Genomic DNA, 507,298 nt, shown 5'->3' with positions numbered 1-507,298 from the left:
TTCTGGAGGCTCACGGATGCCTCATTGTGGGCCAGCCGTGGGCTGGCCTGGGAGAACCCGGCCCCTCAGTATGAAGTGGGCCCCGCAGAGAGGGCAGCGGAGAGCAGGCAGTTGGGGCCGGGCACTGGCACTTGCTCCTGGATGCCTAAAGCCTAGCGTTTGGGGTGGGGTGGGGTGGCAGGTGGTTAATAGACACATACCTGATGCACAGGTGGCAGCAAGACTTTGAGTTTCTACAGGGTGGCTTTCTTTTTTTTTTTAAGGTTTTTTATTTATTTATTTTAGAGAGGGAAGGTAGGGAGAGAGAGAGAGATATCAATGTGTGGTTGCTGGGGGTTATGGCCTGCAACCCAGGCATGTACCCTGGCTGGGAATCGAACCTGGGACACTTTGGTTCCCAGCCCGCGCTCAATCCACTGAGCTACGCCAGCCAGGGCTTACAAGGTGGCTTTCAACCAAGCGTCGCAGCCTGCTGGCCTGGTCATCTCTGGAGGAAGTCTAGTTTGGTTTTGAGGAGTATCATTAGCTCAGACACTGCATGTGGGCCTGCTCTCTCCCCTGCTTACAGAAGACAGCCGGCTCTCACATCGGGGCGTAGCTTTGTGGATCTGAACAAATCCCCGTCTCTGCTGAAGCCGAGATGCTAAATTCACGCCCTCTCCCCACCCCTCCAGACTGCTAGGAGAAGTGGCGTCACATGGGATGGGTTTTCTTTAATGAGGGTCTGGTATCTTCCACACCCCTCTCGCTTCCCTGGGGGAGGTGTCAGGGGTAAGGGTTTGCTGTGCTGGTCGGGGTTAGAGCAACGTGACAGGCGTTATTCAGTGCTCGGCGACTGGGGTGCGGCCTGGTACGTGGGTGTCATGTCAGGGTGACGTCCTGGCACCCGGCTTTCTCTGGCAGAGCTAGAAAAAACTAAGGCAGGGTGGCCACTTGGCTGCCCGGCGCCCCACAGCGCTGCACCCCTGCCTCCTCCTGGTCTCCCGCGCTATCAGCGTAGCCGCAGGCCGCCACGCCCACTCTGCCGCCTGCCACGCCCACTCCGCCGCTGCCACACCCACTCCACCGCTGCCACGACTAGCTAGGCCTGTTCTTTTCCGTGTGATCACGTCCTTCGGTGCTGCGCTTCACCACTCGTGTAACGGAAGTGCAAAAACAGAGCTGTGGCGTCCACGAGGGCTGGGACGAGAGCGAGTGAGGGGGAGCTGCTGGCAGTGCTGCCGAATCAGCTGTGGGCGCGGCACACCGGACGCCTCGGGGTGGGGGGTTGTGGGGGCTCCGGAGAGGCCGCAGCCAGCGGGCTCCGCACACAGCGGGCTTCGTTTCCACTGTGCTTTGTGGCGGGCAGACCTGCAGGACGGGGACGCGGGTGGGGTGCTTCGGAGCTCCTCGGGCAGGAGAGGCGGTGCAAGGCTCTCATCTTGGACCAGGTGCAGTCCCCTGCAGCAGCCAACCAGCCTCCTGTCTGAAGCTTGGGACAGAGGGAGAGGCAGAGGGAGGAAAGGTGAGGGAGGAAAGAAAGAAAGAAAGAAAGAAAGAAGAGAGAGAGAGAGAGAGAGAGAGAAAGAAAGAAAGAAAGAAAGGGAAAAGAAAGAAAGGGAAAAGAAAGAAAGAAAGAAGAAAGAAAGAAAGAAAGAAATAAAAGAAAGAAGAAGAAAGAAAGAAGAAAAGAAAGAAAGAAAGAAGAAAGAAAAAGAAAAGAAAGAAAAGAACTAAAGAAAGAAAAGAAAGAAAGAAAGAAAAGAAAGAAAGAAGAAAGAAGAAGAAGAAAGAAGGAAAGAAGAAGGAAGGAAGGAAGGAGGGAGGGAGGAGGGAGGAAGGAAGGGAGGAAGGAAAGAAGTTTACTTTGCTCAGTCTGCCTGTCCCCTCCTGCGTCTGAAGTGGCTGAACCTAGTGACTTGCAGATGTCTCCTTTCAATGCCAAGGTGTTTTGAGTCTATGACTCAGTCACGTTTTTAAGACGTAGAAAATAAACGGAGTCACTCTTTTCTTGTTGGCCTCTGTCCTGAACAGGCCCCGGGAAAGGCCCGGTCCGATGCGCTGCGCTCACTGCCCACGCCCTCACGGGGGGCGGAGAGAGAGGGGGTGGGAATCCAGAGGGCTGGTTTGGTGCTGCAACGCTCCGGTTTGCCGTGTTCCCTGCATCACCCTTAGGGCAACGCCACAATCCAAGGCTGGGCGGCGGCCGCCTCAGCAGGACGAGCAAGCAGACACCGACCCTGCAGGCTGGGCCGTAGGCCACCCGCTGAAAACCAAACCACCACTCTCGGAAGAACGTTGTCATTTGTCCCTGACATCCCGGGTCACCCACGTGCCCGCCTCAGCCGTTCCCTGTGCACTTTCTCTCCGGGCCGCGGGCGTCGGCCGCACTGTTGGTATCTGCGGTCAAATACCTCGTGACATTTAAGCCTAGGCAGCAAGCTATTCCCGAGAACAACTGTGGTTCAATATTTTCTAATAATACTCTGCTCCCTAAATAACTGCGTGGTCTACGGCATAACCAAGAGAGCAGCTGGTGGCTCGTGGAAAACGTGGGGGGCGCCGGATTCTCTCAGGAGAGAACCGCAGGCTGGAGACAGCGGTCTTTGTTCCCGTCAGTCCGTCCGGGGTGGTGGTTTTTTTTCCCACTGACGACGGGAGGAAGATGATGGCGGCCTAGGAAAAGGCTCCGGGTTCTTGCAGACACATTCCTACGTCTCCTCCCCTACTCTGTGCCGTTCCGTCCCCCATCCCCCCCACCCCCCGCTCCGGACCTAGGGTAGTAGGCGCGCTCACTTCCCGGTTAAACAGGTCGGAGGAGACGCTGACGCCCCCGCGCAGCAGGTCAGCCCGGAGAACGGTGGGGACCCAACCGCGCTCTGCTGTGGGTCCCAACGCAGAAAGGTGCAGCTGTTTCTCGCACACGTCCTGTGCCTCCTGTTCACCCACCGGCAGGAGCTGGGCTCTGTGTCGGGGTTTAATTCTGAGCATCAGAGGCAACATTTTGCATGCTTGTGGAGTTTTTTTTTCATAGCTTTCATCAGATCCTTGAAGGGGTGAATTCTTCCCTAAAAGTAAAGCCCCAGGAATGTGATGGGCTGGCTCTTCTCCCAGGACATGGAGTGGCGCTTATGGCCGCCCCAGGGAAGTGCAGAATTCGTGACCCCTCTCACCCCCTGGTCGTCCGAGGCCCAGGCACTTGGGCTAAATAAGTCCCACAGTTGGCCCTCTGGCATGCGGTCTCTCGGAACAGCTGTCCTCCGTAGCTCCAGACGGTCGCCACTCCTTTGTCGTCGCCGTCCAACACTGAGTGGTGATCGGGAAAGCACGTCGTGGAGACCTGCTGATCTGCGGTGGAACCGGAGCACTGCCCACCTAGCTGGCAGGAACTCGCTCGTTCCGACTGCCGCCCCTCCCCCAGCCCTTACCGGTCCTCACCGTGTGTCAGGTGCCGCGCTGGGCATCATCTTGGTTAATCTTTGTCATAACCCTTTGAGGTGGGCGCTGTTGTCACCCTGTGTCAGCGACCGCTGTCACCAATGAGGAAACTGGGGCACAGAGGGAGGAGAACAGCTGTCACGTAGCTGCCGAGTGACGAAACCCACCCCCACCCCCACATGACCCGCTCTGGAGCCTGAGCGCCATCTCCCAGCCTGCTCCTGCCCTCAGGGGGCGTCCCTCGTGGGGCGATGACGGAGAGGGAGCCCTGGGGTGGCACCTGGGACCCCGTCTCTCAATGTCCCCTTGGCTGTCAGCTTCTGGAGGGATGTCATGACAACCATTCAGCGTTTCCGTGCAATTCCTGCTGCAAAATGAAAAGTTATTATCTAAAATCCCATCCCTTTATCACTGAAGGTCAGTGATAGATGACAAGGGCCTTGATAAAGGAAGTGATACAGATGATAATAGTAATAATAATAACAATAACAATGCATGTGTGGATTCGGATCGAGGGCCTGAATGTGGGAAGGACCCGGTTTCCTCTGTGGACGGAGGACCCCACGTCGGTATTGTCCGGAGTGAGTTCCGACCGTCCAGAAGGGAGTCTGATCTTTCCCATCCCTCCCTCTCACTCCCCTTCTTTCCTTTCCCCGCCCCCCACAGCTCCCCCTCCCTCTGTCCCTCCCTGCTCCCCAGTCGGGATCACAAAGACGGCACTGTGCGGGGGAGCGGGCCCAGAGGGCGCCGCAGTGCGGGATGACAAGGAGGCCCAGGAAGCCCGAACACACTCGGTCTCTCTCCGCAGCTGCTGCCGGGGAGCGGGCTTCCTGCCATCCCGCCGGGCGGATCCTGCCAAGCGCCCCGTCCCGGCTGCGCCGGGGCCTCGGCCACAGACCGCGGTCTATGGCGTTTCCAAGGGCCGTCCCTCAGCTGTGCGGCAGGCAATAAATATCTCTTTCTGCAGCGGGGCAGCCGGCCCGTGACACCCGTCCCTTCATCCTTCAGAGCCTCCCGCGGCCGGCCGCCTCTCCTTCGCCCAAAGGCGTTATTACTCCCGGAGACAGAATCTGGGGACGCTGCTCAGGGCCCCGAGTGCCAGGGTTCGGGGTAATTGGGTATTCCCGAATTCTAAGGAGGAGCAGCAGGAAACTGTAGCCAGAGGGCTAATTAGCAAGGCAGTAAGGAAGACATTTTTCTTTCCTGCAGACTGTGGCCAGCCCCACGGACAGCAGCTAAATTACTCAGTCCCGCGTTATTAAGGACAGAGATGCAAGGTCTTCGGGTTAACAACGTTGGATTTATTTTCTCAGCATTGAAGAATAGAGGCGGTACCACTGCATGCAGCCAATTTAATGTGGCAGAGCCACCAGATGACAGTGATAATGTCCATGGTGGTTATTTATTCCCATGTAGTGTGTGGGCCAGACCGCTCATGGAATTTCTCTTGGCATCATCTTGCCGAATGTCCACCGAGGCCTTGCCGGAGAGACAGCCGCAGCTGACTTCGGAAAATAAGGAGGGCAGAGCCGAGAGAGTTTGGCCATAGGCTGTTCTTCTTAATACTCCACGTCCTCAAGCCGCAGGCTGAGAAACAGACACTCTCGCCCACTGTCGGTAGGAATGCAAATGTTGGGGTGGTTTTGCCCTATGGACCAAAATTAAATACCAGCATGACGTGAGCTTTAAAAAAAGAGAACCTAGCTGTGTGTGTACGTGTATGTATGCGTGTGTATGGATGCGTGTGTGCACAGGCACAGGTGTGTTTTTATTAGGGCAGAAGTTACGGAAGGGCACACATGATTCTCTGGAAGGAATGATACTGGAGGGTCATAGAGACAAAAACAGCCTCTATTATACCTTTAGGCTCATCCGAACTTTTGATTTCTTGTGGGGTTTTTTTTTGTACTCAGATTACATATTACCTTTCCATTATAAAAAGCCAGTGTAAAATGAAATGAAAGCGAGCGTGGTCTTTGACTCAGCAATTCTATTTATAGGGATTTAGCCTAAGGAAACCATCAGGCAATTGCACAGACTTGTGCAAAGAAAGATGCTCATCGATCCCGGCGTCGTTAGTGACACCCGAGTATCTGCCCGGAGACGTTTAGCTAAAGACGGTGCAGCCACACGACAGACTGCCGTCAAGCGATGTTCAGAATCAGGGACTGGATGCGCGCACGTTGGCATCAAATCCCTCCCCCTCCTCCAGGAGACGCCCGCCAGGAGCGCCCCTGTAGCTGAGCGAGCTGGGACCGTGCCTGCTGCCGGGGCACTACGGGCGACGGTGGGGCGTCTCCGCCAGAGGGCGTTAGAAGGGACTCGCAGCGGGTGGGGCCTCGTGTCCCGTGGTTTCTGGGACGGTTCCGGGAGGCAGGGTTTCGCTGTGGGTCGGATGCGGCTGGGCAGTAGAGCAGGTTTGTGAGTGAATATCTTAATACATCTTTTCTAGGAGGAATGCATCTTTCTAGAGCAAAGCTAAAATAGTGGTTGGTGAGGAAGCAGCAGTCACGGGCGTTAGTGGGGAAAGCGGGCGTCTTGTTATTTTCATGGTGTTGTGCACACTGTTCATGTCCGACCGTGTGCCGGCACCCGTGTGGGTTGTCTAGCTCTGGCCCCGACCCATCGCGCCCCCGCAGCAGCCGTGTCCGAGGTTGCTGGCCCCCGAAACTGCTTGCGTTTCACAGGCGACATCACGCACCCGCCAAGCATGCCAGGCCAGCTCTCGGGCGTCAGCGGCTGCCCTGCCCTTTCCCAGGGTGCTCAGCAGGAACCTCGGCGGGGCAAGTTACAGAACGGTCCTTGGGGTGCGACCCCCTTTAAACACGCCAACGCAAAGGTTTGTCCAGATGCAGAAGCACGGGTGGAAGAATACCCTCCCTGGCATCAACCAGACTCCGGGAAAGAGGCTCCGCGTCCGGGAGATGTCTCGCTCTCTACTTCCTGCTTTGAGAAATTTAAAAATAATGAGCAGGCGCTATTGTGACAATAAAAATAGCAATCGAAATGGTTCTCAGTTGAAAATAAAACCTGGGACGTCGGTGGAAGCAAGTGTGCTTGTGTTCCCCTCTCCCCGGGGCCCACGTGGCGAGCGCCCCCTCTTCCCCACGCCGGCTGTCTCCCGTGGCGGGGCCTGGGGAGAGGAAGCCACGTCTCTGATTTTTCTAAAAGATCTTATTTATTTATTTTTAGAGAGGGAAGGGAAGGAGAAAGAGAGAGAGAGAGAGAGAAACATCAATGTGCGGTTGCTAGGGGTTGTGGCCTGCAACCCAGGCGTGTGCCCTGACTGGGAATCGAACCTGTGACACTTTGGTTCCCAGCTCGCACTCAATCCACTGAGCTACGCCAGGCAGGGCATTTTTATTCAACAGGGTTACTTCTACATCGGTGACCCGTGTGACCCGTGTGACCCGTGTGTGACGGGAAGAGAGCCATGCACGGTCAGTGAGATTCTTCTCAGCCTTTCTCCCGTGGACGCCCCTTAGCTTCCTGCTCGGCGGCAAAGGCATTTTCGGGTTCACGGAAATGTACCCCTCACAATAGCCCGAACCGAAAACGAGTGTGCCAGCAGCACCGGGCATCTTGCGAGCCGGCCGCGGGTCGAGGAGACCGGACTTGTCCCGAGAGCCCCGGGGGGCTACCAGGCTGCTTTAAGCAGAGCGTGATGTGACCGGGTCAGTGTTTGGAAGCGCGTCCCTTTTCCTGTCCTGGGCAGTGCGCAGAGGGACGGCCAGGGGAGGGCTGGCTCCCGGAGGCTGCCAGCGGCCCCAGGCTCTGGCGGTGCAGACACAGTGGCAGCAGACGCGTGACCAAGGGACGGATGAGATGGACAAGCAGGAGCTGATGGGGCAACGTCTTAAAAACCGTGAACTGCGTTGCTGCGCCAAGTCCGAGACGGAAATTTATAGGGTCCGGCGCAGATAACGCCCCTTTTTTTATTACAGAATCTTCTACTCCAGCGTCATCAGGGTGTCACTCTGTAACACAGCAGTATCGCACGCAAGCCCACAGGTGAACGTTTACGGGAACTGTTCACAGCGAAACTGTACATTGTTGCACCCAGACGGTGGCCCGCCCACAGCGTGACGTCACAGGCGTGACGTCAGCCGGGCCCTGCCCGTGATAGGGCAGCCGAGGGGGCGGGTCAGGAGAATCGCGCACAGAAACCCTGACCTTGGTGTTCACGGAGGTGGCCAGGCTCGGTCACCTGACCCTGACCCTGACCCTGACCCTCACCGCCTGACCCTCGGCTTGCGCCCCCGGACGGCAGCCACCTGGAAGGCGCCGTGGTTCCTCCTGGGCACCCGCCGTACCCGAGCCCCGGCGGGGAGGGCCCGTCCTCACATCGGTGTTCCCAGGCCCACTGGGGCCTCTAGGCCACGCGTAGGGATTCTCTGAGCCTGTCCTGCTTGCTCGGGAGACCGGGAGCTGCAGGAATGCTCTTGCCCATGAAGAGGCCCCCCCATTCTCTGTGTCGCCCCTATACCGGGCCACCTGAGTACCGGGCTGGCAGAGTTGGGGGTGGCAGGAAACCCAGTGGACACTCTATGTCACCAGACCCAAGTGGCCCTACACGTGTCTCCTGAGCGTGACATGGGGCCAGTATTGGGGAAAGGAAGGACGTTTGACCGGCACCGAGGGCCGGGCGGCCGAGAGAGCGCGCCTTCGGATCTGGGGAGGCCGCGTGTGCGGGGGAACCTGGCGTGTTCACACCTTCTGCTCCGCCTGGAAAGATGCGCCTGTGGGGGAGGAGGTGGGGGCGGGGGCGGCGTCCTCACGTGGATGGGGGGCCCTTCCTGGGAGCGTCTCCTATGCTAATAGGCCGGGTGGGTGGAATGAAACTGCTCCTAAATCAGTAAAAAAAACGTAGCATGTAGTTACCTTAAAAACGGGCTTCATTTGAAGAATTTGTTTAACATATTGTGGGCAAAATCTCATTTTCTTCTGCTCAGCTTCCTTTCGCTGGGCAGGGCCGGGGGTTCTGTGTGAGAAGAACAGGAGGAATACCATGCTGGGAGGGACAGGGGTCTGGGTTCTCGGGGTTTGCAGCGAGTGATTTAGTTTGCCTAAGAGCGTTTTTGTGTGTGTGTGGATAAAAATGGCAAGAGCGTGAGCCTGCCACAGCCACAGGAGGACCCAGGAGGGGCTCCCAGAATGTGGCAAATGCTCCACCCTCTCCCAAGAGGAAAAAGAAGAAAGCATCCCCACGCACCAGGCCCACCAGAGAGACAGTCCCAGGACTCCAGCTTCTGAAAGAAAGGGCCCCAGACAGCTCCCGGGTGCAGCCTCCCAGGTTCCTTGGCTCCTTGATGGGCTCTGATTGGCCCACTGGGGGGACACCCTGTGCCCAGGGGTGGGGCGGGGCGGGGCGGGGCGGGACTCTGAAGTCACTCAGGCCTCCCAGCAGACACAGACACGACAGCTTAGGAGCAGCGTGGCCCCCACTATTTCCCGGCACCTCTTTGAGTCTTCTTTTGTTCACGCAGGAGACGGGGACAGTCCCACTCCCGACCCATCTTGCCGTCGGAGGATTGAATCACATCGTGTGTGTGTGTGTGTGTGTGTGTGTGTGTGAGGGGTCGGCACTCCCTGGGGGTGAGCAGCGGGCAGCGTGGCTGCTGCTGGCATTTTCAGTCTGCAGGGTGCGGTCAGGGCTCAGGGCTTCACACGGATCCTCGCCAGCCTCCATGCTGCGCCCGTGGTCCCCCCAGAGCAGGTGGCGGCGGGGGAAAGGGGGAGAAGCGGGTTAGGGGAGGGAGGACATAGCGCAGAGGTGGAGGCTGGGAGCTTCCCGGGAGAGGGCAGCCACCCTGTGGAGCGTGGGCCCCACCTGTGGAGCGTGGGTCCCGAGGAGAGACACGGGGAATGTCTGGCTAAGTCAGGATGCCCTGGGGGCTCACTCGCTCGCCATGGCCCGCCCGAGGGGAGTGTACCCTGCACCCGCTCCCATCTCCGCAGGCCTGGTTAGACAACCGCAGTCATTTGCTTTCTGCCAAACACGCCTGGGGGCTGAGTCGGCACCCTGTTCCGTGTGTGCTGGGGCTCAGAGCAGGATGGACTTGGAATCAGCCTCGAGCTGCGTGCAGAACAATGGGTCCTTTCTCGGGCTCGGGGTCACCACGCCGTAGCCACGGGCAGGCCCCGTCTGCCACAGGGTCATGCGGAGTGTGTGCAAAGGGCACGACCCCGACTGCAGGGTTGTGGCGTCCCCTGGGGGCCGGCTGGCGAAGTCAGTCGTTAGGAAGCAGACCGCCGGCCCGGTGAGGTCCCAGCTCTCCCTGGGCGTCTCCGGTGACGACCAGAGCATGGGTCTCAGGGGCCTGTTCTGAGATGAGAGGAGTTTGTGGGAGTAAGGGGTCGCCCCCCCTCACCCCCCCTGTGCAGGCTGGGAGTGGGGGCGCTCTGTGTCTGCCGAGTTTAGAGAGAACACTGAAACCGTCGAAAAGTTGGGGTGTTTCTACTCCCGTCGCTCGCCTGCACAGGCACGTGGCCCACACTTCTGTGGGGAAGGATTGGGGCCACCCCATGTCCTTTCGAAGGGAGGGGGCGGTGAGGCAGGGGGACAGGGAGACGGGCGCTGGGTGGGCTCTGTTCACCCCACAGCTCTGCTCTCCGCCTGCCCCCTGCTGGGGCCTTGGGGGGACCTTGGCGGCCCACGTGGACCCTGCCGCGCTCTCAGCTGCCTGCCGCGTTCAGACGGCAGAGGCGCGCGGAGGAGGCCTGGAGCCTTGGTGGGGTGCACGGCCTCTTGTTCCTGCCTTTCTGCCGAAGGTCCCAGCTCCTGCCCTTCAGGCGGCCTCCGCACTCAGTGTCCGTGGCTTCGACCACGTTCTCGGGGCTGGAAGGGGCGGCGATTCTCGCTGGGGGGCTTCGCCGGCCCCGACGGTGGACTGCCCCACCTCTGCCTCGCCCTCGTCACGGTCCCTCCCGTCCACTCTCCCCCGGGACCTGGTGTCACGGGCTGTCTGTTTCTAGCCGGGGTTCTGCTGACGGCGCCAGGCAGGAGGCTCGTGCGGCCGCGCAGGCCAGGCACACCCGGGGAACCTCGTTGGGACGAGGCGGACACCGAGCCTCTGCGGGGGAGGGGCTTCTAGTTGCGCAGGACAGACATGCATGGGGGACTGTGTGCCCCCGAGACTGGGCATGAGAAGGACCCTGGAAACGGGGTGGGGACGGCGGGGGCCACTCACCACACCAAGGAGATGTGTGCAGCTGACACCGGCCGTGGGACATGTTGCCGTGACCACACGGTTCGGGTGTTCAGAACCGGAAGAGACCCCTGCGGTCTCTCCAGACCCACACCTCGACTTCCCAGGACGGGGGGGTGGCGGCAGGGTCCGTCGGGCTGGTGCCGCCCATGCCCACTGCGGAGCGGGCCGCCGTCCTCACTCCCTTCCCCTGCGCCGTGGGCGCTGCCAGGTCTGCCCTCCGCCTGTGTCCTTCCGGCCCGGGCCTCGGCTCCTTCCTCCCGCACTGTCTTCCGTCCCCACGCTCTTGAGACTCTGGAGCAAGGAGAGGGAACCTATTGACTTCCAGGCTCTCATTGTCACAGTCGGAAGGGAAGGTGACAGGGCCCGAGACATATGGAGGTGACGTGTGCGCCGGAGGACAGGCTGGCGGTGCCGCACGGCGCAGCCTGGGTGTCAGCAGGCTTTGAAGCGGGGCCAGGCCTCCTCCCCGGGCTGATAGGCAACCGCGTGGGGCGGGCTCGCCCTCCTCCCGGCAGCGCGGTGGCGGCGGAGAGCCCGGGGCCGGGCACCGTCCCCAGGCAGCGGCGGCGGTGGCAGCGAGCGGAGGAGCAGCCTGCTCGCTCGTCTGTGAGGACTCGGGCTGCTGCGACTTCATCTGGCCAGGAGCCCGGAGGCTGGCGCTGTGCGTACAGTGGCTGGGTGGCTCGGGGTCGGCGTGACCGTCGGGGTTCCGGCGAGCACAGCTTCCGCCTACGGAGCCGTGACCGTGGGGCAGACACTGTCCTTCGGGCGTCGGGGGTGAGGGCCCATTTAACTCCACGAGGCCAACGCTGGTATGATTCTTACCAATATGAATACCATTATCATCGTCGCCCCCACTGTACAGCGGAGGAGACGGGGGTGTGCCCAGAGGAGGGGCCTCAGCCGAGTCACGGGTCTTGGAAGCGGCAGGAGCCGGGTGCAGCCGAGGGCCCTGGTCCCAGGCCCGGCCCCTGCACAGAGGGTTTACACACACACTTGTCCAACAGCCCGGCGTGCCCTTCGGCGGCTGGCTTGTCTTTGCTCTCCCGTTGTTTTCCGGGGTCCCCCGTGACCAGGGACGACGGGGGGGCCCTGGATCCGCCCCTCCCTTTGCGGCTCGGGGTCTGACTCAGTGTCTTGTTCCCCGCCAGCGGGATCCTGCTTGTCACTTCTCGGTGCCCGTGCGGACCTCGGTTTCAGACACCGTGCTTCGGGTCTGCGTGGCCCCCTCCCTCCTCGTGCCTGCCGCCTTGGAGGCCGGCCCAGCCCCCCATGTTCAAGGAACCCAGCCCCCGCCCCGGCCCCCCATCTCTCTCCTGGAGCCCCGGCACCCGCGGAATGCCAGGCAGACAACCCCTAGGCTGTCCGCATCCAGCTTCCCGACGTCACCGTCGCATCTGTCGGTCAAAGCCAAGGCAGGCAGTAAAGCAGCCGTTTCCATCTGTGAGTTAGAAAGTGTTGCCTGTTACGCAGCCGGAGCCGGAAGCATCTCCACTGGCCCTGAAAACCGGGCCCACCCGACCCTGCGGCGACCCCAGCGACAGCACGTGGGGGAGGGGAGGGGGCACAGGCAGGCTTACCGCGATCCCTGTGAGAACTAACGCAATAATTAATACATAACAAGACGTGGCCGAACGCCCTGTTTCGTGTGCTCACCACGGCAAGCCTCCTTTGGCCCACCCCGCACGCACTTATTTAAACAGTTGACATGGTCACGGCTCACACGTGTGCACCAGCCCACGCTCCCTGGCCGCGGGCGCCAGCCGCTGCACCCCGCTCTCCTGCACTCGGGAGCGGCACCTCTGGCCACGGCCCTACACGTGTCTAAGGGACACGCGCTCAGCCTGGCATCTGTCGCCCTCGGGAGTCCTCCCTGACTCCCCAGGCAGGACTGAGGTTGTTCTCTTCTGGGTCCCCCCGCTCTGCAGGGACAGACTTGTACTGGTGTCACCGGCAGCAGAGGCTGTCGGTCCCCCCTACCGTGGGCTCGTGGCTCCTGTGGAGTCTCCCGGGGCCGTGGTGCACAGCCTGCTCTGCAGGCCAGCGGCTCCCCGCCCCGCCGCCTGGCATCCCTCTGCGGCTGTGCCGTGGGGTGCTTTCCACTGACGGCCCAGGGGGCCCAGAGACGCCATGAGGGGCAGCGTGGCGCGAGCCCCGCTGACCTGTCCCCCCGCCGGGCCCACTTGGAGGCATGCACCGGGCCTGCGTCCCCCCACCCAGGCTCCGAGGGACTGAGCCTGCCGCCCGCCCATCTGTGATGCCAGCAGGACCTTCCGAGTAGACGGCAGGCACCCGAGTCTTTGGCGGAGCCCACCCTGAGGACACGCAGACTGGGTGAGCCCCAGCACCTAGGGCACCTCCAGAGGCGTGCATGCGTGTGTGCACGCCTCCTCCTGTCCGACCAGCAGCTTCTTCACAGACGAGACCGAGTCTCACGCGTCTTCGCTCCCCACGTGACCCGACGCCCGGGATGCTCCCATGAGTGCTTGTCCTGGAGAAGCGGCGGCTCGTCACCTGTCAGCGGCGTCACGCTGCCCCCGAGGTGCCGCAGATCTTCACGACGTCCTCAGCCAGTCCTCACTGTCCTACTGGAATTTTCAATGTGGCAACATTCCTTAACAATTTCAAAATCCAGGACTCCGCAGCTACCCTAGTCTCCTGCCGGGTGGACCGGAACGCACCTTTCTTTGGTCGAACCAGGCGAGAGGGAAGGTCTTGGACCGTTTCCATGGTGGCACCGCCTCCTGCCGAACCAGCATGAAACCCCTGGGTCTCGTCTTCTTGGTCCCGGATGCCTCTGCAGCCTGTCTTGCAAGTAAGTCACCTGCCCCGGCTGGTAATGCCGATGTTGGTGGGGGAAGGTGTTAACACATCGGTGACTCCCTTTTTGCTTTACTCAAGTGTCTTTTCAAAACATGAATTCCACTCTGAGAATAATGCAAATTAGCTTATCCTCGAGGGACTACGGTCTTTAAATACACTCACCCGGAGGAGGTACCTGCTCTGGCAACCATACGTGGCTTGAGTAATGTTTTCAGAAAGCTGACAACTCTTGAAATGATGTTATGAAACCAATCACTTACTCCAATTTTTATCTGGAGCCGGTGAGCAGGACATCTGTCACCAGCACGCCGTCCCTCCATGGTTCCACTTTTCCTTCACGTCAGGCGCGTGCTCTCGTCTCAGAAGAAGGGGGGCGCACGGAGCCCGCGTGGCTGTGACGGTGTCACGGGGCCGTGAGCGGAAGTCCCGGGAGGACTGGAGGGGAGCCACACGGGCCAGGGTGACGGAAGGCACGTGGGCTGACCAGGAGCGACGTGTAAGGAGTATTTGTGGCTCAACACGTGACAATCTCCCGTTTATCATCCCCGCTCCACGCCCAATCAGCCCCGATGCCACACCCATCGGGGCAATGAAAAAGCCGAGCTTACAAGAGGGTTAGTGGACAATTTATATCAGAAACGTGGCTGGCTGTCACCAGATGTTATTTTTAATAAATCACTGTAATCATTACACCTCATTGAGCTTTGCGTACCCTGTTTTTCATCCAAATATATGATGAGTCAAACGTAGAGAAATGTGATAGGCTGCCTGTGGCTTAGGATCTCATCGGGAAGGCGGTAAATGCTGATACGACGGGACTTTTCACCCAAGACCGGAAAACAGGAAGAAACTCTTCCTTTTTGTATTCTAGATCAAAAGAGGAAAGGCTGGCGTTGCAGACACGCAACCAATCGGATTCCGTAAATCAGCCGTGAGAGGCCGTTGTGGTGGACGCTCACTGAGCCAGTTCTTTTTAAAAGATTTTATTTATTTATTATTTTTAGAGAGAGGAGGGAGGGAGAAAGAGAGAGAGAGAGAGAGAGAAACATCAATGTGCGGTTGCTGGGGGCCGTGGCCTGCAACCCAGGCACGTGCCCTCACTGGGAATCGGACCTGTGACACTTTGGTTCTCAGCCCTCGCTCAATCCACTGAGCTACGCCAGCCGGGGCTCACTGAACCAGTTTTGGTTGGTCTTCACGTGGCTCCTAAGCTCCTCACGAGCAAGACCTCTCCCTCTCCCGTGATGAATGAACGCCCAGGAGAGAATCTGAGGTCCACATCGAATACATATGTCCCCTTTAAATATTAAAATATTATCTTAAAAGGAGCTGCAAAAATCTTCATGAAAGGGCAAACATAGATAGAAATGGGACGTCGTGACGGATTCCAGTAACTCAAACCAACCGTCTTGCCAAGAAAACGTATGTCCAGACGTTTGGTTTTCCCGCGAGAAAAACGGATCGTTCTGGACCCACAGGTGGCGCAGCCTGAGCCACCGGAGACAATGCATTCCGAGAGTTCAGACTCGCCCGTGGCTCCAAAGGAGAAGCATGGAGGATGAGAATGTTCTTCCTCGGAAGGGCTGCAGTCTGCCTTCCGGCAAAGTCCCGGGGGAGTCTGATGTGTGTCAGAGACGACCCCCACACTCCCCTTTGCCCCCGCCCAAACCCGGGGTCACTCCGGGCTCCACTGAGGCGTGGGATAGAGTGTCTCCGAGAGAAAGGCCACGGAGCATCCTAAGGGTCTCGCATGGGGACGGAGAGCCCTCCGGCGAGAGGGACGCTGTTTCCTGACCCGTGCCGCCACACGGTGTTTGGGAGTTTTTAACTGAGTCCCCTCCACGGGGCCCATTTGCTGTCCATGCCCTGGGGTGCACGGCCCCTCCCTTCTTTAATCACAAGCGTCTCGCACCCTCGAGGGGCACTTGGGGCAGACAGACAGAGAAACGACTTGGGGTGCCACACACTGAAGCCTTTGGGTCCCCAGAATCAGGGACGTACGAGTCTGCCCAGGCCAAGCCCTGGAAGGTTCGGGGTCCGGAAGGCGAGCGGCCAGCGGGAGAGTCCAGCGGAGACCCAGCGTGCCCCCCGCAGACTCAGCCGCAGGTGGGGGCCGCGGCGGCCTGAGCCGGGCTCTCTCGGGGAGCCGAGGTTGAGAAGACTTCTGATCAGGTCTTACACAGTGACCTCGAGGCGGTGTCTGCCAACGGGAGCCCCTGTATGCAGATCCAGCCCCCGAGTGGCCGTTCCGTTGTATCAACCTTGGGCCCCGTTGCCGGCGGCCTCCTAGGAGGCTCTGCGTGGCTGGAACGCGTGACATGTCACCTAACACGCGGGACCTTGCCCGTCGGGCGTGTGGGGGGCCCCGAAGTGCGCAGAGGGCGGGCCTCCTGCCGGAAGGCACGCCGGGCAGGCTCACCCCCCGCTGGGCAGGCAGACGGGCCGAATCGTACCCGAGAGAAGACAGGAGGGTGGGTGCAGAGACTCGGGTCTAGAATTCAAGAAGGACAACCACGCAACGGTGCACACACGGGGCTGAAGAAAACACGCTCTGTGGGCAAGGCCTGGGCTCTGAGTTCATCCCGCGTCCAAGTGTGACAGTTTCGCCGGGAAAGGTGACGTTTCGTTGGGCTGCATTCACGGGCACGGGGCCGGACCCGCTGTGCTCTGCATGGTGGGACTGTCCCTGGTGGGGGTGGGGGTGCGCCCACTTCCGAGTTGCCCCTTCTGGGTCGGATGCTGGGAAATAAATGGGGGGACATTAAGGGTGTGTGGCTAAGATTTTATATTCAGCAGAGACTCTCTGGGTTTCTCCCCTGGGCTAGACGCTGCCCTGGAGACGAGGACCCGAGTGGAGTAGTGGCGGCACAGGGTGGAGTGTCTAGAAAGGGGGTGATTAAAGCCGGAGGTGACCCGGGGGGGGTCCCTGCTGGCTGATGTGTGGAACAAGGGGGTGCCCAATGCCACGTGGTTCCGGGCGGGTCAGGCAGAAGTATCAGGGGTGTGGGTCGCCTGGCAGCACCTGTGCCCACCTGGGGGCGTGGCCTCGGGTTGCAGGTGTCTGGTCGTCCCCCGGCAGACTCACGAGGGCGCCTGGCAGGGTGGTAAGAGCCCAGCGCCCGGCATGTCCGTCCCAGGCCTCAGTCGGCGGCACAAAGCGGTTGTGAGGGTTTTCTTCTACCCCCTGGGAGTGTGGGATAGACGATTCTGGAATCCCAGAGAACGGGGACTCTCAGCTACTTTTATCCTCTGTTCCCACCACAGAGTTCGGCACGTGGTTGGTGGTCTTCAAACGCCAAACAAATAAATGAGAGACTTGCATCCCCTCCAAGAGTCTACCTTGATAACGATCATGTTGAAGACGTGGCACGAGGGGCTCAGAATCAGTTTCCAGTTTTGGTTTTAGTGATGCCGTGGTTTCAGCCCCTCCCTCCTTCCTTCCTTCCTCCCTCCCTCCCTTCCTTCCTTCCTTCCTTCCTTCCTCCCTCCTTCCTCCCTCCCTCCCTCCCTCCCTCCCTCTCTCCCTTCCTTCCTTCCTTCCTTCCTTCCTCCCTCCCTTCCTCTCTCCCTTCCTTCCCTCCTTCCTTCCTTCCTTCCTTCCTTCCTTCCTTCCTTCCTTCCTTCCTTCTTTCCTCCCTTCCTCCCTTCCTCCTCCCTCCCTCCCTCCCTCCCCATTCCTCCCTCCCTCCCCCTCCCTTCCTCACCTCTCCCTCCCTCCTCCTCCCTCCCTTTTTTTTCTTTCACTTGAAGAAAATCTCAGCCACTCTCAGGAGCACGCAGACCCTTCTGTCATTTCACAGGACGTCAACGTCCCGTGGCAGGTGGATTGAGCAAGTCTTACTGGCGACCCCCAGTTTCATTCTCCGGATCGAGTAGGGTCCCCTCAAAGCCCGGCTCCTCCTGCCGTCGCCCGCGGGACTCTGGGCGCCTTTCTCCCCATTTACGGAGTCCTCCCGCCCACTTCCCAGCGGCTCTCCCCGGGTAGCCGCTGTCTGCTGAAGACGAATGTCATTGTTCTCAGTTCCCTTCCCTGCCGGTCTTCTCTCCCCCGACACCCCTCTGGCAGCAGCAGACCCCTCCCTGTGTGCTCACGGCAGCGCGATGCGTCCGTGCTAAATGTGCCAGGACCCCGACCCCCCCCACCCCGAGCGCTCACCACGTGCCAGGGGCCTCACCCACCTCATCTCGTTTGGTGCGGCTGCCGGCGCTCCCGTGTGGGTGGTGTTCTTCCCCGTCCACAGGGGAGGGGTGGGGGGGTCACAGAAGGTCGGTCATGTCCCCATGCTCACAGCTCCTGGGTGGAAGGGCCCAGGTTCGAACCCCCAGCTTTCCCTGAACCTCACGTTCTGTGGATGTTTCATGTAACTAGAATTCTGGAATGAAACAGAGAAAAAGACAAATGGGAAATCGAGCTTTGTTCTGAACGGGGTTTATCCTTGTCCGATAAATGGCACAGCTCCTGCGTACAGTGGGCCTTACGCGGTGACAGAGTCAGAAGGCCATGTCCCCCCGAGAGTCCTCATACTCCAGGGGCCGGGGAGCGCCCGCCAGGCAGGCTGGGGTGTTGTTCCCAGAGGTTTTAGGCCGACCGCCTAGTCGTGGGGCACAGAGCGGTGCCCGGTCCGGCTCGGGGTCACCCCGCTGGCTGACAGCCCAGAGGGGACCAGAGGCCAGGCTTCCGGACCCCCAGACCGTCGTCGCCTGTTCCCGGGGAAGGTTGGGTGACATCGGACTGTTCCGCCTTAAACAGGAACTCTGCTCAAACGCAGGACACAGCAGAAAAGATGTATTTTGATCGTTTCAAGTGGTTGTTTTTTTTTTTTTAAATCTTGATTTAAGATCAAGCGAGTGATAATGGAGCATTTCTGAACTCCCTGGAGAAAGGCACTTTCCAAACACAATTTTCACTGGATCATTCTGAAGTGTTTATTTTAGGCAAGCATTCTTTTCATAAAATATTTACACGTGTTCTAATCGCAAACATTCCCGTCAGCAGGGGCCGCGGATGTGAAATTTACTTATCCAAAATGGTTTGCTTTTCGGGGTCCGACCAGCAGGAATCCCGGAAATCCGAAAGAGATCAAGGGATTCCCGAGCAAAGCCTGTTAAACCCCCACACCGGCCCTGGGAAAGGGCAATTCGGAACGGGCTCATCAGCGTGAGAACTTCCCTGGGGCCTCCACTCGAAGAGCCCGCACCGCTCACACGGCTGCAAAATGAGCAAAGGAGGCATCATTTCTCTAAGACGCGGTGCCAACATCTTGCTGAATTCCTCTCGCTGCCAAGGGCTCAGTTAATGTTTCAAACAAGGAAGCACAGCCAATTCTAGCAGTTTTTCTGAATTTCTGGAAGGGAGAATAGATTTGGAATGTTCTGCTCTATTGCAAGAGAAGCAATAAAGAGTAGACTTCTGCCTCTGCCAGACGCGGTTCTGAGGGTGTCAAAATGTTCCTACTGTCACCCTGGCTGGGGTGGCTCCATGGACTGAGTGCCGGCCTGAGAGCCAAAGGGTCGCCGGTTCGATTCCCAGTCAGGGCACAGGCCTGGGTTGCGGGCCAGGTCCCCATTGGGGGTTGCGCAAGAGGCAACCACACACTGATGTTTCTCTCCCTCTCTTCCCCTCTCTCTAGAAATAAACACATCTTTAAAAAAGCTATTCCTCCTGTTGGCCACAGCCTTGGGGCACTCACACTGCACCATGACCTCCCTGCGGAAGGCCCGTGACCTTTCAGGCCCAGAGAACAGGGGTTCTTGGTGTTCCTTTGAGCATCACTGCCTGTCCGATAGGCGCCCTTCGGCAAGTCACTTGCCCTGCCCGGGCCTCAGTTTCTCCGTCTACAGACAGAGGCCGTGAGATGCTCACAGAGGCCTCACTGGCGTTCTCTTCGTCCCTGCCCCTCTCTGACGACTCAGCTCCATCCCAGGCGTCACGTGGGCCCACCTCCCCGAGGCCTGACGCCCGACCAGCTACGGCTGCTGTCTCCCTTTGCAACCGGTGCCTACAAGGCCAGGGGCACGCAGCTCCTCTTTTTAATGGCTTTCCCTACGTGCCGAAGACTGGATCTCGTGAAGCTTGCTCCGTTGGAAGCTGATCAGAGTTTTTCTTTGCTCTCCTCTTGCAGAAAGGGGCGTGGTATGGTGACAGGGTTGGAAGGGGACGTTTGACTCCCTTAAGAAAGCCAACCCTTGGGCACTGCCGCCAGTTAGTTCCAGACAACGAGACCCCACAGAGCAGGTCTGGGCAGAGGTTCGAGGCCGGCCGGCCTCCGCTGTTGAAGGTAATGAGGCCGGCTCTTTGCGAGGGGCCCGTGCCTGAGGCTCGTTACTCTGTGCGGCTGCGAACTCAGGACCGATCAGACACTGGGATCCCGACAGGCCCGTCCAGTGGCGTGAGGGGCAGACGTCAGGTGCGTTTTACAAAGTTCAGGTGCCAGAGGTTCCTCTGCGTGTCGCCTGCGGACATGCACTCCAGCCCGAGCGCCAGGCGGGTCAGCCGGCGGTGAGGTCCAGGCGCTGGTGCCCGGGCAGCGCTTCTGAAAAGTAAGACAGGCTGGAGCAAACAGATAAGGGTGCATCACGATAATGTTTGGCCTTGGCTCGTGGAAACCGCCTTCCCGCTGGAGAGAGCGCGCTGGAGTGCAGATGCCTGGCTGGTCACGGCGGGAACGCCATTTCTCACCTCAGATCCCATTAGGACAGGGTCCGGTTCCCAGGGAAACAGGGTCTGAGCCGGAGGCCTGCGGGCGGCGGGTTTGGGAAGAGCCATGGTGGAGCGGCACCCAAGGGGAGGGACAGGGCAGGCCTGGGGGAGGAGGACTTGTGTGTGGGGGGGCTCCAGCTCCAGCCTCTGAGCCCCCTGGGTGCACTGAGGGGTCCTCGGGTGTGGGAGGGGCAAGGTCACTGTGCACCCACAGCCTGGTGTTGCTTGTGGGCTGCTCCCGGGGCGGGGGCATCATTTCGGGGCAGGTGGCTCCTGGGCCGGCCAAAGGCGCTCAGCCCGGGGCCGGTGCTGGGAGCATCGGGATGCCTGCACAGCCGGAGGGACAGGTATCTGGGTGCCACGGGGCCCCCAGGGGTGGCCACTACCCTGCTCTGGCCCGAGGCACCTGAGCTGAGCCCCAGGGCGTGGCCTTCACCGGGAGTTACTGAAATCAGGGCTGGGGACCATCTTGGTCGGTGGGGGCTGTCCTGTGTGCCTCAGGGTGGCATGGAGATGCTGGCTCCGACCTTGGTGGTGACCCCTGACGACGTCCAAGCCCCTTCCCTCTTTATCACCCACTGCCCACATCTGAACCGCCTCTGAGACGGCTGGAACATCCCTTCCCTGGGCCCCGTTGGGGAAGTTCAAATCAGGCAAACCCGGGCCTGTGGGTGGGAAGCCCCATCCTAATTCCACCCCCTACAGCAAGAAAAACCCCAACCCGTCCTAGGCTGGCTGGGGTGCCTGCCCTCTGCTGTCCGGAAAGTCCTGCTGTGTGAGCAGTAACCCTTCTCCTACCCTCCTGGGGTGTGTGTGTGTGTGTGCGTGGTGTGTGTGTGTGTGTGTGTGTGAGAGAGAGATCAGTCCTGACACACAAACCAGATTTTGCACGTAGCGTAGTAAACAGCATCCCCACCCTCCACCCTGGAGATGCCAACGGTCCCCTCTTCCCTCCAACTGTGACAACCAGACGTCCCCAGACATGGCCGGCAGCCCCTGGGGGATGAAATTGCCCTGGCTGGAACTGCCGTCCCAGAGAACAAATGAGCTTTGACTCGCTAGGCAGCTGATACCGAGATTTACGGCCAGCGTGCTGTACCCCGGGTGTTTTCGGACGGTGCCCAGCAAAGATCAGCGGCACCTCCGAGTCCTCGTGAGTCAGCAGGGCAGTGAGGCTGGTTTCAGGGCTCTCCGTGATGAACTGGGGTGTCTGAGCTTCTTCTTCCGGTCTGCTGGGAGGTCGGAGCGGGTGGTCTGGCGAGAGAGCGGGCTGGAGGCTTTAAACTTTATTTATGGGGTGATTGGAAGGCGCATAAAACCATTTAGGCCCAGTGAAGGGGATAATGTGGCCGTTCGCCGCTGCCTGCCAGTTACGAGTCCGTGTTATGAAGTGGCAGCGAGGCAGACTGGCGTGGCTGGGGTTTAATCACGGGGGTTGTGACCTCCCCTCCCGGGAGCGACGCTGTGGTTTCAAAGATTAGGGACCGCCGAGAACCGGAGGACAGAGTCGGCTGCCACGCGAGTGATCACGGCAGGTGTTTCTTCTGACTGACGGTCGTGGACCGCAGAATTGCACACTCCGCCTGGGCCTGCCTTAGTTTTCAAGGCCACGCTCCGCCCAGCACAAGGGGCTGTGCAGGGGCGGGACGGGCACCCGGCTGCATTCGGCCAGCGGGGCCTTACTTCCAAACGCTCATCAGCACGCAGGGAGGAGTGCCCCCCAGCTCCCGCTCAGGGTCACACCTAACAGAATTTGCATGATTTGCAGGAAACTCTTCTATTTTAGTGGTGCCATTAACCACACGTTTTAGCGGTATAATTCATTTATAATGCACTTTAGTTCTGACACAGACCGATGGGCGTTTCAGCCTTGCACATATTGGTTTGGCCAACTCAAGGCTGATTTTATCAAAGGGAAAGTGGCTTTTAATGGGGCCATGACTAACTCACGTATGAGGGTGTCACCCTTCATGGCTGGGCTTGGGTGCCAAAGGCACACAGGGTGGACACACCGAGTCCAAAGAACGTGCCGGAGCTGGGGAGCCCTGTGGAAGTCACCATGCGGTGACCTCTCCAGACAGGATGCTTTCAGTGCTGGGAACGGAGACCCCTCAGGTTCGAGCAAGAAAGTGGGGCATTGCAGTAAGGACTCGAGCAGGTCTCGGGGAGCCGCAAGCTGGCAGACACGGGGCCCAGCCTTGTTGCCGTTCACTGCGGGTTGTTTTCCTCCAGCGACCCCTGGGATTCTCAGTGCCCTGCCCCTTTCCCAGGACCTCACGCAGCTGCCGGCCCGGAGACTCAGAGCTCCTTCTCCGCGGGCTCCGCCTGCGCTCCCCTGGCAGGTGCGTGGCTGGCCGGGCCGGCTCCGGCGGAGCGGCGGTGAGCAGCCCAGTGAACCGGGTCTGCGGGCTGTGGCTGTGAGTGAAGATGAGGGGACCGAGCACCCCGGAGGGAGGGAGGGACGTGTCCCCGGGTGTGCCGCGGTGACTGGCTGCGGGACAGCGCTGGGAACCAGGGCTCCTTGCTCCCCGGCCGTCCACGCCTTGGGCATCGTGCTGGAATTGTTACAAGACGTGGTCTGTCCCGCGTGTCTCATATGGGAGCCGTGACGCCTCTAAACTGCGCGTGGTGAGTGCTGTGACAGATGTGTGGGTGAAGTGCGGTGGGGACACGGAGGAGAACCAAATGACTCCATCAGGAGATAATACAAAACGCTCACTTATGATAACAACGGATAACAACATTAAAGCCGTTGCCACTTTTATGCGATGTGCTAAGTGCCGGCGTGCTGAGAGCTTGGGACGTCTAATCTAATTTAATCCAAACACTAATTTCACGGAAATCTGTCCCTGCGTCTTCTCATTCAAGGATTATGGTACCTGAAATCACATGTAATTTTAAACCACATTGAGCAGTTTACGTGAACTCTCTACATCACCAGGAGGAGGGGGATATAGGCACAGATTCTCTTTTATGAAGGCAGATTTGTAAAAACCAAGATGAGGCCCCAGCTGGCGTGGCTCAGTGGATTGAGCGTGGGCTGCGAACCAAAGTGTCGCAGGTTCGATTCCCAGTCAGGGCACATGCCTGAGTTGCAGGCCATGACCCCAGCAACCACACATTGATGTTTCTCTCTCTCTCTCTTTCTCCCTCCCTTCCCTCTCTAAAAATAAATAAATAAAATCTTAAAACAAAACAAAAAAACCCCGAGATGACATTGGCTAATAATGCTAATGCGAGCTCAAGAGCACAAGGTCGTGATTTACCAGTCAGTACGCACGGCAGCGTGCTCGCACCGGAGTCTGGTTTCGCCTGTCCACACACAGCGCGACTCCCCCACCGGCCGTGTCCTCCCCCTACCCCCCTCTCCCCCGGCACCACCCGCCCCCACCCGTGGGGTCTGTGAGTTCGTTTTGGTTTAGCTCTCTCTGCTCATTTGCCTCTTTATTGGTTTCTTATTCCACACAGGCGTGAAATCCAATGTTTTTGTCCTTCCCCGTCCGACCGCCTCCACTCCGCCGCACTCCCCTGCGAGGTCCGACTCCGCTGCCGTGAGTGGCTGTGCATCTCCCCTTCGCCGCGGCCGCAGGACTCTCCGTCGCGCCAACGCGCCGCGTCCCCGGTACCCGCGCGCGCCCGCCGGGGGGCACTGGGGCCGCTCCCAGGTCTGGGCTGTTGTAAGTGACGCTGCCGCGAACACGGGGGCGCCTGCGTCTTTGTGGTTACGGTTTGGGATTACTTCGGAGAAGAATCCAGAAATGGAATCGCTGGGTCAAAGGGCCGTTCCATTTTCAGTTTTTTAACGAAACTCCCTACTGTTATTCCGCCGATTTGCCTTCCCACCAGCAGTGCACCCGGTTCCCTTCCCTCCACGTCCTCGTTACCTCTTACTCCTGGTCTACTCGGTCACTGGCCGTGCCCGCAGGTGGCAGGTGGGAGGCGGCGTATCGCTGGGTCCCGATGGGCGTTTCCTTAACCATCAGCGGGGCGGCGCGCCTTTCCCGTGCCTTGGGCGGGGCTTCTTCAGGGAAAGGTTTACTCGGCTCTAAGTGCAGAGAGCGGTCACGTCCCCTTCCAACAGCTGTGAAGCCAGAGAAGAGGCAGAGATGGCAACCAAGGAAAGTAGGCGAGGTTTCCTGAAAAAGCTGCTACATGGAAGGAAGGGGAAATTTTAAAGATAAAAACAAGCATTGTAGGGTGATGTGTTTCCATAGATAACAGGAGAGAGAGCAGAGAGGGGCCCCTGCTAATAATTACTCGGATATAACTGGGAACAGACCAGGACCGTCCTGGGGAAACTGGGCGGTGGGATCGCCCTGGTCATTGGGGGAGGGGGGGTGCCGCAGGTGGGGAGCGCGTGACTGGTGAGATGGCCTTGCTGTGCTCTCCAGCCCTCTGGGTCCCAGGGCCCGTGGCTAACAAGTTCTGTCCTCGCCCACCCTCGTGGATCACGGCCCCCTCCCCCCCACTACTCCCCCACCCCGTTCGGGAACCGCACGGGATGAGGATGCTGGGGCGCACAGCGACGTGGGGACGCGGGGACGCGGGGACGCGGGGACGCGAAGACTCCAGACCCTGGAGGGTATCCCTCTGCCAGCCTCCGGTCCACTCTCTTTCCCTGGGGTTTCGTCCCTCCCACCGCAAGGCTGGCTTTTCCTCTCCTGCCGCCCGAGCCGCGTCTCTGTTCCCCCTGCCTCCTTCCCTCTGACCCAGTTTGCCTCTTCCTACAGAAAAGCAACCTCTGCAGGTTTTTCCGTCTGCGGCTTCTGCCGGCTAATTGTTTGTGTCTTTGTTTCCGGCTGGGCGGGAGCTGGGTGATGAGAAGGCGAGCTGTAACGTGGCCATACACTCAATCCGGTCACAGCCAGGGCGGGGTGGCAGGACGGGGACCACTCATGACAGCAGGACACGCTTGTCCAGAGGGCGGTCCCCGCCGCCCTGTTGCAAAGTGCAGAGTCCCACAGACGCGGTGACACCGATTTCCGACAAGGAGCACAGACTACGCCCTGTGTGGCGAAGAAGCTGGGTATTGACCAGGGAGAGGGAACTCAGTCTCGGCAGGTGGGTCAGACAACGGGCGGCTGATGGGAAAAGCAAGGATGGCCAGGAGCCCGTGTCTGGGGGGGAGGGGACCTGCGAGCGAAGCAGCAGCAGCAGCAGTGAGACCCAGGCCTTGCAGAAGGGCTGTTCCGTCGGGGGGAGCCGGGGTCTCCCCTCTCACACGTGCCTGCTGAGACATCCCCGACTTGGCCTTCCTCTTGAGATGAGTCGTACGTCACCGGCTCCTTCGCTCCGAGGAGGACACGGGCCCCTCCATGATGCGCCAAGAGGAAGCTGTGTGTGGGCCGTGCACTGAGGAGCCCGTCCCAGGTTCCTGCCTGGGGGTGCAGCCCCCCGAAACGCTGCCCCGGCGAGCCTTCCGCGGGCTCCCCACCTGCCAGCATTTCCCCGTGCGCGGCGCCGTGTAGCAACTCTCAGACTTCCGGGGCCTGTATGAAACGCTCTGACTTCCCACGTAAAATAGTTATAAGTGCCTTCCAGGCCGAGCAGGCCCTGGTTCCACGAGGTTCCAGGGGGAGTTTACTGAGGACGCCATTGCAGCAGGCCCGGCCACGTTTCCCAGGCGCCCACCGAAGACGAGAGAGGGACCCATCCAGGGGACACTCACTGCAGTTCAGTGCAGACTAAGCTAATGAAAAAGAACTTGTTCAGGGTCTCCTGTCCGTGGTTAAGTCAGAGTGTCGTCGAGATGGAGGTTGTGGTGTTGCCAAGGTAGTCGGCACGAGCAGCCGCCTGCCAGGCTCATGCCGGTGGCGCTGCCGTGGAGCGCGGACCACCACGCCGGAGCCCCCGTGGGCCCTCCACAGAGGGATCCGCCGCAGTGGGCGCCTGTCAGAAGTCATCACGGCCCGCTTACGAAGCCGCATTAGCAGTGGTTTCTCTAAGCTGCCAGCACCCAGCGGCTCTAGAGTGGCCATTATTGAGGGTGTAACTGCAACGAGAATGAATGAATGAATAATGCCTTCGCACGACTTCAACACACCGAGAAGGTTCTTTCCTCGCAGCCTAAAGACGACAGGCTGTGCCTCCAACCAAGAGCACCCGGCTCCGTTTTGTCCAACCGAAACTTTCTTCCGATGGAGAAATGGAGAATCAGTCAGTCAAGCGACTTACACGACTGACCTGGAGCTGGCCACCAGGGGGCGGCGTGGGGGGGAGTAGTTACTGAGCGGAGTGCAGCCCGCTGTGCCTAGTGGCAGCGACTGGCTGGCCACGGCCTCTTTCCTGCGGGGGAGCTTGTTGTGATGGCTGGACCAGCAGCCCCTCCTGCCACTGAGAAGCTGGGCCCAGTCGGGTAACCCGAGGAGGCTCGGTGACTACCTGTGGGCCCAGGAAGGTGACCTCTGCCTCCGTTCTCAGGGCTGTTGTGCAAACTGCAGGGCAGACTCCTTCGCTCTCCTGTGTTTCACTGGACACTCGTGCGAGCCAGCACGTGGGCTGTAGCCCAGAAGGCAGCCGCACGGCCACATCCTTCTGTAAAGGCCGGCGGGGTGGCCGGCAGCTGGGACTGGCCTGTCTGTGTCCCCTCCACAGTGAGGAACCGAGACCCCAGGGTGTGGCCTGACGTCTGGCTCAGTGTTAACGCTCAGGAACCGCCAGCTGAATATTCGAGCGCACAGCGACAATATCGGGGTAGTGAAGAGGTTGCTGGAGGGGTGAGGGGACGGCCACCTGAATGTCCTAGGTGTTGGCCCGTCATTGTTTGACCTCAGAGCCGGGAGGCTGATGCCGACGCCGCCCATCAGCTCAAACCCCAGTCATCTCCTGCAGACCACGCCCCAACACTGGGCCTGTTTCTGTTCTCTTGGCCAAGCCACCAGACTCCCCAAGTTTCACTTGTAAAAGGAGGGGTTAGACCGTAGAGCCGGCCGATACAGCCCTGAGGGAAGGGGGGCGAGGGCAGGTAACAGGGGCCGGCCGGGACCGTGCGGTCCGGGAAGGCGCCTGTCGGGGAGGGGCCGCCCCTTCCCAAGCCCGCAGGTGGCCTCCGTCTGGGTGCAAGGGCCCGGTGCTGCCGCATCTCCCGCCTTTTCAAGAGAAAGCCGGATTCTTCAGCTCTTTTATGTTTTTCCATTTTTTTAAACGTCAGCAATTAATTCAATGTTTCTGTTTTAAAAAGTAAATCAGTCAGACAAATCTGTCTCTGCACTAGATCTGGCCCATGGGTCACTCACGAGTAGTTCACCTCTGGAGGAGATTTTTTTTTTAGATTTTATTTAATTTATTTATTTATTTAGGAAGGGAAGAGAGGGGGAGAGAGAGAGAGAGAGAAACATCAATGTGTGGTTGTTGGGGTCATGGCCTGCAACCCAGGCATGTGCCCTGACTGGGAATTGAACCTGCAACACTTTGGTTCGCAGCCCGCGCTTAATCCACTGAGCTATGCCAGCCAGGGCTGAGGATCTTTATTTAAGATGTCAGTCATCTCTGATTCTTTGTTGAACTCCGTGTACTAAACTAGGATTTCGAAGGTGAAAGAATGAGGCCATTCATTCTGGAGCAACCCCTGATTTTCCCCCAAAATCTCTCGGTCGGCTTTGCCTCCAGAGCTGCGTGCCGACAATTCCTGGGCCTGATGTGTCCACAACATCACACACCCCAGAAATACTGCTCCCCAAAATTTTTGAAGGGTAATTTGTATTGGAAAACCATGGGACTGGCCGCTGACAGAGGACGGAAAGCAAAGAGTGTATCTTCGTCAGAAGACACACCCTCGCACAATCTTCTTATGAACTGTGTTTTGCAGGGGGTGTGCCCTTCCTGAGCTGAACGTTGACAGCGTGGGACTAACTGGGGGGTTTCTCGGCTTTCCCATCATGCACCGCTCCCTCGGGCCTGGGCATCCATTCACAATGAGCCGACTGTTGGAGAACAGTAGGAGCCTGTGATTATTGCTGACATAGATCTTGGGTGGTTTTTTTTTTTCCTCCCCTCCACATTCGCTCCATGTAGATTGATTTCTTTTATGTTTATTCAGCTAAAACGTGCACGCCTGGGGAGAAATCGAAACGGTACGCCATTTGTCATTTTTACCTGGCCATGCCTTTAAACAATGTCTGCTTTTTTTTTTTTATCGAGTATTTGCAACAATCATGTATTTGTAGAACGTATCTGAAAGCCGCCTGGAGACCTTATAATATCTCCCACCCCCTGACCTCCTCCCGCCCGGCTCCCTCTCTCTCCTTTCGGGCGGGTGCTCTGTCTGCAGTGCAGCCCTCGGGAAGCTCCTGGGGTGAGGAGGGCGGGAGGCAGCCTGTGATCCCACCGAGGTGCGAGCCACAGTCACGGACCGTGACGGCTGACCCTCAACTTGCCCTTGCTCCAGGAGCTGGGAGGCACAGCGACACTGGGCAGCTGATACCTGCCAGGTGCTCACGTCTGCACGGCGCCGGTACCTGCTGTGTCGTGATGGCGGTACCACGGAGACACCAGTTCCCACTCAGAGACGCAGAAGCCGGGCGGTGACGTGACCTGTTCACAGATACACAGTCATTTCATGAAGGGATTCGATGCAGGACCTCTCTGCCCAAACCTTCTGCTCTTTCTCTCTCTCTTTTTCTCTTACTAAATCCATTCAGGCGTCACGGGTTAACGGGATTGCAGAGGTTTCCCGTGCACCCCCCCCCCCCATGACACGCAATCTGTGTGTTGCGGCAGTCTGCAAAATAAGAATTTTTTTTTTTGGACATTGTCCAACTTGCCTGGCAGCTTCCAGAAGTGACTGTGCACTTTGGGGATTTGTCGTCAGGGGGTACGTCTGAGCCCAGACTCCGGCCGTCAATCCCTGCGTGGACCAGGGACCGGCCCAGCTCGTGGCGGTGGCGCTCATCCCAGCCGGTTCCTCCGTAGGTGACGCGTGGGCGCGAGGAAGGCCGCTGAGACTGTGGCCCCGCCCTCGGGCCCACTGCCGCCCCCAGGGGAGCCCACGCAAGGTCCAGGTCCAGGTCCACACGTAGATTCTCGCCCACCCACGCCGGTCCCCAGCCTGGACTCCAGCGTCTCCGCTGCTGCCACCCCCACCCACCGGCTTTGCTCTCGGGGTGTAAAGACAAAAAGGCAACGGTAGAAAATATCCTTTCGTTTTTAAACCCCAGAGCTGGAATCCCTAGAACACCTAAGAGCTGAGTGGCGAAGCTGCCAGTCATGGGTGGGTCTCGTGGGGATCCCATGTTCCAGGGGTGTGTGCCGGCGTGTCCCGGACACAGTGCAGCCTGCGACGCCCCGCGGTCCAGGAGGCTGACGTGGGACCTGGTCACCGCGCCCGGGCTACGTGCTCGGAGGAATGTTCCGGGAACGTGTTTCCTTCCTTCCAGGCGACGCCATTAAACAGCCCGTCGCGTTGACCGGTTTGGTGGCCCTGGGCTTTGGCGTGCCCGTCCGCCACCTGGGAGTCTAGGACCAGACGTGACAGCACAAGGGCCTGGGTCTGAATTCCGTCTGCACTTGTGTTTTATTTATTCTGAGCAGGGTTTTCTTTCTTTGTTTTTTAAAGCAAGAACTGTCATGCCTCCCGCTGAGTCAGCTGCCCGGCCGTCTCTCCTAGCCTCACCTGAGACCTACCCGCCGTCTCTCTGGGCCTTCACCTGAGTTGTGCTCGTTCACTTGTCTGTCCCCGGAGACGTTTCTGTTTGCAGACTCGGGACTGGATGCCATCGAAGTGATTCCCGGCCTCACAGTTTGGAATCCCCGACGCCAGGCCGCGGAGGCGAATTCGAATCTCCTGCACGGTCTGCCTGCAGTCCCGCCTCCCGAGGACTGACGCCTGTGCCCAGGGAGCGTGTGCGCATCAGTGGGGAGCCGAGCAGACTCCCCGGACGCTGGCGGGGAAATGAGATGCGACGGCTATTGCAGTGCCAGTGCGGTTGCGGTTCGGAGGTTGGACTGGAGGGTGGATGGGGCCCGGGAAGGGGCGGGGCGTTGGAGCCAGCTGGGGCTCCGGCGGGTGGAGATGAGACACGGACTCGTCAGCCGGGGAGGGGAGACGGCAGCGGCGACACGGGCACGTGGGGGGGAGGGGAGACGGCAGCAGTGACACGGGCGCGTGGGGGGGAGAGGAGACGGCAGCAGGGACACAGGCGCGGGGAGGGGAGGGGAGACGGCAGCAGGGACACAGGCGCGGGGAGGGGAGGGGGAGATGGCAGCAGGGACACAGGCGCATGGGGGGGAGGGGAGGGGAGACGGCAGCGGTGACACGGGCGCGGGGAGGGGAGGGGAGGGGAGACGGCAGCAGGGACACGGGCGCGTGGGAGCAAGACGCAGAGGCGGCTCCGATGAGCATCTCCACGTTCCCGTCTCCCAGTGGTGTGAGCACGAAGACCCGTGTGGTGTGGACCCGGACTTGGACGGGCTCCTGATCCGACTGGGGGGACCAGACACGACCCCGTGAGCAAAGTTATAAATAAGGCAAAAGCGTCCCCCACCCGAGCCACCACCTGGGGGGCGGCCGTGACGGCAGATGAGGTCGCCGGGCAGCCTGATGACCCGTGATCTCGGGAAGATGACCCGAAGGGAACCCCTCCTCCTTCTGCAGGGGAGCAGGGTCCCGCTGTCCATGGGCCCGCCCTTGGGCACCGACGCATTTCCCGGGGATGCCCGAGAAGCCCCCTGCCCCGGCTTCTGTCACAGAGAGGGGCGGTGGACCTCCCCCTGGACACGGAACCGTTGTGGGTAGAGAAGGCCGCTTCCGATGTGGACGGTCCGTCTGTCACACTCCTGTCTGTGTCCTTGGAGGCCTGTGGATGACCCGGCCTCCCGGGGAACCACGCCTTAGGGAGAAGTGTTCGTCTCTGCAAAATAATCGGGCTTGCAAGTCCCAGTACATCACACACTATGCACCTTTTCTCTTTGCTTGTGTGTGGAGAGATCGAGGAACTCATTCCAAAGCTGCATACATGGTAAAACTCATCACTGCATGGTGTGTAGTTTTAAGAAAAGCAGGAATTGAACGGCACCGCCACAGCAGCTGGTGCTATGAGGGCCCTAGAAACGCTGGAGGCCAGGCACTTGTGTTCCGGCATTTTCCGGGGGCTCTCAGTCTGTGCTGCGCTCCGTGGCCAGACGAAGGATGCACTGGCCGGGGGCTGGGTCTGTGAATCTCCTCGACGGTCTGAACTCTCTCCCCTCTCAAAGGTGATTTTAGTTTTGGGAAAAGCCAGAAGTCACAGGGTGCCAAATCCGGGCTGTAGGGGGGCTGAGTCACCTGGGCGATTTGCTGTTTTGCCAAAACATTCTGCATGAGACGTGATGCATGAGCAGGCACCTCATCACGGTGAAGCTGCCAATCACCAGTTGCCCACAGCTGCGGCCTGCTGAACCTTCCGAATAGTCTCCACGGAGAAGTGTTCAAGCTTCATGAAAAATGTAATGCAGATTTGTTGCTCTATTTGCTCAATCATTTTGAAAGCGACGGCCACACAGTACACACGCTCACTCAACAGTGTCTACCACCCCCGCTGACTAGTACAGTGAAGTCATCATAGTTCACACGTGCACATTCCAGTCCTCTCTCCTTGGCTGCCAGGTGACATCCATGTCACGCAAACCGCTCTCGTGATGTTAACAACGGCGGGACTTTTCTTGGACAGACCGCGTACGCCCTCTGCCTCCTCACTCACACGGCCTCCCCCACGACCGACACCCCCCACCAGAGTGACATCGGTTACGGCCGATGACCCGTTGTTGATGCATCACGGACCCCCGAGTCCACAGCCTACTTCAGGGCTCCCTCTTGGGGCTGTGCATTCAAGGGGTTGGGACAAATGTGTGATGACAGGTGTTCCCCCCCCGTTACAGCGCACACAGTGCGTGCCTCTCTATATTTGCATGACAGATAACATCAAAACGTAAACACAAAGCACCCCGTTCCCGTAAAGCGAAGGTCAACCAGAGGGAAGCATCGGCGTGCACCGGGAAAGCGGTTTTATAAACTGTCCGAGTTCGGGGCTGTCCGAGCAGCACGCCACGCGCTAACGTTATGAATCGTAGCCAGCAGCATCCTAGGGAGGGCTCCCCCCTCTCTGTTCTCTCTGCACTCGAGTGGTCACCGGAATTGCTCTTGACCTCTGCGTGTGGCTCTGCTTTGAGTGTATTAACGCAGCTAAGTCTGAGGGATAAGCCGGCAGCTCTTTAGGACATGACTAGGGCAGGGCAGTACAGAAAGGCGTGTTTGAAGGCCTGAGCTCCGCAGCGTTGCAAAGGTGTGGGGTCCTGTGGAGAGACATAGAGGAATCACACGGCACATCGGGACAAAGGGACAGGTGTCCGAACTCACGGCAGGGGCTGCCCAGGCTGAACTCCGCGGCCCGGGGAGCCGTCCGTCCCCAGCCTGGCACGCGGGCAGGAGGGCTGGAGAAGAATGCAGGGCAGGAGCAAAGAGAAGGGCAGGGCAGTTACAATGCCTGATGTGTTCACAGGCCTGAGGGCAAAGGGCCTTCTGCAAAGCGCTTTCTTGCTCCTTCCTTTACTTCTAAAAAACACGGGAGTTCCATGCAGGCCTGACCTCTCAGGAGGCCAGGCTCCCGCCTCTTCTCCCAACAGGTTCCGTCCAGAACTCCTCCGAGCCCCCCCCCTTCCGTGGACACCTTCATTTCCCCTGCCTTCGGGTCCAGGAGCTGCGGCTCACGCTGCCTCCCGCCCCTCCCCGGTGACTGGGAGGGTGCACCTTTTCGAAGGGAGGAGTGTGTTCCTGTCTCCTTGAAGCCCCTCGGCCCGGCTTCCGGAGCTCCTAAGCCCACCCGCGGAGGGGGCCGGTTAGTGCAGCCTGTGTGGGCTGCCCCTCTGTGGCCAGCGTGTCCTCCCTGCAAAGCCGATGGGTGACCCTGAAAAAGGATGTTTGCACAGGGCCCCGAGGCGCCGAGTTCACCCCTGGAGGCCTCGGGCTCGCTCCCGCACTCCGTGAGTCTGGGTCTCACGGCCACCTCCTTGGGGGCGGGGGGGTGCGGCGGCCTGCGTCCCTGAGCAGACCTCGCTGGGGCTCGGACCTGCCCACCCGCTGCCCCAGCTGTGCCCCACCGCCCCGCCCCATGTAGGGGAGCAAGGGCTTCTGGCTTCTTGCCGGAGCAGACCGGGCGGGCGGAGCTCGGCCTCCGCGCAGCCCTCTCGGCCGGCTGATGGATGGACACTCCGCTCCCGATGGCTGTCCTGGGGCCAGTAAAGGCTTTTAGACAAGGGATTATGGAGAAGGAATGGCCCGGCCTTTTCTGCGAGAATTTCCCTGTGCTCTCGAGAGGGCCTGAGTGTCGCAGGAAGGCGGGACCCCGCTGCGAACGGGGGCTCCTGGATAACGGGGCCCACATCCATTTCCAGAACTGCCATTTCCATCCCATGGGACCCCCTGGGAGTTTTCCTTGAACCACTTTCCTTAGAATTTGCTTCAGGGCATGCAAGGCTCCGTATTGGATTCTTCACATGTGTTATGTCTGCTCTAATTAAACCGTTACAACACCCGTGTCTATTTTCGAAACAACGAAAACTCAGGCAAGTTCAAGGAGTTGGCTAAAGCTGGGCAGCTCGCAGGGGGCTGCGTGGCCTCCTCTCCCGACCTCCCCTCCGCCCCCCTGCACTGATTCACTGCCCCAGGTCTGCCGGGGGAGAGGGAGTGGCGTGAACCAGCGTGGCAGCCCCACATCCGTCCATGCCGAGCAGGAAGAGCCGCTGTCTGTGAGAGGCCGTTGCTGATTGTTTTTGGTGTAATAACGGTCATTTTCACGGGGACCCCGGAGCCCTCTCTTTTCAGACGTGCAGACTGAAACATTTACTGGTGGCATTTTCCATCTTTTTTTAAGATTATTTATTTATTTATTTTTAGAGGGAAGGGAGGGGGAGAGAGAGAGAGAGAGAAACATCAATGTGCGGTTGCTGGGGGCCGTGGCCTGCAACCCAGGCATGTGCCCTGGCTGGGAATCGAACCTGCGACACTGGTTCGCAGCCCTCGCTCAATCCACTGAGCTACGCCAGCCAGGACGTTTTCCATCTTGCATGTGCTTTGACGTGGCCCAGCGGAGCGGGGAAGCAGCTGGGCCGCGGGGGAATCGGACCGGCCGGGAGTCCGCGCTTGCGACGGGCCGGGGGACAGGCAGGCAGGGAGATGTCGCTCCCCACTCTCCTCGAGAGCTTGGGGTTTCCTGTAATTACCTGTTACAAAGGTAAGCGTCTCAGGGACGTTACGGGGCCTTCCCCTTGAATAAGAGTGCGTGGGCTTTGTCACGGCGGCTCTGCCCTCAGAGCTGTCTTTCTCGTGGTTCTTCTCTGGCGTGTGGGCAGCTGGACGCGGGCCCTGGGCGCAGGGGGACTATTTATGAAGTGCCCTGCCACAGCGGCAAAAAGGAAAATACGAACCCTCAAACATCCACTTACCGAATGATCACTCAGTGCAACGTTCCTCGTCACTGTAGGGGCCCAGCAGCGTTTGTGAGGCGACAATTAATTAGCCGGATGGCTTTGTAGAATGCATGTTGCTTTTTACGGCCATGGCCCGTTTTCTCTGTTTAATACAAAGTGGGGAGCTCTTCAACGCATCAGAAATCTTTCTGGATTTTGCTCCTGCCTGGTTCCACCGACATTTTCCCCCTGGGGATGGGGTAATTTGCAACTTTTAAATATTCAACACAACTCTAATTATAAATAGTTCTCCTTCAAAGGCGATAGCCAGACTCCTGGCACAAACCACCCCTTGTTTTGTGGGCGAGAGTGGAAGCCATGACGGATGATAGGTGTTAGATCCCTCATTTCTCTCAATTAAAATTTTCTTTGCATTAGCATGCTTTGTAACGAATCAGCTCACGGCTGACAATGATGAATGTGATGGGAGATGGTTTTCACTTCGTATTTCTCCTGGAGCGGCAGCGGCGGCCCGGCCAGTCTGCCTGGGAGCCTGGGTGGGGAGGGGAGGAGACCTCACCCCAGTCCTTCCAGTGTTCCTGTCCTACGTGGGCCGGCCGGGAGGTGGGGAGAGAGAAGGGGAAGGAGCAAGTTCCGTGCTCACAGGAGTGCAGGAAGAGCCACGGAGGGGGTGGGAAGCAGCGATGGGGTGGGGGGGTGGTGGTTGAGAGCGCAGCCACACGGAGCCGTGAACCGGCAGCCACCCGGGCAAGCAGGCTGACCCTGGACGTCTGGTCCGTGACGCGCTGGCTGTTTATGGAGCCCCCCACTGTGCATGCAGCCCCGCCGCGGCCACCGTGGGGGGCGCAGTGGGCACCAGAGACGTGTTTCCTACCTGCCGTTCCAGGTGGAAGCAGACGGGCCGTCTGCAGGGGAACGCCCTCCTTCAAGGCGAAGGCTGGGCCTCTCCGGCTGCCCCCGCCCCCCCTGCCCCCCACAGCCTGCGGCTGGGCTGAGCTCACGGCAGTCACGGGGGACGATGATTAGCTCAGGAACGGATGGACGAACAGGCACCACAAACGTGTGACTGGTTACAGCGCCACTGAACACGGTGCCAAACAGTCCACGACAAAATATGTACCCGCGGGAGACGTGGCCGCAGGACGTGGGGGTGGCCCGAGCAGGACGCGGCTCTGCGGAGGGATGTCAGGCCCCTCAAAAGCCTACCCCAGGCCCCGTTCCGCTGAACCCCAAGGTGAAGGCCGCAAGGCTTCTACTGCCCGGACCCCACTCCTGGGAGGTTTGGGGCAGCGAGGCTCCCAGGCACTGTCCCTCCGGTGGGCGAGGGTCCAGCGGTTGTCAGGAGGTGAGGGAGTTCCAGGGCCTTGTGTACCTCACAGACACCCCGGGCTCGGCCACCTGGGCCACCCGGGAGAGGTGACCACGTGGCTTTACCTGGAGGCCCAGGTGAGTGGGACACAGTGTGCAGGTGGGTTTTATGAATCCTGTTTTGACTTTGTGTGGTAGCCGGTTCTGAGCCTTTTAAAAAAATCCTCACCTGAGGGCATGCTTGTTGACTTTAGAGAGAAGGGGAGGGGGAGGGGAGGGAGGGAGAGAGAAGTATCGATGGGTGGCCTCTCACACTAGCCCCGACTGGGGACCGAACCCGCAACCCAGGTGTGCACCTGCCTGCCTGGGAGTCACACTGTGGATCTTCTGAGTGTGGGACAGTGGGAAGTGTGAGCCGACGTCGCTCAAAGGTCACAAGTCTGTCTCAAGTGCCAGGGGCTGCCTTCTCGGGTGGAGAACTCGGGGCTTCTGAGATGTGTAAACACACCCTTCCCTGCATCTCTCTCGTCTTGGAACTCTGCACAGGCCGGACCGTTCCTCGGGCATCACCCCGTGGCTCGGAAAACTGAGTCTCGGTCCCGCTGGAATCACGGCGCCTGCGGATGGGTGGAGTCGTCGGAACGGGGAAGGCGTTGTCGTCCTAGTGGAGCGTCTGGCTGGCCTGGGTGGTTGCCCCACCGCGATCTGTCCAGAACCGGGGCCTTCGGGTGCTGTCCTGAGAATTCACTGCGGGCCCAGGACCGTATCGCAGATGCCCAGCCTAGCGTCTCACGTTGACCCAGGCCTACGAGCCCTGGCCTGTCAGGGGCCCGATGCCCCGGAAACATGCCCCCGGAAGCCAGCCTGCTGGACAGTGCAGGCTGCTCACACCCAGGGCCTCCAGGGCCTCCAGGGCCATGCTGAGCTGTGAGGCCGGTGCCGGCGCACATTGTGGTTTTTTGGGAGAGGTGCCCGTTTCTGTCCTGGGTCACCTGTCCACCTAGGAGGGAGGTGACCCCCCTACGGTCTCCCCTCTGTCACGTCCCCACCCTGTCAGGAGGAATCAATCTGATTGGTCAGACTGGGGACAGCCACTGAGCCTCGTTTCTAGAGGACAGAGTGACAGTGAAAAGGGCCACCCCAGCACTGGTCTGGCAGGGGGGGGTGGCGGGGCTCGAGTCTCATCTGCCGGTCTCACTCCCCTCGCACGGGTGACCCCAAGATCCCGGTTTCTGAAGGAAACCAGAGGCGCTCACCGACCTCGAGTCTAAACTCCATTCTCTGACACCATGCGCAGAGCCCCCGGGGCAGGGTCCCTGGGGCTGCCCAGCCGCAGGGTGCAGCTGGTGGGGGCGGCGAGGGGCTCGGCGCCTCCCCACACCCCACACTCCTGCGTGTCCGCGCTGGAGACCAGGGCTGGGGAATGCCTCCCTCCTCCTCTGACTCGCTTTGCCTCTCGGAGAGCCCCCCGGGCCGCACGCACATATTTTAAAGGGATCCTGTTTTAACAAGCGCGGCTGTCACTTTTACGTGTTGTTATGAAACAGTGCTTCAGCTGCCAGCGTGCTGTTCCCCCTCCGTGGGTCTCTCCTGGGCCTTCCGACTGCTTGCCCCTGGGCCCGGGGGGCGGGGGGCAGGAGGGAGTCCGTGGTCCACCCAGGGGGCCGCCTCGGGCCGCTGCGGGTCTGGTACTGTCCTCTCCCTCGGCCTCCCCGCACCCCTGTGCCGTGTCGGGAAGATGCTCCCACAGCCTGGCTCTGCCACCGCGGCCTCACCACCCAGGGCCAGACTCGCAGTCACTGCCTTTCTGTGGCGGCAGACGGGAAGGTGGAGTGTTGGGAATGTGTGTCTGCCGAGGGTGAGAGCACTCACGTTCCTTCGGGCTCATTAAACCCCCCCCCCCCCCCCCGTGCTTGTATGGGGTCTGCTGCTCCGCCAGCTGCTCTCTCGTGTATCCTCTTCGCCGAAGCTGCCAGGGTGAAGTGCGGCTTGATACTTCGTATCTGTGTATACACCTGCCGGGGTGGGGACCAGTCGGCCCTTCAACGGGCATTGTTTGAGCACCTACTGTATGCTGGGCGTTCGGAATTTGAGGGTGAATTTATTATTGTTATGAATATTCTTGTTATTACTCATTTTTCTTTCTTTCTTTGTTTAGTTACTTATTACATAGTCCCACCTTATAGGTGAGGGCGCAGGGTGAGAGAGAATGAGTGAGTAATCGTCGAGCTAGAGTGACCGGTGGAGAGAAGTTTCCAAACCCAGGTGTACTTCCTTCCCTGTCACCCGCCCCTCCCACTTGTCCCTCAGCCACGCGCTTCTAACCTGCCGCTTCTCCTCTGAGAAATTTCTGTGTCTCTGATTTAGCTCAATGATGATGGTCAGAATAAACAATTATTTACAGAGGAGCTGTAGCCCCTGGGTATTAATGCTAGGTTAGAGTCAGAAATGCAAAGGAATGTCTTGGAAACATTCAGTTTAGAAAATGCCCTGGCTGGCGTAGCTCAGTGGATTGAGCGTGGGCTGCGAACCAAAGCATCGTAGGTTCAATTCCCACTCAGGGCACATGCCTGGGTTGCAGGCCACGGTCCCCAGCAACCGCACATTGATGTTTCTCTCTCTCTCTCTCCACCCCCTTCCTTTCCTCTCTAAAAATAAATAAATAAAGTCTTTAAAAAAATGCAGGCTAAAGAGTTACAAGCAACAGGAAGGTAGGCCTGAGAGGTGAGAGGAGAAAACCGGGGGGTCAGGATGACCTTGGCTGTGGCTTCCACACCGACGGGAGGCTGCAGGAGGTTTTGCCGGCCGCTCCCTGCACGCTCTGGAGATGGGCCCTCGTCGACCGCTGTGGACCGCCCACCGCATTGCAGCGCAGGCCGTGACTCACAGCGCTGCTTCGTGAGGAGTGCGAGGGGGCTGTTGTGAGTGAGGAGGAAGCACCTTCCCCGGAGAGGACATTGGGAAAACTCCGACATAAGGGAGACACAAAACAGATTTTAAAAATTACCTGGCCTTCATGTACCAGGTAATTAGAGTACGTGAGACCATTCATTAAAGCAGAGATGATGTTCAAATGACAGACACTCAAACAGACGGTATTCGGACAGCTCACAGACTGAGCTGTAACACAGGGGTGGGAAAACCAAGTATTACAAGGGTTTTAATTTCTCGTGAAGAAATACGTAGTCGAAGTGCAATTGCAGGGGGAATCTCTCAGGGACGTGCCCTAGGTTCTGCCACGCTTGCTCTGAAGTGTGTCTGGGAGTAAAGACGTGGCAATAAACTGAGAACATTTTGAATGAAAAGGGATATTAATCTTTCTAAATACCAACGTAATGTATCGGAAGGTGTCTATCATCAAAGTACAATGCCGGCGGTGCAGCATCAACTCCGGTAAGATGAGCACTAGAACTACAAACGGAAAATAAACGTGTCAAGAGGATCAAGCTCCTAATAATAAAAAAATCTAACCTAGCCATTAATAGGTGTTACCTTTAATGTACGGAGGTACAGACTACTTGGCAGGATTTTTCGGGGGATGGTGTTTCTGTGGGAGCACATCCCGGGTGCAACCAGAGAAACGGGCCTGGGAAACGGGGGGGCAGACGGGAGAAACCTTCCCGCTCCTTCGCTGCTGGGCAAGGACCAGAGGTCGGTACGTCGGCCCCGGGTGGGACCAAACAGCCACCAGAGGTCTTAGGCATACTCGTGACCCTTGACCCAATCACTGGCTTCCAAAAGTGCGAGGAAATAGAGATATGTACTAACGATAATCTATAGGTATATTTATTGCATTATAAATTTTAACAAAAATTGGAAACCCCATAGTGTTTAATGGTAATGACCAATTAAACCATAATATACGTGCATAGATGTTTACACATGAGACCTTGTAACCATTGATATATTTTTGAAGTATAGCTCATAAAACAGGGAAGTGGCCCTGGCTGGCATAGCTCAGAGGATTGAGCGCAGGCTGCAAACCAAAGCATCACAGGTTCGATTCCCAGTCAGGGAACATACCTGGGTTTCAGGCCATGGCCCCCAGCAACCGCACATTGATGTTTCTCTCTCTATCTCTCTCTTTCTTCCTCCCTCCCCTCTCTAAAAATAAATAAATAAAATCTTAAAAAAAAACCAAAACAGGGAAGTGCTCCAAGGATAGTGTGAGGTAGGGTGCAAGCAGCACCCACACTTTACACCTGAGTGGGTTCCTGGGTTAAGGGGTGCACCGCACTCACTCATGGCTCCGTGTGGAAGACAAAACTTTAGGTGATTGCAACATTAGTCTTTCTACTTTGTTATATTTTTAAAACCATCTACAAAGAGCGTGTGTTCGACTTACACTTAAAAATGAACAATATTTATTATTTCAATGATACCGTAGTATTTAATTAAATGTATTATTTTATATCTCCAAATTCAGGAGCGGGTTCATTACAAAGTCAGTCAATAATTCCATTTCCCTGAGCGCTTTCCTTGGTCGATACATAATTTTATCATCTTCCGCTTGAGATAGGCTGCTCGATAGTGGCGATTAGTGTTTCTGATGTTTTGTCTTGTCCTTTCTTGGGCACGAACCACATTAAACACAGTTGCCCACACTTCGTGGTTATTATTCTGCTGCAAAGTGTCTTCAGCGCCGAAGGTGGGTGCTATACCTCCTCGTCCTGCGTCTCTTGGCTGCTCTGGAGCCAGGACGCAGACGTTAATGACCCAGCACTGAGCTGTGTAGAGTGCTCTTCAGTGGCCGTCCTCACAAGGACGAACTATCCTCCCATTCCCCTGCAGCCCTGCTTTGCTCTCCTGTGTAAAGCCGTCCCTGCTGTGGGCTTCTCGGATGGTGCGTTGTGTGCAGCAGAAATCCCCTCTGAAGTACACGGACTGGGACGGTCCGGGTGAAGCAGTTAGGGCCGCGCTTTTATTGACGTAGTTATCCTTAGGGCCGCACTTTTCAATGCACACACTATATTTGAGTTGCTGGTGTCAGTCCCACTGCTCAATAATTTTCCATCAAGAATTCAAGTCCTTTGTTGCTGAACCAAGGTAAGTATCACAGATCGAAGAGGTGCAGGCCCCCGAGAAATGGGCCGTTTGCGAGGTCATTACTTCTCCTCTTGGAGAGGAGGCAACCGGGCGTGCGGAGGTGAAACCCCTGACTCAGGAATCACTTGCTCCTTTTGGTGGGTGTTCCACAGAGAAGAGCGGATAGAATATTGGACCTGGGTAGAGACATGAACAGGACAGTGAGGGTGGTGTATAAAGGTACGCATGAATCACACATGCTTTTTAAAAGACTTGTAGGGACCAGCTCAGAATGGACTTCATTGATCCAAAACCGAGTTATTCCCAGATGGGAGTGACTGGTGGAGAGAGAGAGAGGCGAGGAGGCTGACCCTGAGGGGTTTGGTAGAGGAACGTTGCAGGATTTTGATACTTGGTGACAGGGGGTGTGGAGAAAAGGAAGGAAGGAAGGAAGGAAGGAAGGAAGGAAGGAAGGAAGGAAGGAAGGAAGGAAGGAAAAGAAAAAGAGAAAGAAAGAGAGAGAGAGAGGAAGAAAAGAAGGAAGGAAGGAAGGAAAAGAAAGAAAGAGGGAGAGGGAAAGGAAGGAAGGAATGAAGGAAGAGAAAGGAAGAAAGAAAGAGAAAGAAAGAGGGAGGAGGAAGGAAGGGAAAGAAAGAAAGAGAGAGAGAGAGAGAGAGAAAGGAAGAAAGAAGGAGAAAGGAAGGAAGAAAGAAAAGAGTCAACACACCTCAGAGCCCACCTTAAACATGGTGTAAAACATCAGCATTCGAAACAGGAGCTGTCCAGCGAGGACTTGCAATGCATTCCGGGAATGCATTTCTTTTTCGTGGCAGAACCCCGCATTGAGGAAAGAACTATTCATGTACACATTTATCGGAGGCTCCCCAGTCTACTTAATGTCTATTAAAGTCATCTATTTTTAAATTTTTAAAAGACCACTGGCCACAACTGTGTCTGGGCTACATACACAAGGGAGAAAAAGATCGATGTTGCCTTTTACAGAGCAATGCCAGTCTCTGCCCCCACGTCACCCTTCCCATCAGGCAAATGGCAAACAGGCATGACTGGGCGAGTGGACGGGGACTGAGCAGGCCTGGGGAACGTCACTAGGGTGCCTGGTGCATTTTTTAAACCTGCAAGTTCCTCATGCTAGCTTTTCTTCGGGTTCATTGTCACAGCGACCCACAGTCTTGATTAGTTTTTGAAGGTTCATGTTGAAACAGATGAATAGAAAGCATAGAAAGTGGATTTTTCCAAGTGTCCAGGCTGGGGTGAGGGTGTCACATGGAAATGTCCACCCCATACCAGGGAGGAGGTAGCGGGCAGGCCAGGGTGGCCGGGAACCCACTGTGGGTGATCCCGGAGTCTGGTTTCAAAGGTTGACTTCATTAGCCTCGCAGGTTGGGACAGCTGGTCAACCCAGCACTCCGAACTCAGCTCCCCACACATTGCACCTGTCCTGATTTTACCCCAGCACTTAGTCCAACGAGAAGCCAGCCAGGCTCTCCCTGACCTCCCTGCCTTCGGCTCACCCCCCTGAGCAGCTCTCGGCGGGGGAAGGGGCTTGGCTCCCCGGCGCTGGAGGTCAAAAGGCTGCCACAGAGTCCTCGCTGTGAGACCTGGGGTGGGTCACTTCCCCGCACGGGGTCTCCGTTTCCTCATCTGTAAAACAGAGGAGGCACAATGTGACTCAGACCATTCCTTGAGCTCACACAACCTGAATCTGTCTCCAGGAAACACTCCTGAGTCACGTAAAAGAGAAGAAATGGATCTGTCAGTGAAACAATGTCATGGACTTAACTCTTAAAAATGAATGGGCGCACGGTGACAGGAGCTCATCTGGGTGATGCGCAGATAAACACTTTAAGATTGAAGTCGCTCATCCTTCTGAGTGCGCACCAGAAAAGTTGCGGCTGGCGGGTCAGACCTGAGGTTACCGCCCTCGATCGCGCACAGCCGAGGGAAATTCGCTCGAGGCAAGCAGTCCATTGACGGGAAAGTGTTGTGTAGTGAAGAGTTTGGCTGGTCTTTGTCCCTGGCTCCTGGAGGGAGCCGCTCAGCCCTGGGGTTGCCCAGTGACGGCGGCGTGTCTGCTCTCCGTGCCGGGTGCTTCCTCGGTTCAGGCGCAGAGCTGACTCATGGGAGGGGGGGTCCGCACGTGGCTCCAGGATGGCATCTGATGGGAGAGCGGGGCTCTGAGCGAGAGGACATCACCTGACCCCCGGGGGAGGTTGGGGATTGAGTGTAGCGGTGGCCGGTGATTCCATCAATGAAGCCTGTGTACTAGAGCCTAGTGTAAGCTGTCAGCACCAGCTCCAGGTGAGCTTCCCAGCTGCATCCCAATGACACAGGAGTCTCGTGTCTGGGGCCCTCCTAGAGCTGGCCCTGTGTGCCTCCGCACTTGGCGGATAGAACGTTCTTTGATGAACAAACCCGTTGCTGAGTGCTGTGCGTCATTCTAGCAAATTCTCAAGCCTGGAGAGGCAGTGCAACCCCTGAATTCGAGGGGGGGGGGCCTGGGAGCCCGGAGCTTGTGGCTGGCGTCTCAGGCAAGGTGAGTCTTGAGGAGAACCGCTCCCTTCGCCTCTGAGGTTGGACCCAACTCCAGGCAGGGTCGTGCGTGGCAGCGTCGACTGTTGAATTAGAAAGTGCTGCGCAGGGGTGGGGCCCCGCTCCTGCTCGTGGCCTGAAAAGGACCACAGCCTGGGAAACCCCGGTGTAATGTCCTCTGGGGTGAAGTTAACTACTGTAAGCCGCACATGTGTTTGTGTGAATATATATATCCTCACAAAAACCCTAGGAGTGAAATAATAATACTAAGACTCCCATTGCGAAGATGGGGAAGCTGAGGTCCACAGAGGTTAAACAAGGTCATGCCCAGGGTCACGTTATGAGGAAGGGTCAGGGTTGGGATGCAGACTCGGGCAGTCTGTCCGAGTGCCTTGTCCTTCGTGGGCTCAGAGTCGCACTATTAAAACACACACCTTGAGGCGGACTGAGAAGATTAAATGAAACGCTGCACAGGAGGTTTATCGACAAGCTTCCAGCACGTCCTGAGCGCTCAGTCACTGGGCCTTACTAGTCGTGTCGCGGCTGAGAGAAAATCCTGCATTCCGTTGTCTCAGTCCCCACGACGAACTAGAACGTGTGTGACTTGGCCGGCCCTGCGCCACAGTGTAGGATCAGAGGAAAGCCGTGCCCGTGCTTTGCTCCGGATGCAAAGAGCACATTCAGGCTGGAGGGCAGAGAAGGCACCGCACCTGCACCGCAGGTGTGTGCAGGCAGGAAGCGCGGGGGTGTCGTGAGGTCCGAATGGCAGCCGGCCTGACGGTGACCCTGGCTCTCACCCCCCTTTTCCTGGCGCTGCATCCCCCCGGGTCACACAGCGGAAGACAATGAGAGACGAGATTCAGCTGACGTAGCCAAACGTGGGCTCCAAGATTCATTGAAGTGGCTCCAGCAGCTTCGCTCGTTAGAATGCTCTAGAACGGCCATTTGTCTTTATCTGTCAGCTCCCCGGGGGCGGGGCGGGGGAGTCCTTCATGAAGGGCAAAGGGTGAGTAAGTGGCAGAAGTAACTGCCGGCTCTGCTGAGTGGTTGTCCCCAGATGTTGGGTTAATGTACCTGAAATCTCTCGTCAGAAGAAAAATGTACGTACTCCCCTAAAATGTGTGCCTTGGCAGGAACCGGGGACAGAGGAATGGGTCGCAGATTTTCTTTCACGTGAGCAGATGGTGATTTTCGGGACATGGGCTGGAATGTAATGCCTAGATAGATGAGCTTAAGAGAAAACCCCACAAGGTATTAGAACAAAGGGGCTTTTGGCCCTAACGTGGGGAACAGTCTTGGATGAGCACTGCCGGGCTGTGGCATCAGGCGCTGTGACCCAGCGACGGGCTGTCAGCACTGACTGAGTTTCCGTGGAGGGAGACGCTGCGGCCTTCCCTGTGACGGGACAGCGGTGGGAGGCAGGGCCTCTCTGCTCCGTGGACCCCCTGCGTCCGCTGAGGGGGGAACCGCGGGGGAGCAGGAACGGATGCATGTCCAGATCCCAGAGGAAGGGTCGGTGGGTTTCTGTTAGTCAGCTCTGTCCTAGACTGTCAGTTGCCAGTGGACACAACGTCCACGTGCTTTATTGTTTTCTGCATGGGTCTGACCAGTTGGGCACTTAAACGGTTCCACGGGGGCAGCTGTAACCCTGATCGATTTTACCTGGAAGTTCTGCCTGCTGGCCTGTTCTAGAAGGGGCTATTCTATTCCGGTTACTTAGATATTCTGATCACTCCGTTTACCGTGTGTGTTGTGGCAGGTGGCAGTTGTGGCATTCATCCATCCATCCACCCATCACCCACCCACCCACCCACCCATCATCCATCCATCACCCACACACCCACCCACCCATCATCCATCCATCCATCCACTCATCTGTCCATCCATCCATCCATCCACCCACCCCTCCATCACCTACCCACGCACCCATCATCCATCCATCCATCATCCCTCCATTCATTCATCACCCATTCACCCACCCATCATCCATCTGTCCACCCACCCATCCATCACTCATCCACTCATCCACCCATCCATCCATCCATCCATCCACCCATTTGTCCAGCCAGCCAGCCAGCCAGGGCATGTAGAATTGACTTGAGTGAGGTTTAAATCTCCGAAAGAACACGACCCATTTCGGAGTCTTTCTTGGTCCGTCTCGGGCCGACCAGAGCCAGCCATTTCAAACCCACCCGCTACCTCGGCTGCTTCCCTTTCTGCCGTGGTGCCTTCTGGACGCACCAGGGTTTTGTGTTTCTCTCTTTTCCCCCTCACAATGCTCCTGCCTCGGTCTCTGTCCACACAAACCTGATGTCACGTCTTGGTCAAATCCCGATTCTTTTATGAAACCTTCCGTAAACCAGTTTCTCCGTCTCCTACAGTTTTCATCACTGAGACAATGGCTACGGGATGGCCCAGTGACCCATTTTCGCTCTCTATTACTAGGTCGACCTTGTGGGGTCCCCTCAGTGTTTGCTGGGATACGTTTGACCTCCTCGGGGGGACTGCAAGCTGCTCCCTGCGAGCAGAAATGGAGGCCCAACGTGTGTTTATCTGGGTTCGGCTGCAGGCACGAGTTCCAGCGAAGTAAGTGGGCGCTGTCTCCAGTAGAAGAGAAAGAATCCGTGTGGATCAGCACGGACTGTGGACCCGAAGCGTGTCATCTCTCTGTCCTCCTGTCACAGCTGCATGATGTGATGCTGCTCGTGCCCCTCTTATACCAACGAGCAGACAGAGCAGCAAAGTGACCTGCCCAGCGTCACAGGGCAGAGCTGTCCTTGGAAGCCAGCTTGCTGCTCAGGGCTGGTGCCTGACCCTTCACCGCCCGCGCCTTCTCAGAGCCCACGCCCCCAGCTCTGGGGGCTACACGGCACGAAGCCAGCTTCCCTTCTTTCTCTCTGCCCCACACTCGCTTGAAACCACATGGAAAGAGGAGCCGGGCCCCCCACCTGCCGGTCTGTGGGTCCCAGACGCCCCTCTGCTGTGATCAGCCACCACGGGCTGTAGGAGCCGTGGCGGCAACACAGGACTCTTGTATCGATCTCCTTTGAAATTATGGAGGAAAACAAATCACCCCAAGCTTGTTCATTGGCATCCAGTGCTAGGTCCAGGCAGATTCTAGAAAAAAAACTTAGCTTTTAAGGTTTAATTCAAAAGCCCCTTGCAAAGGACGGGTGCTGGAAAATGAATCATTTTACGTGAGGGGATGGGGTGATAATGATGATCGATGCTGTTCTGAAAGGCTGGAGGCCGAGCACAAACCCGTCTCCCGCAGTTCCTTCGAGTTCATTAGCAGCTCTAAAAATCCCACTTTAGCCCCAGACTGGCAATTCCGAGTTTCCCTTCGGTGGAGAGATTTGGTCTGATGATTTAAATAACATTCGCTGATTCCAGTCTTCTCCATGCTCCGTTATTGCACTGTGTCCATGTTAATCACTGGACGCCATCTAATCATGCCTTTGCTGTCTTTGTTATGTGAGCGATGCATGAATGCAGTTTTGCTCTGGAGAGTGCAAGGACACCGACACAGGTGGAGAAAACATGGAAGTCTTCCCTCGCACGCTCCTCTCCCGTTCGCCTCGGCCCACCCTTCCCCGGCTGCGCGCACACACACCGGGGGGGAGGGGATGAGTGGGGGGGTACAGGCGTTCATATGGAAAACAGTGGCAACAGTCAGTAAACAGTAACACTGAGAAACGAGAATCAATGCCGCGTCTCCCATACTCACACCACAGACCTGCTTCTGCCCCGCCCCCTCCCCCTCCCCGCGCACGCTCGCTCGTGTGTGTGCCCGGAAACAAACACAACTTCTTCCCGTAAGTACGGCCACACTAGTGAATTGGTTCTGGGAGATTTCCCCACACGAGAGGTTAAGCCCTTTCCATTTTCATTTCACACTAGTGCCTCTGTTTCCTTCTTTGCAAAGGTTTTACAATTATCTGGTGCTCTTTACCATGTTAGATTGCACATTGTTTTCAAAGGTTAGTGTTTCAAGCCAGGCACACTGGTTTTGGCCAGACACAGTGGGGTCCAAGACCAGGAGGGGTCTGACACTGAAGGGGTGGTTTGTCACTCAAGGTCCCGAGAGGAGAGGACCCAGCGCCCCACCCACCCAGGGCCCCTTGGGGAGGCCCAGGGTCCATCGGGAGGTACAGGGTGTGGAGGAAAGTGTGGCGAGTTTGTCGTGGTTTCCGTGGCCGGAGTGGGCGAGGTGGGCAGCAGACTCAGGAAGCTCAGGACTGCGTAGTGGCGCCGTTCCGCGGGCTCCGGGACCGAGGGGCGGTCCCTAGCTGTCTGGCCCCCGGCCCTGGGGTGACGGAGGGCAGAGAGAGAGTTGGCTTGGTGTGTGAGTTGGGGCGAGGCGGTGGGTCAGAGTGGAAGGCCCGTGGCAGGCACCTCGTTTGCTGCCCTCAAACCGAGGCTGAGCCTGGGAGGGGCAGCGCCTCCTTGGGACCTGGAGGCGTTAACGCATCATGAAATGCAGGCACCAAAAGGCATAGGTAATTCCCATCTCTCTCCGTGTGCTGAGCATGCGGTGGGGTGCGGTTAGTCCTTTCCCGCCTGCCTCACCCGGCGTGAAGGTGAGCAAGACAGGGGGAAGATTCTTGTCAACCGAGACGTGACACACGCGTCATGGGGCGTGCATATCACCTGCGTGCCCCTGTTCCACGTGTGGCAGCGATGGCGTTCTGCTCGCCCCAGAGCTCCTGTGCCTTTATCTCCGTTGTTAGTGAGAAGGGCAGGAGACGTCACCTCCCAGGGAGCTTTAGATCAGGCTGTGAGAACAGCTTCTTGCATTCGCGTTGCGTAGACCCTGCAATGGTGCCACGCACTAGGTCTTGTTGCCAGTTTTGCAGGCAAACCCACAGAGGGTTTGAAGTGTTGAGGAAGTTGGTCCAAAGGCACAGCATCTTTATTACCATCATCCCAGAGAGCAGAATGAGATCTTTTAGCTATTAAAGCACAGGCCTCGCCCTGGCTGGTGTGGCTCAGTGGATTGAGTGCCGGCCTGAGAACCAAAGGGTCACTGGTTCGATTCCCAGTCAGGGCACATGCCTGGGTTGCAGGCCAGGTCCCCAGTAGGGGCGCATGCGAGAGGCAACCACACATGGATGTTTTTCTCCCCTCTTTCTCTCTCCCTTCCCCTCTCTCTAAAGATAAACAAATACAATCTTAAAAAGAGAGAGAGAGGGGAATAAGGCAGAAGGGGAGAGAAGCAGCAGGGGAGGGCACTGGGTTCTGAGCAATAAAAAAGTAAGCCCAGGGTGAGGCCGTCCGAAGCTCATGAAGACGAAGAAGTAATCATTGAAATTAGGAAGATTATAAGCCCTGTGGGCACTGGTGACCCTGATCCACTCCGCGGGGCGGCACAGGGCTGACGTTTCAATGGTCCATAAACTCCAAAGACGGTTAATGACTTCAGCCAGCCCTGCGCCTGGGGAGGAGGTAATACAGTTCAGCGTGAGTTCACCTGAGACAGGACGTCACTAGAACACTTCAGAATCAGATGTTGGATTCCAAGAAAACTCTCAGAATAAATAAAAGGTTGAATCGGGTATGGCAAAGGGAGGAGCCATTAAGTGAACTCAGTGAACCTTTGGGCGCCACCCAGTGTCGGAGTTTCTGGCAGCCCTGAGCTCCCAGACGGAGGAACTGGGGCTCGGTTCTGTAGCCCGCTGTCTGTGTTTAACACTCGCTCAGTGTGTGGCATCTGCCGCCTTGACGGTTCCGGCCTGGGCGGGGTGCACGGGAGGCGATCGCTGTGGAGCTTCTGCTGTCGTGGCGGAGAGGGAGTGGGCAGGGCACCTCCGAAGGCCAGGTGCGGGACTGCAGGAGGCAGCAGAGGGACAGCGCATCTCCCCGTCTCCTGCTCCGTGCGAGCCCCTCCGTGCCGGCGCCGACTCAGCGGCCCGGGCATCTGCGCATGTGCGCGGGGAGACGTTCTCACTGCCCCCGAGACCCGACTCGCCACGCCCCTCTCTCCGCGTGTCTGACCTTTTCCGTGGCTCCTCTAGTGTCTTTTCATTGGAGGCGTCCTTCAAGGAGACAGATGAGCAAAACGCTAGTGAATCTATGTGTGAACTGTGAATTAGACCCTGAAGTTACCCGTTTTCCGTTCGCCATTCCTCACGGATGTCCATGGTCAAACCCTTGCTCACGCCAAACCTCCGTCCTCCCGGATTTCTCTGATTCCCTCACCCACCCCACCTCCAGCAGTAAGACAAGGCTGCAGGTGCTTCTGGAACACGGTCCCAGTGCCCTCGTTTCTCCCCATGGTGTCGGCCACGCCCCCTTGTCGCCTGGACTGCACAGTCACCTTAGTGACTCTTCCTTATTTCTCCTTGTGGTGTGTCTGCTACAGAGCACCCAGAACACTTAAAAAAATCTGTCACCTCCCACAGTGTGACCCCACAAGGCCATCGACAGACTCCTTAGCAGAAACCTTCTTGGCGAAAGAGAGTGAGACAGCACATTCAAAGCAAAGAAGGAAAGAAAGAAGGGAAGGAAGGAAGGAAGGAAGGAAGGAAGAAGGAACTAATTTCTGGGTAGTTTTCGGTCATGAAAACTATTATTGAGTGTTGGCTTGCTCCCGGCCTTATGTTTACTCAATGGTGATTGTTTCCAGAACCTTCTTCCAAGTCCTTGCTCCGGCCCACCCAGCCCAACGAGACGCTGTCTTCCTGGCTCCCAGACCCCTGGGTTTCCGCCCCTCCTTGGCCTCGCCGCCTTCCTGTCCTCTGCAAGGGCCTCCCGGCCAGGCGTCCACAGGCTCCTGGGTGGCGGCCGCTCCTTCAGAGGTCGTCTCCATGGTCACGCCCTGGGGAAAGCTCCCCAGACCTCCTGGGGAGCCGGCTGCTGGGCCCCGTCCTTGCGCACAGAGTGTCTTCACTTCAGAGCCCTTGTCCACCGCTCAGCTCTGCATTCACGAGTGTCCTTACCACGTGTGAGAGCGCTGTTTGGCTCACGCCGTTTCTCTCGCTCGGAGCAGGGCCCAGTCCTGAGCCGGGATGGGGAGAAGGGATGGGCGTGAGATGGTGAGGGAGGGGACCCCCCCCCCCCCGTCCTCCTGCATCTGCGTGGGAAGCAGGAAAGCTGGTGGGCACCCTCACGGCGGCATTTCTCGCTGCCGGCGTCTTCCGGGCCTCCTTGCAAGGAATGCCATTACGTCACCCTGACTTCGGCCGAACCCCACCCCCACCCCCCAAGAGCTCCTCCTGCCGAGTGAGGACTGACTTCCGCAGCTGGCAACATCCTTAAAGCACGCAGAGGGGCTGCCCGTGTTGCTGTGGGCGCACGCGTGTGTGTGAGCGTGAGTGTGTGAAGGTGCCCGTCAGGATGTCGAGGCTCTGAAAGTGGGTTCTGTGGCTGCTGCTGAGCGACCTGGAAGCGGTCGCACCCGTGGGTCTGCGGGGCAATTGTTTCGTCTGGCACCTGAGCTCCGCACGTGCGCCCACACTCGGGGGGTGGGGGGCTCTGTGTCTCAGAGTGGGCGGGGGTCTGCCCCAGGGACGCCTTCGTGCTTATTACTCTTTCCGTCTGTTAGCGTGGGAGGTTGATGTTGCCGTGGGGGGTCGTGACCGGGGCCGCTCCAGGAGCTTTGCACACGTGTACAGACACCCCCGATATTCCCTTCATGTCTGGGGTCAGCATCAGCCCCGGCAGCTGGGCCCGTCCGTGTTGCCCCTTGGAGCGGAGTGGAGCGGAGTGGAGCGGAGCGGTGGGGATGATACATGAGTCTGTGCGGCGGAGGTGTTTTCTGCTAACGTATTGCATTTCCAGTCCTGCTGGGTGTTTCCGACAGGTGCTGACGGTGCGGAAAGCCGTCCGAATGTGACCGAGACCGAGTGAGGGTCCCCGGCTGGTGCCGGCATTCCGTCTGTGCGACGGAGCGTCTCCCAGAGAAGGCAGCGGGAGGTCCATTTCAGGCTGTCACCTGATGACGTGGAGGAAGCCTGTGTCGGAATGTAAGGTGGGGACTTGCCTCGTCAGAACCGGAGAGCCGTGGCTTGAGGAAGCTCCCACTGGTCCTCAGGAAAATGAGAATAAAAATATGCGTAAGGAAGAGATTAACTGCCTAGCAACGTGGTTTCGGGGCCTCCCTTACTGGGTGGGGTGGGGGGCGCAGCTAATCTTTCAGGAAGCCGTCCCTCACATCCGCATGAGACCCCTGGGAGTGAACGGGGCGTTGACCGGGGAGACCTCATCTCCGGGCCAGGGCTGGCCCTGGGGGGCAGGGACAGAGGTGTCCGGTTCCTCCTGTTCCACCGCGCGTGAGCTGGGGCGGGACCCTTCCGTGCGATGCCCTCTTCCAGGGCGAGGAGAAGAGTCGGAAGGATTCCCTCCTTGTTAAACAAAAAAGATCAGGACGTTACACAAGATCGTGGTTAGCTCAGACGACAGCTTCGCCGAGCAGCCCGCCAACGTACTTCTCCCCACGTCCGGTGTCCGTAACACGAGGTCTCGTCTCGCTCAGATGGGGCGGGCGAACCGAGGGAGTATCGGCCCGTGCGCCGACGCAGCTCTGGAGCGAGGCTGGCGGCTGGCAGTGCCTGTGCTCCCTGTGCTCTGGCTCCCCGCCGCCCTGGCCAGGCCCCTTCCTCTGTCCGGACCCGCCCTGCTGGCAGCGCCCGGCCGCGGGCAGCGCCGCTCCCGTCCCAGCCTCTCGCGCCTTCTGTCAGAAAGAGATGCTTCTCCCCCTAGAACTCCGACAAGATTCCCAGAATTCAGTCTCACTGGCCGGACTTGGGTCGCACGTCTGTGTCTGAACCAGTGACGGCGGCCGGAGCCGATGGGAGGCGGTCACTGTGCAGCTGCAAGAATACATCAGCCACCCTTGGGAGCCGGCAGCGAGAGCCAGCCACGCGGGGACCCAAAGCCGGGGAGGCGGGATCTCCCACAGGAGAGTCAGCGCTCTTTCCGGAAGGAGGGACGGGTGTCGAACCTGCAGAAGCGGAGTTTCTTGCCGTGGTAGGCGGCATGAACGTCCCCTCCTGGAGTCTGTGACCTTGTCCATGGGGCTTCACACTTCCTCTGACAAGAAGGTGGAGGGTACCTCGCTGCCCCTGGATTCTGAGTGTGGCCTTGGCCACAGTGCGCATTCTGTCAGCCCTGACGGCCACGGGTCACCCTTCTGTCCTTCAGATCCACAGGGCTTCCCTCCCGCTGCCGAGGACCTCCCACCTGCATGGCGTGGCAGTGCGGGAGCCGCTCTGGCTCTGGAGTACCCACGTGAGCGTCCTGTGGGGGCCGTCCTCCCGAGGTCAAATACACAAGAAAATAACTGGGCTCAACGACCCCCCCACCGTTATCCCACCGTGAGCAGTGCTGGAGACCACTGAATGAGTCACGGTCAGGAAAACCTTTCCAGTAGACGCCCCTTTGCATGTCTTGCAGCCACGGGGTGCGGCGCGTGCTCAGCCCCCCCGCAGCATCCTCAGCTCCCTCCCAGGAGCGGTGTTGGCAGGGAGGCGTCTGTCCTTGGCAGCGGACGGACGTTGAGGGGGTGGGGGCGAAGGCAGGAGGTGTTCCCAACAACCCGGCACTGCTTGGACGGCAGGAGGGAGGCCGGGGGAGGGTCACCTCGGACCCGACTCCTCTGAGTGGGGGGCGCTAGCCCACAGGCCCTGCTGGGGACCCCTGTCCGCACGCCCCACGGGGACCCTGCTGCCCTCGGGGTGGGGGAGGGGGCAGATAGTGTCAACCCTCCCCTCCGACCCTCTGGGCCGAGTGTGCACCGGAAAGCGCCGCTGGCACACGGCTCTGCGTCCAAGGGAGCCCGTCATCAACCATCGCTGGCAGGTCCTGCCGGGCCCATCTGGCCCTCCGCGGCGCACGGTGTGCGGCGGGGAGATGGATGGGTCTCCGTCCGAGAGGACCTTGGCTTTTTCTCGCTGTGTGGTTGTTCCTTCTCCTTGTCCGTTTTCGCTTTGACTTCTTCCCCCAGGTCAGCCCCAGGCCTGCCTGGAAAGCAGGGGGTCGCTGATACCTCACTCATGCGTCTCGCTGTGTAGATATTAAAGATGTTTTCTCATCTCTGTCCCTTGACTTCCTTCAGGACTCACAACAGACACAACCGAGGGAGGCAAGGCCAGGGGCTGCCCTACTGCCATTTGCAGGAGAGCTGGCTGGAGCCCAGAGAGGCCGAGCAAGCCGCCCAGTGACACACAGCAGGTTAAACGGGAGTGAGAATAGGCCCCAGGGACTCCCTCTGCTGTCCAGGGCTCTCTCCCCTGGGCCCTACCTCTAGGCCCCACCCCCAGGCCCCACCCCTGTCTTCCTGTTTCTAGGCGCTGCCCCCACTCACCCCAGCTGTGCAGTGTGTCACCGAGGCCAGTGCGGGCCACCAGACTCTGGATCTTTCCCTCAGCTTTCCCATCACAGCTTCAGCGCGTCCCGTCTGTAAGGCGCAGTCTCTGCTAATGAATGATTTCAGCATGTATCGCCGGATGGCTCGACACATGTTTCTAGAAATAGAAGGACAATGCGCTCCAGACACACGAGCCTCAGGGACCAGGAAAGGTGAGCTAATAGTGGAAGGGTCCTGGGGTCAACACTAGGGAGCGGTAGGGACTGTGGCAAATTGGAGAGCGTGCCCCTGTCTGAAGGGAGTGGCTGATGCCCGCTCCCGCTGACTGTGGCGTGGGGCAGGGGGTGGAATGCAGGTCGGATGCTGCCCCCCCTTCCCATTTATTCTCCACAAAACACGGAGGGTCTGGACTTTTCTGTGTGGTCTTCCTGTATTTCAGACCACTGGGCAGGCCTCAGGACCCACCCGTGTGCGTAACTGGGTGCATCGCTGGCCGGTGTGCATCCTTGGACCTGGGGACGCGGGGAGGAAGCCTGGCTCCGGTCAGCCTCCGTGGGACTTCTGGGGAGGAGCAGCCAGCCAGTGGGGGCACCGTCATCTGAGAGGGGTGCAGATGCACGGGGCCCCCGGTGGCCAGGAGACTCAGACACGTACCAGGGAAGGCGGAGGAGCTGGCGGCGCTCACTCGGATGAAGGGCGGCTCGCTGGGCCGTCCACTCGCAGGTGGTGGGAATTCCTCTGCACGGGCCTGAGGCCCCGCTCATGCCGCACCGGTGTCTGGGCACCGGACTCGCCTCCTCTCCCCTCCTCCCTCCCCGTCCCCTTTCTCAACCGCATTTCATGCCCTCGGGACGCGTCTTCAGGCGGTCGCTGTCCCAGGCCGGGGGAGGCAGTGCGGTGCGCACCGGCCAGGTGGGTGTCTGGGGTCTTCGCGCCCCGTGCGTCTTGGTGGCTTCGTGTCTGTTGTGACCGCTGTTTCCTGAGGTAAAAGCCGTCGCCGGCTCCTCGGCCACGTTAAAACAGGTCGCAGGCCACCGTCTGAGGTTTGCTGGCCCCGCCCTCGGTGGACCGGAGAGTTCTGTCATCTGGGGTGCACTCTCCTCAAAGAGCAAGCTTTCCTGCTCTGCCACCACAGACGCCGAGGGGGTCGCAACGAAAAGAATTCTTGGATCCAATAAACGAATTTGAAAAACGTCAGGTTAAGCCAAGGTGAAAAGCTCCCTGCTGCCCGCCGCCCCCAGGGCCTTGGGTCTGCTAACGTGATTAGGAACTTCTTCGCGGGAAGACCCTTTCCCAGATGGAACCCGGAACATTCTTCCCGAAGGTCCTCGCGCCACCCGCCCCCCCCCCCCCCCCCCCCCCCCCCCCCCGCACCGGGATGTTTACTCAGGAGGGCTCTCCGCAGGGGGCCGCTCTCAGAACAAGCAGACCAAACCAAAGCAACTGTAATAAAACTTACTTCTGTTCTTAATTCACCTTTTTAAAGCCGCTCTACCAGCATTAAAGAAAGGCACTTATTGAGAACCTTTCACCTTCTAGAAGGTGTGGGCGTGGCAATGAACACCCTTGCCCTGTGGGGTGGGGAGGGCGATTCCCGAAGGCCGCACTGCACTCCGTTGCTAACCGCTAATCCTGGCCGCGGACAGTCAGTGACTTGACCACCTTGATTAAAAACAATGACCGCAGACTTTGTCTATTGCCTGCTAAACACGAATTTCCCTGAGGAAGCAGATCTGTTTAAATGGGAAGACTGGGCTCGGAGCTTTTACGAGGCAAAAGCGAACCCCGGGGTGGGGCGCGATGGGCGAGGAAGGGGCTGGGCCGGGCGTCGGGGCGTGGCTCCGGAAGGGGGGTCCCCTGCGGGTTGGGGACACAGCACCTGGACAGTCCTGCGGCGACACGTCAGGGTGAACGTCCCCTGCGTTGGAGCCCAGGGCCGCCCCCTGACCACGGCCTGCTCCCGTCACCGGCAGTGTCCGGCGCTGGCTCATCTGTCCCGAGTGCAGCAAAGGCAGAACCAAGGACCCCGTGCGGAGGGGAGTTTATTCAGCTTGCCCAGTGAGAGCGCCCCCGGAGGAGAAGATCTGAGCCGGCCGCTCGGAGGGCTGTGCTGGCCGTTCAGAAAGAGTCGGCCAGAGCAGGCAGCGAGCCGGGTGGGCTGCTCGGACTCAGGAAGCAGGCTCCAGAGGCGAAAGGAGGGCCCTTGGGGACGGGTTTGGGGGGTGAGGCCGGGGCGAGGCGCCGCCGCCGCCCGCTGCTCCCTGGCTGTGAGCCTCCTGGGACCCTTCCCTTCGGCCCCTTCCCCCTCGGCAGCACCCTGTAGGAAGGGGTGCTGGTTCAGAGCATCTGCAAGAGTCACCTCCCCGGGGGCGAGGGTGGGGGCGACTCTAAGACTTCGGGTTGTTTTCCCATCATGCCACTGGAGCCGGCTGCAGAGAGCGGAGGTCAGGGACCCCGACCCGTGACGCCTGGTGGTGACAAGTGACTGGGGAGTGCGTGCGTTTCATTTGTATTAGGGACACAATTTATCAGCTAACTCGCTTTCACCTGCGTTCAGGCTTGCTTCGGAATGGCCTCTTTGTTTGCAGAACGGTTTCTCATGTGTCTGGGGTTACCAGGTCACCCTAAGAGCGCCCGAGGTCGGCAGGGCTATTCCGATGTAACGGATGAGCCCACAGAAGGCTGGGCCCTGTGGGCGGACGGCCCCCGGTTGTGGGGCCGCAAACCACACAGACCAGGGACTTCCACTGACCTTCGAGTCCCAGGTCCCAGAACGCATCCGCTCTTGCCGACCCCTCTCACTGGGACGTAAGGGATGTAAGAGTCGTTCTGGGGTCTCGAGTAGCCGGATGAAGCCGCCGACTGATCCCAGACCGTGTCCAGGGGCAGCCTGGCCTGAGAGAGTTCTCGGGGGTGCGGGGCTGCTGCCGTGACCACTGCTGTGACCGGGCTGTCTCACTCCGGGTCCTGTTTCCTGGAGGAGCCTTGGGCCGTCCTTCTCCCGAGAGAGAGACACCCTCGGGGCGCACTCGCCGCAGCCCGGGCAGGCGCTCCTCACGGAGTCGGACGTGCAGAGCCGAGGAGTGGGGGGGGGGGGGGTTGTTTCACCCGCGTTTACTCACTTCAGAGTCAGCAGAAGGGGCACGCGTGGTCTTTATGCATGCCAGAGACGAGGCAGCGGAGGAAGACACTCACCATTTCGTAACATTTTCCTAAGAAAGGCTTCTCTTATTCTTCTGCATTTTCTTGTTTCTTGAAAGTTTCCTTGGAACAGTGTGAGACGGCTGCATCCTCTGGTTTTGAGATTCGTGATGAGTCATGCGTTCCGAAGGGGTCAGGGGGATGCTTACCATTGAACTTGGGCGTGCAGCAGCCCCTGGGGCCGCTCCGAACTCCCGCGTGGCGGTGGGTGCGCGCCCCGCTGGGACCGGCGAGTCTCGTGACTCCTGTTTGTCGCCCCAGAGGCGGGGTCACGTGGCCGTCGGTTTGGGACGAGAAGTAGGGGACTTCACAGGACTTTCACGAAACGCCCTTGGATGTGTGAATTTATTATTTTTAGTCTGACACCGAGAGCGTTTCTGTTGTGATTACGTTTCCCCCGAGATGAAGCACGTCTGACTTTTTACATTTCCACGTGACAATGTGTGCACGTGATATTTTTTTCTGGGGGTGGGGCGGGCACAGGGGCGAGTTGTTAGAAGAAAAGAGGCTGTGGGTGGCGGGGGGGGGGGGGGAATCTAATAGCCGCCTCCGACCATCACACCCACGATGCACTTCTCTCCTGACGCGGTCCCGCGGGAAACCAGCGTGCCAGCCTTCGCGAGCCTGCCTGGCCGTCAGACGGAGCCGGCAGAGCGCTCTGTCAAAAACTGCGTGGCTGCAAAGCCTTTTCAAAAAGCCTGTGAAAGCTTTCACACTTCCGTTCTGACTTTTCGCCATGGAACCCCCCGGGTGGGGGTGGAGGGGGGCAGAGAAGCGGCCGGCAAGGTCTCCGAGGGTCTCAGAGCCCACAGCGGCGTCTCCCAGGAGCTCGGCCAGGATCCCCTCGCAATGTGAGCTGTGACCTTCCCTCTACTTTGGGTGACTTTGTTGGCTTTCTAGGCCTCTCTACGCGGAGTCTGGACTTGCACACGGTGGGGCTGAGAATCGAACTCTCTCTGAGAGCAAACCGAAGCCCACCCTTGCCCCGAGTCGCCCTCTGTCGGGTGGCCCTCTGCACGGGAGGAGCCAGGGCCCAGGGCAGGTGGCTGCAGCGTGGACAGTCCCCCTGCAGCCGAGGTGGGTGGGGGCCACAGCCCCAGACACTGAAGGGGTGAGACTGGTGGTACAGCCGTACACCTCGGACACAGACAATGCCAGTCGAAGGCCACCTGGGTGAAAACTCATTTTGTCATCTTTAGAGCACAGTGATGATTATACTGAAGTTCTGTGGCAGGTCCAGCTAGCATGACACCTGCAGGTCCCTTCTCGTTCTCCCTTTCGGTCCCCAGGGGGCCACTGTGCATGGGGGCGGGGGCGGGGGAGGGGGTGGGGATGTGTCCTTCTGGGGCTTTCCTAGGGACTGACGGGCCCAGGCGCCGGATGGGGCGGTGCTCCAATGCCGGCCTCACGCCTGCCCGCCTCCTGCCGACCGCACATCACACCCCCTGCGGCCCGATTGGCATTCAGAGCTGCATCGCCCGCTCCACAGAGTGGCCGCCCCGGTTCTCCACCACCGAGCATCCGACTGTCCCCCGATTTCTGCTGCTCCACGCCGGGTGTCAGCGACCAGAAACGGCTCTCACTAGCGTGCAGCATTGGCTCCCGTGAGGCCGTATTTCGGAAAACCTGCGAGAAGGACTGGACATGTAACCACCCGCTCTCACGCCCTACGGGGCAGGTCGGCGTGGCCGGTGTTCACGGCAGAAGCGCCACCCAGAAATCCGAGGGCGTGACATTTGTGTAAGGCCCAGGGATGCCAGGTCGTTAACCAGAATCCCTCTGGGTGACAGGGGCAGCGCCGCTGTGCCTTTTGTCCAAAAAGGATCGTAAACCACTGAGGGTGCCGATGACCAGCCAGCCCCCGGGGGCGGGGGGGAGGGGGGATGTGGGGTTGCTCCCCGAGAGTTCACCCTGACCGCTGAGGGAGCCTGTCTCGGTCCCTGGGACGTGGGCCCCGCCGTGCGGACAGAGGAAAGAGCGGGGACTGTTTTGTGCTTCCAGCCGAAGACCAGACGAGCGCGCTCACGGTCATCGGATGCCGCTGCCCACGTGCTGGGTCCTCACGTGTCCGATTTTCGACGTGGGGACGATGGACACAGCACAAAGCGTGAGACGCCGGAGAGACCGCTGGGAGAGCTCCTGGTGGCGTTGGACGGAGCACGAGGACTTCCTGGCTGACGGTGCAGACCACGTCCGGCCGAGAGCCGTGTGCTGTGTGGCTCTCCGCTGCCTGCCCGAGTCCCCGCCGACGAGGAGGGCGAGGGGGGGTGCGCCGCACCCGCGGCTCCTCCGTGCTCTCCCTTCAGGGCCGACGACTAGGAGACGCCTCCTTGTCTCACCCGTTGGCAGAGGTCAAGGCGGAGAAAACAGGGCCCCTGCACCAGAGCCACCTAAGGTTCAGGCTGCATAGTAAATAGCTGAAGGACACGCGTATTTTTTGCTTAAAAAGGCAGACATTAGCCTCAAGAGCCAATTCGTGTCCCTGTTTTCTTTAATTCTCTTCAAGCAGCAGGTCACGCAGCCGCGGGGGGCGGTCCCAGCGAGGCCCTCGGCGCCCCGACTCACGCAGGGCGGGGGCCAGAGGGGCCCCGGGGACAGGAAGGCTCCTGCTGTGACGAACAGTTACAGCTGTCCCTCACCGGGGGCTCGCTAGGGGCCAGGGCCCTTCTGCAGGTGTGGGTGGCTTTGTGGGATTCTCCCAGCAGGCCCGCGTGGGCGGTGGTCTCGCAAGGGCTGGGGCTCACGGCCACTCGGTGGCGGGGTGGGCCCCATGCTCGGCCCTGTCCCCCTCTGCACCCTTTGGCCAACGTGGACTTATCCCAACCCCACCCGGACGACACTCCCCCGGTCCTCTCCCGTCTTCCCCTGTGGTCCACTCCCTCCTGTGCTTTTGGCCTGCTCTCAGGGTCCGGGGCCTCAGAGCGACTGGGTCTCCTGCCCCGGCTCCGTCTGCGCTCCGGGGAGCCGGATGGAGAGGGCCGTGAACTGCAGTGTCCGTCCCCCTCGGCCCTGCGGGGTTCCCCCCTTCACCGGTGCCCTGTGCCCCGCAGGCAGGGACACTGCACCGCCTGGGGCTCTTCGGGGGTTTTTCTCCTCCATTTCATCATATGTTGTCAGGCTCCATGCTCACTGGAGGCGCCACCTGCTTACACACCAAGTGGATGTTAGAGTCAGGCTTGCGTGTCAGCACACCCACGTCAGTGTGTCCCACGTCAGTGTGACCTACATCAGTATGATCCACGTAGTATGACCCACGTGGGTGTGTCCCACGTCGGTGTGACCCACGTCAGTGCGACCCACGTCAGTGCGACCCACGTCGGTGTGACCCATGTCAGTGCGACCCACGTCAGTGCGACCCATGTAGGTGTGACCCACATTGGTGTGTCCCATGTCAGTGTGATCCACGCGGGTGCGACCACATCGGTGTGACCCAGGTCAGTGTGGAGGAGACCGCCAGCCGAGGGCTCACCCCCGGCGGCCGGCCCCGCAGGAAGGAAGGGGCTTCCAGAGGAGTCCCGGCAGAGGCGGCCTCACCGCGACCGCTTCCAGCTGCCGAAGACTCCGGACGGTGCCCCGGGCAGCAGGGGCCTGCCAGGCGGCGGGGATTTGTGGTCTCGTCACTTCGGCTCTCTTGGACGCGTAGCTGAGGAATGCAGAACGGCAGGAGAAAGGGTCGCGGGGCGCCATTTGGATTCATCGATGAAGTGGGTCGTCGAACTGACTGGTTTGTGTTACTGTTGTCAGCACCACGGGGAGTCAACAGGCTAGACAGGGCGGGCGAAAGTAGGTTTCCAGTTGTGAGGACGCAACGCAGGGTTTGTGCCGGTGTTGTTTACGGATCAGCGTGCTCTTTGTGAGTATGCCAACGGGAGACCCACTTCCGCCCGCCCCTCCGCTGTTACAAAGGGCGCGGGAGGGCTTTGCTCCCTCTGAGCCATCAGCGGGCCAAGCATCACTCAAAGCGGTAAATCTGCGACGAGAACTCACTGTCATGAGGGAAATCATTTGCCGGCTTGTAATGAACCGCTTTGGCACTTTGCAGCCCACGTGCATTGAGGGGTTGAAAAAAGCCACAGTCATGCATAAAGCTGCCCTCTCAGAAAATCAATGTCCAGGCCCGCACCACAGACAGAGATGGAAATGAACCGAAGGGGGGCGTTCTGTGCCCCCCCCCCCCCCCCCCCCGCCAGGGCCCGGCCCTCTCGGCTCGTCTCGGCCGGGGAAGCCCGTTCACTCCTGCCGTGCCGCTGGAGCGCGGAGCACCCTATCCCCCTGGCTTTCGGAATCTCAGAAACGGGCAAAAGTCTTCACGGGGATCTCCATCCGGAGAGCTGGAGGCCTGTCACTGCCTTCGGTCTCGGTCATTTGGGGGTTGGAACAAAGCGTTAAGAAATTGCTTGGTTCCGTTTCCATGTTTTCCGAATTGCCTCCGACTCCAGCCGGTGGGCAGGGCAGGGCCGGGGCCCTGCAGCTGGGAGCCTGGGCACCGACAGTGGTGTCCTGGTGCCCCTGGGAGAGATGACATGATGGGCAGCCCGACCAGGCCGCCTAGCTCGGCGTTCCATGTCCCCAGCTCTGTGTTTCAGAGAGCAGGCAGGGAGAACCCCTCTGTCCCCACAACACCTGTGTCCAGAGATGACACAGGCGGGCACTGGGCTCGGAAGGAGGAGAAATGATTGGAAAACCCTTGGGATGTGGGGCGGGGCCGGGCCGGGCTTCTCCCGGCTCCACCGTAGGTCCCACGTCAGAGAACAGCTCTTGTGTGTGGGCGGGGGGAGGGGACGGGGCACTAGGTGGGCCTCCTGGGCGATCTGAGTGCAACACAAGAGACAGAACAGACCGGGACCTTCCTTTTGGGCTCTGAAGTGTTATCAACTCTTTAGACACTAAGGTGGCTGCAAGGAAGGGGATATTTTGTGATAACACAAGCCATGTGCTTAGAAATGAAGAAGGCGTCAAGAAACGGAGACTATTCTTGCTGTTCATTTCACGGGGGGCACTGTGGCCACCCAGTGAGACCAGGTGGTCCTTCACATCTCCCAACCCATCGCAGACCTCGGTGTCACTTTCCTACGGCCACTTCCAAACGATAACATAAAATCAACACACGGTGATCGTCGGGCGGGTAGACCCCAGCGAGGGATGCGGGTCTGACTCGGCTGCTGGCTCTTCTGTGTCAGGGGCAGGGGCACGGCACTCAGTCTCTCAGGCCTCAGTCTCACCCTCCGTGAGAGGAGAGCAGCGACCTACCTCCCCTCCAGGCAGAGACCAAAGCCGTGTCGGTCCATCCTGCTGTCCACGCCGCCATCGGGCTTGGTGTTGGATGAAGGAGAGTTTCTGGTTCTTCACGGTCCCTGGTGACAAAAGAGGAAGTGCGGGGACGCAAAAAACCGTCCTTACCTGTCACAGGTGAGGACAGAGACAGGCCGCCTGCTTTTCCATTAGCAGCTCTGTCGCCTGGTGATCCAGAGTCAGGTGACAGCAGCACCTTGGTGGAGCACATTTCGTGAGTCTGCGAACGAACTCTTTCTCAGCCCACAAAGATAGTGAGCTTTAGACAGGTCCGTCCCCTCCCCTCTGACCCAGAGGACGGTCTGCTTCCGGGGCGCAATGGAGAGCTGGCCCTGTGTGTGACCGAGAGTAGATGGCACTGCCTGGAGGCACATGGTGCCGGGCACAGGGTGCTGGCTCCTTTCCTTCCCTCCCTTGTTTCTCGTTTGCACCCTCGAGAATGGAATGCACCCCCCGCCCCCCGGGCCCTTCCGTTTCTGGGGGTCATCCAAGCACTGCTGGAGGCCTACTGGGCTGGGAGTCCCTTTGTGGGCGCAGGGTGGGGGTGCACGCCTTGTCTTATTAACTGTGCGGCCCCCCATCCCAGCCTCACCGCGTGGAGCTCTCGTGCAGCAGGTGCTCACTGCCTGTCCCACACGGAGCCGGCGGTGAGCGGGGCTGCTAAGACCAGCGATGCCCCCGTGGCTCCGTCCTGTGGTCCTCTGACTGCCTGACCAGGCCTGTCCCTTGCTGGAAAAGGACCCTGGAGGAGAAAGAGACTCATCCAGGGTGGCCTCGTTGGGTGAAACAGGTCGGGCTCTTGGATGCTTTTGAGGCAACTCGAGCTGTTGCTTTCCTGCCCTCAAACGGCCCCTCCCTTCCTGCGGGGCTCTTGCCTGGATTGCTCATTGGGAGCCTTGAAGGGCTCACTTGTTCCGAGGATTTGCAGTGACGGCCCCGTCAGTGGGGCCTTGCGACTGGGGCCACTGCTCCAGGTAGGTTTCTTTCTTTTCCCTCTCTTTCTTTCTTTCTTTCTTTCTTTCTTTCTTTCTTTCTTTCTTTCTTTCTTTCTTTCTTTCTTTCTCTCTCTCTCTCTTTCTCTTTCTTTCTCTCTCTCTCTTTCTTTCTTTATCTTTCTATCTTTAATTTTACTTTTACATTACTGTAATGGTATTTATATCTTTATTTTATTTAATCTTTATTGTATTTTTCCCATTACCATTTGGTCCCCTTATTCCTCCTCCCCCAGCAATCACCACCCTGTGGTCTGTGTCTATGAATCTTTTTCCCTCTTTGCTTAATCCCTCCACCTCCTACCCCTCCCCGCCCCACAGCCATCACCCTGCTCTCCATCTGTGAGTCTGCTCCCATTTTCCTCATAGTTCGGTTTGTTCATTAGATGCCACATGGGAGTGAGATCACATGGTACTTGTCTTTCTCTGACGGGCTTATTTCACTCAGCACAATGCTCTCCAGGTCCATCCGTGCTGTCGCAAAGGGTAACACTTTCTTCTTTTTTACGGCCAGGTAGCATTCCACTGTGTCAATGTCCCATAGTTGTTTTACCCACTCACCTACTGATGGGCACATGGGCTGCTTCCCTGTCTTGGTGATTGTAAACAACGCTGCAATGAACAGAGGGGCGCTCATGTTCTTTCCAATTAGTGTTCTGGGTTCCTTCAGATGTGTTCCCAGAAGTGATGTCGCTGGGTTAAAAGGCTGATCCAGTTTTAATTTTTTGAGGACCCACTGCACTGCTTCCCACCGTGGCCGCGCCCGTCTGCATCCCCACCAGCAGTGCATGAGGGTCCCCTTTCTCCACGCCCCCGCCGGCACTGGTTTATGTTGATGTGCTGATGACGGCCATTCTGACAGGTGTGAGGCGGTCTCTCTTTGTGGCTTTAATTCGCATCTCTCTGAAGGTTGGTGATACTGACCCTCTTTTCACGTGTGTGTTGGCCCTCCGTGTGTCCTCTTTGGAGAACATCTATTCAGCTCCTTTGCCCATTTTTTAGTTGGGTTGTTTGGGTTGTGGGGTTGTTTTTTTTTTTGGTGTTGAGTTTTTATAAGTACTTTGTGAATTTTTGATATTAACCTCTTATCAGATTTATTGGTGAATATGTTCTCCCATTCTGGGGGTTGACTTTTTATTTTGTTGATGATTTCCCTTGCTGTGCAAAAACATTTTAGTTTGATGTAGTCCCATTTATGTATTTTTTTATTTTGTTTCCCTTGACTGGGGAGATATATCTGATAAAAATTGCTACGAGCGATGTCTGAGATTTTGCTGCCTATGTTTTCTTCTAGGATTTTTACGGGTTCAGGTCTAACATTTAAGTCTTCGATCCATTTTTAATTTATTCTCATGGGTGGTGTAAGGAGGTGCTCGGTTTCATTTTTCTGCACATTTGTCCAGTTTTTCCGAAAATTTGTCATTTATCCAGTTTCCCCAGCCCCACTGACTGAACGAGCTCTCTTCAGCCCGCTGTGGGTGCCGCGCCCTCTGCGAGCACCTGCGTGGCGGAATGATGCCAGAGGGCGCATCCCTAGACCCCTGAGGGTGTGATCCATCACCTTCTCCTCTTGGCGCCTGAGCGCTTTTGCAGGGAGAACAATGGGTGCGCAGATGGCTCTTGGGCCATGTGGACAGAAGCGCATTTCAGGGAGGTGCTGGGGGTGTGGCTCAAACCTTGGCTCGCTCTTTAGCCCGTGGGACGTGTGTCCACGTGAGTGCTCGCAGGGCTGGGAGAGCCGGCCCACCGGCCAGCCTGCCGCCACCGTGAGCTCGGGAGGGAAGAGGACGCGTGGCTGCCAGTTCGAGGACGTGGGAAGGAGCCGCGAAAGGGGACGCGGAACGGACTTTTTCTGGAGGCCGCAGTTGCCCGCCTGCCCCCCCCCCCCCATTGCCCCGTTCTCTCCCCGAGCCCCGCTGCCCCTCCCCAGGCAAGGGGCTTCGGGCGGAGCTTCTCAAGCCCCGCCCACTCGTGATGGCTGTGGATAGCGTTAGACGGCTGTTTGTTACACCTTTGGATTCTTTTTATTTTTTGTTTATCCTCACCAAGGACATTTTCTCATTGCCTTTTTTCCCTTTAGAGAGAGAGGAAGGGGGAGGGAGGGCAAAAGGAAAAAGCATGGATGTGAGGGAGAAACATCGGTGGGTCGTCTCCCGTACTGCCCCAACTGGGGATTGAACTCGCAACCTGAGCCTGTGCTCGGACCGGGGATGGAACCTGTGACCTTCGGGAGAGCAGGGCGATGCTCCAATCCACTGAGCCACGGCGCTCGGGGTTAAACTTTCAGGTTGTAACCTTCTGAGTCAGAGGAACCGCTCAGTTCATGCTACGTGAATTTTTAACCAGAACCCCATTTTACACACTTGAAGCTCACCAGCTCTTTGGGCTGTGCGGCCAAGGTCAGGGAAGTAAAATCAAGCCCGATTTTAAAAGAAATATTTCTCAAGACACAGCTATGTCGTTTTTACGAGTAACTTACCAAAACCTCCTTTCAAAACATGTCCTTTCTATGACTGTGACATGGGAAAGTCTGTGGCGGGCAGTTTTATCCCGGAGCAGTGGGGTGGGACCCCTCACGGCTGCGGTGGGTACGCGGGGTGCAGTATAGCAGCTGCCCCCACCCAGAGCAGGCCAGCCCCACCCGCAGCCTCCGTTCCGCACGCCGCCTTTCCGCCTCGCCTCGCCCCCTGAACTGGGTGCACACCTGTCTGCATGGGGGGCGGGGGCAGCCGCTTCTCGCTCCCGGAGGGAGAAACTGGGTCCCTATGTCATGTGACTCAGACTCCCTCTCCCCGAAACCCTATTGATGAAACCAAAGGTAGTACCACTCTCCTGCTTGATATGTTTTTAAAAGCAGCAAGGGGATTCCAATTTCGATGCCAGAATCAATTCGTGTCATTCCACGGGACTGTGAAAGGTTTCATTTCCAAGTCATATTTCTCTCTACCCAGCCGCGCCGTTTGAGTCCGTGGGATTGATTGTTTGCCCTTGAATTTTTTCCCCGAAATCAGTTTGCTGACGTGTTTTGATGGATGCCTGGATGATGGTATCCTCTATAACCAGGTGTTGTTCAAGCTTCTTAAATTTTATTTTAGTCCATTTGGCATACATAAACTATCACATAAAAAGCAGCAATTTGGCAATCAAAATTCAGTCCCACAGGCGTCTGAGGAGAGCGTTCTGCTTCCGACGACAGGTTCTGTGTCGGCAACAGCTCGGGAGACCGGGAGGAGGGGGCTGGAGGTGAGAAGACTCACGGACGTGTCGCCGAAGTATCTCGGGGTGACGTCGGGGGAGAGACACGGGAGGAGACGGCAGAGAGCCGGGTGCCACCAACGGGAGTGGCCGCAGGAAGAGCAGGAAGTAGCAATGATAGGACAGGAAGGGGGGCTGATGCGAGTGGGGGGCGCGGGCTTCGAGGCGGGGCAGGCAGGCAGGTCCCCCAGAGGTGTCCCCGGCCGGAGGCCCGCAGCCGGGGTCTGCGCTCCATCACACGGCCACAGGGGCCCCGCGGATCGACACTGGGCCGTCGAGGTCAGGAGGCTGGCCCGGGCTGTTCGGGCAGGTCCACGCCGATCTCATGAGTCCCACGAGGAGGGAAAAGGGGCCACGGGGCTGAAGGGGAAGCCAGGGCCGTTCCACGGGTGCGAAGGGCGTGGCGCGCTGCCGCTGCCTTTGATGATGAGGAGGCCGCAAACCAGGGACCCCCAGAGGCCTCCAGAGCCACCCTGGGCAGCAGCCAGTGAGAACCTAGGGCCCTCCACCCCCCAGCCGGGTGACACTGAACTGTATCCCCCAGGAGCCCGGGAGGGGATGCTCCTCCAGAGCCTCCCACCTGAGTCTGCGACTTTGGCTCGAGAGACGCAGAGCAGGGACCTCAGGGTGGGGACCTCAGGGCCGGGACAGCTCTGCCTGCAGGGCCGGGCGGCACGGCAGTGTGCCCTGTGTGTGCGCTGCATAGTTGGTCTCCTGCCCGACGGTGGCAATGGGGAGCTGGCGGACTCCCAGCCGGAGTGGGCACGGGGCACTGGACTCGGGCGTCCCGCCGCCAGATCCCCCCCGGCACTTCCCGGCTGCATGACCGTCCCCGGGAGCCCACCCCTCTAGGACGCTCGGTCTCCCCCTCTGCCAGCCGGACACAGTACCAGGGTCCCCTGCACTCCCTCCCGGCTGGGCTGACAGGAGTTCGTTAATGGACGCACCTCCAGGACAGGTGCCTCACCATGCCTGGCACCCCCGGCGCACCGAGGAGAGTGTCCTTTTCTCAAGTGTGACAAAGCAGGCTCGTGTCCTGAAGTCCAAGGACAGGGGACAATGGGCCGGCGTTACTCATTAGGATGGCTGCCATCGAAAAACCCAAAAACAACAGAGGCCGGCGAGGATGTGAAGAAACAGGAACCCTCGTGCGCTGTCGGTGAGGATGTGCCGTGAATGGTGCCGCTGCCGTGGGACGCGGCACGGTGGTCCCCCACGTCCCCATGTGGGATCGCCCGCCGCCCGGCAGTCCCGCTTCTGAGTGTGCCCCAGACAGTGCAAGGAGGGTTTGGAGGAGATGGTTACACACCTGTGTTCACAGCGGCAGGAGTCACAGTGGCCAGAACGCCTACCGACGGCTGATGGGAGAGGAAACCACGGAACTCGCATAAAATGCAACATTATTCGGTCTAGAAAGGACATGCGGACAGGTGCCACGGCAGGGAGGGGCCTTGGGGGTGTCGTGCTAAGTGAAATAAGCCAGTCCCCCCAAAAAGACAAGTGCCGCGTGATCCCACGTACCCAGGACCCTCAGAGGGGTCAAGGTCGGAGACAGGAAGTGGATGGGTGGTGTCCAGGAGCTGGGGGGCGGGGTTAGTTTTCGATGGGGCAGAGCCCCAGCCGTGCAAGGTGAGAAGCATGATGGACGAGGGCACCGGCCGTGGTCGACACATCAGGAAAGCAGCTACCGCCACCGCACTGGGCCCTTCAGCACAGTCAGGGGGTAATTCTGTGCTGTGTGTGTTTGGCCACAATAAAATGGCTACACGAAAGTCTCCCAGAGACCTGGATACAAAGCAGGTTCTGATCTGCAGATGGGCGGAGCCCGAGACTGCATTTTTCCACCAGGTTCCCAGGTGACGCAGGCGCTGCTGGCCCATGCACGCACGGCACTTTGAGTCGCAGGGGATTATTACAGGGAGTGAGAGGAGTGTCACCGTCTGCCACGGCACTGCTGGCCGGCGACCCCAGGGGCAGGGGACGAGAAGCCGCCGAGGGGCCGGTGCGCCGGGCTGTGGGAAGCAGCCTGAACGTGCGGGTGGCTCAGCTGTGCTTGAGGCACCTCCCCGCCGCGGCGCCGTGCACAGGTGCGCGTGGGGGCAGGCGTGCACGTGTCTGTGCTTTGTCAGCTCCCGGGGCGGGGAGCCTCCCCGAAGCCCCCAGCTTCCCCTGTGTGCGGAAAGCGGTGGCTGCCGGTGAGGGGACCCCCGGAAGGGACCCCAGGCACACGGAGGGAACCCCGCTGGCTCTGTGCCCCAGAACCGAGGTGCACTTCAGAACGGAGGCAGGTAGGACGCTGTTGGCCAGACGCTTACGAACCAAGCCGGGGCCCGGCCAAGCGCGGCTCATGCTCCCCTCCGCCCCTTCCCGGGCGCTGCGTTTCTCCAGGTGCTTTCCCACCTGGGACTCCGTCTCCTTCTCTCGGGGTTTCTTTTGTTAAACTCGAAAGGGGTTTACGTGCCGTGTGTCGGCATGGTGCTGCGCGTTCTCGTCTGGATGAGACACAATCATTAAGGGGCCCCCTTACTTCCCTGAACCCCGAGGCCCACTTTCCCATGGGTCGGAGCAGACCCCCATCTTCTGCCTTCCGGCCCGTCCGTGTTTTCCCCGCCGAGAAGGGAAGTCAGAGTGCTTCCTCCGGGACCAGAAGGGAAACGAGAGCAGCGAGTGTGGAGGCGTCTGGAGGTGTCTGCGGACGTCTGGCTGCGTTTCCGGTTCCATCCATGCGGGGAGGGGGCAGGGCGCGTCGGTGGGTGACTGAGACCTCCGGCCGGTGCTCGGCCCCATGCCGGCTGTGCCCCACCACCCAGGGGGCGCTGAGCCACTCCCCCCCCCGCCCCCCGGCAGGCTCACTCTCCCCTCAGTCCCCCGAAGCTCGCTGAACCTGTCTCCCCCTTTGTGTCTCCTCAGCCCCGCAGGGCCAGGCCTGAGCACCGACAGCATTTCTTCACGAGTGTTGGCCGCGATTTTGGTTTCGGGAGCTGACCCTCCGGAGGGAGGACTCGCTTCCACGGCGTCTCTGCAGGGCAGACGGGGGCAGCGTTTCCTGCTTCCGGGTGCCGTGGGGGAGGGTCTGGGCCCCGGTCCCCGAAATGCCCACCTGTAGCTGACTCACAGCAAGGTCGCAAGTTACAGGCGACGCAGGCCCGACTCACCGTGCTGGCTCCAAGGCCGCGCTCGATGGGTTTCTGGGGTTTGTCTGGACCTAACGGGGCGGCAGCAGTGTCTGTCCCCTCCCCCCTCCCACAGCCGGCGTGCTGGTGGCCTTTTCCGTTTCTGGAAGCAGAGGCGGCAGGAAAATAGCTCAGCCCCACAGAGGGTTCAGGCTGGAAATAGAAAGTTCAGTCTGGGCCTCAGCGACAACCTCCCCTGCAGGCGTCTGGGGGATGCGTGCTCGCTGGTGAGTGAGCGGCCGGGAGATGCTGCCGGCGGAGCTTCCCCGGGGAACTGGGGCTGCGGCCGCTCCGGGGGCAGGGGGAGGGGGTGACAGACCCCGGATGTATGCATTCTATACGGCAAAACATGGTAATCTTCAGCAAAATGTCGCCTTCCACGATCCACCTGCGTTTCCCCTGCAACCGCGTCCTCGGAGAGGAAGACCTGCCAGGTGTTTCCTGGCCCCGGCGTCGTCTGGCCCGAGGCGTCCCCCCCACCACGGGGTCCTGCTACGGGAGGTCGCCGCCCTCGGTCGCTGCCCACGGTGACTGATGACACGAGCGGCGGGGGAGGGGGAACAGACGCCCCCCCCCCCAAGCAGAGCGTGGCAGCTGCGCCAGCTGCCGGAGGCCCCTCCCCCTCAGCCACGTGGGGGGGCTCCCACCCCGCCCCTACTCCTTGGATCCCAGCCCAGTGAACCTCGTCTTTCCTAAGTAGCCCTGGGAAGTGCTTTGAAGGCTCCTCTGGTACCACGAGACTGACGCTGGACGGACTTCCCCTCTGTGCCTGGGGACGGTGCTCAAACCGGGCACCCGGGCGTCATGTTAAAGTGGGTTTCATGTAAATGCGGGTTTGTTTGCACACGTGTGGAGCATCCCCAGGTGGGAGCTGGTGGGGACCAGCGAGGAGCAGCGAGGGGCCCCGAGCCAGGGGAGGGCTTGGCTTCAGGAACACTTTTCTCCCCCTCACACATTTTGTGTCACCATACTTTGGTGCAAACATTGTATCTACGCAACCTGTTTCAAGAAGAAGAGGAAGAAGGCTACTAGTGTTTCCAATTTACACTTGGGGGAACTGGGTAAGTTACTTAGCTACTGGAGGCCCCAAACTGGCTTCCGAGAGAGCTGGCCCAGCCAGGGTCTGCCTGCCGGCCTCTGCAACCGGAAGCCCCGGGTGTCCCCCCAGCTGAGAAGGTGTGTCCCGGGCTTTCTGGGAAGGGAGGACCGCGCCCCCCCGTCTCACCCATTGCCTGGGGGCGCTGCTCGCGAGTGTCCAGCAGGGACGCCTCCACCGGCCTCCGCGCTGAGTTCCTACACGCTAGGAGTGCCCGGGCGGGCTCTCCAGAGCCCACAGGGAGGCCACACCGTCGCATCTCCGGTCTGCGTGGGTGGCCGTCCCGCTCAGCGGCCGCCTGAGGGTATGAGCCGTCCACTGGGAGCGCCGTGAAGTCCAACCTGCTGACTCTGGCCTTTCTGTCCTCGTTACTATGAAAACGAGCGGCCCCCTCACCCACCAGCGTCGACTGCTGTGTCTCGTGGGCACGATCCTTCCCCGCACGGCTGGTCCAAGCCCAGCCGACCTCGGGACACTGTAGTTTCCCGACCGCAGGAAACGCACATCCGAGAACTCAGAAGAAACACGTCAGGGGGGGAGCAAGTGACCCAGAGCTCCTGAGCCGATCTTGCACCGAACAGCCAGGCCGTCGGCTGTGCACAGGAGCCCCGTGGAAGGGGGGGAGGGGGTGTTCGCTAAACAGGCGGAGCCTCTGTCCCGGGGGGAGAGCGTGTGCCCACCGTGGGGTGTGCGCTCGGGAGCCTGCCCTCCTGGACCGCAGCCGCGCTTTCCCAGGGGAGCTGCCAGCAAGCCCCGCCCCCTCCTTCGCCCCCTTGCGCCTTTGGGGCATCCTGCTGTTTGCTCCCATCCTTCTTTATGGAAAAACAGCAGACTAGGAGCCAGGCCGCTGGGACGTGTGTGGGTCCCTGTCCTTCATCCAGGCCGCCGTGCGACCCTCCGTTGGTCCCTTCTCCCTGGACCTGTCCCAGGTCAGAGAGAAGAGTCAGGATTCTCCCGGGGGCTCCTCCACCTCCGGTGCGGTCTCCTTAGGACGGTCTCTACAGGATGTGGGATCCGAGCTTCTCCCCCGAGGCGGCCGGAGGAAGGCGGTCAGACGGCCCAGGTTCTCCGAGGCAGGACTGTGTTTCCCTGCGTGGGCCCCCCCACCCTCCCCGGCTTCCCCCCAGCTGTCTGCCCGCTCCACGGCGAAGGTTCCCACCGGGGGCAGGACAGCCCCTGGGGAAGAAGATGAGGTCTGGAGCCTTCCTGCCCTTCCAGGAGCTACAAGATCAGGAGAGGGTCACTCAGCTTCCTCGGCAGGATGGCAGGATGGCAGGACAGCCGGGCCATCTGGGTGTCACTCCCTCTAACACCACCCTCGTGAGCTCACGCGGGCAGCGAGTGCTGCGAGCCACACCCAGCCCTGTCACAGGGGGCGTGTTCTACTCTCTGGGTTTCAAGCTACATCGTAAGGCGAGGTCAGCCCCGCCCCACAGCTCCCCACCCTGACAGGTGTGGGTGGGGCTAAGGGTGCGATTCCCTGGGACACCGAGGGGGGGACCACGCCTTTTGTCGCCCCGGTGCAACCTGGTTTCATGGCAGTGCCAGCCCCTCCCTCGCTCGGCCACAGGTGAGAACACAGTGCAGATGGAGCAGCCGGGGTCGAAGGTTTTCGAGCGAGACCCACAATACGACATGCACGGTGATTTATTCGTGCAATAAGAGACACACAGATGGAATATTTTATAAAACCATTATTATCCTCATGATATGTACTACACTCTGATTTTGTCCCTATTTTATTTCCTTACCCCAAAACCCCCACACAAGTCATGGACTACTAAGCTGATTTCACAACCATCTAATGGGTCTGCACCTGCTACTTTGAAGGACAGTCACGGCCAATGTTACCGTTTAGCCAGGGTGCCCCCAGGACCCGCAAGCCTCCTGGCTCTGACTTCCTCAGAGGAGGAAGTAGCGTCCAATCAGCAGTGCATCCTGGATCGAGGGGGCACAGGAGGGTCTCTCAGATGGTGGCCCCACCCCCCTCACGCACAGGCCAGTGGGGTCGAACCCTGGAGGTCGGACGAGGGTCACCATTCTGCTCTGGGACCCAGGCACTCGGGTGTTTTCTTGCTAGAATTCCGTGCCAGGTGACAGGGGACTTGGCTGTCCTGCAGGAGGCGCTGCAGGGCCTGGCCAGAGCACGTGGGCCACAGAAACCTGAGGTGGAGACATGGGCCACACTGCTCCGGGGACACCAGGCCAGCCGCTGGCATGAAGCCTTGGCTGGACGCTCTCTGGCCCGCACGCTTATCCTCACGGAGCTCTCCACGGCTTCTGGAAAACAGCCATCTCTCAGGAGGGCTCTGAAGCCAAACATTCCTGCTGTTTGGATGCGTGAAAGTTATTCCCAGGGCTCACAAGTCACGTTTTCAAACACGGAAGAAGCATCTCGTGCCAGATGCTAGCTCCAAACATGAAGAAGTGAAGGATCAAGAATATTTATGATGATCCTCAAACTGCAGAGCAGTGACCTTCGACATGTAGTTTAGATCTGAGCCTTAAAGACAGGGTTTTGGCTTCTGGACTTTTCCCAGCTAAGCGAAAGAAGGCAGACACCAAGGACCACACATGGTGCGGTTCCATTTAAACAAAACAGGCAAATCCAGAGAGACAGGAAATAGATTAGTGGTCGAGGCCTGAGGGGAGAGGGGACAGCGAGTGACTGACTTGGTGTCGGTTTTTGTGGAGGCGATAAAAATGCTCTAAAAATTGTGTAGTGCTGGCGGTTGCACACTCTGTCAATATACTTAAACCGCTAAATATACACTTTATGATATATGAAGTATATCTCAATAAAGTGGCTTTGAAATCTGTGCATCTTTTATTAGTAAAACTGAGCGTGTTTTCATACGCTATTAGACAGTTATGTTTCTTTAGGGATTCTACTCCTATCCATCACCCGTTTCTTTTCTTAGAAGTTCACAGTTTTCTTTATTGTTGTGGTGAACTGCACATAACAGAGTTTAACATTTCCACCATTTTTTAAAAGATTTTATTTATTTATTTTTAGAGAGGGAAGGGAGGGAGAAAGAGAGAGAGAGAGAAACATCAATGTGCGGTTGCTGGGGGTCATGGCCTGCAACCCAGGCATGTGCCCTGACTGGGAATCGAACCTGCGACACTTTGATTTGCAGCCCGCGCTCAATCCACTGAGCTACGCCAGCCAGGACTTCCACCATTTTTAAGCGTGCGCTCTACGGCATTATGTACACTCACACTGTTGTGCAACGATCGGCATCACCCATTGCCGGAGACTTTTCACCCCTCCAGATTAAAACTTCCCACCCACTGAACGTGCTCTCCCCACCCCCGACGCCACCAGCCCCTGGCACCCGCCACCCCACTTCCGTCTCAAGAAAGTGACGGCTCAGGGGGCTGCACACAGCTGCAGTTAGATGGCATTTGTGCGTGTGTGGCTTATTTTACATAGCACAGTGTCTCCGAGGTTCATTCAGGCTTCAGCTTTTTTTTTTTTTTTTTTTTTTAAGATTTTATTTATTTATTTTTAGGGAAGGAAGGGAGGGGGAGAGAGAGAGAGAGAGAGAGAGAGAGGGAGAGAAACATCAATGTGCGGTTGCTGGGGGTCATGGCCTGCAACCCAGGCATGTGCCCTGACTGGGAATCGAACGTGGGACACTTTGGTTCCCAGCCCGCGCTCAATCCACTGAGCTACGCCAGCCAGGGCTTCGGGCTTCAGCTTTTAGCAGAATTGTCTACCCCTCTTAAGGCTGGGTAACGCCGTGTCGTGTGAACCCTTCGGTGATTCTTCATCTGCTCGTGGGCCCGGGGCCGCTCCCACATGTCGGCTGCTGTGACTAATGCTGCTGTGGAAAGGGGCGCACGTATTTGCGTGAGACCCTGATGCCAGGTTTTTTTAGGTTTATACCCAGACGTTGAATGGCTGGGTCCCATGGTGATTTGATAATGCCATTTTGAATTTGGGAGATTCAAAAAATCATGACCGAGACCAATGCCAGGGCGCTGACAGCCTATAGTTTCTTCTAGAGGTTTTCTGGGGGTAGGCCTCACGTTCCAGTGTTTAACCCACGCCGAGCTGATTTTCCTGGACAGGGCTGGATAGCAGCCCAGTTTCACCTGCGGCTCTCCGGTTTCCCAGCACTGCGTATTGAAGAGACCGTCCTCTTCCATTGTGTGTTCTTACTCCTTTGTCAGAAACGAATTGGTCTTGTATATACGGGCTTACTTCTGGGCTCTCTGTTGTGCTCCGTTGAGATCACGTGTCTGCTTTTCTGCCAGTGCCGTGCTGTTTTGATCATTGTAGTTTTGTGACAGAGTTTGAAAGGGCTTCTAGTTAAAGCACTCAGCTGTGGGGTGTGGAAATAGGAGTGCAGCGTTTAAAGGGACTTTGGTTTTCACTCAACAACCTTCAGGACTGTTTGAGATCCTAAAGATAAATACATAGATTACTTTTAAAACATATGTACATATGTGCACACGTATATATTAGAAGATGTTGAAAAAGAGTAATGTGGACCCAATTGACTGCTGTGGGAAGGTTTTTTGAGATATATTATTGAGTGACAGAAGCAAATCACAACATTATAAATATAATGCAGTCCAACGTATGGAAAAAAATTGTGTGTGTGCGTACATATGTGTGCACAGTGTTGTAATTAAATGTATTTGAACAATATAAAACTATTTTAGGAGACAGGTATAGAATTCCTTCGGGGAGAGTGACAAAAACTTTACTTCCTTCTCTGTTGCTGCATTATTTGAAGTTTTTTATGACCACATTTTATTTCTGTAACTTAAAACTTTGAATTAAAAAATCCGTGGGGAAAATTTAGTTAACTGAAAAGAATCGGGGGCGGGGGGGAGTGTATGCCTCATCAGTGCGTGTTGGGCCGGGCTGGCCGGCATGTAGACCGGCAGGCTTAATCACTCCCGCAGACCACACGGAAGGACAGATTCCTTGGGGGTGAGCGCTCGCGCCGCGGCCGACTTGCACAAGGATGGTTCTCTGTGCTCACTAATTCCCACAGCCCAGGGAATCGCAGGGGGGCGGAGCGTTCAGTCACGTGGGGAGAGCGACTTGCCCCTCGCCCCTGCTCCTTGCCGACCGGGTGCTGGCTTGTGTTTCTCTTCAGCACATGGGGACAGTAGGAAGCAGTTTGGGATGAAATAGGACGCATCTTGTTGATGCTTTTTTTTTTAAGCGACCTGGGAAAACCTCTGAAACATTCTCAAATGAGGGGAGAGACCAAGGAGGCTCAGCCTGTCTTCCTCACGTCATCAGCTCGTGTTGGAGTGTGACTGTCTCAGATGGCCCCGGAGGCGGCGACGGGAGCCCCCGATGACTGTCATCTCTGGGTGTGAGAGCTGAACTCGGCCCCGGCGCCGAAGCCCCCCACCACGGTGCTGGGGCGTGAAATTGGGATGCGAGTTCGCGCCGTGTCTGCACATAGTCCTGCGCGTCTAGCTTCTGGGTGCCCTGCGCTCGGTCGGCTTCCCGTGTGGTGAGCGGCTCTAGCCAGCATGGCTGTTCGCTCCCTTTCTGTCGTGACGGTCATGCGTGTGTGTAGGTGTTCTTTATACCTGTGATCAGTGTCAACTTCCAGAGTGGAGGGACTTTGCACCTCCCTCTCTCCCCGCCTGCCCACTAGTTAGAAGCCTAGGGTGGGGGGCACCGTGCCTACGTGCTCATCGCAACACCCGCAGCCAGACTTACTGCAGCGGTTGTTCAGGAAACATGTTAAGTGAATAGATCAGACAGCACGCTTTGCTGTGTTTTCTATAGGAAGCAGTTTGATTAAGCTTGTTGTATAATGTCTTCCTTATCTCAAAGAGGTCATTTAGTTCTCGGGCTACACTGTGGACACCAGAAACGAATCCAATTTCTCTGCCTCGCCTGGTAACTGAAGAGTTAATTCCTCCTCAAGTGTTAAGAGTTTGGACTCCTATGGAGAGATGCCAGGGCCGGGGTGGGGGGCAGTGGAAACAGAACTGGGACTCAGAAGCTGGGGGGGAGTCATCCCTACATCTGGCCACCTCGCCATGTGACCTCCATGGCAACTCCCATGCCAGCAGGGTCTCTGTTTCATTCGTGGTCCCCCCAACATCTGGCTGGCACACGGGGGAGTAAATGGGCATGTTTACTGACCTTAGGAAGGATGTTAAAAATCAATTACACCTTAATTTCTTATCCCAGAGTAGGCACAGTCTTTCATGGCGTGACCAAGTTGCTAAAAATGCGAAGGTCCCGAGAGACAGCAAACGGGGGACAGTCCTCTGTAGGAGCTGATGGAGGCGGCCGGGGGCCCCTTCTGGTGTCCGGTGCCCAGAGACCCAGCCACTCCTGTAGGGCAGCGTCTCTGCTCGGAAGCAGCTGTCCCCCGAGCACGGCCTGGCAGCCCGTCTGCGGCGTGCCCGGCTGCCCACGGGCGTTTCCCAGCAGCCTCAGCGGCGAGGGGCTGCCTGCCTAGGACGCTCATAGTTATTGGAATTATCGGGGTTTGATCTGAGTCAGAAGTGAAACTGACCAGGCCTGTTATTGGCCTTTCTTCTTCTTGAGCACATACGAGCCTTTATTTATTTTTTTTAATTAAAGATGGAAATCTCTCTTTGGACTAAATCAAAAACAGCGTTAACCTTGTACTCCCGGGCTTTGGACATTTTTCTCAGGGCTTTTGAAGCTGAAGTGCAAGTCGACCCACTGACCGGCCAGGTCCACCCCAGAAGGCTGTTTCCTGAAGCGCGTGGCCCGTGTGTGCTGGGAGTGCACGGTGCTCACCGTGCCGACACAGTCAGGCGACTCCAGGGTACAAGGGGCGCCAGAGGCTGTCACCACTTTGCAACAGTGTGACAGCTCACAATGGGGCGCCCTTTGGTGATGAGTATAATGGTCCACAGCCCATCAAGCCGTCCACAAAGCAGTCACAGGGGGTGGACCGGTGTCTCTTCCACAACACATGCCCGCCGCCCAGAACTGCAGAATGGGACTTCCTCTGGGGAGGGGGTCTTTGCAGACACAAGGAGTCAATCTGAGCCGGGGCCAGGCTCTGTTGGGCGGGCCCTGAATCGATGACAGCAGTCTCTGTAAGAAGAGGTGACAGCACACAATACCGGTGAATTCCTGGCCACCGCTGGCCCCACACAAGGGCGAGGTCAGGAACCGAGTCCATCAGAGCCTCCGCTGTCAGCCCCCCGTGGCGCGGTCCACCCACCGCCTGTGCTTCTGCGTGCGTGGAGACCTCCAGAAATGAGGAGTCAGACTGACACCCTAGCAGAAAAGATGGGATCAGTAGTTCAAGGCAAAGAAAATGCAAACGTTTTTCACCAATACAGCAAGTGATATCAAGTCCATGCACAAGGGACATTTAATTAAGACGATTCTACATTCCATTCTTCCTCTGTCAGGCTGGTGGCGTCTGGACACTGAGCCCGGGCTGTGGCTGAGGCCGTGAAGACAGCTCCCGGGCCATCTGGGGGTCTGGGTGACCAGGCTGCAGTGGGCATGCGCTGTGGCGGGTCTGCCGGAGATGCGATAGCAAAGAACCTTTGAGCGAAGCCTTTTCTTTTGAGGAGTTTAGATGGAGCTATTTTCACAGGTGATAAGCCGGGTTATCTAGGGAAGCACCATTTGTTACGGCAACCCCGGGGTCCATCCCTGGGGGTCCCACCAATCCAGGGGACATCTGTCCCAGTGGTCAGCAAACTACAGGCCAGGTCCAGCTTGACGCCTGTGCGTGTGTCACCCATGAACTAACAGTGATGTTTCTGTGGTCACTGGCTTCACAATCGGAAGGGTGACGTCCTGTGACACACAACCGTTATACGGGATTCTCGTTTCAGTGTCGATAAAGTTTTATTGGAACACAGCCGCCCTCCTCCGTGTAGGTAGCATCTCGCGCTGCTTTGCCGGAGGGAGTCGTCACGTGGTGGCGGAGACCGTCTGCACGGCTCTCGCCGCCAGCCACTGCGGCTGGCTCGCTGGGCAGCGCAGCGGCACACTTAGAATCTGATGGTGCGTGAGCGCCGTGCGGCGAGTTAGAGGAACTTCGTGACCCAGACAGAACAATAAAACTTGCCCACTGCCGCAAACGCAAGCAAAATTCTCCTTTGGAAGTCATATTTGCATAGTCAGGACCTAGGACTTGTGGAGAAGAGAAAGGAACATTTTACGTGTGCACAGCTAAAATGAAGAGTGGCGGGAGAGGAGTTTTGTATTATTGGATCGTTTTCTAGAGCAAGAAAAATCCAAGGCTCCACTGTTTTACCAGAACGTTGATTTCTGCGCTGCTGTTTCAGAGGAATGTAATACATCGACCGAAGAATGAGGGATTTGTTTGGGATTTTCAGCTGATTGGCGGAGACTTCTGCACATTTAATGAACACAAGCTCGAATTCGTACAATTCGAACACCCGAGGGGCATTTTTCACAGGGCTGAGTTTCATGGCATATGGCCACGTCCGTCACAAACGAACCTTTTCCCGTCTTCTGCCAAAATAAACATAAGCACCGCCTGTTGCTACCATGGCGATGTCAACGCCCTTCTCGGCCTCCGGCAGTGTTTGCTATTTTGTTTCCACTCTGTGGTCTTCATGGAAACCACTCCTAACACCTCCTGAGAACCGTGGCTTCTGCCTTCCAGGTGTAACTCAATTAGCAGCCCGCCGATTTACCAGTGGGCCAGGTAATTGTTAGGTACTTTTGGTCAAAAACTGCCCATCTTCTCCCGCCTGAGCAGAGCGGCCAGCTCCATTGACTGGCCGCAACCTGTCGGGTTTTCTGTGTACGGGGGGATTTCATACTCTGATGCGGGGCGGGGGGATGAAATTTGACCAGGGTACTCCGTGCATCATAACGTACTCAGATTGAATGATTAGAAACCCCCAGTTAACTACCGAAAAGGAGCACACAGGACAAAGCAGCTTTTGCGTGGGTTACTGAAGAGAATGCTAAAAGGGGCTTCTTTTTTTTTTAATAGCTGCTTTTTCTTTTCTTTTCTTTTTTTAAGATTTTATTTATTTATTTTTAGAGAGGGAAGGGAGGGAGATAGAGAGAGAGAGAGAAACATCAATGTGCGGTTGCTGGGGGCCGTGGCCTGCAACCCAGGCATGTGCCCTGACTGGGAATCGAACCTGCGATGCTTTGGTTTGCAGCCCGCACTCAATCCACTGAGCTACGCCAGCCAGGGCTAAGAAGGGGCTTCTCAATCCTTTTCCCGTTAAAAGAAAGCGGGGATGTCCAGAGATGGAATTTTCCTTTTCTACCAAATTCTGTCATGTACATTGTGTTTCCCGCCTCAGCCACGCACACGCACACGCACACGCACCCCGTGGCGCGAACTGGCTTCCGGGACGAGCGCTCGGTGAAGGCTGACACGCAGCAGGGACTTCTCGGGACACACGCGGGTCGGCACACACACGGGCGTGTGCTGCACCGCCGGCTGGCTCGCCTGAGAGCCCTCAGGACTCCGGGGAGCTGGTCGCTCCCAAGGGGACCTGGCGCTCTCTGCTCTGAAGTTACAGGGATGAGCACAGGCAAGCCCAGGGTTGCGCCTCGTTTAAGTTAGGAGACAAGACAGAGTTCGGGTGAGGTTAGGCCTGGAACACGAGGCGAGTCCACGAAGTCTGTGTCCATCCGGTTCTTAATCTCTCTGAGCCGCCGGTTCACAGTCTCGAAGATGGGAAGGAAGGGAAATGATGGGCGGGCAGGAGAGCGTGCCCCCTGCTGAAAGGAAGGTCGCGGGGGGAGAGGGATGGTCGGTGGTCGGATGGGCAGGCGAGGCCCGGCGCAAACGTGAAGTGTGCGGCTTGTCCTCCGTGTCTGGGATGGCGGGTGCCTGACACATGCTCCGTTCCAGCCCCAGGAAGTTGTGTGTGTGTGTGTGTTTGTTTGTGTGTCTGTCTGTCTGGACGAGCTTGCTCTCTGTCTGCCGGCCCCCTTCAAGGGCTGAGATTCCTCCGAGAGGCATCGCGTTATTAGGTTTCCCGGGCACCACGGGCGAGAGCGCCCCCGACTGGCCGTTGGGCAGAGAGGACTGAGAGAGAGAGGGTGGGGCGGGGCGGGGCAGGGCGGGGCAGGGCGGCGATGGCACTCGGCTGTTCCCTGGGTCCCCCAGAGCTCCCGGGCTGGCCGTCTCTGCGAGTGGGCGTGTGGTGCTGCCACCGCGGAGGGACTCCAACAGGCTGCCTCCGGCCACCCGAGGGCCTCGGGTCCGAGGAGGAGCAGCAGGAGCTTCCGATGCTCCGGGGTCAGCCCACCCCTGCGACCCGCTGGGGAGCAGGCTGCGGAGTTGCGTTGGGTGGGGGGGGGCACACTGTGCACCGACACGGGTGGGCGCTGATTGGTGGGGCTGGAGAAGTGGCGCTCAGACTGCTTTCACTGCAGGGAGGTTGAAGCGAGAGGGAAGGGGCGAGTTGTGTTTGAGAGAACAGCAGCAGCCTCGGGAAAAGTTCCCACTACTTGGCCGTGTGAACCTGGTGCTCCTCACCTGCTGGGCGCAGTTACCTGTCCGCAGCAGGGGGCTTTCCGTGTCCCTGCTGGCGTACACTGTCAGAGCGTGGTCCTCCGTCCTCTCACTGTGACGCGTCAGTCGGTGGGCGAAGAGGCCGAGTCTCGGGGTAAACCCACCACCCTCGGAGGTTCACAGAGCCCTCACCCAGGGCTGGGCCCCCGGCAGCGTGGGGGGTCCGCTCCGTCCACTGTGCGGCCTCCCGCCAGCAGGCCGTCACCATGGCTTCCGAGCAGAGGTGACACTTGACCTCTGAAACTTAGGTAGGGGTTAGGCTACTGATTGACCCTCAAAGTGCATGTGAATTGGGATGATCGGGAGCCACAAGGCAAGACACAGAGGCTCGGGCTCTTGAATTAGCAGGGACCTGGGCCCTGCCTTCCGGCCGAGTTCCCCAGAGAGTCTGCGGCGAGGGCGGAGCGGCCCCGGGTCAGCGCTGTGCTTCCCCTGTGCTCTCTGCAGTGGAGAACCGGGCTTCTCAAAGGTTCTCCAGTCCCCGCAGACGAGTACTTCTATCAAGTGCAAGGAAATGGATCCCTAAAAAATGAGATGTCAAAACAAGCACAGAACTGAAGCCCCAGGGAAGGGTCGATGAAGGCCCCACCCGTGAGCTCCCACCACAGAAAACCACTCTAGGACTCAGAGGTTTGGGAGCGGACGGAAGCAGGTTCCGGTGCGGGGAGTGTGGTCGGAGGTGGGGAGGAAGGGACCTCGCCAGGTCACTTCCCTGTTTTCGTAGCTTCTGCCCTTGTGCCAGGCGTGGTTGGGTCTTCTCGGTTCTTCCTTGCCGTGGGGGGTGCGTGACCACATCCAGCTGCCAAAGTTCACGGAACCACACCCGAAATGAGTGTGCACAGGATAGGCGAATTCTACCTCAACAAAGCTACTAAAACCCATGCAATAAAAAAGTTTTAACTTTAAAAAGGAGACAGCACATTCCAAGGAAGTTATAAAATGATGAAGAAATTAGTTTTCCATAAAAAACACAAGTTCCCTTTTATATTTACTTTCCAAATTGCTCATGGAATAAAAGTGTCAGTGTAAGAAGACGTATCATTCAGCGTTTTGATGTTTATGATCCAGGGAACCGAACGCTGGGGTTTTTGCAAATCCATCAGTGATGTGATGAGAACTCATATTTTATGTAATTTTTGGCGTCATTTTTCAGCATTTTCCAGAGCTGACGAATGCAGGTACACCAGATAGCCATAATTCTCTGTCAACATCAATTACGTTAGGAATAAAAATACCAGCCCCAATGTTTTATTACTCTATTTATTCAATAGACATAAAAAATACATTGTCTAATTTTTATAAACATTTCTGAGTGCTAATTGCTGTCTCTGTCTCAGTGAGGACTGGTGACGTGACTCCCCAGGCCTGCAGGTCCATGGGCCACTCTTTCAGGGACGCAGGGCTAGAGACCTGGGGTCGACCAGTTGTCCCAGACGGAGTCCCTGACGGTGGATGTTTAGCCTCTGCTCCAGGGCACGGTGAGTCATCCACTAGAATTGGCCAGAATCCAGTTCGCTGCTATGAAGCTAAGGCAACCGAGTCATTTTTGTGATGCCTTCTCTTAGTCACGTGAGTACGTGTTTTGTCTCTGTTAAGTAAACTGGACCTTGCTTGAAGCAGACCCAAGACCTGCTCAGCTGTCTCTTGAGGAGTCTCGCGGAGCCCCATGGACAGCGACCCCTCTGTGTGGAGTCTGTGGGGCTCCGTGCTGTTGAAGGGACACGAGCTTGTTTCTGATCTTCGTACCACTGCTGGTGGAAGTGGCTTACACCCAAAGGAAAGGGACGTCCTCAACCTGACTGAAGACATCGGTGGAGACAGACCAACCAGAGTCACGGCGTGGACACGGAGCATCGCAAGGGAAGAACGAAGCCGATCTGGTGTGATAATGCACACGGACTCTGATGTTACAAGGCAGTGAAACGTGAAATTGAGCACCGTGGGCTGTTGCCACGGTGCTGTCGACGCAGGATCCTGAATGAGAAACGGACGCCGTGTCAGACAGCAGCCTGTGAAAGTGAGCGACGTAACTCTCTACCAGAGCAGCACATTCTTGTCAGCACAGCAGACATCTTGCTGCATGGAGCATGCCAGACCCCGGCTCGCTCTTTCCTTCAGCAGGCGGACCTCAGGAGCAGGCCCGGAGGAGCTCGGCAAAGCACCTGTGAGTCCGACGGGGCTGAACCAAACATGGAGCTCGAAGGAGCATTCAAGGGGAGTTTGGAGATTCGCACAGTGGAAGCTGCCTTATACCCAGGATCTAATTTCAATAATATAGTACGATAATGTGAATTACGGCTTATATTCCACACTGAAGGCAAGACTAGTAATGTGTGTTGAAATCACCTTCAGTGATTCCGTTTGGCGTCAGGAGGCAACCATGAGCCCGTGACCGTGACCGGATCGGTGATGGGGGCAGTGCTCTCGCCAGAGCAGGAGTCTGGGGGGGTGGCCTCAGGGGGGAGAGTGGCAGGTGGCCGGCCCCGCAGGGAGGTGCGGAGAGGCCGGGAGGGGGGAGCTCATGCAAAGACGAGCCAAGGAAATTGGGGGCCCGGGGGGGGGGGCGGCAGACCTCAGAGCAGTAGCCCTGATGCACGTGGTGCCCAGGGGTAGATGGGCGCTTCACCCGGTCAGTTCTGGGTTCCCGCCTCGGCTCTGTGTGACTTTTTGGGTGGCCTTGGGCGAGTTGCTTGATGTCCCTGTGTCCTACCTTTATTATCTGCAGTGCATGCCTTTTTTAAGGGGATGGGTGAGGGCTGAACAGAAAGCACCCCTGTAAAAACGTAGCAGTGTCTGAGCCCCGATGCGCACCCCGTGAATGTCGGCCTCTCGTCCTGGTGGCGTCGGCGTGTTCATTTCAGTGTCATGGTGGGGTCACAGGGCACCCGTTCTGTGCTGGGCACCTCTGCTCAACGAATAAAGCAGAGGGACAGTCACGTCCTTCACCCGCCAGGCAAGTGTCCTAAGGGAGACAAGGGAGATGCCCGGGGGGGAGCAGCAGGGAGGTGCTCACCTGCAGGAGAACTGTCACCTCTCCAGACACGATGGGGCGACCAGGGGGGAGAAATGGGGGCGTGATATTTGCTCGGGAGATGATGGGGACTTTGGAGGGAGGGAGGGGACCCTGTGCACAGAGTGGACTCAGGACCAGAGAGGTGAGGGCAGGGCGCTCCTGGGCCGTGCGGAGCGGACGGAGTGGTCAGTGTTTGCGGGAGGCACTCTGGCATGGGGTCCGACCTCGGACTCTGCTTCTCTGCTCTTCTCGGAGTCCGTGTTCTCAGGGTGCTCCGTGCATCCACTGTCTTTTTAAATTAAATTCACCGAAGTGACATTGGTTCATACAATCAGACAGGTCTCCAGAGTGCGTTCTGTGGAGCATCGCCTGTATGTGGCACCGTGTGCCTTTTTAGCTGCACTTCCGCCATTACTCTTGAGCAGCACAGGATGTAATCTTACCTGGTCTCCATCGACTCGGATTTCACCCTGTGTCGCTTCACATGAAGTGAAAGAACTGTGTGTTGTTACGGAAGTGTATCCAGGCAGAAGCGGGAAGCACACTTTACTTACTATTCAGCTTTATCGGCATCTTTTAAATGTTGAGATGCACGTTATGGGGCTTCCTTCTTTCTTTTGGGGGGCCTGCAGTAGGGGCTGTGGACCAGGTGGCCACAGGCACTGGCCAGACCGTAGGTGAGCTAGCATTCCAGGCCACTCCAGGTTAGTCCGGATTCACCTTTTTCTCTTGACGATCTGCAATGTCTTCTCGTCTCTGCACATGTCTGAACTCTGGATTTTATCCTTGATTTTCTCAAGGATATGTTTGGAGACTGTCTCCTCTTAGTTCTTCTGACAAATATCGAAAACGGTTCTTGGCAGACAGTTAACCTGGCTGAACTCCAATTCCAGACTCCTCTGTCCTTCGAGACCCCAGGCGCTGGCAGCCCTGGCAAGCTCTTGCCGTCTCCGCTGGGCTGTGCGGAGCCTGTCCCAGCCTGGGGTCAGCCAGAGCCTTGGGCGGGGGTGGGCCTGGGGTGCAGGTTTTCTCTCTCCGGCTGCTCCCTCAGCAGCACCCCCGGGACCTTCCCACTTGTGGCGAGCCCCTCAGACAAACTCTTCCCTCTGGGTCCTCAAGCCAGCGGAACTGCAGGTTCACTTCCAAGCTGTAGACCCCAGGTGGCCTGGACCGGGGCCCGACCTCTGATGGAAGAGACACAAGCACAGGACCCTCATTGTTCCATCCCTTCTTCCCAGTGCACGGCCCCTGCTTCCCACCTCCCGGTGTGGTGGCTGCCCACTTCCTGTAGGCCGCCCACTGCCTGTGCCCACCCATTGCCTATGCCCACCCACTGCCTGTGGCCGCCCCCTGCCTGTGGCCACCCACTTCCTGTGGCTGCCCACTTCCTGTGGCTGCCCACTGCCTGTGCCCACCTACTTCCTGTGGCCTGCCCCCTGCCTGTGGCCACCCACTGTCTTCAGGGCTTGTCGCTTTCCTCTGTGGTCCGATACAACCCATGCCACTATAACGGTGAGCAAAATCTCTCGTGGACTGAAGGGACGCGGATAACATTGCCTTGCAGTATTGATTCATCCACCAATCCGTGACTAAACCAAGATTTCCCTTGGGATGTGCCACTGAAGTCACTTAGAATAAAATACTCTATGCACCCTTTCATCTCGATTGCTCGAGAACACAATGGAAAAATACTCTGCACATCCTGATGATGCATCGGACACTTTTCGACTACTTTCCAAGTCTGTGATTTACTTTTGTGTCACTGACCAAACTTTTCCATAAAACGATTACATCCGAATCAGGTACAACACAAAAGTGGTGTGTAATGTGGCACCAGTCCACACTCCAGCCATTACCAACAATGCGAAATAGTTTAGCTTGAATTGCTCTACTTTTATTAAAGAAAATACATTTTCTTTTTATTTTAAATGCCAGCTTTAAAAAAAAAACAAATCAAGCTCAAAGAGACTTATTTGTTTACTTAGGAATATAATAAGGGAATTTACTTAAGTAAGTGAAGGAAGCCAGACACTCATTTTCGTATGCAACAGGTTAAGTCAGTCCTCCTCTATCAGCAGGATGCCGCGGGCAGCTCCTGGGTGGCGTATAAGGTGTAGGTCGCCGTGTTCTGGAAAAGGCCATCAGCCTTCCGCTCTGATTTGCCCACAACGATGGCCGAGGTTTGAAACTGACGCGAGCATGGACCACCGTGTGCTCCGTTCTCTCCTGAGCCGCCTGGTTCTCCTGCAGGACACGCGGGGCCTCGATGCTCTGGGGTCACGGCAACTGTCTTTGACGTTTTTGTTAAATGCCTTCATGCGGGAGCCTAGCGCACAGTCCGAGACACACGCTTGTCTCCCACAGGCTCCTTGACTTCCCCGGTGTGTTCCGGAACACGGGAGAAGAGAAACTACGGGGACACGCGTCTGTCTCTGTCACCAGTCCCTGGTGACGTGTGATCTCTCTGGGCCGGCGAGACAAATGCGACTATGATGGCGACGAGGAAATTGAGGCTCCTCCTCCTATTTCCAGCAAACACCTCCCGAGACAAAGCGAAGCTCTTCTCCTACCTGCTTTTCATCTCCTCGGGATAATTTGGTGAGATCTTAGGACCGTTGGTTCTAAAATTACGCAAAGAGATCGAAATAAGAATGTCATTACACGAAATGGTTCTAAAATTACGCAAAGAGATCGAAATAAGAATGTCATTACACGAAAGTCATCGTGGTCTAGATAATTCTTGGCCTCCGGGTCTCCATTCTGAAGAGATTAGTGTCTTCACATTGATTTTTGTGTGTATGTGAGTTAAACATGATAATCGACTGTTCTATCGATTACCTTTCTTTGTTAAGGATGAGAATTACTTCCCACTCAAGCTACAGACAGAGATTTCAGCGTCTCCCTGTGAGTGCTGAAACTTAAAGACAGCACTAAGTAAGGGCTGGGATCGCCCACAAGGCAATGTTCACTGTTGTTTTTCTCATGTATTTGCACAGTGTCAAGCTAACTGCGTTTATCCAAAGACTTGGCGGGGGGGAGGGTACCCATTGTCGTGCTAACTCCCCCACAGAAAAAGATACTGAAAACCAAGTGAGCGGGATTTCGGGGGGAGCAGCCACTAACCCCCATGATGGAAGTATTGAAGGAAATGACACAGTCACCATTTGGTGTTTGATTCAACGGTTGTGAAGCACACAGAAATGGCATTGCATCGTGCGGTTAGGGGTGCGCACTCCGCGTCACTCTCTCCGGTCCTGACTCGGTAGCTAGCTGAGCGGCGGTCACGTCCCCCCGCTTCCCGGTACTTCTGTTCGTTCACTCACGAGATGGCGTTCATTGAACCCGACCCCCTCACAAGGCCATCAGTGCGGATCTCACGTGTGACCGTGTGTAGCGGGCAGAGAACATGGCAGCGGCCCGCCAGCGCTGGCTCGTTCTAGCAGAGGCAAGCCCGGCAGACAGCTGTAGAAAATACTGCATTTCGCCATGTGTGCTGTGCACTTTTTTGCCCAAATTTTTGAGGGGAAAGAAAAGTATGCGCATTATACGTGAGGTCAGTGAGTACATGCCATGGGTATAATTATGGGTGTAATGACCCCGTGTGTGATGCCCACAAAGTGTGGGTGTGCATTATACACGGCAAAATACGGTCACACTGAGGCCCTCCTGAGGACCGGTTGTCCTTACGGGCATCAGCTCGCCATCTGCCCGTCTGCCGATTACGTCTACAGGTGAGCCGAGCCCAAACCTGTGGATGAGACCGGCCAGCAGTGTCCATCTCAGCTGCGGGTGCTTGTCGAAACACGAGAAAAAACATACACAGAGACAACCAGGTCCTGTGGGGGGACAGGGACAGAAGGGCCACTCTCTCTCGTGGAGCGTGCGTGGTCTTCATTCCCGAGCAGATTTTTATTGAGAAAACAGACTTAGTTTGTGGATTCACAGTCTGGCAGAAAAGATCAAAGATGCAGATGACTGACAAAGGTGCAGACAGAATCCCCGCTGTGGTTCTGGGCAGAGATTGGGGTTTTATCTAACAGGGCTCAAAGGGCAGTTTTGGTTTCCTGTCTGTGCCTTCAAAGTCTAATCTAATAACATCCTCCAGCAAACAGATCTCACAGGATCTTGCATATTCTGTGTCCCAGGCCTGATCACCTGGGGGTCTGCCATTTCTGGTCTGGGCTGCACCGCCCCTGAGGCCTGAGTCAACAGAGAAGACAAAGGCAGCCAGGAGACTTGGATTTCTCACAAGGACTCAGGCTTTGACAAAGCTGGGGGGGCAGGGGTTGATGTCCATCACCCCTTCATATGCACAGCCCCGAGTCTCTTCTTTTAGGGCATTTCCACGTGATTGCGTCTGTCTTAGATTCATTCTCTTTCTTAGAGAATTATTACCCGTCATTGACTGCGGATCATGCAAAAGGGGAGCTGGGCATTAGAACAGGCAGCATTCATGCCAGGGAAATAAGCTTTGGCTCCTTAGTGGCTTCTGGTCCGGAGGTCTCTCACTCAGCCTAAGTCACAGGGGGTTACAGCTTCCTGAGACCAGGCAGGGCGGTCCCCAACATAAACCAGCAGGTGGTCACAGTGCGCCAGTTTCGTCGGGTCCGAAGGAATCGCACGGACTCACCCACGTGACCTTGGCTGGGTTTCTTTTCTTCCCCTTCCGCATTATTATACAGTCTCTTCCGTTTTGCCTGTGAGGTTCAAGAGATGGATAGTTTGAGGGGAAAATTGATTTTTTCCTTTGTCTCTTTTTCTTTAATCCATCCCACGTGTCCTGGAAAATAAAGGGCGGTCACCCAGGGAGGTCGGGCAGACCGGGCCATGATGCACTGATTTTAAACGTCTGGTGTGGGATTCGGGGAACAACATGATACTTTTTAAAAATTCTATTTTTTTAAAGAACAAACTGCTCGATGGATGAAGGACGAAGTGATGAAAAGGAATTTTGAAGTTCTACCTGAAAGGACCTTCAATGGTTTCATGTTTTTTTTTTTTTTTTTAAAAAAGGAGCTACCTGCCTGCCAGGGAAAGCTAGGGATGGAGAAGAAAGGGGCCAGGAAGCTGCCTCGGTGCACTGGGCTCTTCGCAGGGCAGCCACAGTTCTCTGGCCGCCCCCCCCTTCCTGGGCGCCCCAGCCCACGTCTCCCCTGTGTGGTGCTGTGTGGTTTCACCCCCCCCCACCCCGACTGCACAGCCTGCGTCCTCACGGGTACGGAGAAGGAGCTGGCCTCCCAGGACGACGCGTCAACAAGCTCGGCTGTTGTCAGTTCTACTTCTGGTCCTCGGGCTGGTGCAGGCGCCTCGCCTGCAGGGGGAGCAAAACCATACCTGCCTGCCCAGATTTGTGGGGGTCGGCGGTGGGGGGGGGTGGTCACCTGAATGACGTGGACGGGCAGTCCCCGCCTCTCACGCAGAGTGGAGCCCGCAGCCGGGCCTCCTCCTTTCCCTCTGTTCTCCCCGAGGCCGCAAGGCCGTCCCTGCCAGGTGCCAGAGCGGGACTGTTTCCGGTCTGCTGGGCCAGTGGGCTACGTCGTAAGCATTCATTCACTGTCATAGCACAGAGGCAGCCTCGGGCATCAGATGAACAGACCCCGGGTCCCAGGAAAACTTTATTCGTACACACTGGATTTTGAATTTCATACCATTTTCATAAGTCATGGAGTATTGCGTGTCTTTGGATTTTTTTCTGGCCATTTCAAATGTAAAAACCATTCTTCATTCACAGGCAGTACACAGGTGGGGGGCAGGGTGTGGTTTGCCGACCCCGCGTGGCCCCGGAGATGATCAGGGGACACACACACAGTGACATTCAGAAGCGCCGTGAGCACGGTCTGTTTGGGCGACAGGGTGGACACTGAAAGGCGCATTTTGGGAAACAAGGAGAAACAAGACCGGATTAGACAGATCCACGGAGTGAGACCGATGGGTTCTTGATGAAACGCTCAGACCGCAGGAAGCTGCCGGAAGCCTGGCTGCCGGGCTGCTGGGGAGAGAGGAGCCCGGCCCTCGGCGGGAGGAGAGCCCGCGGCGTGGCGAGCCGCTGCTGGCGAGCGCAGCCCTGCGCGGTGGCGGGGGCGTGAGACGGCGAGCTGCAGGGTGCGGGTGGGGGGAGAAGCAGAGGCCCTTCTTCGGATGCTCTTTTCCGCTTTTGTTCCCCCCAGGAGGCAGCGTAAGGGGGGCACTTGGTTACTGCTGCCTCCTCCCTCCCCGACAGCCCCATGGGAGTGAGCAGGGACCCCTTGGAACCGTAAGCATCATTCACTCCTTTGCCGAGTGAGCTTCTGGCGCCTCCAACACACCTGGCGTTTCCTGAATCCTGAGATGCAAACGTATATTGAGTGTGAGCCCTGGGAAGGCCTTGCCCTTGGTGTCAAGGGTAGGGGTCCCAGGCCAGGCCGGCCGGGATGAGCACCTCAGCTCCGATGCTCTGCAAACAGGGCGGGTCTGCCTCCCCGGGGCTCACCCTAGTCTTCTCCACGATGAAGATCACAGCGGTGCCATAGCTGCTGGCGCCGAGGCGGGGCGAGATGTCGGAGCGGGTGGCAAAGAGGGTGGGAAGGCCTTACACTGCCCAGAAGGTGGGGCAAGTTTTCTGGATGGCACCCACTCACCCTTCTAGGAGGATGAGTGGAAGGTCCCCAGAGAGAAGAGTCATGGGGTAGGGTGGAGGGCGTTCTCGGGGAAGGAAGGGGTCTCACCTGCCAGGTGGGTGATTTAAACAAAGATACTTACATCGTGCAAATAAATATAGTTGGGGTCCTACATTGCATTGAATAAATTATGCACGACTGAGCTGTTACAAAGATCACAACATCTAAATTAAAAGACAAAGTAGCGCCTCATAAATGATTCCCACCAGGGTCTCGACAAGTCTGTTCTAGCGCTGGCTCAGGCTCCGCGGATAATAATAGAATGCTGCGGGAGACAGAATGTGCGATAAGACAGCGTCTTTTAAAATAGCACCCTACTTACTCCTCTCTGTGTTTCCCCAAAGATATCAGTATTTCTACCAAAATACCAATGAAACAGATTTTCATCTCAGACTTTCGCTTATCAGCATAAAACAACACACTCAAAAATTGGCTAAATATTGACGCCAGCACTTCAGTACGGGGTCCGCGCCACGCTCCCAAACAAGGGGGCGGGGGGGCAGATTTCGCAGGGCTGCGTCAGACACGGTGGCGCTGGGTTCCCACCGGTGACTCTGCTTCGCAAGCTCCCCCGAAACCCCGTGTTCTCTCTCTGCCGCTCTCCAGAGGAACAGCGCCGTGGGAACACCGTGGGGCAGACTCACGGGAGCACGCGCTCAGGGCCACGCTCCACGTCTGAGTGAGCGGAGGTGTCCGCAAACTCATTGAAACCGCTCGGCGGCCAGCTCCTCATGGACGGTCAGGGCAGCTCTGCGGGGCCTGCTCTAATGCTCAGACGTGAGACATGGTAGGTCAAGTGCTTCCAGGGCTCGGTTTCCGGCACACAGTAGGCTTTCTCCAAGGTGGTGAGTGTCGCTGGGCACCATCACCACCAGCGTGGTTTACGGTTACAGGCAGCAGCGTCGTTTCTCTGTGACTCGATGTGCACGGACTCCAGTTCGTCTTGGCCGCCGGGGGGGCCGGGGCTCTACTCGGGTTACTAAAACCCGAGTCCTACCCATTCCCTGGCCCGACCTCAGCTACTTATTGTCTGGCGGTGACTTCACTGAGGGACACTTGTTTTCGGAAGGCGCGATAAAGACTGTCGAGGTATTTCAAGTACGGGTTTTTTAAAACATGGTTAAAAAGGCAGTGAGTTCACTCACCGAAGTGTTACATTTAGTAAGACGTGGGGTCACACGGCATGCCTGCTTTGCGCATGTGCTGACTCGGGGTATGGGATCTCGGAAGTGTCTGGGGGGGAGAGGAAGACCCTGTGACCGCTGACAGGCATTTGTTGGAGGAAACGCTCCTTCCCCAGACGCCCCCCGGCACTTCCTCTGCGCCAGGCAGAGCTCCGGGCACTGAACAGTGCGGCACGGGAGTGAAAGCGTTTGGGTTTGTTTGTTTGTTTGTTTGATTTTTAAAGATTTTATTTATTTATTTTCAGAGAAGGAAGGGAGGGAGAGAGAGAGAGAGAGAGAGAAACATCAATGTGCGGTTGCTGGGGGCCGTGGCCTGCAACCCAGGCATGTACCCTGGCTGGGAATCCAACCTGTGACACTACGTTTGGCTTTTTAAAAAAAGTCAATTTATTGGGGTGGCATTGATTGATAAGATTATACAGGTTTCAAGTCTACATTTCTACGGTACATGATCTGTCTGTACAGGGGTGAGGAAAAGTAGGCTTGCAATGGTTCCTATGGAAACCACAATGATAAACAGTAACACAGGAATAAACTGCGTCTTGCACACTCACAGCTGTCAACCTGCCTTTGCTCACCCCGCACATCGCCCTGCGCGCCCAGCACCCAAAGTCACGACTTCTCCCGTCACCACACACCCGCCCCCTTCGCCGCCTTCCCGCCCCCCTCCCCTCTGGCGACCACCGAGCTGCTGCCCGCGTCTCCGAGTGTGTGCTGGTCTTGTCCGTTCATGTGTTGCTTCAGTTTTACTTTGTACAATCACGTGGTTGTGAAATCGTACGGTTCCTAACCTTTCCTGTCTGACTCATTCGGCTTAGCACGGCAACCACCGGGCCCGTCCACGCCATCTCAGACGGCGGCGTTCCGCCTTTTCTCCCTGCGGGGCAGCGTCCCACCGAGCAGACGCACCCGCCGTCCTTGCCTGGTCCTGTCTCGAGGGACTCTTCAGGTGTTTCCACGTCCGGGCCGCCGGGAATCCTGCTGCAGCGAACACAGGGGTACAAATAAATGTTTTCAGATTGGGGGGGCGCATGCCCCGAAGAGGCGTTGCCGGCTCATGGGGTAGCTCTATTTTTCGTTTTTTGAGGAATCGCCATCGTGGTTTCCGTAGTGGTTGTACCAGTTCACCTTCCCACCAGCCTCGAATGGGGGTCCCTTTCTCTCCACGACCTCCCCAGCTCTTGTTATGCCCTGTCTTGTACATCACAGCCGCTCTGACAGGTGTGAGGCGGTAGCTCACTGCAGCTCCAACGAGGGGTTAATGTTCAAAATGCGCAAAGAACTCATACAACCCAACACGAAGCAAACACAGTCCAATTAAAAAATGGGCAGGGGGCCCGAACAGACACTTCTCCCAAGAAGACATGCAGATGGCCATCAGCTGTGTGAAAAGACGCTCAGCTTCACCGGCTCTTATGGAAACGCAAACCAAACCCTTTGGCTTTCGAGTGAGTGAAACCAGACAACAAGCTTCCTAAGGGCCGGTGTTAGGGTTCCTTTTTTCTTCTTTTACTTATTTGAGTTTTTTTTGCCATTGGGATTTAACAAATGCTTGCTGCTTGTCCAGCTGGCCACCTACAGTAAGACAGTCCCCTGATAGTCCCCAGCCTTTCGGCAGAAAGCTAGGCCCCCCTCAACCACCGAGATAAGACAGTGCCAACAGGAAACGGGAGGGGCCTCTCGGGGCACTTCTCCAGCTGGAGACAAAGTCCTTCCCGAAGGAGACGTCCTGACAACTGCGTGTGGAGTCTCGCACAAGCCGCCGTCAGCTCCCCCGGCGCCTGCGTGCTGGCCACCCTCTCGGGGGAGTTGAAGAGGGTGTCACCTGCTCGTCGGGCCTCTGCCATTGTGAATGCTGTCGTCTCTGCCGCGAAAAAAGCTAGCAAACTGTGCACTTGGAATTTAATTGTGATGAGATAGTCTCTCAGAAAAAGATCCCTGCAGGTGAGAAGTCGCCCTCCTACCCTGGGCTCGTAAATTAATCACAGTGACGTGCCTCTGGCAGACACCTGTCTTCGAGAGCCACGCGAAGTGTGCGCGCGTCTGGGTGGCCGCAGGACGTGAAGTCTGGGGAAAAGGTGAAGGGCCCCGTGTGTTTCCAGCCTGCCAAGTATTGAAAAGCAAAATTCAACCCAGTAAACATGGAGGTCTAATTGGCGTCGCTAAGCGATCCAGGAGTCGTGCGGCACGCCACCTCGCAACTAGAAGGGCGCTCCACGGAGCTGTGAAAATGGAAGAGTTTGTAGGGAGAGGATGGGGCTGGGGAGCTATTAGGGAGAGAAGAGAAAGGATTATTGGGGGGCTGGGACGTCTTTGCTTCGGGGAAAGATAAGCGGAAGGGTTTGATCAGGCAAGATTGCAGCTTCTTCCCTGTGGGGCAGGGAGGGCCCGGTGAGAGGTGAACCCAAGGTGTTTGGCAGGGAACGCAGACTGGCTGACGAGCAGTGGTGTTTCTGGCAAGGCCGGGCCTGCAGGTAGACCCGGCATTACGTCTGGGTTAGCTGCCGTGGGCTGTCAGCAGGGGAGGCGCTGTTTTGGACATGTGGATTTTTTCCCTCTTTCACCAAAGTCACCCAGAAGCTGAAAATGGAGTGTTCTCAGTTGCATTTATGGCTGAAATGTGTCACTAGTGGACAGAGATTTGAAACTGGGTCCTGAGATTTTGAGGAGAACTAACCACCAGCGTTGGAGAGCGTGCTTACCAAAGGCCTGAACTGAAGCTTGAAGACCGTTGGCTAACCTGTGAGCTCAGTTTGAATTTTGGGCCTGTTTTGGGCTTTCTAGCATTTTTAATTAGTTACTCCCCAATTTTTTTACATATAAATCCAGAATTGTTTGGTCTCTGTTTTAAAAATGGAGAACTTGCACGGTGGGACGCGTGGCATCTGGTGCCGTGGGCTGGGGGGCACCCGTCCCTCTGGATGGGGCTCCGGTGCCCTCCCTCCCCAGTCCCCCCACATTCGTGGTACCCGATACTGATGCCGTGTGAGTGCCCTTCACCTGTGAACCACACAGGGTGTTTTCTTTAAGGCGAAGTGGAGTTCCACCCGTGTCTAAAAGTGTTTTAAAGCACAGGCCAAGGAAGTTGTATGTTTCAAAACAACTTAAAAATGGAACTGCCTTATGACCCAGTGATTCCTGCTGTTGGGAATACACCCTAAGGATCCAGAATCACCAGTTCAAAAGAACTTACTCACCCCTGTGTTCATAGCAGCGCTATTTACAGTCGCCAAGGTCTAGAAGCAGCCCATCAGTGAGTGAGTGGATAAAAAAGCTGCGTATTCATACAGTGGAATACTACTCAGCCGTAAAAAAAAGAAAAGAAAGAAAGAAAGAAGTCTTGCCCTTTGCAACAGCACGGATGGGCTGAGAGAGCATTGTGCTAAGGGGAATAGGCCAGTTAAAGGGAGACAGAGACCATACGACCTCACTCATACATGAACTCTAATGAACAAAACAAACAAACGAAAGAGAAACAGACTCGTAGATGCGGAGAACAGACTGGCAGCCGTCAGAGGGGAGGGGTGGGGCCTGGACAAGACAGGTGAAGGGGTTGAACACTGCAAAGAGCACTCCTGGCCCAGACGACAGCGTGGTGACCGCGGAGGGGAAGGGGCGTGGGGGGCAGGGGTACGGGGGAAGGGGGGTGAACTGGGATGGACGGAGATTAGACTACGGGTGGCGGACACACCACGCGATGCACAGCTGGTGCATTACAGAACTGGACACCTGAAACCTACTTAATTAACCACTGGAAGTCTTACAAATTTAGTAAAAACACGTATTTTTCCAGTGCAAGAGCACATACATATTTTTTGGTCAATAACCTTCCCCGGGGTTTTAAAGAGCGAAGTACACACGTCGTGCCTATGTCATTTCTTCTTTTCCTGTCCCTGAGTAACCGGCCCCTGGTGTAGTTTTTTCCTCTACGTTGCCTGCCTGCTGTTGGCTCCTTGCCTGGGGCAGAGCACCGCGGCAGCCGGAGGAAAGGCCACGCCCAGGTGGGAAGTTCACGCTCGCAGCCCTCAGCACAGGCTTCACCCTCTGCGGGTCTCGTTCCCTACGCTTCTGTTTGGGTCCCTGAAAAATGCTGACCACTCCTGTGGTCCCAGCTGCCGGACTCTGAGGCCTTGTAAGTGTGGTCCAAGTCTCCGAGTGGGTCATGATTGTCCCCTGACACCTCCGCCCTGATGCCCCTCCCACCTCTGACTCAGTGTGCCCAGAGCACACTGTCGCTTCCCGAGTGCTCAGCAGCAAGGCCCCCACCCCTCTGGGCCCTCGGCCCCTCCTCAGAGAACAGGTGCCGACGCTCCTCCCTCTACTACCTGCACAAAGCTGTTCCAGTGTATACACGTTACCTCTTTAGGCCTTTGGAGTCCATCTGCTTCTTTCAAACCCCTGTCTGACTTAACGTTCGCTCCCACTGGACAGCACAGCAGCCTCCCGAGGGGCCTTTCTGCTCGAACACTGCCCGTCTGGGGTACGCTTCCCCTCTGCACCCCGAGGGGTCCTGTCGGCCTCCAAGTCCTTCCTTGTCACTGAGCCCTCAGGGGAGTCTCAAGCCCGGGCGGGGACATTTGAGGGTCATGGTTGTGTGTCCCCGGCCTGCGTCTCCTGTCTCGTCTTCCACAGCCGGGCCCCGGTCACCGCCACTCGCCCCGCACTGAGCAGCCTGCCCTTCCCCAGGCAGGCTGGACGGCCTGAGGCTTCCCCTGGTGGGAAGTGCCTGCCCCTCCTCTCCCCTGGCTAACTCTCTCCCCCCCATCAGAGCTTAGCTGGGATCCGGACCTTTCCAGCAAGTTCTCCCAACTGCCGTCCCGACGCACGAGCTCTGGGGAGGGTGCCCCTTCCTGCTCTCACTGGGACGGACCCGCTGAGATCGCCTGTCCCTCCTTCTCTTTCCAGCACGACCGCGGGATTGGGTGCTCGCAGAAGACGGGACCCTCCTTTCATTGTCCCGGTAGCGCACCAACTAAGGAGCAGGTGCTCAGTAACTGAGTATTGGATGGCGGGATGGATGGACGGATGAACCAGGAATGTTGACGTGAACGAACATAAAAGGTGAAATTAAGATTCGCAGTTTACATAACCCTCAACCAATATGTATTGAGAGTGCTCAATGTTTAAAAATCTCTTCGAGGCCTGCTCTCCATCAGCATTTATCGTTTTTCTTTGAGCGGCCCCCTAAACAATTGGAACATTTTTAAGAGGAATGGGGGCTCCTGGGTCTCGCTGATTAGGCACATTCGAGGTCCATGGCCTCGGGAAGAAGCTCTGACTCGAACCAGCCAGGTCACAGTTGCATGAAGAAGGTGCCTCGATTTGTCTGTGGATCACAGAAACAAGAGACTGGGGAGTGTGCCGGAGGGCGGAAAGGGAGCAGCAAGGCGCAAGGGGCCAGGGCGGAGCCAGAGGCGGGGCGGGGCGAGAGATGGGGCGGAGCCAGAGGCGGGGCGGAGCCAGAGACGGGGCGGAGCCAGCGCCCGCCTAGAGCTGAGTCTGCAGGAGGAGGAGGAAACGGGGCGCCGCAGTGCCATGGAGCAGCCGAGAGGAATTGTGGCCGGTAGTGGACGGTCGGGTCAGAAGTTGCCAGGAGTGCGGGGGTGGCGCCTCTCGAGATGGTAAACCGTTTTTGGCTTCCTTGGTCACCAGCACACTGACGGGGTAAGATGGAGACGGATCAGCCCCTGCTGTCCTGTGGGTGGGGGGAGGGGGCGCGAGGGAGGGGGCCTCACATCGGAGCTGCGCTCCCGCTCCTGGGGCAGGAACTTAAAAATGAGACGCAGACCAGCAGCTGCAGTTGAGAGCCGTGGGCCGGCCTGTGAGGGGTGAGCGAGAGGGGGCCCGGGGCACCCCCCACCATCCAGCCGGCACTCGGAAAGGCGGCTACTGCTGCCCCACCAGGACTTGGAGGCGGGAGGTGAGAACAGCTTCCGGCACCTGGAACACGGCAGACACGGGGCCCTTGCCTCTGCGCCTCTCCCTACCCTGTTCCTCCGCGTCCCCAGCCATCTGGTTTCCCTGCTCGGAGCAGAGACCACTCTGCCAGGGGGTCCCCTGGAGGCGCCGTGCTCGCTGGAGCACCCGGCCAGCTTGTGAAGGAGCGAGACAAGACACGGGCCTGTAGTCTCTGAGATGACAAAGGACGCCCACGAGGCCCAGCAGGGGAACGAGCCCCTTTTGTTCAGGCCAGGGAAGGTCGGGTGAGGGACCGGTTGTTGGGGAAGGTGGGAGGTGTGGAGATCGGGGCCTTTCTGCTCTGCTTCTTTAACCACGGGAGCTCACGGTCAGGCGTCAAACGCGCCCGGGCAGGCGGAGAGTGGGACTCAGGTCCCGTGTTTCTCACCGATCGCTGTGACAGTGCATCATCGGCGGCTTCTGGCAGCAGACACCGGAGGAGGACTCTCAGCTGTCATTAAAAATGCAGCACAACGGGAGGGGGGGTGTCGAGGGAGGAGGGGGGTCCAGGGGAGGGGGGGACGCTGCCAACCTGAGCGGAGGGGGGGGGGTGACAACGGTGTGCTGTGTTCCCACTGGGAGCTGTTACTCCGGTGCTGTCCGATGTGGCTTCACGTGGCGGGCAGGCTCTCTCAGAAGCGGCTAATTACAGCAGGCGCTCTCATTTTCTTGATCACCGGCAGCAACACTGATTCGGCTTTTGGAAAGCACAAGCTTAGACGTCTCCGGTTCCTTGGCTTGATTTCCTCGTTTTGTTACTGTCTCCACAACGACAGCCGGGAACCCAGATGCACGTCTTACTCCTCGTCTCACGGCGTCCCCCCCCCCCCCGCTCTCCCCACGCACCCCTCCCCACCCACCCGCCCTGAGACTGATCCCCAGAGCGTGCCGGAGAGAACAGCGTTGTCACTGGGAGACCGTGCTCATGGCGCCGTGTCGGATGTGCCGGCATCCCTCTGGCGCAGTGCCTGCGATGCGGCTCGTTCGGGGCCCCCTTCCTCTCCCGGGTCCCCTCGTCTGTCTGGGAAGGACGCCCACATCCTGAAGTCTTGGTTGAGGACGTGCCCTGGGGGGCACACGGAGCCCTTCAGTCCCCAACCTCCTCCTTTTTAGGGGAAACCACGTTCCCCATGGAAATGCCTTCCTGCATTTCCACGTGAGCGGACTGTTGTAAAGGAAGGACGCGGGGCCGGAAGGAGATGGAATGGATGCACAGGGGCTGCCGGAGCCCCTCTCAGGCCCATAGTCTGCAGCGTCCTCCACCCGTGCACGCATTGTTCTCTCTGGAGGAATGTTGATGGCATGAAACCTTTGAAGAGGAGTAGAGACAGGTGTCACCTCCCTGATAAGAAGGCTGACAAGTCGCCCTGGCTGGTGCGGCTCAGTGGACTGAGTGCTGGCCTGCAAACCAGAGGGTCACTGGTTCGATTCCCAGTCAGGGCACATGCCTGGGTTGTGGGCCAGACCCCCAGTAGGGGGGGGCATGCGAGAGGCAGCCTCACATTGATGTTTCTCTCCCTCTCTTTCTCTCCTAACCCTTCCCCTCTCTAAAAATAAATAAAATCTAAAAAAAAAAAAAAGAAAGAAAGAAAGCTGACGAGTCGCAAACATCACTGCTTAGGGTTGGGTCTCAGTTTGGGGGGTCGGGTCTCAGTTTGGGGGCGGAGATCTGCCTGTCACCTGCTGTGCTCTCGCCAGGTGCACACAGACGAGGTGGGTGAGTGTTGACGTCATCCCGCCCCTGCGCCCTGCCCCCCTGCCCCACTGCCCCCCATGTTTGTGCTGTGGCTGATAATGCCTTCAGCGTCCGGCTGGCCCTCCCCGGGGCCGGGGGTCTCGGTGCTGCAGGGGGACTCCGTCCGATGGGCACAGGGGTGTGTGCGTCACGTAGAACGAACCCCTGGCGCCCCCTCCCCCCACCAGTGCACCTGGAGCAGCGCCCTTCTCCCGGTTGGCGTCTCCCCCGTGCCGATCCGCCACTGGCACCAAGGGACAGGGGAGGGGCTCTGCGGTGAAGTGAGCTCATTCTAACCCAGCCGCCAGCCTGCAAGGCAAGTGGTTTTATTCCTGTGCTGTAGAGGTGGACTCCCGGGCTGGCCGAGGTGAGGGACCGGGTCCCGGTGTCATTGGAGGCGGGGCCAGCTCTCCGACCTCCAGGTTGTAGGAATTCTGTGATCACGTGGCCCATTCAGAGTCTTAACCTGAGATCTGTGGCTAGTTTAGGGACCGACAGACGGACTTCACGTCTCTGTAACCTCCCCCGAACTGAACCCTGAAATTGGTTTATTTGTGCACTTTACAGTAAAAGCAGTCTCGGACCGTCCTCGTCAGATTTCAGTCAGCCATGTAGCCGCAAACGGCACGGATGCCACATGCGTGTGCCCGCCGTGTTCCGTGGGCGCTCTGCTCCGGCTCACACGTGCCAGCTGTGCCTCTCTCTCGTTTTGCGATTTTTTCCTTTCTCTCCTCGAGGCCAAATGTAGAACTTACAGCTATTTCTGCTTTATGTAATCTTGTGAAGTTCGACTTTGTCATACCAGCTCATTTCACAGTCTGGGATCCCGATTCTGCTACATCGAGCCTTCTTTCGCCCACGGCATGTCATCTGTTCATTCATATATATACTCTAAAAAACCCTAAAAACAAACAGAAAAGGAGTCCTCAGCGGTCCCGAGCTATTGCTAGTCTCCAAGGATCCATGATGGAAATACCTTCTTCAGCTCTCGGGCTTCCGACACAATTATTTTTTGAAAATGACCTTCTGAAGGCAGTAGCCTCTTTAGGTCTGTTCCGCTGGGGGCAAACTGGGTGCACCCGCACCCCTCAGACAGCAGGCCGGGTGGTGGCTGTGGGCTGCCTGCACCGCCCAGCGATGTGGAGACCCCCTTCGAACAGCTGTTCTTCTGTTGCTTGTCTGACATTTACCTGTGTAGACACCAGAAGGACTGGCCTTGATGTTGACAGAGGATACGCATTTTCAGCTCCATTTTTTAAAACTTGGTTGGGATTCTTTATTTTTCTGATTTTTTTCAATCACTCGCAACCAGACCTTATTAGTTGCTCATAATCACAAAGAAGAGAGGTAACTGACATCAGGAAAGGTGTTCCGTTTTATTGAAGTTATATTCCCAAATTTTCATTGTCTGGCCTTAGGGTGGAGAAATCATTTCCTACCCTTCACTCCTCTTGTCCTCACTTCCGTTTTGTATTGAAATGATTTAAACTAAAATATGCTGGGGCCTATTCCAGGGTCGAACCTCAGACAACGAATGAAATAGCTCATTTTCAGATTAAAACAAAGGGAAAGCCCTTGGCCACGCCCACCCGAGGGTGAGGAAGTCAGCTGACTGTCTGCCAGGCCCTCCGGAGGCTCCCCAGCAGCCTGCATTGCCAAGTTCGCCAGAAGTGCGCTCAGTTCCCCCTCGAGCTCGCTGCCTGCTCCTGGCGGTTCTGGGAGTGGCCTCGTGGGTCGCCCTGAGTTGAGGAGCCCCGGATGCACTCTTCATTGTCGGCAGGTTTGAATGCACTTTGTGTTCTGGCGCCCCGGCTGCCATCCAGCTGGGCCCCTTCAGTCGTCTCCAGAGACAGGGAGGAATCTGTGTCAGGGTGGCGAAGATTCGGTCAACACCACCGTCAGGCCCTCGGGCTGCAGCAAACGTGGGCAGGCAGGAACCATGGAGGAGGCCTGACCGGGCGCACTTGAGTGAGTCCTTCATTTCTTTGGAAAAAAGGCAAAAAAGTTGTGACTTTTCACATCCTTGACTTGGGGCTGTTTTTTGTTCTGATTTAATAGTAGTCAATGCAGGAAATGGCCGACAGCCCTGATAGTCCAGAAACCTCGAGTTTCGGGGCCCATCTGGAACAGAATGGGATCGGGGTGCCCATGTGAGTTCCCTCTTGGGGGCTGCCGGGTGCCTCACACCTTCCCTCCACAACCTCCACTTAGTCAGGGGGCAGAGCCCCCCACGGGGATCTCTGAGCCGTGCTGCAAGCTCAGCCTCTGTGCAGAGATGTGACGCGATTTTTAGGAAAGTGGCAATGGGGAAGGCTGGCAAAGGGCGAGCCCGTGAGGGCTGGGAGACGTGCTCCTAGACCCTGGCCCCGGTCCAGGTGAGAGAAGACGTGAACTTGACCTAAGGCGATGGTGAGGACAGAGAGGCTCTCGGAAGGCCTGCTCCAGGCAGATGTCCCTGTCAATGGCACAGCCCCCACCCCCCTTCCGGTAAGACTCACAGACAAGACAGACAGGTGGGATGTTGGGGGGAGCTGCACCCCCTTTCTGACTGCACAGTGAGGAAGAAAAGACAGTCCCCCCGTCTTTCAGCAGACGTTCACGCACCCTGGACTTGTCGCCCACCTGGCTGATGGAGCAGCCCGCCCCACCTCTGGCCCGGCTCCCAGCCAGCGGCTGGCCGCAGGCTGCTCACGATCACCTGAGCCCACGGGAGAACGTGCATTTTAATTCTGCCACGGTTCCACGATACTTAAATGACTCTGATGGTTTTTCTTTTTTAATGAGTATGTTACCCGGCTCATGTTCAAGACTCGGCCATAAACCATGAGGGACTGTACAGTGTCTGAGTCCCACAAATGTCACCTTGCTAGTCACAACGCAGGGGACGCCGCTTCGCAGGAGATCCCATCACCATCTGCCAAGCGAAACGCTAAATTAGTCGAACTGGCATTCCGGGCATTCCCCATTTCCCCCGCGTGATTCAGCTTTAACACTGAGGTTCACACGCAAAGCCACAATGGTCTTAGAAAGTCTTCAAGATGCCATTTTCACGTAAGGGAATGTTTCTGGATTTAACACCGAGAACTGTCCTTCGGAAAAGCGGCCTCCTGGCCATGGAGAAGTCTGGTGGCGGCGTTGACCTCGGGTGTCCCTTGGGCCACGGACTTGCTGGTCCCCCCCAGCCCCCCCAGCCCCAGGCCGTGTGTGGAAAAGCCGAGTTTCCCTCATTTCCGCCACTTCAGTCCGGCAGAGAAAGGGGTGGGTGGTGTCTTCTCCGCCTTCTCCTTTTTCGGAATTCGTAAACCAGGTTGCGTTTAGATGCCCGTGGGATCATCCCTAGAATGTTCTGCAGGTCCTCAAATGTTACATTAGAGAAAAGTGTCACCTCCAGTCACCAAAGGGCTGCACTTTGGAGACATCAGTAGATATTAGGGGAATAAAGACGCCAACCTGGTCACAACTGTAACTTCAAAACCACGGAAACTTACGGTAGAGCAACGTCAGCTCCTGCTAGGTCGTGTGTGAGTGTGTGTGTGTGTGTGTGCGTGCACGCGTGTTTAAAGAAGGTGATTCTGGAAACAAAGTTAATGGGAATCCATGACTCAGGTTCATCCTGAGCTTTACCTGGTTGCCACCAGGCTATTCATCAGCACAGGCCACACCTGTGCGCCCAGCGCCAGAGCCTTTGCTGACCCACCTGCTTGTCCCATCGGACGGCCGTCATTCACCTGCCCCTCCCACGAAGTGGGTCTGCACGTCCTGGATTCCCGGCACGCCGGCACAGAGGGGGTGTGAGTCAGCGCTCCCGGCCGGCCAGGGGGTCAGCGCTCCCGGCCGGCCAGGGGCACACGTACTAGACAAGCAGTCACGGAGGGTTGTCAATGGTCACGAACGCTGTGAGCGGGAACACCCTGCCAGGCCTCCCGGGGAAGCTGTCAACTGCGGCTCGGGGGTCCACAGAGACGAGGGAGAGCTGATGGGTGGCAGGGGTGGGAGTGGCGTACAAGCAGAGGAGGGGTGTGTGTGTGTGTGTGTGTGTGTGTGTGTCTGATGTAAAACCTTGGCCAGCTGGAGAAACAGAGAAATGCAGAAAGTCAGGCCCGGAGAGGGACAGGGGAGGTGGCAGCGCCGGTCACCATCTAGCCCTGTCCTGCCCTTCGGTCCATTCAGGCTCTGAATTTTCGGCCACATCACCAGCAGCGGGGAATCAGGGAGGGGGTGTTCAGCAAGGAAGTGGCGTGCTGCAGATTTGTGCCTGCCACTGGGGACAGGGCTCGTCGCCTGGCTTCCTGCACCTCGTGCCTTCGGAGGAGAGAGCCGCCCGGTGGTGCAGCTGCGAGGCTGAGCGTGCGCCTCGCAGCTCGCTTAGGCCCCGCGTGGCCCCACTGTGCAGGGAGGCGAACGACTCAGAGTGTCCGTGAGAGCGGCCAGAGCTCCGCCCCCTCACTCCCGCCCATTCCCTCCGGACCCCGCCCCCCAGGGGCGCTCCCCCTGCGGGCCAGGGGCCTGGGGACACTCTCAGCTTCCACCTCCCGGGGGGACCAGGGGCTGATTCCCCCCCCGCCACCTGTTCTCTCTGGGGCCTTCCGAGCTGCCCGCTGCTCTGCACCCGAGGAGTCAGGGGATCTGAGTCACCCCACGGTGGGGTCTATGTGTGGTGAACTCCCCTACTTAGGCCTTTTGCTCTGCATGGGCAAGGTGACTTCGGGTTTCCTATAAAACTAGGTAAAGGTGAAAGCTGTTTATGATGCCCACCCTCAGATGCCATAAAGAGAAATTCCTCTGTTTGTGTGTTTGTGTGCTCAGGGATGCCCACCTTCCCTGGCTGGCTCTCAAGTTCTCCGGCCAGGGGTGCAGTGGCGGGCTGCTGCCGGGGCTGTCCGGGGCACGGGTCCCTGGAGCACAGCGCTCACGCTGGGGAAGCGCTGGCCAGCCCGGGGCGGGCGAGCTGGTCACCTCTGGAGGAATCAGGTCTGTTTGGGTCACTCTTACATCGTCATCGCTGGCGAGCTGCTTGGTGCACTGTAAGTGCCTCATAAATATTAATCCAATAATGAGTAGGCACCGAGTTTTGTTCTAGGGCTGGAGGGAAGACAGATTTAAAGCCCGTTCAAGAATTCTAATAACTTGAGAATTGTAGGGAGGGGCCCGATCGGATCATGTTCCCACGAAGGCAGTTTTGCCGGCAGGATAGAGGGCGATGCACTGGGGCGGATGCAGAAGAGGAAAAGTGTGGTGGGCGGAGGAGGCACGGCCACTCAGGAGGCTGTGGCAGCCGTGTGGGCAGGGAATGCTGGGGGATTGTGCCAGACAGGGAACATGACGGAGAGAGAAAGGTGAGGAGGAGGAAGGTCTGGGTTTCAGAATTCACGGAGCTTGCTCACGGGCTGTCCCTATGAGACAGGTGGGTCCGGCCTTGGAGGCGGCTCCCGGGTCTCTCTCTTGGGTGGCTGGCGGGGCGGCGTCAGCACCCACCGGGGAAAGGAACAAAGAGACTGGGGGGGGGGGAAGCCTGGCGAACGGGCCGCCACCCCTGGGAACTGGTTGGGTTCGAGCCGCTGGTGCTGCAGCCGGGTTACGGAGCGTGAAGCTGTGTTCAGTAAATGACACGTTTCCCCCCCGAACGGACGATGGCCGTTGATGTTTATTTTCTGGTTCTGAAGATCCATGTTTGAATGAGAACAGTTGATACTTTTCTGCATTTTTAAATAGCAAAGTGGGCATAGCGGAGAACCTTCCTCCGATATCCACCGTCGCCGCTGACGCTCGGTGAGACCGTTGCCGACGGTTCTTTGTTCTGCGCTGACTGACGTGCTCAAGGTCTCCTGCCGCTCACCCATCGCCTCGTCCTGCTGAGACTGCAGGGGGTCCCTTCCCCCCGGCCCCCCACCCCCCCTCCGGGCCTCAGTTCCTGGTTCATCACAGGCTCCACCAAAAGAGGCGGGTGAATGAGCCGGCACGCGGAACAGCGCCTGGGCCCGGAGCAGGGCCGCAGTGAGAGTCGGCGCCGGCAGCACGCTCGTCTGCCAGTAACAGAGGGGCCGTGCCCTGCGCTGTTTTGTAGCCGGTCTGGTTACCATCCATCACCGTCCTTTACTGCTTGCTTCCCCTTAGTCAGCGAGATGTCTTTCTGTCCCTCTCCTCACACGGAAGTCCAGCATCAGGTGTCGCTCCTGGAAGCCAAAACGGAAATGAAGACGAAAGAAAGGGAGACAGCCACAGCGGGACGCAGAGCCCGTGATAAGGTCGGTGATGGAAAGGGCTGTGGCTCCGCCCTCGGCCGACGGGGCCGGCGGAAGGACAGAACCTGCCACCGAATGTGGGGACCGTTTTACGTTGTGACGTGTGGAAGGAACCGCCACAGGGAGCCTGGCTTTCCTCGCCCTCCCCGCACCCCTTTGCTCCTGTTCTCTGCACCCACGCCGGGGTCTCCACTAACCTCTGCATGCTGCGTGGACCGGCCGCCAGGCGAGGCCTCCGCCTCCCGGCCGGACCCTGGACACCAACTTCTCATTCAACGCCCACAACACGCCCCCCAACCAGTGCCACCGAGATCTAAATGTGTTTCTGTGGCCAAAGCGGGGACTTGGCACCTTCAAACCAAACCACGTCTCCTTATTTCTCAAAAAGACAAAGAGAAAAAAAAAAAAATCCAAGGGCCTGTAATCCTTTATCAGCAACGCTTGAAAAATCAATTTTTCTCAGGGCTGAGAGCGCGGGCACGGAGAGTTTTGTCACCGTATTGGAATTCTAACAAATGCTTCTGTCACCCTCCAGAAGTGGCTCGATGTTTTCAAGCAGAGGGTGGTGTGCTAGGGGTCACCTTTGGGAAATCAAGTGATTGGAGGGCAGACAGGCTGAGAGAAAGCATGCCCTCTAAAATACAGGATGTGGCCAAAGCAAATTGAAAATTATGTGGCGAGGTGGCGAAGGAGACGGCCACGTCTTCTATGGCATTTTGCATGTCTCGGCAGTCCCGCGGCTCCTCCCGCGCACTGGGAATCCGTCCCGAGCACACGTCATATTGATGCTTTGCATGTATGCAGTGCGTGTGGGGACCCGGGGGTTTCTCGGGTGTTAAGGATGCATAATGTGCCCACCAGCCAGGGAGCTGAGTATTCGGGTGTCCTGGTCGGAGACAGTGCATCGCAGGGACCTGGGTCTCTCTGGGCCTCTTCCTCCCCGTGAGCAGCAGTTTTCCACACTGAAAACCCATTGTCCTGGCCGGGAAGTTTAGGGTGTGTCTGCCCGCCTGGCACTGGGCTTCTGGAAGTCACAGCTCAAGGTTTTGGGTGGCTTTCCTCTCTCTGCCTCTCTCTGCCTCTCTCTCTCTCTCTCTCTCTCTCTCTCATCCTCATGTTTTGGGTGAGGTTGACCTCCCGGCTCTGGGGGCGAGAATACGACCCAAGCGCAGTCCGTTTCCCCTGACCACTGTACCAAGAGCAGCCCCAGAATTATCGCATGAGCTCAGCTTGAACTTGTGGAGCTGAAAAGATAGGCGGCCAGCCCCAGGCCACCAGGGAAAGCAGTGAAAACCATTTTAGATTAAACTAGTTGAAGCGGGCAGAGCCCCAAATGGTAAGTCCTGAGGTTATCTGGGGGCTCCTGGATCAAACTGTACCTGAAGACCTGGAATGTTTAGTTATATCAGCCACTGAATTACCTGTGTTCCATCTAGCAGGGCAAGTTTTCTTGTCAGAAAACTGAAAGAATCCTCGTGTAAGCTTCTTAGAGTCTTTGAAAATTGACCTTTTATGTTAGAACATCAACTAATTCTTAACCAAAGCTTTTTGACACTTGGCTGATGTACCTCTCAGCCAAGTGTCAAAAGTGATTCATTAGGGGAAGTTCTGTTGAATACACAACAGAGGAGACACTTGGAAGTAGTAAAGTAGACCGCTTTGAATAATTCCTGAAACTCATAGAGGAAGTCTCCACTGTTTTTTTTTTTTCATGTGTAGCTGTTAGACAGTTTGAGATCTTCACATACTTTGAGATCATTCCCATCGTGTTCACAGCGTCGGAGCACCTCAGCAGCTCCGAGGTCCAAACTGAGCTTCCACCGCCTGTGTGTTGTGTCCTGGGTGATTTTTCCACGAGTGTGCCTCAGACGCTCCCTGTTTTGTACGGAATGATGTGCATGCTTCCTGTCCGTGAAGAGGCGTGTGTGTGCAGGGAAAGCTCGGACGTGCAGGGCTCAGAGCCTCCCGCAGGGAGCAGGTGGACTGGGTGCTTCCTGTCCGTGAAGAGGCGTGTGTGTGCAGGGAAAGCTCGGACGTGCAGGGCTCAGAGCCTCCCGCAGGGAGCAGGTAGACTGGGTGCGCTGGCCTCGTGCACACGGCCGGGCCCGTGGCCTGTCCCCTCCCCGTCTCTCCACAGAGCCTCGGGTCGTCCACTGGGGAAAAACAGGAGCGTTCGGGTCGGAGGACAGGGAGGTGGGGTCCCAGAGCCCAGCCTCCCCTCCACCCACGCGACCTCCAAGCTATTACGGGAGAGGCGACGCCGTTGGAAAACTCAGCCTTGAGGTGTTTCCGTTTATTTTCCCATTATGTTTTGAGTGGTGGTCATTTCCCAAATTTCGGCCGCCTGCTGAACCGATCATTCATGCTCGTGGAAGAATACAACAGCGTGCAATGGTGTTACTGATTTTCCCCTGATGACGAGCCATAGGAAGAAGGGCGTCAGCGTCTGCATTAGCATATGATCAGAACCTAGGGTTTGCACGCGTGCGGCGTGCCTCTTGCTGAAGCGGCTGGAGATGGGGAGAGCCCGGCACCCCACGCCCAGCCGTGGCCCGGGTCCATCCCGCCCGGGACGTGCGCCTGGGGGGTCACGGGACGGACCAACGGCGAAGCCAGAGAGTCATTCTCACGCCTGCACGGCAGACCCACACGGCGGTCGTCCCCAACACCGTGGTGTTCTTCTGCTCCATGAATGCAGTGACGCGACCCAGGCTCGTTGACATGAATTCACGTTAGCTTCGGTGACTGTCACTTAGCAGGGCAGACGTGATCGGATGGATGGCTCTTCAAACGCTGACAGGGAACGACAGTGACGGGGACACGGGAGTCAGGGTCGCCTTCCCTTCTCCAGGGCCTGGGGCGGGCGGGCAGGCGGCGGTGTCTGTATGAGTGTGAGGCGGGAGATAGTCAGGAAGGGAGCTCCAGAGGCCCCCATGGGGCTGAGGTAGAAAACACCTATACATGACAAAGACCCCCTAAGACGGGTTGTTCCTGTTTTCTGGGATAACTCCGAATCATGGAATGCGCCTGCACACTACCCCTGAGTCATTAGAATATCATTATAATGAAATAACACTGTGGGACTCCCTTCTCCAGTAGCCAATCAAGAAAATCCTGGGAAACCACACATGTGCAGTAGCTTTGAAATCCAACTCCTTGTACCTGCGCAGGAAAAGCCCGCCAGAGACTAGCCAGGGGGCTTCTGCCCTATAAGAATAGAATCCCCCAGCCCACGTGTCCCTCCCTTCTCTGCTCAGAGTTGTCCCACTCCCGTGTCCTGGGGAGTGTACTGTCGCTTAATAAATCTTCCCTCTTTCTTTGTGCTATAAACTTTGTGTGTTCGGTTCAGTTCTTTGTCCTTGATCACTAAGAACCTGGTTACCTGTGCCCACCTGTGACAAATGGACATGTACGGGGACCTCGGCTCCCCATCCACAGATGGCGGACGGACCACCCACCTCCAGCAACGTGCCCGGAGAACAAGGTCAACCAAAGAAGAAGTGGCCCCGAAGTTTTAAGTGCCTTAAACACCCGGATGCTGCTCTGATTTGCCCTTGATTATCTTACTTGTAAATACTCAGAGCTGGCGACAGTTTAATGAAATTAGAAGGCGTACATGGGCTTGTGTTAAATAAATACATACATCAATTAATCTCGGCGAAATATGGGAGAGGCACTTAAATGCTTGATACAAGGGTATTCCGTGGGGAGTTTGTAAACTGACTTTGAACCTTCCCTGAAATTTGCGCTGTCAGGCCGACACACCTGAGGAAGGGCTCGTCCCCAAGAGCGGCTGGTGGGGGAACTCGGGGGCGGGGCGTGTTACCAACTCCAGTCTGTGTGTTGTGCTCACAGTTACAGACACGTGTGAAAACTCAGTGAATCGTGTCTCTAGACGTCGGGTATTTCCCTATAGTCTGTATACACACGTGTGTGCATCTGTCTTTTACCCGCCCCCCGCCCCCCCCCCCACGTCTGGCCCTTAGGAAGTCAGGTGCGGTGTGTTGCCCCAGGTCGCCGGGAAGGTACTGTGATGTCGTAGCTACAAGTTTCTCTCCCAGGTCGAGGGGGAGCTCGCTCAAGCCCGCGTTGCCACTTCTCATTTCCCTTAAAAGGCTTGCTCTTGCCCGGGAGGCGGTGAGAACGACAAAGATGGACAGCCTCTGCTCAGGAGAAGCACCGAGGGGCCGCGACCCCCCAGTCTTCCCGTCAGCCACCCCCCCACAGCGCGCTTTGCGGTCAGACGCGGGGTGAAGGGCGAGGAACGTGGTCCCGAGCGGCCGGGGTGCCACGGCTCCGCCAGAGCTGCCAGCAGAGAAGCAAGATGTAGTTTAGCTAATTCTGAACAGGCAACACTCGCCTTCTCCCCGGCGGGGAGCAAACCGAATTGTGACAAACGTCTGCTTGGCGGAAGCTCCGGGCCCTTTGTCCTCACAGGCCTGCAAGGGTGCGGCCCTGGCCCACCGTTGCAGGGGCTGCGGGCCCCCCACGGGCAGCAAGCACGTCTGTTTCGTCAAACGCCATTGCTCACTGCAAGTGTTGGAGAGGTTACATAGTTTCCCCGAAGGCCCTGGTGTAGCGCCGACTTCGGGAGATTCTTCTGAATTAGCACCTGTTAACCTTGGGTTTGGACGTTAAAAGTTAAAGAGACGCTGGGCCCCTCGGCTCCCCCCCCCCCCATGTTTTCCCGTCTCCCATTCGGCCTGCCTTCTCTGCCACAACACGGAGCGAGAGGTTTCGTTGTTGTGTTGGGCTGAAGTCAGCCGAGGTCGCCAGAGACGGGCTGGAGGGTCAGATGAACAGCCCGTAGCCAGAACAGCTGGAGTTCCTCACCGGACACGAGAGGCCACAGAGAAGAAGGTGGCGATCAGGAAGCAGGAAGGAATTTCTTCAGTGAAGGAGCCATCAGGACGGAGAGGGCCTTGAGGCGGGTCCACGTTGCAGCCCCGGACGAGAAAGGCCAGAGCGGGGAGGAGCCGAGACTCCCGGGGAAATGCAGCCCTCACCCAGAACTTTCTCTTCGGGGGCCGGGCCCACACCCCGTGTCTGTCACTTGAAGTTGGGAGGTTTTAGATAAACTGCTCAGTGTCCTCATCTGTGAGGCATGGATAAATACTGCCACTGTTGCAAGGATTAAATAAAATAATCTGCAGAAGAAGATAATTGTAGGATGTTTTGCGTATAGCAGGAGCTCAACAGATTTCTGATGGTGTTGCTTCTCTACGTAAAACCATAGGCAGTTAACCCTAGGGAAGGAGGCAGGGATTTTTAAAGACATAGAATCAAGCCCTGGCTGGCGTAGCTCAGTGGACTGAGCGTGGGCTGCCAACCAAAGTGTTGCAGGTTCGATTCCCAGTCAGGGTACATGCTGGGTTGCAGGCCATGACCCCCAGCAGCCGCACATGGATGTTTCTCTCTCTCTCTATCTCCCTCCCTTCCCTCTCTGAAAATAAGCAAATAAAATCTTTTTAAAAAGGCATAGAATCAGCTTTGAGAGTCCCCAGTTTGTGCCCCCTTGCTTCTTAAGCGATACAAAGCTGACCCTGTGAAATCTCTTTTAGGACCTTGGAACACTCCGGAGCCCCAAGGTGCCGTGACCCCGGACCCACTGAATCATGTCCCCACAGGGTGCCCCTCTTCATCTCCATCGAAATCATCAGTCCCTTGAGGCAGATACGGTCTTAGCCTGCTGTTAGGGGCAACATTCCCATTAAATTAATTAACTCAAAGATAGGAGTATTTCATAATCATTAACCCCTTCTAGCTTTCTTTCATTTTAGAAGGTGTGGACCGATCTACATACCCTCAATATCCTGAGCGCGCTCCTGTGAGACAAAGGGAATTAATGAGCGCCAGCGTCATGGGGGTGGTTTTCACGCAGGAAGTGGGGTCGTAGCCCCTGTGGTTGCAGCCCACCGAGGTTGAGTGCCTTTTATTTCTAAACATTCTGGGCAAACAGCTGAACATATTTTCATTACAACCTCCTTCCCAAGTGGTTCTGAAGTCTGAGACGTGTGTGTTTCTACACACAACCAGCCAAGTCTCCTGCTTCATTATAATGCGAGTTAATTTTTATTGCCAAGTTACACAGACCCTGCGAGGCAAGGCTGCATAAAAAAAAAAAAAAAAAGTAGGTAATCCTCCCCTGGTGATGAGCCTACTACCTGCTTTAAGCTGAGACTCTTCTAGAACTAACAGTGTAACTGGCTGCTTGGGTATGTCAGCCATCCGTCTAGACCCCTGCGTGGCACTCACTGTCCCTGAAAAGAGTTTGAACGCCGGGGCTCAGGCTGCGGGAGGGCTCGGCGCGGGCTTCAGCACCGCGGACAGAGGCGCGGGCGCCGGTTCTCGGGCCCTTCTGGCTCCCCTTGCTTTCAGAGCTGTGGCTGCTCCCGCGGCGACTCCGGCACACGCACGCCCTGCATTGCAAGCTGCTCCGTTGTCCTGCACAGCGACCTATCTGATCTGCTTATTTTCTCCCCCGAGAAAAACAGGTTTCCTCTTTTCTGGAGAGCGCATTGGACCCGTGCGCTTTCAAAGGCTCTTTCAGGAGCCCAGGTAACGTGTCTGTCGAGCCGAAGGCAGTCGGCTGTGTGACCCTCTCCCCCTTGTCGAAGAAAAGGCCCTTCTGTGCTGTAGGAATTGCTTTCGTTTCTAGCCTGACACAGATGTCTCGGAGCTGTGGGCTTGTTCCCAGCTCGGCACATCCAATCACCACCCCGGCAGGAGACAGAGGAGCTAGCTCCTCAACCTGCCGTGCATATTTAGCGATTTGCATGAACATTACTGGTGACTCTTTGCTGGGAAGGCATTTTTTTTCCTCCTCCGAGTTCACATAATAATTGGTTCACACGTTTTTTCATGAAATTTATTATTAGCTCATACTCGGTGGAGGGGCCGTTGGCGTTTACGAATTCAGTGTCAGTCAGTGTTTTGACTGTTTGCCGGTGACCTCGATAGTCCAAGACGTGCTTTGATGGGACGCTGGGCTGAGGTGTGTGTTCACACCGAGCTCACAGACAGGCTGACACGTAGGGACAAGCCGGGTCACTGCTGAGCCGCTCCAGCTCCGTGCCCGACACCCACGTCTCAACACACACGTGTTATTCCCTCCTCACCTGATACACGGTAACTCCTTTGCAGTGACTGAAACCTTCACGTCTCTGTGTACAGTGGTCACGCATCAGAGAAAAGGCTTTGATAAAATTTAAAAGGTTAAACATACATTGGAAAAAATACAAAGTCTGTCTAGAAAGTGTGTGGTCATGTACTATGAAAAATGGAGACATTTATTGAAGAAGATACAAGAAACATTCAAGATGCAATAATGCCTCAGTCCCCTTCAAAGAAGGCACCTTTGGACCTCACACAGTTTTCCCAGTCACCATCAGCTGCCCCATCATATTTTCCTGAATCTCATTGACGGTCTGAAACCTCTTCCCTTTCAAAGGTGATTACAGTTTTGGGAAAAGCCAGAAGTCACAGGGCAACAAATCTGGGCTGTTAGGGGGACTGAGTCACCTGGGTGATCCGATGTTTCACCAAAAACTCTGCATGAGACGTGATGCATGAGTGGGCATGTTGTCATGATGAAGCTGCCAATCACCAGTTGCCCACAGCTGTGGCCTTCCAAATCACCTGGGTGGTTTCTGTGGAGGAATGTCCAAGCTTAATGCAAAATATGTTGCAGATTTGTTGCTCTACTTGCTCAGTCATTTTGAGTGTGACGGCCACACAGTGCACATGCTCACTCAAAGGGGTCTACCACCCCCACTGACTAGTACAGTGAAGTCATCATAGTTCACACATGCGCATTCCAGTCCTCTCTCCTTGGCTGCCAGGTACATCGATGTTGTGCAAACCATTCTTGTTATACTAACAATAGCTGGAATTTTTTTGGACAGACCTTGTATATTTAAAAAAACAACACATGATTCCAGAGAAGTTCAGGGATTTGTACAAACTAGCATTCACAAAGTAAGGATTTCTGAAGGGAAGGACATATCCATCCAACATTGTGAACATTTATTTCAGGGACAGAACACACGATTCAACTCTGACACCAGCTCTGACTGACTCGTGAGTGTGACCGCTTGTTATGTTACACCTTCCGTTGTCATTATTTGCACTCTTTCTTGCCTTCTTCCCTTGGCCATACGAGAAGAAGTGGCAAAGTCAGTGTAAGCAACAGTGTCAGAGGCGTATGCAACCTCCATCCCTTCTGTTCTCGCTTCCTAGCAGAACCACAGTTTCGTTTCTGTGTCCCGCCCCCCACCGAACATTTATATTCTCCAGCGTGGAGGCGGGGACACTGAGCATCGTCAGCCAGTGCCTGGTGTCCCTCCTGGAACCTGCTCCTGGGTCTGAATTCAGCTGGCTCCACCACATTGGAGAGACAGGCTTACACTCCATAACCGAGGTACAGTTTTTTTCTCTGTATTTTGTGCTCATCTGCTCCCTTCCCCCCACTTTTTCTCTCTCTCTCCCTGGCTCCCCGAGTCCCCCTCCGCATTCACGTGTTCACTCCCAAGCACGAGATACAACAGGAGAGCAGGGAGTCCTGATTGTCCCCAACCCACCGTGCACCCAGAGGAGGAGCCTACTGTAGGGTGGCTTCTACTTGAGGACATCAGAGTCAACAGTGTGTCTTTAGTGTCCTAACCAAATCACTTGCATCCCACTGAAATCCCATTCACTCTCTCTCTAATGTTGCATTTGTGTGATGATAGTTTCTTTGTCTTTTAAACCTATTTGAGTCTGTTTCAAGCAGACAGGAGTTTCCTAACTGGGGTACTCGTCGAAGGAAGGAACTTGATCATTTTTATTTGGGGCACTTGTAGTACCTAGAACGCTGCTTCACGTTAAAAGTGTTTACATAGAAAACCTCCATAAATCTGAATCTACGTTCATCAGTCTCGTGAGGGAGAAGCTTCCCTCTTCTACCAAGCCTGTGACGGATCCCTTGCTACTCACCTCCTGCTGCATCCCCCGACCATCCTGCCGGCCAGTGCTCCGAGATGCCCAGCGCATCTGAGACACCCAAGCACTGAATGTGTGCAAACGAAGCTTCATGAGGATAAGAAACGTAGCCAGAACTCGGCTGCAAAGGCGAAAAGGTTCCAGCCAGGTCATTTGTCTGAAGGGTGACACATGGAGCTACTGGTTGTCATCGTGGCTTTGTCCTTGAAATGCCCAAGGAACCTACAGATCTCATCAGTTCGATTAAACAAGTAACTCCCCAGCGAACAGCAGTCAGTGCTGACTGGACTGGATTGAGCAGCCGGTTCAGTTGAAACGGAGAGCCCACCCCTTCCAGGGAGAGGATGTCAGCTGGGCACTTTCTCCTCTGGGCATCAAGGAGAAGATGGTACAAAATTTACAACACTGATGCAGTCAGTCGATTATCCTGACGCTCGGAGACACCGCCTTATGCAGTGTTGGGACACCAGTCACGTGCTTCCAAGCAGCTAAAACAGGAAGTTCCAAAAGTTCCTTAAGGGGAAAGAAAGAGAACGGACTTCAAAAGGAAATGGCCGACACCTTTCCGGAGTCACGCAGGTAGATTCTTATACATTCGAGAAAGGTATACACACACCGTGCTTCTGCAAAGGTGAGGACTGTCCCCAGACTCTTTTCCAGGTGAGACCAGGAAGGGATTTACCTGGGAGAGCCTGAAAGGACCAGGGCAGGGCAGTCAGGTGGGGCTGCCGAAGCCCCGGAAGTAATACTGCATACCACTCCTGTGGGTGAGGCTCAGATTACAAATCGGGGGGGGGGGACCCTGGAGTCAGGAGGCAGAGCTTGGGAGACTGGGGCGGACTGTCCGGGAGAGATGCCTCCCACCACGTGGCCATGCCAGAGACCGCTCAGGTGGCGTGTGAAGGTGCAGCCAGGTGCTCTCTCGTTCCGCATCCTCACTGGCCTCGTAAAAGACATCTCACTTCCTTCCTATTGAAGCCCACGCCTCGCCGATTTCTCTTTTCACACGTCGTCCACGCCGTCCCTCCCTTCCCCCTTCTCGGCTGTCACTGAGGGAGAGAGCTGACTCTGGAGTCCCAAGTCTCAACGTTATCTGCCTGTTTCCTGCACTCCTGGGCAAGGGCCACACACTCAGAAGTTTTCATAAACCAGGAAACCAACCAAATGCCTGGTGGGAGACACAGAGGGTTTGCTGGGGCTGGCTGAGAGGAAGTGAGAAGTGTGTGCCCGTGTGAAAATATTCGAGTGGGGAATAATTCTGTGCTGGCCACCTGTGCCCGCCTGTGGGCGCCGTTGGGCTCGCCAGGAGCAGTATGTGACTTCTTTCTCGGATTGAAAGTTACTGTCTCTCCTCGCTTCTGCCCACAGGACTCTCATTGAAAAATACAGTCTTCCACCCTGGCTGCTGTGGCTCAGTGGATTGAGTGCTGGCCTGCAAACCAAAGGATTGCCGGTTCAGTTCCCAGTCAGGGCATGTGCCTGTGTTGCAGGCTGGGTCCCCAGTAGGGGGCGTATGAGAGGCAACCACGCACTGATGTTTCTCTCCCTCTCTTTCTCTCTGCCTTCCCTTCTCCGTAAACATAAATAAAATCTTTTCTACATAAAGCACAGTCCTCCTTTCATCGGTACTGTCTCAGTGGCATCTCCCTTTCACGCCAACGGCGGTCACCATTCTTACTCTCAGAACATCTGCTTTCCCTTTACTTTGCCAGTATCATCAAGTCAAAGAACAAGTGTAGCTGAACAATATTTAGAACGCACAGAGAAGTGCTGACGGAATGTGCTGGACTCCTGCGTCTGCTGAGCTCAGTTAAAGGGTGCTGACGCTTTCCCGAGTCTGCCTGCCCCTCCGCGAGACGGGACGGGTGGTCGCACCCACACGTCACTGTGAAGATTCAACTCGAATGACGGAACGTGCTTAGGACAGTGTCTGGCACATGCTAAAACTTACATAACTTTTTGGCCGCCTTTTCATTTTTTAATTCCCAATAAATGATGTACTTATTCAATGTAGGGCACCATTATTATTATTGTTGTTGTTATTATTGTTGTTGTTGTTACTAAACCTGAGTTGCCTCAGAGTGTTGCAAGTAATTTCCCTCATCAGCAACTGGTCATTTGACTCATTTTAGGATTTCTTTTTTGATGTTCAAAACTTTAATTTTGATGTAGGTGCGTTCGATGCTCCTTGCCTTTATGGCTCGTACTTTGCGTGCCTAGTTCGAGAAAGCGTTCTTGAGCCTAACATACAAAGCATATTCTCTGACGCGGCCTTACAAGTCCGTTGCCTCTGGCATTGCTAACCCTCATCCGTTTGGAAATGGTGTGAAGTGGGGATGGACTTTTATCACGTTCCGCCTGAAGAGCCAAGCTCCTGACGCCGCACCCCGCACGGGTCCTTCCTTTGCTGCCCTGCTCCCCCTCCCTCCCCACGCTCCGCGTCCTCACCTCTGTCTGGGGCTATTTCCAGTCCCTCTGTTGTACGCCGGGACCTATTCATCTGTGCTCACCCCCTCCCCACCCGCGACCGTCGCGCTGTTCTTTCTTCCGAGGCTTCAGACACTTCTGTTCTGGCAGCGGCTCTTGAAGCTCCGGCCTCTCCGTGGGCGCGGGTGCCGGGAGCCGCGGCCTCTGCTGTGTCCTGCCCGCCCTCGGCTCGCCCCTTCTGAAGCCTCGAATGTCCGGGCAGAGAAATGCTACTAAAGCCCACACTTAGTTAACCTCATAACATGCGTGCTATAAACCTTTAAAATCTTCCAGAGCCTGTGAGTTGTCATGAAAAAGTAAAAAAATACCACTTTTTAAAAAATATGAAAATGACCTTGAAATGGAGTGTCAGTTTCCGTGGCGAGGACAAGCAGCCCCGATCTGTGTTGCCGGGTCACGGGTAGGGCCGCACTCCCCCTGCTTTCTGGGTTTAAAAGAAACAAAGCGCATTTCGCGGGCCCGAGTCTGCAGCGGATGGATTCATCGCCGTGGACTTTAAAAACCCATTAAGGAGGGAGCCGGAAAGAGTGAATTAATCTGGAGTCCTCCGCTGGCGTGGGTGCGGCGGGAAACGTGTTTATGAAACCGTTCATCATGCCTCGCACGGCCCTCGAAGCTGACTCCGGAGACGGGTCATCACTGTTATGTTCGTCGTGTCACTGTCCCCTTCGAAGTCCCCGCACTTCAGAAAGCCTCATGTCCATGTCGCTGAGCATTACGGGTCCTCCCTTTTCTGAGGTTGATAAATGTGACCCGTCACTGTGCCGTCGGTGCCCCCAGGGGAGAAATAGACGGTTCCCTGATACTAAATCCGTGCCCGGTTTACGTGAAGAAGGGGTTAGCAGAACAGTGGCCCTTGGGGTCGTAAACCAGGTCAGACGCCGTTTATCGTGTAAGAACTGTCTCCGCAGTCACAGCCCCGGTGCCGATTACAGGGGCGTTTTCCAAACTCGCCCCGGTGCCGCTCCTGGGCCCGGCAGACCTGCCCCAAAGCCGCCCCCGGGAAAAGAGCACGTCCCAAGCCAGTGTCCGGCCGGTGTCCGGCTGACACAGGAAGGGGAAGCCGTGAGCTTTGCAGCTGGAAAGACAGCGAGGCCTCGGGAGTGACCTCGATCTACCGCTTCCACCCGCGAATGACCCTCTGGCACGTTATCGCTGGTTCGGTTTCGTGAGAGTCGCGTTCGACTCCCGTGTGCCACGTGGCGGCAAGAATAACATTGTAAACGTGGAAATTAAAACCTCAGCGCCCACTGCCAGTTTGGGAAGAAGCAAAGCAGAGAGGACCAGAAGGAAAGTCCCTGCGTGTGACAGACGTCCCGTAGACGCCGAGGCTGGCTGTGCTGGTAAACAGGTGCTTGAGCAAGAAGGGACGGGTGCGTGCGCGAGCAACTTAACGGAAGAAAGCGGGGGTCCACGTGCCCACCCCCGAGGGGGGTTTTATGGCTGTCTCCCCGAAACCTCCGTCTGCATCTCCCTCCCCAAACACCCCCGAGTTCACCCCTGTCCTGGGTTTATGTTCATCGTTCTCTTGCTTTTCTGCAGATTTTTAAAACATTTCTGCAAATACCCTTAAACTTTTTTTCTGTGTTGAATGTGGAAAGCTGGAATCGGCCTGAGTGAGTGCCCGGCCGCCCTCCCCTGTCCGTGGGGGCGTGTCCCCAGCCCCTCCGGGTGCGGCTGGAACCACAGGCAGGCCCCAACCCTGTGGCACACACTGCATGCCTCCGACACACACGCCCCCGCTCCACTTACGGGGAGCACTCCCCGCTTCGTCTCGCTGGCGTGTCTGAGTCACCAGCACCCCACCCTTCTGCTTTGGGGCCACCGTGGCAGGGAACTGGTGTGACGGAGCAGGAGCGCCGTGGTGCTGTGGCCACCCGTCTCATGACAGGGACGCTACTCACCAAGCGATGGTGGGCAGGGAGAGTCCACTGTGTGGCGACCCTGGACAAAGAGACGCTTCCTGGGCTGGGCGGGATGCAACGGGGCAGGGCGAAATTTCATCACATGGTTCAGAAGAGCGGGCAATGTAAAACTGAGGAATTGTTTCTGGAATTTTCTGTTCGGTATTTGAACCATGATGAACTGCGATGAACTGAAACCACTGCCCGTGGAATCGCACTAAGGGGGGGCCGCTGTGATGCGTTTCCAGGATGTGTCCACACTGACTTGTGTGGCCGGAGTTCACTCATGTTCTCCGCTGCATAATATTCCTCCATGTCAACAAAGAACAAAGCAGCTATTCTGTTGTTATGGGACATTTGGGTTGTTTTGAGTTGTTATTTGTGTGTATGGTTTTGTCGTTTTTACAAGGACAGCTCTAGCAGCATTCTTTAAAAAAATTTTAAGAATCTGTCTGTTGATTTTAGAGAGAGAGGAAAGGAGAGAGAAAGAGACCTAGAGAAATACCATTTGGCTGTCTCCCATATTCATCCTGACTGGGGATTGAACCCACAACCTAGGTATGTGCCCTGACCAGGAATCAGACCCCTAAACTTTTGGTGTATAGGATGGCACTGCAACCAACAGAACCAGCCAGCCAGGGATGTAAGAGCATTCTTTTTTTTTTTTTTTACAGATTTTATTTATTTATGTTTAGAGAGAGGGGAAGGGAGGGAGAAAGAGAGGGAGAGAAACATCAGTGTGTGGTTGCCTCTCGCACGCCCTCTACTGGGGACCTGGCCTGCAACCCAGGCATGTTCCCTGACTGGGAATTGAACCAGCAACCCTTTGGTTCTCAGGCTGGTACTCAATCCACTGAGCTACGCCAGCCAGGGCTGGTAAGAGCATTCTCATGCACCACTTCTCGTATGCGTAGGGAGGAGTTTTTCTTCCCTATGTCTCTGGTATTGAATTTGCTAGGGAATAGAATGCACGTGAGCTTCACCTTAATCGGTCCAAACCATTTGGATGCGGTAACCACGGGCTCACCCACCCGCATCTCGGTAGTTCCAGGAACTTCGCTCCCTCACCCACACTCAGTGCTCTCGACTTCTCCACGTTTTGCCGGTCTCTTGGTACACACTGGAAACTCGCTGTGGCTTCATCTCGCCTTTCCCAGCAACTTAAAACGTTGAGCAAATTTTTATCTATGGGTGTTTCATATATACTTGTACGGGCATCCTATAAAATTCCTATTTACTTATGATGCTCATTTTTCTATTTTGTTGCTCCTTTTTATTGATTTGGAGAAGTGGGTTCTATAGTCTTCTGTCTATGAATCTTTCCTCAGTTGTATGTATTGCTGATATCTTTTCCTCCGAGTTGATTGTTCACTGTAGCAATGTATGCAAATCATTTTTTCTAGTCAAATAATATTCATACCATTTTTTTTTCAGAGCAGAAAATCTTTACATTAAGTGAGGCTGAGATGTCGTAAAAATATTTGGGGTGAAATAACATTCTATCTTGAGACGTTAGTAAATTGAAAACCTCAACGCATGCTAAAAACAAAGTAATATTTTAATGCCGTTTGGTGTACAATATATCACCTGTGAGCTGCAGCGCACAAAAGAAGACTCATAAAAGCGATTCGGTTGTCTCGTAGCATTTTCTTGTTCAATAAGCGTCTTTGACGTAACCACAGATTAAATCGTGCAGAAGCAGTTGTAAACTCAGTCGCGTGGCTGTTTGCTGTGAACTCGCCACTTCCATTCCGTCCGAGGGGCTGGAATCTCCGTGTTGGCTGAGGTTTGCTACTGATGCCGTGGAGAAGAGCAGACTGAGCAGGACTCGGTGTCGGCGAGTCTTTCAGGCGATTCAGAGGAAACGAACAGCAGATGGAACAGGCACGATGCCCGCCCGACGGTTCACACGTTCCTGTGAAGTGCAGGAAAAGCAGACGGGAACACGGGTCACTGTAGAACAGTGGGTGGCATCAGGGCTCAGGACCGGGGTAGGGGGACAGGCAGGAGGAGGCGCCTTCCCAGACAGGAGGGTCTGAGCTCACCCGAGGGCGGCAGCATCTCTCATTCCTGGACCCCCAGCCTCAGCCACACCAGCCTGAGCTCCCGCTTGGGCCCCGGCCCCTGCCCTCGCTGCTGCCGCCGAGCATGACGCGGCCCGGACGCGTCCGGGGGTCGGTTCTCTCAGGTCTGAACGCGGGCGTCGCGCCGAGGGGCCGGCCGGCCTTCCGGGCGTTCTGCTGTATCGCGTCCTGCACGTTCTGCGTTGTTTTTGTCACCTGTCTCTCCCACAGGCATGTCCGTGCCGCGGGGGACGGATTCGCCTCGTGTCCACTGCTCAGTCTGCAGCTCCCGCAACCGGACCCGGCGTGCGTGGGGCCTCGATGGGTGCTGCATCTCGGGGTGCCCGGAAAGTGGCAGCTGCGGAGTCTCGTCTCTGTCCCCCCAAAAATCCTTCTCCCCCAGCCTCCCCAAAGGAAAATATATATTTACGAACATTCTCTCAACGTTATGTTCCAGTGAACTTTGTCATTTTTTAAAAGATTTATTTATTCTTTATTTTTTTTTAGAGAGGGAAGGGAGAGAGAAAGAGAGAGAGAGAGAGAGAGAGAGAGAGAGGGGGAGAGAGAACAGTGAAAAGGATTCGTTTCAGGTAGTTCCATTCAGAGAAAACATACCCCCCCTTCCCACCCCCCCACCCCGACTCCGCTGGAGCTGAAACAAGAGGGCAGTCAATGAGTGTGGGTGAAGTTGTCTCCTGTGGACGCAGTCAGAGCAGATTTACGGGGAGTGACCTCAACCTGCATCAGCGGACACAGTGGCGTTGGGCAGAGTGCATTATCGTGCGAGATAAGGACCTGAGATTCCCATGATGCTCTTGGACACCCGCTTCCATCAGATGTTTTTTGGCTGAGTCGAGAGTGTCTCAGAGGCAAAAAATATCCAGCTGACTGCGATTGTAAGACTTAATCAGAGTGGGGCGGAGGCGAAAGCAGAGCGAGTGTCATCGAGAAACACCCGAGCAGAAGAGAAGTTTCTCTGTGACTCTCACGAAAAAGAACATCGTAACAAAGCAAAATTAGACGCTGGTAATCTTTTCCAAAAAAAAAAAAAAAAAGATAGGCTGCATAGTGAGATGTAGAAAAACTTATTGAAATAACAACCAAAAAGGACTACGGCAGTTTTCATGAACAGTCGCAGCTCCAAGCTCCAGAGCAGAAAAGGTCTTTAGCATTTAAAATCTAATCAAGTGCATTGTGGAAGAAATCATGAAAATGTGATCCGAAGTCACCGATTTTCCTCTTCTTAATGTCAAACCGCAGCACGATGGCCCGAGGGAAATATTGGGGCCACGAGGCGAACACTGGGTGAAAAACTGTTCTCAAGGGCCGACAAACTCATAAAAGTGAACCTTTCTGGGCAGCGAGGGTGCGGCTGTCACGTCACCGCTGAGCAGGGTGGGCGTCAATGTGGCGGCTACGTGGGCAGAACGTGGGGCTCTTCCGGCGTGTGTCACTCTGTGTTCCGGAAGAGCAGGCAGGGTCTCAGGTCGCTGCTGGTGACAGGGGACACGGACGGGGCTGACTTCAGAAAGTAGAGGCGGGGAGAGAGAGGCGCTGCCCCCTAGAGGAGGCGCAGAGCTTGCGCATCGGATGACATCGGCTGGCCTCTCCCTTCCTGGGCCCCTGGGCCTCTGTGGGCACCGGTCCTGTCCTGGGGTGGGCTTCGTCCACAGGGAGGAAACCTGACCCCCCGCCCTCCAGCTCCGCTGTGCCTGCAGCTGGGGGGTCGAACCCAAGTGCCTTTGCTCAACAGCTTCTCCCAAAGGTCCCAGGAAGCGTCCCTACGGGCAGCCTGGGACCAGCGTGTGACCTTGTGACTCACCCCCATTGCTGGCAGCAGCCCCTGACGCCCTGGGAGTTTCCTAAGTGATGAGCTTCGTCACAAAGATGTGTTTTGTTATTTTAATGAGGTGACATTTGCAACGTGCCAAAGGATGGAGGCTGGTTGCCAAGGGAACCGACCCTGGGATTAGATAATTGTCACTCTCCTCCCCCCCAGATTTCCATTTTGGGGGGGAGAGGAGAAGGGCTGGGGGCCGAGTTGAATCTCCATGGCCTGTGAGTTACCCGTCCTGCCTGTGGAATGCAGCCTTTGTAATAACCCCCGAGGGACAGGGCTGGGAGGGTGTCCAGGTGGGCGGACGTGTGGAGAGGCAGGTGAGCGGGGAGCCTGGGGAGGGCGTGGAGACCCGTGTTCCCCCCCACACCGGGCCCTGTGCATCTCCTCCATCTGGCCCCTCCCGAGTTCCGTCCCTTTCATAATGCACCGGGGGTCTGGTGAACGAAACGTGTTCTGAGTTCCGTGAGTCGCGCTAGTGAATAAACCAGACCCAAGGAGGGAATCGCCGGAAACTCCGATCTATGGCCAGTCAGAGACACAGGTAACAACCCGGATGGACTAGCGGTCCGGATCTGGCGTGGGCGGGGCAGTCCCGCAGGGTGGAGCCCTTTGACCGTGGGGTCTGACCCCAAGTCCAGGAAGACAGAGGCAGAACCGAGTGGACTTGTAGGCCGCCCCACCGGTGCTGGAGAGTTGCTCGCCGTGGGGGGAAACCCACCCACGGGACCTGGAATCAGACCCGGGAACTGTCCGACCCCGACTTAGGAAGGCGGGGACCACAGGAACGACCACTCTGCTCCCCCAAACCCACAGAGAGGGGCAGTTCCTCATGGGAGAACCTGCCGGGGATTCTAAGAGTGACGGGGGTCCAGGACATCTGTCAATCAACCTGCGTGCTGTGAGGAATCCCACTGCACGTCAGCAGCCTGGGCAGCAGGACACTGCGCCAGCAACAGCGAGGTCCCAGTAGTTACTCTGTGACACTGAGTTTGGCAGACCCGGACTCCAGAGAAGGAGGTCCCAGTAGTTACTCTGTGACACTGAGTTGGACAGTCACGGACTCCGGAGAAGGAGGTCCCAGTAGTCACTCTGTAACTGAGATGGACAGTCACGGACTCCGAAGAAGAGCTGTGAGAGGAGTGGGGAGGTTCACCGAGGAGGTGGGAGGTGAACTAGACCTTGAAACAAGCTTAGCGCTTGGAAACGCAGTGCAGAGTGCAGGGTGGCAAGAACAAGAAACACTTGTGACCAGTTTGGCCCATGGTTCCACCCACTGAGGTGCCCTCGGGTGGCACCGGCTGGCGACGGCAGGTTTGAGGCCAGTTTTACTGTCTGGGACCACTCAGGGACAAATGCTTGAGTATTAAAAAAAAAAACGCATGCTGGTGCAAACAACACTTACCTTCTCAAAACTCTTGGCTACCTGTTTCAAGAGGGGTTTTTCTTTTTACATTTTTTTCCTTGGTCCAGTTATTTCACTTTTAGGAATCCATCCAAACAAAAAAAAAAAAAAGAAAGAAAAAAAGAATCCAAGCTGCAGGCAGCTGCTTGAACATTTATTACAGCATTATTTCTATTTTGAAAAATTTTTAAAGGCCTTAAGTGACCAATAAAAAGGAAATGTGCAAATCACATTGCGGTCGTACACCAGGGCACGCGATGATTTAAAACTTTCACCAGAAAAGAAAAAAGCCTTCTGGGGCGGCGGACTGTCCTCACGGCTGCCCACGCGACGGCAGTGGGCCCAGGCGTCCGTGGCCCGTAGCCCAGTCCCGTCACGTGAGTGAGGATCATAACGAAGTGATGAGTGTGAGTGTGTGTGTTTGTGAGTGCCTGCATGTGTGAGTGTGTGACTGTTTGTGTGGGTGTGCATGTGAGTGTGTGTGCATGAGTGTGTTTGTTTCTGCCGCAGGTGTGGGGCCCCTAAACATCTGGGATTCCTTCCATTTAACTCTCAAAGTGGTTGTTTTCCTGGATTGTCTAAACAGCCCCCGGCTGAGACCCGTCCACGAGAGAATGTGTCACGTCCAACCTGCACTTCCTCCTGGGACACAGCCATGCTCGGCCCGGACCGATCAGGGCGTTTACAGGGACCCCTGCTCGGCGGGCCCTGCCCTCCGTCCGGCCCCTCCCGGGAGCTGCTGCCAGCGCCGCGTGGACCCCCAGGCACACTCCGGACACGGGACCCCCAGGCACACTCCGGACACGGCGTCTGCTGACTGCCGTCTGCCCCCGTGCGCCCACTGCGGCAGCCCCACAGGCCTTCCCTGTCTCGCCGGCATCCCGACAGCTTCGTGTCCCTCTCCTGGTCTTCCAGCGCTCACGCTCATCCTCGTGAAAGGCTTTGGCCCACGCCACCCCGCCAGCTGGGGTGGGACACAGACACCCTCAGCTGTCACAGCCCAGGGAGGGCTCGTTGTGCGAAGGACATTCGCTGGCTGGACACCCTCCTGTTTTCTGATCTCCAGGTCACAACGCTGTTTGGCTCTGTTCAAAAAGAGAGAGAAACTTCGGGGACCACTTCAGAGGTTTGGAATTCGGGGCTCTAAGGTCAATAAACCTGATTAACGGCGTTTGGCCCGTGTTAGTAAAGGGACTTCTTACTCCAACATGAACCCAGGTCAGGACGGCTCTGTAAGAAGTGGGCACCATCTGCACCCACTCCTGGTGGGTCCTGGCTTCGGGGGGCCCTTCCCCCGCTGCTCAGATGGAGCCACTGGGCGGGGGCCACCCTCTCTCAAGTCGGTCCTGCCAGAGCCAACTTCCCCACGGCGGCCTGGGGACTCTCCGACTTTCACATCCTTTCCTTACCCCCCTGGAGCCTCCGAGAGCATCCGAGAAGGTGAAGGTCCCGACTCTGTCTCCCCGGCTCTGCCGGGCTGCGGTGCTTCCCCCTGCCACCCCCACCCCGGGACGGGGGTGGGGGGCAAGCTGGGACCACCACACCGGAGCCGGAAGCGCCAGCCCCGGAGGCGGGGGCGGACCCCATCAGGAGCATGAGGCTGGAGAGGGGCCAGGGTGTGCTCTGCTGGAAAGAGTCGGAAGCTGCTTTGGGTGGAAGGGGAGCGAGTCTGGGGCAAAAGAAGACAACGCAGGCTCACGCCCCGCCGCCGAGTGGGGGCCAGTGCCTGCTGCTCCTCGCGGCACCCGAGAGAGCGTCGTGGTGTGTGACGGGTCACGCGGCCACCAGCACGCACGGGTCCCCTCCGAGTCTCAGATGTGCCCCACGCTGACCTCGCTCGCATGTTGGTTTTGAGAGGAGCCTCGGGACTGCCGTGCGTGGGGGCGGCGGCGGGGCGCAGCGGCGTGCTGCGAGTCGGTTTCCGGAGACAGAGCTCAGGCCGAGCCAAATCTACCCCCCGCCCCCGCCGTGCATGTTCCAAGGGGCTAAAGGGCTGGGCTGGAAAGCAGGGGCGGGCGGTCCGTCGGGACCCTGCCTCCAAGAGAGCCCGGTGGCGTCCGCCCTGCGAGCCCGTGCGGAGGGACTGAGGGGCCGATGACAGCCCGGTGGGCGTCCCGCTGATGGAGGGCGAGGCCAAGCAGCCCCGCGCTGGCGGCGGCAAGCCGTCCGCCTTCTGTTCCGTCCTCATCAGTCCGGGCGTGAGGAGCGGCTGCGCTGACAGCCCGCCGCAGCGACAATAAAATCAGTGTCAGTGTCCTCCATCTCCCAAGGAGCGGAGAGGAGCGCGTCCGAAACCCTCTGGCGGTGGGGCTTCCTCTCTCCGCCCAGTGGTGAGTGTGACTCTGTGTGTGTGTGCGTGTGTGTGTGTGTGTGTGTGTTCACTGTCCCTGGAGTTCCCCCAAGTGCCCGACACGCCTGTGCCTCTGAGCCCTGCTGGCACCCTTGTCCCTCCCCTGGGACACCGTCCGTCTCTCCGATGAACCGTTAACGCAGGGGTTTCACGAGAACCGCCTGGGAAACGTTTACAAAATGTAGACGCTGATGTGGTGAGTCCGCCCTCGATCAAACGCAGACTTCGTTTTTAAGATTCACCGTTGTGTTCTGGGGACCGGCAGCCTAAGGAGCCCCAGTCCATGCCCAGCCCCCGTCTGCCCCGAGCCGCAGAGAGTGGCCCCAGGGCGTGAATGAAGGCCTGATCCCAGCCCTCCTCCTCCCCCTCCCAGCTCCTCAGCCGTGCGACCTTGGACAAGCCGTGTCACCTGTGCAGGTGTGAGCTTCTGCAGGACTTCTTGTTCAGTTTGTTGGGTTTGGGGTTATTTTTCTGCGAGCGTTCTTGCTTTCTTTCACTGAGTGTTTACGCTGTGCCGGAAACACTACCGAGGCCTGAGGTGCAGGGTCCCTGGCTGCCATCACAGCCACACCAACGGCACTCTGGGGTCCCGCCTCACCATCTCACCCGTGCGGGGCAGGGGGCTCGGGGCGTTTACACAGCCCGCCCAAGGCCAGCTCCCTCGATGGCCTAGTCTCCATCCAAACCCAGCGGTGCTGACCCTGCAGCCTGGCCTGGCTCAGAAGCCAGCGGCCTCCCCTGAGCCTGTGGAATGTGATTGGCTGGTCCGTTTGCCGCCCGGTGGACCACGGGGGGCCTGTTGCAATGGAGCTACGTTTGGTTTTTGCACCGCCATCCTGCCCAGGTTCCGGAATGCTGCAGACACTGCGGGTGGAAGACAAGTGGGTTTGTGCTTTGTTGTCGGGTTTAAAGCCGGTTGGGTAACCTTTGGGGTTTGGCTCCATGAGGCTCAGGAGGGGTCGGAGGTGCAGGGAGCTCAAGGGGCACGTCCTTGCCCTTGTCCCACTGTGCAGACACGGGAGGACCCAGCTGGGACTGGGGCTCCCCCCACCGCAGCCTCGGGATGGGGGGGCTGGACAGCCATGGCTGCTCAAGCTCAGCAGGGGGGTGTCAGTGGGGAATCGCGTGGTCCCTGTCACCGTGAGAGTGGCCCTTCTCACGCAGGGGACGTGCTTTCGGAAAGTGCCCTTTAACAGGTAGGGAGAAAAAGGGAAAGTTATGAAACTTTGTGGCCACAGAGCAGCTGCTCTCGAAGTGCCGTTTCCCGTTCTTCCCAGGGAGGTGCGGGCATTTCGCTCAGGACGTCTGAGGCTGCGTTTGTACCTCAAGCGCCCCTTTCACTCTGCTCCAGAGAGGGGCTGTCCTTTCCCACGGCAGATCCTGGCCACGGACCTTCTCGGGTCTCCGGGGGCCCCTCCTTCCCGGGCCGTGTGGCAGCTGGCTGGCACGTTCTGCAAGCGTCCGAGCTGGAAGGAGTCTCCAGTTCACATGCACAACACGGGGGCCGGTGTGCGCCCTCGCCCAGTCCACCTGTCCGGCCAGGGGCTGTGTCATGTCTCGTCTGGGGTGTCACACGGTGTCAGCGATGGCAGGCCCAAGGTCTCCCAGCTGGCACCAGCACGGTCGAGTGAGCATTTGGTGCAGCGTGTCTTCGGGTCGACACCCACGCACGCTTCTCTTCTACAGAGCTGGAGAAACAGGGGTGTTTACCCAGCTTGTTCCTTGGCAATTAGCAGGTTAATCAAAGCTGTTTGAATGGTTTTATTCGCATTGGCACAGTCAGGCCCTGAATCAATGCTGGATGGTTGGATGGATGGATGGATGGATAGTGGATGGATGGATGGATGATGGATGGATGGATGGATGAATGGGTGGATGATGGATGATGGATGATGGATGGATGGATGGGTAGATGATGGATGGATGGATGGGTGGATGATGGATGGATGGATGGATGATGGATGGATGGATAGATGGATGAGTGGACGGATGGATGGATGGATGATGGTTGATGGATGGATGGATGGATGGATGGGTGGATGATGGATGATGGATGGATGGATGGATGGGTGGATGGTGGATGGATGGATGGGTGGATGATGGATGGATGATGGATGGATGGATGGATGAATGAATGATTGGTGGATGATGGATGATGGATGAATGGATGGATGATGGACAGATGATAGATGTATGGATGGATGATGGGTGGATGATGGATGGATGATGGATGGATGGATGGATGAATGAATGATTGGTGGATGATGGATGATGGATGAATGGATGGATGATGGACAGATGATAGATGTATGGATGGATGATGGGTGGATGATGGATGGATGATGGATGGATGGATGGATGAATGAATGATTGGTGGATAATGGATGATGGATGAATGGATGGATGATGGACAGATGATAGATGTATGGATGGATGGATGGTGGATGATGGGTGGATGGATGGGTGGATGATGGATGATGGATGGATGGATGGATGGGGTGGATGGTGATGGATGGATGGATGATGGACAGATGATAGACGTATGGATGGATGATGGGTGGATGATGGGTGGATGGATGATGGACAGATGGGTGGATGGGTGGATGGATGATGGATGGATGATGGATGGATGGATGATGGGTGGATGATGGATGATGGATGAATGGATGGATGGATGGATGGATAGATGGATGGACATATGGATGGATGATAGATAGATGGGTGGACAGATGGATGGAGAGGAAGAGAGGACACGACATTTGCTGAGCACCGTGTGTGCCTCGCACACCCTCGTGGCACTGCACATTGTCCCTGTGGAGTCAGCGGTTGTGTGGGTGGCCGGCCCCCGGGAGGTCAGCCAGACTCAGCCTCCTTCCACCCGGGATGTGGGACAGGCCCCCCGGCTGCTGTGGTCTTCAGGCAGGGTCGTTTCATTCTCTAGAGAGTGGCCAGCAAGGAGCGGCTCTTCACCCGGCCAACAAATGCCTGCTGCCCACTCAGCAGCTCACTGGCCGGCTGTGCCCCAGGTGCCGGGGGTCAGAGGCCCAGACCCCCGCCGGCCCTGCCCCTGTGACCAGTGCCCCCACTCTCCTAGAGGCCCCCACACTTCCACCCTCCCAATTCTCTTTCCCTCTCGTGGGGCAGCTGCTCCCTAGCCGCCCCGTCTCTGCTTCCCGGCTTCCTCGTCCCGCTGGCGGTTGTGCCCCCTGAGCCTGTGTCCCCACAAACACAAGTGCTGAGAGCGGAGGGGCGCTGCGTGGGGCCGGGCTGTTGGTAAGACCCACAGGACTGTGAATGCAGAGGCAGCTGTGGCTGAGGGGGAGCAGCCGCGCTGGAACGGGGGGCGGAGGTGGGACTTCTCCACGCCCGGAAAGGCGGGGGGTCGTGTCCCGCCTGAGCAGGAGTGAGGGGCAGCAGTTCTGCGGCTTCTGTGCTGACCCCCCCTCCTGCCCTGTGGCTGCCCCGCCCCCGCCCCTGTGTCTTGCGGGTTACAGCCGTGCAGAGGAGGGCGGCGGATGCTCTGAGGACAGGGGAGTTGGAGGCACAACTGCACTCCCGTGGTTGACGTGGGGGCAGGACATTGGGAGGTGGGGCAGGGCCCTCTGGCTGCTGGGAGGCCAGCGAGCTGGAAAGAACTTCCACGCCGGGGCCTCGGTCCTGGACCACTCGTGACTCTCGCGTCTGCATGCCAGCCCGTGTCTCGGGCTGCGGGGCTCCTTCTGTTCCGTGCAGAGCACACGTGCGGGGCTCAGAAGGGAAAATCGCGGCAAAGCCCTGTCCATGCCATTGCTACCTCAAGGATGGTTACCTCCCACGTTTGACAGTGCACCGAGGCATTCCGGAAAACCGAGGAGTGAAAACATCACATATCCTTGATGCCCACTTAAAAATGAGACAAAGTTTGGGGGGGGGGTGGCCCCAAATTCCACAGGTATTGAGCGTCTTGGATACACCACGTTTCCCTGAAGCTTGCAGCTAACGTTTGCAAGAGAAACAGCAACTGCTTTGCTGCCGGAGCCGGCAGCGCAAAGCGCAGTGGCCGATGGGAGAGGATGCCAAGTGCGCTGTTAGGGAGATACGTCGGCAGTGATGCGGCCGGACGGCGGCGGCGGCCTGTGATTGCCTGTCCGGCCCCCAGGGGGCGTCCCTGCTGTCCTATGTGGCTCCAAGTCCCCAGACAGCCTGACGGGTGGCACCCTCTCAAGGCCACGGTGTCGGGGGACGGGAGATGTGGCGGGTGCGGCCCACACGCCGAGTCTGGTGCCACCGAGCACCTCACGTGCAGACTTTGGTTTTTGGAAGCTGACCATCACCAGAAAGCACCCCGTTGCACTTGGAGAAGCCTTCTGACTTGAGGCATGCTCCGTGTGGCATTTTAGTGTTCAGGAGGATGCATCAGAGTCCGAGCCAATAACCCGAAGAACGGTGGTGGGGGAGGAAGACCACCTGCCCAGGACGCCACTTATCGACATTTCGGGTAACTCCAGCTCTAGAGCGAGGGCCCCCTTGGCAGAGCCACCTCCCAGGGGTCCCCGAAGGGGTCCGAGACCTGACACCACCCAGGAACGCTTGAGCAGCGAGTCCGTGTGACCCTGGCCGAGTCAGGACTGCCAGGATTGTCCAAGACCCAACTAGAAGGGACATTTCCTTAAACACGGTCACTGTACCTAATTGATAACAGTGGAAAGACTTGTGAGAAAGGTTAAAAATTTCAACCTAGGTTTTTCTTTTCTTTTTCCCCTCACATTTCCCACAATAAACATGGTCCTCGTTCTTGGTTAAGGTTTTGTGAAAGCCCAAGTATGTCCGTGCAGACCCCTGTCCACGGGGTTAATGGCAGGGGACAGGGCAGGGCGGGTCGGAGTCACCCTGGATTGAGGACCCGTCGGGGGAAAGGTTTCTCACAGATGCAAGAAGTTTCAGGAGGCAAAGCTGCCGCCCCTCGTCCCAGGCGACAGCAGGGGATGCGGTCCCCGTGCGGCCAGAACGTGGGTGGCGAATTTGAGAGCTACTCCCACTTCTCTTTACCTTGTGTCTGAGCAAGCCCCTGGCTGCTGTCACCGGGCCCTGTGATGCTTCGGGGACCACACAGGGAAAGGAAGCATGTTTGCGGGGGAGGGAGGTGTGGCGGCATTGACCCACGGGACCTTGAAGTCCAGCGTTAAACCTTACGGCTAGTCCGATAGAAAAAAAAGAAATGTTTGTCGTCTGTGGGCCCGGCTTCCTGTCCCACAGCGTCACCCTGCTCACGGAAACCCTGCTTTCTAGCTGAAACCCTGTTCCCTGTCCCCCCGAAGTGACATGCCGGCTGAAGAGCCGGAGTGGCATTTTCTGTGACGGAGTTATTTTCAATGGACCAATTTAGATGCTCGTAATTCAGGCTCTCTGCCTTTTTATTATCTTTCTGACTTAGTGCCGAGTCCCCGGCTTCCTACAAAGATAAATGCATGGACGAGGCCCGCAATTATGCCTCCGTCCGGCAGCACTTTACTGACGCCGGTGCATCCGAGCGCCGGGCACTCCGTAGCCGTCAAATGCTCCGAGAATCACACGACCCCCACGAGGCAGGTGAAAACGAGAGGAGGCCAAGACTCGCCACGGAGGCCTGCCGGGTCCATGGGAGCCCTGCCCGTCCTGGGGGACAGAGAGCTGCAACCGTGAAGAGTCATGGCTGATAAAAAAGGGCAGGCTGCAAAGCCGCTCCCTCTGGAGCCTGCTGGAGCAGTTTACCTAATAAACTGCTCGGAGCAGAGGAGTGCGCAGCGCGGACTTGCAGGGCGGGAGAGGTTTCGGGAGCGGAAATGCTGTGTCATGGAGGAAACCCCGGCAAACGAGCGCTGTCCTCAGGGGACTGCTTGGGTTCTGTCCGGTTCGCTTTCCTGACCTATTCACTGATGTAATAATTATCTTCCCCGACGAACCCCAGCAGCCGGAGCTGGCCTTCCCTTACCACCCGTCTTCACGGGTTGCATTTAATAGTCTCAGATGGCCAGGTTTGCCGGCAGAGTCCGGGAGAACGATAATTTCTATTTCAACCCTGCTTGCTCGTGTAAGCTGATCTGCTTCCCTGCCTGTTTCTCTCTGTGGCTGCCCTCTCTTGCCTCTGTGGGTTTTTAATGTCTTTGTTTTATTTGAAACACCTTTTCCCATGTCATAATGCACAAAATTCCGGGAAGCCGCCCCGCCCCCCCCGCCCCCGGCCCCCTCCCTGAGTCTGGAGCACACGCTCCATCTCGCGGCTCCCACGGGACCCAGTTCTCACCACCCTGTCTCCAGCCATCCATTAGCTCGGCTGCCTCAGCAGGATACTCTCACCCAAATGGTAACTGTGTTGCCCTCGAGGGGTGCTTTGCACTTGATACAATGTTCAGAGTGAGGAGTCTGCGGGATGTCAGGAAGGCCCCGCCCAGGGGTTAAGTTTGTTACTTTCTTGTCCTGCAAACGGAGACCTGTCGCAGGGCAGCAGACGGCTGCACTCTGGGCAGAGCAGTGGCGCCCCAGGCCACCCACGACGCCTTCACCACCCCCCGAAGAGAGGGGGCTGAGGAGCCCGCCTACCTGGATGTTTCCATTTGCAAGAATTAAATTCAGATACAAATGGAAGCACCGGGCAGGAGCTAAAATCTCACGGCCTGGATGTTTTTTCTGGGAAGACGCACGTGTTTGCGGGACAAAGCCCCCCGGTTCTGGTCCATCACAGACACAACCATAACCTTGAGGAGCAGGGCCGGAGCGCCAGGAGGGAGGCAGAGGACAGCAGTGTCCCTTGTGTCTGTGCCCCCCCCCCCCCGTCCCGTCCCGTCTGGCCGTCCAGAGCACTGCTGAGGCGGAGAAGGAGGGCTCTCGGGTGCCTGTCCGCTCGCTGCTGCCCAGCCACTGGGAAAGGAGAGGGGGGTGGGGTCCTTTGATGACCAGTTCCAAGTCACTCCTGCTCCAGGGACTATTCAAGAACTAAGCACGGATAGCCCTGGCTGGCGTAGCTCAGTGGATTGAGCTCGGGCTGGGAACCAAAGTGTCCCAGGTTCGATTCCCAGCCAGGGTACATTCCTGGGTTGCAGGCCATAACCCCCAGCAACCGCACATTGATGTTTCTCTCTCTCTCTCTCTCTCTCTCTCTCTCTCTCTCTCTTTCTCTCTCCCTCCCTTCCCTCCCTAAAAATAAATAAATAAAATCTTTAAAAAAAAAAAAAAAAAAGAACTAAGCACGGCTCACTGCTCTCCTAGCAGGTTCTGTGTGGTTTCAGCTGGGGACCGCACCAGCTCCTGGAGCCAGACGGGTAGCTGGGCGGGCGGGACAGCGGTGCGGCTGGGGGCACGGGTCATGGGGGGGTGGGTGAGGCTGGGGCGTCTGAGCTAAGGACGGCTGGGCGGCCTCTTCGGCTCCAAGATGAGGAGGTGGGACGAGATCAAAGATGGGAACTCACAGGTGGCTGTGACTTGAAGCCAGCCGCGCCGTTCCGTAAGAAAAGCCACCGTGTCTGGCTTTTCCGCAGCACCTCTCAAAGGGCTTCCGCATCTTTACCGAACGTGTCCGCTCTTACGTTGAACTTGGGAAGACCCCGGGACTTCTCCCGAGTAGCCCAGAGACGAGACGGGGTCCCTGGGCTCGAGTCCTTGCTCCCCAGGCGGTGCCCCAGGGTCTGCTGGGCGCTGTCCGCGGTGCCGAGAGCCCCGGCAGCAGGGGAACACGGCGTGCACTCCAGGCGTGCACTCCAGGCGTGCGTTCCAACAGGGCGAACACACACGCACAGCACACACAAAGCAGAGTGCGTGACACGCTCTAGCATCGACACACTCAGACCCTACGTAGTTTACGTAATGGCGTTTATTCACAAGCGATGGCGAGCAGGGAAGGCCACACGAGAGGAGGAGAGGTCCTCAGGGACAACGGCAGGCCGCACTGTGGAGCAGGCTCGCCCAGGCGGGCCTGGGGGCTCGGCGGTAGGAGCCACTCCCTCCCTGAATCCGGAAAGCCGTGCGTGTGGAGAGCTGCGGAGGTGCCCCGGCGGGAGGAGGGGCACGCACGCAGGCTCGAGGGAGGAAAGAGGGTAGGGAGCGTGTCCGAGTCACCGAGTGACGGCAGTGTGGAGGGAGGGAGGGTGGTGACAGACAGGGACCCCCGTGGGGTCAGGTCTCCCCGACCGTAAGAGAGAGGTGGAATCTCCTCCGGAGCACAGGGAGGAAAGCAAGGGGACTCTGCCTTGCACAGGGAACGACAGAATGCGTCCCTGGGCACCAAAGAGCTAGAGCAACACAGACGCAATTTCTAAAGCAATAGACACAGGGTGCGTATCCTTTCAGGGGACGCATTGCCCTTCCTTGTCCCTTTTCATACAGAGAGAAGGTGGGAAGGGTGTGTGTAACCGGCAAATCTGCTCTGAAACAGACGCCCCATTACCCACAAGTAACATTCGCCGCAAAAGGATACACGCACAAGTGCTCCCAGCTGCAACGGCACCAGGAGCGTCTACTAGAGAGAAACGTTAGCTCAAAGCCCTGTTTCCTTGTTCGGTAGCAGGAGCAGCGAGAGCAGCTGGCAGAGCAACGCCGAGAAGCCCCCACAAGCTGTGTTTTTGTTCACGGAGGCAGATTGAGGAGACGCTTGCCAATGGCAGAGGACGTTTCCGGAACAGGAGGGACAATGTGTTAAGCAATTTGGTGCGTGGGGAGAGATTTCGTGTTTGAAAAGGAGTGTGTAAACCTCAATACAAGCAGACATTCAACTCGACGGAGCGGTTGCAGCAACCCTGGAGAATCATATTTATGATGTGATTTTTTTTCCCTTTTCTTCGTTGAAAGTGGATACGCAAGGTGTCCTTGGCTGAGACGCTGTTTGACGCTGGAAACTCCATCCCCGCTCCGTGCTGGAACGAGTGAACGTGGTGGGGCGGGATTCGCATTCAAATGAGCGTCTCCTGTGTCAGGAGGCTGTGGTCCGCATCCTCCACTTGGCCTTGAGTCATGGGCCCTTTAATCCCAGAAATGACCCCCCGTGCAGGGGACATAAGCGTCCTCAGGTGTTTTCCTGCGAAGGCAGGAGCGCGCGGCTGGGCCACACCGAGTACTTGCAGCTGAACCGTGCAACGGAAATGCAACGATGTTGCACTGTCCTCTGCAGGGGGTCTCAGCGCACTTCCGCCACCGGCCAGGGCTGGCCTCTGGCTCCCTTTCCCTCAGAGACCCCATGGGCCGGGCTCGACCTTGACGGCCATCGCACCAAAAATCACTGCAGAGGGCGCGCTGGGTCAGAGAAAGAAACACCTTCAATGAGGAACGATAGTGTCGATGCTGGCGTTACCTGTTTGAACAAGATTGTTAATCTTGTAGCACCGATCCGGCCATTGATACATACTTCCAGTGTAAGTGTACAGCTCCCGGGGCCCCGAGAAATCTGGAGGTGGGCTCACGGTTGGGTCCCAGGAGAGGGAGCCACACTGGGTGTCGGCTCCGCCCCAGGAGCCGGCGTCGCGGTCAGCCCGCTGGGCGCGAGCCAGCCTCTGCCGGCCGGCCCCCTGGGTTCCTATGACACCTCTTCGCCCAGGGGAGGGCCGCAGGAGGCCAGCACACGGTTCACTGGAGTTTTAAGGCACTAACTGTCACCCGGCTGTGGGGAGGCTCCCTTCCTTGGTGACATTCCCCCTTTCCACCTGAGTCCACGGAGCTCCGGGCCGTAGAAATCACACATCTTGGTGCTCTTGCACTCGGCCTGAGCCTTCCTAGGCAGCTGCGGTTTCCACCGAAACCCCGAGGGACCCGCTTTCTTTGTTCTGGCGGTTTCCTCCGCCTCTCCCCTGGGTGCTCTTGGCAGTGCCCCCCGGGGGCTCGTCTCCCCCCTCCCCTGACCTGCGTGTCTGGCGCAGTGTCTCACGTAAAGTGCCTGGGATCCAGTGTGCGGGGAGACGCCACCGAACAGGGACCGAGCACACACAGGAGGAGTGAGGCAGGGCGGGTTGCCATGGCGACGCCGGATGCCAGGCTTCTATGTAAATTGTCTGCTGTGCGAAAGTGCCGCAGAAAGTGGCCTCTGAGGACCCTCCAACCGCTGGCCTCAGAAGACTCCATTCAAGGCCTGGTTTGCAGCTGAATAAAAACTTGCCTCCTCTCCCCGCTCCCCTGGGCACTCTTTGAAGTCACTGTGTGTGTGTGTGTGTGTGTGTGTGTGAACATGCTCCGTCTTTTGTTCCTTCTCCCCTCGTCCCCCGGGCGAACACACCAGTGGGGTGGGCATGACTGGGTAAACACTGGGAGCTGGTTGTTTTGTTTGACGACGTTACCCAAGCCCCCCCGACGGCCGGCCGGCCAGCCGTCGGGGAGAAGCTGCCGTGGGCAGGCTCCAGCCAGGAGAGGAGGACCCAGCGGCCTGTGCGTGTCCCTGGTCGGGGAACGATGCGCTTGTGGTTTCTGGTCAGCAAATCAGGGCTGTTAATGCCCCACTCAGACCCTCGGGAGCCCCACAAGCGACCGGTCCACTGCTGTCACATACGTGCATTTCCACGCCTGCCGGCACCGTGGTGGGAGGAGGACTGTCCGGTCTGCCCTGCCCACCCATCTCCGCTCCCGGCTCAGGTTTCCGCCTGGATGTTCATTTCACCCAGAAAATTCTGGCGCTGTTGAGAGTTGACACAAGCACAGGCAGCAGTCTTCTAGCTTCGGGGGGTTGGGTTTTTGGGTGTTTTTTTTTTCATTTTTCGAAGGAACGGGTTGGAGCTTTAACCCCGAGATCCCCGCCAGCCAGCCCGGCGTACGACGGCCTTCTCTGCGCTCCTGCCGCCTGTGGGTGCCCGGAGGACACTGACCGGAGCGGTGCTGGTCACACGTGGAAGGAACAAGGTTGCAGATACCAAGGAAGCAGTTTTCAGGATGCTGATAAACCTGTGAACCCCCTGAGGCAGGTGCAGGAGAAAGTGCTGATTAAAAATCGGCTGCCACCCACAGTCGGAGCGTGTGCTGGCGACGCCGGCGGTTTGCTCTTGCCCCTCAGAGCCGGCGCCAACCGGCACGTCCCCTCTGCCGGCGTCTTGGGTGGGTTGGAAACGTCTCGAACAGCTTTTGGGATCCCTCTGGACTGTGTAACGCGTCCTTCGTGGCTGCAGGCGCTGTGGTTCAACTCTCTGCCTCATTAAAGAAAAGCAATCGATGCTTTAAAGTGACCACGTGACTTCGGACGGTGTTTAAGAGTCCCAGAAGCCAGGGCCGCCGTCACCTGGCTGCGGGGATCGCACGGAGGCCTCTGCCCCTGCTGCCCGCCGGCCCGTGAGCCCGTCGCCCGCCCGCACTGCCGCGCGAAGCTCCCGGCTCTGGGGGCGGCTCTGCCCGTCAGGAGCGCCCTCCTGTCGGTGGCTGGGACAAGTGTTAGCGGTGCGAACGTCAGAACCGCTGGGGGGCGCCGGCGCACCTTCCCACAGAACCTCTGGTCCCACGCGGTCCGGCGCCTGGCGGCTCCTTCTCTCGGAGCCGAAAGGCCCGAACGACCTCAGTGTAGCCCCTTTGCAAGCACGAGTGGGTCTCTCACGGGCCTGTTCGTACCCCCCACCCCCACCCATGGTCGCCGCAAACCTTCCCACATGTGGGAGGCAGCTTCTCGCCAAAAGGCTGCCGGCTGGAGGGCAGTGGGTGACCCCTGCACATGAGGGTCTGCGTGGATTTCCCGGGTTCTGTTAAATAGCTGGTTCTGATTCTGAGGGCAGAGCCTGACCATGGGCATTTCTGGCAGCTCTCACGTGGGAGTGATAAGCAGTAACGAGACTCCGTGGCATGCGTGAGGGTCTGGGGTCCAGTCTGAATGGACACAACACGCTACGTTTCCATGAGTGTCCTGTGGCTTTTCAAACAGGTTACCCCAAATGTGGTGGCTCTCCAGCAAGGAGGTTCTCCAGCAAGTGCTGAGTGTGCGCTCCCGTGCATTCAGCACACCCAGAAGCTGTTCTCTCCGCCGCTCCGTTTGCTGCGACAGTTATTTAAGGCCTGCGAAACTCCGGTTCACGCTGGGACAGAAGGTGTGATCTAACGTGAGGACCACTCAGCAGCCTTTAGCAGCCCAACCTGTGGGGCATCGCGGTCCAGGCCCACCCTGTGGACGGACGACCGACCGCAGCGCTGAGCCACCGCCCCTCTCTGCAGTCTGGGACGGGGCCAGCCGGCCATCGTTAGCACGGACCCTAGGCTGGATGGGGGCCCCAGTGCTGGCAGCCGGGGGAGCAGGGGTTTTAAGAAGCAATAATAGCAGGTGGCGGCTGTCTGCCCGCCAGCAGCCAGCATCCCCGTGCTGAGTACCTGAGGACGGTCCTCTTGCCGTGCTGCGTCTGTGGGGTGGCGGGGGGGGGGGGGGGGCGAGGGTCAGAATTCAGCCTCCCACGGCAGGAGCCCCCCAGGCGAGGGCACTGGCCCCACTGTGATCCAGGGCGGTCGCCAGGCATGAAACTGAAAACGTGAGGCATCTTCTCCCTGGCATTTGGGTTATTTATTCTGATTTTGGGCAGAACAAAGTGACGCCGGAGATTCCGAGTGATGCTGTCACCAAAGACAAAGCCACAGGTTTAAAACGGTTAGCTGGGTTCACTCTGATAGGAGTCCGTGCCTTCAGGAGACACATGAGGATGACAGACATGAGACAGACGGATGATGATGTGGACGGCTGAGACGGATGGACAGCCCTGGCTGGGTGGCTCAGGTGGGGGGAGCACCATCCTGTAGAGCAAAGTGTCGCAGGTTCACTTCCTGGCCGGCGCACATTCCTGGGCTGCAGGTTCAATCCCTCGTTGGGGCACATAGGAGGGGCAACTGGTCATTATTTCTCTCTCTCTCTCTCTCTCTCTCTCTCTCTCTCCCTCTCTTCCTCTCCTTCCTTTCATTCTGCTTCAAACAGAAACTGTAGCCTTAGACTAATAACTGTTTGCACAAAGTTGCCAGATTTAGCAACTGAAAATGTACAGTGAAATTTTAATTTCAGATAAACAGCAAATTACTTTTTTTTAAGATAAGGGTGTTCCAAGCATTATTTGGACATACTTCTGCTAAGAAATGTTCTCTGTTGCTCATCTGAAATTCGAATTTAACCGAGCACCTGCCTCTGATCTGGACAGGGGCGGGCACCGGCCCCTCCGCAGGAGCGGGGCTACCTGAAACCCCAAAACCGTGTTTGGTCGTCACCACAGCAACCCCCCGTCCCCTGCACGTGGCAGACACGATCGTCCCTGGTCAAACGTTCACTCCACCCCACACCCCCACCGCCGCCGGGGGGGGGGGGCTGCCTGCCCCTCCCTCAGTGAGGGGACGGGCCTGTGACCTGCTCTAGCCCACCGCATGTGGCCGCGCGTGCCAGCTCCAAACCCCAGCGGCTCTGTCCCTCCACCCCGGGCCCCAGAACGACGCAGGTGGGCTCACCTGCGACCTGGAGCCGGGCGACGGGAGCAGCCGGGCAGCCAGACTGTGGGGAGCCCACCAGCCCCTGGGGGCGGGAAGGAGCCCGCCAGGATACCCGTCGCGCTGCCCGCCGCCGCGTGTGGGGACGCTTCGTCGGAGGGACCCTGCTGAGCTCCGCTGAGCAGCAGGCCCCCTGTTTGTGGGGAGGGGTCCCGACGGAGGCACGTCCGGTGACGAGCTGGCTCTTCCAACGGATACACTTGACGTGTAAATTATGAACCAGTGCGAGGAAAAACGTGGTCCGTGTTGGTGTGACGTGGGTGTGTGAAAACGCGTGCAGGTGGCCTTTGGGACATGCGCCCCTGAGGAGCTCCAAGTCCCTGCCAGGCTGACACGACGGGCCCGGGGCCCAGGGGTGCGGGCCTTGCAGCCAGGTGGCTGCATTTGCGTCCCGACACCATCCGTGTGGCTCCCCAGGGTGTCCGGCAGCCTGGGCCGCGGTCGCCTCGCCTCTCCCGGTTGCTTCATGTCTGACGCTGTAGCGAGGACGGTGCCCACGTCAAGGGAAAGCTCCGTGAGGCGCCTGGAGAACTCGCTGGACTCCGGGTACCCTCCCCTGGGGGGCTGTGAGCGTGCGGTGCCCGGGACTGAGACCTTCCCGGGAGGCCCCGCGGGTGCCAGCATGGGGGGCAGCAGCTGAGGGGGGTGGGGGGGTGGAATGTGTTTACGAAGCCGGACAAGAGAGCCGGGGCGTCCAAACTGCTTCCAGTCCTTTCGGTGCCCCCACCTCCCCCGCCTCTCACTGCAGCGACTGGGCGGGGGGCTTCTGGCTCCCCCATAACCAGAAGCTGGTCTGGCCGGAAGGGCTTCCGTCCTCGGGCACCAGGCAGCCTCTTTGTACTTTGTCTTCTCTCCCTCCTCACGCAACGACTCAGATGGTGTGGGCTCACATGTAGGGCCCCGGGCAAGCCCGGGGCCTTGGGCATCTGGACTGGAAACTCAGTAAAATGTTGCGGGGGGGGGGGGGGGGGCGTGAGTGGGAGTGAAGGGCAGACGTAACAAATCGGCAGCTCGCACAAGCAGCCAAGACAGCCAGCCATCACCGTGCGCTGGGAAGGTGGCCAGCTGGCCCCTGCAGTGGCCGCACAGAAACCCGGTCTCTGAACCCCTTCCCGGGGCCAAGGGGACCCCCTCAGAGGCCGCAAAACCGCTCAGGCTGTTTGACATCTGACAAGACCCGTTTTGCTCGTGGGTTAAGCTGTCCGCTGCCCGAAACAGGGTTTCCCAGACTCCCGGATTCCAACAACCAGGGGAGGGGTTTCAAAATATGGACACTGAGGTGCCCACTGTTCAGTCTGCTAAGCAGGAAGAAAATCTCAAGGTCTAGGATTTTCCCCCCAAGCCCTGTTAGCAAAACTGCGTGGGTCGCCTGCCTAGCTCACCTTCGCTGTTCAGACGAACCCGGTGCAGGGACATGCCCACCCCGTCCTTCTCGGGCCGGAACGTGTCCCCACAAACTCGTGCTTGTCGGCCCTGTTTCGTCAGCGTCTTCTCCCGGAGTCTCTGAGACTGTCTTTCTCATCCCACGCAGCTATGAAATGTTAACGCCAGATACACAGCCTGCCTGCATGTGCTAAGGGTTTTCCCGCCCCGCTCCGAACCAGTTTGCACCCTCGGGGGACCATCCCCCGCCCGCTGAGCACGCAGGCCGGGCGCCACGGCCAGCCCACAGCCCCGGGTTGAGACCTTCTCACGGGCAGTGGGAGTCCGGGAAGCACTTCCCTGCCTTTGCCCGAAAACCCCTCCCCCCGGGACTCCTTCTCTCGTGTTCACCCTTTTCTACTCTCCTCTCCCTTCGCAGGGGCAAGCGCTTCCGAGACACAACTCCTTAAGACTGTCAACCATTACTGGGAAAATTAAAGCATCCAGGACCTCTGCTAAGAGCGCTATGCGTGGCTAAGGTCACGGGAGCCCCGGGAGCCGGCCCCGAGGAGGCTCAGCCCTCCGACAATGCGGTCAGCAGCGGGCCGGGGGTGGGGGGCTGCAGGTGAGTGGGGGGGGACAGCGACCTGTGTGGCTGAAGGGAGAGGGACCCAGCCTCGAAGTGCACAGCAGCCCCTTCTCTCGTCCTCGGGCCACTGGGTTCCCTCAGGCACAGGGAGCTCAGGGCGGATGCAGAGACCCAGGCCAGGGCGAGCCCTCTCACCCTCCACCTTCCAGCAAAGACGAGCCGTCCCTCCCCGCTGGGCCCCCGCTCTCCCCGACAGTGTTCGTGTCTCTCCACCTGGGCCCAGAGACCGGACAGGCGGGGCGTGGGGTGGCCCGCCTCTCCCGAGACCACCCGGCCGCGCTCGGAACCGGCAGTCACCCGGGCGAGGTGGCAACGGTTAGGAAGATGCAAGGCGCGTCTTCATCACCCCCAGGAGCTCCTCATCCTCGATGATTTGTGAGATGACAGTGTTACGGCAAGGCGGTGCCAGAATGTTCTCGGCTTGTTTGAGAACCCGTTAACCAGGAAATAATGAAATCCGTGCCCCGAAATGATGCTCACGGTTCTGCGCAATGTCTGGAGGTTTTTCTTTCTCCTTTCTTTCTGTCCTTCTCTCATCTGACTTCTTTTTCGTTCGATGGCCTCTGAATTCCAGGATGTTCTTTGTTGTGATTTTTTCTTTAATTTTATTGTTATTTTTTAAGACTTTATTTATTTATTTTTAGAGAGGGAAGGGAGGGAGAAAGAGAGAGAGAGAAACATCCATGTGCGGTTGCTGGGGGTCATGGCCTACAACCCAGGCATGTGCCCTGACTGGGAATCGAACCTGCGATGCTTTGGTTCACAGCCCTTGCTCAATCCACTGACTACGCCAGCCAGGGCATGATTTTTGTTTTAATTCTTGATTTTAAACAGCACGTCAGGGTGGGGATGGTGCAGGATGAAATTTGCCTCCTGCAGCGTTTGACACAGAGGTCGGGGGAAAGGGCGAGCTTCTGGGCCCGGCCTCGCCGAGGGGGCCGCCCGAGTAGCTGCCACAGACGCCGCTGGTCTTTCTGCCCCGGCGGGGGTGCGGGCCGGCGAGCAGCCCTCAAGGCCGGGCCGCTCCGCTCCAGCACTGCCCACTCGTCTTGGTGTCGCTCGTCACAACTGCAGTGCGTTCCGTCCGGTGGGGGGCTGGGGACGGCTGATCCAGGGGCGGGGACCAGGGCTGATCCCGCGGTGACTAGCCTGCCGGGTGACGGTAGCCATCGGTGTGGGCTGCACGATGCTCCTGGGACCGGACCTCCGGGGCCCGCTGAGGACCGTGAAGGGTTATTTCCTGGACCCGCTGCTTCGATCTGCCTGGAGCGCCACTGAGCCCCCCCTGGACCCCAGACTGAGGGGGCAGTCCCCACCCAGGACACCGTTTGTCGCGCAGAAGGAGGCGGAGAGCACGGCATGGGGGACCCCACCACAGGGCGGCTCTTCAAGGTCCTGCCCGAAAGGGGTGCCCGCCCTCTCTGCTCACACGTCATTGGCCAAAGCAAACCACGTGGCCTGGTCCCAGGAGGGCGGAGTCAGGAAATGAAACCTGCCACGAGGAGGAGCCGCGATCATCTTGAAGAGTGGCAGTCCACAGGGTGACCTTGGACGAGGCCCAGGCTTCAGTGTTCTCACCTGTGAAGTCGGGGGGTGGGACCGAGCCCCTCTGAGACCCGGGGTGTCCGAGCAAATGCGTGTGCCGTGTGCGGGGCGCCGGGAGGGTGCCCGCGGGGGCTTCAGGCTGACACTGAATGGCGTGCCCACAAAAGTGTACAGAAGGGCGTCAAGCACAGGGCGGCGTCTGCTCCCGCAGGTGAGGGAGCAGCGAAAGTCGCTTGACATGCAGCAGCTAAGAAAGCCACCCACAGGGCGCGCCCCGAGGCCGGCTGGGACCCTCCCCACCCCGGCCCCTCCCGTGGCGGGGGCCCCCACCCCGAGGACACACCTGTCGGCCTCGCCGGAAGGCCCCAGCGAGGCGGCCGTGAGATGACCGAGTGCTAATGTCACCTGGGCAACGAGCAGGTCCCTGTCGTTCTGGGGAAACATGGAGGGTGTCCGTCCGCAAGGAGCCCCCGCCCAGGGTCACAGCAGGACACGCCCGGGCAGCCAGACCCCTGCGGTGACCGGGACACCAATAGGGACCACTGAGATCGGGGGCATCAGGTAAGACAGGACCCACATCCCAGACGGCCTTGTGATTGCTCCCGGATGGCTGGTTTGGGTGATGCTTTTCCCTCCGAGGGGACCTTTCCACGGTCACAGAAGTTGTTTTGTGGCCGCATGACACGGAAGCACGTTCCACAGCACAAAGGGCAGAGCCATCCTAGGTCACGGTCTCGTGGGGCCGAGGGTGGGTCTGGCAGGCAGTCTCCTGCGGTGTCTGCTTACGTGACAGAGCGGTCATGGTTGGCTTTGCACAGCGGTGGGCCGGGTGCTCCTGGGGTCCCTGGGAGGCCCCCGGACAGAACTGCAGGGGTTTCCAGTAGAGCTGTTGGGGGCCATTCCCTCCCACCCACCGCCCCCTGCTGCTCCCCGGAAGCGGCTCCGTGGAGGATTTCTCCCGCACGGACGGGGGCGGGGACTCCGAGGACAGAGCCAGGTGAGACAGAGAGGTCCTTTCTCTGACACAACCAGCTGTCCCCTGGCATGTCTCACCGCCAGGTGCCGTGCTGTGTGTCCCTGCCCTGGGGAGCGCCAGGAGCTGGAGGGACCGTGCAGCGGCCTGGCCAGCTCCTGTGCATGGCAGAGAGCTCAGCCACCAGAGTTGGGGGGGGGGGCACCAGTCATGGACGGCCCCTCGAGGGACTTTTCCGAGTGCTCTCCTGACCTGCCCGTGAGCTCTGTCTCGGGGCACTGGGGGACTGAGGGGGGATGTGACACCGCCGTGCGTGGGGGGGAGTTGGGCATTGGGGGCGGGGGGCCCCGAGGTCTCATAGAACGTGCAGCCGCATCTCTGGGCTCTACCTTGTAGATGCCAGCAGCAGCCCCGCCCCGAGTGAGGACAGCCTACGCTGTCCCCAGCCACGGCCCCTGTGCCCCTGGGGACAGAGTCACCTCCAGCTGACCGGGAAGACCAGATCTGGGAGCCCCCTTGGCCGGGGGGGTGTGGGTGGCGGCAGTGGACAGGTGTGACCGTCCGGTGATGGATTTCACCAGGCCCCGCATTCCAGCGGGTTGGACAGTGAGCGAGCGTCTGGCTCTCCCAGGCTAGCAATTACCTCGGCGGTTATTAATTTTCCGGAGCCGCCCGTCAGCGGCAGTGCGAGTCTCTCGGCCCCCGCGCCAAGGCTGAGTGGCCTCGCGCCCCTGTTGTTCCTAATTCCCTGCGATGTCTGATCACAGCGGAGAGGCATCCGGCACAGTCCCCCGAAGAGCTGTGACACAGGGGCTCACCCCTCGGCTCTGAGCAGGGGTGGGACGAGAGGTGTTACATCGCTTTATCGAGTGGCCTCCCTCGCCGGGAGTGAGACGCCCCAGCAGGTCACGAAGGGCTGGTGCAGGACGAGAAGCCGAAATGCATCGATCCGGGGTCCTACTCGTTTTTAAATACTCGAACGGTGCCTGTTTAGGGCTTGCCTTCCTTTACACTGAACAAGTTAGAACATCATTTCAACGCACAGACCCTGAGGGATGCATGTCGCTCTCTGGCTGTGTCTTTTGGATTTGCGCGGGGTTTGCTCCTATTGGAGGATGCGTCAGGAGCGCCCCACCGACCTGGGGAACAGAACTTGACAGCTAGGGAATCACGTAAAAGGATTTTGCCTAGCGGGTGTCGGCATCTCGGGCCGACATAGGCATGTGGGTGGCATGTCCCCCCCTTGGTCCTCTGCAGGGCCCCGCCGCGCCACACGGTGCCAGGACGGGCCCCGGCCCAGGCCAGCGTCTGGGCAGACAGAGACGTGGTGCACCCTGATGATGACATCTTGTCCTCGGAGGACACTACCATAACGGGCCTGTTAAGAGCCTGGCAGGGGAGGACAGTGGTGGCCCTTGGAGGGGGAGTGTGGAGGGGTGGGAGGAGGGCGAGGGGTGACAAGAGACCTGTCACCTGTGGCCAGGAGGTGTCCAGACCCCGGGGAGGGATGGCTGGGCTCTCCTCAAGGTCAGAGGTTTCCCAGGCTGAGCGGGCTGTGGACACGCGGTCGGCCGTGTTGGAAGGGCAGCGGGAGCTGGTGTTTTTCTCGGCCACCCGGTGGCTGCAGACCACGTCGGGCACCATTGGGCGGTAGTTAAGGGAACGGATGCTGCGGCCAGACTGCCCGGGTTCAAATCCTGGCTCTGCCCCTTCCTGGCGTGTGGCCCTAGGGCAGTCGCTCGGTCTCTGGGCCTGGGGTCCTTCCTCTGGGACGGAGGAGGTGAAGGGGTGGGGCCCTGCAGGTGGTGGTGAGGCTCAGGTGAGCCAAGGTGTGGGCAGGGCCTAGGCCAGACCTGGGAGCATTTGTATACTCGCTCATCCCTCTTAAAAAAAAAAGAAAGAAAGAAAGAAAGAAAAGAAAAAGCAAGCTTTATCTAAACCTTTTCCAAACAGCCCCAGATTTAGTGCAGATGTCCCCGTCACACCCCTGGTATCTCAGGGCTGTAGAATGAACTAGTGTTTGGTCACGCCACGTGGCATGTGTTCTGGCCCTGATTGTCAACCTGCTTCCCTCCGCCACTCACAAAAACATGCACACACGCTCCCAAATCCACGCATGCTCCCCCACTTCCGGAACACCCCAGGGCGGAACTCAGTTCTCCCAGGGGGCCTCCCCACTCACCCCCTCCCACTCCCTCTCTCTACAGGTTTGACCCCATTCGTCACGTCCGTTGGCGGAGTTGAGCGTCTCCTTGGGACGTTTCCTGGGCGTCGCCCACAGGTTCCCCACGACTTTCTCTGTGACCTGAAGCGAGAACCGTGTCTGCTCTGCGTGTCCAACAGGACAGCGTGCTTCTTGCCTCTGCACACGCACGTGTTCGGGAAGGGCCCGTCCACGCTGCGTGTGCACACGAGGACACAAATGCCCTGGCGGGCCGAGTGTCTGCTCGTGTTTGAGTGAGGCGAGCCCCTGGGGCTGGAACGAGGGGGCGCAGCACAGACCCGGCTGGGTCACGACCCCCATGGAGGGAGGTGTGGCGTCGAGGTGTCTTCCCTTGAGGGTGGGCGTCGGAGTTGCTCTGGGAAACCACGAAGACCTCTGGGATTCTCGCCGAACTCTTGGGCACGTTGAACTGGCCCGGGCTCCACGGTTCACAGTGAAACGACGACACTCTCCCCCCGGAGAGGCCGGGAGTGAGAGAGAGAGACAGTGGGTCCCTCAGACGGGCTCCAGCCCGTCCTGCGCCCCTTGCAGAGGGAAGGCCTGCCGGCGGCCTGGGAAGGGTTTTCCATGCTTCTGAGCGATCCTGGAAGGTGCTAGAATGTCTGTGTTGACCCGACTTGCAGACAGCAGTTCCCGGCACCGACACCCTGTTCTGCAAACCCCTGCCGGGGAGACGCAAACTGCACCCCGAGGTCTCACGGTCTCCGTGAACCTCAGTCTGAAACTCCCGCCTCACCCCCCTAACCTCAGGAAGCTGAGGCTCGGAGACGCCAGGGCAGTGTCCACTCCCTCCCTCCGACACCGGAGCAGAGCGAGGAGAAACGTGTACCAGGTTCTGTGACCCCGTTAGACAAACACGCTGCACAGAGGGCGGCACTGTCACCCGTCATGCTGGCCGCACCATCTGCACCGTGGCGTGCGGGCTGCAGGTCCCCGGAGCTCCGGCGTGGTGTCGTGGGCGGTTCCAAGCGCCTTTGACCTGGGTGTTGACAGAAGAGTGACAGCACAGCAGGAGCCTCCTAAGGACACCCAGACCACGCTGCCCCCTCCGCGCCCTGGCACTTGGAAGGGGCAGAATTCATCTCCACTCTGCTTCAGGACACGTGGAAACCAGTGTGCTACGTTGCTAAGAATCGGAGTGTTAGGTGAGACACCCCTGGGTGCGGGGCTAACCCGATGGCAGGCAGACTCCAGCTGTCCATCTTCACGTCAGCTTCCCTCCCGGACAGGCGGCCGCACGTCGACAAAGGCGGTCAGCAGAGGTCCACGCTTCCTGGGGCTGGTGACTGCCGGGGGGTGGAAACTCAGAGACCACCAGAAGCCTCGGACGCAGCTCTCATTGGTCCAGTGTGATGCATTTGCATATCCCTTGGCCAATCACTTGGGAGAGGAGAAGAATGATCGGATTGGCCAGACTTGGGGCACTTGCCCGGCCAATGAGCTGGATGCAAAGGAAAATGCTGCCGGAGCAACACATGCCAAGAAGAAGTGATGGGGACTGTCCCTAAAGGGAAGTTGGACAGAGTGCCGATTGTTTTGTCTGTTTATTTGCACACACATGTGCATACACATGCACACACATGCACACACATGCACACACCATCAGCCAGTACAGCCACTGTGTCCTGCCCCTACCTCTATTTTTCAAAAAGAAAGAAAATTTATTTTAAAAAAGATGCACATGAGGACTCAGCAGTGACTCTGTGAACAGCGAACCACCGTGTGGGTGACGATGTCTGTCCTTAATGTAGCTCATGCTGGAGGGGGCGCTGGGCAGGGACAGGGGTCCACGCGCCACCCTGTGGAGCTGGACCGACACCCCCCACCCCCCTTCAATGCGGCTGAGTCCGTTCCTCCCTGTGCTGAAGTCCAGGCGAGCTGGGAGGCCAGGCAGCTGCCGTTCTAGAAAGAAAGATCACTTCTTTTTTTTTTCTTCCTTGAGGAGTGTATCTGATTAATCTCCACACTTAAAAAATAACTCTTCCACGAGAAAAGATGGCCGATCTGTAAGACCCCGTGCTGACCCCTGCGCGGGCCGCACCCTGCTCACACGTAAAATGCCTGCAGCCCAGGAGAAAGCGCACCACGCTCTGCGGACCTGCAGAAAGAAAGGGTCAGGATGCCAGAGACCTCTCCCTCCCCCGACACCCGCTCACGCCTCCTCACATGTGACCCGCGGTCCGGGACCCCCAGGCCCGGTCCGCAGGAGGAGCCCCATCTCAGAGAGACCCGGAGACACCGCAGTCTCAGAAGAGAACAAACCAGCGGAACCTTCTCAGAAGCCCGGAGACTCAGAAAGCTGGTTCCGAATGGTAATGAGGGGGAGAAGGTGGATTCTGTGCCCAGCGACCAGCGTGTCCATCGTCATTGTGGCCTTGCCCCTAAAATGCAGCATCCAATGAAGCAGAGGCAGGGCCTGCGGAAGGAGACACACCCGAGAAATCTTGCAGACCCAGGTCAAGCCGGCAGGGAGCAGGCAGGGAGGGGCTGGGGCGGTAAGGGGCTCCCAGCCCCCATGGTAAGGGCAGGTGGGTGGCCAGGAGGTGACAAGGGCATACGAGAACGAGGCCATGCTGCTGGGAGGTCCAACCCGCACGGAGCGGGTACCAGCCACGGGTTTCCATGGGGACTGTGGTCATGCCCGGGAAGCCCACAGCATGCTGATCCCCTCCTGCTTGGAGGGGTCACCCCTAAATAGGTGAGCTTCCTGCCCCTTCGCAATGAAAGCAAACTCAACCCTTTCTTGTCCTGCCCTCCCGTGAATCGCATACATCGCACGAGCACGGAGGTGGTTGGCAGCCCTGGCAAAAGGCGGGAGTAATCACGCAAACCCCCAGGAGACCGGCCGAGCTCATTCCCCTTTTGAAAGGGTCTCCGGGAGAGAAGGAGGAGAGGTGTCGGAGAAGCGGGGCATTGGAGTTCCCCCACGGTGGGTGAGACTGGGGGCGGATGCAGAGCGGCCGTGGGAGAGGGCAGCCCCCAGGGAGCGGCGGGGGGCGGGGGGAGTCCCAGCACAGGTGCCGATCCGCCTCCGAGGGTGGGGAGTTGGTCCACGCGGCTCCCAGGCCCCTGGGTGTGTGCCCTGGTGCGGCCTGACTTCCCAGCATCAGGGGCCCGGGTGGGGGCCGTGGCCGGGGGGCCCTCCCCGAGTCGGGAAGAGCAGGAAGCATCGTGTTAGTCCCACCCACGGCGGGGGTGGGGGGGGGCAGGCTCCTGCGCAGGCAGGTGGACCGGCCTGAGGGGTCCAATAAGAGGATCCTAGTCCGAAGCTACTCCCGAGTGAGCCGGAACCCGAAGGCCAAGGGCACAGCGTCAGCAGCACCGGGCAGCGATAAGAAAGCAAGGGGTGACCCGAGGGTCGGGCAGGAAACGCCCCCACACCCAGTTGCATCCCCAAAGGCAGTGTTCCACAGCCACTCCCGATGGTGGGTCTGCCGGGGGTGGGTGGGGGATTTCCATGTGCTCTCACCGGGGCCGAAACAGCCCGGAGGGGGCCCCAGGCCAGGGAGTGCGCACGGCAGCAAACGGTCCCGGGAGGCGGCGGCCACTCTTAAACACCAGGACAGGTTGGTGGTCACCCCGAGAGCAAGGGGGCTCAAAACCATGGCACGTGGGGACACGCGGGAACACGCGTCTCATCGGAAACCCCTGAAAACACGGACAGGGACAGCTGGGCGCTCGGCGGAGCCTCCGTCCGGCGCTTCAGGTGAGTGTCCCCATGGGGTCGTCCGAGCACCCTCCCGGGGAGGATGCTGGGTGCACAGGGTGAAGCCGCTGCCCAAAGGCACGTCCGGTAAAGGGGTGGGGGGTGGGGGGCAGCACCCCAAGTTGAGCCTAGCGGGGTGGGGGGGTCCCTGCGCCCGCAGACTTCTCAGACACTGTGAGGGACGCAGCCGCTCTCGGTCACCTGGAGGGCTGCCGTGGGAGGTGGACGGGGCTGATTGTGTAAAACCAAGGTGGGAGAGAACATTCTGGAATGGGACACGCTATCCCCGGGGGGCGGGGAGGGGGGAATAAAAGAATTCCCTGAGCTCGGTAGGAAGGCTCAGAAAAATCTAAACCTTCCCCATCGGCCTAATCCTGAAACTATCTCCTAAAAATGATGCTGTTTTTTTTTTTTTTTAATTTATTTTTCTAGCAAAATCAGAGTTAGGGAAGGACTTCCCCGCACATAGCCACCAAATTGAGGGTAAAAACGCAATCGAGAGGCAGCTTATTTCGCAGCGAAAGTTGACTCAGCACCAACCCCCTGGCTTTTTACACAAGCACTGATGTGCGATCTGCCCTCCTCGGTTCAAACTTGAGGGTAAATCGTAAAAAGCCCACAACCCAGAACGCTCCGTGGGTTTTTACGGCCGCGGGAGGCTGCCTTGCCCTCCGCCCGTGATTAATTTTCTCTGACGGCTCCCTCCAGATCCCGGAAAATAATTAAAACTAATGAGCAGTCCGCGCCGGCAGGAAAGCGAGCCGCACGGATGGCTTCCCGTCTGGGCGCGGAGCTGGGTCGTGGGGCGGGCTCGGTGGGACACTCGGGGCCTCGTGCCCCCACTTCCTGCCCCCCCACCCCCCGCTGAGACCCAGCGGCAGCTGCAGGGAAAATCAGCCACTTTATGGACTCGCGTTGGCAGAAACACGACCCGTCTGGGGAACGGCTGGACCCCGGCGGAGAAGGGCTCTTGGACACGCTCCTCTGACCGTCTGCCCCTGCTCTCCTGCGTCTCAGACGTCCGGCCCTCCCGAGGCCCCCGCGCCTCCTGTCGTGGCCGTGGGGCGGCACAGGGAGCCTGCAGCAGAGGAGGGAAGGGGGGAGAGGGGTGCACCGTGACCCTCGTCCTCTCTCTGTCCACGTCTCGCCGTGGGTTTGCAACAGACGTTCCAGAGAATAGTTTACTTCGGGGACCATCCGGGCGAAGAGAAGGAGAAAGCAAGGCTTCGGGTGAGGTTCAAGTCTGTCCTTCCTGGGGACAGGAAGAGCGAATCGTGAGGGGTCTTGCAGGAGGTCGGAGGTCAGAGGGAAGTGGGAATCGGGGCCAGGATTGGCTACGTGCCCCGTCTCCCGTGGCGGATGCGCACATCTCGGGAAGAGGTCGGCTCCCCGGGCTGACCGGATGCTCAGCGTGGCCGGGCGAGCGATGAACACAAAACAGCGCCCTGTCCCCCTCTCCTGCCTTTCTCCTGCAGGGGACTTTCCAAAAACGAGATCCCGCACGTTACAGATGCAGCTGAAGTGAATTAACTTTGCATGTCCACCTCCAGGGGGCCTCGGAGGATGATGAGTGTGTGGTCGGGGTTTCACGGCTCTGGAGCTGACCCCACGCGGGGGCTTCTCCAGCGTCCCTTCCTCCCGTCCTTTCCTGCCTGGCAGTTTGCTGGCTCCAGCTCGGGAGGCAGGAGGGGCGGCGGCGGAGCCCTGGGCAGAGGCTGCGAGGTGGCGGAGCTGCTGGGACTGGGCCAGAGCCGCCAGCCGCGCCCGCTCACTCACAGGTGGGCGCCGGGGCTCCGGGACCCCCGGTGAGGCAGCTCCTGGGGACGTGCCCCCAGCCCCCGCCCCGCACAAGGCAAGGACAGAGCCCACGTCCTTCAACCCTGAGCTCTCCCCGACCCCTCAGGCCAGCTCTTGCTCTCAGGGAAGGGCCTCCCGCCTGCAGAATTTCAGGTGGGTGTTTAAGTCTTCTTTGTGCTGAGGAATAAAAGGGGTCACGCGTTGAGAGGAATAGCAGACGCCTGTGAGCTGGCGGAGGAAAAAACCGCTGGGGACAGGGGACACTCAGAGCCCGAAGGCCCCGCAAGTGCTGGGGTCTTGTTACCACCATGGTCCTCGTCCCTTGTATGTCTGCAAGGGCAGGTTCCCAGCCAGGGTCCCGTGACGAAGGTCCCGCTCAGGGTCAGCCAAACAGGGCCCCTCCTGTCTTCACAGGGCTGGAGACCTGAGGAGGTGCATCACGTTTACAATGGATTTTAAAAATTAAGAGTTTGTGACGCATGAAAACGGTTCGAAAGTCAGACATCAGCACCCACGTTCCGGTTCAGCTGGGTCACAGGGGCCGGGGTCACCGTGTCGGCCACTGGGCCTAAGGACCTGAGCTCCCGCCTGTCCCCCGTAGAGAGAGGTGCGGGCGGCCTGGTCTGGGGCGGTGAGGTCAAGACAGTTTCCGGAGGATCCTGATGCGTGTCCCCGAGCAGAGGGGAGGCGCGTGGGAGACGCCACCTCCAGCGAAATCTGCTTGACTGATGGTTGTGCCCGTTCTGTCTGTGTCTCCCCACGGGGCACGGGCTGCCCAGCACCTGGCTGTATCCCAACCTCCTCCTGAGTACAGTGGGCACGAGTCGCACCCATCTCCTGGGGACGTCGTGAGACCTGGGACCTACGCAGAAGCAGTTAGAACCACACCTGGTCTGTAGTGAGCATGGGACAGGTGCTCACTGGCTGACTCCCGCCGTGGGCGGGCCCTGGGTCAAGTTCAAAGATTCTCGGACTGCCCCTGGTCTCCTCAGTGAGGCTGCGAGACGGGGTGACAGCAGATTACACTGGAAGCCCTGGGTTTTGTCCCGTTCCGGACCCACACCCTCTGGCAGGAGGTACACCGCGCCGTGCCTGCAGGCTCCCTGTGGCACTTGCTGTGCCTGGTGGCGGATCGGCGGGCGGAGCACACACCCAGGCTTGGGTAGTGCTAGGCGGTTGGGTGTGCGCCCCTCCCGCCTCCGCCTTCCCGTGAGCTCCTGGTGAGGATTACATTAGTGAAAGCATCTAAAATGCCCCAACCAACGAGTGTGAGGCGGACACTGAGCGCCCTGTCAACGTCTATTGTTCTTGTTGTTGCCGTTACTGCTGCTGCTCGGACGAAGAAGCCCCAGGGTGCCCCGGGGACCATCTCTCCCTTCCCTTCGGACCCCAGTCCGCAGATCTGGACTCCACCCCCCCCACCCCCAGCTCCACGGGGCAGTTAGCGCCCTTGGCACCCACACAGCGAAGGACAGGGGGCTCCGGCGTGCAACCCACCCAACCAGGGAGCTGCACCCTTGGGATGTGACAAGGCTGTGTGAGCAGCAGGGCTCCTCCTCCACCGGACGGCAGCCCAGCAGGACGCGGGCTGAGCAGGAGGCGGGGACAGGGAGCAGAGCCGGGTGCTGGGTCCCCAAGCTCCCGCCCCATGAGCCCCGGGGCTGAGCCCTTGCCGACGCCCGTGGGTCCTGTGTTTCTAATGCGAGGCCGTCAGCTTCCTTTTTAGCGTGAGGGATGTCCGGCTGGGTTTCACAACAGGAGTCTTACACCCCTTCCAGTTATGTTTACAGGCAGTTGTATGAAGCCTTTGGCTCCTTTTTGGAAAATTTTCATGGAGACCCGGGCCGTTTCAGGTCAGCCGTGAATGAGTGACCGTGAGTTAACTTTCTGAAAAAGGTGGCAGCCTTGCTCGGAGGGAGCTGCCAGGAATCGTCACTCTCGGGCGTGCGCGCCTTCATTGGGTGGGGCTGGGGGCGCGGGGGCGCACGGCGCACACCCGCACGCTGCGTGTCACATCTGAGAACCCACGGACTGTGGAAAAGGCGAGGAAAAGAGAGCAGCTCTGGTCTCCACCCCCTTGCCCTGTGGGATCTGTCCCGACAGTCTGCAGTGAGATGTAACGGATAATGGAAGCCCCTGTCACTGCAGCTCAGTTTAAATGCATCGTCACACGGACGGACCCGCTCATCCACTCCGCCGAGGGCTGCGCGCGGGCAGGCTCACGCCGCCCCTTCCTGAGAACGCCCCGGAGGGCGAGCAAGGGTTTCGGGTAGACGAGACTGTGCGGCCGGCACACTGCTGCCTGCAGGGGGCTCCCACTTCCGCTTCCTGCTCAAGGACCATTTGTTTTCTCGCCCCCCGCCCCCCACGCCCCTCTCGTTCTCGAACAGCTGTCTCTACCCCGCCCGAGGGAAGCTTCACTGTCTTCCCTGGGAACCGTCCCAGTTCCCTGGCCCCCAGAGGGAGCTCTGACCCAATCAGTCATCGTCCCTCCCCTGCACGGCCACCGCGATTGGTCCAGGCCGGGGCGCGCGGAGCAAGGGGAGCCAATCGTAAGCCTTCTGCGCGTTTTTGTTTTCATCTGAAGCCAAAGAGGGAGGTTCTTGGCCTGTGGGAGTCCGGCGCTGCCTGCAGCCTTGGGGGGACACGTTCGGGGGTCCACAGTGGCACGGAGTGATGCCGGAGGAGAGAGAAAGGAGAAGGCAGAGAAAACATAGACGAGCCGTCCTGGCCACCCTTCAGGGCGAGCTGCGGGCGGGTCCTGAAGCCGGCTCTGCCCCTGCCCCTCCCGGGAGTTCATCAGGTAGGTGGATAACTGCGTCCCAGGGCCTGAGACGGAGTGCCTGGTAGGTGGGGCAGGTGGGGCATCGGTAAGGGCAGGGATGACCGGAGCAGCACTGCCCATCAACTTGACCTCGTTGACGTTGGTGGCACGTGCCGTTCCCTGTCGGCAGGGTGCACCTTCCAAGCTCACGTGGCACCTCCCCGAGATCGTCCGCATTCGGAACCATCAAAGGCACCTGAAAAGATGCACACCGATCATCCGGAGGGAGTTCTCAGGCAACCACAGGGGCAGCCCGGACAGCAGTCATAGAGGCGTTTGGAAAAACGCAAAATAGCTTTAAAATTAAATATCACACACGCATCAAAGAAAAAGCGTCCAGAAAAAAAAAATAATAAAATGTTTTGTACTGAATGAAAACGAAAATATAACTTACCAAGTATCAGCACTTGCAGGGAAATTTATAGCAGGAAATACGTCTATTAGAAAAGAAGAAAGACCTATAATCAATAACCTAAGCTTCCACCCAGGTGAGCTACAGAAAGAAGAGGAGTTGCTATTCCTGAAACAAGCGGAAGAAAAGAAATGACAATAACTAGAGAAGAAGTCAATACAATTAAAATAAAAGAGGAAATCAGCTAAAACCAAAAGCTGGTTCTTTGAAAAGACATCTTACAAAAATCAGATGGTCTTCTGTTACTTAACAACCAAAAGCTCTGAATAATCCACACGCCACAGTTACTCCAGCTTCTAAACATTCTGCATCTTTGCCCTGGCCCATGTGGCTCAGCCGGAGTGTCGTCCTGTGACCACAGGGCTGCAGGTTCAATTCCCAGTCGGGACACATATGTAGGCTGTGGGTCCAATCCCTGGTCCGGTGTGTACAGGAGGCCACCAATCAATGTTTTTGTCTCTCCCTTCCTCTTTCTCTAAACACAATGAACAAATGTCCTGGGGCGAGGAGAAAAATATAATCAGTTAATTAAGTAAACGTTCAGCATTCTTTCTTTTCCCCATCTGGTTCTCCCTGCCCTTTCTAAAGGAAATATTCTGAGAATGGATTCACACCAAGGTGTGAACACGACACTGTGTGCATCACGCCAGGGTTACTGCGCGCTGTTCTGTGGGCGCGCCAGGCTTGACGAAAGTGCTCGGGATGTCTGGTTTCCGAGGATAAACGAGTCATATGCATGTTAAACAGAAGCCTCCGTGAGCGACCAGATCATCTTCAACACGCAGAATTGGGAAGCTGCAGAGTCGAGATGGGGCAGCTGCCTGGGACAGAGGTCTCGATTCAGACGGCGTCGGGTGCCCTCCCGAGACCGGCACTCCAAAGTCCCACTCACAGACTCGTCACTGTCGTGGTGAGCATGTGCTCCTTCTCAGTAAGTCCGGGCTGGAGATGCCATTGAATGCCATGTGTGGCGAGCACCTGGATAGTGTCCTTGCCTACTGAGTCTACCCAAGTCCAGGGTCACTGGTATGAGATCCAGAAGGGCGTGCCCACCTTCGCCCACCTAGCGCACGTCCACAGAACCACGCCTGTCCCAGTGGCCCGGGGCAGTGCTCTTTCCTGCACGTGGTCAGCCTTCCTGAGCGTGAGAAGCCCGTCCACATCCTGAAATTCGGCTCAGGGAGCCCGGCGATTTCCACCCTCGTATTCTGCCTGGTCACCGGTGTGCCCTTGTCGCGGCTCTTGTGTGGTTTTTTTTGTTTATTTAATTCGGCATGGAAATGGTAAATCTACTACTCTACTCTCGAAATCGTACACAGTGGTCCTCTTTATAGCTAAATTAACTGAGGAAATTGGCCATCGAACCCTGTGCCCATCTGTTTTTTCTTGAACAGTAATCATAGACGCTCTGGCGGCGGTAATTAATGAAGGCAGTATGAGCATAGGAGGGCAAAAAATATTTCCATCAAAATGGCCCATTTTTGGAGGCTTCGCTTGCTCTGTCATCACAGAATTTCAGACTGTCTTTGATAAAGTTCTTCACGGCCAACCACTGACAGTGGAGGATTGCATCACACATAAAAACTCATTTCCCAGGGTTGGGACTGCTAATGGCTACCATGGACATTTGCGCAGCTTTGAAAACAGGAAATGCTGTGTCGTCAAATTGCATCTACAATAAACCTGCACCGCCTCTTCGTGCGGCGAGGTCTACAGAAGAGAACAAGTGTTTACAAAGCGCCGACTGTGTGTTAGGCCCCAGAGTGCATGCTGAGGGGACAGCGATCGGTGACACAGGGACGTCGTCCCGGTGTTGACACTCTGGTGGCGTTCAGGCGAGCGGGGCCCCACGAGCAGGCAGGAGGCCACAGCCACACGGATCTTGCAGCAGTAAGCGGCGGGCAGAGGGAGTCCACCCCCATGTCTCTCTGTTCCCCAGACACTGCTCCTTTTCATGCGGCAAACAGCCTGGGAAGTTACCTATGAGAGGGGGCGAAGGAGGTGAAAACCGTTTCCATCTGACGATGAGGTGTGGGGGGGAATACAGGCCACTGACCGACAACCCCCCCTCCGGCCACACTCGCCCCTCCGCCGGCACGGTATGAGCGCCCTCATTTGCGGAGTCAGTGGATGGACAAGCCGTGGCCCTTCTGCTGTGGACCAGCTCGTGGCGGGAGATCCGAGAACTAGTTTACGGAGCCCGAGTCCCTTCAAAGCGGATATGTTCCATCACTAAATTGGAATAATTGCTGGGTTTTTGCAATCTCCAGAAAATACGACTTAATGGATAAAATGTTCTCCGTGTGGAGCTTTTCTCGGCTAGCGTCTTCCTGCCTCTCTGCACCTGCTACTGCTCGTCGGCTGGCGAGCGCGAGCTGATGAGAAACCAAAGGACGACTCGGCGGGCGCGAGTCAGCGCCAACAGCCAATCACCCGCAATTCAGCGGCGCCTGCGTCCGTGGCTGTGTGTTTGGGCTCATCATTTCACATCGTGCCGTGTGGGAGAGCCGCATCTTAGGCCCGAGAGTGTCTCTTAAATTCAGTGTACCAATATTGCAGGGTGCTGTGGTGGAGAGTCTAACAACTTCCAAGTGTTGTCATTATGGACTCTTTGCAAAAGATAAGAAAGCACTGTTTTTGTGGGTGGTCCGGCAGATGTGCAAATCACACCCGCTGGCACACCCCCTGCTACCCCCACCCACAGCCCAGCCAAACCCGGGAGGGGGCGGGGCACAGTGGGGCCCTCGTCCCACGGTTCTGGGTAGATAAACACACGTGTGTGTGTGTGTGTGTGTGTGTGTGTGTGTGTGTACAGACCTCCGGGCCATCAGGGAATACGAAGCCCACCCAAGGGAGAAGAAACTGTTTGTAGGGGGTGCGCATTCAGCCGTATTTTACTAGTGAGCAGGTGTCTTCATCGGCTTGGGCTGCTCTGACGAAGGACCAGAGACCCGGGGCTTGAACCACAGACTTTTACCTCTCATGGTTCTGGAGGCGGTGGGGTCAGGGTCAGGGTCGGGGTCGGGGTCGGGGTCAGGGTCGGGGTCGGGGTCAGGGTCAGGGTCGGGGTCGGGGTCAGGGCCAGCTGTGCAGCTCCTGGTGAGGCCTGCGTCCTGGCCGCGGATGGCTCCCCCTTCTGGCTGTGCCCGCGCACGGCGGGGGGAGAGAGAGAGAGAGAGAGAGAGAGAGCGCTCTCTACTGCCTCTCGGGAGGACATTAATCCCGTCACAAAACCTGCCCCCGGGGGACCCAGGTCACCCCCCAAAGGCCCCACCCCCACACACCATCACATTGGGGTTAGGGCTCCCACTTACGAATTCGGGGGGACTCCTGTACCTCGTCAGGAAGGCACCCACCCCCCAGCCCCCTCTGTTCCTGTGCCCGTAACTTCTTGCTTCCGCGGGATGAAGATGGGAAGCCAGGGCAGGAGCCGGGCCCGATGTTCAGGTTCGTGGCTCAATTCGATCTGACGAAAAAGGCCGCCCATCGGAATTCGGTATTTGCCAAGCGACCACTAAGTCCCCACCCTACTCCCTGCTCTGGGGTTCTCCCTCCTTGAGCAGTCTGGGAGAGCAAGGGGTCCCAACGCTCGACTTCACTCCCCGAATTCTTGACACCAACCATTCGCTCTCTCCCCTGCCAGAGCCTGTGACGTCATTGCGCACCAGGTCACGGCCACCAGCCTCAGTGCAGCGCCTTCAGTGCTCCAGCAGAGGTCGCCAGCGAGCTGCTGCTGCTCGGCTCAGTGGGCTCCTCCGTCCTCTAGAGTTTCCCTCGTCACGCAGGGCCGTGGGCCGTTCCCTTCACTAGCCCCCCTCCTCCTCCCTTCACCCCACACGGCGTCGCCCCTGGAGCCAGTCCTCCCACCCCTGTGACCACGAGCGATTGTCCACCGGGCCCTCTTCCTTCCTGTTCCTTTTCACGCCACTGCCCGTCACCCCGGTCCCTCTCCCGCCTGCTCTCCTGAGGCTCTCGCATCCGGCCCCCCTCACCCCTTCAGCGCCCGTGTGCTTGCGAGTGGTCCCCAAACCACGCCGGCAGCCCGGGTGTCTCCGCGGAGCTCCAGACCATTTTTCCCATTTATCTGCTCTGTGTCCCTGACTGGTGTCCCCAGGTACCCCTAGCGAACATGCCCACGGTGGGATCTTCAGCAGCTTACCTGCCTTCCCCTAGTTCCTCCTCCTCCTGCACTCTCGGAGACCATGGTGACCACGTTCACGGTGACGATGGTGGTGATGGTGGTGAAGGTGGTGAGGGTGGTGATGGTGAGGGTGATGGTGGTGATGGTGGTGATCATATTCATGATGATGGTGGTGGTGATGAGGATGGTGGTGATGAGGGCGATGGTGATGATGATGGTAGTGGTGATGGTGATGATGGTGATAGTGATGATGGTCATGGTGATGGTAATGATGATGATGGTGATGATGGTGATAGTATGATGGTAATGGTGATGGTGGTGAGGGTGATGGTGGTGATGGTGAGGGTGATGGTGATGGTGGTGATGATGGTGATCATATTCATGACGATGATGATAGCAATGAGGATGAGGATGATTGTGATGAAGGTGATGGTGATGGAGATGATGGTGGTGATGATGGTGGTGATAGTGAGGGTGATGGTGGTGATGGTGATTATGGTGGTGATGATGGTGATCACATTCATGATGATGATGGTGGTGATGATGGTGATCATATTCATGATGATGATGGTGATGAAGATGAGGGTTATGGTAATGATTATGGTGGTGATGATGATGATCATATTCACGATGATGGTGATGATGATGAGGATGATGGTGATGATAGTGATAGTGATGATGGTCATGGTGATGATGGTGATCACATTCATGATGATGGTGATGGTGATGAGGATAGTGGTGGTGATGATGGTGATAATGATGGTGATGATGGAGATGATGGTGGAGATGATGGTGGTAATGATGATGGAGATGATGGTGACGCTGATGGTGGTGATGGTGATGATGGTGATGATAGTGGTATTGATAACGGTGATGGTGATGATGATGATATTAAGATGAAGGAGGAGAAGAAAAAGCAAACAAGCGTAAGCACCACCTTCCAGCCCAGCGGTAAGTGCTCGTTGGGCTAACCGGCCGCACCTTCCGGCAGCCTATCCTCCTGCACAGGTAGAGAAGTGGAGGCAGAGGGAGACGGAGTCACCTGCCCAGCGCCACCTCACCAGCAGCGGCAGTGCCAGGCTCGGACCCAGAGAGGCCGGCTCTGCACGCCGCCTCGCACACCGCTGCCCCCTGCCTCCCAGCAGCATGCCCTAGAAGGAGCCGCTGCCTCCCGCAGCCCCCACGTGCCAGCGGCCGCCAGCCGGGGTTGATCAGTGTGCCGAGGGGGAGGGCTGCGCAGAGGGCAGAGGGCAGAGGGCAGAGAAAGGCTGAGGCTCAGCAATGTGGTGAAAGTGTGAAGGAGCGTCACACAGTTCTCGTAACGTAAACACCCCGACGTCCCGTTCGGGGCTGCATGTCCTATTTCTGGGCACTGCCCAGACCTTTATTCCACGACCCGTGGCCGGCAGGGGCCGGGCGTGCGAGCGGGGCTCCCGTAGCGGGTGGGAGTCAGAACCCGTGCTCGCGGGACGTGAGGGGGCCTTCCTCCCAGCCAGGAACATTTCCTGTGACACCCGGCACAGGCGGAGCGTGGAGCCCTTTGGGGTCTTCAAGCTCCACCCTGGCGGGCTCGGTGCAGTAGGGCTATAGCACAGAGCGTCGCCTCTTTGATGAAACGCTGTCGGAGCGTGGATAATGGGCTCCATGGGGAGCCCCCCCGAGCTCAGCCTTGCTCTGAAGGAAGGGTGCAGGCAGACTGTCCAGTTGACGTGGTAATTTCCAAGGCTGGATACTGAGGGCGTGTTCTGGGGGCTGGTTTTGCTGAGTAAATGTCACGGGCGTGAGGGCAGAAGCAAGTCTGTTTGCGAGTTAGTCTTTGCAGGGATGATTTCACACCGTCCGCCCCGGTGTTTGAGGAACAGATATACAGTTGTTCTTTCTCACAACCTGAGCGATTTCCCATCCCTGCCGCGGAGGCCGGGCGGAGGCGCGGCACCAGGTGCCAGGCTGCTGCCGGGAACCCGGTGGTGGCGGCAGGGGACGGACCCCCCGGCAGGGACTCTCCCCTCACTCAGGCCGCCGGGAGACGGAGCTGGGAGGGGGGAAGGAAGCAGAAAAGTCAAACAATTACACGCCGTAGAAGTGTTATGAAGGAAGCAAAGAAATGGGCTTAACGTAAAACATAATTCACAGGACCTCTGTAAGAGCAATCAAGGGAGGCTTCCCTGAGGAGGCGGCATGCACACTGAGCCCTGAAGGTTGAGGGGAGGTGTCGACACTCACCCCCCCGCACCCTTCTACCTGCCCACCTGCCCTGGGACGGGGGTGGGGCGTTTGTCTTCTCTCCGCTCGATCTCCTTTCACGTTCATCTCCCCAGGTCCACTGACCTCGCAGACCGTGGGTCTCAGTGATGGGTTAAGTCCTTCCAAGACCCGAGGAGGAGTCCACCTGAGCACCCTCTCCACCGTTGCCACCATGGTGGACCCTGTTTAAAAGGCGGACTCAGGACTCGAACAGACATTTCTCGGAAGAGGACATGCAAGTGGCTGCCAGGCAGGTGGAAGGGCCCAGGTGGGTCTGCGTGTCCTGGCGGAGGGGTCTCCCCAAGGCCAGGCCAGCCTGTCACCGGAAGGGAGATGGGGACACGTGCTGAGCGGGTGGCCTCGACCACGCAGGGCCATCACGGGCGGGGAGCCTCGCTGCTGGGGTCAGGGGCAGAGCCAGGCACAGCCGCCCTCGAGAGCGGCCCCAGCACCTAGTGCCCCGCGGCCCCGGAGGCCCCTGGAACAAGCCCCGTAGCTCTCTGGTGGTCTCCCAACATCACCCCGCCCCCTTCTGGAACGGTTCCTCATCCCGGGAGCATAGCGAATGTTTGATGAGTTGCAACCCCAAATGGGGAACGCGGTTCAGGCCGCCGTCGGAGAACAACTACAGAGACACCACAGCGCCCTCATGGAGCCTTTTAAACGGTGCAGTCGAATAAGGGGTTTGCGGCTCCGAAAGCACCCACGAGCCGTCCACACCCGCTGCCAACTGCGGTTCTGTGCAGAGGCTGGTGCCACCAGCGGGCCTGAACCTGACCGGGGCCCTGCCCTCTGGGTCAAGGGCGAACCCCTCAAGCTCTGGACCTTGCAGGTTCTCCCCCACCCCCTCCCCGAGCCCAGTCCGCACACGGCCAGCCTGAACCACCCTCCGCCCGTCCCCACACGCCACCAGCCAGAGCACATCATGCGTGTTGTCCCCGCTGTTTCCGATGCCCCCCTTCCGGCACCTGCTTTCTCCCGATACCATGACCTTCCGCGGACCCCTTACCTTGGTCTCGCTCCCCCCCCCCCCGGGAGGGCCTCCCCCTCCTCGTCCAGGACCCTGTTGCCTTTGGTGCTTTTATACCGTGTATCACACTCCCTGAACTTGCCTTTTGTTTCGGGCAAGTGAATCTTAGTGTCTGTGACGCAGGAGCACGAAGGTGCTCGGGGCCATCCCAGCTCCAGCTCTCGCTCACCTGTGGCTCACGCTGCGGTACACTGAACCCGGGCTGCGGGGGGCGGGGCTGCCGTCTGCCCCAGCAGCTTGAGGTAGGGGCCATGTCCCTGTCTCTGTCTCCTGGTCGGCACTGATGAGGCTGAGAAGCGTAGATGAGAGGGAACCCCCCGCAATCCCCTGGAACTGTCTTCTGGAGGGTGGTCCCTTGCAGTACAGGCTTCCCCCACTAGGGGAGTGTTCTAGAAACCCGTTTGTGTCAGTGACCAGCTGGCGTTGTTGTGAGAGGCTGCATTCGGCTACAGTGACTTTTTTTTCTTTTAAGACTCTTTCAACACATTTGCTTGCCCGGGAGGGACTGGACACCCTGACACCCATGGGTGACTAGGTCCCAGCAGAAGGGGCGGGCGGGCTCCATCCGCCTTCTAGCGGGGTGCTGAGTTCCAGGGCTCAGCGTACATGAACTCCCGCCGTCTGCCAACTGGGGAGGTGACGCTGATTTTTTGTGTTTTTCCTGCTTAAAGAACAAAGCCATTTGTTTATGAACTAAATCTTCATGACAAATCTTCTGTCTGTATTGTGATTGTAACACCTCATTTTGTAATTAACATGCTAATTGTCAGTTACCTGGCGTTACTGCAAAGCACGGAAGCATCATCTAAAATGAAAAGCTTTTATGAAACTTCAGTGGGAAGGAGGGATGCTGAGCATGCAGCCATGGAGGGGAAGATCCAGAGCTCCTCGGAGCCCCTGCGTCCCAGCCCCCGAGTCCCCGAGTCCCGGTGGGGGGGCAGTTCGGGCCACTCCACGTGGGGTTCCCTCAGGGGTTAGGTCTGAGGGAGCCTCTTTCTGCCCCTGAGGGCACAGTGGCCAGGCACCCCGTGGTGGGAAAGGAGAGGCCTCTCCAGGGACAAAGGGCTCTGCCCTTCTGGGGAGCTGGGAGCCCCAACCCTCCATGTGGTGCCTTCCTACCCCGAGGGGGCTGTTCCCAGGGCTCTTCCCCTCCCCCATCGCCATCCACCTGCCGGCCCAGTAGAGCCTTCCCGACTCCAGTCCCCTCATCGGTCCCCAAACCGACTTCCAAGCAAGCAGCAGACCGCAGGCCAGGGGGCCCTGTGGGCAGCAGGAGAGCAAAGCGACATGATGGGGACCAGGCCGGGCAGGAGCGGGCAGTGGAAGAGAGGCCAGGGGCCGGCGCGGGAGGGCTTGGTGCCTGGGGGTAAGTGGGGGCTGGGACGTGCAGGAAGGGGCTTGGGGCGGGCGGCTGAGGGGCGGGAGGGGCCCTGTGAGGTTCTCCAGGGGCCCACGTGCAGACTGGGATTTGTTACTTTTTCTTTTGAACTTTGTTTATTGACTTGAGAGAGAGAAACATCGATTGGTTGTCCCACTTCGTGATGCATGCATTGGCTGATTCTTGTATGAGCCCCGACTGGGGATCGAACCCGCCACCTTGGTGCATCGGGAGGGCCCTCCAGCTGGAAGGCAGATTTGTGTGGACACTGGACCACGTGAGGTTCCCTTTCACACTCAGGTCACGTACGGTCCCCTTGCCCACACTCACTCCCGGGAAGCAAATACACCAAGTCTCCCCATTCTCTTCCTCCCCGGACACAGCCCACTCGCCCGAGGTGTCTGCAGGCGCTCTTCCTCTCTCGGTGCACGCCCGGGCTGCGTCTAGCTGCCGCGTCTCCAGTCTGTGACGGTCTCTTTGTCTCTCCCCGTCCTTGACACGTTCGGAGGGTGCCGGCCGGTCGGTGGTTCTGCACAAGGTCCCGAGATCCGCGCCTGTCTGATGGATGTTGTCTCGCTCTGACCCGGGAGCCGTGCGCCGCCGGAACGCAGACCCCGGAGGGGCTGGCCCTCCTCTGCGTCAGGTCGGGGTGCCCGCCCGCCTGCGGGTGTGGCGGGCGCCGGGACCCTCGCCGCTGGCCCAAGGAGGTCCGCCAGGGTCTCGGCTGCTGTCGCCGTTTCCCCTCTGGGGCAGCTCAGCCCTCGGGGGGCTGTCTGAAGCTACGCGTGTGCTCTGTTTCTGCACGGACTTTCACGCCAAGCGCAGAGCCCAGGAGTGATCTCGTGGGCGTGCGGCTCGCACGGGGAGGCCGCTCCCTCCGTCCGCGTGGTTTGTGTGTTCCCCAGAATTCTTCTGTGAACAACAGCGGCCTCCTCCCCGCCACCCCCTCCCACGTGGCGTGTTCACTCCCTCCTCGGACAGCTCCTGGGCGTGTAGTTGGTTCCCTGGGTTGAAACCCCACACTGTGGTTCATGTCCGTGCTGGAGCCGGCCCGCCTCCGGCCGGCCACGCAGCGCTCCCAGGGGTCGCCGTGGGTACCCCGCACACCCCTCTTCTCGTTCAGCTGTGTCTGGGGTGCTTCCCCACCACCTGTCACCCCAACAGGCTCCGTGCTCACCTGTGTCTTCCCTGCCCCAGCCCTGGAGCCAGCTGGCTCGCTGACGAGCCCCTGGTTGCTTTGGTTAGCGAGCGGTGTTCAGGGCGGGGCTAACGGAGGTCACGAGTCCATGGGGGTTAATGTCTTCCCTGCCGGGTCAGTGCCCCTGGAAGCCCACGTGGGGGACTGGGGGGTTGTTGTGTCTCCCCCAGAGCCGTGCATCGACGTCCTAACCCCCAACTGAGGGTGTCCGGGGGGGCCCTTGGGGAGGTGCTGTGGCCCGGACCTCTGTGCCTTGCCCAGACTTCGCCTGTGGGGACGCTCACGCCAGCAGGGTGGCCTCCGGCAGTGGGGTGTCCGGCAGGGGCTTAGCTCACAAGGGCGGAGCCTCGAGAAGGTGTCTGTGTCCTTGTGAAAGCGCCTCCTTTTCCTTCCCGCCATGGGAGGACACCTCGAGGAGGCTGTGAACCAGGAATAGGGTTCTCACCGGACACCTGCCCTGGTGGCCCCCTGACCTTGCACTTCCCAGGACCCTGGAGCTGGGCTCAGGAACTGCCATGTAAGCCCTGAATCCCCAGTCCTTTCGTCACAGTGGCCTCCCTCCTGGGGGACTGAGGCCGTCCCCTGTCCCACCCACTCATAAAACTGGACACAGGCACCCTCACCTCCAAGTGCATGGACGCATGACACAGAGTCCCCTTACACTTTAGACTTGTGGTCATGTCCGCACGGGCAACCAGCGGCCTGGCTGCCACCAGCCGTCACCCAGGGGCTGGCCTGGGCCGCCCTGCGGTTCAGGCGCTGACTGCCCCTGGTCGCCAGGTCTGGAGGAGGGACGGGCAAGGTGGAGGAGGAAGGAGGACCCGTGGGGGAGCCACCACAGCGTGGAGACGGGCCAGGCACTCGGGCCACAGGGCAGTGACGGCGATGCCCAGCCGGCAGGGGTGTTTCTGTGTTTTCCTGATCAGTAGAGCCCTCGCGACACTGTGACTTACAGTGAGAAACGTATTCTGTCAATCTGGGGGCGGCGCATCCAGCCTGGAAGAGGCAGCCCTGGAGCTGGGCCTTGAGGGATCAGCAGAATTTTCCTTCTTGGACCAGAGCAGACAGGGGGAGAAGGCCGCAGGCAGAGGAAACGGGGTGCACCGAAGGCAAGCTGTGTTGGGGTGTTCGATCACACGCTGCCCCCCCCCCCCACCCTGGTGACCGACTGAATGTGTTTGATGCTGCACGGCCGCCCCCGGCGAGAACCGCCCCCTCACTGGCTGCGGGGTCCCGGGGGCTTATCCAACGGCTAACGAGCAGAGACTGCGCACAGTCCGCGGTTACAGCTTTAACTAACAGGCAGAAGGGGAGTTTGAATTTTATCTTCCAGCGTCCATGGAACAGCGTCACGGCGCTGTCACTATTAACACAATCATCATAAAACCGTTTAGTTGAACTCCAGGAAACCGAGACGCACGAAGACGGTGTCGTCTTCAGGGCAGCCCGCGCCCGGATCAAGGAGCCCGTCCACGTCGACTCTGAGGCTTCGAAATAAAGCCCTCGGAGCGCCAATTACCGCGGTCTCTGAAAAGCGATTATTGCCGGCCGCCGCCGCCGCTTTCCGCCCTGAATTCTAATTTAATTACATTGTCTCTGTTTAAGATGCAGGGCCGTCCCGCAAGGCGCCGCCGTGGGGAAGGGGCCCCGGCCTCGGAACAAAAGCGCTTTCCGTGCCGAAGGTAATTAGTCTCGGTCCGCGCTGCCTCCGGGAGGCACTCGGGACGGCGAGCTCATTAATTTCCAGCGGCCACGGCTGCGCAGGAACCTTAATCTGCGGTCGATCTCGACGGGAGGAGGCGGAGGAGGGTGAGCGCCGCCCGCCCCTCGCTCTGCTGGCCGCCCGCCCCGGCCTCTGGCCCCCAGGCCCCCTCCTTCAAGCAACACCAAGTCCATGGGTTTATCGTATCGACCATGAGTATCTAACCGTCGTGCTTGGCCTCCGACTGCCGCCAGTGAGACGGCTGCTTGCACACTGTGCGGCGTGGCCTCTCGTGGTCCTGGTGCCGGGCCCGAGAGTGGCTGTGGTGGCTCTGGCTGCAGGCCACGCCGTGTGGAGGTCCCCCACGAAGGCGTGTCCCGTCATTCTCATGGATCACCTCGTACCCGGCGCCACTAAAACCCTCCTGTTTCTAAATTCACAGCCGCCCTGGGCGGTGGCGGAGAACCACTGCGTTTCCAGGGTGGAAGGTGCCCTCTGGATGACAGGCCCACTGATGTATGCAGACGAGGGGACAGAGCAAGGTCACCAAAGGGCTGGGGGAGGGACTCCTTCCAGGTCACCTGCCTTTCAGTGCGTGGAGGCGGGAAGGAATGAGGTGGAGATAAGCTCCGCCCCTCCACCACTTTTTCTTAACCTTGACAAGTCCCTGCTTTGTGGAGTCTCCAAAACAGTATTTCAAATCCCCCGTGTAAATGTCCCTTCAGGAAAGGACGGCTACCTGCCCACTTCTGGACCTTCCCGGAGACCTAGTGGGTCAGACCGTGATCACACTGAAGTTTCAAAACGCTGCTCTTCCCCACGACCACCTGTGGGGGGAGGAGCTTGATATGTAAATCGAGGAGTCCCTGTGAACCTCACCCACCGAGTAGCCCCCTGTCATCACCACCGCGGTCACACACCTGAGTGGACTACAAAAAGCATATTCCCCAGAATGAAAGCCAGTGACCTAAGGAGCACCGGGAACAAAAGTATATCGGGTTAAATATTAAAAAAATAGAATAAAAGTACTTGCTTTTAGCTACCACAGTGAAAGATACAGCTATGCTAGAGTGATTAAAAACAAAGAAAAAAAGAGTGATTAAAAACAAAGAAAAAAGCGAAATCAATGTAATCAAGATGTCTTTGCAGATGAAAAAACTACAGAAAACCAAGGTCAGTGAAACCCATGAAGACAGCAGACAGCCACTCCTGAGCTTCCTGGCAGCCAGTGCAAAAAGGGGAACACAATGTACTGCAGTGTTCTCTCAGTCTAACGGCAGCGCAAAGGCACATGGGTGTTTTTCCAAGCATGAGCTGCTGTGAGAATTTAATGGGGTGACAGTGAAAGTGGAGTGGGGGGGTCCTCACAGGCTTTGAACGACGCAGAAAGGTGGTTGGCTGGGCTGTTCCAGCCCCTTACAGGCGTTTGTGACCAGTGAGGGCGACGTTGGGGTCGGAGGCGGGCGCCATAGGTCCCTCGTGGAACAAGGCCATTTCCGCACCGGTAGGCGTGGGAAGTCTTCTTTCCACCAGCCACGCCCATGCAGAACAAAAGGCCGAAACCGTGAGGTCATGAGAAGGTCACGTCGGAAGCTGGTCATAGTCACACAGAGGTGATTTCCAGAACGGCTGTTCTGTGGGCTTCCGGTGTGCTCATTCTCGGTTCAGGTAAGTTCCCCAGTGTCACCCAGAGCCCGGTCACGCACTCCCTGGCCTCTGTGCAGGGAAGGCCGGGCTGGCACCGAGTGGCCCTCAGCCAGGTGGGAGGGGGCGCTCAAGGACGGACCGGAAGTCCCAGGTGGGGCCAGGGGCGGTTCGCAGCCCCTTGTCTCGAGGGAAACCACACCCACCAGGCGGAACAGGTGAGCGGCCCTTTCGACTAGAAGGAACTGTTTGCCGGGGCGGACGGGCACGGCACGGAACTCTGCTCACGAGTTTCCGTCACGAGCTACATGCTCACTCAAACCATTCAGGTCCCACCCATGACAGCGAGAGACGCTTGTGCACCAGGAATCCAGGGCTGGGGGTCGCCCGACTTGGTAGGCGTCACACGGGGCTGGGCATGAAGGGACGTTTCCAGGTCACGAGTGCGCTGTCACGAGCACCCAGGTGATGCAGGATCAAAGACGGCTGGAAACTTCTGGAGTAAGAGGCTGGCGTGTTTTCCTTCACCTTTTTTTTTTTTTTTTTTTTAAGTAAAAGACACGGATGAAGGCGAAGATTCAATTTCTTCTTTTCAAGCAGTGGCGCTGGAGCGATGGGCCACCGAGTTCAAAATGACACCTGCACCCACACTCCGTACCTGTCGGGATTTATCACAGAGCGCATCGTGTCCGAACGTGAAACCGGAAGCCCTCGAGGTCGGCTTTCACCTGGTTTGAGGCGGGTGCCTGGGGGTCACAGGCCAGTCCCGCAGGAGGGGAACATCACGAAAGAGGAAATCGAGATGCCAGTGTGTGTGTGTGTGTGAGAGAGAGCAGCCCGTCCCCACCGCGAGGATGAGAGAAAGCGAAGGGAAGCAGGATCGCCGCTCGCTCCCTCGCAAACCGAAGAAGAAAAATGGGGCCGCCGAGGGCGAGGACTCGAACCCTCGCGTGCGATCGGGGCGCGCACCTCAGCAAGCCAGGTGGTCGCACGCGCCGACCCGTGACCTGCGGGCTCCTTACAGCCTACGGATTCCTCCTCCAGTGGTGGAGTCCGAGGCCGTCATTGCGTAACCTCAGACGAGCACGGGTGCACGAACCTTTAGTTTGCACCTGTCCGTAACAACACCAGCAAAAAACTAGAACAAGCGCAAGTGGACGGGGAACCGGACTTTTTACACGACGCGGTGATGGAGCAGAGCGCCACCTACCGGTCCCGAGGGTTATGGCGGCCGCGGACGAGGTGCCGGGAAAGCGTGGAACCCCGGAGCCGACCTCGGGCGGGGACACGGCGGCCGGGGCTGTCTGGCTGGAACGGCCCGCGCTGCCTTCCAGCATGTTCCGTTCCTTCCTCCCGGGGCTCCCAGGTCTGGGAGCGGGCTGTGCTTCCTTTGAAGACAAAGGCGTTTCCACGGGAAGAGCTTTAAGGCGATGCCGACACCGAGGGCGGTGCTGCATGTCAGATAGAACCGAACCAAGAACCCGAGACCGGGCAGGAAGGGGGCTCCCGCCAGGAGCCGGAGACAGAGCCGGCCTCGGCGAGCCCGTCTGGGGGGCCCCCCGCCTGTGGACTCGGGGTGCCACCCAGGGGGCAGAGGCCGCCAGCCAGCTTCCCTCGGAAGCGTCTAGAATGTTTCTGGACACGTGCCTGGAGGAACGTTACTGAGTAAACAGTAGGGGAAACATCAAAATTCTCCCAAGGAGTACGGAGGGGTGAGCAAAAGCAATTGTGGCTCCAGACGGACCCCAGCTGGAGACGTTCTGCACCCCGATGCAGCAGGAGGGGGGTGGGCCCTGTGGAAGGCGCCAGGAAAGGGGTGGGGGGGGCTGTCCGCACATAGGAGCCACGGTCCCAGCCGATGTCCCTGGGGACCTCTGGCAATGTCTGGACACTTTTCGGTTGTCACAGTTTTGGGGTTGGGGCTGAGAGCTGTGCTAGTGACACTGAGTGGGTGGAGACCAGGACACTACCCATCCCCCCACAGCGCCTAGGAGCCCCCTGCTGAAGGCTCCGCCCACCCCGCACCAGCAGTGGCTCCGCCCACCCCGCACCAGCAGTGCCCCGCCCTCCCCGCACCAGCAGTGGCCCCGCCCACCCCGCACCAGCAGTGGCTCCGCCCACCCCACAAGCAGCAGCGGCAGGGGGAGGAGGCCTGCGCGCACCTGGCCGCAGTCGGGCGGGACTGATTCCTCCTCCTCCACCTGGGCAGCTTGGACGACGCCCACCCACACCGGGGACAGCCACGGTGTGCTCCGCCCCCTCCGATGCAGGGCTCCCCTCGCCCGGACACACCCTCAGAGACGCCCCCAGCTGCCTGGGCGCCGAGGGGCAAACACGACTGCCCATCCCGGGGTTCTGGCCGTGGGGACGAGGCGTGCGACTCCACACGTGAGTGGCGGCCGAAGAGGGGTGTGGGTGGCTTCACGGACCGAGGCAGCTGCCGGTGGGGACGTCCCGCCGGCGTCTGGGGGCGCACCCCCCGACTCTTAACGCCCAGAGATCCCCCCGCCGGGCTGCCGGGGACACGAGTGTCAGAGCGCTCCCTCCCCGTCCCAGGCCCTTCCCGGGAGGCGTGGGCTCTGCCGGGAACCTGCGTGCGTGCGCGGAGAGGACGGGGCAGCCGATCGAGCACCGCCCCCCTGTTCAGCGCCCAGAGCCATCCCGGACTTATTGACGCTTCCTCCACCCACCTCCCGCCTCCCCCTGTGCACGCGCCTCCTAAGGAGGCCGTGCGCGACCGCAAACCGATTTAGCTTCAGTGGAAATGCTAGCCTGCTCGTCGTGATAAGAGCAGATTGATGTCTGTGTCCCCTTCCCAAACAGAGGACTCTCGAGACTCGGTGAAACCGTGGATAGCGGCCCCCGGCTCCCAGCAGACGCGCGGGGCGTCTGCCCGGCATCCTGCCGTTGGGGGGCGGCACGGAGGGGCTGCGAGGTCAAGTCCCTAATCAGCGCTGTGGCAGGATGTTTTCCAAATCCAGCCAGCCACCTTCGGGCCGCCGGCCAGGGAAGACAGTTAAAAGCTCTCCGGCATGTTTATATCTGACCTTCATCTATTAACCCCCAGGAATGGTAATGAAACTTGCCCTCCAGGGAGACGGTATTATCTACTTCGGGGGAAATCTATATCATGAATAAGTAATAAGCACATTTTTAAGTAAAATGAAAGTCCGGGGGGCTCTTTGGGGGGGGAACATTAAAATCGCAGTTCGGGAATGCGTTTGCCCTGTGACTGCGTAAGCGGCAATTAGCGCACCGCTTCGGCGGCAGAACGCGCCCTCACGACTGGATAATGCAGCCGGGACGCAGGCACGCGGCCACCGCGGAAACCTGCCGTGGCCGCCATCGGCCGGCCACGGGTGTCCGGAATCTTCCTGTACCCAGCTGCAATGAAGGGCTCTGGTAACCACATCCAGCCACTGTGAGGCTGCTTGGGAAGAGGGCGGAATAGATCGAAGTGAAGCCGCTACGGTCAAAACCTCTGTGTCCTGAGTCGTCCGTGGGTGGGATCCGGGAAGGGATGGGCAGTAATTCACGGCGGAGAGGGGGGCTGATAAGACAGATGGGGTGAGCGAGCTTGTTAGTGCCTTACTCGGCCCAGTAAGCCCCCCACCCCCACCCCCACCCCCGCAGGAAATCTGAGACTCCTCCCTGCATTCGAGGCCCACCCCCACCCACCTGGCTTTTGCTTCTGTGTTTTAAACAGACCCCGCACGGCTCTCCTGGGGAAGGGCTGCGGCCCAGGGGCTGTGGGTCCGGGTTCTTTTCTGAATGTACCACCCCCTAGCTAGCCGTGGGCTGCGGCTGCTCATTCTTGCTAGCCCCGGAGTCTCTGCTTGTAAAAGGAGGGGGGGTGGGTCATTCATCGTGGCTCCAAGGAGGGCTGGGGGAGACAGCCTGTGTCGTGACGACCTTCCCCGTGGCCTCAGGAGGCACACCGGGTATGTGGCTGTCCGGGAGGTACATGTCCCTTCCCCTGGTTCCCTGCCAGTGAGTGCCCCGCCCTGGAGCTCGTCTCTGAGTGAGTCCTTCCCCGCCTCTTCAGGTTCCCCTCCACCCTGCAGGTCCCTCTCCATAAGGCTCCCGGCCTGCCGGCCCCCGGCTTCGGCGCTCCTGCCTCTGGAAGAGGCACCCTGGGCCGTGGGCCGCAGCTCCCTGGGACGGAAAGCATGCCCCCGTCATCTTTGCTGTGGTCCCTGTGCCACCCCGGCGTCCAGAGGTGCTGCCTCGGTGCTGCCTCAGCGCCCGGCGCCGGGTGATGAGCCACAGAGAGAAGGAAGGGAAATGAGGGGCAGGAGTGAGAGCCCGAGGCCTAGGGGTGTGGGGGGTGGGAGCACGCGCAGCCAGAAGCTGCGAGGAGGGAGGACGGGCTGGTGAGCGCGGGGCGGCAGTGTGGGAGGCTCTGTTGCCCCCTGCTGGCTGCTGCCGGCCCTGCGCAGGGGGCTCTGCGTGGACACAGCCTCTCCGTGCAAACAGCATCCCCGCGTGGTCACCGGGGAACGTGCAGCGGACCCTGGACCCTCCGAGCGCAGACGGAGAGCAGGAGCCGGAGGAGGCGGGCGCGCGCCCCCTGGCGGTGCGCTGCTCTCGGGAGCCTCCGTTTGCTCCCGTGCCAGGCCTCTGGGTCTGCTGCTGAGGGATGGTGGGGTTGGGGCACCGCCTCCGAGTCCCCTGGCTTCTAAACGCAACCCCTTCGGCCCCCAGCCTGCCTGCAGCCAGCCTCGGTCCACGGCCGTCATTGTCACCATGACGCTGGTTCCCCCCGCACGTGCACTCCGGAGTAGCTAGCCGCGGCCGCTACTTCCTCTAAAAGGTGGATTTGGGGGAGTTTATCTGTTCGGAGCCATTCTGTTCAAGTTGGGGGATGCTCTTGCAGGGGTGGCTCTGCCCGAGGGGTTTATCGCTGGCTGTCCCCACCAGCCCTGGAGGGGTCCTGAGGACGGAGGGGAGGCTGGGCATTGCCGGGCATGGCTGGGGCTGAGCGCAGCCAGCCCTCCCGCGGGTGCTGGGGCGGCTGCGACCCCCACGGCTGCAGCTCAGGAGCCAGGACCCTCGGGCTCTGCTCCCGTGTCTGCCGCGTACTGAGAAGTCTGCCAGGTTCTGAGAACAAAAACAACAGACCCCGCCCACCGCCGGGTCTACGTCACTCACGAGTAAGAGGTCAAAGCGAATTTAAAAACAGTTACTTGGGGAGGGGCGTGGGCCTCTCTCAGCGTCTCACAGAGGGTGCAGACCACTCGGACGCACGGACGCACACGGGGAAGATGCTGGGGTTCAGACCACAGTTCCAGAAGGGGATGGAAAATTAGGCCGCTTCCGACCTTGGCACTGGAGGACTCCACTCTGCTGTCCTCTCTGTGGCGACTCCCCCGGGACCCACGGAGACTTCAGTAGGGTGGAAGACGGTTCAGAAGGCTCTTGAGGGGCGTGATTAGCGCTGAACATTCTCACACCGTAGAAATCATGCTGAGTTCAAAGCCAGGCCCGACTGGGGAGGAAAAGCTTTCACAGATATGTTTTAGCCGAAACCTTCTGTCACTTGCCATGGTTTCTCCTGGCCACCCTAGCACCATTTCACACGGCAAAGGCACCGGAGGGAGAGTCTGATCAGGGAACCCCCCTCCCCCAACCTCTGCCTGGCTCCGCCTACCAGTTTTACTCAGCACACTGTGATTGGGCCACCCAAACTTGCCTGTTCAGCGGGGTTGCGGAGGCCAGGAGGAGAGCGCATGCGGGAAACAACAGAAAATAAAGCATTTTGCTCAAGGAACAGGAAGTGGGGGTGGGGGGAAGGGTGGCGGGGAATCCCAAGAGCTGTTGTGTACATCTGCGTGAATTCATGAAAATCCATTCAAGGTCCTTCGCCCGGAGAAATGTCACAGGCCTCGGGGCAGGCAAGAGGGTGAAGGGGAAGGAACAGAAAACTCCAAGCTGGAGCGCAGTCACCTTTAACTTCGGACATCCTGGTGAAGGACGTGATGACCTACAGCATCGCCTACAGGTCACCATCTGCAGCCGCCAACCCTGTTTCCCCCTCAGGGAGAGCCAGCTGCTCCCCCAGCACGGCGGCCAGCTGCAGGCGCTTCTCTCCACACCTTTCTCCTTAGGTGCGTGGTGACTCAGTTCTTCCGAGCAACCAGCTGCCTGGGGCTCCGAAGACGCTCAGACCCAGCCTCCACCTCCGACAGCTCCCAGTCTGCAGATTGCCGGGTCCCGGACACCTGTCCCTGCGCTCCTGGTGGTGACCTGGTCTGCATTCTGTCTCATTTGCTGCTGCTCTTGTGAAACAAGGTGGCATCTGGGATGGGATCCATTTGTGTGGGGTGCTTGGTGCGAGGTGGGGGTGGGGGTGGGGGTGGGACCCACCCACGTCCAGTTGGGTGGGACCCACCCACGTCCAGTTGTGCGCTTTCATGAATAAACCCTAACAGCCTCGGGCTCTCAGGGGAGCGTGCGGGCGCATCCAGCTCTCTGGTCCAGACGCCCGTCGTGCTTTTGTGTGGTTCACTTCCCTGCGCGTTAGTGAAAGGCTGGTCCGCAGGGACACCCGATTGGGCGTGCTGGCATGAGAAATGGCCGAACGTGTAAGCCTTTTTATGAGTTTATTTGAGCCAAACTGACGACAACGGCCAGGAAGCGAACTCTCAGCAGACGGAGATGATGCCCCAGAGAACGGCAGTTCTGCAGCTGATTTCACACGTTAGGGTCAGAGGAGGAGGCGCAGGGGGTTCCGCTCCCTGGTGGTGGGTGAAGGGGGCGGGGAAAGCAGAGCGGGAGATGCGGGGTTGGGAACAGCATGAAGGGGAGAGACTCGTGCTCCCTGCGCATTGGGGGGCACGGGTCAGCTAACGGTGAACAGTCACGGCAGGTGGAGATGGTGTGGGGACAGGGCGACAGTGAGGGGCTCTGCGGCCTGTGTCCTGGTCCACGGCTGTCCCGCAGGCGCCTGGGCGTGGGGTCACTCTGGCGTCCTGGAGACGTGTCATCGCAGGTGCACGGAGACAGTGGACAGGCTCCGTCAGGGCGAAGGCCGGCCTTGGGCAAGGACAATGCCTGCAGGCCTAGGTCGTGACCCCCGCCCTGACCCGCTCTGAGTGAGAAAGTGTTCATTTCAGGCCGTCCCCTGTGGTCGCCCGGTCTCCGAGTCTGGGGGGCCTCCCCTTTTCGTCCACAGTCTGGACTCCTGCTTTGGGGTGTGTTAGTAACAAAACTAATTTCAGGTGCTAGACCCAAGTCCCTTTCTATGCAGACAGCACCCCCCTGGCCAGCCAAAGGCGCATCCATGCCCCGTGAGCAAGGAGTCCCAGACCCCTCCCCACCTTCACCGGCTTCACAAAAAGGCAATGGCCGAGTCGGGGTTCAACAGAGGAAGGAGGGCGTGCCGCAGTCGCTGCCTCGGAGGGAAAAGGGGGGCGGCTCTCTGTGAAGAATGTGCGTGTTCACATGTTTCACCGACGAAATCTAAACTCCCCCCACGGGGCCCAGCGTCCAGCACCAGGGCCCCAGGCTGACTCCCCAGCCACGCCCGCGGGAGCCCCACTGGCTGGAAGGCAGTGGCACAGATTTCGGGGCTCCCCCCGGAGCCATATTTCTCGGGGCTCCCAAGCACCCCCTGAGGTACTGTAAAAAATGAAGCGTGCCTCGCTGGCTCCCGGGAAGTGGAATGTTTAAAAGGCTGATTTACTTCCGATCGGTATAATAAAGCATCCTGATCGGCCCCCTGTGGCTCAGAGGAACAACAAGGCTGGAAATCACGGCACAGAAATGATTTCCCAAAGATTGTCTCCTGCCCCAGCAGGACGCGGTTCAATAATATGCACATGAGGAGGCGCCAGCGTGTGGCAACGGTGTTTGCTGGTGTCCCCGCCGCGGCCTGCAGTGCCAGGCCTCGGGCCTGCCGCGGCACGGCGGGCACCATGGAGGGCTGAGCGCCCGCTAGACCTCCAGCCGCAGCCCTTGGAAAAGCCAGTTAAGATCATGCAAAGCATCTACTTTCCATTGCTAACTGGTTTTATAGTTATTTTTGCAAGGGAGAAAAACAGTGTTCTCTCCGGGACAAAAAAAATTAGATCAAATGCAAATGAGTTCATTAGAGACGTCGTCATGAAGTGCAGATTCCCCCAGACTCCAACCCGGCCCTCCCCACCCTTCCCGGGCCCGCCGGGCACAGGGGGCGGGTGGACCTGGGTGTGACTGCAGGTCGTCAAAGGCTCGAGCCCCGGGTGAGGCTCGTAAACGCTGCCGTGTGCCAGTAAGTTTGCCAAATGCACCGGATTCAACCAAGGCGGCAAGTCCCATCCCTGGAGGAACGCTCTTGAACCTGACGTCCGACTCCAGGGCTGTCTCCCCACGGCGGGTGACACCTGCAGCGCCCCCACACCACCTCGACTTGGAACCCCATTTTCACGGACAGCCAGGAGATCGGTGTGCCAGGAAATGCTCTTTGGAGCTCATCGGCTGCACCGACTCTTCGTATTGCAAAGACACACCCGAAGGGACTCTTCTGAGGCCCCCTGGAAGGGGGTGTGGGTAGGACTGGGAATAAAACGTCAGGGCCGCTGACCCCTCGAGACAGCCCTCTGGTCCCCCTGCCGGCTCACTGCCGGACGAGGTGGCAGATTCCCCCCACCCCCCCGATACTGACCAGAGCCTTTGTAAATGTCCACTGTTAGAAGATCTGGTCACGGCCTACTGTGCGCTTTTCATATCCTAACGGAATTTCACAGTTTGGAAAAAAGAAGCATTTTTACTCCTAGGTAATCGTTTCAATGGCTGCACCCCTTCATAACAGGGAGCCAGAGGCCCCTGTCCCAGGGCCCGGGGGGGGGGGGGTTCTGCCCCGGGGACCCGCGGGGCTGTGGCCAACTACGGCTTCGTGGGAATGTGCACCCTCGGGAGCCAGGTCTGCTGTTTGTCCGGGGAAAGCCCAGAGTAAAAGTTTTATATGACACTTACCGACTTTAAATGTTAGCAAGTAGTTCCCATTAAAACTAGAACAGATTGCTGGCCAGAGAAATGGGGCTGCAAGCAGAATCCGCCTGCGGGCGGCCAGTCCCACACTCCGCTTTCTGGGTGGGAGGGAGTTCGGCTCCCTCCCTGGGCCCGAGGGTGCGCGCAGTGGGGGGAGAGGAAGTCCCCTGCCTGGGCTCACAGCGGCTCACTCCGCAGGCCAGGGCTTTCGCCAGCGTTCCTTCTCCATGGCAACCGAGGGGCGCCTGGGAAGGGAGGGAGCCAGAGTCAGAGAGTTGGAGATAAAGGGGGGGGGGGCAGGTAAGATCCCAGGCCACGGTTACCCTGTTTTTAAAAATTTTAAATATATTTTAATAGACTTTATTTTTTTAGAGCAGTTTTAGGTTCACAGCAAAATTGCGTGGACAGCGAGAGAGTCCCCACGTCCCGAGGCCCCAACACAGCCTCCCCCAAGGTCAGCGTCCAGACGGCGGTACAGGCCACGGCCCCGCGTGGCTGCACCGTGGAGCCGCAGCCTCCAGTCGGGCTCACCCCCGTGTGGTGCGTCCTCCCACTTTCAGCAGTTTATGGGTAAGGTTCCGCTGTGTCCGGGCTCCCGCTCCTTCGGCCCAGAGGATGGAGAAGATGGTGACTGAGCCGGGAAAGCCAGGCACACAGATTCGCGCGTGGGGGCAGGGCGAGGAGGGGGTGGGGCCCGGCGGGGAGGGTGCAGAGGAACGTCGACTTCCCTCGCCACCCCGCGTCCCACCCAGAAAAAGGTGCGCGCCCCGAGCCATGGGGCTCTGCACACAGCTGCGAGGGCGCGCACCCTGTCCGAAGGTTCGCTTTCTCTTCCGGCTCTTTCTGTCTCCCCGGGAGGGAAGGCAGTGACCCCGGTGGCACATGGGTGTGAGGGGGTGGGTGCGTTCACAGCCTCGGGGTCAGTATGTGGGGTCCGCCCAGCCCAAGGCCGCTTTCGCAGGTGAGGTTGGGGGCGGAGCATTTCTTGGTGATGCCTTTCCCTGCTCACCTGCTTTCCTTTCCTTATGCCGGGGCGTGGAGAGGAGTGTGTGTGTGTGTGTGTGTGTGTGTGTGTGAGAGAGAGAGAGAGAAACTGTTAACCACCCACAGGCTCTGCAAATGCCAGCCCTGCCATCTGGTGGACGGCGGGTGTCCGTGCACCTGGCCGGCGTCTCCCCGAAAACGGGACCTCCAACTGGGAAAACACCTGCCCTGGGACCCCTTGCTACTGCCGACCGGTACAGAGCTCGGGGACGCCGATGCCACAGATACTCACCGGAGACACAGTGTAAAGGCACGAGCTGCCGGTTGCAAGTTGTTTGTCATGGGATGAAGGGCAATGAAGACCTAAGCGGTGCCAACCCTTGCCCGGCCTCTGCCCCAGACCCCCGGACGCTGCAGGATTCCCCCCCTCCCACCCCAAAGCCGGTGCCCCACCCTCCTCTCCTTCAGCCCCCAACCATTTCGCTGGATTTCTGTTTTAGAAACTCCTATTTGACTTGCCTGCTCCTTCCGGAACGCAGCCCATTTCACCAGCTCAGCGACTGGGGCGGTCACCCCACGCACACCCCGTGCTCGGGTCATCCCTGGCGTGGAGTCAATAAACACTCCGTGACAGCCCCTCAGGGGAACTGGACCGAATGAAACGCACTTAAGTGACCTCCTAAATTTAAGGCAGCAGTTCTGTGAAACTAGCACAAAACCATGCTCGATGCAAGCCGTCACTGAAAGGACACTTGAAACCATTGGTAAGCAGTTCTGGGAGCACGGGTGACGAGGGAACTCGTGTTCCTACGGAATTCCGGGCAGCCGGTCTCGGCGCGAGCCTCCTGCACCTTGAGATGCCGCCGGTTCGGGGTCCCGCTGAGCACAGGGCGGGGCCAGAACGCGTCCGTGTTCGGCGAGACGTCGTCAGCGCAGGGAAGCCCTCCTGTCCGGCCGGGGGTCTTGCCTTTCAGAGCCCACCGCCAACTCCAAGGCCCGCCAGGCCCTCGCGTCCCGTGTTTGCCAGGCCCCGCGGGTCGGTCAGAGACGTTTGAATGCGCCGTTTCCGCCCCCGCACGACGAGCTGCGGGACGTGCTGGGCTCCGGTGTCAGGGCACTGGAAGCCGAGCGCTGGGCTGCGGCTGCCTGGCCGCGCGCTGAGCCACGTCCCACAAACGTCCTTGAGCTCAAAGCCGCACACCCGCAGCTCCCGACGCGCGCTCCAGTCCTGGGCAGGTCGCGGGGCCACCAGGGGGCGTGGCGGAAGGGTAGCAAGGGAAACAGCACCCACACTCCCAACTCCGGGTGTAGCTGGCTTCGTTCAACTCCCAGGGCAAGCGTGCGGGCTCCCGAGGTCTCCTCCAGGGGGTGCCTCCGCCGGAGGGCCTCCGCAGGGAGAGGGGGGCGCGGAGGAATCGGTGCTGGTGGTGAAGCTCTGGGCCTGGGCAGGGAAGCGGCCCTGCTCTGCTCGGCTCTTCTTTCTTCCCCGCCCCCGCCTGTGCTGGAGCCCCCGGAGGGCCGTGGAGAGGGCGCCGGAGTGGGGCCGCACCGGCTGAACTGGACTCCTTACCGACCGCGGTCGGATCCGAACTGTAATGTGCATGGGGACCACCCGGGATGGGCGCTAAACTGAGGAGCCCCAGGCCGGCCCCTCTGCCTCCTCGGGAATGAGGGAGCCAGACTCTGGTCACCAGGTGAGACCCAGGACACACCTGGGGAAGCCCTCGGTTGAGAGCTTGCAGCCCTGTGAGTGGGGGACTGCGGCCTTCCCCACCGTACCCGAGGGCCCCGGCGCTGGGACCGGATGCCCTGGGGGACCTGTGGGGTGGGGACAGTGGAAGGTGGGTGGCGGAGTGAGTGACTCGGGGACTGGAAGGAAGGTGAGCAGGAGTGGAGACGAGAACAGTCAAGTTCCCAAGGTCCCAAACCCCCCGAACTCACGCCCGCCCGAGTTTCCGACGCACCGTGTATCACGGTCACTCCCCGGTCTGGCGCGACCTTTATTGAAATACCATCTGCCTCTGACAAGAGTGATTTTGACACTCGGGATTAAAAATGGTATTTTTATAAAATGGCAAACCGTCTTGACATTTCATTACAAGCCTTTGACGAATTTCCGTTCTCCCCCAGAGCTATTTGTCCAAGTAGAACAGAGGTTCCCCTCAGAGGTTTTATAAAAACAAAGTGCTTTGTGTGTGGGGGGGGGGGGGCAGCCGGCTCAGAGGGGTGCAGGGACCGGTGGGGAGAGGGAGGCCGTGAGCCGGGGGCCTGGACCGTGCGGCCTCGAGCAGGTCACGCGTCCCTTTGGGCCCGGTTTCCTCGTCCGTAAGGGTTTCCTTTGTCCAGCTGGTGCCCTTGGCCCTCTGGGCCCTGCAGGGCACAGTGCTTAGTATCCTTCCGAGGCTCGTGTGTCCGCACGCGCCTCATCCTGGCATGTGGGGGAACACAGGACTTCCCGGGAGGTCCCCGCCGGCTATGCTGCGGGCGGCAGAATAATGCCCCCGCCCAGGGCGGCCGAGGGTCAGCCCCCAGAGCCTGTGGCCACGCGAGCGTCCCTGGCAGAGGGCCTTCGGGGGTGTGACTAAGGTTAAGGACCTTGCAGGGGGGAGGGAGGGTGAGCCTGGGTCGTCCAGGTGGGCCCGTGCCATCATCACATGTCCTTGAAACTGGACGGAGAGCCTGTCCTGGCTGTGATCCGAGAGAGAGGTGGTGTCAGGGGAGAAGGGTCCAAGGAGACACCGGTGGCTGTGAGGGTGGCAGGAGCGCCCTGAGCCAGGGGAGCTGTGCAGCCTTGGGAGCTGGAAAAGGCTGGAAGATTCTCCGGTGGAGCCCCCGGAAAGGAGCTTGGTGCTGCGGACCCCTGGGCTTCAGCGGGTCAGCCGGTCAGCCGGGTGGGCCTCTGGCTGGCGGAGCTGCAGGTGCTGGATTTGTCCTGTGCAAACTGCCAGATCGGTGCTCATTCACGACGGCGGCTGCAGAACATAACAGACACACCCTCGGAACGGAGTGATGCACGGCTGGCACTGGGCACCCTCACCAGCGGTGGGATTGCTTCTCAGCTCAAGCGGCGTTCAGTGAGAGCCGTCCTCTGAGGGGGGGCTTGTTCTAAGGCCCCCCCCCCAGCCCCCGTCACACAGCCGACCCACAGCACCCTTCAAGGGCAGCAGCTTCCCGATTCCCCCTGCAGGGAGGGAAAATAAAGCAACCAGCCCGGGGTTGCACGGCCAGGCAGAGCAGGGAGCGATCAGAGCGACCCGGTCCATTTCCGTCCTCACACTCACACCCAGAAGCGCAGAGGCTCACTCGGGAAAGTCCCTCGGGGTCGTGGTGAGTGAGACGCGGGCATTGGGGGCGGGTCCGAGGACTGCAGGGGGCTGTTTCGGGGACCCACGTGTCCTGGTCCCTGTAGCTCCTAAGCACGCGGCAGGTGGTGCCAGAGACACCCTCCCAGACCTGCTAGGCAGCCTCTATCTTTTTTTAGCTGGTGTTTCGGGAACCTGTGGTGTGGTGGTAAAAAAAGTGAAAACCAACAAACCCCACAGATTCCATCGATGCATCGGTGCAGGGGCTGCAATCCCAGCTCCCGGCTCTTGCCCTTCTGCCTGGCCCCTGTTCTCACCGACGGCAGCTCCCTCTGGGTGAGACCCGTCCTCTGCCGCCTCTGGAATCGGAACTGGGCCGAGCTGCTCACGAGGCCGGACCAGAAGGAAAACCCCGTCTAGCCCACTGGTGAGGGTGGTTTGGGTGAGGTGGGACCGCCCCCTCGAGGCAGAGTCACCCCACTCTCCTGCCCCCCCCCCCCCCCAGCAGATGCCGCCTGGACACGCCCGTCTGCCTGCAGCTCTCAGAAACTTCGAGAACATACGTGCCGGTTCATCTCGGGCTGAAGTGCAGGGTGAGCTGAAAGTCTGTCTGACTTCCCGTAAAGGCCCAGCCAGTGCCGCCGGCTTGAGGAGTCGGAGGTGGGGGCTGGGATTCAGTGGGCACCCTGGGGGCCTCGGGCACCGTGGCCATTGCCACTGCCCCCTGACGGGTGTGTCATCTCCTGTCCACCCCTCGGCGCTACAACCGCTGCTCCGCCTGCAGCCAGCCGAAGGCTAGTTTCCACATGCAAACCCAAATGCACGTGACTTGTTGCTTTGGGGAAGGCAGAGTCCCTAGCGAGTTCACTGGCCTGCTTTCCTGTGGCCTCCCCTCAGCAGTTCTGACCTTTACCCCTGACCTCCAGCCTGCCTCGGGCTCTCTCACACTCCCCTCCCCCATTTCACCCAGAGGTGACTCTTCCTGAGGCTTCTTCCCACGTCAGCTCCTGGGGGAGGTCAGGCCCCCCGCCTTCGCTCTGCAGCAGCCCCCCCGGATGCCAGGCGCTCCAGTGCTTGCTTGCCCCCGTCCGCTCTGGACTCGGTAGGTTCCGGGGAGGACGAGCCTGTCCTGTTCACCCGCTGATGCTGCCCTGGAACTCGGTCACCCTTCCAGAAAGGTGTCCCAAGGGTGACTGACCCCCATGATCACAGCTGGGCCTGGCCTGACCGTCCCCCCACAAAGGCTCAGCATTGTCACGCAGGTCACTATCGTGTATCTGCCTGCAGAGGCTGTAACTGACGGTCACCCTCTGGCCACAGCAGCCCACGGGAGGTCATGGGGTCACTGGGTGAGCAGTCGGACTGGGAAGGTACAAGCAGGGCCCAGGGGTCTGCACTTGACCACGCCCCCCAGGCCCAAACCAGCCGACCCTGACCCCAGAGTCTCCACTCCAGTTTAAGACCTCTGGCTGTGCCCGCCCCGAACTCACTTCCTGTCGAGACTGTGACAGGAGACACTGGTGACAACTCACCTCACTGGCCCTCTGTCACAGGCACATCTGCTCTGACGCTGACCACCCCCGGCTGCCTTCCTGTAGGGCCCCTAGTGACAGCATTGGGCTCCCTGATGCTCCAGCCCGTGTCCCGTCTCAAGTTCCCCCGCTGAACACACCCGCCGAGTCCCCTTACTGTGCCGGGTGCAGTCACAGGTCCCAGGGTGAGGACGAGGACATCCTGGGGGGCCGTTATTCCACCCAGCCCCCGCCCCCAGCCCCTACCCCACCGTGCCCTCCCCCTCCCGCTCCCGCCCCTCCCACACCGCCTGCACCACCTGGGTGGATCTAAAAGCCCCCTCATTTTCAGCCGTGGCGATCAAGTTGGAGACGAACTGGGTTTGAACCCTGGCCCTGCTGCTCCCAAGCCCTGCGGCCTCGGGCCTGGAACTTCAGCTCTGGTCCCCTCCGCCCCCCACCCATCCTGCTGAGCTTTCTGATGTGATCTTGGGGCTCTGGGAGGGTTAACTGAAGCCCGGGGTGCGCAGGCTCCCCCTCCCAGGGCCCGTGGGTGGACAGCACGCAGCCAAGGGGGCTACGCAGTCTGTATGTTCCAGGAGCCCCCGGCCCGCTCTCTGCCCTGCTCTGGGGTCTGGAGGCCTGTCCTGCTTTTCAGCACAGCCGGGTCCCTCTGCAAACGGTGGCTCCGGGAGCACACGCCGGGGCCCGGGACGGGACAGACAGAGGCTGGGTTTCTCCATCAGGTGCTCTTCTGAGTTGAAGTCGGTCCAAGGATTGTTTATCCACACCCTCTCCCCAACCTCCCTCACCCTGGAGCACACAGAGGTGAGTGCACAGGGACTCTTTCCTCAGCCGACACCCCACAGCACTGGGTAACAGCACCCAAGAAAATAGCACTTCAGACCGAAGTGACAAGTGCCACGGTCCCTCAGAGAGATGAGTAAGGAGTTCTGGCTGAAGGGATGCACGCTGCGGGAGGAGGCAGGGCGTACTTTCTGCAGGGAGCTCTTTGTATCCATCGACTGTATCACCGCCCCAGGCACTGGGCCAAACTCCACCATCAGCAAGATCGCTGCTTGAACGGTTCAGAACAGCAAGGGCTTGACCCCCTGTTCTTTCAGGCCGGAGCCTGGCACCGAGAGGGCTACCGGCGGGGGCTGGCGGATCCCAGGACGCCCGCTGTTCCCGGGTCGGGCCTGGTGGGAATTTAAACCTGCACCGCCAGTGGGCCTGACTGGGGCAGGGTGGCGGCTGCCCCAGGGCCCTCGGCAGGCACGAGCCCCCCGCCCACAGGAAAGTGGCCGTGTGACAAAGCACAGAGGCCATCAGCTGGGCTGCGCGGTGGTGGCGCTGTCACTTTTGAGATCTTCACTCGTCACAGCCAAGCCGAGCTCGGTGCCCCCCTGCGCAGCCGGCTTTCTGGAGCCACAGAGAGGCGGGGGGGGGGTGGTCAGGAGAGAGGAACCTCCGGAGGCGCCCCAGGACTGAGACAAAGGACATGGACACGGCCCAGAGACCCTGTTCTAGGACCAGTGGCCCCTGCTTTCTGGAACAGTGCTGAGTCATGGTGACTCATGAATGCACTTGGGCAGATGATCCAACGTGACCCCTGCTCCATTACAGCAGCATTATAATAAGTTAACCTTGTGCGACTCCCTCCCCTGGTGGCCAGTCAAGGAAAACCATGGGAGACCACATGCTCAGTAGCTTTAAGGTAACACAACTACTTGTACGTGCGCAATAAAAGCCCGCCCAAACCAGCCAGGGGATACCTGCCCTGTAAGAGCAGACTCCCTCCAGCCTCGGAGGTCTCTCTCTGCCCGGAGCTGGCCCGCTCCCCTGTTCTGTGGAGTGGTCTATCGCTTAATAAATCTGCGCGCTCTCTCTCTCTCTCTTTCTGCCATAAGTTCTCTGTGTGTCCGGTTCAATTCATTGTCCATGCTCACCCAGCACCTGGTTGCCCACGCCCACCCGAGACAATAGGAGCCCCAGGCAGCCAAGCACCCGAGTGAGCACAGAGACAATAAAATCTCCGAAAATGCGCCCGCCACCCAGCGTTCTGAGCAACAAAAGCAAATGCAAACGAAAGAAACAATGTCCCCACGGTACTAACTCGTGCCACAGTAAGAGCAACGACCCCAAACCCAGGCGGACTAAAGCCTGCCCGGACACTGTAGGGAAATGCAGCACCTCCCAGACAGTCGGGCGGCGTGGCTCCCCGAGTGCGCATGCTCAGTGGTAGCCTTGCGGTATTGCCCAAGTCCCGTGCAGAACGTAACCTTCCAGCCTTCTGCACTCAGATATTAAGTGTAGTTTATGAAAACCGAGTTTGAGTTGTATTTTTATCTATATTAACACATCGTTCTCAGTCGTGCATCAGAATGAAAATCCGTGGCTTTGTGTTTGCTGTTTCCAAAGAAAGACTTGGTTTTGGGATTCATTCACCATCCACCCGGGAAGGACGAGCAAGGCTCTGAGCGAAGCCCACCTCGCTTCCTCGTCTGCAGCCCACAGGCCCGGTCCCCTTTGTCGTGAGCCGCAGGGAGGCCGAGGAGTGTCACTCAGAGATGGGAGTAACAAGTCTGTGTGTGTGTGTGTGTGTGTGTGTGTGTTGGGGGGAGTACTCTGGAGGGCGGGTGACCTGACCGAGGCCACGGGTGATGCCGGGTCCCAGCCCCACTGCTACTAGGACCGAACCGCGTCCACTGTCGCCGTGTTCGGGCTGCTCGTGCTCCCTGGGTCTCATTTCCACGAAGCTGTTTTAACTCGGGCGACGGTGTGTGTTCTGTGGAACCAGCATCTCGGCTGTCTGTTTCTGATTCACGCGTGTTAACTGTGGACTATGCACGGGCGCTGCTGAAGGTGGTTGGGAGGAAAGTCAGGGACAGTCCTGCCACCCGGGAATAACGACCCGCCCTTCCAGTCTTCCGGGCAGGCGTCTTAGAGACTGGAGCTCCGGCTTTAGAAGCGGGCTGTGTCGGCTCCCGGCCGCCTGCGGCAAGAGCGAGGTGGAGGCAAAGCTCTGAACCTCGGTTTCCCAAGGCGAGGGCTCTGAGCGCGCAGCGGGCAGGACGTCGAGGGTGGCCGGGACAGCCCCGGGTGCCCGCAGCACCTCCTGCCTGCGGCCCGACCCAGGGGGGCGCCAGGGGGCGCTGTGGTGCACGGCCGCGCCCCGCCCGCGAGGGCTGCCGGGGAGCGCGGTGGCGCGTGCGCGGCGGCGAGGCGGGCGGCGCCGCCCCGTCCCAGCATGCTGTGCGGGTAAACAGACATGGCGGGCGAGGGCGACCCGCAGGACGCTGCGCACGACATGGGCAACCACCTTCCGCTGCTACCTGGTAACGGCCGGGCCGGGGCGGGGCGGCGGGCGCGTGTCCGAAGGCCGCGGGCTGCGCGCGGGGGCGGGCGGGGGCCCGAGACGCGGCTCTGGGGGTGCCGGGGTGGGGCCGCGGCCCGTGCCGCGGCCGGAACCCCTGGGACGCGGCCCCTGGGGGGTGACAGCCCGCGTGCCCCGAGCGCGCACGTCCCGCCCAGCGCGCGGCATTGCTGCCACTCTGTCCCCGCGACCTGGCGGCTTATTCAGTCCGAGTCGGCCGGGGCGCGCCGGGCGCACAGGGCGCACAGCCAGGGCCCCGTCCCGGGTCTGTCCGAGTCTGTCTGTCCGCGTGCCCGCTGTCCCTGGACCGCCTCGCGGTCAAGATGCCGAGCATTCCTGTGCACGACCTGCCCTGCAGGCGTCCCCGCGCCTCGGAGACGTTAGCTCAGCCTCGCGCCTGGAGCGGGTCTCTCTGGGTGCGGCCCCCAGGGGTGCGGCTGTGACCTGGGACAGGTCCGCGCTCTGTGCGGTCCTCAGTGGCGCGGGAGGGGCGGGGTGCGTCTGGAGGCCGCTGCGAGGCAGGCGCAGCGGTGTCTTGGGGATTTTCTTGGGGAAAACCCCGCTGACTTGGGGGTTTTCTGTCCGAGACACAACTGTGGGTGCAGGCAGTTGCCTGAGGAAAGCTGTGCTTGGCGGGTCCCGGGTGCCCCGCGACCTGCGTGGGTTGGAGGAGCGGGAGGCAGCGTGCATGCACCCCACGCAGGAGTGGCCGCCTTTGCACAAAGGAACCGGGGTTGGAGCCTGTTCTGAGGCTGGCAGCGGAGCCGACACAAAGCTGAGGGTGTCAGCCCTGTCCTAGGCCCCGCGCACCCGCCTCGTTTGCAGTTCCCAGGCGGACTGTTCACATGGGGCTCCCGCGGGACCCCAGCGCTCAGACTTCACCGGTGGCTCCCAGCAGTCGGTGGGGTTGTCTGCAAAGTCCGGAGGGCGACAGGAGGTAGATGCGATAGCAGTGCGTTTCTGAGTCCCCGGGGAGTTACTCGTGAAGACGCCCGAGTTGCCCTTCCATCAGTCTTTGCGGTGCGCGCTGTTTCCGAGAGCACCCCTCTTTCAGTGTGGGGGAACCAGCTCCAGCTCCGATGCAGAGTGTGGTCCCAGCCAGGGGAACGCGGATGAGCAGCTGAGTGGGGAAGGAAGGCTGCTGCCCATAAGGCGCCCATTTAGAGGCCAGCAGTCAGGACAGTTAAAGCCTGTTTTTCAGTGAAGGGTTCCAGCCCAGGGTGAGCTCGCAGCCCACCTGTTCGGCTTTCTCCGGGGGAGCCCTTGGGGCTGCCCGCCGGCGGGTGGGGCACTGGGCATGGTCAGGGTTGTGAGTCCAAGGAGCTGACGCAGAGCGCTTGTGCGACAGTCTGCATTTTCCAGGACGGCTTGTGGGGCATCCGTGTTCTTAGGGCAGACTCCCGCCCACTGGCAGGGCCGGACCGGGGCCGCTGGAACGTGAGACGGAGTGGCCGGGTTCGCTTTGACAAAGCCTTGTGTCCAGGGGTCCGTGAGAGCTGATAGAAAGCCCAGAGCAGTTGCTGTGTTGGAGGACGTTTGCGTTTTCTTGTCGGGGACCTGGCCGGAGGGCGTTCGGTTGAAGCAGTGGCACACACGAAAGGAAATGACGCTTCTGTAGTGGCACTTTATTTGCTTTGAAGATTATTTGGGCACTTTGATGGCTGTCATGTGTTTCTAAAACACACGAGAGAAATACGGGGTGAAAATGAGGCTCCCACGTCTCTGTGGCTCTTCTGGCCCAGGGCCTCTCGGTCGCGGCACCTCCGCCGTAGGGGCAGAGCTCTCTGCCGATGGGCCTGACTGTGCTCGTGAGCAGCATCCCCGGCCGCGCCCTCTGCACCCCGGCAGGACACCCGCCGGCACCCGGTCGGTCCTGACACCCGCCGACATTTCCAGACACTCCCCACAGCCCCCCGGTTGAGCACCCCCAGTGTAGGGTGGGGTCCCCCGCAGCTGGCGTGGATAGGACAGGCCCCAGCGGACAGGACAGCCTCTGGCGAGGGCAGCTCCCCCGGCTTTCGAACCCGTGGTCAGTGAGGCAGGTTTTAGAGTGGGTCCGCCTAGTTTGCAAAATTTAAACTGTGTGGAGACAGCTTTCTAAGACACTTCTTTTCTTTTAAAATGTCTTATATTGCATGGAAGCTATTTATTGATTTTTTTTTTTTTTTTACAGCGGGAGAGAGGGAAGGGGGAGTGGGGGGGGGGGAACATTGATTTGTTGTTCCTGTTATTTGTGCGTTCACGGGCTGCTGCTTGTATGTGCCCTGACCGGGGACTGAACCCACATCCTTGGCGTGTGGGGATGATGCCCCAGCCCACGGAGGGACCCGGCGGGGCCTCACGCGAGCTTTATGACATCCCGAAGCGAACCGATGAAGGTGATGGCAGGCATTCTGTTCTCAGACGGCAGCGACAGCCGGGAGCGACGTCACTGCCGCGGGCTCAGCCTGCCAGGCAGTGCCTCCTGCAGGTCCCCTCCTCCCTGTCCCCCGGAGGGACTTTTCACGGGAAGGTCCGAAAGGCCCTAGAGATGGTCCCGGTCGAGCCTGCCCCTGTCCAGAGGAGGACACTTGGGTGCAGCCAGGGGTGAGAACTCCCGACAGGGAGCGGAGACGATGGCTCACACAGGGGACCGTCAGCTGGGCCCCCGAGTTCCGTCCGCAGGGGAGCCCCTCAGGCCCATCCTCCCTGCCCTCAGCCGGGTGGCCGGGGTCTGCAGGGAGGAGCGGCGCTGGTGGCAGCCTTGCACTTCTGGGGTCCTGCCCCGGAGGCCCAGCCCGACCAAGGGAACACTCAGGACGGAGCGCCCGCCCGGGGCCCTCACAGCTGGACGGTGCGAGCCAGCAGCCCAGACGAGGCTGAGGAGGCGGGAAACGTAGTGGGGTCTCCAGGGTGGGGTCCTGGGACAGCGGGGGCGTTGGGCACAGGCTGAGGCGACCCAGACACAAGGTGGAGACGAGCTGACGCCGCAGTGCTGCGGACGGAGCTGCCGGGGACGGGGTGAGCGGCACAGGATGCAGCGCTCCCGTGACCCCAAGGCAGCCAACCGCAGATCCCGGCCCCCAGGACCTTGGCGCCCCAAGCTCCAGGGCTCTAGGCCTGCAGGAGGGGCTGCACCTTCGACCGGGAGCGTGACCCTGACGGTCACGCGCCTGGTTTGCCCTCCCCCCGTCCGTTCACAGCGGAGAGCGAGGAGGAGGAGGATGGGGTGGAGATGGAGGTGGAAGACCAGGATGGCAGAGAAGCCAAGAAGCCCAACGTCATAAACTTTGACACCAGCCTGCCGACGTCACACACGGTATGTCTTCAGTGACAGCTCTGACTGACACATGCCCGGTCGGCCACAGAGTTCTCGGGTTTATTCCGTGTGGTGGCTCGGGCCGCCCTGAGTCGTCCTCAGCCTCGTTCGAAACCGCTCTGCTAGGTTGTGTCGCGAGGGCTGTCAAATCAGGGTGCTTTAAAAGAAAAAAATCAAAGTTGGTGAGTTTTTGTGAAGCCATTTTAATATTGAAGATGGAAGGAGATACACAACATTTTCAGTGTGTCATAGTTTGTTACTCAAGAAAGGTGAGAACGCAGCTGGCATCAGAGGTGTGTGCAGCGCGCGGAGCAGGCGCTGTGGGCGAGGAGTCTCCCCACGGCACTCCGGGTCGGGCAGGTGAGCTGGAGTGGGCAGCGAGCGAACCGAGCCCGTGACTGAGAACAGTCAGCGTTACACCGGGCGGGAGGTGGTGGGCGTGTTCAGAATGTCCAGCTCCAGGACGTTATTGGTGGAAACGAACAATGTACGATTTATTTTACGGGGAGAACGGTACAGACTTTTTGGCCGACCCAACATTTCCAACTAAAACCTGGTCTGGAGTTTGTACGTGTGAGAGCCGTACAAAGTGCCAGGAGTCCTTCCGAGAGTCCAAGCGAGCCCTTCCGGCCTGGGGGAGGTGTGCGCTCCGTGTGTATCCGCTTCCTCGGGAGCTTCCCTGCTCGGGGCCCCGGCCTCCCCCCGCCCCTTGCACCACGGGCCCCGCCCCTTGCCCCCTGCGCCACCTGCGCCCCGCCCCCTGCGCCCCGCGCCCCGCCCGCGGTGACGGCGCCCCTGTCCGCCCGCAGTACCTGGGCGCCGACATGGAGGAGTTCCACGGCCGGACGCTGCACGACGACGACAGCTGCCAGGTGATGCCGGTGCTGCCGCAGGTGGCGCTGGTGCTGATCCCGGGCCAGACCCTGCCGCTGCAGCTCTTCCGCCCGCAGGAGGTCAGCATGGTGCGCACGCTCATCCAGAAGGACCGGACCTTCGCCGTCCTCGCCTACAGGTGCGTGCGCGTCCACGCGGGGCGGGCTCTCCCCGTGGTCGCTCGCCTGCTGTCACGCACCTGCCCCAGGGCGAGGCCCGCGTCGGCTGAAGCTGCCGGTCACTGCGTCACTGCGTCACTGCACGGGCGCGGTTGCGGGGGGAGGAGCTGGGAAGCTGGGGTGTTCCCGTGCTCGCCCCGCACCGCACAGACGCTTGCCTCTGCGCGCGGGCGGGCTTCCGGGCGCGCACGGCCTGTCTGTGTTTGAAGAGGAACAGGGCCTTTGCGTTGGGACGTCGAGGACGACTGTCACAGGAGAGTGGCTGTCGTCTCTCAGAAGCCGTACGTTGTCCGGGACAGACGGGGCAAACCGCAGCCGAGTGTCACGTGCCCGTGGCCGCTGTGGGAAGTGGGCGGCTCGAACAGGCAGTCCCTGCCCCGGGGCAGCAGCCTGCCTCTCTCACAGCAGGAGCGAGGGGCTGCTGCGCACGAGTGTTCGCTCAGGGCGGGGAGAGCTGCCCGTGGGCCCCGGGGCGTGTGGGTGCCTGGGGGTTGTGCTCCTAAAAGCCGCTCCCTGTTCTTCGTGAGGCCTCCCTCTGGACCCGCACCCTGCCCCGCCTCCCCGTGTGACAGGAGGAGGGCGACAGCTTCGCGGTGGGGGGCCGTCACGGTGCCGCGTGTCCCTGCGTGTCGCTGTCACCGGCCTGGCACATTTAGACAGCAGATGCTCAGAAGGGTCCCCTTTCCGGAACCGCCCGCAGCGACGCGCAGGAGCGGGAGGCGCGGTTCGGGACCACGGCGGAGATCTACGCGTACCGGGAGGAGCAGGACTTCGGCATCGAGGTGGTGAAGGTGAAGGCGGTCGGGCGGCAGCGCTTCCGCGTGCTGGAGCTGCGGACGCAGTCGGACGGGTGAGGCTGGCGCGGGCGCCCTCGAGGGACCCGGGTCCCTGGGGCGCGGGCTGGCCTGCCACTCTGGGTGACTTCCACCGGCCCTTCTCCTTCCTTGGGGGTTAGTTAGCCTGGTGGCTTCCAGCCTCGCTGTGCGCCCCGGTCACTGGGATGTTTCTGGAACTACGGAGGCTGAACCCCAGCCCCGCCCCCACCCCACCCCTAGCGAGTGCCGGGCGGGGGAGGGGCTGCAGCCCGCCCTGGATTTCCTGGTGGTTCCCAGGTCCCCGGGGGTCTGAGGGCCCTCCGCTCGCCCAGAGGGCGCGGCCTTCTCTGTGCAGCTGCAGGCACGGAGGGCTGCTCCTCAGCGTGAGCCCCGGCGGGAGGCGCCCGGGCGTCCCTGGGGTGTGTGGGGGCCAAGCGGGGGCCACGGGCCCGTAGTGCCTGCCGCCAGTGCAGACCCGACCTGGCCCGTGAACGTGTCACGCACGGTGTGTGGTCGGTACCCGCCTGCCGGCTCTGCACCCCGTCAGGGTCAGAACTGGGGAGTGCTGGTTTCAGGGTGTTCGGGCCTGGCTCGCGGGGTCAGAGGTTCCCGCGAGTGCGAGGAACACTGACTCACTGTTGAAGACCCAGCTCACCCTCGTCACCCCTGTTTGAAAGGGAGGCGCTCGCCCTGGCCACTGGGTGCCGCCTCGTGGGCGCGGCCCTCCGCTCTGGCCGGAGGCCCCGGGACGCAGGGCGCAGAGCCACAGGCGCGCGCAAGTCCCACTCGTGCCCCTGCTGCAGCAGGCAGAGCGCCCCCGAGTCCTGCAGGCAGCTCGGGGAGCGCGGTGTTCCGCCTGCCACCCGCCACCCGCCGCGGTCTGGCCGACAGGGCTGCGCCCCGGAGTGTGAACGCCCTGGTCCCTTCCCCGGGCGGAGGCCCGACCGGGCGTCGCAGCTGCGGCGGTCTCGGGGGCGGGCTGGGAATTGATTTTCAGACCTGAAGACGAGCAGCAGTGCTTGGTTATGTGTTGATTTTTAAACCTTTGTGTCGCTTACGGACTGTACGTTCATTCATCTGCGACGTGAAAATCTTCCTTTCCGTTCTACGGTGAATGGGTCAAAGACCCATTCCTTGGGTTATGTTTGGTTTTACCTGTGGTGTGGTTTGTGAAACACGGTGGTTTTGCAAGTCTTGCTGTTGACAGCGAGCCCGTGCTAGAGGCTCAGGAGGTCGGGGGCGGGGGGGCCGCTCTGAGCGCCCGCCCGCCCCGGTCTCAGCATCCAGCAGGCAAAGGTGCGGATCCTGCCCGAGTGCGTGCTGCCCTCCACCATGTCCGCCGTCCAGCTCGAGTCCCTGCGCAGGCGCCAGCTCTTCCCCGCCCCGTCCGGCTCCTGGGAGGACCGCCGTTCCTACAAGTGGTGGCAGAAGTACCAGAAGGTGAGAGCCGACTTCCTGGGCGTCTTCCAGGAACGGAGACCACGTGCCGTTCCACTTTTAAGGGAGAAACACTAAGAGCTGTCAGGACGCAGGCCCCTGGCACCTGCACGGTCCTCTCTCTCGACCGTGGCGGGGGCGCCTGACCACGCTGTGTTCCCATCAGCCGTAAGCCACAGGGTGGTGAGGTCTTCTCACTGTTGTGTGTTAACAGCTTGTACTTTCTCTTTTTAAAAAATAGATTTATTTATTTTACTGTTAGAGAGAAGGGAAGGGAGAGAGAGAAACATCAGTGTGTGGTTGCCTCTCTTGCGCCCCCTGCTGGGGACCCGGCCCACAACCCAGGCGTGTGCCCTGACTGGGAATTGAACCGGTGATCCTGTGGTTCCCAGGCCAGCGCTCAGTCCACTGAGCTACACCAGCCAGGGCCGCAGCTTGTAGTTGCGATTCTGTGGCGTCCTCTTCTCAGACTGGACTCACGTCAGATGTTTGGCTCTCGTCGTACGCCCGTGACCGGAGAGACGGGGCAGTGAGTTGGCTGCCTCCGGGCTTCCGAGAGCAAAGCCGTCCGGCTCTCTCCGCACGGCTCCACTGGCCTCCCAGGGCTGGCCGGTGGGTGAGCACGAGCTCTGGGAGACGTGCCTGGCGTTAACTCTTTTGGCGAAATCGTTCTTTCTCTCAGGGAGAAGCCCCTGAGGCCTGTTCCTCCGCAGTGGAGAGAGGGGTCGGCTTGGAGCACGAAACAGCAGCCTTGATGGTCGCTGCCTGAAGGGAGGGGTTGCTGGGCCCTGAACCCAGCATGCGCTGGCTTTGCGAGGTTCACCTTCTGCAAACGGGCAGACAGCTGCCTGCGAGCTGACAGACCCCACCCCACGCCGACCTCCCTTCCTGGTCTGGCAGGGCAGCGAGGTCAGACTGGGCGTGGACAGTGTGGGCCACCGCGAGGGTCTCCTCCACCGCCGGGTGCTCCCCGTCTCTGCCCGCTCCTCAGACGGGACCTCGTGCCAGCGGCCGTGCGGGGCGGTGGGCTCTGGGCGGCTGCTGCGGACCGGGGGTCTCGCGGGCTCGTGTTGCAGCCCCGGCGTGTCCGAGAGGAGCCCTGCAAGGAGGCTGCCGTTGGCTGCCTCGCCATCCGTGCCCGCCGTGTTCCAGGGCAGCGACCGCAGCAGCAGGGGCAGTGACGCCGGGCGCCGCTTTTTTCGCAGGATAAGAAGGAGAGTCTTGACCTCCGCTCTGCGGTCAGGCGCGTCCCCCGGCTCCCGCCCAGGCCTGCGGCTGTGTGTCCTCGGCGTTTGTCCCTCCCTGCGTGTGCTCCGGTTCCTGGCAGCCGGGAGCTGTCTGGGGGACGAAGGGACAGGACCGGGAGCTGCGGGGTCACCTGCAGAGCTGCTCCTGCTGTGTGCCCTGCCTGCTGGGGCGGGGCTCGGGGCGGTGAGTGACCCCCCCCCGGTGGCCGCGCAGCCCTGGAGCGGCGGCTCACTCGGCGTGCTGCTAGACCGTGACACGGTCCCAGGGAAGCTCGCTGCCCCCTGAAGGGCCACGCGTGTGCGCCTCACGTGTTTCGAACGCCCTCCGTGGTTGGGAGGCAAAGCTGAGGCTGTAGTTCTTCTCAGGCTTTAAACCAGAAGGATGTGACGGCTGACCTTGGACCACAGACAGGTTCCTCCGGGGGCCGCCTGCCTGCCTGCAGCTTCCCGTGGCCAGTGCCGTCCGGGGCCGCGCCCTCACTGCAGAGTCCGCCTGGCCATGCCGGCACCCGGTGCCCGGGCGGTGTCGGCGCTGACGTCTCTGGGGAACGCCGGGAGCTGCGGGGCCTCGTCAGCTGGGAGACAGGAGCCCTCCGAGGTGCCGGGTCACGGCGGGACGCCGAGGGTCTGTGCGGTGGCCCCGTGTCGCCGGTCTCCCCTGGCGCACGTCCCTGGCACGGGGGCGGTCCCCACGCAGAGCACGTCCCCAGCAGGGAGGTGCATGGGCACACGTAACTGGGGGGCTCACAGAGCTTCAGGGTCCGTCCGGGCAGCCCTGCGGGGGGGAACTTCAGAGTCCGCCTCATGCTGACCGGTGGGGGCCGGGACCCCCAAGACCCAGCCTGTTCGGGCGGCAGTGCCTGGGCGTGGTGGTGAGCAGGGAACGCTGGCCCTGGTGTGCTCCTGCGGCCCCACCCCCGTTCCCGCCCGTGTCATCGTGGGCAGTGACGCCCGTGCGGGGAGGCAGGCTCCTGTGTGACGAGGGGGCTCCTTCTGGCATGGTGGGTGATGCCAGGAGGCTCTGGGCCGGCCCCCCTGCACCTCCCGCCCGGCCGTCCTGGGCACCACGGTGGGCACTCAGGTGTTCTCAAGAGAGTCAGGGTTCTAGCTGCAGTGTGTACTTGAAGGCTATACAAACATGATCGTTAAACTTAGTAAATGTCCATTATGAAATAAGTCATCTGCAAAGTTTTTCTTTTTGAAATTAGAAGTCTTTCCTGAGCCGAAGGAACTTTCGGAAGCAGCTCTGTGTTAAGAATCTGTGTCGTGTGAGGTCACTTTATTGAGTGACTTTTTTTCCTGTTTTCAGAGGAAGTTTCATTGCGCAAATTTGACTTCGTGGCCTCGCTGGCTGTATTCCTTGTACGATGCTGTGAGTACCTCTCCTCCACCCTCCGCGCCTGGGGCGGCGGGGCCGAGACTAGGGGCCGCTGGAGCCGAGCGCAGGCTGTCGCACCGGGGGTGGCTCACGTTCAAGCCCAGGGCCGCCTGTGACGCTTGCGGAGAGCAGCTGGGGTCACAGACTCCCGGGCGGACTCTGCCTTTGACGTGCAGAGTGTCTGGTTCTCCCGGTTTTTCGTGCCTTGGAGCTCCAGGACAGGTTGCAGGAGTGTGTTAGGGTCTGTCAAGCATTTGAAACGCTCGTGGGTCAGGTGGTGGTCACGCTTAGAAAATTAAAGAACCCTTCCACGGTGCTTTGTGCTTTTCCAAACAAGTGTAACGACTGTGTCTCCTGCTCGCTGGCCAGGGCACGAGTGGGCACCCCCCAGTGGTTGTGCTGAGCCCCTCATTCCAGGGGCAACCCCCCCCCCCCGCCGCGTGCAGAACCCAGACAGGCAGGCTGCCGGAGCCGGTCCGAGGTCTGCGATTTTAGACAAAGGCCGTCCACAGCCTGATTCCCATCCCTCGCTGTGACTTGAGCATCTGTAAAGTCGGGGGGGGGTCGCGTGGCTGGTGGCTGTGGCCCTGGGCCCGGAGCCCATGGCACTGGTCACTCGCGCCCCGTCAGGGGTCGGGCCGCCCTGGGCCTCGGGTCCTGAGAAAGCGGCCCCGGGGGGCCCTGCGCACTCACCAGTGTGTGGCACTGCGGGGAGCCGCAGCTCACTGCCGCCACCCGGCAGACCGGGGCGTGTTTGCACACACGTGTGGAAGGAGGACGCTCTCTGGGGCGGTGAACGGGACGCGCCTGCGCAGTCGGCAGGGGCCGCAGCCCCGCCCAAGGAGGGGGGCGGTGCCGGGTGGGGGCGGTGCCAGGCAGCCCAGAGCGGGGCACCCGCGGGCTTGCTGGGCCTGGGCCGCGTCCCCGTGAGAGCGCAGGCGTGTGAGCGGGACGCAGAGTTCCCAGGGGTGGCTGCCCCCGCCGCTCGCGTGCTGGTTTCACCGGGGAGAGCCGGGAGAGCCTGCGCCCCCGGTCACGGCCGCTCCCCCCCACCCAGGAGACGCTGATGGACAGGATCAAGCAGCAGCTGCGCGAGTGGGACGAGAACCTGAAGGACGACGCTCTGCCCGCCAACCCCATAGGTACGGCCCGCGGCTGCTTCCCGCGGCCCGAGCGGGACGTCTCACCGCCGGAGACCGGTCTGTGTTTCGCGGCAAAGCCCCAGGTGTCCGTCCGTCTTGCTGACCAGTGTTCTCAATCGTCCCGAAAAGCACGCTCGTTTCTTTTGCCTGGAGCAGTCTTGAAAGCAAAACTGCTTTTTATGTAGTGAAGCCTGTCAGAATTCTGGGATTCTGCAAACACCCCGATTTTCAGCGAGCTTTCCCCAACGGGCTCAGTGGGGACCCCTGGCTCGCGTTTGGAACGCCCCCCCCTTCGCCCCGCCCCCAGAGGGCTCCAGCGCGACCTGCTCTAGGACACGCCACGCGCCCCCTCCAGGTCTGCCCGTGGGGTGCCGCCTGGCAGACGAGGGCCTCGGGACCCGTGCCAGGTGGTGTGTTGGACTGAGGGAGGCACTTCGGGAACAAGCACCGGGAAGTTGTGTTCCAGGGCGTCCTGGGGGCACCCGCTGGCCCTTTCTGCAGCGTCGTGGTTGCCTGGGGCGCGCTCTCCGGGAGCCCTGTAGGGAGGGGCCCGAGAGCAGAGTGTCTGCTGCGCACACTCAAACCTGACACCCCCCCTTAACGCCCCCCTCAGACTTCTCCTACAGAGTAGCGGCCTGCCTCCCCATCGACGACGTGCTGAGGGTGCAGCTCCTCCGCATCGGCAGCGCCGTCCAGCGCCTGCGCTGCGAGCTGGACATCATGAACAAGGTGAGCGGTGGGCGCGTGTGACAGCGGTGTCTGGGGTGCCAGGGTGCTCTGTGGGGACCCGCAGCCCCTCCAGGGCCAGCCCGTCCTGCCGGCAGGGGACCAGAAAAGGGGATGGACAGTGGAAGCGTGTCACCGGGGACCGAGCACAGCAGCTGGCATGGTTACGTGTTGGCCAGCTCCGGGTCCCTCTGTGTAGTCGGCCTCCCCCGGACGTGGGTGCCGCCCTGGCCGTGTGTGTCGGCTGCGGGGCCTCTAGCCGGGGCATCAGTTCTGTGGGCGGGGGGGGGGGGGGGGGGGGGGGTGCGCCCCAGAGCAGTGCTCCGACGGCCGTGGGGATGTGTCGCTGCTTCGTGGGTGCGGCTCTCCCCACCGGCCCCCTCTCCCGCGTTCCAGTGCACGTCCCTCTGCTGCAAGCAGTGTCAGGAGACAGAAATCACCACCAAAAACGAGATCTTCAGGTGAGAGGCTCCGTGTTTGTGAACTCGAGCGCCCTCTCCCAGCCGCGCTCCCAGCACTTCCTCCCCCGGTCAGGGGCACGCAGCAGGCGCTCAGTGAGGGGCGGGCGGTCCCCTGGGGCAGGTCCCCGGGGCCGGGTGGTGGAGGCACAGCTCAGGAGGGTGGGGGTGTGCGGTGCTGCTCCCCAGTCCCCGTCGGAGGCCGCGCTGCAGACAGCACGCAGGGCCTTCCCGGGGGCCCCGGGCGTCGCGTGCAGTTCAGCGTCAGGTCTGCCGAGCCGACTGAAGGGGGGCGGGACGCGCCTGTGCGCGCCCGGCGCTGGGACAGGACGGCGTGTGCACGGGGCTGTGTGGCGGCCTCACAGCTCCGAGTCGGGACGGGTGCACGCCCTCCAGACCCCGCTGAGCGGGGGCTCCACGCCACGCGTGTGCGGGGGGCTGGGAACGGCGTCCCGTTGCGTCCCATCGCCTCTGGTCACCGGGGAACACTCAGACCGAGCAGAAGCGCGGACCGCCCGCCTCCTGCTCGCAGGCTGAGGCTCTGCCGTCACGTAGAAGTGACCGAGGGGTCAGAGACGGTCACTCCCGTGACCCCAGCCCTCGGCCCGCTGGTAAACAAGCCGGTTCCACTCAGCGCCCCACCCCCCGCCCCCCGCCTGACGCCGTGCCCTTCTGTCGCAGCCTGTCCCTGTGCGGGCCGATGGCGGCCTACGTGAACCCGCACGGCTACGTGCACGAGACGCTGACTGTGTACAAGGCCTCCAACCTGAGCCTCGTCGGCCGGCCGTCCACGGAGCACAGCTGGTTTCCCGGGTAACGGCCTGCGGGCGGCTTTTCTCTCGGGTGGTTTTGCCTTGATCGGGAGGAAGAGTGGACTCCTGGGCCACGGGGCAGGTGTGGGGACTTGACGTGGGCCGTGCGGGCAGCCGTGCTGTCTGTGTGCCCTTCGCGTCCCCCATCCGTGGCTGGGATGGGCGTGCGTGCGCTCGCGTGGACTGGGACCCTGGGCCACGGGGCCACAGCTGGAAGCTTCAGCTCACTGCACAGGGCAGGGCTGAGCGGCCGCACCGTGAGTGTGAGCCTGGGGCCGTGGCCCCCACCCCCGCCCGCGAGTCCCTCCACCCCCCCCCCCCCCCCCCCCACTGGCCTCAAGGACCCTGTTGCGTGTCTTTCCGTCTGAATTCTGGGCCCGGTTGTTTTTAAGAGACACAAGGAGCTGAGCAGGAATTAGCGTTTTACTCCGTTCCAGACGTAGAACTCTGTCCTTTGGCTCGTCCAGCCCTCTTCGGTCCAAGAACTCGGACTAGAAGTAACTCACAGCTGTAGATGCTAAACGTGGGAAACGCCGAGGGGGAAGAAGGAAGTGGTTGCGATTCCCTGGTTCGGTTATTTTCCCGGGAACCGGGAATGCCATGGGCTGTCCTTCTGACAGAGTCTCCTCTCTTCTGGAAGAGGGGTCTTCGGCCGTTTTTCTGTCTCATGTGAATGAGAGACACACTTCCCTCCCTGCACCCCCAGCGTGCCCCTCTCCCCGGGGCTGCCTCGGCAGGCAGTCCTCCCGGCGGGGTCCGCCTCCCCCGCAGGGCTGCCTCTCCCACGGAGCCCCTGCCCCCCTGTGCCCTGAGCCCGGGCCAGGGCAGCTAGGAGGGCACAGACAGAACCCTGTTCCTCGGCTGTGGCTCCGGAAACTGGGCCCAATCAGAGTGCAGGGGATCCGTTCCTCCAGGCGCTGGGAGCCGGGCTCCGGGCCGTCCTCTGGGCGGGTCTCCAGTGGGAGCCTGGGGCGCAGACACGGTTCCTAGCGGCCTCTGTCTCTGACCTCGCAGGTTTGCCTGGACGGTGGCCCAGTGCAAGGTCTGTGCCAGCCACATCGGGTGGAAATTCACAGCCACCAAAAAGGACATGTCGCCACAGAAGTTCTGGGGGCTGACGCGATCTGCTCTGCTGCCCACGATCCCCGACACCGAGGACGACGTGGGCCCCGACAAAGTCGTGCTGTGCTTGTGAGCAGGCGCGGCGGCCGGCGCACTCGGTGGGCCGCCGCTCTGACGGCGTCCGCTCTGGAATCCTGCTCCTGCTGCTGCTGCTGCTGCCGCGGACCCGGGTCGGGGGCGTGGCGGGAGGGGCAGATGCTTCGCCCCACGGTTTTTGAGGACTCAAGGCTGACACGCTCCGTGGGAGAGGACGCAGTGCAGTCTCAGCCGCGCGGTGCTCTGGCCTGTGGGCTCCTGGAGCTTGCTTGGCGCCCGGCCCCGCGGGCCATGACGTCAGGCGGCACGAGACCGGAGGACGCAGCTTCCGGCAGGAGCGTGGACGTGCTGTGAGGCGGCGTACGGGGGGCTCGTCCACCCCCTGCCCCGGGCGCGGGGCCCACGAGAGCGCCTGCCCCTTCCCGAGGGGGGCCAGGCGGTGGAAGCGGTTAAAGCCCGGAGAGTCTCGTTCTTTCAGCCGTTAGTCTGTGAGACACTGACTTGTAAACTTCGAAATGTTAGAGTTAAAACATGCAGTTTGAGCCCAGAAATACGGTCCTCGTTTTTTTCAGTGCCTGTCGGTACGAGACCCGCACGGTGTGCATTCGCTGGGCGTGGGCCCGTCGGAGCCCATAGCGCCCTCTCTGTGGATGCGGCCGGCGGCTGTGGTCTCGGGCTCTTCCGTTCGGGTCGGTTCGGGAGGAAAGCGAACTTCAAGGGCAGCTACGCTAGCTGCGTCCCCGCTGAAGCAGTGCACCCCGCCTGCTCACACACCCCACCTGCTCCCGCAGCCCGCCCGGGTGTGGTGGGGTCTTCCCGACGGGGACAGGCCGAGGAGCTGCCCACCTCTGCCTCCCCCACTCCGTGACCCCCCCTCCCCCAGGGGCAGTGGGCCACCTCCCAGCCCGTCCTCGCTGTGGGTTTGTGCTTCCCTCGCTGCTTCCCCCCACACAGCCCGCCGCTGGACGAGGCTGCAGCTGACGTGACGTTCTGGAGGCCTCAGCCCAGCGGCAGCTGCGCCCCATGTGCGCACACACCTGATCCCACAGCCTAGCCCGAGGGCCCCTGGGGGGAGCACAGGTGCAGCCCCGGATGGCTGTGGGGCCTCCGGCAGGCCCTCACCTCGTCCTGGACGCCACAGCCACCCGGTCCCCGAGCCGAGCTGGGTTGCTACCGCGGGTGACAGCCGGGTCTACAAAAGGACGGGCCGTGCGCTCACCATTTTGCACCAACTGCTGCTCGGGGACCCCGGGTCCCCTGGGGGCAGGGTGCAGCTGCACCCCAAGGCGGCGCCAGCCGGGGAGGGCGGGACACACTCCCCGGAGTCCACAGCGTGTACTGACCGCAGATAGGACTCTGGCCGCAGAAACGTGCGTGCGACACTGTCCCAAGCGTCGCACACACGGCACCCAGACCTCCGAGCAGCCCCCGCGGCAGGCCCCCGCCCAGGAGAGCGGCATCGGGGCGGGGCGGGGTCTGTCTCCGTGGCCCTGCAGCGCCGCAGGACACGGCTCCCTGATGCCCGGCACTGCTGACCCAGGCGAGTGGCTTCCAGATGCCCCCTCCCCCCTCTCAGAGGAGCCGTGGCGACCCTGAAGGCGTCCACCGCCCTCAGCCAGGCTCCTCCGAGGGGGACACTGCCCTCTTCCCGGGCGGAGCCTGCTGCTCGGGCGGAGCCTGCTGCTCGGACGGGAGACGCAGCTGCTGCAGGACCGCGGAGCCCAGCAGTGGAGATGACGGGCCCCGGGCCGCCCACCCGCCTTCCACGGGGGCGCAGACCCTGGGGGGCACAGGTGCCGGCCTGGTCACGGACACCGTGACGAAGGCCACGCCCTCCTCCCAGGGCGTTCGACCTCGCACCGACGCGCACGCCCCAGCGCCTGGGGCCCAGCGGGCACCCACCGCGTCTCAGAGGGCGTTGCAGCCACACCTGTCAGCCTCGTTCAAGTACAAGTTTATTCTGCAGTTCAGACGGGCACCGACACCCACCGCAGACGGTCGGGTGGCACAGCCCCGTTACTCCGGTTCCAAACACCCAGAAGCTTCCCCTCCACACGCCGACCTCAGCACAGCCCTGCGGGCGGGGAACTGAGCCAGGCCGGGCCGAGCCGGGCCAACCGGCCCACCTCCTGCTGGGAATGTCCATCTGTCCGTGGGACAGAGAGGGCTGGGTGCCGGGACGCGGGGCGGGAGGCGGTGGGCCGCAGTCAGACCCAGGTGCAGGTGGGCGCAGCCACTCGAGTGCAGTCCTGCACGCCCCCAGGAGCCCTCGCGGCCGCGGTCCCTCCGTCCCTCCTGCTCGCGTCTCTGGGATCTCACTGAGGGGCAGGGAAAGAGCCTCACCCGGCCACCCGGCAGCCTGCCGGTGGCGCCGCGGGCTCAGGTCTTCCGCACGAAGCTCAGCAGCTCCTCCTTCTCCATGCGGTAGCCGCTCCTCTTCCACTGGTCTCGCAGCTGCTGCAGCAGCGCCCCGATCTCCTTCCCGGAGGAGACGCCCGCCCTGCGGAGGTCGTGGCCGCTCACGGGGAAGGGCGGCACGGACCAGCGCTGCAGCTCCCGCAGGAGGGCGGGCCGGCCCTGGTACTTGAGCAGCTCGGCCACGCGGGCGGCGGCGTCCGGCTCCCTGCACTGAGGCCACACGGACAGCGTCAGCGCCCCCGAGAGCCCGCCCCACGGGGACCTGAGTGCGTGAGGGGCCGCCCCCCCCCCCCCCCCCCCCAGAGTGAGCGGCACCCACAGGACATGGGGTCCCGGCGCCAGGACACCGGCCGCACGCACCGTGGTGCGGGGACCGAGCGCGGCCGCGCCGGGGACGAGACGCACTCACGTCTATGAGGAAGTCCTGGTAGGGCTTCAGCGGCTCCGCGCCGTCCGGCGCCTCGACCAGGTCTCGCCGGTACTTGACGATGAACAGGCCGAGGTTCTTCTCTTCCTTGGAGATCTTCAGCCTCAGGTCCAGCTTTGAGACGTCGTCCTGGGCTCTGAACAGCGAGGCCAGGAGCGTCATTGGCCTCGGTGACAAACCCTCCACGTGCTGGCTGACGCGGTCGAACTCCTCCAGGCTCGCGCTGGCCGGTAAGCCTGGAGCGGGCACGAGAGCTGTTTCACCCGTCTCCACGGACGGACTTAACGCGCAGCCCCCAGAGGCTCAGCCAGCCACGGGGCTGCTCGGCAGGGACGCCCCTCGTGAGGGCGCCGCGTCCCCCGACCCGGCGCTCCCCCGTCCCACAGGGGCCCCCCGTTCCTCCCCCTGCAAACCGAGGGGAGTCCTGAAGCGCTGGTGTCCATGAGCCAGCGGCAGCAGCAGGGTGGGTGGGGGTGGTCACACCCGGGGACACAATCCGGCCACCGGCTCCTGCCCTCGCTCTGCTGCACAGCCACCAGACGCCCACCCCTCCAGTGAGCCCCGTCTGAAACGCACCGAGGTTCCCAGCGTGGGACGCACCAGACACGCCCGCTGTGCCCCTGCACACTCGCTGGGACAGCGCCCGTGCCTGTCACTCCTCCCCGACTCCGCACCGCTGACCCCCCGCCCCCGCTCCCAGCCTCCCACACGGGGCCGCTGCCACGCTCACTCCGCTCTCAGGCCCGGGCGCCCACCCACGTTCCCGAGCCGCCCGGACGCCACTCGGTGCCACTGGCCTGCCCTGCGCCGTCCCCACCCGTGACAAAACGGCCCTCTACCCGTCCTCAAAGCTCATCCTAAGATGTGTCATCTCTCCTTCGAGAACCCTTGAGCTGAACTACACACACTTCCCTCGTGAAACTTGAACCGACGCGTCTCCTTCCCTGAGACGCACGCTCGCCGCCCCCGGCCTCACCGACGTAGGGAGCCACGCCGAGGTCGTAGAGGAGGTGGATCAAGTGGTTCACGTGGTTGCCGACGAGAATCTTCTTCAGCTCCACCCAGATCCGCTCCCCCGACACCCCCGCCAGGCCCCTGGCGTTCTCCGCGATCGCTGCCAGAGTCTCGGGGTCGTGGTCGCCGACCGTGTCCACGATTCTCCCGTAAAACCTGCAAGGCAAAGCCCTCGCGGTGCAGTCACCCCTGCTGGCTCGCCCCCCAGCGGAGTCAAGTTTTCAGGCTGACGGCCCCGCGCACACCTGCTGAACCGCGGACAACCGTGGATGACCGTCGGTCGGGGCCGGGAGGGGCCCTGCAAAGCATGTGGTCAGTTCCCCGCCGTCTCCCTTTCCCTGACGAGGGCGCCCGCTGGCCAGGAACACACAAGCACCTCCTCCTCAAGGCTGGCAGGAACGGGGCCCCCGCCTCGCTGCCGCTTCCCGGCGCAGGCCCGAGTCGGTGCCGCGGGGACCGACCACGGGGAGCACTCCTCGAGGCGCCCCACCGGGGCTGAACGCCAGCCGGACACCCCGGCCCTGGACGCGGGCCCCGCCGCCTGCCCGGGGCTCGGAGGGGGTCTCAGACAGGACACACCGGCCTGGCCTCTGACGCCGCGCTGCCCTCCGCGGGGCCTCAGGGTCAAGGCCGTCAAGCGCAGACGTCCGACTCACTGGCATCGGAATTAAAGGGCTAGCTGGCAGTCTGTGTTCCGTTATCTCTAAACAGGGACTTGGCAAATACTCAGGTTTGGAGGACGGCCAGTGACAAAAGATAAGAGGCCAGGGGGCTTTGTGAGTCACCCAAGACTGTTACTGCCAGACGCGAAGCAGCCAGGTAGCAGAGTTCACGAAAAGGTCGCTGCGGGTGGAGCTCAAGGGAGTGGCGCCCACACCGCCACCCGAACGCACACCCCCTCCCCAAGCTCAGGCAGGAGGGCTCCCACGAACCTACACGCAGCCACACGCAGCCACGGCCCCCACCCCCGCCTCTGTGTGGGGGCGCCTCGCACAGGGCAGGCCCGCGGGCACCCACACAGCTGCATCAAGAAGGGTCAGCGCAGGGAACGCTGGACCAAAAACACGGACATGAAAAATGGCTTCAAGCCGGATGCTGTGAAAGATCACACGATGGAGCAGATGCGGTGTGTTCTGGGAACGGGAGTAAGAAGTTACTGCACGACCCTCCCAGGGCGCCCCCCTTGTCTCCTCCCCAGCCGGGCCCGCCTACTCCCCAGCAGGTTCCCGACACCACGGGTGCCGCTGGCACTCCACGCTCCTCCCTGCCTGTGCGCCCAGGCACAGCGGGGGTTAGGGTCCCTCTGGGATGACCCAGACGCTGCGGAGCGACCAGGGGGCGGGGCTGCCTGCAGCACGGGGACGCTGGGTGAGGGGACGGCAAGTCACGTCTCACCGGGATGGAGCGGCTCTGCTCTCGGGGTCATCACGCCACGCAGGGCGGGCACGCGGTTTAAAGCCCATGGATTGTTTATTTCTGGGATGTTCCAGGTAACACTTCCTGGTGTGGCTGCACGCAGAAAACTGGGGCTGGGGAAGGTGAGGCTGTGGGTCGGGGGCGACCCCGCAGCTCAGGGCCCACTGTGGACAGACGCTCACTTGGGAGGCTGCCGTCCCGCGCACTGGCCAGCTGGGCACTGCCCCCTCAGAGCTGCAGTGTGGTAGTCACTGCGAAAACGGTGTCAGTAATTTTCAAAACCTCTTACCTAAAGTATCTTAAAATCCTAAGGTAATCTTCCTGTATCCTCTTTTTAGCATGCCCGACAAATCTCACTTTCTTGTTTTTCAAATCTTCGTAACCGTTGAAGTAGTCGTACAAAGTGCCGTCGAAGCCTGTTTGTCGGGAAGGAGGGGAGAGAAACGACCGTCAGCAAGCGAGAACTGGGAAGGGGTGAGGCATGTGACCGCAGTGGAGTGTGACCCAGCTGTGAGAAAGGGCGGACTCCTGCCATTCGTGGGGCGGGCAGGGGCCCGAGAGCATCAGCTACTCGAAGTCCGTCGGACGAGAAAGGCGGGCACCGTGTGACCCCACGTGCTGTGTGACCTCCCTCACGGCGGACCCTGAAGAGCGACCCAGAGCCCAGCTCACAGCACAGACCAGGCGGGTGGTCGCCAGAGACGGTGGGTAGGACGAGATGGGGGAGGGGTCACAAGCACACCCCCCTGGCTGTTTTGGTCCATACAGCATTTTGGTGTGCATGGAAAATTTAAAAGGCTCCAGAATGAAGAGGAAATAAAAACCGGAAAGAAAACAATGCAGATAAATAAAAACAAGAATCTGATTGCAAAGTAACAGGTGTGGCGCAACTGACTCAATGTTATTGTTCTTCACGAAGAGACTCTCAACTGTGTCTGGTGAGTGTGGAGATGTTAGGTCTTTTTCAAAAAAGACAAAATTTGGAGGAAAAAACACAGGATATCTGGCAAACGTAAGAGAAGCGCAGTAACCAGAAAAGCCAGGACTAGGGAAGCTCCGTCCAGTCGGGGGAGGACAGCCCGGACAAAAGCAGCTGAGAGGCCAGGGAGGACCACCCTGGGGGGGTGCCTGTTCGGCTCCGAGCACCCTGCGATCACAAACACGGGGAGTGAGAGCGTGGGCGGGGCCCGGGCGGACACGCACCGAGAGAGAGTCGTGTGGGGGTGTGTGACCGAGTGTGTGACCAAGTGTGTGGGGGCGTCTGTGTGCACACTCACACTCAGGGACACGTCCAGGCGCCACGACTAAGGGAACGCTACCCCCCCCCCCCCCCCCGGCAGCTCTCCTGAAGGACGGCGCTCACGGACGGACAGACGGACGCATGCACGCGTGGCCGGCACCCTCACCCAGAAACATGGAGTTGATGGTGAGGTCCCTGCGCTCGGCGTCCTTCTGCCAGTCGGTGGTGAACTCCACCTCGGCGTGCCTGCCGTCCGTGACGACGTCGATCCGCAGCGTGGTGATCTCAAAGTTCTCGTTGTGCAGCTGCAATGGGACACGTTCTCAAACATTAGTGTGGGTGTCTCTGGGTGGACAGACCTTTTAAAAACCATACACCCTTCCCAGCTAGAGGGGACGCGTCCGACCTATGAAGCAGCCCTCGGACCCTTCCCTTTCCGACCAGGCCCCTCCGTGCAGCCGCTCTGCACACCCGGCGTCGGTGCGCGAGGGCTGAGCCCCGGTGTACGGAGCAGAGAGCGGCGCCGAGCTGTGACTTGGAGGGCCGTGCACACAGGCGCACACGTGAGCGGAGCCGTGGAGAGAGGGGGACACGTGGAAGGGACTGTACGCCCCACAAGCAGCACACTGACTGGAAGGAGGGGCCCGAGGCAGAGGGCCCCCAGGCCCAGCGGGAGTCGGGCGCCCCTGCGGGGGGCCTGAATGCCACGCACCAGCCGGAAGCCTGTTCCGGAACTCCTGTCCGCTGGGTCTCGGGGAGCGGAGCCCAGCTGGGCTGAGCCGGGACAGCCCTCACGGGTCCCTTGGAGGGGGTCACAGGGAGGGGGTCCCCGCCCTGCCTCCACGGCCAACACAGCCAACGCTCGGGCCCCAGTGAGGGGAGGACACCATGTCCCACGTGCGGCTGCCTCAGCCAGGGCAGCTGTCGGAGGAGGCAGAGGTGGCGGCCTGGGAGCTGCCAGGGGTCCCCAGCGACAGGCGGGGACCACCTGGGTGAGGGCCTGCACCGAGGACTGGAGCGTGGCTGCTGAGCTCACCGACTGTGACCGTGGGAGGGTCCCGGACGAGCTGGGGACACTCGTGCCGAAAGCGCGTCACAAAAAACACCGTCCACTGCGAGGTGCCCCAGAAGCGTGGTCACAGCACCCCCCCAGGCGGATCCCCCAATGCTTGGTGTTAACCCAACACCAGGGGACGCCCCGAGACGCCGCTGCGGTGGGTGTGGGGGAGGCCGCACCCCCGCCCTCCCCGGCCGAGGGGCGCCCGCTCACCCGGGCCGTGATGGTGCCATGCTTCTCCCCCTTGTTGTTGACCATGCGCACGCCGGCCGCCTGCAGCAGCCCCTTCATCTGCTCGGGCGTGGCGGGCGTGGCGAAGTCCACGTCCTGCGGCTTCACCCCGTTCAGCAGGTCCCGCACGGCGCCGCCAGCGATGCGCAGCTCGTGGTTCTCCTTCTTGAACAGCTCTGCCGAGAGAGACGCCTCCGTGTCCGCGTGTCCCTGGGAGGCGGGGCGGCGGTCCCCGCGGGGAGCGCTCCCCGTGGCGGCGCTCGGGCCGGCCCGCACCACAGGGGGCACGCGAGGGCCTCCGTGGAGGCCCACCTGCACCACACGGGGGAGCCCCCCGCCGGCGGGGGGGTTCAGGGTTTCACTCTACGCCGCGGGACCGGCCTGCCTCCCCGGGCCCAACCCACACCCGAACCACCTGTCTCCCCCCTTCTCAGGGGGACCTGCCCGCAAGCCTGGCTCACGCCGGAGCTGAACCGCGGTATCCCAGCTTAATAAAAAGGGGGCTTTATTGGAAAAAACTTTTTTAAAGATTTCCTTTCTTGGAGACGGGGCATGCGGCAGAACAGCGGCAACTGATGACAGCTACAGAACATGCGGAGGAAACCCCCCGCCCCCCGCCACCAGATTCACGGCGTCGCTGCGCCGCTCTGGAAGGAGGAGAGTTGTCCTGGGTCACACATTAAATACACTGCGACATGTAATAAAAAAAATCTTGTAACATTTGAGGTAAGTTTACAGTTTTGTGTTGGGCCGCGTTCACAGCCATCCTGGGCTGCACAGGGCATGCGGGCCGCAGGCTGGACACACCCGGCTTAGAACCTGCAGAGACCAGCCGCATCCAGTAAGGGGCCTGGCCTCACCCAACCCCACCCCTAGCCTCATCAGCAGCTAACCCCCACACCTGAGCTACCCCAGGAGCACGGGAGAGTCCTTAAAAGGCCATGAAATGGCCAGGCAGCTCTTCCGAGAAATCTCCACCCCAGGGCCTGGAGAGTCCTGAACACCCCGCCCCATCGCCGAGTGCCCCGCCCCTAGAGAGACAGCCTCAGCGGAAGCAGCCGCAGCAGCTCCTCGGTCTCACTGCGTCACTAACGGACTCTTTCACTTTAAACTCTGTGCTGCCTCACATGTGACTTCCTTCCCGCACGAGGCCAAGAACCCACGGTGGGTCGTGCACCTTCGGGTCCCTGGCCCGGGAATGCCTGTATCGCCTCCAAACTAAACAGAATCTAAGAAATGTTTAGAATGCAAAAAACAGACGCGTTTTCCTTTCCACGTGGAACCTGTGCTCACAGGATGAGTGGTGGCCACTGAGTGCACGGGTAACCAGCATCGAGGCCCTTGGCCCGGCCTCCCCACTCTCCGGCGGTGAAGTCCAAGTGGCCCAGTGCGCTCACAGGGGGATGGGAATGAGACCCCTCATTCAAAGTACAGGAGCCGCCACGTTGCTCAGCCCTACAGGAACGCACAGCCCCGCCCCCAAACTGGCGGTCCCAGTACTGTCATACCACGCCGGAGGGCGTCTGCACAGGCCTGTGTTGTGTGGGAAGACAGGGCGCTTGGGAACTGTGAGAGCGGCACAATTTTACCCTGACCTAAAAAGTCATCCGACTCAAGAACAGGAGGGCTGCTCTAGGGACAGGCTAACCCAGCAGAGCCGTCTGAAAGCAGCGGCGCCCCCACCTCCTCTGCATCGGGAGTAAGAGTTCCCTTCAAACTCTCTCGCTGCCCCTCCTCCCCAGAGACTCCCGTTCAGGAGACCAGATGGGACCCGGCCCCGGATGCTTCCAAAGCGCCCCCGGTGGACCCGGGGGAAGCCAGGGTTGCACAGCACAGCGCAGGGCCCGCCTCCACATACGAACACCCAACACACTGCCGGAGGTGCTGCCTACACGCCCCTGGCCTCGACAGGCAGCGGGGTGGCTGCTCCAGCGAGAGCAGCAGCGACCCTGAGGACAACGCAAGGGGCTCAGGCTGGGGAGGAGATGGGGCTGCCTCCTGACGCCTTCCTGGTAAGGTCTGCACGCACCCTGGCCGGGGGACACTGGTCTCTCCTGGCCTTCAAGTTCTGGAAGGCATCTGATCCCAGGGAAGGGACAGGCGGAGCCCAGCTCCGCAGGTGTGTTCCCATGTGAACGCTGGTGGCGCCTTCCACACCCTCCTCCTCCTGCCTGGGAAACCTCCCACCTGCTCCCTAAGGTAGTGGCCGGATACTGGATGGAAGCACTTAGCGCAGAGAACAGCACGCTCTTCACCCGTCACTTCTTGCCTCCCCTTATAACTTGGCTGTAGCTCTGGACGGCCCATGGCCGGGCAGGCCTCTTTCCTGAACAGCCCGCCCCCACGTGGTTGAAACGCGAAACACGTCTCCTGCCGCAGGTCCCCCAGGCTTTGCAAGCAGAAGACAGCGGAGTCTCACCGGTGAGGCTCTTGAGCCCTTCCGTGAACAGGGACTGGAACTCCGGGGACTGCAGCTTCATGGTGAACAGGTGTCGTCGCTCCAGCAGGCGCAGTCCAGCCCAGCCACCGCTCGGCCACCAGCGGCGCAGGCACCTCAGCATCTGCGACACAGACGTGCGCGCACAGGGACGGGATTTAAAAGTGGCGGGAAAGAAAGGGGCGCCCCGCGATGTTCTGTGTTGCCCAGGAGATGTTTCTCTCTTGTTCGGAGGGAAAGGAGTAGGGGCCGGTCGGAGGGCTACGTCCCGCGGAGGGGGGGGGGGGCTCCCGGGGCAGGGCCTGGGCTCCCAGAGGTCCGCTCACCGTCGCCAGACCCTCCGAAGGCGGCCGCCGGCTCAGTGACTCGCCCTCCCAGGGGTCAGCCAGGGCATGTCAGCCTCGCTCCCCACCCCACCCGGTATCTCCGGCCCAGGGGCTTCCCAGGCCTGTGAGCCAGGTGAGTGTGCGCGTCGTGCAGTTCCCCGTCCCCGCCCCGCCCGCGGCTCGTCGCAACGCAGCGTTTCCCTCGCCAGGCGGCCTCGGCGGCCGCTGCAGCGGGAACGGCCGGAGAAGCACTACTGTCGGTGGAAAGCAGGTGTCGGGGGCGGCGCTGCCCGTCCGGCACCAGGGACCGTCCCAGCCCGCCGCAGGACAACGCCTGGCCTCCTCCGCCTCCCCTTCGGACAATCCGCGGGGCCCGTCCCCGAAGCCGCGGCACCCACACCAGGTGGCGAACGGAGAGGCGCAGCGAGACCTCGGGGACCCGGCGGCGCGCGGGGCAGAAGGTGTCTGGGGACGCCCGGCACGCTCTGTCGGGTTCCGGGTCCCGGGGCGGACGAGTCCGTCGCTACCCTCGGCTGTCGGTCCCGAGGGCCGGCCCCGCGTACGGACGCCCGGCTGTTCCCGGGCCCGCTCCCACCGCCCCCTCCCAGCTCCCCCTCCCGCTCACCCGCCCTGCCGCCGACGTTGCCTTGGACGCACTTCCGGGCGGCGGCCTTCGTGACGTCACTCGCGCGCGCCCGCTGACGGCCAATGGGAAGTGCCAGAAAGTCGTGGGCGGGGCCTGGAGGGCTCCCGGACTCGGAGGCCCGCGTGCGCGCACGCGCACCGGGAGGGGGCTCTGTTTTGGTTATTTGTCCCCGCGCCTCTCGCCCAGAGGTGGTGGGCGCTCGACTGCGTGGCGTTCCCGCGGAACTCTGTGGTCCGCCGTGAGATGCGACTCTTCACACGTCCCAGCGTTTACCACGGCTCCGTAAATGCTGGCTTGCATCTGCCCGCTCCCGGAGTCGCACGGGACTCCGCATTGGAGGAACGCAGTCTTTTTTGTTGTTGTTGTAATTTTTAAAAAAATATTGTATTTTTATTTTTACTTTTTTAGATCTTATTTGTTTTTTTGTTTGTTTGTTTGTTTTAGAAAGGGAAGGGAGGGAGAAAGAGAAAGAGAGAGAAAGAAACATCAGTGTACGGTTGCTGGGGGCGGTGGCCTACAACCCAGGCATGTGCCCTGACTGGGAATCGAACCTGCGACACTTTGGTTCGCAGCCCGAGCTCCATCCACTGAGCTACGCCAGCCAGGGCAGGAACGCAGTCTTGAAAGTGATCTGGGAAACCATGCCCTTTCCTGCCTGGTCTGCGGGCTTTTGCAGACGCAGAGTGCAGAACGTGCCTTTGGCTCGGCTCTCACTTTCTTCCGAAGCAGGGGACGGTGAAAAAAGTGGCACAGGCAGGGGTGGGAGGACAGCCCTAGATCCTCCAAGTGGGACGCTTCCGAGGCATTCCACCACTTATCGAAGGAAATAAACGAGCTCTGCATCTTATACAGTCTGTGTTTTAATGTTTTTAAAGTCGTCTCAATAAAACTTGACTTAATTTCTCTAAAATGCTCCTAAAAAAATCTGCATGCTGCGGTATTTCTGTGGCTTCCAATGGTCGACCCCTTGTCTCCAGATGGGTTAAGTGTCCCGTTCTGAGAAGCCATACAGAGACACAGTGTGGATTCCAGGGAAGAGGACATGCATCCTGCACTGTCCCAGCTAGACTGACCAAGGAAAACACAGAGGACTCATTGTAAAGGAGTCTATCAGCATGGATACTAACAGAATAAAGGGAGGTAGCACGGACCATTTTACACCAACCAATTTGACATTGTAGGTGAAAGGCACAAATTCTTAGGAAAATGCAACCGTTCAGAACTGAAACAAGCTGAAATTTTAAAATCTGAATAGCTCTTTACTATTAAAGAAATTGAATTTTGTTCCACAAATTTCCCACAGAGATAATTCCAGGCCCAGATGGTTTCGGTGGTCAAATTTATCAACCACTTAAGGAAGAAATAACACCAATCTTGCACAATTTTTGTTCAGAGAATAGAAGAGGGAACACGTTTCCTCTCATTTGAGGTCGGTGTGAGACTGATAAGGACACTGAAATGAGTATTATCAAACATGTACAGAGTAATATCCACATGAACATAAAAACAAGTATCTTTAGTAAGTAAAATATTAGCAACTTGAATCCAGCAAGTCAGGTTAATCAAATTGAGCTCATTTTAAGAATGCAAGATGGATTTAACATTTAAAAACCAATCAGCATTATTCACCGTATTAGTAGACCCAAGAGGGAAAGCTCTGTGATCATCCTGATAGATGCAGAAGAGAAGCACTTAAAATTCAACACCCATTCACCATAAAAACTCCCAGGAAATTAAGATGAGAGGAACCCCTCAAGTCGGTAAACGGCATCTGTAAAAATGCATAGCCAATGCACTCGATGGCGAAGTGTGGACTTTTCCCCTAACGTCAGCAGTGAGACACGGGTGCCCAGCCTCAGCGCTTCCTGTGCAGAGTTCAGAACCGTTAACGTGAGGCAAGAAAACAAACAGGTGTAACAAGCTGGAAGGAAGCCAAAGTGTCTTTGTGTTACACGACAACAGTCTGTGCAGAAATCCCAGGAATCAAACAAGTGTTTGAACTAAGAAGTGAATTTTGCAAGGTCATAGGATTCAAGGTGAATATATAAAAATCAGTTGCATGTTTATACAGTGGCAGCAAATAGTTATAAGTTCTAGTAACTAAACATATAGAGATGTGTAGATATACAATATAGGAATGAATGTAACAAAAGCAGTTATATGGTTGGTAATCAAGCATATGTAAAAATATTCAACATCATCAGTCATTAGGGATATGCAATTACATACTTATTAGCGTGTTTAAATAAAAAAACCTGGCGGGGGCGAGGATGTGGAGCAAAGGGAACCCTGTGCCCTATAGGTGGGGTTATAGCCACTGTGGAAAACTAGTGTGGAGAATCCCCCCCAAATTAAAAATAGAGCTTTCAGCCCTGGCTGGAGTGGCTCAGTGGACTGAGTGCCGGCCTGCAAACCAAAGAGTCGCCGGTCCCATTCCCAGTCAGGGCACACGCCTGGGCTGCGGGCCAGGTCCCCCGTGGAGGGCGCAGTGAAAGGCAACCACACACTGATGTTTCTCTCCCTCTCTTTCCCTCTCCCTTCTCCTCTCTCTAAAAAATAAATAAGTAAAATCTTCTTAAAAAATAGAGCTTGCACACAATTCAGCAATTCTACTTCTGGGTACTTATCCAAAAACAACAAACTATTGGGTTGGCCAAAAAGTTTCTTTGCTTGTTTTTCTGTAAGATGGTTTTAGTAGCACTGAATTGTCTTTAACTTCACTCAGAGCAATTTTGTTAGACTGTGTTGTGACGGCTGTTATATCAGCGTGCATTTTTTGAAAACATCAAAATTGTTGAATTTCTGTGTAGCAATTTTAATATTGAAGATGGAAGAAAATTAGCAACAGTTTCAGCATATTATGCTTTGTTACTTCAGGAAAAGTAAAAAAAAAATGCAATTGAAATACAAAAAAAAAAGACCTGTGCAGTGTGTGGGGGAGGTGCTGTGGCTGATCTAACATGTCAAGGTGGTTTGGGAAGTTCCATGCTGGAGGTTTCTCGTTGGATGGTGCTCCAGGGTCAGGCCGACCAGGTGAGGTTGACAGCGATGGAGTCAAGACGTTAATTGAGAACAATCAATGTTCTACCCAATATTTACCTGAGAGAGACAAAATTATGTTCACATGAAAAAAAAATGTATGTGAACGGTTATAATAGCCTCATTGATAACCATCCAAACCTGGACATAAATAAACCCACGTCCCCCAGCGGGCGAGTGGACAGGCAAGCGGCGGTGCATTCAGACGGCGGAACGCCGCTCAGCGACGGGAAGGACTGAGCCACGGGTCGCACAGCCACGGGTCTGCCCTCGGGTGCAGAAAGCCGCACCCAGGGGGCTGCACACAGAGCGCCTGTACTGGCTCGACCTCCCGGGAAGGGCGGACCGGAGGAGGCCGAAGCGGACAGTTGTTGGCAGCGACCGGAGACGGTTGAGGGGTGTCTGCACAGACGCGTGGGGGAACTGGGGGCATGTGTGGAATCTTCTAGACCTTGTTAGGGTGCTTAGGACATGAGTGTGTAAGTTCGTCAAACACACAGAACAGCACCCCAAAAAGGGTAAAGTTTCCCGCATGCAAATCAAACCTCAGCAAACCTGACTAAAATATTTTCTCTATACATTACCGAGAAACAACTAGAACATGAAAAAGGTTTTTAAATACGTATTTCCCCCCTGGCTGGGCAGCTCGGCTGGTTAGAGTGTCATCCCAGTACGCCAAGGTTGTGGGTTTGACCCCCAGCCGGGGCACGGATGACGGCAAACTCGCCAGCTTTGATAAGGTTTTTTTTTTTTTTTTAATGCATGTTGGTAGGACAGCTGTCACACACAACTGAACACAATTGTTTCGAATGAAGTTAAAGGCGACCACGCACTGGTAGAGCTGATGCATGAAAAAAAAACAACCAAGCTTTTTGGCAGACCCGGTATTTCCCGTGCAGACCGCATGCCCGGAGGTAAGCAGTACCGTGAACAGACAGGCCGTGAGGGCCAGCGGGTGTCTGCCGTGCCGTGGACACCCCAGAGCCCCGGGTGCCCTTCTGAAGCTAGAAGGCCACATACGATGAAAAAAGACAGTCGAGAAAATGGGATAAATCCGGGTAGGAAACATGCGTGGACATGCACCATGTGCGCCTGCCGCAGGCCGGACTGGTTCCTGCTTCTCGCACTCTGGAAACCTCTCTCTGCGGACCGGGCCCTCCTCGGGCTAGCTAGGATTCCCCCCGGGGGGGGGGGGGGCGGGGCGGGGGACCGCTCTCATCCTTCTTCACAGCGAGTACGCCCTTTGGTTCCCACATGTATATGCATCTTGTGGCCAAAATGTGGCCCCGGAAAATGTTCAGTCGTCTCTCTGTTCATCGGAGTGTTGCTGGTGCTCCTCTGAAGCCGATTCGCTTCTGCAAACCAGAGAGAGACCTGCCGGCCTGGGCCCCGCGGTGGTGGCCGTGGCGCCGCTCCGCCCCCTGTCCCTTCGGCGGGTGTTTGCCTGGCGTCTGCTGCGCGCCCCTGGCACGTGGGAACTCCCGGCTCGGGGCCGGCTCCTACCCCCCGCCCCCTCCATGCGCCCGGAGCAGTGCCAGGCATCGCAGGAGCTCCTCGGTCCCCGCAGACACGGCGAGGCATTGTGCCAGCGGGGAAGCTGAGGCACCGGAGGCCGGTGTGTCTAAGGTCCCGCAGGCAGGCAGCGCAGCAGCAGCAGCACCGACGCCCCGGCGTCCTGACTCCCACCCCGCTGCCCGCAGCAGACGCTGGAGAGGGGCAGGGGGCGTCCTGCAGGGCCTGCGCGCCACGCGACGGCACTCGGATTTCCTTTTCACGCGAATGCAGAGACACGGAGGGCGTCTCAGCGGGGTTTCATGAGTCCCTTGGAGTCTCCTGCGGTTTGCAAGGCGGCAGTGTGGGCGGAGCCAGCAGGACGGCCGTGGCGCGTGGGGCGTGGCTTTGCCCCCGGCAAGTCACAGTGCGGGAGGTCAAAAGTCTCTCGTGGGTCCGCAGGGCTGCGAACTTCTGCGGGCGCGTGGGGGAGAGTCTGTTCTTTCGTCTTTTCCAGCTTCTAGAACGTCCTCCCTCCACCCTCAAAGCCCTCCCCATGCCCCCTTCTGCTCCCCAGAACCCTGCTCATCCTCCCACCGAGGGGTCCTCTGCTCCATCATAGCCCCAGACACACATTCACGGGCTCTGGGAACTTGGGGGCCACGATCCAGCTGCTGCCACGCCCGAGGCTGCACTTTAAGGATGGGGGGCTGGGGGAGGGGGCGGCACAGGGACACCAAGGACCGTGATTTACAGACCCACCGATCGGCCACGTGGGCCTCCATCAGCCGTGCCCGCCCCAGTGAGTGGTACTTTCTGCACGTTCGTCCGCGGCTGGGGTTTCGGCGGACGGCTCGGTTGCAGGTGAAAACAGCGCCCCCTTCCGACCCCAGGTGCCCAGCCCCCGGCCAGGGCCTCACTCCCGGAGCCCCCGGGGTCAACGACCCTGACACACCGCTGCTCCCGGCAGCCTTTGCACACGGGACAGAGCGGGGGCGGGGGGGGGGGGGTTGGGGGGGGGGAATGCCCTATGGAAGGAGGTGAATTTACCAGGACAGCGCCAGGCCTCTTGGGGAAGGCCGTCAAGGCAGCGTTCAGACGAGTCAGACAGAAACGCCCGTGGGACCTAATTTTAGTGTCTGCACGTGTGGAGGGCGGAGGCCGGTCCTCGGACCCCGCACCCCGCACCCCACCCTGTTGTTGTTTTCTGCGAGACTCATTTGTTTAAAAGAACGCGTCCTGTTTCGAGAATGTGTTCTTTGTTTGAAACGACAAAAAGTACCTGTTTGAAGCAACAGCCATTCACAAGCTTCGCTCTCCTAGGAGTTTCAAGGGGGCCAGCTGCAGCCGGGGGTCTCCGAGAGCGCACGCGCGCAAGGAGCCTCTCCGCACCAGTGGGGTCTCCGCTTGGGTGGGGCGGCCGCGCTCCTCGGCGCCCAGGGACGCACACACCGACGCAGCGTTGTTTTACCTCTCCGAGCGGGGAGCGCGTGCACGCATCAGTTCTCCTCGTGTTCTGAAATTTCATACTGGGTCATTGATTTTAAGAGATGGGACTTCGATAGTAGTTACAAGGACAGTGGCCCCAGGGTGGAGACAGAATAAATAATCACCTTCGTAACTGTGACTTGTCGCCAGCCTCGGGTCAGGACCACGAGGGGGCAAACCGGACTCCCCTCCGGCCGGTGGTCTCCCCTGCTGGGCTCTCCTCCAGATCCGGGTGCGCGTGGACTTCCCCATCAGCCCCACGCAGTGCCTCCTCCATCTTCCAACTGGGTCGTCCCAAGGGTCTGACAAAGCCAAGCTGAGTAAAATGAACACCCGCCCTCACATCTAGTGGTGGACACAGAGATAGACGTAATAATGTTTGGTGCGGTACAAAAATAAAACACAGGCAAGTACGTGCTGCAGTGCATGAGGGGGGCGGTGGGAGGGGCGCGGCTGGAGAGAGAGATCCTCCCACAGAAGATGAGGTTCAGGCTCCATCTGAAACAATTTTAAGTTTCTTAAGAGGAAACCCACCCCCACCCACCAGATAAGTTGTTTAGTCCCCGTGTAGTGCCGCCAGAGCCCTGGCCAACACTCAGACACTTGAGCAAGGGACAAATGCTTATCACCGTCCACCACGCCGGGGTCTGTGGCCGGTGGTTCTGTGGCAACAGCGGACCAATACACCTACCGCACACAGATAACCAGGCTGATCGGCTTGGCCATTTGACAGAAAAAAAAAAAATGAGATTATGAAAAAATTATACACAGAGACTCCGGTTTTTACTTAACATTTCCCCATAATACCCAGTGTTTCAAAATGATTGATAAACACTTATTATCCGCACATTTAAACCTTTAAATTATACATTCCTCTCAACCACGTTTATGTTACTGTTACTATTACAGGAAAAAACACAATGAACTCACGCCCTCCGCCTCCCTCACATAAACTTCGGTCTATGTTTCACGCTGTTTCCGCGGAGTGGGTTTCCAGAAGCAGAGACCGCTAGCAGCTCCTGACCCGGAGGTCCGGGCGGACCCGCCGAGCCCCGATCCTCACACCACTCCCCCCACATCCCCATCTGTGCGGTCAGGCCACACCCAGGCTGCTTCACGTCCCCGGAGACACCATCCCATCGATTTCCCTTCACGGGAACCGTCTTTCTGTCTGTGATTTCTTGCAGCCTGTTCCGAAACCACCTCTGGACACCCACAGTTTATTCTGAAGAAGCAAAGGGCCGCCACAAAAGAAAAAAATACCCAACACAAAGCCACAGCTCTTGTTTTCCTCGTGCTCCTACGGAAACAGGGTGTCCGGGGGCAGAGAGTGCATGCTCCTCCTGACACCGGCGCTGGTGGCAGAGCGTCACCCACCCGTCTGCACCGGGGGGGGGGGGGGGGCAAAGTCAGGTCCCTCCTTCCATCCGGGACAGACTGGGCCAGGGCCGGGTGCGCTCAGCAGACACCTGCCGGGTCGGGGAATGTCGGAGAGCTCCGGCCGGCTTCGCAGCCCTCACTACAATCAAACACCATTTTTAAAAAAGATTTTACTTATTTATTTTTAGAGAGGGAAGGGAGGGAGAAAGAGAGAGAGAGAGAAACATCAATGTGCGGTTGCTGGGGGTCATGGCCTGCAACCCAGGCCTGTGCCCTGACTGGGAATCGAACCTTCAACACTTTGGTTTGCAGCCCGAGCTCTATCCACTGAGCTACGCCAGCCAGGGCTCAAACACCATTTTGAAGGCTTCTACAGGGACCAATATGTGACACCTGAAATTAGGTGTGTGGGAATTCGAAGAGGAGGCCGGGTGGCTGACGCCGTACTGAAACTTTTCTGGGTGCTTGGTAGCTTATGGTGGCTCTGTCTCCACACCTCTTCCCACGACCCCTTCCCCCAGGGACCCTCACCTCCTCAGGGCGTGCGGGCGCGCTGGTTTGGGCTGCATTTTGGCAACTGTGGAGCAGTCACCTTGGGGAGCCCAGAACACCCTCGGGACGTACAGTCAGCCTTTTGGGAGGCCCGACCAGGGTGCCCACAGTTTCCCATCTTGCAGACAGGACCCGGATCCCACCTGGCAACACGCCCCCCGCGTCTGCTCTCAGGGCCCCTGGGTCCCCCGCTCCCACGTCTCAGCGCCAGCGGAGGGGCGCCTTTGCTCAACCCCGGGCCAAGGCTGGGGAGCCCTTTCCACACCCAGCGGCCACCCTTGCCTCCCGGCTTCATCCGCCAAGCGCGTCCGCGTCTGCCTGCACCCAGGCCCCGCCGTTGGACCGGTCAGCCTTGCTAGTCCAGCCCCCCAAGACCTCCCAGACAGAAATGGGGCGCAGGACAGGCAAAGCCGGCCAGATCTACTTACATTGATACATACCGAGGGCCGCGCAGAGGGGTCCGTCTGGAACAGGAAGGAAGGTCCTGGGGGGGGGGGTGGAGGGGTCCGAAACTCCCCATGGCCACTGTCGCCGTGTGCCTGGGGCACGTGCAGGCTGCAGAGGCCTCCCCTCATCCCGCCCAGACCGGCGGGCAGGCAGGGGAGCCCCGGAGCTGGGGGGGGCCCAGCCGTTACGCTGGCTGGCTCGTGCTCCTGGGGGGTGCTCGCGTGAGCCCGGTGCCAGCCCATCGCGGAGGAAGCCGCCGGCCCGTCCTCCCCGTCCTGCCCGTCCTCCCCGTCACAGCTGCGATGATGTAACCGTGAAGAAGAACTGCCTCCCAGTCAGAACGTGCCCGAGATAAGGGCCCGCGCCAGTGCCCTGCGGCTGCTCCGGAGCGCGGCCGCCGCTCCGCTCCGTGAGCAGGGGTCCGGGCGGTCTCGGGGCGCGGGGAGCCCTGCGGGGCTCTGCGAGCAGGCGCTGGGCTCCCTGCGAACCATCCCTCCGCCTGGGGGAGGGGGAGCAAAGTGAGAAGTCACGATTTGTGAATATATGACCAGCGTTTCAAGCAAAAGGGGAAATAAAACCCACGGGGTTCTCGTCGGGACGGAGCGGATGATGCTGGGGCTGTGAGAGGCTCCCCGGACCGGTGACGTGGCTTCTGAGCAGGGCGTCGTGTTCCGTGGACCGGCCGAGTGGCGGAGGTGTGCAGACCCGAGCAAGGTGAGTCACAGGGAAACCGCACCTGCGGCTTTGCGCGGGCTTGTGGAGGGGCTCCCGCTCCGCCGTCCCGGGCTCTTCGGGGGCTGAAACGAGAGCGCAGTGTCTGCCGGGACTTCTTAAAAGGCACATGAGTTTAGAAAACAGGGCGTAGGATACAAGGAGACAGCCTGGCGAGGAAGCTTCAGAGCGAATTGGGAAAGCCGCACGGTAAGAAAGTGCACCAAGAGGACGGTGGCCTGTAGCGCGGAACCGAAGTCCCTGGCTCCGACTTTGCTTCTCTCTCGGGCTGGGGGCAGGGCGGCCGCTTGGAAAGTCTTGGGACTGTCCGGTTTTATACGAAAGCTACAGAGATTTGCTGAAAGATCTCACTGGGTGTTAGGTTGACTGGTCTAATTCTTTGTCCAAAGCCACATAAATATATTTCTGTGTGTCCAGAAGTGGTGGATGGAATGAGAAAGAAGGAAAGACGCAGAAAGGGAGAAATCACAATCTCTTAATACTTCGTGAGCCCCCAATTCATAAGCGCCTGGGAAGTGACTGCCTTTATAGGCACGCTGATTAATGCGTTTGCTCTTCAAGTCAGTAACGATCGCGCTGAGAATTTTCTTGCCTGGTACAGTTTCTACTTCGTGTGAAGGAACATGCCCTCTTTCATCGTTATCGAAAAATATACTAATGTATGCAGCTACAGGTTAACCGTTTGTCATTTCAAAACATGATAAAGGTTTGGAAATCAGCTGCCTCATTTGTCTTCATTACCTGAAAGGCAAGGCCGCGGGGGGACATTTCCAGGTGGGGGCCCACAGTATCACAGCGCGCCCAAGCAGACGGGGTTTGCCGCCCCCACTCGCAGCCCGCCGACCTGCACCTCTGACCTCGCCCACCCCCCTGCTGGGTGGGTGTCGCCCCCCTGCACCCGCTCCCCGCACAGCTCATCTTGGTGAGGAGCTTGCGTTAACTTTCCTGCTGTCTGTTCAGGGTCGGCCCCCTGTCTCATGCTGTACCAGGCGCCGGGCTGCAGCCACCGCTGGGGCAAGGACATGCCGGACGCCGCGCTGACCGACCACCACCGTGTGCCATCGGGGGATCCCTAGAGACAGGTATGTTTGGGAGCGGGGAGCGTGGCTGCGGGGTGACTCTGAGCCCGGAGATGTTGGAGCCCCGGGAGAACGCAGCAGGACCCTCCCTCCCCGGGGCCAGCACTCAGCAGGGAGTGGGCGGCCTCCTCTCCTCCTCTGGCGACAAGGTGCTCCCAGGGGTTGCATTTCAAGGGTATTTCAGAAAATTAACCAGGAGTCAAGCAGTAGCAAGAGAAGAAAAAGTGCATGCATTGTCCACGGTCCTTGTTATCCATGGCCGGTGTTTGGAGGGTGCGCGGTGTCAGCGGGGGGCCGCCGTGTGCCTCGAGGAGCGGTCCTTTCCACTGTCCACCCCGGCTTCTTTCCCCATGCCTCGTTCCTCGTCCTCCCCGCCCCCGCCTCCGCCCCCAAGAGATACAGTTTATTGCGGATCCCGCTGTGCAGGAAAAAATGAGGAAGTTCAAGTACATGCTTCGCATCTGAGGGCCTAACAGAGCGTGAATCCTTTAAGCTTCTTTTCGATTCCTGTGCCCGGGGGCCGAGTCTGGAGGGAGCTGTCCCCGCAGCTGACTCAAAAGGACCCTAAAAGTGGTGCCGGGATGACACCCTTGGTTCCAGCAGGAAGGCCCCAGGCAGAATCATGAGCCAAACAGATAAATGAGACAGGACAGTATTTACAAATCTGAACTTCAGTAGAATTGGCCCGATTCTTAGGAACACTGGGGAAATTCATGGCCGATGGTCCAGACTTTACCCAACCTTCTGGAGACGTCTGTAGGGCAAGGGATCTGCTCCTATTTTCTCCCAAGTTAAAAAACAAACAAAAACAAAACAACGTATCTCACACCTGCCAGAAGGCCGGTCCTCAGAGGGCACTCGAGGAATTGCAGGCTGGGTCAGCGGAGCGTGAGCAGGCACGGGAGGGGGCTGGCAGGCCACGGTCTAGGAAACGGAGCGTGTGTCTCTGGCAAAGCGGGGTGGGCGGCCGTGTTCGGGCCCCTCGGCCTCACTTGGGTCTTGCTTTCACAGCCAGTGGGTGGCCGTCTGCCGGGTCTCGGCGGGCGGCCGCCAGAGGAAGAGCGAGTCGAACGCATTGTCCTTTCGATGTAATTTTAAGCTGGTCACGGAGCCCTGTTCTTGCACAATGAAACACCGCCCAGCTGACACCTGTGAGGAGGTGGCCCAAAGACTCGTGGGTTATTTTCTGCGGCACAGCCTGGGACCCGACTCTGAAGGGGCCGCGGGCACACTCGGGAAGTGGGTTCAGGGAGCAGAGCGGAGAGGGGACCGAACCATGGAGCACTCGTGGTCGGGGGCTGAACGCCAGCACCGCCCAGCCCCGTGTGGGGGCACCCAGCCCACTCCCAGTTGTCACTCTTGGCAGCGTTCACACTCCCACTCGAGGGTCTTGCACTGCCTGCGGGACAACCAGCTTTCTCCCGAAGGGGGTGTATTTTCCAAGACCAAATAGCACGATGACACGTGGGGTGAAAAGGCTAAGGTGACGTGGTATGGCAAAATAGATGAACCCTCAAAAACGTCTGAATGATGCCCTTTGGAAAATAGTTTTATTTTCAGCATCAAAAAATGTGTGAGTGATAAAATTTGGGAAATAGTCCATTTGCAGCAACTGTGAGATGAGAACACCTGATGGATCCCCGGAGCGGAGCGGGCTCCGGCTCTGGGAAGTGTTCAGTCCTCTCCCCGCCCAGGTATTTGACGGTCTCACTGCTCACTTCAACAGTGTAATTGCCAAGAATAAACAGAAACTGATCATTTTTGCAAGAATGATGGTAACAAAGTAGCTACTTTGCCAGTCAGTAAAAGTCACGAGGGAATACCAATTTTGCATTTTTGTTCTGACCTAGAATGGCCCCTGCTAATGAAAATTAGGGCAAAGACAGAGCGTATATAATATCACTCCAGGAAACGCTGATATTTCAAAACATCACCTTCTTAACTTAAAGAGGAAGCTGTCTTTGTTGTTGTTTGTTAGGGGATTTTCATCTTTGCTTCTCAGGCTTTGTAAATACTAATGCTTCCCTTTAATTCATGAACAATCTCACTTTTTGAAACTTTAAAAAATACTAAAATGGCTGCCTTTGTTGTCATTGATTTATACATTCTTGTTCTACCCAGTGTGGAATCGTTAGAGAGAGAAAAAAAACAAGATTATTTTTGATCAAAAGTGGCATAGCTCTGATTAGCAATACTTAAGTTTATTTCAGAAAGAAATGCAGTAACCAATAAGTGGCTTCTGTCTTCTGTGTTGGGACATTTTCCCAGTGTCACTCGTAAGTTGAGCAGTGAGTTAGGTGAGCAGTAAGTGAAGGCGTGATCATGAAGAAAGGGAGCTTTTTGGTATTTCCTGAAGGTATCCAGCGAGCCCATGTGCAGCTTTTGTGGTCCCACCAGAATTTTATCTGGGAAATACTGTTTAAACCACTTAACATGTTAAACTGAAACAACGACAGTCATTTGAGCTAGTCCAGAACCTCGGTTTTGCTGTCGGAAGATCCGAAATGGGGGTCAGAGTTTCGTTCTGCACCAGCTGCTTGGTCTTTGCAAACGAGTCTTGTAAATTGGGTAATACTGCCCCCCAGCCCCCCGCCCCGCATCAGGATCAGTGGGGGGCCGGGTGGGGCGGGGGAAGCAGGAGGGCTGACCTGGAGGAGCTAGGGGCACCACACACCAGGCGGCTTGACCCTCAAAGTTAAGTTCCCATGAAAACGGCTTTTCCGACTCTGCCGAGGAAACACTCAGGAACTCTAGCTTCCCGTTCCCAGCAAGGGACCCTCGGCTGTCTCCCCGGACCGGGGACAGCAGCTGTGGAAGGGACCGCGCCACGCTTTCGAGCTTCGGGGTGGAGGTTTCCACTCTCGATTCATCTCTATCGCCCGGGGGCTGAGGCGGGGAGAGACGGGCCTGCGTTTTCTGCAGGCCCACGCCTGGGTCCACAGACCCTCCGGTGGTGCGTCCACTCCCACTCGGGTCGCCCAGCTGCCCCGCAGCTCGAAGCGTCGCCGTGTCTTCCGCACTCCGGCACGCACACCGCTTTCCCGCATGGGAGTTGTTTTAAGTTTCAGCTTCTCGTCCGAGGGGCCCGTCTGTCAATTCTCATTCACGAGAATGGCCGTGGTGTTTATTTTCCACTGTGGTGAACCGCCCCTAGCACAGCTCCTGTTCATGGGGCCGTCCTCAGACCACCGTACGCTCCTGCTCGCTTCCTCTCCCCGGCTGTGCCCTGGCGCTATCCCCCCCCCCCCGCCCCGGAGCACTGGGAGGGGTCCCCTCAGAAGCCCCTCCGCTCCCGCCGTGCCCCACACACACCCTGCACCGGAGTGGCATCGGCGTGGGTGGCGACGGGTGTTTCCACGTCCTCCTGCGCCTTGGACGGGATTGGCTCACATTTGTGTTTCTAGCGCGTCCCAGATTGCTCGTAACTGTTTGCCCGTCGGCCAGGGGCTGCATTTGACTTCAGGAAACAGCTGCTAGCATCTCCTCCAACCCCCCCCCCCCCCCCGCCCCGGGTCTTCTCCTTCTGCAGGACCGGCGCCATGGCGCCCGCGCTGCTGATCCTGCTGGGGGCCGCGGCAATCCTCCAAGCCGATGGGACTCCTGACGATGGTGAGTGCCACCTGTTCTTACAGGCAGTGACATCTCCTAAAAACCTGAGCGCGTGACAAAGGTGCCAGTGTGGTTTTCTGCCCCGTGATCCCTCTGCTGGGAAATTCTGTGTGGGTTTTCTCTAAAGGGGTGGGACAGCTGTCCGCGCCAGAACGCCAACTCGTTCGGCGTGCTGGGTCGTGAGAGAGTGAGGCTGGCCGAGGGGCAGACTGGCGCTGCCCGGTGGGGTGGGGGGTGGTGCTGTGCCAGGGTGGGTGCACGGGCCCCACAGAATAGAGCTCCCTCCCAATAAGGCTGGAGCTGGTGGCCCCTTGGGGACGTCTCTCCCACAAGGGAGCGCTGAGGAGGCCACAGGACCCAAGGTCAATGACCTCCCCCTGTGTCCGGCTCAGACATATGTCGGTGGGTGGGTTTGGTGTGGAGACAGAGACGAAGAAAACTGTCGTGGGCCCCCCCGCCCCATAGTGTCCGAGAGGACGTCCTCCGGCTGAGGCCAGTGGGCCGTGCCTGCCCTGTCCAACCCAGGGGCCATAGCCGGTGGTGACCGCAACTAAGGCCATGAAGGTGTCATTTCTTTAAGTGCACTTAGATTTAAATAGCCACATGTGGCCGCTGGTGGCCGTGACGCACAGTTTGGTGCGGACTGAACCCTAGGAACCCTAGGAGTGAGGACAGGCCAGTCACAGAGGCCGAGACAGATTCAAGGTCAGTGGGAACACCCTGACCACGCAGTACTCGAACAGAAGCAGGTTTCATAGCTGTGCCTGTGGTACAATATTCTCCTAATGTTCTTTAATGTAAAAGGGATTATTCACACACCCCCAGGGGTAAGAAATGCGTCACATGCTAGTCCCATTCGCAGTGGTAGGATTACAGGTGATTTTTCTTTTCTTTTCTTTTTTTCTCATCTGTGCTTTCCTAAACTTTCTAAAATGAATGAACATTGCTTCTGGAATGGAAATAAAAGCTTTTCTTTTGAAGGCAAAGTGAGAGAGTGGTTAACTTACGAAAATTAAAAACAAAACAAAACAAAACAAAAATAAATCTTTTTCCAGAAATGACTATGTAAGTTGTCTGGTCTGCAAAGCTGTTGGACTTTAAATCGTGATAAGAAGTGCATTTTATGTCATGAACCAGCACTCACACAAACTCGTGAGTGCAGTTCGAGTGGAAAGGAGAGGTTCGTGAAACAGATTTATTGTAGAAAGTATCTTATGGCAATTCAGTGCACAAGACAGACTCCGATGTCTTTTCTGTTCAGTTTTCTTCTGAGTCAGGAAAAACCATGATGAGCCACAGACGGATACATTGTCCCAGCCAATTAGCAGGTAATGGCCCTCAGTTTGAAAACCGTGGTTCTAAAAAACCACTTACAGTAAAATATTCATACTGCAATTAAAAATCTGTAGGTGTTATAGGCACATACTTAGGCAAAGTGAAAAAAACAAAAGATAGTGAGTTAAACACAGCTGTAGCCCTGGCCCGAGTGGTTCAGGTGGTTGGGCGTCGTCCTGTAACCCGAGGGGTTGCTGGTTTGATTCCCCCTCAGGGCACAGGCCCGGGTTGTGGGTTTGGTCCCCAGCTGGGGGGCGTGTGAGAGGCAACCGATTGATATTTCTCTCTACATCGATGATTCTCTCCCTCCTTTTCTCCCTTCCTTCCCCTCTTTCTAGAATCGATAAAAGAAAAAAAATTTAAGGCAGCTTTAAAAGAAAGTCCTCCAAAATGATTTCAGTATTATACCTTCTAATAGCCATAACAGCCAGGATAGTGCGGTGCGCCGTGAAATCGTTTACAACTTTAAAGGGTGCCACTCTGGACCACTGAACCTGTGTGACCTCTTCTTTTTTTTTTTCCCTCGGTCAGTTTCACTTCTCCCACCTGTCAATTTCACCATTAAAGTGACCGGTTTGGCCCAAGTTCTTCTGAGCTGGAAACCGAATCCTGAGCAGGAGCGAAAGGGCGTGCAGCTGGGCTACCACCTGAGGGTCCACACCCCACAGGACGATGACGTGAGTCCCCCCCGGACGCCTGTCCCTCCTTAGAGCGAGTCCTGACGTTGACGCGTTTTCCTTCCCGAAGGAAATTTCCACTGAGCAAAACGGCCGACACGGCCGAGCACCAATGCATGCGGGTCCTCAGCAGCCCAGGACGCTGTAACTCGGGGACCACTCTTTCTCTTAAGAAAGCAAGTTTAGCACCTTCTGAGGTACAGGAGATTAGACGTGGGTTCCGTCTTCTCTAAAATAGCCAGAAAAACAAAACAAAAGCAAACACAAAAAAAACCCAGAAGAGGTTGGCTAAGGAAAATGGGAGGACAGCAGCTGACCGAATCCTGGTTCCAACATTTGCAGCCTTGACCCTGGACACGTCCATCTCAGGCCCGGCTCCCTCCAGGGTCACGTTCAAGCACCTGGAACCTAGCGGGTGCCCGATACAATGAAACAAAGGGCGAAGCAGCTGCCGGGCATGGAGTGTTTTTCAGTCCCCAGGGAACTCTAGAGAATTTTCTGTTGCGGAGTCAGCGGCGGGAGAGACCGGGAGGGGAGACAGTAGGTCAGAGGGAACTGGAGGCTTGTTTGCAAGCTTTTGTTTCCTTGTTTTTTAAGAAGAATGTGTTTGTGTATCGTAGAGGAATAGATTATGATGTTTTCATTATACTTTTTTTTTTTTTAGAAAAAACATGAATACAGGCTAGAATTGGGTAACTTGTTCACTTTTAAAAACCACTTTACGGGAGGGTGTAAAAAGCTGTGCACATTTAACGCACACCGCTGAGTGAGGCGAGGGTTACGTGTGCACTCGTGGACCCGAGGGTCTGGTTTCTGTGCAAGCCCGTTCCACCGCATTTGATGTGCCACTTGAGAACGGGAAGGACACGCACGTCTGTCGAAACCAGGGTTCCCAAGGTCGTTTCCCTGGGGTGCATCATGCCTCGTGGGCTCTGTTTTCAGTTCGAACTCAAGCACACCGGGCGCAGGTACGAGGCCGCCCTGCATCGAGGCTTCTCGGCCAGCGTGCGCACCATCCTGTGGGAGCGCCGCCCCAGCCCCGCCAGCCGCTGGGTGTCCGCCGAGCTGAGGGCCCCGCCAGGTGAGCCGGCTTCTGAGGGCCCAGTGGACGGACTCTGGACTCTGCCGGTGGGGGGAGGTCAGGACCCTCAGCAGCTCGCCCTTCTCCAGGGCTCCCCCAGGGCCCCCCCCCCCCCCGTTTCCTCCGCATCTCTGACGTCCCCGCCAAGGCCGCCTTCCCGTCTTACCGCCCTAACCCACCCTGCGGCACCTGCCAGGTCCCTGCAAACGCCCCTCCCAGCCCCCACTGCCCTGTCAGAAGCTCAAAGGGTCGTCAGGTCCCTCGTAGGCGGGTCCTGAGGGACCTGCGTGGATTCTCTGCTCTGCTCAGGTGTCTGACCGTGACCCCGAGCGCTGCGCTGGGCACCCAGCTGCTGAGACCGCCGTCCTGGCCCCTCTCCCCGGAATAACCCTGCACCCCAAAGCCCTGGCCCTATTCCTCTCCCCCTGGATGACCCTGGGCCCCAGTGACAAAATGACCTTATAACTGACTCACCCTCAGCCAAGAAGACCCCCCTCTGTCACTTGCAGCTGGGTCTACAGGCATGCGCGTGGGTGGGGTCTCCCTGACCCTCAGCCCCCTGCGCCTTTCTAGTCCCCACAGGCGCGCTCACGGCTGGTGTCGGCCGCGTGTTCCGAAAGCGCCGGACCCCATGGTGCCAGGGAGGCCGAGAGGAATCAGGGCTTCCCGGTCAGGGAGTCCGGGGAAAACCCTGGGCGAAATGACGTGAAGGGCCCCATTTGAAATCTCCAGTGTCCCTCAATGTCCTGCTGTGGCAGTCGGACTAGACCACACGTGCTTGTGTGGCGTCTCACGGGGCGGAGTTATTTCTCAGCGTCCCTGAACTCGTGTCCTTCCGAGCAGCCGTCCACCTCATCCAGGATGCCTGTGGTCTCAGCCTCGAGGGTGACCAGTGGCCTTGGAGCCCTTCCCCAGCCAAGTCTCTCCTTGGCAGCCGGGAAACCAGGGCCCAGGGTGGGTAGGACCTTGGTGGCCTGGCCAGCTGTTGACAGGTGTGCGTCAGATGACTGAGGCCACTGGACACAGAGCTCTGAGCGCTCCAAAACGTCCAGTGAGTCGGCCCCACACAGCCGCCACCCCCAGCGCAGGGGGGAGCTCTCCGGGGTTACAAACGCGCCCCCTTCCCCCAGGGAGCTGGCCGTTGCGAACAGCAGGTTTCTACACACGCGTGATGACGATCACTCTTCGTAGGTGGAGGAGAGGTTCCCAGCCCCTGGGGTTTCTGAGGACGCTGGAGGTTCAGAGGATGTCATGATCGTTTCTTGTTCTTCTCCTTTTGGACCCCCCAGGGTCTCCCGGAACCTCAGCTGTGAACTTAACTTGCGTCACAAACACGGCGGCCGGCGGCCACCCCGAGTCCAGGCCCTACCGAGTTTCTCTCCGCTGCGCCTGGCGAGCTGGCGAGGAGGCGCCCTCGGACACCCAGTATTTCCTCTACTACAGGTTGGTGCCTGCCGGCGCCGCCGGGGCAGCGGGGTCGTGTCCTCCGCTCTGGGAAACTCACGGGTGTCCCTGGTGCAGGTACGGCTCTCGGACGGAAGCGTGCCGCGAGTACGGCCAGGACGCGCTGAGGAGAAACGTGGCGTGCTGGTTCCCGGCCACCTCCATCGACGGCAAAGGGCAGGACGCGCTAGCCGTGGGCGTGAGAGGCTCCAGCCTGCGGGCTGCCATCAGGCCCTACGACCGGCTGTTCGCCCTTCACGAGATCGGTGAGGCGGACCGGGGCGGGGGCCGCGGTGGCGAGGGAGGGCTGCGAACGTCGCCCCCTCGGCCTCCTGTCCTTCCTGCCGCTGCAACGGGCCGGGCTCTGGGCCTTGGCGCTGGCACCCCGGGGTCGGGCGACCGGGTTGTGGGAGCTCAGTGAGCTCCTGGCTCACACCCACTGGGCGCCAGCAGCCACCCCTCGCCCCTGCCGACTGTGGCCACAGAAATGCCTCCACACACTGGGTGTCGGGTGTCCCTGGGGGGGCAAAGTCTCCCCCAGCTGGAAACCATGAGGCTGCTGCTGAGAGATGTCACTCCGTGTCTCAGCAGCTCCCACGGGGGTCAGACGTTTCTGCCCGAGGGTCCTGGGCGGATGAGTAGCATCTCCGAGCAGTTCCGACCCCCTTGCCCACGAGGCAGGCCCCCAGCCCTCCTCGGGTGGCCAGGCAGCCCGTCCTGAGACCCCTCCTACAGCCCTTCTCCACCCCAGTGCGTCCTCTCCCGAGGCTCCTGACTTTGAATGGCCTCTCTCAGCCTGTGACCCTCAGACAGAAACATGTTAGGTGAGGTTGCGTTTGCTTGGGTCTCAGGTAGGAGGCGCTCTCCGTCCTGCCACCTGCACGCACATGTGGGAGCCGGGAGCCTCTCCCACAGCCGCCCTGGAGACTGACGGCCGGGTTTCAGTGGCCGGGCGGGCACTGGGGTGGGCTGTGGGCTTGGGCCCCACTCCCCCGGGGACCAGTGAGGGGACCTCGGACCAGCTGTCCCTGCCCTGGGCCTCAGTCTTATCTGAAAAAATGGGAGGCACGAACCCTTCCCACCAGGTTTTGTGAGAGTTGAGTGTGCTAGTGTTACAAAGTGCTTGGAACAGCAGCTTGCACTGATACCCACTAAGTGTGCCAAATACTGTTGTTTAAAGGTCGTGGATTGGCTGTGGCGTATCCACAGTGAACGGAGTATACCTTGGTTGAAAGAATCACAGCATTTACTAACGAGCAACGTGATTCCAGTCCATAGCCTATGTCCTAGGTGATTTAAACACGTCACGTTCACGACAGGCGGGGGTGCCCACGCTGAGGAACTCGGGGAACACTGCAATTGCCGTGAAAACAGACCGAACCCGATACCGACCCCAGGAATTCACTCATTTGCTTTACATGGCGTTCAGTCCACTGGGGCCAGTTCCTCAGGTCCCTAAGACAAACGAACACTTTTTTCGGTCACAAACTTTCTCCTTAGGGAGCGGGCAGGCTCTGCAGCCAGCGGGTCCCCTCTGAGCGTGTCCCCGTGACCGGGTCACGGTGAGGTCTCAGCCACCCAGCCTGAGACAGGAACACTCCCCTAGAGACACTTCCCGCCGAGTCACATGGCCCGAGACGGTCGCGAGAGGCCTCAGGGGAGAGGACTCGGTTCTTGTTTTAGAGCGGAGACAAATTTAGCCCAAGGCACTGTCGCTGTGCAGGGGGCACTAGTGCTTTCCACCCCGGCCAGACTCCCCGAGCGAAGGAAACAAAAGCCACAGCCCGAGAGGGGCAGGGATGCCCAGGGCCCGGCACCTGCTCCGGGGAGGCAGGGCCTAGTAGGCGCTCCGGGGCGGCCGCTCTCCAGGATCAGTTTACTCCCCGACTGGGGCAGTTGAAAGGGGTGGGGGTGGTCTTGCCCGGCTGTGAGGGGGGAGGAGGCCCCACCGCCCAGGGCGGGGTGGGGCAGCAACCCCTGACGGCTGCCCCCGGGGGTCTCCTCTTCCCCGGGATGAGGCAGGAGTGTTAGGGCAGCTGCAGGAGCCCTGCGTGCGGCCTGGGGTCCGGGCACACACCCCTTGAGGGGGATTCCCTGAGGGGTCGGTGGGACCTGTCCGCCCCAGCTCACCTGGCCTCTGCTTGTCTGCCCCAGACCAGGTGAACCCCCCGGGGAACGTCACGGCGGAGATGGAGGGTACGCGCCTCTCCGTCCGCTGGGAGAAGCCCGTGTCCGCCTTCCCGGGCCACTGCTGGGACTACGAAGTGAAGATTTACGGCAGGAGGAGGGGCTACGTGCAGGTAATTCTCCAGGCCGCCCCCAGGTGGGACGGCGGCGGCGCTCTTTCAGGAAACTCCTAGAAGTTCTCCGCGGTGACCGCACTGCTCAAGGTCGGCGCTAACTCACCTCCACCCAGGCGTTAGGGAAACGAGCCCAAGCTCACCGGCCCTGTGTCTCGCGAGGAGACACGTGTAGTTGGGAATCATGCGGGGGATCCGATACAAACACCGCACTCCTGCCGGCGGGGGGTGGGGGCGGGGCGGCGGGGGGCGTGTCAGACGGCGCAGCCACTGGGGGAGCAGCAGGGCGGTTTCTCAAAAATTAGGGAATCCCCGCACGACCCAGTGCCGCACCCTCGCGGCGAGCCCCTCGCGCAGTCGCCGCTCCCTTTTCCCGGGACGGTGGGGCACGGAGGACGAGGGCACTGGCCTGGCCCGGAGTCACAGAAAACGAAACGAATTCCATTCGGCTCCATGTGATTCAACAAACATGGACAGATTGACTTCTCCGGAAGGATGCTGCGACTTTGTTTAAAAATAAGAAAAGATTTCTCTTTTAAAACCAGGGTCATAGGCGCTGGGCCCGACAGAAGGAAAGGTTTGCTCAGTGCAGAAACGGGGTGCATCTGTGGGGTCAGAGGCCATTTCAGGGGGCGGCAGGAGAGTCGGGTGGGGGTGGGGAGGCGACCCCTGGACATATGGATATTGGCCAATGGCTGCTGTGGCCGTCCGAGCCCCAGGTGATGAGAGCTAAAATGCTCAGTGCTCGTGGGGTAGGGGGTAACACTCCCGGGGGCATTTGGGTGCGGGAGGGGCCAGGGGACTAGCGCGGTGGGGTGACGTGGGCCAGGAGGGGGAACGGAGGAGAAGGGTTCCTGTGGGAGAGAACAGCCTCATTTCAGCACCAGGCCGAGTCACAGCCCGTGGGATGAGACGGAACCTTCCAAAACTGCTGTTTTGCCCATGAAATGGGTGGAGTAGTGGCTGTGTTCCTGTGATTCGATCTAGTGGTTTCTTTTTTTTTTTTTTTTAAGATTTTATTTATTTATTTTTAGAGAGGGAAGGAAGGGAGAGAGAGAGAGAGAGAGAGAAACATTAATGTGCGGTTGCTGGGGGTCATGGCCTGCAACCCAGGCATGTGCCCTGACTGGGAATGGAACCTGCGACACTTTGGTTTGCAGCCTGAGCTGAATCCACTGAGCTACGCCAGCCAGGGCTTGATCTAGTAGTTTCTTAAGCTTGGCCCAGACACAGGTCACTCCACGTAACTCAGTGACCCATGAGTCAGGTGTCAGGGTCCCTGCATCACAGGCCGGGGTCTGGGGGGCGGCAGCTCGGGGAGGTCGAGGACTGCCCCACGGGCAGCTGGAGGCAGAGCTGGAACTCAGCTGCCTGACAGTCCCTGTCTCTCTCCTGCCCATGCGCACCTTGATCCCCCCCGCACCTCGACCCTCCGCCCCCCTCCCCAGAGCTGTCGGTCAGGGAGCAGCAGGCGGTCTCAGTGAAGGACCAGGTACTCCAGGCTTTGTGGGCCGGCCGGTTTTGGCCACCATCTCCGGGCTCTGTGTCCGGGACAAAGGCAGCCGCAGGCGGCACGGCAGTGAACGGGTGTGGATGGGCATAGGCCAGGGACACTCTGTTTGTGGGGCCTGACATTCCGATCGCATGTCACTTTCAAGTGTCCCGGAATATTCTTCTTCTGAGAGTTCTCAGTCACTGAAAGACACATAAAGCCCCCTTCGTCGCTGGGTCCCAGGGGCTCACAGAGTGTAGTGTGCCAACGCGACACGGGACGGGAAACCAAGGGGCCCTGCTGGGACCTGTGAGTGCGGATGAGGAGGGGCGGACGAGAGGCGGGATTGAGTTTTGTGGGGGCGGCCAGGCCTTCCACCCAGAAACGCCGTTTGGGCCCCGACGGCCCCGACGGGCCATCGCAGTCTCACAGTTGCCCGTTCTGTTTATTTTGGCCGCTAGAGAGCTTCCCCCTGAGGGTGACTCGTCCACCGGAAGTCGCCCGAAATAAACCCATCGTCCGCGTCCTATGGATTGCAGACGGGTCCACTGGGCAGAGTCCCGCCCCTTATGTGGGCCCCCTCCCCATTCTGGTGGTTGGCGTTGCTTAAATCACGTGCCTGGAGATTACTAGAATGCTCATTTCTTTCCCGTGCAGATAGAAAATACGACGGCCAACAAGTTCAACACCACGGTCAGCGACGTGTCTCGGTACTGCGTGGTGGTGAGAGCCGCCGTGAGCTCCACGTGCAGGCGGCAGGGGCTCTGGAGCGCCTGGAGCCAGCCGGTCGGCACCGGTGAGTGTCCGGGAGCCCAGCGTCCCTCGCCCAGGAGCCTATGCCTGGGGGAGGCAGGTGACCCTGGAGCGTGCGCATTCACACGGGGGCGTCGGGACTCCGCCCGGGTCCCGGCGCCCTGTCTGCTGCCAGTTCGCCACCGCCTCCGGGACCAGAGGTGGGCTGGCCCGGAGGCCCCTGACTCTCAGGGGGTCCAGCTTCTTGCCGGCGCCGGCTTTCCCAAAACCTTGTACCTGTTTTCTTTTTCAGATTATCTGATTCTACTTCTATCCTGTTTTTTTTGGATTTTCCTTCTTTTTTTTTTTTTAAAGATTTTATTTATTTTTAGAGAGGGAAGGGAGGGGGAGAAAGAGAGAGAGAAAAAAACATCAATGTGGGGTTGCTGGGGGCCATGGCCTGCAACCCAGGCATGTGCCCTGACTGGGAATCGAACCTGCGACACTTCGGTTCGCAGCCCGCGCTCAATCCACTGAGCTACTCCAGCCAGGACCTTCTATCCTATTTTTTATAACTGAATTTTTCATCTGGGGAAAATCGTAGGTTCATGTGCGCATGTGTCGTCAGACCTAAGGCGGAGCGAGCTGGAAAAGCTTGCGTCCGGGCTGCGTCGGGTCTCGGGAAGGAGTCACCTCTCCCGTCACCGCTGCAGGGGGCTGAGCGGTGGCCGGAGTACTGGGCTTTCCGCCCGACTAGCCGGTCCCCCTCCCCTCCTGGCGTCCCCATTTCCTGGCCCCCCGAGTTCTTCCTGCCCCTGCCGTCCCTGCCGTTTCTCATTCCGTCAGCCCCCGGAAAACCCGAGGGGAGAGAACCAGGGACCCAGAGTGAGAGTACATGTCAGTCTGGCTTTTAGCTTCTCACCCTCCAGGGAGGCGCTGGTCAGGAACTGGGCTGGGAGGGTCTGCCCCAGGGGTGCCTCGCCGCCGTCATTTGGGGCAGAGTCCACTTTCTTACGAAAATGAGCTGGTCGGTCGTGCTGCTCACCTCCTCGGTCCGTCGCACTGGAACCCACGCCCCCACAGTGGCCAGTGCCACTGTGGCATTTTCACCCCAGTGACTGGCAAACACCATGGGTCGCCCGGCCCCTCCGGGACCCTGGGCGGGACTCTCCTTCCCCCGAGGGGCAGCGGTCAGGCTGCCCAGCTCGGGGTCCTGCAGGCGACTTCCCTGCCACGACCATTGCCTGTCACAGCCTCGGTCCTCTCCCGCCCAGCCCTGTTGATGGCGCCCGGGAGCCTCCCCTCCCTTCCACTCTCATGCTAGCCCCCGCCTCGGCCGTCGCCTCATTCTTGGACATCATCGAGTCCTCCTCCTTTATTTCGAGGTCGGGGAGTGGAGCCCCTGGGAGGCTGAAAAGTTCTGTCGTTCTCAAACAGGTTATTCTCGGATGGCGTGTGTCCTTCTCCTGCAGGTGACCCACATGTTGGTCAGTGGCGTGGAGCGGGCCCATGCTCGCCCAGTGACTAGCTAGTGAGGCGTGGGAGGGGTCCGTTCTGACGGATGAGGGACAAGGGGCCAGAGGGGCCGGGGCTGCAGCCTGGCTGGGGTGGGCACGGTGCCTGGCGGTCAGGTCAGGGGGCGAGAGGACCGCACCAGGGAGTTGGGGGGGGGACAGCCAGCCGCCTGTGCTCCCGGCCTGGCCTGAGACTCGGCCATGGTTGCGTCCGCCGGCGCTGGGGAGCCCAGAGGAGGGGCAGATGCACTTCTTAAAAACAGAACAAGCGGTTTCATGGTATCAGAGCCCCCATCACCTGCCCTTCCTCCACCGGCTTCTGGGCCTTATCTCGAGAGCTGACTTCCCACTTTCCGCGGCCTTCTCTTCGCTGAACTTGCTTCACTTCCACGTTCTGCTGCGCGCTCACTGTTTGGGCCTCTCCCGTTCACCGGCGCCCGCACCCCAGGGGAGCCCGACGCCGTGCACGCAGCACGCGAGCGTGGGAGCAGAACTTCCCGCTGCCCCGTCCTTCCCCGCTCCCGGGGGGTGTCCTGGGTGTCCCCTGCACTCGTTGCTGGCCGTGCCGTGGGTCTGGCTCAGTCCCTCTGAGGCCTGCCTCTCGGTGACCGGGCTCAGCCATGGCCGGTCACAGGCCTCGTCTATTGCCCCCCCAGGGCTCTGCCCCGGGCACTGAAGGCCAGGGTCTCAGCGATGCAGAGCAGGTGCCTGCCAATGAGACCATCTGGTTCAGGGAGATTTAGGCTGAGATGTGCACCCGTGACACCGGGCTCGGCACGCGGGTGAGGCCCACAGGGCGCCTGCCACCTTCGGGGGCGTGTCCTTCCACAGCAGGGGCCTCCCGTGAGAGGGGTGAGGCCGGAGCCGGGGGCCTGGAGACTTCGGACTGGGAGGGGAGAGCGGCCCCATCAAGGCCGGTGAACGGGTGGTGCTGCCCGCCTCCCTCCGGCTTGGCGTTCGTGGCTGTGGCCGTGAGGAAGCCCGGCCCCTCGGCCCCGGGCACCCGAGTCAGAGGCTGAGGGGCTGGACCCACCTGGGGGACCTCTACATGGTCACCTCCACCTATGTGTAGGGGGTGGGGATGGGGTCCCCCCCTGGCCCCTAGTGGCAGCCCTGCCTTCTGGTTCCCAAGCCTGCTCCTTCTTTCTCTTTTTTTCCTGCTGCCTGGAGGGGCAGGGCATGTCCTAGGGCCCAGAGGCCAGGTGGGGACTCGGTCTGGGACAGGGTGGCGTCCAGGCCCCATCTTTTGCCTCTTGACCCCATCCCAGGGCACACCCGTGCTCCCCCTCGCCTTCCTGGGGTTAGGAAACAGGAGAAGTTTCCTGAGTCCGAGGCCGAAATCGGCGGGCACCGAAGTCACCAGAAACACCGGCACCAAACACCAGCACCGGCAGCCGAGCGCCCGGGACGGACGGACAGAGGAATGGGGTCCGGAGGGCTCCGTCCGAGGGGGCCCGGCTCGGTGACTTCCCCTTTGTGGGGCTCATCTCTGCGTAACCACAGAGCGGTGCCCGCCGGTTTCCTGAAAAGAAAAAAAAAATCTTTGAGTTTCTCCTTGAGTCAGAGATAAAGTTCAGGTTATCTGGAAATACTCGTTCTTAAGAAATCCCCCGAGACCAGAGACTCCGGCATTCAAATTAATGACCTTTTCGGGACCGTTGGTTGGAATGACATGCTAATCATTTCCACCCGCAGGACACGTGTGGTCGGTGGGGGGGCCCGGCCTCCTCTGTTCTGTGTCCCCAGAGTCGGAGGAAGTGCTGACTTCGGCTCACTCGCTCGTGTCGCCGACCCTGGGTCCCCTGCACTGATGAGTAACTGAGCAGCAGGGGCCCAGGGTCACTTCCACTCGGTGCTGAGCCCCTGGCAGCTTGGTCCGGTCTCACAGGCCTGGGCGTGCTTCCTTCGCGGTGAGCTGACCTCGGCCCCCTTCTCCGGGGTCCTCGGCCCTGGCACACCACAGACGCCTGGCCGGAAAAATGACCGCCTGGCCCGCTCCCTCTGGGCAGTGACCCTGGCTTTGAACCCGTGCGCGCCCTGCACGCGCCAGGGCCTTTGTGGGGACTGAGAATTACACTCAGGCACCTCTCTGCTCCTGTGAACTCGGCGAGAATCTCCGCTTAGGGCAGGGAGCGCCGAAGGGAGCGGCCGGAGGGTGGTTTAACCGAAGAGATTTTTGTCATCACGGCTGGAGCCGACATGGGCCGTTATCAGGCTCAGGCACCCCGGCCGGGCGTTGCACCACCACGTGAGACGCAGCGGGGCGGGTGCGCCGCCCTGATAGTGTTTACACTCGGCCGCTGCTTCCTGCAGACCCACACGTGCCCCCCGGGGGAAACAGGACTTTCCCCTCGTGGGGCTTGCGCTCGGGGTGCGTGAGTCCGGAGTTTCTGAGTGTGCTTCCCAGGGGGCTGGCATCGAGGCTGAGCATGCGGGGTGCGCCTTGGGCACCACGGGGGCGTGGAGCCGGAGGGAGGGGGCCCTGGTTCGGGGAACTCCCCTGGGATGGAAGGCCAATGGGTGCTGGAGGCGGCAGCACCTGCTCTTCCCGGTGGGTCGCGCTGGGTGTCAGCTCTGAGCATGTGCAGTGGTGACAACTGGGCCTGGTGGGGCCCTGGGTCTCACCAGAGAACCAGCTGTTGACCCTCCAGCCGCCTGTGCGGTCGGGACGTCGGAAGGTGTGACTCTCCAAGGCCCTTTTTTGCATGACTGACGAGGCATGGCTCTGGCTGTGTGTAAAATAGCAGATGGGAATTAAACTTTTTCCAACACTAGGCCGCAGGGTTTTAATAAAGGGACTCATTCCCACCCAGAGCCTACGGAGCACCGGCCGAATCGCTAGTGTGTGTGGGTCAGCCTGGTTCACACGGAGACGCGGCCGCAAACCCAGCCCGGTCCGGGAGTGGGGACACACAGCCGCGAGTGTGTCCAGCCGGACAGGGGACGCCCAGGAGGGTGTTTGGTGACAAAGAAGTGCTTGGGGTGGGCTCGGGGGTGTGCCTGCCTGTGCAGGCGTGTCCTGGGGTGGGGGACGGTGGTGAGCAGTCGGGGCTGCACCCCCCACGCCCTTCCTGTTCCCTGGGGAGGCCACGCCCACCCCGCCACTGCAGAGAGGCCACGCCCACTCCCCAGTGTTGCCGGGAGAGGCCACGCCCACCCCGCTGGGGTGCAGCAGGAGTTGCGCGGAGAATGTGCGGCCCTTAGGCACTTGGCAGAGGGTCCAGTCGGTACCCGGGAGCACCGTGGCCGGGGGCGCGTAATCACAGGTTGGGGAAGAAGCTGCTTCCGTTACCGGCGAGCGTTAGACTCACCGCGACTCGCGTACACGGTCAGCCTCGCGCGCACTACTCGTCGGAGGTTGGGTTTGTTCAGGGTGAGCGTCCGCAAAACGCGGGACGCGGTGGCGCTGGGCGCGGAGGGCCCTGTTTTCCCAGGCGAGGGGCCGAGGCCGCGTCCCCGCGACCTGGGGGCAGGGCACGGGCCCAGACCAGGCAGGGCCCCCCCACATTTAGGATGGGCACCTTGGAGGGGGGGTCCATGAGGTCCCCACCTGGGAGGGCAGCGCGCTGCTGCCCGCCCCGCCCCTTTCGCTCCCCCGGCGGGGCTCAGCTCTGGCTTCTCTCCGTCTTCCCCCTCCAGGACAGGACGAGCAGAAGCCCTGGACCGAGTGGCTGCTGATCCCGCTCACGGCGTCCCTCTGCGCCGCGTTCGTCTGCTCGCTCAGCCGCAGGACGTAGGTCGGGGCTTCCCGGGCGGAGCGTCGGCTCCTGCTCTCTGGACAAGTCGGTGGGGGGCTTGTTCTCGGGTGGCGTCCACGGCACGTCCGTGCCCCTGGGCGGCCTGTCCGAGGTGAGCGTGGACCCACCCAGTGGAAGCTGAGAAACGCCCGCCCTGGTTCACGGACCCCGACACCCAGATGGAGCACGGTGCCGCGGCAGCCTTACCGCCCCTTTGGGAATCTGCCTGTGGGCTTTCCGTTCACACGGAGGTTCTTACACACGTGTCCTACGGTCCCGTAGGGCCTGGCCGTCCCCCCGCCCGGGACTGCCTCTGTCCGCGCACCACCCGTTACATCTCAGGCTCAAGGAAGGCGGTGCCAGGCTGGGAGCACTGTAGTCCCGCCCCCGTGCAAGCCTGGCCGCCATCCGTGGTCCCCGAGTGGCTGGCTGGCTGTTCTTAGGTCAGACACATGCTAGACATGACACGCAGGCCTGGTGGCCCCCCCCGCCCCCCCTGCCCCAGGGACCACGAACGGCCCTGTGAGAACGCCTCGGCCATTCTGGCATTCAGTCCCCAGTGCGCCCTGCAGGAGGCCCCCGGAGCCTGTATTCCAGTCCAGCCCAGGCCCAGGCGAGCCTTCGGAACAGACTCACTATTACAAATGTGTATTCCAGGGGCACCCTGGGGTGGGGTGGGGGTTGGGGGGTGGGGCATCTCAAAGTAGAGGAGAGGGAAGTCCCGTGGGCCAGCACCGTGGGGGGAGGGCGCTGACCTTGCACACACCACACGGGACATGGGTCTCGGGTTTGCAGAGATCAGGCCCGGTAACGTGTGCTGGCATGAGCGGCTACCCTCTGCCTTCCCGGGAGGTTCGGCCTCCCCAGAGCCCCGCGGTGCCCCCCACCCCCCAGGCCAGTGACCACGATGACCATGTAGATGTTTCTTGGAGGTGTTAGCCCCGGTGTTAACGAGGCCAGTTTTCGGCGGGATGCTAAGGACCTGATTCCCCCGCTTCTCCGGTTTCAGGGGTCACATGTGCACCAAGCTGTTCCCACCGGTTCCAGGCCCCAAGAGTGACATCGGCGATCTCGTGGCCACCGTGAACTACGAGGTAATGCTGGTGGTTCTCGGCGTGTGTCCTGCCCGCCCAGGGAGGGGTTTCTCCCGACGTGCCCATTCTCGGGCCCTTGGCACCGGTCCCAGCCCCCGGGCTTCCCCGGACACTGCTGACTCGCCTCCGGCTGCTCCAGCAGCGTCGCCTGTTGGGAGACATCCCTTCCCCAGGGAGTCGGGCCGACGTCTCTGTTGAAAGGCGGTTGTTGGCGTGTGTGGGCTGGGGGGCGGGGGCCTCTTTCTGGACCATCCGTGTGGCCTCCCTGATCCGTTCGAGCATCTTTCTGCCGGTGCAACGCTGTCTTTACCTGTAGGGCTTTATTCTGAACCCGCAGACCAGCTCGCGTGGGGCCTCTAAGCACCTTTTTTCAGGGCTGATTTTCTTACTCCCGGTGGCTCTCACTCTGTGTGAGTGTTAGAGCCAGCCTGTCGCTTCTGCAGAGAAGGCTCCTGGGGTCTGGACCAGAACCGCGTGGCGCTGCAGGTTAATTCGGGGAGAAGGGACGTCCCGGCACCACTGAGCCTTCTGCTCTGTAAACACGGCACGGCGGCCTGTTTATGTGGGATTTCTCTAACTCCTCCTGGCGCTGCTCGCTGGTTCTCAGCTGGTTCTCAGCGGGCCTCTGGGTGACGGTGCTGCCGGAGCTGGCCTCACGCGGGATGGTTCCTTAGACCTGGTTACTTGGAACTGCAAGCCCGTTCTATAAAGAGACAGGCAGTAAGTGCTCGAGGGCGAGGTGGTTCATCTCAACGTTTCCTGCGCTGCCCTTGTGCCGGGAGAGCAGCCGCAGATGACGTGCACACGGCGCCCCGGTTCTGCGCCAGCGAAGCCTCATCGCACAGGCAGACGGCCGGGCGGCGCTGTCGCGCCCGCTGGGGTTTGTGGACCTCTGTTGCAGCCCAGGCGATGTTCTCAATGAGTCTAGTTTTCCCTCTGACAAAGCCCTCGTGATTGGAGGCACCTGCTGGTGCCTCGTTGTAGGGACAGCCAAGGGACAATCGGGCAGTCACCAAGTGAGCCATTGCAATAAAGTGGGACCCTGGGGGAGCAAGAACCCCCAGCCCACAGCCCCATCTTGGTGGCCAGGGGAGCAGCCTGTGCTCTGGTGGCCTCGGCTTCTGTGGAGGGATGGTGGGCCCCAGGGGGGACCCTCGGAGCTGTGCCGTCCCTGTGCCCTCCTGGCAGCGTCCTGGCCCTGGGAAGCTGGCTGGAGCCTGTGGCCTGGCCTCTTCGTGGGGCAGCTTATCTGGCACCTGACTTCCCGGCAGAGCCCCCAAGTCTGCCTTTCGTCCCCGAGGCTGCCGGAGGAAACCAGCTGAAAGCTTGTTGTTTGCTAAAATCAAGTTGTGTGTGACAACTCGGGGCAGACCGGCGGATTTCGGAACAAGCAAAGATGAACGGCGGAGCTCAGCACGCCGGGCTGCTCGGGCACTCCCTGTCCCGTCTCACACTGCAGAGTCATTCGGAAACGAGGGAGAGCCCCAGCTGGTGTGGCTCAGTGGATTGAGCACCGGACTGCAAACCAAAGGGTCGCTGGTTTGATTCCCAGTCAGGGCACACGCCTGGGTTGCGGGCCAGGTCCCCAGTAGAGGGCACATGAGAGGCAACCACACACGGATGTTTCTCTCCCTTTCTCCCTCCCCTCTCTAAAAATAAATACAATCTTTAAAAAAGAGTAAGAGACAGAGGGAGGGAGAGAGCGGAGAGAGGGAGCACAGGTGGAGCTGGGAAAAGGCGACGCTCGGACTCTACCACCAAACGCAGACCCGCCTGGCCCACTCCTGGGACCTCTGCTGCCAGGCTGACGGGGGGCCTGGGAGTGTGGGGTCGGCAGACCCTGGGACACGTTCGACTGGTGGAAAGGAAGCCCCTCACTTGTGGTCACGACTCGTGCCCCTGAGCGTGGCCGGTCCCCCGGGCCTGGGACCGGGGTGCAGCCGCACCCCGGTACGCCCAGGGCCATCCTCAGCAACATTCTCCTCATTCGGACCCGAGGTAGACACTGACACCCCAAGGACAGACACGTGGGGTGGGGTGAGGTGGGGGGGGTGGTGAGAGAGGGACCAGGTGGCCTTTGGCAATAGAAAACAAGGGCTTATTGTTAAAAAAAAAAAAAAGAAGAAGAACCTTATTCTGAGCTTTCAGTTTGCTGGAGACGGGTCTCCAGACACCCTCATTTTTTCGAGCAGAGCCAGAGGGTGCCCCTTCGCACGGGGCGCAGGGTGGAGGGCGTGGCAGTGGGCGGGTCCCGGCCCGACCCGCGCACAGCCCTGTTCAGGCAGACGTGAATGAGGTGTGAAGAACACGGTCTCTTACAGGCTGTGTTACTTTTTTTTTAACTTAATTTTTCTTTTCTCTTAAGATTTTTATTTATTTTTTAGACGGGTAAGGGAGGGAGAAAGAGAGAGAGAAACATCAATGTGCAGTTGCTGGGGGCCGTGGCCTGCAACCCAGGCATGTGCCCTGACTGGGAATCGAACCTGCGACACTTTGGTTCGCAGCCCACGCTCAATCCACTGAGCTACGCCAGCCAGGGCAGGCTGTGTTACTTTTTACCGCCGTTTTTCTGATTCACTTCGGGACTGTTAGTAATCACCAGGACGGGACACAGCAAGTGTGCACTGTGAGCAGATCGTGACAGAGCCATTAAAAAGGCTGAGGCCAAGGCCCATATAACGAAAAGTAACATATTGCCTGATGTGACACAGAAAGACGTCAGTTTACGAAGCCGTTTACCCACTGGACTTCGTGTAACTGTAAATAAAGAGCACACGCAGAAACGAGGGCCTGAGGAGAAAACCGTGGGCTGTGTTGGGGGGGAGGGTTTATGTGTATCTTTTGTCTTCTGTCTACTCAATTTGCCACACTGTCTTTAGTGAACGTTGACTGCTTCTAGAAGCCAAACAGACGGAAAGCCACTGTGGCGGACACCCAGGAAGCACCGTGGAAGGCCGCTCAGGGGAGACGCTTTGTTTTGCAGAAAGGCGGTTCCGGCGAAACAGAGAGCGAAGTCCTCAGCTACGTGGCCGTGGACGAGGAGCCCGAGGTCCTGGAAGACTTGGTGTTCTGACCGGGCGCCGGCCCGGGCGCACCTGCCCCGGGAGAGAAGGGCCAGAGCGATCTCTCCGGGCTGAGCGGAGACCAGAACTCACCGAGCCTCGCGCAGCCGCGGCCGCGCACCCGGACGCAGCTCTTAAAACTGTGGGTGCTGCACCCAGACCTCCTCCCGCCCACGGAGGGGGGGTGCGTCCCGGGGGATGAAGAGGACCCTCTGTGGGTGGGATCAGTAAACCTCAGCGTGCTAACTGGTCAGGGGGAGCCGGGTCTCCGGAAGAGAGCGCGGAACCGAGAATGCCCCCCCGGAGGCCCACGAGGGGGGCGGACTGTTCCCGCCTCCCGCTCAGAGGATGAGGTTCGGGGCACAGACCTGGTGGAAGCCGCCCCGCCCTGTGCCAACATCACGCGGCACTAAAAGGCAGTCTTGCCCCCCCCCCCCCACCCCGTGCCCGTTTCAGGTAACAGACGCGCAGGTGGGTGCAGGTGGGATGACAGCTGTTAATACGAGCGGCCGAGAGCCGTCTGAGTGTGCACCCTGAACAGCTCGTGTCTCATCCCCCCAAATGTCCCCCTGGCCCCTGGGCTCTGGTCCTCGTCTCTGAGCCAGGGCCCCCCGGCAGCCCCTCAGCTCAACCCCTGGCCTCCTGTACCCCCCTATTTTGAAACATCTGTAAAAGGCACGTGTGCCGGTCACCCCACATCCAAAACTTTCCTTGACCCGTCCCCTTCAGGTTCAAGGCCCTTCGGAAATGCTGGCCCCTTTTCCAGCGTGTTAGCAGCGTTCCGACCGCATTCCCAAGGTCGGCCCGGTCCTCGAGCTCCTGGTCCATCCCGCACACCTCCGTGCCCGCTCCCTGGGGGGGGATGGGGGGGGGAGCCGTTCACTCTCTGAATCTCATCGGCATTTTACCTGCGGAGTCCCCGCTCTCTGCTGCCAGGACGTCTCCCCCTCCATTCCGGTCCCTCCTCTGTGAGTCCGCCCCGTCTCTCACTGTGCTATTTATGGTATTGACACCCCCCCTCCCTTATTTAAAGTGTAAGACACTCAGGGCTGAGAACAGAGTCCCGCCGCTCTTTGTGGGTCTGACCCCCCGAGTGGGGGCTGGTCGGCCTCAGCCGGGCAGTGAGAGCGGAGGTGAGTTTCTTAAACGGGCACCGGACTAGCCAGCCAGACCCCGCGCGGGTCTGAAGAGCTGCGTGCCCGTGGCGGACCCACTCACCCGCACCGGGGGGACGGCGCAACCGAGACCACGACAGAGACAGGGACTCACGGTTGGCGCGGCTCTGCTCTGGCACCCGGCAGGCAGCCCCGGGCTCCAGGTGAACAAGCTGCCGGCACCTGCGGGCTCTCAGGGGTCCCTGCCCACGTACGCCCCGTCCGAGTTCCCTCGGTGAGGGAACCGTCTTCACTGAGAAGGTGTGTTACCAGGTTGTCTCATTCATTGAGATGAGAAGTGAAGACGCGCCCCTGCCCGGGGCGGAAGGGAAGGAGCATTCGGCTGGTGGTGGTGGTTGGGGAATTGCTGGGGTCACAGTTCAAGGTCGGCAAGCTTCTTAAAGGGCTAGGGTGTAAATATTTTCAGCAGCGAGAGCATCCGGTCTCTGCTGTGGTTGTGTTCCAATAAATCCTTATTTATAAAGAACAGATGATGAGCCAGATGCATGGAGCATAGTTATACTATAAAATGATTTTTAAAAAGATTTTATTTATTTTTTAGAGAGGGGAAGGGAGGGAGAAAGGGAGAGAAACATCAATGTATGGTTGCCTCTTGTGCGCCCCCCACTGGAGACTTGGCCCGCAACCCAAGCATGTGTCCTGACTGGGAATCGAACCTGCAACTTTTTGATTTTGGGGCCAGCACTCAGTCCACTGAGCCACACCAGCCAGGGGTGAAAGCATTTTTTGCAATGTGAAATCCAAGTTTAACTGCATTCAGCTGTGCATGCAGGCCCCACAGACCCTGTCCCAGGTAGCGAGCGGCACGCCCTGCGGGCAGACCCAGAATCACACGCTCCTTCCCCGAGGGAGGCCGGCTGCCTGGGGGAGCCCTACTGTCTGTCCCTTGTACGGGAGTCCTGTCGGGGACATCCAGAGATGGATGGTAAATCCTTCATTTTAACAGGCCAACTCCTCAAATCACACGGTCGGCCAAAAAGCTCATTTAGTTTTTTCCGTGCGGCGGCTCCGGTGGCCCTTGGTCGTCTGTAACTTCACTCGAAACAGTCCTGTTAGGTTGTGTCGGGACGGCTGTCGCATCAGCTGTGCGTTTAAATGACTTACCAAAATTTGTGCACTTTTGTGCAGCTATTTTCATATTGAAGATGGAAGAAAATAGGCAACGTTTTTGGCATATTACGCTTTATTATTTCAAGGACGGTAAAAATTCAACTGAAACGCGAAGAAGGGTTTGTGCGGGGTGTGGGGAAGGGGCTGTGGATGACCGAACGCCTCAGGAGGGGTCTGCACAGCTCCGCGCTGGAGGTTTCCTCGCTGGGCAGAGCTCCGCCAGGTCGGGCAGACCAGGTGAGGTGGTCAGCGGCCAAATGCAGACACTAACTGAGAACAGTCCACGTGCTACCAGGCGGGAGGTCGCCGCCAGAGTCAAAGTCTCCAAATCAGTAGAGTCGTCGGTGAAAAGGAAAAACGTGCGTTTCATGTCACGGAAAAAACTGAGCGCACTTTTTGGCCGACCCACTAACTAACCAGGGGGAGGACACACCTGTTCTTGCTGGTCTGCGGCGGCGGGGAACAGCGCCCCCCGCCGGGCAGCGGTGTCAGCCTCGTCCGCCCGCGGGCCGCGTCACCTTGGAAACGACTCCGCGGCAGTGGCCGGCCTGCGCTGTTTGCGGACTTCTGGTGACTCAGGGTTCCTCCAGCCCGTCTGCGCCCAGGCAGGTGCGACGGGGCCTCGGGGGTCAGTGAGGGCTGCCCACGGCTTCCCGGATGCTGGTGGCCACGCATTTGACCGCGGGAACCACGCGATCGCGCGCCTTAAGGTGGAAGCTCGGGGCAGTTCCCTCGTCGCGGGCTGGGGGCGCTCTGCGCTCACCTGGAAACGCAGGGCCTCGCCCGCGCCTTCTGCTCCCGGGGGCGCGAGCCCGGCCGCACGAGGCGCTGCTGCTGTCTCTACTGGGACCCCGAGGCAGAGGACCCAGTCACCGCAGAGCAGACTCTCCTGCTGCGCAGTCACTCCGCCGGGTGCGCACGCCACGCAGGGCCGGGGGTGGGGGGGCGGGCACCCGACCAGGTGGAAAAAGCCAAGGGGCCCCTTCGAGTCACAGCACAGGCTGCCCGAGCCCACCCAGAGCCCCGAGCCGGGAGGGCCCCTGGGGTGGCCGGGCTTAGCAAGTGTGTCGCCTAGGCCTTCCCAGTGGCCACTCCCACCTTCCGGAAACTGCGTCTCAATTTTCCTCTGGCCGACGACCCCTCCGCTGGGAACACGGGCTAGGCAGCTCGGAGGGGCTCAGCCCTGTGACGCAGAATGGGCCGAGCCGTCTCTCCTGGGAATTTGGGTGCCGAACACAGTGGCATCAAAACTGGAAACAGCCGGTTTATCCCCACCACGGGACCCTGGAAAGGCTGTCCCACGTCCCCGTGCCTGCACCCTCAGAGAGGATCAGTCTGTATTCTCTCTCTCGCCCGTGCTCTCTGTGACTCAGCACGTGGTCAGACCTGTGTCACCCTTTACGCTGGCTGGAGTCGGCTGGGGCTGCTCTCGGGGAGCCCACCGGCTCCGGCCGGGCAGCCGTGGGGCTGCAGGGCCCCCGGGGCACTTTCTAAAGCGTCTCCAGCCTCGGCCGCTAACCCAGGGCCCGAGGTATCGGATCTCGGAGTGAGAGACGCAAGGCCCTTCCAAGCCCTGCAGTTAGGGAGGAGCCAGGCCTCGTGACGCCGCTGCCGCTGCACCGAGGGCACCGCGGAGGGCTTCCCCGGCTGGTGCGCACCGTCCGGCCACTGAGGCCAAATGCTACGTCAGAGACCCTTTCCATCGATCGATCAATGAGTATCTATTGCAAGGCACTGTGCTAGGCGCTGCGGAGGGTACATGGAAGACAGGCCGCCACCTCTGCCCCCAGGGAGCGTACAGTCTGGTGGGGGGATGCTGCGAACACTCGGGTCGGGGGTGGGGGGTGGTCCCGACACAGGTGCTGAGTGGGAATGAGAACGCGAGGCAGCGGCATCAGAGCCTCCCCGTGCCCGGCATGGGGCTGGCGGGGCTGGCGGCTGGTTCAGAGGGGGGACTGGCATGGGAAGGCGTCACGGCTGAGGACCCTCGGGATTTGGGGGCACAGGAGGGTTGTTGCAGGAAGGGGCCGCTGTGTGACCCAAAGGCACAGAGGTGGGGCAGGCAGCAAGCTGTGTTAGCGGGCCAGGGAGGGCTCTGCGTGGCTGGGGACCAGGCTCGCTGGCTCATCGATTTAAAGGGGCCCCACACGCTCACACGTGGATCTTATCCTTTTCACAAAGGGGGTGGGGGACACCCTCAGACAGCAGGTGCCCTTAGACCGGATATCTGAGGGACCGAGCTCACCAAGGGGAAGGGTTCAAGGTCCATTTTCAGGACATTTAGTCGTGGATCTGACACCATGTCTGTGGGGTCATCTCCGGGGTGGGGGGACAGCTCGGGGCCACTGGGCCTTGGGTCCAGGCCTGAGCCACGGGAGCCCCTCTCGGGTCTCACGGTGTCACGTTGTCACCAGCACGAGGGTGAGCTAACCGGCCCCCTGGCCGGCAGGCCGGAAGAACGCTCCCAAAAGACACGTATCTTTACAAACGACAGAATATTTATTAACAACACCTGTAGAAAAAGGTTACATATGCTCGCTAGACCCCTGGGGGTGTCCCCGACACTGGGCGGGGGCTCCCCAGGGGTCCTCGTTTCCACCCGCTGTACCATGTCACGGTGTGTGTGTGTGCGTGCACACGGGAGGGAGGGAGAGGTTTTAAATGTTGTTTTAACAGAGAAGCAACCACGTCAAACCGAGAATGGACTGCAGTTCGAAATACTGGCGGCATTTTCCCTGCCGCCACCCTAGTTGCTGTGCACGTGGGATCCTGATTGTGAGTTCATTGGACACACGGAGCTCCAAGGTGGAGGTGACTTGGGTTGTGTGGCCGGAAAGGGGCTGTCACCGGCAGGCTGAGCCCCGAGGAAGCGGAAGGGTGGCTGCGTGCGGAGACTCGTGCGGAAGACGCTGCGGCCTCTCAGGTCCCCTGGAGCCAGCTGCAGAGCCCCCCGCCCCGCCCCCGCCGGCACCAACAGCACTTCCGTGGGAACGCAGCTCTGCTGATGTCACCACTTCCCAACGTGGCATTTCTCAGACTTGGGAGGTAAAGTGTGTCAAGCGTCTAGGCTGCTGACTGCACAACGGGAGGCCCGCCGAGATGCCGTACATAGGTACTGAAGACCTTTTGTAGGGTCTGGAGACACATTCTCGGCAGTGACTGCTCCCCGAAAGAGGGGCGATCTGCCCCACTCCGGGCATGGGGTGGATTCCCCAGAAGGGCTCAGTTATTCAAGAGACACACACACACTCTACATAGGAGGGAATCCTGGAAAGAAACCATGAACCCGTGAACAGAGGATCACCCTTGCTTTAGAAAGGTACTCTCAAACAGATGCATTTAAAGAGAGGAGAGTCACCTTTCAGCCCCTGAAAGACCCGGCTGACCAGAGCGACTTCCAGGCTGTGTCACCACTGGTGTGGAACTCCCGGAGGGACACCTAAGACCGGGCTGCCATGGAGACAGGCTCACACTCGGCCGAGCGGAGAGGAAGGCTCGCCGTGCGCCATGCCGCGCCCTGGCCAAGAGGGCGATGCGGGCCCCTCTCGGGCAGCAGTCGAGGGGTGAACTCGCAGCCGTCCCTGAGACCGTCTCGAGTTGAGTCCAGCCGCACAACGAAACCCACTCGGGGGCAGGAAACACGGTGTCTGTGTGCCAGGCCCCGGCCCCTGCCCTCCCCCGTGCACAGCAGGACAAGGGGCTTGCAATCCCGTCATGGAGGTGAGTTGCAAACCCTGTCTCTAAAGGAAACATTCTCAAACCATAATTGTATGACTGGTGCCCATCGCATTTTATAGCAGAGGAAAAAAATTAATATCTACATTTCATGTTAACTTTAAAAAACTCTATAAAACACTAAATATATAATAAAAATATGCATATAAGGACGTATGTAAACCGCTTTGGTAACATCATATTACAGATGTCTTCAGTGCATTGCTGCGTTTCCGGGGAAACCGCGGACAAAGCTCCATTCGCTTTGAGGAAGTTCTGTCGAATGCCATTCCTAAAGAAGCAAGAAACATTTTTTTTCCAGGAATAAGATGTACTCAGCAACAACATCACTCAGCCCTGGGCGCTCCCAGAGCCGCGGGCGCGGTGTCGCCGAGCGTCACAAGCTGGACCTGGCCGTGAGCGACAGCATGATGGTGCTGAGGGCGGACAGCGCGCAGGCGTTGGAGGTGGAGGGCCCCGCGCCCCGGGCGTAGGCGTCTGCGGAGAGAGAAGGCGGTCACTCGACAGCGCCGCCCCCTGGCCGCCGCGGGAAGCGAGGCCAAGGGGCTTCAGAAGGGGCAGCAGGAGGGAACCGGAGGGGACTGGTGGGTCCTACAGGGAATGACCGCCGCCGCGTGACGGCATGGACACCAGCCCTGCGGCCGTCCAGCCAGGGCTTCCTGGGTGTCCCGCTGTGGCTTTGCTCTTCCCGCACCCAGACACTAGCCTGGGGGACCCCTCGCAGAGGGGTCAGGAACCCAGGACTCTGGGCAGGGTTTTGTCCGGGACTGAAAATGCCATCCCCCCTCTGATGGCCTGAAACGCCCACCTCCAGCCTTTGCAAGCCTCTCCTCACCTGCAAAGGCTGCGGAGAGCCACATGGACTTTCCGGCAACCAGCACTGCTGTCTAGTTCTAGAACATTCCTGTCTCCCCAAATGGAGCCCAGGGCCCATCCGGCCACAGCGCCCACCGCCGGCCAGCCGCTGCCAGCCAGGAATCTGTCTCAGAATGTGCCTGTTCCGTGTTTCTTTAGATAAATGAGATCACGCAACAGTAACGAAAACTACGCTGCTGGCCGAGACATTTGCAAACGTAGCGTCTGAAGAATAGGAATAAATGAGTTTGCTCAGAAATGCACGCAGGGCGGGCAAACACGGGCTTCCGGGTGTTCCTGTGGAGAACCACACGACGGTGACACGTGACGGCACCAGTAACTGCGTGTCCCATGTGCACAGCTGTGAACACGCTTTTGCCCCCCGTATTCTCACAGGCTGCTGCGCGTGCACTAAGGCGATCTTGGCTGTACACACGTGTGCGCCCATGCTCACGTGTCACGTGCACCCCTCTGGATCAAGAGCGTCGAGCCTCGGTGCTTTCAGCCAGAGACGCTGCGCTGCACCGTGCCACTGGGGTGCCCGTGGAGCCCTCCGCTTGTCCCCCCCCCCGTCCCCCCCCTGGAGAGAGGCGCACTCACAACTCTGGGCTGCTCTCTGGGCGACCACGGGGCCCCACTGGGGCCGCCGACCCGGGGCCACTGCAGCCTGGCTCTCTGGTGCATCTCTCTCTGCCCCCGGCCGAGCCCACGGCAGCCCGGACCCTCCATGCGGCTCCTGGCAGAGGCAGGCGGGGGAGGGGACGCGCCCTCACCTGTCCTCTTTGGGATTCGGATCTGCTCGCTGGCGCTGCCGTCGCCCCCGTCGCTGAAGGGCCTGATCTCCACGATGCAGTCCTGGTCCAGGCGGCAGGGCGAGCTCCACCTGACGTCCCGTTCGTCTCCACGACGGACGTGCCGCCGTGTCTGCTCCACCTGTACAGGACCTGCCGGTGGTGACGTGGAGGGGCGGGCGTCACCTGCCGTGCTCACGGGCTGGTGGAGGGCAGAGTGCACTGCCGTGCCCCCTGCTGGGCCCAGGGTGCGGCTCAGGGACTCCAGGGCTGTCGGCCGCCACACGCACCAGGAATGCACAGGCATAGAGAGCCTGGCTGCAGCCACCCTCCCCTTTCCACAGGAGTGGAGTTTGGGGAGGCCGCAGGGGGGGCCAGGTCTGAGGCTGCCAGTGTGCTGTCCGGCCTCGCCAGCCCTGGGCTGCCCAGGAGCACCCTCGGGAAAGCCAGCCCCTCTCTGAGGGCATCCGGAGGTCACCGACCCCTGAGGGGTGCTGGCATCAGAACAGACTTGGCCGAGACGTGACCGTGGTCGCCCTGACTTCATGGCCTGGGGCCTTGTTTCCCTCAGTCTGTGACAGGGGACAGCAGCAGCCACCTCTCAGGGTGTCCTCAGGACGCACGGAAGGGCTGCAGTGAGGGCTTGGCTCAGGGGCACGGTGGAGAGTGGTCCCAGGAAGGCGAGACTCGAACAGCAGACGGAAACGTGCCCAGGAGAGGCAGTGGCGCAGGGCAGGGGACGAGCTGCCAGCACCAGGACACCTCTGGGGACAGGACACGTCCGCCCCGGAGGCAGGTCTCTGAAAGGCCGGGCAGCCCCCCCTACCCCAAGGGGCCCCTGTAGGAGCCCCGCAGAAGGAGGGAGTCGGGCGGTGGGTGCTGTCACTCAGGAGTGTCAGTAGCTCGAAAGCGCCCCCTCTGGGGTCCCTGCTCCCCTCCGGGCCACACCCCCACCCCGGGTGTCAGTCTGAGTGGGCAGCCCCTCTGCTGAGTGGGCACAGGGATGGAGAGGGACCTGCAACACCCCTCCTCGAAAAGGCGCCGGTCCCTGTGGCTCCCTCCGTCCGAGGGGCCCTGCGGTCAGGCCCTACTGGCCACTCATTCCGGGGCCGATGGGAGGCCGCTCCTACCGCGCCTGAGCATTCTGACTTTAAGCTCTTCTCTCTGAAAACATTTCAAAGTCACAGATTTGGATCTTATCATTCTTTTCTTCTATAGTGAACACTATGGGGCAGCTCATTACAGGTGCCTGCCATTTCCTTCTTTTTTTTAAGATTTTATTTACTTTGAGAGAGGAGGGAGGGAGGGAGGCAAAGAGGGAGAAGAACATCGATGTACGGATCAACAGGCTGCCTCTCACACCCCCCGACCGGGGACCCCGCCCACAGCCCGGCGTGTGCCAGGGCTGGGAACTGAACCGGCGACCTGTCGGCTGGCAGGCCTGCGCTCAGGCCACTGAGCCACCCCAGAAGGACCCTGGAGGGCCTGATCAACACGGCCCCGGGCCCATGGTTTCTCAGAAGCCTCAGGCATTCCCCTCTCACGCTCCGGGACCGGAAAGAGCTCTCAGGGCCACGTGACTGAACTGTCCCCCCTCTGCCCTGCCTGACACCTCACCCGGTGGCCATCGACTCTCCAGGGACGAAGAGCCACCGCCTCTCTGTGAACACTGTCCACCTTTGGAAGAGCCCCGCCCCCACACAGCGGGGCAAACCCACACTCACCCCCAGGTGGCCCTCCCCTCATTGGCCGCACTTTCCCTCCTCGGGAGCCCGGGGGCTGACCCTGACCTTCCACTGATCGCCCGTCAGATGCCCAAAGTGACCGTCATGCCTCTGAGGGTCCTCTGTCCTCCAGCTTGCTGTCCCCACCCCCATCTTTGGTGTCGGCCTCCAGGTCCAAGCCTTCTCCGTGTGAGCAGTGGTCGGAACGTGGCCCCGACAGCCCCCCTGGTGCCCACTCGGGACACCGCACCGCGGGGAAGAGCCTGTTCCCTCTCTCAGAGCCTGAGCTGCTGACCGTGCCTGTCCAGCTGTGGCCTCGGAGAAGACCGGCAGCGTGGGCGTCCTCCCTCGGGGGGCCGGCAGCTGCGCAGGAAGCCTGGCGACCCAGCACCCAGCAGCCTCCACAGGGGCCCCACAGGGCCATGGGGAGAGGTGAGGCGGGACGGGGGGTGGGGGGTGTGCTGATGCCCAGCCCTGGAGCCCGAGGTCACCCCACCGTGCACTCTGGCCCCTCCCCGCGGCTGGGTCACGGAAAAAGGTCGGTTTTTGGGTGAGCCCCCTCGCACTTTAGGTGGGATCTCAGGGCAGCAGCGAGATGCCTGAGAACACCGGCAGGATATTGAACTCTTTTTAATTGTGACGCCCCGGCCCGTGCATTTCCTTTTCCGGCTCTTTACAGTCAAGTCGGGCCACCAGTATGGGATCGGGCAAAGGAATTTTCTGAAGAAGCATCCTTGCTTCTTCTCCCACACGCCCGTCTTCCTAACTTGGGGGCGAGACGGCGGCGATGCGCCACCGGCCCCGAAAAGCTACTGCAGGCGGCGGATGTGGGGAAAAACGCTGCAGAGACAGAGGGGCGCCGAGCTGAGAGCAGACCCGTTAACGGCTCCTCACGGTGCTCCGCAGCCCCGACCTCCCGGCCTCGGGCCGTCCCTGACCGGCTCTTCCTGCGCCCCTGCGTAGGCGGCTCCCCAAATCCTGGCCGGTGGCCCCGAGCAGCGACCACTCTCAGGCCCAACACCACAGGGCAGAGGTTCCCGGAGGGCTGGGGAGTCCGCGGCCGCGGGGGCAGCGGGACCCTGGTGCCCACGCTTCCTGGGAGGGGACCATCCCACGAATGGCCCTGGCGGCACGAGAAGCCACCCACCTTGTAGCCCTTCACCTCCGACTCGTTTCCCAGCGCCGTCACGCGGTCCCAGTTGAGGACAATCTTGGAGTCGGACGAGTTCCACACGATGTTTCCGGGGGGCTGACTGGGCGCTGCAGAGAAGACACGCGAAGGCGCAGGTTACCGGGCTGCAGGGGGCTCCGAGGGCCGTCTCCCCACTAGGGGCGCAGCGTGGAGGCAGTTCCAGGGGCTGCCGCGCTCGTGCGCGTCTCCACGGCCCGACGCCCCGGCATGTGGCGCCGCAGATGGAGCAGGACTCCGGCGGCCGCCTGCGCCCTTCCCGGTGCGGAGGGAACCACCGGCCTCTTCGCCCTCTGTCGGAGCAGGGAGCTCCGCACGGTGTCCCGCAAGGCTCTGCCTGAAGAGCTCCGGTGGATCTCAGTCCGCGCAGTGACACAACTAGCGCGCAGATGGCCGCGGGAGGTGGGGCGGGGAGGGGAGGCCTCGGGGCGCGTCCGAGCGAGGCCGCGCTTACGAGGCTTCCGGGTGGTCACGTTGACAGGCGGCGCTGGAGGGCCCGGCCCCGGCCGTGTTGTAGGCCTTGACGGCCACGTGGTACAGCGCGCTGCCTTGCAAGTTGGTGATTTTTGCCGACGTCTGGTTCCCGGGTGTCCGTATTTTCCTGGCGTTCTCCTCCTTGTCTTCGTGTCTCCAGTATTTGACCTGCGCAAATAAAACGCAGGGCCTTGGAGACCACGCCCCCCGGGATATGCACATTGTCGGGGGGGGGGGCAAGATGCGTTCCCACCGGGACCCTGACGACAGAACAGAGTCAGTTCTCTACCAGGACGCGCAGGCGGAGCTTTACGGCCGCGCGCTCTGCGGGATCCGAGCGGTCACCCGCGGTGGGCGGGGCCCTTGGCTCTCACGCACGTGCGTGGTGACGTGAGACCCGGGGCCACCACATTGGCCCTTCCCCCCCTTTTCCCCGCCTCTGTTTTGAGTCCCTGAGACTCTGTGGACATCCGAAGTCCACGCTCAACTTGCCGAACATCTTACTCATGTAAACGCTCAGACGTGCGCCCATTCTGGAACGCATCTCTGAGTGCGGCCCCGAAAGCGAGTCCCGCAGGGGGGGGCCCTCTGCTCCCGTGAACGCCCCCGCCCGTGCCGGGCCCCTGGAGCGCAGGCCTCTGATGAGCGCGAGCGGGTCTGCAGGGCTCGCTGCCCGGGAGGGACTCTTTTCCGGGGCCGAGCGCCGATCCCCTGCTGACCTCATAGCCCTGGATCCGTCCTCTGTTCTTCTCCGCGGGGGAGGCCCAGAACACTTCGATGTCGGTCGCAGACAGACTTCTGGCGAAGAGGTTGGCGGGAGGTTTGGTGGGTTCTGCGGGGGAGGACGCAAAAGGGTGTGACTCAGTCGCTGCTTCTGCACACCCAGACACGGGCAGAGAACCCATGGTTACGGAGCCGCCCTCGTGGGTGTAACCCACTCCCCGATTCCACCGAGGAGGAGCTGCGGGTGACCCCGGGATGGCCGGGGTGGAGGCAGCGATGCAGATGCTGGGGCCAGGCCCCCGGTGGTGAGGTGGGGGTGAGCGAGGCCAGCCGCCAGGACTGCTCCAGTTCGGGCACCAAGTTCCACTTAACGCGTGTCCTTCTTAACTGTGACCTCCCGGCCCCATGCATTTTCTTTTCCCACTCTTTAAATTATTCCAGCTCTTACCCTGGCTGGTGTAGCTCAGTGGATTGAGCTTGGGCTGCGAACCAAAGTGTTGCAGGTTCGATTCCCAGCCAGGGTACATGCCTGGTTGCAGGCCATAACCCCCAGCAACCGCACATTGATGTTTCTTTCTCTCTCTATCTCCCTCCCTTCCCTCTCTAAAAATAAATAAATAAAATCTTTAAAAAATAAATTATTCCAGCTCTTAATTGTTATGCCACAGGCACGTGTCCCGGTCCCTGGGGTGTGACTGGGACAGGAAATGGGAGCAGGACCGTCGGCTGACGTGGCTGTGACTCAGGAGAGCCGGGTGGCAGCTGAGACCCGCACAGCACACCGTGTGGCCTCGGACACGTGCCCTGCTCGTCTCAGGCCTCAGTTTCCTCGGCGGCACACAAGCGTCTGGGCCAAGACTGTTTCCTGACCTTCAGTGGTTTTTATCGGATTTTTTGCCAAAACGTCATACCATTCCTAAATGTTAATATATTCCTTTCAGTGTCCTTTTTTTTCACAGAATTTTAAAAAAAGATTTAATTTATTTGTTTTAGAGAGTGGAAGGGAGGGAGAAACAGAGGGAGAGAAACATCAATGGGTGGTTGCCTCTTGCGCGCCCCCTACTGGGGACCTGGCCTGCAGCCCAGGCAAGTGCTCCAATTGGGAATGGAACCGGTGACCCTTTGTTCGCAGGCCGGCGCTCACTCCACTGAGCCACACCAGCCAGGGTCAGTGCCCTTCTTAAAGAAGAACCTGGCCATGTCGTGAGCAATAATAGTCACGAAATTGGGGTTTGGATTTCATAGTTGTGTTTTTTCCTAATGCAGTTCCCATCCACACGGAGTCACTGTGTGTTTCTAAGGGTCCATCTGGCAGCATGTTTGTAAGCCACCTGGGCACTTGCCCTGGGATGCCATCGCCTGCGGAAGGCGCTGGACAAAGACGCCTCTGAGCCCCGGCCTCTCTGGGACACTCAGTGACTGCGTTCCGTGTTCTCTGAGTCAGCACTCGTGAAGGGCCCGTGCGTCACACGCGGGTAGACACCGGTGACACAGAGGTGAAGGATGAATGGCGGGCTCTCCAGAGACACACCTTAGCAAGGATGTAAAACTGAAATTCAAACTTTATAACGCGTGGCCAAGAGCATTACTGCAGAGGACGCTGGGAAGGTGACAGGCTGCACTCTGCCGGCCTGGGGACCGAGAGGGGGCCTCGGTCCTTCACGCTGAGGCCTGGAGGGCACGTGTGTGAAGTCCCAAGGTGGGCGAGACCGGGGACGCTGAGAGGAGGGGAGCGTGTGCACGGGGTGGAGCTTGCATGGATGACTGGATAGCTGCAGTCCTGGGAGACGGCTGGAGTGCAGGACGCGCAGGGCAGCCTGGGAGCTGGGGACAGTGGGGCGGGTGGGGCCTGCGGGCTGCTGAGTGTTGGGGGGCTGCCCAGTGGGGAGCCCCCCACACCTCCCCCCACTGCAAACCAGACTCAGCTGCCAGACGCCCCCCTACCGTGTCACTGTGGACACGCCTGTTGTAACGGGGGGACCCACTCCCGTGGTGACGAAGGTCATGTGAGAGGCACGGGGGCAGCAGGGACCGTGCGTGGGGACCCTGGGGACAGGGATGAGGGTGACCACGCCGTGTTGCAACTCATCCTTAATAACCCAGAATGAGGGTCCGTGCCACGTGCTGTGTAAAGATAAAATGGCAGGAGGCCACGCCAATCCTGCTCTGACAGTCACCGAAGGGGGTGACAGAGGCCACAGTCCTTCGGAGGGAAGCTGACGTGTGCACAGGCAGGAGGACCGCCCACGGAGCCTGCCGCTCCGGGCCTCAGCGGTGGCGCCCATTGGGGTGGCCCGAGGTGTTACCCACAAGAGACTTGCTGTCCCACGTGGAGCCCGGTGGTGCACAACCAGCCACGGTTTCTGCGTCGCCCGTTTCCCAGATCGGGAGCCGCCTCCCGCTCGCTGCCGGGCGTGGAGCCCGGTGCCTGCGTGTCCCGGAACCCGCACCCTGGGGGGAGCCCCGTCCCCGCGGCGGGGGCCGCACCTTCCTCCGCGGAGTACACCACCGTCACGGGGCTGAAGGGGCCCTCGCCCTTGCTGTTGTAGGTGCCCACGCGGACCTCGAAGGGGGCGAAGGGGCGCACGCTCTCGTTGCGGAAGACGTATCTGCAGGCGTCAGCCGAGGCCAGCACCGTCAGCATCCAGGTGCCGGTGCCGTAGGGCCGGAAGGCCACCACGTAGCCGAAGCCCCGCCCGTTCTGCAGCTCCTCGGGCACTGTCTGTGGGTGGAGGGGGGGGGCGGTCAGGGAGAGGCGCCGGAACCCCGAGGTCCGGCTCCAACGCCAGGATGGGTTTACGCAGCCACCGGGCACTGCCGTCCGGGTCCCCCCCCCCCCTCCCCCCGGTCTCATTGTGGGCCTCGTCGACTCTGGAGCCTGGGCCGCCCTCGGTCTCCCTCCGACACTTGGGGAGGGCGGGGTGCGGGGTGGGGTTAAAGAGCCTCGGCCAGTGTCTGCGTGCGCAGTGCGGCCCAGGCCCGGCTCCGAAACAGCGGAGACGGTGGTGAGAGACGGCAGCCGGCTGACGGAAAGCCACCCGCCCCGAATCTTCCTCCGGCCCCAGCCAGACCGAGGCCGCCCGCGGTGGGGAGAGCCCCCCGGCTCCGGCCAGACAACCCCGCTCGGGGCTGGAGGGAGGCTGGAGGTGGAGCTACTCTCGAAGCTGGGGCCTGGCCAAGGCTGCCATGGAGAATCCTCCGGAAAGATGGAGAAGCCTCTGGAAAACTCCCCCGCCCCGCCCTCACGACTGTTTCAGAACTTCACCCAGGGATGGACAGGCTGCCCCTGGCCTGTGACCTGTGTGTGTGTGTGTGGGGGGGGGGGTTCGCACGCAGACGGGTTCCGGCTGCTACGACACGGGGGGGCCCTTCCCAGACGTGCTTCCACGGAGGAAAACACGGAATGGCCCAGACGGGCGTGGGCTCCCCCTTACCCCCTTGGGCGGGGACCCCCGTACCTCCCAGGTGATGACCAGCTCCGACTTGCTGCCGCCTCCGCCGCTGACGTTAGCTGGGGTGACCTCGGGGACTAGTCAGGGGACGAGAAGGAGGTCACGTCAGGGGCAAAGGCAAATGAGGGCCCTGGAGGCCGCCGGCCCGGCGGGGTGACTCACTTGGGCCCACGGCCGGGCGCACACACACCTGTCTTTTCAGATCAGAAACCCCGAGGGACCCCCACGAGGGAGCGATGAGGCCCGAGGAAGGTGCTCCCGGCCCCCGGTTCCCCCTCCAACCAGGCACAGGTGTTATCGGCCCCTGGCTCGGCTCCATCCCCGGAGGCCGAGGGCTGCTGCAGGAGGAAGGGACTGTGGCTCCGGGTCTACCGCTGGGGGAGGCGCTGATTAGTCACGGGGTGGTGCACGGGGCGGCACACACAGGGGACACGGGGCAGTCACAGCGTGAGGTCCAAGAGGGAGCACTCGGTCTGGACGGAGGGGTGCGGGAGCGGCAGGCTGCCCGGGGCAGGGCCGGCTTCGTGGCGTCTCGGAGGGTGGAGGGGTGGGTGCGGGGGTAGAGGGGAGCGGTGCTCAGAGGCGGACCCCTGGCTCACGGGGCCTGAGTTTTCGGTGGCCCCAGTTTTCTCTGTGCAAGAGGGACGTGGCGCGAGCTCCCTCCTTGGGGCTGTTGGGGGAATGAACGCCGTCCCGGCTGGCAGGGGGCAGGCGGGGGCGTTAGCCGCAGCACCACCAGGTCGGAGAAGGACTCCGGGCAGGTGTAGGGATGCCCAGTGGTACGCAGGCAGCTGGGACTGGCCATGGCCCCCCGGTCACAGCTGTGAGACGCCCCTGGCAGGTTTGGTCCAAGAGCGGGCTCAGGGTTCCCGTCTGTTCAGGGTCCCCGATATTCCTTCAGCAAGCAAAGGGCCTCGTGTCGGCTGGGAACCCCGGGCCCCCGTGTGTGCGAGAGAATTTCAGGGACGTGTGACCCAGCGGGTTCACGTCACCTCCTTCCTAGGGTCACTGGAGCAGCGGCCTCGGGGGACCCGATGAGGCTGCTGACCTGGGAGTGGCGGGATGCCCTGATCTCAGCTTCGGGGTGCAGTCTATGCCCTAAGACCCCTGCCTGCCCTTCTCTGAAGGCCCCGCTCTCGGCCCCCGGGGGGTCCTGTGGGGGTGCTCCGTGGGACATGGGGGTGTGCGTGAGAGTGCGCCCTGGTGGGGGTCCCGCCGACAAGCAGACCAGTGAGGACAGAGTTGGCGCTGGAGACACCCAAGTGCTCCCGTGTCCCCACACACGGGCCCGTGCAGAGGGAGACCCTAACTGGGACTGGGGCGCACTGACCCGTGAGCCGGAGGCCATGGGCCACTGGCTGACCCTTCTGACTCTCAGAGACGGAGGGAGGCCCCGGGGATGACTGCGGGAGGGGTCACGGCCCCAAGAGGCCGTCTGCCGGGGGAGCTACTCACGGGCCTCCTCGGTCCGCCGCTTCTCGGAGGGCTGGCTGGGCTCCCCGATGCCGATGGCGTTGGCTGCCACCGCACGGAACTCGTACTCCACCCAGGGGTTTAAGCCGGCCACGGTCGCCGTGAACGTCTTCCCGTCGATGACTTCGGGGACTGAAAGGCATCGGGGATGTCCCGGGTTGGGGGGCAGGAGTGTCCGCCTGCCTCCCCGCCCGGACCGTGCCCAGGGGCACCGTGGGTGGGCGCCGGGCGCCTGCACGACCCCTGTTCCCGCGGCTGAGTCCGGAACTCAGACTCCCGCAGGGGGCGCGCCGAAGGCACCGTCTTCGCAGGCTGGGAGCCCCCTGACGTGCACGCCTGTTAGCTCTCGGCGCCGCCCCACGGGGACGGCAGCGGCGGGGTGGTCTCGTGTTTACAGGTGAGGGCGGCGGCCCGACGCAGGGGGGGCTCGCCCAAGGCCGCTCTGGGTTGGAGCCTCCGTCCACTGCGGGCTCCGCCCGAGCCTGAGTCAGGGGGACGGCGGGCCGCGCCGGCTCCCCTGAGGAAGGGCTCTGTGGGCGTCGGGGTGGGCCTGGGAGTCAGGGCGGCAGAACCGCCAGGGTCGCTGGGCGGGGCTTGCAGACGGGCTGTGTTCCGAAGGACGTGGCCCTGGCCTGAGGCCCCCCGGCCGGCCGGCTGCGAGCTCTGCGTGTGGCTGTGGGCGCACTGGGCCACCGCTTGGGGTCTGCACTGACCACTGTGCAAACTTCCCGTGGGACGCAGGGCGTCCGGAGGGGCCGGCCAGGGCAGAGCCGAGGCCCTCACACTGGGGAGCGGGCGGGTGGCTGCCAGCCTCTCAGGCTGCATGGACACAATCCCACTCCCGGGTGGGGCCCGGGCTCTGGAGTCAGGCACTGAGCAGCCGGTTCCAACTCTGAATCCACACTCAGCAGCCAAGGGGCCTCGGGCGGGTCGCCCCACCGCCTTGCGCCTCGGCTTCCCCGCCATAAATGAGGCTGATGACAGGTCCCTTTCCGCCGGTGGACATGTGGACAGAGCCCATGAGGACGAGTGGCCAGCAGGGCGCAGGGCGCCTGGCGAGGGCTGGACACACCTGAGTCCTCTTTCTGTAAACTGGCTGGCACCCCCTCTTCCCCTCCCCCCACCCCACCCCGTTACACGCCCACAGCATTTCCTGTGTGTGACAGAGCTCCACAGCCGCGTCTCCTCCGTGTGCCCCTGGTGCCCGCTGACCGGGACACGCAAATCCCGTCAGGGCCAGGCTCCGCCCACCCCGCCCCGAGCTGGGCGAGTTACAGTGGGGAGAGGGGGGCGGGTTGTGCCAGTCCCTAGGGTTCCTCTCGGTTCCATAAAGCTGGACACGTCCCTCCGGTTAATGCCGCCTCACCACGCCGAGGCCGCGCGGCCAGCGCCCAGGGGCAGGAGGAGCCGGCGCCTTGCGGGCAACAGCCACCGGTGTGTCCGCTTCCCCGCGGTGGAGCCCAGGCAGGGCAGCAGAGCAGGCCAATCTGGGGGCGCCGCCAGGCACAGCGCAGGAGCGGCCGACCCACGCCCTACGTACTGCAGCCGCATCTCACGCCTCTTCCGGCCCACCTGACCCACCTACAACCACGGGTGGCCCGTCTGGCAGCCCCGAGCCAGTGCCTGGTCCCCGGGTTCCCGGAGCCACGTGTCCCTGTGACAGGGACCGCAGTGCAGCAGCCTGCACCTCTGTGTCCCCAAGCGGAGATGGCACTGAACGGGGACAGCACAGCTGGTGGTGGACTAGGACCCACTGCCCTGGCGGGGTGCCGCCCGCGCTGTGCCTGACGAGGACCCCGGCGCCCCCGCTCTGCCGCGGCGCTGGGCCCGTCACGCCGGGTCTCGGGAGGCCCGTGGACCCCCGTGTGGACGGCCAGTGCGGTACCTGTGCTGACGGCCTGCCAGCCCACGGAGAACGGGGTCCTGGCTTGGATGGCGTACACGGTGACGGGGCTGTGGTTGTCGGGCCCGGGTCTCCAGGACAGCTGGGCGGTGGTGTCCGTGATTTCATCGACGGTCACGGCCTCGGGGGGGCCTGGGGGACCTGCCGGAGAGTGAGACCCTCAGGCGTGGGGCGGTGGGCGGTGGGGGGGCCGATGTCTCAGCGTGCGGGCCCTTCCTCGCCTGGTCCCCGACTGGTCCTGAGACACCTCCCTACCGAACACCGCTGAGGCGCCCTGCGTCCCTCCGGGCTCACAGCCTGTGGTGACCGGAGATGCACCCCATTCCTGGGGGCTCCCGTGCGACGGGAAGGACCAGCAGGTGGAGCTCGGGCTGCGGCAGAGCGTTTGCGCTGAGGCTGGGCCGGGGGGCTGGGCACACAGGGCCCACACTCCCTAACCCGCCCCTCGCTCAGGTGCGCGCCCTGCTGGCCGGGCGCCGTTACGGGACACAGCAGCGGTCAGCGGAGACGGGCGCCTCCTGGGAACGCCCCGTTCCACCCTGGAGGGTGGGGCTTTGAGCAGAACCGGCTTCAGAACTTCGGGGTCATGGTGTCGCCCTGCCCCGCCCCCACGGCGAAGGCAGGGGTGTGAGGGCACGGCTGTGACGTGGCCGTTCCTGAGCACATTCAGGATCCGGCCGGAGTCCCCAGACCCCCTCCGCGGCCTCTGCAGGCCGAGCCTGAACTGTCCGGCGTCTCCCCCGGTGGACATTGTTAGTGCCCACGGACTCGAACCAGTGACCACAGGCTTGGAAGTGGAAGGAACGGAGGGTGGAAAGTGGGTGCGGGGGCAGAAAGTGGAGACCCGGCCTGGCCCCGGTCCCGGCACAGAGCGCTCTCGCCCGGCTGTCCCAGGTCTGGCTCAGGGACATGCTCCACCGCCTCAGAGAGAAGGTGACCACGAGGGACGCAGGATGACGGCCGTCCCGCCCATCGGGCGGGCGTGGGAGGGGCTCACCGTGCCTAGCACAGCAGTCGGATGCACAGTGGGGCCCTGCGGGGCCTGCCGTGGGGCCGGGGGTGTGTGTGCGCGGCATGGGGGAGGCAGGTAATGGCCGCTTCCTTGAGGAAGACGCCGCTCCTGACCTCGCGCCCGCGCTGTGTGTGCCCCGAGTCCCTCTCCTTGACCAGCCCCTTCACGGACCCGCGGGAGAGGCCAAGGTGCCTTCTCCCTCCCCACCCTGGCGACAGGTCCGGGACCCGGGTGCCGGCGGTGGTTGGTTTCCACGGTGACATTTCAGCGTGTCGGTCTAATGCCACCTCGGTAGGTCTTCGGGACCCTTATCACCCAGACAGAGCCCAGAAGACGATAAAATCTCTTTCTCACCCTTGCATCCCCCGCCCCCTGACTGCCGCTGCTCGGATGGCCTTTCGGAACCAGAGCCCAGAGGAAGAGGCAGAGGGGTCTTCCAGCCCCTCTGTGGACGGACAGACGAGACTGACAGGGGCTGCGGGCCCCCAGGGGGCCGCTGGAGACACCACGGCCGGTCCAGCGACGATGGCACTGGCGGGGCTCAGCCCTTTGTAAAGTCCCCCCCCCCCCCCCATGACGCACAGACGTGGCCGTGCAGAATGCCCCCAGCTTCCCCAGGGGGCCCTGGGGGCCTCTTTCAGCGACTCCAGGAGCAGACGTGTGCTCTGAGCCGAAGGCTCCCGTGGTCCTGGGCTCTCTGGGGCTGTGGTCCCGGGCTCCGCAGGGGGCGGGGGGGGGGGCCCTTCCCAGCCGCCCTGGCTGCTGGAGGTGAACCTGGTCACTATCAGAGGACTGGGGGGGCCGGGCTGAGGCTCCAGGCTTGGGGCTGAGTCCCACCGGAGACTGCGCCCTCCTCCAGGGCAGGGAGCGCCTGCCCCCTCCCCACTGCCCCCCCCCCCCCCCCCCGCCCTGACGGGCAGCCCCTGGGACAGGCAGCGAGGCCCCGGGCGGAGCTGGAGGGGGTCAGACAGGGACAGGGGCTGCCGCAGTCATTTGCCGGCCTTGGGAACTGATTAGCCAGACTTTCTCTCAGGCTACATTTGCAAATTCCTCCTGGCAGTTAATGTTATTTTCTGTGAAATGAAGTATACAGTATCATTTAGGAACTTGGAGAATTCCTGATTTAAATATTTATTAGTGCAGCGTATTGGCATTTAAACTGCGGAGCCGAACGTGATCCTAGTCAGACAGGAGACAGGTTCTCAGCAGCAGAACTCCTCTGTCCGCCGGCGCGGAGCGGAGCGGCGTCCTGGCCTTGGAAGGGAGACAAAGGTGTTCCCGCAGGGTGTCCCGGGGGGCGGCACCCCGGCGGCCGGAGGGTTCTCCCCTCACCCGGCCCCGGTCTGTGCTGCTGTCACCAGTCGCCCCGCCCCGGTCTGTGCTGTCACCGGAAGGTTTCTCTGGGCAATTTACAGAGGGACCAGAGCAGACAGGCTGGAAAAGCGGTTTTTCTGGAACTTCTCCTGAGAGCCACTTTCAGTTGCTAAACCCCCCCTCCCCCCATCCTGTGATAAGCCCAGAGGAGAGAGCAGCAATTTCTGTGGCTTCCCGTGACCCTGGTTCGCTGCACACTGAGATTCCTACCCCCCCCCCCCAACACCTCGGGGAGCCCCTGGATTTCACTGCCTTGCACCCTGAGTCCCATGGGCCCAAGAGGCCTGTGCGCCCCCGCCGGGCCCGGGAGGGGGGCGCCCGCAGGTGCTGTCTCCACGTCTGAACGGCCCCACTTTCCCCAGGCTAGGAGGCCCGGAGCACGCACCGGCTCACGGAGATTTTACATTTAATTTAGGGAGAGTCCTTCAAAGTCCATGGACTCGTCCCTTGCAGACTGGTTTGTGGGACTTGCAACTCTGTCCATCCGAGGGCCTGGGGCAGGGGGTTCGCACCTGTAGGCTGGAGTCAGGCCAAGAGACCCCCCCAAACGTGAGCTCCCAGCTCAGCCACGCCCCAGGCCGCCAGGAGGCGCTGCTCTCTGGAGCGGTGTGTTAGGACCTGGACGGGACGATTAACTTCAGGGAAAGAATGCGGGGACACTGTGGGGTGGGGGGAGGGTGTCCTGCCAGCCCTTCCTCGGGCCCCGGCCTGGGTGCTCATCTGTGGCTTCGGGGAAACCTGCCCAAGCACGCTGACCCCCCCCCAAAGCCACGTGCTTGTACTTGTGTGACATTATCCCTGGTCACCACCCACGGGTGCTCCTGGGCGGGGGGGACTCAGTGCAAAGGAGCCGGGCTTGCTCCGCCTTCCCCGACACCCTCCCGTGAGAAACCCCTGCGGACTGCGAGCCTCTGTTCATGAGGCTTCGCTCCTCCCTGGCCCCCGCCCCTGCCCCCACAATTCTAAGCCCCCGAGCCACTGGGGGCTCCGGGCCGGGGCAGGCACCCGCGACCGGGACTGTGCGAGGGGGAAGCCCGGGCGCCTACCTCTGACCATCAGGCTGGCGGCCGCGGACAGCTGGTCCACGCTGGTCTGCACGGCGCACACGTACTTGCCGGCGTGCCTGAGCTGGATGTTGCGGATCATCAGGTCGCCCGCCGAGTCCTGCTGAGAGAGCCGAGGCTGCGGTTAGTTGTCAGGGAGCGCTGCCTGTCAGGGTCGCGGTCCCACGGAGGGCACCCGGCCCCGTGTGCGCGGGCCAGGCGGGCGCTGGCCGAGGACGGGGACGTCGGGGATGCAAGCCACGGCCCGCTGCAGCCGGGGGGCCTGCCAGGGCGCCGAGAGCGCTGCCGGGTCCAGGACACACCGGGGCCGGACCCCGGGCCTGGCTGCTCCGGGTCTCTGTGCCGCCCACGCCGGGGGCACGTGACTTACGCAAGGCGGCTCCCGACTGGGTCCCACGGGCTTCCTCGGACCCGCCCTGGGCCCGTCGGCTGCACGGGGTCTGCTCCCCTCCCTGGGGCCCTGCATTCGGAAAGGCCTGCCCCTGGGCCCTGGGGCCCCTGGGGGCCTCTGCAGCCCAGCGCCGGGACGGCTGACTGCGTGTCCCAGACGCAGCCCTCGCAGGTGCTTTCTAGGACCCCACGGACGTGCCCCCACAGGCCGGCGGGAAGGCCCCGCCGTCACAGCCCGGTGGTGGCCAGAAGCCTGGAGAACAGCTGCACGAGCAGGAGCCCCCCAGGGGGCAGATGTGGGAAGATGGCTTCTTTCTAGCCCCCATGGGTGGGCGACAGTGATGAGGCTGCCCCCCCTCACGCTGCAGACCCTTCTGCTGCCCTTCGCCCTCTGCCGTGACACTGGGCAGCGCCGAGCGGCCCCTCGCAGCCGGCAGGCAGTCACAGCACTCGCTGGGGATCAGTGTGTGTGAGTGCCCTGCACGCCCGTCCTGGAGGCGGGGCCTGGCCACCTGACCCGACCGGGGAGGGAGCACCTGAAGTCACCGCCCAATGCCCCGCCGGAGGCCGAGCCAGGCTGCGACCCTGTGTGGTCCCAGTCCCCGTCCTGTCTTTTCCAATCGCAGCCAACATTTGATGGTGTTCTGTGTGGGTGTTGGGCAGCGGAGGCGGTGGTGAGGCAGCCGTGCACGTCACACCGTGAGTGCCCTGGGTGCCCCCGTGCCCGCCTGGCACCGGACCTGCAACAGCCTGCCACCTCTTTGCTGCCTGCATGCCCTGCGCTGTGCCCCCACCCCTGAGCCTGCTCGGTCTCAACCCCACCTCCACCCAGCCCCCAGCCCTGGCCCCGGCCCCTCCCCGCCGGCAGCCACCAGCCAGTTCTCGGGTCTGTGGGGCAGTTTCTGTTTTGCTTGTTGACTTAGTTTGTTCTCTAGGCCCCTCCACACACAAGTGAGACCAGCCGTGTCTGTCCTTCTCCGTCTGGCAGTGTCATGAGCACCATGCTCTCCCGGTCCGCCCTCCCGCGCTGCTGCAAGGGGCAGGACTCCTCCCTTTTCACAGCGGAGCGGTGTTCCAATGCATGAACTGCACTGCAGCTTTTCTGTCCGCCCGTCCGCCCACGGGCACTGGGGCTGCCTCCACGCCCGGGAGGTCGTGAATACCGCTGCAGCGAACTCGGGGGGCAGACACCCTTTCGAGCTGTGCTTCAGGTTTCTCTGGGTGCCTTTCCGGCACTAAAATCGCTGAATCACAAGGGCAGGCCCCCTTAAGTGTTTGAGGCCCCACCACATGGCCCTCCACAGTGGCTGTCCCCCCCCAACCGTCTGCACCCCGACAGCAGAGCACGAGGCTCCCCTTTCTCCACGTCCGCGCCAGCACCCGTTCGCCAAGGTAGCGACGGCGGCCATTCCGACGGGGTGAGGGCCCCTCGTTGTGGTTTTCACGTGCATGTCTCCAACAATCGGTGAGGCTGAGCTCAGTCCCCTTCTCACCCGGGAGGCCACCCTGCCAGCCAGCAAGGCCTCCTCTGACGGCAGCCGCGCCCCCAGGCCTCTCCCCCTGCCCCCCACTGGGGCTCCAGCACAGCGCACCACCACTCGTCCACCGCCTGGGGCCGTCCCCAGGACTGGAGGGAGGGAGGAGGCAGGCACAGGGCCAGAAGCGAGCCGACGTCGGACGGGGCTGACTGTGCGCCTCCCCCGTAAGTCCCTTCCCTCCTCTGGGCCTGAGACCACCGACCGGGAAGGCGGGGCCCACCGCCACCGAGCAAGGCTGTCAGAGCGCAGGGGCTGGGTGAGTGTGAGTGTGAGAGCGTGTGAGTGTGTGAGCGCCCTGTGACAACCTCACACTCGGTCACATCAGAGACATCGCACCTAATTGAAGAGGGGCTGTGACTGTGTTTAACCTGGGAGCACACTGGGTGTGTGGACACCAGACTCTACTCCTCACCGGCCGAGTCTCCCAGCCGCTCGGTTAGCTGGGAGGGTGACCCAGCACTTCCAGGCAACGAGGCGCTCAGACAACAAGGGCAAAGGTGGGCTGTGCCTTGCTCTCCCGCCTGGCCAGGCGGCCTGGGGGCCTGCGGGCTCCAGGGGCGGCCCGGGGTCGGTACTTACCCCTCCGACCCTCTCGAAGTGGTCCCCATCCCTGTCGAAGTCGACCAGCCGCCCGTTGAACCGCCAGGTGAATGCGATGTCCAGTGAGGGGTCATGGCTCACTTGGCAGGTGAGGACGATGCTCTCCCCGACCGTGACGTCCATGCTGGCGGGGGGCACGGTCAGCCTGGTGGGGTCTGTGGCGGGGAGGAGACAAGACAAGCAGCTGTCCGCGGGCCTGGGCGGCAAACGGGGGCCCGCCAACCCTGGCCCTCTGGGGAGTCCAGGTTCGGGCCCGGAGGTCGCTGTCCTGAGAGAAGAGGAGACAGGCGTCACCTGGGGGAGCCGCCCAGGGCAGCGGAGCCCGGGTGGGAGGGGCCCAGGCCTGGGGCCGGGGGTGGGGTAGGGGGGGGGCTGCCCTGAACTGGCCCCTCCAGCAAGGCCCCCTCCGCCCTTTCAGGAGGAGGCAGGGCAAACAGGGAAAGCTTTCTGTATTTGAAGTTCATGGAGCTTTTTTGTTCCCTTTGATCAACGCGATAAACGTTTAGTACGGGGACTCTAGAGATCAGGAGGTTACAAGAAGGAGCCAAACCCCCGCCCCAAACAAACAAAGAACGAAGGAACCAAAACAAAGTCCTGTTTCCTCCCTCGCTGTCTGGCTTACAGTTCCGTGTGCACTGCTGTGGGCCTGCCCTTCTCTGGTCCCGAGCCGTTCCCTTTTCTCTCCGGCACGGCTGCCAACATGCCCCACACGTGCACCTTTCCGTCTTCTCGCCTTAATCTAATATTGGGCATGTTTACATCGTTATCTTCGTTTCTGATAATCTGCTTACCGTGTGTTACTGAGTTTATAAAGAGGTTCGAAGCCTCCCTTTGAGACTAGTAGACATTTTAGGGAATTTTGTTATAGTCACTGACGATGTTGTAATGAATACCATCGACGAACGATTCACGTGTCCTGCTTCCTTCGAACACGGACGACTCATTGGTTCCCCCGTGTCCCCGCTCCGTCCTGGTGTCCGCTGGGAACCAGGGGGGGCTGCGGACCCCAGGCAGTTCGTGAAGCCCCCAGCTGCCCTGCCAGGCAGGGGCACGGTGCGTCCACACGGGGTGCCGGGGGGTGGGTGCGCGGGCAGGAGCGATCTGAGGTCAACAGGAAGGTCACGCCCGAGCCTGAAGAGTGAGATTCTCGCCCCGGCCCTGGGGGCTCAGGTTGGAGCACCGCCCCCCCCACCACACCAAAAGGCTGCGGGTTCGGTCCCCAGTCGAGGTGCGTGCGAGAGGCAACGGATGGATGTTTCCCTCTCTCTCTCTTTCAAATCAAAAAACATGTGCTCTGGTGAGGTTAAAAAAAAGGAATGGAATTCTGGCTTAGGCGATATTCCAGAAATTTCTCTCGTGCTCCACCAGATGAAACCAAACCAGCCCAACACGCCCTAAGGAGACTGGACGGAAGGCAAAGGGAACCGCACGGGAACACGATGGAGCCCCCTTCCGCGAGCACAGGACGGCCTCGCGGGCTGTGGGCTGTGGGCCCGGGCGTCTTCCCCGAGCTCGCGCCCCGCTGGGGTCCACGTTGCAGCTGGGGGTCCGGGATGGCGTCTCCGGACCACCTGACGGGTCTCTCCCCGGCCAACCACCCAGCCGCGGCCGCTCGGGAGGGCGTGTGGGACAGTTTGTCTCTCTCCACCCTTCCCCCGATCGCAGCCAGCACACCCCTCCTGGCCCGGGAAAGGGAACTCCAGCCAGCCCTAACTGCAGGGTGACGCGGGCGCGACGGAGGCGGGTGCTGCTTTCTGAGAACCCGAAGGGGGGCGGTGGCTGGGTGGGGCCCGTGGGAGGAAGGAGAGACAGCACGGCCTCCCAGGGGCCGCGGGGGGCGGCCCTTTATTCCAAAACCTGGGGCTTTGCAAATTGCATAATCAAAACGTGTTCCGTAGGTTATCTGACCTGACCTGTGCAGGGTGCACAGGAATAGCGAGGGTTCCTTTTTTAGGTGAGGGGAGGGGGTGAGAGCCAACCACCTGAGAATATAATCCTCAGCAACAGCCTAGCAAGAGCTCCACGTTGACGGAATATGTCATTCCTCATTTCCGAAATCAAGTTTTCCTTCATCTACGAGGGAACGATTGCTGGCTAAAATGACCTGCACCCGTGGTTTTTATTTGGCAACATGTGGCCGCATTCTATCGGTCACAGCTGCCCGCCGGTTCTGCCGTTCAGGTCTTCACTTCAAGGCTCCTCATCCATCGGTTGACTTGTCCACCGGGCGTGCCTGGGCCACCACAGAGACGACAGTGTCCTGTGCCAGGAGGGAGGCGAAGGGGACCGAGGGTGAGGGGGGCTGAGCCCCTCACCTTCTCCACACCGTGTCACCTGCTGTCCCTGGGTGTCTCATTCCCTCTCGCCGAGCCGGTTCTGTGCCCGCCCCGCGTGGCAGACGAGGAAACTGGCGTCTTGGAGAGCTGAAGGGAGGCCCCTTCCCTTCCACTGAGAACAGGACGTCTGGCTCAGATCGCCCAGGGAACAACAGTTCAAGGGCATCGCCAGCAATTTGCACCCTGGATTATGCGTAGCTAAGGAAGCTATTTAAATGCAAAATAAACTCAAAGGAGGCCACCGGGTGAGGATGGTTTCTGAGAGCCTCACTGCCGGAGTAATGAGCCCACAGCCGGGATTTCACGCCCAGGCCTCAGCGCTGGCGGGGCTCGCTCCGCCAGTTGACAGGTGCGGCCGACTCTGCCGGCTCGCGTCTCTAAGAACACACCTGGGCTCTGGGACAGCTCCTGGCGGCTGGCACACACCCGGATGCCGAGAGCCACCTGCACCCTGGCTCACGTGTTTGAATGACATTTGTCTCCCAAAGAACAGTTCACCCCTTCATGCACACGCAGGGGCCCGGGACAGCTCTGTTACTGGTGACCTCGGCTGCCTGTTCTCTGAGGACCAGAGCGCCCTGAGTCAGGCATTACTACTCCGTCCCTGTGCCACCGACAGAGCATCCGAGTGTTTCCTCTTGTCACCGAGTCACGTCCCGTGCCCTGAAGTGGCCGCGGTCCATGCGAAGCAGGCCGTGCACTGCGTGCATGCCAGGGAGGACTCCCGGGGACCGGAGGATCTACACCGGGCAGGTTCAAGTCCCTGCGAGCTGCTCTTTCTCCAACCGCGTGCTTGTTCGGCACCCGTGTGCTTGCTGCGAATTCTGATGCGGGCCACCTCATTCATGTCCTCACGTTCACGCTGTTTACACGGTACACAGATAAGCAGATGGCGTCTTCAAAACACCCTGTCTCCCTTCCTTTGGTTTTAATTCATCAAGATCAGGAAGCTCCCACATTTACGACTTCTGTTCTGAAGGCTCACACCAACTACTGTTCTGTGCGCGGCGCCGTCAAAGGCAGTTGAAGCTCAAGATGTGACTCGGCGTCTGGGTTCGGATGTTGATTAAGTGGCGAGGATGGGCGGGGCCGACACCCCTGACTTTCCTGCTGGCGGTTGGTTCATCCGGTGGAGAATGCTGCATTGAAAGCTCTAGGAAATTCAAGCCCTGGCTGGTGTAGCTCAGTGGATTGAGCGCAGGCTGCAAACCAAAGGGTCGCAGGTTCGATTCCCAGTCAGGGTACATGCCTGGGTTGCAGGCCACGACCCCCAGCAACTGCACATTGATGTTCCTCTCTCTTTCTCTATCTCCCTCCCTTCCCTCTCTAAAAATAAATAAGTAAATTAAAAAAAAAACAAAAAAGAAATCTCTAGGAAATTTATGCTTAAATGTACATATAATATATACACACATACATACTATATTACATATATGCATGTGTTATGTATGTATAAATATATAAGGTGCCTTAACTCTCCTGGAATAAAAAAGTATCCCTTTCTGTTCGGTAGCATCCTGTATACTACACCGAGGATAAAATACACTCAGTGCTTTGGAGACCGTGACAGCCAGGAGAGGGAGAGTTAACTGTCAACCACGACTCGCGAGGAGGCTGACCACTGGACGCACACGTTGTGACACTGATTATTACCTGAGCCGCCTTGTGCCCCCACTCGGGGTGTTTGCCGCCTGGGAACCCGGGGCTCGTGGAGCGCAGGGTCCGCGTTCCCGGGTCTCGCCTGCCCTCTCCCATCCTGGCTGCAGCCGGTCATGTGTCTGCCTGTCTGCCACTCGCAGTGCCAAGGGGGTCCCCTGGTGCCTGTCGGGAGGGGCCCCACCCATGTTTCAGTCGTCCCCGTGCACAGAGGGCAGTATCCCCTCTGCGGCGAGTTTCTGGAAGGCCATGGCTTTGACGGCAGCCCGTGGCCCCGCTGTGCCCTGGGCCTGCCCTCGTTTTCACAGGCAGCTTAGAAAGCAGGACCCTTCTAGGACAGCAGCCAGTCAAGAGCCGACAGCCAGCTCGCCTCCAGTGACATGAGAGCACGGGACGAGAGATGGCCTGTGATGGAGGGCGAGGCCACCGCAAAGACGGTTGGCCGAGGACCGCAACAGGCCTGGACACACCGTCTCCAGGGGTGACCGTCAGCGCTGGATGAACTGTTGGTCAGTTCTGCATAAAACACGCATCTAAAAGGGACACCTTAAACACAGAGGAGAATCAAAAGTCACAGTGACCTCAGGCTGGACAAATTATTTCACCGAGGGTAAGATTTAATAGGGACAAAGGCCGAAAGCTCCACGTCAATCAGCCGCACAGGGGCGGAGGTGGGTGGGGGTGGGGAGACTGAGGGGCCGCTCCCAGGAAGACGACTCCAGTACGGCACTGACCGAGGGGCTGTGCAGCCCCCCAAGCTGATGCACCCTCCCTGAGACAGGCACGGACCCCGCTGCATCTGCCCCGATGAGGCGGCTGCTCATGGGGAGCGACCTCAGACGCAGATACAAGTGCGTGGGCCCAGGGAAGTGAAGGACCTCATAAATCTCCAGCAGCTAAAACAACTGAAAGCATGGGCGTGGGGAAGAGAAGTCAGAGCGCACACAGGTGGTCTCCATATCCGGGAAGGGCGCACAGGCGGGCGGCGAACTCGGTTCCTCTGTGTTGTCCCAAGGCAGCGAGAAGGTGACTGCACTACCGGAAGGCGTAGGTGGGCTCTGGCCCGGGTGGGGGCGGAGCGTTCTCGGGTAGCAGGCCTTTCCCACAGCCGGAGGGGCGCCCTGGAGAGCGCGGGCCACACCGTCTGCAGGTGCTCGCTCAGGTGGGCGCCCCCAGGCGGCGTGCCTGGGTGAACAGAGGGCTGGCCAGGTGGAGGAAGCCAGTGGTCTCTGAAGGTCACATGACCTCCTCCGCCCCGCCCACTGTTCTCCGGGGGTCCCGCCCACGTGGAGCCCGCCAGCGCTGGGCCCGCCCCACTTCCCCCAGGACAGGCTTGGGCGTGGCTGTGGAGAGTCACTCACACGTATCCGGCGTCTCCATGGCCCCCGGTTCCTGGGGGCAGGGACCCAGTCTCACACTCAGGTCCCCGGCGCCCAGCTCTGTCCCTTCTCGCCCGCTGGTTAAAGCCGAGCTGTCGGGGACTACAAAGGGCAGTGCCGGTGACCCGTGAAAATAAGGCCCTGAACTGCAACCGCCACGGGACAGGATGTGGTCGTGCTGTGGCTGTGTTTGACCCCGACTCCAGGGGCCACCGGCAGGTCACTCGGGTGCCAACTCCGGCCCTTCCGCTGAGCTCAGCTGCTGACTTTTGTGGTCTGGGTTAGGGTTTATTTTTTTTCTTGCTTTTAAAAAATAGTTTATTAAAAATACAAGCTGGTGTCAAATAGATCCAAACCCACAGACATGTTGCCAGAGAAGTACGAAGAGCTGTCGCACGGGCGCCCAACTGTTCATGTCTCCCGGCATTTCCTTCGCTCACACATGACACAGATATGAGACAAACGAGTCTGCCGTCCCTGCCGTCGTGTTTCCCTGGACCCCCCACGGCGGACGCAGGCGCGCTGCCTCATCACCCCAGCGTGAGAAACCAGGCGTGGGTGACCGCGCGCTGCTGGCTCCAGGCGCCCTCAGCATGTGTGTGTATCACACGTGACTACACATGTATGATGATTTCTACATTTTGTAAATGAGTAAATGCAGACACATCACATATTTGCTGCATCGACATGTGTTTTGTTCAGTATAACCGATTCCCTAGCCTTGTCCACTGCCTCTCTCCTCCGCCCACCCACCGCCTCTGCGCCGACCCTCACCCACCCTTTGCCTGGGCTCCAGGGGGCACAGACCCAGGCTCCCCACAGGTCTCCCAGACACCTCGCCGCCCTGCCCTGGTCCCCCGACCCCTGCCGCCTCCTCCGGGCTGGGCAGGGAGGGTGGGACTGGACTGCCTTCATGTGCATTGAAATGTAAGCGTTTTCAACAGCTATGCCATGAAAAAAGTAAAAAAGACGGCCAACTCTAATTCCAGGGCACATCCCATTTAAGAAGTCAGTTTTGTGCTCCGTCTTGGAAGAAGAATGAGTACAGAAAATGCCTCGCTTTACCAAAATCGAAGTACTCAGAGTTGCTGTGTTTTATTGGGGTGGGGGTGGGGGGGAAGCTGAAGTCGACACCTTCATTAAATACTGATTGTTAGGAGCAACTCATTACTTAAAATTATATGAAGCCTTTGGAGCCCAATTCATCATTAAATAGAAGAAAAATTGCTTAATTTTCTGACTATCCTTCTCTAGGGCCTGCATGGCAAAAGCAGCAAACAGCCTAATTTCCTGTGGTTCTTTTCGCCCGAGTTACTTTTCCGCAGTGAATCCGTTCTGGTGGGGGGGAGGCCAGGGCGGGGCGAGGACCTGGGGAGGGCGCAGGTGTGGGAGGGGCCCTCGCCCGATCCGCACGCTCCCCCGAAAGCTCTCCACCCTGCCCCGCCATCGCTCCCTTTGCGGCTGTGCGCTCTGTGCTTGTTGCACCTGCTGACTGCCCCTCCTGGCAGTCTCTGGAATTTCGGTTTGGGAGTTCACCCTGTAAGGAAGCTTTTTGCCCCTTGCGGGCGTCCTTCCGTCTGCGGTGGGTGCACAGCGAAGCTCTAAATCTGGTTATGAGGGACGTAGGGTTCTCCCCAAATAGGGCACCGAAGCGCTGCGCCCTGTGTTACACGGGCCTGGCCGGGCCGCCCCTCTGACCGCAGATAAATTCCCTGCCAAGTTCTTGAATCTTCCTGGAGGTCCCTCGCTGGCTGGCGGGGAGGGGAGACCCACACCCTCACATTCCGGCACAGGCGGGGACAGGAGCCTCAGTGTCCCTGGGAGGTAAAACACACTCAGGGCGGCACCAGCCGGGGCACGCCGGGCACCCACGGGTCTGGTTCCCATTTCCGAGTCTCCACGTGGGCGGCACTATCGCTCCTTGGGGTCTCCTGTCGACCTTGGCCTTCTTTCAGACAGGTCCTAGTCGCTGAGATCTGGTTTCCATGGAGCAGCTATGCTTGCGAATTGATTATTTAAAGAAACTTAAAACAAACATAGGCTATTTTTTTCTGCGTATCTTACCTTTTTGTTAACACAATTAAAATATGACCTTGTTGTATGAAGAAGGGAAAGGAACCAGCTGGAAAAAGGAAAGAAAAAAACCACCCAGCGATGGTATCTCAGACACGGAAATGGGCTCTCTCTCCGGGGGCCGAGGAGCCAGGCCAGGGCCCGGGGCGCTACCGGAGGCGCAGCTGTGAAGCCGCTCGTGCCCCGTGGAACCTGGCGCTGCGAACAGGCGGTGTAACTCGGCCGGTGACATCGAAGGCGAGCACCGGGCCGACGCCGGTCAGACTGCGCGCCCCCTGGACGGTTTCTGCAGAGCGATTTCCAGGCCGCCCCTGGGCACAGCGCCCACCGACCGGTTTTCAGAGGCTCGGGGTGAAAAACACAAACGCATTGGTGTGGGGCGCGGGAGCGCGCTCCCGCCGGGTGGGGACCTCGGGGGAGGACGAAGCTGCGCATGCGCCCGGTCCAGGGTGCCCCGCAGGCGCGGGTTCACGGCCAAGGCCAGTCACCCGTACGCTCCGGGGGCCTCCAGGTCTCCAAGTCAGAGACAGTGTTGCACGCGGAGCTTTGTTTTGAGCAGTTCTGATTTTACATCAGCAGGTTGGAGTTGGTCTTAAAACCATTCGTTTCCAGCTCGTTTGCTCTCCTGTTCGCCTGCCACCGGGAAAGCAAGACTCCCGGCGTGGGATTCGCGCCGTGGTGCGGAGCGGGTGTCTCCGCCGGGGCGTCCTCCCCAACGGGAGGCATTTCCCGCGGGGGCCTTGGCACCCCCCAGGAGTAAGGAGACTCTTGGCGCGGCCCGCAGACACGGGGCTCTGCTGTGCTTCCGCGCGCACTTTCTCCCTGTGGCGCTTTCTTTGCGGTTCCGGAGAGACGACCCATCCACACCATCGGGAAAGTGTGTCCTCCGACACATTGATGAACTGCGCCCGCATGCGGATGCAGAACGAAAACAACTTCCTGGCACTCCGGGGACATGCTAAAAGGGCCCCGACGACCTCTCGTGACCGCGGGGACACACTGCCGTCAGAGAGTCAGGGGTTCCTCCCGTGGGGGGAGGGCGACTCCGCGCCTGTTTTCCAGCCCCCGCACGGCCCGTGAGCGACCTGCCCTGTGCGTCACGGGGCTGAAGGGTCCCCAAGACATCCCCTCGGCGTCAGTGAAATACAGACCCCCCCCCCCCCTCCCCCGCAGAGGATGCCGGAGGAGGGCACGCCCTGAGGCCGGCACAGGGCGGAGGGCCACGGGCAGTGCCTCCCAGGGTCCCGGGCCACCTGCGCCCTGCGGGCCGCGCGCTGCCGGGAAGGACTCCGCGTGGACAGCAGGTGGCGCTGCGGCCCCAGGCAGGGAGAAAGCCGCCTCCCGCCTGCTCACCCGGCAACTTTCTCCCCCGGTTTTCCGACTCCTCCGCAGCTCAAGGACGCCGCGTCTCCCGGGCACTAATTCTCCCGTTGGAGAGCGGCATTTCTCTTGTTTGCTTACGCATCGCAGGAAAGGTCAGAGACGAGCATGCGCAGTTTAAAGCAGGGGTCTTCCTACCTCTGGGGACGGCACGAGCCCCCCTGCTTTTGTCTGATGCAGCAGGAGGATTCGGAAAGCTGTCTGCAAAGCAAATTCAAGCGACCCCGCCCGCCCCCCGGGGGGTCCGGGCCCCTACTGACTAGCTGGCCGGGGGGCTTGTCGGCAACTCAAGGGAACTTCCCCCCTGCCCCCCTCCCCCCGGCTAACTTTCAGGTTGGACTAGCATTAACAGCTGTGGGGCCCCACCCTGGAGGCGCCCCTGTGGGTGCGGGGCGGGGGCGGCAGGAGACCTGAGTTCAGCGGCTAGAAGAGATTTCTCCTGCCATCCCCGAGGTTCCGAGCCTGGTCCGTGTGCACAGTCGGTGCAATCCTAAGGAAGGAGAATGAAGCCGGGGGGGGGGGGTGTTCTTGGAGCAGGTTGGTCCCAGCCCTGCACGTTGAGCAGCCAGGACCCCGCGGCAGGGAGCCCGCCTGCTGCAGGAAGCCACGCCCGGGGGTGGACGTGTGGGTCACCGAGCTGTCTGATGTCCCACCCCGGAGCCGGGGCACCCACCCTTCCACTGAGAGTCACTGATCCAAGAGGAAGGAAAATCAGTGGAGGGTCAGGGAACTAGAAAGCAGCGTAATTTCGTTTATTTTCAGAGAGATGTTCACAGCTTTTCCTGCCTTTGAAGCGGGTACTGGGGACATCAGCCTACTGCAGGGGGGGGGGGGGGGGGCGCGAGGGTGAGCGAGGGGGGAAGGCAGGGCGGCGGTGGAAACGAGACGGGAGCAGCAGGAGGAAGGAGGCGGCCCGGGCCGGAGCAGCAGGTGTCCCGGCTCCTGGCGCTCCCCGACTCCGCACACACAGGGTGGCGTGGGAGTGGGGCGCCATGAGCTGCCACCGGATCCCATACCGACACGAGGGGAGGCAGCAGCCCCCGAAGGAGGTTTGGGAAGTGGAAAGACAGTCTTCCGTGGAACAACATTCCACTCCGTGGTTTTCAGGCCAGTGAGGCAGAGAGCCTCGGTGGGGCCAGCCGTGCCTCTGGGAGCGTCATCCCTCACAGGTGGCTGCGCCTTGCTCCTTCCCCCACAGGTGGACTCGGGGGGGGGGGGCGAGTTCTGGTTTAACACCGAGTCCCTCGTTTCCCACGTCTCCGTGGACTGTGTTTTGCAGGGACACCTGGGTTTCCTGCCGCGATTCTGTGAAGCACTGTGGTGCTGGTACCGCCCCAGGACACGGAGCCACGGCCAGGATCGAACACCGTCAGGCGCCGGAGGTGGGGTTATCGCGTCAGAAAGGGAAATCGCTTTCTGGTTGTGTTTGGTCAGCTGAAGAAAGTAACTGCTTGTTCATTCCAGAAACACGCTCCGTGCTTGAATGGAGACAAATGGAACCTCCCAGGTGTGTGTGAGCGTGCAGGTGCCTGGTGCTCAGGCTCCCTTCGTAGATGTTACCAGGAACCCTACGCCCTCCCCAGGTTGTACGCCGGAGCCCAGCAGCTCACCGTTGGTCGGGGAGACAGAGTGGCAAGGCCCCAGCCTCCGTTACTGCCAATACACGCTCTTTACTTGTGTGACCGGGGTCGGGTCCCCTGGGTGCCGCTCTGGGCTGCGATGCCGAAGGGGAAAGAGAGTTTGCAAATTGCTGCAGCGTCCAACAGACACAAACTCCGAGTTCTGGGAGAAGAATTGGTGTGTCCACTCGGCCGGCAGGCGAGACGCACGAGGCACATCCACCGTTCAGAAACGGGTTCCGGTCCCTTTCCCCGAGTCTCTCGCACCCGACGATGGCCCCGGACGGCATTTCTGCCACAGGTGCAGACCCCGACGGGCTCAGAGAGAGCAGGCTCGCTCTGGGAGGCTCCCCGGGGCCAGCTGCTCCGCTCAGGGACAGACAGCGCCATTCACACGGCGCACGGTGTTCACCGGGGTGGCCTGGCAGCCGGCAGGACGCCCGCCCCTCCTCCCCCAGGGGAGGGGGGATGGTGCCTGGGGCCCAGAAAGACGCTGGAGCCTGGGGCCCCTGGAAACGAGCCCAGGCCTGGAGCCTCTTTCCGACACGGCAGCTGGGGGTTGTTTCCAGCCAAAGACCTTCTTTAGGGGACCCTCCAAGGCAGGCATGGTTTTCCCTGAGAATGTCAGTGCGGTGCAGTGGGGACGGCCCTCTGTCTCGGGCCCCGGGCACCGGCCTCCAGGTGTGGGCACGGGTGCCGACGAGGCGTGCGGCCATCCAGAAGCCTGCCGGCCTCTCGGGGTCTCCGGGCTGCAGTGTTCTCGTCTGCAACTTGGAAGTGATGGTTCTCTGCATGGGTGTCTGAGTGATGACAGGGTCTGCCTCAGTGTGACAAGGAAGCCAAGGAGGATGCGGCAGTGACAGCTCCGGAACATGAGCACAGATGCTCAGTGAGTGCCCGTGAGGGAGCCACAGGGAAGCACCGCCGTGCACAGGCGCCTGTCTCTCTGCCAGGACAGCCCGCACCGGGGCCACGGCGCCAGTACTGCTCAAGTGCCTGCGCCCGAGGCAGTGCACCGAGCTGGAAGGTGGCCCCGGAGGGATACCAGCGGCGAGAGGCCCCCCGTGGACCTCGGGACACCATTGGGCACTGTGAGAAGCGCTGCGGACAGGACAGCTCGGCCCTGGGCCGGAAGGACTGAGACCCGGGGAACCCCCGAACCCGCCAGCTGACGGCCTGCTCCGCTGACGGCGTCCACGGCCACCTTTGTGGGTTATTGCAGTGGTTCCGGAGGCGTGGCCAGAAATGTGCTTCACTGAGGGGCGTGGGAGACTGGGGCCAGGCCTAGCCAGTGATGTCTGTGACCTTACAGCATGAAACCAGTTTTAAAGCCTTTGTTTCTCCCTCTTGCCTTCTATTTCACAGTCCCCCGGGGGCCGCAAACCCCACAAGGACTACAAGTACGTTTGGGGGGCTTCAGCGTGAGCCCCCACGCCGTGCTGTGAGATGGCCGGCCTCGCAGGATATTGCCGAGGCCTGTGCTGGGGGCGGGGGAGGGGGGGTGGGCACCGACTTGCGGCGGGCGACCCGGTCTCCTGTGGGGACCGGGCAGGGCTGACCAGCAGCGACAGGTGTGGGCCCCAGTGCGGAGGAGCGAGCGCACGGAGGGGCGCAGACGCAGGACCCCCGCTGTGTCGCGGCTGGGTGGCACGCACACTCGACCGACCCCTGTTTCCTCCACCGCACACCCGGCCGAATGACCGCGGCCACACAGATAAGCCAAGGACCACGCAAGCGGGCACGGCCCCCGTGAGGAAAATCCCACCGGCCTCGACTCCACAGGCCCCTCCCACCCCCTGCTCCCGGCTGGCCGAACACCACGCGCAGCCTGGGGTGACTGCACGAGAGCAGAATAATAAAAAAGCAACAGAAATAATCACTATGATTATGTATGAGATGCGCTAGCTCCTTGCCACAAATTATCTCATTTCATAATCACTCTGTTCGGATTCCGGGGACGCTCTAAACCCCTCTAAACAGCAGTGCGGGGTTCTTGTCTTTAAAGGCACAAGCCTGCAAGGCCAGAGGGGATGGTTGGCGGCCGTGACCGCCGACACAGGGCATGCTGGGAAGCAAACTCATGGTCAGTGGGCAGGAGGCCCTGAGCCCTAAGCGCGCACCGGGGAAGCGCCCCGAGCAGGCCGCCTTCCTGGGTAGGATGTCCCTCGGACACTGTGCCGCCGGTGGCCTCGGGCACCCCTGCAGGCCAGTTCCCGAGTGCTGTGTGGGTCACCCTAGCAGGCCAGGGGCCTTTGGGGGCTCCCACTCCTGCTCCCGTCTCCATGGGTTTCCCCTGGGGGTCACTGCCTCCGCCAGCAGGCGGGTGGGTGTGCAGCCGGCTGCCCATGCTCGCCTGGCAGGGGTGGGGGTGAGAGAAGTCGGGGAGAGGGGTCTGAGAACATTTCTGGAGAAAGGAGCAAAAACTCGAGGAAAGAGACCAGGAAGGATGGAAGAGGAAGTTACAGGACCATGCTAGATGAACAGAGCAGGTCAAAGATGAGAGAAATAGACTCTCAACCAACAATCCCCCAAGTCCCTGGGACAGAAGGACATCTGTCTCCCAACCAAGTAGGCCCCCCAAGTGCCGATGGAGGGGAGAAAACTGGGTTCCCCGGCAAACCATGGCCGCGTGGCACTTCTGAGCAGCGGAAGTGGGAAGGTCAGTAGGTGGAACCGTTTAGGAAGAGTCGGAGGGAAACCAAACCTCGGACTGCCTCACTGTCCGATGGTGTGCCTCGCTGCGCGGACAGTCCTGGCCCACCCCTGGTGCCCCAGCCCCTCAGCGCGCCCCACTTACTCCCCCTGGGGTGGCGAGTTCCACGGCAGCCTCGTGACATGACAGCAGGGCACCTTGTCGGCGGCCTGGCACCAAACCTGTCCCTTTGCCCTGCTCCGCCCCACGCCAGCATATGCGCCGCCCGGCCCATCCTGCAGGCGGGCGAGGACCGGGTGGCACCCACCCCTGGGAATTCCCTTTCCTGATGGAGAGCAAGCACCCACCCAGCTGCCCCGACGTACTGTTCCCACACGCTGGTTTTAGGCAGAGGCAGCTCCCTCCTGGATGCTCTAAGGGAACCCGGTAGCGTGACGGACGGCGGCATCCCCTCAGTCCAGGCTGGAGACGACAGCACAGGCAGAGCCGGGGGCACCTCCTGTGGGCTGTCGACTGAGGGGAGCTGACACCCACCTGTCCAAGCACAGAACAGTCCGCTGGCATCATGGACACGACGGCAGTCCTACGGGGAAGCTGAGTCAGACGGCGGGGACCTCAGGCCTGCCCCCTTGACAAAGAGCAGGGGACTCAGAGATCCATCCCAGAGCCACGCCCAGGCCGCCGACCCCCCAGAACACGGGATTCGGGGCAGCCGGTGCTGGCCTGTCCCAGACCTGGCGCGGAGCAAGAGGCTGCGCAGGTTGGGATGGCTCCGCCCGCAGCGAGCGCTGGCTGGTGGGCTTCGTGACACACGCCCGAGGGTGAGCAACGTAGACAGAAGCAGCAGACACGAAGCGATGCTTTCCTTCTTCTGAGAAGAGGGGCCACTGGTCTCTTGGGCCTCGGGGCCACTCCAGAGCACAGCTGGGCTGCTGGAGCATTTTTGGGGGCCGCAGAGAGATGCAGGGCAGGCACTGGGACACCAGGAGGGGGCGGCAGGCACCGGTGGGGGAGGCGCGGCTTCTGTCCTGGAGAGAAGCAGGACACTGCCTGCCGCACAGCACCTGTCCCCAGTCCGCAGGGCAGCCGGACAGGAAGGCCACCGGCTGCCGGGCACCGAAGCCCACGCCCCCGTCACTGTGCCCCACGGAGGACCTGGGACTGCCCCCGGCCTGCCCCTCACCGACCTGCTCGGCGGCTGCTTTCACGGCGAGAATCTGCTGAGCTTCTGTGGGAGGAGGCACGGGCTGCGGGGCCCTGGCCTGGGGGTGCAATCTCCACGCCCCCTTTCTCTGCAAAAACGGGGGGGCTACAAGACACGGGCCCACCTCCTCCAAGGTTTTCCCAGGGCGCTCCCACCGGGGCCAGCTCGTGAATCACGGTGAGACGAGGGGGTTCTAACACGCCGCCGAGGGAGACCTGAGTGTGCGGTTCATCCGTTCGCTCATTCGTTCATTCGCACAAGCGTTCAACAGTTTCAGAGCGCCTGCCGCGTGCCAGGCACACACTGCAGGCTGCGGGCGCGGGCCGGCTGCTCAGCGCCCCCCCCCCCCCCCCCCCCCCGCCCCGGAAGCTGCATCTGTGCGAAGGTGGCAGACGCTGGGTGCACGAGGAGGCAACACCGCCCGTGTGTGTGCGTGTAGGTTGGGGAAGGGCTGGGAAAGGGAAGAAGGAGGCGCCACAGTCAGGACCAACAGGAAGGCTCTCCTCCTGACAGGTGGCCAGAGAAGGCAGCTGAAGGTCTCGGGGGACTCGGTGCCTCAAGGACGTTAGGGAGTGGGGGGCGGCGGGGGGGGGTTGTCACCGAGGGAAAAACTGTTCGAAGAGCTCATACTATTACGGTAACAACGTGAGTTCAGTGACATGAAGTGCAGACATCCATGAGCGTGTGCAGGCACACACTCTCTCACATGCACACCCTCTTACTTTCTGGGGTATTTACCTTATCAAGCCCACTGGCAAAAACCACACACAAAATAGAAACCCACTGGCAAAAACCAGACACAAAAGAGGAACCCACCTGGCAAAAAACAAACCAGCCAAAAACAAGAGAAGACACAGCAGTGCGTAAAGAGTCGGAACAGAGGTGCCTCGTGTTCTGGCTGAGGCCACTGAGGGTGGGAGGGACCCTGAGCTGCACCCAGCTCCCTGGCCCGGGAGACCACTCCCGGAAGGCGGAAGGGTCCTTCCCTCGCGCCAGCTGGGCGGGCCCCACCGCTCGGCCAGAACGCGTGTTTTCCACGGGCCTCCTCCCGTCTCGCCCACACTGAGCCCGGCGCCCAGGGCTGCTCGGGGGCCTCACAGCGGGCTTCTCCAGGCACTGCGAGCTGCGGGCCACCCATCCACACACAAAGGGCAACGATGATGCCCGTGGTGGACTGTAGGTTTGCCACGTGGACAGGGACCGTGCTGGGTCCCGCAAGGGACCGTCTCATTGAATGTTCCCAGCCTCTCGCCCAGGCGGGAGCGTTTCCATTTTCGTCACGGGCCTCTCGGGCTCAGAGTCGCGCAGATGGTGGAGTGGAAGCGACGTGGGACGTGCAGTCCCCGGGCGGGGCTCTGGCCTGCGGACAGCTCCCAGGGCACGCACGCCTGGGTACCAGCCGGCTCTGGCTCCCAGGGCACGCACTCCGCACGGCCTTTCCCAGCCTCAGTTTCCTCACTGGCTCCTATTGGCCTCGCCCAGTCGGGGTGGTGTGTGTTCCAGGACACGGAGGTGGCCCGTGTCATTTCCTGGTGGCTATCGTGTCACTGCTCCCTTTACTTGAATAAAACAGGAATAGCAGGTGACACAGAAGCTACAGTGTTCAAGCGTGCCCATCGGGCGACAGGGCCAGGGCAGGGACCACGGCCCAGGTGGGCAGGACCTCGGGGCTGGCTCTTCCGACCCGGCTGCAAGCCTTCCCTCACTCACACAGTCTGGGGAAGGGAGGCCACGCGATCCCAAATTCTTATTGTTCACAGCCTTTCCAACACAGCGTGCTGTCTGTTGTTCCATTACTTCTCCTGCTCTTTCTCTCTCTCTCTGTCTCTGCGGAAACCGAGCTGTAATGCCGCCCAGCCCGGCAGGGGCTCCGTGAAGATAAGTAGCCGGGACGAGAGCTGTCTGTCTGCGCCGCGTGGCTTTTCCTGCGGACACGCACTTTCCCAGACAGGCTGGCCCGCTAATGACTTCAGCTGGGGCCGGCGCCCTGCCCCGCGGGGGCCGGGGCTCAGCACACACCTCCTCCTCCACACACGGGAGTCGGACCCACTGGAGATATCCATCACAATGAGGGAATGTCCGTGACCACCGCCTTCGCACCCCGAATCCACCCTCGCCCCGCTTCCCGGCAGTCGGCCGGGCGCCCCAGGGAGCCTCGGAGAAGGCAGAGCCTCATTACGGAGAGGACTAATCTGTTTCCCGGTGAGAGGTGGCAACCTGCCTCCATTTGCTTCCGATTTTTCAAAGATAATGGCTTGTGTTTTCTCGCCCCAATTAACCACTGGCTGACCCCGAGGCGCCGGTGCCACTCAGATAACTGAGTTTCTGTTCCCACCGATGACGCAGGGGTGCGGCAGAGAGATGCCCATTTGGGGGGGGGACGGGTCCATGTGCAGACTTGCACACGGAGAGATGGCGGGGACCCCCGTCTCAGTCCTCTTCTCGTGTCCCCGACACGGTTGGCTTCCCTCTGCTTGCTAGGTTCACAGCTGCAAGTAACCGAAGGGCCAGCCCCTCCCACGGAGCGAGGGGACCCACTGGTACTGAGTGTGAAAGGGCTTGCCCACAGCGGGCTGGGCGGGGTCGGGCATGCGGAGACGGAAACCAGTGGGGACGGTGAGGCCTGGGCCGCCTGCCGGAACGCCACCCCTGTCCACAAGCACTCTGTCCAGTTCAGGGCATCACGCACGCTGGCCGGCGGCACACGCAGGGGGTCTGCGGCTCGGGTCGTGTCTGCTGTGTGAATCGCCCGGTTAGCAGGGTCTGCAACGGACGTGGAGGCACGCCGGGTGCTTTTGTCACTCCCGTTCCCTGACCTCCCCTCGCCCCTGCTCCTCAGTCCCCGAGTCCGGGGGCAGGTAGTGCCGACCTCCGGCTGGACGGGCGGGAAGCATGCCTCTCGGTCCCGCTGCACGCGGTCCGCAGCGAGGGCGCCTGAAGCTGCGGCTGGTGCAGGGCCGCTGACCGTGGAGCTCAGCGGCAGGAGCCTCCGCCGTCTGCCGCGTCAGCGACAAAGCCGACACCGGACGGCTGTGTGCCAGACGGCCGTGACCACCTCTCCAGGTTCAAAGCTCAGGCGATGGACAGAGGCATCGCTTACCAAACCCCCTCCCCGCCCCCAGCGTGCCATTAACTGGAGGAGTGGTGCTGCTGTCGGGCTCTATTTTAGGACCGTGCTACTCATAATTAGCAGAATGACCTTTTCAACCCGCACTGCGCTGCTGATTATGGATAAACGCATGCTGGGAGAAAGAACCGGAAAGATGAAAATGAGAAAATAAAGCCGATGTGACAGAATGCCGCCCAGGGGCACGCTTTCTGCTCAGGGGTGGAGACGCATGTTTTCAAAACCACAGACGCACAGAGCGTCCGAGCCGCAGGGGTCAGCGCGTGCCCGGGCAGCGCTGGTCGGCCCTGAGAACGCTCCAGGGCTCGGGGTGGCCTGTGGGCCACTGAGACCCCCCCCCCCCCCCCCCGCTGCCGTCTGACACTTCCTGCGTCTGAGTCTCCCCAGAGTGCAGGTCCAGCTGCAACTGGACGTCACCAGTGACCAGCAGGGCGCTGCTTCCGTTGTTTGCACGGACTAATTATGTGAACGTTGCTCCTTTTACTGACCACGAAGGACGTCCTCTGGTCCGACACTCCTGCCCCATGCAGGCCTCTCCTGGGCCCCCTGGTGAGCATGGCCCCGCCTGGGCCTCCCCCCACCCTGGGACTGGGGCAGTTGGGGTCCCCAGGGGAGGGACCGGGATGCACACGGGTTCAGAGACGCCCACGGCTCACTGGCGTCCGCAGGGCAGGAAACGGCCGTGCCCGTTGCATCTGCGGACTATGCCCTCGTCCCTCCGCACCTGTGCCGGTCTCTGGAGTGGCATCTCCGCCGTCTTGCCCATCAAGGAGTGTCAGTGCCGACAGCATGGGGACCGATGTCCTGCCTCGGCTGAGGGCGAGTCCATGGGGACAGAGACCTGCGGTCCCATAAAGGGAGTGGGTGTGGCTTAGGGAAGTCTAGGGGAGCTGAGGCCCGTCCTGGCTGGACGCTAGGGCCCTGCTCCCCTGGACAGAGCCCACCTGTCCTGCAGGTGAGCCCTGCTGCGGCTGAAGGGCGAGCACAGGAGAGCTCGGGGGGGGGGGCGGCAGGGGGGTGATGCAGTCTTCCCGTCTGGGGAACCTTCCAAGCTGGCGGCCCCATCTTCCCGAGTACCCTCTCCTGGACCTGGGCGCACGGACTGCAGAGTGGCCGGGGGCCACGCGAAGGGCTGCCGAGGCACGAAGGTTCTGCTCACGCTTCCTCCCCCCCAGCCTGGCGTCTCCTCAGGCCCGTCTTCCTGGGGCTGCGTGTGAGACACGGACGGCCGTGCCGACCTCTCCGAGGGGGCTCTCACGGGACAGACGACGGAGGAGCTAACGAGCTCGCTCTCCTCCTGGTCGGACTCTGGGTGTGGCCTGAAGACCCGGTGCGTCTCGGGGGCGGTCAGGCGCAGACCCGACTGCCCAGGACGGACGGAGCAGTTCAGCCCCCGCTCGGCAGGGTGTCCCCCTGGGGAGCACTGCCCTCCTGCCCCCGCCCCGAGTGCAGGCGTGGGGAGAGGAAGGAGAGTCACTGAGAGTCATTCTCACCCGTTTCTTCTCTGGCTCAGGGTCTGCGAGAGGCCAAACTGTTCTTCACGGAGTTGGGGCCAGGTGGGGGCTTCCCCCTTGGGACCCCCATGACAACACAAACGGATGATGGATTCACATGCGTGCGCGAGCTGCGCACACACACACACACACACATACACACCCCGTGCTGCCGGAGAGCACGCCCACGTAAAGCCCATCCGTGCCCGAGAGAGCCCGTCCCAAACCGCAGGGAGCCCCAGTATCTAGGAACGAAAGACGAGAGTGCTCCCCTTCCCTCCCCTTTTCACTCAGCACACAGTCAGCCACTTAGTACCCACCCCGGCTCTGGAAACGACAGAAAGAGCAAACACGCCCTGGGTGAGGACGAACCACATTGCTCTTCACACGTCTGGTGGGCTGAAAAGCTCCGTGTAAACCTGTCCCGGCCCCTCAGCAGCGGGGGGGCGGCTCGGGGACAGGAGGGGTGACAGGCAGACGGCCCCGAGCAGGACACGCGTGAGAAGGCGGTGGGCGTGTATGTATGGACTGGAGAAACATGCAACTTCAATAACCGCTGGGGCGGGGTGTGTTCAGAGGCGGTGGCAGAGGCGGGCTGGAGATCTATGGCTTTTAATATCAACTCCCTGCCTCGGGGGGGGCAGCGCCCTGCCAGGAGGGAGCCGAGTCACGCCGACGGTAACCGGCCGAAGGGAGGTGATGGGTGCGGCCGCGACTGGCCGTGAGGGGCGCGGCGCGGGGGCCTCGGAGCCAGCCAGATGGATGTCTTCAACACCCTTCCTGTTACCTGCTGGCGGAGATACGTCCCATTAGACCGGGTCGGCACGCACGAGTCTCCTCCAGCCGCCACCACAGAAAGTAGTTACGGGCCCCGGGTTGTAATGAAGCCGAAGAGCCGGCTTCCGTTCGCCTTCTGGGTTTTCTCCCGTGCACGCTGACTGATAAGCGCTCGTTAGGAGGTAAACCATGGGTTCCACCCCACAGGGAGCGTTCTCCTTCGGAGAAAAGTATGTGGGCTGGCGGGTGCCGTGTCACGGGCAGGCAGGGGTTGTCCGTCCGGCCGCGTCCGAGAGAGGCGGGAGCTCGGGCGCCGTCCGCGCGATTCCGACCGTCCCGTCCGGCCACCTGGGAGCAGCCTCCCCCGAGGTCGTCTTCGTTCTAGGTCCACGCGGTCTACACCCAAAACCGCAGCATTCTGGTTGACCGGTATGTGTGTTCCCGCTTCCACGGTGAACGGTCTTTAACGTCGTGTACAGGCCTCCAGCCCTCCCCGCTCCGCATACACGTTACAAATTCACCTTCATCAAGTATTGCCGATGCGGCTAACAGGCCTCACCGTGGGCCGTCTGCCCCCCCTCCCTCACTGCCGCCGTGAGCTGGGGCTCGTGCTGAGCGTGCATTTCTGCGTTTCGGCATTCCGTGGTCTTCCCTTCTGCCCCCAACCTCCCAGGGAGTCACCTCCCGCGCATGCATGAGACGACGCCACAGGGGTGTTCCGTAACTTGCCGCTGCGTCTCTCGTTGGGACAAACGGGGACGCGATGCACGTGTTTGCGAGTCTGCACCAGAGCGGGGGAGGCTCCTCCGGAGGCGGCCCCAGAAATGGGGTCGCTGGGCCGCGGGCTCGCACGTCTTCAAGTTCACCTGCTCACCGCCATCCTCCTCACTTTCTCACCAGCAGTGTGTCCCATGTTGGTCTTTCACCAATCTTACATGTCAATTAAAAAAAATATCAAACCACACTGTGCTTAAACGTGCATTTCCCTGCCCACGGGGGAGGTGGGTATTTTGGCAAAGGCTGGTCAGCCCACGGTCTGTTTTTAGCACCAACAGCAAGACAGCGAGGCCGCCCTCAGTGCAGGGGCCTCCGTGTGCCGGGGCCGAGCTGGCGTCGGGAGGGATGACGGGAAGGGATGGCGTCTTCCTCCCAGACCGAGGACGGGGACGTGGCGGCCGGCTGGAGGCGGGGCGGGGGTGGGCAGGGGAACGGCTCGCCTTGCGGTCTTCACGAACTTCAGCCTCGGTGCAATAGAGATGGGCAGACCCTCTGCAGGGAGCCTTGGGCTGAAAGGGGGTCCTTCCACCGGTGATGGACATTGCCAAGGGCGACTGTCCGCTGACTCTACGTGGCCCTCGTTCGGGCCCACAGGGCTGGCGGGGGGAGTAATTACGCTCTGATTTATCTCGGCCTCGGCCTCACGTTTTGGGAGAAAGAGAGTCCCGGGTTGCACGTGCCCTGTGAGCACAGGCAGGACGAGAGGCGCCATCAGCCCCCTGCCTTGCCCAGGACTCACCCACGTCGGCTAGCTGCCGCCCCCGCTGCGGTAGGCCTCACGCCTGACACAGCCCGCGTTTGAAGTGTTCTGGCCGGTGTCCCTGGGCCAGAGGACCTGCCGTCACGAGCGTTTGGCCCTTCTAACAACAAACCTTCCCTTCTGACTCCAGGTGCCTCGGGTCAGAATTTGCATTTCACTTATTAGAAAGACCCTTAATTACTGCCCAGAAATAATTGGTTCCAGTGGAAGGCCTCTAATTAGGCTGAAGCGCGCTCCGATGTAAGGGTCGATGCAGAAGGCAACTCCTGTGGCGGGTGAGCAGCCGGACGTCCCTGCCGGGCCCGGCTGCCATGGGCCCAACCCGGATCCTCTCCCCGAGAAGGTACGGGCCTCCCCAGCACGCTCTCCACCACCAGGCTCCCGCCGGGAGGGCTCCGCGTGGGTGCCGCCGCGCAGGCAGAGGCCGGCACTGCTCCACGTCAAACAGGTCAGCAGACGGAGTGTGGCAGGCCGCCCCGTGGCCGTGCTGCGGACACCCTTCGAGTCGGCGAGTGCATTTCCTCTCCGGCTGCCACATGTGTGTGCGGCAGCGTCTTTTCTTCCAAACGCAGATCGTCACCGGGGGGGACGGTGGCCGGGAGGGAGCCCCTGAGCGGTCCCGGCGGAGGCCGTGGGCGCCCCGTCCCTCGGTCGGGGGGAACAGCAAGGGCAGAGGGTCCGCCCGGGCCAGGAGCGCCCGAGGCTGTCACCCTGTCCACCGAGGGCCTTCTCGCCCACCAAAGTGAGTCAAAGTACCAGTTTTCCCTAAAGGAATTCCGCGCGCCAGATAAAAAGTTGAACAAACAGAACAAGAACGTAAGACACCCGTCCCGTCCACGAGGAATCGGGGTGGGGGGTGTGCAGGACGGCTGCACAGGGAACTCGCCGCCGCCTGAGTGGAACAGTGTGCGAGCGAGTGGGGAGCGGCCAGCCGGTCTGGGCTGGTGACCGCGGGGGGGAGGGGGTGACGAGCATCCTGAAGCCCCCCCCCGGGGGGGGGTGTGTGTGCTGTGCCTGAGACTCCCCCTGCACTCTGCACTCCGGCCCGGCGGGGGAGGCCCCTGCGGCTGCCGGGGAACCAACCGAACTCTCCCGTCCGCTGTCCGCCGCGTTGGCTCCCTCCTCTCTCTCGCTCAACGGTCCGATTGCCCCTCCTCCGGCGTTTCCCCTGACGGCCGAGGACTCTGGACGGGGTGGGGTGAGGCGTCCTGGGCCAGAAGTCTCGCGCCGACCCCAGCGGGCAGTCAGGCCCAGCAGGACGAGACGCTCCGGCCCAGGTGCCAGGAAGTGGTGCAGGGCCTGGCGGGCCGCACCTTGGGCCGCGCTCTGAGGGTCTCTCCGGGGAGGGGACCTGCTTGTGGGACGAGGGGTCGGTTCACTGTCTGTTCTCAGTAACGGGCCGAGCAGAGAGCACTGTAGGCTCAGCTGCGGGGAGGCCAGGCGGAGGACGCCGCGTAGGGACGGACGTGTGGGTTCCGCCGTCTCTGCCCTGCCGAGGGGACTCCTGCCGCAGAGCCCATCGATGGAGCCAGCGAGTGCGAGAACAGGGGCGCTGCAAAGGCTGCACATGGGGAGCTGAAACAGGGATCTCAGAACATTCCATGCTGACCACCGCTCAGCCTGTCTTTGTTTCAAGGCCAGTTGGTGCGCTTTGGGCTGGGATTTGGGGGTCGGCCCCAAACCTCAGGTACGCTATAGCTAGCTTGAAAATGGAAATTTGTGTAAGGCAGGAAGTCCGAGGACTGGACGACAACTGAGAGCCCCGGGGCATCAGGACCCCACGCAGGGAGACTCCTGGCCGTCCGAGGCCTGCGACCTCGCCCACGGTGGCCAGCCCACAGCCGGCCACCACCCTGACCGTGTACAACCCAGAGTCCTTTCTCTGCCCCACTCTGTCCAGAGGAGTCAGGTGAGCGTCAGAGGACCCCTGCGGGGAGGCTGCAGACAGAGCTCCTGGGGCAGGGGCGTCCCACGCCCCTGATGGTCCCTGCTCACCTCCGCCTCCCGCCGGCACATCCGCTCTTCCTGCCCAGCCCTTCCCTTTCCCTTCTTTTGGGGGATTTCGGCCTCAAAGTGGTCCGCGTGCCCCGGGCAAACACTGGCCCAGCACAGGTGGGGTGTGCCGGCCCGTCACACCTGCCTCCGGGTCCTTCCGGAAGGCCACCGACAGTCGCTGCCGAGTCCCGCTTCCCAGCCATCACGCACCGCCCTCACGGCTCCCCGGACCCTCTGTGACAGCGTGTGCTCAGCACTTCTCTGTAAACCACTCCCTTCTCTCCTGAACTCTGTTTTTAGAGGAAATTGTTTCATAATCCTTGCCGGAAGGAGAAACCAGCGTTCTCCTAATACACATCGAAGGAAACTCATGGAAAACCCAGTTCACCTACAGACAGCGATCCGCCCCCCCGCACGGCTGGGGAGCAGTGTCCGCACTCCACGGGGAGGCGAGGAGCGAAGTGGCTGGATTCGGAAGCAGGTGCGGGCTGCTGTCTCTGTGGCTCTTCTTCCCACTGGAGCACGAGACGCCTGAGGCCTGTTCTGTCACTGGGCACTGGGGGCTCGGCGCCAGGGTTTGGCACCTGCTGCACACGTGGTGCCGTGGGGCTGCGGGGCTGCGTGGCTGTGGGTCTGCGTGGCTGTGAGGCTGCAGGGCTGCATGGATACGAGGCTGCGTGGATATGGGGCTGTGAGGCTGTGGGGCTGTGGGTCTGCGTGGCTACGAAGGCTGCATGGATATGAGGCTACGGGGCTGTGTGGCTGTGTGGCTGCATGGCTGCGAGGCTGCAAGGCTGTGGGTCTGCATGGCTGTGTGGCCGTGGCTCTGTGTGGCTACGAGGCTGTGGGTCTGTGTGGATGCGAGGCTGCAGGGCTGGCAGCGGCTGTGTGACCAGGGGCTGCAGGAGTGGCTGGGACATGGACCCCGACAGAAACGGGACTTCTTCTTGGCCAGCTCCCCTAGCGGCTGAGGGAGTCGGCTGACCAGGGTGGCCACTGAAGGCAGGACGTCACCTGTTCCTGTGTGGGAAAAGCCATGCGTGGTTCCTACATTCACCTCTTTCTGACCTTTCACCGGCTCAGCCGTTTCTTTCCGCGGCGCACTTGCACCCCATTAATGAGTCTCAGGTGCTGGGGGGGGAGACTGGGGGGGCACTTCCTAAATGTCCAATTCGCCATGGTCTGGGGTGGAAGCGCTGCCGTTTTACTGAGACACAGCAACGGCTGCTAACGCAGGGCCGGCACGAATAACGCCCCTGCTTTGTCTCAGACCCCTTCACCACAAAGTGGTTAGCACGTCATTCTGCAACATGACAAGATCTCACTCAGGCACAGCACAGGACACAGTAGGTGGGACGTCCCGTTAAAACTACAAATCACTGAGCCCACATTGTTGCCCCCAACCACGCTCGAACAGCCTCGCCATCCGTGCCCAGCACGCACCGTGGGTTATCCTCTCGGCCAGCTCCACACCATGGCCTACGCGGTCGGCAACGTCATTGCCCCGCGGGGGCTGGTCACCTGTCCTCGGTCACACAGCCCGTGAAATGGGAAAAAGGCGCTTCCGAGCCAGACCCCCGGCTCTGAGCCCCGCGCCCCCACTGCTCCTGAAGACCGCTGCCCGGTATCTGCCTCCATCTCTGCGGCTAGCGCGCACTGGGTGACGGGGACCAGCTCTGAATGCCGGGGACCCTCCGGTCCCCGCTGACCCCCGGGCTCCCTCGGCGGCTCAGGCGGCCCACGTGAGCCGGGGCCTCCCGCTGGAGGCTGGTTTCGGGAAGGTGACGGCGCCGCCCCCGGCCCGGCCCCGTGAGACGGGGTGGGCTCGCCGGCCACTCACCCTGAGGACGGCGTATGGGCCGAGGCGTTCCCCACACAGACGTGCGTCCGGGCCCGGGGCGCCCAGGGCCGCCTGTGCGGGCGCCCGTGTTTAGGATAAAAGCCTTCCCCAACGGTAGGAGATCTCCAACTTCCAAGGACCCCAGCACACGCAATTAGGTGATTCTCAATGTTCCTCTTTAAATTAAAATTGCGGCTAATACTCTCTTCTGGGTATTTTTCTTGGCTGCGGGCTGTCTTACTTCACACGGGGAGCTACACGCGAGCAGGGAGGGGAGGGGATGACGTGGCCCGCCCCCACCTGGCGTGGAGAGACGGGAAATGGCCCGCCCCCACCTGGCGTGGAGAAAGAAGGAAACATGTGACGAAAAACCCTGGTGCGGTGGGAGGACCAAGGGGAAGACAGACCTGGGGACCCGGGGTTCCTGGGTAAACCTCCCTCCTGCTGCTGGGGACCCTCAGAAAGTCCCACCCTGGGCTCCGTGACCCTCAGTCAGGTCATCGCCGAGACCCCTTGACTCACACGTCCCGTGAGGAGGGTGACACGAGGGGACAGGAAGGCAGTCAACACACACATTAAAGCCCCGCCCCTCACAGGTCTCGGCCGGCCCATCCCCCACCGTGGGGAGGGCAGACTCCTGCCTCGGGCTGAGCTCAGAGCTGGTGGGGGGGGGGACGGGGGCACGTCTGACATCAGCGAGGACGCACCCAGGCGGAGGGGTGCGGGCAGCTCCCTGTCCTTGAAGCCGACGGGGCCCGGCTGGGGGAGGTGGAAGCCCTCCACTCCTGGAACGACCCACGTCCATGGCTCCGAAGAGCCGGAACCGTGCCTTTATGAGTCGCCAGGGCCCCTGCTGAGACACTGGCTGCTAAAAATAGCGTTCGAGTCCCGGGTTTTTAATTTGTTAGCACGGTGTTTCCAGACGTGGGTTTCCAATCTGCAGAGGCCGCAGAGAAATTTAATTAAACGGCCGACGATGACACCAGGGACAACCCGCCACGGGCCCGGTGGCCAGCACTCCCAGGGCCGTGCCGGATGCTTCCGGAACAAGGCAGCCCTCCCTCGCACCCCCGGCCGGCCGGCACTCCGCCGAGGACCGTGAGCCGCACGCTGGGGCATGAGCAGTCACTCACTGACATTCACTAACAGTGGGAACTGATGTGAGTGGAGCCCCCTCACTGCAGACGCACGGCCGTGCGCACGCTGGGCGCGCCCGTACCTTTCACGGCCAGGCTCCCGGTGCTGCTCGCCGTGCCGAAGTGGTTGGTGGCCACGCAGGTGTAGCTCCCGGCGTCGGCTTTCGTCACGTTGACGATTCGGAGGCTGCCGTCTTCAGAAACAGTAACTCTGAAATCAGAGCAAATCAACCCAAAACAGTTAAGCCTGTTGTCTTGCACACCGTGAGTCACGGTGACGGCGCCGGGCAGGCTCATCTCTATTTGGGGTGCTCGCACACACACACACACACACACACACACACACGTGCGTATCACCAGGACGTGTGACTTTGGTACTCTTTACACTTTGGGCACCAGGCTCTCCACGCCCCGCTCCCCGGCGAGGGGCGGCCTCGCACAGGCACCGAGCCGTCTGTGCCGAAACTGCTCCTGAGGGAGGAGGGCGCGTGTCCGGACGGGTGACCTGATGCATCCTCGCTCACGGCGCCTTCTTCCACACGCCAGGCTGCAACCACATGCGGTGGATCCCCAGCCCCGGTGGGAGGGGGTGCTGTCCTGGACGGGCTCGGACACCGGACCGGGGAGGGCTGTGGAGAGGCCCGTTGTCGAGTGCCCCCAGCGGGAGAGGAGGACGCAGGGGTGATGAAGACAGCTGGGGGCGCCTGGCCAGAGAACTCGCCGGTCCCCCGATAGCCCCCTTGGGCAGGCGGACGGCTGTCCCAGCCTCCGCTGTGCCTTCGGAGCCTCCCTTGCCCTCCAGGTGCCTCTGCCTCCTGCTCTCCCCGTCCCTGTGCCCATTCCACGGCCTCCCCAGCGGCCTGCCCATCTCGGCCCTGGCCCCTCCAGGGCCTCTGCTGTCCGTCGCCAGTGGCTCTCAGAACCAACAAGCCAGACCGCGTCCTTCCCCCAGGGGCCTGTGGACCATGCCCTCTCGGACGGAAGGCCTTTCTGGAAGCTGCCAGGCCTGCAGGGCCGCCCCCGCCTCTCCTGCTGACTTCCTGTCACTGTCGCCTCTTGCCTGTTGGTGAGCAAGGCCACTCGCACCCCGGCACGACCCTGGAGTGTCCGAGTTCCTGACCCAGGGGCCCCCCCGTGCTGTCTGCCGCCTGGACGTGGAGACGGAGCTGTCCCTTCCCACCCTCTTGGGCCCCTGGCCAGCAGGGGTCTGGCCTCACGGTGCAGGCGGACTCGGCCCCCCCACAGGCTCCGGAGGTGGCCTGCTTCTCCCCCAGCTTCTGGGGACGTCGCAACTCTTGGGGGCCCCCCCGGCTTACAGACGTGTCACTGCCGTGTCCGCCTCCACCGTCATGGGCTGTTCTTCCCGCGGGTCTCTGGGGCCGTCTCCCTGCCACCGTGTCTGCACCCCCGCGTGTCCCTCTTCTGACGAGGACCCCATAGGTAGAGGGTCCCTTGAACCGACAGGGCAGCCGGTGTCTGGGCAGAGTGAGCAGCAGTGTCAGGGACGGCCATGTGGCCATTCGAGGGCAGGAGGCTGTGATGGGTGTGGTGGGCTGTTTGCGGGGGCTGTCGGCAGTGACACCAGGCCTCCGCCCTCACTCCCCACCTGAGCTCCCCACCTCTGCACACGTCCCCCACTCCCACCTGGGCTCCCCACTCCACATGTGCTCCCCAGGATCCTGTCCCTCTGGGAGGGACCGGCCACTCTGTAGCTACAGAGACCGGAAGCGATGGCTCTTCGGGTGGTGTGTGAGCCGTTGGACGTGGGGGGTGAACCCCACGCTCACCTTCGGGGTGATGACCACACCGAAGGCGAGCCCTGCCTCCCAGCACGCCCCGTGTCTCCGGGGGCCGGGCCGACTCGTTCACCTGTCTATTCGCCGGCGACATCGGATCCCCCATCTTTTGCTCTGGCTACTCCGGACAACTGACTTTGGTGCTGGAGCTGGGGCCAGAACTAGGTTGGATGGAGAAGCTCCCCCCCAACGGCGCCTCCAGTCTTCTGAGACGCCTTTGGGGGCGCTGAGCGGCCCGTGGGGGTGCCTTGTCCACCGTGTCCTTCAGGCGGTGGACAGAATGGAGTTCTGGACACACCCCCCCCTGTGGAACGGTCAGAACTTCGAAGGCGTGGGGGGGGTGGCAACGGAGAGACAGAGGTTTTGTCGAGAATGGTTTCTTCGGCTGCTGCCTTCATGCGGGGTCTGTGTCCACTGGTACGAGGTTTAGGGTTCCTGTCTCCCACAGACTTATTAGCTGAGATGATGCCAGCATAAATCCACAATCTATAATATCATATTTTACATTCTGTGTCCATATGCACTTTTATCCAAGCATCATGATAAGTCCTTTGACTTTTATAATGAGAAAAGGGATCATTAAACAATGTGGCATGTGGAAAGTGTTACATGACCCTCTGAGGACACTGGAAGAGCTGGGGAAAAATAATGGTTCACTACCCAAGGGACGCCGCTGTCCGTAGAAATTCAGGGAAATGAGGAGGACATGGCAGAAGGGGGCTGCAGGGCCCAGCGGGACACTGAGCTGGAGTGTGGGGTGCAGCGCGGTTCCAGGGGTGCAGGGCGCACTGGCTGAGCAGCGGGCATGGGCGGCCGGGTGCTCCTGGAGGCTGGCGCAGGTGACCACGTCTCACCTGCACACCCTCCCTGAGAAGCGCTGCTGTTCCAGCTCTCCAGGCGAGGACAGGAGACCCAGGGGAGGAACGGAAACTCCCAGGGGCCGTGCAGGGACCCGAGGGGGCGGGGGAGGGAGGTCACGCACAGGTCCCTGCTGGGCCGCCGCCCACAGGGAGGAGGTGGAGCCGGAAGCAAGGGCGAGATACCCGCGTGGAGGATGCTGCCCCTGAATGTAACACTAGGTTCCAGGTTCTAATTAAACCCATTTGTTTTCTTTCCAATTTCACTGTCAAAACCGCTTTTTCTCGCACTGAGAAGTCTGCGCTCAATCCAAGGTCTGAAGGCAGGAGCCGAGTCCAGGGCGTGCAAACCCCTCGCCGGACGTGAGGCGGCGAGCAGAGAAGGCTCCCTGCCCCCGAGTCAGTAGGACGCCGGGGGCCAGTGTCGGCCCCTCGCCCGGAGGGCAGGCCGCGTGCAGACGGCGTGCGTGGGCGAGGAGAGGGGGTTTCCGTGCCGCGAACGGCAGCCCCGGCCGCGCTGCTGGACGGAGTTTGCATTCTGCTGTGTGCCCAGCTCTCAGCCCTCGGGGACCCACGGGACCGTGGCTGCCTTGCTTTGACCCTCGCCCCGGAACCCGACACCCCCGTTCGCAGGGCCAGAGAACAAAGTGGACTCTGTGGGTCCCTGCACCTGTCCCAGGAGAAAACCACCCTTGGGGGCCAGCCCCTTCCCAAAGTCCCCACCCACCTGTGTACCACAGCCTCGCCGTGCCTGTCCTCCCGCGTGGGAGCAGACCCTCCTTGACTGTCGCGGGGTCTCCGCTTCCCCACCCAGCTCCCGGGCAGGCTCCCTGTTCCGCCGACCCTGGTGCTCCCAGACAGACAGCTGCACTCCCTCCCCAAATGCCTGTTAGCCCGCGACCTGGGGATGCCTCAAGCTCCCTGGGCTCCGGTCTGCCATCTCTAACACGGGGGTCAGGAGAGAAGCACCCCCACGCCGGAGGGTCTCTGTGGAGGGGAAACGCGGAGACGCCCGTGAAACGCTGATGGCTCTGGGCGCGCAGTGGGAGCCTCGCCGCTAGCTGCAACGACCGGTTTCCCTGGTATTGCCTTCTGTGTCAGCATCCCCAGTAGTCACCCCGCTTCTCCAAACGGCTCAGTGTTCAGAACTGAAGTGATTGAATTGAGGAGACTTCCTGTGGTTGCTACAGATAGACACCAATATCCCTCGCCACAGATAGATACTGAATGTGCAAATATGGTAAAAACAAGCCCCAGCTACTGCACCCCAGCTGGGCACGGTCACCTGCCGGTGCACGGCACCCCGCCCGCTCCCCTTTGGTGAAAGGGGTGTCACCCGGGGGTCGGAAAGTGTTCAGACACCCTAGGGCCAGACTGCCATTCCCTGGCTGTTCTCTGAAGAACAGAGAGCCCGTGCCTTTCGATGTTCGAGAGGACCATGGGGCCAGGACAGGGCAGTCTTAAATGCTTATTTATTTGTTTATCTTGAGAGAGGGGAAGGGAAGGAGGCAGAGAGGGAGAGTAACATCGACCGATGGCCTCTTGCACTCGCCCCAACCAAAGACCAAACCTACGACCCAGGCACATGCCTGAGTGGGAATCGAACCAGTGACTATTTGCTTCGCTGGACGGTGCTCGACCTGCGGGGGCACACCAGCCAGGGCAGGCTACCAGGACAGCTCTCCGGTATTTGGAATATTGTTTGAGAAGAGAAAGCTGGGCTTTCCCTGCATCACCCCAGGGAGCTGGCTGAAAACTCAGTGATAAAACCTCTGTTTTGCACAAACACTGCGATAGATAAAAGTTCCCTTAGGGCGCAACTCCCCTTGACAGGCGCAGGTGTCTAGTGCCGGAGATGGGTTCAGCACGGGGTCGGGGGAGGGGCGCCACAAAAGGCGGGTTTTTCCTCCGAGGGGCTCGAGGGTTCTCTGGGGTGGTGGTCAGGGTGCGGACACTCACCAGCTCCCGAGGCCCAGGAGGCAGCTTCCACACAACTTACATTTCCAGATGTCACCGTCTCGGGCACGGTGCTGCCAGCATATGCTCCCCGCGCTTACACAGGCTTGGGCAAAGAAGGGAAAGGCCACGGACTCTCACAGGGAGGGCGGCCCATGGCAGACACACAGGACCTCTGAGCACTGGACAGACGGACACGCCAGAGCGTGTTTTCTGGGCCACCTCCTCCCTGTGAAATGTATCTCTGAGGTCCTCCCACACGGAGGCTTTGTGCCCCCCTCAGAGGGTGACCCCGCGGCCTCACTGTGATCCGGTCGTTCCGTCCCCTCCAGGCCTCGCTGACACGTGGGGAAGGACGGTAACAGCATGTGTCCCTCGGCTGCCAACCAGAGCTACTCCGAGGGGCTGTCCCCTCGAGAGCAGCGGTCTGCTTCGGAGGGGGCATGCCACTCCCAGCGGGCGGTCGGGAACGTTGGCAGAGTTGGCACTGGAGCAGATCCGTGTGCTCTTAGTTTTATGGAAGCCGTGCTCTGGAGGGCTGGCAGTTGCTACATTGAAGGGAATCCTACAGTTGCTGAAAACTACCGTGCAAGACACTGCCACTGCATTATTAAGGAGCCCTCTGTGAGGGTGTGCACCAGTTAGCTACTGCTGCGTGACAAAGGACCCCACGCGCAGCTGCTTGGACGGAGAGCATTCACAAGTGTTGGCTGGGGTGGCAGGCGTGCCTGGGCCGTGTGTCCCTTCCCTATCCAGCAGGCTGCCTTGTCTTGTTGGCAAGGTAGTGGCAGGTTTTGAAAAGCAGCCGGGGGGAGCTCCCACGTGCCAGTATTTTTAAAGCAGCCACTTGCATGACTTTTGCTGAGCGAGTCACGTGGCCGACCTCAGTGTCGATGCGGGAAGGCGCTGACAAAGGGCGTGGGCCTGGGCGGGTGGAGAGCGCTGGGGGCAGTTCATGCAACCACCCTGCTACTGGGTTCAAGTAACAGAGTTGAGATTCAATGTCAGAAGAAGCGTCATCTCTTTGCAAGAATATTTTTCAGGTGATAAACTTTACTGGGTCACTTATTTCCCGTTTGGCTTGAGACACTAGGAAGCTCAGCATACTGACATTCATTCAGTGCAGTCAGTTATTACTGTGCACTCTCCCTGCTTCCGCACGGTGCGAATGTTCTGTTTCCCCAGTCTTTTTTTTAAGGTTTTATTTATTTATGTTTAGAGAGGGAAGCGAGGGAGATAGAGAGAGAGAGAGAAACATCCATGTGCGGTTGCTGGGGGCCGTGGCCTGCAACCCAGGCATGTACCCTGACTGGGAATCGAACCTGCGACACTTTGGTTTGCAGCCCACACTCAATCCACTGAGCTACGCCAGCCAGGGCTTATTTCCCCAGTCTTATTGTATATAACTTGTATGCTAAGCTGCCTCAAGTACTTTCTTTCTTTCTTTTTTTTTTTGGTTCTTGAGGCAGACTCACAAAAAAAGAAATACAGTTAAGGCTGAGAGAGACAAGTTCTGTGATTTAAAGGGGCAGCGGTCCTTACTACCCGTGACATCCCCATGGTCCTACTGTGAGTCAGAGTGACAGGTGCACACCTTGACCAGTGTTTTAGGGCATCGCTGCGAATCAACGTCCACTAGGGGCGCTGTCTTCCGCAACCTGCACAGGTGCGTTGACAGAAAGGTTTTAAAATTCAGAGCCCACAGCTAAGAAGGTGACAGATGCAGAGGAAATGTAGCTGCAAATGAAGTTCTTCATTTCGTTTTGGAATATTTTCTTAAAGCTATAACGAGACACGTTTTCAAAGGCCTTTGAAGACAGCCGCAGTGGTTCACGGCTTTGGCCGGGAAACTAGCACCGGAGCCTTGGCCGTGGAATTGGAGATATCCTCACTGAAGTTGCACCAAAGTTCAATGGAACTGGAAAGTTCTTTAAACCGGCTTTAACATTTTCTTACGTGTTTCCTCGTCACGGACAGCAAACCCTCAAAGCGGGTGAGACAAAGAAGTAATGGGAGTGAAACGTCTTTGGGGGCATGTAGCAGGGGAAGAACCCGGAGGACTGGGAGACCCCAAATTGTTTCTGACGAGTCCAAGATTTCTTGGTGATAAATCAGTCACTCGGAAATAAACAGCGTGGGCCTGAAAATACAGAATCAGTCCTTCCAGTGACGTGGGGATGGGCTGGGCATCACAACCAATGGGGAGGAAATGGTTTGTATAGAAATAATAACTGGACCGTGGATATCGGTTCTACAATGGCGGGGTGGTGCCTGGCTGCTCTCCACACGGTGCGTGGGGAGGTGTGAGTGTGACTAGTGCTTCCGGCGAGTTCGCACCAGCCCGAAGAGTTCACACTGCACCCTGTGTGGACTTGGGGACGTTGTGGTCCCACCGCACTGACACACGAGCAGGTATTTACGCTCACAAAGGGCTTTCCTCACTTGTGAGCATTGTGCACGTATCCGTGCATGTTCAGACTTCGTTCCCCTTCCGGTCCTCTCCACTGCAGGCAACGCACCCACGGAGACGCCCTCCCCGCGGCGCGGCTCCCAGCAGTGCCGGGCTCCTCTTGCTGCCCCTCCCCCACGTCGCCAGAGCGTTCCCCCTGGGGACGCTTTCCATCCGGGGAGACCAAGGACAAGTCTCAAGGTGGGATCGGGTGAAGGGGGGGGCACGGGGGTCACTACATGTTGGTCAAAGGCTGCCACACACCCAGCACCTGCGGGCAGGTGCGCTCACGGATCTCCCGGTGTGACACAGGCACGCAGGCTGAAAAGAGCTTCAGACAAATTCACCGGGGCTGAGCGCAGCCTCTCGCAGCACCGCCAGGGGGCGCTCTGGCCCAGAAGGGCCCCTGGACCGCTCCCCTGGTGGGAGGGGAAGCCTGGGCTACAAGGGCCCGCCCTCTGGAAGGTAATTCCAGTTTTTGGGGGTCCCCCCTCCTGCAATCTCTGAGGCGGATTTTTTCCATCTCATCCTGATCGTTACAAGTGACTTCTGAGGTTCAACCCTTAGATCTTGGTGGGCGCCTCGTGCGTCCCCCACCTGCTGTTTCCGGCGGTCCCTTTAACTCTGGAGTATTTTAGGTGTTTTTCATGGCCAGGCTGGACCCTCTTGTTAGTTCTGCTTCCGCCGGCAAGAAATGAGGCTGCGCCGCTGGGGAGCCTGTTGCCGGGGACTGGCATGCGGCCCCTCTGAGAGCTGCAGGTGACGATGCAGGGCAGGGGCTGCTGCGAGACATCAGCTTTATAACCGACTTAATCCTGACAGTAGGAGTTCGCACGGTGAGAAAAAGTGATTAGGAAAGAACATCCGAGACCTTTACACCTAGACAACACTGCCCAGAAAGAGCAGCTCACAACCCGCCAGGCGCAGCGGCTGGAACACAGAATGCCCGTGGGGCCTCGCTGTGGTGGGTGGCCCCTAGACCTGGGCCGCCTGGCTGCGGGTGGTCCCACCCTGAGACCGAAGCCACGGAGGCGGCGGTCCCGGGCACTGGGAGGTCCTGACTCCTCCCCAGGCACCCCCCCACCCCCTGCCCGCCGTGGAAAGAGTGGGCAGAAGTCAGACGCTGCCGGCTCTATCGATTCACACAGCGAGTGTTCCTGGAACCACCCGGAGCATTCTCTGTCGACAGCGTGAGATCCAAAGGTCAGAGGGAAAAACTGGTAACTATAATTGCGGCTTCCTGGCGGCACCGCATTTGATGACAAGACATTTGACACGGTGACAATTTAATACGTGGAGAGGGGAGAGGGAGCAGACATGCCTGCCCGTCGGCAGCAACGGATCCTCTGCACGTCCCCACCGGGCGGTGGGGGGGGGGGGACTCTCATAACGAGCGTCTTCCCCGAACCCAAAGGGTTCGAAAGACTCGTTCATTTCGGCAGAGTTTCCGCTTTCTCTCTGGAAGACGAGGTGACCCAGTGACACCCAGCCCAGGCCTCGCGGTGCCAGGTGACGGGCAGGCCATCGAGGTACGTTCTGAGTGACAACGGTCTTCCTCAGGCATGCGTTTGGCACGGGGAAACGCATTCCTCAGGGGGGGTTAATGTAAGCGGCGACGTCTGAGCAGAGTGATCTCCGGCGTCAGGGGCACGCCACGCCTCCTGGGGCTCCCGTCGGGCACCGAGTCGGGCTGGCGGCTGCTCGGGAGAGCCGGCCCGGGACACCCTCGCGTGGGCCTGGGGGGCGGCCCGGTGTCCATGAGGGCTCTGGCAGCCCCGTGCATGCCTGGGTTCTGAACGGACCTGGGAGGAGAGGAGATCGACACCCTGCGGGGGGAGTCGGATGACAGAGGAGAGAGCCCTGAGCTGCGTCAGGGAACCGGCTCTCAGCCGGCTGCCCTGGGACCCCGGGGGGCGCACACCTCCCTGTCCTGCGGGTCCTCACCGGTCCCACCAGGGACTCGGGGAGCGGGGTGTCCACCGCCCCAGGGCCTAGTGGGGAGATGCGCCAACAGGGGGTGCGAGCAAGTCCTCCCCGCACACTTGGCTTGTGCTTGAACATAAGAGGGTGAATGACGAGCACAGGAAAACACGCTCTTTCTTCTCCAGTCCCCACCTGAGCACACGGTCACCGATTTCAGAGCGAAGGGGCGGGGGGGGGGGGGGGAGGAGAGGCGGAGACACTGATGGGAGAGAGACGTTGGCCAGGCGCGTCCTGCACGTGCTCGCACTGGGGGTCGAACTTGCCACAGCGGAGCCACCCAGCCGAGGCCACGTACTCTTTTTCCACGTTTTCTCCAAACGGGGGCCCTTTGGGCCAGGCCTCCTTGTTTTCGTTTTTCACAGAGAAATAGATGCAGCAATGTGTCACCTTCGCGTGAACTCTGAAGACAGGGTGGTCGTCACCAGGAAGGGGGAAGGGGGAAGGGGCCCACCCACGGCACACCCCAACTCGGGGCGCGCCCAGTGGGCGGGCGCCTGCCTGGGGGTCCCGTGCCCTCGCCGCAGAGACGCGCCTGTTCCCGCCCCTGCCCGGCGCTGCCCACGCGGAGGCCGGCCGCCCGCCCGCTCATCAGCGCAAACCAGAAACCCGGCTGACACGGTTCCTCCGGATCCCAGCGATGGGAGCCAGTTTACAAGACACCACGTGCAGCTGTCTGCGCTGGAGTCGGGGGCCTTCCTCCTTCACTGCCGGAGCGAGCGTGTGTGGGGGGGGCTTCCTCTAGCGTGGACACCCTGTGACGGTGGGGGCGGGGTGGTGGTGGTGGCAGTGAGTCCCAGAGGCTGGGGGGCCACGCCCCAGAGAGGGTCCTGGGACCGGTTTCCAAACCGTGCCCTTGCCCGAGTTCCTTACGCCCCGCTCCCCCCGCCCCCTGCACTCTTTCACCCCCTCCCCCCTCCCAGGGCGGCCCCTCAGGTGGGCGAGATGGCGGGCCGGTGGAGCCCCCTGCCCGGGGCCCTGCCAGGCAGAGGCTGCGTTTCCTCCACGAACAGACAGATAAGCATCCTTCGGAGAAGGCAGGACGCTCTGGGCCCCCCGCACGGTCAGCCCCTTTCCTGCCCTGGGAGGAGAAATGAAGGGCGGTTTCCAGGTTTCCGGGTGGAGCGAGCCAGAGGGAGAAGACGGGACAGAGAGGCCGGGTCTCGGGGGTGGGGGGAGGCGGGGGCACACCGGAGCCCACACCCCCCGGGGAGGGTCCGGGGCTGGCTGCAGAGGGCCCTCCGGGAGGTGCTAGTGTGGGCGGCGCTGGGGCTTGGGCGCCCAAGGGGGCGCCTGGAGACAGCGGGGGCGGGGAGAGAGCACAGGGGGTGACGAACACACGCCGACAGCGGGTCCGACGGGGCGGGGCCCACGGAGCAGGGCGCCGCGGGAGGCGGCAGGGCGAGCGGAGCGGCGCGGGTCCTTGACAAAAGGAAAAGGGCGACAGGGATTCTAAATCGAGTTGTTTCTTCTGAGCCAGGACATATTGAATTCACCCCAGAAGCGTTCTTCTCGGTGTTAAGAGCAGCCAACCTCATTTTTCCTGTAACAACGTTACCGTCCTTTGGAACCGGCCACCACTTTTGGGGTAAAACCCTCCGGAGCGAGTCAATGCGCGGGACTGTCGGTGTGTGCGGAGGCGACTGGAAGCCTGAAAGCGCCGCCTGAGTCTGTCTGACCGGGGACCGCCTTCGGGGGCGGCCCTTCCTCCCCGCCCCTCCCTCCCCCGCCACAGCCGCCCCTCCCCAAGGCCACGGCCACGGCCACGGCCCGCACAGAACGTTCCTCGGTTCCCGCTTCCCCATGCGGTTCTAGGGGCCCTGCCCCAGCCCCGCCTCCTCCCCGAGGTCAGAGGGGACAACGGGCTCGTCCGGCTCCCCCACAGTCCCGGAATCGGGGTCCGCACCTCCTGTCCCCTTCCCACAGCTTCACCTCCCGATCTTCGCCGGAGCGGTTCCCCAGGCCGCACCTGCGCCCGTCCTGATGCCCCCCTCCCTGATAAGAGCTGGGGGGGCCCCTCCTGTCCGGCCGCCTGCCTCCCCTCTTCGAGCCACGGCCGCACTGGCGGCGCACCGGGCAGCCACGGCGGGTGGCCGTCCTCTTCCCGACCACGTGCAGCACTGCTGGTCGGGAGACTCTCCCCCCCGGGGTCTCAGATCACCGTCCCTGGCTCTCCCGGCCTCTGACGGATCTGTCGGTCCCCTCTCTCTCTCCTGCATGTGACACAGCGTCCAGGCGTCCAGCCAGGACTCCGGGCTTTTCCGTGTGCTCTCATGGAGCCGTATTCACCCTCATCATCGAAGAGCACGTGTGGAGACTGCAGATCGGACCTGTCCCCCGGACCCGGGGCTGAGTACGGAAAAGGCCGGCGTGAATGTGACTTCGGATACTAACGAATGGAAAACCAGGCCTAAAATATATATTTTAAAAACAGTCCACGCGTTAACATTAAACCTGTATTTCTGAATCTGAATATATACCAAGATAAATACAGTACCACCGTGTGACTGAATAAGACAAAAACGTCCTGGCTCTGCTCATGTTGTTCCTTGCATTTCTGTTGTAGACTCATTTGTAAGCGACTGGCTAGTTCGAGTTGAAACTGAACATCACGTAAGAAGCAGCATTTGGGGACTGTCTTTTAAAACAGACTCCAGGGGTCACAAGGTTCCGGTATTTTGTACCTCAGCGCTTAATACCTTGTATTCAGACGTTAAAGATTTTCCTTCTGATTCTAAGATCCCACGTTTCAAAGAGAATCGGGGCTCACAGGTCAGCAAACCAGAATTTCGTCTTTTGTGGCAGTCTAACCATTTCGACCTGTTCCTGACGTGGGGGTTCATGAGCTTCCCTCTCGCGAGCGCCGCGGGCGGCTGCTGTGCTCCGTTCGCCTGCGTAAACCGTGCGTCTCCTTCGCCAGAGAAGGATGAGAAAGACAGCACAACCCCCTCTCCGCCAGTGAGGGGTAACAGGAAAACCTCCCCCGTTTTTCGCCCTTTGCAGAAACCGGGAGATGCTCGGCGGAGCTTGTCCGTCTCCGAGGTTCAAGGCCAGTGGCCGACGGCGTGCATGTGGCCCCTGGGCGCGTGGTTCGCACTGCACTGACCGTAACATGAAAAAGTTAGTCATTAGTTGTGGGGATTGGAAAAGTAAGATGGCTCGAAGGAAAGTGCAGATTTCTCCTTTCTCTTAAAAACCAACGGGAGGGCGGGAAGGCACCTGGGGTGTCTCTGCGGGCGGATGTCGTGGGTGGTGACGTGCCAGCGGAGGGGCCGGTGTCTCCCTTGGAGGCACACGCGCTGGCGTCCCCATCACCTCACGACATCCGCCGGCGTTGGGATTCGCCTGTGTGAGGGGAATGGGCGCGTCCACTCAGTGTGTTCTGAGTGGGGGGGGGGGTGCGAGGGGCGGAGCGGTGGGCACAGCGCCGCGTGGAGGGCGAAGCACTGATGGGGGTGGTGCAGGTCAGGCCGGGCGGAGCTGATGGAGGAACAGGCGACCAGCTGCCAGGCCTGAGTCCTGGCGGGCGTCTCCGCCACCAGGATGCGTCACCAGGGCCGAAGGAAGGCTGAGGCGGTACCAGGACCCCGTTGCTCACATCGAGGGGAGCAGGCAGGCGGGCGGGCAGCGGGGTCAGGCAGGGAGAGGCCAGCTTCCAGGGAAGTCAAGTGGTAGACACGGTCAATGAAGTGCACTCACCAGAGAGAACTCTCAATATCGATACACCATTTTCCCACAGGTCTTTAAATCAATGGCTCAGTTACGGCGGTGGCCAGCGGTCATCGATGCTGGCAAAGCGTCAGCCGGCGGCTTCTCCCCGCAGCCCACGCCAGGACGGTGTTTCCCGGGCGCGGCTGAGCTTGGGCAGAACCGTGCGGCTTGTTCGGACCAATGAGACTCAGGGGAAGTGCGGCTCACACGTCCCGCTGGGCCAGAGCTTGGAGAGCCCGCGGGTGGATGGCCACCCTCTTCCTGCAATCCCCAAGTCCCCAGGGGGCACTCCTACCTCCCCCCAGCTCCGTGGCTTTCGAGGGCAGCAAAGCCGCCAGCAGGCCCCCGAGGGCCGTGGGGTGGAGGAGGGCGGTGGTGTGGAGTCACCCCAGGGTGTCTGCCACAGTGGCCGAGCTCTGCTTCTCCAGCCCGCACCCACCCGCCCCCCCCTCTGACCGCATTCTTTCCTGGTTCCTGACCTGTCTGTCTGGCATCCCATTGTTTTAAAGACACCTTTCCTTCGTTTCATTGCTACATTGAAACTTTAAAGCTAGAGCTTTCACTAAGCACTGCCTCCTCCCGCACTTGTATTTCAGTCACATCTCCACGTGCATCAGCGTAAGTCACAACTGTGTTCCCCAGTCCCCGGCTGGGCCCGCATTTTAGCGCCACGCCTGTCCTCGGTGACCTACGCTGCTTCCCCGATGCAGCAGAAGTCAGAAAGGGGTGTGCGTGGTGAATTTAGCATGCTGTGCGAATACAGCATCTGAAAACCGTATCAGGTCCGTTTGCACAATCATTAATAAGGACAACATCGCCAGGGCAGCGATCTGATTTGCATATGCAAATTAGCCCCATGCAAATTAGGCCTATGCAAATCCAAAGGTGCACAGGTGTAAAAGGTAGACTGCGTACAAGCTCTTACAGGCTTCCCCGCTGCATCCTTGCGCACTCGACCTTTGGCATCAATTACAATCATCATGGACACAGCTGGTGAATGTTGTCTTATGGGTAACACAAACTCTCGCTTAATCACCGTTTTCCTACCCACTGAGAGGGGTCCCGAAAAGGGTGGGGGTGTCCGAGACGGTCTGAGAGACACCCGCCATCGGCGCAGTCTGCCCTAAAGCCTCAGACGACACGCACACGCACGCTCACACACGCACATACATGTGCATATAGATACCCACACACACAGATACGCATGTAGACACATTTATGTTGTAGGAACAACACGCATTCTAAGTATGACTCAAGTGGATTGAGCGCAGGCTGTGAACCAAAGTGTCCCAGGTTCGATTCCCAGCCAGGGTACATTCCTGGGTTGCAGGCCATGACCCCCAGCAACCACACATTGATGTTTCTCTCTCTCTTTCTCCCTCCCTCCCCTCCCTAAAAATAAATAAATAAAATCTTAAAAAAAAAGAATAAAAGGAGACACACAGGTGACGAGTTCAGACATCAGTAAAAACAGACCCTGTTGTTTCAGAAAGACGGGGTTAAAATGACCAAACCCACGTTACTTGCAGAATGCGTTTGGAATTAGAGATACTCAGCTTCGAAAAAGCAGGGACTTTAACAGGAGACCGAACGCCGCAGCCAACTATGTGCGTGTGTGTGTGGGGGGTTGTCACAGCAAAGAGGAAGTGCGTCCACTCGTTTAGCCGAAGGGAAGCGGCGGGGGGGACAGCGGGGGCATTCACAGAACTCGGGGCGGGGATGGGGGAACTCCGTCGGGCAGTCTGGCTGCAGGAGGTTCGGGGCGGGGGGCAGCTTTCTGCCGGGTTGCCCCGGTGGTGGGGGGATGGGGGGGCAAAGCCCCTGTGCAGGCTCCGGCTCTCCGACCAGCATCGCCCTGTGGACGCCACAGGGTGCGCCCCCCCACCCCCCAGCACCGCGGACGACCGACCCGGGGTTACTGCGGGTCCGTCAGACACCCAACTATCCCGAGGGCGTACCTCTCGCTCTCTCTCAACACGTCCCGCCCCTTCCTCCAGGTGTAGGTGGGCTTCGGCGCGGCTTCCGGCTTGCACTCGATGACCGCGTCGCCCCCCACTCTGACCAGGGTCACCCTTTTCAGGAGGGTTCTTGAAAAGTCGGGGCCCGCCGCTGGAAGAGAGAAGAGAGGAGACAGTCGGTTACCGCGGGAGAAGCCCCTGCCGAACCCTCTGCGCTGCCGCGGGCGGCGTGGGGGGCACCCCGGTTGTCCTGGAGCGGAGGGCGCCTCGCCGGGGTGCCCCTGGGTTCCCCGCGATCTGAGGTGGGACCTGCAGGCGGTCCAGGCACGTGGCTGCACGTCCGCAGCTTGCAGACGGGGTGTGCTCCGCACGAAGATGGAGGGACAGGGGGTTCCGTCACCCCGCTGGGGCGGTCTTTACCAAAAACTCGGGGTCAAGCGAACAAAGACAGGCGGGGCCGAGAGCCGGGGAGGCCTGGGGGACACGGCCAGGGGCAAGGGGGACCGAACCGGAGCTGACCCACCTCGGACACATGGTGAGAGCCCAGGGCTCCGTGGAGGGGTCGGTGCTGCTGAGGGAGCAGGGGGCAGCGGGGAGAGGGGAGGGGCACACACTTGGGGGGCACGGGCCCCACGGGAGGAGCCAGGACTCGGTGAGTGTCTGCAGGGCTGCTGAGGACGGGATGCCGCAGACCCCACTCCTGCACCGGGTCCCCAGGGGTCAGCGCCCACTGGATGGCAGATCACACACACACACAAACACACACACACACACACACACAGAGTGGGCAGACGAGACTGACCACCCACAAGGCAGCCCCTGGAGTGTGCAGGTGGATGCAGCACCCCACCCCCTGCCCCCGTGCAGCAGCGGTGGCCTCCCCTCTGTCCCTGCGCCCTGGGCGGGTCTCCCTGGTGGGACGCGCCATGACGCCGTCCTCAAGCCCAGGGCTTTGCTCCGATTCCGCACTCGGCTCGGGCAGGAGACTGCGCCCCGCTCTCAGGGAAACTGCTCCGAGCCCGCCACCCGTGGGGTCTAAGGAACCCACTCACGGCGTCGAACCCACGTCTACAGACTCCTGAAAACTGCATTAAACACCCATTTCCTGTCTAAAAGAAAAGACACATTCTGTGTCCTTGTGTAAGGGATATAAAAGATACTTTTCTTAAAAAAAACCCTTCTTCTGAGCTAACTGAACTACCACGTTCTGGGACCTGTCGTAGGCAGGGATCCACCCTTAGGAGGCTAATTCCACCCCACTTACAACCCCTGCCTCCTCGGGCTCTCCCTGATGGCATTTACCCCATGTCACACCACGTTGAGTCAGTGATGTACCTGCGACCCCACGACCCCACGCCACCTTCAGAAGGACGGGGTGGGAGTGTGTGGCCATGGTGGGTGGGTGGGGAGAGTGGGCGTCAATTTCTTACGTGTGCCCAACACTTCTGCTAATCATTAATGAAAACGTGAACAAGCTCTGGTGGAAGCAAGCCGTGTATTTATTGAGTGCTTCCGTTGTGAAAAGACCCTCAGAAATTTCCTGGAAGGAAAGGATGGTGGTGAGGTTGCCTTTTTTTTTTTTAAACATTTTATTTATTTTTAGAGAGGGAAGGGAGGGAGAGAGAGAGAGAGAGAGAGAGAGGGAGAGAAACATCAATGTGCGGTTGCTGGGGGTGATGGCCTGTAACCCAGGCATGTATCCTGACTGGGAATCGAACCTGGGACACTTTGGTTCGCAGCCCACACTCAATCCACTGAGCTATGCCAGCCAGGGCCCTAGAGAGGTTGCTTTTTAATGGGGATGCAACCAACACCTGGGCTGGTTTGACCATAAGCTACACTGATGCATCGGCGGGTCACTGGTATCTCGGTCCCTGTGCCCTGGCCGGGTGAGGAGAGGAGGGCCCCGAGTCCAAGGGCAGTCTGCGGCACGTGCAGCTAACCAGCAGGTGCACGCTTGGCTGTGTCTCCTGTGAGGCGGTCACCGTGTTCCTAGGGTCATCCTCACAGTCACGTAATAGAAAATCACAGGGTTACAAAGAAGATAGGGTCGGAACAGGCCCACTCTGTATGTACGTACCAAGAGCACTAACAAAAACTATAACCGCCCTAGTAAGTGTGTTAGCATGACTGAGAAGACAAGGTGGGCTCCTGAGAGATACATGCTTCATGAACACAGGACTCGTGTGTGTGTGCGTGTGTGTGTGTGTATGTGTGTGAAGCCAGGAAGATGGAAGGAGGAGGAAGGAGGTGTGTCAAACTGGAAGGACTTGGAGAAACAGCCTGCAAGCCCGGCCAGGCGGGGCCGAGACAGGGACGTGGGGAGGGAGGGCACCACAGTGGGCGGGATCGGACTGTGCCCAGCTGTACTGGGTGCGAGAATGGGCCCTGCATCTGGTCACTTCAGCGGGGGGAATGCCGGACTGAGGCCCCTCCCCTCGGTCCCCCGGGTACGGACTCCACGCACGCTAACCCACAACGGAGACCAGACTCATTCTCATTTTAGGTGAACACCTGAGCTGACGTGTTAATGCCGGAAAAAATCAAGCCCCTAGAAGTGTTTTGAACAGGGTGTTTTGTGAAATGGAGTTACGAATTCGCGTCACATAAAACTCCCTCCCGCCAACCCCACCTTCCTGCACGCACGGACTCTCACCACGGCCGGCCGGCACCTCCGTGTGTGCAGCGGCGCTTCACGGCTGACTCTGACACAGATCACACCAGTGCACGGCACGCAGGGCGGCTGTGCCACGGAACTGCCACGCTGCTTCCCCAGGGTTCGACGCGGCATCGCAGCGGCCCCACGGGGCGGAGGGCACTTGCTCTCGCCGCACCGTCTGCGTGCGTGCCACCCGTTGGGCATCCCAGACACAGGACTGGCTTTGAACACCTCGCTCTAATAAAGTGGGACCACAGATTCTAGTCTTCCCTTGTGTTTTCTTAACTGGCTTCCTTCGCTTCCCGTGGAGTCCGACCCTGCCCGTCAGCCGGCTCCGCTGCGGAATGCCCGGCCGGGAGTGGGTTCCTTAACGCTCTGCCACTCTGTGCATCCGTCTGCACCCCAGCTGCTGTTGAGCTTGTGGGGTGGTGCTCAGTCCCGCCTGGACCCCATGCCGACTCTGACGCCCAGGCGCTGGCCCAAGAGAGGCCTGGCGGCAAAGCCAGAGGAGCCCGTTGAACTTGGCATTCGCCGCAGGGGACGGGGCTTCACAGACATGGGGAGGTTCCCCAGTGGGGCCCCGTGAGGCCCCGACCTTGGTGGCTCGTGAACGAACAAGCGTGCATGGAAGGTGACGCCTCCGTAGGCCCCCAACAGCTCGGAGAAGGTAAAGCCAATTGCCCCCTTGCCCAGTGGGGTCTGCGGGCCGCTCGGACGCCGGGGCAGCCTCACGCGCCAGCCCCGACGAACTCAGGGGACGGCACGGGTGGGGCAAAAGCGGGTTTGCAGTTGTGTGGGGACGCAGAGTTCATGCTCGTGCCAGTGTTTACTCAGTACCGCACGCTTTTCCATACAGCACTGCCAGCCTGCTTTTGCCCTGCCCTGTGTTTCCTGCGCGAGCCCCTAGAGGGCACTGTTCTCCCGTGTTGGACCGAGCCCTGCCCTAGCACCTCCCCCGGGTGGGAGGGAGAGGACTTTTTATTATTTATCAAGGATTTTAATTCACCGACACCACATTATCTACGAGACACTTCTGGCGAGGAGAGTCCTTGTGCAATTCTCCACTGTTTGCTTTCGCTTAATTACACGACTCCCGGCCACGCGTGGAGGGCGTCTGAAGTGGCCGGCAGAACCCTTGACCGCCAAGTTCGGTGCCTTTCCGTCCGTTCTCCAGACCCGGTGACAACGACACTTCTTGACAGGACGCGCAGCGGCGGCGGTCCTCCTCCGGAGCCACGGCGACCCACGGCGACCCTCTGCCCCTTCCCTCTGCTCTTTCAGGGGGGAGGATAACTCGGACAGCGGGCCACTTTCACCAGGGCCAGCCCGTGGCAGCCTGCGGGGACGGCAGGTGAGGGGGACGGGGAAGGCGGGTCCTCTTGGGAGTTCGGAACCTCGCGCCCCTTCGGCCTGGATCGCTCGTCTTCAACCCTTGCCTTGTCGTTCTGTTAAAAGTGACCCCGGACGGAACGCACTCATCATGACTCGCTGTAACCCTGGCGCCGCGCTGGGGAGTGCTGGGTGCAGGGGACCCCGTTTTCTCTCTGGGTCCCACGACGATGATGGGAGGCATTTCCGGCTGAGAGTGCGGGGCCCAGGAGGCGCGGCAGGACTCTGAGGCCAGGCCTCTCTGCTCCGGAGCCCGCACGCCCAGGCCCTGCCCGTCCGGGTCCCGGCCGACGAATGCCTGTCTCCCACGCTCCTCCGGCTGCGGAGCTCCGGTGTTCGCCGTGACACAGCAGGAGAAGTGTTCACGGTCACAAGGCGGTTTCGGAAACTGAACGAAACGGCACACGGACGACACGTGGAGGGCTTGGCGCGGCGTCTGCACGGGGTCCGTTCTGCCCACGGCTCCCCTCTGCCGTCCCGCCCCAGCCTCTGCTGCCGCCGTGTCGCTGGGGGTCTTCACGCTGAAAAACTCGCGAGAGCCAAAAAGCACATCTTTTATTCGCCCCTCGCCTGCGGGCAGGTTTAGTGATTTTAGAGAGAGAGGCAAGGAGAGGAGGGACCCTGGAGTGAGAGAGAACCATCCACCAGTTCCTCCCCCTGCATGTGCCTCGCCGGGGGTCCAACCCCAGCCTTTCGGTGCGTGGGACAACACTCCAACCCGTGGAGACCCCCGGCCGGGGCCAGCACATCTTGTTTCCAACAAAGCCCTGTTTAGTTTGAAATTACAGGCTCACGGGAAGCTGCAAAGATGACGCACTCCTGCCGTGTGCATGTGGGCAGTCCCCCACGGCCGGCCTCAGCACGGGCAGACGCAGTCCGAGCACAGACCCGCCATTGAGAGGAGCAGCTCTCCCCGGCTGCCCCTTCCAGCCGCATCCTCCCCAGTGCCGGCACACCGCCCGGCCCCGGCCCTGGCCCCCGCGCTGCGGTTTAGCCACTTGAGAACGTGATAGAGAGGGACTCCGGCGGTGTGTGACCTCCCGGGAGTTTTGAACAAGCCTTCCCACCTTCGAGGGACGGGGCCAGTCACCCCTAGTGACACGGCCACCCCCCACCTCGGGGGCCGCCCAGTGACTGAGTGACACGGGTCTCCTGTCCAGGGCGACCTACGGGCTGGACTTCTCCTGAGCCGGTCCTCCTGGGCCCCTCCCCCTCCTGCTTTGACTGGCAGGTGTTTCCTAGGAAACAGCCCTGCACTGACTCAGTACCGGGGCCCTGGCCCTGCTTGGGGGCCGGGGCGCTCCTCCATCTCCACCCCACTGTCACAGACATGCGGGGAGCGTTCTGTGTGGGTGGCCCCTGAAAGCTCAGGTCTGGCGATTCAGTCGGCAGCCTCGTCACCGCCGGGGTCCTCTGTCTGAGTGGACAGTGGACACAAACGCCGACGGTGACCACAAGTAGAGCGTTCGGAAAGTTACTTCTAACCAGGAAAATCCCTGACTTGACTTTTTATTCCACTTTCACGGGAGATTGGGGTTTCCCGTGAGTCTAAGACTCCACACGCCTTTGTGAGTGGGAGAGAGGGTGCTGGGTGTCACCAGGGGCTGGGGCAGCCCTGGGGGACGCCTGGGAAGGCGCCACACGAGAGGACCCCACCCACGGCACAGGCGACGGCAGGAGGACAGGCCTGGACACCAGCTGCCTCGAGGGTGTGACCGGCCGGCCACAGCCAGGGCTTTTCTCCTGGGTGCGCCCTGAGCCAGGCGGCTCTGACGCCCGGCCGGAGGTAACAGTGCCCACCCGGTGAGGACGTCACCGGCACCTGCCTCAGTCCGTCACCTGCAGACACGGCGCGCCCACCTTCGACGCCCAGACGGGACATGCAGAGCAAGACCACGGGAAGCCTCGTCCGTCGGTGCCCTGCGGCCCTCTGTAGGGCGTGGCTCTGGGGCTCTCGCCTGCCACGGAAGGGGGGTCTGTGCACCGGCGGAGGGGCCTGACGTGTGGTCCGCCGCTGGAGCCCCCCGGGTTCTGCCCTCCCTGCACGGAAGCACCTTGTGTCCACTGTGTGTCCTTGTTCAGTCCGACCTCACCCTGGTTCCAGGACAGGTAACACCCGTCGGCTACTTAACCCCAGGGCGCCCGCCGGTGCCGGTTCCGTGAGGAGCGTGAGCACGCCGCAGCGCGCCCGGCTAGCCGCGGCGGCTGGTGCGCAGTTCTGAGCGGGTGACACCTTCGTCCTCGTCCTGGGGATGGCCCCGGGGGGCGGTTCGCTCACTCAGCTGCTGCCCGCCCTTCCGTCCGCCTGCAGCGTGTGAATGTGAGTTTGTGGCGGGACAATGAGATAGTAAACGGGGAACGAGAATGTTTATTCAAGGTTCTCTAAGACTGGTCCTTAGTGGACTTCTCCATCTTCCTCTTTCAAGTATAAGCTTCGCTCTACGTGCTCGAGCCACGGGCTCTGAAGAACCTTCGGGACTCTCTCTGAGCAGGTGTTCCACGACGCGAGGCTCCGTTCGGGCCCCTTCATGTGGCGGGAGCGCTCCGGGCCCCTTCCTGTCTGTGCAGGCACTAGTCGCCGGTCAGCGCCCAGCTCACCGGCCCCGGCCCCGGCCGCGGGGCAGCTCCCCCTGCGGCGGCCCCGGGAGCCTCCAACTGTCACCGTGCTCGGCCTGGGCGCGTCCTGACGTGGCCCCCTCCTCAGGTCCCCGAGGCCGAGACCAGGGTGGTCAGAGCACTGCTCCGGCCAGCCCGTCTCACCGTCGCCGCTCCAGCTGGCTGAGTGCGGGGGGCTAAGGAGGACCCCCGTCAGGAACCCATCCGGAATCAGTTCCAACAGGAGAGGGTTTGAGGTGACCCTCTGAACGCCGGCGAGGGTGCAGGGATTCCCAGCGCACGGGCCTGGGACCCCGGCGGCCGGGCGTGGGGGGGCACGTACAACTCGGAGCACCTACGTGCACGTGCAGGAGCCGCACGCCGGGCACCCAAAGCACCGAGAAGCGCTTCACAGGAGGATGGACCAGGACCCCTACACCGATCAGGCCGTGGGGGTCCGGGGGTCCGGGGGTCGGCTCCCCTCCCGGTCGCTCTCCTCTCTGTCCCGGCCTCGCCGGGGAGAACCGCGCGGGGACACGGGAGGCCTGGCAACTCATGCTTCCAGCTGTGCATGTCCTCGGGCCCGCCGTTCATTTCTGGAAGCAGGCTCCTCTCGGCCCTCCACCGCCCGACACCCCCCTCCACCCCCACGTCCCTGCAGCGGCTGCTGAGCGGCTCCTCCGAGCGCCACTGTCCTCTCCAGCCCTGGGCACTGAGTGCCGGGCTGAGCCGGACACCGTCCAAGGTCATGGGGAAGGCGGGCGGCACCTGAGCCTCTGTCCTGGGGGAGTTAAAAGGCCGAGGAACGGCCTGTGAGAGGAAGGGGGAGGCGGGCCAGGCTGACGTCTGGAGAGTGGGGAGACGGAGGCCGGGGTGGGGTGAGTGAGGTCAGGAGCCGGGAAAGGCGTTTCTAGTGGAAACAAGAGCCTGTTGGAGGGGCCGTGGAGCAGGGAGGGGGCGGCTCGGAGCAGCAGGGCAGACGGGTCCCTGTGGCAGAGGGCAGTGGGCAGGGCGGCCCACCAGGGCAGGGCCCGGCCACTTCAGATTCGGGGCGCTGGCTTCCCCCGCCACCAAACCCATCCCAGCCTCACCCGCGCTGCCTCCTAGCAGGCTGGGCCCCACTCCAGGCCCGAGGGCGAGGGGCGGGCTGACGTGGCTCAGACAATCCGCCCGGGGAGGGGGTGAGAGGGGAGGTGCACGGGGCAGCGGGACGCGGGCCCAGGGACGCGTGTCGTGTGTGGGTGGTGGGCGTCAGTGGGGGTGGACTCGGGGAGGGTCTGCGGAGTGGGTTCCTTGTCTCCATGGCAGCAGCGTCTTCCGCCCAAAGACTGAGTTCTTGACCGCTCTGCTTGCGTTCCGCACCTTTGGCTGGCCAGGCCGGGGCTACACGCATGCCCGAGCGGGTTTCCATTCCTCCCCTCCCCAGCCCAGAGACTCACCTACGACGCTCAGCTCCGCGCTGGAGTAGACCGCCCCGTGCCGGTTCTCCGCCACGCACTGGTACATGCCGGCGTCCGACAGGCTGGCCGCCGTGAGGTTGAGCGTGCCCTGCTCGATGTGCACTCCGGCCTGGGGAAGGGGAGAGCAGCGTGACACCGTGGCTCTCTGCAGCCGAGACCTCGGGCCGTTCTGCCGCGCGCTGCAGCCAAGGGCCTTAATGGGGAGAAAATAGCCCTCCTACAAGCAATTTTCATAACATGATCTATTTATCTGTCAACTGAATTTGTGGCAGGTCAGATGCCGAATGGAACAGCCCATACATCAATTGGAAAATGGAATTTAAATTGTAGGACTCTCTTGAGTTCTCATTGATTTAACAGTGAAAGCATTCAGATTAATATCTCTGTGGACTAGACGAACTTAACATTTCAGACGCTTTGTTACTCGGAGGCTGCGTGCTGCCTGGGGGCGGGTGGGGTGGGGGTGCAGCCGAAGGGGCTGCTGATCGTGTTTAAAACACCCCGGGGTCGAGCAGGCAGCCCTGGGGAGGTGGGCCGGGTCGGAGCGACTGTGATCGCCTCGGAAGGGGCGGAGAGATCTTTGCCGTGGGCTCTGTCTACTCAAACCAGGCGGGCGTGAGGGGCTCCCTGCCCCCTTCCCCTGTGGCCGAGGGCCTGGTGCGGCAGCCGCCAAAGGAGCGGAGTCAGGGCCCGGCACAGGACCCCAAGGACGCGGAGCTGGGGTCACCCACGTTCCTGAGCACCGGGACGACCTCTGAGACCCATCACTGAGAAAGCGGCGTGCACAAGGGTGCACTGGTCTGTTTGCCGCGCGGTGGCGCTGAGCTGGGCGGACACCCACCAGGCTCCGGTCAAATCAAGGCCCCATGCCCCGGGAGGAAGTGGCAGACACCGGGCACCGGCCCTTTGGGGATTTCAGTCTGACCTTCAGAACTGAGAGTGCGGGGCGCGCCGGTTGGGGCTGGGGGGGTGTGGGCTGGGCCCGAGGGCCTGTCTGCCGCCACGAGGGCCTGTCTGCCACCGTGGTCTGTGACCTCCCTGCCAGGGCGCACCACAGGCCCTGCCCTGGGGTCCCATGCCCGGGGAACTGGCTCCCGCTAGGGTCTGAGCAAAAGGTCAGATTTCAGCTGACATTTGAGTGCAGCAGGAACATTTAACAAGGCAAGTTAGAGTGGACACAGTGGTTCCTTGTCCTGAGTGCCCGCATCCTCCCCGGCTCCATTCCAAGTTCCTCCCCAGGGTCGGCTCCCCAGGGCGGATGTTCTTGGACCACGTCAAGGCCCGTCTCTCAGGGCGCCCTGCGGGGTAGCTTCCAGGGCCCCCCTTTCAGCCCTGGGTTCCTCTCCTCCAGCCCCAGCTCTCTCTGGAAGCTGCCCTTGGCAGGAGGAACATCCCGAATCCACGGACTGTCCAGGTGCGGACGACTGGTCCAGGTGCGGACGCCCAGGCGGAGTCTCCTTGCCCGTATGCTCCGGGGCGCCCCCTGGAGGCCTGCACTGCAACCTCGGGCTCTGTAGCCTCCCTGCGCTCACCTGGCTCCTGGAGCAGCCCCGGTGTGCCCTCTGCACACCGCCCACGCCTCTCGGGCTGTTTTTAGAAAACCCAAAGGCGGAGAGCAACCTTTGGAATACGTTCAAGGAGCACTTCATGCTTTTCTTAAGGCCACGGCTCTTCCCCCTCAGCCCTTCTCTTTGGAAAGCTGTCCCTGAGCCCGTTCTGAGACTTCCTCCGGCAGCCTCGGGCGGCTCTGCGCCTGGGGGATGCCGCACTTGGGGCCCCGTCCCCGACAAAGGGCGGGAGCTCCGGCGCACGGTTGGGTGGCGCCCCTCCTACGGACGGCGGGGTGTCCTTGTCTATCAAGGGGAGAGCCCGGGGCGCTGCCCCTTAGCCCCGGGACGGGCCGGTGAGACCGGGTGTCCGGAGCCGCAGGGCAGGCCGGCGCCTGTCCAGACTGTTCGAGAGGCGTGCCCCCCGCCCCCAAGCCCCCCGTGGGCGTCATTATAACCCATCATTTCTCCTCACAAAATCAACAGTCTCGGCAGCACTTGTATTTCCTGGTGAGATGTTTCTAAGATGCTACTCGGTCTTTTAAAAGATTTATCTGCTTATCTTTTCAAAATATCCCGTTTATTTTTATGGACACGATTTCCTCATTTGTCTCTCGGAGCACTGCAGACCGACATTTCTATCTCTTTGTGAGGCTGTTCTTTACATCCCTCGTCTCTCCGGAACATAAATTTTGCATACGGCTTGGGGTGTTGGCTTGCAGGCTTGTTCTTGGAAAGATTCATGTCGTGTGTCTGTCTTTCCCCGGGTCGTCGTGGGCGGCTGTCACTGCCTCTCTGGGCCCCTACCTGCGGGGGCGGGGGGACTATTGCAGCTCCTGTCCGGGGGTGGGGCGGGGGAGCGTGGCCCAGGGCTGTCCGCCCCCCTCTCTGGGCACACCCCACGTTTCCCAGACTCCCTTGCAGCTAGAGGAAACCACAGGTCTGAGAGTCCTGAGAGTGCTGCTTCCCTGGGTGGCCGCGGATGTGGGGTGGGGTGCACACCCCGAGGCTTAGCTCTGAAATCACTGTGTCTTATTTCTCGAGAGGAACGTGCACCGCTGAACCCCCAGCTGCCCCTGCCCCCCGCCACCCCCCCAGGCCCGCAGGTGGGGCCTCCAGCGCCCGTCACCGCTGCCAGGCTGTGTTCCGTTTGTGCGGCACCGGAGACCCTCGTCCTGGGTTGGTCTACGGTCCGTGCGTGCTGGAGGCAGGGGGTGGGGGGTGCCTGCCCGGTGGCCGCACTGCGCCGTGCAGCCCAGACACCTGCCCGTGAGGAGTAGCAAGGCCACTCGGCCCGGGGAGAGCGGGCTTCTGGAGGCCTCGCTCCCTCGTGTCCCCGCGTCCCCCCCGCGCACACAGATCTCTGCCTGGGCAGGCGCGAGGGTCCCCAGCTGTGCCCCCCATCCCGCACAGTGGAGCCGCAGAGGCTGGGCTGTGACGCCGGGATCTGGTGCAGAAGCCGACGAGCCGGCCTCTCGGGCTCCGTTGATCACACGCCTTCGCTTCCACGTTCCCACTGCAAACGGCACCGGGCTGCCCATTATTTCAGCAGCACCTCGCCATTTTCCCGTTTCCGTGGCAACGAGGCCCCATCAGACCAGGCAGTGAACGCCCGCCGAGACGCAGGCGGCGCCCGGCCGGCTGCTTACCCGAGCGAGCAGCGGGTCGCCGTTTTTCAGCCACCGGTACGTGGGCCTGGGCCGGCCGCTGGCCCTGCACTCCCAGAAGACGTTTTCTTCCATGGCCACGTGGACATCGTTTATTTTCTGGATCCAATTAGGCTGAGCTGCAGCGGTTCAGAAAGCAAAGAGAAAAGACGTACGCTTAGTGTCTGTTCCGTCTATTTTCATCACGTGCAATCAGGGGCAAACGTTAGCTTCTGGCACATTCCTTTTCCAGATGTTATGCGAGTTGCAAGGCTGCGCCGAAGCTCAGAGGGAGCTTTGGGGAGGCGGCCCGCCCCGTGTCCCGCCTGAGCGCCACCGTGGCGGCCCACGGCCGGTCCTGTCGTCAGCAAAGGCAGAAGGAGGAGAGCTCGAGTCAGCCGAGCGGCAGAACTACCTGTCTCCCTCACGAGCAGCCGTCCTTCCCTTCCCCTCTGTGTGGGGGAACTTCTCCACGCTGCCCCACCACTGGTGGCTGGACTCACCTTTTCCCCGCTACACACGTTTCCCGGGTTCCTCTGCAGCTAGAGGTAGCCCCGTGACCAAGCAAACACCCGCGGCACCTGCACCCAGTCCTGAGCGCACCTTCCAGGGTGTTCACTCACGGATGCGTGGCCCGGGCTCTCCCCGCCCCTTCCCGCCGGTGGGAGAAAGGCGGCCATGGAAACAGCTCAGAGGTGGCCGCCGTGCAGGAGAGAAATGCAGACCAGCCAGCCTGCGGCCTTGAATGACCTTGGGGAGCAGAGCAGCCCCCGCCTCACCCGCCTGGTTTTGGAAACAAGCATCTCTGAGCCACGGTGCTGTGGGGTCCCCGTCACAGCAGCTGCGCCTGTCTGACTCGCATGCCTGTTGCCATGTGTCCCACAGCCGGTTTCTGTGACCCCTCCCCAACCCACAGGACGGTCACCGACAGGACGATGGGGCGTGGCCCACCAGGGTGTGGCCCCAGAGTCCCCAGTCTCTGCTCCAGCTCTGATTTCTACCACCACCTTTGTGGCAAACCGAGCCCCGCCCATACCGCCCTGCACCCCAGAAAGGACACCCTGTTTTCCCCGCTGCCCCTGGAGGCCCGCTCCCTTTCCTCGTTCTCGGTGTGGGTGAGGAAGTGTCCGTCCCACGTCCCGGAAAACACCTTCATAAAGGTCACGCCTTCTGGCCAGGGCACAGCTCGCACCTTTGCTGGCAGTGCTGGCAGGCGCGTTCAGGGGGAGCCTCCACCCCAAACCCCACGCACAGGGGGGCCTTCCGGTCACTTGGGAACCCTGCAGGGCGGTGCCCGCCAGGGCAAACCCGAGAGAGAGCCGGAGCCGAGGCCGGTGTTCAGTTCGAGACGCCCCTCCAAGTCTCCGACACGCCCCTGCGCTGCTCGGCCCCCGTCCCCCTGGGAGGGCTCCAGGTCCCCGTGATCTGGTGCAAAAGGAGACTGCCGGTGCTGAGGCCGAACGGCCGTCCTCTGTCCGTCATCGGCCAAACTAGAAAAACAGGCCGCAAATCTCTTCACCGGTAGGAGCTTCTCCCTTTTTCTAGAAGCAACTTCACGTTTTTCAAAGAACAAAACCCAGCGGCACAAATCCTCTGCTCACGGAGGCTTTGCTGCGGGGGGAGGAGGCCAGAAGGGTCGGCTTGCAGAAGGAGCCCCAGCAACGAGCCTCCGCCCGAATGCGCACGGACACCGCCGCCTCCCTCGCGCGGGGCTGCCGGCGGCCACGGCTCCGGGTCCTCTGCCGGAGACGCCGGGGAGCCTCACAGAGATGCGGCCTCGGCGGCCCCGCTCGGGGGTCCGGGTGTGTGGCCCCGATCGGGCTGATGGCTGCCCTGTGCCGGACACCACATTCTGCCGGCTGACGGTGGGCGCTGCCCGGGGCCCGGGGACGACTGGGCAGACGAGAGAAGCCCCCAGATGCTCTGTGGAACGGTGCCCACGGCAACCTCTTCAGCGGGAGGGAGGCGAAGAGACAGGGAGGGCCGGTGGAACGGAGCAGGCAGGGTCAAGTTGAAGTGCCCCCCGAGGGGAACGTCAGAGCCACGTGCAGAGGCAGAGGGGTCCCCGCCGTGGACTTCTGGGACCACCCAGGGGTGTTCACGCTTGCTTCCAACGCTGCGGAGCGCTGGGCGCACCTGAGACGGCACACGGGCAGGGAGGGGAGGGTCTGACTGGGCCTGGAAGGACCCTCCCTCCGCAGTGCTGGGCAGTGCGGCCCCGAGGAGGGCCGGCTCTGCCGCTTCCCGCTGGGACCCGTGGGTCCGGGTGCTCGACAGGAAGCTCCGTGGCCGCCACCTGAGCTGGCCCAGGGGGAGTCAGGGACACCGATGGGTGCTTCCTTCATTTTCAAAGTGAACCGAATTCACAGCAGCCCGACGTGCACTGATAAAGGCATTCTCCTCCTCCTGCAGTGACCGCCTGCCCGCGGGCCCTGGGAGGTCGCGACCCAGACGTCCTACTACGCGAGGGGCACAGGAGAAGGTGACCGTTCTCCTGACGCAGCAGCGCAGCTCCGCGGGGCCAGGCCAGGCCGGCACTGGGCACAGGCCGCTGCCCGCCGAGAGGGGCGAGTCACAGCCGTGGGCGCGCGTTGGGTGCCGAGTCAGGTTCTGTGTCTCGGGGAAATGGCTCACTTCCCTCTGCATCTCTGTGGGTCGGTCGCCCCGTTCGAAGTCCCTGGGTAGCAGTCACGGCACGGCGGTGCCTGACACAGGACACCGTCTCCTTCTTCCACGCTGCGTGGGGGTCTGCAGTGCTCACTGCTTAGTGCCTAGGCTGTATCTTGCAACTCCACGCCAGACGAAATCTCCGGGGAAGGCCTGCACTGGCTGGCTCGGCACCTTTATTTCAGAAGACGGTTAGGTCCGAACGCCTTTGGGGCACTACACTGGCTCCCACCCACTGAGCAGAATGAATCACCCTCCAGCAGGGCCGTCTGTTCCGGCTACTCCTGCCCTCTCAAGGCTTGGAACCGAAGGGTCCCTCCTCTAAAACACTGTAAGTTTTGTTCTCAAGCTACAAATACGAGGTTCATGGGTGCACTGAGTTTGACCCCGTGACACTGTGGGTCTCTCGGACGGACGAACGGTCTCCTCACTTCAGTCTTCTGGTCGACCAGCCGCCCGGGAACGGCCCGGATCCACACCTGTGCACGTGTGCCGGCCACTGCGGCGGCCTCTCGCTCCGACTGACGTTTGGGCCTCCGGGTTCTCTGTGCCCTCAGCTTCGCTCGAACTCTCCTTCTACGGCCTCTTCACCTCTTGGCCAAGTGCCTCTGCATTTCTGCTTCTGGAGGGGGAAGGGGAAGGGGGAGGGGGAGGGGGAGGGGAAGGGGGAGGGGAAGGGAAGGGGAAGGGGAAGGGGAGGGGAAGGGAGACGCCCCCGGGACAAACACCCGCAGACAAAGGCGGCGGTCGCCGTATGAGATACAGAGGTCGAACCACGGGCAGGCACGGGCCGGGGGCCACCCCGAGGCAGGCCCACTCCTGTTCACAGTGCCCCGTGGGTGAGTGGGACGGGCCCACGCGGAGGCAGGAAGCCGCGGGAGAGGGGATGCACGGGACTTGGGAGCGCGCTCTGCCGCTGTCAGTGCCCCATTAAAGGAACGTCACCGTCATTTCACGTTTCAGGCTGGTGTTTCTGGTGGCCCGCCGCCTGGTTCACCCAATTCTCTCGTGTCTCCACTGGGACGCCTGGCGGCAAACCCCCGGCCCCCGCTGAGCAGGGCCTTCCTTGTCCTCACACCCGAGAAGCCCGTCCCTGCCTCCTCCTTCCTTCGTACGCGTCACGTCTTTGTGGAATGCTCTCCGCACCTTCCCTCCTCACCAGTCTGCACTTGGCGGAGGCTCCGCCTCCAGGAAGCCCATGTTTTGGTCCGGCCCCAGGCTCTGCTCACGCAGGCCGGTGTCTGATTTCCGGCGGCGGGAGGGGCAGGCGAGCCTCGGGCCCAGCCCTGCCTCTCAGTGTCGACCTGAGGTAGCTGCGGCATCTCCGTGGGCGCAGCTCCCTCCCGGTGACCCGGCAGGTGTGGGGAAGACGCAGAGCCCTCCCGGCTCCGACTCCAAACCGCACCTTCGCTCTCTCCAGCTCCTCTCCACCCTGGAGCCCCAGCCACCAGCCCCTCTGGCCTGGGCGGCTCCCCGGCGGGCTGTGCCGCTCCGCTCCCGCTCTTCCTCATCTCTCGCTCAGTCACAACCGGCTGGAGGCCCTCCAGACGCACCGACTGGACTGAGTCGTTCCCCCGCGCAACGGCCTGAGGGGTTTCCACTGTTCTCAGAGCAAGAACCGAACTCTGCACCTGGCTTGCTGGGTCCTGCATGGCCCGCCCCCTCCGGTGCCTCTGGGGTCACGGCCTCTGTGCCTCCTCACCTCCTGCCTGGGCTGTCCCCCCGGCAGGTCGGCCCTTGCTCCCCTTTTCCGGGTCGGCGTGGAGGCTGGTTGGAGACGAGGCTCCCGGACCCCTGAGCTCGGAAGCCCTGTCCTGCTCCGTGTGATCACCGTCTTCGTAACTCCCGTCCCAGCGGGAAGTCCCCAGCTCATTCACTTGCCTGAGAGCACGTCGTCTGTCAGCTCCTGGTACAGCGCGGCCCCGGGGGGAGGGGGTGCTTTGTCTCCCTGCCTTCTCGCCCCACACCGCCCGCCGTGTGGGAGGACATGAAGAAAGCGTCCAACTAATGAGAAATGCATTACGATCATTTTGGAAAACTTCCACCTTTAGCAAAAAGGCCTGTAGTATTTTACCCCTGGAAATGTACAGATCTATTTTTAGCAAGTTTCTGTGCTGACGGATGTCTGAAAGAGCAGGTGAAAACTGGGCCACCGTGGTCAAGTACGGGTCACGGCCCAGGGACGCTGGGCAGCGGGGGGAGGGGGAATGTTCTGTGTCTGAACGAGCCTCACTCTGCACGCGAGCCCCGAACAGGACCGGCACCTGAGAGCCCGGCTGGCACAGCCGGCAGGAACACGCCCGCTGGGCCGGGGCTCCGTGGTTCGGACACAGCGGGTGGGGCGGGAGCTGGGGGGTTGGCCCAGCAGGCCTTTGGGGCAGTTCAGCCGGCCTGCGGGGTTGGGGGGAGCTGCCGCTGGGGACAGGCCAACAGAAGCTCACACACCTCGGGGTGCGGAGGGGAGCACGGACGGACGCCCGGGGCGCGACCCCTCGCACCCGGAAGAGAGGCCGGGGTCGAAGCGGGAGCCCCAGGGCTGTGGTCTCAGGGCACGGCCCCTCCCCACGGTGTTGGAGATTCTCTCGTCCCCACAGCGGGCGGGCAGGCTCGGGACTAGCGGCGGGGGCTCCGCTGTCCCCTCTGTGACCTGTGCCGTGACCCGAGTGACAGGGACCCCCCTCAGCTGGACGTTAGGGACACAGCTCGGGGGAAACTCGACAGACACCGAAAGACTCCCCGGACAGCCGGGCACTTCACGATCAGTCCTCTCCCTGCCGCTGGGCCGGCCGGGCGGAGGGCCACGAGTGACTGAGCACGGGTGCCCTGGCCCCAGCCCGGCTCCCGGCACCGCGGTGCTGGCAGCTGGGGAAAGGCCGGGCCGTTGCCCGAACTCGGGCCGACCGCATCTGCCGCCTCCCCACATGGATGCAGAAAACTCCCTGTGGGGGCGGGGGGACACTCCCACCACCTGGGCTTCATCTCGGGTCCCGACGCCCGACAAACACCCCCCCCACAGGGCCGGGGCCGCGGGGGGAGGGCTGACACCCAGAAAACCTCGGGAGAACTCTGCCCCCGGGGAGGGAGGGGAGCCGGCCCTCGGAAGGCACGGCGCCAGCGCGCGGTGACGGGGACCTTCATGCTGTGCCATCACGCTGGAAGCAGGATCTCACGTAAGAAAACCGTGAAAGTGAAGATGACCGCGGGCCGTCAGCTGAGCGGCTCAAGGATCACTTAGGAACAGCCGGCGCGGAGCTGAGAAGTCCGCTCAGCGAACAACAAAAGAAAAGAATCGCTGGCCGTCACCCGACTGTTTCCCGTTGTCCCCTCCTGACGTGAGGAAGCGCGGTCAGCCCGGCGAGAAGCAAGCACCCCGCGCACGCAAAACAGATGGCCGCGGGGTCTCCCCGGACAAGCCCGCCAGCTCCGGCCTGCGTTTCCCAGCCGGTGAGCGGTGGCGTCTCCGACCTTCAACCTGCCGAATCGGGTGCCAACCACCACGGTTTCAGCAAGCGCCGCTGTCCCTTCCGTGGAGCCCGCCCTTCGTCGGGGGCTGGGGGGCGGTCAGCCCTCGCTGCTGCTGGGGACGCTCGGTGGTGGCGGAGGAGGAGCGCGGCGGGTTCCAGCAGCGGGCGGTGTGCGCGCTGCAGAGGACGGCCCGTGCGTGCTCTCCCGCCCCCCGCCCCGCCCGGGGCCCCGTGGGGGGGTCTGTGAGGCCAGGGTGCTGAGGGCCCGTGGGACCGGTCGCGGAAGGTTAGCTGACTGTGGAAAACTCCACCCAGCGTCCAGTCATGCCTCTGAAATGCCTGTCTGCGGCCAGTGGACGCAAACTCTCGGGCCGTGCACCTGAAAGCCAAAGGCTGGGGGACAAGAGCGGCGGACACAGACCGACTTCCGTGCTCTCTGGGGCCGCGGGAAACGAGGACGTTTAGATGCGTTGGTTTGGTCACCCCTCCGCACGGTCCTCCTCATGGTGACGCCGCTGGTGCTTGTTTAAACCGTTCCTGAGCAGTCACCAGTCGGCAGCGTTTATTTCCAGCGACCGGGACACTTGGGGTGCGGGCATGGCCCCCCTTGGCAGAACGCAGGGCCCACCCCGTGGTTCCCCCCCCCCCCGAGGTTTCCAGCCACGCCCCCGAGCACGTGCTCGTGGCAGAGTTCCCACGACGTCTTTCTGGGCCGGCGCCCAGGGTGTGGCGGAACCCGGGCGGCTGCACCTACAGTCCCGGGGTGACAGCCTGGTCAGCCCCACTCAGTCCTGGGCAGTGTGTGCGCTTCGAAATGTTCAGGGAACTGAGACCAAAGAGGGGACGTGACGAGGGGTGAACACGGGCCCCAGACCTATACCCGAGTGAAGCCAAGGGCAGGGTCTCACAGACGGACAGACGGACAGACGGACGGACAGACAACCAGGAGGAAGAGAACACACGTTCCCCGCATCGGGCAGCGGCTCCCTCGTGCCCGTGTTCACCGGGCGCCGCCCCAAACACAGCGCCCTGATTTCTTCCTGCCTGCCCGTCACCACCCCCCCGGCCCCTCCCTCTCTGCACCCAGAGGCCTCCCGGGGGTTGCAAACGCCCGCTGGGCGCCCTCCCTCCCAGAGCCTGATGGCAAACCCCCTAACCTCACGGTGTGAGGACCGAGAGGGTCTGCGAACGAGCTGCCGGCGCCGGGAACTCACCGTAGAAAGTCAGCTGCCCCCTGGCCACGTTCCTGCCCCTGGAGTTCTCGGCCACGCACTCGTACGGGCCCGCGTCCTCCTGCTGGAAGTTGGGGATCTCCAGGACCCCGCTGGACTTGTGTCTCCGGGCCTTCCTCGCCAGCGGCTTCCCGTCCGCTCGCCTCCAGGTGATCGTGGGCACCGGGCTGGCAGCGGGGGGTGGGGGTGGGGGTGGAGGGGGACAGGGCGTGAGATGAGAGAAACGGCACCATTGACTCGAGCTGTGCCCCTCGGACCCCTCCCTTCTCGGTTCCGGGCAGAAAAGCTTGCCTCGTACAGCACACCCCAAACGTCACCCACTCGAGATTCCATCCACACCCACACATCTGATCTCATCCTGTCCTCAGTATTTCTATTAAAATGAGAACCTTCCCTGGGCTCGCGTGGGGTGATCTGTCCTCTATGAGATACTCGCAAAGCAGAGACTCTCCGGGAGACATGGGTCTCCCCTGCCTCGGGCCAGAGCAATAGGCAGAGGCCGGCAGTTCCCGGAGGAGCTCAGGGGAGGCGAGGTGCTGGGTGCACCCGGTGGGCTGGGGCCGGACCGAAGTCCGCAGTTTTCCACACGGTTGGCCCAGCTGCACATCAGGGAAGGCCCAGTCTCTCCCCATCAGCCTGGGTGGGACCGTGAGCGAGTCCCAGGTCTGAACAAGGGGGGAGAGGCCGTTTCGGACCTGTCCACCCTCCCTCCTCTCTGGCCACTCCCCGCCCCCCCAGGTCCCCTCCCTGTGCGGAGGGGACAAATTCACCCAATTACAAAGAGACAGGCTTGCTGTCCGGTCCCCTCAGAAGCCACCGCTGCCCCTCCCTGGGCGGTGGGCCCGGAGGGAGAAGGCTCGGGGGGGAGGGGGGGGCGGAACTCACTTGCCCAGGGCGAAGCACTCCAGCCTGGCCGTGGCACCCTTGGCCGTGGGGACCGTGTCTGGGAACTGCACCTCGATTTTGGGCTCATACTCGCCCATCACCCCTGCAAAGAAGGACAAGGGGCTAAGTCCCAGGGAGGCTTTCAAAACATGTGAATTGTTTCTCTGCTAACGTCCCCAGCAGCTCCCCCCGCCCCCCCCCTCCCCCACCACTGTGGGGCTCGCAGGTGTGAACCGGGTGGAGCTGCCCCGCCCACAGCAGTGGCTCCATCCTGGTGACAGCTGGAGGGACCCGTCCCAGCACACGCCACCTGGTGGCGTCAGTTCTCTCTGCATTCAGCTTCGCTTCTCAGAAAAAACTTTTTTTTTGTTAGTCATGGAAAAAATTGGAAGAGATAAAGTCTTAGTCACCCAGAACATCAAATACACTGTGTTTTTTTGGAAATACATTGCAGAAAAATTTTAAACACTTAAAAATACTTGCAGGCTTTATTCAATATCAGAAAGAACATTTCTGAGTCATCAGTGTGCGGCCACAAATTACTTTCTTTCACGTGCACGCTAATCTGAATTAATGAAAAATTAGTCCATGCAGAGGAACACCAAATGCCAGGATTTTTATTATGTTCCGCAACAATCTAGAAAGAATAATGGGAAACACACACAGGAAACAACCTTTAAGTTGCAGCCACGTGGCCAGGGGCACTCGGACCCTGAAGGCCACACTCTCCCGCTGTCCCCGCCTGCAGACTGACTCCACGGTCACGACCCAGAACCACCACCTAGCGAACACAGCCCGTGGTCTCTAAGGCAGCACGTCATGCTTTCTCCTCGGGACGCCCTTGACCCCGCCCACCGCTGCTTCCCACGAGCATTTCTGCTCCGTGTCTAGTCGCTGTCCGAGGCCCTGGCTAGCGGCGCCCGCGGGCAGCTTGGAAGCGCACTCGAAGACGCCAGGGGCCCCCACTCCCTCCTGGGGGCCGTCCGCAGTTAGGGGCAGGGGAGACTGGGGGAGTTTGAGCAGAGGCCGAGGGCAGAGGACGGGCGGGGACAGGCCCAACGACGGAGACGCGACGTCACGTGATCTGCAGTGCAGTCCTTTGGCATCGGCGGCTTCGGAGCCTGGGAAATGGGGATGGGGTCGTGTCCACACATGAGGACACCCACCCTGATGGTGGCTGGGGGCACGGCCGTCACTCGGAGGTGTGACGTCAGAAGTTCCAGGTTGACCAGAGCTGAGTGTTTACTTCCTTCCACAGGAGGGGGGGGGGGGCTTTGACACCGCAGTTCCCAAAGACACAGTCCGGCGTCGGAGTCCTGGCGCTCCGGACGCAGGCTTCCGAGGCTGCAGAGTGACCCCCGGCCGGCCAGCTGCTCTGGGGGACACTTACCCCCCCTGCAAACTCAGACCGCGGGTCCAGCCCGTGCCCGCCTCCTCCGAGCAGGCTGCCCTCTCCGAGGAGTGGCCCAGGGTGCCTCAGTCTCACAACAACAATCTGCCCGGCGTCCAAGGTTGCACGCCGGTCCCCGATTCCTCGCCGCACCACGGAACTAGACCGAAACACCCTGCACCCACTCAGACGCGCTCGGACTCAAATCCTCGCCTCCTCTGCGGTCCCTGGTGCTCGGGTGCGGGTCGGCCTTCCTCCGGGCCTTCTCCAGACGGGGGCGCCCCGCACGCATGGCTGCTGCGCTCGCCGCCAGGGGCTCGGGCACGGGGCTCCTCGCTCGCAGGTCAGACGAGCGGCCCTGGGCGCGGGGAGGAGGTGACCTGGTTCCAACCTGGACTCCGGCCGCCCTGCCCCCTGCCCCCTGTGCTGAGGCCTGCCCATGTGCTCCGTGCTCCCCCCCCACTGCCCCGGCGGGGTGGTCCGGGCTCGGCCTCTGCCCGGGCTGCGAGCCCACCTTCCACGCTCCTCGCTCTGACCTTCCCAGGGCCGACTCCTCATCACTCGGGTCTCAGTCCTGCGTGGCCTCCTCAGAAGCTTTTCCCCAAAATCCCTCCCCCTCCCCGGAGCCTCTGGTTTCCATGCTGGTTTGCTCATTTCTCTCCACAGCCACCGCGTTCCTGCCTTTGCTCTTGCTGGTGGCTGTCGCCTGTGTCCCCCAGCAAAGTGTCCCAAGTGCCGTGAGATGCAGCCTCACTGTTCTCGTCCTCTGGCACCCAGAGGAGGCGCTGTCCCACAGCAGGGGCCACGGAAGTGCACGCCCAGCTCACTAACAGTGAATGAACGAAGGAAATCGGCGTTACTGGCTCCAAAACCCCACCCACGCCGATGCTGTCGAGATGTTCAGGCCCTCCCTGCAGAGGTGGCTTGTGGGCACCACCCCGCACGGGGGCTCAGGGCCACAGCCCCTCCCTGCAGAGGTGGCTGGTCTGCAGCCCCCCGCATGGGGGCTCAGGGTCACAGCCCCGCTTGGGGACAAAGTCCCTTTGGCACGGAGGGAAGCAGAGCCCGTTTAGAGAGGCGTCTGAGTTGCAGCTTTGAACTTGCCGAGTTTTCTGCTGTAAAGTCGGGTAAGCTGTGGCACTGTGCATGGCCGGGGATTCAGAGGGGGTGCCCCACGGGGCTCCAGGGTCCCCGAGGTGGGGCTGGGCGGGACCTGGGGCCGTCATGGTGCCGCTCGTGTGTGGCCTCGGGGTCTGTCACTCCCCCTGCGTGAGCACCGGGCACTCGTCTTCAAAACGGGAAAGGGGGCCGCCCTCGGCCAAATGCTTCTCATGAAATGAGGCGATCGGTGAGGCCGTGCACACCCCACACAGTAAGCGCCTTGGGCACGCTCGTTACTGTGTTCTGTTCCGTGTCCTCACCGCTCGACGGGCCCAGTGACCCTGGTCGCCACGGAAGGTCTGATGTGATGTTGACGTGAAAAAACAGAAACCCAAACACATCGGCTGCGATCGCTTTCGTCACCGTGTCGGTGGGTGTGGAGGGACACAGGTCTTGTTTTTATTCATGTTCACTCGACAACTACCCAGGGGGTCCTCCACGGCCCAGGAGCTGGACGAGGGGCGGGGGCTGCAGCCGAGACGGAGGCACAGTGTGCGCTCCTTCAAAGGCCAGTTCACAGTGGGGCAGACGGGCACGCGCGGGTCGGGGCTCTGGGGGCCGGTGACAGGCCTTGCTGGCCTGTGGAGAGAAGGGCCCGGTCCAGCAGAGGGGGAGGGGCAGGTGGCAGAGACCTCCTGGGGGAGGTGAGGGGCCTGAGGGAACGGGAAGGAAGGAAGGAAGGAAGGAGCGGTGTGGGTCAGGGAGGGGGGCATTTCTGGAAGGCGGGGGAGCGCTCACAGACCCCGTGGGGAGCAGGGCCGCCGGGGCTGGGCCTGCAGGGCGGGACGGCCGCCTCTGAGACCACACCCTGTCACGGCACCCGTCTAAGTAACCGAGGGGCACTTCTCGGATTCTCTTGAAATGTTCCCACAGAAGCCCAGGGGAGGTTAAAAGGCCGTCCACATGAGCCCTGGCGGCCTGCGTCGTCTCACTGTGCTGGGCGCTGGGTCTCCAGGTCGGAACTCAGGTCAGCGTTTGGATGGCTGTGAACTTCGTCCCGGACAGTGGAGGATGCTTGGTCACATGATTCCCAGCCGGGACTGACCGACCACGTGATCACCCAGCCAGGACTGACCGAGCACATGATACCCAGCCAGGACTGACCAATCACGTGACTCCCCAGCCAGGACTGACCGATCACGGGATCACCCAGCCGGGACTGACCGATCACAGGATTCACCAGCCAGGACTGACATCGTACAGGATTACCCAGCCAGGACTGACCGATCACGTGATACCCAGCCGGGACTGACCGATCACAGGATTCCCAGCCGGGACTGACCGATCACGTGATTACCCAGCCGGGACTGACCGACCATGTGATCACCCAGCCAGGACTGACAGCCCAGCTGCCCGGCCTCCCACTTCCCTCTGCCCGGTGCGCACGTACGTGGGGAGAAGGAGGAGATGGAGTCCCGTGCCGTTCCTGTTCGCCCGAACCCACGCTCCGCTCCTGTTGAGCTAAGCAACCAGGATTCAGTTAGTTTTCCAAACGCAGTCACGGTTACCCCTGGCACAAGTGGGGAGACCAAGGGTGCTGGACGCAGAAAGCTTTAAAGGTTCCCCACACTGAACCTCCGACACTCCTGTCTGCGCGTGCACACCGCAGCTCCCGCACCCAGCTCGCGGGCCCCCGGGAGACTCACCGTCGCTCCTCAGGATCAGCGGGGTGGGGGGGCCCAGCACCCTGTGGCCTGGTCACCGTGTTGTGACCACGCAGGTGTAGTTGCCCACGTCCGACGCCTCCACCTTGGCGATGTACAGGTTCCCGGTCTCCTGGGAGACGAAGCGGCGGTTGTCCTGGTGGGACGGGTACTCGTTGAAGATCCAGGCGTAGCTCAGCCCTGAAAGCGGAAGGGACCCTCGTTACGGGCCGGGCTGGCTCGGGGGGCTGGGGCCGCGTCCCCGGGAGAGACGCTCAGGCGGACGGCACGCCGTCACCCGAGGGTGGAAACAGCATGTGACCGCCGTCCCTCCGTCCGGCTGTATCCCCGGGACCCGAATGAGAAGGGTGAGGAGAGGCCTGAGCAGGAGAGCCCCGTGTCTTTACGTCAGGGGAACAGGCCCGCGCAGTTTGCCAAGCACCCCGAGATGCTGGCCTGGCGGCTGCCCCAGTCAGACCTGGGCCGTCCACCCCACGGCGGCAAACACCAGGCCCGCGGGCCGAATCTGGCCTCCACCTTGTTCTCTCCGGCCCGGCACCTTGTTTCTACCCAGCGGCAGCCCTGAGCTCTTGATGAACTGTTAAGGAGTAGTCAGTCACATTTACACAGTCCTGGAGTAGTCACATCCACACATTCCTAACGTCACGTCCGGCCCTTGGAAGGCAGCCACGAGGCTGACGTGGCCCCCTGGGTGGACATGAGTCTGGCACCCCCGGTCTCAGCCCCGAGACGGCAGGGGGCCGCCCTGGGGATGGCGGACGGCGCCCTTCGTTTCGTGGGTAATAACCACTAACCGTGACGGCGCCTCGGAGTGCCTGCCATGTGCCTGCATCACCCCCGTGGCTCCAGCACGCTCCGTGGTTCCCACCAACGGAGAAGCGTCGGCATGGAGGATGAAGGAACCGGCTGACCGCTCCTACCCAGAGTGTCAGTCCGGTCCTCTCCCTCCCCCGGCAATGCAGACGCCTGCCCCTTCCCCACGGGTGCGTTCAGGCTCTGCCTGCGTCACTGCAGTGAGGTGGATAGTGGCTAGTACTGCAGCCAACGCTCGCTCAGCGCGCACGGACGGACGGACGGACGGTTGGCTGGTCCCAGGCATGTGAATCTGTCACTTAAAAACTAGCTGCAGAAATACTGTTTCCGTAAGGGAGTGACTACGAAGTAACAATTAAGAGCAACCTTCTCCCAAATACTATTCCACCCAGGACACCCCGGGGGTGGATGTCACCGACAGTTGTGTCCCCGAATGCACTGACCTGGTGCGGGAGGACGTGGGCGTCGTGTGAGCAAACGGGGCACCTGGCTCCCGTCTCAGGGGAGCCCCCCGGCGGGGCAGTGAGGTGACCGGCTGCCGTGAGCCTGTCACCAAGGACACCGGGCCGCCTGGGCTCCAGGCCCTCCGTGGTGCTGCCGGCTGCAGTGTGGCCTCCAGCTCCGTCCACAGCCAGGGCTGGGGAGAGGGGTCCGCCCAGGGGTTTCAGAGCCGGGGCTGGCCGGGCGCTCCCAGGCTGCCCTTCCACGGGACACCGGGTTCATGGCGGAGGGCACGCAGTGTCCTCGGGAACGGCCGAAGGGTCTGCTCAGCGTTGGACACAGGACCCTGAGTTCTCACTGAAGACTCAGTGAGGCCCGACGGGAAGTGGCCTCGGGGACCGCCGGGGCCTCCGTCACCCGCTGTGCACAGACCTGGGGGGGTCAGGGAGACTGCACCCTCCGGTGCAGGGCCTGAGAGAGGTGACAGTCCGCCCGGGAGCAGCCGCACGCGGTGCTGAGGCCTGTGCGACACAGGCAGGAGCCCCAGGCTGAGCGGGAGGGGATACTCCGGGTCGATAAAGGTGAGGCAGCGCGTACTCCCGGGAGCACCCAGCGTCGGGGCGGGAGAGGCCCCGGGCCGGTCAGGGCGGGTGCCACCCCCTGTGGCAGGTTCCCCACAACACGGGAGATTTCCTCCAGCAGCGTGGCCCTCCCCACTCGCCTGGGCGCGTTTCGGGCACCCCGGGGCGTCCCTGAGTCCCTCAGTCCTGTCCTGGCGCAGCGAGGGCACTGCCCACCCTGGAACGCGCTCCCGGGGGATCCGAGAGTGAACCGGCACCGCCGGAGTCACAGGCTGGGAGACCGACGGTGGTTTCCCGGCACAGTGGCCGCCAACCCACTGCTCTCCCAGGAGACAAGCAGAGGAAACTACGGTGTGTTTGTTTTCCTGAAGACGGTTCCCAAGCCCGTTGCTAGTGGCTACGGCGGCCAGGCCTTCTGAAGTTTGCGGGAGAACGCTGCTTCCGTGTGGACCCCGCGTGTCAGAAAAAATTCATCTGCTTTTTTTCTTGTTTTCTAATCTAAATTAAAAAAAAAAAAAACAGACCAGAAGACCCACATTCGGACCTGTGTCACCCAGAGAGTGCCTGTTAAACGTTCCCTTTCAACTGCTCGGCCCAGCGAGCCGGAGCAGGGTGTGACGCGGGTCTGTCGGAACACACGCGAGTGTGAGCACATGTGAGTGTGAGCGCTGAGTCCTGGGCACAGCTGAGTCATCCAGGTCCCTCGTGTTCCAAAAGTAAAAAATAAAAAACACAACATGCTGTTTTTCCTACTTGAGCATGAGGCAATTATTCTGGTGTCATCGCTGCCCCTTCTCGGCTGTGGCCTTGGGACACCTCTGTCCGGCCGGTCAAGTGCTCCGCTCCACCCCCACCCACCCCACCTGGAGGGCTCCGACGGTGACGTGGCGTTCAGGAGCACTGGGCTGAGCCAAGTGTAACAGATTTTCAAATTTCCCCTTTCAAAGCAGGCCAGAGACTTTTAGCACGTCAAGGATTGTGGGATTCCTTGGGGCGTGGTCAAGCGCACCTATCGGATCCCAGGAGGCCCCTCTCGGCCGTCCATACACACACGCTGCTCTTCCGGACATGTATTACCAGGCCACAAAGCGAGGGTGGGGATTCCTGAACTAAGAGAGGCAGAGACTTGGAGACACGGTGAGTATGATGCAAAGATTATTATTTATGTTACGGTGGCTTGGGGAAGAGCATTAGGTCCCGCCATGCACCGGAAGGCAGCAGCACACTCAGCTGATGCTGGACTCAGCCGCCCAGACCGCACTGACCGTTGGACACTGTAACCACTCCCCACGCCGAGGGCGGAGAAGCACGCGGCGGCGGCCCAGCAGAGTCTCCGGTGGTGGACGGTGCTGAGGCCGGGATCTAAGGGCAGTTGGACACTGTGACCTCTGGGAGCCCCGAGGGCAGAGGTCGGCCAGGAATCCGGGCTGGGGCCTAGTGAGGTCAAGCTGAGCTAAATGCTGAGCTCTCGAAGGGGCAGAAAAAGCCTCTAAGAAACACACATTAGTTTATTTTTCTTGACAGCAAATCATTGCCTGGACCTAGTACGTTTTCACTTCCCCAAGACAACGAGGAAGGAGCATACGGAATATAACACAACTGAAAACGCAGACCTCAGAGCAGGCAAGACCCACCGAATCCCGGTTTGGTTTCTTCCTTCTGGAGACAAAGAGGAAGAAAACAGCTGGAGGACTCACGCACTGGCTTCAGACCACAGCGCAAACCCGGAGGAATGAAACCACGGTCAAAGCCACAGGAATTACAGCGGTCTGCTGGTACAGACACAGACACACAGGTCCACGGGACACCACAGGGAGCCCAGAGACAAACCCACACATACACGGTCAGGGGATTTATTGAAAAGGAGCCAGGAACACAGTGTGGGGGGGACGTCGGCCTCTTCAGCGCACGGTGCTGGGAGCGCCGGGCGGCCGCACGCCGAGACTGAAGCCGGACGCTCACCGTCCGCAGAGGCCGACCCCACGTGGGCCAGTGACGCGCGTGGAAGACGGAACCCCTGGGCCCCGGGGAAGGCGTGGGTGGCGGCTCCTCTGCACGGGTCTGGCCTCTGGCCTTTTGGACCCGACACCCAAAGCCAAGGCGACAAAAGCGAAAATAAGCCAATGAGACGACACGTATTTACAGATCCCACGGCGGGTGAGGGACGGACATCTGAGGTGTATAAAGAACTCCCACAACGGGAGCAAAACCGGAAATCGTTAAAAAGCGGGCGAAAGATCTGAGCAGACACTTTTCCAAAGGAGAAATACAAATACAACTGGCCAGCGGGTATCTAACAAGATGCTCAGCATCACTAATAATCAGAGAAATCAAATCAAAACTGCAAGGAAGTATCGCCTCGCAGGACGTCACCTGTCAGAGGGGCTGTTTTCAAAACAACAAGCAATAACAAGTGTGGGCAAGGGTGTGGAGAGAAGGGGCCCTGTGCATCGCTGGTCGGGCTGTAAACTGGAGCAGCTGCATGCAAAACCGGCATGGAGGCTTCGGAAACAATGACAATAAACATGGAGCCCTGGCTGGTGTGGCTCAGTGGACTGAGTGCCGATCTATGAACCAAAGGGTCACTGGTTCGATTCCCAGCCAGGGCACACGCCTGGGTTGTGCGGGCCAGGTTCCCTGTGGGGATGGGGGGGCATGCAAAAGGCAACCACACATTGATGTTTCTCTCCCTCTCTCTCCCACCCTTCCCCTCTGTCTAAAAATAAATACATAAAATCATTAAAAAATACAAATGAAACCACTTTATGATCTAGTAATCCAGTCTCTGGGTACTTACCCAAAGGAGATCAAAGCACTAAGTCAAAAAGACATATGCACCCCTACGTTCCGTGCGACATTATTTACAACAGCCAGGGTACAGGGAACAGCCCAAGGGCCGTGGAGAGACAAACGGACAAAGAAATGGTGGCATCGATGCACAGTGGAATGCTACTGGTAACGAAAAAAGGGTAAAATCTTGTCATTGTCACCAGAGTGGATGGACCTGGGGATATTATGCTAAGTGAAACGAGTCGGAGACAGGCAAACACCACACGCCCTCTCTTACACGTGAATCTAAAAATCGGTCCATCGAGCTCATAGATACGGAGAGTGGATTGGCGATTGCCAGGGTGCTGGTGGGAGAAGTGCGAGAAGGGGATCAAAAGGTAGAAAAAAAGTTTTTAAGGTTTTTTAAACCCATCAAAACAAAATTTCCTAGCCACTCCATCCCTTCAACAGGCAGCCAGCCAGTCTTTGGCTCCCCTTCTCACTGCCAGCCTGCACGCCCGCGGCTTTTCAGGGTTCGAACCTCGGTGTCGGTGCCATTAAAGAAACACGGAGGCTCTGAGGCCGGGACCGGGTGAGGCTGGAGCGTGGGGGCCAGCAGAGCAGGCTGGCCTGCCCCCCCCCCCCCCACAGCTGCCCCACCGCCCAGGCCCCCCTGGGGACGCAGGAGAGCTGTTGGCACCACAAAGACAGAGCCAGCGAAAGAGTTTCACTCAGCCGAGATACACTTTCCCCCTAAGCACCAACGTCTGTTTTCATCAGAGCCGACACGAAGGCCAGGAGGAGGAGTCAGGGATGCACTCTCAGCCTCCGGAAAGCAAAGCCGAGGCTCCGCAACAAAGATGCATCCTGGGCGCCACCGCCCGCCCGCGGGGATGTCCCCCACCCAGAGTGCTGTCCTCGGGGCCTCCGCGCCGTGTTTGCGCTAGCTCAGACCTGACAGTTTCCTTTTGATAAGCCTCCCCACACTAATTGCTCTGGAAGCGACAGGCAGCTCCTGTCCCACTGGCAATGTGTCGCAGCGCAGCGGAGTAAACAGGGGCTCGGAATGCAACATTTAATCATGTTGCGACGCTCAGCGGAAACACACAGCGGAGACTGTTTGTAACAAACGTGAACGCGACACCTGTGGAGGCGGAAGGAGCCGGGCTGGTTTTTCTGGCTGGGGGCGTGGAAATCCACGGGAAATTAACTAGAAAAGGTCACTCTTCACTGGTCCCCTCTTCCATGCCTTGGGGCCAGCAGCAAGGGAGGTGTGGCGGCTGGTTTTAGAAGAAGACCTCAGTCGAGCGATCTTCGAATGCCGGGACCCACGGGCGAACCCGCCGGCCGGAGTGCTCTGGGGGAGGCCCCTAACGCGCCCCCGACACGCATTTCTCTCTGGAGTGCAGCTCTGCTTCGACACCGGCTGAGAGCTGTCCCCAGGAGGCAAAGGTGCCCGTGTGCAAAGACTCCTCTCTTCGCCCTCTGAGCTCTAAACCCGAGAGCCCCCCAGCCCCTCCCTCCAGTGTACAGACAAGGTGACCGAGGCTGGAGAAAGACGTGCCCGGGTCACAGTCCCCGGGGTAAGTGGCCGGTGTGGGGCTGCCAGGCAGCTGAGAGAAGAGTGTTTTCCCACGACACGCTGGTGAGACAGCGCGAGCGGGAGGGACCCGGGGACCTCTGGCCTCTGGGAGGGGAGGCGGGGAGGGCTCTGGGACACACCTCTAATCCTGCACAGACTCGGAGTGGTCGCTGCAGGACCCCTGTGCACTGTCTCCTGTGGGCGGCGCTATGGGGGCAGCAGGGTGGGGAGGTGTCGGGGAGCAACTGGACTCTGAGGGGCTGCAACGGGACGCATGCGGCACCTCTGTTCACTGCGGGGGGTCGGGGGGGGCACCCGTTGGTGGCCACGGCCTGTTGCTGAAATCAGGCAGGAGCCGAGAGGTCACCCACTCCGGATGCCCTGTGGCCCAGAGAACTGGGTCCAGGCAGGTCCCCCAGGCAGGCTCAGACACTGGTTTTCATTACTGGCCAGTGCTCAGTGGGCCAGGGGTGGCGCACACCTGTCACTGGGCCCCTGGTGCCGCGCCCACACCCACGGAAGACACTGGCCACTGACTACGCCGGACACAGGTTCACGGCCATTCTTGACACACCGCGTCAGGCTCACGCAGCCAACCTCCTCGCCACCTTCACGAGTGGCTGGGGGAAATGCAGCGGTGGCCACGTGAGGCCAGGGTCACAGAGGACCTAGAGCGAGATGCCGCCCAAACCGGGAGGCGCCTCTGAAAGACACCTCCTGAGCACCCTCTGCAGGAAGGGCGTGTGGGTGTGAGCACTCTTTCTTTGTCACTGGGGTGCAGGGGCAGGTGCGGGGGGGGGGATGTTTTCCCATCAGGTGCACGCCCTTGAACGTTGCATTGCCCTGGGGTCCGGCTTCTGACCTCCCCCCTCTTTCAGTCACTTCTCATTTTCTTGCCTCTGCTTTTATGGGGTAAGCTGGGGATGCAGATTTTTTAAAAAAGATATGTAGGTGGAAGTGAAGGCATTTCACTTGAAGGCAATTTAACACATGGCTTTGACAATAAGCCAATACGAATGCAGATGGAAGGGCTTTTTAAGCAGCCCGGGCGGGCAGCTGGTCGCCTCCCGACCTGTCCCCGCACTCCCGGGGGGCGAGGCGGGCTGTCCTCCGCTTTCAGAAGCGCATCAGTAACAAGTTTGGGAAGGACCACGGGGCCTGCCTGGGGTCGGCAGGCTGGCGCCTCTGCTGGGAAGTAGGCACATCCGTTCCGCGAGCCCGCTCGGCCTCTCCGGGGAGGCTGGCCTGTGGCGGCTGGTGGCTCACGGAACGCACTTAACTCTCCCAGGTGTGTCTTACGGTTCCACAGGCTTTAAAAACGCCAACGATCAAGTGGACGTGAGGGTGTAAGGACTTTCTCCAACGTCCGTCCTCAGCAGGCAGCGGGGCGGCGCTGCCTTTCTTAGTGCCAGGGGGCTCCCGGGCCGTCAGAGGGCTGTGCCCTCACCGAAGGCAGGCGGCGGGCGGCGGGCCCAAGAACCTGCCCTCCTAACCGGTTCCCGGGGCTGCCGACCTGCGGGGGCCGGAACGCTGCTGCTTGGGAAGCTCCCACCAACCGCGCGGGGGTGCTGAGAGCTCAGTAGCAGCTTCCACGAGGAGCCCCGGGACCTCTCCGGGGCGAGGTCTCCAGCCACCCTGGTGCCGGGACCGATGACACGGCGGGCACTTGGGCCTATGGCCGCTGGCGTGGGAGACGGAAGCCCAGGCACAGGCCCGGAGCTCACTGCTGTTCCCAAGCGGGCCCCGGAGCCCGCAGACCCAGGCTGGCCCGAGCGTTTGGCTGGGACGGGGGTGGGCATGGGGCCGAGGCCACGCAGAACCGACACTCGCGCTCTGAGCGTGACTGCGGCAGGGGCGGCCCAGCTGGCTCGGTGGGGCTGGACCACAGGGCCAGGGCGCGGAGGCGCCGCGTCCCTGCACCGGGAAGGGCACGCTGCTCACTGGGGTTACGGCTTCTCCCTCCTGTCGTCCTCGCGGTGGCGTTGAACGGTGCTAAGGGCGCTGCCGTGGTTCACAGAGACACAACGGAAGTCGGCCTGCGAAGTGTCAGTCCCTTGGAGCAGAGGCGTTGTTGGACAGTCACGTTTAAAGTACCTCAGACAACTGCGCAGTAGGGAGAGAGGGACAGTCCGAGTTGAATGTGCCCGCCGCTGGAGGGGACCCCATGCTTCCAGGGGCGACAGGGCACTGGCCACAGCCAGGGGCGGATGCTCTGGGCTCCAGGCTCCCTGCAGCGCCCCCTGCTGGGTCCAGGCCCTCCTGGGAGGTGGTGGTGTCTCCCTCCGCTGGGGGGGGGTCTGCCCCACCAGCACGTGGATTCCCGGCCCCGAGGGCTTCTGTGCTGCTCCGCCTTCCTCATCCTTGCCCCAGCACCTCCCACCCTGGTGCGGGGGCCTCTCCGGCGCGGCCCACAGGGCCCTGGCCGGTCCGGGCCTCTCTGGGCACAGCTCTGAGTCACAGCCGTCCTTCCCACGCGAGTCCTCCCGGCCGCTGCCTCCGGACTCGGCGAAAGACCTCCAGCTGGTACCCAAGTCCTCCCACGGCAGCGCTCCAAACGAGCCAGTCCTCGCTCCCACGCGTCTGGCTGTGTAAGTCCCCGCTCCGGGCAGCACTCCCCCCATCCCCCCGCCCAGGGGCTGTGGGGCTCTCAGAAGCTGAGGGGTGGTGGTGCTGATTAATCTGTTCATGGGCACACGCCGGTTCCCTCGAGGACCACCTCCCGTTGCAAAGATAAGGCACCTTGGAAGGCTCTGCCCACCTCTGTCTTGGGTTAGGTGGAGAGCTCAGCTTTTAATTTGTGTGTGTGTGTGTGTGTGTGTGTGATGTGCACTCCTCAACAAAACTGTATTTTAGGAAAGGTTCCTAATACAGTGTAGGGTGCTTGCAGCGAGGTAGAGAAGGAGTCGCTGATCCGAAAGGAAGCGGAAATGCGGTGTACAAAAAGCTATGAGAAAACTCTGAAAGTTCTTAGCAAAACAGACCTACCCAAAGAAACAAGAACAATCTCAAATCAACAATCCAGCTTTCTACCTAAAGGGACTTCAAAGAGAAGAACAAACAAAACCCACAGGAAGTAGAAGGAAGATAGATAATAAAGACCAGAGTGGAAATAAATGGAGCAGACACCAAGAAGGCAGGGGAAATTTTCAGTGAAACCAAGAGCTGGTTCTTTGAAAAAGTAAGTAAAATTGACCAGTTGTCAGCTAGACTTGCTAAGAGAAAAAGACAGGGCTCCAACAAATGAAACCAAAAATGAAGGAAAAGAAGCTACAACTGATGTAACAGAAATACTAGTTGTAAGAGACTACTATGAACAGTTTACATGTCAACAAATGAGACAACTTAGGAGCACTGGGTAGACTCCCTGAAAGCCTACCGTCTTCCAAGGACTAAAACGTGAGATGTGACATCTGAATGCACCAGCTACTAGAGAGGAGGTTAAATCATTACTCAGAGGCCTCCCAACAAACACAAGTCCAAGACCAGACAGCCTCCCAGGGGACCCCACCCAGCACTCAAGGAGCCGATACTGCCTGTCCCGCTCAAATGCCCCCGAGAACCTGGAGAGGAGGGAAGCATCCCAACTCATGCTAGGAGCCCAGCCCCACTCCGATACCCCAGCCAGACGAGGATGCCACGAAATAAGAAAAATGAGAGAAAATTACAGGCCAATGTTTTGATAAACATAGGTGCGGAAATCCTCCACAAAATATTGGCACACCAAATTCAACAAAGCATTGCAAGGCTTACACACCGTGATCAAGGGGTGTTTATTACAGGGGTGCGAGGGTGGCCCAACGCCTGGAAATCATTCATTCAATACATCACGTTAACAAGATGAAAAATAAAAGTCACAGGATCGCATCCATAGATGGGAGAGGATTTGACAAGGATGCCACATGTGCTGACAGTGAAAACCGACAAGAACGTGGGTACAGAGGAACGTGCCCCCGCGTCACAGGAACCGTCCGTGACACACCTGCCGCTTACGCCGCGGCCAGGCGTGCAAATCTGGAAGTTTTCCCTCTACGATCGGAAATTATTCAGCAAAGAATCAGACGTGCTAGCCACAGGAATCGGGTAAGAAAGAGAAGTAAAAGGCGCCCACACTGGAGAGAAGGAGGCGAAACCGCACTGTTTGCAGGTGCAGAGCGGGCAGACACGCCGGTGAAGGAAGGGAGCGAAACCCCGCCCCCATCCAAGTGTCCTCCCACTTCGCAGGAACGGGGGGGGGGGGGGGGGAAGCCGGGGGCAGGCGCCGGACAGAGCCGTGGGGGGAGCAGAGAGATGCCTGGGCACCTGGGAAACTCGGCCGTGCAGGTACTCTTGGAGCTCACTCCACGGATATTGGCCGGACAGACCCGGCAGGACACCGGGCCCACAGCCCTCCTCTGCGGCAGGGAGCGCGCCGGAGCGGCAGCGAGTGCCGCTGAGGGTGCCGTCGTGGCACGCACGTGGTCCGTCCGGTCAGTAGTGCCCGACGGCAGAGGCAGGACCCGGAGCCCCCAAGCCCGGTTTCGGCACCCACCGCCCTCCTCTCACGGTGCAGGTGACCAGACGGGAGGCGGTGTCCTCCATGGACTGTGGCCAATCAGTGTCCCTCACCCTGGATTTTCTCACACGTGAAGCAGGGCCAGCCCCCACCCTCTCCTTAGAGACTCGACAACAAAATCAGACCGTCCTTGTGACAACGCGTGCAGACACGAACATGCCAGCGAGGGCGAGGAACCGCGGCGGGGCCAGGACTCCAGACGGATTTCGGCCTGACCCCCGGCTCTGCCTGGCGGGCCCTGGCCGTGGAGGGCTGTGCTGGGGCTCCTGGGGGTCCTGCCTGCCCTGGGACGCCCATCCCGGGCGGGAGCGTGAGCACAGAGACACGCGTGGCGGTGGTGCACGACTAGCCGGGGGGGAGGCAAGCCCTCCGGGGGGAGGCGCGGGGCCCAGGGCCGAGCTTCCCATCCCTCTCTTCCCAGAAGATGCAACACTGTGCAAGCAAGTGGGTATTCCTTCACCAGGCTCCGAGGGCTGCCATGCAGACTGAATTAAATCACACACATAAAAAGCTCAGAAAAGTGCTCAGCAACATCCAGTGGAGAGGGATTAACGTTATTGTAGCATGAAAATCACACATGCGGCCGTGTCTCACCCACGGAAAATCCTCCTTTGTGTGGACGAGAGCACAAGTTAATTACCTCTCCCCGAGAGTGGCAAAACAACGCAACGCCGGCGTGCTTAAGTGCGCGTCGGCAGCGACACCGTGCGCGGCGCCCGCCTTCGATTTCCAGCTCCTCACCTGTCACTCCAGATTGGCCGAGTGTTTGACAGATGTTCAATAATTGACACAGCTTATCTTCTTCTCCCAGGCTCCATCCCGCTCGCTTGCCAACATTTCCAGTTGCCACAGCAACCGTAAACAGTAATGATTATTCTGACATGCCAAGGGGATTTAAACACATTCTTAAGTTAAGAAAAGAAAAATCCCTCAGGGGGAAAAAAAATCTATCCATCTCTGGGAAGATGAAAAATATTGACGACGTAAATTCCTCAGTTATTGCGTTTATTAGAGCGGGGTCCGCGAACTCGGGTTTTCGGTTGCATTCGGCTTTGTCTGGTGGGTGGGGGACGGGGCCTGTCGGGTGCAGGCTCGGGTCCCCGTGCTGGAACACAGCCTCGGGGCTGCAGGAGCGGAACCGGGGTGCGCTGTCAGGCCCGGCCATGCACGCCGTCCCACACTGTGACGAGGACGGAGACGCACAGCCCTGACATCGCCTGAGGGGAAGTGACGGGCTGTCGATGCTCCAGGGGACTCGGGAGGGGCAGGGACAGCCGGCACCTGCCGCGCTTCCTTCCCGCCGGCGGACCCCGGGCCCGCTCCGTGGGGGAGCCGTGCCCTGCTTCCCATGCGCCCGGCGTGACAGCTCGTGATCGACGGCTGACACTCACGCAGTGACAGACTTTACCCAGAACGCCACATCGATGGCGTCTCAGGAGAAACCGTGAGGCTGGGCAATGCCCGAGCGCCCACACTTTTCCAAGGCCGTACCCGGCCTGAGGCCTGAGGCGAGCAGCGGCCGGCCGGCCCGATGGGGCCCAAGTCCTTCCTGACCTGCGGCATCCCATCATCCCACCCACCCGGCCCAGGGAGAGGACCCAATTCTGGCGTCCGGCCGCACCCCGCCCACCACAGACACATGCACAGTGGAGGTCCCGAGTCCCATCAACCCCTAGCACTCTATGCCCCTCGGGCTCTGTGGGAAGCAGGGGCCGCGGCGTCTGCACCCGACCCTGCTGGACTGGCCCTGGGGGGCTGCTTCCGTCCACCCCATCCACCTGTCAAGGTCACTGTCAGCCATGTCTCCAGGCCGCACTCTGCCGGCCGGGGACTGGTGCCCTGCGTCTGGCTGGGAGGGTGCAGCGGACCTCACGCCCCGGCGGAAGCCGCCCCGCTGGGCTCCTCGGACTGACTGCGGGGACGACTGTCATCCCTGGGCCTGTCCCTCCCGGGGACTCCGGAAGCTGCGCCTACAGACGTGCTACAAGAGGTCTGGGCTCCTGTGTAAGACCCAGCCCTTGTAAGAAGCCAAGAAGCTCCACACTCCATGATGTGATTCTTGATGCTCTGCTCTCAAAGTATCACTCGGGAGAACGGGAAATGGTCCCCGAGAGCCCGGGCTGCCGTGCGGGCCATTCCAGGGCCCCTGCCCGAGGCAAGCACCTGTCCCTGCCTGTCGGCAAGTGCCATGCCCTGGGCTCAGGTGGGCCGGGTGACCCTGCAGGGATCACGTCGGTCTGGGGCCCCCGCTGAGCCTCGGGATGCCCTGCGTGCCCTGCAGCCGCCATCAGCTGCACCCTGGGATCTCCCAGGCAGCCTGCCCTGGTTCGGTGTCAGCGAGGTCCTGGCAGTGTGAGGGCCCATTGCTGACGTGGGCAGGAAATTCCTCCTAGAGTAGCCTGACAAGTAACCTGTCAGAGGCAGCCTGGAACCTCTCAATACATATACGCTTCAGAGAAATAAAAAGCATTCGTCCAGCCCTGGCTGGCGTGGCTCAGTGGATTGAGCACCAGCCTGTGAACCAAAGGGTTGCCGGTTTGATTCCCGGTCAGGGCACATGCCTGGGCTGCGGGAGAGGCAACCTACCCATGGTTCTCTCACAGATGGATGTTTCTCTACCCCTCTCTCCCTCCCTTCTACTCTCTCAAAATAAATAAATGAAATCTTTTCGAAAAATCATGCATCTACAGAGGCCTAATATATTTTTGTTTTCATCACTGTTTGTTTGTTTTTTTGGCACAAAGCTGACACTTGCCCCCCCGGGCCAGTGGGCTTCCGGTTTCCTCTTTCCGGCCCTTGGTTCTTACCCACGTCTCAGGTGGACTACCACACACCCCAACCGAGGGCTCAAGGCGCTGTTGGCTGAACTCAGAGAACTGTTTTCTCACAACACCTGGGACAGCCTTGGCCGGCCGTGCCGGGGCGCTCCTTTGCCGGTATGTAAGGAGAAGGAGATGATGCTTTCAGAGCGCCCGGGCCCCGGGGGCCAACCTCACGGTCAGGGCTCCCTCTCCGAGGAAGACTTGGGACGTGGGCCTCAGCGTGGGTTTTCTCTCACTGGAGGCGGGCTGTCGCCAGGCTAGAGGAAGGAAGCCATCAGCACGACACTCGTCATTCAGTGGACCGTCGCCTGCTTTGGTCTGGGTGAGCCCCGAGGTGCGGGTGCCAGACGCCCCTCTCGGCTGTGTCTCTGACCCCACCAGGCACAGCGGCGGGGACCCGGAGCGGCAGTGGGTGTTGGGCAGGGAGCCCACGGCCTCCGGTGGGGCGGTCCACTATTGGTGGAGAGAGTCACTGGGCAGTTGACGCACACACGTCAGACTCTCCAACTGCCCTCGCGTGCCCTCGGGCCACGGCACTGGCAGGAGCGGCAGGCAGACCTCTGCGTGGGGTCACCAGTCAGCATCTGGGCCGGGGCCCCGAGTGAGCAGGGGAGCAGCTCACGGAGCAGCGCACAGATCACACACCCCAGGGCCCTCGCCCCGAATTCTTCCTAGTTGGTGTTATTTTTTGCAAGGCGCAGGGCCTGAATGGCAAACGCATCCTACCCGTCCGTGAGCAGAGACTGTTGGCCCTGTCGCGTTTCTTACCCTCGCTGCTGAAGCAAGCGGACTGCACTGGCTCAATCCTGGCTGCCTCCCTGCACTGGCTCAATCCTGGCTGCTCCTGCTGCCACGGGAACAGGCCGGGTGGGAGAGGGTGTTTGCCGGAGGCACGCACAACAGCCCTTCCACACCCTGCGCCTCATTCCGAAGGTGTGTGCTAAACACAGCAAAGGGGAGCGTTTGAAGCTGGGATTACGGAGGACAGACTTACACTCCCAGCCTATCTTTTAATGAGGTCGAACATTCTCGTTCTGGAAGCTTCCACACAGCATGCAAGCCACTGGACCCTGAGCTCTGTGGATGGACCCTGACATTCAAACAGGGATGTCACTTGTGTGTAACAGGGTAGGGGGCGCCTTGGCCGGGCCTGGCCGCCCATTGAGGCCACTCGTGGTCAGGAAAATGACAGGGCAGTGTTTCGTGCTTAGTGTCCTCGGCCCCGAACCTCTGGGTGTCACTCAGCCTTGGCCCCCAGTGTGCACGAGCTCCCCGGAACCCTGTGCGCCCCGAGATAGCTTATGCTAATTGCATTTCGGCTGCTAAAGATCCCTGCCAGGCACCTGGATTCCTGAGAGCGAGGGGAGGCGCGCCCGTGGGAAGCAGATTCGGCGCGGTGCCTGATGCCGAATAAAACGTGACAGGTTGCAGATCCCGGCCAGTTCCGGGCTCTGGACCGCCGGCTCCCCCTCCTCCCCCAGCATTTCACTGGCTGATGTGCAGTGACAAACGCCACATCTCCCCAGCCGAGATGAGCGTGGGGAATGAAAATAGAAGCTCTGTCAACTTGAATTTAAAGTTTCCTAACCTGAAAACGAGCACACCCTCTTAGCATAATGCCTTCTCCTCAAGCAAGCCTCCTAACTGGGCTGCGGGGCCGCTTGGGGATGAGGGTGTTGATGGGCAGGTTTGTGTCACCCACCCCCTGCGGGAAGCCCAGTGCCCTGAGCAGGGCGGAGGGCGGACAGAAGGTGCGTCACTGCCCACTCGTCCCGGGAACACGGTGGGGACCCGCCGCCAGAGACTCGGAACCGCTCTGGCCGGAGCGAAGCGGAGCGGATGACTGCTCATCGGGGCGTGTTCCGTGAGGACCGCCTGTCAGGGGGCCGGGGGCAGCGACTCGAAGTTGCAGACCCACAGTGATTTTCAATCGGAACATCAGGAAGTAGCCACGTGGTCCCCGCAGGCTAGAGACTCCCCTGTACAACCCAGACAGACACCTCCCTGCCCCAAAGGCTGGGGTGAAAATGCTGTTTTGGAGGAGGTAACTCACAACGGAGAAGCGTGTGCTAAAACCTGGCGTTTCTGAATGCTTGGCTATGAACACTTTCAAACATATGCCCACGACAAAAGTCGAGATAATGACACCAGGAACCCTGCTGCGACCTCATTCGGCGTCAGCCGCCGTCCATGCCGACGCGTTCACGCCGGTCTCTTACGCTCTCCAGCGGCTGGGTGTCACTGAACAGGAGACAGAAGCACCTCCCTGCTGTTCAGGGTGATTGCATTTTACAACTTTGTTTTTGTGTCTGTAATCTTGAACACGAGAAGGATTTAAGCTAGCACTCTTTCTGGCCTTATAAGCTGATGATGCTGTTACGGTTGTCCTAACTTTTCCCCTGTCGCCTCCCTCCACCCAGCACCCCCCACTCCCTCCCGCCCTCCCCCCTCCTCTGTTCATGTCCATGGGTCCTGAGCTACCTACCTGCCCTCAGACCTCCCCCCACTTTACACACACACCTCCCAAAGCGGGGGTTCGTGCACCGCTGAGGCAGGTCACCTGCACTCAGATGACATCCCAGGGGCTCTGTCGTCTCCAAAACGGGGCCTCGCCAGGCTCCTGTGGGAAGGCCATCGGTTCACGCGTGTAGAGCATTTAAAGGAGCCCCCGGCACATGTCACCCACGATGCGAGCTCTGCACTCGCGGGTGGGACTGCCCCCCTCAGGTGTGCCCGCTGGGCTCTGGGGCCAGGATGGGGCCGCTCCACGAAATGGACTAGGTCCTGGTGGCTTTGCCCTGGCGCCGACTGTGTGCAGGGGAACTACCTACGACTTTCCAAAGAATTTCCTCATACACTTTATAGCCCGGAGCACTTGGAGAAATCATTCTTCACCACTTCCATTTCCTGCCAGGATTGTTGATTGGGCTATTCAGGTTCTCTGTGTTCCTTGGGTTCAATTTTGTTATTTATACATTTTCGGGAGATGGTTCATTTCATCCAGATGTTCCAGTGATCACAGAGTTGTGCGCAGTTTTCTCTTATGATTTTAAGTCTTATAGGCAAAATGATATACTCCTTTTAGCTCTAATTTCGTGCACTTGTATTTCCTTGTTTGCTCTTGATTCGATTTGGAGGGAGATGCGCCTGCATTTTCTCTCTCTCTCAGAACTCTCGGGGGTCTCCCGTGCCGCGTCTGTTCCTAATTCGCCGACGCGGAGCCTTCTCCCCCGCCTTCTATTTCCCACGGCGGGTTTCGTGCTCATTTTAACTGCGTGCGGTGACTACTTGGCTTATTGATTTTGGTTTCCAATGTAAATTATAATAATTTGTAATAGCTTTACAAGTTAATGGAGGGTTATTAATTTGCTGCTGGGTAGACTTTCCTAAATTTCACGAGTGTAGATATGTCTGTTGTCATTTCTTTCACTTGTGGATCACCCGTACAATGGCTTTTATTTCGGCTTTGGCTCAGTGGGCATCAGAAAACGGATTCGACATTGCACGCATGATTTTTTAAAACGTGGTTATTGTTGCTGTGTATACCTGACCTGTGATTGACCCTATGACTACATAATATTTGTTATTTCATTAGTCAGATGTTTGTATTCTATTTATGTAGCCCGTCAAGTTAAATAACAAATGTGCTTTAGTATTTCCTCCATGTGTGTCCAAGTTTTCAGCATTATAAACTTGACCTTCTCTTTTATGGTGCTGGGAACAATGGAACTGGTGGGTCTGCACTGTGGTTTGCGCATTCTGATGACAAGAGTATCTCTTCCTGACTTCATGTTTTTTTGCATATTAATAATACTTGGCCTTAAAGTACTGTGTCCACCCTCCTTTCTTTTCTTTAAAAAAATCTCTCACTTAGGAGGCAAACTGAGTTATTTCCCAGTAACCTCAACATTTCAACTCCAGCTTTGTACAGTAGCATTCTTAGCCTCATTTAAAATTAGAGGGTGTACCTAAAAATTAAAAATAAAGCCCATTTTGTTAGGGAGACAGATATTACATTTAAAGGAAGCGCCGTCCTGTCTTGCTTAGGTCACACGGGTGACCTGTGCAGCTCGGTCTGAGGCTCTCGCGTTCCATGTGGAAGTTGTATCTCTTCATACTTTGTCGTAAGCAAGCTACATACATGTTATCGGTCATCCTTTTGTGTATTTTACAATGTATGCTGTCCTGCTCATCTCCACTTTCAGCTGCTGGCCGAGAGAGTGGAATGTCCTGGTCTCACTGTCGCCAGCAACCCGGAAGGCACGCACTCTGTCTCGTACCTCCCCCGACCCGTGACCCGTGTGTCCTCTGATGATTCAAATCCCGAGTAGCACCACAGCCTCCGGCACCCTCTTGGAGCGGAGCAAGCACAGCATGCTTTTGCCGTCGTGAGGACACTGTGAGGACGTGAAGCTGCAGGCGCGCCGTCGCATGAAACAGAGCAGCACGCGCCGGGCGGCGAGGCCGCCGGTCACACTCCTGCAGTGGCAAGGTCCTTGTCCCCCCAGTTTCCACGCTTACGAGGCTCTCCGGCCGTCGCACTTTGTCTTTGCATTGGAAAAACCTTCTTTGTCCTGTCGTGCTCATCGCTAACTCAGCTCTCTGCCGAGTCTGCGCTGCCAATTCTAACTCTTTCACGCCTGGTACCGGACTCGGCCCCCTCTCCCTCTCCCTCCGGCCCTTCGTGCCACAGGGTCCCCGAGAGGCATCCCTCCCACGTGCACATTGGTGCTGCCAGGCACCCTCGGGAGGCAGCGTCTGACCCCACCCGGCTTCGTCCGGTGTCTGCCCCGGGGGACGGGGCAGGAGAGCTGTGGGTGCGTCTGCGTGTGGGCGCTGGCCCGAGTCTCCCAGCCTTCCTTCTGAGCAGCGCACCACCGGGGGCCCCGGGAACCCCGTCAGACTGCAGGTCTCGGGCAGGGTTGTGGCCACTTGCCTTCCCGGCCGACTGGTGTCTGGCTGTGACCAGGGGACCTTCCGTCGGCTGCTTTCGCTGGCGCCTGCGGACGGAACTGCTGCGACGTGGTCTCTGAGGCCCGGGCAGCGGGCCAGGCCCGCCTCTTTCTCGGGGAGCGGCGCTTGGGACTGGGGGCTTCCTCCTGATTCTCAAGTGGGGGAAAGGATGGGGTGTGTGTGTGTGTGTGAGTGTGGTGAGTCTGGGAGACACTTCCTCCGGGTCCCCTGGACAAACTGTGCGTTCTGCCATTCGTCCGGTGGCTGCGTCTCCTTCTGAGCCGTGGCCCAGGCTTCCTGCAGACACGGACACGCCTTTGACGTCTCTCTCCCTGGGGCTGAAAGGAGAACTGAAGCAGAGAGCCGGCGGCCACCACGCCGGGGGACTCTTCCTAGAACCCGACGGGGCTCCCACACCGGCTCACTCGAGGAACGGGGCTCCAGGGTCGCGTGAGGCGTGGCGTTTCCCTGGGAGCAGGGCTGCTCGCGGCTGATGATGCAGCTCGTTCTTGCCTTCGCACCTGCACGGCCGTGCGCCCCAGGCCTTCGAAAGCATCGCGATGCAACACTCGAGCTGCCTTACAAGGGGCTGCCAGGGACGGGCAGGGGCCAGACGCCATGGCAACCAGATCAGAAAACACGCCGAGCTGATCTGGGAGACAACCGCCATCGGAAACGGCCTCCTGGGCTCTCCTCGCCCACCGCTGGCGGAGCCGCTCACTCTCCGGGCCAGCACAGCCTCCTTCTTGCTCCTGCTCCCTCTGCTGACACACCCCCGCCGCCTCCAGCTCGGGAAGCCCGCAGCCGAGACTGGGGCGTGGCGTGCCCCTGGCTTGGAGAACAGGGGTGATCCCAGGGCCCCCCTCCCAACGGTGAACACCCCGCCCCGGCACTCGGGTGGGATGGTTTCGGATCAGCAGCCCCTGGTCCGCGTGGGCCGCCTTCTGCTCGGTGGGGGAGACCAGGGGGGCACACGGGACGGACAAAACCTTCGTCTTCCAAACGGGTTCGCGCCTCCGAGCTGACCGAGCTGCTCGCCCGCCCTGACTGGCCACGTGGGGGGAGAGGCGGGCTCAGCGCACTTCCGATACAGGACCCCAGAGCTGCCCCTTCGCCAGGAACGCGGCAGAGCGGAGGAGCGCCAGCCCAGAGTGCCTCCCGCATGTCTAATACCAGGAAAAAAGGCACTTGCCAGTCTGCGGTGTGGACCGACCGACCGCTGTCCGCCTTTCCCCACCGAGCTGCGACAGGCACGGACGTAGGGAGTGCACGGAGCTTCCCGGCTTTGAGGTGCAGCTCGGGAATGCATTTGCATAACAACAGGTTCATAAGAGGGTTTATGCAAGTCTGACCCCTCCCTTGTGTTCTCGAGGGGTCGCCTAGTGTTTCGATGATACCCCCGAGCGGCATTTTAATCCTCATTCCCTGGGGGTCCAAGTCCAGGATGCCGGAGCCCCCTCTGCCTCAGGGACAGAAGCCCCTCCGAGTCCCTGGTCCCCACCCAGATCCGTCTTGGCCGACCGCTCACCTGCGGTGCTTACAGCCCTTGCAGGAGATGCGGGCTCTCAGGTGAAGTCGCTTCCTCAGGGCACATGCCGGGCACCAAAGGGCAGTGACCCTAGAGGGGACCTGACACGCACTCGGGTCCCCAAGGCCATTACTCAACTTACAATTTAAGGGTTTTAAACAAAGGGTCTGTCTTGGAGCTCCTCCCCTCACTCCGCACACATGTGCACACAGGCACACACATGCCTGTACATGCACTCGCGTGCAGAATAAGACGACCGAGGTGCAAGACCGGGCCTCCCTCGCTGCCCACGTGCAGGGTCCGCCCGGTGTCACCGCACCGGAAGAGGAGGCTGCGAGTCAACACTTACGAGTGGCATGCGTCTCGCAGCGGCTCATGACGAGCCAGTGCTGATGTCATACTGATTTAAAAATACCAAATCCCACTTCTGTAAAAATGCCACCTCGGAGAAGCAGAAGATGGCACTTGGAAGACTTGTGCTCCATTAAAAAATACCAGCGCTTTTTAAACTCGGGGTCTCCCCAGTGTCTCCAAGGGGCACTCAGGGCTCTGTCTCCTCGGAGGGGGCGGGGCGGAGCCCGGCACCCACTGCAGAGGCGGCTGCACACCCGGGGCAGGTGCAACGTGTGGGGCCTTACAGGCTTTGCCCTACGAGAGACCATCGGGGGAGGAACCTCACTGCCATTCGAGTCCCCAAGGGCGGTTTTCAAATGTCAAGAGAATGCTGCTCCGGCGTTTTTAACGCAGCCGCAGTGCCGGGGCATGGCTGATACACGTGCACAGCAGATCCGGATTCCACGCGAACCCCTCGGGAGACGTTTCTGAGAAATGCATGCCAGCTACGCAGTTGTTATGGAACATAAATCAAGATCAGCTCTTCTGGCCTTCTGGTCAAGATGGCGGCGGCGTCAGCAGACACGGCTCGCCTCGCACAGCCGCATAAAACTTACAACTAAAACACAGAACCACCGTTACTCAGAACTGTCAGAAATCGAGCTGAAGGGAAGCCTGACAAGTGTGGAATTAAAGGAACCACATCCGGACGCTGTGTTACAAGGTCCCTGTGCCTGACGCCTCGGAGTGGCGCCGAACTCTAATGGGGACGTGTCCTGGGCAGAGGCAGCGGACGATGACAGTTATAGCTAGTTTCTGTGAAACCCGCGACAACGAAACAATCTCAGAATCACCGGCTTTCTCCTCCGTGCTCCAGAAAGCCATCCTCTCCCTGACAGGACGTCGGAGCTGGCCGAATGCGAAATGCCACCCGGGACGCGAGAAAGAGCCGGACTCCTCTGAGCTGTCCGCCTCCCCTGTCAACGGCCAGAGAGACACTCGAGGTCACAGGGAGCGCCAGGGGCCACCCTATTCGAGGCTTCCGAGGCAAGGACCTGACGGAAGAATCAGCCCCGCCCCCGGGGCGTGTTCCGCAGGAGGTGGTCCGTGTGGGGTCAGGTGCTACCTCAGGGTCTACAGGCCTGGGGACCCTGCCTGGGTTCCTGGAACCAGGGCACCCCAGGGGGGGAGAAGGGTGGGCACCTACAGCTTCAACATGGTGCCCCGGCCATGCTTTATCGTCCTGCCAGCCCGGGTAGAGCTGGTATGTGCTCGCATGGGAGTGTGTGTGCATGTGTGTGCACATGTGTGTGTGCGTGTGCACTGCAGGTTAGCTTGGGGCTTCCCTGACCTTACCGTGCATGTGACTCACTTGGCAATCTTGTGAAAATCCCGATTTTTCTTGCACAGGCCCTGGGTGGGCAAGAGTACACTCTGGCCCATGACCATACCCCGAAAGCAAGGCTCCTGCTGAGATGAGAGGTGGTGGGGACAGAGGGCCCCTGACAAATGTGCATGGGGATGCCACCGGGGAGCAGCTCCGGGGCTCGCTCCCAGGGGTGGGGGAGAGCCTCAGGGACCTCGGCCCTTTCGCGTCTGATGGGGCCTGCTGCCGGCCTGGGGTGCCTGGGGGTGGCGGCCCAGCGGGGAGGGGACCCGGGTGAGAGCTCCGGGCCTCAGGACAGTGCGAGCCCAGCAGCGACTTCCAGGCCCCTGAGTCTGTGTCAGGATTTAACGGTGAAACATACGCAGGGACATCGCATCTGGACCGCCCATGCCATCCCCGAGGTGAGAGGGGTGTCACACGCAGAGGGTGAGGGTCTCACAGAGGCCTGCTGGTCGAAATGCTGTTCAAGGAAGACAGACCCTCTGCTGCTCGGTCTCCTGGGACCCCGAGGAGGCCTGCTGCTGCTGGGCTTTGACACGGGACATGCGGCCCCCTGACCACAGGGGTCTGCTGTCGCTCCATACCCTGCAGCTGGGACAGAGGCCAACCCACTTCCTCCCCCCGCCTGGCCCAGCAGGCCTAGCACGCGGCCCCTACGGCCCAGGCGAGAGCCCTCGCTCCCTCCCTCTCACCAGCCAGGCTGTCGGGGAGCCTGGGCACAGCTCGGGTCTGGGCTCCGGGCTGCGGGCCCACCGCAGGGACGTCTGGGGACGGTGGGACGCGTCTCTCTGTGCCCAGGGAGGACGTAGGTCCTCTGGGGGCCGTCCCCACACCGCAGGGGCTTCGCCCTTCCCCGGGGGGGCCGTTACACCAGAGGGCGGGGCGCCGGCCCCTCCGTGACCCTACAAGATCCGGGCTCGGCGTCACTGCCCCCCGTCACGCAGCCTCGATGCCAGGGCGGCAGCCCGGGGAGAAGTGGGCAGACGCCTGGATTCCTGTTTTGACCGGGTTCCGCAGTCAGAAGGGGTGTGCTGGCCCGGGTGAGCTTCCTGCAGCCCGAACACCCACCCAGCCAGCGGGTTCCCTCGAGCAGGGGCAGCGCTTCCAGAATGCACACATGCGCAGTAGCCGCGTCTCGGCTTTGCCGAGTTAGTTCTGCGGACGGACAGAAGTGAGAGGGTCTGAGGGATCGCCCTTCACCGTTGCCTTTACAGCGAAGCGGAGGGCAGCACGGGGGATTGGGGGGCATTTGCCCGAAACGGAACGGTGACTGGCGACACGGCAGGGCCGGCACGCGTGTCCCGGGCCCCAAACGCGGTGGGCCCGACACTCACCGGCAGCGCAGGTGGGGCCCTGAGGACCAGGCCCACTTCTCCGAACACAGGCCTCCGACCTGTGACCTCCAGCCTGCGTCCCCCGCGGCCTTCACAGCCAGCAGCCCCGGGCCTCCGAGGCTTTGACCCAGACCTCAAGGGCACCGGCCTCTCCCGCCTGCCGGTCTAGTCTTTGCCTTGAGGTGGAGCCTTCGCTTACTGGGCGGCCGTGCCCTGCTGCAGACGGGGCCGGGCCAGGAGACGAGGAAGGAAGAGCGACGGCGCTCGGACACGGGACGGAAAAATGGGGGTGTTTTCAGGTGCTCGGTGTCAGGTATTTTCATTTTAGATCACAGGTCAAGCCAGACAGGAAACCAAGGCCGCCACGGGCGGAGCGGAGGTGAACCTGGACTTTGTGCAGAGCTTCCAAGAGGAGAGCGTGCCCCTCGGTCACCTCACGTTGCAGCGGAACCCTGGTAAACAGCACTGCCCGTGAGCCCTGCACACCTGGGAGCCCTGCACACCTGTGATCCCTGCACACCTGGGAGCCCTGCACACCTGTGATCCATGCACACCAGGGCCCTGCACACCTGGGAGCCCTGCACACCTGTGAGCCCTGAACACCAGGGCCTTGCACACCTGGGAGCCCTGCACACCTGTGATCCATGCACACCTGGGAGCCCTGCACACCTGGGAGCCCTGCACACCTGTGATCCCTGCACACCTGGGAGCCCTGCACACCTGTGAGCCCTGCACACCTGTGATCCATGCACACCAGGGCCCTGCACACCTGGGAGCCCTGCACACCTGTGAGCCCTGAACACCAGGGCCTTGCACACCTGGGAGCCCTGCACACCTGTGATCCCTGCACACCTGGGAGCCCTGCACACCTGTGATCCATGCACACCAGGGCCCTGCACACCTGCGAGCCCTGCACACCTGTGATCCCTGCACACCTGGGCCCTGCACATCTGTGAGCCCTGAATACCAGGGCCTTGCATACCTGTGAGCCCTGCACACCTGTGATCCATGCACACCTGTGATCCATGCACACCTGGGAGGCCTGAATACCAGGGCCTTGCACACCTGTGAGCCCTGCACACCTGTGAGCCCTGCACACCTGGGCCCTGCACACCTGTGAGCCCTGTACACCTGAGAGCCCTGTACACCTGAGAGCCCTGCACACCTGGGCCCTGCACACCTGTGAGCCCTGCACACCTGTGATCCCTGCACACCTGTGACCCCTGCACACCTGTGAGCCCTGCACACCAGGGCCTTGCACACCTGTGAGCCCCGCACACCTGTGACCCCTGCACACCTGTGAGCCCTGCACACCAGGGCCTTGCACACCTGTGAGCCCTGCACACCTGTGATCCCTGCACACCTGTGATCCCTGCACACCTGGGCCCTGCACACCTGTGAGCCCTGAATACCAGGGCCTTGCATTTCAGTCCCCTTTGCCACGGGGCATGATCAGTGCAAGGCAGGTAAGCGTCCTCAGGCAACGCAACTCTCCCCACCGCGGAGACGCGCTGAAGTGCGGGCACTGAGCTTCGCCCCGGCCTCCTCCCGCCTCCTCTCCCTGCCCTCACACCTGGGGCCCCGGGCACACCTCGCGTCTGAGGCCGGAGCGGATCGGGGGAAAGACCAGGCTCTGGGGGACACTCTTGGGGGGAGCCAGCCTGGACCGCACACCGCCGGCCCCGTCGGGAGTGAGCATGGGAACACGGCCAATGCAGGTTCCTGAGGCTTTCCAGCTGCTCTCGGTCAAGTGCGTGCCCAGCAGACCAGCCACCGAGAACCCCTACGAAGCAGTCCTGGAGCCTGAGGTCCCAGGACTGTCCTGGGTCTTCTGGTACAGGGCCAGCAACGGCGCGGACCGAAGCGAGGCCAGCTTTCAGCCCGATCCCGCTGGCCAAGGTCCCGGGTACTGTCCCTCCTCCCCTTGCCCAGTAACAGGATTCAGACTCCCACCAACTCAGGACCTTCCCCCCGCCTGCGCCAGGTGGCAGGGGTGGGTATGGCGTCTGCACAACCTGACGTTTCCCCGTCCTAAGGATGGCGGGCACTGGGGACGAGCCACAGAGGCATCCGGGCATCTACCAGCGACACCGTCCCCTCAGCTGGCGCCGGGGAGAGAGCCAGGAGCCCGTGAGGCACACCCTGGCCGGGGCCGGGGCCGGGCTGGGGCCGGACTCACCTCCGGAGTGGGCGGGCGGCCCGCACAGCAGCACCATCCCCTGACCTTGGCGGACCGACACCGTGCTCCGTGTCCTCGTCTTGAAGTTCTCCAGATCTGTGGGCAGAAATCACAGAAATGGGGTTTAGCCCGGGAAGTCCTCGGGTGTCCCGGGGCTGTGCCGCGTCTCCCACAGGGGGGCGTTCGCCGGGAGCCGGTCTCCGGGGCCCCGCCCGGGGCGCACGCCGCTCAGCCTCCCCTCCCAGGACGCGGTCCCGTCGTCCAGGACTCCACGCCTGCGCCTTAGGGCGGCCGCTCGCCTTGGGCCCTGTTCGGATTCAAAGCACCTCGAGTGAAGGAAGGTCTGTGATCCAGTTCCCAGCCACACTGGCTGCTCGCTGGCACCTGTGGGTACTGCTGGCCATGCTGGATGGCAAAGACAGAATGTCTCCATGGCTCTGGAACATTCTATGGACGGTCCCAGTCTAGGTGAAGAAACTGTGATCACTGTGCAAACCACTCTGTCACGTGTGACCACGCCTGTCACTCGCTGTGTACAGAGGTAGGACTCTGCACACACACTGCACACACACTATACACAACGTACAAATAGACACGCACACTTGTATGCAGGCTGTTTAAAGCCTGTGTGTAGTGTTCAGTGTTTGTAAGGCACCGCCTGAGGTTCCGTCTGGAAGGACGGTCCCCTCTCCCCAGGAGGGCAGGTCTGGGGAGAGCGAGAAGCCACCACAGACCCCAGATCACAGCGGGAGTCACCGCGTGAGCAGTCGCCACTAGCAACAAGTTCACGTGAGAAACGTGTCCAATGAAATGTCGTGTCATTGTTAAAATGGTTTTCACTCCATCCTTGTAAACGTACATCCTTTCGAGGGGTGTCTGGCCTGCCTTTTTGTTTCTGCCACGTAAGACGTTTGATTCAATGACCTCTTCCCAGATTTGAGGTGCGTGCCATGCCCAGCACATCCTGGCGGGCTGGGGGCCAGCTCACTGCCTCACTGTGCACGGGAGAGTTCGTGACCCCTGCAGTCTCCTCCCCCTGGCGTGTGGGTGAGCGTGTCACGTGACAGCGATCATTTGGGTTGAGTAGGATAGTGTCCCCATTACGCAGACTGGCAGAGAGAGGTCCCACGGCACTTGTTGAAGGCGGTGGCGTGAGGGGTGCGGAGAAGGGGGCCCCGGGCACGGTGCTGCAGGTGGACGGCTTCCACGCATGGCCTGGGTCTCAGGGCGGTTTGAGGTGGGGCCACAGACAGGCACACGTGCCACGGTTCCCGGCTTCCTCGGCAAACTGTGAGCCTGTGCATTGTTGTTTTCATGAATTAGGAATTTATAACATTCTCATCAAACAGCATCTGGTCACCCACTCAGGGTGCACATGTCGTGAGGACACAGCCCCGACTGTGAAAGGACTCCAGGGTGGCAGGTGGCCTGGCCGGTGCGGTCCGACCCTGAGCACCCGGAGGCCACCAGAGCCGAGGCGTGAGGGGCCTGGGGGTCACACGTGGGGCACACAACAGAACCGGGCTGGACTCCGGACCACGTTTCTGATGCAATAAGGCACTGTTTACCCCGTGAGCACCTGGTGGGGCCAGGACGTGCATTTTTCTTCTCTTTAAGGGGGCGGTTTGGGACACCTTTGGAGGAGATGAAAACCAGAGATTTTAAAAACTTCACTATGGCACTAACAGTGTAAGTCACGGATCCCTGAGAGTGACACGGAGTGTGTCTGAACTGTCACTTCTGCAGGCGGGTCCTCGGAATGAGTCATCCGCCTCCGCACAGACACCCCATCCAATCTGCAGGGCCGCACGGAGAAGCAGGAGCCGGCAGGTAGCAGCGACGAAAACCCGCCACCGCTGTGGCTGGAGCAGCAGCGCTGAAAACGAGAGGGGAAACCAGAGGCGCGTGCAGTGATTCCCAGCTCTCCGAGTGGCGAGTGGCAGTGAGGAAGCCGGCCCCCGTTCCTCCAGTCTGCGTTTCTGACTCCACGCAGCTCGGCAGGCCTGGGGAGGCAGACACGGCTCGTTCACCGGGGGTTGGAGGAAACACTTGCGCATCCTTCTCGGTTCCCTGAAACGGACGCCGGGTGCCGGGCCCTCCCTGCCTGGCGAGCAGCAAGCACCCTGCGTGGACGGGTCTGCCTGGACCTCATCGCGGCCACGTGTGGGTCTGCCACGGACTTTGGGCAAGGTTTCGCTTCCTGGTGAGTGAGACGGATGTGCTTTGTTTAAAATAAGGATGATGGGGAAAGACGCAGTGAGAGTAACATTGGAAAAGCACAAGGTCTTTCGGGCTGCGAGTTCCGTGCTCTGCATCTCGTTGCTCTGCCTGCGGAGGAGGCGGGGCCTTCGAGCCGTGCCACGCCCCTCTCGTCAAGCCACGCCCCTTGTCAGGCCACGCCCCCATCGCTCTGCTCAGAAAGGGTCCCGAGCAGCAGTGCAGCCAAGGGCGTCCCGCCGACGCCAGTCCTGGGACGCTGCAGTCGTGCGCATGCGTAAGGAGAAACTGCGTGCCCAAAACCGGCCCTTGGGCCACGGCTCTCCGCCCAGACGCTCGTGGCTGGCAGCGTCATTACCGCCCCAATCAAAGGACTCAGTGCGTGAACGAGTGTTTTTGGAAACTCATACACTGAATGCCAGGCCTTTTTCAGTTATTTCCATAAACTACTTTATTTAGAGCTGTTTGTCTCCTGGTCCAGGGAACAGACGGGCAGAAACAGGCGTGACGGAGGAGAGCACGTCACGGGTGTGGCTCTGTCACACGTGTGACCACGGCACACGGAACAGCAGGAACAGCGTTCCTTTGCACAATGTACCGAGGTCGCCCCGTACCAAGTCCTCCCCCCCACCGAGATCTCACGGAACCCCGGTTCCCGGTCTGCGGGCGGTGGGACTGCAGCTCAGGGGCGTCCCCGCCCCTGGGCGTGGCCACCAGAGGACAGCCCCGTCCGTCTCCCTCCAAAGCCGCCGCTCTCAGGGCCCTGGAACCCACCCACCGCGTCCCCGCGGGGTCGGTGAAGCCAGAGGCAAAGGGCATCCTGACTCAGGCGCGCTCCTTGACGGCCGAAAGGCCCCATACGAGTTCCTCTGAGTGAAGGTTATGCTCTTCCGTGCCGGTTTAAGAAAACGCACGTACCCCACACAGTGTGAAGAGCCGGTGCACCTGCTTCCAAATCTGTTCTTCCCTCCTCCCACAAGGGGCGCCCTTGGTGTGGGATGCTCAGCCCGAGGAGCGGAGGGTGGAGCCGAACCACCACCCCTGGGCGCCGCCCCTTCGCTCCCAGCAGCTGCAGGCTAACCACAGGCCTGGGCGAGTCCGTGACGAGTGTGTCGGGCCTGGAATTCGCATCCAGGCACGGCGGTGTCTCCGAACAGCCTGCCTCTCCGGCTTCATGTGTGAGGCTCACTGCCCCGGGAGTGCGGACTTCGGGAAAAGAGACGGCCACACTTTCCCTGTCCATTTCATCGGTCAGCGTTTTACACACGCTGCTCTTCACTCTCCCACGGACTGTGACACCCGTGCTCTGATTCATGGGAGATCAGAACACATGCGTGGCGCTGGGGGCGTGCTGCTCACGGGCAGCAGAGAGAAAGCGTTTGGCAGTTAAACCCCCAGGGAGAAAAGGGCGCCAGGGGCTTTAGGCTGCCCTGCGTGACAGACAATAAAAATTACACGTGGGCACGTGGACACGTGGGCACACGGACGCGGCTGTGGAGAGAGCCGGAGAGTGGGGCGGAGCCGCAGGCTCTGTCGGGGGCGTCGCTGGGGTTCAGGGCTGAGCACACGGTCCCTGTGGGTGACCCCCGGGTGGCGTGGAGAAAACGAAGGCACGGGGGTCCCAGGGTGTTTCTGAGACGTGGTGCCAGTGCGTTGAGGAGGAGCTTATTGAGGCGGGCGGTGAGGGCTCTCCCATCACACGGAGGGGCCGGGGCCGCCCGGGGGAGGGAGGAGAGAGGAGAGAGGGAGCCCTGCGAGTGATGCGTGTGTTTCCCTCCTGTGCTGCTCACTGTCAGTGAACACACACACACACACACACACTCCGCCTTCCCCCGGCCTGAGTGCGCCTGGACGCCCCTCTTCGCCCGGGCTGGGCTCAGCACAAGGAATCCGGTGCTATTTCCCTGAAGCTGCGAAAGCAGCACCAACAAAGACACCGGCGTCAGCTGGGGAAAACGGCCGCGCGACGCACGGGCTGTGAGATGCCCTCCCTAACGGTGGTCGCGCTGTTGGCGAAGAGGACGAGGGTCTCGGAGCAGAGCCCTGACCCGCTGTCACGCCGCGTTCTCCTGCTGGCGTCTGGGCTCTGCCGCTGGCTCCGAGGGGGAGCTCGTGCGGGCATGTGCTGGCTCGGGGGCTCGGACTCTGGAGACTCACGGGGAAGGTTAAGTCTAGATTCACACAGCCTTGTGCTGCGAAGCCACGGTTCCCACACCCTTCCCGCCCAGGAAGCAGGAAGAGGCCGCCGTGCGACTGGCGTGGCTGGCCGGGCTCCCTGTGGGACGGTGCTCAGGAGGGGCCCCCGGAGATGTGGAGACACACGGCCCGGAGTCTGGGACCCCGAGGACAGCCCCCGCCCCCTCACGCTTCAGCTGCATGACGAGGGCCAGTCCCCAAGTCTCTGGGGACGTCCCTGTCCTCGTCCCCAGTATCAGGACGGTGACTCCTATCTCACGGGGCTCCTTGAAGATGCGGATCCTGCGTGAGCAGCACTGCCTGTCCCGCCTGCTCCAGGGGCTGGTTATCGCCCGGAGCACCAGAGTCTGCCGAGAGCGACTCAGGGGACCGCCAGACCCAGCGGCCGGCCACCCCTGCTGCGTCAGCAAGTGCTGCTGGGACGCAGATGCTGTCTTCCTCGTTGCGTCTCCAAGTCTCCCCGGGGGCTGAAGTCAGCCACCGGGGCCGTGTGTGTGGTGTGAGGGGACCGTGGTCGTTCCGGGACGCGCAGTGAAGACACGCTCACGCGGACCAGTCCAAGGCACCCTCCTCCCGACCCTCCCTCTGCGGTGCTGCGGTCGGCCACGGCCTGCGGCTCTGTGGTGTGAAGGGGGGGACGCCCCTGTCGTACACAGTAGAGACTGGTGCGCGTCACCGTTCATGCAAGAACGTAATGTGTTGTACGTGAGGGGAAGTTTCGTTTCCTGGTTCTATACACTCACTCACGGAGCTGCGCATTTCGGAAGTCTGTACGCTATACCAGATGGAAAAAATCGGTGTGAATGGGAACCGAAAATATACGTATCCACATAAAATGATGACAAATAGGCCTGTCAGTATCTCCTGTTTCCCGTCATTAGTTTTTCAATGTGTTTATCCAATCTTCAGCAAACATTTTCTAAAATTTCTCTGCCGTTCCACGTTTCGGGGCCAGTCACCTTCTCCCTCCCCCAGGTGAACAGACGCAGCGGGAACCCGAGGCCCACCTACGGCTCCGACGTCGGCCCCGTTGTCCGTTGTCCGCGGTCCACGGATTGCCCCGCAAACCGGCTTCCGGCTGGCGGCTCCGCACCCAGAAGGGGGCAAGCCCCTTCCTGGAGGTCCTTATCGGTGTCAACAAGAGCCTTATCAGGGCTCCTAAGTTCATGGGCACAGTTTACAAGTGGCTCGGTCACAGACACGGCTTTCGACCCAGCTCCTCCAGAGCCTCTGACGCCCCTGCTACGGGCCACGGAGGCTCCTGGGCACTTCCTGAGCCCCCAGGGGCTGACACCCACTTCTCTGCCCCTTGCCCCTCGGGGAGCAGAGTTCTCCCTTTCCGGGGACCGGAGCAGCGCCGCGCTCCGGAGCCACTCTGGGAGCAGGGGAGCACCGTGCAGAAGCACAGGAAGCTGCAGCGACCCCACTGTTAGTCCTTCACAGCGAGGAAGGAAGGAACTCGATCAGAACTCTCCCCGTTGACAAGTGTGTGAGAGCGGCGCACAGCACCCGAGAGCAATTTTCGATTAACCGAGAAAGAAACAAAGGACAACGCAAATGCTGGAGTAACGGGGAACAGAAGCAGGGCCGAGAAAGTTCCAGAAAGGATTAATGACTAAAAATGCTCTCAGAGCTGATGTTTATCCACAGGTGTTTCTCGCTTATTATTCTCTCGTGCAGCAGAGCTCGGGGGGGAGGAGACGGCAGGGAGAAAGGACGGGCGTGCGGGGGGCACTCGAGGTGGACCCGCCGGGGTCGGCGGTTCCGCACTCAGCAAAGGCGGCAGTGGAGCGGGGGTGGGAGGAGGGGGGCCCTTGTCCTCTGCATCCCACGGCTGCACACGCCTGCTTCCAGCAACAAACCGAGGCCGGGGCTCCAAGGAACGGTCCCTGCTCCACGCGAAGGAGGCCTTGGGGCCGCGTGGGATGCATCGCTTGTGGAAGCGATGTGTCTGTCCACCCACTCAGTCCTCGCCACGGCTCTGTGAGGTAAGTGCTGCCGCTGATCTGTTGTACCGGAGAAACACCCACGCCCAAGACCCCTGACCTCCGACTCCGGGCCCCCCGACCCGGGAGCCCCCGCACGTACATGCCCTCTGCCCGAGGGGGAACTGAGCATCAGGAACGGCGCCGCCCGGGCGCGCTGCCTGACCCTCCTCGGCCCGGCCTGGTCTCGCCCCTCGACGCTCACCTCCCCGACCCGACGAGACACAAGCTGCCCTGCTGCCGCTTCTCTCGGCGAGGGCGTGACTCCCCCGGAGCCGCTTGTCTGTCCCCCTTCGGCGCTCTCCTTTCTTCCCTCGCTTCCTGGACGTGGCCACTGTGTCCCCACGGTCACGCCCTTTCAGGAGCCCGGGAACACCTCCAGGGAAGATGTGAGCTGGCCACCTGCACCCTGAGAACGTGCGCCTGCCCGACCCGCGGGGCCCCCAGGACCGACCCGCGGGAACCACCTCCGGGAACAGCCCGCTCTTCCCTGGAGGCAGGCGCCCAGGGCACCAGCGCCACCGAGGCTGCGGGAGGGGACGCTCCCCCTCGCCGGCCCCTGACCGAGTGGCGGGGGGCGTCCACGAACAGGCAGCTGCTCCGTCCGTGGGTTTCCTGCTTCGCAACGTGGGGAGGCACGCACGTTCAGAGAAGCCTTGGCCTGGTGAGTTTTAGGGAAAAGCATCGACTCCTCCCTGCGTCCCACAAGGGCCCTCGGGGAGCTGGCCCCCGCCCATGCCCCAGCCTCCGCCCCGCGGCTGTCCTCCCTGATTTCCTCACCAGAAGCCAAGTCTGTCCCTCGGTGCCTCACTGCACCTCGGGGCCTTTGAACTTGCGGTTCCCTAGCTTGGGACGCTCCTGACCCACCTCTGGCTCGCCGCGCCCGTTCTCCGGGGCTCCACTGGACTGCCGCCCCCTCAGAGCAGCCCTCCCTGAGCGCTCGTTGCAGGGGGCCACCACCGGCCCGGGGACGATCCCGCCAGTCCCCTCTTTACCCACCTTTCACAGCCATGGGCACCAGGAGCTGCAATCCCTTTCTTCTTTACAGGCCGTTTGGCTCACTGTCCCCCGCTTCTGTCCCCCAAATGAAGGCTCAGCGGAGGCCGGACCCTCTGCAGACTCGCCAGGCCGCAGGGCAGCGTCTGATCGGTGCCAGGTCCCTAGTGAGCCCCCGTCAGGCAGTGTTTGCGCTCCTGTGTCGTGCCCTGAGGGGGGCGTCTGCCTGACCTGGAGGGGGTGACCGCCCTGTGTCCGTGCACAGGGTGCGTGGACTTTCAGCACCGGGCATACACAGGCTCCGTGTGCCCAGTGGCCGGGGCTGCTCTGCAAGGTGACTTTCAGGGAAGGTCTCTGCCAAGGGCTCAGAGCCACCGACCCTGACCCGAGGACGACGGCTGACGGACACCAGGACAGGCCTGCGGTCAGCACAGGCGACAGGTTCCCTGCTGGCTGAAGAAATGCCCTCCCCCTGGGAACCCTGCCCCAGGGACGCCAACAGAAGCCACCCCACGCCAGAGCGCAGGCCTGGGACCCTGCGGTCACCAGCTAGTCGGTGACACGCCATGCAATGGCTGCTCCTCGCCCAGCGGGAGAAGTCACCCAGTGTCGACGCGAAGAGGCCCGCTGCTCCGCGGAGCATTCTGACCGCACAGCCTCCGCTTCTCCCTCCGGGCACTGGATTAGTGACTCCGGCCCACTGCACTGTCTCCCGAGCACACGGGCACCCCCAGAGGGCAGGTCAGACCCACTGCCATCTCCTGGGCACACGGACACCCCCAGGGGGCAGGTCAGACCCACTGCGCCGTCTCCCGAGCACACGGGCACCCCCAGGGGGCAGGTCAGACCCACTGCACCGTCTCCCGAGCACACGGGCACCCCCAGAGGGGATCAGACCCACTGCACTGTCTCCTGGGCACACGGGCACCCCCAGAGGGCAGGTCAGACCCACTGCACCGTCTCCCGAGCACACGGGCACCCCCAGAGGGGATCAGACCCACTGCACTGTCTCCTGGGCACACGGGCACCCCCAGAGGGCAGGTCGGACCCACTGTACCGTCTCCCGAGCACACGGGCACCCCCAGAGGGGATCAGACCCACTGCCGTCTCCCGAGCACACAGGCACCCCCAGAGGGGATCACACCCACTGTGCTGTCTCCTGGGCACACGGGCACCCCCAGAGGGCAGGACAGACCCACTGCCATCTCCTGGGCACACGAGCACCCCCAGAGGGCAGGCCAGGCCCACTGTACTGTCTCCCGAGCACACGGGCACCCCCAGGGGGCAGGTCAGACCCCCTGCCATCTCCTGGGCACACGAGCACCCCCAGAGGGCAGGCCAGGCCCACTGTACTGTCTCCCGAGCACACAGGCACCCCCAGGGGGCAGGTCAGACCCACTGCCATCTCCCGAGCACACGGGCACCCCCAGAGGGGATCAGACCCACTGCGCTGTCTCCCGGGCACACAGGCACCCCCAGGGGGCAGGTCAGACCCACTGCCATCTCCCGAGCACACGGGCACCCCCAGAGGGGATCAGACCCACTGTAGTCTCCCGAGCACACGGGCACCCCCAGAGGCAGGCCAGACCTGCCTGAGTAGCAGGAGGGCACAGGTTCTCTGAAGAAATGCCGAAAGGGCACGTGCAAAGGGTCAGGGTGAAGTGGGCAATCTTCATCCACGGGGAAAACCCTGGGGGCGTATCAGTAAGTGCGGGTGTGCGGGCTGCACACAGGCCACGCTCAGACGCGAGACCCCACCAGCCCAGCAGCCACACCGCCGGCCGGGACAAACCCGCTTCCCCGTGAAAGGAGCCACGTCACCACCACCTTTCTCGCCCCATTTCGTGTCTCCCGTCAACCTCCCAGGACCCAGGCCTGACCTTGCGCTCTGCGTGGCGTCTGCCCCCACGCCGTGCAGCGGTGGGCGCCAGGCTAGCGAAGACCCCGGGTTCCCGCCTCCCGCCCTCAAGGGAAACCAGGCGGGGGCTGGGAGAGCTAAACGTTCTCTTAACTGCGATTCCCAGGACACCGGCTGCCGAGTTAGCCGCACACGGGTTCAGCTCTTTCAAGGGCACGACAGCGAGGTCCTGTGCCTAGATGAAATTCCCAGACGAGAGCAGCTGTTATTTATGTTCAATTTAAGTTGTTTCGGCAACTTCAGCCATATATTTTTTATTCCATTTAATGACGGTCTTGAACACAAAGCCACCACCCGACACGCGGGGGCGAGCTCCGAGGTCGCTCCTCCTCCGCGCAGACTTGGCTGGGGTGGGGGGGTTGGGGGGGGTCTCCCCGCTCTCGTTTATTCCACAGCCAGATCGGAGACTGGGCCAAGGGGGCGGGAAACCTGCCGGCCTTGCAGGTGCCACCCAGCCCCTCGCTTTCAAATGCAGCCCAAGTCGCAGGAGACCCTACCACACTCCTCCGGTCCCTACAACGGGCCGCCCTGGGGCGCCCGCGGCCCGCTGGCCGGTGGGTGGGGCGGCAGCTCTGAAAACCAGAACAGCAGGGAACCAAGCCCGCTCCTCCCCTCGGGCCCAGAGAGGGGACTTGCCGAACACAGATCCCTCAGTCCCGCACAGTGCCTCTGATGGCGGGCGGTCACACCGCTGCAGAGACGGAGTGACGGACACGCCCAGGGAACACGGGCAGGGGCCTTTCGGAGAGGAAGCGAAGGGGAAGGCAGAATGTCCCCGCCGCCCCAACGCGCAGGACCAGGTGGCGCCCGCAGGCTGGCTCGCGGAGACCCCGGGAGGGGGCTCAGCCCCCCCCAGTGATACGCAGTCCGGGTTTCCTTTTGTGCTTTCTTACCCGTCACTGACGTCAGAGCCACGTAGGTTCAAGGAAACTAACAATGTTTTCTTCCTACACCTGAAAGGGCCCCTCTGCCTCACCACGTTCCTGCCAGAGAGAGACCCGGGCACGTCTCGTCAGCTCTCCTGGGGGGGGGGACGTGTAGGGGGGCAGTTCTGGCAGGGGCTGCACACACTCCCCCCGAGGCACGGCAGTCACAGCACTTCGGTAAACAGCCCTTGACCTTGTTGTGTGTGCCTCCGCTCAAGCCTCCTCCTGTAACACGTGCAGGGGGGGGGGGTCCTTCGAGGTCACTGACGGCGGACGGACAGCACGCGCTGCAGCTCACACCTGCACGGCTCTCTCCCTAGCACGTGCACTTCCCCCGGCGGGACACGCTGCTCCACACACTCAGGGACACTCCCGGCGCTTCGGCACCACACTCTGGGACAAGGTCAAGAGCAAAGCCACCAACAAAGGGCACAGACGTGCAAACAGGAAGTGCGGTAAGCGGACTGTGTGAGGGTGCTCATCTCGAGAGGGAGAGCGGGGGCAGGGACAGGGGCAGGAAGCAGGGTGTCAGCTGCTCCCCTCTCAGCAAGGACGGGGGCGGGGCGCAGGGCGACCCCAGGGATGCAGGGGTGCTGCCTGGGGTCCAGGTGCACTGCGAAGACCCCTGATGCACGCCAGCCACCCCGGCACCGGCACGTGGTGGGCACCAGGCAAGTTCAGGGGTAAACAGTATCCTACGCGGAGTTTCGACCCGGAGGATGCTAGGAATCTTATTCTTCTGGCCACGCTTCGGGTGAAACGACGATTTCGAAGATGACGATGATGACAGCAACATTTTAGTAATAACGATAGTGAAACTATAAAACGAACCAGCAGTAACAGCAGCAGCACCCGGACCAGCGACGATGCGCCGCCCAGTGTTTCCCCAGCACTGGCACAGCCGCGGTATCCCTGCTGCGCTTTCCCGCGTCCGCCCGCTTGCACCATCAAAGGCCCCGAGATCACACGCCCAGAGCGACGCCGCCCTTCCACTTGGAGCCGTGGGTCGTGCCGATTTGCCCACTTCTCGTCAGTCACGGCGGTACAATGCACAGAGCCGAAGTTCCCCTCCTTAAGTAATTAAGGTGTGCGGCTCAAAGGCCCGGAGCACGGTCGCGAGGTTGTGCGGCCACCGCCTCCCTGCGCCTCCCGAGCTCTTTGATCTCAGGAAACCGGCGCTCCCACCCGGTACACAGCGCTCCCCCGCCCCTCGCCTCCAGCAGCTGCCGCCTCATTTGCGCGGGTGAGAAACCGCACGTCTTCACTCACAGTAACTCGTCGGGGCCGTAGAGACGTCTCCACGAGGCAGACACGGGCAGTGCTGGGTGCTGACCTCGCCGCACGGGGCCGGGTTGGGGCGCTGGAAGACAGAAGAGTCAGGAGACTGGCCGCACGCGAGCCCTCTCACGAGTGAATCACCCGTCTGTTCCCACACCCCGGCCTTGGGAACGACGCCGCGGGGACACGGGAGTGCGGGGACCCCGTGCTCGCTTCCTTGGGGACGTGAGCACCCAACACCGTGCTGTTCCTCCCGACGTGGGCGAGAGAGAACCTGCGTGCAGTCCCGACAGCAGTCACGCTGAGGGGAGGGGAGCCGGCCGGAGAGGAACACACGCTGCACGGTCTCACTCCCAGGGTGGGGTTCAAAGGCCGACTCCCAGACTCGGAGAGGAGGGGGGCCCCCAGAGGCCGGGAGATGCTGGTCGGGGGCGGAGCGCTCTGGCAGGAAGATGGAGAGGGCAGGCCGTGGTGCTCATGTGGGGAGGACAGTGAACCCGGCTGGGTGACGGGCTTGGAAGTCGCCGGGGGAGACTCGGTCTCCGCTGCCCTCCCCAGGAGGAGGAAGTGGTGGCGTGCGGGGTCGCGCAGCTGTGGGGTGGGGCTGCAGTGGGGTCACTTCATGATGAAAAGGGAGTCAGAGCAGCACACCCCGCCCCCCAGACTCTCACAGCGGCCTCTGCCGGCTCATCTCAGAAAAGCCAAGGAAAACGAGCAAGGGGTCCGAGACCAGGACGCGGCACAGGTCTGGGGAGGCTCCACGCCCCCTGTGGCGGCAGGGCAGAACCCACATCACGTCAAATGAAAGATCAGAACCACGTATTTCAGCACAGAGACCGGCTTGCTTGTGCTCTTTGTCCCCTGAGCAGTCTTCCTCACTTCACCGGAATTCGTGGGCGGGAACGCAATTATGCCACCAAACTGACGTGCGTGGTGTGCGGGGCGACCGAGACGCCGCGGCTGGTAGGCCTGCGGGCCGCTGACTGCTGCCCTTTCCGGCGGGTGTTAATTGGAATATTTTAATTGGTGCAGTGTTTTGCTGCTTTCACAGCAGGAGCGAGCGAAAGTGCAGGGACAATTCTCCAATAGTGAAAACTCCCGAGCCACCCGATCTCACTAAGTCCTTCGTGCATCTCCCGTGACACCCAGCACAGATTCGTCGGATTACAGAAGGGGACCGAAGCCTCACTCACTCACTCACTCACTCACTTCCTTCAACGCTTGTTGCTGAGGTGGCTCCTCCAGGCCAGGCCCCTGCTCCGGGCCAAGGAGACAACGTCCCCTGCCCCCGCAGGAGGTAAGCCAAGGCAAGGAAACAGCACGTGCGGCTGACGTCACATCAGACGGGGTCAGAGGGCAGGCGGGGGGCGGGAAAATGCAAGGCAGCGCAGGTGGGGGGGCGGCCGAAGCTGCACCTCTCAGTCGAGGGCTCAGGGCGCGTCTGAGCAGGTTGCTGGCGGGACAGCAAAGGCCTGAAGATGGGGATGGGGTTTCACCAGGCCGGGGTCGGGGACATCCCTCCGGGAGAAGAGGAGGCGCTCAGAGAGGAACCTCGGGCACATCTGAGAGGCACCAGGAGGCCGGTCTGGCTGTGGTGGGATGGAGCAGGGAGGAGCTCGGGGTGGGTGGGGGTGGGGGAGGAGTTGGGGGAGCTGGTGCGGGGGGTGGGGGGCGGGTGGCCACGCAGGCCCGTGGGTGGCTCCCGTTCTCCGTGAGCGTGGGGGCCGCTGCAGGGGACGGAGCAGAATGACAAGGTGACAAAGAGCGTGGTGGCTCTCCACTGGCTCAATTCCATCTGACCAGAAGGACTGCCTACTGCGTGCCCTGCAGAGTGCTGCGGGGCAAAAGGTGGAAAATGAAGATTAAACTGCCAGCTCCACAGAGCGCCCCACTCTCCGTGGACCGCCACCTGGTTCAGACAGTGGTGGCAGCGTCAGCGGATGAGAAAGCAAAGGGTGCTGGGACTCCAGAGGCCGCACACCAGCTCCCTTGCAGGGGAAAAAACACTCGGTCCATCACACTCGGTCTAGAGCTGGACAAAATTAGGGTTTCAAGAGAAGGAAGAAAGATGAGAAACCGGGGTGAGGGACGGCGTGCACAGGGATGGGGGGGGCGCTGCAACGTGCCGAGTGCTCAGCCCGGGCCACGAGGGGCCGCGCCGGGTGGGAGACCCGAGACCGAGACTGGAGAGGCGGGCGCCGGCCGGCCCTGGCGCCGTCTTCGGGTTCCCACGGGCGATCGTGCTAAATCGGGATTCTGTGCAGAGGTTCCGAGCTGAGGCTGCCAAAGGGAAAACAGTCTGATGGGCTCCTGGAGGGAGAGAGACAGCCCCCCCTGCAGGGGAAGCCCACAGTGAGGGACCACGACCGGCTTCATTCTGGCCGCCGTTTCCTGAGCTCGTCTGAGCGCCGTGTGCCGGCAGGTGCCTCGTTACCCCCCTGGCACTGCCAGGGCCCACCGGCGGGGACCCGGTCCCGCAGCGACAGGGGCCGCCGCCGCTGCGTGGGTTGCAGTCTGGAGTGGGCAGCGTGGGGGGCAGTGCTGAGCTCCCGCCGTGGGACAGTCGAGTCAGAGACGGCGGGAACACGGACGAGAACTTCGGGGTGAGGGCGGCAGGATCACGTGAGGCTAAAAATAAAGGCAAAGTCGCTTACCCCCCTGCGTGTAATCTCTCTCCCAGAGAACTTTCGAGATCGCAAGATCTTATGTAAGGACTTCGGCAATTAATGTTGCTTCTGATTAAGTCGCGGGGAGCGGAGCCAGAACACAACGTGCAGCGGTATGCTTCCTCATTTGTATTCAGGACCGCGGAGCAGCCTAAATTAGATTTCGGCGAATTAATGTGGCGATGAGCAAACTTGGGGTATATTTAGCTTGTGTATTAAGCATGGATTTTATTTTTGGATTCCAGGTTTTCATTTCCATTTTTTTTTTTCAGAGAAATAAGGGCACGTTGAAAACGACACTGTGGCATGAAAGAGGGGTATTGAAAAGTGGGTTTAATCAAGTGGTATTTTTAGGTCAGGGGACACCAAAAGATTGGGCTTGACTGGCTTTGAGAAACTGCAAGTTCGCGCCGACCACGCGGATGAGGACGAGCCCCTCGGCTTCCGACAGCTGGTCTCCGGCAAACCGCAGAAGCAGCCCGTGCGGAGATGTCTCCCGGGACCGCTGTGTCAGCGAGAGCTGTCGTGACGAAGGGAGGCCGAGGCTTCCGAGTCCAGTTTCTTCGAGGTCAGGGTGGCTTGTTAAGCCCCCGCCTTCTTCTTTTTGTCCGAAGTCAAGCGCGTGACCTCACGGAGGTGCACTTGGAGTTCGTTCCAAAGGACACACCAGCGTGACTTCCCAGGCTTCCGGAGGCAGGGTGGCACCAACCCACGATCCCTCAGCAGGGACAAAGCGGCCCGCTCCCCCCTCCCCCTCGCTTCCTCCCTCCCGCTGTTTCTGTGACTCACGGCAGGGTAAGAAAAGCAATTTTCAAGTCTGAGAGAGAGTTGTCTGCGTTTTCTGCAGTAATGAAAACATAAAAATTAAGTGTAATAAAAAGATTACTTTCCCCACATCAAATTTTACACAGATCTGATTACTTTTTTTAGGTACAAAACCTATTGGAATCCAACAGGAGCCTTCTGCTACTCTCAACCAAGACCACCTGCTTCTTACCCATTTAACAGAGTGCATCACAGAGGGTCTCCTTTCTGGGGGACTGCCACCTGAGCTATGGGGAAAAAAAAAGCCCTGGCTGGTGTGGCTCAGTGGACTGAGCACTGGCCTGCGAACCGAAGGGTGGCTGGTTCGATTCCCGGTCAGGGCACACGCCTGGGTTGTGAGTCAGGTCCCCAGTAGGGGGCCGGCAAGAGGCAACCACACATTGATGTTTCTCCCCCTCTTTCTCCTTCCTTTCCCCTCACTCTAAAAATAAATAAGTAAAATCATTTTAAAAATTAAAAATAAAGGTATTGGGAATGCCAGCAAATTCCAATTATGCAAGATCCTCCCCACGCTCTTTGGAGAGAAGGAAGGAAGGGAAGGCCAGACAGGGCCCAGAAAAGGACCTATGCGATGTCACTCCGCACCAGGCCCTGGCAGACAGGCGGACGGACAGAGGGGGCGGGTTTGACCTGAGGCCGCCAGGAGCAGGTGGGAGCCGCTCACCGCCCGCCCGGCCCCCTCCCAGAACCCGCATCCTGTGTGCACCCTGCTCCGGCTTTAATTTGGGTGTCAGACCGGAGCGTCAGCCTGCCTGTCCCATGCGGAGATCCAGCCAGCTGGCTCTGGGCTCCGGTGGGGAGGTGTTGCGTCTTAAAGAAAGGAAACGGTTGTTGCCATTTCTCCGGCAAACACGGAGGCCGCCTCTCCTGCTGGGGGGGGGGGGGGCTGGCGGGGGCGGGGGTTGGGCACAGCTCCTGGAGGCCGGGCCGAATGGCTGCCCCTCGGGCTGGCATCCTGCTGCTCCTCCTCGGAGCCTCTGAGGGTGGGCGCTTGCTGATCTGCCCTCTCCCAGAGACGTTCTGGGTGGGACTGCAATTTAGTCAGAAAAGAATTTAAAAGATACGGTGTATTCCCCAGAAGTTTGCAGAGAATAATTAGCCAAACACTGATATTTAAAAATTATCCCGGAGAAGCCACCGTGGAAAACAGGATGGCAGTTCTTCCAAACACTAAACAATGGACGCGTCTGCGGCCCCACAGCCCCACTGCTGGGGACACGTCCCAGGGAAACTAACAAACCAACTCAAAACGATGTCCGAGCTCCCATGTGCACTGCGGCGGCATTCACAACACCCCAGGCAGGGAGCCAGCCCACGTGCCTGTCGACGAGTGAATGGATAAAGCAGTGGTGACATCCGTCCGTCCATCTGTCCATCTACCCATCCATCTGTATGTCCATGCACCCATTCATTCGTCCACCCATCCATCAGTCCATCTGTCTGTCCATCCATCCATCTGTCCATCCACCCATCCATCTGTCCATCTCTATGTCCATCCACCCATCCATTCATCCACCCATCCATCAGTCCATCTGTCTGTCCATCCATCCGCCCGTCCATCTGTCCATCTGCCCGTCCATGAGTCCATCTGTCTGTCCATCCACCCATCGGTCCGTCCATCTGTCCATCCACCCATCCATCTGTCCATCCATCCATCCACCCATCTGTCTGTCCATCCACCCAAGAAGAACATCCCTCAGCTCACGTCCAGTGGGTTACATGACCCCAATCCGCACAGTGAAGTGAGCGGCACCTCCCAGCATGGAAGGCTACAGGGCACGGAGGACAAGCAGCGGTTCCCGAGGGCCCCGGGTACCCCCACCCCGAAGCCCGCCTGACGCCGGCGCCGTGGCCCAGGACGCCTCCTGCCCTGAGGAGGGGCAGATGTACACTGTGCTCTGTCATTTCCGGCCGGGGGTGTGTGAGCAGTAGGGACCCGGGCACGCGTCCGGGAAGGACGGGGCTCACCGTGGTCCTCCCTGAGGCTGGAGACATCGCAGCTGCCCTGGCTGTTCCAAGTCAGAGACACAAGACACAAAGGAGAGCCCACCCTCCACTGACACCTGACACTCGGGAGGGGGGCGGGAAGCAGGCCTCCGGGGCCCAGCTCAGGGAGGGGCGGGCCGTGCTGGGTGTCTGCGGGGGCGCCGCTGCAGCAGCTGTGGGCCTGTCTGAGGGCCTGGGTGTCCCCGCACAGCGGGGGCGCAGCCGTTCATAACCTCAGAGGAGAGGGGGGGGACTCCCGGAGGCGGGGGGGGGGGCATCACAGCCCCGCCTGAGGTCGAGGATGGTCTGAGAGTCGCTGAGTCCAAGGCCAAGCGCGGGCAGAGCCCGACTGGTGCTGCTGAGTAAACGAAGGGACACCAACTCCCCAAGCCCCAGTCCCCGCATCCGGCAGGGCCCCGGTTATGCCATCGCCGGGGAAACACCTGTGATGAACCTTCCTACGGTGAAGTGTTTGTGCATGCCGTGGCGTGGACTAGCCCGTGTTTAACAGGCCCCATGGTCAGGAAGTTTCATACCGGCTCCCATTTGAATTTATATTTTATTGTTTTAAACATTTTATTTATTTGTTCTTAGAGAGGGGGGAGGGAGGGAGAGAAACAACGATGTGTGTTTGCCTCTCACGCGCCCCCTACTGGGGACCTGGCCTGTAACCCAGGCATGTGCCCTGACTGGGAACTGAACTGGGGACCCTTTGCTTCACAGGCTGGCACTCAATCCACTGAGCCAGGGCCCATTTGAATTTTAAATGCGATAGTTAAAGTTCCTCTTATACCAGTAATAAAAATTATTAAAATAACTAATAAGCATTAATGATGGTTTTTCTTATTGACTTGAATGATTAGTTGGAAATATGTCTCCTAGCAGCTAAGGTTAAAGTAAAAGTGGCATGACGCCATGTTCAAGGCGGGGCTCTGAGGCCAGGCCGGCAGGGTTCAAGTCCCGGTCATGCCACTTACCCGCCGTGTGACGCCGGGTCGGGCGTGTCTCTGTGCCTCCCTGTCCTCGCCCATCACGGGGCGGGGGGGGGGGGGACAGTGAGACGCCGCACTGGGGGGCGAGCACTGAGGCGGGGAGTCCCTGCGGGAGAAGCATGCCTGAGAAGCGTGCCTGGCCTGTCGCGACTGCTCAATGCCTTCAGCCGTCTCTGCATGACGTGTAAATGTCGCTGTGATGGCGATGACAGCGATGATGACGGCGTTTACAGGAGGCGGGACGGCGGTAGCTCCGCCCCAGGCACTGGCTGGTCTGCGAGTGCGACCCACCAGGTTTGTGCTACGGCCCCCGGACTGCATACGGGGGGGGGGGTGCACCCCGCAGAGCTCGCCGGCGGTCAGGAAGCTGGCAGTGGCAGTGGGTGGGACTGAACTCCGAGAAGCTGCTTCCGGACCCTGCAGCTCATCCGGCAGGACGCTGCCCGCCCCTCCACCCCTGCCCCCCCACCCCGCCCCCAGCTGCTACTTCACCGGGGGCACGGGCATGGCCCGACCAGCCACAGGGCCCTGGGCCCCGGGCCCCGGACTCTCTGTCCGCCATGACCGCCTCCGCTTATTCCCCCAGAGCTGCGGCGGGCCTGGGCACAGGCCTCTGGGCACGCCCTTCTCTCAGCTCTCACGTACATGAAAACTCGGGATTTTCTGTCTTGGAAGCGCCCCTGCATTTTCCTTATTCCTCTTAACTGTCAAGGTCAGACTTTGCGTCCCCATCAGGGCCCATGCCCACCCTTCCACCCGTTTCTGACACATCCCGCCACCCATGCACGAGCGCCCCGCAAAGTCAGGACGACACGGGGAGGATTCCGAATGAGTTACCGAGGTCGCTCGCTGAACTTCAGCTTCCTGTTTTACTCTCGGCCCTGAGACCAACACCGATTTCTCGCGCCTGGATGGAGGCCCTGGTCGCTCTCCGCCGGCATCCGCTGGACCATTCCACTGCACTTCACAGAAACGGGTCTGATGATGGTTAAATACGGAACACTGCAGGCAAAGCAGTGCCTGTCCTTAGGCCAAGTCGCCCTGAGCCTCCCGAGGACCCGCTTTTTCCCTCTGAACTCGAGTACGACTCTTGACAGAGAGGGGACTTTAAACAGTCGCCCCGCTGTCCCCTGGTCCAGGCGGCCGGGGGCGGGGGCGGGGCGGGGAACCACCACCTGTCCTTCAGGTCCGTCCTCACTGAGATGGCCAGTCCCGAGCACGGCCCCGCGTGCGGACTCCAGGCTGTGCGGACCCCAGGCTGTGCAGGCCTGCCCTGCTGTCCGAGAGGCTCCTGACCACCCACCCGTCCCCCGGTGCTTGCTAGTTGGTTCCCCGTCTCGTGAAGCTGGTCACACTCCGGCGGCGCTGTCTCAGCTGCTGAACCTGTCATTTCTGTCCTCTCTGGTGTTCCATCTGCTCCCCCCCACCCCGAGGGCGCACACACCACGGAAGCCCAGAACTTGCGTGCCTGGTCCCCAGCGCTGTGCCGTTAACGAGGGCACGGTGGATCTCGGAAAATGTGGTGGGACGATGGACGTGTCCAGCTCCAGGACGAGACGGAGGGGTGAGTCAGAATGGAGCGGCTGGGGGTCCAGGTGCGGTGAGCTGGGCGGTGCAGGCCGGCCCCAGCAGGAGCTACTGCGGGTCCATCACCCAGGTCCTTGCATGGCAGGAACTCCGGACCGTCCCAGACCCACGCTGGCACACCAGTGGGTGTCCCCACCCCCGACACCTGCCACCAGGGAAGCAGTGGGCAGCGGCAGGGGGCTCGTCCCGGATTAGCCCCTGAACCCGTCTCCAAGGGGCCCGTGTCTGACTGTCACCTGTTCCCTGAGCCCGTGCAGCCCCGCCCAGGCTCCCTCCCGCCGCCTCTGCCGCCTGGAGCCCTTCCCCTGTCTCCCGGCCCCAGCGTCAGCGAGCCTGTTGTGTGCTCCTTCCCGCACGAGGTCGAGAGCCCACACGTCCCAGGCCGTGCGTGCGGGGACAGGCCTGCCTGGGACCCTGCCCTTGTCCGGCGACAGCCCCACACCACGCTGGTTTCTTCCCTCTCCCCTTCAGCGGGGCGCCCCGTGCATCGCGCTCTGTCTCGCCCTCTGCTGCTCACGGGCGACGCCGGCAGGGCTGTGCCCGGTCAGCCCACCCCCCCCCTCCCCTTCCAGAGTGTCTGGTGCGGCGTCCTGCGCTCAGCCGGTATTTAGATGCGGATCCACACATCTGACGCAACCTGGGCGGGAACCGAGAGAGAACGGAAGCCAGCGAGGAACTCACAGTGGCCTGGATGCGTGAGGCGGGGGCTCTGGGGGTGGCCACATGGCTGTCTGATGAGGGGCGTCCCCTGCTGCCCCGGAAACCAACCCATGCTACTACTGCCCACAGGACAGCGGCATTTTTCACTGGAGCGACCACAGGGTCGATCGGTAGCCGGTGTGCAGACGGGGTAAGGCAAACGCTGGGGGCCAGACACCCACACGGCAGCTGGGAGCGGTCGGCCGGCGTGGCGAGCGGCACGTGGCTTATGGAGACCAGTGCCGGCCGGAGTGGTGGGGACTGTCCCGCCCGGAGGGGCTCCTGGCCGCCAGACCTGCCGACAATTCCATCTTGAGGAGAAGCCTGAATTCGAAATCATCTTCTGCTGAACCTGCTTTTAAGTAAAAGTCCTTTGTTCTTAAGCAGAAGCCCAGACAGGAGGCAGAGAACTGGTCTGCACTGACACACGTGTGGAGTTGGGCGGGCCCGGAACCCCTCCAAGGTCACACATGTGTCCCTGGGGGACGGGCTGGGGCGAGGGGCTCCCAGGGGCTCATGGGCGTAAACGACCTCGCCGTGGGCCAGGCACCGACGTCTCACACGGAGAAGACAGGTGGTGCCGAAACACGTGCTCCCTCCCGTCGCTCGAGCTGAAAATTCGACACGCGCTCTGGGTCCACACGCGGCCCTCGCCACGCAGACGGGCAGGGCCAGCGGTTCCGCCGTGCCCCCACTGACAGCCCGAGTCTGGGTGCGAGGACCCACCCCACGCTTTCTCTCGGGCACGTGCGGTCCATCCCAGCTGGTGGGATCAGCCCCCCCCCCCCCGGCTTCTTTCACATTCGCGTCTGCGAATGTCCCACCTCAGAGGAAGGACGGTCATCTCGCTCTCCGAACAGCGGACACACCAGCGCGTTCTGCTGCTGTCCAGGTCTGTCCCCCTGAGAGTAGGCGCCGTGCTGACTGGGAGCAGTGCAGGGCTCATCCACCCTGTGGGCCACGCGTTTTCACGGAGGTCGTACCAACGCCCTAAGCCTGCCCGCCCCGCCCCCGCCAGTTGTAGCCGTGAACAGTAACACAAGCAACTGCCACGTCGGGCACTTCAAATGCGCTGCCCCGCCCGTTTGTGCCGCGCGCCACGTTGCCAGGCACGTCCCACTGCGCCCATCCTTCCGTAGGGAACACTGAGGTTCCGAGGACACTGATGCCCACCGTTAAAATTAGAATCTGGATGTCGAGCTTCGAAGTCAGCCGCGTCTCCAAGCAGGGACGCGGCCGGCCGGACTGGACTCTGGTCAACCTGTCCCTGCAGTCGCTGCCCCTCCCCCGACACAGTCGCCCCCAGGAACTGTGACCACTGATGGACAAGCGGCCCTGGAGACCACAAGTGTCTGTCCAAGCCTTGCGTCCTTCCAGCACATTAATGTGGGTGAAATCATTCCTCCAACTCCCCACCCCCACCCACCCCAGCCGAAACACCACAAAGACGGCTTGCTTTCTGAACGTGTTTGTTGTCAAGGTGACTTAAAACAATTACTCCGTTGCTGTTTACGCATCTGAAGGAAATAAACGCCACCACGAGGCACAGAGAGGCTAACGTGGTTAAAGAATCTGAGCTGCGGCTATAATTTGTTTCTTAGCAACGAACAGCGGACGCGAGGGGGTCGGTTCAGGCGCGGCTGCCCGAGGCGGCGTGGCCACCCCAGGAACGTGGTGACGCCCTCAGCGGCGCGGCCCGTGAGCCGCTTGCCTGGGCTGCCCCCAGGGGAGAGGTTATTTCGGGTCTGCCCGGCCCGAGCCCTTCAGGATCCTCATCACAGGTCAGCCATCACCACCTGTGTGTCCGCCCCTCTCCGCCCCGATGTGCCGGACGCGACGTCCCGGTGTTCGTTACTCCGGGCATCAGGCTACGCGCAGCAGAATCCGCACGGCGCGGACCCCTTTAATGACGTGGGGCAGGACCTCATCACGAGGAGAGGTGCGTGCACTTCCTGCCTGCAACAGTGCTTACTAAATGCAGCCACGGCTGGAGGAAATTAAAAACTTCATAGTCGATGGGAATGCAAGCACCAGGGGTCTTACAGGGCCCGAGGGGCTGCAAACAGGGAGGAACACGAAGGAGACGGGGTGGTCTCGGGTCTGGCTCCCTGAGACAGCTGCTCGGGGTCGTCTCCCTCCATGCTATCACCCAGAGCACTCTCGTGCCGGACGACCCCACCTCATAAAGACTTTCCAACAGGCCTCCCTCCCTTCCACCACCTTCAGCTCGGACAGACGCCGTCACAGTCTGCCCTCAGAAGTAACCGTACATGGTTTTCCAGGCTCTGGCATCGCAGCCCCGTGAACACCGTGCGCTCCAGAAGGAAGCCACGGTGACGGGTCTCCGAGAGGCAAGCCCTGATTCTGGCCCTGGACACCGTCTCCCGGCACGTGACTAGCTCAGGCTCACGGACGTCGGGAACGGCCCCCTGACCCAACCGCCCCCCCACCCCCGTCCTGCTTCCCCCGAGTCAGGGCCGCCCACACCCACTGCCTGCCTCCTCTCGGACAGCTTTGGGTGTGCAGCGTGCCCACGTCCCTGCCTGTCCTGGAGGGTTGGGCTGCCCCGCCTTTGCAGCCCGAGCACGTGAAACGCACCCCCCGCTCCCCGAGACTCTCTCGACCCCTTCAATGGCCACTGACCAGGCTCGGTCCCCGTCTGTCTGGGGGAGCCCACTGGGGCACCCCAGAACAGGTCAGACGTTGCTGCCCCAGCTGTCTTCCCACCACACCCTGATACCCCAGAGTTATTACTTTATTAACGTCTCACGCCTTCCCGCCCACTGCAGAGTGAGCTCTCTGGTCGCATCTAATCCTTCTGGACCTTTCTCCCGTTGAGTCTTACCTCCTGTTGTCCCTTCCCATCCAGGCAGGCCTGACCTTCACAGTCACAAGGGGATCCTCGGCCGCACTTCGCCCCAGAGGGTCCCCACAACGGCCTCTGGTGTCCGTGTTGCCCCCATTACTCGGAGAATGAGATCACGGCCGGACAGGAAGGGAGCTGGCAGGGGCCTCGGCTGGGTGGTGGGTGGCCTGTGTGAGGACCGTGACTGCCACAGCACGGGCGAGTCTGCTCCCCTGTGCCCCAGGCCCAGTCAGCGCCCCGGGGAGGTGGCCGTGGGGACTCACGTCGCTGTCACGGCCCAGTGCTGACTCCCAGCCGCCGCACACAGAGGGGCACCGCACACAGAGGGGCGCCTCGCAGCCAGTTTTCCGTGCAACCGGGCTCTAAACGCAGGCCCCCACAGCGCGCCGCTGAATCAAGTCGACTGGTGCCGTGCGTGTCTGTCTGCGGCATGGACGCCCGCAGCTGCCCCCGGAGGGAGTCTGGGGGGAGTTTTCACCACCAGCCCTCGCTCTGTGGGCTGGCTCCGGTGCCCGGTCTCTGCGAAGATGGGGTGGCCCCCCCGTCCCGAGCACTCGGCGCCAGACACGCCGGGGAGGGAAGTGCCTTGAGCTCCAGCACCTTGCCCCCCCCGCCCTGAAGTTTTACTGGGAAAGCAGAACCCAACGGAGCCTGCTGCCTGCACCAGCGGGTGCGCCCCTGTGCGTCCGGGAGGGTCGGCCAGGCGTGGCCCTGGGGTCCCGCGGCCGTGCCCAGCACCCCTCTGGGCGCCGGGCCACCTGCCGGTGTTGCCCAGGGACCCTCCACTCCCACCGCGGCAGCTGTCAGGGGGCAGCACCTGGCCACGGGACCCGGGACGCTGCTGTTCCTGGGCCGGGTCCAGTCCACTGAGGACCTCCGACCTGGGGTGCTGCTGAGTTTGTTTCCCTACCCTCCTCTCCCTCCTCCGGGTGGGCAGTGATGCGGGTGGGCTCTGTGGCTGTGCACGAAGGGCCGGGGAAGGGGGCAACGGGCTGCAGGAACCTGCAGCTTGTAAGACTGCCTTGTCTCTGGCTGGGACCACAGCTGAGGGTCCGCCGCTCCGTCCTCTCACGGGGGGGTGGGGAGGGCACAGTGGGCCAGATTAGGGGTCAGGCGGGGCAGTGGTCGGGTGTGAACGGAAATTCCCTCTCATCCTAAACATGCGTGCGGCAACTGCCTACATGGGAGGACACGTAAGACAAGAAGCCACTCTCTCCTCTCCTTGGGGCCCAGAGCCAGTCCATCGAACCCTGGAAATGCGACGCAGCCCAGGTGCCGCGGTCCGAGGCGGCCTCCAGGGGCCACCGGGGCAGACCCGCCTCAAGGCCCGGGGCAGGCTGGCTGGTGCGAAGGTGACCTCAGGCTGCCTGGGTGGCCCTTGGCTCTGCTGCACACACGATGCTCCTTGCCCTCCCGCTCCCCCTACCCGCTGCGTGCTGCTGCTACAGAACACCGGTTTACAGACTCGGGGGTTTAATGGAGCAATAGAATTTTAAGACGATAGAGGAGAGGTGTGTAAAACTAACACAGGTACTCCTACGTATGGACTCCAAAAATGGTCACTGCCGTCTTCCACCACCTTCAATCCATAAAAGAAAGAACTTTCTCAGCCTTAGAACACAGGACGGCCATAGTGTCGGGAGAAGAGCAGTTTTTCGAACTGCCTGAACTCCATGAAATTTCATCACAGAGCATGTTCACAGACCAGAACTTAAGGGCAGACCCCAGACTGTCTCTTCACCGAATCACGGCAGGTGTCAGACACCCCGCGCGTGCGGGACGTTTGTTCTGCGGCTCCGAGGAGCCTCTCCCAGCGCACACGGCGCCGCGGTGTCGGGAACAGTCACCGGACTCGGCCCGTAGTCTGACCCGGACCCCTAGGGCTGACGCTTGCATGTGTGGTGACGTGAGGAAGCCACCTGTCATCTCTGAGCTGTGGGCGCCACATCTGCTGTGGGACCACACCTGGTGGGGCTTTGTGAGCGCCACACGAGACCTGAGACCCGAGGGGGAACAGGCGACCTGCCGTCAGCCGTGTTTCCAAGGCCCACGGGCGGCGGGTGGCTTGGGATGTCAGGGAGAAAGCAGGACAGCGCCCGAAAGGACCGCGTGTTCTGTGGCCGGGCACCTGCTTCCTCGTTGGAGCAGCCCCCAGTGTGAGGCACAGCGGCGGGGGGACTGCCGGGACCACCTGGTGGCAGTGTCAGGACAGGCCGCAGGGCCCTCCACGTCCGAGCCACCCCTCGCTCCGGGGGTCCAGACACACACACACACACACCCAGGGAGCCCCTGTCCCCATTTCCCTGCAAGCCCAGGTCCAGCTGAAAGACGGTCCTGAGCTAACCAATTACCATGGAGCCAATTAGCCAGGTCACCTACCCGCTAACTGTGGCACCGATTTTTTGAAATACGAATTATGCAAGAAAGTATTTCCTGCTTAACCTTCAAAACGGGCTGGCGATTTGCTATTTCCCATCACTGCCAAGGGTGAGGGGAAGACTGCTCACGGTGGACGGTGATCCAGTGCCCCCTTGCCCTGTTCACCAGAGAGGCAGCTGGGCCGCCGGGTCCCGGGAGGGCCGCGATCGTGAGGCTGACCCCTGTAGTAGGGAGTGGGCCACTGTCTTCCGCACTGGAATGGGGACCCCTCTGCAGGACGGCGGACCCTGTCTGGCTTTGCTGCCTGCTGCGGCGCGGACTGCTCGGAGCAGACGCTGAGTGCCCGGCGCTCCACGGCCCGTGCTTTCCCTCGTCCTCTCCCGAGCGCCCCGCGCTCTCCTCCGTCTGCTCCACCACCGGCCTCGTCCGCAGATGCCACTTCCGGCCGTCTCTGCGGCCCCTCCCCACGCCCCTCCCTCATCAAGTCTGTCCTTGGAGACCAAGACCAAGACCGTCGACCTTCAGACCCTGCCCAGGCTCGGACCCCCGTGAGGGGTCAGGCTTCCCGGTGGTCCAATTCACTGCTGTCCCGCCTCATGTCACAGTGCCGGCCGCCCAGCAGGGACTCGCTAAACGTTTGTGGGAGGAGAAAAACGAACAGTCCCAAGGAAACCTCCACACCGAGTGCCGACAACTGGATTTTTCACATTTCCTCGGATGATGTGACGGCCTTCTCCCGGGGCGCCGACTGTCCCAGCTCGCAGGCACGTCGACCGTTCCCGACGGTCGAGGGCTCCGCGGCAGAATCGCAGGTGCGATGACGGCGGCTGCGCCGCCTGCGGAAGGGAAGGTCGGCGAGAGGAAAACCAGGCCAAGTCTCCCGGACACGGCGAGCGCTCAGTGCTCCACACCCTGGAACACCCAGGGGGCGCGAGGGGCTGTGTTTGAGGTGGAGGAGCATACAACACTGTGAATCCAGTCCAAACGGCAGGTGTACGCAGACCCGTGGGAGGGCCAGACAAACCCGCGCCCTGTACTTCCAGCACCCACGGGGAATCCACTGAAACCGCCGGGCATGCACGTGCCAAAGAATGAATTCGAAAACCACAGGAAAAGAGTGAGGCTGGACTCCACCCCAGCAGATACAAAAATGAACCCCACGTGAAACAGAGACCAAAGCTTAAGAAGCCCCAAAGTCTTACTAGAAAGCACAGGAGTGGGTTTTTGTGGCTCCACGCAACAGTGTCCCGGCTGTGAGACCAGATGCACGCGCGGCCATGACGGGAACGTGTAGCCGGGCCCGGGTCCGAGTCGGTAAACCTCACGGCTGACCCGGAGCCCGTGCGCAGAACAGGCACAGAGAACGCACAGTGGAAAACAGCAGCAGAAAGACAGCCGCCCAACCGAGAAACAGGCGAGAACCGTGACTGCGCGCGGCTCCAGAGGGGGTGTCGCCGAGAGCCCACAGACACGCAAACCGTCGTTCGGCCGCATCGCCCACCCGGGACGTGCAGGTCTCAACCGCGGTAGGAAACCACTTCACGCCCACGCCGGTGGCTACAATACAAGATAAGAAACAAACTAACAACAAACGGACCAGCAGCAGCAGCAGCACCCGGCGAGGATGGGCGGAAACCAACCCCCCGTGCACCGTGGGCAGGTCGTGAAACGCCGCGGCCACGTCGAAAGGCGGTTTGCTGAAAACACCACCCACGAGTCACCGTGTGTCCCAGCAACCCCACGCCCGGGGGTCTCCCCCACCCCAAGAACTGGAAACGTGCGTCCGCATTTAAAACATTCCGTGATGAATGTTCGTGGCGGCGCTGTTCCGAACAGCGCGGAAGTGGGAGCAGGCCCCCGAGCCGGACAACCGACGACTGGACGGACAAAGTGGTGTTGTTTCTGCACGACAGGGCGTCACCGGCCCCTGGCGGGGGCGGGGCGGGGGGGGGGCTGCAAACGACACAGGGTTCAAACGAGGCAGGGTTCGTTTTCGGGGCAAACGAGGATGCCCTGAAGGCTCCATGGCGGTGGCGCGGAGCCGAGAACGCACCACCCACTCCCCGGGTAGGACGTGCTCGACCGCGGGGTTATCGCGGGTGACACAGCCCGAGGACCCCGTGACCCGCCGGGGACGGCCCTGCAGGGGAGAGGCGACGCCTCTTTGGCGGGATTGTGTGGGGAAAGGAGATAGTCAATGCCCGTCTTTACTGAGGTTAGAGGACACTTTCCGATCTCACGCCAAGGACATGGAATGTTTACGGGAAAACGTTACCTCGTAGGCCGGGGACGCCCGGGGACTTCTGCTTCCCTTGCACTCTTGTCCACTGGGTGATGCGAACGTTCATTCCTCTTCATGTATCCCACAAACATTTATTCGGCACTTGTTCGGAAATGCCCGCCCTCCTGGGCGCAAAACTGCCAGGGGAGGAGTTTAAAAGAAAGAACATCCCCTTGCTGATGGCACACCGCATGAAGAGATACGTGCGCTAGCTTCCGAGGCCAGCAGACTGCCCGCGCACCGCACCGGGCGGCACCGTGGATGCGGAGCGGTCTGCAAACCGGAGGCCAACAATGAAAATCAGCAAGGCTGAGGATGCAGGGCAGTGCGGGCGGCTGACAGCCAATCACCGCTCCGGTCTCAGTGCGCGCCTCCCGTCCGTGCGTCGCCGACGCATCACCACCCAGATCACGGCGCACGCCTCCAGTCCGTGCATCACGTAGGCACCACCGCTCCGATCTCAGCGCGCGCCTCCCGTCCGTGCAGCACCAATGCATCACCACCCTGATCACAGCGCGCATCTCCCACCCGCGCATCACGGACAGATCACCGCCCTGATCACAGCGCGCACCTCCCACCCGCGCATCACGGACAGATCACCGCTCTGATCACAGCGCGCACCTCACGTCCGTGCGTCTCGGACAGATCCCCTATCTGACCACAACGCACGCCTCGCATCCCTGCGTCACAGGACGGATCACCGCTCCGATCACAGCGCGCGCCTCCCGTCCGGGCGTGGTGGATGGGCGATGTCACCCACTGCTCTTCGTCAGTCACACCCCCTGCAACTGGAGCGCGAGAAAACTGGACGGAGAGGCGCCTAATCCACTCGCAGCCACAGCTGACCAGTGTCTGCATGGCAGCAGGTTCTGCAGCAGGGACCCAGACGAGGTAAACTCGGATGATGGTGCACGCCCGTGCGTTCCAGTGACTCAAACTGCACCGCAGTTCACGGTCACCCACGTGTCTGCGACCAGTGGCCTCACACCAGCTGGCCTTACGGGTCACGTTGTAACATTGCCACTGGGCGCCAGCTGTCGGCATCGCTGCCTTCTGGCGCTCTCGTAGGCGGCAGAAATTATGTATCAAAGGCATTGTTTCAGAAACTCAGCAAGTTCTGAAGTCTTGTAAGTATTTAAATGAGAAGAAATTACCCTTTTATTGAAGATGGAAGCCTTCCACTGGTAAATGTTTTCAGTTTTGTCATCCAAATGTCCCTTTGTGGATTAAGTTTTAATTGACCTAAATACTCAGAGATAATTTATCCCGGCCTCTATCCACAGCCGACCGCTCCGAAACAAGAGCGGGCCCGGGGACGCAGCCTGCCTGCCTCGCTAAGTGCCAGTGCAGCTCGCCGCGGGCTTGGCCGCCCGTCAAAACCCAGCTATTGTCCTGCGTGACTGCGCATTTCTCTCTGGCTACGAGAAATAAACTCATTACGAGCAGCACGTCTGACATTGACGGCGAAGAGAACAGCACTCAGGCTCGCGAAGCCCCAGCCACCGGCAGTTTGAGGTCCCCCAGGGGACACACCGTTCTGGTCTCTGGGGCCGGCCCCACCACCTCCGCCCGCCACGCTGACCACGGCTGGCTGTCCGCGTGAGCCGGGGCTCGGGACGGGGCTGCTGGAGGAGCCAGAAGAAAGCGTTCATTCCGGGGGTGGGGAGGGGTGCTGTCTAGTCCGCCGCTGTTCCTCCAGGAGGTGTTTTCACGGTAACAAATGCTGGCTGCCACGTAACTGGTGGAGCGTGCCGAGGTCGACTTCAGAGCATCTGGGCTACTGACCTGCTTCCGCCGGAAGGCTACGGGGAGGCCGGCTGCGGCGGGGACCTCCTGCACGTTCTGTCTCCGTCCTTCCTCTCCTTCTCTCGTCTGTCTCTGCCCACCCCCCACCCCCATGCAGGCTCAGGGAGGGAGACTCTCGGGGCATGCAGGGGGTCCCGTCTGGTGTCCCCTCCCACCCTGCCAGCAGCAGGGTGCCACCCACGTGCCACCCACGGCTTCCTTCAGCACTCGCCTCGCCCGTGGCCAAGACCACGCCAGCCTCCCTAGCAGCCAGGTGCCGGGGCGTTCCGAAATGACTTAATTTACTGTGACGCATTGGGAGGCACTTCTCTATGGTTCGCCGTCACCCACGGCCCCAGATGGGGAAGGGCGTGCGGCTTTTGTCTTGAAGGTCGGAAAGGAGACAGGACGGCTGAACTCCCGGGGAGAAGACCCCCAACAGCGCTCACGCGGCAGGCAACCAGGGAGCCGGGCTGGAATCTGGAGACCTCCGAGTTTTCTCCAGAAAGCTCTCCGGAGCAGCGTGCGTTTGGAGCTCCCCCTTTTACGTGGGGGTTGGGAGGGATACGGGGGTAAGAACACATACAATACTATCTCATTCACCGCTTGTGGGCACGCCGTGTACCAGCCCACAGTTAGGTACCCGTCAACATTCAGAATGTCTTACACCCTACTTGCCCCAAGTTGGGGATTTGCATAGTAACTTTTGGAGCAGAAATACCGTTATTAGTCTCGTTATGGGACCTGAAGCCAATTATATTAAAATTACAGCTGCAAACGGATGCATAATCGCCGTCCACGCCATCGGCTCTCCGATGTTAACAGTAAATCAGCGCGATGGCGGCACCGAGGACGCCTGTAACTAAAAATGAAAAACGAAAAAAAAATGAATGCTGGATGCACTGTATCAAAGGTTGTAAACACACTAAGAAACCCACTATTGTGTCTACAAAGGCAGCATTTTATCAGCCACGCAAACCTCGGGTTTGAACATAATTCCCGCCAGGAACGTGTGGTCTCAGGTGTCATGGGGGGGTGGGGGGCGGGGGTTGGGGGGGGACGAGAGCGGCGAGCCCGTCCAAGGTCGTGGTCCCAGCATCTGCTCCGAGCTCTCGGGGCCTAACTGCTGCCACCGTGGCCAACACTGCCTCATCTCACTGACCCTCAGATCGCCTCTCCTGTAACATTAAAGTAGCACCAACACCTGCCTGGGTTCCCTTGAAGAGGAACCAGCGTGGCGCTTCCGAAGCGCCCAGCGTGGCGTCCGCCACAGAGCAAGTAACATCATAGCAGAAGGGACCACGACAGCCAACATCGTCCGAGCCCTCCCTGTGCGCTGGGCAACGACCTGGGGGTTTTACTTGGCATCGCTTTCCTGGATTCTCCTCACAGAAAAGGAAGGATGGGTGTGCGCCCGTTTTACAGACGAGGACACTGAGGCAGAGAGAAGCACCCGTCCACGGTCGCAGGGTCGCGGGGGAGCTGGACCGCGACCCAGACGAGCTCTATTGCTGGAGGCCTGTGCGCGCCTGACCGCTCACCTAACCTCTCAATAGGTGTCGTTCTCACACTTCAGAGACGGGAGGGGGGGGGCGAGAGGGAAGATGAGACACTGTCACCTGACTTTCTCCCCAGCCGCGTCCTGGGGCTTTGCCCGTGAACTGTCGTCCGGTTTTCACGGCAGCGCTGAGAGGGCAGCACGTCGCCCCGCCGCCGATGGGCAGGCGGCGTGTCAGAGACACAGGGGCCTGAGGGGCGTGGAGCGGAGGACGGCGTCCCGTTCCCTCTGAACCCGGGCGACACAGCCTCTCCCCCGTTTTTCAAGCCCACATTCCAGTTTTTTTTAAAAAGTAGGATTTGGCTAGTCCATACATACTAAGTATGCATTGCAGTTTACTTAAAAACGGCCAAGCGCGTGGGTCAGAGAACAGAACCGTTCTCAAAGTCACTGTGCAGGAGGACAGCGATGAGGATAGGGCGCCTGCAGCCTGGCGGGGGAGGCGAGGGGGACAGGCAGCTGGGGGCGGGGCCACAGCGCTCTGCCCGACACAGGCCCAGCCCCGGGGGAATCCCACCCTGAAGCCCTGGGGTTAAGGAGCCAAGACTCCCTGCACTTCCGGCCCCGGCTCCTGAGCCAGGTGCCTGCACGAGACCTGCTCCTCGGGCAGGGGAGGCTGGAGGACGCTGTGTGCCCCTCCGGCCGAGTCTGCAGGGTGCCGAGAATTTGGATGCCACCTGGTTGGTGCCCTCCACACAGAAACCTTATGAGGCGAAGGCTTCCGGCCCCTACGCGGTCCCCTACCTGGCACTAGGTGGCACTGTCCTCCCCACAACCTCCAGGTGGAAATGGGAGGGCACCTCCAAGCGCCCCCAGGGGCCTCGGGGAAAGGCCCCAGACATGGCCCGGTGGCTTGGACACCCACGTCTCAGGACCGACGCTCTGATTCGGCAGGGTTTACGGGGTACACCTGGCGGATGAACTCACCCAGCTCTGTGGGCCTGGGGGGAGGCAGTGGCGAGGGGCAGCGGGGACTGGTTGCCGCCGTCAGAAACAGGCCCGGGACGAGGGAAATGTGCTCCGAGTTACATCACAAGGATGTCTGCTCACGGGACGGCCCACATGCACCTCACGGGGGAGTCTGAAATGCTGCTGTGTCCCTTCCCTCTGGGGAGGGTGTCCGGGGCAAGGGCTTCCCCGAAAAAGCTGGGGTACGGGCGGGTTCTCAAAGTCCTCGCCTCCGTTAACAGAAGGTTTGCTCCCAGGAGTCCAGTTTTTCAAGTGACAAAGAGCAGAGATGGCCAAGGTCTGTCCACAAAGGCAGCAAGGAAGCAGTTTAAAAAATAATTCATAAAGCAAGAATAACATCTAACCAACCAGATGACCCTGTGGATGAGACGACACAGGGTGTTCCGACGGGGCCGGAGAACTGCGACCTGCCGGATAAAGGGGGAGTGTGTCACCCACAACTAAGGTGGGCCTAGAGCAGGGGCCAGCCAGGGGGTGCTGACCCCGGAGTGGGGGCGAGCTGTCCTCGCCTGTCACTTGTTAATTGTGCAATTAACACCCAGCAATGCAGGGACTCTGATCTGCACAGTGCGTCTCTGGGGAGACACAGGCCGAGGAACCGCTCGGGTCGCTGCTGCCGTAAAGGGATGCGACTGCAGGCGCCCTGGTCCCGCACGTTGCGGTGGGGTCACGGTGAGCGGGGTCACGGGCAAGGCTCCCGCCTCCCACTGACTCTGCGGCCTACGCGGGGTCACAGCGGTGACTCGGGAGGGGCAGTCAGAAGGACGTTGCCTCACCTCCCCTTACGTCACGAAGGAGAAGGGTTTTATTCCAACCCCTTAACAATGACTTTTGAGCGCAGGCGTATCTTCTGATTATTTTTTCCATGAAAAAGGAAGGCAAAAGAAGTCTAAACACGGTAGGGAGACGAGCAATACTTTAATTCCAGGAAATGACTGGAGTAGAAAGGGGGCCGTGACCGGGGATCGAACCAGCGCCCCTCGGCTCACAGGCCGGCACTCAGTCCGCCGACCCGCACCAGCCAGGGCTGGGTGTGGGTCTCTAAAAACCCATTGTCCCCCAACTGACTTTAGACATAATTTTCTTGGCTGTGCCGCTGTGCAGGCGATTGAATACAGGCATCTCCTTGTTCACGCGCATAAAATGTTAGACCCTGGAGACACAGGGCGGGCAAGGGGGTCTCAGCTCTTTGGACACAGCTCCTCCCAGGAGTCACACAGGGAGAAACAGATGAGCCCACAAGGTGGTCCCAGGCGCTGTACTAAGTCCCAGCAGACGAGACTGAGGAGACGCTGTTCTGCAGGCAGAGGGGCTGGGCGAAGGCGGGCGGAGGCCGGCAGAAATGAGGGCAGTGCTCCCGGCGAGACAGGGCGCTGCGGAAGCCTTGTCTTAGGAGGTCACGTCTCAGCCGGAACCTGAGGATCACGGAGATGACGACGGACCAGGACAAGAGCAACCCACGCAGCCCGGCCCCGGGGCACAGGAAGGGTGGTCATTTCTGAGGAATCACAGTGGGGCCGTGGCCATGAACCTGAGACCCAGGCTAAGCGCAGTAGGAGGGGCGCGGCGAGCGGGAGCGTGGGGTGGGGGGACACTCACGAACAAAGTGATCCTGGAGCCCCGCCTGCGCCCCGTGCTCAGAAAACTCACTTCTCAGCTCATAAAAGTGCCGCCGAATGGCAGCCACAGATTAAGCACTGGGTATTAGGTACGTTTGGTGTCGAGTTCCCAGAGAGGATTTTGTTAATGAGAATATTCTACAGCGTTACGGCTATCGGACTCGGTGATTAGAGAACCTTTGACATGGATGCACAGCTGCACAAGCTGGGGTGTCACAGGAGGACATGCGTAATCACAGGCGAACACGTCAACCCTCCGACACGGAGCTTCTCATCAGCCCTCAGAGGCCCCGTGCTCCCGTGTGCGCATGCTTGCTGCTCCGGCCGGTGGGGCTGTCTGCCACCCGCCACTCCTACCTTCCGCGCTCCGTGGCGGCCCCGCCGGCTTTACCCGCTGCGTCCGGAGATGGCGAGATGCTTGTCAAAAACGCTCCAGATCAGCAACATACAGGGTGTAAGATAAAGGTAACTTTCGTTGTCTTAACTTTCAGTTGTCATAGTAGTTTTTAAATTTTCCCGATTTATAGAATAAGAAAAAGAATTATTAGAGAATTATAAAATGAACAGATGACCAAGGGTTCTGTGACTGCGCTCCATGGTTAGCTACCTTCTCACCTTGAGCTTCAGGTGAGTGGCAGTTTGCTTGTTCACACACACTACAGTGTGTGTGTGTGTGTGTGTGTGTGTGTGTGGATTTATGTGTGTGCATAGAGTTATACATGTAAATTTGAGTGTGTGTGTGCTAATGTGCGCTGAGCAGCGTATACCCAAACCACCACGTTATGCAACCATCCCAGTGGCCATCAGGACAGACCACGTCTGTCCTCCCACGCAGGTGTATCATTTATCTACAAACAAGCTACTTCCAAAACGGGGAGAAAAGGGTAAAGACAATCACATAACAAATCAAAATCTGCTGGTTTTTGAAAAGGGACGGTTTTGAGGGCGTATGGGCGCAGCGGCACAGCAACTCACAGAACATGTGCGCGTGAGGGGTCACTACTTACAAGCAAACTGGAGCCTCGCTTCTCTGCTGACCACCGTTCCAAAGGCGTTGGTGGCTACGCACTGGTACGCTCCCGAGTCCTGGGTTTTATTGGGGTTATTGATCAACAAGCTGCCTTCAACGACACTGTAGCGGAAATCCATACCTACGTCGACATCTGTTCCATTTAACCTCCACCTATAGCACAGAAATGCCGGGAGATAAAGCCTTGTCATATCAGTCCACATCTCTGCATCGGCCAAAGCACACAAACACCAGACACAGCATGCAAAATCGTCACGACTTTTTCTACTACGGTGAAACACATTAGAGCCGCTTCCCCTAGCAGTGGTGACAGCTGGGATGCCACCGAGACAGCAATCCAGTGGCATTGCTGTTTTAACCCTGTGTTTAACTACAGATGTGTGTTTGCTGCCTGTCTGGCTCCCCTGTGTCTCCGACTGCTGGGGCTGGCTCGGTGAATTACCTCCAGTGGGGCACACACATGTCAACAGCACATCTTTATTAATAAGATTTTAAAAAATATCCAATAACATTCCAAAGGGCAGTTCTCATAACCAGGAAGTCGTCTGAATGGCCAGAAACTTTTGAGCTGATACAATTCAGTAACTATGTTATTTTTCCCCTCCTCCCTCGGGAACCCTGCGCAGAGCATCCGGGAACCGCAGCTGCACACCGGGGCTTCCGACAGGCGTTGGTGTCGGAGAAGCAGTTGCGCGAGGGGACAGACTGGGGGCGCAGCAGCACCGGGCTGCGGGAGGCGCGGAGAGCGGGAGGCGCGCACCTTCTGGGCTGCTGGCCAGAGCGCAGGATGGAGCGGAGGACACAAGCGAGAAACCGCAGGCCTCTCAGTTTCAAGGTTTTGCGTGTTTCCCAACAACAAAAGCAGGTGTTTAAATGGAAAATGCCAGGAACGCGGTGGGGGGAGGGGGCCGGCAGCACCGACCGGACGCAGCTCTCCGTGTGCGTGTGTGTGCGTGTGTGCGCGCGCGCGCGCTTGTGCGAAGGTGGGCCCTGGAGATGAGCATCGTCCTCGGGCCTGACAGCGATTCTCCCTGTGTTCCCGCACAGACGGGGAGGTAATAAGCAATAAAAAGAGAACAGCCGGGCCCTATTTCGGCAGGTCTGTGTGCGCATGAATCTCCCGCCGACTGCCTGCCTGCCTTCCACGGTTTTTTTTTTTCTTCTTCTTTTTGAGTCAACCGATCACGTCTCAGCCATAACTCTCACTTCAAATGATAGTTGAGCAATTTAATATGACAAATCTGAGAACCCAAAGAGGAAATTGCAAAGTAATGTGAGCTGCAAGCTGAGTGGGGAGCTCGGGAACATGGCCCTATGGGGCCCCGCAGGGGGGCGCCGCGCAGGTCCCTCCGCGCCAGCCGCCTCCATCAGAATGCTGGGCGCAGCGCCCCCGCGCCCCCTCGTCCTCGCCGCGCCAAGCGCGAAGGGGACCGGATGATGGAGAACGTGCAGCGCTTGCTGAGAAATGCAGTCGGGCCTCCAGCGCAAAGCAATACACCTGGTTTTTCTTTTTTTTCCCCACTGCAATTCCTTGGCTGTGGGTCGCACTGCATTCCTTCACGCCGTCCTGCAACCCTCTTGAAAATTTCACAATTTGTCATCAATGTTTGAGGAATGTCTCAAGTGCTGGTAACAGAGAGGTGCTGCCTGTTTCAAACAAAAGAGATTTTCCCAAGAGCTGGGCCAGTCGCTGAGTCTCATCAGCTGGTTCCGAACCACTGGAAACCGAGTCGCCTTCTCTCCAGAGACGAGGCTGTGCGCAGCCCAGCGCTGGCAGGGCGGGGCGGGGCGCCGGAGGGCCCGCATCTGGACCTGGCTGGGAGGCCGTCAGGGGCCTCTGTCCTCGCAAAGCCCTCTTTCCTTGCTCGCTCTCTCAGCTCCGCAGGGGGGAAGGGCAGGGCCTTTCTGACTTGGAGTCCACTGTCTGCACACCAAGCTGCATCCCAACTGCCCAGCCCAAGTACTCCAAGTCCGTGACCCCCGCCGGTGCGTGGAGCGGGGAGCTGCGTGCCCGCCGGAAGTAATGGCACCTGTCCTCAGGGGACTGTCCTACATGGGCAGCGGGCACAAGTCAAAACTGCTTCCGGTTTTCTTGGTCTGGGTCAATCTTTCCAAAATCGAGGGGGGTGGGGAGGAGAAAAGGGCAGGCTCCACAGAGGGGTGACCGCAGAGCCGCCGGGGAAGGGAGGTGTCCGAGGCTCCTGGGGGAGCCCACCTGGCGTGCCTCCCACGGTCTCTTCACCTGGAAGTCGGCCCGAACACGGAGGGAGTTCAGCCGAACGGGGTCTGAAAATCCCGCCTCTCCCGGCGCGCCCCTGCCCTGTCCTCCAGTTTGGGAGGGGTTATTTAGCTCCAGGGACCAGTGAGCGTTAAGTGACAGAGAAACTGCCGAAGGTACAGGGGAAACCGAGGTAGGGCTTCCAGCAAGTGCTGGTGCGTCTGATGGAAAGTTTTCTTCGGGGCTTCTTCCGGCGATCTTGAGAGACACAGCCGGCTCTGCTCCCTCCCCGGCTTTAAACAACCAGCCGAGCCCCTGCACCTCCGAACACAGGGCTACAAAAGCAACGCTCATTAAAGGTCGCTGCCGGCTGCCAGGAGAGAAACAAAGCAGCGACCTGCCGAATCCTGCTGCAAAATTTGCTTCCCTTTACAGCCCACACGCGAACGTGCACTTGGCTGTGGACCGAGAACTGAGGCCATTGAACTCCGCATCCGTGTGTGGAGGCACCTCGCCTCTTGCATTTACTTTTCACAACATCGAGCACTTGAACGTGTTTGATTTGGCCTGGGCGCCAGCCCGGTAGGGGACATCGCTACCTGTGCCGTTTGCCCGGGAGCCAGCAGGTGCTGGCTCAGCCCCGCTGCCCGGGAATGATTATTCACAGCGGCCTTTTCCTCGCCCAGGGTTCTGGTCTGGGTGGTCACCTGTCTGTTCACATGAACAGCCCGGTCCTCTAGGGAGCTGTTGGTCCCCCGTTTCTGGAAGGCACTCACAGCGCACCACCCCCCCCGCCCAGGGCACGCTGCTCCCACACGTCAGGCCCAGCGTGGCCCTGCTGCATCGCAGCTGTTCGACACGGTGGCTTAAGCCCCCCTCCTGGACACCGTGCTCTCCGGAATCCAGAGCTCTGGCACGGGCCCCAGTTCGAGGCCGGGCCGCCGGGTCAGTGCCCAGCCAGCCCACCCACCCTGGAGTCCACAGTTTGAAAGTGCAGGGTAGCCTGATGGACGGTGACGTGTTTGACGAATCCACGGTGGGCGAAGAAACTACATCGTGAAGCAACTTCCACGGTGCCCTTGCCCCGCCCCTGACGTGGGCGGGGCGCTGTGCTTCACCCTCCGCCCGCCTGCGTCTCCGGACAGACCCCACTGCTGCGCACCCCTGGTCAGTGAGAGCCCGGCCTCTCCCTCCCTTCAAGGCGGCGTGTCCTCCTGGTCCTCACACGCTGCTACCCACCGATTTTCCGCTGGAGGATTTTATCATTAGGCGTAAACAGAGGCAAGATGAGGCTCACGAGACCCTCGTAAGTCACAAAGAATCGCAGGGCCGTGAAGAGCTGCATCTGGGAAAAGGACTGTCGTTACCTCCGAAGTCTCCTGCTTCCGTCTTGCTTGTCTGCACTCCCCTCTCCGTGGGGGAGTCACGGCTTCATGTCGGGTTTCCGGTCCCTTGGTTTCCGGGACACCCGCCCGCCCCGGCGGACCCGCTTTTGGACCGCGTGAACACGGAATCACACAGTCTGAGCTCTGCGGTGACTCGCTCTGTTTGCTCAGAGTCGAGTTCCTGGGACCCCCCCGGGTGGCGGCTGTGGCCCGTTCACGCCCACCAGGTCACCTGGTGTGAGCCCCCAGGTGACAGCTGTTGTGTGACTTACACTCCAGTAAATGCAGGCTTCCAAACGCCTGTCAGGCCTGCCGGGCTGGGACGGGCGTGCCAGTCTCTTCTTACTTTGTGTATTTCTGCGCGCTAATGGCGCCGATTATCTTTGGATACATTTAGTGGGCATTTGATACTCTTTTTCTTAGAAATGCCTAATTAAGTCTTTTGATAATGCTCTATTGTTTTTCTGTAGATTTGTGGGAATTGTTTAAACTCCTTGGATATTAATCTTTTGCCAGTGATAATACTAAATATATCTTCTCCCAGTTGGAAGCTTGTAGTTTTACTCATCTCAGTAAATTCTGTCAAACAAAAGTTCTTAATATTGATGAAGTTAAATATTTTCTGTCATATTTGAGAAATCTTTTCTCCCCTTCAAAGCCATAAATGTGTACGTCTGTTTGCTTTTAAGAGTGCTGTAATGTCTCATGTAGGTTTTCTAATCGCCTGTACACGCTGCGAGATAAGGGTCCCACTTTATTTCATTTTTTAACCCTGTGGATAACTCACTGTGCGGGATATCTCTCTCCACTTTATTTCTGTTATTGTCACGACTTTCAGTTTTTATGTCTCTGCAATACAGCATCGTCTTTATTCTTTTATTGTTTAGTGCAATTAATGTTTATGTGGAAATACTAACCTCCACCACTTGCTCTTCATATCATTTTTTTTCTCGTCCCTGGGGTCATTTTTATTCTGCTTAAACTGTATATTTTTAAGAATTTTCTCTAGGGAGGGTCTGCTCGATGCAGTCTTCAGCGCCTGCTCAAAATCTTCTCTGTCTTCCCTCCTTTGCCAACCGCGTTTCCGCTGCGGAGAACGCCGGCAGTCCCCGTCTCTCCGCACACCGCGGTTCTGCCGGCCGCCTTGCCTCAGGGTCTCGACTCGCCGGCGGCGCTGGTTTCACGGTCCTCCCTCCGCAGGCGGCCCGCGTCATGACTCCCCGTCTGGGGGGGGTCACGTCCGCCACGAGGTGTCCAGCGTTTTCCTGCCCTTGTTCCAAGGGAGGCTTTATTCTTATCGGCACTGCTTGGAACTCATGGCACTGGGCTTCCCAAAGTCATAGCTGGGACATCGTAGTTAGCGGAGGAGGGTTCTCAGCCTTCTCTTTACACGCGGTCACTTCCCTGCCCTCTCAGCCCTTCCCTGGGGGGCTCCGGCAGGCACCCGGGGGCGTCTTCCCCCCACCCTCACACCTTTTGCTTCTCTGCATCATCGCTTCCCGCTGCCTTCGGGCGACACCTTCCGCACGTGGACCCCACCGGTCGCCATTTCCCCTTTCGGCTCTGTCTGTTCTGAAAGCCAAAACCCCGTGGCGCTAAGGCAAGGTGACCAGCAGGCGGTTCCTTTTGCTGGGCAGCCCCTGTGGGAGGGAAGCGGCCTCTGTCCTTGTCACGGTGACGAGGAGGGCGGGGCCCCGGGGGACCCGGTCTGCTGGGAGTGATTCTCAACATTGACTGTCGTCTTGGCTGAGAGGAGGCTTTGCGACCCCAGTGCCCTGGGAAGCCGCCCTATCCAAGGCCAAGTTCGTGCAGCTCATCAAGGTGCACACCGCTCGTTAGTGCCCGGTTTCCTGCTCTGGGTCCCAACCCCCCTTCCCCTGCGGCTGCTGAATAGTCCGTCCTTTCCTGCCCGTGCACGGGTGCATTTTAATGAGCCGGTTTTGGAAGACACACGACGTTAAGAGATAGTAGGGCTTTCTGAGTTGTGGTCAACCAGGACCTTTACCGCCCAGGGCTGCCGGCCACGGCCGGGGGTGCTGACTCGTCATGGGCACTGACGTCCCCCCCCCCCCCCCCCCCGCTCCCCGAGATGCAGCCCGGGTGCCCGCCCGGGACCCTGCGTGTCATCAGTGCCCCCCGCGCACGCGTCTGCTGAGGCTAGTCAAGACGCCGCTCGTGTGGAGACACGTGCCCCCCACCCACTCACCTGATGTGCGGCTTGGGGTTCCCTCGGGCCTGGCAGCTGAGCTTCACTCTCTTCTCCTCGGAGTCCAAGGGGAACACGACATGGCTTGGTTCCTGAACAAAAACCGGGCCGTGCAGCGTGTGCTCATCTGAAAAGAGAAGAGAAAAGGTCCAGAGTGAAGAACGGCGTCCAGACGGGAACGGGAACGACAGAAAACCACCACCGGGAAATAACAGGATAGACCGACAAAGACCGGGGGTGCAGACGAGCTCGGGTCCAGGCTGGGGCTGGGGCTGGGGCCGCCCGCGGACGACCCGCGTTGGGGAGGCTGCCCCGAGACCTGGAGGACACACAGACTCTCTGGGGGGGTCGCAGCCAGAACTCATTCCTGGGGACAGGAATCCAGACGCGGGACAGCCGGCAGCGGCAACTTCACAGACACGTGAGCAACAAGAACCAGCGTGGTGCCGATACAATGTGTCCGAGCCCTTCATTACCGTCGGCTGCGGAGGTAAATGAAAGGGGAACCCGGAGTCTCGGTGCTTGTACTCTCCGTGGGAACGATCAGTCCGTTTGTTTTTCCAGCCGTTAGGAGCCCGCACGCGGGGCGGCTGTGTCGCCCGCTGGGGGAGCCGGGGACCCGGCGCTCGGGGCCAGGAACTGCCCAGCGGTCTGCCGCCGGTCAGCGGCAAGGGACTGCGTGGGGAGTGCTGTCCGTGGGTCTCCCTGTGTCTCTGGGCAGGAGACACCAGCTGCTCGGGACGCACCTTCTCAGGGGCCTTGCCGGAGACAGACCGGGACAACCCTGCCCGCAGGTGCAAGCAGGGGTCCTCATCCTTCCAACCCTAGCTCACGTTCCTTGTGTTTTCCTAGGAGGCTTTCCTCAACCTTCCCTGTCTTCCTCCGATCCCTGCGGGCATGCGCCTCTCCTCTCTCCAGTGCCTCTGTGCTCTCTGTCCCGTCCTCGGGCGCTGGGCTCCGCGGGGGCCTGGCTGTGCCTCGCCCGCCCGGCTTCTCCGTCTCGCGTCACCAAGGCAGCGGCCCGTTGGCAGGAGACGGTGAGCAGGGTTTGTGCCACCGGAGCGCCGCTTTCTCCCTTGTGCAGTGCGTGCGGCCGGCCGCCCTGGGCGCTGCCCGGTGGAACTGGACACGGACAGGCCAGTGGCTGCGATGTGAAGTGATTCTGGACATCACCCCGGAGCGGGCCGTCCGTTTTCCTCTTCAAGGCGTTTATTTTGCAGGGTGTGAATGGCGACCGCTGCCCTGGAGACCCCCCTGACCAGCCTTCCGGTCACAGGTGGCAGGCTGAGGCTGGACGCGGCCCGGGGAGCCGGGACGGAGGACAGGGAAGAGCGCCGGACTGGGGTTTTGGTGAGGTGGTTTCTGTTAAGGCTTTGAAAAAAAGGCGCACGTTGAGGTTGGGAGAGAAGACACAGAAGGAGACAAGGTGACCACACAGAACGGGGGGGTGGGAGCGGGGGGGCGGGGACAGCCTGGGCCCTGCAGTGAGAGCGAGCTCGGGTGTGGATTCAGAGCCAGCAGGAACCGGGATTCAGAGCCCGGGGCCACCTGCTGACCCCATGACCCATCCGGGCCCCCTCGTCTCCCTGCCCTTAGGGTCTCGTCTCCGAAACGGTAAGACCCACGGCGGCCCCCACACCAGCAAAGAATGGGAGGGGAGCTGTGAGTGTTTCCCCACAAACACATGCACGCATGAGGTCTGCACCCAGAGGTGCCACGTGACCGCCGCCACCCCGTTGCCCCCGCCACGTGCGGAGTCCCACGCGGGAGACGGACCGGGAGTCCGAGGGCAGGAGGCACCGAAGAGGCCAAGAGCGGCGAGGAGCGGAAGCCCAGGGGCGCGCACACACAACTGTTTTCGACACTCGCGTTCCGGAGCCAGGGGCCGCAACGCCCACAGCGGCACGTCGGATTCCCAACAAGGACGCAGATATTTTCAAAACGGATTCAGATCCCGGGTCGAGGGGTGGCTCCACTCAATTACACGGGGCTGCGGCGTCTCCGGTTAAGGAACCATGGGCCCCTCACCGGGCGGGATCGGCGTGGCCGTGAGCGCACAAGGGCACTTTCTCCGAGAGAGGGACATTCCCATTGTTCCGTTTCCAAAATCATGCGCCTGGGTCTGTAGTACCAATCATCTCCATTCACTGGTGCTCCCGATCTGAGTTTCACCCAGGAATAAACAGCCTATTACAAGCAATTCCGAATACGTGCCGCGTAATGACTGTTATCGACCGCGCAGCTGAGAGGCTGCGGCCCCGCATCTGCACCGCCTCCCCGCGGGTCCGTGCGATATTTAAATAACAAAAAGGGTATTTTTTCCCAGTGTATTTTGCAACAAGAATTGGTAATAACGATGCTTTGCGTTCGCTATAAATAACACGCTACCATCTAGAGTTCTCCTCTGCTCGGGGCCCGCCCAGCTCGCTGCCCGGAAACACACATCAGCGCAGCGGACAGCAGCGTCGTCACGGTTCCCGCCTGAGCACACCTGCGGCCTTTCACCCCCGAGCCGCTGGGGGTCACAGAGAGGACGGCGGGGGGGGGTCGGGGGGTGGATATCAGGAAGTTCAGCTGCCCAGCGGCAGGAAACAGACATCCTGACTTTGAAACCTTCAGGCTAGGGTGACCCATACTTTTGAGAGAAAATAGTTGAAGAGCGTCTTTATTTACCCCGAACCTCGGGGTGCCGGGTGCAGCGGGGGAGGGGCCTCCTGGGGTGATCACTCCGGCTGAGGGTGCCGGGAGACACAGCCGCGCCATCTGCAAAGCCGGGGCGAGTGAGCCCCACCTTTCCTGTGTCACAGTGCACGTGCTTCAGGGCGACCTGAGGACCAGCCGTGACTGTTGTCCCAGGCAGGTACCACCGAGCTCGGCGAACGGCAGGGGACGAGGGTGTAAGAGGGCGGGCTGTCTCGCAGGGAGACCCACCGCCGGCTCTGCGATCACACCAGGCTTGTCCTTTAAACCCCAGTCCCGACTGGCTGCCCCCAACACCCCGGGGCCCCCCGGGTGACCTCTGTGCACGCAAACCCGAGTCCGCTCGCCCTGCCCCTCCGTCCCCCGGTCTCCGCGCCCTCGGAGCAGAGCAGCGGCCGACAGGGGCTTCACACCCGCACCTCGGCTCGCCGTTTGCAAAGTGTGATCCGCGAGGCCGATGCCACCCGAGGAGGGAGCGCAGGCACGGTGGGAGGGACACGGTGGGAGGGGCGGCTCAGAGGTCAGCAGAAACCACGCGGCTGGCCGGCCCAGAGGGAGTGCCTGGGTCCGGGGAGGTCTGGAAAGGGGGGGGACTGAGTGCTCCCGCCCCCGGGACACTCACAGGTGAGCTCCTTCAGTAACTCGGGAGCCCAGGGCCGGTGCCCTCGGGGACACCCAGTGGTCCAGGACCGTGGGGACAGAGTCACTTCGCCCGACGCAGCACCCAGCTCCCGCCACAGCCCCAGCCCGGCACTGGTCGGTGCTGGCTCCCTGCTGGCGCGAGTGACAGGATGTGGGACTGCCCTCCGCACAGGACTCGCGGGTCCCCACAGCGGGAGCAGTCGGTCCCCCGGTGCTCCGCGGCCTTGGAGGAGGGAGGGGCCCTGCTCACGCTGTGAACAGGGGTCTCTAGGGGTTCTGGGGGCACGGAGTTCTCCCCCTTCTGGTAATTCTCCAGACTGACGGTCAAGGAGACGGGGCGGCAGCCAGGCTGACCCCCACCCAGGTGCAGACTGCTGGCCTGGGCCCCACGGGGCGGGGGGCGGGGGGAGGGGTCAGTGCAGATCCTGGCCCTCCCGGTGCCCTGGCCTCTCCCCGCCCTGACGAGGACCTGCCCATCCATCACTGGGCCGCCGGTGCCACAGCCGGGTGCCCCTGCGGACTCGGTGGGCAGCACAGACGCCCTCCGGGACTGGCTGCTGGGCGGGCTCGCACTGGTGAAGAGGGCAGGGAGGACCTCCACTAAGGACGCCCCTCCCTCGCCTCAACAAGTGAGGGGGGGAAGCCTCTGGCTTCTCAGAAAGCAGGGCGATCTCCTGGGCGGACCCTGTGAGGCCCTGGACCAGGCTGCCGCCCACCCGCCACCCGAGTGTCCATCAAACTCTCGGAGTCACTGGAAAACGCCACCCTCCACCGGTGGCACCCTGACTTCTTTTCCCGTGGGGCTCTGTCCCCTTCCAAATCTGTGTCCGGGGGAGATACTCTGTGTGTGTCAGCCAGCTCCTCCTGCGGCCCCGGCTGGCGTCTCACAGCGTCTGGGATCCTGAGGGGCGAGCAGAGCCCAGGACTGTGGAGAGAGGAGACGACTGAATCCCAGATGCACCTGCAGGTCACACAGGTCACCGATGCACCTGCAGGTCTCGGTCACAGAAACAAAAGTGGCTCTCAGCTGAAAGCAAACTAACCCTCTGAGCTTCCAGCAGTAAAACACCTCTCCCCCACCCCGAATTACCGTGGCTGGTTTCTGCCCCCGCCCCCCAACTTCTCTCCCAGGCTGCAGGGTGCTGCTCGCTGAGGCTGCCATTCCTGGGCTGGGCTGAGCGACGGGGTGGCCGGGCGGGCTGGAGGTTTCCTGGGACAATCGAGACAGAGGCCAGCCGGGGGGCCTGGCTCAGGCCAAGGCACAGCCTGGGGGGCCGGGCAGAGGCCCCCACACTCAGCCCGCAGGGCACGTGTGGAGCGAGCGCTGGAGGCCAAGGGAGAGGCCAGCGCGTGACAACGGGCACGCAGGCGGCCGGCGGGTGGGTGGGGACCTGGGGACATGCAGCAGGGCTGCTGACCGAGGTCCCTGTCGGAAGGCATCAGGGACAGTCCCTGGGGCGGCAGAGGTGGGCGGGGAGGGCGGGAAGGGGCCCGATGATCAGGCAGCGGGTGTACCCTCAGCACAAATACTGCACAGACCTGGACAGAGAGAGGAGGCCCCATGCGCCTAAAGTAGATATTCCGGAAACCTCCAGCTTCAAGTCCCCGCCCCAGGGGGTCGGACGAGAGACAGACTCTTGAGCCCCTGCCAGACTCGCTGGGTCCACGCTTCCGGGGCGTGACACCTCTGCTCCTCTCCGCACGGTCCCAGCCGGGAGAGCAGCACCCCCACCCCCACTAGGAGTGGGGTGTAAGTGGAGTGTCCGCCCGACACCCGGCGGCGAAGAACACGGCCCGGCAGCGCCTCCTCCTGTGTGCCTGCTTGCACCGCAGCTGCCGTGGGGGGCGGGGTCAAAGGCCACCCTTCCCTGCGTCACTCTAGGCCAGCACGCTGGTCCTCTGCTGGAAACCGGGGTTCTGGGTGTGCTGCCAGCCCAGCGCCGCGCACCCGCTGGGGAAGGGCAGAAATGCAACACGGAGATTTCATCCGAGAGAACGGTGCCGGCGAGCTCGGTGGGTCTCCAGGGCTCTGCCCCTGGGGGTCCTTCAGGCCCCAAGGTGCCTGGGGGTGCAGGTTGGAAGGGCGGCCACCACAGCTGGGGACCGGCACTGGGAGGCCTGGCCCCACTGCCCTGCACCAGCAGGAAGGGAAACGCCCACCCTCGTGCAGGTGGACCACCTCCCTTGGGACGCAGATGGGGGGACGGACACCTGAGGGGGGCCCGGTGTGGGGACAGAAGCTCAGGACCTCAGTGGGGTGTGTGAGCCCCACCCGGGTCACAGGTGGAGGGCAGGGCGGCTGCTGCCTCTGTGGGCTCCGCAGTGCCGCCACACTGACCCCAGCGGCTCGGCCGTGCGCCATGTCTCTTCCTCTGCACCCACAGGGCCCTCCGCCGATCCAGAGAGAGCGCTCCGTCGTGTGTGTGTGTGTGCACGCCAGTGTGTGTGTGCATGTGTGTGTGTGTGCACGTGTGTGTGTGCGTGTGTGACCCACACAGCACGCTGCCTTACTGGGTGCAGAGCCAGGCCACGGCCCAGGCCACGGGAGGGGCCGTCCTTCCCTCGGCTCCCAGGCTCAGGCTCACGTCCACGTCCTCCTCCCCCACGCACACCGCCAGGGACATGCGGCTCCTTCTGCCCCCGGGACACCCCAAGGAGGACACGCGGGGCCCTGCTGCACCCGGCTGGCCAGCAGGGCCTTCTCCGCCAGCCTTCCTCATCGGCCACGGAAATCCATTTTGGCTAAAAACGGTAGGGTCAGCAGCCTCTCCTCAGACCCCGACGACTCACAGAATGCGTGGGCAACGACCCAAGGACGTTCAGAAACACGGGGCGGCGCATCGCTGGCTGGCTGGCTTCCCCAAGGGCGCGAATCCCTCGGGAACCGAACCGCTGACCATAGAGATGACAGGCCCCACAGCCGTCAGGCCGTCACTGCAAACACGCGTCAGGGGCTCGGACTCCACGAAACACGGGGCGGGGGTGTCCGAGGCCCCGCGCACGTGCCCGTGTGGGGAGCCGGCCAGCACACGTGGGCAGTTTCACCTGAAGCCCGTTTGGCTCTCTCGGTTGGTCAGCTGACCGGAGCCGAGGCAGAGCGAATGTCGGAGGAGACAGATGTGCGGCTTCCGGAGCGAGACGCCCCTTCCTTCCCTTGGCCTCGCTCCTGCCTCCTCCTTCCCACCCTCGGACGGGCAGGCCGAGCAGGACACGGGCCTGCGGACGGCTGGTCTACCCCTCCATCTGCGCACAGAAGTCCACCCACTCGGCGGGCTCGCTGCCTTCTCGGTCTCTGTCCCCCGGTTGACAAAACAGCACCATGACGGGCGCGTCACAGAGCGGACAGCCACCTGGCACGTACGCCAGAGCCTGCAACCGCGGGGAGGTGCTGGGGTGGGGGCTGGGGGGTCTGTGCTCCGAGCAGCACTTTGCATCATCTCTGCAGGGTCTGGGGGGGTGGGGAGCGGGCAGGGATGGGGGGGGCACCGTTGCCGCACGCTGCTCGGACCCCCACCTCCGATGCTGGCAGTCCCAGGGGCAGGGCGCTCACGTCTCCTTTAAAAACAAGTGACGGGGCGGCGGTGACAGCAAGCCCCAGCCGTGCGAACACAGATGATGCTCAGCGAACGCCGACCTGAACTGATGTGCAGCTATCTATAGCCCCCCGTGAATATGCATGAGCTCCCCCCCCTCCCCCCGCAGGGTGGGTTATAACTGTGTGCGATCGCGGAGCGCTGACCCAGATGCGGCCGGCGGCGCGGTGCCGCGCTGGGCGTGCTGTGGGGCCTCTTTCTTTTCCAAAGTCGGAGAAGTTCTCCGTGCTCACACGTCTCTGACCCGAGAGGTTTCTTATCGGAGTCTGCGGGCCGTCACAGGTCGACCAGCCGACCCCACGGCGGTGGTGCATGAGGGGGGCCTGCCTGCCCGCCCACCCGCCCACCTTCGAGGGGCGTCCACTCCAGGGGAAGTGCTCGTGGGATCAGTGTTGCTGCTGTTGTCTCGTTGGTGCACCGACGCTGATTTCCAGAGAGGGTTTGGGGTTAACGGGAAAGCAGAGCAGCGCCTACAGAGGGGTCCCTGCCCCCAGCTGGCCCTCCGCTGGCACCCGGCACTGTCGGCGCCGTCTGTGTGTTCCCGCTGGTCAGCCCCAACGCGCCGTCACTCGGTCAAGTCCACCGCTGCTCTCTCCACAGTCGTGTGAGTCCGTGGGTTTGTCGAACATGGTGTGCCACGCACCCACGGCCACACTGCCTCACAGCAGAGCCGAGCGCCCCAGGAAGTCCCCTGCACCCCGCTGTCGCTCACCCTTTAACTTACACGCAAGCCCATTACCGTTTGCTCACGAGGACTGACCGAGGCCACGGAGACGCGCGTGTGAGTAACTGGTGGTCTGGGCCGAAGACGCCCGAGTGAGCTCGCTGGGCCGGTGTCCACTTCACTCATGGCTGCTTCCCAGCCGGCGAGGCTTTCTCCTGCTCAGAATCCACCGCTCCCCGGTAAGGGAAGAACCCCCCACTCTTTCTGTGGTGAACCAACTCCCGCTCTCTCCCCTCTGTGGTCTGGACGGACTAGAGCCCTGTGTCCGCACCAGGAGGAGCGGGGGAGTGCGGCCTGGCCCCTGGTGGCCCACGCCCTGGCCGAATCCGTCCAAGAGCTCAGGACCCGGGTCTGGCTGATGACGAGTCTCCAGCCCGGGGCGACAGGCAGCTCCCGGGTAGAAAGTCCTGCTCGGTCTGGGCTGGTTGGCGGGAGGAGGAGGCCTGGGGCTCCCGCAGGCCCCACGCAGAGACCTGAGGACAGAGAACGAAGCTAAAACGAAAGCCATGGGCGGTGGCCGGCTGAGCTGCGATGACACCCTTGAGCTTCGGAACCAGTGCTGGCTGCCACGTGAGGCCCGTCCCGGTGCCCATGACCGTGAGCAAAGGGTCGCCTTTCCACAGTGAGTGTCCGCTGTCCCGTCAGCTGCGCCAGGGGCACCCCGGGCCCTGGACCCACACAGAGTACACAGAAGAGTGCCCCGGCCCTGCCGTGAGGTTCCGCACCCCCGCTCACTCACGCTCTCTCTCTCTCTCTCTCTCTCATGGCTGCGGACGGACGGAAGCAGAGAGCTGTGGGTTCCCTACCGCTTTCCTAGGGAGCGCGTGCTGGGCTCTGGAAGTTACTCACGGCACAGGAACTAGAAGCAGGCAGGGACCAGACAATAGCGTCCGGGCTCCCATCTCCAGCCGCCCTCCAGGTGACCTGCAGCAGGAGGCTTGGATTCTGCGCCTCCGGGTCCTCATTTGCTAAATGGAGCCTCTGGGGGCGCCCCGCCCCACAGGGCGGCCTGTGCGTGCCAAGCGCCCTAATGCTCGACCAGGGCCGAGAATACTCCCTGGCACTAAGGAGCCCCCCACGAGGAGGGACACCCACAGTGTCCACAACCCCCCTGCTAGAGTCAGATTTGGGGGGGGTGTGGGGCGCAGGAAAGAGCATGAGCCCTGGTCACTGGTCAGTTTTCCCTACTAGGTGGGGACACGCACCTGCCCCGAAGTGGTCCAGGTGCACCGACAGCGCCTGAGTGTGAACAGCCACAGCAACCCGAGTTTCGCCTCAGGGAAAGCAACAAGGTGGCTGGGCCCACCTTCCTCTCCCGTCTCCTCTCCCCAAAAATCGCAGCGGGGCAGGCTCCGTGAACTCTGCGGTACACGGCCCGTCCTTAATCCTCCCGTGGCCTCCGATGGGCGAGGCCCACACCCAGGCCCAGAAGGCTCGTCTCCATCAAAGGTCACCTTCAGCCGGGGCTGGCAAGGACGTGGCGGTGTCTGCATTTGAGACGGAATAAAAGGAGCAGAAATGCCTTTGACGGGCGCCTGTCTTTGGATGTCTTGGTGCTTCTGCCTCAGTAACTTCAAAAACGGCAACATGCACAGTGGCACAAACACAGGGGAGAGCTCTATTTGGGGCAGGGATCGGACGCCCCCCCAGTGAAATGGCCTTTGCTTCTGCTCCACAAAACGTGCTCTGCACTGGGGCACCTGCCCTGCCAGGCGGCGGCGTGGCTCCACTGTCCTGGCCCAGCGCTCCTGAGCTCTCTGAAGACACGAGCCTGCGTCGACGTGGCCTCTGCTCCCCAGCCTGCCCCCATCTTCCTGCCTCTGCGTGGAAATCCGATCCACCCTCCACGGGGGAGTTCAGAAGGGAGGGAAGGACCCTGCCAGCCTTCGGGAGTCAGCGTGCCACCTGGGGTGGGGGGTGCGTGGGAGACACCCTCACCGCTTGGCAAGCGCTGCTGACGGCAGAGCACGGCGCTGCTTCTGGGAGGTCCGCGGGAGAACTCGCTGAGGCCTGTTCCACCAAGGAAGGCGGCTTCCTCCGAGCACACGCACAATGGATTGCCACTCGTCCACAAGAAGGGGTGAGATCCCGCCACTTGCAGCAACAAGGACGGATCTCGAGACGCTCGTACTGAGTGAGACACGTCAGACAGAGATTGTTGAGAACCACGTGAGCTCACTCCTCCGTGCGACGGAGAGTGGGGAGCCACAAACGGGCAAGCAAAGCAAACAAAGGAATACAAACGCACAGACACGGGCCACAGCACGTGGCAGCACTCAGACCACGAGAGGCGAGGCTGCAGAGCAGGGTCAGCTGCACGGTGACGGGCAGTGGGCCCACGATGACACACGCAGAGGACGCTCCATGGAAACGTGCCCTTGGCCCTTACACGCTGTGACTGTCCCACCTCCCCGATACATGTAATTTAAAGTTCCAGCAACGAGGAAGTCAGTGTTTGAATCCACTAGGAACACTCACTTTTCATTCCATTTTAAAGTAGGTTCTTTGTGCAGCCTGTTTGTAACGTTAGGAATGTCACTTCCCTCTGTAGAAGAATTCTCTCTCAGATTCGAGGATCCACTCAAGGACCACTCTCCGGGCACACTCTCGGTCCCACGCGCGGACGACGCAGGAAGGGAGATGCACACGGCGCCCTCCTTCCCGCACGGAGCGTCTCTGGCTGACCGGCCGGTGCTCAGCTGAATTAGAGACAGAGCCAGCAGACCCGGGTGTGGGCGGGCCTCGGACACCGCCGTGTCTGCTAGGCAGGCAGCCTTGTTTCTGCATTTTCGGGTCAGAGAACAGGGGACCGAGGAGGTGGGGAGGGACGGACAGGCACGCGCGATGGGAGCGCTCTGCGGACGTCCAGGAGATGACCGACCGTGGGTTCCGGTTCCGAGTCCCTGACCCCGTGGGAGCCCACCGTGGTTTTTACGTGTGCATGTGCGTGTCTGCATTTACTTTAAAAACACGAAGCGAAGCCGCTTGGCTCATACTAACAGCCTCACAGCAACTACAGACGAGAACTCCAGCGAAGGCTCCGGAAGGTGCTCAGGGACTTGAGAAGCTACCGGAGTGACAGCTGCTAAAACGACAAGGAAAACGAGTGATGGGGCGGGGGGTGTTTATTGCAGCAGCCACGTCGTGAGAAAAACGTGCTTCAGACAGCACACGTGTCCCTGACCCTTCGGTGGCCCCCGCAGGTCAGCGGGACGGGCCGGCCGCAGGGGTGGGTGGCACCTGCCATGGAACGATCCGGTGACACATGGCGACTTTTGCCCGGGTAGTGGCTGCCCTCAAACGAGAGGGGACCACCTGCCACCGAACCCTCGGGCTGTTGACCGAAAAGGTGTCCTGAAGTCGCATATGGGCACTCGTTCCCACCATCTCAACAGGGACTCAGGTGACGGTTGGTAGGCGCATACTCCAACGGGGACTCAGGTGTCGGCAGGTGACCGTTGGTAGGCATGCACTCCAGGCAACACGCCCAGCCTGCCACCGAGGCATCCGTAGCCTTTTCTTGGGCGGTTACCGACGTGTGTGACGGCCTTGGCCGATCTGGGGGGTTCGGTGAGCTCTCAACGTAGCGAGGGTTCCAGGGTCAGAAAAGATGACTTCGAAAATAATACTGACACAAGTAACGCCAGTGGGGCCATTTTGGTGAACTGGAAGAAGGCTAGTTAAGACTTGGACTTACGATGATTAACATAAAGTAATTACGACCGACCTCTACAAAGTACTTAGAATATCACAGGCTACAAAACGAGATGAAATATTTGCAAACCATATCTGACGGTGGCCTGGTTGGAGAATATGTAAAGAACTCACATACGCTGAACCACGATAAGGGAACCCAATTTACAAAACAAGCAAAGGAGGTGAAGAGGTTCTTGTCACAAAACCAGACGCGCCCACGGCAGCTGAGCGCCCGAAACACCCCTAGACTCCGTGGGAATACAGATCGGTGAGACGCCACTCCACGCCCCCCGGCGGCCCGCGTGACGAACAGGAAGTGACAAGTGGGCCAGGGTGTGGAGTGGGGGGGGGACCCCCGAACACTGCTGGTGGGGCTTTAGAGTGGTGGAGCTCCCCACTGCAGGCCACATCGGGGTTCTAGGCCGTGCTGGGGGGCCTCCCGGACTCGGCATGTGTGAGTGCTCACGGGCGGGGGCCCACGACACAACATCGCAGCGGGAAAGGGTTCGAGCGGACTTGGCCGAGAGAAAAGGTGGGAGCAACCACGGCTGCAGGAAGCCAGGGCTGGCGTCTGAGTGCCCCACTCACCGCCCCGCGGCGACGCGTCTGAAAGCCCCGTGAGAGAGGGTCCGGCAGGGGGAGTCACCAGGGATTCGGCACCGGCCTCGCCCTGGGACCGGTCACCGGGCAGCCTCTGATCCGCACGGAGCCCTGTGTCTGGACTCCCAGAGGGACGGCTGACACCAGCGACAACAGACACCAGCGTGCACCCTGTCGTCTGCACGAGCAGCATGGGGGGCAGCGAGCTGCCCCACCCGCTGGGGCAGCGGCCCCCGCAGACTGCTGCCCCGGGTCCCGGGCGCCGGTCACGGGCTGACCTGGAAGCGGTCCTTTTCAGCAGGGCGGTCTGGCCGAGGTCCCCTCTTCCTGCGCAGCGCCCGGCAGGACGTGGTGGGCGTTACGCGGCGCCACGGACACACAGAAAACCGGCGGGCGGGCTGTGTGCTGCCCAGGCGTGAACACGGCGAACTTGATCTCGTTATAAAAACCTCGGGGGTGTGAGGGGAAGACACACCTTTGCGTTAAATTTAAACAAACGTACACTTGGTGTACTGCACGTAATCGCTCTTTAAACAACAGGGTGGGGAGTGCTATGGACTGGGGTGGCCGCCCGCAGGTCACCCGCGGCCGCGTGAGCTCCCAGGGTGGCTGGGTTGGGAGCCAGGCGGTGCAGGCGGTCGAGGTGGCACCCGGAAGGCTGGCGCCCTGAAGGAGGGCACACCCGGGGCCCTGTCCCCACTGTGTTCCTGTGAGGACACAGCAAGGACGGCCCAGTGGTGGGCCAGCAGATGACCCCCACCGGCCTGCACTTGACCCTGACATGCCCAGATGCCAGGACTGTGAGGAAAACAGATGCTTTTCTCTCTTGAAACCACTCACATTATGTGCGTGGGTACAGAACACACTACCCAGTCATATGACACGATGCAGTGAGACACTGCAGGGAACAGGGGGCAGGAGCTCGAGAACCAGAGACGCCATGACTCCACTGCTGTTCACCTCACAAAGTCAACAAGTGCTACTGTAAGACATAAATGACTAATTACATTACATGACACCATCATCATAAAGACAGTTAGTAGAACCAAGATGAAAAGTTCCTAAATTATCGAAAGAAAGACACCTACCAAAAAAATCATATACTATATGTGGAAATATTTTTAAACGATAAAATTGGCCCCCACATTAAGATATGACATTAAAACAAAATAATTTTATCGTAATTAAATAGGAGAGAACTATTAAAAAGACACTCCCAGTTTGAGTCCCAAACCAAAGCCTAATTAATTCCTCAATAAAAGGGTTCCAGCTCACTAAAAAGAAAGGGATGGACAAACAGGATCCTCTACCAATTCAAGCCCGAAGGAATCGGGGGTTGACCATACCGGCACTTGGTCCAGTACGAGCAACGGACTCAGAGGAGAAATCTTTACAAAGGTACAGGGTCCAAGCCACGAGGAAGATGGAATCACTGTGTGCGCGAAACAACAGTGACATGTGCAGAGGTGGCACCACGGGAGCTACAGGAGAATGAAATGAAACGTCGATGCCAGGAGCCGCTGACCCTTGACTCTGACTGTCCAAATGAGGAAAAGAAACACCAAGTACACAGGATTCGCAGCAAACAGAATTCTAAGTAATATCTGCTCGAGGTGGATACACAGACAGAAAGACAGCCTACTAACATCTTTCTGATGATGGCTCTATATAATATAATCAATCATTTATTTCTCAAAGTAGCATTTGTTGACTTTGTAGCGTGAGGCAGGACATACGGATAAGACTGGAGCACGATACCCGACAGACAGAAAGTGAAATGAACCTCTTTTCCCAAGCCTGTGGAGCCGTCACAGCGCGTGACCGCATTAGACACACACACTAAATACATTTCCAAATAATAAAACAGACTAGGCACAAACTAGGAAGAAAAACACGCTTGGAAATTAAAAACAAGCAAAAGCGAAGAAGAAAATTACAATGAAAACCTGCGGAATATTTCAGAATGAACGTGGTAACAGCATCACATAAAACCCACATAATCCAATAAAAGCCGTTCACAGCAGAACATTCGTATTCTTTAACATGATGAAACAAACACAGTAAGTCTCTAAGTGAGAACAGAAGGAACAGTAACGACAAAAATAAGGGAAGAAAATAAAAAAGAAAAATCAATTAGGAAACAAGCAACGGTTAAGCGGTTAAACAATATTATATAAAAATGAGGAATAAAAGCCCAATACGCAAAACGAGACGCACAGCCACAGACGCAGAGGAAATGCAAGGAACCCGAGGCGACTGTCTGTCTCAGCTCCGAGCAGACGGGCGAGGGACAGGGCGGTAGGGATGCCCAGCACTGACCCGGGGGCCGGAGAGGAACTGCCCGGGCCGGCGCGCAGAGCAGAGAGAAGGCGGTCCACCCTGCCCGGGGGCGGCAGACCGACTCACTAACCCCACCGACATTTAGAGAGCCCAGTGCTGCTGAGCAATTCTCAAGCTGGAACTACAGAGAAGAGCTTCCAAATTACTGCCTCTGAACCTCAAGATGCATCTGAATACCATCACCCAACGAAAACTGCTCGGACTCTGCCTCTCCCCATCTGTGACTCTGTCTCCCTCCCCCACACCTACCCCATGTGCGACAGTCTATTATGTTCCAGTTAAACAAAATAAACGTGCAGGACGAGAAAAATAGGTGGTGTGGTTTCCTCAAGTTCAAGTTCACCTCTGAACTAGCATGAACGTGAAGTCGGATGGATGCCGATGGGTGAAAAACCATGGACCGTTTTTCCTCATGTGAATTGTATCTGGAAGACTTGGGTTTCACGAATGACCCGTATAAGGTACCCCACAAAATCCAGAGGACAGAACAGACTAAACCTTCAACATTTAGCAGCAAACGGGGGTCTCGCACACCGATTCTGCATCTGCATTTTGTGCGAGCAACGCCGTGGCCCTCCCAGGCCACAACCCCGGGACGCTGCACGCTCGGGAGAGGCTAAAGAGTGTGCAGCTACCGTTTGACTGTGGTTACAACCCTTCCTTTCATTCTAAGGTCCCGGCCATGTAGTTTAAGAGCAATACCCGCTCTAGTAGGGCCGCGTCATCATTCTGTTTCTGCCGTCTCATTCAGTGGCGCTCATTCTGTCTAGCCGACTGGTGACACAGTGAGCAGAGTGCCACGGCTCAGGGCCACGGCGGGGTTCTTCACGACTGAGCGACGTGTCCGTGTCGAAGAACAGAATATTAACGGGTGGGTTCACAGTGTCATTTCCACAGTCAGACATCTGCCGCCTTCCATGTGCAAACAAAACACAGTTCTGCCACCGGAGTCGCTGGCGTGGGTGCCGGACGGCAGGGCGTGGCGGACTGTGGCGTCACGAACATCCTGGTGCGTGTTTTCCTCCTGGGGTCCCAGCCCCATGGCGCGGCTGCCGATCGGAACGCACAACCTCTGTACGGACCAGAAGCCCGCATGGCAATCGGTGCAGATTCCCCTGCACAGGTTCATGACGCTTTCAGTGACAGCAGAGCCCTCCTCGTGGGCAGGGAGGGACGTTGGAGATGTTGATCTTTGTCAGCGACCCCCCCGTCTCACCTCGACCCTGTGGTTCTGCGGGGGCGGCTTTCGGAACGGCAGGTCCAGGAGCTGGGGTTCCTGGAACCCCACGGCAGGTCCAGGAGCTACCCTGTGACCCTCCTTCTCCCCCGTGTCTCCGCCACGGTCACTGCCTGGTCCCAGTCCTAATGCTGCACAGGTGGGTTTGGAATTAGCATAACGCCGGCCTCCCAGAGTGAACCTGGGGGGCCCCCTGCCTCTGGAACTTTCTGGAAGAGTTGAGCGAGGGCAGGTGCCATTCAGTTGTTTGAATGTTGGGTCCGACTCGCCTGTGAAGCCGTTGGGTCCGGGACCTCTGTCTGCGGGGAGTTTCCGATCCCTGCTCCGATTTCATTAGCTGGAATCCGTTTGTTCAGAGTTTCTGTTTTTCCACATTCCGTGTCGGAAGATGACATGTTTCTAGGAATTTATCCATTTCTTCCAGATTGTCCAACGTGTTGGCATAGAGTTGTTCATAATATTTTCTTATAATCCTTCCTACTTCTGTGGTGTCAGCTGTTACTTCTTCTCCCCTTCGTTTTAGATTTCCCTTCTTTGGTCCCCCCCCCCCCGTTTCTCGACGCATCTGGTGACAGGCCTGCCTGTCTTACTTACCTTTTCACAGCACCGGCTCCGGGTTCCGTGGACCTTCGTGTGACCTTGGTTTCTGCTCTGACCTTGACTGTCCCCTTCCAGCTGCTCACCTGGGCTTTGTTTGCTGCTCTTTGTCGCGGCCCTCTGGGTGTGAGGCTACACCGTGTCACGGGTGTGTGTCCCGCTCCCGGGGAGGCCGGTGCTGCTGTGAATCTCCCTGGGGGGGGGCTGCTCTCCCCGTGTCCCTCAGCCCCGGGCCGGGGGGGGGGGGCTGTGTTTCCGCCATCGCTTCTCTCAAGGTATCTTTTGGTTTCTTGCTTGTCCCCCCTCTTTAGTGACATGTTACTCGGCCTTCCTGTGTTTGTGACTTTCAGTTTTTTCTTGTACTTAATTTCTATTTCAATCCATTTTAATCGTGTCTCCCATTTAAAATAAAAATCCCGGTTTCAGCTCCTCTTAAGCCGCCGGGAACCCTGGTAACGTGGAGACAGCGTTCCCGCGAGGCGGGGGCGGCTGGAGCTCGGTGGGCCCACCGAGTGTGCCCACGTCCGGCCAAGGCCTCGTGGGGGCTTCCACGGGTGGGCTCCGCTCTCTCGTCTCCTGGCCGGGCCCTGCAGGCTTCTGGACAGGGGACTGGACAGGGGACCTCCTGCTCTGCGTGCTCATTACTTGGGCTGAGGAAGTCACCAAAAGCTGACAGTGACTTCGAAGGCCCGCGTTTGGAGGAGCTTATTCAGCTGCGGCCGGACCTCTCTGGGCTGATGAGCTGCACTGGAGCCCGGGCCCCACCTCCACTGGCCGCCGCCGCCTGCACTTGATGGAGTTGGCGCACGCCGCACCTGTGGTCAAAGCTGACTCTCCCGCTTTGAGGCTTGGGGTCAAGTCCACGTTCATGCTGGGAGGGAACAAAGGCAGGGGCTCGCCTCTTCCGGAGGGCAGGGCTGCCCCACGCGGGGTGGGGGAGGCCCCCGCCACAGGACAAGGGTAACGCAGAGCCGTGCATGCGTGTGTTTGCAAAAACAGTCACCCACAAAGCATTTTCCTTGCTAACAGGCTTTATGTCTCTGCAGACGTAGAAATGGTCTCAATAATTAGATAAAATAAACGAAGCGTTTAGTTAATCCGTGACAAGCCCAATGGGTGGCCAGAAAAATAAAATCGCATCTAAAACTCGGGAAAGACAGACCACAAAATCGGAGGCTGTCTGCATGCCAGCGAAGGAAAGCAATTGACACCTTTTACCATTTGTCTTTTATCCTTCCTGCACGAACAAAAAAGTTAATTTCCCTCATCAAAGCAGGAAGACAAAAGACGAAGTCACAATGGCAGAGCTTTCGGGAAGAGGAAATTGCACTCGTTAGGGAGACGAGGCATCCTGGGCGCAGCTGCCGCTGTCGACAGGCAACAAAAGCCAGGGCGAAGCTGCCACACACAATGGCAATCACTCCGAGTTTTCTTTTCCTGTCCCAGCCCCGCTTGTGCCTGGCCAAGAAGAACAAGCTGGAAACCGCTTCCCCCGGCCCCGCTCCAGATGGCTGCCCCAGACACGGGGCTGTCTGGAGCTGGCTGCGGCCTGGAGGCGCGGTGCTGGAAGCCACAAAACGCAGGTCCCTACTGGCTGCACAGCTGGCAGCCCAGACCCTGCAGACTGAACCGTGCGGCTGCGCATCTCACAGCGGATGCAGGTGCAAAGAGGGCCGGTCGGGAAACCCCTGCATCTCGGCCTGAGACCCACTCACTGCACACGCTCGCCGTTGTCTTGGGGATGGGGCTCCCCCATGCTGGTCCTTGGCTCATGGTGACCCCCAGGGGGACCCCAGGCTGGGAATCACCCTAGGCCGGAAAGTCAGGTCCCGTTCAAGATGACCGCAGTGAGGACAGCGAACAACCCCACGAGGTGTGGGTGCGCTACGCCCGCTGCCGGGGACTGCTGCCTCGAAGGGAAAGTCACCTTCGTCCAGCAGCGGGAAGGGGACGGGCATTTTTGCCCGGCTGTCTTGCGTCTGCGAGGGTCCGGGGTGCAGCCCTCTGTCTGAGTCTACAAGAAGCTGATGCGCTGGCTCGGGGTGCGGTCTGGAGGCGCCTGAGATGGGCCACCTGTCATCCTGCAGACTCCAGGGGACCAGCCATTAAAATGGGGACACTCGGTTTTGCGAGGTGACTGCAGGCAGGAAGCCAGCCAGTCGGCCGCCCACAGCGGGCTTGGCCCTGAAAGCTTCTCCCCGTACAACACTGGCCACGCGGGACGGACAGCGTCCTTCTTGTGTGGATAGAATTTCCAACCACAAGACTTTGTGCGCGTGCACTGACGACAAAACAGCGATGTCTGTGCACCAGGGACACGCCCACCGGCTTTCCGGCGGCCGCGCACACTGCCCGGGAAGCGGGCAGAGGACCCCCTCTCCGGGGCGCGCCCGGCGGTCTCCGGACCCTGGGTTTTCAGTATTCATGGGCTGGGACCTCCAGCCGCAGCGCTCCAGCCTCAGGCCCCCGCCGGCAGCTTTCCTTATTAAACCTTCCCAGCCTCGTCACAGAAGGGGGTGGCTTCTCCCCCAGCGCTTCCGCAGGGCGCGGGAGATAGATAACCTAATTCCCCCAAATCTGGAGCAGGTGTCGCCCCCTCCCAGGTGGGCCGAGTCTCCTAAGGAATCCCGTACTGTACTGTCCATCCTGACATTTGTCACCACTGCTTGTAAATAATATGGTTACTTTTAGTTTGCATATCTTGTAAGTGATTATGTTCCTTATATTGTCCAAATGTTGATGCGGTCTTTGGAGATATGGGATGACCTGGTATCAGACACTCTTTTTCCTTCCTGAAAATGCTGTCATGTTATTAGCACATGAGGACATGTAGTTGCCGTAATCACTGTTTTTAAGTTAGGGGATGAAGGCCAGAATTATTAGTACAGGTCAACGTCACGTCACTAGCTTTCGTTTTTGAGTGACCGGTCACTCTAGGATGGACCCGCCGTGACTCCGAAATATGAAACGACGCAGGACAGTCTGAAGGGTGACGCCTGTGATTGGCTCCCCAGGTGGAAGCAAAATTGGTTAAACCCTCATTTCGTCTTTTCAGCACCCAAAAGAACCAAGAGGAGAATGGACTGGCTTTATATAAAAACAAGCTACCTTCTTTTTCAGTCTACCATATCTCCATATGACTATATCTAGGTAATATCGAAACAGTACAACCCACAGCATTATTTCCGTACTTGTTAGATTAAATGATGCTGATGGTAATTCACTGTCGTTGAGGCATGTGAGAGCCAATCGGACTTGAAGAAACTCAATCATGTTTAACTTAAACATATCAAATGATATTAAATCAGCTTATATGAAAAAGGGACAGAATAACCAGAATCACTCATTTCTCCACCCTCCCACTGCCTGTGGAGAAATGCTGGGACGTGGGCCAGAACGGGGCCTCCCACTGGGACCCTGACTCGGGGGGCCTGCCCTACCGCTGGCCCGCTGAGAGTCCCCCTCCCCCACGCTGGCCTGTGCGGTCCCTCAGCATTCAGGGGCGTGGATCCAATGATCCGTGAGGTTTTCTTTCCCTTCCACTTCGCATTATTTCAGGCAAGAACAGAAGAAAACAGGCACCAAAGAGTCCGTTGAGTTTCATTTCATAACTGAACACACCCACAGACCTCAGCCCTTCCCCGTCCCCGAGACTCTTCCAGGCGCCTTGGCAACACCGACACTGAGATCCTCGCACGACCCCACAGGCTGCCTTTCTCGGCCGAGGGCACCGGGGCACAGAGAGGCCCAGGGACCTGCCCGCGGCCCCACCCGAGACGAGAGCTGGGACCCACTCTAGGAGCCTGGGCGTTGCCGGCTCCTCGTCCTTGATTTCCTCCCCCGGCGTTTCGTGGGAAGTGTCCAACGTGTGGGAAAGCCGAAACCTGTGTGTGAACACCCACCCACCCGCCCACGTGCTTAGGCTGGCCAAGGACTGCTTTGCTCGGGGCGGCTGCAACTGAGTAACCACAGGCACGTCCCTGAGTCACGAGCCGCCGTGTTTCAGCTGCAAGGACACCCCCCCCCCCCACCTCCCTGACACCCTGTGAGTTGGGGGAGGTGCAGACCTGGCGACCCGGGAGTCCTGCCAAGCGGGTGAAGTGCTCTCTGCCTTCAGGGCAGACGACGAGAACACGAAACGCCCACCCCGACCGGCCCCCGAGGGCACCGCACGGCAGACGGCCCCTCTGCGGCCCGCCCTGCGTCTCTCCGCTCTCCCGCTAACCTCTCCATAAACGGCACTTCTGCTTGAACCGAGCCGGCAGCTGGTGCTTGTATCCTCAGGACCCCGATGCAGGGAGAAATGCTGGGAACCAGGTTGCCTTTCAACAGGGGGGACGACTGTGAGAGGGGTCCACAGGCCGCGGCTGCAACTCGGGGCGTCTGGGACACGCTGGCCTGGTGTCACATCGCTAAGGCCAGCTTCCCCTCCGAGCGGGTGGCCCCCACGCCCAGGAGCTGCGGGAGCCCAGCCCCAGGCAGCCGACCTGGTGCCCCCGCCCCATGGGCTCCCGGTGAGGCTGGGGAAGGCGTGGGGAGCCCTGGGGACCCCCCACCGGCTGAGCGTCCCCACGGGTCAGCGCTCAGACCCTGTGCCGGGTCCTCCCCGTGCTCCCCCCTCGTCTTACCCCATGGTGCAGGGGGACTCCGCCCCTGGCTTCTGGGACCCCCCACCCGGGTCAGTGGCTGCCCAGGGCTGCTGTCCCTGCCGGGTCCACAGTGGGCACACGGTGGGGACAGGAGGGCCCCCCCGGAGGCCACGAAGAGCTGGTGAGAACTGGGGACGAAGACCCAAGAATCCGTGTGGACCCCTGCTCTCCAAGGCCCTTCCAACGCTTCCCCCCAAGCCCACCCGCTCTGGGCGAAACCCAAACCCAAACCCGGGAACCGAAGGCCAGTGTGACGGGGAGCAACCGCCGTTCACGTGCGTGGGTGGAAATCACTCTTATTGCACCCGTCGCCCGAGTCCTGGACAGAAACGTTCGCTCAGTGGGACGGCCTTCGTTTCCACGGAGATCTGCGGCCGCTGGAGGGCAGGTGTGGCTGAGTGGCTCGCGGGGCAGGGAGAGCGGACAGCTGGGCCCAAGGGAACCCTTGGTGGTGACCCGGGTAGATAGATGACCAAGTCCCTTCTCTCTGCTTTGGGTTTTGTTGGTTTTTTTTGCGGAGGGAATTCGTTTGAGCACTATTTCAGGGAGTCACGCGATAGGCTGATTTCGAGCCAGCCTGCACACGGGTGCTTCTGCTGGGCACGCATCCTTCAGGAGTCCGGCTGCCAGGGAGGGGGAAGGGGAGGGGACTGAGTCCTGGGAGTGGTCAGAGGCCCTCTGTGAGCAGACTCTCTTTGGGGTGTTGCAGACGGCGGGCAACTCCGGCTTCACACGTGGGGTCAGGCCCGCGCCACTGGCGTGCCGTCACCGGGAAGCCCACGGCTCCGGAGCGCCTGGGACGCCCGCCGCGTGGCCGCCTTGTTGAGGGGGTTCCCTGCTCCCGGTATCTCCTGTCATTCCTCTCGGGTGACAGAACTGCGTGTGATGGTTGCACGGATTCCTTCACCTCTCATTTTGTCCTCAAAAACACAGTCCGCAGGGCTTTGTAACTGTGGCGGATTTCATGAGGGCACTAAGTGCCCAGTTCCAGTGGCACCGCCATCGCTCTGTGGTGGCCCAGTGGCACGCTCCATGAAGGAGGAGGACGGGCTGGGGTGGGCAGCAGAGCAGGGCCACACTCAGGGGCACGGGCAGGCGTGGGCAGCGTGCCACCCTGCCCTGGGGCAGCATTAGGAGGGGGGGGGCGTCACCTGCTTCTCCCCACGGGACGCTCCGAGATCACACAGGGGTTTGGCTCTGTAATCCCAGCGGTGTCCACAGTGGCAGGCACCTGCAGACCGCTGTGGGCGACTCGGGCCCGGGAGGCCGGCCAGGTCTCCACTGACACCTGCGGCCAGCAGAGGTGACCGGGAGCGCAGCCCCGACCCGGGAGGCCACCTGGTGGAACCACTGAGCTCGCACCCCGCCGGCTGTCGCCCCCCATGGCGCACGCCCGGTCAGGGAGAGCGCCTGGATTCACCTGAGGCATGCCGCACTAGCCCTCGGAGCCCCCACCCCCATGGTGGAGCGAGCCGGAGACGCATTCTCAGGGCAGCTGAGTGATCCTTCGAATGTCAGTGCCAAATAAGTGCCGAAACCCACCAGGAAGGCCTGGGTGTACGTCCACTCTCCTCCTGCACCTGACTTCCGGAGTTCCGGTGGGCGGCCCTTGGGAATGTCAGGGGCAACTCTCTTCCTGAGGTTGTGGGGGACATCGGGGCCCGAGTGGGGTCTGAGCTGGCCCTTGACTAACTGGCACCGCGTTCCGGGAGGAGCCGAGGGCAGAGCAGTTGGGGGCGCAAGGCGGAGCCCCCCCAGTGAAGCCAGGGTGACAGCGCCGGAGACGCCCTCCCGCGCACGAACAAGGGTGGAGCTCACCCAGCCGCGCCACAGTCTCCCCGGAGCTGCGGACCTCGGAGAGCTGGGGTTGTGCCCCGGTGGGTGTGCCTGAGGGTTCAGCGGTCAGCTCTGGGGATTTCTGAAACATCATCATCGCCTCCGCCCGAGCGCTACGTCATGCCCCAGCGGTACGTTCAACACCTCGGTCAGGCACGCTCACGACTCCAGGCCCCTAAAACCATGCAGACACGTCTACATTTGCACACCTTTTAGCCTTAGACCTGAAGAGAACGGTCGGATACCTGGTCGGCAGGCGGGAGGGCACGGGGCCCGGCAGCTCTGCCACTGTCACAGCAAACGCGTCCCCGAGACGCCGACTAGGAAGCCGGTGCAGGCACGTGGCTGGCACAGCGCGGGGCACCCCACCCTGGAGTCTGAGGGAGTCGTGCGGCAGAGCGGCCCCCGCGGCGGGATGAGGAGGGGCAGGCGCTCTCTCTGTGGCCCCTCCCGGCTCCGGCCCCTCGGAGGCAGCTGGGCCCCCGGGAAACCCCGTAAACGCTCAGACGGGACCCTCAACACGGGCTCTTCGCCCGATCCCAGACTCGGGGGCAGGAGCGGGCTGCTCAGAGCCCCACCTGCGGCAAGGGGCCGGGAGAGGGAGAAGAGGGGCACACGCAAGGGCCTCCCGTGTCCTGGCCTTACACCTTAGCATGTTCCGTCCTCCCGAGGCCGCAGATGAGGTGCCCACCTCACAAACACAGGGCAGCGAGGTGGGGAGGAGGAGGAGGACACTGGGGGGGTCCTGGGGGGTCCTGGGTGGGAGGCCCAGCAATGTCAGGGTAGGGAATGACGCGGTTACTGCCACAGGCCAGAGGGAGCCGCTGCAGGAGGGTTTGAGAAGTGGCCAGTTGGTAAGTTGGGGACCAAGGGCAACTCCAAGGGTGGGGAGCGGTGGGACCCAGCTTTTCAGTGGGGAGATCCCCTGGGGGCTGGTTCCCGGAGTTCTGAGAGGGCCATGCTCTCCTGTGGGCGCTGAAATCTCCTAGTCGGGTGTCCCCCCCCCCACTCCAGAAACCGGTGCTTTTAGATGGCACAGAGCACGTTCTGTCCTCCTTTTACGCCCACCTGCATCTCCCGAGGGTTGGGCCAAGAACACGTGTGGAGGAACAGTAAATTCATTTTAGCAGAACCAGACAGAGGTTTAAACCCTCGCTCCTAGGTCTCCTGGGGCAACGCTGCAACCGGCGACCCTGGGAAAGGGACCGCCAGCCGGTCTGCGCCTCTGGCTCTTTGTCTGGAAACTCGGGGCTGGGGGCCGCGATCTCCTCTAGATGCTCACCCCCGAGGTGGGGTCCTCGGTGACAGCAGGTCCCCAGGGGCCCCGGTTCAAGGGTCAGCGAGCACAAGCAGACTCCGGACAAGAGTCATGCCGGGACGGGCCCCCGCCCACTGATGGCCTCGCGCACAGGATCACGCCCCACACACGACACAGCCCCAGGGACCAAGCCGGTGGCCCCCACCCCAGCCAGGCAGGCTGGGCCGACTGTCAGGAAAAGTTCCCAGAGAAAACGGGGGCAGAGACTCGTGTGCGTAACCCCATCCCGTGTGCAAACCCACCCCCGGTTAATCTGGGAACGTCACCCGTGTGGTCTCCGGCTCTGAAGAGATGTACAAGAAAACCTTGTGAAATCAGGCTTTTGATGTTTGATGTGAGACTCAACTAAGACGTATCGGGGCAGGGAGGCACGCCCTGGGGTCGGGTTTCCTGGCTCCACGAGGGTCTGCTTCCCCCCACCACCCCCGGGCCGGGGGGTGGGTGCTCCCTCCGATGGACCGCCAGGAGGGGTCGGCTGAGGCCGGCGTGTGCCTCGGTGCACGCCTCCCGGGGAGCTCCAGGGAGAAAACCGTGCAGAGGCGCAGCGGACGCTAACCGCCGGCTGCGGGCTAGGCATTTTGGGAAACCTGTATGGATGGCAGTGGTGGTTACTCTGAAATGCATTCAAACAGGAGGAGCTGACGGCAAGAGCGGCGGGAAGAGAGACGGACGAGCACCAGGAAACGTTCACGGCAGAACCTGGCTGGTGGCTACGCTGGCGCTCGCTGCGACATTATTTCTTTCTTTCTTTTTTTTTTTTTAAAAGATTTTATTTATTTATTTTTTAGGGAGGGGAGGGAGGGAGATAGAGAGAGAGACAGAGATAGAGAGAGAGAGAAACATCAGTGTGCGGTTGCTGGGGGCCGTGGCCTGCAACCCAGGCATGTGCCCTGACTGGGAATCGAACCTGCGACACTTTGGTTTGCAGCCCGCGCTCCATCCACTGAGCTACGCCAGCCAGGGCCAGGGCCGACCACGTCTTTTAAAAAGCACCTCCACCTGCGCTCACGGAAGGCAAGGGGGCCAAACGTAAGGTCCTTTTACGGACGCTTCGCACACGTTTTAATTCGGGGGCTTTCTGTGGGGGCGCTTCCCTTCCCTGGCCGTCGTCGCGGGGAGGAATACAATCGTAGTCTCCACGTGTCAGGGCGTGTATGCCAGAAGGACACGCCCCAGGACTGTGGAGGACGAGCGCTGGTCAGAATACACGGCGGCGGGAGTTTTCCGCAAGGGGCCGCACAGCCCAGGCCGGGGGGACGCCGCCGAGTCTCGCGTGTCCCGTCGCCCTCAGCAAGAGGCCGAAGGACCAGGAGACCACGGCCAGGGGTTCCCGGCCCGTCAAGGGCGAGCGTGCCCTCCCCCCAGCTGACCCTCGAGGCGTGACCGGGCCCCCGAGCTCCATTGGGGGAAGGCACAGAGTGGGGTGGGTCCTGGGTGCTGGGGGGTTGTGGCTTTTCCAAATGGGGGGGGGATCAAACTCTGCAGAGGCCGAGCTGCCTCTGGCCAGCCGCTCGCTCCTGCTCTCTGTGGAGACCAGGAAAACCGCATCTTCAAACGTTTGAGAAGAAACTGGACAGAGCGGCCAGGGCCCAGCGGGAAACCTAACCCCCCTCCCTGGCCCACACACGCTGCGTCTCTTTAACTGAAGAGTCTGAGAGGTGATTCATGCCGCGGAGCCCTCGAGAATCAGCGGGGCGGCGCCCTGCTGCCCCCCAACCGCGGGGTCACTGTGGGGACGCGTCGTCCTCTCCAGCGGGCAGGTGTCCCCGGGGCACACGCCGGGCGTGTTCCAAGGTCAGGGGTACCTCACGACGGCAACCAGCAGGGGCGTCTGCTCAGCACGCTTGCCAACAACAAAAATAACACAGCTCTGGGAGCGGCTCATTTTGCCTTGTCCGTTTTCCCAGGACCGTGAACCTAACCCTCTTTGTCAGTGAGGCCATTTGTTGGTCACGATACGTGTGTTTTCACTCGGGCATCACACACGGGTGCTCTCAGAGAGCGCTTCGCTAATTAACGGACTCCCCCGGGGCCACGGCTTCTGGTAAACAGCGTGATGAAATATTAGCCTGGAAGGCGGCCCTGTGATTAATGGCCCCGATTACTTTCCGGTGAGTCCCTCCGCCTGGGGACCCGGAGGAGAGGAGTCCCACCTGGGTTCACTCAGCCCGGACTCGGACGGACTGACCACCGGGCCCTGGAGCCGGGTGTGGGCCTCGCAGTCCCCGCCCCGCGCACTCCCTCCTGCACCTGGCGGGGGGGGGGGCGGGCGAGCGCAGCCCCTGCTCCCGCCCCCGGCTCCCGGGTGGCCGCTACACCGGGGCAGACCGCAAGCTCCGCTCTGCCTCTCTGTCGCCGCGCCACTGGAAGGAGTGCTGGACAGGTTTTTTGACGCACTCTGGGGGCCTCCTGTGGGTAGTGAGGTGGGAATTCGGTCAGCAGCCCACAGCCACTGAGGGCTGGGACCAGAGCCACCGTGGGGCGGGGTCCCTGCCGAGGGACCGGGGACGAGCTGTGCAGAAAGTCAGGGCAAACGCAGAGCACGGGCCCGATTGGGAGTGGAGTCAGGCCCACGTCGGAGGTGACCGGGGCGGGTGCTGTCTCTTATGGGGTGTCCCCGCCGTGCGGCACTCTCTAGGGGCCGGAGGGGAGACGCTCATTTTCCAGAAAACAGCGGACTGTAAATGAATATGCTTTGTCACATCGTGCGGCTCTGGTGTGACGGCACTCAGAGGTCGAGAGCACGAGGAGGAGCATGGCTGTGTCTCGAGAAACTTATTTGGGGACGACGGCATTTGAATTTCATACAGTTTTCATGTGTCATGAAATATTAATTTTTTCTTCATTTTTTCCAAGCACCTTCACTTGTGAAACTATTCTTAGCTCGTGGGCGGCACGGAAACTGGCAAGTGTCACGGGTGTGTCCCCGGGTCACAGTGCACTGGCCGGACCCGGGCGAGCTGCCGCGGGGACTGGCCGTCGGCGATGGATGGGAGCCACCCTCCTGCCCAGTGAGAAGAGCACGTTGTCCAGCGTGGGGGAAGCAAGGACAGCCCTCGGGGATTCAACCCACATTGTCTGCCGAAACTGCGATGCTGGCATTACTGCCTGGCTCGTGGCTTAAAAAACAAAGCCAGGAGAGGAAAAACCTACCCCAGAACCCATGGGGGATGGTCTGGGGTACCTGCCGGGACAGCGGGGTGGGTGTCCGGGTTATGCCCGGGGTCAAGCTCAACCCACAGAGCTGAGTGGCTTCCCTGAGAAATGCCTGACTTGGACGCCCCACCTTTCTCCCAGACGCCTCGTGTGGTCCGAGCACAACCCCCTGGGGAGGCTTCAGGTAGAGGGACTCCACCTCACCTCCGGCCCCACGGCTCCCCACCCCTCCCACCCCCACAGGACTGCCGTGGCGACCTGCAGGCCAGGCTGGGGACCCAGCTCCCCAGCCGACGGGGCAGGGACTGGTTCTGTGGGAACGCTGACTGCTCTAGCAGCCCACCAGAGGCGCTGGAGACGGTGAGGAAGAAAAGGAAAATGACTAGGTTGTCCAAGTGCCACGGGCAGGTGCGAGTGCTCGTCTCAGTGTAGGTGTCGGTTCCTCCCGGAGCAACAGAGACGGAAACCTCGGCAGTGAGAAGGCGAGACTCGTGATCGCAGTTCTTGGGCTTGATGGAGGCGCACACAGAGACACACTCACACAGAGACACAGACACACAATACACAGGCACTCAGACACACTCACAGAGACAGACACGTAGGCAAACAGACACACAAACACAAGCACGGAGACACACACTCACACAGAGACACAGACACACAGGCAGACAGACACACGCACACACACAGACAACCCCTCCCACGGGGCACGCCTGGCTCTTCCTCACGAAGGCACGGGCAGCAGTGAACAGGTGAGAACTCGCAGGTGCGGCGGGAGGCAGGAAAGGAGACTCGCGTGGCCCGGGGCCGTGGGAACCACTGCAGTCTCTCGCAGTGCGACCCAGACAGGAGGGAGGGGAACTGGGGAACTAACTGGGGCCGGAGCCGGCACTGCAGGCTCAGGCCTCCTCCGTCGTCCGCTGTCCCCGAGTGGGCACCAGGGACCTGCTGACCACACCTTCTCCGTCCTCGCCTGCCTGTGGGCTTCCTCTCGGCTCCACCGCCTCCGCTGCACGCCTCCTCCCGCTGTCTCCTCCCTGAAGTGGTTCCGAGGTCTCCACTTGATCACTCCGCAGGCTTCGCAACCTCAGCGCCTGGACACGGGGGCTGGGGGACACCCTCCCCTCAGGCTCTTCCCCTCTCTCTCTGCCTCTGTGCCCCCCTGAAAGGGTAACAAAGGGCTTCCCAAACCCAGATAGCCCCCAGCAAGACGCCGACAGTCTGCAGTGAGCGGGGAACTGGGTGGCCCTGCCGTTCAGCTGCTCCCAGGATGCACCGGGGAGGCGCTGTCCACGGTGCTGACGCTGCAGCTCCGAAGAGATCTCTCCAGGGACGGGAGCGGAGAGCGGCCCTGTCCCCAGGCGCCACCGGGCTCCGGCAGCGAGGGTGTCCCCGGCAGCAGCGCTGGTGGATGAGACTTCCCGTCTCCCACTCTCCGTGCGCAGCTCTGGGGCCGCACGAGCCCAGCGAGAGTGGAGTGCGATGTTCTGCCAGCCGGCCCAGTGACCCGATGGAGCTCGGGAGGCACAACTAAGCTGCTTCCAAGGAAACGGAGAAATGGGGTTTTATGCGCTGCGACTTGCTTATGTCTGCAGCTCCTCTCGGGGTGTTCCCTCTCGGGGTGTTCCCTTTGGGGTGCACTTGTGGCCAGCTCAGCACTTAGCCCTCAGTGCTTCTCTGGACCTCCATGGGGACTCCCCTCCCTGGACCCCACCCCTGGGGGGCTCCAGACCTGAGACATGATGGAGGCTGGGCCGTGGGAAGGTGGGGCTCCCACCCAGAGCCCAGCCAGTGGCTCTGGGTTCCACCAGCGGGGTTACGGAGACCCACAGAGGCAGTGACTTCCCATAAACACGTCCCCAGGCGAGGAACACACTTGCACCCTGCCAAGGGGGTCAATCCCGTTAGTGGGCCCCCACGATCCAGCTGCCGGCCCCCACCTGCTGCTCAAACACTCGGGCTCAGCCGGGGTGCCAGGCTCGGGGATGGGTGCTGCACAGCACCCCAGAGCCAGCGCCCCGCCCCCGCCACACCCCCCCAGCTGTGGCAGGGAGCTGGCCGTGTGCAGGGGTGGATGCCTCTGTGCGCGCACATTTGCAATCGTTCTAATTCCCGGGATTCGGACGACGAAACGCGGTGAGGGTAATCACTGATTGGCTCATGCTGGGCCTGGCAGGACTCCTGCCTTTCGCACCAAATGGCTCCTTTGATTCTCGGGCGGAGGGTGCTTGTGGGCCTTTTCATTCGGCCACGGTGGTGCTGGCCATGCTGGGGAAAACCCCAGGTCCAAAGGAAAACACCGAGGAAACAGCGATGTCTTTCTCAGTAGGCAGAAACAAGCAGATTACTTTGTAAAAGGCCGTGTTCCAAGCACAACCATGCTGAGCCAATTAGCAGCCCCTTCAGAGTCCGAGTTCTGCACGTTCTCGTGGATGTGACGAGGGAGCCAAGGGGCAACAGGCTTCACCTGCAGGTCTGGTGTCTGCTTCTTCCCACCCGAGGCAGCTACCAGCCCTTCCCGTCCACCTGGGAGCGAACGCGCCGTGTGTGTGAGTGACGGGAGAGCCCAGGTTTGCTGTCCCTGCCGTGGCGGAAGCTGACCGTCACCACCCTGCTGCCCGGGGTCTTGCATTCTCCATCGGCAGGACACACGGCGGACAGCTTGCTAGGATGTCTTCCTCCTCAAATGTCCGATGGCTGCATCTCTCTGATGACCGGATGCAAACAAGCCTGTCAAAACCCCACGCTTCTAACCCCTGCTCAACTGTGGGAAAACCAGTGCCTGCCCAGCCAGTAAGGGGATGGAATCGGAGACAGAGGCATGTCTTCGCTACTGTCTGCCGGAACTCCAAGTTCAAACGTGTGCAGGGGACAGGCTCACGTGGGCACGGGTGAGGCGGGCCTGGGGCGCGGGGTGGGGCTCGGGGACCCCAAGGGCACGCGCCCCTCTGTAGAAGGCAACTTCTCAGCTCCGGTCTAGCACGGCCACGGGGGAAAGCAAGTCTCCACGTCGAGAGAAGCCAGACATCCGGGCTCTTCTGCCTGGAGCTCCTGACATCTACGTGGTGACACTCGGAGCGGGCAGGCGTTGGCCAGCTGAGGAATAGCTGTGTCCCTTGCTCAGGCCCGTCCTCCTCCCGGAGGAGGCCACGCCCTCCCGTGGCTCCCATCCACCCCTCCGGGCTGCGGGCTCCCCGGCCTGGACTTCTGGCCCGGCTCCCATGACAGGACCTCTGGGCATGAAGGCAGCAGCTCCCAGGACGCCCCTGTGGACGCCAGGGGATCTGCACGCGGCTGGCTTCTTCCCGCGCCCTTCAAGGACTCAGCTGGGGGTGCGGGTAAAGCAGACCCCGAAGGAGGGCCTGAAAGGGTGCAGACTCAGACCGCTGTGAGGGTGACCCTGCCAGGGAGCCGTCCCCTCCTCAGGCTAGAGGCCCCAGGCCGTGCTCCCTGCCAGCACCGCTTGTTCCGAAGTGTCCTCTCAGGCGAGGGACGAGGCCAGTGACAGGAGGCACGTGCCCCTCCAGAGCCAGCCCTCGCCCTCCCACCGAGAACAGGGCGCGTGTTTCCCGGGTGGGACACGGTTCTATTTACACACACTCCCATGCGCGGTTCCTCAGCTTCGTGAGCTTTGGGATTAACGCACAGCTTGGATAACCAGGAACTGACGGTGCTGTGTCTCAACTCAGGTGAGCGGGGAATAAAAATAATACATAAAATAAATAAATAAAATAATAAACTTTTATTTATAACACAATTTTAAGATAAAAAACTCAGGTGAGTGTGTGGTTTGGGTTTTTCCCCTGCCCCAAAAACAGGGCCTGGCATTTGGAAGAGAAACAGGCGGGGCAAGCGTCCACAGAGGCAGCCCCTCGCCAGCGGCCCCTGCTGGGAGACCCCCTCTCGCCCCTGCACTGTGACTGAAGCCCCGCAAGGCTCACGCGGAGAGGAGACGGGGCTTTCACCTGGAGGGAAAAAACCCGTAAGCTCCACGCTTTAGCCCATTCGTGAGCCCACAAACGCGGTTCCGGTTTCTCCTTGAGATCCCTGCCACGGTCTACGAAGCTCGCTCCTTGCGTTCTGAACCCTAAAACGGAGCACAGCTGTCCAAACGGCCGAGCTTCGCGAAGGACCCTTCCGTTTCTGAGAGTCCCTTCCCAGCACCGGACCCAACGCTGGGAGCCGTGTGGGGCGGGGCTACCCCCTGAACCGAAATAAAAGGGGTTTCTTCAGGGACTTACACGATTCTTTCATTTTAGGATGTGTTTTCAGTGTTTCTGTCCCAAATTTAAGGGGCTGGGAAGGGTGCTGGGACCCTTGGGGTTTTCAGCCCCTCCCCACGCCTCCTGGTGCGACGCCGAGGCCACGTCCTCCAGCTGTGCCCCGCAGGCGCCTGGTCTGCTCATCACCTTCGCTGACCCCACAGAGTCCCACTCAGGGTGAGAACGCGTGTGGGGCAGAGACCCCGTGGCGGACCATGGAGGTGCCAGGAAAGGACAGTGGACTGATGCCACTGCCGTTTCTGGTGACCGCTCACTGCAGGTGAGGAAAGAGCTGATCCCCAACCGCCTCTAGGGTCCCCGTCCCAGGGAGGGACGGCTGAGCCTTCTCTTCTCCAAGCTCAGGCGAGTCCAGGCTGGTCTGCTGCCCCCTGAGCCAGGCCACTGCCTGGCGAACCCACCACACTCCCGGGCACGCCCCCGGGTCGCCCCGCCCCACTGGGGCTGTCTCCGGTCCCTGGACTTCCCGAGGTCATTTTAATCTCTACAAGGATGTGTTCGCACGGATGAGAGGGTCTCACGGGTGGGGTTTCTGTTACATTATTTTATTGATGACCATCGGGAAGAAAAAGTTGAAAACTTTTAGCACGTAATTTAAAGACCAATTTAGGGGAAACGGCATTCATAGTTGAAAACTCTGATTTCGGGAATGAAGTGAGGTTACGCTGTTCGGCCACGCGCAGGTTCACGCCAGTCTGACCCACGCAGGGTCCTGTGGCACGTGGCACACGGCACGTGGCACACGGCTCATGGCACTGCTATGGTTGATGCCGGGGCATCTGTGTTCTCCACCGGACCCTCGGAAGCCGGAGTCCAGCATCCGACCCCCCTGTGAGTCGTGCGGCAGGGAAACCAAAGAAGAAAGAAACCGGTCCCTCCCGACCCCCAACACATCATAAACCCCTCCACGCAACTGTCCGCAAGTCCCCCCTTTCTGCCCCCTGGCGGCCGGCGGCTGAATTCATTGTCTCCACCCCCCACCCCCGCCCTCCCGGTCCCGGCCGCCTTGGCCACGCCCCCGCACGTCTGCCCCGCCCCCGGCGTCCTCCGTCTGATCCTCCGCGGATTCATGCATCCTCCTCGCCCCTGAAGCTCTGCGGAGAGGGAGAGGCTGAGTCTCAAACCCCCGCCTCACACCGAGCGCTAATGGATGCTAATGGCTTCCCCGACTATTAAAACTTTAAATGGAAGCTCCTATAGGTACCTGGGAAGCCAGGGGAATCAATATTTAATAATGAGCCTTGCGGGGAAGTGGGGGGGCAGGCACTGGAGAGGCGGAGCCTCTGGCCCCCCCCAGAACCCCCCATGGAGGCGGGTGCTGCGGGTGATGGGCAGACGGAGTTGTGAGAACATTCACACGAGACCCTGTTGGGCAGGTGGCAGGGAGAGCCCGGGAATCTGCGTTTCAGCACACAGGCAACCCAAGTGACCGACCCCCAGGCCCGTGACCCCGAAAGGGCCCTGAGAAACACCTGCCCCTGGAGAGACTGCCAGGGCCCCCCGAGTCCCGGGTCAGAGGGCACGCCCCAGGGCTGCCACCTCACGGCCCCTCTCCGCCCACCTGGGCTCACGTGCCAGGGGGTTAGGAACCGTGACCTCGCTGGGGGCTGGTGGCAGCGAGCAAGGGAGCGTGAGGCCACCATCCCCCTCGTGGCCATCAGCACCTTCGTCCATGCCAACGGTGGCGGCAGCTCGGGGAGGGGGTTCCCTTGTGCCGGGCGAGGTCCCGGCATTCACGGACATCCACCCGCTTCACCCATGACACACACGCATGCACATGAGTCTTCAGGGACACGCACACATGCACACGAGTCCTCGGGGACTGGCCGGGTCCCGTCCGGGCGCAGGCACGTCACTGCACCCCGACCGTCAGAAGTGGGTGCAGGAGGGCCCCTCATCAACCAGCGCCTTCCGAACATCACCAACGGAGCCTGTCTGTGCCCGCACGTGTGTGTGACCGTGTGTGTGCGTGACCACGTGTACACGTGACCACTTGTGTGCGTGAGACAGACGCGGGCACTCTCACGGGGCCTCTCCATCCTGGCATGACTCCTGTCCCGACTGTGTTTTCAAGTCTGTCCCAGTTTTCCCTCCGCTCCGTCTCCTCCTGTCGCTGCCCCGGCCCGTGGGGCAGTGGCGAGACCTACGTCTGGGACACGTTGTCCCTCCCCTCTGGTCCGGTCTGGCTCGGAGAGCGCGGCATCCAGCGGGTGCACCTGCTGCAGCGGCCATGGTCCTGGGCTGGGCCGACAGGTGGGGACTCTGAAGACGAGAAACGTCCCCGCCCAGGAGGGCGACCCTCCAGCAGGCCGCAGTCACCGGGAGCGAGCGAGGGGCTCCGTGGCCGGGGCAGCCTGTCCCCGCACATGCCTGGGGGCCGGCGGCAGGAGGGGGAGCCGCCCCCCACCCCAGGCAGAGCAGGGCCTGCTGCCCCGAAGGCCCAGCCCCGTGCAGCGGGGGGAGGCTGGCGCTGCACTCACCGAGGTGAAGGGTGCCCGTGGAGGGCGGGCAGGCCCCCCAAGATGGGCAGGCCCCCGGAGACGGGCCAGGATGTAACGCCCTGCAGGGTGCACTCCGCAGGGGTCAGCCCCACCTTCCAGGGCAGGCCCCCCACCCCCTACCCCAGGCGTTCAACTCACACCCTGTGCGCTTTGCCTCCCTGTTGGAACCCACCCGAGACTCTCTTCATGTGCGTCCAGCCGAGCGCCTGTCCAAACTCCAACTGCTTGTCAGAGCGGGGCTTTGTGGACCAACCGCCACGGCCCCTCGAGCAACCCGAGGAGGGTCAGGGCCCCCAGCCCCCGTGCGGCCGACGGTTGGAGAGTCGCTACAGCAGCCTTCCCTCCACAGCTGCAGACCCCTGATGCGGCTCGGAAACCCAGCTGGCCCCTGAGTGTCCATCCACAGGTGACAGGACAGGGGACACGTGGCACACGCATCAACGGGAATGTCACTCAGCCACAGAAAAGGAACCCCAGCACCGGGGATGACGCGGGCAGGCCCAGAGAGCAGTGTGCTGAGCGAAGAGAGCCGGACAGCCAAGGCCCGACGCCAGGGGGTCGTGCTGCCGTGCGGGACCTGACGAGCAGCCGGGCCAGCCAGACGGGAACCGACCCACAGTCGCCAGAGGGGCGGGGGCTGGGGCGAGGGGGGAAGAAGGTGAGAGAACAGAAAAGTGCAAAGTGCCAGTTACGAGAACAGGCCTGGGACGTGAAGTCCCGCACCGGGAGCACGGTCAGCGGTGTTCTGACCACCCTGTGTGGGTGGTGCCCTTCGCAGGGCGTGTGAATGTCTCATTGCCGGGTCGCACGTTTGAAACTAGTGCTAACATTGTATGTCCACGGTCACTTAAAAATAAAAAACAATGACAAAGAGAGAAAACACAGCTTGACTGCTGAACACGGGGCTCTGAACGGGTGGTCCTACCCCTACGTGACTTGTGGACCGGGGCGGGCCACACTCACGCCACTCGAGAGCCCCCAGGACGTGTGTGCGCATGAGCCTGGGGGGAGGCCCGTGGGTGGGCTGAACTGAATCACAGCGCGCCCGTGAGTTCTGGAGGCGAGACGCCACTGTTCCCCACACGGAGACAGGGGGGTCTCAGGACTCCCCAAAAAGAACCAATACAAGCTGGAGCCTACACCGTGGGCCGCCTTCTCCACAAAAATGTCCTTGACCTCGCCAGCCCAGAGGCCAAGGTCAACAGCTAAATTCGTCTTGAGGGCAACATCAACCCCTTTCCTCCCCTGACTGCTCCCCGAGATCATAAAGGCCTCATGGCCACAGAATGCACCGCATTTATTCTAGAATTCTCGGTGTCCGCAGACCACAGGGACTCACTCCTTCACCGGGGCCTCTTCTCCCGCACCCCTTCTTGGGGGGCTTCTCCAGGAGCAGAGGGTTTGTAAGTATTTGTGAATGGATGAAAGTTCATATCGAAAAAGCCAACACAAAGATGTGTACACATCTAAGAATCATCTCATTCTCCTAAGATACTGACTGAGCTACGACGCTTTCAGAGGAGAATTTGTTCTCTTACACATCCAGAAATACCCTTCTTCTTTTCCAAAACATCAGGCATTTCCCGGTTACAACACCCGTGCGGACGGCTCGGCCCTTCCTCACCCTGAGTGCGTGAGTGCTCCGGCCCTCCGCCCCCCCCCCCCCCCCACCTCCCTGCTCCCCATGCGGGTCTCGCTACCCTTAAAGCAATGGCTTCATTTTCTAAAACACTTCTCGGCACGTTTCCTACTTCAGCCACAAGACATCATCTCTCATTTCCTTTACGGCCTATACAGTTTCAAGGTACATCTGTCTCCCTTGATATAAAAGCGACGCGTCCACGGTGCAAACCCTGGAAAACAAGACAGACGCAGCGGGCCATGGAAACAAGGTTGCAGACCCGCCCCCCCCCCACGGCGATTAGTGGTAACAAAGTAGCACATTGCGATTATTTCCCCTTTTCTCCCTGGGCGTATTGTTACTTCTACAGGGCTGGCGACCGGCTTTATGCTCAGATTCTGGTTTTGTAGGTTTTGTGTTAGATACGTATTGCATTCCAAGCACTTTTCCGTGCCATTCGACACTCTTTGAAAACACGGTTTTTAACGGGTGCTTCTTCATTCTATAGAAATCCCATAACTCATCTAATCATTGACTTGTAATTATTTGTCCAGGCTGTTCATATTTGTTTTTTTTTTTTTTGGCTGTGATAAAAAAAAAACAACCTTGAACACAAAGCCCCGTGCGCATCTCTGCTCCCTGAACAGACTCTGGCAGGGGAGCCGCGGGCTCCTGCTGCCCGTGGGCAAGCGCTGACCGGAGTGACCACGATGGGCTGGCCAGTGGCGGCCGCAGGACGCCCAGTCCTTGGATCAGTGCCCAGGCCCAGGGCTGGGAGAGAAATCAATAAACCTGGACGGTGTGATAACATCGTATCCATTCGAGTGCTGACCTTGGCTTCTCGGCTCCCTCTCCGCAGCGCGGCCTGCCCCGGTTCTGCGTTCATCCAAAGCCACCTCCCGGGCGGGTTTCACACGATTGCTGTGTGTTCAGAGCCTTGCCCGCCTTAACAGACTGCTTTCTCCGTGTTCTCGGAGAGAGGGGTCTCCGCCTGGTCCGCAGCGGCTGGCCTCGCCTGGCGCCCGTGAGACGGAGTGTGTGCGCTCCCCCCCCCCCCCCCGTCTTCTCGACACCTGCCGGCAGGAGGGGGTCAGGGTTCACCGTTCCGTCCCGGCTCCCAGAGCCCGACCATACGGTGGCACCAAGCGTGTTGGGACCTGAGACTCCCAAGAAGGTCCAAGGACCTGCAGTTTCTAGGAAACCTTCAGTAAACTGTTCGTCCACTCGTTAAAACGTTCCTGCGGCGTTGCTCTGGGTCTGCAGCTGGTCAGGCGAGCGGCGAATACACGGAGCTCGGAGCTAGACACGACCTCTCCGCCCCGGAAGAGACCTCACCTGCTGGGTGGGCGGGCGATCCAATCACCACCGGGAACCGCAGTTCTGACGAGGGTGGGCGGGGTCAGGGGAGGGTTCTCTGAGGACCTGGGGCTGGACTGCTGCGCGGATGGGGGAGGGGGTGGGCGAGGAGGACCCCAGAGCTGGTGCGTGTCTCTCTCTCTCTCGCTCTCTCTCTCTCTCTCCCCAAAGGGGCCCCCAGATCCCTCCCTCTCCAACCCAGCGCCCTGCTCGGGCGGCCTCAGGACCGCCCCCCACACGTGAACACTAGCATGTATCCGAGGACCCTCCCAGAGCAGCTCTGCTCCGACCGCTCTCTTTAGGGTCGAAATGTGCCCATAGCCGCCCCACGCCCTTGCCCCTCGGAGACTCCACAGTGCATCGCTCCCCGTCCTGCACCAGCTGAGAAAAACACGCTCCTGCTTCTCTGTCTCCTGGGCGGGGGGGGGGGGGGGGGGGGCGGGGCATCTGCGGCTGCGCCTGCGTCCTGCTCAGCCCGGGCTGCCGAGAACCAGACGCAAAACAGATCGATACGCCCCACGCCTCCCGGCCCAGGGACTCGCGGCATTCCGATAATTAAGCTGAGCTATGTGTGTGGTGAAGGCAGGATCCCCAACGATTAGCGTTAAGCTTAATTAATTACCTCTACAGGAAAATGACACGTGAACTTTGTAATTAAGGACAATTCCTAATTCGGGATCACGTGGCAGGGAGGGGGGAAGGGGCGGGAAGGGCTGGCCGGGACGGGGAACGGGGCGCCCCACCGGAGACGTCGCCGGGCCTGTTGTGTGCATGGGCCGCCCCTGCGGGCACTAGGTGACCCGACCCCGAGGAGACCCACGGAAGGCGTTCCGACCAAACAGGGGCAGCTCTTCGGTTAGTGTAAGTCTGCACCTTTGCGGTGAAACGACAGCTGCGCTTTACCCCCCGATCACCCGGGAAGGAGGGGCCCCCGTTGGCTGGGGAATGATCGCGTCCAAAGCAGGACAAAGCCGTAGGGTCCGAAAGCTCTCACGTGGGCCCCAGGACACGGAGCCCGGCCATCGGGGGCTCTGAGGGCATCTCCCCGTGTCCCTGGTGGCCGGCCCTTAGGGGCTGAGTCGACTCTCGAGGGATTTGCCCGGATAACCCGGCCGGGCAAAACGGGCTCGACTCGGGCTCCTGGGCGGAGAAGACGCAGCTCAGCGGGCGAGGCCGGCGGTCTGCAGAAGACGTGCCCTCCCCGGGCCGGGACTGCCCCTGAGCCGCTGCTCCCACGCCCCTCCCCCCGCCACCGCTGCCCCCGGCCCCGAGCGGGTCTCCCAGCAGACAGGCGAGAACGGCACCGAGAGGGAGAAAACCGCATCGCCGGTCTCGGCGGGCTTTCCTTTCGGCCGCTCTCCCGTAAGACAAAGGAGGACGATCGGGAACTTTGTCGCCGAAAAGAGTTAAGTGAGGGACATTTTTAAGGGCGAACGACACAAGTACATGAGTAAAGAAAAAAACAAAGATTCTTTTAGAACCAGGGTGGAATAAGAGTTTCTTCATGACATCGAGGAATCCTGGACTCGGAGGTACTCAAAAATCTACGAGAAGGACTCGAGTGGAACAGAGTGAGATTTCCTGCAGAAGGGAGCAGCTGCTGGGGCAGAGCCACGGAAGCACAGCGAGAGGGTCATCGCCGCAAGACAGAACGGACTCCTTTTCCTCTCCACTCCAGGTCACCGGCGGGAGCGACGCAGCCTTCCAGAAAACAGCCCTGGGTGGGGGTCCTGGGGAAACCCCCGGGGCCGGCTCCCCTGAGGCAGCCGTGTCCCCAGGACCCGGGACGGCGGCCAGCGCCCGCGTCCCCAGCCACCAGTCCCACTCAGTGCTTCACGTTTCCGCAACAGAAGATGCACATTCTGGTGTTTCTCGTGCATTCCACGCTTTCTCGATGGTTGATTTACCCGTCATCAGAGACGTGTGGTAAACCAGTGATTTTCCCCCCAGCATTCAGCCTTTTGTTCCGAGTTCCAGAATCAGCTGTTCTGCAAGCTCCCTCGGAGCTCTCGGGGACGGGAGGGCCTGCCCGAGCCCCCGCCCCTGCGGGGACTCCCAGTCCGCTGTTCACAGTGCCCCCAACGCAACCTGCCACGCACCACGCCGTGCCCGGGCGCCGGCCTGTGCCCGGAAAGGCCATGTGACTGCCCAGACTCCCTGGGGCTCCTCTCCAGATAAGCCAGTGGACAGTTATAAATACCTAACGGGTCTCGGCAGGCTGCTATTCGGTGTGTGGGATACGACGGCCTGCTCCACCCACACAACGTCTGCTCAGCCGAAATGGCATTTCTACCCCTCGGCGGGGCCTGGGGGGTGCCGAGCCCCGGGCAGCCGTTGCCCAGGCCGGGTTCATGCTGAGGGGCGCACACAGGCCCCCTCGGTTGGACGCTGTGCTGAGTCGGGGCCCCCAGACTCTGACCCCAGTGCACACACATGTGTTGGCCGGGGACACACGCCGCAGCCCGGTTAGGCGCACGGTGCCTGTCCTGGCCAGGGCCTTGCCATAAAGATCAGCTTTCCGGTCACTTCCTCGCCCTTCTCCGGGGCTCACGTGTGTTTCTCAAGGCTCCAAAGGGGTTTTCTCACCGCAGTGTCCTCCTCCAAACACCTCCAGCTTCGGAAACCGCCTTATCGGACCCCCTCCGGCACGAGCTTCCTCTCCCCGGGACCCCACTGCGGGCCGGCCGGCTCTTCCTCAAGGTCCGCCCCAGTGGGAGGTCCCCTCCCACCCAGCCCCGGGCCCTGAAATGCAGGTTGTGCCTTCAGCCCTGCTCCCCGGTGCCTGTGGCTCGGGGTCACACCCGAGGCAGACACGGCCACTGTGTCGGAGGGAGGAGTGAGATGAGACGGGGACATGCCGCTCATCGGTCCCGGCAATCCCAGGCCGGCACGGCACCGTGGTGCGACCGTGGCAGGAGGTGGGAAGGGGACAGGCAGGTCTCCGTGCCCCATCCCCGGCCACGCCGGGCCCAGCTGCCTAAGCATGTGGGAAGTGGCGCCATCTGCCCCCCTGGGCGGAGGGAACGGGGGGGGGGGCAGGTTATGGGCCCACCCCTCGCCCTCCCGAGGCGGCCAGAGGGCCCTCCCACCGCGCCCGGGCCCCTCTCCTGGGGGTCTCTCTTGTTGGAAACACAGACGGCCTCCTTCCTCCCAGGTTCTCCCACGTGACCGGAGTGCGGCAGTCACCAGGGCGTCTCTCCACGTGGCCCCGGGCTCCGGGCCGCCAGCTGCGGCTCTGCGGCCGGGCGGGAGGCTCAGAGGGGGCTGCGTGCGGGTCTCTTCCCTGCTCTGGCTTCCTCCGTTCTGAGCCCGAAAGTGGACTCGAGTGCCTGAACCACAGCAGCGGAAAAGCCGCGCTGTTCCTCAGTCCCTAACTACTGGAGCCCAAGTAAACAACTGGGGGAAAACCAACCGGCTCAGCTTCGGAGACCCGAGAACCGTGCTCACTGGGAGGCCTGGCCCGTGCGCAGTGTGGCTAGAAGCAGGCGGTGGGCTGGGACGTGGCGGACCGGGACGTGGCGGACAGACGAGACTCTTCTCCGGTGGCCCGCGGCCCACAGACATGGGTCCTGCATCGGCGGCCCCGCGAGGGACCCGGACACACAGCGTAATGGCGGCCCCAGAGACGAAACACAACCACATGTCGCCCTGAGACAGCGTCTGCTCGATGCCGGGACGAAGGGCCGGCGCTGCGGGTGTTTGGAAGGATCACCCCCTAGGAGCGTGCGATGCACACCGGCACACAGATGGGAAGATGACGAAGGAACATTAGTGTCGCCAAACCTGTGTGCAAACCAAACGCTGAGGAAAGGAGACATCGCCCTTCCGGAGGGAGTGGTGGGCTTCGCTCGTGACCGGTCCCCTTAAAACCACCCAGCTGCCCCATTCCTGCGGCCGGGGGCTCCCTGCTGCAGCCCACGCCCCTGACCCTGGTGAGGCAAGCCGGTGGCGAAACAGCGTGGAACGTGGTGTTTGGGCCTTTCCAGGAGAACCCACAGCGTAGGGTTCTAGTTCTTTAAAAAAAAAAAGGTTCAAGGACACCGCTGCCCTTTGGTTATGACCCGTCAGCCACCTCTCAGAGCTGGGACGCCGGCGAGTGTGCGGCTTTCCGGCTGTCAGTGTGGGGGGGGGGGCCTGCCACTGAGCTGAGGTTCCCCCGCCCCCGCCCCGGGCGGACGGTGCAGCAGGCAGCTTGGGGGGAAATGCAAATTTCTGTGGCCAGGAGGTTTGCCAAAGCCCAGTGACCCTGCATCAGATTGTCACGCTACTTTCAAAGCCAGTAATAGCCAACCCCAAATAGGATTTCTAAAAATAACTTTTTTTTTTTTTGCTTTAGAACTCTCTGCATCGGAGAACAGCGACTGCAACAATGGAGCAATCTGAGCGTCTCTCTGCACCCGAACCACAGAGCCCCGAACAGGCACGGCCGTGCGGCTCCCCCACCTGCCACCCCGCGCCCCTGCGCCCCGTGCCCCGTGCCCAGCGAGGGGCCTGACGAAATGACCCTGAAAGGCTGCACGGGGTCCCTTCAGGAAAAACAGCCTCTTTGTCGAGACTGCGCGATTTGCGGTCAGGACCCGCGTCCCCGGGATTTTAAGAGAACTGGAGTCTGCAGGGGCCCCCAGGCACACGGCAGAGCTCTGCTGTGGGGACCCCCTTTTCGAGCACAGACCCCCCGGCCGAGGGCGGGGACGTGTGATGGCCGCGGAGGAGGCTGTCCAGCCTTCCTTCCGTCCAGATACCAGCTGCCCGTTGGCCTGAGGAGCCAGCATCCAGCCACCGTCTCAATGTCCTTGACTGGACGTGCAGCGTCTGTTGTCACACAGCCTGCGGGTGTTTGGGGGACCTGACCCGCTCCCCCACTGGTTCAGCGTGGGGGTGAGCACCTCTTACAGGTCCGGCCGCACAGGCCTGGGACGGTGGGGAGGCGGGGTGGGGGGGCTTCAGGAACAGCTCGTGCGCTGGCACCCCTGTCTCCGGGCCCCGCGCCGACTGTCCTGCTCCCGGCCTCTGCTCCGTCTGCACTGCCAGGGCGAGGGCTCGGGCGGGGCCGCAGGGTCCGGTCACTGCCTGGCCTTCCACCTCCGCCCTTCCACCTCTGGGAGGCTCCCTGCTCTCAGGGGCGTGCAGGAGGCGGGGAGACAGAAAAAACCTTCCCATGGGGCCTCCAATTCCTTTCTTCTCCCCTCGGTCCCTTTGCGCGGGGGTTTCTTTGATGCCTGTGCTCCCTTTTCTCTCTAAAACGCCACTTCTTCTCCCGGGCCGCCCACGTTGCTGCCGGCCACACCCAGTTCCATCAGCCTGGGCACCCTCAGCCCTGGGCACCCTCAGCGCCCACCCCTCCGGGAGGATGACCTTCCGGGCTCACACGCCCGATGGGGAGAAGAGTCTGCCTCGCCATGCCATCCCATTGGGAGGGTGGTCCGTCCCCTCCCGCCCCCGGGAGGCCAGAGCGGGGACAGAGAGCCGGCCGAGTCACACCCTTGGTCACCAGGCGGTGCTGCGCCCCTTACTTGGAGTGCCATCCCCAGGCCGCCCTGCTCCTTGTGGCCGGCCCTGCACCTGGGCTCCCCTGAGAGCAGCACCCGGTGTGAGTCCCACCAGGGGACGTGCTGCCGCTTCCACACTCGGGGACTCAACCAGCCCAAGCCGAGGCCCGGGAGGGAGGAGCTGCTCTTGCTGGGGCCGAGAGCCAGGGGGCAGGGTCGAGGCCCCAGGGGAGCCTGCACCCGGGAAGGTACGGGACTGTGCAGTGTGGGGCTGGGTCCTGTGTGTGTGTGTGGGGGGGTGGGGGCTCGCCCGCCGAGAACGGGGCTTCCGAGGGGCCAGCGAGCCACCATGCTGCTGCCCCTGCCAGGGACTTTGTCACGGACGCCCCCTTCCGGGATTTTCCGTTCGGCTCACTTTTTACTCCTCTAAGCATCGAGACCCTTAGAGAACCCTAGCCCTGTGAAGCTGCATTGCATTTTTTTTTTTTGGCAACAGCTAGCTTTCTATTTTTAGAAACTTACTCAGAGCCCAGTGAAAGTCAACGCTGGCCGTCGTGCTGGGTGACACCGTTTTGGGTCAAAAAATGAATTGTGACCATAAATTAGGGAAGCTGCTTTTCTCCCGCGACTCATAAATCAGGTCTCCGCAGGGCTCCAAAGGGGAGTTCTCAGACTCGCGAGATAATGCACGGGAAGGCGTGTTTTAGGGCAGTGAATCACTCAGCGAGAGAGAGGCCTGTTGTATTTGCATTAATTATTCAGTTATACTTCAGCACGCGGCTTTCACACTCCATAAACGTACTTTAAATCACCTTTTCAGCTGCTCAACGAGTGTCTTTGTGAACAGTTCCCGGGGTGGGGTCAGTCGGTGACCCGGGAGGGCGCACCTGTCTCCATCCTGAGCATCTCGGATTCGCGGGAAGGGTCTCAGGCCAGATGAAGGCTCAGAAATGACACCCGAGTGACTACGTCCAGTGTGACCGATGTCCTTCCACAGGGAGGAGGCGTGGACACATTCCGAGGAAGGACCCGACGGGACACAGTGTGGGGGAGGGGGTCTCCCCGCGCCAGGACAGAGGCCAGGGCAGACAGCAGAGCGGCCGACCCCTGGCCTGGGGCGGGGCCTGCAGAACGGGAGACGACAGATTTCCCTCCCTTGTGTGTGCGTGTCAGCCGCCGCCAGTGGGAACGACTTTGTTGCTGCTACCCCAGCAAACCGATACACTTAGTCACAGATGATGAAACAAAGTGGCACGTGTGCCCGTGCCTTCAAGATGGTAACAGTGTACGAGGGCTTACTGGGCGCTGAGAAGTGTTCCAGGGGTTTGATGTGCACGGGCCCCTTCGACTCTGGGGGTGACTCTGTGAGGCAGAAGCGCTCCCCCGCCCCAGGCTCACCGGGGAGGAGGCCGCGGGCAGAGGCACCAAGCAACCTGCGCACCACGCCTGGCCCGCACCTGAGTCCAGCGTCTCCCGAGGAAAACGATCGTTGGCAAATGCTGACTGAGCCTCACACAGTTATGGCCGCGGCCTGGACGTGCACGGTGGCAGGGCTCCCGTTGTGAGTCCCCCGAGCAGGTGCCCCCCTGGGCCCAGCCGGGTGGGGTCACATCGTCTGGAAGGTGCCTCGGGTGCCGTTCTCCCTCATTTATGGAGGAGAAGGTGAAGTTGGGGGCCTGGCCTCAGAGAGGAGGGGAGGTGTGCAGCCGGGCAGGCTGGGGCGGCGGTCACCTGCTCCCTGCACCCAGGGACGGCCCGCAGCAGCAGCTGCGGGGACACAGCTGCACGGCAGGTTCAGAGACCCCCCCTTGCCTGGGCGTGTGAATGTGTGTCAACACCCTCAGCCAGGTGACCAGAGGTGGCGGGTGCCAACCCCAAACCAGACTTTCCCCCGCCCTCCGTGACACCGGGCGGGGAGGCAGGCAGGCTTCCCGCCGCCCACGGCCCTGCTCGCCAGGGACAAAGGGTCAACCTCCAGGGCGTTGTCCTTCTTGGCTGAGGGCGTTTTCGGGGAATGACTTTCCCGTGCTCCCGGAGGACTTCAAGAAGGAAGCGGGGGACCAGCTTTTAAACGGAACATCTTGAACGAATTACAGCGAAAGGAAAACCGGAGGCCCCGATAATTTAAGTGTTATTTTTACCAGTAATGTGAATTCAACCCTAGCAAATTAAAACAGGAAGAATTAATTGGATATGCAAATGAGATTATTCAGTATATAAATCTAATTACATTCAATTTGCTTTAACAGCAGGAAAAAAGAATAAATTGTTCTGTGTAAATTGATTGTCCTGGATAACCACCTGCAGCCCGCACACGCCGTCTCGGAGAAGCCGTGCCGTCCGGGCCCTCCCGTGCCTGCGTCAGGGCCTCCGCGATCCCCGCTCACCCCGTCGGGGGAGCCGCTCCGCGATGCGGCCCGGGCGCTCAGTGCCCCCCATCGCGTTTCCCTAACACCGGGAGATGACGCCCCAGCTGGGCTCTCTCTCCCCCGGAGCTAGGAGGACTGGGGAGACACGCTGATCCCTGAAAACACCGGACGCTTTCACACACAGCAGACGCGGAGTTGGGGTGATTTTTTAAAAAAGATTTTTATTTATTTTTAGAGAGGGAAGGAAGAGAGAGAGAGAGAGAGAGAGAGAGAGAGAGAGAGAGAGAGAGAGAGAGAGAAACATCCATGTGCGGTTGCTGGGGGCCGTGGCCTGCAACCCAGGCATGTGCCTTGACTGGGAATCCAACCTGCGACGCTTTGGGTCGCAGCCCGCTCTCAGTCCACTGAGCTACGCCAGCCAGGGCATCGTTGGGGCGATTTTTTGCCCGAAGGACGAGAAAGAGGGACGGGGGACATGTGCACCTGCTTGGCTGACTTAGCGCTGTGGCTCCGGAAGCTACGTCATCAGCCGCGCCCAGTGCAACCGGCGGCCCCTCTGCCCCCCCCCCCGCCCCCCTCCGTTCACAGCAATGTGCTCGGGCCCTGCACTCAGGCAGGTGTGTTCTGCAGGTGGACCTGGGGAGGGAGGCACCCATTTGGGAAGCCTGCGGCCTGGGAGCCACTGCACCTCACGCAACGTTCGCGTGGCAGCCGCCTCCGCACCCTAGGACACCATCACCCTCGCAAGCCCACGGCCCAGGGAACCAGTTCGCCGGGGCTTTCCGACGGCCACGTGCTGGCGGTTACTCGGGGAGAGACACACACGCGGGAGTAAAGAGGCTCCACGAGACGAGAGCGCCGGGCCGCGTTGTGCCAGCGCTTCCCGCGTGGCAGGGTCCGGACCCGGGGCTGCGGGAGGACTGGTTCCCCATGGCCTCGCACCTGCCCCACCCACCCAGGAGGCACTTGGGGACCGCGGCCGCCGCCCCTTCCCAAAGGAGGACCCGGGTCGAGAGCAGTGACTGGGTCCGACCGCCCCGCCCCCACGGCGGTGGGTTTTGATTGGGAGTCACGCAGCGAGGGCGGCCAGCCTCTTGGGTGGTCCAGAGCAGGCGGAGTTTTAGCCAATGCAGGCGAGGGAGGGGGACGCAGACACAGCCACGGAGGGACAGACGGACACCGAGGCTGTGTCCTCCAGCCGCAGATGGAAGGCATCTGAGTGCTCCCTGAGCGGGAGACGCCGGGGAGGGGACCCGGGAGGGACGGGAACGGGGGACGCCTCAGCTCTGCCCCAGTGTGCACGCATGCGGAGCACGCACCCACACGCCTGCATGTGCCCACCCACGCGGCCACACGACACACGGGCGCCCACCGGGAGGGGCGACAGGACACGGTTCACGCGGCTTCTTTTTACCTGAGGGCGGAGACTCCTCTTTCCCGGGTTCCACGGAGTGTGCTGTGGCCCAGCCCCGTCGAGGCGGGAAAGGGGGACCGACATCATTAATTAACCACATTGTTCAACTCGAGGGAACCGGGCTCGCGGCCTGACTGGCCTTTCCCGTCCCGTCCTCGGACTCCGGCTGGGGTCACGTCCCCGCTGCCCAGCAGGCTCCCTGGCCGACATCGGATAAGGTCGGGCAGGCCGGTGAGCACCCCCGAGAGTCTGGGGTTCCCCTGCTGGAGAGCCAGCTGGGGGGCGAGCGGCCGAGCTGCCCTGTCGCCACCGCCGGGGGCTGCTCTGAGTGATGGTGGGGGTGGGCAACCGGGGGTGCGGACAAGGGGAGGGAGGGCGACGTGACCGAGGGGCAGGGGTGGGCCGGTCCTAGCGCTGAGACCGAGCACACGCATGTGGGAGGCTGCCTGCGGGGGGAGGGGACGGAGTGGACACCCTCCCCAGTGGGAGGGCGCCTCTGGGCTCGTCCAATCTGGGGGCTCCCTGAGTCCGGCAGTCCCCCCAGTCATGAGGAGTAAACCAACCCAGATGTTTTTCCCTGGCAGAGGCGGACTTCCGGACCCCCTGCACCCCGCCCCCCACCGCCCCCCAGTCTCTGGAGCCCTGGGGGGCACCCACAGGACACACACAGGGGTGACTTCGGCTCCCCTCAGACGAGAACCCAGTGGGACGCCACAGCGGGACCGCCCGGCGTCATGAGTGAGACGCTCTGGCAGCAGCTAAGCCTGGGACAGCCTTTAACTCCGTCCGTCATTACAACGAGATGCACTGGGTTGCGTTAAACAACAACAACAACAACAACAACAACAACAACAAACGGCGATGCCTAATCAGAGCCGCGTCTCTCATTAACGCTGGGGCTCTAATGAGCGCACTGAGTTGTCACGGAGGGCCTGGCACACGGCTTAGCTCCGTGACAAGGCACAATGGAGACGTCCAGAGACGTCTGTGCGACCCCCCTCCCGTTTTCCCTGCTCCTCGGTAACCGCCCCTGCCTTCCCCTTCCTGACCCCTGACCCCTGCCTGGCTCTGCGGCTCTGCCTCCAGTCAGGGTGAGAAGTGACGTGGAAAGTGGGGCTTTTCCGAAGAGGTCCCCGGGAGGGTCCCAGAAACGGCCCCGTCGGGGGAGGGACGCTCTGCGGCTTCCAAAGTCGCTCAGCAGCAAGGGGGCTGCCCGCCCACCCCCAGAGGCAAGTGTGGCCGTGGGCACTGGACAGCCAGGGCCGGATTTCTGCCAAGAGCCTTCCTGGTGTTCTCCACGCATACACGCTCAGTGTGTGTGTGTCACAGGCAGGCACGGTACGTGCACACTCACGCCCGCAGAAGCCATCCCCGCACATTGTAGAGCTGCCCCCGCGTCTCGCTGCCGGCGAGGCCGCCGCCGGTCAGCTTTGCGAGGATTTCCAGGAGACGCTCACCGCCGCCCGGTCTTCCTTTCCCGCAACAGTTCCCACAGAACGCCACCAGGGCGGCGCCCTCACTGTGCCCGCCCCTCGCTCACATCCCAGTCTGTCCGCACACCCACCGGTTCCCGGTTGCACGCCCCCCCCCAGGCACACTTCTGCATGAACGGGTGTCCCTCCTCGGGGCGGCGGGCCTCACTCCTCCCACGCCCCCGAGGATGAGCAGCCGCACCCAACCTGCGAACACGGAGACGGCCGAGCCCCGGCCACGCCGTGCCATCGGAGCGCAGCCCTGGCCGCGGGCAGTTGTTTCCGGCGGACTGGCAATGTGGCCAAGGTCACGGAGTCGAAAAGTGCAAGCATTTAACTTCTAGCTGTGACTCCCAAATTATGCCTTTGTCCCGACAAGCAGGCCAGTGACGTCAGGTCAGCTGTCGGATGACCGAGGCATCACTGGGGGCAGCCTCTGTGACCAGGGACCAGAAACGCAGGAAATGCATGTCGGCGAGGGCAGGTGCTGCAGGAAATGACAGGTGCAGAAGGACACGGAGGACAGGCAGAGAGCCCTGGGTCACGTGCCCGGGAACAGCCGGGGTCAGGATTCCTAGCAGACGGCCGAGAACCAGCGGAGTGTAGGGGCCGGATGAGCAGGGCGGAGCAGGCAGCGGGACGGAAATCCCCGGAGACTTAGGCAGTCGAGGCGGCGGGACGCCCGGTGACGTCCCCGGGGTCAGGGTCAGGCAGGACCCCTCCCAGGATGACACCCAGCGAGCCTGGTGAGGCACAGCCTGGAGACTGATAATTATAAAAGTGTGCGCATCCTGCTTCTCTCAGAACCAGGGCCAAGGAAGACACTGACTAGCTCACTAACTTTTCCATGAAAAACCCTGCTGATGTGCGTAAAAGAAACCGGAAATTACGCATGGCACGCACCAATAATGAAAGACTGATGTACAGCGGCGGGGGGCGGGGGGGTGATGTTCATTCCGCGGCAGCTGACCTTGAGGAGCTGATGCCGCTGCCCTCCCGCTGCACATGTGTTCAAATGAAACGGAAAATAGTCTTCATAAAATTTAATGCTTTCCAAAAACCCCGTGCCTGGGGCTCTGTTGGAATTTTACAAGCTGGCTCAGATTTCACCGCTGATAGGAGAAGTCGGGGGCAGCGATAAAATAATAAACAGTTACGAGCTTCGACTGGGGAGCCTGGAGATCGCCCAGTACAAAACGCGTCAGAAAGACTTGCATTTGTCCCACCAACCGCTCCGTTTCCAGGATAACGAGGGAGGGGAAGCGCAGAGAGGTGATTCCCGGAGTTTCTTCCCTTCGAGGCAAGCGGACCGCTGCCGGGTGGCAGGCCTCGGACCCCCGGGGAAGGCCCCCCCATCCCGCCAGCGCCTCCGTTCCAGCCCCTCGGTCTCCCTCAGGGACACTCGGATGGTTCTTCGGCTGGGGGAGGGGAGGTGGGAGGTCCCGACAGCACCTGGGACCGGCCCCCTTGTCCTTAAGCTCCTCGCGGGCGCTGGCCTCCTCTGAGTGGGGCCAGGGCAGCCGGGGCGGACAGGAGCAGGGAGACTCGGGGTGGGCTTCCAGCTCAGCCCCCCCGCCCCCGCCGTGGGCACCTCTGAGACGCCCCTGGCGGAGCCTCCACAGACCCCCGGGCAGCTCAGTGGCAGAGAGGGTGCGCCCGGAGCTCCGGGGACGGGCCCGAGAGCGTGCGTGCGGCTTGGGCACTCCGTGTGGCCGCACGGTGTGTGCGTGCGTGTGCAGGGGGAACGCCCCTTTCCCTGCGTGAGTTCCGTGTCTTCACACGACACTCTCATGGGAGACAGGGCTCGACTGACACTGCTGATACGGACTAGGGTGCGGGAGGTGTACACAGGACGACAAAACACGCTGATGTCCAGTTACATTCTGATGCCACACACTGTCCCTCCCGTCTGCGCTGGCTCGGGTCTTTGGAGGCTGTGAGATTCTCCGGTAAAACGCAACAGGCAACTTCTCGGGGAGGTGACGCGGGAGGGAAGGGCCATTAACGCCAGGTCGGGGGGGCGGCTGAACGCGCCCCCGGGTCCACAGACAGGACACGTCCCGTGGGGATGTGCGCGCTCTCCCGGAGGGCACAGAGAGACCCGCCTGCTGACACGAGACAGTCACCGCACGAAGCCCGTCCCGGCACCGAGGGGTCCCGCCGTGTCCCTCCTTTGTGGCAGTGACACAGGACATCTTCATTCCCCCCAGCTCTGGAGCACTTTTCAAACAATTTTTTTCAATGTGTTAACGTCTATAATTATTGAAGATATTTTGGAAATAACAATATCCTCGTCTGGCCGCCTGCGCACGACCAGGGGTGCGTTTGCTCGGGAACAGCCTTCTCTCTGGGAGGAATGCTCATCTGCTGTGATAACCAAACAAGCGCCACTGTGGACGCGAACATGTGTTTGCCGCTCGGGAGAGCTTGGTAGAAAGTGCAGTTCCCAGCACTGAGACCTTCAGCGGCACCTGCACCCCAGGCTCGCGCGGGGGGAGTCGCGTCTCAGAGAAAATGCCACGCGCTGAATGTCAATGTACGTATCCATCGAGGAGGATGCATTTTTCATTTCACTACAGCGCGGAGACCGATACATTCGTGCAGTGAAACTGATACATTTTTCATTACTCAGATGCAGAGTAGACGGCCCCACGGTTGCTGATGAATTTACATGAGACTCGGCACAGAGCTGGGGGACGGTCTCCATACTTCTCCGGCCACCGTCCCCTGCCCGTGAAAAGCGGTGACCGTGGGGCTGAGAGGTCAGCGAGGGCAGGCGAGGGCAGGGGGCATTCCTCAGTCCGCGAGACCAACCGTGAGGACGGGCCGGGGACCTCGAGCGGGACACACGTGCTCCCAGTCCCTCCCTCCCGGAACCCCGTTCCTCCCATCGTTTCCCGATGAGTGACAGCAGGTGCATGGCCCCCCCGCCCTTCCGAGCAGGGAGGGGGCCTCTGTGGTCAAGAGCTAGAGGCCAAGTGGCGTTCTGAGTTAACCTCCCGCCGGCAGCTCACGGACACGGCTGTCCACCTTCCGTGGGTTGCAGACCCGGAGGCCGCTGGGGCCGCGCTCCGGACGCAGCTGTCGTCACTGATCACCCAGAGGTCCAGGAGGCCTCGGCAGAGCCCCACCCAGGGAAAAGATACACCGAACTTGTCAATGGACTTGAGCCTGCGCTCCAGCCTGGGTTTCTGCAAACACGTGAGAAACCCATGTGTCCGTGGGTTCAAAGCCCACCACGCCCAAACCCTCCGTGACACAGTGGCCCAGCAATCAGCCTCGAATTGAGGGAAGAAATGAACCTCTCTCTGCTTTATGTGATTACAGCCCGGAACTGCGTGTGATGGGCAGGGACAGGCTGGCCGCACGACCCCGCAGGCCTCTCTCACGTGGCAGTGGCACGTGGGGCTCGTCAAGGTCACCTCGGTGGGCCCGTGTCCCTGCGCAGGGGCTCGGGTCGCCTGGGAAGAAGGTGTGACAGGCCGTGAGACCGGGCGGCAGGGCGGGCGGCTGCCAGGCCCTCAGAACGTGCCGCGCTGGGGACAGGTGTCTCCGTGCTGAGATGGCCCTGGCTGGTGGCTGGGATGCCTGTCACCTGCCCTCAGGACTTGGCTGCAGGGGCTGACGGGGAACCGCTGCCCAGCCCACACTCTGTCCCAGCAGGGAGGTGGCGCGTCCCCCAGAGCCACAGAACCTTCCCTCACAGGAAACCCCCTACATGGGGGGGGGCACCTTTTCTGTGCACCCAGACTTTGGCTGAAACATCGCCCGGGGGGCACGTGACTGTACAGATGACCCTTGAACTGTGTGCGTCCCCTGATACGCGGGTGATATTGCACACGTATTTTCTCTGTCTCGTAATGCCCTCCACATGCTCCCTCCTGTAGCTCACGCTGCCGTGTGATACGGCACACGGTACATTTAGGACGTTTGTTTTGCGTTGAGGGGCTGCATGGGGTGGCCACGGCCAGATGTCGAAGGCGCCATGAGCCCAGGGTTGGTCTCTGGTAGGACCGTGCCCCTCGCCGCACCGACAGCCGCCCCATCTCCGTGTCCCCGTCCCTGGGGCCCGCTGCGCTTCTTGCAGGGACACCAGCCCTCCCAGGTTGGGGACCCACCCGGTGACTGACTAACCGTAACCCCCTGAGGAGCCTCCCCTCAAACAGTCTCAGGGGGCTTCAGTCTTCAGCTGGGGGTCACCCGAACCAGCCCACCACAGACGCCCACTTGGGTTCCCCTTCCTTCCGATAGAGCGTGACCTGAAAACTCATGAGTGTTTTTCTATGCTTGCTCGCACGTTCCGGGTCTTCCAGCCCCTCGCCCTTCTGGAAAACACGCTTTTCCTACATCTGCACTGTGTTCAGCCCCTCGGAGCCAGCTCTGGTCAGTGCCTTGCCCAAGGCACCAAGTTATACTCGCAGAAAGGCCTCCGAAAGGAAGATACGGATTTGAGATCGCCATCCCTTTCCATGCCCGTGACCGGCTACACAGCCTGTGCACATGGCCTGGGGGGCGCTGGAGGGAATCTTGACTGGTCTTTGCTGCCCGGCTAGTGCCTTCCCCGTCAGGCTTGTGTCTGCTGCGGCATCGTGAGGGGGGACGTCCAGCTTACTGCACTGTCTGGTGACAAACACTGCCGGGCCAGCATGGTACACGTACGCATTGTGTGGTGTTCTCGCTTCACGAAGTGAGGACGGTGTCCACTTAGTGTTCTCATGATTTATTAAAAGATTTTATTTATTTTAGAGAGAGGAAAGGAGGGAGAAAGAGGGGGAGAGGAACATCCATGCGTGGTTGCCTCTCGTGCGCCCCCTACTGGGGACCTGGCCCGAAACCCAGGCATGTGCCCTGACTGGGAATCGAACTGGCAACCCTTTGGTTCACAGGCCAGTACTAAGTCCACTGAGCCACACCGCCACGGGCCAGCCGCCCAGACTTATTCTGAGTGCATTTTGGGGGTGACTGTGCACCTCTACCCATTTACGAGTAATCCTTCAGTTTCACACGGAAGACACGCGGTTTTCACGGCGTGGGATGAGGCTTCGACGGAGGTGCTTGGTGTGCACTTTCTCTGCCGGTCTCTTCCGAGTCATCTTCGCGCGGGTGGGACTGTGAGGGCAGCCCTCTGGGCTGACGGTTTCGGGGCTGACAGTTCATGAACGTCCTTTGGCTGTCTTAAAGCCGCAGCTCGGTTAGGAAGAAGGCTTTTAAAGACGCCGTGGGTGAAGGCACTGCGATCCCCTCACCTGCCCCGGAGCCCGCACAGATGTGAGAGTGATCGTGGCAGCCAGACACGTCAGAGCCTCCCCCGCGTCGTCCCCGACACCTGCGCGGTTTAATTAAGCCGAAAGGCGCCAACTTCTGCACGAAACGCTGACTGGTGGCTTGTTAATTGGTTGCCTTTCTCATTGATTAGCAACTTATGCAATACCCCGTTATAAATGGCTGCGAAGCCTGCCTTGTTTCAGGGCTTAATTAATATGATATAGACTATTTAACAATTGTGTCCTCGTTTGATTTATGGCGTAGGAGCGGAGGATTTTATTGCTAACTTCCAACGGCAAAGCGCACAAACACACTTTCGAAGCGAGCCCGGGCTGCCACCGGGAGGTTCTCTTTGTCTTCCAGGGAAACTTGTGAGAATCGAGCAGCGCCGGTTGTCACGAGCAATCAATTAATTCCTCAGAAACTGTGCTGTCGACAAGTCCTGAAGACAAATGTTTCCATGAACAAGCACCTGCGGATGCCCAGTGGCCAGGCTGCACTGAGCACGCTCTGCGGCCTCGGCTCAAAGCCCCAGGTGGACACGGCCTGCTTGTGCATGCTCAGACGGGCCCCCGTCTCCCCGCCTCTGGTCTCCGTGTCTCCCCGCAGCTCCAGACTGCTGGGGCCGCCCGCCACTCGGCCCCTCGAACCCCGAGGGCCGAAGGGATCCCCCAACTGTGCCTGCCCTTTCCCTGCGAACCCCGCCGGCCCAGCCCAGAAGACCGTTCCTCCGTCTGACCCGAAGGTGAAGCGAGACACAGGGATTTATCTGCTTCTCTCCTGGGCCCGCTTCCCACACCCTGTCTCCCAGCCACCCTGCGTCTGTCCCTGTTCTGCACACTCCACCACGACCACCGTGGCTTACCCATCACCCTCTGCTGCCTGGACAATGGCCTCCTGGCTGTATCTGGAAGCTTCCTTCACGTACTGCCCCCACACCTCCCCCACTGTTGTTACCTCATCACCCCTCGGTGCGGGGCTGTCCCGCGCCTTCCCCACGCATGGGGAGCAAACGCCACTCTTTCCACCTCTCATCCCACCAGCCTGCAGGACCCGCCCCCGCAGACCCGCTGCCCTCCTCTTCCTCTCCCCGCCGCTCCCTGCCGTCGAAGCTCACTGTCACCCGAGGGTCTCTCTGCACAGCTCATCCCAGCGCCCAGGGCTGCACACACCTCTGAGACCCGCGGGCTGGCTCCTTCTCTCCACGCTCCTGTCATCCCGGCTTCCGCCGAAAGGCCTCTTCCTCCGACGGGACCCCCTGAGCCCCCAAGCTAGCCGCCCGCCTGCTGCCACACCGACTCGCACCCTCAGCCTCCTCACGGTTCAGCCGTCGGGGGCCTGGGGCCGCCGCTGACATCGCCTGGTCACGTTCTCCCCTCGCTGTGGGACAGGGGCCTCGCCCCCCTGGCTCCACGCGCCGTGGCCGGGACAGCGGCAAGCGTGTAGAATCTGTCTGTCGTTGCTGTCTTCTAACTGCTGCCTGGGCGTCTAGGTGGGTTTGGTGAGACAGACTTGAGGCGTGGCAGGGTTGTTCTCCACGGCTTTGCTTTTCAGAAGGCCAAACGCACACATCAGTGGCTGATCGGACTTCTGCAGCAGCCAGCCGGGGTTCCTCTTAGTCACCGTCACCAGGGTGCTGTGACACACCCGTGAAGGTGAGTGGGAAATGAAGGTGACTGTTGATATCACACTTGCGTCTCATCCCCTGTGTGGGTTACACGGTGACCCTGACCCTAGGGCAGAAATCTGGCTCAGAAGGGCCCCCGGAGCCCTCTGACTGCCCAGAGAGTGCGGTGCACACGGCCTTACGTGTGCCGCCGTGTGAGGTCACCAAGGGCACAGGTGTGAGGTAGAGTCACTGTCCCTCCGCGGCATCGGTCAGTGACCGCGCTGCGGAACCTACCCGCCTACCTGGCACCTCCCCTCCCCCTCACAGAACCCCGAGTTCTCCGTGCACAGGGGCGTCTGCCCCAGACAGTCGGCCTGTGGCCACGCCAGGGGCAGGAGGGTGGCCGATGCTCGGAAGTCATGAGAACACCCCCTGCCTGGCCAGCGCCTGGTGTGGGCGTGCGGGGCGGTGCCGGCCGCGCCGGAGCGCAGAAGCGGGCCGGGCTCCTGGAGCAGGCTTCGCCGCTAAGAGAACACGGGAGGGGGCAGAGAGCCCCCCCCGCTGGGCCTGGGGTCTGCGTCCATGGGGCTGGGAGCTCTGGCAGCTCTCTTCGGGGACACCACATTGCCACGGTCAGAATGAGAGAGCCGATTAATGGGAGGATTTATTTATTTATTTTATTTTTTAATTTTTTTTAAGAAATTATTTTTTTTAAAAGATTTTATTTATTTATTTTTAGGGAGGGAAGTGGGGAGAGAGAGGGAGAGAGAGAGAGAGAGAGATCCATGTGCAGCTGCTGGGGGTCATGGCCTGCAACCCAGGCATGTGCCCTGGCTGGGAATCGAACCTGGGACACTTTGGTTCCCAGCCCGCGCTCAATCCACTGAGCTATGCCAGCCAGTAATGGGAGAATTTTAAAAATTAAAAATAAACTCGGGTCACTGATGTGGGGCCAGAGCCTCCTGTTACAAAGCCGACAGGCGCTTCTGCAACATCGTCTCTCTGAACACAGAGCTCCGGCCAGCCCCGGGCACGCCCCTCCAGTCTCGCAGGCACGAGTGACACCCACTGGGTGACAGGTCAGTCACTTCTCCTGTCGCAAGGCCACTCAGGCTCGATGTGGCTGCAACAGCGCGAGGAGCTGCGTGCTGTGCCGCCCGACCCGCCCTTTCTCCCGTCTCTTTCCTTCAAGTGGCTGCCGTTGACCTTGACTGGATTAAACGCCTCCGTGGGCTGTCTGTTTGCATCGGTCATGGAGACCCCCTAAAGTCCACACGGATTCCTTTACAGAGGAAGACGGAATGTCACTCATTGCGTGAAATCCCTAGTTCAGATAATCTAGGAAACGTCTTTTTCTGCTCGGCTTTCCCTGGCCGGAAGCGGCGTCTTCCTCCTCACCGAATTCCCTCGGCGACGCCGGTGTCCCTACGGTGTGAAATCGGTGTCGATGTAGGTTGTCTCTGCTCCTCCGGCTGCTGCCAAAGCAGCTGTGTGTGTGCGAGAGTGTGTGTGTGTGTGTGTGTGTGTTGGGGGGCTACATGATGTCGAATGGTGGGTTTTCATTGAGAAAACATGACTGTGTTTCCATCCATCCACACATGGCCATCGGGGCATACCTGATGCGCATTTCCGTGGCTGCACGTGGTTACAGCCCACCCCCCTGTGCAGCCAGAATAAAACCAGCCAACCCGCATCTCATCCCGCCTCACCCGGGTCTGCACTCAGAGGGAGCACGCCCCTGACATTGGAAAGTGCGACTCAGCCGTCCACAGCCACCCGCAGAGGACCCGCCACTGGTGCCGGCTGTGTGACACACACCTGGCGCGCCCCAGCCAGGCGCTCCGCCAGCCCGAGTTTCCCAAACGCCCCAGCGGCTTTTTAACCACGCGCTCCACCCCCCACCCCCACCCTTCCCTCTGCTTCTGTGCGAGTCTTCCTATTTTTAAGAAAACTGGCCGCTCTAATCTTTCGGGCTCCGTCTCATCATGTGCGCTGCCCACTCATCAGGTGTCAGCAGCCGAGTCGGAGCCCTGGGGGCACTGGCAGCGGGGAGGCGGGGCAGACAGAGCGGGGAGGGGGGTGGGGGGTAAGAGTATCCGAGTCTAGTTTCCGTTCAGAGCCCACACCCCCGATGACTATGATCTGGCAGAGCACGGGGAGGCACAGGGAACGGGAACGGACTCGAGGGTCCCAGAGCGCACCCCGACGGCACAGGACGGCCAAGCGAGGGAAGAAAAGTGTTCCCAGTATTTGTCCTCACTCAGCCGCCCACGCCACCCCGTGAGTGACCTCTCAGACCCTCAGGCCGCTCGCTAAGCTGCCCCAATGCCCCAGGGCATTTTCCCGCGTGCGCTCACTGAAACCCCGTTTGCTTCAGCCTGCTTTTTCCAGAGCCACAGGGGAGGGTAGTGCATCGGGGGCACGAGCCTCCTCCTCCGCCACTCCGTTACATTGTATCCGGGGCCGTCTCTGCTCCCTGTTAACAAGACTCTGCAGCTGCCACAGGGACAGGCGTGGTGCAAAACGGAGGTTCCGAATGTCTACACCTGGGCGGGGGGGGGGGGGAGAGCTCAGCCCTCAGTGAAGAAGGCACTGTAGGCTCCTGGGAATGAGGAGCTGAGGCCCGAGGCGACGGGGAGCCGTGCCCGGAGCACCCCTAGCACCTGCTCGCCTCCGACATCCCTCAGGAGCTCGGTCTCCCCTGGCGGGGGGAGGGACAAGAACGCGGTCCCTGACGCCATCGCGGAGGGGACTGATGCAACAACCGCCTGTAGGGACGATTTCCTCGGACCGGCTGGCGGAGGGTTCACCGGCACCGCAGGCTTTTAACAAAGCTGCCCCTGTCCCAGGCCTCCCCGAAGGGCTGAGTCTGGCCCCTGCATTCATGTCACGTGCGTGAGACACTCCGGACGGGGAGGGGTGAGAAGGCGGCGGCATGCTCACAGCAGGGAGTCCTCACGCCCAGCCGTCCACAGGTCCCGCGACTCGGCAAGACGCTGTGTGACGAAGCCAGGTCTGCCACAGGCCGTGGCCATGCACCAGTCAGGACCCCAGCGTCCCTCCCCTGTTAGAACGGAAGGACACTGAACAATGGGGCGTTATTCGAGGGCCTGCTGTGCTTACAAGACTCTGAACATTAGCCCTGGCTGGTGTGGCTCCGTGGACTGAGTGCTGGCCTGCAAACCAAAGGGTCGCCAGTTCGATTCCCAGTCAGGGCACAGGCCTGGGTTGCAGGCCAGGTTCCCACTAGGGGGTGTGTGAGAGGCAACCACACATTGATATTTCTCTCTCTTTCTCCCTCCCTTCCCCTCTCTCTAAAAATAAACACAATCCTTAAAAAATGTTTTTAAAAAGCCTCTGAACGTTATTAAATCATAAAGACAATCCTATTATTTGTTATGTGTCCTAGTCCACACCTATTTATAGGAAGTTTTGCATTTAACCAGGTTACAAACGCAACTTTCAAATCTGAAAAGCAAGGAAGGAAAAAGGGTCCCGTAAAAATGCGATTCGCCTGAACTTGCCCGGGTGCGCCTGATGCAGCAGGAGGGCCGCTGCAGCGCCCGCCTGGGGGCCGGAAGGTGTCATCCTCCACTTCGGCCCGTCCCAGGACGCGGGGGCGCGACCCCGGTGCGTGAGAGCATCTGTAGGTCTCACAGAGACAGGGCATCACACAAAACTGACTCACTGGAGAGTCAACTCGCTCCTCTTTCCATGAGCTCCCTCGGAGTTCCTCCGGCCGAACTGAAGACGGCTCAGCAGAGGCCGACGCGTCTTAGAAGCCTGTCTAACGTGCGACGGCCTTATTCTGTGAAGGAGCAGCAGGACCCGGCAGCGCTGACCTGAGAACGAGCCAGGCCCCGACCCGTGTGTTGCTAGAATATTTATCTTGTGGTTATTTCTCGCTTATAGGAAGTGACTGGGGCTGTGATAATGTTCCTTTTGGTAAGGAAAACGAGATGACAAAAAGCCGAAGCAAACGGCAACATGCGGAGTCCACGGACTGGACGGAATCGGCACGTGTCAGATGGCACCGGCCTGGGAGGCCCACTGGGCGCCGTCCGTGGTTTTGCTGCTGCGGGACCTCAGGTCCAAGTGCGGAGCGGGTCCGCCGAGGTCATGCGGCTGCACATGGCGAGCAGGACTCTAGGGTCCTCGGGTATCGGACGCGTTAGCACCCAGAGGGGGAAGACCGATACGCAAGGCTGATTTCTTTGTGTGCGAGCTTATTTGCATGCTTTATTTTTTGCTGTTTTCATAGCCTCTGGTTCCTTCCCGGTGTCGCCGGGATGTGACTGTCACACAACGTCGTCTTGGAGGGTCCGACACAGTGACCGGCTCTGTGACTGTGTTGCTCGCTGACCACCACGGCGAGTGGTCACCACGGGACGCCCATCATCACCGAGTCGTCCAGACGTGATCTCACGTCGCCGCACACAATAGGCGTTTGTTCCTGCCGCGTTCCCTCGCTGACGTGGGGGTCGATGTAGACAGCGTGTGATCACACACAGCCGTGAGACGCAGCCGGCCGGCGGCCCGCTCTCCCTGCCCGGCGTTCACGCCACGGCGGGGCCCTGCGCCCTGGGCCCTGCGCCCTGCGTCCTGGGGTCGGCGGCGTTGGCTCTGCCTCGGGCTCTGGGTCCATCAGGTGCCTGTGTCAAACCGGGTCTCTGTGCAAATGCCAGGCCGCTGGGGAGAACGGCCTCCCCCCCAGAGAGGGTGTCCGACCCGGAGCTCTGCAGAAGGGGACATGCAGGAGACGGGGACCCGCCCGCACCTGGCCGTTTACACTGGGCCGGGGTCCCGCCTGTGCACCTCCTGTGTGCCCGCCCCGCGGGGCGTCCCTGACCTCTGAGTGACCTGCCACACGGGAGCGGCTGGCGGAGGCCCGGCGAAGACTGGTGACCCAGACAAACTCCGATGTGTTTCATCGCTGACCCTGTTACTTCCGGATGTGAGTTTGTTCGGTTTCCTCCTGTTCCCCGAGTCAGCCCAGTTCCCGAGGGGGTGGCGTGTGACTCAGGAACGAGGCTTCGTCGGCCAGTCTCTCTCTCTGGCAGAAGCAGCGCCTGCCCTACCAGGGTCTGTGAATGCACTAGCCTGCGTTTTACACAAATAAATTAAACCTCACTCACTGCGACGCAGAGGGAGGTGAACAGCTGGAGCCTGAAGACAATTTCATTAGCTTCACATCTGTATTTTAAGCTAAGATATAATTAGACTGAGAAGCCCGGGGAGTAGGATGGGGGTGTGGGGGGGAGAGGGAGGAGCCCCAGAGCGGGTCGGAGGAGAGGGAGCAGGAGGCCGCGCAGAGGTGGCAAGAGACCAGGACGGCTCCGGGGAGACACACGCCGGGGCTGACGAAGGACGGCTCCGGGGAGAGGAGGCGGGGTCCTGGTCTCGGGCCGCCACCGAGAAGTCACGCGGCCCCTGCACGGTTTGAGCGGGCGTGCCGCACCCAACGGGGCCGACCGTGTCTCTGAGCCCCGGCCCCGTGGCCAGGTCCGCTGCGGGCGGCACCCCGGCCGAGGCGTCCGACTTGGAAGCGTGAGGGTCCACCAGGCAGAGCCCTGGATGTCCCCGGACTTCCCCCGAGAGTCGGGCGGGGCACGCGAGGCAGAAACACGCTGTCCAGCCCATAGGAGGAGGAGAGGCTCCTTCAGCCCACGGACTCCATCACAAACACCCTGAGGTTCCCAGGGAGTAGTAGACGCTTAGTGAAACGTTACCAAATCAACGAGCAAGTGAATAAATACTGGGTGATGTGTTAAGAGAAACCAAAAGTCCTGACCAATCTGCAGAAGGGAGAGGTCTTATCTCCAAGTTCACATGCCCACGGATCAGGCTGCAGGCATAGCCCGGCACCACTATTTCACGGTGAAAATTCTTGACAAAGGCCATCTGAAAGTCTTCACTACAACACCCTCAGTGATAAAATTCACTTGCATAAAAAGGGCTTACACAAAAAGAGTTTGGACATGCTATGATGGAACAAGAATGATCAAGTCTGTGTTAGGGAAAATTACTGCTTTGATGAAGATAAGCCCAGTGTTCCCAGCCTTTGCCCCTTGCTCTGAGAGCGGTTAACCCCGAGAAGTTCGGCAAATCAATCAACCCCCTCCATCCTCGGTTCTGTCCTCTGCCCAGCGGGGGCGCCGGCCCCGCGGAGCGCACCCCTTGCACAGCCCGAGTCCGACCACAGAAAGGACCCACTCGCGGCCGGGGCTGCGGCTGACCGCGGGCCTCCTCCCTCGCGCGGGTTCCTCGGGACAGGAGGCTCACGCTCACTCCAGGGCTGTCTGCTTCGCCGTTTGTTTCCACGGCAACAGCGAGGGTGCGGTCCCGCTGGGTGCGCTGCTGCTCCCTGGGACGGGGCGGCGCCGGAGGAAGGAGAGCGGCTGAAGGCGGAGCCGGCGCGATGCTGGCTCCTCCCACTTCTGCGGTTCCAGAGCCCGCCTCGCTGCGGTCGAGCCTTCCCAAGGGCGCAGTGGCCGCCTGCGTGACCTCGTGCATCCTTCAGACACGCTCTGTCCATGGAGGTGCCTGCCCCGTTTCCTCCGAACCGCTTCCACGCTTCGCCCTGGGGCCCAAGGCGCAGGTGGGGGAGGGTAGTCAGACTCCACGTGGGTTTTTAATCTGCGCCTCCAGCCGGTTGGCACCCACGGGCGCAGAAGGAAGGGATGGACGGCTTCCTGCGGAAGCCAGCAGGGGGCGACAGCGAGCACGGACAGGCAGGCCGTGCCCAAGCCCCTCAAGGACCCCTGGCAGCACGGGTGGCCTCGTCCCCCCCCCCCCCAGGTCTCTGTCTGTGGCTCTGAGGGGTGAGGGGGGGCCCCACCTCACACGGCAGGCGCCTTCAAGTCGGAGCGCCTCCCCCCAGTGAGGCTCACGGCTTCCCTCCTCCCTGGTCACAGGAGCTGGGCTTTGGGTGTGGGGCGGCGGCAGGAGAAACCCCTGGCGTCCAGGAACACCCACGGGTGGAGGGACGAGAGACTCCACACCAGGCGGAGGGCCGAGAGACTGCGGCCAGAGTTCGGGACACATGGGGCTGAGGGCCCGTGCTAGGCCACGCCCCCGAACCCAGCTGTGCTGGGGGGGGTGCGGGGGGCCAGCGTGAGGAACCTGCCCCTCTGATGGCCACACGGTCTCCGGGGGGGACAGCGCTCAGGCTCGGTTTTAGCTGCCGGGTGATGCGCACAGCACACAATGCACTTTCAACAGCACAGCTGAGAGGTCTAAATGCTCGTGCCTCCTCCCCCCACCCCTGTGTGACGGCAGCCCCAGGGCACTGGCACGGACCCGGGGGACTGCGTGTGCAGCCTCCGCCGCCCGCTCGTGCTCTCCGGAGCCACGGGGCAGTTCCCGCACGCTCGCCGAGTCTCCAGGGGGGCGGCCGGGGCACCGCGCTGCCCTTGCCGTGGAAACGAGAACCCTGCAAATGAGCCTCTGCCCCGACGTGCAGGCCGAGCCCTCTCCCTGGGCATCACCTCCTTCCATGGACACCAGCTTCCTCGGGGAGGAGGGCTCCTCATCACTCTGCGAGCCGAGCCCCCCGGCAAAAGGGGGACCCTTGTTCTCTCCAAGCCCGGAGCTCCCCTGCAACATGCACTGGCTGTTCGCCCAACGACCGGTCATTATGCTCTATTTGTATACCCAGGGGACGTCAACATTTTTGCTCTACTTTCCAAAGTTCTGCAAACACACCGGCAGTTTCCTTTCCCTTTCGAGGTAAGGAATGACCTCTTTTCTGTGCTCGTCACAAACCAGAGCAAGAGCAGCGGCCAGGCTCGCCCCGCGGGTGGCTCGCCGGCGGTGAGACCCGGCTGAGCTGTGACACTAACTTGTTCCAGTCCCCGGGGTGCCTCCCCCACGCACAGAGCCCCTCCTTCACACCCTCGGGCGTTCGGGCGGAGCTCTGAGGCCACGCGAGCCTGAGCAGCAGGGGAGCGCACCTGCCGGGGGAGAGGAGGGCCGCTGCTGGCTTGTGAATCTGACATTGAGGCCGGCCGCACAGCCTCGAGCGGGCCGGTCCGCCCCAGGTCCCCTGTGTAAAGCTGGATGATGACGGCGTCTGCTGTCCTCGCCTCTCAAGAGCGCTCGGTCGGCGTGGTTCTCACGCTCTCACGGGTCTCTGAGTCCCCCGGAGGGTTCGTGCAAACCCAGACGGGGGATCCCCTCCAGAGATTCGGGTTCTGTGGGGCTGGGCCGGGGCACCTGCATCTCTGATGAGGTAGCAGGTGGCGTCCCCCAGGGCCTCCCAGGGGGAGCCACACCCTGGGAACAGGTTGCTACACGTCACAGCCTGACAGGCGACAGGCCCAGGCCTCAGAGCCAGACAGACTCAAGGTCAAGGACCACCTCTGACCTGTGCAGCCCGAGCCTGCAGGCAGCTCAGGGGCCCCCCTTCCGGGAAAAGGGCAGCTGGGGGGTTTGTGGGAGATGCACGCAAGGAGCCGGCACTGTCTCCGGCACAGAAGCGCTCAGGATGCGACACTCTGCCTTCATCGCCGGAGGCGTCTCCGGCTGCTACCAGGCCCGGCGAACCGGCTGCTCAGCAAGTGTTTTACGGACCCACAGAGCCAAACGGACTCAGGGCGCTCAGAGAAGGGACGGCCCCTGCCCCCTCACTTCCCCGGCTCTTCACACAGGGGGTGTGCCTGGCTAACGTCGCCCGGGGGTGGGCCAGGAGTGAGAACCGGGGTGACGGCCCTGTCAGGGGGCGGCCAGTGCGCTCTGTCCGTGACCTGGGGGCTTCCGCGTGCTCCCCTCTCTCCCAGTTTCGTTCCTGACAAAATGCTTGTAAAAATCATCCCTTATTTTTTTAAATTTTATTTTAATCATTGTTCAAGTACAGTTTTCTTCCTTTTACTCCCATCCCAGCCCACCCTCCCAGCCCTCCCCATTTCCCTCCCATTACCACCCTCCCCCTAGTTTTTGTCCCTGTGTCCTTTAAATTTGTTCCTGCAAACCCTCCCCTTTTCCCCTGAAATTCCCTCCCCTCTCCTCTCTGAACACTGTCAGCCTGTCCTCTATTTCAGTGTCTTTGGTTGTATTTTGCTTGTTTCTTTGTTTTGTTGTTTAGGTTCCTGTTAAAGGTGAGATCATGTGGTGTTTGTCTCTCACTGCCTGGATTATTTCACTGAGCACAATGCTCTCCAGCTCCATCCAAGCTGTTGCAAAGGGTAGGAGCTTCTTTCTTTCTGCTGCACAGAATTCCATTGTGTGAATGTACCACAGTTTTTTGATCCACTCATTGACTGATGGGCATCTGGGTTGCTTCCAGCACCTAGCTATTGTAAGTTGTGCTGCTGTGAACATCGGGGTGCACGGGTTCCACCGATCCTTCTCTTTTTAGGTCCCCGATCCCTTTGCAACGTCATCCATTTCTAGGAGCCCGTCCTAGGGCGCTCCCCGATGCTCCCCGGGGCCTGGTCCCACGGCTGCAGCTGGGCACGTGGGTGACGGTGGCAACAATGATGTCCAGAGTGAACATGGAGGCCCCGTTTCCAGGCCAGGAGTTCTGCATGTCAGCGACTTTAACCCTCCGAGGTCTGCACCTTCTGGACGTAGTTGTTCTCACGCCGTCCCCACTCTGCGGCCAGAGGGTGAGGGAGGATCACAAGTGGGCCGTAGACTCTGACGGACAAGCTTCACGCTCTGCAGGAGGCGGGCGCCAGGGTGCAAGGAAGCGGGTCCTGGAGGCGGGCATCATGGGGGCCAAGGTGACAGGGGCCGTCGCACCGGGCACTGAACCATGTTCCCAGAGGACAGCGTCGCCGGCTGCTGGCAGGTCCTCACGCAGGCTGGGGGAGTGACAGCTGGCACCCACAGTGCTGGTGAGGCCCTGCACACCGTGCTGAGCACAGATAACCCAGGTGACCCCCCCCAGTCCTCCTGACACCCCGGGGGAGGGAACACACCCGGTCCGCCCGTTGTACACAGGGGACAAACAGCAGCCCAGGACGACAGAGGAGCGGTCAGTCCCACCACAGTCGCTGGGGGCGGCCCACCTCTCCCACCGGGTGCCCTGCTGCCCCTGCCGGCGGCGACCCTGGCCTGGGCTGAGACGCCAAGGCTCTTCCCGACCTGCCGTCCTCCAGCAGCTGTGAGGCATGACACCGAGCCACCTTTCCACAGGGACTCATCACATGAGCCGAGAGCAACGCGTCTCATGTCCGGATTTTCGCTCGCCTGGTTCTCTCCCCCCTTCCTGACTCATTTCACTCACGGGAGTGCAGTCATGTTTCCTTCTAGACACGGCCTGTCCTAGACGCTTTCGTAAGGGAGGTTTATGTATAGGGAAGACGCCCAGCTCGGCTGAGCGTGCCTAACGAGGCCCCTAACGGCTGTGCTCCGGGAGCACTCTCCAACGGAACCTTTCTAGCAACGCGGGTCTGCAAGGCGGGGCCGCGTTGCCGGGCCTCGGGAACCTCAACTCGCTGCCTCTTCCTCTGTGCACCTCGACGTCTCCATCACCGATGAATGTTTTCCCGCCGTGAAACGTACTTAAATACTTAAATTGAGATGCGCTGTTTATTGTTTTCTGGGGATTTTCTCCCCACTTTTCCCCTGAGTTTTTAATCTCTGCAGTCACTGCTTTCGTGATGTGGTTACTGGTTCTCTTCCCGCTAAAGCTTCCTCCTGCTCCGCCTCCACGTCACAGAGTGGTCACAACACAGCGCGGGACACCGGGCGTCCCGCCGTGGCCCTGGCAGCTGGGCCGGGGCTGCGCTGCGAGCCCCTCTCTGGGAAGTGTGGGGAGAGACCGCCACGGGGCTGAGCTCTGCCGTTGTTGCCACGGGAGGACTGACATTTACCCAACTCGTGCTGTGGGTCTTAGTTGAAAACTTGTCACTTTTGCAAGAACAGAGGCAGAACAAGGTTTAATATCCGCCTGGAACTATGGAGTATTTGAATACTGCCTGTTCCTCTGTTTACTCTTGGGGACAACCAGGAGAATCGTGGGAAGTGAAACAAGGCACCCGCTGCGCGGCAGGAAGTCCTGTCTGTGTGCTCTCCCCGCCACTGCCGGGAGGCTGCGCGGTGGGCAAGGGGCGTGTCAGGCTGGGCCTGAGCTGTGCGGGGCGTCTCAAGAAGCGGGAAGCCTGTGCTCACGCAGTGGGATCTGCACACGACGAGTGGGGAGCTCACATCCAGCATGTGATCCTGGAATACGCCGGAACCCCCGACAGCCCGCCACAGTCCCGGTGACAAGACTTCCTCGGCCTGCAATGCCGCCTGCTGACCTCCGAACCGTCTCTCCATGCGCTTGGCGGGCAGGTGTCGGCCGCTGTCTGCCTTCCGTCCCTCACAGATCCAGTGGCACCCCGGGACGGAGGAGGAGGAGGGACCCAGGCCCGCTTCCCTGTGCCTTCTGGAGTGCTCCCCAGTCCCAGTGCACATCCTGAATCCAGAGGGCTCTGCCCCACTGCTCCCGCCCCCGGGCACACTGGAGCCCCCGCGTGGGTTCTGGGAGGAAGCTGGCAGAGTGCCGGTGTTCGGAGAGGGTGCGCCTTGTCACGGAGAGGCCACTGGTGCGGGCAGTCACCGTGCCTCCGAGGTGGGGCACAGCCGGACACCCTGCCGCCACGGTCAGCCAGGAATACTAACGGTGGGTGGGTGTGCTCCCACGGTCGGAGGGTTTGAATGTCTCCACGCCCCCGGCTGCGCGTGACCTGTGGACCGCCATTTTACTCTCTCTTCCCAGGTCTGCCCACGTGCACCCAGTGGACAGCCTGCTGCCAGGCCCCGGGCCCCTGTGCAATTTCGGATCGGCTTCAGGTTCAGCGCTAACCCTCCCGGCAGATGCGTCCGCCTCTCCAGCTGGCGCACAGCTGGGGCTGCCACTCACGCCCCGAGTTATACGGAGGCGGCAAAGCCGACCCACAGGGGCCCGGCCCGCACGGCAGCTGGGCAACAGTAGCGGCAGGAGCAGGAGAAGCGGCCAGGGCTGGGCAGCAGCACTGCCACCCGGCTGCAGGGCCCACGGGACATCCCCAGACGTGGCTTCAGGGTGGGCAGGTGCCCAGGGACCGGCTCACACACCTGCACACGGACCCTGTCTGATTCCCCCCAGTCTCCGACGTGGCTGGAGACCCGTGAGGAAGTGGGGTGCATGTGCCCGTGGGTGGGAGGTGCAGCCGGGAAGTCCTGGGAACAGTCCACCTGGGACCCGGTCTCGGGGGCAGGGGAGAAGGAGGAAGGACGAGGCCGCAGGAGATGCTTAGGTATCCGGGACCAGGTCTCAAGGGGACCTCCGAGGGGCTGTGTGCCACGCGCCTGAGGAGGGTCCGCCCCTGTGACTGCCGCACTTCCAGGCGGGGCCTCAGGCCCCCGGGGTCCAGGGCTGCATGAGAGAAGGGCGCTCACCCAGCCTCCCCGGCAGAAGGAAGTGTCCGCACGCCGGCCCTGAGGCCCAGGGCCCTGGGCACGAAGTCCGAGGCCAGAGGAGCGCTGGAGGTCTGCCGTGCGAACGGCGGCCAGGAACCGCGTCTGGGCGCTGTTTCGTGTGGGCAGCGTTTACACGCACGGGGGCTTGGATCAGCGGGCAACCGGGCAATGGCAGGAGTGAGGGGATTCATGCAGGAGCATCGCAGAGACGGGGGTTGGGGGGGGGCAGGCCGGCCACGGGGCAGGGCGGCTCACTGGCTGGCTGTGTGGTGGGGCGTTTCCCTGTTCCCCGCAGTCGCCGACCCTCCCTCTTGTGTTGCCGAAGCCACGGTTTCTTTAGGAGCTTTCCCTCTGTTTCGACTGTTTACTTTGTCCTTTAGATGCTACACGTGGGCGGGATCACATGGTGCTTGTCTTTCTCTGACGGTTCCCTCGGCCCCAGGGTCTCCGGGCCCGGCTGTGCTGCCGGCGCAAACGGCCAGATGTCCCTCTCTTTCCCCTCGGGAAGCGTGCCCCAGGAAGTGTACCCCGGGAAGCGGGCCCCGGGAAATGTACCTCGTCTCCTCCGCCCGCCCGCCGGCTGCTGGCGGGCTCCCGGGCTGCCCCTGCGTCTCGGCGGCTGCGAACTGAGCGGTGGTTAACGGAGGGATGCATAGATTCTTCCAAATTAGGGTTTTTGACTTCTTTGGGTCCATGGAAGTGGAATGACTGGGTTGTACGGTGGTTCCATTTTCACTTTTGTGAGGGAAACAGGACCTTCCTCCTGTTTTCCACGGGAAACGCACCAGTTTGTAAAGCACAGCACAGCACTGGGAACACAGGCGGCCATCGTGGTACCTGTGCATGGTGCCAGGTGGGCCCTGGGCTCACCGAGGGGACCACTGAGTGAGAATCATCAATGTCTCACCTGCCCTGGCTGCTGGGGCTCAGTGGGCTGAGGGTCAGCCTGCGAACCAACGGGCTGCCAGTTCGATTCCCAGTCAGGGCACATGCCTGGGCTGCAGGCCAGGTGCCCAGGGAGGGGCGCGTGAGAGGCACCCACCCACCGATGTTTCTCTCCCTCTCTTTCTCCCTCCCTTCCCTCTCGCTCTAGAAATAAATAAGTAAATAAAATCTTTATAAAAAGAATAAATGTCTAACTGCTACGTTGTACACCTGAAAACAGTCTAAGGGCCATCTGTAATTAAAAGTAAAAACAGAACCACAAGAGAAACAGGAATGTCCCACGTGACGGTGAGCTTCCCGGCAGCGTGTGGGGTTCCTGGTTCAAACCGATCGAGAAGAAGAACAAAGCGCTTTCTTGAAGCCGTCGTCTGAGACTGAGCTCAGCACCGGGCCGACAGGAAGAGCACGGCGTCGCCCTGTGAGCCACGACTCAGCGCCCGACCCCGCCAGCAGGCTCCAAGGTGCGTCTCTCCCTCGTGGGAGGAGCCGGGTCGCACATTCGCACCGTGGAGTCGATTCACGGAGAGGCACATTTGCAGTCGCTAATTACGGTAAACACGATAGACACAGCTTCCTCGCAGAAAGCTCGCGCGGGTGCGGCGAAGGCAGTACGGACGAGCAACACCCTGAGCGGGGAGAAATCTGTTCAAAATTCGGCGTGCCCAGTGCTGGGCAGATGAATGAAATCAAGACAAACAGCAAGAAAACAAAAACATTCATTAAAGCCTGACTCTCCCCACGCTGAAGGAGGCATCTGGCGGGAGAATACCAATGCCACTCACGGCAGCCCCCACAAAAGGGCATTCACGGAAACCGGCCTGGGCTGATGCCCTGACCGAAAGCTGCGTGACGTGAGGTGCAGGTAGGGGTCTCAGATGAGAATCCCGAGATTTTTCCAAACACGACTGAGGGGGGTTAATGACTTGCTTGGTTTCCAGCCCTTCAGCTCCTGCGTATTCATTCACTCAGCACGGTGGCTGAGACGACAGACACACTGCAGCAACGGAGTGCTGAGAATTGGATCCACCGCCCGACGCTTTCAGGGGGCGTGCTTCTCCCGGCATCCTCAGATGGGACAGAGCTCCGTCTCAGTGGAGGCTTAGTTTCGGGGGGCGGGGATCAAGTGCATGGGGAGCCCGGAAGAGCAGCCACACAGACAGCCTGGGCCTCACTGCCGGTGCCAGAAGATTCCGCGTCTGGCCAGAGGGCGGAGTGAACCGACATCTGTAAAGGAGGCGCGTGCCCAAGGGCCCACAATCGGGGATTCGACGAGGACAGGAAGCTCAGGACCGGAGGGTAGGGTGTTACGAGGTCAGTAGGGGACAGAGAGCTCACATCTCAAAACACAGGGAGAACGGAAACCGACACGTCGAGGGTGGGTTTGTGGCTGTGAACAGTGCGAGTCCACAAGACAGCAGAAGCGTCGTAGGTGTGACGGGGTCAAGCTCGGACCCTGGGGTTGGCCTGCCTGAGTCTGAGTCCTGTTAGCGCTTCCTCTGCCTGGCCCGGTGACCCTGGCTGGGCTCTGCACGCCGCCATGCCTCGGTGACAATATCCGTCACCCCACGCCCGCGATGCAAACACACACTGGAACTTCCCTGTGCCCGAGAGACAGTGAAAGCAGGCATGGTCCCTGAGGCCCAGCACCATGCCGACCCAGGGTAGGGGCCCCCTGCAGGTTGGCTGGGGCTGCCCCGACTGCCCCGACTGCGCCAGGGGCAACAGTGACCGGTTTGCCCTGCCCCACTGGTAGCCCACACGGCCTGGAACTCCGCTGGCCCAGCTGTCCGAGGGCAGGGACCGTCCGCCCCGCTCAGGAGCGCACCCCCAGTTCCTGCCACAGAGCGGGCTGCTTGTGGGGTCGGCAGTCAGTGACCCTATTTGCGAGAACGCACGTTTTGGGTTGTAAAGATGCAAATATAGCCCAGGCTTCCCTCCTGGACTTGACCTTCTGAATTACAAGCAGGTCAGCCAGACGCATTTCCAAAAGATCTGCAGAGAAGCCCACCACCCCCACCGGGAAGCCCCCCCGCAAGCCGTGCTCGATTTAGGCGGCACCGTCACGAGAATGACGGACAGACCAATGTCCACCGGCAGCCTCCCACCTTCCAGAAAACAGTGAGCGGCGAGCGGCACGCCTGAGCGCTTTCAGCCCCGGGTGCTAGCCGGCCGTGGGTCTCCACCCGGTCAACACCGCCTGCCTTTTCCTTCCTGCTCCGGCCGGTCCGCAGGCGTCTCCAAACGAAAAGGAGAGACGGCCAGCATCCCCCGATGGGATGCCATCGACAATGATACCGAAAGAGCCCCACACTGACTTCTGCCCCCCCCACCCCCAATGGGGCAACAACACCCCGAGGGCAGCACCGGCGTTACAGCCGGGACCTGTCTGAGCCGCGGAGCACCTGGGTGAGCGAAACAACAATCTTCAAACTAACGGCCGTTCAGACGGTTCCAGAAGGACCAGGAACACGGGGAAACGTGGGCCCCGAACTGGCGAGGCCACACTGCCGTGAAAACGGCTCCTCAGAGGCCGTCCAAAAGGCGCAGGGAACCGCGCCAGCCCACTCTCTCCCGCTCGCGCATGCACACACACGCCCACGGTGTCCTCACCGCCACCGTCCGCGGGTGGCGAGGGCCCACCTGTGAGTTAGTGTGAAATACGGCGGCGTTTGCAGATCAGGAAGTTTTACAGTGACACCCTACCTGCAAGGCACAGCACGAAGGATTGCAAGACCAGCAGTTCCCATGGCAACCTCATCTTCCGCTCCCGAGGTCAAAGGCGTTTCGAGTCCAAGGACAAGCGAACGGGACGGCTGCTGCTTCCAAGCCGTGTCCGACCTTGAATCTGTGGGGAAGAGGACACGTTACAAGGGCGTCAGGGGACGCTGCTCCTTGCGGTTTCTGCAGATTCAAGTTTACTCGCTACAGACCGTGTTCACTTGGACAGGGGCTCCCCAGGGGGAGGGAGGCAGCTGGGGTTACACATTGGAAACGGGCGTGAGCCCTCCTCTTTTCCGCAAATGCCCCGCAGGTGCCCAGGGAGACGGCCCGTCCCCCACGCAGACGAGAGCAGCTTCTGACGGGGTGTGGAGGCAGGGGAACCGGCTGGCTCTATGGGGTCCTTCCCAGACTCTCTGTCCCCGGTCCCTGCTCCTATCCGCCCTCCACGGAACCCACCCCCAAAAAGTGACCGCAGGGAGGCTGCCCGAGCACTAGCTGGAGTCAACCTCGGTGGCCCCGAAGGAGTTACGTGTGGGAAGGTTAGGAGTACCCCAGCGGCTCAAATGTTTTTTCTGTGTTCCGCATTTCATCTCTAAAATACAACAGAAACGTGCCACTCCAGGGCCCGCCAAGAGAAATCCCACCCCCTGCGAGTGGCTGTCTACTAGGGTGTTCGCACAAACCCGGAACAGAGGTAAGAAAAATAATTCTGTCCCTGGCGTAGCTCAGTGGATTGAGTGCGGGCTGCGAACCAAAGTGACGCAGGTTCGATTCCCAGTCAGGGCACATGCCTGGGTTGCAGGCCACAGCCCCCAGCAACCGCACATTGATGTTTCTCTCTCTCTCTTTCTCCCTCCCTTCCCTCTCTAAAATAAATAAATAAATAAATAAATAAATAAATAAAATCTTTAAAAAAAAAGAAAAATAATTCTTCCATCAGCCAGGAACCTTAACACTCAGGGGCAGAGGCCGGCTTTGAACCACAAGCCACAGAGCAGGCCGGCCGCCGAGGGACATGGGCATGGGGGGCGGGCCATTGGGGTCCGAGGGCAGGTGTCCCCGTCCCTGGGGTGGGCTGGGGGCCGCCAGGGGCGGCATCAGCCCGGGGCTACAGCGGCAGCTACGACTTTCCAAAGAAAAGTTGAACGTCGTTTTATATTTTGAAAATCTCCCAAGTTTTAAATGTTGTACATGAGTTCAGATCTTGTTTTTCTTTTTAACAGTTCGTTGTTATTGTACGTTCTCCCGTTATCCCCCCACCCCTCTTCTACCTCCACCCACCCACCCCCTCCGCACCCCACAACCACCACACTGTTGTCCGCCCACGTGTCCCTTTGTCTGTCCGCCCCTCCTGGAACACTGTGTGGGACACACACAGCCACAACACCCTCAGATGCCCATAGGCCGGCCGCCCACCGCAGCTGCCGCTCCCCTCCGCCCATGCCCTCCCCCACCCGCTCCTTCCCGCGTCCGTGGGGCGCCTTCTGCTCGTGGGACATGCAACTCAGGGAGGCGCTGGACCCCCCACAGGGGGGCCGCCAGCTCTGCCCTCACGGACCCCCTCCTCCGGCGGGGCAGGTCCCCTCCGTCTCGTCAAACCCACGCACAACGTGCCTTGCGGAGGGAGGAGGGACCTCGCGGCCGGGACACTTCATAAAGGAGAGGGATGCCCCCCGGCGCGGGGCGACCAGCAGGGAGCCTCTGGCTCATCAGTTAATCAGGGCGACAAGGAATCCAGGAACCCAAACTCGAGCTCTTATTCTGACCCCGATGGAGCTCGTTGCATGGCCCTGGGTGGGCTCCCAGCCGCATCTCCCTCTCCCTGGGATGGGGGGGGGGTCACGGGGAGCCTCACGGGGCAGTAACGAGCCGGTCTCTGGACCTGCACGCGCCATCACGGGCTGGATACTGCTGCCGAGTGCGGAGCCCAGGCGCATCGGGGTGGCCGGCGACCCACCGCCCCCACTCGCAGGGCCACTGTGGGCCAGTGCATGCTCGACCCCCCGGGCGCTGCGGACCACGCGGCTCTGAACCTCTGATCCGCTGCGGCGGCCGGGAGCGGGCGGCACCTCTCGCTGAGTGTGTCCGGATCCCCTTCCGACACATGTGGTGATCGGGCCCTTCCAGACAAACGGGATGCGCTGATCAATGAGATCTATTACTGTCTGAGGCAAGCGATCGGGGTATTAATAATTAATTTTGCGAGGAGAGCATCATCTCCAACCTGGGGATTGATCTGCAACGTTCAGTAGTTTGTCGCAGCAGTTAAATCGAGACGAGAGCCGGGTCCAATCACACAACAGAGCACCCCAAGCTGTGTGTGTCCCGCGAGGAGCCGCAGGCCGTGGAGGGTGCAGGGACCCGGGCGCCCTGCGGCCTCGGTGCACCCTCAGCTCGGGGCGGCTTACCTTCGCCGGCCAGAAATCACGGGTGCCGGCCGTGATTTGTGCGGGGTAGGCAGGACGCCGGCTCCTCTGAAGGGAGCAGAGATGCGTGGATCCCGAGTGGGATGCGGTGCAGGACACGCAGCTCCATGATTCCGGTTCCTGCCAGCGCCGGGAGGAGAGCCACCGGCGAGCTCAGAGTGATGGCGGGGGCGGGGCTCCCTGTGGCTCCGGCGTCCTCCGCGGGGACGGGGCGCAAGGCGGCCTGCTCCGCAGTTGCCCAGACCTTGCCCGGGAATCAGACCCATAAATCCCGGGTGGCGGGCGGGTGGGCGGCCGTGGGGTGAGGCAGGACTCGGCTGCTTTGTCGGGCTGAGCCAGGAGACGAACAGCTGAGAATCCCACCATAGATCCTTGCGCATCGCTTCTCGGAGCAAAACCCCCGTAGCCTCCAGCCCCTCAAATGACGCCGGCGCCAACGGTCACGCCCCAGACCCCGGCGAGCAGAGCGTGGGGTGCTGCACCGCTCTGTCCGGCCTCCTGGACGCGTCCGGTTTCCGACAGTCCGCACCAGGGCTCCCTCCCGTCGCGGTGGGGGTCGGCGCCCGGCTAAATTTAACCTCTGCCGGCCCCAGACGGCCACGGGCCGGTGGGCAGCCTGTGCGGAGGGGGCAGGGCGAGGGCGGGGTGTGCAGGCCTCGGGGTCCCAGGGGGTGCTCGCGCTGGCTCCTGGGCAGGAGGGGCGACCACACCGGTCCCCCCACCCGGTGCCGGCAGGGCACGTGGTGCGTTTACCCAGGACAAGGGACTGAGCACGCACAGAATGTCACCTGCTGAGCCGGGGCGGGGGTGGGGGTGGGGGTGGGGCGGGCTCTCGGAATGGAGGACAGTTTGACGTGAGCCTTGAAGGGGGCGAGAGAGAGAGAGAGAAAGAGAGAGAGAGAGGGAGAGGGAGGACCGCACACAGGCCCGGGGCTGGGAACTCAGAGGGTTCGCCGAGTCGCTGCAGCGTAGACAGTGGCAGGGCCAGGTGTGTGGCTCATGGTGAAACAGTGACCCTGACCCGGCCTCCCGGCTTCTGGAAGGCTCGGTGGGAACAGAGAGAAGGCGAGAGCTGGTCTTCACTAAGGACGGCCCAGCACAGCCTCAGGCAGGGGCCAGATCCCCAGACAGCCTTGAACGTGGATGTGAGTTTGGACTCGACTCTGAAGGCCAGGAGGGGGGCGGGGAAGGCCCTGACCACCTTTGACTTCCCCGTGTGGCGTCTGCCTTAAATTCCACCCCCAGAGGCACGGGGCAGCCTTGCCCCCTCCGCTTTCTGCCTCTCTCATTACTAAGTACCAGGTCCGTCCAGGAGCTGTGCGGCCATGTGCTATGAAAAATAGAGACATTTACTGAGGAAGACACAAAGTACAAGAAATGATGTACACAGGACAATGACACCTCGGTCCCCTTTAAAGTGGGCCCCCTGGGCCCTCCCACAGGTCTCCCAGTTGCCATCAGCTGCCCCGTCGTATTTTCCTGACTCTCACTGAGGGTCTGAAAGCTATTCCTTCTCAAAGGCGATTTTAGTTTGGGGAAAAGCCAGAGGTCACAGGCGCCAAATCTGGGCTGTTAGTGGGGCTGAGTCACCTGGGCGATTTGATCTTTCACCAAAAAACTCTACATGAGACGTGATGCAGGAGCAGATGCATTGTCGTGATGAGGCTGCCAGTCACCAGTTGCCCAGAGCCGCAGCCTCTGAGTCACCCGTGTAGATTCCGCAGAGAAATGTTCACACTCAGCGCAAAATCTGATGCAGATCTGTTGCTCTGCTCACTCAGTCACTTTGACTGCGACGGCCACACAGTACACACTCTCAGTGGCACCTACCGCCCCCACTGACGAGCACAGTGAAGTCGCCATTGTTCACACGTGTGCATTCCAGTCCACTCTCCTTGGCTGCCAGGTTACACTGAGGTCATACAAACTGTTCTCCGTATATCAGCAACCGGGCTGGGCTTTTCCCCAGCCGACTGCCCCGCACACGTGCGGTGGGAACACTGTTTCAAGGGCTCCCGGCAGCGAGACAGAGGGAAGGACGGCGGGCCTGGAACCCGGCACCCTGTCCTTCCCCCCCAGCCCGGCTGGCCGCCCGTCCTCTGCCGGGGGAAGGCTGCGTGAGTTTCGCAGACGCGCCTGCTCCCCTGTATCCTGGGGGCCGCGCCCTCTCCTCCTCCCGAGTGCGCGGCAAAGGTCGACGGACACGTGTTTTCGGGGCAACGCTAATCACTGTTGTCAGGACTGACATTCGCACCCACCCCGTGCAGACTGCAGACCCCACGAACGCGGGGGTCTTTGCGTCGGCACTGGCGCTCAGGAGAGTGAGGAGCGATGCGGCACAGAGGAGGCCGCCGACGCGCAGGTGGTATATGACCGAAAGGTGCCTTTAACGTCTTTTGTGGGCCTACCCCGTGCTTTCTTGCACTTGTTTCTCATTCAACCTCCGTGGCAACCCTGCAGCCAGGCATCACGGTCCTCTGCAAAGCTGCGGACTGGGGGATTCGCCCTGGGGGGCTGTGGGGCTTGGCCAAGGTCAACCCTCTAGGAATCAGCACAGCCAGCACTCGGCGCCTGTCTCAGGCTTCAAGCACAGTGCCCCTCCCCCCTGCTGGTGTCATCTGCCACCCAGTGGGCGCTGACCCCTGGGGACCCGGTGCGGGAGTGGGGTCCGTGGCGTCCCGTCCTCAGCAGCCCTGCAGACGCTCACCGAGTCCTGGTTCCTCCCGTGGGGCCCATGCCCCCCGAGTGTGTGGCCCTCCCCTCTCCCCGCTGCCCCCTGCTTCCCCAGCAGCGCCGTCCCCTCCACGGAGCCCTGCGTTCTCACCATGTGTCTGAGGTGGGTCAGCTCCGGTTCGGTCCCCCTTGCCCCCCAGCCGTGTCCCCCTGGCCTCACCGGCTCTGGGCCCCCCCAGTCTGCCTCCCTGATGGTCCACAGTGTCCACGGGGCTCGCCTCCCACATCACATTCCAAAGGAATCAACTCTCTCTCCCCATCAGCCTGATTCATGTCCGCACGCAGCACCTGGGGACCCGGGGGGCGGGGCAGGCGGCCTGGGCCTGGGTCTCCAATGGCACATCTGTGCCCCCCCGAGATCTCCCCCGGCCCACCACCGCCCTGCTGCCCCGAGAGCCGCAGCCTCTGCTCGAGCTCCGGCTGAGGGTCCCCGGGACCACCAGAGCAACACCTGGGACCCTTCCATACTCCCCACTGTCTGCCCAAGTCTTGTGTGTCTTCTGCAGTCAGGAGTTGGACAGACACGTCAGCAGAACACGGTGTCTTTGAAAGCCTGACAGGACGTTCTCAGGATGACTCTCTCTCCCCCAGCTCTGTGTGCCTCGCCCTTCCGCGGCGAGGCCAGAGGCCAGCGGGCGCCCGAGTGGAGCATTCACGGCGCGGACCGGGCGCGGGCCACAGAGCCCAGGCCTCATCAGGGCCCGTCCCACCCCTGAACCCCCCATCACATGGTGCCCATGCATGTGCCCCTCACCCCCTGAGCACAAGAAAGCACGAACTCTGTCCTGTCGCTCACTGTCCCTGTGACGTGCGGAGCGGCCGTGCTCGGGGCTGGGATTTTGGGAGGGCCCGCCCCGGCCCCCGGTGGACACTGGCGCGCTCTGCAGCGACGGTGGAGGGCACGCAGTCAGTCACCGGGGCGGCGGGGCACTGAGCAGGACCCAGAGCGAGGGAGAGACCCGGCTTGCTCCGAGAGCAACCTGTCAGTCACTGCGATGGAAGACGGCAGCCTGTCAAACCCTAATGTTCAGTCCGTCAGCGGGTGATTCCTGAGTGCCCGTTATTCAAATGGCAGCATGCAGAATTCAGATTCAAGGTCGAGGTCCACCTGCAAGGGCAGGGCCACCCAGCTGGGCAGACAAGACTCCGGACGCTGCAGGGCAGCTCACCTGTCAGCGGGCGGCGGGTGCAGCCCCTGCGTCCTGCGGCCACGGCAGCCAGCCGTGCCTGGGCGACGGGCACTCACACCCAGTCTTCGATCACAGTCGGTCCTAGGCTTCCCCTGGCACCGCCTTCCTCTTGGCGACAGACACCCCATTCCACCGCCCCCCCATGTGCCCCCCAATTCGGTGGGGATGGGAGGGAGCCGTCTGCAGGGAAGGGGACGAGGCCGTGCCACGGCGTTCCTCTCGCTGCGCTGCCTGGGACGAGCTCCTGGAAACAGGAGTGGAAACGTGCGGAGAGAAGCGGGCGGGGTCTGGGGGGCACGCCCAGACCCCACACCTGCCCCCCGAGAGCGGGTGGGGGAGCGGGAAGCCCTTCCCGGGGTCCTGCTCCTGGACGTGGTGGGCAGGCGGGCGGACGCGCTGCCACCCCGAGACCTCGTGGGAGAGGACCTGGAGGGCTTACTCAGCGAAGGTGGACACGTGTCCTCCTTTCTAATGACTTTCCAGGCAAAGAGCGTCTGTCCTGTGCACCCCCGCCAGCCAGAAACGCAGTGACGACACCAGGCAGGTGTCCTCAGCAGCGCAAACCCACCTGCCGGCACCTCAGCGCTCCCGCCCCTGAAGGACACTGTGCACATCCCAGAGCCCGCAGAGCTCGGAGCGCTGATTCTGAGAGACCTGTCCCTCCGGTTTCTCAGCGTGCATGCCCACCGGCAACCTCCTCTCAGTCACTCCTCACCCAGCCTTGTTCTTCGATGTGGGACCTTGCACTTCGCTCCCGCGGAGACCCTCCTTGCAGAGGCAGATGCGACCGCCGCCATCACAGCATGGCATTCCAGAGACCACGGCCGGCTTCCCGGCTCCGTGCCCCTGGGTACCCGCTGGGCACGTCTCTTCACCATAAAGAGAGGGGGCGGGGCCAGACGGCCACAAGGATCCCTGGAGGCCTGAAGGGCGTCACCGCGTCTGAGAGAGGGTGGGTATTCGGAAGATGTGTAATCAGTCCCACGAACCACAGTCGTGTGCCCTTGTCAGCCCCAGAGCCTCGTCAGTGGGCGACACCTCAGTCTCCCAGGCTGGACCCCCGTGCCCCCCGACAACTATCGGAGATGCAGCGCTCTGAAATTCTGTGCACCCAGCTGTTCCCAGAGACGGAACCCCGAGTCGCAGATGCCTGCCCGCTGTCCAGTGTCCGCCGTGCCGTCCCTCGTCGCGCTGCCCTGGGAAGCGTATCTCATCGCACGGGAACCGGAGGGAGAGGTGACGCACCCATGCACTCGCCCCGACTCTGGTGGGCAGCTGCATCCCCGGGGGAACAAGGCTCGGCTTTTCTTCTCTGGCGTGTGTCTCAGCGGCGGCGGGTGAAATGTGCTCGCACGGCTGCGGCTTGGTTCTGGGTCCTCTGCCCCGGTTTGCTGTGAGGAGGAGGAGCACCCAGCTCCCTGGACGACCTCTCCCAGCAGCAGACGCACGGACGCACACACACCGTGTCCGCTCGGTTCCACCGCCGTCCGCGCCCCGTTCTGGCTCTCGGTTCCGTTAGTGACGGTCCAGCAGAACCTGGCGCTGCCCGAGGTCCATTTCCTTCTGGCAGCCCCCGGGTCCCCCGGAGTTAGCGGTCTGTCCCTTGCCGCTGTCTGCTTAGACTTTCAAGAATGTATCACAAGTGTGTCCTCGCAGTCTGTCACATCCCAGGCTTCCAGTGCGTCCAGTCAAATGCACCTTGCGGTCCCCAGGTTGAATGGATACGTGTTTACCTAGAACCTGGGGATGCCGCACACTCTGCGGTTCAGTGGGAAAACCAGTGGACGCCAGTAGCCTTCTAGAGTCGTGCACTTGAAAACAGAGAAGCCACGTATGTATTCAAAGCTAAACTCACACGTCTTGTGTGGACTGTGTCATCATCCACTTACACGAGGCTTATATGTTTGGGAGGGTTTCGCATATGTAGTTAACAAGCAACGTAAAAGGCCACGATTAAACCATCCATGTTGGAGGCAATGGACTGGCGGAGCAGAATAAGGAAGGACTGGGGAGATGATAACGTGTGTTTACCCGGCACTTACTGTGTACTCAGTCTTTCATTAAAAATCAACTCCCACAGTCTTTCCAACAGCCCTTTTTTTTAAAAGATTTTATTTATTTATTTTTAGAGAGGGAAGGGAAGAGAGAGAGAGAGAGAGAGAGAGAGGGAGGGAGAAATATCAATGTGCGGTTGCTGGGGTTCTGGCCTGCAACCCAGACATGTGCCCTGACTGGGAATCGAACTTGCGATGCTTTGGTTCCCAGCCTGCGCTCCATCCACTGAGCTACGCCAGCCAGGGCTTCAAACAGCCCTTTGAAATGGACAACTATATGACGTTCATTTTAAGGGCTGAGTTCATCGCCCTCAGCTGGAGCTGACAAGCACCGGAACTCTGAGCGTTTCCCACCAGACTCACTGGGGCATACTCTACCCACAGATACGGATTCTTTCCAGGGTCAAGTTTAATGCGATTTCAAAAACGTATGCTGCCATGTAACCACCATCATGATTAAGATGTGAAACATCCCCATCGCCCCCTAAAACGACCCCTGAAAGCTTCTCCAGGAAAAGCCCCCCAGCAGGTGCCACGCCGGCGCGTGTCGGGAGGACAGGTAACTGCTGTGTGTGGGAAGGAGGGGTTTTCCTCTTAGTCAGACTTGCTTCTCAGAGGCTCCTTCCTTCCCACGGGAGGTCGCTCCCCTCCTGCAGGGACAACGGAGGGAGGTTGCAGCTGGAGACAGGAGGGCGCCTGGCCCTCCCTGTCCTGGGAAGACAGGGCTCCTGGCTGGTGGCCCCTCTCCTGCTTTGTCCAAGCGCATGTGTCCTGGGACCTTCTCCGGCAGACGCAACAAAATCCAGCTGGTTTGCACGTACAATGAAAATGTCTTTGCCTTCCCTCGGGCAGTTGGAAACATCGGCTTTACAATCACATGAGCCGCTCCGGAATCCCACTCTACCGTTTAGCTGTTGACCTTGGGCAGCTCGGCCGGCCTCTGTCAGCCTCGCTCGCCTCTCGGGTCCAGTGACAGCGCTGCCGCAGGCTCGCAGAGAGGAACCGGGAGGCGATTTCCGCCCCTGGGCCCGGCGAGGAGGGGAGGAGCCGCCTTCGGGAGATGAGGCTGCCGCAGCACACCGCGCCCTGGGGGAGCACGCGGGACCCCGCTGGACTCGGTCCAGAGCACCCCAACACGGGACAGACGGAGGGGGCTCCAGCAAGGATTCATCTGGCCTCCCTGCTGGCGCAGGGGACGGGGTGTCAGCGGTTCTGCCGCGTCGGCGCCCCTGCCCACGGGCGCGCTGCGGAGCCGGGCCCGCTGGCCTCCCGCATCAATCACCGCTAATGGAGCGTGGTGCCTGGAGACAGCAACAGGCATTTTTTAATCACCTGCACCAAAGAGGAGCTAAAGGTAAGCACAAAACGCTCCGGTACCTCATATATTAGGTGTCGGGTTTAAAGTGGCAAGAACCCTGTGAGCTTCAGAGCTGCGACTTGGATGCACTCGGTAGGGAGTCACGCTCACCAGTCCATCCATCACCGAGTGCCGTGTGTCCCGGGCCTGCACAGCGCGCCGGACACCGGCGGGCCCGAATCGGCGGTATCTCCTGCATCGGAAGCGGAAGTGAGGCCGCGGGCAGAACGGCACACGTGGTGAGACGCTTCACTGGGTCCTTCGCCCACAGGCTGCTCGCCGCAACCCTAGGCACGGAAAGGACACGGGACTCGGCGATGACCTTGACGGACACCGCGTGCCCGCGGGGAGCTCGCCTGGTCTCCCGGGAGTCGGCCCGGCATGCTCCGAGGGGGCTGGGCAGCGCACGGGGCGGAGTGGAGTGTCTGTGGTCTTCAGGATCAGAACGGAGAGCAAGTCTTGTTTTTACGAATACACGTGCCCGACCCCCGACCTGGCTCAGAGCAGGTACTGCTGACACCCACTCCCCGTCTGTGAACCAGAGACACAGCCACCTCCCTCAGGAGAGCACGGAGACGGCGCTGACGCATCTGAAAGGGCTGGTGCCAGGCACCCACCGCCACCCGGGCTCTGTGCTGCCCAGGGAGACTCGGTGGTCTCTCTCAGGGTAAGTGGGGGCCGGGGACACGGGCCTGCCCCCACCCAAGGTGAGAGGACAGTACAGGACCCGCCGTCACGGCCTGCCGTGGGCGCAGTGGGGCTGCGCCACCCCGGACACCCACGTGACGTCAGGCCTTGGCTGCACCCCGGCCACGCCGGGCACCGGCCGTCTCCCGGAGCTGGCGCACTGGGCCCCGTCCGGCTCTGTGCCTGTGACCTCGGGTGCCGGAGGCACGGCTGCCTTCCTGAGAGGCCTCCTCGGCGTCACCGCCCTCTGGTCCGCGGCTGCGGGCCGACGGCCGGGCGCGTGCGGCTGTCTCCCAACCCTCCACCCCCTTCCTCCGTGTGCGGGCCTCACCGGAGGCTCCCGCCTGTCCCACGGGCCCGTGGAAGCCAGCTCTGCCCTCCACCCTCCTGCCTTTTGCACCCAACCCTGTGTCTAGGGCATGAGAGGGAGAAGCGACCGAACAGTATCTTGTTTTGTTCTTCTTCCCCTTGAGTGCTCCGTGCCTGTCAGCACTGGCCGGAGACTCTCTGCAGCGGACCCGACCCTCAGCACAATGCCAGGAGGCAGGGCCGCGGCTCTGCGGGTCCGTCCCGGAGAGAGTAAGTGGGGGGGCCAGTCGGGAGGGACTCCGGGATCCTCCCCAGCCCCCCTTGCCCTGGAGGAAGCCGACTCCCCCCGAGCATCGAGCATCGTCTCTGTGCCCAGAGCAGCGCCGACCCAAGAGGAAGAGGAGCAGGGGGCCGGCGACCCCGTCTGCGGAGGAGCCCGCTGTGCACGGCGGGGGCACATCCTCAGACACGGACGACGGAAGGGACTGAGCATGGCAGCGCAAGGACCCAGGGAGGTTCACAGGCCGGGGCGTCCCCTCCCACGGGCCAGCGGCGGGAACTGCCGGAGGGACAGTTTGGACGCTTCCTGTTGCCTCGTCGGTGAGGGATGGCCGCCTCGCCCGTTCAGCGGCCGGCGCGGGTGCGAGTGGGGCACATGCGGGCGGCTCCCCGAGGGCCAGGCCCCGCCCACCGCATGCAGAACAGCTGTCTCCGCAGCTGGGGTGCGACTGAACAGGCGCTCGCGCCCACTTTTAACCGTGCTATTTGCGTTCTCGCTGACAGCGCGGCGGCGGGAGCACTTCCAGCGACACAGCAGCTTTCGCCGAGGGGCGTGCGAATCCCCGCACCCTGGGTGGGACGAGGGCCGGTGCCCTGTGACGACGCCCAGCAGGAGGGGACCTGAGGCGCTGAGGCAGGGAAGGGGTTTACGGTGCCTGGGAAATCAAGTTTGCGTGTCTCTGTCTGGAGCTAAGGCGGCGGGGAAGCCGGGACTTCACACGGAGAAGCTTCCCCAATGCCCCCAACCATGTGGTCCAGCCCCCAGGGATGGGCCAGACTGGCCGAGTGCAGCCCGGGACACAGTGGGGCGAAGGGGGCACTGGCCTCCTGTGGCCCCTGCCCCCACGAGCCCAGCCCCTGTGTGGCCTGGAGAGCAGCAGGCGGCCGGGAGAGATTCCAAAGCACGACTGGCCCGTGTCTTCCAACCAACGTGCGAACGGAAGGCTAGCGAGGACCAAGGCCCCATCAGCCACCGCAGGGAGGGGGTCGGGGAGTGCTTGTCCCCGTGTCGGACTCCGGAGTTGGCCCCAGGTAGAAACGGCGTCAGTGGGACACCGGTGACCCTCACGCCGGGCCGGCTGCTCAGCACCCTGTACTGCACCCATGTCCCTGTCCCGGCTTTGATCGCGGTCCTGTGGTTACGTAAGAATTGGGCAGCAGGGAGCCACAGGGAAGGACAGGTGGGGACGCTGCGCCACTGGCCGGCACTTCTCTGCGAGGCCACAATTATCCCCAAAAAGCTAGTGCTCCGTCCATCATCCCCTGGGCTGAGGATCAGGCTTTAAACAGAACAGAAACTCCTGGTTGTTGTGAGAACCGGAACGCCCCGCCCCGTGAAGTGAGCAGGCGCAGGCCACCCCAGCGGGGATGCCGTGGTCGCGGTTTGCCGCACCGTCTCCGGAGGAAGTTCCGAGGCCAGCCACGTTCGCTCACGGAAGACACCGCGGGCCGGAGGGAGGGCTGCGTGAGGAGGCGGCACAGACTCCGGACCCTGGGGCTGCAGGCCTCCTGTCCACGTGGCCACCCTGGGGCGCTGCGCCCACGTCAGGCTGCTGGAGGGCGAGCTGGAGGCATGGGGAACACTGAGCCCCACCCCCCTGCTCTCCTTAACAAAGAAGAAAGACAAACCCAGAGCACCGGAGGGCCCGTGTGCTCAAAATGCGGCACACGGGTTCACCCCAAGCGTCTTATGGATTATCACTGTGAACGCCTCGTGACGGAAGGTGAGACCCACGCACACACGGGAGGAAGACGTGAAAATGGGAAGGGCTGTTGTGCTGCGTGATACACGCGTGTGCATTTTTCCACAACGTCAAACCTCCTTAAACCAGGGGTCTGGGCACCATGCCGCTGGTAAGCGAAGGCGCGGTAACCCTCCTGCCTGGACGTACATCCTGAGGCCGGGGTGGCTTCAGACGGCGGAGGCGGCGGAGGACAAAGGAAGACCCACCGGCAGGCTGGTCTCTGCCTTCCCGTGCATCCGTGCCGACACGGTGTCACCGCCTACCAGCCCTCACTACGGGGCGGCCACAAGCTTCAAGACACGTGTTCAAGTGTGTGTGTGTGTGTGTGTGTGTGGGGGGGAAACAATGGGATAAACGACGTCCTGCTGGTGCCCCGCGTCTGCGTGGGTGCAGCTCAGGCTGCCGCAGGAAACCCCCAGCGCTGGGGAACCGCGGCGCTCAGTGGGGGACAGTGGCCCCGGGCGCGGGAGGAGTGGCCTGCGTGAACAGCACGATCGGGGTCCCAGCATCCTCGGGGTGCCAGGTGCCTGGGGCTTCCCACGGCAGCAGCGGGTCCGGCTGTAGGTGCTCGAACTCCGTTCTCAGCTCCAGGGGCGGGACCACATGGGGCTGGTGGCCACAGTCACCGGGACGCATCCGTGAGCTCTGGCGTCCTCCCTCCCCAGAGACGCGGCGTTTTCCTGACCTCGAATGCCGAGGAGGACGGAGTGTGGCAGCCATGAGGAGTGTGGCCGGGGGCACCGGGGAAAGATCGGGCCAGAAATGCTGCTTTGCTGGCTGCTCTTGGGCTCTGGGGTGGCCACCTGTGGATCCGATGCCCCTGCTCCCCGTCTCCGCTGCACCGGACCCCCCTCTGTGGCCACCCTGGCCACAGGGGAGTGACCACACACACTTTCCCGCTCCGCTGTGAGGAGTGGGGTTTCTGAGCAACGTTACAGTAAGTAGCCAGAATACAATCACATAAACACTGTATAAATCACACACATGCTACATGCATGAGTAACTTCTAGCTTAAAGCTTGCAGTGCACAAAACCATCCTGACATTTTCCAAGGGGTTTTCCAGTGATTTCTCCCACCTGGGAAGAGAAAGGCCGTTGCGCTGGTCACCACGTGGCCATCAAGTCGGCCTCAGCCACCTTATCGGGTGGGCAGCAACCGGCTTCTTCTACCTTATCGGGCGGGTAACAGCCGGCACCCTCCATCTTCCTCTGTGGGTAACAATAGAGGCTCTTTGTTCCGTTTCGCTGAATTGGCCAAAACTGCTTTCACTGCAACTTTGTCGCAAGATCAACAAAACCAATTATTGTATTCCGGGGTATTATTTTGCATGCGGATATTGTGATTGCTTTCTGGAGTTGCACTTCTAATGCATAAGCATAAATAAAAGAATTAAAGCATTTACATGGATACGGAATCAGCACCACCCACACATAACACACAACACACACCCTTGTTTCCCCCCCCAAAACTGGGGCAGACCCGTGTGCATCACACTCGGCAAAACGCAGTGTGTACTGAATCAATGACACTGTAACGCACTGAACCCCTAAGGGACAAACGAAGTCCAACAGCTCAAACTGCCAGTAGGGAATAATATAATTAGAATGTAAGACAAGAATAGTCAGCAAATTACTCAGAACTACTTAAGGAGATTAGAACTCAACCTTGGCTACCTTTGTGCACAAGAGTTTGTGACTGGGTTTAGGGCTTTAAAAAGATGTCAGTAAGGAAGTGCATGTGATAACCTACAGAGATACTCAAATTGTAAGTTTGGAAACTGGCTTCCGAATCATGGATTTTCACATCCAGGGTCTGGCAGAAGGGAGGCCACTGAGTGGGGTTGGCACGGGAATGTCTCCCACGGGAGGGACAGCAATGTGAACATTTCACCTGAAACGCCCTGTGGTGTGCCTGGGTGTGAGGTTGCTATATTGCAGAATTACATGCTTCTGATTTTGTAATGAAAGATTTTTATTAATAAAAGGGGTGTTACTTGTGCCAGACCCTGCATCCCTAGAAGTTAACACGATAAAAAGAATCCCAAGGTTGCGTCTGTCTGGGGTAACTGAGCGGCCCCGGTGGACCGGCCGCGGCCCCGGTGGACAGGCTGCGGCCCCGACGAGGTGGCAGGGACGCTGTCCAGAGCAGACTCACTGCGCGCAGCGTGCCTCGGAACCCCTCCCCGAGGGCCTCTGAACGCACCCTGGGACCCGTCCGTCACCTACAGCGAGGGCGGGCCCTCTAGGGCCCCCCCCCCGGCCCACTGGCAGCTGCTGTGCACAGGGCTTTGTGGGCACACCGCCTTGCTCGCTGGCGCGCGTGTCGGGGATGACCGCCTCACGACACGAGGGCCAGGCTGCGTGGCCGCTCACCCACCGGTCACGCTCCCTGGAACATAGACACTATTCACTGCCTGGCCGCCGACGGGGAAAGGTTGCTGCCTCCCAGTCCTCCATGATGTCTCGTTCTCTCCTTGAGCATAAATACAAACGTCTCCTGGGGGCATGATGGAGGCGTGGGGAGCAGGATGTGGGGTGCGCCGCAGCTGCCCCAACGCAGCGGGAGACGACCCGGGGGGCGGGGCCGCAGCCCCTCGTCGCCCCGAGCTCTGAGCTGACCGGCAGCGTGTTCTCAACGGAGACGTCAGCTCTGCAAAGTAAGGTTGGATTTTCCTCCTGGAACTGCAGTCGGACACCATTTAACACGTGCCTCAAGCCAGCACACTAGAGCGTACAGATCTGGACACATCAACCACGCGGTCTGAGAGTAGTCACTTGCGGAGGGACAATTCACGGCGACACCCACACACCGGAGATTTTACCGAAGACCACGGGGCCTGTCCCTGTGGCCCCAAGGAAACGACACCGGACGCAGACATGGCTCATCACGAAGGTCACTTCTGGCCACGAGGGCGGGAGCCGGGCGCGGCCGTGGCCCAGACCTGAAGGGGATGTCAGCTCCTGTCCCGCCACAGAACGGCCGGGGGACACGACTTTTTACTCCAGTTCAGGAGTTAAAGAAAACACGTACTTCTTTTCTGATTCCTAGTAGAGATGAGCTTTTTATTTATTCTGTTTACTGAGATCCATAACATTAAACCAGCTCCAACCGGGCTGGTGAGCACATGCTCGACACTGAATTGTTAAGAGTTGACCCATTTGGCTGTGGGTTTAACAGAAACCAGTGAAACGAGAAGAAATGATTCATTTAACGGCAACCTCCGGTGCTCTGCATCTGCAGAAATAAGAGTTCTCTCCGTTTCTGAACCAGCCGCGCTAGCCCACACGCCTGCTCCTCACGTGGTTCCTCCCCTCATCTCTGCTGGCTTCCGTCTGCCCCCGTGTTTCACGTACGGCCACTCATCTGTGGCTCCTGGCCTCGCCTCCCTGGGAGCTGGAACCCATCCCCTTGGACGGACAGCAGGGCCGCCTGGAGGAACTGTTACGTGTCGCCGGGCTCATGTCAGAAGCCAGAGCCGGTCACGTGTGTGTGCTTCGTGTCTGCGGTAAGAACCATGAACGCGCAGCGGCGTTGCAGTTGGTCACGGCGGCCCCTTGACCAGAGTTTCAAGAGGAAGGACTTCGCTGTCCACGTTCCTGTTCTTCTCCGGACAACGGCCGGAGGGATCCCACAGAAGGGAAGTCAGCTAGACGTGCTGGGAGGGGAGGAGACGGGAACCCACGAGGCACTCCCAGAGGGAGCCCACGGGAGCAGCACAGGCCCTGGGGCTCGGGAGAGGCGGCCGGGACGCAGAAACCCAGCGCTGGTCCCCGGGGATTCCAGCACTCTGCTCTCTCCCTCTCCCTCTCTCCGTCTCCCTCTCTCTCTCTCCGTCTCCCTCTCTCTCTCCCTCTCTCTCTCTCCGTCTCCCTCTCTCTCTCTCCCTCCCCCTCTCTCCGTCTCCCTCTCTCCCTCTCCCTCTCTCTCTCCCTCCCTCTCTCTCTCACTTGTGAGTGTCCCCAGGTGTGCCTGGGTCTTCTATGGGAAGCACATGACTCCTAAACACAAGTCATCGACCTCGAGTGACGTCCAGCCCGTCCCTCGGCCCCTCCCCCCAACCGACCAGAAACCACACTGCGGCCCTGGCTGCTGTAGCTCAGTGGATTCAGCTTGGGCTGCGAACCAAAGCATCGCAGGTTTGATTCCCAGTCAGGGCACATGCCTGGGTTGCAGGCCACAGCCCCCAGCAACCGCACATTGATGTTTCTCTTTCTCTTTCTCCCCCTCCCTTCCCTCTCTAAAAATAAGTAAAAATAAAATCTTAAAAAAAAAAAAAAAGAAACCACACTGCCCAGAACCACTGTGAGATGGCACAGAGCTTTCCAGCGGGGCACCGTCGTGTCTGAGGTGCACACAGGCATCCCTCAGGGGTCAGGAGACCCTCGGGACGCACGGTGAGTGAGGGGCCGAGACACGGACGGAGCTGCAGTCTCCACGCCGCCCTCTTCCTCCTCGGACCCCGGGGTCAGACTGCGCCGGGCCCTCCTCGGCTGCCCCCGCGCCGCAGTCCAACTGGCTGCCCACGCACGAGCCTCCCGCACGCGGCCTGCTGTCTTCTCCACCTCTGACTGTAAAACAAACCCCCCCGTTTTCAGCTTCCAAACAGCTTAACCGTCCCCTTCCAGACGCATCATAAGGCCCCTAATTCCTCGCTGGCTCCCTCGGGGGGGCCTGGACATGGGCTGCCTCTGCCGCGTGTGCCGGGGGTGGCTCACTCAACGGGCGTCTGCGGGTTTCACGGGACAGGCTGCCTCGGAATCCGACCGACTCGGGTGTTGGCTTTGCCTTCGGCCGGCGGCATCTTCAAAGCGCAGGTGAGGTGCGCAGCGGGGTCTGGTGCGCAGTAGGGGCTGCTGCACTCCTTTCGGGTGGAATTACACAGGCCCCCCCCCCCCCGTTTTTCAGACTGGCCCGTGAGCCCCTCATTTTCTGCAGACAAGAAAACACAGGGTTTCCCAGAGCAACGGGGGCCTGAGACCACCACCTGCAGGGGCTTACCCCGGTGCATCCCACCACGGGTCCATACGCCCCTCCTGCCCGTGCCCTTGGATGGCTGCCTGGGGCACGCTGGTGACTTCCAGCCCACCTCCTTAGATGTGCGGGCAGCAAGGTGCTAACAGAGTGGGGGGGCCTATTTCCAAGGCCTCTACAGCCCCCTCATGGTGCAGGCGTGGCCAGGTGCTTGCTGACCTGCCCGTGCCACAGACAGCAATGGAGGCCACTCAGAATCCGGACCTGCCCAGCAGCCCAGAGAGCCTGCCACTGCCGTTTGGGACACCTCACAGGACTGATGACACCCTGACTCCTTCCCCTGCCTGCAGGTGCAATTTGCCACTTCCCTAATGGGGGTTGGGGGGTAGCACCTGTGCCCCACAGTGCCTCTGGGCTTCGAGGTGGCCCAAGGCCCCGTGCTGTGAGTGGTCCGGGCCCCTTGCATGGACTGGGACACACTGGCACCCAGTCCCTGGTGACGAGAAACCTTCTGGAGCTCTGCATGGGTGCTTGGGGAAACGGGTCCCGTCCCGGCTGCTGGGAGGCAGGCCTCTGGAGGGGAAAGACACCGCCTTCCTTCTTTGCAGAGGATGGCCGGCCGGAGGCCAGCTCGTTACGGAGTGTCTGCCTCCCCCACCCCACGGCTCCCTCCCTTCCCTCGGCCTGAAGCCTCCTCTCACGACCCGGCCTCCGGAAGGCCTGCTTGGCCTGCTGTCTGACTGTTAGAGATGCTCAAGTCTTCCCACGCATCCAGGAGATAAAGGTGTCGGGGGGCGGGGGGGGGGGGGGGCAGGTGGCCGCTGCTACTCCACACCCAGCCTCGCTCCTGTTGCCGGGCGATCTCATCGGGATGAACAACTACTCCCGGGGCGCTGAGGCTGAAAATAAGACACGAGGTTGCCGGCCTGGCCAGGGGCACGGTGCTATGACCTGCGGCCGGCCGGAGCCTGCGGGGGGTGTCTCGCCCCGGTCACCGCGGACACCGACAGCTGTAGTGACCCACGTGCAGGCTCCACGCAACGTGGCGGCCCCCGTGCAGCCCCCTTCGCTCCCCAGCTCAGCACTGCAGGGGCGCACGCCCGACTCAGTGTCCACGAGGCAGTCAGACGTGCCTGCCAGCTCGTTAAGAGCTTTGGGGGCGGTGTCCAGCCTCGGAGCCCACACCGCCTCCCTCAGCGCCGGCTTTGCCCCTGGCGCTCTCGGAACGAAGGGATGCAGCCCTGCGGAGGCCACCGCGCTCGCCTCGGCGGAGGGGCCCCTGCCGCCTGCCACTGGCTGCCAATGAGCTCCCCACCCGGTGTCTCCGGAGGTGCTGTCAGCGCCCTCAGAAAACCGCGTGTGACAAATGGGAAGTAGGTGGTGTCACGGGCAGCGAGCCGCCTCCGGGGCCCGAGTTCGCCTCCGGTGGTGCCTGTGGCAGGACTAACGAGGGGAGGGTGCTGAGAGCCTGGGCCACCGTCAGCCCTGCCCACCCTCCCCCTCCCTGCCTGTGGTGGGGGGGCGGGGGAGGGGGAGCTCGAGGGGGAGCGTCTGCTCCTTCCGACCCACGTGCCTGGCAAGGCTGACCCCTAAGCAGTGCCGTGACAAGGCCCGTCGCACGAGGGAGGGATGAGCCCCGGGTGGCCGCCTGGCTCCGGAGGGGGCTCACGGGCTGCCCCCTCCTTCAGGCCAGAGACGGAAGCGCAAGGAGAGAGGCCCCGAGCCTCGGCCCCGCACCTCCCTCCAAGAGCTGCTCCCCGAAACTGCCACGGCCAGCAAGCAGCCAGGGCAGCGGCTGCCGGTTCTGCAAAGTTCGGACGTGTTCACATGTACAAGCAGGCGATCTCCCACACACCCTCACCGGGAGGGGGCTGTGCGGAGCGGGAGGGGACCACGGTGCAGAGACCTGGGTTCGAGTCCCGGCCAGGAGGGACTTGGGAAATCTAATCTCCTGAGTTCAATCTGCAAAGGAGTTGCTTGGCAGCCCGATTTTATTGTTAGAAAGTATTTCCTCTCTCCTCGCTCTATTCTTTCATCTCTCTCTCCTCTGCACTCAGGCAAATACACAGAAATGGATGCCGGTGCTGCGTGTAAATTAATAAAGCTTGGATCAAAACAATTAAACACACAAAATGTCACACAAAAGTCTACTTTTCCTTGTCGAGGTCCCTGAACACGCTGTGACCCGCTACAATGCTGTTGAGCTGCAGTATTGACGGAACCGGCCCCCTTATTAAACACACAAGCAGGTCATGTTTAAAGAGGCTCACGTTCAGAAGTCCCGTGGGCGGTGGGCGCGTCGCATGGAGACGCCGCTCCTTCTCCTGGGACCGGGGCTCCGGGCACGGCAGCGGGCAGCGACTCGGGCGCCTGGCACCGGCAGCAGGACGGGCCTGGCCTCCCCTCGCCCGCTGGCCCTCTGCTCTGCGGCCGCACAGCCCGGCCACACACCACTGCGCTCTCAGCGGCCCGCCTGCTGCTGCTGCAAGAGAGAGAGAGCCACCGGCGGGGCCCGCGAGACCTCGGCTTCCACCCCAAGCGCGGACCCAAAGGAGTGGCGTCAGGCAGCATGATGCAACCCCACGCAACCGCGCTGCGACCCGGGGTGCGGGCAAAGCAGCCGCGGTCCGCCCTCCGGCTGATCACGAAACAGACACCCTTAGAAGGAGGTGCAGACATGGTCGGCTTCTCCGGGGGGCCCGTGTCGCCCTCCATCGGCCGAATGCTCCCCACGCAGCTCAGGGCCCTTTCCCTGAGGCCCACAGAGACGCTCGCCGTGACACCCGACCTCTCCCTCCGCCCCCTCCTTTCCCACGGACCGTCTGTGTTTGTTCCAAGACGCCCTCCCAGTGCGGGCACTGCGTCCGCAGGAAAAACAGACCCCGAGGGGCCCCGAGCTTCTCCCCGTCCTCAGCTGCCGGGGCTGCGTGAGCTGGTGGCGGCGTGCGGGTGCACGACGGATAGTATTCTCGGTCAAACTGTCTCCCAGGCAGTCCCCTCAGCCACCCACGGGAGAGACGCACGCCCCCATCTCAAAAATCCCGCAGCTCCTCTGAAGCGGGTGGGCGTTCAGCATCTCGGAGTGAAGCTCGGGGGGGACCTGCGTACCCGTTAATGTCACCGTTCTCCTCTGCTGTGAGGAAGACAGGGAGAAGTCACCTTCTGGAACCAAGGACGCCTCGCTGACCTCTGCACCAGGCCTGCGGGTGACGGGCGGAGGGTCCGTCTGGCGTGTGGACGGCGCGGACTCCCCAGTTTGGACTCTGTGCGGGGTGGACACCTCAGGCATCTCCGGATAATTTCGTTCTCGAGACTACAGGTGCAGAGTGAGGAGGAAATGATAACGATGGTGGACTAACAAAAGCCTTTTGTTTTTCTGACCAGGCAGGAGATCAGTGCCACAGACACGGCGTCTAAAGACGCAGGTGTATGACCTTATATTTGGGGCACGCGGCGGCCCGGTGGACAGCTGCGGCTCCCACCTGGGAGGGCGCGCGGGCCGCTCGGAAAGCCGGCATGTGGACGACGGAAACCCAGCCTGACCGTGGCCTTCCGTCCCCGCGTGACTGTGTGACCGTGTTCTGTCCCACTGGCTTCTGCTGGCGTGAAGGACAAGCCACTGCCCTAAGTCAGCCCATTTCACTGGCGTCTTGCTTGTGGGTAATCCTTCTCGACATAATTACTGACAATCATCGAAATGCCCCGACTTTTTGCCTCGTCTTCCGAGAGACTAACGTCCTACTGGGTTTAGAATAGTCCTGGGCGCTGCAGGATAAATTCCAAATGCTCAGAACTGCAGGGAAACGGAATATTCACTCGTGGGGAGCAGTGACACCGATAACAGTTAGGGCGCATAAACTCTATCGGATGCTGCGCGGTGACTCCAAGTATCCCATAAAGGTAACTCGGAAACCAGACGTGCTTTAGCGTGTTACAGACAAACTGCAGGCAACTGTGCGTCCACACGTGTGTGCATCAGAGTTAGAAACTAGTAACATGCGTACACGTGCACGGGCGAAACTGGGTGTGAGCACACACGGGCAAGGGCCGCTCCGAGGGATTGCGTTCCATTCTTTGTTACATTGTGTTCAGCCCCGTTTTAAAAGCAGGCGACGTAACAAGTCCAGTGTAACACGGAAGACAAGGAGCACAGCAGCAGCGGCTCTGGAAATCAGCAGCAGCAGCGACAGCTGGTTTCAGACCCCGGCCGGTCCCACAGCCATGGCCCAGGGACGTTTACACGTCCTGCTGCAGGTCAGGGGCAAGGCACCGCACTGATCTCTGTTCCCGCAAACAGAGGAACGCTTCTGGCTGTGGGGACTCACGACACACTAGAACCGTTTAGAAGTAACAAGGAAACACGCCGACCGACAGGGAACAGGTTCTGAACAGGCTGCTGAGACGCTGAGGAACAGCTGACGCAACGCTGGGAGGGAGCCGTCCCCCCCCCAACCCCCCCCCGCCCCCAGTCTCTGGGGCCATCCTCCCACAGCCCCCGCCGCTAACGAGCTGCTGCCGCCGAGACCGGGCACACGCAGCCAGGGAGGCCTGGGAGTCGGGGGCCACGCTCCCTCTACGGGCTCAGGGAGGCCCCTGTCCTGCCCTGCTGTCCCGGAGCTGCCGGGGCCTCTGGCTCTGGGCATGGTAGTTCCCCCTGTTCAGGGCTTCCGCCTGGTGCGTCCGTTTGCACCCAAACCTCCTCCCCTCCCCCTGGGGGGCTCCATGGTCCGGGGTCCTATGGTCCTATGCGGTCACACCCGAGAAACACCCCATTTCCAGATGCAGCCGCGCTGGGTGGGTCGGGGACCAGGACAGACCCCGGGGGCCACACTGACTGAGCCACAGAGAGAGCCGGAGGGGGCAGGGGAGGACCGCTCCCCCAAGGCCTGGAGGGTGCTCCCGAGACGCCCGCCCCGCACCGTGCCCTCGACCGGGTCGGTGCCCCCACCTCCGCAGGGGGGCCAGGGCCTCCTCGGGGCCCCGAGCTCAGAACCCCCGAGCCCTCGCTCAGGGCCCTCGGGCATCTCCCTCTGAGTCACACACGCAGCGTGACCGGGGGGACACAAACCCACAGACAAACCCCAACCGCTAAGAATGCGCCTCGACCTTAACCAGATCCACTCTGGGCGGAGGCCAGACGTGTGGCTATTTGCTTCTGTTGACAGTACTTACTGCACCTGTATTTCTCTTGGACCTACCAAAGTTTTACTTAGAGAGCCAGGTGCACGCGCATACACGCACTTCCACACACACGTGCGTCTCCGGTAACGGTCACAGCGAGCGGCTACTGAGTATGACCTGGGGCCACGTGGTGCTGCGCGTGACCCGCGTGAAGCAGGCTTGTGGCGGGCACGCGTGCGGGCTGACGGAGACGTGCATGGGTGGACGGTGATTGCAGTGCACAACCCTCCACATGCTCCTGACCCCGGGGTCCGACACCCAGGCACCCCTGACCTCAGGAACAAGGAAGCACCTGATGACACCCTGGCCCCGAGGGACCACACCCCCCCACGAGTGCTAGCCCGTGTCAGGTAACGTGGACGGTGAACACGCTCCGTCAGGAATTTACAACGTGGTGGGGGGGAGGGGTGAAAGGCGCCGCATCCTCACGCCTGGGGCTCTGTAGCCTACTACTGCCCAGCTCTGCCGTCTGCCGGCTCTGGTGGTGCCCTCCGTGCTATCGGATCCCCGCGGACGTGGGACTCACACCAATCGTGTGTCATGGAGCCAGTTTCCTACGTGTCCCCGGTAGCACACATGTCCTGTCTGTAAGACATGCCGCACCCCCAAGCTGAGGAGCCCACCGCATCCTTCCTGGCCCAGAGCCGTAGCACCGAGAACTGACCCCAGGGGGCGGCAGCTTGAACTCTGCCCTCCTGACTTCACGCGCACGGTGGCCCTGCACGGCGTGCAGCATCCTCACCCGCGGCACAGAGAGGTCAAGTAACCTCCTCAAAGCGGCACCGCCCAACGCCCGACACGGGACCCCCCCGACTGCAGGAACAGGGCCCCGGAGCCCCGCCCTGCACCGTGCTCCACGCAGCTGCTTCCTGGGTGTCACACGCTGCACTTCTGACTCCGGGGGGAGGGCAGAGAGCTCTTTTCACCAGCCCGGGGGGCGGGGGGGGGGACTGCCGGGCTCTGACGCCTTAAAAACAGGCGCGTGTACGTTTTCTCTGGCCCCCAACTCAGGGTTCCGCTTTGGTGTGGCCTCAGCCCCGTGGGCGTCGGCCGGTTTGTGAGATGCATTTGAGGACGCGGATTCAGTCTTCTCAGCACCGGGCATTGATTTCCGGGTCAAGGTCTTTGGAAACGGTGAGTTAAATAAAAACTGGTCTCCGCTCAGGAAGTGAAATACCACCGCCGGTCACGGGGGACGCCTGATGAGGATTTTGGCTCTTCGCGCCCGAGTCAGCGGAAAAGCAGGAGGATGAAGGCGCCCCTTGGAGTCGGCTCCCCTCCCACCCGCGCCCGCAGGCCTGGGATTTGCTCGGAGATCCAGGGGTTTTCAAAACCCCTCCCCCCGCCCCCTGCCGTGCGAAGGCCGCCTGGAGTTCTGGGCCGCAGACGCCGCGGGTCTGAACTGCGTCGCCCCGAGTCCCCGCCCAGCGGAGGGGCCGAGGACAGTGTTTCTGGGAAGAAAACGGGTGGGGACCCCCGTTAAAGCCGCCTGCGGGAAGAGAGCGGGAGTGAGCGCCTGGGTCCCGCCCCCACAGCCGTGCCGACGAGGCGTCTTACCGATGACACGGAAGCAGGGAGCACAGACCGGGGAGAAAACCCCGCATCTCTGCACACGTGTGTGTGTGTGTGTGTGTGTGTGTGCGTGTGTGTGCGCACAGTGACCTCGTCCTCCCCCCCAGCCCCGAGTATGTCTCCTGCAGGAAACGAGGGACAGAGAGAGAGGGAGAGTCTAGGACCTCTCCCGGAGGAAAGACGTGGGGACAGACGTGGGGAAGGCGGCCACAAGGGCCGGGCAGCCCCTCGGAACGGAGCCCTCGCTGCAGAGCGGGCTGCGGCCTCGCCCTGACTGGGGGAGCCGGTTCCCAGCAGCGATGCACCGCCAGGAGCTCTGCCCGCCGGCCCCCCACCCCCGGGGAGCAGCTGTCTGCCCAGGGCAACGCGCAGCGCCGGGGGCCTCAGGTGGGTGGATGTCAGCTCAGGGGCAGACCCTGGGGGGGAGCAGCCCGGCCCCCTCAGCTCTCCCCAAGGACGGCAGAGCCCCAAGTTGTCCTGTCACTGTCACACAGCCGAGGTCACACGGGAAACCCGGGGCTCTGGGCCTGATTCACAAGCCAGTTACGGGGGGCGGGGTGCCGCACTCGGGGCCTCTGTCCCTCAGGACCCGGGGCCACAGTGAGCCCAGGAGCCCGCCCTTGTCTCAGACCAGCAAGGCCCGCTTCTCCGCTGCCCTCGCTGCCCCCTGTACGGGCGTGAGCCTGCTGCCCCCAGTACGGGCGTGAGCCTGCTGCCCCCTGTACGGGCGTGAGCCTGCTCATGCAAACGTCAGAGCAAACGCACCGCGCAGGACGGGCATGCGCTGTACCCACCCGGAAGCGCAGAGCCGGTGAACGCAGCGGAGGAGGGACACGGAGGCCCGGAGACGCCGCCCGGCACACGGCGGCAGGAGCAGCAGCAGCGGCAGCAGCAGGGCGGCGGGCATGAGGCTGACTCGTCCCGTCACTGCTCACAGTGGAGCCGAGGGTTGGGCTCGGCCGCCTCCTTCAGGACCCAGCGTACTTGCACGGTCGGTCCCCTCTGCGTAGCGGTTCCTCCCTGTTTGGGAAGCTGGGCCTGGACTGGGTGCCAGCCCCCCCCTCCTGCCCCCCCATCTGTTGGCAGTGACGCCGACGGGCGGGAAACGGTGGCCCCTCCGACATGAAAGGCGATAAACCATGAGCGACGAGATTCTGCAAGCGGCACCAGGTGCACCTGTGTGCGCGGTGCTCCACACTGCAACAGCACCTGATGCACGACCAAGACGGGCCAGTAACTACGTGTCGGGTGACGTTCCCCTGCGTCTGACCTTGGGGCCCGCCAGGTGAGGCTTCTTGGGTCGGGTGCTTCACAGACGCACGTTCCCGGGGTCTTTGGTTTAGAAATTACCGGCAACCACGCGAACAGCGTCCGGGCAGCCGCCGCGTTCGCCGCCTCTCATCCTTCAGGTCCCGGGGGGCGGGGGGGAGGGCGGATCTGTGCAGAAGTAACGTTTCTTTACTTATTTTTCCCTCTCAGACCACCAACGCGTTTATGTCCTTTCGGGGGTGTCCAAGCTTCTGGCGTCTCTGGGCCGCACTGGAAGAAGAAGGGTTGTCTTGGGCCACCCGTTACACACACACACACACACACACTAACAAAATCTGATGGGTGGAAAAAAAGGTTTTAAGTAAATTTACAGTTCGGTGCTGGGCCGCATTCCATAGCCATCCTGAGCCTGGGGCTGGGCTGGACCTATCTTCAGCCACAGAGAGAGCTGGTGGGCGCGATGGGGTCCGTGGAAAACGCCGTGGACGCAGTGGTGCTCGCTACACGACGCCCCGCCCCGGGGCCTGCGAGGTGCCTACTGTGCGCACGCCGCCTCCCGCTCCCCAGGTCCCGACCCGGGAGCCACCTGCAGCAGCTGGGGTGGCGCTGAGGCCAGCCTGGTCGTGCTCGCCGTCTGTGTGACCCCCAGGCCGGCACCTCCGGGGGCGAGAAGAGGCAAGGCTGACACACCTTTTGGCCGACGGTGGGGTCTCACGGACCAGCTGACCAAGTTCACCCCCCTCCCCGTCTCTGGTCTCCCCCTGCAGACGCGGAGGCCCCCAAAGGCTAAGCTGCGGCTCAGCGAGACCTCTGTCCCCAAGGTGCCCACCCAACCAGTCCGTAAATGTCCCTCCCTCCAGTTACCTGTGTCTCGTCCCTAACAACCAGAAGGGTCACACTTCTGTTTTTCTTTTCACGGACGAACACCTTCCCGTGTTGTAGTCACACCTGTGACCGGATGCTGAGTGGCAACCGAGTCTCCAGGGAGAGCGAACTAACGGTTTAGAACAGGCGTTTACTTCCCAGACACTAAAAAACAATCGGAGAACCGGTTTGTTCCAGTGCGTACAGCTATTCCCTGAGACGCATTTTGTTTTACGGCTTCTTACCTATTCTGTCTTTAAAAAACCCGCCACGCTTCTGGACCGGCACAACGGAAACGTACGTCGGTTACAAACCTTCCGTTCGGACCCCTGAGCGCCACTCCCGGGTCCATGTCCACGGCAGGGCGGTCCACGCGTGTTCATGCGGTATTACAACGGCCAAACAGTTCAAGTTGCCCACGTGTCCGCTAACCGAAGGACGGGCAGACGAGCGGAGGCGGTAGGTCCGCAGAGCGGACCACCAGCTGGCGGTGAGCGTGAGTGCGGACACTGCCACGTCTCGGCCCGGCCGTGGGCGCACGAGGCCACGTGAGAGCAGCCGTCTCCGACGAGCACGTCCACGCGGCCACATTTACGTGAGACACTGGGGAGCGGCCGAGCCACAGAGGCAGGGGCTCCAGGGCTCCGGGCTGCCGGGCGAGGTGGCTGCTCACGGGTGCGGCGTGTCCTGGGCGATGACTCTGCCCACGTGCCCCTGACCCTGGGGGGGGGATAGCCCCCAGCACACGCTGGGGACACGGGGCTGTCCCGTCAAAACGCCTGTTACCTGGATTATGAATGAGCAACTCAGTGAAGGTCTTCAATAAGTGACTTATTAGCTGCGACTTTACTTTCCACCCTCACAGCCTTTTTAGCGACCCCACGTTTGCGGTGGGTGTTGTGCCGGAAGTCTCCCTTCCAAACGGAGAATGTTTTTTATTTATAAGAAAGACGGTTTGGATGAAACTCGGAGAAAGCCGGTCATCCGTCTCATCTGCAAGGACCAGACCAGGACCCACCCGCTGCGCGTCCTGGTGTTCCCCGGGGACGCCGGTGAGCGCAGGCGGAGGAGGCTACCTGTGCCCGGCACCCGCGCGGCGTGGGGCCTTCCGCGCTGCCCTCCTGCTCCGAGGGCCTCTTCACGCCGCCCCTGGGTTTCCTTACAGGGGACCCTCCGGCAAGCTCGCGGCCAAGGCCGCGTCCCTCCAGCGCAGACCCAGGCGGGAGGCGCAAATCTCTCGGAAACGATCCCTCCACGCCGGCACCACCAAGAGCCTGACACGTGTCACCGGGAAGCCACTTTCATTAAGTTGCCGTCACCAATGTGGCTTCGTCTGACGGACTCTGAGAAATTGCTCTATCTTTCTCCATTCCCACGACAGCTGTCACCGCGTCACAGGCGGAGAGGGGTTTAAAAACGGAAAGGCCTCGCGCTTTGCCGAAGGTTGTCACCCCTCGCGGGGACATCGTACACAGTGGGGCCGGGGGTGGGGGGGAAGTGCACACTGGAGGGGGCCCCATGGGAAGCCCCCGCCCTCGGGAGGAAAGAGAAACAAACAGTGGTTCCACTCACAAAGCTCCAGAATGTTCCGCAAGGCGCCCACCAGCTCTGTTCTGCCTCCAGCCCTGGGGGGGGGGCAGAGGGGGCCCCTCGCCCAGCCACGGGGACCCTCGGAATCCTTCCCCACACACACGTCACTCCCCAGCCCCGCGGCCCAGGCTCGGGCACAGCTGCGCCGGGTGGACTCCGGACGCAGGGCCGGGGGTCGGGCACAGCTGCGCCGGGTGGACTCTGGACGCAGGGCCGGGGGTCGGGCACAGCTGCGCCGGGTGGACTCCGGACGCAGGCCGGGGTTCGGGCACGGGGCCGGGAGACAGGGCGTGAGACGCCGCAGACCTGCAGCCCGAGGGCCCACAGAAAGGCTGGTCGAGTGCGGCTCCTGCTCTTGTTGCCGAAAATAACCCACACTCGGGGGAGATGGCGGAGCACGATCCTTTATTACACACGAGAGGGCTCAGAGGGGTAAAAACCCCAAATCCTGAGCCATGAGCTCAAGCTGGAGTTTCCTATGTGCTTGTTACCCAGGCAGGAGGGGGGGGGAAGGGGTGCAGCTGCTAGAACGGGGTTAGTGAACGACCTTGAGATGACGGCTCATCTGGGAACGGCTGCTGGTCAGCTCCTGCCTAAGAGTGGCTGCTGCTCAGCTATGTCCCGTCACACTCTGACTTCAGACAGCAACGCCGTGAGGAAGCGGTGGGGAGGGGGCCCAAGACCACAGCCTTGTTAGAGCCCCACCCGTCCGGGGCTCAGTGCAGCGGGAACCGGGGTGGGCCTGGGTTCCTGTGACCCCGAGGTGGCGCCGGCCTGCTGCCTCCCTGCCCGGCACGGACTGCACCCGGCGGTCTCCAGGGCCACCCCGGCTCCACCCAGTGGGCATCTGCACCGTCACGCCCAGCGCTGAGCAGCACGGCCCCCCTCTCCTGCTGACGCCACCACCCCCCATGCGGACCCTTGGCCCCCAGGAAGGACACGGCCCTCCCTACAGAGGGCTGTGAAGTCGTATTCACGTGAAAAATGAACCTCAACGCACTACGTACTACATTGCCACATTAATCAAAATTAATTAAAAACTCAAAACATCAGATTTCTCTGCATCTGAGAGCTACGCTAAAGCCTTCCTATCGATGCCAGGTTAAGAGATATTCAAAATCAATTGATATTTAAGACTCCATAATTTGTTAGCGTCTCTGTGGAGAACGCAGCTGAGCACAGATCTTTAAAGGGCCGTGCCCACTGGCCACGGAGGCGCGCCGTGCCCGTGCGCAAGGGCCGCCGTTTCTGGGCCTGAAAGGCACGGGGTGGGGCCGTGTGACCAGGCTACCGGCTGGCCGTGCCTCTCAGCAGCGGCTTCCAGAGTCAGGCGGGCGCCCGTGTTAGTGGGGGCGGGGAGAGCGGGGGTGAGAAGGGAGAGAACAGGCGATCGCCCTGGGAGACAGAACCACCGGGCGGACAGACAGACCCTCTCCATTCCAGAGCCAACCTCCCTTTGACACCGCGCAGCCCCAGGGCACCCGAGGGCCCGGAGCACGCGGTCGCCGCAACCATCGCTCCTGCATTGCCTTCAGCAGCCACAGCACTTTGCTGTCGCCACGCCTGGACAAGCTCAGAACATTTCCCTGCGGACGAATCTGACTGTGTTCAAGTTCCCATCCCGGGGAGGGATGGGCGTGCCCGCACCCGGGCACAGACGGGCGCAACCAGGGTTCAGATGGGCCGGTTTCATCCGCTCCGGTAGGTGGAAAGGCCACAGCCGAGACACGGCGGCCTGTCCGGCAGGCAGAGGCCCAGCCTCGCTCCCAGGCGTGAGCGGAGGGCAGGTCGGCCCCAGGAACACGCGGTAACTCGGTGACACGCAGTGGCCTGATTACGGCGAGCTGCCGCCAGACATGCCCACGAGACGTGTGCCTCAATCGCTCAGCCATTTAAGACCCGCGTGATGCGGGGCCCACAGAAGCGTCCGGAGCTTGTGTCCGCCCTCCACGTGGTACCCGCAGGGCCAACTGGACTGCCCCAGGGGCACACGTCTGGCTGGAGGGAAGCACCACCCGTGAGCCTCCGGGGGCTCCGTGGGCAGCACAGGTAAGCTGCATGCGTGTGTGTGTGTGTGTGTGTGTGTGTATGTGCGTGCGTGCTCGGGGGGGGGGGTCAGAAACCGAACCACGGGGGGAGGAGAACCCCAGCACCCTGTGTAAAGCTGCACGGTTTCCTTCCACACCCGTGAACAAATGTCTGCCACACTGAGCATGACGCCCATGCGCACGGCTCCAGAAATCCTGGGGAGAGCACGACGAGCCGTCTGGGGTGCCGGCGTCCCCGCTCCCCGCATTCCGTTCTGCAGCCCTGCCAGGCCTTGGGGTCGCAGTCGACAGCCGTGCGTTTCTCTATGCATCTCCCGCTGGTCCGAAGGTCCTGCTTGTTTGTGCGGGGACCTGGCAGGGCCTCGGCCCCCCCCGACCCCCGGGACCGTCCCGGGGCCTCCCCAAGAGGCCCCCACGCACCCCACGCTGCCTGTGCAGCCACAGGTCTGCCCGCCGCAGGGCACACCCACATCTCCCCTTGCTTACTCGTGTTGTTTCTGTGCTGGGCCCTCAGGTTTCTCTCCCGGACAGAGGGCATTATTCTGGCAAGCTTTAAATCTGCCCCCTTGGGTGCCCTGCCGCCTAGCCCAGTGCCGGCCGCCTCTCTAAATCCTGTCACAGGCCCGGATCCGGCGGCTCTGCAGCTCGCGTCTCCCCGGCTGTAGGATGCTTTATGGCTCCCGGCACGCTCCTCTCGGCAGTAAATCACCCTCCTCTTCCCCGGAACAACAGGGCGGGGTCGGGCCAACGGGCAGGACTCTCTGGCCGGGTCCGGGACACAGGTGAGGGCGTGAAACCACCTGCGAGACCTGAGGCCCCGTCTGGGTCCGACCTACAGCATTTATCGCCTTCGCAGCCATGGCACACGGCTGCCGGCCACCCCGGGGGCTGCTCACGAGGGGAGGGGGCGGGGCCAGCCTCCCAGGTCCTCAGATGCGCGGGTCTGAATCCCAGGGCAGCCACGTCCGCCTGGGCACCGGATGATCAAGGGCTCGGGCGCCAGAAACCGTCCAGCATCTGCCACCCCAGTATCAGGTGCAGAGAAAGAGTCAAGCACCTGGTCACGCTGGCCAGGGAACGGTGCGCTGTGACAAAGCAGAGACGTCACCCCCTGTCACCGACCCCTCTGACCACAGGGCCTCTGCCCGAGTCCCTGAGTGTGGGGAAATGAACGGGACGGGGTCCACACGGAGCCACCTCACATCCAGTCCGCTGGCTTGATCAGGAACAGAGCTAACATGCACACCCCAGGGCAGCGCACTGCGCAGGCAGGGTCTTCCTCCCGTGCGGGTCCGAGAGAAAGAGTGACGTCCCAGCTGAGGCCGACAAGCCGCCGCAGCAGCAGCCTCCCTGCTCCGGACGAGACGCGGGGCCCCCGGAGCTGCGGCTGGCATCGGAAGGCCACTCGCCGTCCCTCCCTGAGCTCGCTGCGCGTGACAGATATATGCAAATGCGGCCGGCGGTGAAGGAGAGCATCAGCCGGTAATTATTTTGTGCCGCCCCGGCCATCAGCCCAATGTGTGTTTTTATTTCATGTAACAAGGGGAAAAATATCCTTTCTCCTGGATCCTGGAAGCGCCCGCTCTGAAACCGGCCCGGCCTCCTCCCGCGCCTGCTATGAGGACCTGTGAAACCAGACGCGCACCCTGCTGGGGGGGGGGTGCGTGCACGCGCCCAGGGCCGTTCCTGGGGGTCCGGGAGCCTCCCCTCCATCCTGTGTCACCGAGAGCCCCATCTGGACGTGCGCAGCTCCGACACCAGACGACACGCATGGTAACGGTGATTGTCGGTGACGCTTTTTTAAAAATCTCACTGGGGCTCTGCAAAGGTGCTCACCTGGTCACACCATCGGGGGCACACATCGCAAAGACATAATCGGTGGCTTCCATTCCCCACGCCGGTTGATAAGACTATCATTTGTTTGGAGAAAAACAAAGCCCTTTCGTGCAGGTTTCTTTTCCCTTTGAACAGACCGAGCTCTTCAGTGCGCGGGTCCCCTGACGTGGGGGGACGCTGGTTGGTGAATTTTGTGGTTCTACCTTTTAATCACATGTTGACAGCTCCGTACACTACGATGAACTTGCTTAATCCCCCTGGAGCACAGGGACTATGATCAGTAGTATTGTAACAGTGCGGTGGCCGTGCGAGGGGCCAGGCGGGCACCCGCAACCCCAGGGCACACTCTGTGAACGAGGCCTGTGACTGGGCGACCCGCTCTGCGGACACCAGAACCCGACACAAAACGAGGCTGAACACAGCGGTGATGGAATGAGATAAACGAAATCATAACAAAGAAAAGGATATCAATTATTCTCTCATTTTAAAAACTGGCACGTGCAAGGCAGACACACGCCCAAGGCCCGTAAGCCTCAGGCCGCCCCCGCGCCCAGGATGGGGGGCCCGGGACACACAGCTATGTGTCCGCGTCCCCCACCAGCGTGTCCTCTCCCCACAGAACAGACTGTCCCCAGGTCGTTCCTGCTGGGCTTCAGGACCAGTCACTCCGGCAAGAGGGGGCAGGGAGGGGCGGTGCGGGAAGGGAGGGGAGAGAGGCAGGCAGGAAGAAGGCGTCCCGGGAACACGGCGCTTCTCATGACGACCCACTCAGTCCCACGACCCACTCAGTCCCACGGCAGCCTGAAGGGCCTCCAGGAGGAAGTGAGAGGTCGGGCCGTGAGACCTGGCCTCCCCGGTGCAGGCTTCCCCGACCCGGACAGTCTCCTGGGAACCCCAGCACGGTTTACGGGGCTCTCGGGGTGCAGGGTGGGGCAGAGGGCTCGCTGGGGCTGGCACGGCACCGGGGCAGAGGGGGCCTCACACGCCTCCTGTCCCTGGAGGTGCCCACGGTGCGGGCGCTGGACGGTGCACCTGCCCGGGCTGGCTAAGCTCAAGTGCGGCCACACTCTAGGGTCACTCAACTGCACTTTCCTCACTCCGTCACCTCCACTGGGCCCCAGAGCATCGGGGCTCGCCCCCACGGGCTGCTCCTGCCCAGTCGGGGGGGCAGGGGGTGCGACCGTATGCCAAGGGGCCCTGCCACCGAGGCCAGGGGGCCGGGCCGTGGCACGGGCTGCCCGGGGCTCTGTCTGCTGCGTCCCTTGTCACGGTCACGGGACTCTCTCCGCTCTGCCCAACTCCCGCGCGTCCTGGAAGCGGACGGGTGGCCTGGAGCGGCACAGACCTGGTCTGCACGGCCGCGTGCGGACGCACCCGGACTCGCTGCTTCTGCACAGACGGTGCACGGCGTCCCCTTACTACCTGGCCCAGCACTTCCGTTCGAAATTTCACTTATTCGTGTTTAGCGAGGGGAAGGGAGGGAGAGAGCGAGGGAGAGAGGCATCCGTGTGTGGCTGCCTCTCAAGCACCCCCTACTGGGGACCTGGCCCGCAACCCAGGCCTGTGCCCCTACTGGGAATCGAACCTGCAACCCTTTGGTTCGCAGGCCGGCACTCAGTCCCCTGAGCCTCAGCAGCCAGGGCTACAGCACCATCGATTCATCTCGAAGAGCAACCACGTCGTGGCTTTAAAGAACGTTTTACACGGTGACACCCATGGCACACCCGCGGGCCCAGCACACTGCAGGTGATGAGAGAGACCCCAGACTAAGCCCCGCCACGTCCAAGCCCCTCGCCCACAGACGCAGCAGGACCAGGACAGAGCTGTCCTGACCTTCAGAAGAGAATGAAAACACTTCTAAAGTAGGAGAAGCACGGGGTGGAAATCTTGGCATATGTCTTGGGGCTTTGCTGTGACCGGCATGTGAGTTCACACTGCTAAATGTCTGCACGGAAAAGACACTGCATCAGGAAGATGCTCCTCTGCAAGGGCAGGAGTTCCAGATGGATGTAGGTGCCGATACAGATGCACAGGTGCAGGTACAGACGCAGGTACAGATACAGATGCAGATACAGATACAGATATAGATACAAATATAGATACAGATGCAGGTGTAGATACAGATACAGGTACAGACACAGATGCAGGGGTAGACACAGGTGTACACGTAGGTGTAGATATGCATACAGATACAGGTAGATACGCAGATGCAGGTGCAGATGCAGGTGAAGGAAGCCAGGACTCGAACACAAGCAGAACGGGCGTGCAGAAGGAAACAGCACTTGCTGCCTCAGGCACACGCGACACAAACACCGTGAGAGGAACCGCGGGGACTTAACCACGCGTGTTCCCGTCCTTGCATCGTCTGAGCCGAGAGCGCGCCCCGGCAGCTCACCTCTGCACCCGTTGGGGAAGCTCCCGCGACGACTGGCGGGAGAGCGGAGGGTCCCAGCACCGGTCCCTCACTCACGTCAGCCGGGTTTCAGAGCAAGGCCCGAGGCTGCTCGGGTCCGGGTCGGGTCCGGGGTCCGGGAGGGGGTCACTTCCCGGGTTTCAGATCCCAGGGCTGCTGCAGAGCCTCAGCCACACCCGCTGCTCCCCGGGAGCCGGCACCCATAAGGACGCCGAGGGGGGTTCGCCCCCCAGGTGCTCTGCGCTCCTCACTGGCCGGGAACCCCCTGCCTCCACACCTGTGGCCCTGGCCCTGCAGGGCACCCGGACCACCGTCTGTTCTTTCTCTCTCCCACGGCCCCTCCACCAGACCCCCCGAGAACACACTCCGTCCTCCCTGGTGAGACCCCTTTGCTCCCAGGGCCTGGGCACGGCGACGGCTCCCCTCAGGTGGGAGTGACGTCAGGTCGCTTGGGCCTCATCAGTGCTGGCCGCCGGCTCGAGCGGCCGGAGCCCCTGCTGGTCACATTCGATTCTCACGACAGCTCACTTATTCCACTTTCGGCCCACGGGGGCGAGTGCCTGTGACGTGTGTGTAGGGTCGAGAAACGTGGACAAAAGTCCCACGTGTCCCTTTTTGCAAGGATAACAATCTTTAATTTCACTAAGCCATTGATCATTTGAAAGTCACCATGCAAACGTTATTAACAATATCAATTCCTGATACTTTATGAGCGATGCATCTTTCACGGAGAACAAATATTAATTTGATAGAATGCACTTGGAGGCGCACGAAAGATAAATGAATCCGGGCTGAAGTGATTTTTCCCCCCTTTTTAAAATTCACGTCACTTAAAAAGCGATGCATTCAAAAGCAAAAAGGAGCTAACACAGAATCCGATTTTTAAATACTGCCCCTTAGAATAAAAAAACAAGACCCACATTTATCTTTGCGAGTCCTTCCTAATAGTTACCCTCCCCCACGCCGGCAAAGTTTCTGAACAGCAAGCAACGGAACGACGAGAAACTTCCTGTCCCTGGTTTCTCAGCTGGCAGCAGAGAGCCACAGAATACAGGGTCGTCAACAAATTCCGGGGCCACTGGCCCACGCTGCTTCTGCGCCTCCGTGCACACGGGGGGGGGGGGGCTCACTGCTACTCACGTTTTCTCGCGGAGGCATGGAGGCAGGAGGCAGACACGGCAGCAGACACGCACTCTCACCAGCCCGGCCTCACAGACGAGGGGCCCGGGCGCCCAGATCAGGAGCGGCGCTGATTCACTTGTAACTCCTCTAAGAGCATTCCGAAAGCTCTCCGGGTTCCTCCCATGCATCAATTACCAGGAGCTCTGACAGCAGCTGCAGCGAGCTCCGAGCTCCGGAGAGACCGCGCTCCGCCTGGGCAGCTCGATTCCACAAAGAGCAGCGGAACAGAAAGTCCGGCGCACAGCGAGGTATCACCCCCAGGGAGCCGCAGGGGGAGCGCGAGGCCGGGCGCTCACCGGCTGCAAAGTGCCCCAGTTTTCGCTTCGCATGACGCAGCGCTGACACAGAGGCTCCGGCTGCCGGCAGCCCACGCTGCCGCCGCTCGCCCCAGCAGCCCGGCCCCGAATGGCTCGCCGGGGCAGCTGGGAGGTAATGGGACCTCAGTCTCAGCCGGGACCCGAGCTGTGCATGGCGCCCTCTCTCCCGAGTCCCTCAGGGCCCCACGGCTGCGTCCCCACCAGAGGACCCACGGAACGAACGCAGGCATCAAAGATGCGCCTGCCCAGCAGCACGCACACCTCCGGCGGGCTCTGCCCACACGGAGCCCGGTCAGGAGACCCAGTTCCCCCCGGAGCCAGGTGCTCAGCCTCCTACTGACAGGGGCGTCCTTGCTGCAGACCGGCCTCCAGGGAGGGTGGGGAGCGAGGCTTCTGCCCTCCCCCGGCCGGGGAACACCGGCTGTGCGGAACACACGCTGGGCTGGCCCGGAGCCTGGGCTGGCTGGTTCGGGGCTTCTCAGGACCGTTTCCCTGCGGGCTTTAGGGGTGGTGCGTAGGCGTACGGGGTCCGGCACAGATAGTGCCCCTTTTGTATCACAAACTCTTTTATTACCAAACGATACACAGGCAACGCTGTAACACAGCAGTGCCCCACGCAGGCACACCACGTGACACTGTAGGTGACGTGTTCACACGAAAACTGTAGGTTGTCGCACCCACATCATTACCCCACCCACCGCACTCTGGCCGGCCCTCCTTCGGCCGGACGCTGCGTGTGGGTGCTCTAGGCAGGGCTGGACTTCAGGGGGTCTGTCGGAATAAAGCTGGTCTCTCCGGGGTTTCCTGTCGCCAACTTGAGCACGGGGCACGCCCCGCCCAGGGTTCAGCGTGGGAGCCGGGACGCCAGCCCGCACCCGGGATCAGAGACGCCTCTGCAGCCCGTGCAGCTGGAGGAAGAGGGCGGCTGGGGGGCCCGCGGGAGCTTGTGGATGTGCCTCGAGGGTGAGGATCCGGAGTCCGAGCACGGACAGCAGCACACAGAGCATGTGCGCCCCGTGGCTTCCGACCGTGTCCGCCCTGCAGCCGCGGGTTCGTGCAGGTGCGGCCTCGGCTCAGCAGGTCTGGGTTCCGGACGCGCCGCGGTCCACCTCAGAGGAAGGGGCTCATCGGGGTCCTGCAGGAAGGGCTGCAACTAGGCACCCACGTTGTGCAAAGCCACTGG

The 507,298-nt window shown here is 60.8% G+C and overlaps 4 protein-coding genes across 6 annotated transcripts; 2 read left to right on the top strand and 2 right to left on the bottom strand.

Moving 5' to 3' along the window:
* Nucleotides 1-187,302: 187,302 nt before the first annotated feature.
* On the top strand, nt 187,303-201,528 carry CRBN (cereblon). The gene is made up of 11 exons (XM_028518377.2): nt 187,303-187,420; nt 190,641-190,756; nt 191,566-191,768; nt 192,509-192,658; nt 193,904-194,063; nt 196,617-196,679; nt 197,743-197,827; nt 198,441-198,556; nt 198,950-199,014; nt 199,693-199,824; nt 200,838-201,528. The coding sequence occupies exons 1-11, from the start codon at nt 187,354-187,356 to the stop codon at nt 201,016-201,018; spliced, it is 1,338 nt and encodes a 445-aa protein (XP_028374178.1). The 5' UTR covers nt 187,303-187,353; the 3' UTR covers nt 201,019-201,528.
* A 1,395-nt stretch (nt 201,529-202,923) lies between these two features.
* TRNT1 (tRNA nucleotidyl transferase 1) lies at nt 202,924-212,244 on the bottom strand. 3 transcript variants are annotated; one of them, XM_028518589.2, is made up of 8 exons: nt 212,173-212,244; nt 211,204-211,345; nt 208,767-208,960; nt 207,663-207,801; nt 206,546-206,672; nt 204,803-204,996; nt 203,809-204,062; nt 202,924-203,609 (listed from the first exon to the last, which is right to left on the bottom strand). In XM_028518589.2, exons 2-8 carry the CDS (start codon nt 211,343-211,345, stop codon nt 203,361-203,363), a joined length of 1,299 nt encoding a protein of 432 aa, XP_028374390.1. In that variant the 5' UTR covers nt 212,173-212,244; the 3' UTR covers nt 202,924-203,360. The 3 variants fall into 3 exon arrangements, with proteins under 3 accessions (XP_028374390.1, XP_028374387.1, XP_035886137.1); XM_028518586.2 differs by lacking the exon at nt 212,173-212,244 and adding an exon at nt 211,548-212,159; XM_036030244.1 differs by lacking the exon at nt 212,173-212,244 and adding an exon at nt 211,639-212,159.
* Nucleotides 212,245-225,940: 13,696 nt separating this feature from the next.
* On the top strand, nt 225,941-244,518 carry IL5RA (interleukin 5 receptor subunit alpha). Its single transcript, XM_036031500.1, has 10 exons — nt 225,941-226,010; nt 227,817-228,022; nt 228,965-229,103; nt 230,393-230,546; nt 230,625-230,812; nt 232,701-232,846; nt 234,996-235,134; nt 240,224-240,317; nt 241,331-241,415; nt 244,399-244,518. Exons 1-10 carry the CDS (start codon nt 225,941-225,943, stop codon nt 244,486-244,488), a joined length of 1,311 nt encoding a protein of 436 aa, XP_035887393.1. The 3' UTR covers nt 244,489-244,518.
* Nucleotides 240,509-490,273, bottom strand: CNTN4 (contactin 4). Its single transcript, XM_036030242.1, is given in 28 exon segments — nt 240,509-240,523; nt 241,576-241,579; nt 250,873-250,974; nt 252,126-252,216; nt 252,218-252,235; nt 252,237-252,296; nt 255,015-255,127; nt 255,511-255,535; nt 255,537-255,698; nt 256,250-256,362; nt 258,741-258,975; nt 259,712-259,782; nt 261,161-261,310; nt 263,064-263,222; nt 266,514-266,631; nt 269,039-269,214; nt 295,348-295,475; nt 309,972-310,122; nt 318,054-318,183; nt 321,271-321,407; nt 328,613-328,797; nt 329,516-329,618; nt 333,713-333,910; nt 359,005-359,100; nt 393,740-393,915; nt 399,572-399,698; nt 470,074-470,215; nt 490,114-490,273. Coding segments are annotated over 25 exon segments (3,078 nt in total). The 5' UTR covers nt 470,129-470,215; nt 490,114-490,273; the 3' UTR covers nt 240,509-240,523; nt 241,576-241,579; nt 250,873.
* Between the last annotated feature and the right edge of the window lie 17,025 nt (nt 490,274-507,298).

The sequence above is a fragment of the Phyllostomus discolor genome, chromosome 7 (genome assembly GCF_004126475.2).
Source record: "Phyllostomus discolor isolate MPI-MPIP mPhyDis1 chromosome 7, mPhyDis1.pri.v3, whole genome shotgun sequence".
In the NCBI taxonomy this organism is placed as follows: domain Eukaryota; kingdom Metazoa; phylum Chordata; class Mammalia; order Chiroptera; family Phyllostomidae; genus Phyllostomus; species Phyllostomus discolor.
The sequence above is the reverse complement of the archived record's forward strand: the minus strand, read 5'-3'. Positions and strand labels throughout refer to the sequence as shown.

Coding starts and splice junctions, on each gene's coding strand:
- IL5RA (XM_036031500.1), top strand. CDS start 225,941: ATGGCGCCCGCGCTGCTGATCCTGCTGGGGGCCGCGGCAATCCTCCAA. Junction 226,011..227,816: donor CGATGGGACTCCTGACGATG/GTGAGTGCCACC, acceptor ACAACTTTAAAG/GGTGCCACTCTGGACCACTG. Junction 240,318..241,330: donor TGCTCGCTCAGCCGCAGGAC/GTAGGTCGGGGC, acceptor CTCCGGTTTCAG/GGGTCACATGTGCACCAAGC.
- CRBN (XM_028518377.2), top strand. CDS start 187,354: ATGGCGGGCGAGGGCGACCCGCAGGACGCTGCGCACGACATGGGCAAC. Junction 194,064..196,616: donor GGTGGCAGAAGTACCAGAAG/GTGAGAGCCGAC, acceptor TCCTGTTTTCAG/AGGAAGTTTCATTGCGCAAA. Junction 198,557..198,949: donor AGCTGGACATCATGAACAAG/GTGAGCGGTGGG, acceptor CCCGCGTTCCAG/TGCACGTCCCTCTGCTGCAA.
- TRNT1 (XM_028518589.2), bottom strand. CDS start 211,345: ATGCTGAGGTGCCTGCGCCGCTGGTGGCCGAGCGGTGGCTGGGCTGGA. Junction 207,802..208,766: donor ATGGCACCATCACGGCCCGG/GTGAGCGGGCGC, acceptor GTCCCATTGCAG/CTGCACAACGAGAACTTTGA. Junction 204,063..204,802: donor CGGCGTGGCTCCCTACGTCG/GTGAGGCCGGGG, acceptor TGCCCGCTCCAG/GCTTACCGGCCAGCGCGAGC.